Source organism: Falco cherrug, chromosome 12 (assembly GCF_023634085.1).
Source record: "Falco cherrug isolate bFalChe1 chromosome 12, bFalChe1.pri, whole genome shotgun sequence".
NCBI lineage: Eukaryota > Metazoa > Chordata > Aves > Falconiformes > Falconidae > Falco > Falco cherrug.
The window spans coordinates 24,480,801-25,053,247 of record NC_073708.1 but is presented as its reverse complement, the minus strand read 5'-3'; the positions used below and the strand labels follow the sequence as shown (position 1 = coordinate 25,053,247).

Genomic DNA, 572,447 nt, shown 5'->3' with positions numbered 1-572,447 from the left:
AGCTTAAACAGAGGCTGCCTGAGAGGCCGTCCCTGCCTCCTCTGGGTCTCTCCTCCTGCCCTCTCACCGTATGGAGGCCAGCTTTTGTCACTTAAAGGTGTGATCAGGAAATGAAGGGCTTTTAAAAACACTGCTATTAAGAACAATAAAAATAAAAGAACTCTTTCCACAGGCCCATCACCTTCTACTTGCTTGGATTGAAGTGTTTTGCTATCAGAGCATGACAGCATGCTGATACATCACCAGAGCAGCAAAGCTGCTGGCTTTATTACTGTTATTAACCAGGTTTTCTAAAGAAAGGCAACAGCACACCACATGTAACTGCCTGAGTGTCAGCCAACCTTGGTAACATTTTAATCGGTCAGCTAATTTCAACCCACGTAACTCAAAAGGTGGAGGTTGCCAGAAGACTCAGTTTGTGCATGTGTCACTGGAACAGGTATTGGGACAGGGTAGAACAGTGACCCTGATGAGACAGGCTGTGAAGACAGCTCAGCCCCTTACTAGACACCAGAGAGCACCCTGGGAGAGTGTGCAGTGCCCCACCTCATACATTTTTAGACCCCAGGGAAAACCAGAAAAACAGCTTGTGTTTTTTTTTTTTTAAGCTCTGCTGCTCATAGAATATCTTGCTGGTTCTCTGGTCCAGGATGGAGCCAGCACCAAGCTACAGGACCTGAGGGAGGCTGGGGTTGAGTCCTCTGTCCCCCTTTGTCCTGCCATAGTGCTGGCAGCAGGCACTCCCCAAAACCTCAGTTTGGGAGAAGTACTGACACATCCCCTGTCTGAAAGAGACTCCCAAGGACTTTTTCAGGACCTCCAGACTGGGCTGGCTAAACAGGGATAACTGCTCACCCTAATCCAAACTCAGCAGCTGCACAGTGCTCCTCTGCAGGGACCCAGTCCTGGTCTGAACAGTCAAGCAGCCTCCTTCATAGTGGTTCCTCCAACCCCACACAACTCAGCCCCACTGCTAACACCACAGTTCCCAGTCAGACCTATTTTGACACTGGCTCTCAAAGGCTTTTAACTCATCCCTCCATATTCTTCAATTAATTGTCTCCAAGGACTGTTGATTTTCTCATGGGCTGCTCAGGGAAGCAGGTTAGCTCTTCTCTGGGGAGGTCAGAGCTGCCCATCCCCTTTAACAGCCCAGGGGAAGAACAGGGAATATAAGCCTTCACACTCAACCACAGGTGATGCTGCATGCCCAGGAGGGCAAGGCCAATGTTTCATTGCCTGCGTGACATCCAAACCACCATCCATCACCCCGGCAGTAACCCAGGCAAGCAGCCAGACTAGCAAGCACAGGGAGGGTTTCCCATGAAAGCTGAAGCCAGTCCAAGCCACGGGCACAATTCAGCCAAGAATCCCTGCTCCTCACACTGCAGACCCCTGAGGAGCTGGGAGATCTCTTTATCGATTACCTGGAGCTCACATGTGGTTTAGTCTGTCACTTCAGCCCACACCCACGCAGCTGTGACCAGGCTTCTCACTATGGGATCACTCTGTTTAGCAATACATATAGACAGGCTCTTAACTAAACAGCAGGTCTAGAGCGATTTGTCCTTGCTCGTGTTTTCTTCCTTCATTACTAAGGCAAATAATCTGTTTTAAGTAAGCAGAGGGGCACTGTTTTTGCTACTTTATATGCTTTTTGTGGAAAGCAATATGGCCCTGATACATGTCTGTGTGAGGCAGATTAATACTTTCATAACTGCTCCTCCTTTAGTAAAATCTCAGTTGTTACTGCCATGATTTAGGCTCCCCTGTCCCCTCAGTGGGGGCAGGAAGGGACGATTTCGCCATGTCCAGCAATTTGATCCCTGACCCACATCAGACTACTCTGTGTTGTGCGCAAACAGTGTTCGAGGACTGACCAACTTCCTTGTGGTGAGAAACCCCAAGCGCCCACATCACCTCTGGGGTGGAGCACATCCCTGTTTGAACTGGCAATAAGCAACTATAAAGAAAAGGACTGGGATCTAAAGATCAACCTACACCAAAGGCTTAAAACAGCTGAACTTCTGGCCAGGGTTTAAACTACACAGCAGCACACCCTTAGAGGAACACAGCAAAATAAATGAAGTCACTGAAACAGTCACACTCCCAGCATCTCCAAGGTCAGGAATTTTACACCTCCTTCTCCTGTGTATTGGCTTTCAGATTCCATTTTTCACAGGTACAGACAGTTACAAGCCTGTGAGAAAAAAAAAAAACAAACAAAAAAACAAAAAACAACCAACACACCAAAAAACAGGGAAGTGACTTCAGCCGTTGTCATTCCCTGTCTCCCAGCAACAACCCTGCTTTTCCTCTCTGCTTCCCTTCCAGCCTCTCACAGCTGGCAGAGATTTTCCTACAAACAAACAAGACTTCCTGCAGTGAGGGCTGCCTGGGAGGGTCTGATGCTTCAGTCTAGCATGAGGATGATCTCTTCACCTGCAGAGGCGATGGTTCTTGGTTTACTTCTAACCATCAGCTCTCAGACCCCTGTCTGTGAAGATTCCCAATCCCATTCCAGACCTGAGCAGCTGGTGACAATGTCTGGGCTGATGCCTAAGTGTCAAGAAGGCAGCTCAGTGTTTCCACCTAGACCTAACCCTGGGAGGGGAGGTGGAACGTAAGCGTGTGAGAAGACACTGCTACCTCACTCTGTCTAACCAGTCACATTAACCCCAGGACAAGTTCCCTGGGTTTGTGTTATTAATGTTGCTTCAGCAAGGCTGAGGGAAGGCTTCCCAGGGGGTGCATTTTGCTCTAAGAGACATTTCTGTGCCTGTCTCAGGAGGGAAATTAGCAGTCTGAGCCTCCTCCAGACCTTTTCCTTTTTCCAATTAATACATGAATAATCAGCATAATTTCATGCCAATTGTTTTGTGTTTCTGCACCACAGAGTTTCTCTGCTCCTCTGCTCCTCAACCCCTCTGCTCTTTTCAATGAAATTGAATAAGTGCTAAACCACAACTTCCACATCCTCAAAATCATTCACACAACTAGTGTCACAACACAGCTGGGCAGAGTCAGAAGTTCATCCTCAGAAGGCCATTGGCACATCAAAGTCAAGCACAATCAGTGTTTAAGGACTTCCAGGAAAAGACCTGTTGAGAAGAGGTTGCGGCTGGGCACCTCTTCTGAGATGGCTCTGAAAGGGCTCCCATCAGCCTACCCACGTGCATGGTCAGCCATGCCTGCCTGGGGATAGCAGAATCTGACACCTTTATAAATGTGTTTTCCTGACATTTTCAGCTGTCCTCACTTTGACTATCAGGAAATACCAGATCTAGAACAAATAGTTCTTCTGACTTTTGCTGGAAACTTTGCCATCAAACAATTATTTCAGCTTCCAAATGGTTTGGACTGCCTGCGTGCTGGGGAAAATCAGTTGCTCTCTATTGCCTCAACAAAACCATTCCAGAAACATATTGTGGGTGTCCATCCATTGCTTACTGGTCTCAATGATGATGGGGGACCAGAAAGTTTTTATTCTGAGCATTTGTGTGCCCTTTACACCACCCCTTTGTCTATCCTAGGCAGAAGATAGGAAAACATGCTGTCTAATGCCATGAGATTTCCTCTAGAAAATTTCAAGCCAAAAACCCACAGGTGAGTAGAAAAATAGCCCTGAGTAGTTAAGTCCCACACAGCCATTGAGGAATTCAAGGACTCGGTAGGTAGCAGGTACACATGGCCAAAGGCAAGATGAATGCCTGTATCCCTAAAGGCAGCTTTGATTTCTGATCAGCTGTTCATATTGCCACCAACTTGGGTGCCTTTGTGTGCCATCATCAGGCAAATAAAGAATAACAATTAGCAAGTGCTTTCAGCACGCACCAGCAACACGGTGTCTCAGCCAGAGGAAGGACTTCAGCACCCCTCAGGAACAGGAGAGCAGCAGCAAATTTGTATTCAGAGGATTGTGATCCATGCTGGATTTAACCAGGGGAGCTACAAGGATTTACGGCCCATCACAAATATGGAACTATGCTTGAGTTCACTGTTTCTATCCCAATGGCATATTGTGCTTGGCTTCACAATCCTGCGGAGAAAGCAGGTTGGGCCCTGCTCATACCACATGTGAGCCATTCCCATTAAACTCAAGGGAACCTCTCCCCTGATGCCCAGGGATGCTGGATCAAGCCTTCCTTAGATGCAAGCTGCCAGGAGGAGGCCAGGGTCTCTGGGCCATGGAGGTACCAGGTCCAGGCTATGAAGGTCTCTCTGTAGCCCACAGCCAGAGCCACTTACAGGCACAACGGGTCTTCTGACCCATTTCCTCTGAGTACAAAACAGCAGCAGAGTTATTAAAGCACCAGCTGGGCTGGCAAAAATAAATCTCTTAAATCTGCTTGTAAAGCCAGAGTGGTACAAGATGACTCTTGACTTCCTCTGGGTGCCCCTCTGGGCTCTGGGGCACCTGCCATCCTCCCTCCCACGTGTGTTTGTGGGCATATCCTCAAGCTGTGTTTACAAAGGGTTTTCAGGGTCTTTTAGGATAAGAGGTTGCCATGGAAACAGCAGATAGGAGATTGAGCTCGCTGGGAGAAGTCCTGGACTCTGTTGGCTTAAACAATAGGAAAACCCATTGGGGGAACACATCTGGCTGGAGACTGAGCATGGAGCACAGTCTATTTTAATGAACACGTCCTCCTTTGGGGGAAAGTAGGAGCTTGAATTTCTGCAGCCCTCTACAAGACCAAAAATTTTCCTGTGCAAGAAGAAGGTCCACTACACAGGGAACATCAAGAGACACTTCCAGCCTTGAGGTGGGATCTGGTCACCTAACAGGGTCTTGAACTCAGCCATCCTTCCAGGAAGCTTCTACCTAGCTAGAGCTTGGGCTTATACCTCACCACTGTTGTCACCATTTAATGCTTTTGGGTAGTCTATGAGCAGACAGATGGAGGTGTGACTGGTCACAGAAAATGCAGAGGAGCAGAGTCAGAATGCAGGATACAGACGAGCGAGGACAGAGCCACAAAGGAACCTGCATCAGAATCATTAAAAAGGTGACCAACTCTGATCCAAATGGCAGTCATTTCAAAATGCAAGCTGCAAACCAAGAAAATAGTAAGTCAGCCCCAGGGGCACATCTTCCGAAAGGAGGAATCTGACCACAGAAGTCAAGCCAAGACATTTGGCTGCAGGTTGATGCTTGCCCCTTTTCTTGTTTCCTCCTGTAGCCAGCCTCAAACAAAAGGGGGAGAAAAAATACAAAAACCACACATACCAGCAAAAAACCAACCCACGCCACCTGGAATGAAAACCTTCCCAAGAAAAATCTCTGTGCAAAGCTCCGTCAGGGCTCATCAGCAAAACACCATGATTAACTGCTGAAATAGCAGGGCATTTCCATTTCCAAAGGCAGAGCTACCACACAGCCCTGAGAAAACCTCTTCACAATCAGCCTGTGTTGAAACAAACCCAATCAGTTAGACACTGAGAATGAGTGTCCCTCCATGGATCCCTGCAGGGAGCTGATCTGATTATAGAGTGAGCTGGGGAGGCACTGGAAAGCACCCAGTGGGGGGCTGCGGAGAAGAAAATCAGAGAGGAGTCTCAGAGCAGAGAGCCTATGATCAATAAACTCAACTGTGCAAATAAGAGACAGTGGAGGGATAGTCTGCATTGAAAAAAGCTGCAGGTCCTCATATAACCTGCCTACTGAAGTGCTAGGCTGGGAACAAGAGAGCACCTGGGTCTGACCTTCACAGTGGTCTTTGTAGCCTGAACAGCTGAGAACCCAAGGAATGAAAGCTCCAGCCCTGTTAAAACCTGGTGACTGGCATAGGAAGAGAATCCTTCTGCACCTACAAGCCACACCACAAAGCCTTCAGAGCCAAGAAGCACTTTCTACACCTCGGATGGCTGGAGCCTTGGCATAGTCACAGGGTGGAGGCAACATTTCTTTGCCCTTATGAATAGGAGGGGTGAGGCTGGCAGCTGGTTCCCCAGGGATTCTCCCCCCAGGTAGGCAGCCTGTTCACCCCACCAGCTGGCAGGCAAGAGGGCTCAAATGTGGCAGTAAGCAGGCCATGTCTCACAAGCATCTCCAAGTCAGCTCCAGGAAGATGCCTTTAGAATGAATTCAACCCCGTGGTGCACAGAAACCAACACACCACCAGCTGACCCTAAGATGAACACCCCAGTACCTCTTGTGTGTTGTCACTTGCCCCTCTCCCCAGGACTATTTCCCAGGTGAACAGGATTTGCCTTCCCCAACAGCTGGGTCAGACAAACCCTGCCAAAAGTCATGACATCCCCCCTCAAAAAAAAGAGGCAGAACTTATGTCCCCAAATCATCCATTTCTGCTACCAGAAGAGTTCATACTAGGTATGAACTCAAATACATCTTCCAGGAGACCTCTAGGTTTGCTCAAAAGGATTTGGATCCATTTCCCACATGCTTAGAGCTGAGCTCATGTGTAGGACTGGTGCTTTGAGTGAGGTCCTCTGTCTCCCCCCCATTAGACACTCAGCAGCAGAAAGGCCCTGGAGCTGGTGACTCAGAGCTCACCAGCCGTCGTGTTGCACAGCACAGTGCACAGTCCCTCCTGTCATGCTGCAGCTGGGAGCTACGAAGAACCTGATGAGACAGGCACCGGAGGGAAGCCATGCAAAATAATCTGCAAACCAACATCTAATAATATTGCCAGGTTCCCAAAGGGAATGAGGAAAAGAAGCAACCTGAAACCAACTGTCAAAACAATACACTCCCCAGTGTGGACAGGGAATGGGTTTCTCGCTAGGTGCCAGAGTCACTGGTTTAACCTTTCCGCTCACCCCTGTCTTCTCACTTTAAAGTAAAATGCTTATTTAACCGCAAGAAAAAAGGACAGCAGAAAACAGAGTCACAGCATCCCCTGGAAGTGAGGATCAAAGGACACTGGAGGACAGAAATAGACCTGAGAGAAAGGCAGGTGCTTTGGGGAAGAATGTGTGCGCTGCTAGCGGTCAGGACACTCTCCCCTTGGCCTGATCCTGTCACAGGCAGCAGCGTTCAGAGGTATACAGAGAATTACAGATACGCTGACGGTAACTGAACAAATCCTGCTGGAGTCAGGCAGGAGCTGTCCCCCCTGTTACTTCAGGAGTAAGTCCCAGACAACAGCCCTTAAGTGGAACAAGAAAGCCCCATTACTGATTGAAAGGCCTTGGTCTGTGTATGCCACATACATCTTTCTACTCGTGCATCCACCCCTTCATTCCTACCATCCAACTTTCCACTCCTTTATTCCTACCGACATCTATCTGGCTGTCTTACACATCCACGCACGCAAAGCGGTGCTGGAGCTGCTTGGTACTTACAGCACAGTAACATCAAAATTCAGGAAAACTTCCTTTCTGAGCCAGGACCCATCCAGTCCCCAAACTGTCAGAACAAGGCATTCTGATTTCCCAAGTCCTGCGTTTGGAAAAACACAACTTGCCCAGAGGAGAAATCAATGCCAGGGGCCTTGGAGAGGGTGAGGTGCCTGTAGCCTTCCCTAGAACCACCCATCTGCAGGCAGGACCACCTGGGTTGAAGCATGACCCTGATGTATAAGAATATTTTTCAGTACTGCTGCTGAAGGACAGGTAGGTGTATCCCCCACCCTCCTCCATTTGTCATTTTCATAGCAAAATGAGCTAACAGTACAGCAGAGGAGGCAAGGGCTGTTGCACTCACTGCCTGAAGAGCAGAGAAACCTCCAGAAATGGTATCAGCAGGACACAGATGGAAAAATCTCTCTCATACTGATACCAATGCACCAGGAGAACCTCTTTGCTGCAGCCAGCTCAGTTTGCATTTCACATAGGGGACAGTTTGGGAAGTTTTAGTTAAGAAAACCTACATTTTATGTTTGGTGTATGGAAGTATTAAGGGGTGTCTGGGATCGTGAAAAACTGGAGACTCAATCCAAAGGTCTGTGAGCATCAAGATGCCCTGACTACAGCTACATCAGAGAGCACTGAGGGGTGGAACACAGCAATTTCTCTAGGTAGAAGAGGCGGATCTGTGTTTCAATGATCTCTCTCCTAAAACACAGCGTGGCACCACCTTCTCTGAGTATACCAAGTTCTGGGACACAGGAAGCAGCAATGAGGCTGCCAGCAGAGACTATTTGTGCAAAAGCTGTAGAGGTCAGCCCACAACCTCTGTCCCCTGCCTCAGGGGTCACACAGCACTTTGGGCCAGCGTAGAGCTCCACAGCCTTGGTGAAGGCACTTATGAATGAACAAGCCGCAGCTGCCATCCCTGGTCCCAGCCTAAGGCTCAGTGGAGCAAACAGGAGGGTTGGGAGTCATGACCTCCGCAGCTTCAGGACACTTCCACATGCTGCAAGGCCAGGCACACATCCACTCCCATCAGACCAGGGACACAATGATCCATCAGGCTGGCCCTCTGACTCAGGAAGAAGATAAAAACCTACTTGTTCTTTCAGCTCCTGAAGGAGAATAACCAGCTTTGGAGGTCAAAGTCCAGCTCCTGCTCCCCGGGGAGGGGCAGGGCAGCACCCGTTTAACTGGCAAAAGGGGCTTAGCTAGAGCCATATCAGGTAATGGGATAAAAGCAGCTAAAGAAAGAAAAGGTAGAAGGACACTTAATCTCTTCAGCAAATACTCACACTAACATTTATATTTGTGCATTTGCCAATCACAGTTCAGTTGGAAACAAAAACGGGCTGGGTGTTAGAGAGCAGTAAGAGCAGGGCAGGATGCCCCAGCACCTGAACAGGGGTAGCAGAGCAGGGTGCTGATGTGACAGGTCCACTGACAGTCCCAGGGGAAGTAAAGTGATACATCAGGCCCAGACAAGTGAAAACAAATCTAAAGTAGCAAGGGGTGTTTCCAGATCTTTTCCTGTTAACAGCTTATTGCCAACCAGCAATAAAAGGGAGGGAGGAATTCAACTCTTATCATACCTTCTTAGAGGTGCTGAGCAGGATAATGAAGTAAGAGAATTCTTTTCTAAGATATTCAGCCCTGAAATGTGAGCATATTTCCCCAGATGGTTGGGAAGGGAGAGGGTCATGGCAGAAACAAAGGTGTCCATTAAGAAAAGAAAGGGGTGGGGTGGGGATGGTGGTGTTTCGTGTTTCAGGAAGAATTCATCAATAGGATGGTCATGTTGGCAGCAGGCAAATTCATCCCATGGGAGGCCATGGCAATAAATAACTGGAGATTTTTCACGGTTTAGCCACTGTTTGAAATAAAACACTGGGTTTGGGGATTCAGGGCAATACCATCTCTCAGCTGCATTAAAAGCCAATGCTTAGCTGCTTCCAGTGGGCCATACTTTGCACAGCCTGCACAGAAAAAAACACACTGCATATCTGATGAGTTGGAGCATGGTACAAGCAACAAACAAAGTACCCGTCTAGGAAATACCTAGGGAACTTTGGCTTCACAGTCACCTTGCCTTACATCTCACTCCTGAGGTTACAGATCAGAGGCAGCAAGTACAGTCCCCAGGAACAGCAGCTTGCACTGCAATGAAAGGTCAGAACTGGAGTCCGGGATGCAAGATCCTCAAAGCCATGCAGACCTGCAGACTGGAGCAAAGCTCCCAAAGGACCACAGGAAGGTAAGAAAGGTACTGCTAAGCCCTCACGTGACAAAACTAATCCCAGCCCTTTTGCTGGCTGTGAAAAGAGGGTCCCACTAACAAGAAATCTGAACATACATGAGCAGATCTTTGCAGACTGCGAAAATCCCCTCCTGCTAGCCCCTGTCACCAGGGGTGTCACCAAACAGGTCAGGGAGGCTGTGCACTGCAGCCCACGAGCACTTCCCAAGTGTCCATCCTCACCCTCCTTAGACTAACCTTGCTAAAATTTGTGGTGAGCCGGGTACCATCAAGCCCAGCTCCTGCCAATCCCATCTTACCCCAGATCAAATGGCCTTTTTGAGCACCAGTTGACTGCAGGGACACTGCTGTCCCCTGTGCTTTTTGGCCAGGTCTTCACCCTCTGGTGTTCCTCTCCCCTTCCATATTGCAGGTTACTCTCCTGATGAATTGTGTGCTGAAAAGCCCACCTCTGCCTGCAGGACAGGCAGCCAGCTCCTGGCAGATCTGCGGCCAGAGTCCACACTTTGCGATCACTCTCCTGTCTGCCACTGCTTCTTGGATATTAAAAATACACCTGGAGCGATGATTCCTCATTGCTCTGTGCTCCCTCCTCCGGTCTGTCACTGTGTAAGCCACTTGACAGTTGATGATTTGGTCATGAAGCCAGGGAAGCCAGGCTGAGGGAAATGAGAGTCTTCTTAAATAAACACGCAGGCTGAATTAGAGAGGGTTTCTTGCTGGACAAGTAGACTATTTTGGGATCGCATCACTAAGCTGCATTATGGCTTTGTGGACAGACTCTGGCTCAGTGCGGCTGACCTGCTGGCCTTTCTCACCGTGGATGGTCACCCCTTCTTCCTGCCCTGAAGCACCAAAGCACTGCTTAGCCTGAGCCGTGGCTGAGCTCCTGCTGGCCCATGGCTGTGTTTTCTCCACGCCTCTTGGTACCACACGTGATGGTACAGGCTTGTGGCTCTGGTTGTGTTGATGTGCCCATTCAGGACTCTGCTGGATTTCTCTGCTAACCACTGCGTTTGTCTGGCATCACTCATCCACAGAGGTCCGGACTTCAGGGGACAAGACCCAGTCCCTGGACTGGGGCCTCGACTGGGACACCAGCAGGGCAGATCTGTCCTACTGTCAGACTCGGGTCTTCTCCGTGCATGGTCACTAACTCAGTGTCCCACTTCCAGAAAACACCATTCCCCCATATTATATAAGGTAGATATTATATGCAGCTAAAAAAATGTAACATCGAATGCTGGGACTCCAGGATGGTTCCTTGGACGTGCACTGTGTTATAGTGATTAAGGCACTATACTTTTCGCCTTAACTCATTTTGGGAGTTTTAGTCTTTGGTGGCCTGCCATCCCAGCTGGAGACATCTCTGCCCCCCAGCAACTTACCTCTGTCACAGAGATCTTCATATGCACAAGCTGTTGTGGGTGGACCTGGGTCATTCCCAGCAGCAAGGCATGCATGTTTGCCAGTGTCCTAGTGCCACGGAGCTGTGGCACTGTGACCTGGGACAAGGAGACTTCACACCAATTTTACTGCCCACCACACCAAGGACTCTGGCTCACAACACCCAGAGTGTGACAACAGCCTGCACAGTCAGCACAGACAGCTGCATGGTTGTTACCGGATAGGTGATGGACTTTGGTTCGGCTGCTTAAGGTCACCCAAGATGAGTCTATAGCACTTGGGGATTTATTTGCTTTCCCAGAGCTGGATCAAAGCTCTCGGCACTCTGATGGGATGGCCCTGAAGAGTAGATCTTCAAAAGCTTCTTGGTTATGGAAATTCACTGCCTGACCTATGTAGGAGTTTCTGCTGGTCTGTTACCTGCATCTCCAGGAACTGTCCATACAAAACTAGTATCATACAGAAGGGGTTGAGCTTGGGTTGAGATTATACCCAGACATCTCAGCAGAAGGTCCCCACAACTAGATCAAAAGCTATGTGAAGCTATCTCTCTTATTGGCAAGTGCCTCATCGTCTTCAAAATGCCCACAAGGAGCAATGCAAAAGTCACGTCACCTGCCAGTTTTTTGCTTAACGATCCCTCCAAACTAGATTTCACTGGGAGATGATTCCTGATTATGCTTCATCCAAGCCCCTCTACATTCCTGGCTGTCCTTCATCACCACCCCTCAGAAAACCCATATAACAGACTCAGGAAAAAAATCAAGTTCTGCATGTTTTTCTGGCAGCTTGGCATTTAATAAGTATGCTCTACAACTTGAAAGGTCAACTGGATCTATACTATTGCTGTGGCTTCTTGTTATGTATTTAGAAAACTAATTAGGAACATGAGTACTAACAGGGGAATTCTGCCCCTATGCAGCTTAATTGCTTGGCCTTTGAGACACCAAAGAAAAGAAGAGAAGATGGCACATGGAAGAGTAACAGTACAAGGTTGTACCCCCATCTGCCTATCCTAGTGATGCACATTTCAGCCTCTGCTGGCCCACAGCTTGCTGCAGGGACAGCAGGGCTGCTGAGCAGTACTCACAGCTGGTCCAGCACCCCAGTACCACATCGCTGCAGGAAGCAGGGACAGACCAACCCCTTCTGCAGAAGGGACCTCTTCTGCCTTGGTTTCATGGTGCAGGGAACAAATGCGGGTTTGGAAGCACCCCAAGACTGTATTCCCAAAATGCACTTTTTTAGAGAATGTTTGAAACACAGGGAAGGAAAAAAAAACCACAAAACCTTTTCAAAGAAAAAAAAAAATAAAGAAAAATAACTGAAACATCCTGCAGATCCAAAGTCTTCCTTGGGAGCAGTGGGATGAAAGTGAAAAGACTACTTTTGAGACTGCAAACAGTCTTATTGGAACCAAATTACCATCCCTTTTCACATTCATTTTCCACCCATGCTTGTATTTGGTGGTAAGAGAACCACCCTGCACCTCTCACTACCTGAACCTCCCGCTTTCTTAGCCTCCCATTTCCTGAGCCTCAGTCACTGGGCTTCCCACTCACTGAGATTCCCAGTGTCATGGCCTCCAAATTTCCTGGGCCTCCACTCATGATAGCCTCCCATTCACTGGACTTACCATTTTCATAGGCCTCCCAGACCCTTGGCCTCCAACTCCACGGGCTTCAGCTCTCTTGGACTTGCACTACCTTACACCTTCCACCACTTCTCAGCCTCCCACTATCTTTCAGCCTCCATTTCTTTTCTGGCCTCCCACTACTACTCAGTTTATAAATTCTTTTCAGCCTCCAATTTATTTCTCTGACATCTCACTACACTCCAGTGTTGCACTACATCTCAGCCACTCGATAGCCCTTGGCCTCCCTGACTTTTTACAGTTTTCCACTACCTCTCAGCCTCAAATCTTTTCTGGCCTCCCACCACCTTTTGGCCTCCCACAGCCTCTTCACATCTCCGTGCTCTCGGCCTCTGTTATTTACTGGCTTCCCACAGTCTTTCATCCTCCATTTCTTTTATGGTCTCCCAGTACTTCTTGGCCTCCCAAAACTTCACAGCTTCTACTTTTTTCCCCTGCCTCCTACTACCTTTCACAATTGCCTTTTTCTTTGGCCTCCCACTACCTCTCAGCCTCCCACTCCTGCTCAGCTTCCCACAACCCTCTCGACCTCCATTCCTTTTCTAGCCTCCCCCTAACTCTTAACCCTGAATTTATTTCTCTGACCTACTACCATGGCCTCCACTTTTTTCTGGGCCCCCACTACCTTCTGGCCTTCCACTGCCTCTCAGCCTCCACTCTTTTTCTGACATTCCACTGCCTCTTGACCTCCCACCACTTACCAGCAGCCTCCACTTCTTTTCTGATCTTTCACTACCTCTTGTCCCCCTTTACCTCCCAGCCTCCCACTACCTCTTGGCCTCCTCTGGATTTTCTGGCCTCCAGCTACCTGGGCCTCCACTTTTTTTCTGGCCTCCCATTACCTTCTCAACCTCTGCTCTTTTTCTGACCTCCCACTACATTTCAGCCACCCAATTCCTTCTCTGCCTCCATTTATTTTCTGGCCTCCAGCTCCCTCTCAGCCTCCCACTCACTTTCAGGCTTTGACTTCTTTTTCTGCTTTCCCGCTTCCTTATGGCCTCAACACTACATTCAGCCTCCTACTACCCCTTGGCCTCCATTATCTTTCTGACTTCCCACTACATCTTGGCCTGCACTTTACCTGTCTAGCCTCCCACTACCTCTCAGCTCCTCGGGCCTCCCATTCCCTTGTCCTCCAGTCACTGCAGCCTCCCACTCAATTCCTCGGGCAAGGGGGAGGCCGGGGCTGCCCCGATCCCACGCCAGCAGCCCTGCTCTGAGCAGGATGCTGCGCTGGAGGCTGAAAAGGCCCTGCCCGTCCAGCATTTCAGCGATCCTACATGGCTGCCTCCCGCTCGGGTCAGACACCCTCCCGCTCCCTCGGTCCCAGGGTTGTATGCCACCGCCCCATGGGCTCCACGCTTCCGCCTACAAAGTGATTAATTGTCTCCAGGCCATGGCAGCGCTTCCCGCAGTCCGGATTTACATCTCTGCCACCATCTGTCTCTGCCGTAACCTGGTGTCTGCTGGCAGCCCACTCCTGTGCAGCCATGATTAGCGTCTCCCTTTGCCTTCACGGTGCTGCCCCGAGACACCACGTCCCAGTGCCCATTTCCCTGCAGCCCTGTTCATGGCAGTGCTCTTACCGTGGCCATATCTGCTCATGCACCGAGCACATTTCCCTTCCCCTAATGGCTGAGGGTTCTATTGTGGTTTGCATCTCTACAGAAATTACTGGCAGGCTCTTGATCTCAACCCCTTGCCAGGTACTACCCCTCTGACACAAGCAAAACATAGAATCATAGAATTGTTCAGGTTGGAAAAGGCCTTTAAGATCATCAAGTCCAACAATTAACCTGGCACTGCCGAGTCCACCGCTAAACCATGTTCCCAAGCACCACATCTACACGCCTTTTAAATACCTCCAGGAATGGTAACTCCACCACTTCCCCGGGCAGTCTGTTCCAGTGCTTGACAGCCCTTTCAGTGAACAAATTTTTCCTAATACCCAACCTAAACCTCCCCTGGTGCAACTTGAGGCCATTTCCTCTTGTCCTGATGCCTCTTGTCTGGGAGAAGAGACCGACACCCACCTCACTACAACTTCTTTCATGTAAAAATGAAGATATTTTGCATTGCATGAGTATTAGAGCTGGGGGGTGCCTGCTGCATTTGCATCACACGGATGACTCTTACCAGCAGGACTGTGCAGTCCAACTAGAAGAGACACTGGAAGTGCGAGGTCCCAGCAGCACAGCAGTGGTCAGGCACGGAAGACCCATTTCTGTGGTGGGGCTGGTTTTCTTGCTTATTTACGCCATCCCAGAGATCAACCATCCTGAGACCAACCAAGCAGGCCAGACCTCCCTGGAACTGCCAGGAGATAATCTCTGTCCTTCATCGTGAGCATAAAGCAAAGCCCAGACACGGTCAGAGCATTGACACCTCAATCCCCTTTGAGGATTGTTGACTGCTTAATCCCTGCCCACAGCGGCTTCTCTGCTGGGTGCGTACCTCCACACAGTCAAGGCTTGGTCTGTCATGCCCTGGCTCCTGGGATCACGTGTGGGTCAGCTTCCCCAGTAAAGAAGTACAGCCCTCTTTCAACTGAGCCCTGTATAATTTTGTGGTTTTCCTCATATTTGCATCTGGACTATTTGTCTCCCTGCAGGTACAGTCTCACGAGCAGTTCAAAGGGAATTTACACTGGCTACAGGAGCTGCTGGATGGAGCCAGGATGGATTTTTAGCCTGCCCTGAGCCTCCACCTTTGCAAAAATATATTAAAAATCACATGAAAGTCAGCTTCTTATTTGAAAACCCTTTCCATAACAACCCTGCAGTATGCCACCAGAGTTCAGATCAAAAGCGATCAATTTTCAAGTGACAAAGGTGGTTCTCTTGCTCATACTGCTGACCACATTGGACTTCTGCTTGTTTAGGGTTGTCACCGAATTCTGCTCACTTGCATGACCCAAATGGCTGCTTGTGTGTAAACGAAGGCAGAAATCAGCTCTGCAGCTGAAGCTTCCCAAGCAACTGAGCTAAACATTTCCACAACAGTCAACAACCAGTTGCTTTTCACTCACCATCTGTCTGCTGTCAACCAAGTCAAAATGGAAAGGAGTTCACCCTCATTCATCACCTTAAAAAAAGTTATTACTTAACATCATCCTGGATACAGAGATCTTCTGATCCTCAGAGCACTGGACCTCACACAAGCTGTGGGAGCAATGATATTAGTGGGCAGCAGCAGAAGGTTTTAAAGTTAAATGTGAGCTGGGCATCCAGGCATGAAGGACAGCAGCAAGTCCTCTGAACTTGCTCTGTGCCACGTCATTCCCCGTTCCTCTCAACCTGCTTGAACCTGACGAGCTGGTTTCACTGTTTTCTGTGCTGTTGATTGTTCTCTTCCCTCAGGAGAATTTCTCAGTCTGATGAAAATATTTTGTTCCTTTTCAAATGACTGTGATTTCTGGAAATAATCATCTGAAGAATAAATAGCCAGGATTAAGGAACAGGGGGGAAAAATTCCAGGGTCATTCACAGCTGGAAACTTTTGACTTGCTTCTACTCAGCTGCCTGCCTGTCATCCTTCTCCTGGCCTCCTTAGTCAGATAAACTTCACCTTGCTGCTATCATACACTATAAGGAAAGTCTTTATTTCTTCTGCCAAAGAGGCTATCTTGAAAACTGTTAGAAACCAGCCAGGAAAACAGAGAGAAGTGGAATAATCAGCACTGTTTTTCAGACCAGGGAAAGAGAGGCATAGAAAAGGGAAAGTGGGTTTCCAGAGGTCAGACAAGCTGTCAGTGGCAGAGAGGAAAAGGGGCCATGGGACTGTGTCCTTCTAACACCTTGGCTGTATCTGTCAGCCTCTGGGGAAAAAACTCAGAGCATCACATACTTCTCTGGCCCTGTTGCAAAGCATTTCCCTGCCAGCAGCTCATTTCACAGGGAAGGAGTCCGGGATGATGGACCCACAGCAGCACCGGGAAGCCGGGTGAGAGCAGGACTGGTAGGTGTAGCCAGTCCCTGGGGACAGGTTTCCCCTTGGACAACACACATCACTCACTCTCCCCCTTCATTCCTGCCCTGACATTCACCTTTCCCATCCATCTTCCCTCTCCCTCTTCATCCCCAAGTAATCCTATTACTTAAACTGATGTCAGGCTTCTGCTAAGCACTGTCACCTCTGTCCCTTGGCTTGGCTGCAAAGCTACCCTGAGCACAGAGATACTAAAGAGCACATTAACAGTGGCATGGCCATTGCTGGAGTCTATCATTCATTCTATCAACTTCCCTCTAGGGACACCAAGGGCTTGAAAACATGACGTTGAGCCATGAGTTGTCCACACATAGAGGGATCCCAAAAGTTCGAAAGAAACTGTCTGAAGGCAACCTATGAAATACAAATCTCTTATTTTAGGAGAAATCCCTCTGGCTCAGAGCAGGGCTCAGGTCTCCTAGGACCAGGGCAGTTTGGTCTCAGGTGAAGAACCAGACTCATGATGACCACTAGTTTCTACTGTAGTAGACGTCCTGCTCCCAGGTCCCTGCTTGCAAGCTCCTAGCTCACAAGCTGCAGGCTTGCGTGTCCACCACTGTCCCCCACAGCTGGCTGCACATCCCCCTGCAAGTGCCAGTTTTCTGAGCAGACCTGGAAAAGGAGAGGCACTAAGTAAAAAGCAAAAAAGTGCTACAGGGGCAGAACATTAAGCCAGGCAGTTGGGAAACGAGTGCCTCCCTCTGCCATGAAGCCCAGTGTATAATATTTATTAAACACGGTTAACTTGCTTTTTTGTTTATTTCCTCCTTCCAATGTCTGTCTTTTTACACACCATTAAGAGAACCATAGGAGAGAATTTACGAAATGCCAAATTATGTTGGGTAGATTCTGGATGATCTTAGCAGAAATCTGGCACGTTGACAAACCTGCTATACCACCCATTGTGCCCAATATTAAGTCAAAGTCCTGTTTGAATCCCCTCTGTGAATGCTACTTGAAATTCCACCAGCTCAAGGCATGGTCTCACCTGATTTTCCCCAGGGAATATCCCAGTGCACTAAGAACAGCTGATCAACGAACCAGAAAACCCCTGCTGCAGTTACCCAGCTCACCTGACACTCCAGCAGAGGCATCTTCTGCACCAGGCCCTGTTCTACAGACTAGACTTTCACTAGTCAAGAGTCTACCAAGATGCTGGGGCTGATGGGCTTTCTCTCTGGAGTACTAAGCAGTTTCCCTCCCTGGAAAGAGCTGCTTCTCATATCATTCCATAGCAGATGAGTGCAAGACAGCACAGAGCTTGTGTGATTGCTTCCTTCCATCACATACTCTCTAGCTAATTGGAAAGCTCAGTGGGGGCTGAGGAAAACAAATAGCTGCCCCTTAACATGCCTGAGCACTTCCCTTCATCAGGGAAGGCTGAGCATTCAAATGAGCTGTGTATTTACATCTGTCATGCCAGCCTTGAGAGCTGGACTGCACACACTTGGGTGACTACAATGAAAGATCATCTGGTCCTGCTTCATGGGGAGCGCTGCTGAAGGGCTCTGGGACTCAGCACTGGCTCATGCAGGAGCATCACAGACATGCACGTTCATGGAGAAGAGGTAATACAGTCTTTCATCTCTTTTTCCCACAGAGGAAACACCAACAACCTTAGAAATCCAGGTTAGGAACCTTTCAGGGAAAAACACTACTGCCCCACCTACCTTGTCTTCTGCACTGGGAGATGTCACCTACCACCAAGGGCAGCTGAAAGGTGTGTGCCTGTGCCTCAGCCCCCGCAGCTCACAGCTGAGTGTATTTGCTTGCAAGATGACACCCAGCTGAGAGCTGCAATTTTTACTTATCTGGAGGAGAGGGAGGTTTAGCGAGCCCACCAACAGGCAAAGACATAAATAAGTTAGCCTTTCTTCCAAGTACTAGTGCTAAGAGTAGTGTGGGTAAAGGGTTTACTTCACAAAGCTTCTGGAGATTTCTTTTTCCCCCCTCCTGTTCCAGCTGAAGATGAAAGCAAAGTCTCAAGCTTCTGTGAGCTAAATATGAAACAAACCTAAAAGAAAACCACGTGGTTTGGGCCAATTAAAATGTTTTGTTTCAGTAGCTTCTGAACATGCTGTTAATAATCAGCTTAAATTGCAGAACAAGGGTGTTTCAAATTAGGAAACTAAAAACCTGGGTTGTCAAAATGGGACTTTTCAAGAATTTGAGGGCTCTTTTTTTTAAGTGAGACGTTTGTCAAAGCTGTTCTTTTTTTACCCACAGAAGGTTTCAGCTTCAATAGACCTGCTGTACTTCTGACACAGCGATGAGGACAGAGAAGGGCATGGCTGCCCTCACCCTTTCAGTCATGGCCCAAAGCTGGTGGGAAACCAAGGCTGCACCCGAGGTCACTTGCTAAATCACCATCACATCAAAGGTTTGAAACTATAGGACCAACTCTGGATCCCTCGCTGGCTTTTGCTATTGCCTTTCGTAGCACCAGGATTTTACTAATGGCTTAAAATCTCCAACCCATCTTTCATCTCCAGGCATTACAGGCAAACCACATTACTTCCTTAGGAGATTAATGGGACTGTGTTGCACAGGAACTGGTGGTTTCCACATCATTAGCACTGCTGATCCAGGTGCCTTCTTCAGCATGCTTTATGATCCCTTTGCCTGGGCAGCTTGGACACGACTGGAGTGATAAGCAACCACCTCTGCTTCGTGTGGCAGAAGAGAAACCTGCTCAGCACTGTTTTTATTGCTAAGACAGAGCAGAGGACATTGCTGCTCTTCACAGCATCAGCTTGGAGGCCTAAGCAGTGTTTCAATAAATGATACTTTGACACTTGAGTTATTGCAAGTGGCTCTGGCATGGTTGGGTCCCCAAGCAAGCAGCAAACCGTGTTCGCTTAGGGTGGGAGTTGGAGAGAGGCTCAAAGCCAGCAGTGGCAGAAAGCAGCCTGCACCTCTGAGGTCTCCACAAAGACAAGTGATGACAAGAACACGGCACCGACATAGTCCCCAGGGCTGCTGTAACAAGCATGCTTCAGCACAAAAGTCAGTGGAGGAAAAAAAAAAGGAAAGATGCTTCCACGGAGCCATCTCAGGCACTTCCCCATGCCAGTATTGGGAAAACAGCCTCAAAAAGACTTGCATAAAGGCAAAGGGGGTCTAGTAAAAAAACAAAAAGGGGGTTCTAGGATTCCTGGAAAGCATCCTGGCAAAATCCTGGAAAGTGACATAAATTTTTTAGAAAGCAAAGAATTTCCTAGAAAGCAAAGTGTTCTCCCTACAAGGAATCCTAGAAAATTCTGAGAAAACATCTGCAAAGTTCCTGGTAAGCACTCTAGGACATTCCTAGAAAGCAACATGAGAAATGGCTTGGAAGCGATGTGAGACATTCCTGGAAAGAAAAAGGGGAGATTTCTAGCAAGCAATGTGGAAATTCCTAGGAAAGTCCTGGAAAGTTATATGAGAATTCCTAGAAATCATACCTAGATATTCTTTGGAAGAAACCCAAGAAATTCCTGGGAAGCATCCTGGGAAAATTCAAAAAAAGCAAGGAGAAATTCCAGGAAAGGGAAAAGAAGATCCCTGGAAGACATCCTAGGACATTCCTAGAAAGCAGCAGGGAGATTCCTGGAAAGCGACCACAGTGGGGAAATGCCTAGAAAACATCAGGGGATTTTCTAGAAAACAACACATGAAATTCATAGAAAGCACCTGGAGAAAGTCCTAGAAGGACAGAGGCAAATTCCCAGCAAAGAACATGGAGTTTCCTACAAAGAACTCTGGAAAATTCTGAGAAAACATGTGACGTGTTCCCGGAAAGCACCACAGGACAGAGAAAGCAAAGCAGATATTCCTAGAAAGCATCCTACAAAATTCCTAGAAATCAACACAGGGAATTTCTGGAAAATGTCCTGGAACATTCCTGAAAAGCAATGTGGAAATTCCTGGAAAGAAATTAGGGAATTTTCTAGAAAGCACCCAGAGTAATTTCTTGAAAGGGATGTGGCGATTCCGACAGAGCCTTGGGGGTGTGGTTCAAAGCACTGCTGGTGCTGGTTTGGAGGAGGAAGAGCACGTGAGGGTGGCAGCGGACCTGGAGGGAGGCTCGGGGGGGTGAGAAAGGCAGGATACCCTCCAGACCCAGAGTGCTGGAGGTGAAAGGCAGAGGGGCAGCCCTCATCCTCAGGAAGGGCCAGCTCAGTGCTGGGATGTCTGGACCTCAGAGCCCCGGGCTCACATGTGAAGACACACAAAGTCACATTCGCTCTGCCCACATCAGTCCCAACCCACATGCTCCTAACATGTTCCTAGAAACCTCCAATAATGGATAAATTCCCTTTTCCACACCAAGGCATCTCTGTACTTACCTCTCCCTGCTTCCAGGAGGGCTTTCTTTGGTGTACAGCCTCAGTCTCCCTACCTCCTCTTTCCCTGTCTCCTCAGGCACTGAGAAGGATGTGTTCCTGGGGTGATAGGATAATTCAGGTTGGAAGGATGCTCAGGATGCCTCCAAATCCAATCTCCTGCCCAAAGCAGGATCAACTCTGAGGTCAGACCAAGTTGTTGGGGGCTTTGTCCACTCAGGTCTTAAAATCCTCGAAGGACAGAGACTGCACAGCCCTTCTGGGCACCTGTCCCACTGCTCAGGTGTCCTCAGCCCTTCTGAGCACCCATCCCACTGCTTGACTGTTCTCACAGGGAAAACCTGTGCCGTGTAAGGGGGATATATATAACCAGTCTGAACCTCTTTTGTTCCAGATGATGTCCATTGCTGCTCATTCTCCCACTATGCTCCACTGCCAAAAGCCTGACTTTGATTTCTCCATATCTTCCTCATAAAGCCTCCAGAGCACATTCATAGCTGTCCGCAGCGCCCGCACAGCCCTCCCCTCCTCTCTGGCAGGCAATGGGCCCATCTGCCCAACTCCCTCAAGACAAGCTGTTCTTTTCCATGGCTTCTTCAGATGCTGTTTCTCAGCCCATTTCCGCTCAGGATGAAGAAAAGATCACAGAGGAGTTGGTGGCATCACTTTTATGATGTGCCCCTCCCCAGCTGACCCAGCTGAGCAGGGAAAACTCTCTTGGAGACAGCCTAGCAATTATCTCCAATAGGCCTCTGCACATCTGATTGACTTCCCTTTGCTTTCATGCCTGACACTTCAGACATCGGGGACAGAAAGGCAGGGGGAGGATTTGGCTAATGAAATGGAACAGGACTCCAAAAAATATAGCTGCCTCATTTGGAAAGCAGAGCATGTCTCAGCCTCCCCACTGCACTCAGCCTCCAGGTTATTGCCCGCACACCCAGGCTTAACGGCACAGACAGCAATCATTTGTAAATAATTAATTGTGAGAGTGGCATTGACAGCACCCTCGTCAATCACTGAAAGGCAGCATGGGATGTGACCTCAGAACATGAAACCCACTCTTAGAGGTTCCTGTTAGATGTGGAGAGGGACCTGACATATCCTAGGAAAACTGAGCTCATGCCTCTGCCACCGAACCCAGGCAGGTCCTTTGACTGGTTTGTGCCTCAGTTTCTCCACCAGTCCCGCTTATTATCCCTCCCATCTTTCATCTGGGAATGGTTCCCACTACACAGAAGGACAGTATCCAACACACTAGCCCCTTGATCTCTAGCCACCCAAACAAAACAGGCCTGGTTCTGGTTGCTGGCAAGCGGCTGTGGTACAGCCCGCATCTGAGGGTCTAGCTAAAAGCTCTTCTCCTCAGAGCTGGGTGGCTTCATCCATATTGTCATATGAGAACAGGTCCTGGCCTGCCTGTCCTCATAGCTATGCCCAGTCACTGACCAGCAGGATGTTAACTGGCATGGACCAAAACAGTGCTAGGGAGCAGGCTAATGATGAAAGAGGATGGACTGATGCAAGACAGTGCCCTGGCTCTCTAAGGTACTAATGTAGACATGGCCACCTCGCCCCCTCTGCAGCAATCTCTACCCTGTGGGGCTAAAAACTGAGCCACATGACCCATTGCTTTCTGTCCATGCAGTTTAACTGTATCTCAGGCTGCAGGTGTCCACCTTGGGCTTCGGGAGAGCTGAGCTGAAGGCACCTCTCAGGGAATTGGTTTCAGCATCCCTGTGTTCAGCCTCCTCCATACCACCTGCAGAGCTTGCTGGGCATCGCTGTGGGGTGGTGGCTGCTCTCCAAGGGAATTCCTGCTCTCTCACAGGGAGCGGGTTTCTGCCTACAAGATGACAGCTGCTGCTAGGGCAGAGCCATGCACACCCACATGCCGGCTGAATAATGAAAACAAAAATGCCTCGCTCCTGCTGGATGCTGTTTTATTACCTGGCTGTGGCTGCTGCCATGTGACTCACTTCCAGAGGAGGCTACCCAGCACCTCTGTTGCAAAAAGGAGAAGTGATTGCGGAGCCCAAGCTGCTGTGCAGTTGGGAAAGCAGATCAATATATGTTCAGCAGATCAATCTTGGGCAAGGGAATTCTAGCTGGAAAAGCTCTTCTGCTTCTGCTGGGTCATTAGTAAAGCTCCCTGTTCTAAATCAGGGCCTCCATCTAACAACAGTGCTCTACTTGATTAGTGCTGATTAGCCCTGCTTTGCTTAGTATGTTGATTAAAAAGCAAGGTTCATTTCCCAGGTTTCCTTCCCAATCATATTCCCTGATTTCTTTTGGCACCTCCACGGCCTCTTAATTCTTCAGTCCTCCAAGAAGCTCATCAGACAAGGACAATGCTGAGGCGCTAACAAACAAAGGTCAGATGTGAATTTTATCCAACGGGAAGCTCTCCTGTGCTGTTACTCTACATGGTAGACTGGCTAGTCATGCCTTCACCTTAAGATGTTGCTCATGACAGCTTCAAAGGCAGATAAAACCCCATTTCCACTGAAGATTTCCCTATCTACCAGTCTTCTCAGACACATCTGCTTGATTCCCACCAACTGGGACATTAGAAGCAAAGGGACCCATATTGCCTCTTCTCCAAATAGCAGCCGAATTGTCATAGGAATGGCTTTTATGGGTTTAGACCAATGGCCCACCCAGCTCGTTCAGTAGCTGTAGCAGATGCACAGAAAACAACGGAAACAAGGCACATACCAGATGGCCTTGACCCAGTCTTCCCAGCTTTGGTGATCTGTGATTCAAGGGTCTTCATCAGCTAGAAGCCATACTCAGCTCGCAGGGTTTAACATCCACTGGCACTTTGTCAAATCCCTTGTGAACTCATGCCAGCCTCTGCAACATCCTGTGGCAGCAGGATGGGCAACGCGATTGCACTTCATGTAAAAAAGTACTTGCTTGCATCTGTGTCAAGTCTACTGCTTGCTTGCTTTCAGAAACGCCTGGTCATGAGGAGAGGGCAGCAATCCTTCTGTTCCAGCTCTGTACTGTCCATGATAGGTCTCTGTTGTCGCCCCTTTAAGCACTTCTTGTTCTAGCCAGGGACTCCTACCTTCACACAGAACCAATACTGCAGCTCATTGAAAATTGTTTCAATAAAACAACCAGGGCTCAAGAAAACAAAGATCCAGTTACTGCCTCTTTCACAATAAGAAAGTGGAAATTCAGAGTATCTTTAAACCACAACCAAGCAAATAACAATTTGGCATTGAGAGCAATGAGTTAACATGACATCTGAATATTCACTGCTATTAAATAAGATGAAGACTTGCCTCCTTCAGCTCTTATGTAAATAGAACTCATCTGCGATGCAGATTTTATTAATTAACTGGCAAATCGAGAAAACCCCAATAGGCTGTAATTGAACTTCACGTTGATGATAGATGAGGAGACACTTACAGGCCATCCGCTGCTTCTGCAGTCAGTCTTGGAGCTGCTGCCATCCCTACCCATCCTCACAGCAGAGAGGCTGCCCCATCCTGAGCAAAATCAAGAAGATCTGAGGGGCAGAGTCCCGGAGCTGATGGGATACCTGGCACACTTGCCTCCTGAAGCACCCTCTGGCTGGTCACATTGCTCTGCAGGGCATCGCCTGACTGCAGCTCCCAGACTTTCACACAAGGTAGGCACTAGCTGCTGAACTTCTAACAGAAGTAAGGATGCTCATAGCTTTGAGGGGACTTTCTATTAATCACCTCTAACATGAACAGGGGACGTTCATTAGCATCATGGAGAGCTGGGTGGCTCAGATGTGCCCAGGGGTCCTGAGTAACCTGAGAAATTTCCAGACACCTGGGGATGGTATACCCTGCTGACAATACACCCTATAGAAACACACCCAAACCCAAGACCTAAGGGGAAGCATGGACTGGTCAGATTTATCTGGGTACCAGTGGTGACTCCCTGCTGGGCAACACGGGTACAGCGACAGGGCAGCCCATGAGGGGAGAAAGCTCCCTGAAGCCCAGTGGAAGCACAGTGCTGCCCTTCTCCAGCAAGGCAGCACGACGCACGGCCCAGCGGGAAGGAAATTAAGATGTTATTGAGGTAGGAGGAGAAAGGATGAATGAAAAAAAAACAACCCTGCATGGGTGTTTTGCAGTTCTTGGGGAACTAATTTTGCTTTTATTTTGCTAGAGAAACAGCGATGTAGCAGCGAGATGCCCACCCTCGGAGCTGCTGAAGCTGAGGTTTGTCTCGGCACGGGAAGGGGAAGTGGCATTTGAAACACTGAGATGTGAGAAGAGTTTCATTATTGCTCTGGATGGCCCCTTCATTAGATGAAAACACACTATTTAATGAAGGGGAGAGAAAACAGGAGCTCCCTGCTGTGTCCAGAAGGGCATCTCTTTTCAGCTTTGCTTCATTCCCCTTATTTACAGGAATGATGGAGGCTGGACCTATCCATCCCTGTAGCACTCCATGCTTGGGTCTCACGAGGGATGCTCCGAGGCCACCCCAAACCAAGATCTCCCCACAGACAGCAACCCACAAGCACAGTCCCCGCTGGACTTACCAGCTTTGAGGTACCTCCCCATGCCCACACTCAGGTGGTCAGAGGCTGACCTTGTGCGTGGGCATGGGCTACCAAGGTCTGCCACCTCTGCAACCCCATGCACCCCAGGTGCTACACACCCAGCAATTCAATGCCATTCCCTTGTTATCAGGACAAACTGAGGCATGGGAGCTGCGTTATCCACACTTGGCATCGTCTGAAGACCATGTTTGATGAAAGGGCTCAGGGAACCCTCTCCCCATGGCTACCTGGCACAGGGACAGACTTGGTTTCTCATGACTGGCTTAGCAAACCCAACATGGGATTCGCATGTCAAGCTAATTCTTCCCAGCTGGCACCAATTATTTGTCAAGGTAGATTTGCTCTCTCACTTACACCCCACGAAGTTTTCAGCATGGAAAGGCAGAATCTCTTTTCTTTCCCTTCCTCCTCTCGTAGTAATTGGGGGATTTTTTAGCAACATGTCATCAGACTTCAGGAGTAGAACCAGCTCACAGTCCCTTTGCTGGGACAACTCTAGCTCTGCTAGGAATTGAGATGAAAGGAAACTTGCTTTCATCCCAGCATAAGCAGGCAAGAAGAGGAGCATGAACAGAGAGAAGAAAAGCAGAGAAGCAAGCACTATGATTTTATTCTGAGTCTCTCTACCTAAAGTTGTCCTTAATCACCAGTCATGACTCACAGCCATTCCTTTCACTGGGAGCTCCAGACAGGGTAATTTAGTTTCAGAGAGTCACAGGCACGTTGGCTGGAAGGGACCTCTGGATGTCTCCAGTTCAACCACTCAGAATTTGCTTGGGATCCCTCATGACCTGGCCCCAAAGTGATGGACTTTGAAAGTGTCCTGAGGTGAGAGAGCATCCTGCAGTAGAGAACACGTTGGGGGAGAAGGAGCAGTTTCAGCACTTGCCTACTTTCTTCGCTGCTCTGAAAAGCTGCCCAGCCCACCTTCGCTAAGAGAGCTGTACCAGAAGATGAGCTCTGGGACCTGTGTGGGGTAGGGTTCGTGGAGGACAGCAGGGGGAGGGGATCCGCAGGATCTCAAGAGACTGAGTAAAACAAAAGGACAGAGGACATTGCTTGCAAAAAGCAATGAGGTTCAAGATAAGGTCATGAGCTGGAGAGGGGCTGTGTGTGTGTGGAGTGTGGATAACCACAGACTCAGATCATCAAACACAGCCATCATCTGACCTTCATCATTTTTTCCTGCTTGGTTCTTAGCCACAGCCAGAAGCTGGACAGAGGTTTGCCTGGAGCCAGGGTCTGCATCTGCTGTGAGACCCTTTGCCTGTTCTGTCTGCTTCACCCTGAGAGACATGTGCCTTCATCCTGGGCCTTCATGCATTATTTAAAAGACTGCAAAGACCACAGATCCCTTTCAGCCCCATCACTAGGACCTTTCAGTGACTTACAAGTGAAGGAGCAAGTTTCCTGTAAATTACATTTCTGGCAAGCATCTCTGCTAATTAAAGATTATGAAATGAATTTACCATTGCTTCAATTAAAATCCATTCACAGCTAATACCTTCCTCTTTTCCAACTTTATTTATTTATTGAGGGTGGGGAAGGAAGGAACTGCACTGGGAGTCTCCAGAAGTTCTCTGGATTTGGAACAGACTCGACTCTGCCTCGTTACACAGAATAGGTCCCTGGAGAATGCAAGCTGATTGCAATCTAATTTATGGCATTCATCAACATATGAATTAATGCTGGGGTCTCAGATATGAGATTCTCTATTTCCCCCTCCCTCCTCACACAGGTTCAGCAGCTCAGCTCCGCTGCTATGCTTCCTTCCCTCCCAGTACCGCTTCTTTCCTTCGTTAAAGAAACAGCCTTCTTTTTGGTTAAGAAAGCTTGTTTATAGCGAACAAACTACACATGTCACCTGGCCTTCTGTGAATTAAAGTCAAATGAAACCAAGGAGGATCTAGTCCCTGTTTCTGACTAAGTTTGGGATCTGGTGCTCAGCTGCTGTGTGCCTCAGTTTCCCCACCTGTGACACAGGGATGCTGTTCCTGGCTTCCCTCTGAAAGCCACTTGTACTTTGGACCCCTGCAGGGAAGTTTGCAGAGGGCTTTTGCGTGTTTTACAATTGCTTCTTCATGTTGTTCTTGGCTTTGACCTTGGACCGAGCTGAACAAAAGCATAATCAAACCAACTCAGTTATGGTGCGTGTTGGACCTTTGTTAAAGAAAATCTAAAACTCCAAAGTCTTCTGGTAGCAGCCATTACCCACACAGTGACTGGAAGCCCTGGAGCTGTTGACAAGCTTATAAATCATCAGCAGTGGTGGATGAAGGGCCGCATGTCTGCTCTCTGTCTAGAGGCTGGCACAGACAAAATACGACAGGAAAAAAAAAAAAGCAAAGGCCAGAAAGTCAGTGTGCAGCATGCCTTGGTGCAGGGAAGGCAGGTCTGGGAATAGGATGGGATGCACAGAAGAGCAGAGAGCATTCTGCTACTTAAAGGGGAGAGTTTTGCTTTGTTGACATGAGGAGACAGCGGTTGCATAGGGTAAAAGTGAAGACAGGTATAGTCTAGGATGGGAACTATAGGCTTAGAATCTCTGCTAGGGCCAGGCTTCCTCTCCTCGGGGCTTAACTCCACAGCCAGAACTGATTTTGAGGCAGAAATCTCAGTGTCTGTGCTCTCTTACTGGTCAGATCCCAGGGTCACCTTCAGCCGGGTCCCATTCTGGAGAAAATTGTGTGCAATTTCATTGAAGCTCAGCACCACCATGAACTTAGGGGCTGCTGCTCCATCTCTCACCCATTCTTCCTGAATTGCCTAAATGTGCATCGCCTTAGTGGATGTAGCTTAGTTTTTCCTCTTCTCTCTGATAAATGAAGTGTGTAAGGTCATTTTTACACCAATCTATAGATAGCTGTCCATCAAAAACATCAGAGTGGTCCAGTACAGAAGCAAATAGGAAGCTCTCTGTGCTTGTGGACTCCAATTGCAGTGAGGAAGACTGCAGCTGGATTCACTAGGAGAAGCTATAATCCGACACTGAAGGACAAGAACTGACTGCATACCCCCTCATTGATGAGAGACCTTCTCCATCTGTGGAACAGCAGGTTCAGCCAGAAGAGCATGCCATGCAATCAACATTTTCAAAGCCAAGAGCTTTGGTAAGCTGTGGACTATCTGACGTGACATTGGTGGACTTTTAATACTTTCATAGCAGTAAAGTGCAGGAGTCAAAGGATTATGTCTCTGTGTGGTTAGCAGCTTATGCAACAAAATCATGCCCTGCTCATTGTGAATGTCACCTTTAGTCTTAATTCAGCCTTCTCCTGAGGTTTCAACTCCTAGAAGGGAACATATCCCTGGCTAAATTATTCTTTGGTAGCATCAAGCAGGCAGATTGAAAAACACAACATGCAGGACTTTCACTACAAAACAAAAAGATGGAAGGGGTGCAATCACACCTCTGGTTGCAGGTGGGTTAAAAGCGGTTTCCATACTTGTTAAATACATACTTTTGACTTTTGCTGTTTATCCTATCCCAAAGTAATCAAGCGTTTTGCTGTCACTGCCAATAACAACTGTCTGCTGCTGACAAGAGAAGCGTTGCCGCTAGAGTTGGAGCACCACAGGGTGCTTGAGGCAATGTCCCTGCTGGGATGCAGCAGAGCTCAGTCCAGGCTGGAGTTTCTTCATGTTCCTGTCACTCAGTCCAGGGCTCCTGCAGTTCACGAGTTGGCTGATCTTGCTTGACATGAATGGGGAGGTGGGGTGCTATCATCCACCTTCAGCCTTCAGCCCAGAGGAGCTGTGCCCACTTCCTCCATTCCAGCACCCATGTACCTATAGCAGCTGGGTGGTCTCATCCATCATTTGCACGCATCACTTGGGAGCGCAGGAAGGGGAGTGCTATCCACTTTCATTCCAGACACTGAATCTGGTTTTGCCCACCAGAAGACAAACACAGGCTAACATTAAGCCCCTGTACCACCAGCAACTTTAATGTGAGCATGCCTGGTGTGGCAGGGACAGCCAGGATGTGGCCCCCAGGGGTTGCTCTCCCACCTGTGCTTACGGAAGCAGTCTGCAGACACAGGTACAACCCACGCATGCAGCAACGTATAGATCAGGCATGCAATGCACTGTGTGATGCTGAGCTGAATGAGTGCCTGGGAAATAGCAGGTAAGGGTTATGAAAGGTGGTAGGGAAAGGGCACGGCTGGGGCACAATCTGCAATGCAGAGGAGAGCACTGCATCACCTCTCGGATGCAGTGGCAGATTAATTAGGAGTCACAGAGTGTATTTGTAACCTGCCTGGCAAGCCAGCTGTGTTTCACACACTTAACGCTACTGAGCTCTTCCTCCACACCTGAAATACCAGCACGACTTTACAGGTCCCATGTTAGAAGCAGGTCCTGGTCTGGGAGGAGAAAACACTGGAGAAAAGACCTTGCGAGGCAGGGACAGCAGAGCTACACACTCCTCTGTGTGTGTCTGCAGGGGAACGAGAACTAGCGTGTGGGGTGGTCTCTGTTTCTGTACCTCTAGCTGCAACAGGGGAAATATTTCAGAGAATCAGGTAAGTTTTCCCATTTGCCTTGCTCAACTCCTTCATCTCTACCTGACATCTACTGCTGCTGACATTTAAAGATTTGTCCTGGAGCCCAGACGTTAGCAGGTGGATGGACCCCTCAGTCCTGCCCTTTCAAACTTTCTGAAGACTCAGACAGGGTTTGCATCCATGCGGTTTCTTCTCTGTTTTGCTTGAAATAAACAGCTGATGACTTTTGTTTTAGCTTTACCTATCCTTCTTAGATGGCGGAGAAGATAGATAGAAAATATAAAGACTGCCAGCTTCTCTCTCCAGATCCCTTTGAGACTCTTTGGGAGGTGTTGGATGCCCACAGCCTGGCTCACCTTCTCATTGGATTTCAGGATAGCAAAGCTGTGAGTGGAGGGGAACATGGAAAAAGCAGTACTTATCCATCTGTTGAGATGAAGCTTTCCCATGCTGATTTGCCCACATGTATCAGATTTACCCACAGACAACCTTGCAAATAATTTTCAGCTATTTTTACCTGTTCTGTGGCCAAGCAGTTCTTTCTAGTGTTGCAAACAGAACATGTAATTCACTCTTCCCACCTCACTTCCACTGCAATTAGTCCCGTTGGCCTGGATTTTTTTGACTTGGGAAATGCTCCCCTCTCTTTCATGAAACAAGCATTTCATGCTGAATACTTTTGTGTGTGCCTTTCAGCACCTCAAATCCATTGAATAAGCCAAGCTGTCCATAGATGGTGCCACACGCAGAATTAAAACCCCACTTTCTTTACCGGACACAGCAAATAAGGATGAGGCTTCCTAGGCATTGTACTCAATATGGCATGTTCAGGATGTCATCTATTAATATAATCTGGAAATCTTCAGCTTTGGGAGCATGAATAACACAGCATCAAAAAAACTTCTCTTTTAAAAGGTGCTTTTATATATAGATAGATAAAGACAGCTTACTGATTCATCTGCTAAAAATTGCTGCTGTTCCTTGTTTGTTTGTTTTTTTTCAAGCAGAGATCTCTAGGCAAGAGGAACACCAGGAATGGAAAGCCAGGATAAGCCTGTATTTCACAGCTTCTTGCAGGAACATTACTGACACAACTTAGGTACAAATCTGGAATTTTGTTGGAAATGAAGTCGGTGCTCCAGAGTGTAGTGCAGCAGCTGCGCATAGTCAGGCAGGGAGGGAGGGAAAAGCATCTGACCGATCCAGGGCTGAATGATGGTCAGCGTGCCTCATCCATGGGAAGGCTGCAGGGACTGGGACACGAGCTGCGCAGCCCCCACGAGCCAGCACCCTGATACGCATGCGGATGTCACTCTGCATAGCTAAAATGTGAATGGTTCGAAGGAGTCCTGTGAAGACTGTTTTACCTTGTGCTAAATGAGGGCCTAAATCTTTGTGCTTCTTATTTTGCTGAAGAGCTGTGGTGGCATCTTTGGTGGGGATCAGGGTATGCTGTCAACAGTGCAGGAGAGAGACACAAAAAAACCTCGAGGCTGAAAAATGACCCTTGAGCAAATGAATGTGTTGCTCTAAAGTGTGGATGGACGCACTGCTGCTGGAGCTGCACCTCCTGATCATAGTCTCAGCCAACTTCTGGATACCTCTCAGCCAGGATGGGACACAAAGCCTTCCTGTGCCATGACACACTTCACAGCGATAAACTCCTCACTGCTCTCCACCCTTACAGCTCAGTTTGCACCTGACAGTTGTCAGCAGCTACATCCACAGCCTGTTGCCTCCATATCCCTTACCTGTTGCAAAGGAGGCCATGCACAGTGGAGCTGAGAGCAGGGTCAGATCTCTGGCCATGGTGTAGTGCCTGGGCTGTAGGACAATCTCAGGCTTTACCTTGTGTAGAAACCCTGGGATCTGGTCCAAGTCACAGACAAGAAACTGTACTGTCTGCTCAGGGCATCACTTGCAATGTGTCAGAGCAGTTTTTCAGCTCTGCATGGACACCAGTATTATCAGAGGTATGTCCCAGTAGTCAGTTTGATCCTGCTTGTACGGAAATAAAACACCAGTGCTTTGACTGTAGTTATAGAGAGAGTAAGCCATAAAATAAAAATACTAAGGAAATAGCTGAAACAAACACTCAACATCCATCATGAGGGACAAGATCTTTCTTGACTCACTAAAACATTATTTGTTCTTGTTCCCAGGGGCCAAAACACTGCTCTTCTGCATGAGATATGTGTGTCATTGGGTATGTGTGTATCCCTAAATTTAATTTGTCCAATTACATTAGGACAAGCAGCTAATTCTGAAATTAATTTTGCTCCCATGATCAACCCCTCTGCCAAATGTCATTTGAGTGGAATTGTGGAGATTGTGATTTTTATTTAAAGTAATTTATTGAAATCATTAGCAGTGTCCCCTAAGTGGAATCCATGGCAATCCTTTTAATCCCTCCCACCCCACCCTGAAAATGCAAACTTTTTATTTAATAACAGAGAGCTTGAAATATAAGGTTATTAAAATCCACACTTTTATATTTCTTCACACTCCCTCTGAAACAGGATGGACTGTAATTGTGGAAATAAAACCTCCCTTTCAGACAAGAGATGCAGAGAGCGTATAATGAACAATTAAGCATCTATTTAGTCATTTTGAATTGATATGGGTGTTAATGAGAATGAAAGAGGCCACCTTTACTTCCGCTGCAGGGAAATGTAAAAGGTGGAGGGTTTTTGTTTCATTATTACCCTAAGCCCCTTTAATGAATTCAGCGCCTGCAGCAGACCTCAGAGCTCCCCCAAGCGCTTTTCCAGCCTCTTCCCAGAAGCGCTCAGGGGAGCCCCAGGAAACCGAAGGGGGCTGCCCTGCATCCCACTGGAGCGAGGTCTGAGCTGCTGTCACCAGCTATCCACAGGCCAGCAGAGAGCTGCCAGCTGATGCCTCCTTCATCCTCTGACACGCTGATCCACAGCCATGTGTTTCCCGGAGAGCCCAGGGTGAGGCATAGGAGGCAGAGCTGTGCCAGCTGTGCCAGCTGTGCTGCAAGCCTCTGCCCTGCAGGGAGCAGGACAGGAACCGCTAGCATCCACACTGCCAAGCCACCGGGCAGTCCAAGCAAGCTCTGTGAGTGGGCCACCACGAGTGGCCTTCAAGGGTAGCCAAAGACAGTGAATCTCTGACAGCCCCAGCAGGGCAAGGTGCACAGGCTCAGAAACAGCCAAGCAGCGCAGCTCCGCTGGCTGGCACTTCGGAAGCAGCAGGGAGGGGAAGGTGTCAGCCAGGTCTCAGTACGTTCTCCCTTTGTTTTAAAATGAGAAAAAAAAAAAACCAACAAAACACCACAGTTGGCTGATGGTATGGCAGGAAGGAAAGGGCTGTTGTCACCCTGCTTTTATAGGTGGGGAAGCAGTCTCCCACCTGCAACCTTGTTCAGCCATTCATTCGGCTGGTCCTCACTAACTTTGAATTCCTCCGTTTGGGGTGTTTTGACCCATATCACGTGGGACAGAGACACTGACTCAGCTCCCCAGGGACTCTAACCCAGGTCTGATTAAAGGCTTTGAAGGTGTTGCGGACCTTAAGACCTCCAGAGACACAATATCCTCTTTTGCTCTCAGTTCTTCTGATTAATCTCGCCGTGCACACACACCTTTGCAAATACTTTGCCCCAAATCACTCTGCTCCATTCCTTCCTGGGAATAAAGGGGCACAGTGTGGTGGGAGCCTGCCTGGGACAGTGGCACCCAGAGCCAGCCACAGGGATGGCTCAGCCTGGACCGATGCTCTCCTTTTCCCTCCAGTTGATGCACTGGTGCCATGGCAACTGCTAACACCAAACAGCTGCTGTGAAAAAACAGCTTCAGAACAGCTTCAGCCCCCAAGGACCAGCGGGCATGTCCCAGGGGTTGTCCTCTCCTCCTGGGGACCACAGTCAAAGGATGTGGCCTCTGGAGCAGGACAAAGCCAGACTGCACTGTGGTAGCTCTGCACAGAGCATAAAACTCACCTTGCATTGAAAAGTTCTTATAAAATAAAAACAATCTTGCCACATTTTCCCTCTTGGAAGGATAAAATTTGGCATGGCAGGACTCAGAGTCTGAGAGAGGAGCCATTTGCCCTTAGCTCCTGACTCCTGCCCTGGCTCTCAAAGCATCCCCACAGCTTCATGCTCGGGTGGCAGAGGAGAAGCTCCAGTCCCAGGCATCATGACGCTGGGACAGAGGACATCAGGACATGTCCCATTGCAGGATATGTCTCCATGCAGCTGCACAGATGTGTTTCTGTAACCTGTCACAGCTCTGTCACTTGTGAAAAGAAATTTTAGGATGCTGTAAAATGGTTCTGGGCAACAGAAGTCACTGTAACCTAGCCCATGGACACTCTGAGGGGGGCAGAAAAGCTTTTTCCTCCACATTTTCTTTGCTCCCGGGCTGTACAATCACTCCATCACCTACCTGAGTCGTGGTGATTTTATTGCAAGGGGGAGATGTTGCCATTTTATTCTCTACCCTTCCAACGCCCAGACAGCTGGCAGGATTGCTGCTGGCTGGTAACACACAAACACAAATAAAGTTAATCTTTTGCTATTATTTCTCAGAAGCTCCATTTGGCTGCATTCAAGCCTAATGTGGTGATTTCCTTGCCCTTGTGACAGCTATTTCTTACATGGGGAAGCTGCACAAAAAAAAAAAAAAAGTAGATGTGAAAAATGGTGCTGTGATTTATTTTCACCTCCAAATATAGAAAGACAATTTCCCCCTCTCTAAGATTTCCTCTTACTCCTCCTTAAATAAGTCCCAGTGCCTTCAAACCAAGCCAGCACCCCAGTGAAATCCCATTGCCAAGGCGGATGAGGAGATGTGTTTATAGGGAACCCAGACCAGTTTAAAACCACCACCAAGGTGACCAGTTTACAGAGACAGCTAACCAGGGAGGGAGATGGCAGGGGAGCTCAGCCCCAAATCCTCCAGGCTTTCTGCAAATCAGGCATCTCACTGATGCCAAAACTTCACTGGGTGGAGGCTGGGAGGGGGACCAGGGCTGTGGGGAGTATCGCTCCCCTGGGATGCCAGCAATGGGATTGATGATGTCTGCCCTCCTCCCAGCAGCGCCCACGATTTGATTTCTCTCTGCCAGGAACGAAGCTCCCAGACAAAGGCTGTGCTCAGCACTCACAGGCAGGCTGGGGTTGGGGGTCACCTGCGAGGGGACACCAGACCCATCCCCAGCGCTGCCTGAGCCCAGGCTGCCACAGGGACACGCCAACTGTGCCCCCGTGCACACGCATGTACACACGCACACCCACGGGCACGCTTCCCCCACGCTGCTCCCCACCTTCCCCTCCAGCCCTCCAGAAAAATCCAGCGGCCGGATCAAGACACGTCTTCTGGCATGGAAAGGATTAACTCCCCGGGGAGCCGCGGCGGAGGCTGAGCCTACGCTCCCACCACGCACTGGCATTGCCGGCTGCACGGCGTGCTCCCGAGTTGTGGAGCCAACCTCTTGGTGGCTCATCCCCCTCGCTGCGGGCAGCCGGGGCGGCTGGGAAGAGCGAGCAGGACTGGAGGGTGAAGGGGCAGGAGGGGAAGAGGACGAGGAGGAGTGTGCACGGACGCACGCATCCGCGCACAGCCCGCAGACGGCAGGCAGCGGCACAGCATCGGCTGCTGTTTGCGGGGAGGTCCGTCGGGAGCCGAGCGCCGAATAAAACAAGCCGGAGCATCAGGGCGAGCAGATCTGTTCGCTTGCAAAAGTCCTTAAGGTAAAACCCGAGAGCAGCTGCTCCTCAGCTGGGCTGCCCTTCAGAGAAACCGGGCACCGGGCTCGCTGCTGTCGTGGTCATTATCTCTGACTATGATTTTGTTTTTAAAGGAATCGATCGGGAGATGCCGGCAAAAGAAGTTCCTGAAAGCCAGGCTGGCACGGCCGGGAACTGTGTGCCGCCGGCTCTGTCACACACCGGGAGCAGCTGAACTTTGTGGGTTTTAAATACACGTTTCTCCTCTGCGGACGCTTCGGGCATCATTACGGGGAGGGTCACAGCACGGCACAGCACCGCACCACACACCTGGCACCTGCTGTCACCCAGACAGAGCCTGGGCGACGGCAAAAGAGGGATTTCTGTCTCTCCAAGGACCATCACCTGTGAAAACAAGCTGGAGAAGGGCAATTTATCTTTGTTTTCCAGATGACTGAAAATACCTACAAGATCTCGTGTCTCTGGTTTTCATCAGTGAGTAGCATCAGGGAGAGACGTCTGCGGAACAAAAATGATATCAGTCAAAATCATTCCAGCACGTACTTTTTCCCAAGGAACTTCATGCCCATAGGGGTTTGCTGCAGGCATTTCCAGAAGTGATGACCGACCTACCACAAATGCATCCCTACCAGATCCTGTAAGAATTTGCAAATGAGAAACCTACCCCAGCAAGACCTTCTCTGCCTGGCTCGCAGTACATGGTTTGGTGTAAGCACAACAATTCTCACCTCTTTCTCTCCCTTTTAAGTCTCTTGGGCTTGAAGACCATTCCTCATTGCAATTATGATTATTTGCAACATCAGTGCCATCAAAGATTGGAGCACTTTCCTCTCCCAGATCCTCCCCAGCGTTAACAAGACTCTGAACTTGGTACAGCAAGTGGAAGCCACCACCAGCTCGGTGGTAAGTGTCCTCCAGGACCCTGAGCAGGACAGCTACCTGTCCAACAGCCAGTCCATGAACTCCAGCAACTTCACGGCTGGCCTGGACCACTTGTTCCAGTACTCATACTCGGACAGTGACCAGCTTTACAAGGAGTACAAACCGCCTCCTCGAGATGCCATTCCTCTGCCCAAGGCTGTCCTCTACCTTCTCATGGCAGCCCTGGTGGTGGTGGCAGTGGCATACGCCATCGTCGGGCATCTCATCAAGGACCTCATTCATGACTTTATAGGTGAGTGCAGACATCGTGCGTTGTGTGCATGCCGTCAAAAAGACCCTGGTACAAAGCCTGGGGATGCTGGCTGGCATCTCTCCTTTGATTGGGGTGGGGTTTAGACCAAGCCTTGACCCTTTCACATTTACAGGAGTGTTAGTTTATCTGATGTGCTGGGTTCTCCAAACTGAGCTGCACGTTGATCGGCTTCCCAGAGAAAATCCCTGCGTTTAGCTCCTTTCCTAAAGAAATGAGGCTTGTGCGTGCATATGTGTGTGCATAAATGTGTATGTGTGTAAGTCCGTGCTGCTGAACAATTGTAAAATCCGTTGGCCAGTTTCAACTGAGCTTGGATTACAGGCCTCCAAAATGAAAAGTTTCATGGCAACAGATACCTGAGCACAGGTAAACAAGCCACTAGTGCATTGTGAAAGAAAAGCTGCCATATGAGCTTAATCCCTTATCAGACATCAGTGAATCCACAGACTCCTAGGAAACACCGCTCAGCAGTCTGGCTCCCTTGCCCAGCACCTAGCATAACCACTACAGCCTCTGCAACGAATCCATACAATGATAGCCCAGAGTGCATTTTTATGAGGCTTGGCTTCCTGGCTCTTTCGTTTCATCCTGTTGTTGATGAACAAGGTCCCTTGTTGTCAATGAACAAGGTCCCTTGTTGTCGGGGACAAGAACACAAACACTGCTGGCTGCAGCCACCACGGGCAGGCAGAGGGGCAGGCAGAGGTGCAGGGAGAGGTGCCTGGCTGCTTACGACAAGCCCTCGGTGACACTTGCTGTTTATCCCATAATTTGTAAGGCAGGTAGGTGATGCCGGGGATTGCAGATGTGCCCAATTCCCTTCTGAATCCCCAGTACTTTTAGCTCCCACAACCCGACAGCCAGCTTGCCATGTCCTTCTGGGGGACAGGGCCCTGCTGCAGGGAGCTGGTGGCAGTTTTCCAGCTCAGACGGGTGGCCAGGAGGCATCCACAGAAGGATTTAAGCTTCTGAGTCCTGCAGATGTGCATACCCACCCTGAAAGCTCTGGGGAGCAATGTCCTCTGCAGGGGAGTGGGGTTGAACTCCCTTAGCTCTGAGCCTGCCCCCCAGCCAGGGGTGAAGCCCTGCAGGCTCCAACTATGCAACATGAGGGAGATCACACTTTCTGGAGCAAAATCCACGTGTTCATTCACGACTCCCCTTTATTTCCCTGCTTCTGGGATGGGGGAGATATACACACCAGCCGAAACTCTGACCAGTGCCTGCAGGGCAGGCAGCACCTGTGCCTTGCTGGTGGGAGGGCAAGCCAAGCCCCTTGGGCAGGGGCTCACGACTGGGCAGGGGCTGGTAGATCTGGGATGTGAGTATTTGGGGAGGAGGTATCTGGGACAGGAAAGGTCAAACCTCCCGGCAGGGAGCAGGGCTTGGGGTCTCACATGGGGCTCAGCCAGGAAAACAGTAGGGAGCTGCTGCTGAGGCGAGCTTCTTCATCCCAGCTGGAAGGGAGCGGATACTGTCTTAAAGTGTTAAATATAACACTTAATCAGCAGCTTGCTCATCTGATTTAGTGTTGCCTTCCCAACAAAAGCGGGGACAGCACCTAAAAATATGCACACTCCTGCCCTGAGATGCTGAAAGGACCAGGGCCAGGTCCTGTTCGAACTGTCCCTGAGGTGGTGCCAGTGCAGTCACAGCGCTCCCACAGAGCAGAGACCCCTGCCCCGACTGCTGGGGTCCCTGATGCAGAAGACCATGGATGTGGATGCTTGAAACCAGCCCTTGGGTGGGTACTGCAAAGCAGAGCCAAAATCTACACAAAAGTTTTGTCCCCCTGGGCAGGGAGAGAGACTGAAGTGTCCCTGCCATGCTATTTCCAGCTCAGCACCAATATTCCCTGGTGACCTTGGGCACCTTTTGCTTTTGCCTCTGTGTGGGATGAGGCCAGCGGGGTGCCGCTTCCCTCGCAAAGCCCTTTGCAAAGGGACTTCCACAGCCTTTAACAGCACCGGGGCTGTCCCAGGGCTGGACAGGCACAGGGACAGCCTGGGGGTCTGCCTGCTTTCTGCCACTTTGTGACAAGCCCTTTCCCAGCTGAATGCCCTCGCTGAGGGCTGAGGACCTTCCCTACCTGGGGTAGAGGGGAGATGTTAGTTAGGATCAGGAATCCAGATGTGACCTTCTGCCCCATCCAGACAGAGAGGAGAAGGCATTTCCCAAACTCCAGCAGCACCCCTCAGTGCTGAAGGCTGCCTCCAGGTCGCCCTATTTAGCACTCCGGGCCCATCTTCACACCATTTATACACTTAAAATGAGCCAATCCTCGGAGGAGAGCGGACGAGACCGTGTTTGTTAACACTGCCGAGCAGCAGCCTTTAAAGAGAAGGTTTCATGTGAATGAGTTTGCATAAAATGACTTCAGGGACAGGACAGAGGGACCAAGGGATAGTAAATAAGAAACCGGTCTATTAGCTGCCTTAACACAATGCCTGGATTTACATACTCGGCAGCAGCTCCAACCTCTGCTATCAGCGTTTCTGTGCTAATCATATTTAGAAGGATACAGAGAGAGATGGAAATAAGATGCCAAAGGGCTGGAGCCTGTTTCAGGGAGATTAAAGTGTGAATAGTTAATCGCTACTTTAAACACTCTCTCAGAGACATCAGGGATGGGTTTGACTCCTCAATAACAGCTTGTAGGACACGGCCGGGGGAGTCAAAGCATCACCCAGCTGCGTGCACTCATGAGGACCATAAGAAGGCGGCACTGGGCCTTGTTCGGGATGGTGGAGGGGCTCCCGGGATACTGCTGAGCTCTTCCCCAGCAAAATCTGAACAGGTATTTGAGGCATCGACACCTCTCTCACAGACGCTTCTTAAAATTCAATTAGAGCTTTTCCAGGCATCCTCGGGGTGAGATGAATGCTGCTGTGATGCCCAGCAGGGTGGGGAGGAGGGCAAAACAGGAGGCTGTATCAGAGGAGAGGGGAAGGTGTGCTGTCAGAGAGGAGGAAGGCAGAGTTCCCCTTCAGCCGGGGTGGGGATTCTGTCTGTCCTCATCCCCAGAACACGTGAATATGGATAAAAGGGCTGTGAAAGAGCCCCTTTTCAGCTCTTGCTGGAGGGACCTGACCAAGGAGAACCCAAAATACCTTAATATCTCTCCGATCCTTCCTCACTTGCTCCGAGCTGACAAAGTCTCATGTTTGTGACTTTCCCAAAACTCACCAGACGTCTCTGGCTGGGGTGCAAATGCCAGCCCCCCAAGGCAGGAGGAACGCTCCTGTGTGAGCGCAGCTCAGACCTGGCTACCACTTAAGTCAAATTGGGTCGAAACATTTGGAAAGCGGCTTAACTCGGGAGCGCTGGGCTGCTGCCAGAGACGGCGCTGCGGTGAAGTGCCGGCCCCAACATAGCAAGCGCCTAATTACTGCAATCCTTGGGAATCAGCCTGCCCTCCCTCCTCTGTCCCCAGCAGTTCACTGAATATTGCCCTTATTTAAACACAAAAAAGGGAGAAAAAAGGGAGGGGAAAAAAAAGTTTGACTGGAAACAAAGCTGTTGCCATGGAGACTGTGCCGTGTGGTCCCCAGGAAAGCATCTTGCTGCCTGCACGGGAACCACACAGGAAGGGTCTGTTGGCCTGCATGGGAGCTGATGCTTTGCGGGTAGACCTTTGCTAGTGTCACCCAGTTCAGCTGAGGATTCAGCTGATTCTCCAGAGGAGACCCTGAGGAAGCTTCTCCTTCAAGAATGGGCCCAAGGCAGACATTCAGCTGGGGTAAGGCAGGGCAGGCTCACTGATGTTGACGGGACTGTGCTGGCTGATGGCTTTGGGACTGCTTAAAACCCCAAGCCATTCTTGGAGTGCGGTCTTTTTTTTCTTTGCCCTTTTGACCCACCAGCTATATTTTTATTTTTCAGCCTTATCTCCACCTGCCACATTTCAGGTTTCTTTAGGAAATGGTCTCCTTGAACAAAGAAACTGTGCGTGAGTGTAGCGTTGCTGAAAATAGCTGCTGGGTGATCCTGCAGGGACTCGGGATCTGCTTTTAATTGCTCCACACAGAACTGCAGGGCTCTTAGGGTAATTCAGTGGCAGGGATTGCAGATAGGGTCTCAAGCCCATCAGACAGGACTTACGTTTTCTTTTCAGGCTCTGTTTCGGGGATGATTCATTTGCATCCCAAAGCTGTGGGAAAAGAAGAGATTGTGTCAGGTCCCTTCTATTCCCGCATCTCGATGCTAACCCACCTCTGACACTAACCCACTGCCTCAGTTTCTCTTTTTGTAAATGGGGGTGCATAAGAGGTTCCTTAGCTGCTGTTCAGGGGTGCTGATGTCTAGCAGTGGCTGCTGTAAGGTGGTTTTCACCACCTTAATTCCCACTCCCAGCTACTGTAATAATGGACAGATGCCCCATCCCCACATCCACCCTGGCACCACCGTGGCTGCGGGCTGCGGCTGTCAGCCAGACAAGCAGCCACAGTGGTCTGGCCCTGCGAAAAGCAGGCAGAGGTGGCCCCACTCCAGGACACCTACTTTCACAACCAAACCTTTGAAGCACAAAACCCGAGCAGCAGGATGGCTCCCAGCACGCACTGCCGGGGATTGACCAAGGCTGGCCTCAGGGATGCGCCATCCCATTCCTGCCATTGTGTGGTCCAGCGATGGGCTGCATCACGTCCCTGTGGCGAGGACTGTGCCTTTCTACTCCTCTGCAAGTGCTCATCTTTCTTGAGCCAAGACCAAGCACAGCTTTTCACCCTCTGGCCATCTTCATTCTTCCTTCGTGGCAAACATCTAAGCTGGAGGATGCACAGAGCAATTAATGACGCCCAGGAGCATCCCTGCCTCCCATGTGCCACACCTGAGCCATTGCCTCTCCGAGATCCACTCTCTGGAGCAGCAATGCTGCCCGGCAGACAGGACTGGGATCAAATGCAGGCTTGGTCCCAGGTTATACCGGTGCAGAGAAGCTATTTTTAAGATAATATTGTAATTAATTGAATGCCTTTTCCTCGTCACCCCCTTTTCCCACCAGATTCTTCATGCTGGCGACAGCTCACCAGAGGGACAGTGTCATTACCTGTCCATCAGCAATGCAGTGTGCTTGTGTTGCTCGGGGTGCAGGACAGTTTTGACTTGACCAGCACAGCTAGCCTGAGAAATTTCTGCAAAACAGGGAAGGAAGAACAGACTCCAACAGCACGTTAATTTAGAAAGACATGAATCTGGGGTGAAAGGGGGGCTTCTTGCTAACAAATCACTACTGCCAGAGGCAGAGATTTTCCAGCAGAACAAACCTGGGAGATATCTGCTGATTTTGCTAATGAATAAGCAGAGTCTGTCCTGCAAATGAGACAGATACGATGTCCAGCTGAGACTGCTGCATTGTGTCAAACACATGAGGGATACCCTTGAACTCATGTCTGTAGGGAATGCTTTGGCCAGAGCTGGTGCTTCTGCTCCTGCCGCTGGGAAAAGGGCTTTTTTAGTAGCTGTTTTCACACCAGCCCCATTTAAAGCAAGTAAAACTAGAGCACGAGTTTGATTGTTCATCTAACATGTTTTCCCTTCCATCGCTTGTTTCCATCACTGCAGGGAGTGTGAATGTCTCGCTCACTGGGTTGCATTTAAATTTCAGCCTCTTCTCCCACCTCCCTCTGCTCTTCCATTAGGAACATCTCTTTTCCAGGGGCTGAAGTGCCTCATGGACATCCCACCCTGCCACCAATGAATGCAGGGGACCTGGCCACCCCACTGGGATGGGACTTGGTGTAGAGCATCCCTGTGCACACAGGCAGCAGCATGGCTGCTCCCCTCTGCCTGCACTCTAAGGGATTTCTGAGCAAGGACCATCACTCACGCTGCTGGTACAAGGAGCATGTTGTGAAATTTGGGCAGCCCCAAACAGTGTTTTCCTGCCCCCCAAAACACAGCGCATCCCAGGGATACTGTTGGAGACTCAGGCAGAGCCAGGGAGGTGCAGAGACACTTTGCACCACATCACTCCACTGTTTAGGGAGAGATGCTGTTCTGCAGCTCCCGATTTACCCAGTCTACCCTATCTCCTCTCCCCAGCTGCTTTGGATCAATCGCTCTGTATCGATCTCACCCCATCTCAGCACTTTCCACCTCGACTTTCGCCCTGCAAGACCTCAGCAGGCTCGCTGAGCCTCGGCAGCACCTGGCGAGCAGGGAGAGGCGTCTCTGGGTTAGATGCTGCTCCCCTAGCCTGGCTGAGAAAGTCACTTTGTCCCTCTCTTTTTTCTGAAGCAGTCACATCCATTCCTGTGTGCGTGCCCTGATTTTGCAGCATGTGTCACAAGCTCCTTCTAGGGGCTGGGGAGGTGCAGGCAATGCTTTTTCTTACCTCCAAAGTGTGAATGTTGTGGGTCCAGGGGTGCCACGGCCCCAGGAGCACACCATGGGACCCCTGCTTGCCCCAGCTCAGCCCTTGGGTGTCCCAGGTCCATCAGGTGCCCTGGTTCAGTCTGGCTTTGCTTGCCTTCTTGCTCAAGCATGTGTGAACCCAAATGTGGACTTTTCTCCAAAAGAGGATTTAATTTTCCTCTTGGTGGCAACCGTGCCCATTTTCTGTTGCTCATGCAGACCCCCTGCCAGATCTAACGGATTGAGAGAGAAATACCTGTTGTGATGCTACGGACTTTGGCTACCTTCAGCCAGTCACCAGTGGTCCTCGACTCCCGGCCCCTCACCATCCTCCATTACCTGATTACATCTCCCGTAGGGTTCATTATCCAAGGTTTCTAACACGTACTTGTGCATGACGTGAAGCTGTGCATCCCATCCCCTGCAAAAGTCCTTCCACATCAGAGCAAGGATTAATCCCATTGTGGCCAAAGCTGTGCAAGTCTCCTCTCTCCTCCCACTCATCCCTCCCCAGACATCCCATGGGGGACCCCAGGGGACCCTGGTTTCTCACTCACAGCCTGAGAGAAGCCAGAGGGAGAAGCTGGGGAGGAGTGTGCACAGCTGGGACAGAGCCGGCCGGCAGTGGCTGACAGGGGAGACAAGGGTGCTGACATTTTTATGGTTGTTTCTCCAGGGTCCTGCTGGCAGGAGATCCTCTGCCAGCTCCACGGGGCCTCACTCCCCTCTTCTGCACATGGCAACATGCTGAAGTTACAGGCCATAAATGGCCACAAATAATGTGTAATTGTGTAATTACTTCACTCCTTACTTACACAGTCAAATCATAAAGGCATCGCAGTAAATACCCTCTAATGACAGCCTAATTACATCTTCCTGCAGATTACTGGGTAATTAGATCCAGCAGGCTCCAGAAATAATTCCCAGGGAAGGAGCAGTTTGGATTAGCGCGTACAATCCAGCCCACTCTTACCCGGGAATTAGACTGCGGCAGCCTCACACAAGCCGCCTTCCCCGGGCACCCTGGCCTGCCACGTCCCCTCTGGAGATGATGCACCGTGACTCTTTTCCCATGGAAGTGACTTGTGCTGAGCCCCCCAGTGCTCTCCCAAAACACCCATCCTCAGCCTTTCTGCCTCTACTGTGGTGTCCCAGTGCTGTGCCCAGTTTTTGCTTCCTCTGCTGCCTGCAAATGTCCCCAAGGGTTCATCACTTGGCCACCAAATGCCATTTCTTGCTCACAGGCATGCAAAGCTGTGCTTTTTGCTTCCCATTGCATGCAGCAACCCTCACCTGATGCCTCACGGGATACGTGGGGACCCGTCACCTCTTTTTCTACATATTATTCCCCTTCTTCCGTGCTGGACCAGCCCCTGCTCCCACTGGAGTTTTACAGCTGACGTCAAGGAAAGCAAGCTGGGACCTTTAATAGTATTTGTAGGAGGCAATCTTGTTATTGCCTTCCGGATCCTCCTCACGCCAAGCAGCTGTGTGGGGGCTGGTGTGAGCCTGGGAGGTCTTGGGAGCAGGAGGTGGAGGTCTGGCTGACACGGACCCAGTCTGAGCTGCAGGGCCAGGCCGGGAAGCAGCTGGTGGACTGTTTGGCTTTGGTCTAAATCCAGTAAATCAAAGCAAAATAGATGCTATAAAGGAAAAAAAAAAAGACCTAAATGAGCCTTCCGGGCTTGGCTGATTTCCTCTGGGAAGGGTCGTGATGGGGAGCCCAGGCTCTGATGGGGGCTGTGGACCTTGCAAGTGAAAGCTAAATGCCCAGGTTAGGACTCGGGGCAGACTCAGGGCTCCCCAGAAGCCTTTGGACCACATCTTTGCTGAGTTCCCCAATCACTTTTGCTGGTAGATGTGCGGGCTGTGGTGGTTCTTCTCCTGCCCTTCCCGTCGCACAACCAGCAGACACCAATGGCCATGGTGATGGAGGTGAACAAAAAAGGAAAGACAAGAAAAAACAGTTGTTCTCTGGACAGGTTGCCTGTGCCCAGTGTGGTGGGAACTCTCTCCTCCTTGGAGCCTGCACCCACGTTCAGGCAGCCCACACTGGCAGTGGGGCACAACCCCCTCCACCCCCTGCCCAGCCCCCATGGCAGGGGTGAACACCCATCCTGGCTCCACAGCACGAGCATCACCCCAAAAGCCATGCCCCATGCGCTTAGGGATGGTGTGGCCAAATGGCTAAAGTCTGGAGAAGAAAGTCAAATATTGCATTGCAAAAATGATAAAATTTGGCTTTCAAAAAAGCCCCAAGATTCAACCTATAGTGCACACACCAAGCACAAGGGGGACCACAGGTCATTCCCATCTCTCTTCTCGTGCCTGCAGCAATGTCTGGACACCACTGGTGACCCAGTAAATTAGATTTTCCTCTCCCTTCACACCTGGGATCCCACCCTCACATTTGTCATCATTCAGCCTTGGTTTTGCTGCAAAGCTTTTATCCACAGCTTGTGAAAAGGCAACATCTATCTCTCTGTGATTGCATTTATCTGGTCCTGCTCCGCCAGGCAGCCTGCATCCTCCAGCAAAGAGCTGCAACTGAAATGCCCCATGAGGACAGAAAGTACCCCATGCCACAAAGGAGATAAATGTTATTTCTTGAGAGCTATCTGTTGGTGAGTAAGTGTAACCCCTCAGAAAACTAAACCAGGCAGGTCCTTTTGTCTGCCTCCTGATAGCCATCTCGGCTTTATTTTGGGAGCAGGGCTAAAGTGAAGGGGTCCTGGTGCTCCACTGCCCACAACCACCAGGTTCTGCCTGGCCCCAGGGGCTCCTCTGCCCTCGCCTGGGTTTCCCCAGCTTTGGTTTCCTCATTGCTGGTGCCTCCCCGTGAAGGCTGGGCATAGCCTCTCACCACCCAAACAGCCAAATTAAAAAAAAAACCCAAACAGGTATTTGGGAAGCAGCACCACCTTCCTCCACTGAGCCACAGCCCCTTGTGCTGCAGGGGGTGTCTTGGTCCCATCACCACCCAGCAGTGACCACTGTATTTTGGAGCAGGGTCGGTTGCCCCCAGGATTGTGAGAGTGGCTGGATCAGTTCAGAGCCATGTCCTGGTGCTCCAGTGGCTTGCCAGAAGCATGGCCCCGAAGCAGCTCAAAGGGGGTTTGAAGCCCCGGTGTGGCTGTGATACACTCCCATAGCAGATAAGCTATGTCCCCAGTTATGTCCAGTACCATTTGGATGTCACACGGTTATTTGTCCCCTCTGTTTCTGACTGCAAAAACCCACTGTAGGGGAGTACATTGCCGGAGATCCCAGGTGCACACTTTGCTTCAGAAATACTTCATTTTCATTTTTGGGATTAGCACAGTGATTTCATTTGCCTATACTGGGAGGGCTTCCAGAAACCAGCAGCCTGAAAGCCAGCACAGTGCAGGGAAGAGCAGAGACCCTGGTACCAGGGGAGCAGAGGGGGCTGAAGAGGCAGGGGTGGGCAAGGGACCCTCCTGGCAGGGGTGAACTCCCAGAGCGAGGGGTAGGATGTAGCAAGGGACAGCAATTTCCCAACCAGCTTTGACAATGGGAACAGCTAGAGGTAAACAGGGGCTTGTTTTATGCTTTTCCTTCCTCCAGACTGGATCTTCGGCCCCAGCCCAGATGACAACAGCAACAAGAGCGACATCAACTGCATCAGCAACAGCGTCAATGAGATGAATGAGATGCCTGAGGCACCGCAGCACCAGGACCACCAGCCCCAGGATGTGGTCATTTCCATCAGCGAGACCTGTCACTTGCCACAGCAGACATGACGAGCTCGGTGGCTGGGCCAGGAGTGATGGAGCAGTGGGATGGAGCAGCAGGATGGAGCGGAGGGATGGAGCAGGGGGACAGTGCAGCAGCCACCTTGCAGGACTGGGCAGCAAGAGGATGGGCAGAGCTGGCACCACAGAGCAAAGCCCTTCTCGCCCCAGTTTTGCCAATCTCTAAGGACCTTGCCAGGGCAGGCAGTATTGCCCCTTCTCCCAGGCTCACCCATCCTGCCCTGACCATCTGTCTGTGGGTTTGTGACCTTCCTTTCTTCCCTGTGAATAGCAAAAAAAAAAAAAAAAAAGCAAATGCAAAATACACCCACCAAACAAAGCTTGCAAGAGAAATGAGCCAGAGAGGAGCTGGGCAGTCCTTTGGCATGCAGCTGTCCTGCGGCATGGGGATGGGGTGGTGAAAAGGGCGAAGGAGACAAGGACGCTGCATGAGAAATGGGGGTGTCTGTGTTTCTGGGGACAGACCCAGGAATCAGCAGGGACTGGGGCTTCAGTGTGAGCTAGGGGCTGCAGGAAGGCACTGAAATGTCGGTAGGAGCCAGATCCAGCTCAGTATGTTGATGACCTGTCTGGGCATAACCCCTTAGTTATGCAGCCCCAGCTCACAGCCCACTTCAGCAGGTGCATCCCATGGCTGTAGGACAGTGGGGGGACAGCCCCACCTCACCCAGAGAGCCTTCCTCTCCCATGCCCAGGCCCAGGCCAAGGCCGCCCCCACCACCAGCTCTGGTTGAGCCCAGCATCCCCTGACCAGGAGCAACCCTGCTGGGACATGGCACATCCCCGTTCTTCGAGGAAAGTTGCTGGAGGGGAGGGCAGGGACCCACCTGCAGGAAACCCCAACTCTTCATGGGGGAAAATAGCTGCTATATGGCTGCATCCCTCACACTCATCCCAGTGTGGCCATCTCCCTCACCATCTCCAAAGCAGCTGCCACCACGAGGGATGCTGGCTTTGCACTGGGGTCAGCTGCATGTGCATGCATTGATGGAGGGGGGAGACCTCCCTTGTCCCCCTGAGTACCTAACTCTTCCCTGCCAGGGCACTGCCACCCACAACTGCCCTTCCTTCTCTCTTCTGCCACTTCTCTCTGCTCAAAGGCATCCTTTCCCATTGCTAACTCCAGGCAGATATCCGCTCCCTCCTTTTTAAGGGGCTCATGGGAAGCAGCAGCTTCCCAAGGTGGGGGGCGAGCTCCCAAACCAAGTGGGAAAAGGGGCATCCTGATGGTTTCATTGGTATTTTAAGGCCAGCTCTCACCCTGCTTGGGATTTTAAACCAGAATCCATCATTTCTCTGTACGGCAGAGCTGGGGCAATGGGACCAAGCTAATTCCTTGGACCCAGTGTCTGTTTCTTATGAAGATCTCTTTGACCTCCACATCTTCCCTGAACTTAAAAAAACAGACTATACGGATGGCCCAGAGACCTAATCCCAGGGAAAGGCAAACGGTCAGGACTTCTGCCTCTGCATTCAGGGAGACAGTCCCTGCCTTTCCCAGCCTGAGGTACCCAGCAGACCCCTAACAGCAGGGGCCAGAACATAATTTTCCCCTTCTGAAAGCAGTAAGGGAAAATGGATGTGGTTTCAACCTCCTGCCCTGATGGCTTTTAATGAGAGCCATTACCAGCAGTCCCAGGCTGGAGCTTTGTCAGCTTTGCAGCAAGCAAAGGCTGTAGGATAGAACTGCAAACCTCCCCCCAGTAATTAACCATTTCCAATCAGCCAACCATCGCTGCCACCATCATTTTCCTCCCATTTTTTTGGCCCTGGGTTTGTAATGTGGCTGCTCTGGCAGCTGCCAGCCGGCTCCTACGCTGGGGCTGTTGAGGGGAGCTGGGCAGCAACACTGCAACAGCTTGGGAGGGTGCTGGGGGGTGATCCCAGGTCTGTCAGCCCCTAGGAGTGGGGCTGCAGCACCAGAGCTGGCTGTGAGCAGGGGAAACTGTGAAGGTCCTCATTCCTGAGGGACAGGAGATTGTACAGAGCTGGGGGGCACAGCTGGTTTCCTTGCTCCCCTGCCCTTTCAGCATCTAGAGACTGGACATTAGGACACCCAGGTGCTCCCAGCCACTGCTGGGGGGGGATGCTGAGACCGTGTGTCTGGCACTGGCACTGCTCTCAAAGGGACCAGTCCCTGCCACGGGGACATGTCACTCACCAGGCACAACTTGTCCCCCCATGGCTGTAAGCAACAGCCACAGCTCATCTGCATCAAAGACTTGTCACGCACCAGCTGCTGGAAATAAGGTGGAGGTTTCCCTGAGGATGGAGGCAGCCACCACTCTCCAGCCAGGTTCTTACTCCCTTCCTGAGACATCTTGGGTCCCACACGATGCGGTTTGATCCCGAGGAGATGCTCCTGCAACACGCAGCAGCTTGCACCCAGGGCCAGCGTGGCTGTCAGCCACCCTAGGCCACCGTCCTCCGAGCAGGAGAAGGAAGGAGCCAAGCTCCCTCCTGTGGCCACCTGCACCGGGGTCCACCAGGCTGCTCAGGAGCTGGTGAGACATTGCCCTTGGCCCACTCTGCTCCTCGGCCTCCTGGAGCCAGGACCCCTCCTTTGAAGCCCCTCCTTTGCAGGGGTCCTGGTGCTGTGTCCATCCCCCAGACCGGCCGAGCCCCTGGGTAATGTTATGGCAGTGTTTGTGGCGAGGGGAACCACTGACCATCTCCCTGAGCCACAGCGTCACGCCTGGTCGAGGCCAGGAGCCAGGCTGGCACTGGAGCTGTGCAGAACCCCGTGGCTGTAGCTTCTTTCTCTGCTGGTCCCACTGGAACTTGCCACATGCCAGGGGAAAACCTCAGAGGACAGCAGTTTGCCACACCACCTTCCTTTGCATCCCCCCATCCCTGCATCACTGCCACCACCTGGCACCTGCCTTCCCCTGAATTTGTCCCCAAACATGTCCCCAGGCACTGTACTGGTGCTGAGCTCTGAGGATGCTTGTGAGCCTGTCAGAGAATCCCAAGAAGCCGTGGAGCCATTTCACCTCCAGACACTGGCGGCAGAGCATGGCTTTTGGCTGAAAGCAGCCCCTGTCCCTCCAAAAAATCAGTGGCTTTCAGTCCAGCCACCCATCCCTGCAGCTGGATGCATTTTAGAGATCTCCAGCACCCTCAGAGAACCTCTGAAGCAGGGTGGCAGGGCAGGACCAGGTGGACAAGCGAGGTTGCCAGGCTGGGGAAGGCAGAGCTGTTTGGGGGCTGGTGCAGCAGCCTCATCTGCTCTTCTCACCCACCAGGTCCCCCTCTCCAGGCTGGGCTATTCCCCCTCTGTCCTTTCCTTGTCCCCCATGTCCTCCGAACAGGGGACGAGGGTCTGGCCATCCAACATCAGGGGTCCAGGGAGAAGGTCTGTGGGAAGAGGTGCTGGGGGCTGCTTCACCCAGGGGAGGTTTTGGGGGTGCCGAGGGGTAAGGGGCTGATGAGGGTGCTGTGCTGCTCCGACTGCCACAGTCCCTGCACCTCTTCAGTGCAGGAGGTTGCTCTTTAAGGCCCTCTTTCCTCCGCTAAGCGCCTTAGGGAGCAGGGACAAGAGATGCTGGTGCTTTTTATAGCAGCCATAATCCCTGCTGGTCACACCACCTGTGCCCTCCTGCCCTGAGGCCCAGGGCTGAGTCTCCAAAATGGGGGCTGCTGCCCAGAATCTGCCTCAAACACCTCTGATTCCCAGCATTGCCTCTCTCCCAGGGCACAGATCCCGGCTGGGGCTGGTTCTGGACTCAAAACCCCTTTGCAGAAGGCATTGAAGTGTTGGACCCCCCTCGCAGTCGCAGCAATCTGATGAGGAGGGACAGACAGACACATGTACGGAGACGCATGGATGAGCATGAGAGCAGCTGCCCGGCCTCCCTGCTCTGCTCCGAGACTTGTGAAGCTGGAACCAACCCCATGGCACAGCCATGAGAAAGCCTGCGGCAGCAGAGGAGCTAGGGGAGGCGGGGGGGTCTTTCCTTTCTAATCCCCTCTCCTTTAACAAGAGGGAAACTGAGGCAGGGAGGGAGCAGGGAAGGGGCAGAGTGCTCCTGGCCCCGCAGCACAGAGCAGAGCCCTTTGCAGGGCAGCTGATGAGCTTTAGAGGCTGGCAAAGCCTCACACTTGCCTGTAACCCCCAAGACACGAACTTCAGCATCTTCTCAGGGTCATTTTGGCGCTGTGGCTGGCTTCCCTGACCCAGGCTGCACCGGCAAATCCATGCATGGCATCCGGGCCACCCAGGCTTCATCCCTGCAGCTGAAGGGGACTGGGGAAAAGAGATGCGAAATGGGACAGCGGGAGGTTTGGTGGGTCAGGAGCGGGTGCCTGGGAGAGGCATATTTCACCTCCTGTCCCTATCCTGTCTCCACCCAGCTGCAGTCCCAGTCATGCCCCACCAGGACCACAGCTGTCCAGGGAGGACAGCAAGCACTGCAGCTGCTTCGCTGCCATTCAGGGACATCCCTCTCTGGTCCTGCTCCCCATCCTTCCCCACTGGTGTTGGACTACCCCAGTGTCCCCCTGAGAGGTGGCTGTGCAGCATGGGGACATCAGCCCTGGCCAGGCAGCACCCCTGCCTTCCCCTGCCAGCACGGCTGCCCTCCCGGCTGCTGCACAATTTCTCTTTTAAGCAGCTCAGCTTTTACTTCTCTCCAGCCAACAGTCCCCCCTGACCCCACAACTCCACATCATGCCAGGGGGAACCAAACGCATCTTTTAACCTTTTACTCCTTCTGTTTTACTGCCCATGACAGATGCAATTTTCTCCAGCCCCTGGATCCAGAGGGTCTCACAGGAGAGGGCAGCATGGGGAATCCTGCCTGAAACCATCCAGAACCTGCCGGCATCGCTTTCCCCTGCTGCAGCTCTGGCCCCTGTCTCCCACAGCATCTTTGCAACACATTTGCTGCAATTTTCCCTTTAAAGACCCCACGAGGAAAAAAAAAAACACCTAGGGGGGGGTTCTTCTAGGTCAGGCTAAGCTAAGACGGTAAAAGAAGATTAATTTCTCAGAAAAGCCATTCAGATTTTTTCCTCCCCAGCAGTGACCAAAGCAGGGCTGGCAGGAGCGCACACATCTGTGGACATGCAGCTCTTGGTGTCACCCCTGGGGTGGCACTGAGCGGGATGTCCCCAGGTCCCAGCCTTGTGTAGGAGGTGGGGAGGTACTCACCAAGTGATGGGTCACACGAGTGGGAAGAAGGTGGCACATCAGGGACCCTGATGGGCCAGGGTGGGTGCCCACCACCTGGGGAGGAGGGAGAGCTGTGCCACCTCCACAGCACCCTGGCTGGTCTGGAAGGGGGACACAGGCAGGGAACCAAGCACGGAGCTTGTCCTCGTCACCCACTCACGCGCATACGCCCACGAGGCCCTGAGCAGTCACGCTTGTTTTTCTGCTCCCAAGGAGAGCTGGGAAGCTCGAAAACGGGAGGATTAGTCTCCAAAGCAAAGGCCTGGCCAGCTGCCAGCCAGGGCAGGGAACAGCCCAGGAATGCTTTTCCCAAAGGCTCAGCTTGCTCCTGGCTCGTGCTCCAGCTCTGTCCCTGTGTTCACCAGCCTCCCAGTCCCACAGCCACTGTCACCAAGAGCAGACTCAGGGGGGATCTCAGGGGGTCCCACAGATGGGGAGGAGGCAGGACATTGCTACCATGAGACTCCTGCTCGGTGCCTAAGCCACCCTGGGCAATCGGAGCATCCCCTGCCTGGTGTGTCTTCTCCAGTGTGTAGTAGAGGTTGAGCACACGCTGCAAGCACACCCTTCCTTAGAAGATGGGCACTGAGGGACACCTCTGCCTTCTCCTCAGCTGCTATTTGTACAAAACCTGGAGGAAACTGGTCACCCTGGGGCAGTGGGAAGGAAAAGCTTGAAACTCCAGACACAGGAACCCTCCACTGGGCTGGTTTAACCCCAGTACTGGGGGCTGCTAGGCAGGGCATGGGGAGTGGGTTGGGTGAGAGGGCCTGGCCAGAGGAGAGCTGGATGATGGGGCCAACCTGGGTGTCAATGTCCCCCAGGACCAGGACTGGATGCAGTCCTGAATTGGAGGTGGGTTTGGTGTCATGGGGCTTTCCCTGGGGATGGATGGGATCACCACTCTGCCCCAACTGGCACCATCATTTCAGCCTTGCCCAGAGGACCATCCCCACCGCCAAAAGAGGGCAGGCAGACCCCATTTGTTGGCCTCTCCCGCCCCACACTGTCTGCAATGGGTCAGACTGTGCAAGTCCCAGGCTCTGCTTGCAGCACTGCTCCCCAGTAAGGGTTACAGCAAACCGTGGGGTGCATGGGCTCACCTTTCCCCAGGGGCTGGGGTGAGGTGGCCTGGGGGACAACCTCCCACTGCCACTGCTGTCTGGGTCACTTCATTGCACTGCTCTGGCTGGAAAATTTCTCTCGAGGGGATTGATTTTCAGGCAGGTCACCCTTCAAAGCAGCCTGTGCTCAGCTCGGGGGAACCAGTGGGCGGGATGCCGTCAGCCCTGGGTTACACTGGCTTTATCTGGACCTTTTCTTACCTTTTCCATCTCAGCAGCGGGTGCCAGAGGCAGGGCTGTGGTGGAGAGGTCTGAGACAAGCCTTGAGACAAGCCTGTGCACAGCCCAAAGGGCACATTTTAGAGCAGCCCCAAGCAGCATTAATGGACAGTTTTCCTCCCAGCATCTGATCCCTGCGCAGTGCACAGGGAAGGGTACAAAGGACAACAGGGAGCATCCCCACCCCAGCCCCGAGGAGGGTGGGGGTGCCAGGATCCAGCCTCACAGGCTGTGCTTGCACCCACACATCCCCTGCATCCGCTTCCCTGGTCACCCCACAGCCATGCACCCCACGCCAGCAAGCCCATGGCACTGTGTGTGGCAACAGGGCCACCAGACCAAAGGCCACGGTCGTTGGCAGAGGGGCTGGATGCCACATCCCCTCCGACCATGGGGACCAGGTTCTCCCCACCCCAGGAAAAAGTTATTTTCATGCTGCCTCCCCGCAAGAACTAACATAAATTGCTTAAATGGCTGCAACGCTCCGGGAACAGGCTTTTTCAGAGCCAAGCTGCATTCAGGGAGGGGAAAGCCCAAGGGACTTTTTAATAACTAGCAAGGGGAGCTATTCAAGTGTTTTACTGCCTCGTTAAGGCAGTCTAATCTCTGTGTATATCTTAAAAAAAAAAAAAAAATTGCTTGCTGGTGTTTTTATTGTAACAGAGGTGGGTGTTTTCTGGCACCAGCTGGGATCCTGCTTGCTTTATCTGCTTGTTTTCTTACCTGATACCAGCGCGGAGCAGCCCAAGAACAGCCCAAGGGCATCAGCAGGTAGGGCCTGGAAGCTCCTCCCTGGGCAGCGGCCAGGAGAGGCTGCAGGTCTGTGCTGTGGGCTGCTTCCCATCCATGCGTGCTCTGCACCCCGCTGCTGCACCCACCTTTCAGCAAGACGGAGGTCCCTGGGTTTTCCCCAGGGTGGGCTGGGCTCTGCATAAGCCTGGGCAAAGCCCTGCGGTGGGTGACTCCTCGTCCAGGCAGCCCAGAGACAGGACAGGGGATGGCAGGAAAACCTCATCCATGCCCTGCAGATGGGATTTGGGGGATACACAGATTTCGGGGCTATGGGGAACTTAGGCTCCTGTAAGCTAAGCCAAAGAGTCCATGCCCAGGGGAGCCCCAGCAAGGACTCATCTGCAGCGATACAGAGCTGTCTGACCACTGGGGTCTAAGTTTGGACGGGGAATGGGCTGGGCATTTTGTTTCTAAGATTTTCTTCATATTATTTTATTTTTTTACCTCAGCCCAGCAGAAAATGGGGAAATCCTGCGGAGTCCTGCTGGCGGCAGCATCCACCTCTCCATCTGCAAAAGCTCACAGTTTCAAAGCCAGGAGCTAGAGGGGACGCTGAGGCTGGGATGGTAGGGCTGGATAATCCACTTTCGTTTGCTTTGGAAAGACTGAAGTTTGCATGAGCACCGGCTCCAGTGGTTTTAAGGGACCCACCCAGGAGCAAATCCCAACAGCCTGAAATGAGAGCTGTGGCTGCTGGGCTGGAATTAAGTCTGTCCTACACCCAGACCCCCCCTGCACATCCCGGTGGAGGAGGCCACAGGAGCCAAGGCTGCAGCTGCAGAACAAGGGAAGCAAACAGAGACAGGGCTAACAGGGCTGGCAAACACCTGGAAAGATCTTCCTTGGAAATCTGGGACAGGAAGGATAAAGTTGCTGTAGCTGGAGACATAGTTCAGCCAAGCTCAATATGCCCCATTGCCCAGAGAGCCAGTCACATCAGACTCCTCGCTCCTGGCAGACACACTCTGGTACCCAGCTGCTTCGGGAAGCGTGACTTTATGTGTCACCACCCTGATGTGAGAAGGGACAGATCCCTGGACATGTGGTCTGTGCCTGTTTTGGGACCGGGGCTAAACCTGCCCTGCCTGCAGAGCTGCCACAGGCTCCAGGGTGTTTCAGCCCAGAGCCTCTCCCCTTCCACTAGAAAACCCCGTAAGCTCGGCAAAGCATTGACATGTGGCCTGGGAGAAACACTACCATTTATTAAGTCAGCTATTTTTTGTTGAGAATGATTTTAACAGTACTGGAGGACTTACCCTGTCTCCCCCAGGGACCCTCAGCTGATTCATCGCATGCAGGGCTAGAAGGAAAGCGGGGAACAGCCAGCCTTGGGGGACATGGTGGCTCAGCAGCAGCAGCAGAGCACAGGGAGCCACGAGCTGCTCGCAGCCAAGCATGGCTGCTCCAGGGCAGGCAGATGGGATGCTCGCATAGGGCAACCCGGTTCTGGTTTGTTGGGATTCCCTCAAGTCCTCAGCAGGTGCCATCTCCAGGAATTTTGGACATTGTCCTGCTTTCCATGTCCATCTGGGCAAGCCCTAAGGATCTGCAGGGGAAGGGAAGGTGCTCGGGGGTCTCGGCACAGAGGGTAGTTTCCACTGAAGATGCTGCTTGAGAGACAGAAAGCTGAACCTGTTGTGCACCCAACCACAGCCAGGCCACATCTCGTATCTAGAAAGAGTCACAGCCAGGCCTTCCCTCTCTCTTCACTTCCCATGGACATCAGATGTTGTCCCCACTCCCACCACCCACCCCAGCAAAGAAAGAGCCAGGCTGCCACCCAGGCAGGCAGAGGAACAACAGCGCTGTGGCAAGAGCAAAGCTGTCACAGCACTTGGCTAGGGACGGATGCACCCATGGGTTGTGAAGCCAAGACCCTCCAGGCTTGTCCACACATGTGGAAGAGCCCCTCTCCTTGAAGCAGGTGGTTGCAGGATACTCAGGTCCTTCCTTGCATCATCTGGTGAAGGCAGCAGGTCCTGCCCAAGCTCTCGCACAGCTCCAGCTGCAAGCCATGCTCTACAAGCCAGCAAAGGGTGTGCTGGGAGGTATGGTGGACAGACAGTAAAAGGCACAGGCAGAAGCCAAGGCTAAAAGGACAGAGGAGATGTCTCCAGTGCAGGTTGCTGCAAATCCACCCCGACAGAGGAGGCTCACGTTTCTGGTCGCTGGTAGGAAGCAGAGACCTGACACCACTCATCACACAGATGGAGATGCCAGCTCTCACCCCCATCACACTGCGCCAGGGGAAAGCAAGAGCCTTTCTGAGTCGGAACCCCACAGGCTCCATCAGGCTGCCTGTACTTCCACCACAGCCCAGGGTTTATTGCAGGACCTGGTCCCAAGGTGGAAGACAGTCCAGAAACAAACTGGGAGAACTGGATCTCCGTCTCCCACCCAGTGCTTTGCCCCTCTCATGTAATCACATCGGGGAGGGAAGTCTGCACCGTCATCCTTCCCCCAGAGTGCAGGCAAAGGATCCCCAGCCCAACAGAAGCAGCTACAGCGACCTCCCTGATCAGGCTTCAGATCGGCTTCGCAGAGGCATTTAAAGCAGGCAAGGCTTCACCTCAGGGAGGGGGGGCTTAGCTGCCACCACATGCTGCGGTCACATCCCAGGTACTCCACGTCGACTCTACCTTGGATGGACACTGGCCTTGAAGATGATGATGGAAATGAGCACATCCTACAGGGATGCCCTGCTGATGGTCCCGCCCCGCACCTCGAATGCTGGTGCCACTGAGCTGTGGCTGTATAGCAGCATCTCCCGTCCTCTCTGGGTAGCCAGCTTGGGGGAAGTGCTTGCAGACAGGAGAATGAGAATTTGAGGGGAGAGGTCCCAGGAGTCCCACTGTCCCAGGTTTCCTCACCCACCCTTCCCTGCCACCAACACCAAGGACAACACAGGAGTAACTAGCCACCTGCAAGCATCACCCCAGAACAAAAGATTAGATTTACAGGGACCCACCTCATCCCACCTCTCCCAGAAATTTGCCACAGGGCAGGCATCCCATCCCTTAGGGCTGTATCACCAAACACTGATGGGGGGAACAATGCAATACCATCAAGCCAGCCTGCCCCCCTTCTCTCCAGCCACCCCAGCTCTCCCAAGAAGAGACAACTGAAGCTGAGCGCGCAGTTGGGACAGCTGGAGTGGGAAGGTGAAGCCACAGGCTACAAGAATGTCACATCATCCTGAGACTGGAGCCAGCGCCAGTGGGCATCGTACTCCACGTGCAGTTTGCTGTTGAGTTTGCAGTTCTCGAAGTCAGCCTCAGCTTTCCAAGCCTTCCCACCCAGGTTCCCCTTCCCCAGCCTCTCCCTGGCCCCCGATGGCAATTTGGTGTCTCTGTCTGGTTCCAGAGAGGAGGGCTGCTGGCCCAAATACCCGTTGGCCACCTGGGGCTCCTTAGCAAACCGGTGATCCTGAGGCAGCCTGGGTGGGGAGAGGTCCACATGGGGCCACTCGTGCTCCGCTTTGCCCTTCTCTTGCTTTGCAAGACCCCTCTCGGGGTCGATCCTGACCCAGTCCTGCTCTGCCCTGACCAGGGCTCTGCCTGGTGTGGATGCAACAGCAGTTTCAGTGGCGTTTTGGGAATACTCATCCATGTCATCGGCCAAGGTGTCCAGGTAGCTACCAACAGAGATGCTGTCCAGCCTGTCGTTGGGGTCCTGCAGGCTGTCCCAGCTGCCCCGCCGCGAGGCCGCCTGGCTCTCCACCAGGCTGTACTGGCTGCTGGCAAGGCTGCTGCAGCGGCTGGTCAGGGTGCTCCTCTCCTCCAGCAGCCACTTCACTGCCTCAATGCCCTCGTTCACCACCACCAGCTGCTGCAGGATCTTCACGTCGACTGCTCGCAGGTAGGCCTGGTGGGGAGACAGAGAGTGCGGGGTTTTTGGGAGACCAAGGTGACCCAGGTGGCCAAGGGCCACCCCGAGTCCCAGCCCTCCCTGGCAGAGGTGTCACCACGGTGGCTGCAGGTCTCCTGAGTTGCTTGATGAACAGCATGGCATGGGGGAACACCTTGCAGGGAACCATACCAGGGGATCCTGTCCAAGACCCAGGGACACAGCTGTTGGGGACCAATGACTTACGGCACCCACCAGCCGCCGCCACCCTGGGGGAAATAAATCCAGGGCACTTATGTCACTGTCTCATGTAGGGACAGAGGTAAGCAAGGAACTGGAGGCCCTGGGTCTAGATCTGAGCCCAGAGCATTCCCCAAGCCCTGGGAGGCTGCTGGCAGGGCAAGAGGACCAGGCAGGGGCATTGCTCAGGGCAAGGGTCGGGCTGGACTGTCAGCGCCTCCCTGGGCTGTTTCGGTCAGGTCCCGTCCTACATTTACTTCCCCTCTTCTAGGATCTGATCCAAGCCTGGTGACAATGTGATGCAGCAGGATTTGGAGCCTGAGACACAAATCACTCCCGAAACAGGGGAGAGCGGGGTGGGGGGACACAGGCATTGCTGATCACACCACTCGCCTCGGCAGCTCCTGCCCCTCCGAGCCCAGGGAAGCTCATTGCAAAACTTCAGTTGCTGCAGAAACATCTGTTTTCCTAATGGAAAGCCCCGCGTGCCAAGACATTCCTGTCTGTGTGATACTGGCCGCTGAAAGCCACTGGATTTCCCCTGTACAGGACGCAAATATTTTGCCAGGAAAGGGAATAAAGTGGCAATGTGAGGTGAGGGAGAGAAACCCATTGCAGGACAGGTACAGGCATCCTGGGAGCTGCTGATGGCCATGGACTCATTCATGAACACACCCTGTCCCCAGCACCAGCAAGCTGTGACGGAAATCCACACGATCCCCCGGGATCATTTCTAAGCACAGTGCCCAGTCCCCAGCATCCGGTACCCTCGGAGTCACCCGCCCGCCCATGAGTGACCTGCTGGTCTCTCAAGACCTCTGTCTCCAGTCCCACAGCGTGTGCAGCAATAAAAGCATCCAAAGAAGAAGCCTGGGAAAACTCCAGTCAGGGTTTTGGCATGTGACACCTCTCAGTCCAGAGGACACACAAAACACAAAGGGGGAGGGGAAATTTGTAGAGACCCCACACCAACCCCCCATTCCCTCCCCACGCTCCTCAAGCTGGATTTAAATAAAAAAATAACAGTGAAGTGCCCGGACTGGGGCAGCAGCCAGCTTCGAAGTGCAGAAACTTCCTTTCTAGGCAAGTTATTTCAAAAACTGCCTACAACGGATTTTTCTGCACGCACTGCTAAAGCATTTGGCCTTGGCAGGGACAAGGCACGGGAGGAGAAAGGCTGGGAACCCCAATAGGAGGGGGTTCCTGATTTTTCTCTGCTTCATGCAACTGTGGCTATCAGAGATGCCAGGGGAGCCACCCCAAAAGCAGAGTGTGTGGGAACACTCCCCGCTTTCTGTATCATTCGCTGGAAATAGTTGGCCACAGATTTGCTGCTACTTCAGGCCAGTTTGACCCCCACTGTTGCACCCCCAGAAACTCCCTCTCCAGCAAACCAAGGTTACATAGGAGGAAACCTAGGTCCAGTTGCTCTCTATGTTCCTCCAGGTGCAGTGATGGGTACACCATGTCAACCTCATATCAGGAACAGCCACACTCCTCCTCACGCTCTCTAGAGGCAGGCAGAGGGGACAGAGCATCCCCCCCCAGAGGGGGGTACAGTCTTGCTCCCCTCCCCAGCATGCAGGAAGCCTGCAGGCACCTTCTCCCTTCAAGGCACTGAGCCCTAGGGACAAAACATCCTCCTCGGACCAGGAGGCAAGAGTGGGAATTTGCCATCTTCTCCTCCCACCACTCACTCCCAGGCCAGCTTCTCCTCTGAGCACTGTGTTTGCTGGTCTCTGCTGCTGGGAGGGGAATTCTGGTCCCTGTTCACAGGGATGGGGAAACAGGGGGAGCCCTGTGCTGGGTTTGGGGCACTCGGGTGCCATTTCCAGGCTGCTGACCTGGGTGTGAGGGGTTAACAGTGGGGGTCAAACTGGCCTGAAGTAGCAGCAAATCCATGGCCAACTCTTTCCAGCAGATGATACGGAAAGCGGGGAGTGTTCTCATACACTCTGCTTTTGGGGTGGCTCCCCTGGCATCTCTGATAGTTGCACAAAGCAGAGAAAAATGAGGAACCCCCTCCTATCGGGGTTCCCAGCTTTTCTCCTCCTGTGCCTTGTCCCTGCCAAGGTCAAATGCTTTAGAGCAGCCCATTCTTCGCTGGCTGGTGAGAAGAGCCAGGGCAGAGAAAGGAAAAGCCCTTCCGAGCCGAGGTGGATAACACCCGGCCAAAGCCAGACCTTGCAGAGCGAGGGCTGAACCTGCCGGCACCCGGGCAGGGCAAACCGCACGGCTGCGTCCCCCTCCTCCGAGCCACCGACCCTCTCCTCGGTCGGAGGGAGGGTGGAAGCTTTTACACCAACGATTTACACCAATATTGAACGGGGCAACGCGTCGGTGCGGGTGGCTCTGGCTGGGCAGGCGCAGCTCCATGGGCGGCGGGCAGGGATGCGGGGGTATTCAGGCTGTTTCCCGAGGGAAACGCTGCTCATTCCCGCCCACTCGGCGTGTGTGTGCGTGGGAGAGTCCCTTCCCCCAGCAGCACTTGAACCCATTGCCCAATCTCGCCACGTTTCCCAGAGGCGCAGGCACCGCCGGCATTTGCTCCTCCACGAACAGAGGAGGCGAGAAGGCTGCCACCGGCACCCCCCGGTCCCCGGGAAGGGCTGCCCCCGGAGCCCAACCCTTTACTAGCCACTGGAGAGGCCCCAGCAGGAAGCGAACCCCGGGAAAGCTCCCAGCACTGCCTGTGCCTTGTCACCCTGGGAGTGACACCCGGGAGGTGGGGGGGGCACGGACGGACGGATGGACGGGGACACCCGCCACCGTGCCCTTGGCGAAGGTCCCCGCCCTGAATCCTGATCCCGGGGACAGCCCGGTCCCGCCGGAGCCAGCGCCTGGGGGTGCGCGGGGTGAAGGGGGCAGGACGGAGGGGGCCGGGGGGCCGCCGGGGGGCTGCTGCGGACACGGAAAGCCCAGAGGGGGGGTATGAGCTGCGGGCTGTTAACCTGTGCAGGGAGGAGCAAAAGGGGGGGGTGTCCCCCAGAATGCAGACGGAGCGCAGGGCACTACTGGGGGCTGCTACGGGGGGGGCGGCAAGCAGGCACCCGGGGGACACGCAATTACCCCGGGGGCGGCGGGGGGCAGCTACCGGGGGGCGGCAGGCGGTGCCCCCCCGGCGCCGCGGGACTCACCAGCTCGAGGCGGAGCGCCCGGAGGCGGTCGGCGAGCGGCGGGCGGTCGGCGAGCGGCGGGCGGGCGCCGTGGGCCGGTGCGGGCGGCGCGGGCGGTGCGGGCGGCGCGGGGGCGGTCTCGGCCCGCAGCCCCCGCAGCAGCCCGGCGGGCGGCCGCCGTCCCACCTTGCTGGCCAGCTCCCGCAGGTCGGCGGGCAGCGCCTCCCCGCCGCCCTCCATGCGGGTGGGGCGGCGGCGCCGGGGCGGCGGCCGCGCTGTCACCCCGGCCCGAGACCCGGCCCCGCCCCGCCGCGCCGGCCCCGCCCCCAGCCCCGCCCCCGCTCCACCTGCCCGCACCCGGCCGCCGCCGCTGCCGCCGCCGGGGGGGGGCTGCGCACCAGCGAGGTCCGCCGGGGAGCGCAGAGCGGCGCGGGGGGGCGGGGCCCGGGGCGGGGCCGGCGCTGGCCCCGCCCCCCCGCGGCGTCTCTGCGGCGCCGGAAGCGGCGCGGCCCCGCTAGCGCTGAGGCTTCGCGGGGCGGCGGCGGCGGCACCGCCGGGCCCGGCCCTGCCCTGCCCTGCCCTGCCCTGCTCGGCCCGGCCCTGCCCTGCTCGGCCCGGCCCTGCCCGGCCCCTGCCCGCCCCGCCCCGGCCTGCCCCGCCCCAGCCTCAGCTTCCCCGCACGGACCGTGAGTAGCGCGGCCGGCACACACACTCCGGGCCGCGCCGCCCGGCTCCCGGCCCCCCCGGGCTCTCCGCGGTCCCGAAGCGCCCGGGCCCACCCCGCTGTCGCTCCTTGCCGCCTCCGCCCTTGGTGCCTGGCTTTGCCTTCCCCGCCCCGCCCGGAGCGCCTGGGTCCCTCCCGTCCCCCCTCCCCGCAGCCCCCCCTCCCCCCGGGTCCCTGGGTCCCTCTACGCTACCCGTCCTCCGGCACTGCCAGGTCCCGCCGCCCTGCCCCGAGGGCTCTGCGCTCCCCAGGCCTCCCCCCGGCCCCAGGCGGCTGCTGCGGGCTCCCCACCCGACCTGGCCCCGCCGCGGGGGGCTGTGCTCCAGCCAGGCCCCTGGCCCTGCCGGGCCTCCGCACCCAGGCCCAGCAGGTCACTCCCAGCAGGGAGCCTGGCCTCACCTGGGCAGAGCCTCCTTGCCCCAGGGGTGCCGGCGTCTCCAGGCAGACTGTGGCTCAGCTCTGGTCCCCGTGGGTAGTGGCTAGCTGCATCCTCGCTAGGGGTGACGGAGCTGCTTCATGGCTCCTCCGCTGCAGGCGGGGAGGGTGCCTCTCCCTAGCAGGGACCCCGCAGGCAGAGATCACCAGCGATGGCATCTCAGTAATGCCTGCCCGTCTGGGCCCCATCACCAGCTTGTGCCTTTTGGCCACTTTTCCAGAGTGTGGGAGTGGGCCCACCACACTGCAGCAGCCTCGCTAAGGGGTTGGCCTGGAGCAGAGCCCCTCGCTGGGTTCAAGGGCTTCCCATCGCCCTGCTTACAGTCCTCCAGTGAAGCCTGGCCTCCTGGATCGCTCCCTGCAGGGCAAGGGGTGCTGTAAGGTGGGGGGGCTCTGTGGGGCTTTTGCTTGTGGTATGTGAGCGCCGTTCGTGGCCACTGCTTGTGCCAGGCCCTGTCTTTGCTGAGGAGAGTTTGAAGGCGCTCACCTCCCTCATCCTGTGCCCATCCCATCCTGGCAGGGAGACCCGATGGACACGAGAGTGGAGCAGCACGCATCCTGACCCCTGTACCACACAGCTGCCCCTGTGCCAGCCCCTGTGACTATGGACGAGTGGAAACCCAACCCTGCCATCAAGCCCCACAAGAAGCGGAGCTGGTACCTTGCCTGGAAGTACAAGCTGATGAACCAGCGCGCACTGCGGAAGCTGTGCCAGGTGAGTCACCCACAGGCCTGCGGTGGATTAGGAAGGATAATCTGCAGGATTTGTGAGCTTGTGGAGCAGCTGCGTGGATGGAAGTGGGTCTGCTGGCAGTCTGGGTGATCTGATGGGCTGGGGAAGCATAACTTTTCCCCCCAAAATTTACCTTCAGTGGCTTTGTGCTCATGCATGGAAGGTTCTGCCACACCTAGCAGCTCCTTCCAGCTGCAAGTGGTCCTGTTAGGTGGCTATGGAACAAGGGACAATTACCCAGGTGTCCCTGGGAGGCTTTCAGCTAGAAACCAGACCGGTTCCTCCCCTCCTGGTTCTGGACCCATGCTGAGTGCTTCAGGGCTCAGCCTGCAGTGGGAAAGCATCCTTGCCATGTTTAGTCTGCAAACCAAGCCTGGTACAAGGCACAACAGGTGGACAGAGAAAATAGGGCTGGGTAACAGGATCGCGTGCCCCAGGGGCAGCTGGTGTCTGGGAAAGCCACAGGCCTGCTTGCTTGTGCTGTAAAATGGCTAATCCTTGGCAGAGCCAGCATGCTGAGGGGTGTCTGGGGGCTTAAGGACAAGTTTGCCCCCCCCCCCGTGACACAGCTGTGGAAAAGAGACTGTTCCTGAGATGAGCAGAGCTTGTGGAATCTGGCAGTTGGTTGGTGTGGGAGGGAGCAGGGGAGGGTTTTGCATGTGCCTGGGGAGATGAAGACTTGCAAGGGCTCCCTGGGGAAGGAGACTGCTTAGTCCTCCATCCCCTGGAGTGCTTGGGGCTTGGCATTGGACCTGGTAAATCTGGCCCACCAGTCTCTCCCGTCCTCTCCCTTGGTTGCTGTGACATGTTCACACTGAGTCCTGGGATGCTATGTGGAGATTAGTAGGACCCTGAGCTTGCGTGGCCAAAACTGAAAACATCTAGTATGTCCAAAGTGTGCCTGGGTCAAGGGTCCAGCGCTTTTGGGCCATGGGATGAATCTGTCAGCAGCACGTAGCAGTCAGATTTGGGCCTCTGTGGTGGCTCTGCTGTGAGCAGGATGGACCCTCCTCACATGGAGGCTGATGGTGGAGCCCTGCAGTGGTTTTAGCTTTGCGGGTAATAGCTGCTCAGGGCTTTGTGTCTTACATCCAACAACAAAACCTCCCCTCGCTGCATGACTGTCGAGGGCAGTTTTTGGGCTCCCTGCTGGAGCTGAGGGCAGGGCTGTAGCTACTGGGCAGGGACTTTGTCCCCATGCAGAGCCCCATGGCCACCACATGCTGCTGTGACCTTTCTACCATGAAGAAGCACCTGGGCCCTGGGTTACAGAGCTCCCTGGGTCAAGCAAAGACAAGTTGCTTCAGCTAAGATCTTGTCTTTCAATTCTACATCCCAGGGCAGCATTGCAGCTCTAAGACCATCCTCTTAGCTGTGGCCAGATGTGCTTTTGCAGCTTACACCTGCAGGTGGATTATTTCCCAGCACAGGATGTTTGTGGTCCAAGTCTTCCTGTGTGGCTCTGTCTTGGTATAGTAGTTTCTGCTTTACACTGGGTCCAAATACCAGGAAGAAGACTGAAATTGAGGAAGAGAGGAGCAAGATATGCATTAAAGAAAATACAGGTGCTTGTAGAAATTTTGTATTCTTTTCTCCCTCCTCTTGATCTGGGAGAAACAAGGCTGTGGACAGTGGTGGTGGTCACACTGGGGGTTCCCATGTTCCATAGCTCCGGGACCTTGCCGTAGCCCTCTGTTGGCATCCACATGTGTTGCCTTGAAGTTTGCTGCAGACAGTAAGGCTGCGGGCTGTTCCCTGCAGCCTGTGGCACAGTGCGGTTTCCTGAAGTCAGACCTCAGCTTCTTCCCTTTGCCTTGCTTTAGTCGTGCAGCATCTCCTGTCTCTCCCTCTGCAACCAGAGGACATATTCAGGGTATTCAGGGGACAAGAGCAGTGATGCTGCAGAAGAGGTGGAAGTTAAGGTTACTGTGGGAGTTGTAACTCTGAATTACCAAACCCTTTGCCTGCAGAAACCCTCAACCTTGATGCAATATTTTAGCAGGAATCTGCTTGTGGATCTGGAAGCAGGGATACATTGGAAGTGGGTTAATTCTCATGTATCAAGAAGTCAGTGCTCTCCAGCTGATGAAAGCATTTCACCCTAAAACTCCGTCACCTCTATTTCCTTCTCTTTGCCTTTCCCCAGAAGAAAACAGGGGAAATGACAGATGCTTATCATCCCTTCCAAGATCTGCTTGGGGTGCCCTGCAGCCTCTGCCAAGGAGGTGGGCTGATCTTGGGGTTGTTACAGGCTGCTAACGCGAAGTGTCCTGCATTGCAGACAGGTGCTGTCCTCTTCCTGCTTGTGACTGTAATTGTGAACATCAAGCTGATCTTGGACACCAGAAGAGCTGCTTATGAGGAGGAAGAGGAATCTGCACAGGACTACGGTGAGGGGCAGCATCTTGCCTGTTTTTGAAAACGAGGAAACTGGGGGCGGGGGGGGAGGAGTAATTTCTATAAGTCAGGGCAAACTTGTGACCAGCTACAACATGAAAGACAGGTCTGTGCATGTCGGTTTAGCAAAAATGAATAGAAAAGGCTGTTCCCATTCCTGGTCCGTCTGCTCAAGGCTTCAGCACATATGGCTGCAGAGGTCTGTCTTGGGATAGCTGGAACCAGACCTGTTGTCATTTTGTATTTCCCTTACCTGCCATCCCTGTGGATTCTGACACATGGCTTGTTGGGCTGGGGTGCCTGGTGGGCATGACCTTCTGGAGGCTCGGCAGGGGTATCACCAAGCAGGGACAAACTAGAGGTGCCTTGGCTGGTTGAGACTGGGCATTTCTTCCCTGTAGATGATGAGATGCTGAATGTGGAGGTCCCTAGGCACCCTGTCAGCAATAAGAAGGTCTTGGATGTTGAGGTGTACTCCAGCCGGTCGAAGGTCTATGTGGCTGTGGATGGGACGACGGTAAGTGACGTGTGCTGGCTGTCCATGTGGGCAGAGGACGGATAGAGCTGAATGGGTGAAGCCTCAAGCAGTGGATGGTGAGAGCACTTCAGTGGCTAGCAAGAAGGTCAGGAGTGGATCCCCCCTTCTGCCTGCAGGACTCTGGAGGATTGTCCCACATTGTCTTCTGCTCTGGCATCCGTCACTGCCATGAACAAAGCCAAAGTGTCACAGGAGAGAGACTTGCCTATTGTTTGGGAGCTTTATTGTGCTGAATGGGCAGGGAATAAGAGGTCTCGGTGTATGGTTCTCATCGCTTCTCCACTTGCAGGTCCTGGAAGATGAGGCTCGGGAGCAGGGAAGAGGGATCCATGTCATTGTCTTAAATCAGGCTACGGTAAAACATCCCCATGTGTCCACGTTTGTCTTTCTTACTGGACAGTGTTTGTCGTTGCTCTTTAACTGTTGGGTGCGTGAGGCAAAGGGCAGCCAGGAGGGAAGTCCCCAAATGCTTATTTGTCTGTAGTTTCCAGAGCACGATCTGGTCACCCAGAGAGTCCCTGCAGTATTTCCTTGTCCTTGCCTAGCTGTGCTTGGGGAGCAGGCAGGAGAGGAGTTGTGAGGTTGGGTAATGCTGTCCCATGAACCTCAGTGCACTTCATGTCATGGATGAAGGCCCAAGGGCTGCGCTTGCCTGAGGCCTAACTCCCTGACATACCAGAAAAATAACTCATTGTGTTGCTTAGGGACTGAGGCTTCCAGGACAGATTTCCATAATTCTGCATGTCCTGGCCACGTAGCATTTAAGATGCATCTGACGTTTGAATACCAAACAGGGTCATGTGATGGCCAAGAGGGTCTTTGACACCTATTCTCCCCATGAAGATGAAGCCATGGTACTTTTCCTCAACATGGTCGCCCGGGGCCGGATCCTGATCTTCACCATTAAGGTATGTGGCCTTGGCATCAAAAGAAAAAGTCACCTTGAGTCAGGATGCCCTAAAGCTCATCTGGGCAGTTGCCTCCTGAATATCATCGGACATTCCCAGGGCTGTGTCACATCCCCACTGGGCTATCTCTCCCTGCCTGGATCACTTCCCTTGTCCTCTTACTCCCTCGTGTTACTACAGATACTACTGTTTGTCCAGTAAGGCAGGAGAGCAAAAAGCAGATGTGTCAGAGGCTGCAGCAACAAACAAGAGGTTAGGTGGAGAATGGCCAGGAGGAAACTTAAGTATGTGGTGGGACCTTTCTGGGTCCCAGTTCTAGGCTTTACAGGGGGCTCTGGACTGCTTCAGAGTTCCAGGTTTAGCTATGTAAAGTGTTGTTGAACACATGGCCCTGCTTGAGAACAATTTGGTCTCAAGGAAACAGGAGTCTGCAACTCCTCTGACCTCCCTGTGGGTCATGATGAAGCCATCAAGAGGTTTAGTAGCACAGAGACCTTAGGAATATGCTCTTGAAGGTTTCTGGTTCAGCTGGTTCAAGGGTAGGAGTGGCCCCTGTACCTCTTTGGGAGACTCTCTTTGTCTGCATCAGGAGCCAGACCTCAGCTGCAGGGTTGTGCTTTGTTCCAGGATGAAGGCTCCTTTCACCTCAAGGACACAGCCAAGAATGTCCTGAAAAGCCTGGGGAGCCAAGTTGCACCATTCCTGAGCTGGAGAGACATGTGGACATTTGTGGGGAAGAAGGGAGGTGAGTCTTGCACAGGCTGGGAGAGGGTTCATGGCTCCTGTTTTTTTGGGAGAAGCCACATGAAGACATCCCCAACACACCGTATAAGCAGGGAACAAGTTACAGAGAGTGGCAACTCTGTTCCTGGGGGTGGGGGAGGGGATGGAGGCAGAGCACACCCCTTCAGCAGCTTGCCAGAGGCCAATGGGAAAGGTGTCAAGCTGCCACCTTGAGCTACAGCCCCTGCTCATGCCCTGACATAGGAGGGATGGGCCCTTCCAGACAGTCCTGACCCTCTGTCCCTGCTCCAGGGGAAGTGTATGGGGAGAAGCATGCCAAGTCGCCCGCCCTCTCAACGTGGGGTGACCCCGTACTGCTGAAGACAGAAGTTCATCTGACATCTGTGGAAGGTAGGAAGTAAGGTCTGCTCTGCAGTGCCAGGTATCTCTGGGACGTGTCTGCCTGCTGCCCTTGACGTTTTGAGTCAAAGCCGTGGGTCTGTTAGCAAGGTCACAGGATGGATTTAAGGCTGTTTGAGATGGGGATTGTAACTTTTAAAATGGGGCCAGCTTCCCTTCTTCTTGCTTCTGTGACAATTCCAGGCATGGTCGTGGTTGGGAAAAAGTGGGGCTGGGAAAGCAGGGAGATGGTCTGGCCGTTTGTCACCTCTCCAAACCAGGCCTGGTCCAATCTTTTCTGACTGCTGGCCTTGAACATGGGCCTTTGCTGCTCAGAGAGGCCATATGGTGGGGACGGCTTCTGAATAGCTCCTGTGGTTATATCTGGCATCCACAAGTGTTGCTTGTTCAGAGTAATAAGGACTGGCTTGGTGATGGCTGAGTCTAGGGAGAGCCATGCGTGTGGCAGTGTAGTCTGGAGCACACAAGGTGAGGCCGTGGGGGTGAGTGGTCTGTTTTCTCCTTGATGCCTCCAGATGCTGAGTGCCATTGGCCCGACACAGAGCTGAACCGCCGCCGGAAGAGGTTCTGCAGCAAAGTAGAAGGTTACGGCAGCGTCTGCAGCTGCAAAGACCCCACACCCATTGAGTTCAACCCTGATCCCGTGAGTGCAGAGGCAGAGTATTCAGGGAATGCTCCCAGAGGGCCGGGCTGGGCTGGACCAGGTGTATTTGCAGCTCAGATGCAGAGCCCTGTCCTTAAGCACCAGCTGAGTGGAGCGGACTGCCCCTGGGCAAGCTCTTAGCCCCTACAAAGGTAACGTGAATACACGTGGTCAGGTCATGCAGGGGAAGGGGAGTTCCCTTGCCCTGCGTCTGCCCTGAGCTGCCAGGTTACCGTGGCTTTAGGGGCATCAGTGTAAAAGCAGCAGAGTGTGTACATCTGGAGAAGGAGGAGCTAACGTGGTCTTTGGGCACAGTACTGAAGAGTTTGGACAAAGGTCTCTAGGTGGATGCAACCTGGGATTTGGAAGCTGGGTCTGAGGTGGGGTGAAGGAGGGGAGCTCACAGGGTCTCCACCAGTGCTGAGTGGAGTCCTGGTTGGTCAGTGTGGTCCTGAGCCAAGGGGAAGTTCTATGCAGCTCTGCATAGAGTGAGGCCAGTCCCTACCCCTTGGATCCTGCTCCCAGTGGCATAGAATCATTTGGCTTGGTGTGACCTCCCCCAGCCCCACTCACACACACTTTTCTTTTCCAGCTCAAAGACAATAAAGTCTTTGATGTGCCTGTAGCTGTTATTGCAGGGAACCGCCCCAATTACCTGTACAGGTAAGCACTCCCAGGGGACGTGGCTTCTCTGTTCTGTGCCCTAAGACCAGGCATGGCCCAGGACCTCCCTTTTGTCCTGCTGGCAGGTTCCAGTTTCCTCCTGGGGTTGCACGAGTGACATGGGCGGACCTGCTTGGACAACTGCTGGGGTCCTTGGCCACGGGAAGGGGAAGATCCTGGGGATAGTAGATCCTGTTCCCTAACTGTGCACACTTTCCCCCACCCCAAGGGATCCATACCCCTCTGCTGAACGGCCTGGGCCCGCTGGGGCTGTGCTGCGCTCAGGCCCCTCCATCTCTCCCCAGAATGCTGCGCTCCTTGCTGTCGGCTCAGGGCGTCAATCCACAAATGATCACGGTGTTCATCGACGGGTACTACGAGGTGAGAGCACCCCCGGAGGTCCCTGTGGCCAGGTTCTTGGTCCCTCAGCTGAGAGTATGTGGTGTTGGCCCACTCCTTGGTGGGGGGCAGGCTATGAGCCCCTTGGCCCTTCCTCATGCTGTGGGTCACACTGCTCCTCATGCTCTCCTACACAAAGTCAGTCAGCTTAGCCAAGTCATGGGTGTGGATAAAGCTGCCTTGGCCTTCTCCAAAGCCCAGGGTTGACACTCCCATGTCAGAAAGGGGCTGGTGTGCAGGAATGAGGTGGTCGTGCTGGGCTCTCCCCATCCCCTTTTTTCTCGCTTGATGAGTATTGCCAGCCCTTGAGCAGGGTCTGGCTGTAATACTGCCTGTCCAACTCCCTTACGTGAAGCAGAACAAACCAGTCCAGCTGTGTCTGTCCAGTTCCACTCAGTAAGAGGTGAAGAGAGCCAAAATGGTCTGTTTTCCTAAGGCTCATGAAAGCTGAGGCTGGGAAGGGATGCACTGGCCCTTTAGAGCACAAAGATCTTCCCATCAGCTCAACATTATAAAATCTTGGAGGATCCCACTGCAAGCTCTGGCTCTCTGGTAGCAGGCTGTTCTCCAGGACAGGCATGTGGGATCTTTGTAGGTCTCAGGAGCTTGCTGTCCCTTGTCCCTGCAGCAGCCCATGAGGTATTGTCTGGTTGCCTTGTGATGGAGGTGCGGAAGGGAACAGGCTCGCTCCCTTGCGGGCCTCTCTCACCACTGCCAGGTTGTGGGGCTGGGGGAACTGGTTTGTTTATGCAGGCTTTTACTGCAGCACATTAGAGCGGTTAAAGATAGCAGCATCTATTACCATGGCAACAGGAGCAGCATCCCTCAGCTACGAGGGGGCAGCCTGGATGCTTGTGCTGTCGTGGTGGATGCCAGGGAAAGGAGGAATGGTTGGTGCAATGGGGGCTCCTTCTCTGTTCTGTGGCTATGAGGTGAGATGGACAGCAAGAGGATGGAGAAGGCCTTGGTGGGGTCTTTTTGGAGCAGAGACGTGTCAGCCCAAATACGGATTACTTCTGACCCCAGTACAGATGTGCTTGGTCAGAGACGTCCCTTTCTTGGCAACTGTGAGGGAAGATTAAGTTAGTTGTGGTCCTGACATGAAGCAGCTAGGAAGTGTTCCTGGCTATACCCTTTTTCTTTCTGCATTGTCAGTGGGGGACTGGGAATTCGGGGCCTCTCAGATATTCTTGGATACAACTTTGGGTCTGCAAACTAGCGGGACTTACAGAAACTTATGACAGTACGTAAGGGCTGAAGGGCCAAGAGGGTTTGGAGTTCCTCGCTGCAGGGCCTACAGCACAGCATCATTTCAAGCCTCAGTTGCCCCTAAGAGGACAGCCACATACAGGGGATCCCACAGGCGTATTCTTGTCCCAGGGAGCTGACAGTGGCAGAGGATGGGGAGAATGTATCCAGACCCACACATTTGGTGAGCTTTGTACCTTTCCATTGCAGGAGCCAATGGATGTCGTGGAGCTGTTTGGCCTCTCGGGAATCCAGCACACTCCCATTAGCATTAAAAATGCCAGGGTTTCCCAGGTGAGAGACCTTTCCCAAGTCCTGGGAGAGTTACGTCCTGGGACCTGGGATGGCATCCGAGGGGGAGACAGACATAGCCTCGCATCTATGCCAGGTTGATGCTAACGCAGGCAATGATCTGTCGTTTCTTGTAGCACTACAAAGCCAGCCTGACTGCAACCTTCAACCTGTTCCCGGTGAGTGAGACCTCTGCCTGTGCTCTGTCTAGCTGCTCGCCCTTGGGGAGCCAGGCAGCACAGGGTTCCCTGGGAGGGTGACATCTGTGACCCCCATCTCACAGGAGCTGGAATCAATCCTCTGGGGCAGGGAACAGCACAGGCAGGGGACACTTGCTTGGTGTCTCTGCTCTGTCCTGTTCCTCTCCATCCTTCTGAAGTTATCCTTGCCCCTACAGGATGCTAAATTCGCCGTGGTTCTGGAGGAAGACCTTGATATTTCTGTTGACTTCTTCAGGTAAAGCTGTAGGTCCCTGTTTGGGTGGGGCATTTTCTAGAAGCTCTCTGGCTTCTCACGAGAGGCCAGATCCTTGCCGTGCTGTGTCGCTCGCTTATCCAAGGCTGAGCAGCCCCCAGGCAACAGCCATAACTGAGCTCTGCCTGCAGAAAATCTTGAGTCCACTGTCCTGGCCCTCAGTGCAGGGTGACTTTGGGGTCTGAGGTCTCTTCTGGTTTGCTTTTTGGGGACGTTGATGCATTATATACACATATGGTTGGGGCTGCCCTGTGCAAGAGGACAGGGACAGTGTCTGATAGGGCTTCTCTTCTTAAGGAGGAGAGACTTTTGACGGAGCAGGAGACAATGTCCCTTTCCCATAGTGAGATGCAGCTTAGCTTGTTTGGGTGCTCGTCCCCTGATCTCACACCAGCATCCGCTATGTCAGACTTATAACCCAAGAGATGGGTTGAACAGTCCCAGCAGTTGGGGCGTGGCTCATCTCTTGGTGGAAAATTTGCCTTGGTTTGTGTGTGGGAGGGATGTTTGACCAGGGACTGGGCAACTCTTCCCTCAGCTTTCTGAGCCAGTCGATACACCTTCTGGAGGAGGATGAGAGCCTATACTGCATCTCGGCTTGGAATGACCAGGTGGGTCAGGGAAGGATGGTGGAGCCGGGATGCCTCTGCCCTGTGTTGTTCCTATGTCAGGCTGGGGTCCAAGTTCTGTCTTTAAAGAGGGTGCCCCCCCGACTATCATCCTAAGTGGGTCTGTCTCCCCAGCCCTACACTCTTCAGAAGTGCCCCTGCCAATAGCCGTCGTGTCCCTGCCATGTGCTTCCCAGTGGCTGTCCCCTGCTCCCTGTGCCAAGAGCTTCAGTGGAGCAAGATGCCTCCCTTTTTAGTGCAATAGGGGTACATTCAGGGTGCTGAATTTTCCCTGTGACATTGCAGGGCTATGAGCACACAGCTGAGGACCCTTCGCTCCTGTACCGTGTGGAGACCATGCCAGGTCTGGGCTGGGTGCTCCGGAAGAGCCTGTACAAGGATGAGCTGGAGCCAAAGTGGCCAACCCCTGAGAAGGTGAGTACCCTAGAGCGACCCTGCCTTCTGCACCCCCATCTCTGCCCATCGGCAGTCCCTGATCATCACCCAGTCCCTGTGGGTACAGCTTTTGGAGGGGCCATGTCTCTCCCTGAGCTTGTTTTGGGAAGGTTGCCAAAGCCGAATGGATTTGGGACAGATGGTAACTTGAGGATGATGTAACCAGCCACAGAGCTGGCTGGAACAGCCCAGGCAACCTGGAGCCAAAGGGGCTAGAGCTGGTGTGGGTGGCCAGAAAGGTCCCTTGATGGCTACACTAACAAATCATGTCCTCAAACTTGAGTGTGAGTGGCAGTTTCCCTCCCCAGCTCTGGGACTGGGACATGTGGATGCGGATGCCCGAGCAGCGGAAGGGCCGGGAGTGCATCATCCCTGACATCTCGCGCTCCTACCACTTTGGCATCGTGGGGCTCAACATGAACGGCTACTTTCATGTGAGTGACCTCTCTCAGCCCCTAAGCCCCGTCCTGGAGCCGAGCTCTGACTCAGCCACCTATCCAGGTAACAAGGATGCTTGACGTGACCTCCAGGTCCTGCTGACTCATGACTAAACACGGTTCTCCTTCCCTCCCCTCTCCCTTCTTCCCAGGAAGCCTATTTCAAGAAGCACAAGTTCAACACTGTTCCAAATGTCCAGCTGAAAAATGTGGAGAGGTGAGTGCTGGTCAGAATGAGATCTGGATGAAACAGTTGCTTGACCTGACCCTTGTTCCCTTGTGCTGGGGACAACTCCCTCCCTTCTGGAACAACAGCCATGACCCCCGGCCCCAGCACATTGGCCTCTGCTGGGGAATCCTTGCAGTGGTCTTTGTAAGGGTGGGTTCAGTGGCCCTGTGCTTCTGATGGACGTGTTGAAGGGTCACAGTTTTGCTGCCACGTCCTCCAGGATGCGTGGCAGTCCCTGTCCTGCGTTGGTTCCAGCCTGCCTTTTAGTGTTACGCTGGGGCAGTCTTAAATACGGATCATCTTGGGACGTTCCCTGCTTATCAGACTGTCTAACTGCGCCCTGATCTCTGTGTTTTCTCCTCCTCCAACAGCTTGAGGAAGGATGCCTACGAGACTGAAATTCATCGGCTCCTGGGGTAAGTGCCTGCGGGAAGGCTGGGAGACCACAGGGCACACTGGGTGGACAAACCAGGACAGAAGAAAGGGTGGTGGCTCTGGCAGCCCCAGCTACTGCTTGCCTGTCTGAAGTACTCTGCAGTGGGAATGGGGAGGAGATAGGGTCCCCTCTCAGTCCCTTTTCTGTTTCCACAGTGAGGCTGAAGTCCTGGACCACCGCAAGAACCCCTGTGAGGACTCCTTCGTGCCCGACACCGAAGGCAGGGTCTATGTCATGTTCATCAAGATGGAGCAAGAAGCAGATTTCACCACCTGGACTCAGCTTGCCAAGGTGAGGCCCCTCAACATGGCCCATCCGCAGCCCTGTGCTGATTTCAGCATCGCTGAGAAATGTCTGGCTGTTGTTCCTGGGTTTGTCTGTGGCATGGCTGCAGCTCAGCAAATGGATTCTTGGTGTCCTTGGGTGATGTTAAAGCTCTTGGTGTTTACAGAAGGCGCTGGGTCATCCAGGGCAGATGCTAGGCTCAGTGAAGAAGACTGTTTTATGACCTCCCTGTGTGGGAGTCCAGGGCCTGAGCTTGTTGGGTAGTTTCCATCCCTCGCCTGGAGGTGATGAGCAAAACCCCCTGTCCTGAGGCAGGGATGGGAACGGGTTCCCCCTTTCCTGCCACTGATGGTAGCTGGAGGGGTGCTGCCCTGCACCACCCCGATCAAGGGGTGCAGCCCTCTCCGCTGTGTTTCAGTGAGGGCAGAATTGGCGGCTTTCCTTGCCGTGGGTCACCTGGCTCTGGTGTCCATCCCCAGGCTCTGATGCCTGTTCCTCACTTCCTACCGTCCTAGTGCCTCCACATCTGGGACCTGGATGTCCGTGGGAACCACAAGGGGCTGTGGCGGCTCTTCCGCAAGAAGAACCACTTCCTTGTGGTGGGGGTCCCTGCCTCCCCCTACTCGTGAGTATCAGGGGCACAGCAATCTGGGTGATTCCCCCCGCTGTCCTCATGGCAGCATCCCCTGCCCGGTACACTGCGTAATCTGCTTCTGTCCTGGCCCAGTTCTGGGGCATACCACCCCCACTTCTCAGTCAGTGTGGTGGGGGACAGGATACGTGCCTAGGGCTGGAGGACGCCCCGGTGGGAAGGAGATCATGCCAGGAAGGCCAGGCAGTGCTGTTGGGAGTTGGGCTGCTGAGGGGAGCCACCACCCCTGCCCGCTCCCATCCGGCTTCCTCACCTGCAGGTCCAAGAAGCCCTCGTCGGTGACACCAATCTACATGGAGCCCCCTGCCAAGGAGGAGGGGGCAGTGGCAGTGCCAGCGGTTGCTGCAGCAGAGCAGACGTGAGGCTGGCAGCTGGGAAGCGAAGGGGACCGGGGGAAGACAGAGACCCCCATGGTGCAGAGACAGAGTTGGCAGCAGCTCTCGGAGGCTGGTGACTGGACACAAACTCCCCATTTCAGGCTGCAAAATGAGATCTCGGGCTCCCTCCAGCCCCCTATTGTGGTCTCCCTCTCCCTTGCATGGGACAGGGTCCTTCCCTGTAGATATGCCACCCCCCCATCCCAGGAACTTTTTTTTTTTTTTTTTAACAGACTCTACTAACGCTGCTCCTTTTGTCCCCTGGCTGGGCAAAGCTGGAGGAAGATGCTCAGCAGGGAGCTAGAGAGGGCCTTGAGAAACACCTCTGCTTCCCTTTTTGACCCCCAAGTCCTGAGAAGGCAGCATGCTCTGTCGGGTGCTGCAGCCTACCAGCTGGGTGTTATTTATTAACTCTTGCCTGGCTGGCTCCATGCCTGGTGGCAAAGAGGGGATCCTCCAGCATCTCTTCCATCTCCTGCACGATGGATGCACCTTGAAAGGCTATGCTGGGCTGGACATCTGCCCACACACTGGCTTCTCTTCTTGGGCTGGTACAGCCCAGCTCACAGGCGAAAGGGAATGCCGGAGAGTAGCTGAACTTGCTGTGGACACAGGGGACACCCCATACCCAGCGTGAGGGCAGTCAGGTGTCCTTTTCCTCTCTCTGCAGTTCTGGAACCTGGAGATGGATAGATGGAAGTGGACCAAGCTGTGTGCCGCAGCTCAGACTGTCCTCAGCCACCTTCTCTGTGGGGAGCAGCCCTGCCCCCCGAGTCGTGGGAGAGGGGGTGAAAGTGCCTTGCAGAGCGAGATGGGAGCAGCCAGCGGGCATCTCCCTGGCTGCAGCGGCAAGATGGACTGAGGTCCTCTGGAATGAGGGGTGCTGCGCTCTGGCGTGGTCCTTGCCTGTGGTACTGTACCTTGTCTGTCCCTCATCCCTGGCCAGGTACCCCCAGCTTTTGCTGAAGGCAGCGGGGGTTTCTTCTGACTCCCTACCCTTACCATGGTACGTTGCTAGCAGGGAAGCTGTAAGCTGAGCCAGGATGGACAGCCTGGCTCTCCTGCTGTGGTACACCCCTCATGGAGAGGGAGGGGGTCCCTGTCCCCCCCCTCCTGTGCCTTAGGAAGGACCCCAGGGCCCCATCGCACCCTCAGCCACTCAGTACTAATGTCCTGCCCGCCCCACCCACCAGGGACAGTCCTAGTCCCCTTGCTCAGTACACCTCCACGTCTCATCCGTGCAGCGAGAGAACTGTTCTCTGCCCAGGTCCCCCCAGCCTCAGGCAGAGATGCTACACTCTGGCTTGCCCTTGGGAGGAGGATTTGCTGCTCAGCCCTTTACCTGTGGTCGCAGGGGCTCTTTCCTTCATTTTCTCACTGTGAACTGAGCATCGTGGTCTACACTACACTAACTTATTTATTTATTGCTTGTGGGAAGGGGAGGATGTTAGGAAAGCAGCGCGGAGAGCTGGCAGCCCCCAGCCTGTGCAGGGGCAGTCATGGGAGGCTTGTCTCTTGTCCCCCTGGCTCCATCCTCTGTTCCCCTCCTTCCTCCCTTACCCAGCATAGGAATGAATAGTTGTGAATGTGGGAAATCTGTTCTTTGGCCAAAACGAGCCCTGTGTAGACACAGCGCAGCTCTGGCATGACCGCAGGGACTCTGACCCCCACCATCCCTTGCCTGCCTGTCCCAGCAGCAGGGGTGGGATGGGTGCAGGAGGGGAGCAAGAGGGTGCAGGGTGGCACCCTTAGGCTGTGATACCAAGCTTAGATTCAGCCCTGCTCCCCTTTGCCACCCCAGTACTGCCCTTTGCAGGGACCCTGCCAGTGGGCAGCCAGCCTCTCTGTGCTGGCCCTCAGGGTAAAGCAGGTCCTTTCAGCACCGTGGGAGAGGGATTTGGCTTCTTCCTGGGGAAGGCAGCTCATCCCCAGCACCCTGCTTTGGAGTAACTTCCACAGCTCTCCACCGTGATGCCCTTTCTTTGGCATCTCTGTTCCCGAGGCCCAGTGTCCCTTCTCCCCGAAACTGAATGCACTCCCTCTCCCTTCTCTGGCAGGGCTCAGGCCTGGCTTCCTCCTGGGACTGGGGAAGGTGGTCCTATGGGTAGGGAATGGTTAAATGCAAGTTCCTCTCTCCTCTGCTGCCTGCCCTGCAGCGACCTGGGGGCTGTGGCTCCTTGCTCTCAGCAACAGCAGGACTTGACTGGTGGGCTCCAAGCTTCCCTCCCCCTCTCAGTACACCTTGATGGGCCTGCCGGGTGCTGTTCTCCATCCCTGTTCCTCCAGTAAAGGCTCCAGGGTGGCAGCCATGGTAGGGCTGGGTGCATGGGCATCCCCAGGGCTTGCCGCATTCTGAATCAAATTATTTTTTCAAGAGTAAACATTGCAAAGCTGTTGAGCCTCACGTGTTTCATAGCTGGCTTTATGCATGGCCCAGGGCTGGAATCCCCAGCTCTGGCCACCTGCCTGGAAAGGACAAACCACTGTCCTCTGGTGTCTCGCTTTGCCCTTTGCGGCACAGGGCTAGCCATGGGCTAACGGTGGCCCCAGGCCTATGCCAGCAGAGGTCCTCCGAGCTGTGCTGTGCCATGTGGCCAGAGTGGCTGGCACAGGTTTATGAGCTGTTTCCTCCTCAAGCTTTATCACTTTTATCTCCAGTTCAGCAACCTACAGAAACTCTGACCGGCTGCCTGGGGGCTCTTGCTTGGCATAACCAGCCCCCACACTCCCCCCCAGCACCTCCAGCTGCCCTCAGCCCACCCCTGAGAAATACAGACTCATGGCCCTTGGCTCCTGGCTTGGTGTCCCCTTGGGGGTCAGCAGCTGCTCATCCTAGGGTGGGGGGCAGCGAGCAGTTTGCCCTGGTGCTTGCACCCCACCATCTGGCAGTCTGAGCCCCACAGGGCTGAGCTGCATTTCTGGCACCTCTGGTGGATTTGGGGTTCTTTCCTTTGAGGGAAATGAGGTCTTGGAATAAGGACACACACACCCCCACCTCTAGGTCACAGCAGGGGGCAGGGATGTGGCAGCTGGAGGGAACTGGGGCCCGGCCACCAACCAGCCATGGCTGGAGCAGAGACAGTTCAGCCCCTGCCTGTTTCTGGCCAGGGGTAGCCAAGCAAAAGCAGGGGCTGCAGGAGGGATGTCCAGCAAAGCCACCTCCACAGCACACCCGCCTTTGCCTCTTTCCCACGGGGTGTGGGTGCAGGCAGTGGTGAAGCGAAGCCAAGCGAGGAGCGAGCTTGGTTCTGCCATGAGGAAAAATAGCTACAGAGCCTCTGGGTCAGCTCTGCGTAGGTGACACTTGCAGGAAGCCCAAGAGACCGCTCCAGATTTCTGCCTCCGTGGGGCGGGGAGCCCTGGGAGGGCTGGATGCGTACCTGTTCCTGGGGCTGGGACCACAAGACCCAAATCAAATTGCAATTGGAAAGAGTCAGCCACCAGCACAGATCAGCCGTGACCTGCATCCCGTACCACCTGCCTCAATCCTACAGCCAGGCTGGGCTGTTTCCTCGGCAGCTGCCACCCCCTCCCCAGGACAAGGCACAAGCTTTCAGGGGGGTCACCCCCTTGCCAGAGGCTTTTTGACCCACCCCAGGGGCTTGGCTTGGTGGTCCTGGAGTGGGCTCCCACCTCCTGGCAGCCTCTGCATCCGACTCCTGCTTAGGCCAAACTCTGTGGTGCTGAGCCTCTGCCAGGGTGCTGTGGGCAACGAGAGGATCCAGCCACTGGGACCGATGCCCCAGAGCCCGGCAGGGCAATGTGGGCTCACAGTGGGACCCACCCCATCGAGCCTGCATCTGCAAACTGCTGCGTTTACAGGGGCATCCCCTTCTGAAAGCAAGGACGGATGCTAAAAGCAGGTTAACCCCCTTGAAGGGGAGTGCCTGTGTCAGGCTGAGGGAGAGCTTCGGCTCGTCGCCCCCAGGTGATGGTGATGCCAAGGTTCATTGCCTGAAGGGGCTGGGTCCCAAGGAACCTGTTAGAGGAGCAGAGTCACTCCCCATCACGCCCTTTCTCGGGGTCCCGCTCACCTCCTGGCTCAGCCCATGGGTGCTGGAGCATCCCCATGTCTGGGAGCTGGCTGGGTGACTGGCCCATTGACCTGCCCTGCCTGGGAAGCCCGACCTGAGGGCTCCCACAGCTCAGCCCCATGTGGCACCAGCACCAGCTACCCACGTTGCAGGTTCCCAGGTCTTGCCCAGCCCCCTGCAGCCCCCCCGCAGCCCAGCCTCCCTGGCTTTGTGCAGCAGTACAAAAGAGAACCTGCCCGGGCTGCTCTGCGTCCCAGGAGCTGGCTGATAATTAAACAAAGGCAAAATAGCCTTGGCATGAAACTTGACCTTTCCAGAACTTGGAGGGGGGAAGGGGAATTTTGCATCATATCTGGAGGTGGTTATTTTTATGCATTATGCTTTTTTGGCAGGGAGCTCTGCGCTGGGGAAGCAGGGAGTCCCAGTACTCTGATGATGGGCTGGCATGTGGGAGACAAGGTCCCGGCGAACCCTTCCCGTGGCACATCAGTCCCTCTGTGCCCCACAGATAGAGGGAAGCACCCTCCAGCTGGTGCCTTGCGGGATAACAGACACAGCCCTCTCAGATGGGGGGATCTCAGTGTTGCAGGGACCCTACTGCCTAGGACACGGTGGCCCCATCCATGCGTGGGAGAGAAGCAGTGGTGCTGCGCCCAAGCCACCTGCATCCAAGCTCAGGGAGCTGATCCCCAATTCCTCTGCTTTATAAAGAGCGCTGCAACACCAAGGTGCCCAAACTGCCCCCAGGGAGGGGCTGTGCTTGGCTTCTCCCCTTGTTCCCAGCTGCAGGGGGGTCTTTCCCCCTCACTCAGCCTGTCCCTGTTCCAATCCACTGCCGCACCTCCCAGCGTGGGGCTGCCACCTCCTGTGCCCACACCCAACAAAGCCAGGCAGCAAATTAATCTTCAACTGGGTACCCGGAATTGTTGCTGTGGTAGTTATTATGCTGTGTTCTGCCTGACGTGCCGTTAACGATTAACACCTCAGGTTCAACGTCAGCTCCTGCCTGCTGCCTTTTCTATAGCCCTTCCATCACCTCTTCTGATATCCTGACAAATAACCAGTGCGCTGAGCTGCCCAGAAAGCACCCTTGAGCCTGGGTGCACACCCAGGATGGGTTTATGTCTAGGGGAGGGAGGAGGAGGAGGAGAAGGGGAGCCAGGAGGAAAGCTGTGCTGGGAAAAGGGTGCATTACCTTACTTCTCCTCCCAGACTGGCACGTGTCCTTCAAGGATGTCCTCCCTGCCTCAACCTGGGAACAGATTGCTACAGCAAATAGAGGGAAACCCCCTGCAGCAGACACTTTTTATGGAGCTGACACCTAATGAGTTTGCTTCTGCTTCCCATTCACTCCTTTTATCAACACAAACTCGAACAGCTGTCATTCCTCCTCCCCCTCATGACGAACAAGTCCCCCATTAATGCTAATTCCCAGGACAGAGAGGGCAGCTCGTTTCCTCAGTTGCTGAGTGCTACCCACTCCCAGCCAGCACATACCTGCCTGCCACGCAGGGTTTTTCCTGTTGTGCCCTGGGACAGGTGATGCTGGTGGCGAAAGCATCCTACAAACCTGCTGGGACTTCAGCCCATGCGCAGCACCCATCGTGGCAGGGCTACAGGTGTACGGGCACCCCATGGGGCTGCTGGGGGTGAAAGGCAGCTTCAGGTACTCGCCTTTCCCATGTGGCTGGGAGTTCCAGCCTCTCACCTTCTCCACCAGGATGCTGCCCTGCAGGAAGCTCCTGGGGGGAGGGGGGGCGGGGGCAGGATCCATCCCACCCAGCCCAGCCTCCAGCACACACACCAGGCCCTTCCTTACTGCCTTCGAGGGAGCAGCTCAGCCTTGAGCCATCCTGCTCCCTAAGCAGGGGGAAATTCCCTGTGTGGGCTCTGAAAGCGGCTGTTTCTCACAGGGAGAAGATTCAAGGCTGCTGGAGTGGAGGGGGGGAACATGGTGGCACTGCGCTGGTCCCCAGCACGTGAGGCAGGGCTCTGCGTGCACCGGTTTCCCTGTACAGAGCAAACCCCTGAGCACAGGGACCAGACTTTGCTTTTTCTCCTGGGTTGGGTTTGCCCCTCTCCCAGCTGGGGAGGTGATGAGGGTGGTGGAGAGAGACCTAGCTGTGTGGGGGGAGGCTGGGCAGCAGAGCCGGGGTCACTGCCAGGGCCAGGCTCAGCAAGTGGGTGGCATTTGGTCCCGCTGGCTCTGTCCATCCCAGAGTTTCTGCCTGTGCTAGCTGGCCAGGCTGTTCAGCACCCACGCAGGGAGTTGTTGCCCCCGGGGGGATGGAGTGGGGCACAGCCCGTGGGCAGGGGAGCACCAGAGGGTGCGTGGCTGGGGGCGGCAGTGACTGGGCTCTGGCAAGCACTGCCCGCTTGCCTACAGCCCCTGTCAGGGAGACTTTACCCTCCTGCTCTCCCCCACCCTTTGTCACAGGTGGAGAGGAAGAACCTTCACCCCAGCAGGCACACCTTGTCATGTCAGCTGCTCGGGCACCTCAGCCCGGGGATGCCTTCCCAGAGGCAGCAAGAAAGTTTCTGCTTGCTACCATCGCCCCCAGGGACTTCTTGGCCTCGCACGCCGATGGCGTGACTGCCAGCTTTTGGGGTGCTGCCAGTCTGGGGGAATCAGGCAAGTCTAAGGGTTACAAGGCGCAGAGATGCTTGCTGGCACTCACATGGGTTGGTGGGGATGGGTGGTGGGCTGGGGTGTGTCCTGGGGTTGGTGGGGGACCAGATGGGATGGGGTCTCCTCTGCGGAGCCCAAAAGCTCCGGTGGCACTTGGGCAGTGGAAAACAGAAGGCAGGGACACAGCAGGAGCACGGGGGAGGCTGCACCAGCCCAGCTCACCCCCCACTGCCCCACTGCTGCCCTTTCGGCTGCCAGGGGAGCCAAGAGGCAAGAAGGGTGATGTTGAGGAATCACATCCGGGAGGAGAAACTGGTCCTTCGAGTTTTCCCGGCAGGCAGAGAGGAGGAACCGAGCTGGTGGTTGCACGGTCATTGCCAAAACTCAGCACCACAGAAGCAGCCTGCCCTGCCCTGCCGAAACCCCACGGCCAGGAAGAAGTGTGAAGCCGGGAGCCTGCGGCCGGCCGGGCATTGCCCCCGAGCCCGCTCCACCCCGCGAGGGTGATGGCAAGGGGGTCTGGCTTTGCAAGGCACCCCCAGGAAGAGGGAGCAGAGAGGGACATGGCCAGGCCAGGTGTGCCCAGCAGTGCCGGGCTCAGTGCCAACCGGCTCCTGGGCACCACGGCACCTCCAGGGAAGGCTTTTGGCAGCACTGGGCTCCACGTGGCTCCCGCCTGCTTGGAGAAGAAAAAGAGGAATAAAAGCCCTGACATCACCTATGAGGTCACCAGCTTATGGTAGAACCTGGACCTTCACCTGTTCAGTAAGGAGGAGGAAGACGAGGCCATTTTCTGGCAGCTCCCCCCATGCCTCGCCGTGGGGCAGGGCCAGAACCCACATCCCCAGGGCTGAGTCACCCAGGGTGGAGAGTGGGTGCCTGTGCCCGTCCTGCTGCCACCCAGCTGCTCCTGCCAGCGTGCAGGATGGTGCCAGGGAGATGCCGGACCCCGAGGGGCCATGGTGGCATGCTGGTGCAGCCCCGTACCCGGTGCAGGAGCCGATAAGGGGGTGCCACAGCGGGTACGGAGCAAGGCAGTACATGGGGAGGCTGTTTACACACTGGCCTCCTGCCCTGCTGCTAATCACCCTGTCCTTCACCACCACCCCCCGCACCCAGGGAGCCTCATGTCAAAAATGGGGTGAAGCAGCCCTTGACAACACCCACCCTGGCTTTGCTTTTGAAAATGGGGAAACTGAGGCATAGCAAGCGTATACTCGGGGTGGCATGGTGACAAAGGCAGGGAGGGAAGCAAAGCTGGAGGAAGAGGATGGCTGGAACCCCCTCAGCCTACCTATGACCCCCACCATCCCCATGCATAGAGGGTGCATCACATGGGCAATGTGGGACAATGCTGGCGGGATGGAGATGCTCAGACATGGGGCTGGCAGGACCCACTCCCCCACACCACCCTATTTTGGGTTCCTGGCACCGATGGGGACACACACCACCCCCCCAGAGCCAGCCCTGCCTTCTAGCGCTGCCAAGTGAGAAACGGCTGTCACCGCCGGGGAGGGCAGGGCAGGTTTGCAAGGCTAATGGTAGCCCCCACCACTCCCCAGGTGTTGTGCAAACACAGGGCTGCTTGTTTCCAAGCACCGGAGCAGGTGAGGAGCTGCAGCAGAGGTAAGGACTGCCTGCCTGGGGCTCCTGGCTTGTAGGGGGAAAGGGGGATTGAAGGCAGCACCAAGATCAACTCCAGAAAATAACTGGTATCCAAGATGAAAAATTTATTTGTTTTTCTTCACAGCAGGAAAAGGGGCTCAGCCACGAAATGTCAGGGGGTACAGGGTGCCACAGGGCCAGGGATCAACAGGGCTGTCTCCATGCCAGGGCAAGGGCAGAGACCAGCCAGCACCTCTTTTAGGGGACAACTGAGTGACAGCATCAGGGCTGGCAGAACATGGGTGTAGGGGCAGACCTATCCACATGTGAGGGTGTAGTTAACACCTACACCACCTTGGTTGGGCACCAGCCCCAGTACAATGGGGCAATGCAGGGGAGCACAAGCCAGCCCCACTGCCAGCCCCACTTAGGGACACAGTGGGGACAGTGTGGGAGAGGTACAGCACCCATCTGCAAGGGTTTCTCAAGGCATCACTGCGCCACTGCCAGATCAGCAGCCCTGGTTGGCCCCTGTGACACTTTATCTCCCACTGGCATCAGCTAAACAGACCAAGCATCTTCTCCCTCCCACCCCCCTCTTCAAAAAACACCCCAAATCTCTATGTACAGACTCAGTGTGCCACGGCAGTACAAAAATATACACAAACTCTACAGATCCCAGCTCAGTAGATCAAAACACAGCTATAAAATCACAGCATACAGGACAGCATCAGGCCCAGGGAGCACTGGGTGCCCCCAAGAGCACAACACGCCACAGGCACACCCCAGCTCAGTGTGGGGCAGATCATCCTCCTGCCTTGTGGGGTCATTTCTGGTCCAGCTGGCAGTACAGGTACATGGAAACAGCCATGGCTGCGATCTGGGGGTGGCAAGAGGCAAGTCAGCTCCCCTAAGTGTGTCCCCCCGACCAGCGTGGGTTTGGGTCCCAGCCCATACCATCATCCCCAGCATGTGCAAAGGGTGCCCAGTGCTGAGTGCACCCAGGGAAGAAGGCTCAGTAGCCACCCTGGGGCAGACGGTGGTCCATGGGGCTGCACCAGCCCCCTGCAGCCCCTCGGCCAGCCAGGCCCACCCCAGCTCCACCGCTCACCTCCAGGTACAAGGAGGCAGCAGCACAGCAACGTCCAGGCACTCACCTCCAAGGCAGCGATGCCAGCTGCCACACCACCCACCACACCTGCATTAGTCTTGATTTCTTCCAAGATCTGATCAAAACAACCCTGCAGGAGGCAACCATGCAGGTGAGGATGAGCAAGAGGTGGAAGTCCCCCGACAGCTGGGGCACAGCCTCACCAGAAAGGGAGGTATGGTTCTCCAGCCCAGAGCCACCCAGCCATGGAGAAGGTCTGCGGGCAACTCATCTCAGCCACTTCTCAGGCCGAAGTACAGTATTTGTGGGAGAGGAGGGGAGGAGGAGTGTCAGGGAAGTCACCCAGAAAGGCAAAGCGGTGCCTGGGTTCTCACTTGGCTCTGCAGCCACCCTGCCTCAGAGCTCCCTTTAGGGCCAGAGCAAAGCTGCTGCCATTGCTCGTCTCCACCAGGGACAGGCCAAGGCCACACCAGCATCCCACAGGAATTAAAGTCCATGGGATCATCATGTCCAGAGCTGGAGCTACAGGATAGGTCTCCCTCCCCAAGCCAGGGCACACCCCAAACCAGGCTCTGCCAGAAGGCAAGAGCCGCTGCTGCATCCATACCGGGACTTCACTGCGTGCGGCGAGCGTGCTGTTGCAGGGCTGCAGGTCCTTACAGCAGGGCTCGGGGTAGGTTCCCCATTTCTTATACCAGTAGGAGTCATCAAAGTCTGTGTAGTTATTCAGGCCACAGCAATGGACCTAAGAGGGAGAGAGAGGAAGGGATGGGAACAGCATCCTTCAGCCTTCCCTCCTGGATCAGACATGGGCTGGACCCTACTGCCCCATAGAAGAGCTCACCCATCTCTAGGGGGAGGGGAGTGCTCAGTGGCCTTCTTGGGACCAGAATTTTACCCCACACTCCAGCATGTGCAGCTCTCACCCCAGCTACAGGGTCACTAGATCCCAAGTGGATAGGTCCCAGGCTCCTGGGAAGCTGATGGGGTGGTGGCAGCTCAGCACATCCAGGATTGCAATGGTGTCCCCATTCCCATCCCACTGGCCCACCCAGGTGTGCACCACCAAGCCTCTTCCAGGAGCATCCTAACCCACAGGTGGGGCCCCAGGGTTCAGCACACCTCTGTCATGGTGACATTCCAGATGTGCGTGAGACTCTTATCCACCCCATACTTCTCCTTCAGGAGAGGGGTCACCACAGCTGTCAGCAGCGTTTCTGCCTGGAAGAAGGGGCAGAGAAACACCATCAGAGAAGGTCCTGGGGAACACCACAGAGCCAAGAGCCCCCATAGTGGTCTTAGCCCATGGGGACGAGACCAGCCAGAAGCACATCACACCATGTCCCTTTGGCCAGAGGACAGCTTGGCTCCTTCCCCACTAACCAGTGCTTTATGGCACTGAGGCTGCTTAGGACCAGCAAGTTATCTGATAAGTAGCATAACTGAGGGAGCCAGGAATGATGTTTGCCTTGTGGTTGACTTCTCCAGTGCCTAATGAGGCAGTGATCTTTCTCCCCAGGTGGTTTCTCAGGTGCCTAATAAGGGGTTGAGTTTGCTCAGCATGAAGCATTAGGAACTTCCTCTCCCATGTGGCTTCTACCATCACAGGTGGAGAGGTGTCAAGCCTAGGCTGGTACGGGACTAAGACGTTTGAAAGAGGGAAGTGGGCAAAACTTGTACCATAACACTCATTTCTTCAGGGCAATGGGAATCCCTGTTCCCACCACCCTCACCCCAGCCAAGCCACACCAGCCTGCCCACATAGCTGGTGCCAGCAGGGACCAGCATCCCCTCTTCCTGCAGCAGCACCCACCTCTCAGCTTCCCCATCCATGGGCAGCACTGCCAGCCCCAGTGTCTCCCGTTTCCCCCACGGGGCAGGACAGGTCCCAGATTAGCCCAGCCCAAGACTCAGATATGTCACTCACAAGACCCGTGTAGACCAGAGCCACCACGGCAGCAGCAATTTCAGCAATGAAGATGATCAGCACCACCGAGAAGAACTAGGATACAGGAAGGGGAGGGAGGTCAAAGCAACAACCAGAGTTCACGGGGTCCCCAGGAACCCATCTGCTTCCCAAGCCACAGGACCCTACCTGTGTTCAAGCCCTGTCTCATTGCCTTCAGCTCTGCTCCGAGGCAGCACAACCTTCAGCCCTCCATCTGCATGGGGCTGACCTCTCTAGATATGCTCAAAGACAGACCTCTGCTCAGCCCAGGCTTCTGCTTCCTTTCACCCTTTCCCAGGGCAGACACTGGGTACAGCACTGCCTTTTCAAGGTCCACCCAGCCTTCCACCACATAGGAACATTCAAGGAGCACATCTCCACAGAGAAACCTGTCCCTCAGATCTCCCCCACCAGAGACCCAGCTCAAATGAGGCTTGATAAGGGTAAGTCAGGCCCATACCATCATCAGGAGACACTTGCTCTCCTTCTGGGCACCGCAGCACCCAAGGAAGCCGATCACCATCAGAATGGCACCGATGACGATGAGGAAGTAGCTCACATTCACAACCTGCAGGACGCTAGAGGAGAGCGTCCCAAATATATTCAGGAAGGACTGTCCATCCACAGTGACCCAGACGCCAACGCCCAGGAGGGTCCCACCACCGAGCTGGGAGGAGAAAGATACTGTCAGCTCCCAGGCAGGCAGAGAGCTGGGATTTGGGGAAGCTCCTGGCACAGGTATTTCTCCCTACTGCAAGTTTTCATCATACCAAAGCAAGACTTTGTGGCCACCGAGGGTGACTCAGGGTGTTTCTGCTGCACACTTAGGGCAGCTGGATGGGCCACCACCCCAAAATACACCCCACCACCAACATATCCCCAGATGTGGGATCACAGCTGTCCCCCAGCCCAAGGGGCTTCGATGCCCGCAGCAGGGCAGAAACCCTCATACAGGGCAGCCAAGTCAGCAGTGCCACCAGCCACCCCCTGACCCCAGCGGGGCCCATGTGGCCAGCTCAGACACTGACCACTGACCATGCTGCCCAGGAAAGCCAGCCACTCACCTGAGGGAGCAGCTGAGCAGCCCCCAGCCCCTCACATGCTCCTGCCGAGGCCAGCTCAGGGCTGCCTCCAGCCTGCCCCGGCCCTGCCCTCCACCCACTCAACCTTCTCCACCTGCCCCAAGTCCTGGCAGGAGCTCCAAGGACAAAGTATTTCACCAAGGCAAGCTTAGAGGCTCTGCACTTCCCTCTCCCAAGGCTACATCCCACCACACCCCCTTCCAGGTGGCTCCATCACCTTTGCAGAGCCAGGGTAGTCTCTGGAGTTCCACTACCCTTTGCCTTAGCTGGGAGCGGGTGCTGTGTTCGCTCCGAGAGCCCCCAACACCCCAGGCTGCTGTCACACACATGGGCTGATCCCCTAGAGACAGAGTCCCCAGGCAAGGGCCCAGCAAACCCCCCTGCTCTAGGGCACACCAGAGCTCCAGCACAGGGAGGGACACCAGTAGCTGATGCAACAGCCACTGTCCCCAGAGCCCAGCACAGTCCCCTGGGCTGTGGCCAGAGCTGGGCACACCACTGGGGCAAGAGGAGACCCCCGCAAGCCCAAGGCTTTAGTCCTCACTTGGAGCCAGAGACCAGATCCCACACCCCACCAAGGTCCCACCTACACCCAACCGCCCACATCCCCCAGGGAAAGGGACATGGGGGGGCAGAGGAGCCCACAGGGGCAGACTTTGCCCCCAGAACCCCCTCCCACACACCCCAGCCCCCCATCCCAAGGCAGATGGGGGGAGCTGCCAGGCTCGGGCCCCCAGGCAGAGGCATCGGCCGGGGTGCACTTACAAATATGGCCAGGTTGAAGAGGATCATCATGACCTTTATAAAGGTGAAGCACCCCATCTTGGCACCTGGGGAGAGCACAGAGGTCATCAGGGGGAGCCCCCGCCCCGGCACGGCCGCTGCCCCGCTGCAAGTGGGGGGCTTAGCCCTCCTCCAGGGGAGTCTGGGGGCTCCCCACGGGCAAAGGAGGGGGAAGGGGCAACTCACGAGACCCGCTCCCCGAAACGCCGAGCCCAGCCTACCTGAACGGGGAGCAGGTGGCAGAGCCCCGACCGTGCCCGCAGTGCCGCCCCCGTCCCGCCGCCGCCGCCCTTTAACCGGGCGCGGCCCCGGGGCCGCCCCCGCCGCCGGACCCCCCCGCCCCTGCCGGCCCGGCCCCCGCCGGGGCCACCCCCTGTCCCTGGGTGCCTGGTGGCTTGCTGCCCTCTGCCGCCGGAGCCGCCTGCTCCGTGGGACCGGGACAGCCCGGCCGGCTGCTGCCCGTGCCCATCGCCGCGGCCTCTTGGCGCGGGGCGGGGGATGGGGTGTCCCCGTCCCACTGCTGCTGTCAGCGAGCAGCCCTCGCGGGGTCCCCCACCCGAGAGAGCTTCGAAGGCTGCGACCCCTGGGATGGGGACTTCAGAGGGGTAACGATACCAGTCCCGGGGTGGCTTCACCCTATGGCAGATGCTGCAGCCGTGGTGGGGGTACCATCCTGCTGCCCTCCTCTGCGGGTGCTGGGCACCGTGCTTGGGATTTCCCACCCACTGACAGCCCCCTCTGCCACCCACTCCCGGGCTGCTCACGGTCGAACCACGCCGCCTTCCCGGGGTGATGCCATGGGGTGCCCCGCCGCCCGGCACGGCTCGGCAGGGATCTCCAGCCTCCTGGGCCAAAACAAGCGGGCAGAGGAGGGCACCGAGGACGGGCTGTGCGCGCTGGTTTGCAAAGGAAAAACCAAAGCTGTACGGGCCGTCACTAACTGTTGCGCGGGGAGGCAGTTTTTCACTGGTGGGGATGCAGCAGGGTGACGGCAGGAGGGAACAGTGACAGCCGTAACAGATGCCAGCGCTGGAGCAGGTCAGCGAAGACCTGCCATTGCCTAAGGGCTGCCAGAAGTCATTTTCTTTGGAAAGATGCTTTGAAACGGGGCTGGTTTCCCACGGAGGGGGGCTGCCGCAGAGAGCCAGACAGCACACCGGGGCATGCTGTGTCCCCAGGCCTGACCAGGGGACCAGTCCTTGCCCGTCCAGCATCCCTTTGTGGCAGGATCTCATGTTGGTCCCCTGCCCAGCACCCACAGTGTGTCCCTTCAGCTTGTCATCAAACCAAGGAGCGGTGCGGGAGGCCAGGGAACCCTCGTCCTGCAAATGCAGGCTCTGGGTGCTCGGCACACTCCATCCGGTCCCCAGCTCCCCCGAAACCCCACGGCAAATTCCCTGCCTGGCCATAATGAGACATTTCAGGAGGATGAAGTCAGCCCAGTTGGGCTCCAGCCAAAGCCCAGTGGTATTTGGGGGAAGCCTTCAACCCTCCCAGGCACCCTGGGTATTGATGCAACCTGTGCCGCAGGGCTTTTTTTAAAGGCTTTTAACCCTTTCCCTTCCATTGCTTGCAGACTCAGCCCTTCCCTGCAGCAGCTGCTCATCCACTGCTGCCACAAAGCTGCTCAGGGTGAGGGGCTAAGCCTTCACCCCTCTCCCAAAGGGGGACTGCTGCCTCCTAAATGCAAATGAAGACCCTCATCATGTTGCCCCTCTCCCAAAAGTTGCCCCAACCCAGCCTGACCCTATTCACTGCACACAATCCCCCCAGTCTGAAAATAATTTTTGGTAAATACGTAAATACTCGGTCACATTCCCACTCATTCCCAGCCACAGGGAAAGCCAAAGGACAAGGTATGGGCTGCTCCACGTACCTCCCCAGTGCCCAGCGCTGCTGCCTGGGGTTTGGCCGCTCCCCAGCATCGCCCATCTGAGCCTCATTAGGGAGCCAGGGCTGGATTTTCTGGCTCTCTGGGAAAGCCTGGCCTGACCACGGCAGGACAAGTCCAGTGACATTCCCACATCCCTCCTGCCTGGAAGGGCCCTGCCACCTCCACACTGTCTCCATCCCCCCACACAGCCCACTGGACCCCAAGCAACCCCTTCCCCAGAGCATGGGGATTCCTCTCACCAGGGCATGGGTAGCACAGCTCCTCCCCAGCCACTTGGCCCTGGGAGGCTGGGAGCAGGGAAGTGGCCAGAAGTGGTCAGCCCCAAGGTCCCCTGTCCCCAGCCTGGCTGCTAGCCCATGCGCAGGAGCCAGGCACATGCCTGGTGTCAGGATCTGGCCGTGGTGTCTGCACCAAGCACTCCTCCCTGGGCTTTTCTTCAAGGAAAAGCTGCAAGCTCTGCTCCCAGCCTTATGCCTCTTCCAGCTTGTGTCCACATTTTGAGCATTCAGGGGCTGAATTTCCAGCCTGCTGATGGTGCTGGGCCTTGGCATCCTCTGGTTAATGGCCAGGCTCACTGTGGGCACAGCTCTCCCTGTGTCTGGACCCTCCTACCCAGGGCTCCACCGAGGCAGTGCAGGCAGCTGCCGGCTGCTCCAAGGAGGCGTTTCAGAGCAGCCACCCGTTCCTCTCTACAGGCAAACTCGCCTGCGGTGCTAACAAGCATCCGCGTGGGAACAGGTAGGGGGGAACCTAAACTGGTATCTCACACCCAGCATGGGGCACCCCTGCAACCCTCTGGCCAGCAGGTCTACCTGGAGCCTGCTCAGCCCCCTGCGTGAATTAGCAAACGCTAATGAGCCTGAGCAATCTGCCAGCAAGGAGGCCAGGTGGGTGCTGAGGTGGGCTTGCTTGGCTTAATGCCATCCACAGGGACTCAGCTGGGCACAGGGCACATCCCCCCTGTGCCTCAGTGTCCCTCCTGGTAAAGCACCAGGTAACAAGCCCCAAGTGTGGACAGCCATGAAGACCAGCCCAGGATGGATGGGATTTTGGGGGAGCTCCAGCCAAATGAGCCCCTTGAAAAGGACTTTGACATGTGTGTTTTGGGCTGGTAGCATCTGTCCAGCTGTCTGTCTGGCATCCAGTCGCCTGGAGAGTGATGGATGGATGGACACACTGCAATGTGCCAGAGATAAACCTGGCTTCAGCTTTGCAGGTGGAAGTTACTGAATGCTGCAAATTTGTTGCTGAATCCATCGCTTCCCACCTCCTGCTGGGCAGAAATAAAAATCTACAGGAGCCAAAAGTTTCTGACATCTTGAAAACTAAATATTTCATTCTCCTCTTCAAAAGGACTCAAAGCATTTTAGCCAGAGAACTCGAGAAGTCACTGATTCCCTCACCCTGGGAGGGACCCAGCAGTGGGATCGCAACAATTTCCTGGTGGCTGCAGCTCCCACTTCAGGAGAATCCTATTTCCACCTCTATGTGCAAAACCATGACCCGAGTCCAAAAAATGGGAGCTGTCCCACCCGGTGCCATGATCCATGCCAGGCAGGAGCTGGGGTGTAAATACAGGGGTGATGAGCAGGGCTGTAAGCAGGTCCCAGCGGTGCATCCCTCCAGCATGAGCCACTCAGGGTCAGGATCTGGCCCCGTGCCTTCCATAGCTGATTTAAATTGTGACGCTGTTTCTAGCTGTGTGTTAATAATGCAATTAAAGAGGGACTCAATGACATCTCCCTGCCTGTGTGTGAGACTGAGCTTCTTCCCATGCATTTACCCCCCTCAGCGAGTCCCTCTCTGTCTGCCCCACCGCTGGCCACCCATCCACACCCCTCCAGATAACACTCCTTGTTTCTCACATGTGTCCAGGGCAGCAGATCTCTCCCAAATTAATTAAGAAGGGCCATGCTGAGGTGCCAGCTGCTGTAAAGCCAGGCCAGGGTGGGTTTAGGGATGCGGAGGGCTGTGCTGCAGGGTCACATCAGGACAGCCCCATGCCCAGGTGCTGATACTCTGGGGGCTGCTACAGGCAAGATCCAGGCTTCGAAGCCTTCGCCTTTGTCTCACCAGCGAGGATGGCCAGGGCCACCCGGTTGATGGAGCTTTATCCCACCACGGGTCGGGGTGCTGGACCCGGCCCAGCTCAGGGCTTGGTGCTGGGGTGCGGTGGTGCCCGCTGCCCAGGGAGGCGGCGCGGGGGGCCCTTGGTCCCGGTGCCCTGCCAGGGTGCCCTGCCTGGCACGGATCTCTCTGGTGGCACCTGCTCCAGCTGCTCCTGGCACCTGCCATGCTGTGAAGTTTCAACCCTGCAAAGAGGCACAGAAAAAAGCCCCAGCACCAGCCCCAGGCAGTGCCCCGAGCCTTTCCTTATGTTCCTCGGGTTTTTTCCAGCACCTCCCTCCCCAGGCTGGGGGTATCCCCAGCCCAGCCAGGCAGCTTGGCAGCGGTGGCACAGCCTGGCTGTAGCAGCAAGCGGCTCCTGGCTGCCCATGGCGCTGCACTAGGAGGCGGTTTGAAGAAGCACTTGGCTCTCCCTAAACCAAAACCCACAGAGGCCAGAGTGAGCTCTCACTCCTGGGCACCCAGGGAGAAAACCAAGAGAGAAGGAGTTTTTCTGCCTCTAAAGAGAAGAGGAAGCAAAGTATAGCCCCATCTGAAGGGGTGAAATGGAGATGAAACCAAAAAAGCCAACTCCAGAATGTCAGTGGAAATCAAATATAATTTCTCTCTGATTTCTCCAGCTGGGAAGAGCTCAGGCCAGTTTCACAGCCTCACTTACTCCAGCCAGGCACGTTAACAACTCTATTTATGCTCTATTTATTCACAACCATGTGGCTAACTTCCCCTGGCTGCTGCTGGGAAGCATGGGGCAAGCACAGCCAGCCCTTCTTGGGGCTGGCTGGGCTGGCACTGGGCAGCCCCCGAAGCAAACTGGGGAGCAGTGGGGCTACCCTGTGGCTTTGGGAAGGCTGGGAGAGGCAGCAGAGGCAGATGCCAAGCAACCCCTGGAGATGCTCCCACCAGGGGCTGTCCCTTCAGCCAGGAGAGGAGAGGGGCTTGCAGCAGGGCATGGGGACCCCAGCGAGGAGACGTCACTCTCCCCACCACATCCTGGGCTGTACGGATGGTGAGCAAAGGGGGGCTTGAAGGGGAACATGGGGTGCAAAGATTCCTCCTTCTGCACTCCCCACAGAAAAGGCAAAGCTGTCATTGCAATGGGTGCTGCTCATTAAGCAAACGAGGAAGGATCTGTAGCTAATCAGGGCCTGACAGGCAGCTCCTCTGCTTGCTCAATAAATAGCAGTGAAGGCCTAAAGCACCTTCTACTTCTTCACAGGTGCTCCCTGAAGGCTCCTTGCCTACCATGGGCGATGTGGTCACCTCTAGGCTGGAGTGAGGTGGGGATTTAAATTAAAGCATAGAAGTAACACAAGGTGAGAGAGTTTTGGGAATGGTCCTGGTGCAGCCTAGCTGGAGTGGGGGTAAGGGGTGCTCTGGGGGATGCCTGGAGGCAAGTAATGGGGAAAGGTCCTGGAACAGAAGCTGGGGAGGACTGGGGTGATAAGGAGAGGGGTGAGGGGCATGGGTGGGCATGGGGCAATGGGACTTTGCTCCAGCAGGAGCCTTTGGGTTTGGGGACCCTGCAGTACCTCCAGAGGGGAAGACGTCTACTGCTGTGAAGGAGGGATCCCACTCAACAGCCTGGGAAGGGGAGGTGATGGGTGTCATGCTCAGGTGTTCCCCTGCCCCAGAATCCTGGAACTATGTTAATTCCTGGCCTGTACATATAGGATCGATCCTAGGATAGGATGGGTGGTAATATCAGATGGTGAGGTACCCACCAGCCTCCCAAGCTCTAATCCTACCCCAGGAGCAAAACACCTCCTTGCCTTTCCCCAGGCAGCCCCTAGAGCACTGGCACCATGCTCAGCCTTGTGTGGCTTGAGGCTACAGAGACCAGGCGCTCCTGGGTGCCCGAGTGCTTTAGGTGCTCGGCAAAGCCCCTTTGTCCCCAGTGGGGCACAGGGGACACGACTGGGGCAGCCCCAGGCAGGGAAGCATGACTCAGGAGGGCAGCATCTGGCTCTTTGCAGCCAATTCTGACTCTGGCCCTGCAGCTGCAGCAGCACAGTGCCAGCAAAAATGGGATGAAGGAGAGAAAAAGCCCTTTTAGTTGCTGAAAGCTGGTGGCTGGGCTGGATCTGGGATGGGGAGCAGGGCAGTGGGAGCTGCATGCTGCCCAGGGAAATGGATCTGGGGTGAAATCCCCCAGGGTGCCACTACCCTGCACAGTCAGGCCATGTGCTGCAGAAAAAAAAGAGGAGGGAGCTTGCTAAAATTATGGGTGATAAGGGCTGTACACCTCCTGCACTGCTCTGCTGGGCCCTGTGCCTCAGTTCTCTCCTCAGCCCTTCCACAGTATCTGGGGTGCCCCCTTGGACCTTGTGCTGCCCCTGCACTACTCCAGCGCTGGTCTGGATTCAGCCGGGGTGCGATTCCCAGAGCCTGTGTTTTAGGTACCATCTATTTTTAGGATGTCAAACCTGCAGCAAAGACAAGGAGCAACTGCCAGTTCAGAGAAGTCAGTGTGAGAAGCAAGGATTTAGGGGAAAAACAAACAAAGCAACAAAACCAAACAAAACCCACCCAAGTCTCTGCACCTCTGGGAACATCACATCAGTTTCTTTGTACATAATGAACAAATCTTGGGACAGCTCATCTGTGCCACAGCATAACTGGCTCTGCTGAGGCTCGGTGAGACATGAACCACCTCAGGGCAGAGGCACCCCCAGCATGGGTGCCCCCCAGCTGGAACTGAGGTGAGAACTGATGTTCTTGTTGCATGTGACCATGCTGCTGTTGCTATGGGCTGACGATGCGTGTCCCCAAGCTTCGCCTGAGGTTGGCCTTTTCCACATGAGCCCTGTCAGCCCCCTCTAAGTTCTCTGCTCCATTAAATTTTAAATATTGCCTTATTAATTTTTAAGGAGCCTTGCTGCACGCAGGAGCTCTCACAGCATCACCCTGCACTGTTTTATGGGGTACCCAGCCCTTACCCTGGGTCTGGGCAAACGCTCAGGGTGAGTGTGAGGAGCTGGAGCATCCTTCAGCTGGGATTCTTCATGGCAGCTCCCGCCTGTCCTGTGCATATTTCCTCATCTGGTTAAGGGTTGGGGTCCTCTGTGGGTGGGCTGGGTGCTGTGACAAGGAGAGCTGGTGGATGGGGGGGTGTCCATGGGATGCTGGTCCCTAAGCATCCCTAAGGATGGCTGGAGACACACATCCCCCCTTCACCTCTCCATCCCACAGAGAAGGCAATTTTGGAGCAGAGATGCTGCATCTGGGGATGAAATCATCCACCTACTCCTACAGTTTTTTTTCCCCCCTCCCCGGTAGCTGGGCGTCCCCCCCCGCCGCGCTGCGGCGGGGGGGGACGCCCAGCTACCGGGGAGGAGGAGGAGGGACGCTGACATCACCGCCGGAGCGCGGGGCCGGGGCGGCCGGGCCGGCTCCGCTCCGCTCCCGTTCTCCGCTCCCACCGGAGGAGCCGCCGTGCCCGGTAAGGCTGAAGGGGCAGCGGGAGGGCTCTGGGAGGCGGGTGGATGGATGGACGGACAGATGGACGGCCCCGCGGCTGCTGCTCGTTATCCCTCCATTCATCCATCCCTCCATCCATCCCTTCATCCTTCTTCCGCGGGGTCCTGTGAGAAGCTGGGGGGCCAGCGGGTGGGCGGCAGCACAGCCTTTCCACCCGGGGGAGATGCCTCTCTCAGACAAATATTTCAAAATGCACACACAGACAGAAAAAAAAAAAAAAAAAGGAAAAAAACCAAACCGCCCGAAAATCCTATGTCTCCATCCACCAGCTCCGTGCAGCAATGCCAAGCTGGAGCTGTCGGAGGGGAGCTGCGTGCAGCAGGAGGTTTCTTAGCACATATGCCTATTTTAAAAGCCCGTGGTGTGATCTCTTGCCCTACTTTCCAGACTCTTCCCGGTACTTTCCTTGTGTGCAGTGGCTGAGCCCTGCTGTGGGAGCTGGCTGGGAAGCGGGAGTTGAGCAAGCTGCTGGGTTCTCCCCAGTGTTGGGGGGACGGGGTGATGGGGTTGGGGTCAAGACAGCGGTTTGGGTGCTAATGCGCTGCCTTTCTCTCTGGCAGAGAGAGGGAGGTTTCCCATGCCGTGCAGATGAGACTAGGCTGAGAAGAGGATGACGCATTGGTACCCAGCACCCCAGTTAGCCCCATTTGCTCCCTTCCGTTTGCCCTGGTGATGAAAAGGCTCCTTACCCACACCTGAGCCAGCCCTGCCAAAACCCAGGCACCAGCGTGGCTCTGCAGCAGTTTTGGGGCTGGGGAGGTCAGGAGCCCCTTTCCAACGCTGAGATTTTCCAACACTGAGATTTTTTAATTCTGCGTGTGCAGGGAAGAGACCATTCCCATCCCAGCTCGGCCATACCTACCCCAGGCCCCCAGTGCCCGGCCGGATTCAGGCAGTGTGACCCATGCCACACCATCACCATGGCCTCCTCGGATGGGCTGCAGTACCGGGCTCTCTATGAGTACCAGAAGGACCGGGAGGAGGACCTGGCCCTGTGCCCCGGCGATGTGCTGACAGTCAGCAGGGCTGGGCTGCTCAGCAGCCCCAACTACAAGGACGGGGACGAGCGCAGCCCCCAGGGTTGGCTCCACGGCCTCAATGAACGCACCAAAGAGCACGGTGACTTCCCCAGCACCTACGTGGAGTATCTGGGTCCCACACGTATCGTCACCACCGCCACCAAGGCCAGGCCACGGCCCTTGCCTCCACCACCTGCTGGGACCCCCACACCTTGGGGTAAGTGCTAGAGGAGCAGGAAGGCGGGAGCCCATGGGTGGGTGTCCCCTGCAAGTTGGCGAGGGTGGTGTGGAGCCCTGGTGGGTGCTTGCACTTGGGGTGGCTTGGTGAGGATCTACTCGTGGGATGGGGATCCAGCCCCAGAAGGAGGAGCTGCCCCAGGAATTATCTGTCCTGGTGCATTGATGCAGCCACAGGAGGGGTAGGGGGTGCCCAGAATATCACTCTCCCCTCCAAGGCAAAGATGCTGCAGGGATTGCTCCTCGTCAGCATGCCAGGCTGGCTGCTGCGCCAGCATGGGGTGTCCAAGGGGTCTGTATCTGTGAGAACATGGGAGAAGATGCAGGAGCCCTTTGGCCCCCCAAGGAGGAGCAGAAAGCCCTGCAGTGGTCCCCGGGGACCTTTTTTCCAACCGCTCTTCTCCCCACCACTGCGGCACCCGATTCCAGCTGCTCTCAGTGCCCAGGCAAGCACTGGCCCCTGGCCAGGTCCCAGCCTCCCTGTCACTTCGTGCAAGCTGGGATGGGGGACAATCTTGGCATGTGGTGGGGTTGGTCCCTGCGGGGCTCCTCCATCCCCAGGGACTGCAGCACAGGGCTGCGGGGGATATTCACCAGGGCTGTTCCTGATATGGGGACCTCTGGCCATTTCTGTGCCGGGATCTGCCGAGCTCGTGCAGCCAGCTCTGCCCTCGACACTTACTGTGGCCAAGCACGTTGGGGCTGGGAGGGATTTCACAGCAGTTGCATAATGTACCCCCCTACCAAAAAAAAAAAAAAAAAAAAAAGCTAAGCAAATAAGAAACCCTCCTTCCAGCCAGGCAGAACCTGGTGATCTCGGTCACAGCCATGGTGTTCTCCTTCTCTAGGATGTGATGGAGCAGGAATTCTGGCTGTGTGGGCCTGGGGCTGGGAGAGCGGCATTGCCTTTAGCCATGGCTGCCCAAAACCTGCCCAGCTGCTGGTCGGGGGCCTTGGGCACCCCCCTCACCCAGCTTGGGACCAGATGTAACCAGAGGTGCTGTTTCTCTCCTGGACTGGCTAGGCATTGGAGGCACCTTGGTCCCAGGTTTAGTGGGGCACTTGCTGATGATAGTCCATCTCCATCAAAAACGCAGTTCAAGGCCCCTTTGCCACTGTGATTTAAGAGGCTGGGGAATGCCTGGCCCATGGGCTGAGCACGGCAGGACTCAGCTGGCATGGGGCAACCCCTTCTCCCAGTGTATCCACCAGCAGGTGTGGGGCTGCCATGCAAATCCTGCCACTCAGCCCCACCAACAACACGAGAACTGGGACCCCCTCTGCCTCCCCTCACCGAAATATGGATGCTCCTCCCTGACTGATGCTCTGAGTGGGCCAAGGCAGCCGCAGCAGCGCAGGTGAGGGTCAGTGAGCAGCTATATGCTGCCTTTGCAGGGGGCAGGCAGCTACTTTTCAGTGGTGCTTACCCTGCCAGACAAGGGGTTTGAGCCTCCTTCCCAGTTGAGCTTACTGGTGTGTGAGGAGCCCTCTGTCCCTGGCTGTTTGGCAGGCAGAGCCCTAGCAAACTCAGTGCTGTAGTGTGGACAACTCAGCAGACGGGAGCAGATCCAAGGCCTCTCCAGCCTCATTCACCAGGGAGAAGCGTGAAGCCACGTTCTTGCTTCTGCCCTTGCTGCCCATCACCATTGCCTCATGCCTGCCCCACACAGGGCTTGGTGTGAGATGTGCCCAGGGACCCCTGCCCGCAGGTGCCAGGGATGTGGCAATGCCCCACGAATCAAGGCACATCCCCAGCAGCAAGCACAGCCTGGCTGGAGAGTCTGGCCCATGCGGAAGGTCTCAGCACAGGAGCTGAGCATGCACTTGAGTGAGAAGAGAACTTAAAATGTCAAAAAAAAAGAGTAAGATTGATTTTTTGTTTTTTAATAGGGAAAACCCCCACTAAAATCAGGTCTTGAGGGTAGCTTGGGGAGGGGGCTGCCGTCTGCAGGACACGTTCTGGCTATGGCCCTGTGTCCAGCCCCACTGCCCAGGGGGACCTTCGGTGCTACCTCCCCAGGGCTGCCCCTGGCGTACCCCTCCTGGGGCAATGCCAGGGTGCACCCCAGCAGGGGACACTTGTGGGCCACAATCACGTCCTTCTGCAGCAGTGGAACAGCGTGTACTGTTTTAATGTCGGTTTAAACCCAAATATCTCAGCAGGTGAGATTGCCTTTAGAGTAAAAAAACTCCAATGTCCTCTTAGAAGAGAAGGGACTTTTTTTTTTTTTCTCCCTTTTTTTGGAAAATTCTTCCCATACTGTTTCCATTCCCAAATGGCAGTTCTGAGGGACATTTTTTTTTGGCCGGCCCGAATAGTTATTTTTCCGCGACAGCAGCACACCCCCGTGTTGTGCCCTCAGTGCCCGCCGAGCCCTGGTGCCACCCAGGAATCCCGAGCCGGGTGAAGCTGCAGGGGGGGAGCCCTGAGTGGAAGAGAAACACTGCATTTCCCAGCCATGCCCCAGAGCCAGGGCTGGATCTGCAGGGAGGAATGTGGTGTTTGTGTTTTTTTTTAATTAAAAATGGTTCTGCAGTGGATCTAAGTCCCAAGGGAGTTCCCAGGAGCTCAGCAGCTGTTTCGCCCCTGCCTGGTTGTCCCAGGTGGCATCACTGCCACAAGGTGTCACCTCCACTTCACCAGGGGCTGGAGCTGATGTCAGGATGCTGGGGTCCAGCCTGGCACCCTGCGGGGACAAGATGGGCTAAAGCTCCAGCCCGAGCTTGGGGCTATTCCTGCTCTTCCCAGCAAGGAGAAACAGATGTTTTTTTTTGCAGTCACCACCTTTTCCCTAAGCCATTGGCTTAGAGTCCAAAGCCCAGTTTTCCCTAACTAAAAATCCACCTGTGCAGTGGAGACATTTTCCATGGGCTCCCAACCATGTGCTTTGCTTTAAACCCTGAGATCTTCCTTATTCCCACCCAAGGCACCTGCACAACCCCACTGGGTGGTGGAGGGGGACCCCCTTGCCAGGCTTCGGGGTTGCAGCCGTGCCCGGAGACCAGATCAGCCACCTATGAGCAGGAGGTTTGCATCCCTCCTTGTTCTCTGCCAAGATCAGAGCCTCAATCCACCCGTTGCAGCCAGGTTGTGTTTTGCAAAAGGTCAAAGGCAGCGCAGCCCTGCCAAAGTCCCTGGTTTTTTTTTTCTTTTTCATTCCTTAAAATTGTTATGGGTTTCTTGGCTTCACTGATGAGCTCCCTGCCTTCTGCCAGGCAGCAAAAAAGCAAAGACAGAATGAACTTAACAAAGGTGTTGACTGGGCTGGAGTGCACCTCACAGTGGGGAAAAGTCACACTCAAGCTTTATTTGCTATAATTATTTTTTTAAATATATTTCCAGCAGAATAGATCCACTTGCCACATAAACCAGGCAAAGACCTCTGGGCACATCAGCATTTCCAGGTGCCATCCATACCCTGGCAGTTGCACACAGTTACAAAGTGCTGCAGCTGGTGGCAGCCCCTGCCAGCCCCCTGTCCCTCCCTGCTCTTCCCAGCCCCCTGCCCGCTGCCTTCCGGGGGGGTTCAAGACCACTAACAAGAGAGTGTGGGGAAAATCCCAGCACTGCACTGTCAGGGTCTCCACTGGGAGACCCACACAGGAAGGGTTTATCAGCTGGGGTAATAAGAAGGGAGGGAGGGATGGATGCAGTGTGCCCTGGGGTAAGGACACCTGCTCTCACACCCTCCAGGGGGTTTGCTTCTCTCTGGCAGGGTCTGGGCTGAAGTGTCCTTGGCATAAAACCCAGGAGCTAGTGGCATCAGGGGATTTGCACCATGGTAAGATTGGCCCATGTTTGGCTGAAGGGCTCCTCACAGGCTGGGGGAGGTCAGTGCCAGCCAAGTGGTTGGCTGAGTCCTCCCCAGGCTTGTGCTCAACCCTGTTGTAGACACCAGAGAATCCAAGTGTGTGAGAGCTGCAGGGAGCTATGCCCATGCTGGGTATGGATCTGGCTCTCCAACTCCTGCCTGGTGCCACTAAAAGCTGTGGGTGATGGCAGGGCCAGTCTCAGGGCCATGGGAAGAGAGGTGGGGAAGGGGCTTTGGCCTGAAGGGTCTCCACACTCAGGGCCGGTTGCCCCCTGTGGGCAGGGCACATGCCCAAGCAGGTCTTTGCATCTCAGCGAGTGGCTGAGCCCCTGACAGTGGCTCTTACTGCAAAAAGAGGATAAAATAAGGGAGAAGTTCTCCAAAACAGGCATGAGCTGAAGCATTGGTTGTGGCTGTGCCAAAGCAGCAGCTTGATCCTGTCCTAGGGCAGCTGAGGAAAGAGTCTGGAATTCCTGCAGTCAAGAATTTCCAACCCCCTTCTCCCTGCCTTTCCACTGCAGGGCTCCCTGGGCAGGCAGAGCTCGCCGAGCACCCCAGCCTCCCCGAGCAGGCACTGTCGACCGTGGCCAGGCTCATCGAGGCGCTGGAAAAACAAGGTAAGGGCATCCATCCGCAGGGCGTACGTGGGTGCACACGTGCAGCCACCCCCTCTGCCCGTGTTCGGAGATGCCCCAAGAGCATCGCTAGAGCCAAACCTTTCCCCGCACACCCCGGTATCCCCACAGGGTGGGCAGGATGAGGGAGCTTGGTGGTCTCAATCCCTGCCTGGTTCCATCGTGCTGGGGGGGAGGGTATGGGGCTCAGGACTGACTGCTCTCTCCTGGCTGCTCCCCAGGTTTTGACAGCGAGGTGCTCTACAGATCCGCCCCTGGTGCGCTGGGGGATGCTGAGCTGAAGCAGGCTCTTCTGGCGGGTAAGTCCCAAAGCCGCGTCCCTCCCCATATCCCCAGGAGGGAAGGGGGCTGTGGAGATGATGCTGCCAGGTGGGCCATGCTAGCCAGGGATGGGTTACTAGCTCCGACCTCGTTATGGCCCTCATTACAGCTCTGGAAGGCCCTGCCTGCATGCAAGGTGCAAGCCCTGCTCTTCTCCCCCAATACCCCAGGGGGATGCTGCCAAGAGGGATGCAGGTGTGGGGCTGGGACAATTCACTAGAAGCCATATTATTTTTTTTAGGGAGAAAAATATTTTGTTTTGCAAACCTCTAGGGTTTCTATCTGAGAAGCGGGGCAGGGAGAAAGCCTCTTGCGGGTGTGATAGGGAAAAAGGAAAAGGGGGAAAAAAAAAGCTCATTCTTTAGGAGAAAGGGAAACGTTTTGCAGAAAAACCATCTTCCCACCCCGCTCCTAAATTCACGGCTGGGATGGCACGGGGGCGTTGGGGACGTGACGGATCGATCCTGTGTTGTGCTCAAACCTGGAGGCGGGGGGGGGGGGCTGTGCCGAGCATCCCCACCCTCCCTCCCGGCCGCCGTGCCCAGCGGGCGGCACTGTGGGACCGGCCACCGCCCGGCCCGGGCACCGCGCACCCCGCCCGGCCCGGGGACAGCGCCCCGGGGGCTCGCACGGCTCGGCTCCGTACGGCACGGCACGGCGGGGGGGCCGGCGGCTCGCCCAGCGCCGGGAGCCGGCGGCAGCCGGGCCGTGTTGCTGGGAGAAGGGCTGTGATGAAATCGCTATATTAAGCAACATGACCTCATCGCTTCCCCGCGCACCGGGAGCCGATTCCCCGCCGGGCGGGGGCCGGGGCAGCGGAGCACGAAGGGATGCAGGAGAGGAGATGCTGGGTGTCCCAGGGATGCTGCGGTGCCGCTGCCCCAGCAGGGCTCTGCTCCCCCCGGGGGTGACGGGGGGGCACGGTGCCCCCCAGCACCCCGCTCTCCTCCCCGTGCAGAACCCCTGGGGACGGCAGGAGCCGGGTGCCCTTTTGCACGGCCGTGTCCCCTGGCCCAGATTTCCCGGCTGCTCTCAGGAGGAGGTGAAGGCATGCGGAGAGCAATCCCCACGGCCCCGGCTGCCCTGGGCATGGATGCCCAGGCTGGGCAGGGGCAGCAACAACAGCAGCAGCAGGATGCTTTGCTTTCTGAGCACGCAGGAGCTACGGGTCCTCGGTTCTCCCTGCACGGCCGGTGCAGCATCCCCGGCAGGCACGGGGCTCCCCGGCAGCCCCACAGCAGGCCCTACCGGAATCCTGCCCAGCCTGGGGAGACCCCCAGCACAGGGGCAAAATCCATTTGCTTTGACAGAGCCTGTGGAGCTCTGAGCAGCTGCTGGGTCTGTCCAGATTTTCATCTCCCACAGCAGGTCCCAGCACTGGGCAGGGAAGTGACATCATTGTTTTCAAACCATTTGAAAGCCCTGAAAAATCCCTAACAGCCCTGAGTGACTTGATGCTCCCAAGCCCCCCATCTCCTCTAGGACCTAGATAAGCTCTTTTATTTAGCAACTCAGGGGGCTGCCCCATGTGCTTGCCAGCACTGAGCTGGGCAAAGCTGGAGCTCCTCAGGGCTGGCTGGAGGGGCTAGAACATGCCACTACATTTGCTAGCTCTCAGCTGAAAGGGCTGATGCTCAGCCCTGCCAGAGGGATGCTCTGCAAACAGGATGGGGATGATGTTCCTGTCAGGGCCAAGCATCCCAGCAGAGCCCAGGCTTGGCAGCCTGCTGCCCCTGCCTGCACCCTCCTGTGGACCAGAGACCCAGCAGTGCTTCCCCAGGGCCCTGCTGGAGGCCATACTGGGCTGGGGAGGGCAGGAGAGGGAGTATCTCTGCTTTGGCTCCCATACAGGCCCTTTCATTGCATTTGGTGGAGTAAAACATCCCTGCCAAGAAATGAGAGTTTGCAGACCCCATGCGAGACAGCAGAGGCGAGGGTCATGTTTCTCTTCCTCCCATGCTCCTGATGGTCCACCCCTCCAGCACCCCATCTCTGCCAGCAGCCCGCCTGCAAAAGTCACGCTTCATCTTGGGGAACAGAGAGAAATCAGAGCTGGGGCTGGTGGTGACTGGAACCGAACCGCATCTTGGCTGGGGGGAAAACTGGATTCCCACCAGGGGTTTCAGCTTCCCTGCAAATACCCAAATCCCACTGGTGCTTGGCAGTGGTGGCAGGAAAACTGCTAGCGAATGCAAGAAAAAAGGAGCAGGGGCTGGAAAAGTTTGGGTGTTGTCTTTCTAACCCCCAAATCTTAATGTGTTGGAGAAAACAGGGTATTTGCTACACTGAAAGAGCATCTGAACTTCTGATGGGGAGGAAGAGGTTTCTCTGGGGACGAGGAGCCATGCAGGTCAGAGTAGTCCTGGCTGTCTTGTGGATCCCACGGGCATCGTGTCCCTGGGGCCGTAAGCTGCACTGAGTGAACCCTTTCCCCATCCCTGGCCCTTTCGCAGCCCCCAAGCCAAACATCACCCAGGCTTTGGGATGAAGGTTTCCCGTCCTCATGGGGCTGTGGCCACACCGGGCACAGTGGACTTGGACATGGTATGGCTCCGCATAGTTTTACAGCCTGGGCTGAGCCCATTGCCACCCTGACGCTGGTGACGTCTTGCAGGATGGTGGCATTTGATGGCTGGCTAGAGCCTGTGCATCAAACTTGGTATTTCCATGTTGGATGATGCAAGAAAAGTTAGTTATAGGTGAAAAAAAAAGAAAAAAAAGCAAGCAAAGACAGAGCTCATTGATAAAGGAGCGGGGGTGGGGTGTTGTCAGTGAACCGAGTGCCTCCAGTGCCACCCAGCTGTGATGCCACCAGGGCTGGTGGGTGAAGCGCAGCCCAAAGGGCAGTTGGGCTCACAGCTGGCTCATGCTGGCTCCAGAAGAAAATTGTTTTAGGACACTTGGTGCTCATTTCAGACCCTTATACCCTGAGGAGTGAGCGGGGCCATGTGACATCAATGAACACGAGAGTCAGACTCACATGGTGGCACTGAAAAAGAACTCAACAAGGAGCTGCAGCCCCACGGTGCACGGGGGGAACTCACCAAAGGGTTTCAGGTGATCAGCCAGCTAGGAGCCCTGCTGCAGCCGCAGGGAAAGAGGTGTGGGCAGAAAAAAGAAGAAAGTAGAGCTTTAAACAACAGCGGCAGGGTGCAGCACTCGTCCCGGCTGTCCCCAGTGCCCCCTGCATGCTTGGCTGCAGGACTGCTTCATGGCCTGAGGACATCTCTGTGCCCATCATGCCAGAAGCCACACGCTGACCCCAAGGGTTTGCAGCCCCCAGCACTCCTGCTGTCCTCTGTGTGTGGCTCAGGGGTTGTTTGGAGTGCAGGGAATGGGGAAAATCACCTGCAAACCCCCCAGTGCCTGTGGGCACAAGGTGTACATGACCCTTCAGTGCCCAGGGGTGATGTCTTCTGACCCCATGCTTGCTGCCCACACCCCTCCCCTGCTGAGATGTGCTGGGCAGCCTTCTCCTCACAGCTGCCACTGAACCTGGAAACTTGGGACCTTCTCTGGCCAGTGGCAGCAGAGCCAGTGGTGGGTGCTGGAGCCCTCCAGAGCTGAGGGACCAGAGCTGGGGGCGGATTGGCGCGGGGATGGCTGCAAAGTCCTGTGTGTAGTGGCCAGGTAGTGCTTTGCCACCATTGGGTAGGGACAGTCTACATGCTCATCCCTCCTCCCTGATGGGGGATAGGGCACAGAGACGGTGCGGGGCTCCCCCACGCCATGGCTCTCTGGGTGCCCCGTAGGGCTCAGATGGGGCTGAACCCACCCAGAATAGTGGCAAAGCCCTGAAACCTGCCACCTTTTGGATAACCCATGCCCCAGTCTGGGCTCTGGGGTCCAGCTGCAGGCACAAATACTGAGACCCTTCTCCAGATGCACAGGCAGCACTGGGAAAAGCCTCCACTGCTGGCAGGGCCAGGCAGGAGCTGCCAGCACCCCGGGGTGCCGGGGCAAATCCGGAGCAGCACGAGGTGGATTGGAGCCGGTGTCTCCAGGCGTGCCATCCCTGCGCTGCCATCGTGCGCGCTTTGATCTGGGGCTTCGTTGCAGAACAGTCTGCCTGGAGACATGCTCACGTGCCCGGGAATTAGGTCAAGTCTCGGTGGGGATTAGTGAGCGGTGGTGGGCCCCGGGGCTTCACTGGGGCTACTGGGAGCTGCTGCTGGGCAGAAAGGGCTGGGCTGGAATGAAGAGCAGACTGGGGGGGGCTCACACCGCTCCCCCCATAATTACAGTGTGGATGCCCAGGGAGGGAGCGCTTCTCCATCCCCATCCCTGGGATGCCAGGGGGGGCTGGATGCCCCTGAGGGCTCTGGTTTCCCCTGGCCAAGCTATTAACCCCACCATGATGACTTTACTCCCGAACACAAGGCGCCCTGGTGCCTGCGTGCTGCATTTTATTTATACCTGCAGTGGAAATAAACCCTGCATCGTCAGAGCCTGACAAGAGGCATGAGATCATCTCTTATATTTGGTGGTGATGAAAGAAGGGTAAATAAACTGCAGCAGCGCAGACGTCCCTGCCAGACCCATTGGGGTGAACTGGGTGAGCTTCTCCCATCCCCTCCTGTAGCTGCTGGGGAAACTGAGGAAGGGAACTGCCCTGGGGAAGCTGAGGTGGGGGAAGGCAGCCTTACTAGGCACCCTTGAAAGGAGGTCCCAGTACCCCTGCCCTGGCTGAGTGCAGGCTGAGGGTATGCCGAGATGAAACCCAGCTGGAAGGGTGTTTGGAACTGCCAGGAGCTCCTGTGCATGGGCAGGGGTGTCCTGGCAGCTACCAAGTCCCCAGCACAAGATACCAGCGGGCTGGCTGAGAGATGTTGCAATGATACCGGAGCAAAGCTGGGGAAATATTCCCCGGTTCGGCGCACAGTTCCCCTGTAAACCCTCACTGTGGGATGCCCAGGAGCCTCAAATGCCTGCTTAGGTCTGGGGGATGTACAGGTCCTTGTGCGGGCAGCATCCGTGCAGGTGGGAAGGTATAGCCCCCAGGACTGGACAACAAGGGCATCCCTGCAGCGCCAGCTGATGATTAAACCTTACAGGTCCGGAAGGGGTAGGGAAACTCCAAGTCAGTATTTAAGTCAGCCCCAGGTGTGGGTGGTTTGGGTGCCACTCTACCATGAGGACCATGCACCCAAGAGCATCAGGCTGTTGCCACACCTGGTGGCCAAGGTCCAGCTTAGCTGTAGGACTCCCTGCTGCACCCTGCTGCCCGAGGGGCCATGGGTGCTGGGCAGAGTCTGCACCCCATCACCCACACGTTGGCCAGGCATGTGGGTGCTGCTGTCACCTGTGGCCACACACAGGGGACAACTGGTTACCTGCTCAAGCCTCATCTTCAAAACAAACCCCCCGCCACCTCCTCCATGCCACCTCTTGGCTAAACATCCTCCACATTTACCGAAACTCTGGGCTTACTCACGCCTTGCCGGCTGGCTGCAGCTGCCGGGAGAGGTCCTGCTGCTTCCTGCCCAGCCTGACTCAGCCCAAAGCCCTGTCACCCCTCTGCCTCTGCTGGGATGAGGAGTCTCGCATCCTGGCAGGAGGAGGCTGGGAGCACCCATTGCTTTTCCCTCTGGGCCAGTGATCATCCTGTGCGCCCTCTCCCCAGCCCCAAGTTTATTCCTGCTTTTCATCCCCCATGGGCAGCGGATGGTCTCCACTGGTCCCTGGCTGCTTGCTTGCTCTGCTGGCAGGTCAGCAAGCGGGTTGTGTGCTGGAGGGGGTTGGTGTAGGGTTGAGGTTGGGGTTTTGGGGTATTTTCCTTCTATTTGTGGCAGGCGGATGGAATCCCTCTGTCATTCCTGTGGGGAAGGGATGGGAACATCTGGAGAGCAGCAGGAGAGCATTGACTCATCCTGCAGCATCATTAACTTCTTATAGCTGGTTATCATCTCCCTCTGATAAGGAGACAGCAGCATCGGTGGGGTCAGGCCGGCAGTAATTGGCTGGGAAGTCTCCAGGGTTAACCCTTCCCCAGCCTCGCCAAGCTGCTGGGGTGCAGCTGGTGCCCGGGAGCAGCTTGGAGCACCCCCAGCTGTGCTCTCAGCATCATGGGGAGCCCAGCTCACCAAGGCAGGGGAAGGAGGGGAGCTGGGGCAGGAGAATGCCACTGCATCTCTAGGAGGATGCCATTGCATCTCCAGGGGGATGGGGGCAACAGGCTAATGGCTATTTCTAGCCAACATGCCAAGGAAATCGGTGCCATCAGCAGTCAGTCCCTCTAGCAGGGTGTGAATCCCCCTGGTCTCCCCATCATGCCTCTCTGGGTGTAAAGATGTTTTTGAGTCTCGCTTTGAAACCGGCTGAGCCTTCCCTTTGAACACCCCTCCAAGCTCATGCCTAATGATGCAAATGAGCTAATTAGGCCACGGCAGAGCCTGGGGCTGATCGCCTGGGGCCAGCGCCCGGCAGCGGCCCCTTCCCTGCACAGAAACAGCTTGTGGCTGCTCTCCCCAATCCACGCCAGCATCCTTAAGGCCAGTGACAAGTCCCTGCAGAAACCTCCGCGGCGGGCAGGGGAGAGCAGCCAGGCTCGCCCTGGGTGAGGAGTTTGGGGTTTGCCCAGTGCATCCCACTGATGGGAGCAGCTGTCTGCAATGCAGCTGCTTGCCCAAGCAACAAGACTCCAAGACCCCCCCAGCAGCATCCCTGGGTTTTAGCCACACACTTGCGGGGTTTGAGCCCCAAATGGGGGTTGAAGCATTTTGTGGGATCCCTGACCCCGCTCTCCTCCCCCTGCCCAGCTGGAGCCAATCTGACAGCTCATTTCTGCAGGGCAAGCGTTAGCAAAAATGGGGACTTGGCTGTCATTCCCCTGCAAACCCCAGTAGAAATAAACTTTTGGCCAGCTGAGAAGGTACAGAAGTGTGGCTGGGAGATGGGAGCATCAACATGGACCAGCGTGGGGCTGGAGTGCAGCAGGCGAGAGCTGGCACAGCCCTGCCCCCCTCGAGGATGCCGAGGGCAAAGTGGCCCATGGGGTGATGCTGTGACATTGGGGGGTGCCAGAAAGGGAGCACCCACCTTTGCCCTGGGACGCGTTTGGCCACGCTGGACAGCTGCCCACCGCAGCACGATGGCATCTCTCCCGGCTGTCCCCACACTGCCCCAGGGCATGGTTCCCAGGCCAGCCTGGTGCTTGCTCCTGAAAATGAGGTAGCGTCTCCAATGGCTGGGTCAAAGGCTTTGCTTTGGGCATTGGTCAATCTGTTTTCTCTCTGGTCTCCAAGCTGAATGGCAGGCACTGTTCATAAGGGACCCGCCATGGCTTCTTGTCCCTGAGCAGGCGGAGGAGGAGGTGGGCAGGCTCCTGGGCTCTCCTGGATACCCCTAGGAGAGGAAATCAAGGTCGAGTTGCCCCAAACCAGCCTTTCCCAGGCATCGGGGTGCTGCTCCCCATCCCAGCCCTGCTGACCAGCTGCCTCCAAAGCCTTGCCTTCAGAAACAGCTTTCCTCTGCTCTTTTGGCTTTATCACCCCAGAAGGGAGTGCAGCCACACACAGTCAGCTGAAATGGTCGGAGACTCAAGGCATTTTCTGCTGGAAAATTCTGGGCTGGGAGAGGGAGCATCTCCCAAAACAGCACCTATTTCAGTAAAGCTGCATTTAGAGGTAAAGACTCGGACAGGGGAGGGAAAGGGAGCCCAGAGCAGGGCAAGTCCACCATCTACTTCTCAGTCACAACACACTGGGCCATTTGAGACCTGCCTGACACATCATCTTCAAGAAGGTGCAAAATTTGCTTTTTTTTTCAATATTCTCATTTAGAAATGAGAAATTCAGTTTCTGCAAACGAACCATCTCAAATGATCCCTAATATCTTGGGCTTTTTTATTAATCCCCTATTCCCCCCACCCCCTCCCCAGATTTCTCCTACAAGGAGAATTTCAAAACATTGTGTTCGGCTCCAGTTCGAATCAAAGCCAGATTTTGAAACGTCCAGATCTTTGCAAAAGGGACCATCATTGTCCGGGCAGCCACCTCCCGGCTCGGCTGGGCTGAGAGAACTCCAAGACAAATGCATGAGGCAATATCACAGGGTGCTGAAAGGGCTCTTCCCCCTGGACCCTGGTGAAGCAATGTCCCCATGCCAGCCCGGCCACAGGGCCCAGACAGACACTTCCCTGCCAGACCGTGGGACATTTCTGCTCGGAGTGCTGTCCCTGTCCAGAGCCCTGGTCCCTGGAGCATCCTTTGCCACTTCCCCTGGGGCAGCTGCCTTTTGGAGATGGGAGAAGCGATGTCAACTGGGACATGCTCACAGCATTTGGGGCACTTCCACAGCATTTCAGGCTTTCTGGGGGATGACATGGGCCTCTAGCAACTTGCACTGCCTGGGGGCCATCAGCCCGTTCCACGGATGCATTTTTCCAAGCAGTTCCTCCAGGGCTGGGGCTGGCACATAGTGTCTGACCCTGATGGCTAGTGGGTCCCGGGGGCAGCCACTCAGCCCATCCCATCGTTAATATCCTGCAGTGGGACCCCAGTGGGATGGTGAAAGCCCTTGCTCACCACACTGGATGTATAGTGCACACAAAGCGGAGATGCTGCCTTGTGCTCTCCGTGGGCACATGGAACTCAGGGTCAGTGGAAACTGGGGAAGGAATATTTGCTAGAGGGAGGGGTTGGCAGTGAAATCATGGGCTGCCACACCTGAGAGATGAGGGCACGGGTGAAGAAATTGGTATCCATGTCCAGAGGAAGGGAGGAAGGCCCACAGGGATGGAAGAGCTCCGAGCTCCGCACCAGAGGGGCAGCACCACGGTCTAAGGGCTCCTGCTGGGTCTTTCCCTACAGATGCCTCAGCTGTGGACATGGACCTGTACGATGCCCAGACGCTGGCAGACACCCTGAAGTGGTACCTCCAGGAACTCCCATCACTCCAGATCCCTCCAGCTCTCTACACTGAATTGGTCCACATGGCTCAAGGTAAGCAGGCTCGTCTGCTGCCTTGCCCAGGAACTTTGTGGGGCTGGAGGAGCTTTGGGAAGCCCCTAGAAAGGTTCCCCAGCATCTCCAGGGCTGCTCCTGACCCCATCCCCTGCCTGATGCTCCATTAAGGGCAGATCCTGAGGACCACTGGGAACATCCCCCGTGCCGGAGTGGCACACCAGCTTTTGGGAGATGAACCAGGAAAGTGAAGGGGAGACCCAGTGGGCAGCTTCACCCCCGCCACAGCATGGTCCTCTCCTGCTGCAGTGCATGGAGGAGGAGGTGCTGCCTGCCAGGATGGGCGGCTGCCAAGGCTGGGTGATGCTGGCCCCAGAAGAAAGCATTATTATAATATTTTGGCTCTGCTGCCTGGGAATTTTTTACTGTAATCTTGTTAACTCTTGGCTTTATATGGGCATAGAAAATTCTCTGCTTTTTCAGCTTAGTGCCATTAGGAAGTGTCTTTAGGTCCCTGCAAACTTTCCAGCCTCTGTGCAAATGTACGAGACCATCAAGGTTTTGGTTTTATTTGATTTTTTTTTTCAAATAAACAGGGCAGGGCTCATATCCAGGTCAGGAGAGTTCACAGTCCACCCCAACAGGGAGCCTGGACCAAAACCCATTTCAAATGGGTCCTTGCAGAGCCACTCAGCCCCCGCGCCAGCCCAAGGCCCTGCAGGCGTCACCAGGCACACATGAAGCCCTCGCTCTGTTGAATAGGACCTGAACCCCTTGCCACCTTCCAAACCAGGATTTCCCCTTTCACAGCAGCTCTGGTCTCACTGCCAGTCACTGTGGTATCCTCCATCCCCACTTATCGCCTCCCCATCCTAAGCCAGATTAGTGCCTGGGCAGATCATGCTCTTGGCTGCCTTAAGAGGCACTAAAAGATCACCCGTGCCAGACCAGCGTGACCCTTTCCTACTATGTCCAGGTGGGAAAAGGCCACAGGAACATCATGGTCTCCTGCAAGGCAGGAGGGACACACAGAGATGAGGGAGAACTTAGACCCTGTCCTCCCTGCCCTGCACAGAGCCAGAAGAAATACCCCTGGGGCCAGTGGCACCGGGACGATGCCTTCTCCTCACCCATCAGAGAGAGGAGAAATCAAAGGCTGCTTCCTTTCCAAGGATAAAAACGCAATTAGGAAGCAATTAGCTGGGTTGCCTCGTTAAACAACTTCAAAGGGAAGCGCCTTTCCCTGCAGCCTGTGCCAGAGCAGGCTCTGCTCCTAGCACAAGGGGTGCAGGAGGAGGAGGGGGGCAGGAATGGAGGCGAAACTGATGGGGATTTCTCTGGGGCTTAAAAAAAAAATACCCCCTCCCAAGTCTTTCAGGAGATGGTGCTGGTTTCTGGCAGTCTGCCTCGCAAGCAAGCTCCTTCTGCCCTGCTCGAGGCTGCGAGGTGGAAAACATCCCCAAATTCCCCCGTTGGCTGCGGACCTTCCTCCTGCAGCATCCCCTGGGTGCAAAAAGCAGCCAACTGGAGTGGGGGAGGCCTGGAGCAAAGCCGAACATCCTGCAGGAGCAGCTTGTTGGATTCAGGGGCACACAAGCACCCCATTTCCATCCCTGCTTCAGAGGGGATCCCAGGACCCCCCACCCCTCTGGCACACCCCAGCCCCAAGGACAGATGCCAGGAGCCAGCTGGGCATCAGCCAAGCCTCAGCCCTGGTGCAGAGCCGTGGGGAGCTGAGTCAGCCCCAGCCAAACTGGGCTTTGAAGCTGGCTGAGAGCAACACAGCCCTGGGGAGCTCCCTGTCTCCTGCAGATGAAAGGGCCAGGCCAAGGAGGGGATGATGGCTGGGCAGCAGCTGTTTCCCGTACGCAGGGCAGGACCGCAGTCCCAGGCCACTGAGCTCACAGCTCACAAGACCGGGGAGCCCTGGCCAAGGCTGCCAGAGGGTACCAGGGACATGGGGGACACTGGTGGGAACATCTCAGGGTTGTGGGCTGCTTAGGGCACCTGTCAGGGGGGTTCTGGAAGCATCACCTCTACAATGTGCAACACTATCAGGTACCTGCTTTTATTCACATGGGCAACTCGGCTATCACTGGAAGTAGCTGTCCCCCAGTCAGCCCTCCCTGCTGCTGCGTTGCAGGGAGTAAGAAAGACCACACTGGGTGGACTGCAGGGACCTTGCTACAGCTGTGCCTGTAGCTTTCAGACCAGGTGCAGCTTTTTTTCTGCTAAAAAACCTTATCATTCCCAGCGTGGGTTTTTTGCAGGGGAAGGCTGAGCCTTTAAATTCAGCAGATCTTCAAGTTGCTGCCTGTTTCCCCACCTCTGCTTTGCTCTGCCTTTTCTATGGCTTTGCTGCGTACCAGGGTAGGGCTCTTGCTGTTCTCTGTTGGAGCAGCAGCAAGGGGTGTTTATATGCCACCCCTGCTAGGTGAGCAGCTCAGCTCTCCATCCTCCCTTCCTCTCTGGCTGTGCTGAGAGGAGGAATGTGCTAAAGTTGCCCTACAGTCTGATCTGGGGCAGTGAGCAGGTAAATGGGGCTGGCAGCCTCCAGCGAGAGGGGTCTGAGAGCCCCAGGGCATCAGCTCTGTGTGCCCTTGTGTCCCTGGAGTCCCCACACGTCCCGCAGCCCATCTGTGGGAAGGGATGGGCTGCAAAGAAGCAGTCACGGCTTCTGGGGGAGAGGTTGAGGTCAGGGTTTTCCAGGGCTCTGCAGGGAGTAGAGACCCGCCACAGCTTGTGCCGTGCGCTGGGCTCCCCTGAGAGGCAGGGGGATGCCCTAACCTCCTGAACTGAACTTTCTTCTCTTGTTTCCCCCTCTGCTGCAGAGACCCCTGGCCTGGAGGAGTGTGGCCAGCGAGCCAGAGCCCTGCTGTCCCCCCCAGCCCTGCCACAGCCCCAGGCACTGCTCCTGCGCCAGCTCACCCGTCACTTCTGCCGCATCTGCCAGGGCACCCGCAGGAGCCGCCTCTCACCCCGGCTCCTCGGGGAGCAATTCGGGGAGCTGCTTCTCCGCCCTGCAGCATCCAGGTGAGGTGCCCCTGCCATGCGCGGGATGGGATGGGTGAGAGCAGGATGCCCTTAGCCAGACACAGCCATGCTGGCCCCCAGCTAACCTGCTTTTGGGGGTGACAGCCCACCAGCGGCTCAGCCCCGGGGTTTTCTGATGGGGATGGCCAGACCTGAGAGCCCCCATCCCAACCAATGCTCTGTTCTGATGGTGACCAGGTGTGATGTCACACATGGGTCTGGAGATCCCACAGGAGATCCATCAGGACAGCAGGCTGTCCCAGGGGCGTGGGGGTCTGTGGAGGGGCTGAGCTCCTGGCACCCTCATGGACCCTGCCTTCTCCCCGCAGTACCGAGGTGAGCCCTGAGCTCCGTGCAAGGATCCTTGAGTCCCTCATCGTGGCCGGCGAGGCAGCGGAGGTGCCAGCGGTCCCTGGTAAGAGATGCCCGGCTGGCGGCGGAGGCAGGACAGTGGGGGTGAAATCTGGGGAGGCAATAACAGCAGGGCTCAGGGCGGTTTCGGTGGCCTCTGTGGTGACAGGGAAATACCGATGTCCCTGTGGCAGTGCCTGGGCTGTGCTGGCTCCCTGGCCAGGCACGATGTTCCCATTTCCCTCCCTCCTTTCTCTTCAGTGAGACTGGGTTTGGGGCATTTCTTTGCAGCCCCTCAGAAGGTTTGCAGATGTTTTCTTGCTTAATGTCTGTGTCACTGCTCTTTGGTCCCAGCATGGTGCAAGCAGGTCCTGCTCTCCTGTTTTGAGGGCTCAGTAGGTGTGGGTGCTCTTGGTCGTGGGCAGCTTGTTTCAGTGAGCAGGGATCTGGCTGCAGTCTGGGAAGAAAAAAATATTGACACAACTATAAAATGGCAGGATGGTGCTTGCTACGGGATCAAATCCGGGTTTATGATTTTTGACTTGCATTTAGTTTTCCTGTGTGCAGTTGTGCTGTGTCCATTGATGCATTTCTTCTTCCCCCATGGGGCATCCCCTAGGATGGGCACTTGTCCCCCACCTCTCCATAAGTGAGAAAGAAGCTGGGAGTGTGAGGTTTTCTGCAGATGTGAATGACCCCAGCTGGCCTTCACCCCCCCAGGACTGCAGTTCTGCCCCTTTTATTACCAGCACCTCTTTGCTCTTCTGCCCTGGGGGTTGAAGCCCCAGTCTGCTGCTGGCCACCTTCTCCTGCCATGTCCCTCTTGTTTGGTGGCATATCATGTCTCATTGGTGTCTAGAACCGAAGTGTGTGCCCCTTGTGCCCTCTGCAGCACTCCAAGGACAGGAGGCAAGTGGTCCATCTAGGCAGGGATGTACATGGAAGGGAGGAAGGGTGCTCAGTGGAGCACAGGCCACAGACCTTGAGGACCACAGAGATGCATTCCTGTGGAATCCCATCTCCAGGCAGCCACCGAGATCCCTATGTGTCCCTGCACTGAGCTGCCTAGACCCCCAGGAGGGACAACTGTTTCCAGCCCTCCTGCTTGGAGATCTGTCAGCGTTGGTCCCAGTGAATCCTGTCTCTTTGTGATGTGTCTGGGTCCTTGTCATCACCCTGCCTCCCTGGGGGGGCGGCCGGGCCAGGCAGGATTACGACTCTTAATATTACTCATAAATCAGCCCTTTCAGACCTGTCATCTTATTTATTGCTCTCCCCCGAGCTCTCGCCCACAAGTCTGCAGAGATCCATGTGTCTCTTCCACCCGCTGATCGAGATGTCGGGTAGCTGCAGCCCAGTGCTCCCTGGGGCCCCTGCTGCCGTCCCCAGACCCTGTGCTGCCACCAGGTGCCCCCAACCCAAACTGAGCAGAGGGGTTGTGCAGGATCCTGGGGTCCTCATCCCCTTTCTGGGTTAAAAATCTCCCCTATAAGCATGTCCCCACATGGGCACCCCACAGCTGTGGGGCAGAGCACGGGGCGCCTGGGCTCGCTGCCCCACCGGCTGCTTCGCTGTGGGACTTCAGACAAGTCCTGCCACCTCCCCTCTCTTCTTACCTAAAAGCAAGGATATCATTACTTGGCTGTCATCACATTAGGATGTTGGGAAGCTTAATTAAAAGCCTGCAAAGTGTTTTTGAGAGCTGCGGATGAAAGGGGCTATATATAAAGTGCAAAGAATTATTATTAGCGATGGGCCCGTGCCCCGGCCCCGCTCCCATTGCCCTGGCCCCACTCCCCCGTGTCCTGGCACCGTGATTATTTTTGTGCGTGTGTGGAGTTGTGGTTTTATAATTATACATGTAAAATAGCTATAAATACCCTGCAATAACACGGCGGGTGTGTGTGCATAGCACAGGAATAGGAGTCAGTAGCTGACACGGAGGAAACCGCAGTGTGACCTCATTCTGACTCAGGCGTAAATATACCTCGTGCAAGCGCACAGCTGGGGGCTTTGGGGGCTGCTCGGGGGCTGCAGGGACAGTGGCTGCCTTGGCAGTGAGGGTCATGTTTTGGGTAAGGTCCAAAGCTGGTTGCTAGCCCCTGGGAGGCTCCTGTGGGGTTGGGGTCTGTCCTCTCCCATGTGTCCTGGGGCTGATGGTGGAGGCTGAGATGTGAAAAATCTTCAAGAATAAAACTGTAAATTACAAAATCTGGTTCCTGGAGGGGCTCCCTTGGGTGGTTCTGCTGTTGTTGAGGTTGTGGCATCCCTTCCCGCTGGCACTGTTCCTGGGGGGTCTCTGCAGTGGCCCATGGATGGGCTGCAAAGGGGATTGGAATTAGATGGATCTGTGAAGTCTCCTGATGGGTGTTCCTGGTGACTGTGGGATGCAGCATCAGGGTCATGCTGGAGGCACTGGTTTGCATGGGGCCGTGAACTGGTTTGCATGGGGCAATGACCCAGGTCTGGTGCAAAGCTGAGACAGAGCCTGGGGCTGAGTGACCGCATCGAGGCCACCTTGCTGTGCTCTGCAGCAAGCTCCCAGCACTGGGCAGCCACCCCCAGCCCAGGGGCATGGGGACATTCCCCAGCCTCATGGGGATGCAGGGGGAACACAGAGCCCACAGCAGGACCCCAGAGACCAGGGGAGCCATTTCCCAAGCGGGATGAGTGGGCAGGGGAAGGCAAAGGGAAGAAGTGATGCAAATACCAGCTCAGCTGAAGGAAGATGACTTCATCTCCTTTTCCTCTCCTGGTGCTATTTATAGCCACTTTAATTTACTCCCCTTTGCTTTATTATCTCTCTAGCAAGCCGTTAGCCCTCAGACAGCAGGATGCCTTTACTCACCATACAGCACAGAATTCTGGAAAAAAACCCACCAGCACAACAGAAAAAAACCCAAAAAAACCCCAAACCCCAAAAGCAGGGGTGGGAGACAGGGAAAGGCAGCAGAGCATGGGGGGCAGGAGCGCTGCTGTCCTGTGGTGTAGGTTTCTGGAGAAAATGAGAGGATTTGAGCTTCTTTTGGGGAAAAGAGTGAGAATCAAACAAGAGACACATCCCCTTCTTCCTTCAGAGCAGTGGCTGGAGGGGACAGGACCAGCAGCGCCAGGGTCCCCTCCCCACCCCAGGACAGAGGCCACTGTTTTGCTGGGCCCTGCTAAGGCAGGCATCCCCTCCTCCCCAGGACCCCCAGGCCTGCCCCACTGTACCAAGGGCAGTGATAATGCCAGTGGGTGCGGACTGGGCTCCAGCATGCAGCCGAAGCACCTTGGAAATGCTCCCAATGAGCAGGTCTGGCAGCCCTGTGCCACAGGGAAGCTGAGGCATGGCCTCCCCATGGAGTCATTCTCCCAGCAGCTCCAAAATCCGGTCCCTGGCAGGGGTCTGTCCCCAGAGGCCCAACCCTGAGTCCAGCACCGTGGCACCCCACACCTCTGTGCTCAGCAGGGATGGAGACCACAGGGCTGCGGTGGTACTGGTGGTGGGTGACATCCCGTGGTGTGACACACTGGGCACTTCCCAGTCTGAGCCCCACGCAGGCACCTCTGACAGCATCGCTGCCAAGGAGGACTGCCACGTTAAACCAAATTAGAAGTATCTGGCTTTGAAGTTTTTTAATTGTTTTCCTGTTTGCTGCCTTCTGAATCCAAGGGAAAAGCCCATCCTCTCACTTTCCCCAGCTTAGATGTCAGTGTGTCATCGTGGAGATAGCAGACTCGGATGTGCAGGGTGTCAGGAGGGAGCAGAGAGCTTGCCAGGAGGGGCCAGCCTGGGGGATGCAGACCCCTGCCTGCCCAGGATACTGGGGGCTGCATCCAGGCACTGCCCTGCCAGCAGGGGAGAATCCTTGTGCAGCTGCAAGCATCCCACCACTTGGCCTGGCACATTGGCTGCAGGGTGCTTCTGGTCTGCCTTACCCCTTGGTGTGTCATCCCCCTAGGACTGCCGATGGGAGTTAAAGACAGCCAGGAAAAAACCCCAACCAAATACCCCTGGGTAGAGGGCAGCATGGGGAAGTCATGGCTGAGTGGTCCCCTGTGCCAAGACGCCTGGTTCTGCCTCCCCTCATCTGAAAATAATACAGAGAAAACAACACCAGGGAAAGGGTGGCAGGGAAGAAAAATAGAGCCAGAGCCTCTGTGAGATAGGGAGAGCAGCTAAAAATAACAGATCCCCAAAGGCACAAGAAGGAACATGACAGAGATCCACATTCCTGCCATCCCAGAAGGTGGCTTTGTGCCTCCCCAGCTGCTCTGGCCATAATGCCACCCCAGCCTGGTGAATCTGGAGAGGGAAATGCCTCCGAGATGGGCAGCAGTGGGGAGGTGAGAGGTGCAGAGCAGGGAGCGATGCTTGCAGCAGAGGACGGGATCCCCCAAGCACCCAGGGTGCCCAGCTGGGAGGCAGCTGCTGCCTGACCCACTTGCAGGCAGTTGGCGGGCAGTGGGATGCTGCTGGGAGACCCCAGGGGTGCTGCCTCCACAGCTAATTTTAGACTATGTTCAATTAATCATGGAGCAGGAGGGAATCATGGCAAGCCCAGCCTTTGCCGGTGCCTCTGCCAGCTCCCCTGCCTGCCCTGTGCTCCTTGCTGGGAGGGCCTGGGGGAGCCAGGGCCGGGGCGGACCCTCACCTTCTGATTTTGAGCTGAGGAACTAGGAGCAACCCTGTGCCATAGTACCCTTCCTTCAGCCGGCTTTAAGTGGCTGGGACAGCCCTGGGAAGCATGTCCCGCGGCAGCCTAGGCATAAGGGAGCGGGAGGCCTCCCTCGGCATCACCTCGTGCCTCAGTTTCCCTTCCTGGCTGGCAGAGGTGGCCTTTGCCAGTGGGGTTTCTCAGGTTGCCTCTACTGCTCCAAGCAGGCATTTTCCTGGCATGCCAGGGCTCCTAGATGCTTCCCTGAGGTTGGGAGCAGTGACACGTTTCAGCCAGCTCAGACCTCTGCTGTATGCCCCAGTGGCAGCCCCTTTCCTGAGGGTCACCAGCTCTGTTCCCTTCCCATTCCCAAGCTCTGCAGGTGGCCGTGCCCGGCCCATGGCACAGTGCCACCATGAAAAGCTGGGCAGGAGCAGCTGCACTGTTGGAGACCGGCAGCTTCCCTGGCACAAGGAGGGATGCTGGCAATGCCATGGGTAATACAGGGTGACAGTCCCATGGACTCTCTCCCTATGGCAGCCACAGCCCTGCTCCATCAGTCCTGGTGTCAAAATGTGGCACGGTCCAGCCCTCCCCCGTGACAGGGGGAACGGCTCCCGACGGAAACGCGGCTAGGCTGGGATTGAAACCCTTTTCCTCCCTGCACCGCGTGGCCGGAGCTGATAAGGGGCTGGATAACCCCAAGCATTGTGTGTGCCGCCGGCCCGTGACCCGCCAGGGGTTTCACTGCCGGAGAGGAAACGTGGCAGCTCGGCCAGCCGGGACTCAGGGGGAGCCTCCGTGTGTGCTGGGGCCTGCCATCGGGGCAGCCGCCTTCTCTTTCTGCCGCCATATGAAGTGTTGGGATGGCTCTGCCAGATCCTCACCGGTGCAAGCCCAGGCCACGGTGCCAGCTCCTGCTGGCCAGCTCCCAGCTCTATGGCCATGGAAGCTGTTGGGTTGGAAAACCTGGGGGTCCAAGGGATTGTCCGGCATGGCCAGGGTTTTTGGCCCTCGTGGCTTGCAGGGTTCGCTAGATGGGCCTTTGCACCTGGGACACCCCTGCATGCTCCTGAGGACAGCTCCCGGAGACCCGTTTTGCTGAGCAAACCCTTCCCATCCCAGATGGAGCCACCAGCTTTTCTGTCACAGTCCGACCAGGACTGGCTCGCTCCTCATGCCGACTGCTCGCTGAGCCAAACTGCAGGAGCGTGCGTGCCAGCACACATGTCCTCTCGGCTCCTGCCCTCAGATGCTGTCTGGGCTGCAGTCACTGTTTCTGCTGCAGTGACTGTGGCTAAACACCACCAGCGGCTTCACAAAAGATGGGGAGGGTGACAAAGCACCGGTCACACTGCCAGCCACAGCCAGTTTTCCAGCTTGGCACCAAAGCCAGGAGCATCCTCTCCTGTGCGGTGGCATTTCTGTCCCCTGCAGCCTGTCTGGCAGCAGACAGGCAGCGGCATGTTGCCTTGCTGCCCTTTTGGTCAGGAGATGCCAGAAAAGGCCAGTGCGGTCCACAGGGGATCTCATGCTGGAGCGGGAGGGCTAAAGGGCAGATGATCCCTCTGAGATCCCGCTGGCACCCCTGGACCCTGCCTTCCTTGAAAGCATCCTGGTCTTTCTCCAAAGGGGTGGGAGAAGGCAGGCTGCCTGGCAGGCACACATGGGCTGCTCTGGGGAAAGGCAGGATTTGTGCTTCCAGAAGGGAAAATGAGTCACAGGGGGGATGGCAGGGCTGTGCCAGCAGCTGAGCGTGGAACCGGGGTAAGCAGTGACTGTCGGCTGCTGTGCGGGAGGTCAGGCAGAAGTGCTCTCACCGGCCTTGCCGGCTTTAAAATCTATTAACATCATTTTGCCGTTCGAGCTGAGAGCCGCACAAGCAGCAGAAACGTTCAGGCATGGCTCAGATCAGAGCAGGATTTCAATTACAGTAATCAAAGGTGACACAGATAAGAAACCCCTGGTCTATGAAGCTGCAACAGCTGTCCTCTGGCTCAAACCAGCACCCATCTAGAGTGGCTCCATCAAAATCACTGAAGTGGTACTAGGGTAAAATTGGATTGCGAATCCATTTTCATCTGCCGTGGTGGAAAATGCTTTCTCTGTGCTCCTCGGGAAAGAAAGCCACCTTCTCAGGGGAGTGGCAAGGGGGGAAGGTACCAGGCATGGAAGAGGGGACATCGTCCCCGGTAAAGACACTGATGGCCACTTATCGATGATGGAGGCAGCTGGGATGCTGGAGCATCGTGGCTTTGCTTCCTGCTTTCCCCTCTCTCCTTCAGCCAGGCCCCACAGGGATGCTTGTGGCTGAGGCAGGGATGCGCTTAGCTCGGTGCCAGGCTCCCCAGAGGGATGGGCAGCCCTCTGGGCCCTGCTGCGGCCAGAGCATCCCAGGCCATGCTATAGGACAGACCCCCTTGGTAGGGCCAAGGAAAGCCTAGGGAAAGAGGGGGTCAGGGGGTTGGAGGGGGACAGTAGCCCTGGGGGGCAAGACCTGGCATCATCCTCTCATCTTTGCAAGTGCCTGACGGTCCTGTCGAGAAGTGCCACAGGCCCACTTCCAGTGGGTGACCTGCAGTCTGCACTGGTAGAGGCCATGCAGGAGCTCGAGACGAACACGCTGGGAGTGCACCCACTCTTCCCACCAGCTGGGGAGGATGCTCACAGGGTGACGCCCAGGGAAAGTTGCCTCCTGCTCCTACCTCTGCCACCACTTTAATGTGTCCCTGGTCAATCCCTTCTCACTGCTTTTGTCTCCTGTAGTCTGGGGTTGCAAATTTTTTGGATGGCAGCAGGGCAGCAGCAGCACGGTGCATGCTGGTGCATGCACTGAGCTCCCCCGCTTGCCAATTCCAGCCCCCTCATCCCTTCAGGCTCCTACCCCCAGCTCCCCACCACCACCCCACAGACCCACCAGTGACCACCACCACAGCCTGGTGGGACCCTGGATGTGGCCAAGCTGTGGTGACATCCCTGGGGTCCCACACGCACAAGGAGCTCTTTCTGCCCCCACCCCAGTGTGGCAGGAGCCAGCCAAAACACAGTGGCTCTTTCTGCACCCACTGGCCCTGCTCCAGCCTGGCTGGGTGTCAACCGCCCGGCCACGGTGTGTCCCCCCCCGATGCTCCCAGGGGAGCATAAGCTTTCTCCAGAACACTGGGGGTTTGTGCGGGGCGGTGGGGCTGAATGGCGGGTCTGTGCGGCTGGGGCTGCCGGGCAGGGAGGGAAGGCGAGCCGCTTGCCTCATCTGTTTACCTGGAAGTGGAGATCATGGCCAGGCCCGGCTGCGGCGGCTGCAGGGGGTGCTTTCATGCTGGAGCTAACGGGATGGGGAGTGCTGCACGGCACCCGTCCCCGAGCAGCCCGTGTCATGCCAGTGATGGGGATGCAGGCAGGGACCTGGTGGTGCTTCTCTCTTCAGTGTGCCCGCACAGTGCCAGACCCTCTTGCTCACCGCAGCCAGAGAGCTGGAGGCTGGGGAGGGAGGGATGTGAAGATGAGGCCCAGGCCATCAGAGGGGTGGGAAATACTGCTGGTCATCATCTGCAGCATCACTGTCCCCCTGTATGTGACCCCATGCCTGGCTACGTGTCCCCACACTGTCCCTGGGTCTCCATCCCTTGCGTTGTGCCCCTGGACTGGCACGGTCCCCACCCTGGCTGCCTGTCCCCATGCTGCTGGTGGTCTCCATCCTGTCTGCGTCCCTGCACCTTCCTTTGCTCTCTGTACTGGCTGTGGGGCCTCACACTGGCTGTGGATGTCTGTACCAGCGCTGTCCCCATGCAGGTGTGCGTCCCTGCACTGATCGCATCCCTGTACCAGCAGTGTCCCCAGGGGCACATGGGAGCCACTTAGTAGCTCTGGCAGAGTGATGCCACCCATGCACATGGCAGGTTTTGTCCTTCTGTGAGCTACAACTGACGGCCACACATGAGCTGTTGGGGAGGGAAAGGGGACAATAGCATCTTCGTCAGCACCTGGATTCACAGAGATTAATGAAGCTGGCTCACTGTCCCCAGGGTTCAGGTTGCCTTATCTGTGTGTATCTGTTCCTACCCAGCCACTGCTAGAGCTGCTCCCAGTGCCGTACAACTAATCCCAGAGGCTGCCAGATAGGGCAGGGGCTGCTGCCTCCACCCACACCTCCACCCACACCCTGCCTGCGCTGGAGCTGTGCCACCTGCTTCTGCCCACAGGCCAACTGATGCTGGAGATAACCAGCGCCCCAGAGCAGAGGGGCAATGAGTTTGGCATTCTCAGTCTGAGGCAGTAGTATGCACAGGGTTGGGAGGCAGGCACTGGCATTGCCTCTTAGCCTGACCTCAAGGCTTGGTGACCTTCAAGTTGTCCCAGCAAAGCTGCATCTGCCCAATTCATCTCCATTCATCCTTTCCTTCAGCTGAAAGAGTTACTGCCCCGTGGCCAGGGCTTGGGGACTACATCAAGTCTCTGGAGCTTGTGGCTGTGCTTTGGGGTAGCTGAGCAGATTTCTCCATCTTTTGGATACCTCTGGCATTTGGGGAGGGGTGCAGGTTGCCAAGGAGATGGGGTACTCACAGAGGCTGGCATCTCACCAATCAGCCTGGCACTGCATCACCCCCAGGAGACATGGGGCTGGGGCGGGACCATTCGACCTCACACCACACAGACGTGGCTGCAGCATCCTTGCTGAGCATCCTTGGCTCTTTCCAAGTGCCCAGAAGACACGTGAGTCCTGGCTGCCTGTCCCTGGTGCTGTTGGCAGGGTGCCCTCCCACTGGCCTCTGGCACCCCTATTTTCTCCACCCTGCACTGGCCCTTCATGCCCTGGAGCAGGAGGAGCATCCGGGGCTGTACTTTGGCACCATCCCAAATTTCCGACCTGGCGTGCACAGTGCCATGGCAGCACCTTTATTTTTTCAGCTGCTTTCCTGTTTTCTTTGCAATCGGGCTCTTTCGCTGGGTGATGGCAATTGCGGGAGTTATTTGGGGAGTGCTCAGCATGCCACCGAGCAAGCAGCTTGCAGCATGGTGCCCAGACCCAGGACCTCGAAGTGGCCTGCCCTGTCACACACCCCACATCTTAGACGGCTCTGACCCTCCCTGGCTGTGGCACAGAGGGAAAAACACCTCACCTGGTCTTGATAGAGACTGTTTGCTCTGCATACCCCAAAGTCACCCTGGAGCCTCAAAGCCACCCATTTTCCATGGATGGTGCAGTTCTGCGTACCACAGGCATGGACTGCCCAGTCTGATGGTCCCAAAGTCACCAACGCTGCCAGAGCTCTCAGTCCACAGTGAGCCCACTGAAGCAGATGCCCAGCACCGCTGATGTTGCTCCAGTGCTGGTGCCTCCCACTCCTAGAGCCATGGCTTCTCCAGACCATCTCTGCTGTCACCTCCCAACACTGCTATACTGGGATTTAAAGCCATGGGGAAGGTGGCCTGGAGAAGGTTTTGCAAGGTGCCAGTGGGGAACGACAGCAAGGAAGCCACCCCAGAGGAAACAGTGAGGTCAGGACAGCACGAGCACCCAGGACTCCTGTACGAACAGGGTCTGGAGGACTGGAAGCCTCAGTGACAGGGTTTTGGTAATGCAAAAAGCACCAGCCCAAGCTGGCCCTGCCCAAACAGCCTCACTGGGCTGTTTCATGAGCAGTTGTTACCGTTGAGTGGCTGCACATTTCTGAGGGGAGCTCTGCTCCACAGCCTCTGACAGCTGTTTCTGCAAAAGCCTTAAATTGAAACATCTGGAGTGTTTCAGAAAGAGAAACCTGAGTGTTTTGGGATCCAGAGCAATTCAAAAGATCCAAGACAAATTCATGAGCCATAGGCTTGACCTGAATCTGGACTTTTCAGCAAGGAAGCCAAAAGCCCTTGTCCAAGTCATTTCCTCCCAGCTTTTAGTGGGATTAGAACTGCAGTGTCCTGCGCTGGCAGGCATCCTCCCCCCATGCCGAGCACATCCAGCCCCTGAAATCCCTTTTGCTCTGGCTTCAGAGTCCATTTCAGCATCCCAACACTTGCTGTTGCCATCACTTTCAATTTAGACCTTCTCGTGGCAGAGATGGATATAGAAGCACTTTGCCGGGTGGCGCTTACCCTCCCCGGGGAGCCGGCGCCGGCGCTTCACTCTTCCCACTTGCCAGCTCTGAGGAAGACTGAGGAGCTTGAATTACTTTTTTCCAAGAAGGGTGGATTTGGTTTGCAGAAAGATAAAGGCTGGGGAGTAGTTGTTCTGCTCTGCTGAGCCCTTTGCCATCTGGAACAGCTTTTGGTTTCTTTGTGGATGTCTCTTCCATGGCTTACATCAGCAGGACTGGGAGAGGGGTGAGGGCATCACTTGGACCCCTGAGGAGGGGAGAGTGAGAAGATGGAGCCGGGGGACACTGTCTCTGTGCTCCCTCTTTGCAGGGGTGAGGGAAAGTCAGCCCTGGCAAGTTTGGAGAGCCAGTTTAGAGAACAAACCCCACTGTGCCAGTTGTGGAAGTCCCCTGGTCAGCCCTTCCGTCGGACGTGCCTGCTCTGCTTGAGCTGCCACCTGCCCATCCCCTTGCTGAGCTGGTGGCCATGAGCTCCTGCAGCCGCTGCTTCCCACGCCGTGTCCTCCAGCCCAGGGGTGGGGAAGGCCTCATCTTCTCCATCTTCCTTCTTTCCCTCCTGGGGATAAGTAAAAGCAAAGAAGTCAGCAGCAGGACTGGATCACCCAGGGTCTAAAGGTGGAACATTCTCAGCAAGGTGGTGGCACTGCTAACCCCAGCCGCCCAGGTGAGATCTCTGGTGTCTAGTGAGGGGTTGTGCTCCTGCAGCTACTTTGTCCTCAGAGAGGCCATAAAAATCATCTCCCAGTGCTCCCACTGCCTGTACCCACAGAAGCTGGGGTAGAACTGGGTCATGACACTCCTCCCAGCTGGAAAACACCCTGCAGAGATCTGCCAGGGGATGTCAGCTCCCATGGCCCTGCATGGCTCTGAGCTGGTCGTGGTTGTGCCACATGCCAGGTTCCCCTGGTCCCTACCAGCTGCTCGGTGGCTGCATGCCAAACATTTCCTATGTGGTAGCTTTGATTTGGTGTCTCCGAGGCTGACACCCAGCTCGGGACCGCGCTGCCTCTGCCTGGGCAGCCTGTACTGTCCTCAGCATCCAGGACTTGAAACCATAACCTCTTGGTGAGCATCCTCCCCGGAGAGGCTGCTCTTTGCAATTAATCTGGGCACGGTTTATGCTAATGACTCTCCCCACTTTAAATTATAAATGGCCCTTGGCATGTGTGCACACAAACACACATGTGTGCACAGATATCCTTTAAGGCCATCATTAGCTGTAATTAGCAGGATCTGTCACTCATCTTTGGCGGTTAACGATGAGCCCTGAGACAGAGGAATCCGGCGGCAGATAAAATAAACACGATTTCAAACAGTTTGGAAATAACAAGCCCTCATTAATCAGACAAGCCCCAAAGGGAAGCACTTGGAAAAGCAGCAGCTTCTTTGCCGTTGCCAAGAGCAGGACTGGGTGGGCTCCATGCCGGCCCCCACCCTCCCCAAACCCCCGTCTCCAGTGGGAGCAGGAGGCAGGATGACTTCTTGCTTGGCTGACTTCATGGTAGGGCTGAAGTGTCAGAGCCAGTCAGCTTGAGGAAGAGGCCTGAAAACTGGTGAAAGCCACCCAAAAGGGCTCCTGCATGGCCCTTCTTTGGGTGAAAGCAGCAGAGGCAGGATCTGGCCTCGAGGTGTGGGTGGGGGCAATGCCCATGCAGGGGCTCAGCTCTGGGTGCAGATGAAGCAGCTCTGGGTCAGCACATCCCACGGCCACCGCTCATCCCAGGACATGAAAGACTGCATGCTAAGGGTGCATGGGAAAGGAGCATCCCAAGATCTGTCTACACAGGGCAGAGCAGGATCTGGGGAAGGGTCTGGTACGTGGGACGTTTCCTAGGGAGCAGGGGGAGCTGGGGAGGTTTCTAGCTGTCACAGCTGCAGCTAAATCACAGCAAATAGGAGGGGAATGGGACACACGAGGCTGGATTATATTACAAAGGAGCAGTCCATCATGGGGTATTTAAAATAATCCGCTTAGATGCACAGTAGCAGATTTGGAGTGCTAAGGGAATTGAAGGCGCTGTGGCTTTGCAAGGCTGGATCAGATCTAGTTAAGATGCCACTTAGAACAGGACATCCCATTCTGCCTCGCTGCCCCAGGGGACAAGCACATGGCAAACACAGCACCTACAAAGCCACCCCTGCCCCACCAGGGAGGCACTCAAGGTGACCCTGGCCACGACAGGATGGGTGACAAGGTCTTGTGGCATCTCCCTGGGACAGGCAGCAGGTTTGGGTGGTGCCAGCCCCAGAGCATGGAGCTATGGGCTGTATTAGATGCAGGGCAGGGTATTCCCATGAGGGGCTAAGCCTGCAGAGGGGGGAAGGAGGGTGTAACTGGTGTTCATGCTCCGGAGAACGTTGGTGTAACTCTGGCACCTTTGTGCTGAAGCCAGCTGCCTGGCAAACAGCTCGGACCAAGGGATGCCCAGGAGGGAGCTGCATCCATGCTATCAAGGGATGGGAACCTCCTCTAAGGGCGTCTATGTGGCACTTGCAGCTCAGCTGAGGCTGGGGACCTGGCATGGGGTCCCTGGCAGGCTGCGACAGGGTGTCACAGGGGGGCTCTTGGGGCTCTTGGTACCTGCTTTGAGGCGAGAGTTAGGGCTGGAGCTGCTCTGAGGGTGGGTGGCCCCATCTGCAGGGATGCCAGCTGGGCTGCTCTGCCCCCTGCATGGGCTTGCAAGGCCCACAGCATGGCCAGCGGCTACAGGGAAGGGTGGCTCCTACTGCCATGAGCTGAGGGGTCCTCTGCTGGGGTCTGTGGAGTCAGCCTAGGGTCTGTGTGAGTAGGCGCATGTGCTATCTGAGCATCCCTGATCATCCTTGCACTGCTCCTCTGAGCCAAGCTGAAAACTCAGCCCCAGGGAAGCCAGCTCAGACCAAGAGAGGGATTTCATCCCAGAGACTTCATCCCAGGCAGGCATTCCCCCAAAAGAGCATCCTTCCAAGAGCAGATGGTTTCCATCTTGGTCTGGCACTTTCAGACTGCTCCAATCCTGAGGGGTCCAGCCCACAGTAGCCCTGCAGAACTCAGTGGCAGCCTCCTGGAGCCGGGCAGCATTGCTGGAGATGACCCCAGTGTGCAGCTGGCCAGCATGCTGCACATCCCTGTGCTCTCAGGGAGGGCAGGGCCTTGGAACACACTCACAAAATCCAAGGTTGCATGTCAGATTAAGCCATGGGACTGCCTGCCCCTCTCCTTGCCCTTAACCTGTGCCCTCTGTCCCTCCCCGACCCCACTGCAGTGCCACACTCAATGCAAGGGGTTACTCCTGCAGGTTTAAACATGATTCTCAGCTCCCCTGAGCATTAATCCGAGGGAGGATTAAGGTTAACAAGCTCCTGCAGCCACCCAGCCCTCATGCCTCCCGGGATGGACCACTCTGTCCCGGCCTCAGAGAGGGCACGGGCATGGTGCCCTGCTGTCCCCCTGGGACCTGCTGCTGTGTCCCCCAAGCTCCCCAACCTCTCCTCCTCCACCATGCATCTCACCGGGGTGTGCAGCACGTTTATCTTTCCCTGAGTCGGGGCCCACAGGCCATTCCTGGGGCTCTGGGGGCTTGCAAGCCTCTGTGAGCATCTTCCCCCTGCTCCCTGCAAGCCCTGCGATGGGGACTGGGGTGGGTATTAGTTTCTCTCCTCACTTCTCCCCTGCCCCCTGGGTGCTGTGTTCCAGGTCGCTTGTTCCTAGATAGCTCTGGGTTTGTGATGGCTAGTTTAAATGCATAGAAAATACCTTAATCCCTGGTAAACCCCTGATCCGTGCCTGCCATGTGCTCCCCATGAAAGCCCCTCACTCTGGCCATAATCCTCAGGGAGAGGTCATGTGTGCATCCTCCAGCCCTGGGGACACGGGACCCTCTCCAGGGCACCCACAAGCTCTTGGGGCTGGTGTGGAGGTGCTGGTTAGCCTTGCCCGGTGCATCTGCTCTCATCTGCAAGGGACAGTGGGGACAGGGCACCCAGGAATGTTCCTGCCATGGGGTGGGATGGCCAGGGCAGGGAGGGTCACAGGTGGAGCTGCCACCCTCCTGTGCCCCCCTTAGTGCCACCAGCTCTGGAATACGGGTTTTTAGAGAGAATCACGTAACTGTTGCCTAGTTTTATACAGTTGTGATTTTTTTTTTAATTTCTGTTTGGGGTTCCTATATGCTTCACACTGAGGAGAGCCCCCAGCCTCTCAGTCCCCTTTCCCCCCCGTCCTGCCCCATCACATCCAGGTGTACTCCCCAGTTCATGGATGTGGAGGAACCCCTGGCTTGTGGCATGAAAGAGGGCCCTGACTCTGCTCCTAGCCCCATTTCCCCAACACCAGGAGCTTCTGCAGCCTTCACCTGCCCTGACCTGCAGCCCCGTGAGCTGTAATCCCTCTCCTGCTGCACCTGCAGGATCAGAGGCCACCAGCACCAAACCCAGCCCGGAGAGAACAGAGCACTGGAGGATGGTAATAAAACCTGATGACACCCTGGGGAAAGGAGGAGGGCAACAGGCGCTCCCCAATCTCTTAGGTTTCTAAATAGGCAAAAGGAAAAATCCCTGTTTGCAGAAATGTCTCCTATATTTATAAGAAGCAAGGACAATGCTGGGATAGAGGCTGAGCTGAGCTTTTAACCAGCCAGATTACACTGAGCAGGAGCATTTACCTCTGCCTCTAATCCACCTGCCACAAAGACTTGCTAACTCCTTCCTGGATTTAACTGGAAGGTTTGAACTCTTCCCGCGGAGGAGAGAGTTAAGCCCTAGCTGGTGCTGGAGGGCTGTGGGGGCCAGGGTCAGGGCTCCCACCACCCCCGCCAGGCACATCAGATTTGGGCTGGACATTTTAGACCCAGACTCAATTTTTTTCTGGCAAGCCAGTCCCACAGGCAAGATGGGCAGGAGAGGGCAGGAGCCTGGAGTCCCTCAGTCCCTGGGAGCTCTGTGCTGGTGGCTTCGAAATCAAAGCCTGTGCAGAGCAAAAATCTGGACGTTTCCAAGCAAAAATCACTGCTGCTTAAACGCAGAGCAGAAGCAAGAGCTCTGAAGGAGCCACCTGGCAGGCGCAGCCCTGCTTGTTTTCAGCTGGATTTCTTGCAAGAACAGAAAACATCCGCAGCCAGCGCTGGGTGGCTGGGGCAGGCAGGGGGAGGCTGCTGCAGGATACGGCCAGGCTCCCGACACCCGTGGGTAGACACCCTGGCTCCCCTGACTCCCCCACCCCGGAGCAGCCATGTCCCCTATCACCTGCACTGGATCAGGCCCATCGGTCCTCAGTGCCAGGGCACCAATGCCCGCTGGCGAGCACCAGCACTGTGGTGCATGCAGGCAGTATCCGTCCCTTTCTAAGCATCCCCTCAATGGATGCTTCGCCTCCACACCAGGCAGGGGACAGAGAAAAACCCCGGCCCTTGGCCCCCCATGGCACAGTGACCCTGCGCCACTGCCGGGAGCTGCGGTGCCCCGTTATGGGACTTCAGCAGGAGGCCTTGGGGCAGGGGGACAGGGACGCGGCGCGGGCTGACATCACCGAGCTGGCTGGCGTCGGGCAGCACGCGGCTCTGGCAGCGCTGCTGGTACAAGCGTCTCTGTGGCAGCCTACAGCCCACCGGTGCATCTGCCAGCTGGGAGAGGGGCCAGGAGAAGGGCTGGAGCGGCCGCCAAGCGCTGGCGTGAGCCCGGCTCTGCTCCACAGGGCCCAGCCCCAAGGGCTGCCCACCCTCAGCCTCACCCTGCGCGCCAGCGTGGGCCCCCAGTGCCAGGTTCGCAAGCTGAGCCGGGAAGGAAGCGTGAGCCCAGGCGGCAGAGCCAGGGCTGAAACCTCCCTGGACTTCTGGGAACACAGCGGTATCGGAAATTTCCCTCCCGGCACAGGGGACGGTGAGCCCCCTCTGCCAAACCTCGCACTCCATGCAGCAGCACCTCCCGGGGCATGGGGGGGTGCAGCTGGGTGTCGGACCCCCGCCCCAGCCCCGCACAAAGGCCGGAACCCAGGCGCAGCCGGGGGTTTTCCCGGCTTGGCCATGGCCCTGGGCGCCCCAGGGCTGAGCTGGCTGCCGGCCAGCGGCGCCCAGCCTGGCCCCTGCGTGCCTTTGCTGAGCTGCTCAAGCGGTTTCTGCCACAATCGGGCCTTTCCCTGCCTTTCATCCGCTGGCACAGCCACCTGCCCCAGTGCCGCCACAGTGGGACCAGTATGGGGGGCTGGGGGCTCACCAGGGCATGGCAGCAGCTGTAACCGCTCCACCTGGGGTTCGTGTTCACAGCATCACCGTCGAGCATTACACTGGGTGGCAGAAAGCACCTGGCAAGAGAAAATCCACCTCATGTGTTTCCAAATGCGGCACTGGGACCTGCTGAGGGCCTCAGGCTGTGGCCAGCAGCAGCAAGGTGGCCAGTGACACAGCCCTGGCTGCGGCAGGGAAGGACATCAGCCCCCAGTGGGTCCCAGCCCCACTGAGAGCTGTGCTGCCCTTCGGGATGTGTCTTGGGGCAATCAGCCACAGGGTTCTGGTGTGGACTGTGTGCACAGGGCTGGGATGGCAGGCAGCGGTCCCCTCCAGTGGCATGCTCCAGCTGCCTGCATGCCAGATTCCAGAAATCACCTGAAATCCTATGTCAAAGGTGCCCCTGGCACCTTGAAGGTGTCTAGGCAGGTTTCAAGCCCACCTCCTACGTTTGCCCCCTGCGGTGGGTAAGCTCCACAAATGCCACCAGGTATACAAGGACACTGCAGCCAGCTCCATGGTGAGACGGGGGTTGTTGTGGGAGAACAAGATAGTGTGATTTGGTCACCACCGATTTTAGGTGATGAAGGTATGTCCTCTTGGGACTGTTGCCTTCCCAGTCGAAGCGCAGGGCTCCTGCCTCTGCCACACTTCGTTATCTGCCACCAGGCACAGGCTGAGCAGTGATGCCAGTGGGCAGCTGTGGGTCCCTCCTTTTTGAACCCATGCAGAGTCTCTGAACATCAGAAACTCTATCTGTGCTCTGCCATCCCTGCTAACATCTGGCTCCCCCGAAGCCCCTTTCCCAGGGAATAAACCTCCCAAATTTCCCCTTGGAAGCCAACAGTGCTGCATGCTGGGGAGTGGGAAGGGAAGAGGGGACTGTGCTGGACCACAGGTCAGAAGAGCCAGCCAGGTTTCCTTCCTCGCTGGCACCCCAGAATTCACAGTGATCTAGCCCTGATGTGAGCAAAAATATTTGCCATCCCTAATGATGAGCTCTGTGGCCATGCCACAGCATCCCGTCCCTGCAGCAGCATCCCCCCTCCAGCTCCTCCTCCCGTGTACCCAGCCCCAGGTGACTGTGCCCAGAGGGGTCTGGCACACAGATGGGGGGCTCCGACTGTAGGCAGTTGTGTTTCCAGGCTGTGAGGTGGCAAGTGGCTCTGCACCATCAGGCTGTGAACAGCAGGACCTGGCTATGGAGAGAAGCAGGTTTGCAGGCAGGAGGGGGTATATCCCCCCCATGCACACCCAGCTCCCCTACCCAGCCCTGGTAGGGCTGCTGCCTGTGGGTGCAGCTCCATGGGCTCTGGGGTTAGACAGGGACCCCAGAAACGGTGAGACTCGGCACCACCTGGGGGTTTCTAGCCAGTGCAGTGGTGGGCGAGCAGGGTCCAGTGTGTGTGTGCATGTGTGTATGTGGGTGACACCCAGGAGCCCACCCCCGTTTCACCACTTGTATTCCTCGCCTGCTGCGTCCCTAACAAACACCCCACCAAATTTCAACACCTTCGCCCAAACAAACAGCAGCAACCTCTGGGAAACACTGTTCCCGCAGGCCTGGGGCAGGCGAGCAGGGCTGCAGAGCCCCCCCCCCCCGCTCCCCTCCTCCAGCCGGGCAAGGGGCCAGCTTGGCTTCCGCAGCCCTTTCTGCAGGCAGGGCTGGTATGTTCACCACAAGCTATAGATGGCCTGGCTGCCGCTTACAGTAAATCTGAGTAAGTTGTTTTGGGCAGAGCATTTGAAGTCCCGCAGGCAGCAAACCGGCCGTGTCCTACTGGCACAATCATCTGCCACAGGCATCTCCCGTTTCCAGTGCACCCCTTGGCTTTCCCAGCACTGACCCCCGGCACGTCAGCCACCGTCATCAATGCGAAGCTGCTTTCCCAGGACTTCCCCCACCTTCCCAGAGGCAGACAGTGTTTTGGGGAGAGGAGCTGCATCTGCCATCACTCCCCCTGCTTTGGCTCTGGGTGTGGAGGAGAGCCAGTGAGGAAGGATGCTGGGCCGCTCAGTGCTTGCCAGCAGGGTCCCACAAACCACTGCCTGGCCACCCTCTTACTGCTCCTTTCCCCCATTGCTGCCCTCCAGCCATCAGCTGCAATCTCTGGCGGTGGGACTGGGGGATTTTTCTTCTTTCTTGGGTGAACTTGAAATCTTTGCCCCTGCGCTGGCCAGCTGATGAACCTGAAGTGCCACTCAGGCATTTATTTAAGGGTTTAAGTGGGATTTACGTGGTGAAGGTGCCTGCTCCAGACCTCTTCATGGATGGACAATTCCAAGCACTGGGAAAAGGCAAGATTTGGCTTAACCAGAAGCGTTTCTCTGAGCCCTCAGGATCATGTTTTGCATTTTTCTCTCCCTTACCCACAAGGATTTTCTCCCTACCCACTTGTAAGTGAAAACCACTGAGGGTCTCATGTCACTGGTGACTGTGAGGCTTAGGGCTGCAAGGACTGTCCCACACCTCATTTCACATTTGCACCCCGAGTCCAGAGGAAGGTGAGCAACACACCAGCGAGGGATTCAGCCCCATCTGTTGAATGACCAAGAAGCAGAAAGCAAGCAACGCACTAAGTTGCCTGATGATGTATCACCTCCCAGATGCTGAGCCCTGCCACCCCTGACACAGCAGCCCAAGGACATTGCTCCAGAGCAGCTCTGCCAGCCCCACGGCATCTTCTGCATTTGGCCCAACCCTTCCCGGCATGGGAAAGGATGCACAGCAGACACAGGCAAGGGATTTTCCAGGGTGGGAGCTTACTTCTAGTCTGGTTTTTCAGAAGCAGGCTGCAAGCTTGTGAATCGGAGGTATTTTTCAAGTTGGTTCCTGTAGTGGAAGTGATCAAATAGTTGTTTATACACTCATCTGGCCCCACGGCTCATGCTCATGGAGCAGAAACTTGTTGTCAAGGCTGCTGGGATGTGGTTCCCCTGTGATGCTATGGCATGTTTTTCAGAGGAAGATGTTGAGGTTGCAGGTGCCTTTCCAAGGCAGAGCTGTGCTGCAGTTTGGGAACACTGCTTGCCAGTCGCTGGGCCAGACTCAGGCCACTTTTCTCTCTGTGGAGCTGCAGGAGGGTTGTACCTCGCAGCAGGCTTTCCTCTGTTCCATTTGCCCCAGAGGGTGCTCCCAGCATCTTCTCCACCCCTTGTCCTTTCCTTCCTCCTCCCACCAGTTTGTGACTCTGAAAGCCCATCTCTGGCTCTCCCCACCTCTCTGTGCTCCCTGTGCTGGAGCAGGCTGGAACAGCCCTGCTGCTCTGAGTGAGGACGGAGGACATGCATCCCCATGGGAAAGTCAGGCTTGCCCAGCAGCAGCCTCCTCTAGCCCTCACAGTGATGGTGACGTGAACATTTCTATTCAGACCAACCATTTTTTCAGTCATTTGTAACCCCCTCTAATGTGTTTTTCTTTGTCTCTCTCCTTTGGGGTTGGAATTATTCTGGCTTTGTGTAAAAACTAACTCTGAAGTGCTCAGGGAGTGGAAACCTCCCATTATACTTTTGAAAAATAATATTAATCTTTCCTTTCCTTTTATGAAAAGCTCTCTCCCTGATGGCTCAGGACTGGAGGTAGGCATTTGATGTGGAAATAACCCTTGCTGAAAAAAGCCCTTTTGATGTTGGGTTTTCATAGGGCCAACTCCGAACCAGCAATGGGGGGCACAGGGTGCCAGTGCTGGGCCCCAGAGGGTGCCCAGGAAGGATGTGGGGCAAAAGGGGACATGCTGCCAGACCTTCATCCTGCCTGCTGTTTCTCTGAGCAACAGGCAGGTGTTTCCAGCCTTTCAAAGACAATAAAACCAGTGGGATTTCCATTCATGAAAACTGCCCTTGGCCTGATTCAGCCCCAGGACTTAAGGCAGATGCCCAGCCTGTAGTGAGCCAGAGTGATGGACGCAGCTCTCAGCCATCCGTGCTGCCTTCCCTCCGATGGCATGGTGGCACTGAGCTCTGTGTGGCTGTGCTGGTCCTCCTGTTGCCTTCTGCACCAGCCCCGGCCTGCTCCCTGCCACTGCTTGTAGCAGAAGCCCATGGCTCTGGCTAGGAGACATTGCAGGTTTCCACCCTTTGCCCAGGGCAAGGGAGACCTGGCATCTCCCCATCAACCACAGAAACCAGAGGGGAGTGCAAAAAGCAGGAATTGGCCTCAGCTGCAGGAATGCAACAGCAAAGGGAAGGAGAGGACACACTGGCTGATCCCATCACCTGCTGGGCTCCCCAAAATGCTTGTGCTGGAACCTGCCCACTGCAAGGAGTAGGGGCCATGGGGCTGTGCTATGAGGATGACGTGCCTGTGCTCTATGTTTGTGGCGGCGGGGGCGGGTTAGCTGGAGTGCTGCAGACCCAGACAGCATCCACAGGTAACAGCATCCCCATCTTTGCTGCAGAAACATAGAGGATGGTGAAGTGGATACTCACTTTGGGACTGAGCCACTGTCTCGGGGTACCTCTGGTGGCAGCGAGCCTGATCACCCATTTGCTTCTTCTAGTCTGACATCGCTCCTAGCTCCTTATTTTGTGGTTTTAGCATCCAACAACTTTGCTTCCTGTAGTTTGGCAGCAAGCTCTTCCCTCCTCTCCCTGCCTCTCTCCCTCCTACTGTTTTCTCTCATTTAATTCCTCAAAGCACTTTTAAAAGGCCGTTCATCTGGGAGGTATCACCTAAAATAAAGTTATATTGTTTAGGTTTGGTCAAAGAAAGATAAGAGCTTCCAAGCGCCGGGGCAGTAAAGGTGGCTTCTTCAGGTGCTGGCAGCTCTCACAGAGCATGCAGTGTTTGGGATGTGTTAACCCACCAGCTGGGATTTGCATAGGTATAATACCCCTCTTCATTTTCTGGCAGGTTCTTAGTCTGGAATCTGTTGTATTAAACCTTAGACCAGTATGTTGGGCTGGTAATCAGTATCGCACTATTTACTTTGTCTCTCCCTTTTTTCTTTTTGGAGACAATACACATTTTATGCTTTGTCAGCCAAAGGCAGGGCATGAGCTCACCCTTCGGGGCATCCCGCTCTTTCTGGAAGCTGCAGGCACCTGGCACTCCGGCAGCAGCCGGCTTTGCCTACCCTCTGCAAAGAGCTCTCGTCCGGCAGGCGTTTGTGGCACCAGGAAACAAAAGATTTTTCACTTTGGTCTCTACCAACCTATGTGTTGTGAGAGAGACCTGGCCACATTTTTACTCAAATGCTTTGTCCTCAGTAAAATCTGAAGATGTTGCAAGTTTTGTTTGATCCTTGAGGAACAGAAGAACTGCTGGACATCTGGAAATCCTGGACACAACCACTGTGCCGGCACAGCTCACAGCACAGGCTTAGCAAGACCTCCTGGGAGGCTGGGCCAGCTGCGCACATGCTGCACAGCCCCTCCGTGGATGGGCAGTAAAGCTGGTGCCTTCCAAATGCTCTGGATTTGTTGCATGTTTCAAGGACATTTGTGCAGTGTAAGCACTGACGGGCTCAGGCTTCCAGCAAATGGCCAAAGGATTTACCCAGTGTGCTGGGAAGCTGAACTTCATGCTGTGGTGGCTGATCTGCCGGCACGTGCCCACTGACAGCAATGCCACTGCAGCCAGGACCTAGTACATCTGTGAAATTTTGGGGCTTGATGGTGATAAAGTCTTATCTGGTGGTGCAAAGTGGTGTGGTGGTTTGCAGGTAGGAGGGAGGTGTTTTCCTGCATCCTAGAGGATGCCTAGGACTGCACAAGGCAAGCGTGGCAGCAGAGACATGGAGTGAGTTCTTGATGGCCTAAAGTCCCACCTGTCCTCTAGGGAATTCGTATTCTTCTCTTGGGAACCCAGCACTATTCAACCGAATTCCCCCTTCAAGTTTGGAAATCTTCAGCAGGAAAAGAACCTTAATGCAAAAGACATAGAAAAAAAGCTCTTAAAGAAGCTGATTTGCAGGTTGCCTTTGCTCAAGCCCTCCCTCCCACCCATTACTTTGGCTGGACAAGGAAGGCATCGCATCCATGTGCTGGTTTTTCAGTGATTGCCCTACACAGCACTGTTTGTTTTATTTCCCCGCTTAGTGTTCAGAGGCTGTTCTTCTTGCACTTATTTACTGTAAAGCAAAGAAAGCCAGGGAAAATGATCTCCAAAGCAAACAGAGCCATGTTTCCATTTGGGAAAACTTAGAGGGAAAGTGCGTGTAGCTAAGCAACAATGCATGATGGTAAATGGGTCATTTTCCAAGGCATGAACTGCATGTGGATAACTGCAAGGAAAGCGACCCCAGCCAACACACTGCCGACGTTTGAATTCTTGGCCTAAGCGATTAATAAGAAATGAGATGACTTTTCAATACCCCTGAGAGCTCCCTGGGTTGTTATGGGTTTTTTTTTCTCCCACTTTCAATCTCCACCCAAAACCTTGGAGGGGAGTCTCTGTTACTGCGCCTGGGCAGAGCTCTGACTGAGTACAGATGCGTTGCAGTGAGGTTCCCTGGATCCAAAGAGCAGTGGGTCAGCTCCACTGCATCCCAGGGAAAGGGATGGGGACAAGGGAGTCCCACAGCAGGACCGGGGACTTAGCCATGAGAAACTTCCTTCTGCTTAGGGCCAGAGTGAAGCCAGCATTCACCCGTGCATTAGCATGGAAGCTTGATCTCAGCCTCCCCCCAGCAGTACGTAGGGATGGCTTTGCTCACTTATCCTCCCTGTGAAACTAGATAATCTCCACTGCAAGAAAAGGGGGGTGTTTTCTTAACGTGAGGTAACATGTTATGGATATACAAGGCTACCAGTTCTAGATAACACTAGCTATGGGATCATTACATTGTTTGGGAAGCCAGGAGAGTTTGCTGGAAGATAATTAGGTGATGTCATGTTTGGTTGGGAGCATAACATCCATGTCACATAGCTGTTGCGTCATGGGTGACAGTGCCTGGCTTGGCCATGGGTGAAGGGTTAGGGAACCCTTCAGCTTTGCACCCTAGGGCAGGACAACTATTGTGTTGGGGTTAGTTTTGGGTTGGGGGTTTTTTCGTAATAATAACAAGTATACAGAGTTCAAGCTGTGCATTTGCAGAAGTGATTGCTCATCTAGGCTTTGCCAGAATTCCTCCTACTGGGAAAGGTGCCGCCTTCAAACCAGTGCTGGCAATTCAGCTTGAAGGTCACCAAGTGGGATGGCAGCAGAGCAGAGATGAGACCTCGCTTTTCCTAGACATGCCGCTGATTTCCTCTTCCTGCCACTCGCATCACCGGCTGTGATCAAAACATACACTGCCATGTTTATTAAAAAGAAAAGTTATTGCAGGAAGGTACTGGGATTATTTCTTTCCTCCATGAATAAAGTTCTACAGTTCCTCTTAAAATCAGACCTGAGGAATTTACAGAGTGGTATTTATACATTCCTTGGGAGAAAAAAAAAAATGAAATCCGAGCAAGTAGTTCCAGTGCATTAAAGCAATGAATAGAGGAAGTGAAAAATATTTTAAGTGCCTATACAGTGTTACATTTCAAAAATGTCCTGGTTTAGGACATTAGAGCTGGGGTGTGTGTGGCTTTTTTCTCTCTCTTTTCCCCCCTCTAATTTCTCTGAACTTGTTACAAGTCTCCTTCCATTTTGCTCACTATTTCCAAGCAACTAAATAGAGAGAGGCCTGGAACGATGACAGAGATGCGAAGTGCACAAAGGGACTGGAGTGTGGTCCGATAATTCTGTAATTGGAGCTGCTCGAGGCGAAATTTTTTTCAAGCCAGTGTAAATGGGGATTGCTGAAACCCTTACAATTGGTCTGTCAGGCTGCTTCTTTAATGGATTGCTCTGTTTAACTCTCTCTGTCACTGGCAAGATGACAAGAGAAATTAGTGTACTGGAAAATATAAGGTAACTGGCAGCTCCCCAGCCTGGTTCCACAGTCCTGCAGACCCTGGGGTGCCACAGTGCCGGAGCCTGGCTCACCGGCTGCTCTGCCACTTCTTTGGAGGAGGAGGAGGAGGAGGAGGAGGAGGAGGGGAGCTTGCAACCCCCTGCCCTTCCTAGGGATAGGAAGACCTGAAAAACCGCCCTGTGGCTCTGTTACTGACATAGTGAAGAGCTGTGCACAGCTAGCTGCAGGCTGGGATTGGGGTGGGGAGAGCACCTAAGCATCCTCCCAAGGCCAAGTCGCAAACCTTTCAGCAGCTGCAAACTGGCTTTATCTTCTGCTTTTACACCACGGGTATTATTTTTTTTTTATTTGAAGCACAATTGGTTACTATCAGTCTTCTGGGGGCATTGGATGTAGGGTGGAAGTACTGGCTGTTGGGGAAGATGCTTCCAGTGTGTGTGTGAGTGTGAGTATGTGTGAGCACATGTGAGTGCATGCAAGTGTGTGCTGCCGTGGAGATGCTCTGACACCTCCATTGTTCACAGCCAGCCTCTGAAATTTGGCAGTGATGATGCCCCGAGGCTAGAGATGTACCTTTCGCTTTTCCCATGAAATTCCATTCTGGTTTGGCTGAGTTATAAAAAAAAAAGTTTTAAAATCGCCATTTCCCTTCTGCTGCCTGCATTCCTCAGGAAAACTTTGGCAGCCTGTCAAAACAATAACTGAACGTGAACTTTCTAAAGAGCTGGCCCGGTGCTGTCTGCCAAAGCAGCGATTCAGCACAGCTCAGCACAGCATGTCCTTTCCCTCACCCCCCCATGCCCACCCCCTTGCACACTCATCCCTGGGCACTCTTCGGCACAGATGTGTCCACCCCAGACACCAGTGGGCACAGCACGGGGTTGACATGTGCTGCCCGGCTGCAAAAGCCACACACACCTCCTCTTCCCTCGCAGGAGAGCAACTTTCCACTTCCAGCCCTGACTGTTACTCCTGCAATTTTTGAGGCAGAAACCTCTGGAACAGTAAGGAAAGGCCAATCCAAACCTTGCTGAGGAATACCTTAGGTCCAGCTGCAATAACCTACGTTGTAGACATTTATTTAAAAGATATTATTCTTTTTTTTTAATGTTATTTCCTATGTTAAAAGAATGTTGTTTATAATGCAAAGCCAAGTGCTTTTAAGTTAGGAAATGCCTAATGTATGATTCCTCGCAAGCTCAACTCTGTGTGCATGCATTGTGCTACAATCTTTACATACGTGAGCCCCTATTACAACCTCTTTCCTTGTTGTGTGGACGTGGGATGGAAGAGGGCACAAGCTGCTCCAACAGCTGTAAATAAGACACTTCCTAACATTGAAGTGTTTCATTTGAATGTTTTTGCAGACCACATATTATTCTTTAACACAGGTTTTTAACGCAATGTGTAATTTTCAAACCAAAGCACCCGACTTTGGCTCACTTGCCAGAGTTTTTTTCTCACCACAGAAATTTGGCCACATCTGGGGTAGAGCAAGGCAACAGTTTTGCAGCCTATGAGGACATAAAATGACTCTAAAGCAGAGAGGAGGAAGCACAGTCCTTGTTAAAAGCACCCATTACATTTCACCTGAAGGTGCAGGAGGATGCAGGGAAGGAAACTGCTGCTACTTCACCCGCACAGGGGTTTGAATTAACCTTCATCTGGTGGCAAATGCTTTGTGGTCTCTGGGGTATTTTCAAGGCTCAGACTGTACCATTCCAGCAGAAGACGGTGCTTGCACCATCCCTGTGCTGCCAGCACTGCTCTGGTTCGGGAAGACAGGATAAACCTCTGCCCTTCCCACCACTTCTCTTGCCAGCAAGCCTCAGGTTTAGCTTGCAGCGTGCTGAGCTATGGTGAGGCCCTGGCAGCAGTATCTGAGCCAAAGTAGACCAACCCTTCTGCCTTCCCTCATCTCCTTGTCACCAGGAGGTGAGAAACAGGCAGGAATAATCCATTAAACCAGTCTGCCGCGACTGGTTGTTCTTGTGCTGTTACTTGCAAGATGTGGTTGCCCCCGTGGGAAGTTGGCCACCAATTACAGCAGATACTGCACAAATCCTGATCTCTGTGCAGCGCAAGGCTAGTAATTTCATGTAGCATTTAATGCCAGCCAGGGAATCGTCCTTCCCGATGCAAACACAGCTCTACCATCTACGAGCTCCCCTCCAGCAGGGCCTGAGCTTGTGCTAACACTGCTGTTCACATTTGGGTCTCAGGAGTGGCCAGGAGTCTCCAGCCTGCCCCCAAAATCTCTCATCATTTTAGCACGTTTGGCTGGCAGCACTGTGGATTCAACCCCCCCTCCCTCCTCCACCCCTCCAACTATAAAAGCCTGTTGTGGCCTACATTCAGCTGTCGGATATCACGTTATCATGGCTCGGCAAAGAGGAAACCAAGCAGTTTGGCACAAATGGCTTTTCTGTGTTTAGCCTCTTCCAGCACGGGTCCATTCGGCTCCTCCTAAAGCACATGGAAGTGCTCAAAACTTCAATATTTAATCTTGCCTTGAAATGCAAATTGTCAGATCCAAGGAAATTAAAGCGAGCGAATGCACAGCCATCAACGCAGTGATGTTGGGGAAGCAGCAGATGCTGTGCTCACTTCTTGCCTTTCAGCCTTAGCATGGGGCACCAGGACCCTTTTTTGAGCACTGTGTCCCCTGCTCAAGCATTGTCATTGTCACCATTATTTTACTTCAGCATTTGAATGTAGCTTTTCCTGACTTGGGGTGATCTGGTGCTCAGCCAGACCTTGAGCATCCCTGAGTGCTCAGTGTGCTCCTGGTTTTGTTTCTGTTCTCTGAGGGCACTGCTGTGATGCTCAGCATCTCTCCCCTCAGCATGCACATGCACACGACTGCTCACTCCTACTGCAAGGCAGGCAGTGTGGTAGGAAAGGGAGCGCCCCATGCATGCGTGTTGGGAGCCAAGTAATCCTGGATATAAGCACAGTTTTGAGAAATAAAAACACATTAATATTCTGATCTCTCAAGGCATTATCCTACTGCTTACCATTACACACAATCCTTTGCCTTAAATTGCATCTTTGATTAAAGCAGCAATGAGAGAAACCAGAGCTAATAACAAAATGTATTCTGCTTTAAATCACTAAAGTGAAAACATCAATAAGCTGTAACCATCACTGCCGCCATGAAAATGAAGGCAACCACCATGGGAAACAGCAAGGATGAAATCCACTTTGCCAGCATAAAAGCCAAGTAATTAGGTCTTATGTGGGTGGAACTTATAATGAGGTGCAGGAAGGGGGAAAATGAATTGCAACCCGAGCCTGCCTCCAACACCCCCACCCCCCCAGCCCCCGCCAGAGCTGGTAATCTTAAGTTTGGGAGCAGCAGTAGGGACAGCAGCCCCATTTCTCTGCTCTGCAGGGTCTGCAAAGCAGTGTCCACATCTCCACCTGCACCCACCGCCCAACCCTTGTGGGGCTGCCCTGCACACCTTCGGTGGGCAGCGGGTGGCTTGTACCCACAGTACCAACTTAAATTTCACTGGGGGAGAGGGGGGTGCTTCCATGGATGGCATTTCACTTTGAGCAAGCTTGAGCTGATGCATTGTATCAGTCCAAGAAATTTAATTTAAAAATTAGAAGAAGGAGTTTTATCTGGTTATCATGGATTAATCAGAGTTTGTGGATGGGGATATAAAATTAATTTATATGCATGAAGTTATTTGAATCAAAGCTGCCTGTCCCTCAAGAAGCTCTATTAACTAGAGCAGCGCTGCTCTCCATTGCTTGCCATGGAAGTTGTGATACATCAGCAAACTTCAGAACCTCAGCACCCGGCTCTTTCCACATACTCTTACATTGTAGTTTCTCAGTTATTCAATGTTGCAGTCAACCTCCGGTTCCCCCTAAGCCAGGAGTATGTTTTCAGGAGCTGTCTACCTAGTGCTAGAGCGGGAGAAATTATTCATAACTTACTTTTCCATGCTTTAAAGTGCAAATAAAGCCGACAACTTCAGTGCTGGGTTTTCTAACATTCCCTGACATCTCCACAGCAGATCGAGGTGCTCATCTGTCCTTGTGCCTGCGACACTGGTTGGAAGTCTGCAGAAAGGGCTTTTTAATTTCTCAACAGCTGTCATTCCGCCTTTCTTTAAGGATGCTTCGCCATGCTAAGACCGAGGCTGCCTGCCGAGCTGGCTGCATTTCTGCCTCCCACCAGTGCTTGTGGGCTGCGGGCTGTGGCTGGCCATAGCGATGTGGCTGGCAGGCAGACTGAGGTTCAGTTTCGGGTGTGTTCGCAGCTCAGTTTTATCCCAAAGCTTGTGAGAGGCAGCCATCCCGTTTGGTGCCTTTTCCTCTGCTCCCCCCCCCCCCCCCCCCCCCCCCCCCCCAGCCCCGGTTACGTTGCTAGAAAGAGCTCTGGGTTTCCCTGGGGTCACACTCTAGGCAGCGGGCAGTTACGAGACCCCCTGGAACGCTCAGGTATGATGTGGAGTACACGGCAGGCAGCTGCCAGGGCCCTGCGGAGGGAAGGCAGGGGAGGAGAGCCCATGTTTCTGGCAGCAGCAGCAGGGCAGACGGCTGAGAGGGGGTGCGGCGGGGCCGGCCAGCCCAGGTCTCAGCCGGGGGTGCGGACAGCGGCTCCCACCTGCCAAGGGCCTCCTGGGCCCGGCCCGCGGTCCTCTCTCACAGACCCCAGCCCCAAAGGGGTGCCGGCCCTGGCTGGAGGGTAGCAGGTACACCCGGCGCTGCGGGGCACCGGCCCAGGGGGCCGCACCCCGCCGAGGGGGCAGCGGGCGCTCCCCGGCAGCGGCGCCGGGGCCGGCTGTGGCGGCGGGCGCACGGCACGGCACAGCCCGGGGCTGCCCCGGCCGGGCGGCGGGGCCGGGGGTGCCCGCGCGCCCCCTCAGCCCCGTCCCCCCTCTCCGCCTCAGCGCTCGCCTTTCTTTGTCCCGCTTAGTAACTGGGGCTCCCAGCCAATCGCCATCGAGCCGGCCGGCTTCGCCGCCAGCTGATTGGGTGCGCTGGCCGGAGCCCTCTGCCAATCCCGGCGCTCGCTGCTCCCTCAGACAAAGACAGCAGCTCTGGCAACTGGGCTCGGCGCCCCCCGCCCCCCGCGCGTGCTCCGCGGCAGCAGCCCCTTGGCGACAGGCCAGCCGAGGGACCTACCACCTCCCCTGCTCTCCTCAGAGCGGGGGGGAGGGTGTCACTGGCAAAAGGCGGCTAGAGAGGCGGCCGCAGGGGCGAAAGACAGCCGGGTAAAAGTCAGGAAAGCGGCGAAACAGTTTTTGGGTTTGTGCCAAGCTTGCTTTCTGGGCTTGTCTCTCTGGCGTGAAGAGGACGTTTTCCCCTTCTGCATTTTTTTTTTTCGGCCACCCCCTCCTCTGCTTCGTGGAAGCGCCCGCTCGCACAGGCCCCCCCCCCCCCCCCCCGGACTTCCTCGAAGGAGTTAAAAAGCCGGCGCGAAGCCCCGCCCACGGGGCCCCTCCCGCGCGGCTCCGGGGGGCGTGGCCTCGTCCTCGGCAAGAGGCGGTTGGCGACGGTTGGGCCCCTCAGAGCCTCTTAAAATGAAACCTAGCGGGGCCGGCCGCGCCGCAGAGAGCCCGGGGCTGCGACCTGCCGGAGCCGCCCGGGGCCGCCGCCTGCGCCGCGCAGGGCTGCCAGCTGGGCACGGCGGGCGACGGCCAGCGCTGAGCTGAACCGAACCGAGCCGAGCCGGCGGGGACTGCGGGCCGAGCGGCCCCCAGCGCTGCCCGCCCTGCTTGGGCTCCGCGCCCGCCGTTATTGTTGCCCGCCGCCCCCTCCTTTCTACTCCGCCGGCGGAAAGAATTCATCCAGAGACCGAGATCTCCCCTTTTTATCCGCTTCTTCCCACCCAACCCCTCTCTTCTGGGGGGGGGGGGGATTTTGTTTTGCTTGCAGCCCGGTGTTTTAAAAATACCCCGAAAATGGCGATTTTTAGAGAGAATTCAGGAAGGTGGCTTTTCTGTGGAAAGGTGTCTTTTTAAACAAAAAGAAGCACTCTCTATTATATGTATATAACTACCTGTCTTAGTTCCTGCAGGGCAGCCGCTGAGGTGGCTTGTGGGCTTTTTTTAATTAAGTTTAATTCCGCGATTTTTAATTCCCCCCCTTTTTTTTTACCCCCCCCCAGAAGTGTTATTTCAAAGCGGGGTGGATTCTTCTCGCCTTCCCCTCTCCCCCATTTTTTTTTTTTGTTTGTTTTTAAACCCCCCCCCCCCTCCTCAATTAAAAGCCGGGAAAGCCAGTCGCTTCTTTATAAACCTGCCGGGACCGGGCTGTCGCGATGTACAACACGGTGTGGGATATGGACCGCGATGACACGGACTGGAGGGAAGTGATGATGCCCTATTCCACTGAGCTGATATTTTACATTGAGATGGACCCTCCAGGTAGGGAGCCGGAGCCTGTCCCCCTGCCTGCGCCGGGTCGGGGCCCTTCATCCCTGCCCTCTCCCCTGCCCTCCCTGCAGGCTTTCCCCGTTTGAAAAAGGAGGGGGAATCTGCAGAGGGGGAGGGGGGCGGAAAAAAATATCTCTACTTAAACTTTGTGTAAACTTTCCAGGGACTTGGACCTGCTGCATCCTGGGCGAAAGTATTTTAATACTGGTTTTTGAGGAGGGGTGGGGGGGAGAGAACTGCAATTTATGGTGCCTTTTGGGAGGTGGAAAGAGGCAGGAGGAGGAGAGCTGCTCGCACCCCCTCTCCCAAGTCTGTCTCTTTTTTTTTTCTTTTTTTTTTTTAAAAAAAAGCCTTTATTGAAAACTGTATATTTCGGCTGTATTCATTTCTGGAGGAGCGTTTTTATTAGCCTCTTCACCTGTGTGCCTTTATGTGCCTGTAACACTTTGATGGCAGTGATTTACCTACCTTCATTCAGCTCCAGTTTAATCGCTTTTACAGTCTCCGAGACCCTTTTTTTGCCAGCTTTCTTCCAGCATTGACAGATGAGGTGTGTGTTGTCGCTGGGTTTTGGTGCTGGGGGGATAAGACTTGGGAACAGGCTGGAATCCATCCCTGGAGGCACTGTTACTTTGATAGCGTGCTTAATAACCTTGTTCAAAAGGGTTTGGTGCAACTCTTTTTTTTTTTTTATTATATTATTATTCCGCCCCCCCCCCCCGGGATTACTAGTGCTGAAAACAGAAATGCGTTCTCTCACTTGCCTGAAGTTTTTAGATGGGACAGAAAGTTTCTTTTGTGTCCAAAGCGTGAGGGAAGGCTTACAAAGCAAAAAGGTTGCGTCTTTCTTTGGTAATGAATTAACATAAATGGGTACTGGTGAAACCATATTTATACCTGTAAGTGCCTAACAGGCTGAGAGCAGTAAGGTAATTGAAGGGTCTTTATGTTCTTGGGTCTCTGATCTATACAGCCAGAAGGTAGATTAAAATACACACAAAAAATATTAGCTTGCAGAGAAATTGATAGCAAGTAAGTACTTCTAAGTAGTATCTTCTGTGTGGCATGTACTGTTAGACTTTCAAAATGTGCTTTTCAGTCTGCTGGAATCATGGCTTGTATCTCCAAGTGTGGTTTATAGTCTCTTTGTTTCAGCACAGTGAGCTTCCCCCCCCCGCCCCCCCCCCCCCCCCCTCTTCTATAGGTATGTGGTACTTTAATTAAGGAGGAGGTGATCATCCTGAGATTTTTGGATCTCAAGGACCTGTACTCACTTCCTCTGGTAACTGTGATGCTTTAAAAATTGGACAGATCTCTCAGACGCACAGTACTGGCCACTACTCATTAAATTCTTGCATAGCTGACACTACCTATTTTTAGATGTTACTTCTGACTGAAATGTTACACTTTCAGATCTTTCTGTGAATTTCAAAGGATATCTTTTTTGTAAATACTTTTGATCTTGACTACTCATGATGTTACTATTTCTATTTGCTTGTATCAAGTGAACAAAAACCGGAGTTCCTTTGTAGGTGACTTAAAACAATTGGTGTGGGGTGGTTTTATTAGAAAAAATAATGCCCCTTGCATGGTTTAGTGTGAGTAGGCTGCTAGAAGGGGCTGGCCTGACTGAACTGGTCAGAAAATGACTTTCCAGTATTTCTGCAGGAATTCAGCCATGCAGCCTTACAAAGTTTACGTTAAGGAGGAGTGCTTCTGTCATTAATAATGCCAGTATTTCCATCATTGAAGCCCTGTTGTCAGGTGTCAAGGCTCTGCATGGTCCATGCTGATCCCTGAAGTGTTCAGTAACTGTACCTTTCATATTTTTAAGCTAGAAAAGCCAGAGCTGGAAATTATGCATGGGATGATCCCCATGTATATGTCCTGGTTTTGTAGAACTATAACTTTTACATTTCAGGAGGAGGGAGGGGAAGAGAGAGAGAGAGTGTGTGGCTGTGGTGGTCTGCTTTTTCCTCCTCCAGAGGTGAGGTGGGAAAGCATTTTCTGGACTGGGATGATAGGTCATCCCTAAGGGGAGTGCAGAGGAATTTATTTGGAAGGTTTAAACGCTCGGCATGCCTTGAGATAAAGTCACTGCATTTGCACCCGGTAACAACCACAACTCCATTTGGCCCACTTCCAACAAAAATTTGTGAAGGTTTTCAGTATAGCATTCCCCCGCATAGCGGATGGAGTTCCTGAGCAGCTGAATGGTGGCAATATGTTTTCTCAGCAGCATGCAAACTAACAATATGCAGCGAGTGTCCCCACTGCCAAAGGAGGCAGCACGGTCTTTTGTTCACAGAACTTGTGTGAAGAGATCCCTGGTTGGTTTTTATGCTGCAGCACTGGGCACCAAGTGATACCAGGAGCCAAGAGTCTCAAATCATGCATGATTGCTCATGATTCCATTTTAGTGTGTCTAAACTTCAGGCAGAAGACAAAAGCAAGGTGAACATAATGTGCCGTGTCACCCGTAACCTGTAAGTCAAGGGTGGGGATACTGTTTCTTGTTAAGGGCCAGCAGACCTTTAATTTATCTTGGCAGGCTGTCTTAATACCCACCTTAGCGTTGCCCAGTAATAATGCAGAAATAAAATCCTGTGATGGCAGGCAGCCTGCAGTGCAGCTGTAGCTTCTGTCAGGCATTAGTGCACCTGCACCAGCTTATCAGTGTGCTTGTGTTTTCTGTCCGGGCTTGTAGGTGTAAATGGATGGCAGGTCCTGCAGCCCCTCCGCTAGAAGGCTTGCTCAAAAGTTCAAAAATGATAATGAAGTTGATGCCCCTCTCACACATTAGTTTTTCCCAACTCCAGCAGAGAGGGGTCAGGTAACAGGGGATTGCAAGCTTTCTGCTAGCTTTTAATCCATCCTAAACATAGTAGTAGGAGAGTTTTCCTAAATAGAGCAGCGTAACTTGGGATTCGGTTCTGCTAGCTTTGCAAAGCATGCCTTAGAGCAGTACAACTAATACAGGAGCAACAGTGGTGACAACCAGCAGGGTGACTCCTGTTACCTAATGCTTTTTCCTTTTGCTTGCATGTATAAATGCATAATGAAATGTATCACTGGCATAAAGTAGTATCTGTACATGCAAATATAATACTAGGTGCTCTAAGACAAAACTAGAGCCATCAGTTGCATATGGCTAACATATTAGCTTCTAAACTTTATAATCAAGGTTAATGTAGAGTATTATGGCCATAACAGCATTATATGCTGGTTCTGGCATTAGGAAACACTGTTTGGGGTTCACTCACTTGTTTGTTCTTGTGGGTCTTGCTAGCTGAAAAGACAAGGAAATAGGTTACTAGATTGAGTTCAGTTTTTATTTAACAACATCTGTTCAGGTCTGCAAAAACTTGTTACTGCCAGAAGTTAAGTTTTTGAACAGGGGATGTTGGATTGACTGCAAAAGATACTAGAGTACAGTTATGTATCACCTCGCTTCTAATTAGTAAGACTGAATAATGTCTTTCCCTCTGTAGATCTGGGATATATTACCAGTTGTTTTGATAAAATGTGTAATCACTGAATACATTTTGTCACAGTTGGATGAAAATCAGTAAGAGTGTTCCACTGGGATTTCAGATACAGATGTCAGCAAAGATATTTGGCTCAAATACAAATTAGAGGTTAGTTTCATTTGTGTGGGTTATGAAGAAAACCCCAAGTTTAAAGTAGGCTTACTAATGCAGAATGGGCTCTCGCTGTTTAGGAGCAGATAACAGAATAAGCATTTGTCCTAAAGCTATATGAAAGCTCCCTTTTTGAAGCCTGTTAGGTCCAAATATGACTGTCCACATTTATAACTTGGGCCAGCTGTCTTTTTCAAGACTATTACTTTTCCTTGCCTGATGTGGTGAGACTGGCTGTAACAATGCTGTTGCTGTAAAATCTTTTGATAATGAAGGGGGGGCAGCAGTAATCTGTAGGCTGCTTAGTCTGCTTTGCAAAAGCAGCACTGCCATTGTATAAGTGAGACAAGTATTCGAGGGAAAAAGTGTATTTATTCATTATAGTTTCTATTTTCTTCCCATATATAATTTGACAACCCTTGTTTTAGGGGAGCAATACTATAATTGTAATTTGGAAAACATAGGGTTCTGATCTCAAGGGCAGTGTTTGCTCGGGTACCAGTTGTGCTGTATCATTATCAATGTTATAGTGGAAACTGAATGTGGCTTCTCAAATGGGGTTTGTGGTATGCAATAGGCAGATGTAGGTGAACACTGCATGTCTATGCCTGACTAGTTTTCCAGTGGGAGACCAGATGCAAATTGTAATAGCGTTGTCAGTATTGTCCTTCAGCTTATCTGAGCTGACTCCAGAAGCTTATCAAGGAAAAGTTCTGCTCTTACACGTCTTTAAACAAACAAAAATCCACTGCATGTAATCAGGACAGCAGCACTGTAGCAGCAACTGTCTTGGTTGCAAATTTAAGTCTTGCTGAAAGTCATGTTTAATAAAAAAAAAAATAAAAATCAGGTGGTGGGGGTTGAGAGTTTCCTTATTACAGAAGGGAAGTTTGTTTAGGCTGTTTTGGGGTAGAGCAGGTAATAAATAAGGCTCAGTCACTTGTATTCCGCATATCCTGGAAAATGGTTTGAATTGAAGTCTCATGTCCTGTGGGGACAGTGATGTGAAATGCTTATATTCTGTTCTTGTTACACCTAGATTTCTCTACTGGCCTTGTCATTTAATGACTGCTGTGACCATTTTTTTATTTCTATGATTGCATTTTCAGGCTTGCTTTTGCATTCTTTGCTTTTGGTTTTCATTTTGATGGTTCTAACTGTTAAAGAATATCACTCATCAGCTTTCAATTAAATAAGTGAACACAAAAAAATAGCATCATTAATATAAAGTGAAATGATGTTTTGCTTGAGATGGGAGAGCCTGCATTAAAAGGCTGACATTTTTGTTTACCAGTAGGCTTTCAGATGATGTAGAAATAGTTAGGGAGGGAAAGCTTGCTGAAGGGAGTTCAGCTCTGTGTTCTGTAAAGCTGTAGGTTTATGCAAACTAAAACATGGGAGAACATTCTGAGAAGAAACCAAGCTCTTCACCATGTGTTTCAAGGCAAAACCTGCAGCAAATGTTATTTCTGCAATTGTTGTTCCAGACAATTGTGTATTGCACAATGCCTATACCTGACAGGAATTAATCACTGTATTGCTTTCTTCTACCTCACCTGTTTAAAAGGAGAAGACTCTTCTCAGAGTTTCCTTTGGGAAGTATTGTTCTCCCAAGGAGCAGACTTGACTTCTGTGTTTGCCATTGCCTGCACGGTATCTTATTCCAGAATGAAGCTATTAGGGCTTATCTTTGCTCTATAGCTTGGGAAAACAGAGGTATAGCTGGTCATACACATCTGTGCCCAGAACTAAAAGGAGCTGGGTGCCTTACATCATCTCATGTTGGTTGTTCAGTGAGTCACTTTTTTGGGCAGAGAACTAGGGAGCACTGGAAACAGCAGCATATCGTATATTTTTATCAGCATTCCCTGTATGTCTTAAAGCTTAGGCTTTGTTATTGTCAAAAAAACCTGTTAGCTGTGTTGAAACAGGTTGCTGTAAAACTTTGGCCCCATTAAAGCAATAGGTGTGTTTTAGCTTGATTTTTAGAAACTCGTTTTCGTAAAGTAGGTTGCTGAGTAATGCTTAAAAGAACAGTCTCTGCTCGTGTACTAAATGCCCCTATGGAAATGTATCAGAATTCCTTTTTTTCTTCTGCTTTTTATCTCATTTCTTCTGACAGGTTAAAATCTGCACAATAGCTAAGTAAGCAAGAATTTGCTTCTCCATAGTCTAAACTGCAGCGTATGAGCTGATGCTGGGTCCCCGAACAATGTGAGTGGATGTTACCTCTTTAGAAGAGATTTTCATTGTCCTTGATCTTTGCTGTTTCCTGCACTCAATAGACAAAAATTTTGCAAGGTTTCAGTGACTATATTCCATTACCTTAAGTTCTTCTAGCTCTTCTGAAGAAAAAGTAGCTGTATACAGGAGTTTTATAAGAATTTGTACAGTTTAAAGAAGAAAAGTGCCTGTTAGAGCCCTTTCCAAAAAGGACCCCAGCTGCCCTGCTGGACACCGACCAGCTGCCTGGTGAATCCTGATGCCAAAGCACAATGTGCTCTGAAGCTTTCCTGTGGCTGAACAGGGTCTATGTTCTTCTCTGGCTTTGAGTCCGGTGGCACACTTGAGATGGCTACCTTCCATCCAGTTCTCTTTGAAAAAGGAGGTTAAATACTTCAGCTGCTTCAACCTGTGACTGCTTCCAATGCTCACCCAGACTCTCTCCCAGTTTTTGTGAACTGGAAAAATGTTATTTTAATGATAGTTCATAGGAATGTTACTTCTAAAATCAAATATCCCTGAAGCTGACACATGGTTACTTAGGGAGGGCTTGAAAAACATCGTGTTTCTTAGCACAAAGATTTGTGGGTTTTGGACAAATCAGAAAATCATCAGTGTCCCCTTCATCTTGTTTGTTCTTTCACTGCAGAATAACTTGAGTTTTGGTTTGGTGTTGCTTTGGGACTCTTGTACTTTAGGTCAGTTTTTGCCTTCCAAACATAAGCCTCCCATTTCCTTTTATTAGCTACTGCTTACTCTGATACTTTTTTTTTTCCCATGAAAGAAAAATTCCACATAAGCCATTTTTTCCAGGGTTTTTACCTTCTGTAGCCTTACCCTAAATTTCAGCCTCTGTAGTACCCAAGATCTGATGCTACACGTGATCATCTCCTTCTGAAGGAATTCTCTCCTTCCTTGCGTGCCTCCCCTGACCTCTACCCCCCAAAAAAAGCCCCCAGCCCTCAACAACAAAACCAGAGCTGCAGCAACAGAGCTAGAGAAAAATTGCTGTAAAGAGGGAACACAGCCCACTGGGTTTGTTTTTCTTTGAGTGTGGCCAGTAGGGCTTACATTCTAACACCTGCCCCAGGAAAATGTTTTAGAGGTGAGTTGAATGAGAAGTTCATTGGGAATACCATGTATGTAAGCTCTGTTGTCTGTCAGAACCTAAATTCGTACATTGCAATTAAATTTCCCAGGCTGTCAGTACTCATGCTGCACTGCCCTGTATAGTGATCTCGAGGACTGTATGGGAATTTAGATTGTTGGCCCTCCGAGGAGCTGCTCCCAAATTTCAGATTAGAAGTCTTTGGTGTTTGTGGCATCTTTACTCTGATTCATCTCCTCTTTCCAAAAGTAGTCTCTTGAAGGGGTATGAGGAAGCTTGAGTCAATGAGAGAAATGTTTAGGATCCTTTTCATTTCAAAGGGTACAGTACAGTCTCACTGGTAAATTTTGGGACAGTGAAAGAAGTGAAACTGCTGCTATAAAGTGGATTTCATTAAAATATTTTGAAGATCACAGTGTACTTGAGTGAGGAGATTGATTCGATTTCTTTTGTTACACCTCGAGATCTCAGCATGAGCAGTGGCTGTGCAGCCTGAGCCTAGCTAGACTACTCCATGCCTGCTGCGAATCTGCTTCTTTTGAGGGCACTGCGTAGGATTGCATGGGCTGGGACTTCTGCCTTGGTGCAACTTCCTTCAAGGTTATTAGAAAAGATGTGGTGTGATGAAACATGTTTTCCTCTGAATACCTTTCTACCTTCAAATTTTTTCTGGAGTGTTGATTTGAAATGCACCTTTTTGATCTTGATTTAGATGGCTCTGTTAGCAATTTAGGTGGTGTTGAAATATCTCTACTTTGATAACTAGAAAATAGTTTGACATAGTGCAAGGACAGGTACTGTGTGAGGAGCAATTTTACATACTGCTCTGAAAGATCAGAGCTAAGTGGTAAGCCAAAATAGCATGCTGCTTAGAGCAGCAATAGTCGCATGTATTTACAGCTGTATTAATTTTTTTAAGCAGGCTCTTGTGCACCGAACTTCTCAGTAGTACCGATTATTTCTGTGAATTGGTTCTCCTAAGAGTTTTGTACTTGACACCTGGATGGATGGTTAGCCTTAGAAATATCTGGGGATAACGGCCCTGGGCTGTTTTTATTTTAAATGGCTTTTTCTTTTGGCTTTCGTAGGTCTCCTAGCCGTAGTGTGTCACTGCTCTGGCCTGACTTCATTCTCTATCTTTTACAATGAAAAGCTGGTTCTTTGTTCTCGATTGCTGTAGCTCTGTGCTTATGCTAAATTTTGTGTTTTCCCTACTCTTATCCAAAAATCTATTCCCATGTACTGACCAAAGAACATTTTTTAATAGCTGTTTGAAAACTATGTCTGTGGAGGGGTAGAAAACCTGCTGTGGTATTTCTTCTGTGAAGGCAGATGAGGAACTGCTTTAGTTCAAAAACAGAAAGGAGAATGATCTTGCTCCTTGCATTTTACATTTGTCATATTGTCTTCTAGACCCAACATTGGATACTGTAGAGTACAGTTCTTACTGAATATTTCAGATTTTAATGGACAATGGAATGTCTGCTATGGACTTCCATGCAAAGGGTTGGTAAAAGCCTGGGCCTAATGGCTAGGAGGTAAAGCTATTCCTTCTTGAAGTGAGCTGAGCACGTGATCCTGGGTATTGACAATCTGAGTGATGAAACATGGCAAAAGTTCTATAAATGTACACAGCTTATTATAGTGTGCAAATTATGCTTGGTAGGTAAGAGGCCTTATCCTTTCTATCCTCCTCATGTTAACTTTGGGACAGTTACCTCAACCCTGTTGATTGTGGAACCTCTGACACTGCTGTAGCTTGCAGTTGTTACGCTGTGGTCTGGGTTGAAAGCAAAACTTGTTCATCAAGCAGTGAAAATATTTGGGAAGTTGAGGGGTTTTGGCTTTGCAACTTCATGCAAAGGATGGAATTACTTTATAATACAGTAGTCAAAGATCCCAGTGTCATCTGTCTGACAGCAAGCATCTTCCATTTCTTCCATCTCAGCCCATACATCTCAGCCTTGCAAAGTAGTGAGGGGTGCTTGTGAAATGCCCAGAAGAAGCCTGAATTTGAGCCAGCTGCCCCTTCACACACTCTTGTTGTCCACCATTCTGCAGGTGTCTCATAGCAGGTAATCTTTAACCTGTGCAGGAGCTGTGGATGTCTGTGAAGAACAGAGTGTCGCAGAAATCTGGCAGGCTGCAGGAGGTGAAACAGTGGTTGGGAGGTGTGCGAGAGGACTGGATAGCTGGGGAGTTTTCAAACAAAACAGATCTTTATCAAAAAAAGCCAATTAATCAAAACTGAAATATTTCTGAAAGGTGCTGGTTTTTATGAAAGTTCATGGAAACACAAGCAAAGCTATAATGGGAGTGTTTTCATTGGAAGTCTGCCTGGCTTTGTGCCAACTTGTCTGCTGTTTTCTGTAATGAGATATTGAAAGACTTCAATTCTTTGAATGTCTTGCTCTTTGGCACCTCGCCTGTTTTGGGGGAGGAGAGCGAAAATGTGAGCATGCCTGAGGTTCTGTGGCCAGCAATAATGCGATTGAGTAGCTTCCTTCACCATCCCTCGAGGAGTTCTCAGTGCGTGTTAGCTGCCCTTTGAGGAAGGGCAGCTTCGAAGGGCACTGGCGCTCAGTACTTTGTGAAAGGGGTCTTGGCAAGAGAACTGAGGAGCTGAGATGTGGAGCTGCCAAGATAATTTACCTGGCAGCGGCGGGGAGTGAACTGCTGTCAGCAGGTGCGCACGACCCTCCTCTTTGTCAGCTGGAAAATCTCTGCAAAAGCGTGGTGCCTTACTGCTCTGACTTGCACATGTAGTACACAATTTCATGGAAATGGTGCGCAAAAAGCACCTTTGTTCAGCATATGCTTTGTTCTCAGGTATCTTGAGGGCATCTTGTGCAGCAGTGACAAGTACAGGACTGTTGAGGGAGGGAAAGATTTTGAGGCTTTGCCTTAAAAGTGTTCAAGAAATTGACGAAAGTGTTTGAGAAATTGAATAAGACTACAGAGAGCAGTTAAAAGATTGGGGAGTTTTTTTATTTTTGCAAAAAACTAGCCTACATTTTCATTCCAAGTCTTCATCTATACCTCCAAAGGGAAAACCCTTCTGTCCTTAAGGACTGTCATTAAAATGTTAGCTGGCCTAACTGTGGATTACTTGCATGTTTCCATAGTAATGACACTTTCTAGAGCTTTATATTACAGTTTGTAGGGTATCTACTGTACGTCAGCCTTTTTGAAGCTGGGTAACTATTTCAGAAATCCTCAGATCTGTTTTTTGCTTGTTACAACGTGGAGGCAGAGTAGATTCAAAGCATCAGAAAGAAGGCTAGTAGACAAGCTCATGGAAGTGCTGAGTGACTTGAAACTGACTTTATCAGAGTGCTTGGTAGTTGTGATTATTTGTAACAGTAAAATAGAGTTAATGCTGCATTTAAACCTGCTATGCTTTTAAGTATCTGGCCTGCAGCTTTTGGAAAATACTGGAAGAAAAGTTATGGAGCCAGTCTTAGACTAAGTGGCATCTGCCTTAAAACTGTGAATTAGAGTTTAATTAACTGGCGTGTTTATCTTGTATGCAAATACTGCGGCCAGAGATGACACGGGCTGCTTGACTGAATGCTGTGTGGGATGGGGCACTTAGAGACCCAAGGCATTCTTCTTTTTTTGCTCCTCTTGAGTTATTGCTGTTGAAAACCCTCACACATAGGGCTCGGTGGCTCTTAGATCATGTAAACTTTAGACGTTTTTGAATCAAAACCTGACTGGGAAAATATCTCATGGAAGCCACAGTGTACTTTGAAGTTAAATTAGGGATTAATATAGCCTACTATTTTCTACAAGGAACTTTAATTAAAAAAAAAATTAAAAATACAACAGTGCTAAACTTGCCGGCTTTCTTGGTTGTCTTGATGCTGGAGGTGGTTTGAATTTCGGGGATTCAAGTCAGTTAAATCTTGAACAGTCTTTTTAAAAAGCAATTTTATGCAGTCAAAGCATCCAAACATTACCTTAGGAAAGCTTAGTCAATAGACTTTTCTCTCTAAGGACCTGCGCTACAGCTCTGCGGAGAAGCTGGGCTGAAGCTACCTGCCGGAGCCAGCACAGCATCCTTCTGGGCCCTGACGTCAGCAACATCTGATGGCAGCCCTGGCCCACATTGGCTGCCGTTGCCTCCGCTCGGTCACCAGCTCTTTTTTTATTTCCCTCCTAAGTGACTTTGATCTGGGATTGGGATTTAGCTCAAGCCAGGCTGCTTGGGGAAGCTAGAAAGAGGAGGCTAGAATTGCTAAAGAAAGAAAAAGGAGATATCTACTAGTGGATGAGGGAGAGCCAGTCTGCTCTCATTGCTGCATGCCAGGCAGTCACTGAGGGCTGAACCTGGTGCTGGGAACGCACTGATGTGGGATTGGAAGGGTCCAGCTGAGCTGTTGCCCTTTGAGTTTTGGAAAGATCTGTGCCATAAAGCTGTCCCGGAGGCATGGTAGGGGAAGGATTCTTGTGTATCTGGTGCTAACAGCAAGTTTATTAGAATGGATAGATCCATTGTGCTGTTAATCACTTATGATCAATGTTCTCTCTGTCCCAGGAAGAAGGAGGCAAGAAGCAATCAGGATTGTTAGCTCTAATCAGAGCTTGTTTTGAGAGAAAGTAAGATTGCGCCTGTGGCTAAATCAGAATTGGATACAGTGATATGGAAACAAACACGGCTGCTCTTGAAAGCATTTCTGTTGATTTCAAGCCAGCCTTATTTTACTTTACTGTAGGATTTTGGCTTCCTATAATGTTTGTCAAAAAAGGTATATAAAGCTGGATTTTTTTAAAAAAAATTAATCAAAATCTGTAGACTCTTCAAGGCTCTCTGTAGCTTCTTGTAGAAACATCATAGGATTTCTCCTAGCAGGGCAGTTAGTGCTGCCTAGGTAGTTGTAAAACCTATTCTAGGATGCCTCTTCTAGCAACCCATTGGGCCAGTATTATGAGAGCAGTAGTAGGGTGGATGCTGCTCTGTTAGAATAGACTTGCCATGCTATTGCAAACTGCTCCCCCTGTATTGTCGCAGGTTCTGGGCCGTAGGGTTTAAACTACCTCTGTGCTCAGTTTTCCATTTGTACAGTGGGCTGCGAGGGTAGCAAAGAAACACAGAAATGGATGGGCATGTTGGTCTGCTGGGTAAAGCAATAGCAAAGGCCTGGTTCTGTATCAAATACAGGGAAAATCTATTATGGCTCAAAGTACTGAAAGTAAAGAATTGGATCCTTAGCTCACTGGAAACAGGATCCACCCTTGCAAATACTTTTGTATTTTTAAAATGTGCAAGCCATTAAAAAGCATTTTTCAAAAGTCTATTGTGAAGAGGACTAGCTTCCATGAGTCAGGTTTTACAGGAACTGGTCCAAGCCTTATTCTCCCTGGAAGAATTTCTTTCCAATTTTCTCATGCAGAATGAAGTTCTGCAGACAACCCCCCTGATTGTGAGAACTGATACCTGCCTATTGAGGGAAAGAAGGAGAAACCCCCACCTGTAGTGAGGACACTTGGTGTAATGTCTAGTGCTCTGTGTCCATATGCCAAACTCCTGTTCCTTACTTCTCTGGTCTTTGTTAGTTTGCTTTTCTGTGCCCAGTGCTTTGGAGTGAGCCCTAACAAAGCTGCTAAATAATTCCACAGTATATAAAGGAGCAAGATGTAATCTTACAAGGAGGGCTAGAGAACTATTCAAGTGCTCTAGAGAATACTTAAAAACCTCTTCTGGAAAGCCCCTATTACCAGCGTAAAACAGGCTTTTACACTGTATAATGCCTTGAAGTTTTTGGTATGTCCAAGCCTTAACTTGCAGGACCCAGTGAAATAATTTCCAGTGCCTGCATAGTTTTCTGTATAGTTTTCTCCATGCTGTTGTATGCTTTTTACATGAATCTTCATGCGCTTGTTGATGACTTTGGAATCTACAAAAGATACTGGAGTAGATCAGAACATCTTCAGGGTTTCTGAACTCAGATTTGCTACTATTTGCAGACACTGAGGAGGCTGGGAGCCACTGTGTCTGTCCTGTCGCTTGCTTAGAGTACGTGGGGTGGCACAGCCTCAGATGGGAGGTGGGGAGGATCCGCAGACATTTTCTAATTTGGTAACTCTGACTGGGGGAGATGGAACAGCGCAGGGCATGGTAAATACAATTAACTCTACAGGCTTAGCCTGGATATATGCTCCTCTGACCCTGCAAAAGTAGGGTGGGAGTTCTAAGCAAAGTAGGGTTAGAACAGTGGCTGACTCAATGGTGCTTTGTACAAATACTTAGGTGCTATACAAACAGCTGTAGTAGTTGGGCTAGGAATAACTAAAGCTTCCTAAGCAGGAAGCTACTGCGCTGAATCCAAAGGTTTTCACCTTCCTTTTATAACAAGACCTGTTATTGCCTCACAAGATATGTGCACACCTGAAAGTTCCCAGTTCACCCCATAAAAAGAACCTGTATGTTATGGTTTAATGCTCAGTCCCGCAGAATGAATGCTGCTATCTGAATCAGGTGTTTGGTCAGCAACCCCAGGGTGCAAACGTCTGGGTCAAGGTTCAGATTTAGTTTAGATTGGCTCGATTAAAGTATCTACTGGTTTGTCTGAGAACAGTGAAGTTACTGTGTTGGATATTCAACATGAAATGGTATTTGGAACTGCAGTTGGAACACTGTTTTCTCTTCTTTAATGTGGGAGGTGTGGCTCGGAGGTGAGTAGATGGATGGTGCCAAGTAGCACACCTCTTAGTGTTAAACCATTCGGCACTGGAGCTAGAGATCAAAATCTTCTTTCTGCTTCCTTTATTTGTATTTCTGCTTGTACACTGGGATCGTGTGTGTCTGAAAAGATGGCTGTTGTCAGTGTGTCGGGCCTGCTTGCTGATGCTTGTGTAATCTGATGGCTAGGGCAGAGGGCTGGGAGCACAGATGTTCGGGGTCTGACTTGAAAATGTGCTAGCAGCAAATCAATGTGTGTCGCTGCTTTCTTACTCTGAATTCAAATGGGACCTGTCCCGGTAAAACACAGTCTCATGAAATGCCTAAAAAATGCTCAGTTTCAATGGTAGTGTTTTTGATGAAGTGTTCAGCCTCTGCAAAGCAGGGGACAGCATTGAAGACATCTTTCTTGAAGAAAATAGTGTAATGCGTTTCTGGTGACAGACGAGTCTCTACCAATACATGAGCATGCCTGTGGCTGCTGAATTACTCCTGATATAGGGCTTACATTCAAGACCATGATGAAGTTGTTTGAGCAAAACTGACCAAATAAAGAGCTTCAGTGCATTGTATGCCCTTACATTGTGTAACCTATTTTGAGAACAGAAGTAAAAGCCTATTTGCCTTGAATTCAGACTAGGGGCATTCTGAGCAGGTATGCACTAGGCCTACAAATGTGCAGTTCTGCCTGTCTTTCAGGGATTTGTAGCATCCCCTTTCCTGTGGTAAACACTTTATTTATGTAAAGTGGTACAGGCACTCTAATAATGACCTAATAGCCCCTTTCTCCTTCCTTTGTACCCTTATGTCCTGTAGTGGTTGGAAATTATGGCTTTTGCTCCTAACAGGAGCCTAAATGACAAATCTAGTATGAAACATGAGCCTTGGGTCTATGATGGGTATACCACTGCCCAGCCACCACTAGTAGCATTTTTCCCTCCGAAGAGGAGTTCACCCATTTGCTCATACGGGTTGGTATAAGGACTGGTGACACCTGAGCAACTGGAGTTTCACCGGAGTGGTGCAGAGTGCTCTCCAGGCTGTTGCTTTCAAACACAATACACTTTTGTAACTTGTCTGGAGGTTTAGGCGGTGATTGTCCTTGTAGTCATGACTGAGCCAGTCTTCCTTTTAACAAAAACTCATGTTTCCTCATACTCCTTCCCTTTCCGCTCCCTCAAGCACGTTTGGTTTGAGTACTAGGAAATCTGGAATCAGAGTGCAGCTGTTGACTTAAAAATTCTTTAAAAATTACAAATTCCATTTTATTTGAGAGAACTTGAAATCCAGGTTCAAGATGCGTGTTTTCTTTTGCTTCTTCACTGTCATGTTTCATTAATGATTTAGTGATTAATTTTCCCCGTTGACCTTTTTTTTTTTTTAATTTGTTCTTCGTTTTCAGCTCTTCCTCCAAAGCCCCCCAAACCAATGACGCCAGTCAATACAAATGGAATAAAGGACAATTCCAGCTTCTCTCTGCAAGAAGCAGAGTGGTACTGGGGGGACATCTCAAGGTAAGAATACTAGTAAAATATATTAATTGAAATATGTTAATATGTGTTATTAAAAATAGAATAAGCCTGTTAGAATTCAAGAGAAAAAGAACATGCCCATTTCAGGCAGCACCTTACAGGAGGGTGATTGATGTTTCAGGACCGTACTTGGCAAAGCACCAAAGTTATTCAACTGGATTCAGGACTTGTGTTTAAGTTGGTACTGTTCTGGTGCAGATATTGCCAGTCTTGGTACACAGTTATTTTGAGTTTCTAAATTTCTGCAGATACACAGTGTCTTTAAAAAGAAAAAACTATTTTGCTCAAAAGAAATGTGTTTCTGAATGTGCTAGCTAATCAGGTTTTGTAAGCGTATGATGCTGGGATGCATGCAGTTCAGCAAAAATTCAGTAGGAGGCTTGCTCAGAATAAGAGTTGCGTTCTTAATTTTGGCTTCTTCAGTGTTTGGTTAAAATTGTATCTGTATTAATTTATTTTACATGGTGATACAAAAATAGCTCTTACAAATGCTATCCATCACCAGTTATACTAAGCAGCTGGTACAGACACGTACCAAATTAAGTTTTACCTCTCAAGGAAACCCTTTTCTATGAACTTAATAAAATAGATGGCTTGGGTTAGATTCAGCAAATGAAGTGCCAGTTCTATCATGCAATTAAGTATATAAAAACTGAAGTGTCCAGTCATCTTAAGGCACTTCTGAAGAGTTTAGGATTGTAAGGGGAAGCGTGAACATGCTGAGAGTGTGATCAGGAATTGCTCAAACTTGTGCACGTAATATTTTGAAACACTTTGTGAAATAGAGGCAAGAAAACAGTGTTTGCCACAGTAGTTCATTGAAGTTCTGAGAAGGGAAATAAAAGTTTTCATATCTTTATTGTACCACCCTTATCTTTATAAAGCAAACCCACATAGATCTTGATTTTGAAGGGCCTTGGCAATGATATTTTTTCTGTTAATTCTAAATTGAAGCAAAGTGGCAAAACCTGATCACAAAACCCACTAGACAGGGTTTGTTTAAAACTGTTTGATACTGATATCAGTTTGACTGTGGATTTGTTCCTCAGTTAACAATGTACATGATGGCAGGAGCTAATGCAGTACAAATCATACTGCAGTGGCTTTATTGGATTAAAATGTGATATATACACATGTAAAGATGGAATTGTTTATGACCCTAATTTGACAGCCAGCAGGTATGGACTGCAGTGGGCTGTCAGGGCAGGAGTCATGTTCTTCAGTCAAGAACTTGTGCTGAAAATTTTGTCACAAGCTCCAGGATGCAACTTAGAGGCATAAACCCAGGCCCTTAGATCATACCTATCCATTCAAAAAGGTGGTGGCCATTTGAATTAAGCGGGTGCAGCCTGTAAAGTGTTCTGAGAGGAGTAAGCAGATACGCATATGATGCTTAATAGGAGTCAGTTTTACTAACAGAATGGTTTTCAGGTAGCTAGATCAAAACTTAAGCTATTTTGTAAGAATGCTTTTGTTCCTTAGTATTTGATCAAAAAAGCCACTGTTGATTTTTCTTTGTAAGATTCAAGTAGGCTTCCTGCCTCACTCAGATAATTTTGAGGCTACCTGATAAACTTCAGTTTACAAATGATTGTATTAAAATGTGCTTGGTGCTTCTGAGAACTTGTGAGGGAGCTGTTATAAAGTGAGATATGTAATCTGGGTGAAATGGTCAAACCTGGCAAGACCCTTAACTCTTCAGCTGAAATAATTTTCTTAATGCTTACAGGTGCTCACTTTCACTGAAAGATTTCTTGATGTAGCTTAAAGCTCTGGACTCTGAGTATCCTTTTGCTTCAGTTGTAAATAAGGAAAAGTTGCACTGAAGCTAGCAAGGTTGTAGTGGTTTAAAACTACTGTAAATAAGCTCAGAGTTAAGCCGATAATGAGTCTCTTGAGACTAAAACTGTGCTAAACTCTACGGACACCTTTGGACTATGATGCTAGAGACCATTTCTTAAGAGGTCAGGACTGGCTTCTCAAAGGGCACCCATTTTCAGTGTGGACCTTAAAACCGGAGCAGATTACAGGGAAAGGTTGTGAGACTGAGACACAGCTGCTCCGGTTGCTTAAACAGAGAATTCTTCCTGAATGGCAGTTGATTGCAGCTGCTAGTTTTTAGTATAACGATGCAAGTTCTGACTTGCTTTAGATGGACTAAAAGACTGGAGAGCCTGAGCGTGAAGGAAGGTTGCCTCATATTTTGAAGACTGAACTCCTTATGCATGTTGGTGTTACTGGCCCCAGTATTGACACCTGTGACAAAGATGATCATGCCTTTAATGCTTCTAATTCTGCCTTCCCTTCCATTCTCCAGGGAAGAAGTAAATGACAAATTACGAGACATGCCAGATGGAACATTCCTGGTGCGTGATGCATCAACCAAGATGCAGGGAGACTACACTCTGACATTACGGTAAGTGTTGAGCAGTTGTAGTCCATGCAGTAAAACCCTGACTAACTAGTTGGTATACTATTGACAGCAGTGGCTGTGTAAAGGTGATGTGGCTCAAGTTGAGAGATGTTCCCAAAGGTACTGCAGATCACAGAATGAGCAAATAAATAGCCAGGTCTGATAGTTCTGTTCTGTGCATTGAATCATGTCCCTCAACTCTACTGTAAGGACCTCTGTAGATTAGATGGGACTCGGGGAGGAGAGCCACTCAGCAGTGCTTCATTGTTTCAGACCTGCTAAAGTAAAAGGTACTTACAAACTAAGGTGTTGATTAATGGGAGCATATCAAATATCTTACCAGCACGCTGCTCTGGAGAATTGAATGCGGTGCCTTTGTAAAAAGGGTATCTTCCACTTTCTGATCCAAAATTTAGGAAATATTGAATTGGAGCCGTGCTCCTTTCTTCATTAAAATTGCCTGCAAGGGGCAGACTTCCCAGAGCTGCCCCAGCTCTATCTGCTGCAGTTAGGCAGCAGACCTCATGTGACTAGCTGCTGGTGCCTTGCCCAGCCTGTCCAGCCGCCTGGCTCTACCAGGCTCCCAAGAGTGGTTGTTAAGAGGCAAATGAGTGAGGCACATAAGCCACAGCCTCTGTAGCACACCTTTGGGAGTTACTATGATATGGTAGATATTTGATCTTGCCATGATTTTCTGTTGTCTTAATGGCAGGTTTGACCCCAAGGGTGTAGTTTAAATTCTGCTTTGACTTCTCCCTTGAAGTTCCCAGCTTGTGCACTTAAGGTTTGGCATATTTGGTTATTTTGCTGAATGCAGATGTCTTTAGGAATGAAGATTGGGAGTGCAGGAAGGATGGGATATTGTCTAAACAGTCTGTAGGTGAAAAAAGGAAGAAATAAGTGCCATGTTTGTGGAAACCACTAGAATGTATAAATCTGGATAATGTAAAGTCCTAAACTTACAACTGTCTTGTAATCCTCAAAGGATTTTGTTTAGGTTTGTGTATCCTGTATTAGCATCCATAACTCAGAAGACTTGTTAATGGCTGTATAAACGTATACTCAGTTATATACTATCAGTGACCCCAAATTGCAGGAAATTGTGGCTTTGGGTTTTTATATGGTTCCTTTATTCAGCCTTCAGCATCCTCCTTTTCTCTTGCAAAACTTCTGGCAAAGCTAGGTATTAAATACTGTAAGCTGCCTCCAGAAGGAATGCAAAGGAAGAGATTTACTTTGGGCTTTGCTCCTGTTCAAATAATATCTGATGATAATTCTGTGTGTATTGACTCTTAAACTACCTAATATCTGCTAGTATCACATGAAGGTGTACAGTGTCAAAGCCACTTGCACAGGAATTTCACTGGTGTCTTTCTTAGCTGCAGTAGTGTTGAAGAGGGATAGGAGGTACACGGTAAAACCTCTAAATGACTGTACCACTTTACAGGAAGGGTGGCAACAATAAATTGATAAAGATCTATCATCGGGATGGAAAATACGGCTTTTCTGATCCACTGACATTTAATTCAGTTGTGGAACTGATTAACCACTACCGCAATGAGTCTCTTGCTCAGTATAACCCGAAGCTTGATGTGAAGTTGATGTATCCAGTGTCCCGGTACCAGCAGGTATGATCTTCATCAGCTGTTAGTGCAGAGAAGAAAAAAAATTGAAAATGTGTATACAATTGTTTTTTTATGTGAAGCCTGATTTTATTTTTTTTTAAACTGGAAAAAAAAGTGAGTTGTCACATTTGACTTCACTGTGTTCGTAATAATGGGTCTTTCAAATTGTCTAGCCCTTTGAGCTTCTTCATTTTACCAAGTTTCCAGTCTCCATCTGAGCAATCTAGTAGAGGAGTGAAACCCTGACATGCAGCAGACTTGAACCTCTCTGAGAAGCCTTGTGCATGGCTCGTACATGCTATGCAGCTGCTCACTCTGTGTATAACCATCTAAACTTCTCAAGAGTATTTTTTTATTCAGTAGCCCAAGATACTGTCTTCCATTAAGGAAAAAGAACTGCAGAGCTTTTATGGGGGGATGGACCAAAGCAAAACAAAACTCAACACTGCCTTTAAACTTCAGATTCCAAGAAATTCACTTCTTCCTTTCTCCAATAGGGGATTGATATCCGAGACCTAAGATGTAGTGTGTTTTTGGAAGCTTAGTATTTTGGCATGGTTTTCAGTGTCCCATAGTTCCAGTTCCTACTGGCTGTAAACTGTAGAACTTACTGCATGAAGGAAGGGGAATTAGATACAGTGTTTGTGTTGTGTAGAAACCTGATTATAAAAATGATGCTAATAGCTGTAAAATGCAAATGTGCCTAAGTGGACAAACAAATACTCTTAAGGAAAAGCTGCTTTGCTTCAAGACTTAATAGCTTTTTGTATGTACAGGATCAGTTGGTGAAAGAAGATAATATAGATGCAGTAGGCAAAAAGCTTCAAGAATACCATGCTCAGTATCAGGAAAAAAGTAAAGAGTACGACAAATTGTATGAAGAATATACCAGAACATCACAGGTTAGTTCTACTTCAGCTGTCTGTAAGTCTTTTTATTGTTGTTTGAAAAGTAAAGAAAATTATTTTAACCTGTTATGGCTAATAAAGGCAGTCCAAGGTCAGAAAATATAAGGAAAAACCTTAGTAAATTGTGGAGTAGAACAAGGTGGTTTCAAAGTTGATGGAAACAGTGAGTATTACTTGTTGCTGATAGTCCTAGAGGTATGGCGTGTGGAGCAAGGAAGAAAGAGAAGCTGAGCTTCCTAGCATAAGGTAGGGTGGAGAAGGCCATCGCCTACAAGCTTTGCATTGCACTGCAGACTTCCTTGGCTGCTGAGTATTTCTAGCTGCTCTGTGCTGCAATGAGAATTGTAGAGGGGTTTGTCCAGGTTTTTTGTGAAGTCGTGTTCAAATCAGATAGCAGATATTATGCATTAAGGAAGTGTGAATACAGTAAGTATATGGACTGCCTCTTGTAAAGTAAGATAGTTCATATATGGGGAGGAGGTTTGGCAGTGCTCCTGCAAAGTAAAATGGAAAATATGACAAATGTTTTGAGGGGTTTTCAGCCTAATAGAGAGCATCATGTTGGGGAGGAGGGTAGACTTACAGGGAGTAAGCCTTCCCTGACTCTACTCAGCCATTTGACTAAATTTAAAACTGATTAATCACATCTTGGCTTGCGAGGGGAGAAAAGTTCATCTCAGTCAATTTAGGGAACATAATTGAGTCTTGCATTGTCATCTGTATCACGAACAAATGATGAAGGACTCTTCCCTCACATAGGAAATTCAGATGAAGAGGACAGCAATTGAAGCATTTAATGAAACTATTAAGATATTTGAGGAACAGTGCCACTCACAAGAGCGATACAGCAAAGAATACATTGAGCGATTTCGCAGGGAGGGGAATGACAAAGAAATTGAACGGTAAGCTCTGAAGTTGTGTTTGCTTACAAGGAAGAACTAGTGTCCACATTGACACTCCCATGAAATACTTGTGTATAATATTGCATCATATAAAACACTTTGCCAACTCGCTATTTTCTCTGAGACCTTCCCCCAATGTGTCGGAACCTTCCTTCAGTTAAGCCCTCTTCTGCCAAGGAATTGCATTGTAGGCAGAAGAGGTGGGAGCCCCCTGGATTATTCTCTCAAATTCAGAAAATCGAGATACTGTGGTGAGGACCAGGAAAGGATCAGGAAATAAAAATTTCATTTGCTTATGCCACTTTTATTTGGATTTGCTCAGAATATAATTCAGAAAAATGTTTACTTCTAAATAGTGAAATGTACCTGGGTCTGGTAAATGTCAGTTCTGGTAATTTTCAAGGATGATCAGTATTTAATTGCTGCTATTTGGTAGTGGGTAGTGGTCATCTAACAGAAGTTCAGTAAGGGCAATTTGAAATTGCCCTTCTGTGAAGGTACCAGCAGAAAAAGCTGTATCAGGGCCTTTGAAGCAAGGCAGAATACCTAATGACACAGTGCTTTGTGAATCGCTAGAGGGTAAACCTTAAGGAGATTTTTAGACTGAAAACAGTTACCCATAACAATCTTATGCAATTGTGGTGCTTCATTCTGACTAAAGATCAATTAACAGGGGAAATACGTAATTTTCCTGAATTGTACCAAACCTGCAAACTAACCTCAAATGAAGAGACAGGCAGCATTACTTCCTGGTAGTGCTTGATCAGTAAATGAAGTCTACATTTGAAATCTTGCTAGTACTGATACCTATGGTGGGATTACATAATTGATGTACCAAAAAGTGTATCTGACACTGAAGGAGGAATCTGTTCTAGCTTACCCTTCTAGAGATAGTTATTTCCTGCATCTCTGCCAGAAGGAAATCGATTAAGGTAAACTGAAGGTTCAAACTATGCAAAAGGGTGGTAGGCCTTCTGGCAAGAAGTCTTTTCTGGCACTCCTACAGTAATTATGTTAAGATGAGGCAGTCAAAGGGAGGAGCTGCTGTTACAGTAGTGCTTGTGATGCTCTTTTATGTAAGTGCTACTGGTAAGGTTCAGCCCTTCTGGACTGGCTTGACCTCACCTTTCAAATATTACACTTATTTGCAGGATAATGATGAACTATGAAAAATTAAAATCACGCCTGGGTGAGATCCATGATAGTAAAATGCGTCTGGAACAAGATTTGAAGAAACAAGCTCTGGACAACAGGGAGACTGATAAGAAAATGAATAGTATCAAGCCTGACCTAATTCAGCTCCGCAAAATCAGAGATCAGTATCTTGTGTAAGTAAGCCTGACCTGTACCTCAAGAATAATGTCTCTGATGAACCTGATTAATGACTGTTTCCATCAGGATAATGGGAATTTAATTTTCTTTTCATAACCTAAGTTCTGTGAGCGCTAAGGTACTACGTTCTGGCGTAGGATGTCTGGGTAATTGGTTGGCCTCTTCATGACTTCATTACTTAAAGAGCCTGCCACAACTAGGTTCACATTCTGCAACTCCTGTAAATAAATCCTTTAAGATAAAGGAGTTACAAAACCTGTGCCCACTAACACAATAGAGGTTAGTATTTTTTGTGCCAGGTGTGGCAGATGTTGCTTGTACCTACCCTTGATTTCACTGACACACTGGTTATCCAGCTCCTAATGTCGTGCATTGGGCTGGCCTCGGTGTGCTAGGATTCTGGCAGAAGACAGAGGGAAACACAGTGTCTCAGAAGGCAATGTTAGGAGGTCAGAAGTAGTCAGTGGCAACACCCATTTTGTTTTCCCAAGAGAAGCCGGCAGCTGTCACCATTTGTATTGTTTCCTTTCTGGAGTGCACTGTGCGGAGGCAGTACTTCTTCCTCAGCTCAACGCTCCTCTTTCTCCATTTAAAAGGTTGCTTCTTTTTGCTTTGTCATCCAGTAAAGGAGGCATCTCAGAAGATGGTGCAGGGAAGTGCTCTTACAGAATCTAGGGTCTTTCTATGGCTTTTGCTAATGGAGAGCAAACTGAGCTCCACACTGTTTCTTTGTGGGACCTTGTGTTTGAGGTTCAGCTTGCTCAGTAGGAAAACCTGTACTTGTGCTCTGAAGTAACATATTAATACACTCTTCTTCTGGCAGATGGCTCAATCACAAAGGGGTGAGACAGAAGCGAATCAACGACTGGCTGGGGATCAAAAATGAAAATATTGATGAGTAAGTGTCACTATATGTGATTTTACTGAAAAGTGTTCCATTAACAAGTGTTTTCTCCTGTAGGGGTTGGTAATGCAAAAGTTTCTCAGTAAAAGACTGTAGAAAAAAGGAAGGACTAACAAATTTGTCCTCTTTTTCAGCACCTACTTTGTGAATGAAGAAGATGAAAACCTGCCACATCATGATGAGAAGACTTGGTTTGTTGGGGATCTCAACCGTATCCAAGCAGAAGACTTGCTCTGTGGGAAACCTGATGGAGCATTTTTAATTCGTGAGAGTAGCAAGAAAGGATGTTATGCTTGTTCTGTGGTGTAAGTCCATTTTCCTTTTTGTTCTAACTACTCAATAAATCTCAACCACAGCTCGCTATTTTGGAGAACAAAAGCCAAACCTAGCTAGGCCTGCCCATTGGAATGTGTTACATGTTTGCAGGAAGAGTAGCATGGTAAAAGCTTTGTTGCAAAAATGTATTTTGATTGTGCAGTAACTGTAGTCCTAGTAGTCTCTTCAGTCACCACAGTAGCTAATACACAATTCTGAAGTATCCCACCTTGAAGCTCTGCAGTCATAACTAAATTAAGGCCAAATTCTCCCATATTCTTCCCTGCTAAGGAACACACGGGAAGAATTAAAACAGGGCTATAAAGCTGTAATGGCTTCCATTCTCATTTTCAGACGTGCCTAACTCTTTGCATGAAAAGCATGGCCAATGCTTTCTCTCGTATGTTTAAGATAATGGTGATGCTTCAGAGGGGGCATTATTTGTGAACAGTGGTTTCTATGACACTCGCGTAGCCTTTCATTGATTTCTTGTGTTTCACTTCTTCATTTTATGCTGGTGTAATGGAGGTCAGAAATACTCTGATTCTGTTATCTAAAAATCCTTCAAGCCTGTTCTGGAGTGCGAAATGGCTTTCACTGATATATTTCACATGAGGTTAATTGCTTCTGAAAGCAAGTTAGAGAAATGAATATGTGAAGGTATATCACCTCAAGGTAACTGAAGATTGTAGTATCTGCTGTGTTCAAGATCCTGTTTGTCACAGTCACTGAAGCAATGGGTTCATCAGATACTTTCTCTTGGTTGGTATCATACTACAAGCTAGCAAATGATGGCATAACGTAAGCTGTTCCTACGTGTGACTTGGATGGCAATAGGCTCCAGCATAGGGATTACATAATGCTCCATCTTTCTGGCAGATAAGTTTTTCTAGCAGCTTTGGAAATACTGTGTTGCAGTGACTGTTTTGCCAAGTTAGGGACTCAGTCGCTATGACTTCAGATAATGAGCCAGCTTGAACCCGTGCCATGCTTAACATTAAAAAAAATGCGCACTGAAGGTTAGCGCTGCATTTCATGAAATACTCTGTAGGTCCTAACAATTGGTGGGGTTTGGTGTCTTTCCTTAGTGGATAGGTTTCCAGATGAGTTGAGCACAAAGGCGTTGCTGACTTCAGGTGCTTATCTTCTTGGTTAAGCTCTTGACTTCCCCCCCCCCCCCCCCCCCCAAGAAACATTTGGAGAACAATGCAGTAGGGAATTGTACTGCTAGGATAGAAGAGGCCTCTTATGTGGATTATTATGCAAGAGTGTTTAATCGCATGCCCTGAAGCACTGTTTCTTCACAGACTATATTAATCTCCTCTTCTTGCATCTGCTGGGTCCTCCATTATGTAATTTAGTGACTGGCAGGGTTGCTGCATTAGTTAATTGTTAATAGACTGTCACTTTGGGTTTGTCCTTTGATGTTCAACTCTCCTGTTTCCTTTCCTTGCAGAGCTGATGGAGAAGTGAAACACTGCGTGATCTACAGCACTCCAAGAGGTTATGGGTTTGCAGAACCATATAACCTGTACAGCACACTCAAGGATTTGGTTCTTCATTACCAGCAGACATCCCTTGTCCAACACAATGATTCCCTAAATGTCAGGCTTGCCTATCCTGTCTACGCACAGATGCCCCCCTCTCTCTGCAGGTAAATTTTGGGGAGGAGGAAAGCGTTGGCTATCTTGGATTCTTTTCTACGATTTTTACTAGAACTTGGAGGGCATTCTTTCTCCTTAGACTGCTTGTTTTGCACAAGAAGTGATTCTGTGAATGTGAATCAAAGAGGCCTAGCAGCAACAAGACGACAACTTGGGTGTAGGTGTCCTGGTGCTACCTTAAAAGCTCAGCTGTGCTTTTACACTGATACTTTTGTTTCCTTATGAGGGGAATAAACTCAACCCGTACAAAAATACTGGAAGCAAAACATCGTTTTGTGGAGATAATTTTTGCCAGGCACCTTCAGTGGAACTTCTAATTGGATTTTGTTTTCTCTTGTTCTTGTAGAGACAATTTGAAGCCTCTGTCTGAGGCATCAGTAATGTCTTTCAGTCTTAAACTCCCAAGAAACTAGGGGGGAAACTACCGCAGCAATTCTTCTCTTAATTTTAGCAGCTTCACTGCGATTCAGCCGAACTTCCAAAAGAGGGCTTGTCTTGAGGTAGCATGGAATTTGGTGAGAGAAGACCAAAGGAATTATGGGAAAGCTTCAGGTTTTTATTTAAATGGAAAAATGCTTGTAAAGAAAAGTTGCTTTATTTTTTTTGCCAACAGTAACAAAGTTTTGGTTTCAATGGCACTACAGGTCTTCACTTAAAGGAAACATTTATAACCAAATTGAACACACCAAAACTTTGTTCCTTGCTAGATTGAGCACTTATGGGGAAGGTTGCGTTAGCATCCGCACACACGTTCTACACCAAAACTTGAAAAAAATAAAAGGAAAAGCTAAACATTGTGTGGCTTCAAAACACTAAATTTGTCTGATCTGATGTAATCACTCATTCTCATCTTTCCTCACCCCCCTTCCTCCCATTCCTCAGCTTGGGATTCTGTTTTCAGTTTTTAACGATACTGTGCTTCGGAATGTAAACCAGAATGAAGCTTGCACTCACCTGTTGCAGTTCTCTTGCTGAACAATGACAGACTCTGGTAATGCTTGATTTTTTGGTATAGAAGAGGTAGGTGTAATCAAATGCTTCTGGATGGCTTATTGTACCAAATTCTTTCATGAGGTGTAGTCACTTCCAGTTGTATAGAAGGAAGCATGCTAATTATAGATCTCCTCTGATTTGTTCTTTGCAAGCGAAGTTCTGAACTCTCACACCACTGGAGCCAAGCAAGATTTTACACTGGCATAATCTGAATTCCCTTGTAGTTATTTTGGGCATGATGCAAAACACAGGAAGGAAGAGAACTGTACTACTCAGTTATTGGATGTCTGCTACCATCCTTTGGCAGGGGCTGCTGTCAAACACTGGAGTGGGTAGTCCTGGGCTTCATCAAGTATAGCAATCATCCAATAAATCTCCTCCCTGGAAAGTACACAAAGCAGCTTATTTCCATTCCTTAAGCTTCTAAGATGAAAAAGAGCTAAGTTTGGCAAACTGAACCACTTGGCATCAAAGCACAACTGGCGAAGTAATTGTTCAGTGTGCAACCTTGAAAGTTACTTTTGTTCGTGTTACTGGAAGCGGTTCACTTGCAATGCACCCATTGTACAGGACAGGAAGCAGACAGTCATGCAGGTCTGAGAATGCTCTAGACCTGTTTCTGACCCTGGGGCTGATTTCCTGTTCAAATGCGTGGGGTTTTTTTTTTTCTATAATGCCTGGGCAGTACTGCTAGGCTTGTTGACGTTTAATGCTTACACTAGAAGCATTATTTTGCTGAATGGCATGAATTTGCAAGCAGGGAAGTGACAAGGCTGGAGTGCTGGCAGCCATTGCAGGAAGGGTAGTCTGGTTGCCTGGCGTGCCTGTGAGATGTTTTATTTTGCACTAATGACCCTGACACATCCCAGGCGCTTTCTAATCAGCCAGAGTGCAATCTTCAGGCGAAGAATTCTGTAGATGCCACTTTTCTAATTAAATGAAACACTGCAAAATCTAACCAAAACTGGGTGAGAGGAGAAGAAAATTCATGCAAGCTCCTGTGTCAATGACCTACATCTGCTCATGTGTCCTTTCTCTCCCACTTCCCCAAGAAAAGGAAAAGAGGCGTTGCCTTTGCTCTTAGTGAAAATCTTGAATGGATTCCTCAGTGGTATATGGACATGGAAATTTTTGTCTTTAAAGGAACTTGCCCTACCTCTTGGATAATTTGCAGTTCTAATCTGGTAGCTGTAAAGCTGTCATTCTTACACCTCTTGTGCATCTAACATTCCTTTGGTACTGGGCTGAGTCCAGATGCCTGATGAGGGAAATCGGTTCAAAGGCACAAATGATAGCCAGGTGCCTCATGCTGGTGGAAAAACCTGTGGGAGTGGAGTGTCTCTTTTTCTCTGCCCTTGTGATCTCTCCTTGTGGGCTCTCCTCTTATTTGCAGTGTTAATATCTGAGGCTGATGGGGCATGTATTTCTGATCTCTGTTTTTGTGACAGAGACAACCTGCCTGAAGTGATTCACATTTATCCCATTTTTAAGGTAGGGATCAGTTTTGTTTTAAACAAGTGCAGGTCTACTTTCAGGCTCATAAATCCTGGCACACCCTCAAAGTACCAACAGCAGCAGGATAGCAAAGCGGGGCTGTCTGAAGTTTCCCTGTAGTGGAATCTAACTGATCCTGTGAGGTCTTGGTCCAGGCTCCTGCCCCAGCTCTGCCAAGGTAAATACAGTGTAATTCTACTGGCATCTGTGAAAGTAGCTTGGCTTTATAGTAGTGTGAGTGAGTTGGGATTTTTTGCCCCTCGCTCTCTGAGATCTCTTCGCTGATCACAGGTGATGTATTTGCTGTGAATGATGCACTCGGAGCCAATAAGCCATCTTGAAGCATTGTTTGAAATTCTGTTTTGCCCAAACCTTCAGATCAGGAATATGGGCTGGCTAAGCTTGTGTTCCTTGTGTTTGGCTCCGTTACCCTCAGTGGTCTTTCTGAGGTTGTCTTTTGCCTCTGTATCTCCGTGTTTTGTTTAGGCACCTGAAGTCCCAGCTGCTGTGATTGCTTCCCTTTGACTGTCAGATACTATTGCACAGATTCTTTTTTGCATCCATTTTGTGCTCATAGAGCAAATAAAAATGGGTATAAAACCAACTGACACGTGTAGCTGGTGTGATCCACAGAGCGAGGGCTTGGTCCTGCTGCGCTTGTTGTGCTCGGCCTAATTCTGTTTCCTCAGTGGTGTTAGACCTGGGAGAAACCCCGTGCGTTCCTGCGGCTGTTCTACACTCGCATGACTGAGAAATCAGAAATGGGCCTGTGAGGTGCAGGATTACACCCTAGTGCGAAAAGCAGCTGTTAAGCCTAAAACAGATACAGGAAAGATCAAGGCAAAACAAAGGAACTAGAATTCCTTTAAAACAGTAAGGTGTGAGAAGATCTTCATTTTAAGAGTCAAAAAAATCAGGGGGAAAGGGGGGGAAAGTCTCAGTGTTCTAGCAGCAGTCTGTTATCAGACTGCAGTTAGAGGAGTACTGATCTCATTGACCCATATTGTATTAAATATATAAGTAGGGTTAAATAACTTTTGCACAGTGTTAAATGGTGGGGGGCGGGGGGCGGGGACGTTGAAACTCGAATATGCACAGTTTCTTCTAATCTGTTTTGAAGTATATTTGCAGGGATCAGGGGTGATTCAGTATTTTGTATTTGTATGGATGCAAATCAAGCCTGCTTCCACAGTTGTCATTGGCCCCATTGCGTCAGCCACGAGTGCCATGTTTTTGAAGTTTAGTAAGTTACAAATCTTTTCCCACTGATTTCTTTATGGATTACAGGTAACCCTAGCATGGGAAGAACCCACCTAGAAATAGAGAGATGCCCCAATAGATACTTCGCTAGTATGTGAAGCAGTAATATGTGATTGTCCGCCTTCTGCTGCTGGAGTGCTCTAGGTTTGGGGGTTGTATTGATCTTTTTTTTTGTTCTTTCTCATCAGGAGTGGATTGAGTCACTGCTTTGCACCATTAGTAGTTGCAATCTAGAGTTATATCCAGTACAGCCCTCTGTTTTATGCCAAAAATAAAATGCTCTTTCCACGCTCATCTCTCTTGATGTGGCAGATGGTCAGGAAGTTTTCCATTTAACGTGGTGGGCCTGATTGTTTTCTCACTGACACACTAAGACTGTAGTCAGTGTAGACTAAGACACCAGACTTCTACAACCGAAAGCCATTTCCAGGAAAAAAGTTTGTACTCAATCATACCTGCATTCTAGTCACAGCAGGGCAAAAATCAAAGTCTGTCCTTCACAAAGCCAGGCAACTGTAATGGGGACTGTGGACAGTTGGTGCTGTTTTGGGGATGACAGGAGAAGGAGGAGGGTCTTGGTTGCCCCAAATCCTGGGCTCTCTGTAGGCTTGGGTGGCACCGTGTCTAACTGAACGCTGTGGCTGTTTAAAACAGCAGAATTGCTATAGGAATGTCACACCTTAAGTTTGGAAAAGCCCCTTATTTGGTACTTGAACAATCTTGCTTCTGTTTTTGAATGTCTGTTTATTTTATATTTTTGTTACACTAACAGGGAATAAAAATCTGAAATGTTAGTGAGTCTTGTATGCTTGCTGCATTGTGCAGACATGAAACAGGTACTGCTTGTGGATCAGGAGGGGTAAGAGACAGGTTCAAAATGCAGTTTTACAAAGCGCTATGATGGGTTGGGGGTTGTTTTGTTTAGATCATATTTAAAATCAGGTTTTCTTACATGTAGTTTCCTTATGTTGATTTTTCAACCTCTGCTTTTGGAACGGCAAAATCAAAGTAACATTCCCGAAGAACAAAGATGCTGTGAGGGGAGGGGGGGTTAGGCTTGCTCAAATTCAGTGTTCAAAGCAAATAGCTTTAATGAAGAGGAAGGGTCAGCATCCTAAAGCATCCCTCTGGTTGTAGTTCAGCGAAGCAGTAGACTGACAGTGAAGTAGGATCTCCGCCTTGAACCATGAAAGAAAGAGGTGATGCCAGAGCAGACCCTTCCCTTTGGAATAATCTCCTTAAATGCATTGCAAGGAGATAGTTAGGGAATTAATAGGAGTCCTTAAGGAGTTGCTCTTTTTCCTGTATTGGAAGGGAACTTGCATTGCTAATCCCCTTGTTTCCCTTGGCACAACGTGTGCAGCCAGGAGAAGGGAACAGAGTTACTAGCCCAAATAAACGCAGGCCTGCTCGTGAAGCAGCTCGGCTAGTTAAGTACTGCGTGAGGAGTAGCTTTGGATGGGGTTAGATGAAGTTTGTCCAACATTTTTTGTGAATCTTGCATTCTGTGAGCAGAAATACTTTCCACCGAATGGGAAGGAAAAAAAAAAAAATCTCTTCAAATCTTTTCAAGTCCTTCCTGTTTGTTCACAGGGGCAGATAGGGAGCTTTAGCTTGTTAACTGTTTAGATGATGACAGTGCTTGAAGTGCTGGTCTTTGGGGCTGGCTGCATACAATTAATGCAGAATTTGCATTTTTTTAATTGCTATTGGCATAGACTCGCCATATTTTATGACTAGACTCACCATTTTTTCTAAAATTTGCCTTTAAAACATGTAATATGAGCTTCAGAGGCAAAAAAAACCCACCAAACAACAGAACAAACAAACGGGCCCTTATTGGTAGAAAAAACGCCTTGTTGATCAACCTGTATTAGAGAAAGCAGCTTTAATTTCATGCCCCCCTCCACCACCTTCCCTTGGAATTGCTTCTGTGAGATCGGCGTTGGCAAACAGGGTGGGGATATTTCCCCATGTGTTTCGCAGCGCCGTACCCATGCGCTTTCCAAGTGCTCGTAGCAAGGGGCTCGGGATCATTTGGAAAAATGATTGCATCCAAAGACAAAAAAAGTCTCCGAGGGTGAATATCACCCCCCGGCATGAGTCTCGTCACTTCAGGGGAGTTGTAGGATGCTGGGGCCAGCCAAGAGCTGCCCCTGGGTCTCTGTCGGGCGTGGTGGGGGTTTGTGGTTGGTCAGCTGGCTGGGGTTTTGGTCTTTTTTGTTTTCGTGAGTGACTTCTACATCCAGCAAAGATATGTTTGATGAAACCTGTTAATTTTGTATATCTGGCTGTTTATTGCACCACGAGATTGTAATGGTCTGCATCATCTGTGTGTGTGTGTGTGTGCGTGCGCGTGTGTGTATATGTACTGTATGTATATAGATATATGTAAAATATATTCACGTACACATTTATATGCATTAGCTGTAAGTGGCACTGCCCCTTAAAAATAAAACAAAATTCACTGTTAGCACATTCTGCCATGTGTTTAGGCAGAATTGGGTTTGTTTTTGTCAAATGAAAAGGAGTTTATTGTGTTCATCTTGCATATGTGCTTCTGAAATGCTGAACTCTGGATCTTTCTTGGGGGGTTACTACTCTATTTGTAAACAGAATTGAACTGGGGTGTTATCTACTCTGGGACAAAACAATCAACTTTGTTCCAAGCAAAGGTTTAGCAAAAGAAACCCTCTTGCTCTCCCACAAGATGCAATGAACGTTTGCACGTTTGAGCAGACCCCCAGACCCCCCCTGTCCAGAGCTGATGTGCAGTGGGTGGTGGTGGTATGTGTCCCTTTGTGAGTGGACTCTTTGTATAAGGTGTGGTTCAATGTAAAGCATGAGTGGGTGTTTGATCTTGTATCGAGGGCTGAAATAACAGCACACTCCTTTGTACAACCTTTGCATTAATGTTTCTGCTTTTCTTTGACTTCTATTTTCTTTAAGGGAAACTGCATCTGTTAAGAACCTGCTTCTCCAGAAGCTATTGCATTATTTTGTTTTCCGGATGAATTCCAGCATGTAACTTTGGTACTCTTGTTTGTTATTTGTGTAAAACCTGTTCTTCTGTCGTTTATGGTGTAGTGGGCGGGGGGGGGGGGGGGAGGGGGGGGGGGGAGGGGGAGAAAAAAAAAAAGGAATTCATGTAGTTTAACTTTTGAAGAAAAGAAACAAACTGCTTCATAAGGAAACCAATTGTATGTTAGTGTTTTCAGACAAGTCATCCTGTAGTTTCTAGCTCAGTAATGCAACACTGTACTTGTCACCAGGTGTGTTACAATTTTGCTGTACTTTCTTTTACCTAGATGGTTGGGCTTTTAAATCCCAGACACTAAGCATCCTGGGCCTACTTGCTCTAGATAAAAAAAAAAAAAATGCAATAAAAAAAATTGCAATAAAGCACATTGACATGTAATGTTTTAAAGGATGTACTGACAGCTGTTTCTAATAAATTCAGAACTGCAGCGTGGTTGGGCTGTCATGGTGTTAGCTGTGTTTGTGTCTCTCAGCCAAGGCCATGAGCATCATCTTTAACAGAGGCTTTAAAAAAAGAAAGGCTTGCAGAGGGTCCAGTTCACTCTCGGCTGCAGCTGAAGCAGCCGGGCCCCAAAACCCTCTCAGGGCTCTGAGGTAAGGAATACATGTAGCACATGCACACTCTTTAACGGAGTCTTTCCTCTGTTCCTTTTACAGCATCTTTAGAGAGAGCAGGAGCCATCAGCAGTGTTCTTGCATGTCTCACTGCTGCTTCTGCCATCAGGGAAGAACCGTGTTTGGTGATGCCACTCCTGGTGCTGGGGGGAGAGGGGGAGCCTGCCGCACTGAAGCAGCCTTCCCAAAGACCCAGCTCAGCTAGATCAATTGTCATAAATCCTTAATTGTGCAGGAGTTTTGAGAAATCACAATTTGCTTTCCCAGTTCCTTTGTGAGTGCCAGGCACTGGGGTGACTGAAAAATCAGTGAGTTTGTGGGTGCTGTTGCTGATCCTCTTCCATTTCAACCGCAGGTGTTAGCAGGAGGGTCCCAGCATGCGTGGGGGGTGCAGCAGTGGTGGTGTAGCTGAGCTGCAGGCACTGCAGTGGTGCAGCTGCTCACCCACAGCCCTCGGATTTACTGTACCAGGCTGGGACCGCACAGCCCTCCCTTGCAGCCACGGGCACTTGGGGAGGGGGCTGTTACTACAGCAGAGGTGTGTCTTCACCCTCTGAGTCTCAAGAGCTGCTGGGGAGAAGCCCAAGTCACACAGGGCAGCCTGAGGGTGGCTGGCCAAGGGCTGGTGGCAAGGGTGAAGCTGGGGCAGCTTCACCCCTCAAACCTGGGAGTTGGGTAGGGTGCCACAGCAGCAGCATCCTCGGGAAAATTAGAGCAGGGGCAGAAGTGGTCTGTGCATGGCTTGGCTGGCTGGCGTTGCAAATGGCTCGGTGTTTTTGCAACCCTGTGAGTCAACGTTTTTGCAGACTGCTGAGCAACGTTTTTCCAACCTGCTGAGTCGACCATGTGAAAAAAAAAAATGCTGTGGCAGCATTTTCTCACATTGCTGAGTAAGCCTTTTTGGTTGCTGAGTCAGCACTGCCTCCATCCCCTGAGCCGCAGGCCCCTCTGCCAGCAGGCGGGGAGCACCAACAAGGGCAGAAAGGCCCCTGGCCATGGTGCAGGGGAGCGGGCAGCACCCGTGTGGACCCTGAAGGCTTGCCCAGGTGTCCTTATCTTTATGCCCAGCGAGGAGTACCCTGAGGTCGGGTATCCTCTGCCTGCAGGGATGGGGCACGGTGCCGCAGGGATGTGGCCAGCCCAGAAACATCACCTGGAGGTATCAGGAGCCATGTGGCTGCTGACGGACAAGCTGTGGGTGTTGTGAGCTGGTGTCTGCTGCATCGACACCCTGGGCACCCACGTGGGAGGAGAGCGAAGGGAAGACACGGGTAAGAAACTGGAAGGACTCTGAAGGTGTTCCTAGGGACGGGCTTTTTTTTTTATTATTATTCAATTTATTTCTTTTTAATAAAGGCTAATGAGGTAGAATTACAGGAAAGATGTAAGTCACTAATTGGCGAATCATTTTTCAGGGCTTTGCCAGATGGTTCATTTCATTATGAAAACATTACAGCCGGGAGCCGGCGTAGGAAATTTCCAAGCAGCCGTGCTGACTAGATGGAAAGAAAAACACCTCCTAGCTCAGATGTCGTCTTGGAGAAAGGGCAGATCCCCGGGATTTTTCCATCCTTGGCAATGCCACAGAGCTTCCTGCAAGTCCCCTGGGTTCCCCACCCCCCAGTCACAAGCAGGACCACTCCTGGGGGCAGGCGGTGGCCTAGTACCACAGGGCAGGGGTGTGGGATGGAGGGACAGATGCCCCTGGGAAGCTTTCATGGGATTCCTATTCCCCCAGCGCAGGAGCCAGTTGTAGTGGGAGATTCATGGGATGATCTTGCTCATGGGAAAAAAATCTGGGAAAACCCCCCAGCCATTTCCAAAAGCCTTCCCTACCCCAGCCAAATGCCTTGATGTAGGACATCAGTGTTTAGTTCAGACCATCAGCGTTCGGTTTGAAAGCCATGGACTTACTGCAGCAACCAAGCTGCTCTTCTCCTTGGTTTCAGCTCTCAAAATAGGCTTATTTTAGTCTAGCAGTTTAGTTTAATAGGCACGGTGTTGCTGGGCAGCAGGAGCAGCATAACCACCAGCCGTAGCTCACAGTACCACAGACACGTTCATAAATGAATGGCAAGGGAGATGAGGTGGGCTGCAGAGCCTGAGCTGCCCAAAATGGGGGTGGGGGTGGGGGGTGGGTGTCCCTGTGGAAACCACGAGGGACACGGCTGCCTGTCCCCTCCGTCCTGCTCCAACATGCACGGCCAGTGCATGGAACCCATCAGGCTTGTCTGCTACGAGCGAAGCAGCCGAGCATGGAAATGCAGCCGGGGTGGCTTTTTGTCACACCGGTCCCTACTGTGACTGAGGTCTGGGTGGGTGGAAAGGTGCCCCAGAAGGAGGGTGCAGTCTGCACCCCCTGGGAGTGGGATCCCCCAGGGATGTACGGGCTGGTTGAGCCCCGCGGAGACAGGAGGAGGATGGAGGAACGTTCGCCCCAGCCACGAGCACAATTCTTCCCAGTGAGATGGGGGATGCAGCATTTCCCTCCCCACAGGGTCCAAGCCTGGAGCGGGGGCCAGCAACCTTCAAGTAAACCAATAGATTAGGGTTGGCCACGGACCCAGAATCCCCATTTCATGGGAAATCTCGTTATCTCACTCAGAGTTTCATCCAAATCGGAGCAAAATGTTAAAATACAAAATACAAAAAATAAAATACAATCCTTCCAAGGGGAAAAAAGGACCCAACGCAACAATTTTGGTTCAGTTGGCGCAGTCCCATGCCAGTGTTAGCCCTTCTGTGTGCCCAGGGAGGGCTGAACGATGGAGGCTTCATCCTAACTGAGATAAACTGCTTCACTGCCTACTGCTTTCTCCCCGAATTTTCATCAGATCTGCACTTTCTGATGGCAGAACCTTCTCCCCCGGGGAAATCAAATTGGCTTTTGTGGAGAAATGATGGGTAGGGGACAAGCTGCCAGGGCACCCTCTGCATGACTGCTTTGTGATCTCTGCAGGACAGGCCACGGTGGAGCAGTGGAGAAAAGGCTGCAGAGCGCCAGCCCGGGCTGCTGCCCGCCCTCCTTGGTGGCCGTGGTGGCTCCCAGGAAACATCTCGGCCACGACCGCTGCGCATCGCAGGGCAAAACCTGACTGCTGCTTCCCAGTGGGCTCCCGCTCTCCGGCACAGCCGCCTGCCCCCGAAGCCCTCTCCCTTCCCCGTCCTTGCCAGACCCAAGACATTTCCCCTTGAACTCTTCCTCAGAGTGGGAGGAGGAGCGAGGCAGCCTCCAGCCCCAGCTCCTCATGCCCAGCTGGCTCAGCCTCTCAGCCCTGATGCAAACCAGAGCAATCCAGGGGCTGGTTCCCAGAAGAGGGATAAGGAGCAGGAAGAGGAGCATTAACTGTCACAGGGCCCCAGGGTGAGCAAAGGCGTGTCCTGCAACAAAGCATCCCGGGCAGACAGGGTGCCAGCAGGGCAGGGGCCAGGATGGGCCCCTCCGTCCCACGGGTGCTGCAAGGGTGGCAGATAAACCTCTCCCTGGGCTCCTGGCAGAAACCACAGCTCTCCAGGCTGCTGTCACAGGTCTCTGCCCTGGCGAGGCACTCGCTAGCCACAAGCCTGCTTCAAGAAGACCCGGTGCTGGAGCGTTTCCCAAACCTTTTCCCTTTCCTCCCACTTTCAAGCGAAGGAGCTGGATGGGCGCGCTGGGAGCAGAGCCAGCCTGCCCGCCCAGCCCAGGCAGGTGCTGTGCACGCTCCTCCAGCCACTCTGCCAAAGGAAACACAAACATCCTACCCAAAGAAAGCACTTTTCATCAGCCACACAGGTTCCCATTTCTGCACAGGGCCAGCCTGTTCTGGGCAGCTTTCCCCACCGCACCGCTGGGCTGAGCAAGAACCGGCCGAGCTTTCCGGGCTGGGCTTTGGCCTGAGCCACCCTTCCCACCCCGTGTTAGATCCACGGAAACCAGCCGGTGTGCCCACCTCCGAGACCTGCAGAGGATTTAAACTGGCTTGGTGGGAGACACTTTGAAGTTAAAGGAACTTACGTCAGCCTCGGAGTCCCGCCTGCCCGCGGGGTGGGAGCCGGGTGTGTGGGAGCTGGGGATGGGGCACTTGGGGATGCAGGATCTGGGGATCTGGGACCCTGCAGATTTGAGATCTGGAGGATGTGGGACCCAGCTTCTCCTTACTTCTGGCAAAGGGAACTTTGGTCAAACCTGGCTGTCCCCAGCCCTGCAGAGCCGATGAGCCCCACCAATACCTAGAAGCAGCTGTTAGAGGGAAATTCCAGTTTCATGGAGGGGTGCAGCTTATGAAACAGGCCAGGATAACAAAAATAGCTTAAAAAAATAAAAATAATTTAAAAAAAAAGTAACTTTGGCGTAAAGTTTGGGAAGACATGAGAGGAAGACAGGAATCCGGGCGGAAGAGTGGGTGAGCAGGAATGTAAAGACGCTTGGATACACATAACTCATGGAATAAATAGCTCCAGGTATTTTATACCTGTCCTCAGCGGCGGCCGGGCGGCCGGGGAGAGGAGCAGCAGCGGTTCCTCATCCTGCCCCTCTGCACCCATCAAAGCGGCGCCGCTGCCTCGGAGCGGGGCTGGTGCCCACCGGCCGCCAGCAGCTGCCCTGGCAGAGCCGGCACAGCGGCGGGGCGCAGCCTCCCCGGCCGCCGCAGGATCGAAGTCCACAGGGGCAAACGTGAGGCCGAGGCCCCAGGAACAAAGCGGCCTTTCACGGCAGCGGCTTGGCCAAAGAAACCGGGGAATATTTCTGTCCAAGGGCTTCCAAACGGCACCTAGCTTTGATCCCAGGCACGGGGCAGGTTGTTGGGGTGTTTTCTTTCCTTCTCCGTGTTGCTCTTATTTTTTTCTTCCTACTTCAAGGCGTAATTTTTGTGAGTGTTTATAATTTCTAAGAGAAATTTCTTTCTGCTCCAGGAAGGAAACCTCTTGCTGGGAGCAAGGTGCAGGTGATGCACGGCCCCTTCACCCGTCACGGCTGTGCCCGCAGAGCGAGGCTCCAGCTGCCCTTTCTGCCGGGGATCTCGGGTGCAGCGCCACAGCCTGTGGCTCCCACAGCCCCTCTGAGGGCGCAGCACCCCTTCTGCGCACCCAAGGGAGAGGAATCCCCACCCCGGGGCCCACTGCAGGTGCAGGTGTCCATCACCATCGCCCAGTCACCGAGGTGAGGTGCTCCCAGTGCCCCCAGCGTGGTGCACGGAGGGGGGGTCCTGAGCTGGGGGAACCCCCAGAGGAGCCGAGACCCACCAGGAGCCTGCAGCTCACGTGGCAGCGGCTGACAGGACCTGGGCAGGGCCACAAGCAATGGCGGCCGAGACCCACACCTATAAAAGAGGCCCTTGGGGAGCACAAGCGACCGGGGCAGGGTGCGGTGAGGAGCGCGGGGCGGGTGCTGGAGCTCTGCTGGCTCCACCGGGGAGCAATGGCACCCACCGGCAGCGAGCCACGGCCTCGCTCAGCCCTGCGCCTGCCACGGGCTGTGGCGACAGCGGGCAGCGGCCGGGGGCTGGGCTCCGGACATGCCCGGCTCCCCGGTCAGCCCCGGGTGGCCACCGTGAGGGGGAGAGCGCCCGGGCAGAGCAGCTGAGGGACAGGGCTCCGGCCAGTGGGTTGAGGGGTGTCAGGGACAGTGACAGAGAGACAGACCGCTGGAATGGCACCCTGCCTTCCCTGGGACGGGCCCGCAGGCGGACAGGACACGCTGATGGCAGTGGGGTTTAGGTGTCTAAACCCTGATTGTAAGTGCCGTGGTTGGAGCGGGCTTGGCAGTGTTAGGCTGACGGTTGGACTAGAGGATCTTAGAGGTTTTTTTCCAATCTAAATGAGTCCACGATTCTGTGCTTCTATGACACAGAAGAGGTCTCCCCGTCCTCTGTCCACACGGCTGAACACAGTGACTGAAGGGACAGCGGGCAACAGCGACAAGTCCAGGGGGAAAGCGAGAAAACCAGGCTCACTCGAAATCAGCCAGCAGCAGCAGCATGCCAGCATGAGGGGTGGTGTGCTAGCAGGGTCCCTCGGTCTCCTGCCTCAGTGGAGGCAGGGGATGGAGATCCATGTGACAGAAAAGATGTGAAGGTTACTGATGAGTTAGAAGCCACAGAAGTGCCTAAGAATGGTCACACAGAAATTAGGGCTTCTCCCCTCTACAAGGTAGTGGGATCTCTAGCCCAGCTGAGGGGTCCACATAACTCACGGGATATACACATAACTCGACGCCACCGCGTGCAGCATGGGCAGCAAACAGGAGGAGCTGGAAGCCCCTGTGCAGCAGGAAACCTATGCCATAGTTGACATCACGGGAACGTGGTGGGATGACTGGCACAACTGGAGTGCTGCAGTGGGTGGCTATAAGCTCTTCAGAAGGGACAGGCAAGGAAGGAGAGGGTGGGGCAGCCCTGTGTGTTAGGGGATGCTTTGCTTGTCTAGGGCTTCATGATGGTGGCCACTGGGTTGCGTGTTTATGGGTAAGAATCAGGGGGGAAGGCCAACAGCTGCAGATGTGGTGGTGGGAGTCTGTTACAGACCACCCGACCAGGAGGAAGAGGCAGGTGAAATATCCCATATGGAGCCAGGAGAAGTCTCCCAGCCGCCAGCTCTTGTTCTCCTGGGGGACTGCAACTTGCCAGCGCCTGCTGGAAATGCACCACAGCAGGGGGAACAGCCCGGGGGGTCCCTGGGGCGTGTGGCAGGGACCTTCCCGACACCGCTGGGCCTGCGGGCGACGTGCTGGTCGGAGGCCGTCTGGGGCACGGTGATCACGAAATGACAGAGGTTTTGGTTCTCAGGGAAGTCAGGGGAGGGGTCAGCAGAACGGCTGGGCTGCCGTGGGCTCCCCGAGGGCAGGCGGTGGCCTCCTCAGGAGGTGGGCTCAGCGCTGGGCCAGGCCCGTTAATGTCTTCATCGACGACCTGGGGGGGGATCGAGCGCACCCCCAGTCAGTTTGCGGACAGCACCAGGTTGGGTGGGAGTGTGGATCTGCTGGAGGGCAGGAGGCTCTGCAGAGGGATCTGGGCAGGCTGGACCGATGGGCCGAGGCCAGTGGTGTGAGGGTCTACAGGTCTCAGTGCCGGGTCCTGCGCTGGGGTCCCACCAGCCCCACCAGTGCTACGGGCTGGGGCAGGGGGCTGGGACTGCCCGGTGGGAAAGGGCCTGGGGGGGCTGGTGGGCAGCCGCTGAACAGGAGCCAGCGGTGTGCCCAGGTGGCCAACAGCACCCTGGCTGGTATCCAAACCAGTGTGGCCAGCAGGACCAGGGCCGTGATTGTCCCCCTGCTGCACCTCGAATCCCGTGTCTGGGTTTGGGCCCCTCACTACAAGAGGGACACTGAGGTGCTGGAGCGTGTCCAGGGACGGGCAGCGGGGCTGGTGAAGGTCTTAAGAGACCTTACAAGTCTTGTGAGGAGCAGCTGAGGGAACTGGGGCTGTTTGGCCTGGGGAAAAGGCGGCTGAGGGGAGACCTTATCGCTCGCTACAGCTCCCTGATGGGAGAAGAGACCCACCTGGCTACAGCCTCCCGAGTAACAAGCAATAGGACAAGAGGAAACGGCCTCAAGTTGCACCAGGGGAGGTTTCAATTGGGTATTAGGAAGAATTTCTTCACCAAAAGGGCTGTCAGGCACTGGAACAGGCTGCCCAGTGACATGCTGGAGTCACCATCCCTGGAGGCATTTAAAAGGCGTGTAGATGTGGTGCTTAGGGACATGGTTTAGTGGTGGACTTGGCAGTGCCAGGTTAATGGTTGAGCCTGATGATCCTAAAGGTCTTTTCCAACCTAAACAAGCCTATGATTCTATGATTTTCAGCTCAGAGGCTGGTTTCTGAACCTGTCTGGCAAATCCCAGCCCACCTCAAGGTGGGAAACCCAAACAGCTCCACAGCTTTGCACCTTCCTCCCAACCCGTGCCTCTTCCAGAGGCCCCAGGAGCTTGCACACTCAGGTGGCCTTTCAGACCCCCCAGACAATGAAGATGAGCATCTTCCTCCTGACCAGCCCCCAAACCTGCTGCATTTCCAACCACTTTTTCTGTCATCTAAAATTCACTCCCCCACCCCAAACTCAGAGGGAGGGGATGGTGCCCCCCACCCCAGCCGAAGCCATGCCCAGCCCTGGGCTCTCCCCTCCTGCGACACCAGGGGATGGTCCTCATGAGCCCATACAGCTATATGGTGTGGGGTGCACGTGACACCGCTGGCAGGGCAGGCAAGCCAAGCCTCCCCTGCCTGCTGCCCACATCCCAAATATTTTTAGGCAGTAGGAAATGTGCCTTTGCAGGGATGGGAGGAGACAGACGGGATGGAGAAACAGAGTCAGCCCTGCAAGGCCACCACTGCCCTATGAGCTGGCTGCCCCCCTCCTCTTACTCCCAGCCCCACCAGCCACCTTCTGACGGATGTTGCCTTTGGACAGGACCCTTTTGCAGCCCAGCTGCCAAAAAACCACTGTGGTGAGGCCCGTGCGCCCATGGGCCATCTGGAATCCATTACCGGCTGTGCATGGGGATGCCGGCCAAACCCTGGTCCTGCCCGCTGCCGGCAGCACTTTGCTTTCCAGGGGAGCACCTGCGGGTCCAAAGGGGTGCCTCCCCTTCCCAGCACCAGCACCCAGCCAGAGCCTCTGCTGTGCCTCTGGCAGCAGCTGCAGAAGGCTGCGGCCACCCCACCGCCACCACGGTGTGAGCAGGATCAGGGAACCCCAAACTGCAGCAGCCCAACGGGGGCCAGCCCCATGCTGGAGGAATGGTGCTTCATCCCCCTGCCAAGGGATGGGTTGGCACCTCCAAAGCATGGGATGCGGAGGACGCTTCTTGCCAGCTCGTCAAGAGGAGTGATGGATATTCCCTGGGTGGGGATATGCCACTTCCCCTGGAGCTGGGAGATGCCGTGGGTCCCAGCTGAGCCATGGATCAGCCGCAGTTCCAGAAAGCTGGGGCAGCCGTGATGCACAGGGCTGTGCAACAGGGCTGCAGGTGCCATGGTGCCTTTTCCAGCTCTGCTGCTGCATCATCAGGCACAACCCTGCAGCCCTCCCTTGTGAGCCTCGACAGTACCTGGGGCTCATCTCCCTCCCCCTGAGCAGCCATGCTTCATCCACCAAACAGATCCTAAAGGAGCATCTTCCCCCATACCTATGGGTGCAGCGCCTGCCCAGAAAGTCCCTGGTGTTCACCCTTAGGCTGTCTGCAGTGCCCATCAGGGCAAGCCACCCCTGGAGCATCCAGGGAGGACCGGGGCAGCTCTGGCAGCGCCCCTGCCCCACTCCCCAAGGAGAAGGAACTGGAGCAGGATCAGCCAGATTGCCCCGAATTTGGGGTGCACCTGCACAGGCATGTGCATGTCCTCCCCCCACGCAGGATGGTCCCAGCAGGCAGCCAGGAAAAGGAGCGCCAGCCCAGATCCTACTGCAATCTCACACCAGTTCAAGCTGCCAAACCCCAAAGATCCCAAAAAATTCACGCTTGGTCTCCCATTCAAATGAAAATCACTCCTGTTCCAGCGCCAGCGCCCGCCCCTCCAGTGCAAGGACAGAAAAGCAGGGCTGAAACATGCACCCACGACCAGGAGGGGTTTTCCTGGGCGTTAGATGGGGATTTTCATTAAAAAAAAAATAAAGCCTCATGCCGCTGGCTGCACAGGCAGCGTCGGCCTAACTCCGGTGGCTGGAGATTTTCCTGGGGAATAGGAAAAGTGGGGCCTCCATCCCTGCCTGTTGCCCCCCCAGCCTGGTCTGGCAGCACGGGGCAGGGGCTCGGCCACTCTGTGGTGTTGCTCCACCGCCATTTCCTTGCATTTAAAGGTTTACATCCCCAAGTGAAGTTTTCCTTCCTGCGACAGCAGCCACAGCCTCATGGCTTTTTTGCTGGACGGTGTTGCATCCAGCTGAAAGCTCGGGAAAGAGACAAGGGGGGAGAAAATCCTCCTGGCCTACTGTGCTTCATGGATAAAGCAAGTGGGAAACATGGAAATGCAGGGGCTGGGGGAATATGGGGAGGGGGCACAAGAAGGCTCCCCCTCCACTCCTTATCTTCTTAATATCCTCATCTTTTTAACAGAGAAATTGGGCTTTAAAGTGGGCAGTTCTGGGGAGCAGTGTGGTTCCCCCAACCCTGGATGGGCATCCCCTGCTGCCACAGGAACATGCATCCCCTAGCAGCCCCACAGGCAAACCCAAGAGCACCAGCAGCATTAAGGAGCACCCTAATCAATGAGAGCTCCAAAATTAATGAGCTTGCTTCAGCACCTGCATCAGCTTCTGTAATGACAGGTGAGAGCAGGAGGGAGGCAACAGGAGCCCATGTGCTTTTAAAATCACTGGTGAGCAGCTGAGCAAGGGAGTGGCCCAGGGTGTCACAGCAGCAAACCTGGGGCTGGAAGCCATTAAAAGCCCTTTTTTACCTCCTCCTCTTCAGCTCCAGCAAAGCAGCCGTGGCTGTTGGAGGAAGAGAGGATGGGGACAGGGGTGGAATGAGCTTTTAACACTGCCCTGTTTGCAGAAGGTGCCCGCTCTCTGCTTCAGTCTGTATTTCTTGGGGACTGATTGAAACTTCAAACATCATCGATGGAGCCAGCGGCAAGGTGAGCAGGAATTAGGGCTGGGTAGTGCTGGTCCGGGTGAGGTCCTGCTTTGGGTGTCTGTCTGCCTGTAAAGCCAAAAAGCACAGCCGAGGGTCAGGGGAAGGTGCTGCCCTGGCACCAGAGCTGGGAGGGAGCGGGGCTGGGCGATGCAGGAGCACGAGATGAAGCCCCAGCAGCAGCTCAACTCTGGGCTTGCACCAGGACCATGTTGCATGTTCATGGCAATCCCTGGAACTGCCTCCTCCCAGGAATGCCGCTCCTGCAATTTTTATTCAAGAACTCTTGCAACGCCGATCTTGTCAGGGCCCTGGATCCATCCCTTCCCTTCTCCCTTGGAAGCAAAGGCAGCGCCTGAGGCCCTGCTCCACTCCCCAGCCCCGCTCCCTGCAAAGCTGCTTCTCCACTTCCTTCTCTCCCCTGACTGGGAAGGGCTGGGGCTGAGGCAGCTTTTCCCCAAAGCCAGCCCTGGTGCTTCAGAGATGCCAGGATCAGCACAACCTTTTCAGCAGTTTCCATCTGTAAGCTGGACCCAAAATGACGGGTGGGTGCCATGCAGAAACTGCAGAGCCTGGTGGGCAGCTTCATAGCCCTGGGTGCAGCTTTTCAGGCAAAAGGCATCAGAGCAGGGGCAGGCAGGGGTTCCCAGTTTGGTTGGTGGCACTGAGAGCCGGGGCAAGGACTGGCTGCAGCAGCCAGCTCCCGGGAAGCGTTGGGGATTCGAAGCCAGCAGCATCCCTGGGCTCATTTTGATACTTTCCACTCCAGCCCAGGAAAATCCAACCACCACAATTTCTCACCACCCAGGGTTTTCCCATGGAGGCTAACAGGGAGAAAAGACTATGTGAAATTTTATATACTGTTTGGAAAACTTTCTACTTGACAAAGCGATTCCTGCAGAGCTGTGCAGCCATCCCCGTTCCATTCAGTCTCAGCCCAGCACCGCCACAGGCGACTGAGCCCCTCCCCATGGGGCAAACCCTAGGGTAGTGCTCCAGGATGCTGTGCTCTCCCCCCCAGCACGGCTCCCTTCCCCAGCCAGTCCAGCAGCTCCGACGGCTCACCCTGCATCCAGCAGAGCAAGGAGGTTCAAGGCACAGCACCCCACTGGGACTGCACTGCTAAGGGGAAACTGAGGCAGGGAGCGGGAGAAGAGGTGCAGATCCCCTGGGTTGTGCCTGGGGTGTCAGGATCCGGCCCCTGAGAAGCCATGAGCTGAGGAGCCCAGCGGGGAGGCAGATGCTGCAGAAAAGAACCAGCTTAGAGGGTTAGTTCCTGGCTCGGTCCCAGGGACTCGGCTCAGGCTGAGAGATTAAAGGCAGCGAGCCGGGCTCATTTAACCGGGAATGCAACCTTCTGCTGACCTGGGAGGACAGCACCTTTCCCAGAGACCTTCTCTTCCAGAATTAACAGAGGTTGCCAGAGTAAAGCCCAGACTTACTTGCCACCCATCGAGACCTGTTGTGGCTTGAGGGACCCCCAAGGGAAACCCCTCTGGGATGCTGCCCGCTCTCTGCACTGCTTGTGGAGCCTCCCAGGAGCCAGCTTGCGGGGGGGAATCGAGTCTTTTGGCAAAGAGCCAGCTGCTGACCATGGAGGAGTTTGCAGGCACCAGGCCCATGGGTTTAGCCCATCCACCCCTGCATCCCTCCCTGCTGGCACCCAGTGCCCTTGCAGAGGGGCAAAACAGAAATATATATATTTTTGTATGTATGTATTAGAAATGCAAGAGGTTGCTAAAAGCAGCAACCAGAGCCGTGGTGTGATTCAAGCTTTCACACAGTTGCCCCCACTGAAGGACTGCAGAGCCTGATGAAGCTGCGATGGGTTGAATATTGAGTGACCCACTGCCTTGGGGGAGCAGCAGGGAGAGCCAGGGATGCTCTGGGGTGAGATCTGGGGGAGCAGGATACTGTCCCACAGGTATTTCAGACGGAGAGGGAAGGGGAGGAGGGACAAGTTGCACAGGGGAAGATGTAGCAGCTTGTAGGCGCTCCTGTCGTGGGACATCACCGTCCCCAGCGCACAAGCACCTCGCTCCCAATCCTGCACAGCTCGAGACCAGGAGGACCGATCTCCCCGTCTCACAGCTGACCCGTTTTGCACCAATTTAACCCGCCTCTCATGCTGCCCTCCCATGCCAGGCCATCCCCAGCAGCCCCCCATCACGCTGGGGCCGGTGTGAATAAGCCAGGCAGCAGCGAGGATGCTCCAGTGGCCAAGGCTCGGGGGAGGCTGTTCAGGGGAGCCCTCTGATGCAGGCACAGTTTAGTGGGATTACTGGGCAGACGGACGTGACTGCGAGGCAGTCGCCTGGTGCTAATTAAAGAAGGGATATATTTAGGCACTCGATTATCCCCTGCATTTCACTTATTTTTAGCTCCCAGGCTGCCAAGCTGGGGTGGCACGTGGGGAAGGGCACGGCCATGGGGCAGGATGGATCCATCCCCAGCTGGTGCTCCCTGTCAAGGGCGAGGGGGGGAGCACAGCCCCATGTCCTGGCTGGTGCTGAGCCCCCGTGGGAAGGAAACCTGTCCCCACTGGCTCCAAAGGAGGAAGCTTTTATTTCCCCCCTAGAAAGGCAGGCAAATGGGTTTCAGGGAGCAACAGGAGCATCCCTGCCCAGTCCTTGCCCTGGATCCATCCACAAGCCTTTGCCACCACCCTGACCCCCATATCCAGGGTTCAAAACGGTCCCTTTTGGCATCATCCCACACAAAGCGCTGCTGTGTCCAGGACAGAGGCAGCCCCCCTGTCCTCGGAGACCAGTCCCTCCGCAGTGGCACTGGCCTGGCAGCAATGCCACCAGTCCCCATCCCTTCCCTCATTCCCCCGCTGTCCCTCAGCACAGCCGGAGCATGTCCCTGGCACACAGCTGAGCACCCTGTCCCTGTGGGCGGTCATCAGGCGTGGAGCTGGACTTCCCTGGGTTTTAAATACATTGAAAAGAGTCAAGAAACAGCAGCTGGGACAGAGCCCAACAGCCCCCCAACCCTTCTGCCCTCCTGGGCCAGAACAGCCAGTCAGTCCCATTGGTTTCCCCTTTTGCAAGCACCCTGGGATTTGATAGTTTGGGGGTTTTTCTCCCTTTCCAGTGTGACTTTTTGATCAGATTGCTGCTAAGCTTACCCTCCGTCCCCTGGCTGCCACGCTTCCTTGCTGGAGCCGAGGGCGGGGAAGGGGAGTAAATCAAAATAACAGGATAATTAACAACCCGGGGAGTTGAAATCCAGCTGAAAGCCAAGCTGCTGCGACTGGCCTGGGAGGAGGCTTCCCAGCAGCCAGGAGGTTTTACAGGAGGGTGTTTTTGGGGCAGGGCTGCTGCTGCCTGCAGCAGGTCTCACTGAGCCAAGGCAGGATTTCCCCTGGTCCCCTCCGGACTCCTGGCTTTGCTGTGTTTATTCCTATTTCCCCTGTGAGAGCAGAAAATGCAGCAGGCTCTCCCCAGCTGTGTGTGCTGCTCAGGCCCAGCTGTAAGCACCGGGCAGGACCCAGCATTAACCCGGGTTAAGGAGGTGATGGTGAGTGAGCACTGAGCGCTGCCCTTCCCCTCTGAGGGCTGCTGTGCCGGCTGATGCAGACAGTCCTCCCAGCCCAGTTCCCCCCTGGGTGAAGCTGGGGGGTGTTGGGGGGTGTCCGTTGTGGGGCAGCACCCCAAAACGCAGCTGCAAGCCCTGCCATGAGCCGAGCTCAAGGACTACTAGGTCTCCAGGGCTCGTCACCAGGTCCAAACCCTGGTGCTGCTGTGGAATTCCTGGTCGCACCACGGAGCTGAGCAGGGTCTGGGGTGGCCAACTTCCTCCTTAGGTGGCCCATCAGGTAAAGCCTCTCCCAGAGCAGTGAAGCTGGGCAGGTTGGACTATGGCTCAATACATTTCAGCTGGGGAAAACCCCCTCAATTTGTTTATTTATTTAAATCCCTTGACTCCAGGAGCAGGTGCCTGCACCCTTGAGCCTGAGGAGGGTGGCCGGGGCTGTGCAGAGCCCTGGGCTCCCGCGCCTTGGCTGCAGCTTGCCCCGGGTTCCCTGCTGCCCATCAGAATTAGCCAGCCTGTTTGAGCAGGTTTACGATAATCATCAAATAACTCATTCATTGACAGCATGTCAGGTTGAGAAGGCTGACTGAGCCCTCGTTTACTGATTGTTAATTAGCTTAACATTCCTAATCCCTCATTAGTGACTATGAAGTAAGCTTTGAAATATGAGGTCAGCCCTAATCAGCGTTTAAAATACAAAGCCCACTGGCACGTGATGGAGGTGGGAAGAGGGGGGGTGGGGGTGGCTCTGGGCCAGCCCTGAGGGCTTCCATGGTCGGGGGGGGGGGGGGGGGGGGGGGGGGGGGGGAAGGAGGCTGCACAGGGCAGAGCCAGACATGAAGGGTTAAACCCTGTGGGACCACAGACAGCTGCACATCACCCTAAATCTCAGCCCTCCGCACTCAGTGCGTGTCCCTGGCTTCATGCTGGGTGCAGGTGGTGACATTTGGGGTGCCAGCACATGAGATGCCCCAGGTCTCCTTTGAATCCCGTTCCTTGCTGTGCCTGGCTGGACGTCACCCCTGGGGCTCACAGCATCCCTCTGCCGCACTGAAGCATCTTGCTTTGCCTCTTGCAACCAGGTTTTCCCAGCTGGAAAGCCCCAGATGGGCCAACCTGCAGCCAGGGACCCTCATGTCCCCAAGGACTGGCAGCAGGAGGGATGGAGGGGCAATCAGCCATGGTAAGTACCCCTAGCAATTAGCACCACGTCCCTGCTCCAGAGAGGCAATGGGTTTTAATGGGTTTTAGGTGGGTTTCAACTCTGGTGAGCTGAATGTGTCCAAGCGGGGACAAGTCCAGGGTGACACATGTGACACCCCTGGGGCAAACTCCAGGCAAAAGTGCCTGCAGGCACGGCTGACCTGGACCTGCTCCTGCTGTGTGGAAGGGCCCGTGAGCCACCAGCTGCTGGGGGTGCTGCCACAAGCCGGCCCCATGCTCCCACCGCTGTCCCCCCCAAGCTCCCCCCAGCCCGGCAGGGTTTTGGCAGGGGCTCAGCGGAGCTGGGCAGGCTCAGCGGAGGTGCCAATCCCCTGCACAAGCCACCAAACCACTTTCTGCTCCTGGTTCTTGTTGTGCCACTTCTTGGGGGGCAGCTGGGCAACACCCCCCGGCTTGGACCCTCTGACCCTGGGGGAAGGAGCCAGATCTCGGTGCCAGCATCAGTGAGCAGGCACTGGTGTGCTGAGCCCACACACATGCCATCGTTCAGGAGGAAAATGGCCCCTATTTGTGGTGTGGTTCTCTGGGAGAATAAGCTGCTGTGGACTAAGAGCAATTTATTTCTGACTGGGGGAACCTCTACAGGACGGCTGCAGACTTTAAACTCAACCCTGATTAAACTCTAGTGAATAAGTCTTCAAAAAGGAGAATAACTGGATGTTCCCACGAAGATGTAATTTGAAAAGCCCTTGTTGCCACATCGCTGCTGGTCCCCAAGGAGCAGGACTAAAGTGACGCTCCTGCCCCAGCCCCAGCCCCCCCGTGTTGATGGAGCGTGATGCTCCGGACTCGGGGGCACAGCCAGCCCTCGCTCCGCACCAGCTCCCCACACAGGGCCAGCAGCAGCCGCCGGAGCTGCCAGCCCTGCTGTGCCTTTGGCCATTTTGTTCAGCGCTGCAGTGTAATGGCATCCTGCTGCTGCACACCGCGCTCCCTCCCGCGTGGGCAGCCGTGTCACTGCTATGAACCCACGTCAGCAATGACGACCAGCGGCGCGGTGAGAGGCCGCCGGCGGAGGCACTGCAAATCTCCCGTGGACGGAGCTGTGCTTCACCCCCAATTTCTGCTCAGCAGCTTCTCTGGAGCACAGACACGGGATATTTTGAGCATCTTTGGCAGCAGCGAAGGATACGGAGTCCAATTCCCCCCAGACACCAGCATCTCCCCAGCTCTTTTATTTCCAAAGACAGGAATAAGCCTTTGAAGGCTTTTCCATGCGGAGAGTGCAGACCTGCACATTTTAAAAGCAAAGGGCTGTTTCTGGAAAGGTTTTGGGTGGTGTATTATCAAGACAGCCTAAATAACTGTGTGCACAAGGGGGCTACGTGGCTCCTGCTGCCTCAAGCCATTTGGCTAATCCAAGCCCATGCCACACCTGTGCCGCTGCCAGCCGCCACCCTTCAGACGTTACTGCGCACGCAGTCATACAGCCATCGGCTGCTGTGGTCAGTCACAGTCAGTCGCATCCCTTCCTTGCCTTGCTGAGCTAACTGTCATGACTTAGGTGTTTTTGCCCCTTTAGCAAGGGCTGACCGTTAGGACCCTGCACTAGGGTCACACTTATGGGACTCTTGGTGGTGGATGGTAAATTCTGGGCTTGAGTTTTAGGGTGGAAAGCTTTGGCTTATCCGATACAGCTGGCCTGCAGAGAAGAAAACCCCAAAGAGCTTGGCAGATCCCCTCTGATACACACACTGCAGGCGACTTTCTGCTCCATCAAGCAGCCAGTTGAGCTGGTGGGTCGAAGGCACAGCCACCCCCAGCAATGCGGGACAAGGAGAGACCGAAGAAGAGACACACACAAGTTTGAATTTATGTAAAAACAAAAAAAAAAACCAAAAACCAAAAAGTTATTTATTTTGGAGGAGGATTTGAACATCGACATGCAGGTACAACATGAATAAAAATTATTGCACCGCTATTATGTGGCAATTGTTCAAGTTTCTAAAAACACAGAAATTCCACACTTTCTCTTATCTAGCTAAGTGCTGAGTGACACAGCTTGGCGGAGCTCTCACAGCCACCTGGATAAGGTAATCGAACACAACGTAAACACACACTTCTGTCAAATCTTCTACTAGAAGTACAGAATTATCCTTCACATCCAGTAAGAGAAAACCAGAGATAGACTTTATCCTCCCCTCTTCAGAAGAAGAAGAAAAAAAAAATAATTAAAATACTCCAAATCACACCTTAATGCAAGTGTGGCAACCAAAACCACTGGTCACCCCTCCCCCTCCCCCCAGCAAGCGCTCTTTAGTATATTAGCAGCCAAAGGCCTCTGACATTCGGACCCAGGAGTGGCCGTTACAATGCTAAAGTCTAATATTTACAATAAATATCCATTTCTCTTAGTTTGCAACAGTAAGAGACAAAGGGAAAAATAACACTGAAATGAGGCACAAGGCAAGGATGCGGCGGCTGGATGCAGGAGCAGAGAGGAGGTGCAGAGTCTGGAACCAGCTTTGATGCCGTCATCCCAACACGGATGGGGAGCAGGAGACACATCCAGCTGACAGAAGGAAACAGGGAAAGGAAGCAGGGAAGCGGTGTACTCGGATGGTTACACGCACGGCTCATTCACCAAACACACACCACAGGCACGCAACTTCGACCTCCTGCCTGGCTGCCTCTGGGTTACCTACGGAGGCCAAGTTCTCAGCTTGCTGAACGGTTCACTTGGGTACCACAGGCCTGATCCTGCGCTGGGGCACACACTCAACTCTTCACACACAGTTTTTTCCAGCATCTCGTTCCTCCCCAACACATTTTGCAAGCTTATTTGAGAAGGTATTTCAGCAATTCTTAGCAGAGCAAGGAATAAGTCTTGGTGTATCTACTTAGTTTATCAAAATCTTATAGAAAAAGTCCTTTTGCCCAAACTTTTTGCTAAGGTGCATCATATAAATTTGACAGAGGTGGAACCGGGATGATGGGGCACCTGGCGCACAGACGGAAACTGCAGGACTGACGAGGAGCAGGGGCTACAGGGCTTCACTAGGATGCTTTCCTGGTAACGCTTCCAAAAAAACAGGGTTTTTCAAATTGCACTGATTGCTTTCTGCACTGTAGCTACAAAAGAGGCGACAAAACACATACCTCACCTCTTCTCTGCCCAGCTCAGGCAAAAGCATCAAAAGCTGTGACATTAGCATGGTTTTTCACTCCTCTTGTTATGCGTAAGAAAGGATAACACTGTGATTCAGCCCTGGAACCACCAGCTGCAAAGGGAGGGAGTCAGCAGCTAATACAGCTGTTATCCTCAGAGGGTCCCATCCCAGGTCCCAGCCCCTGTGGGATGAGCCAGGCTTCCCAACCCTCTCCCCTAAGAGCAGCCGTTGGTTTTCCCCTTACGTTTTTTAAACACGGAGCCCTGTGGATACCCCAGGAGCACATTCACAGAGGGAGAAAAAAAACAGGGACCAGCCAGGTCAGACCACGTCCTCATGCAACTCTGGGCTCACTACTTAATTTACACAGAGACTTCCATCTTGCCAAGGTTAGGTGCTCTCAGGAGATAAGCTTAAAGCTTGTCTTTGTAATTACCACACTCAGGATGCTGAATCAATTTTTCGCTATTCCTGCCCATTTAATCATACACTGTACTGCAAATCGGACCTTGTTTCTCTCTCCGCCAGTTTTTAGCGGATCAACCCATCAGGGAGAAGTGTATCAGATAAGTACCAGAACCTGTCACGTCTGTTCCTTACTTGCTATTGCTCCAAATCAGCACTGAATGATGCTCATCAACACGAGTGCTTTGAGAGGCTGGAGATAGCCAGGTCTCTAAGAAGGCAGTGGAAATACTGCGGTTTATAATTGCAAACCAAGTGTATACGAGTAGCCTATGAATTCCACGAAAAAGAGCAAAGAGACAGCACAGCAGGCTCTGCTCTCAATACCGTCACAGCAAGATTTATTAACGTGTTATCTGGGAGCAGTGAGGCTTTGGTTAATGTATTAACAACACCGTACATGTTCACACAGACACACGGAGTAAACACTCATTTAAACATGTTAAAAAAAGCTCAAACCAAACCAAAACTTGGTCCAGAAATGAAATCCAAGCAGCCAAAATCAAGTATATAATGGGGGGGTGGGGGGAGGAACAACAGTTATACAGAAAGAAGCAGGGTGAGATTCCAGAATTTTTGTGACTTGTGGATTGAGCTGAAATCAAGTTGAAAGAGATGGAGAAAATACATTCCTATATAAAAGATATTTGCATTTAGGGAAGGAAATCAGAACTTCAAGTTCAGAAAAAGCCAAGACAATGAAGAAGGCGACGGCGTAATGAAATCGGACCAGCAGAGGCAGGGTTTAGCTTGAAATACTGTTGCACAGTCATTCTGCTTCTAACAGAGTAAGCCAGTGAGCAGGGTACTAGACCTGCGGGTGATCCGCAGGGAGATACACTCAGACAAGACCAGAATAAAAGCTGAGCACAATCTGGGACAAATGACGGGAGTGTTCATTGAGAGGAACCTTTAATTGGATGAAGAAACGCCTTACAGTGCTATAGGTATCACCACTTGACACATTTATTGGTGTATTATTATTGATCTAATCCTCAGCAAAGAGCACTGTTATCCAGAGTCGGTCACACTTAAAGCAAAGCAATGTCTAAACCTAAGAGCAAAGAGTAATTTTTTAATGGAAAGTGAGCTCAGCAGTGGAAATGATCTAGCTATCAAAGCTGAAATCTTAAAATATCACATGTGTTTTGAAGTCTGCTTGCAGCTTGTCCACAGAACTCGAGGAGTCTGAACTCTTCATAGGATTTTTTGTTTTTAAAACGGGCAGATTCAGAAAACTCAGCAAGTTTCCCAAGCCCCAATTCAGAAATGTTAAGGAACACCTTAAAATCCCTACCTATTTAGACTCACCAAGAGAAGGAAAAGTCTCCAAAGGTCATTTATCATTGAGATAGCATTGCCCGAGACATACCGGAGAACACGCGACTACAAATTTCTCTACTTTAAAACCACCCTACAAGGCACCCCTTTCCCGGGGTCAGTTATTCTGAGGCAGGGCAAGTTATGAACTGAAGCCAGAGAAAAGAAGATAAAACATCACTAAAAGTTTTAAAAAACAGAGGGAAAAGTTGCCATGTGTCCCATAAAGGATAAGTAAAAACAATCCCCCAAAGAACAGCTTACGGATTGGAGAGTTCTCTTTCTGATAATTCCATTGAAAAAAACTTTTACTCAGATTAAAGAGAAGACGGGGATCTCTCTGTGCAAGCCTTCCAGCCAAGCCCCTTGCCTCTGTATCCTCTACGGACACGTGCAGGACTGTGAATGCACATGGTGACAAAGAGGTCTTACTTGCACCAAAGAGGGTTTGTAGTTCCAGAATAACTTGGACAGGACAAGCGAGTAGTTTCTTCTCCTTGCCAAAGGACATCAGATGGTAACGTCAAAGAAAAAAACCCTTGAAATCCGTGAGTTTCAATGGCATTTCAGAAAGAAGGTTGAAAAGCAGAAATTTAAAAGTAAGCTGCCTTTTTTGTCCTCAGGATTTTTGGGATCTCAAACAAATGCAGGATTAGAGGGAAGAGCAAAACAGGCCCTAAACTCAGGCAACATAAGAGGTCTGGAAGGGAAAAAAAAAATATCAACAGTTTCTTAAGCCCTGCTTTAAAGATACCCTGTTCTAAAGAGACCTCAAACGGCAAGCATTACTGTGTACAAAAATAGAATAGCAAGGATGAAAAAACACAAAAAACAGTATGAAAAAAACCCTCCCAAAAATAGATGTACACAAGTTCTATTTTATATTAGTGTATATTACAAAATTCAAACATGCAGTCTCTATTTTGAACGTAGAATGCTCCAGTCCACGTGTACCAGGGATGCTGCTATGTTTTCTTTACAGCACCATCATGTGACAGGGGAAAGTCTTGTATTTTTAACTGATTTCCAACCTCTTTGCTTTTTGCTTGCGAGAGAGTCCCTTCTTTACAGGGCCTTGTGCTGCCATCTGGCAGGGGAGAGGCTCTCAGAGCTGCTTGTCCAAGAGCATGAGACAGCTCTTTGGATGGAGTGATTTGGCAGCTACCTCCCAGCACTTCTGACGCTTTCGCGCTGCAAAAAGTTGCCTCCGTTTTTGCCACCACGGGACACGTTGCCTCCCAGGGCTTTGCTGAGTTTGACGACTCCGCGCAGGACCCGCTTCTTGTGGTCAGACCGTCTGTGCTAGATAGTTTGGCTTTCTCTTGACACACTCCTACCTGTGAAGGTTCCTGCCTTTTTTGTTTCGAATCTCTCTCTTCTTTACAGGAGGTACCCAAATGGGAGAAATCCTTTCTCTTTTCCACCTCTCCAGAACCAGACATACTGAGCTTCAAAGGGCCTAACACACTCTGAGCTAGTGGCACTAACTGGGACACGGAGAGAGCTCTTTCAATCGCACTGGGGACGAGGAGCGTGGAGGATACAGGACCTGCTGGGCTCACCTTGCTGGTGGCTGAAGCACTCTCTGCCTGGGACGAGCTGGGCTGCTTTTCAGGACTAGGACTTTTTTGGGACATTTTGCTTGCGCTTCCCGGGGACAGAAATAAGGTGCTGTGCTGTTCTGCAGGCTGAAGCATCTCCTTGTGATCCTTCTTGCCGAGATCCACGGGGCTTACCGAGAGAGGAGTGCTCACACTTGCCGTGCACCACGAAGAAAGTGCCAGCAGAGGTTTGGAATCCTGTTTTTTCTGACTGCTTTCTGTTAGCAGAGCATTTTTCAGGTCAAGCTTACCACACGAGGCCCCCGAAGAGTCACCTTCTTCAAGTTCCAGGAGTTTGATAGATGGGCACTGTATATGTTCTGTGTGATCTACCGGTTTTTGAGTACTTGCAGTTCTCCCGAGATCTTTGATTGCTTCAGAAGACTTGTCTTTTGGACCAAAACACTCAAAAGTTTTGTTTTCTGGCAATTTATGTTCTTTTGCACTTGTTTCTGAGCTTAGGAATGGCTTTTCTGAATCAGCTAATTTTTCTGGAGAGGTTCTTGGGAGGACCTCTAATGGGGGAGGGTGCACACCAATTTGCCGTGCCTCCGAAACAGGCTTGGCTTGTTGATTATTTCCCTTCTGCAAATCCTCTGTACCTTTTGGATCTTCAGGTAGAAAGGCATCATCTTCAATACTGTCCTTGCTTTCCAATTTAGATGAAAACTTTGTATCCTCATTAAAAGAATCTGAGCCTTGGTCTCCACTGTCAGGGGGCTTGTCCAGTCTTCTCCCATCCTGACTATCTTCTGAACCATCATCTGTTTCATCTTCAGAAGAATCTACTTCTCTGATGGCCTCTTGCTTTTGCAGAGACTCCCTCCTCTCCACCCTGTCCTGTCGAATAGCACCCAGCTTCCGTGAACCCGGCTTCTGTAACATCCCTTTTTCTGCTAGCCCCAGTTTGCCACTTGTTGTTTCATTCACGGATTCTTGTAAGCTCTGGAGACTGGGATCCCTCTGTAGCATCTCCTTCTTAAATTCAGAGTGAGAGATATCCAAGCTATGCTTACGTGAGGAAGCCAGCTTTTTCTCGGAAGAGGACAACGAGGCAGCCAGTTTCTCGGCTGACTGCACTCTCTTCAGCAAAGGAGACCTCGGGGGCTCAGCGCTTTTGGGGCGAGAAATTTGTCTCACCAGTGGTGGAGAGGAGTGTAGTTTTACTGGAAAAGATTGAATAATACTGGAGCTGCCAACTGAGTGTCCAGGTAAAGGAGATGGGGAGCGCTGAGGTGATGTGGACTGTGGGGTGGGTGACGGAGTGTGAGCTAGTGGTGACAGAGGAATGTTTCCCGCAGATTTACGCCTTGGAGATCTGTACTGCCTTTGAAGCTTTGGTGCTAGTCCATGCAGAGAGCTGGGTCGGATGTGTCCAGAGCTGGCCGGAGAATTGGGAACACTGGAACTAGGAGAGCTGCTCTGGGAAGAATTGCCACCAACTTAAAAGAGGGGAAAAAAACAAACAACCCCCAAAGAAGATTAATATCTATTTGGCCATTAAAACAAATTATTAAAAATAAGACATGCAAAGTCATGATAAAATACCATGTTACCACAAAGCACTGCAATAATATTATAAGGTAATACTGCATGGCTTCTGATGGAAAATGCACATCATTTTCACACAACACCAGAATATAGGAAGAAACACTCTGCTATCAGAATTTTTTTTTCTGGAAAAAAAAAAAAATCCAAGCAGATAAACCATGTGTTTCATTGCTATTCTCAAGATGCAAATCTCTTTATCCCATCAACTGGTACAATTTTCAAATATGACTTCGCCACACAGTTCAGAGAAAAGGAATCAAAACAAATATAGAAAATGTGTCAAACTGCTACAAAAACATTGCAACTTACAATACTCATTTGCATCAATGTGAAAAGATGTATGGATTTTCATTTTAAAATAAATCAATGAATGAGAATACACCCATCCTTAAGGTAATCAACATCACAGTTGTCACTTTACAAACAGACCTACTACCTGCTGCTGTGAATTTAACTCAAAAATTAATCAATGAGCAAAAATCTCCGGGTTTTTTTTCAGTTTGTGTGGATTTTTGGTGGGTTTTGTTTTGTTTTGTTTCTTTTTTTACCTGAGTGTACAGACTCGGGAGTGGATCTGTAACTCTGTGTTGGTGACCGAGGAGACAGGTTGTGAGTTGGAGAGCCAGGCACGCTTTCTCCAGAAGACAGCGAGCGGTTTAGTGAAGACAAACTCCGGCTGGTGTGAAGAAGTGATGCTTGTTTAGTGATCTTCCTCAACAAAGAACTCTTCTTCTTACTGTGGAAAAGCATTCAAAAGTTGTTTACAGGCCAAAATGATTTCTTTACCTTTATCGGAATATTTCAGTCAATTATATGGCACAGTTAAAGAGAAAAAGAAAACAAAAAAAAAAGAACTAAAGGACATACCTGCTGATATACATTACCTACAAATTAATTTGACAAGATCTCTCTTACATTATCTTGGTTACTATTTAATTTTCACAGAGAAACATCAAAACAAACCTTTCCTGACCATCCTTAGTTTTACTCTTCTTGTTCCTCCGAGCCATCTTGGATTTGTAGCTGGCTTTTCGAGCTGGACCAACTTTGATGGATGTGTTCTCAAACGGCGTCGTGGAAATGGACACTTTATTTCCACTCTGTCAGAAACGAGACACAGAGACATCGCTTAAAACATGGCTATTGGAAGCAGATCCACAGGCTAAGCAGGTAGGCTGCGAGTTTATTGCTGCCTGCCATTTCGCAATCCTTTGTCAAACTCCATTTCTGCCTTTGCATTTCCACCTATCACTTATTAAGGAATTGCTGAGAGAGAGCCCTCTTAGTCAGGTTTTCACAAATGATTAGCTCAGACCCCAGCTGGTAGGTAAAGCTTTTCAGAGCAGACAGAACACAGTATCTGACCTCTCCCATTGACAGCCCAACTGCCTCTATTTAATACTTATAAAACTTGGAAACTGGAACAAAGTGATATTCTGTCACCAATCCTATTCCCAGTGCTCTGACTGATGGCAGATGTGAGTGTGTCAGGCATCTATCTGCAAAACAGAGCATGGCTTGCTTCGCTCACCTTAAAAAAAAAAAAAAAATCCTGATTGCTCCTCTGTTTGCAGTCCTAAAGACCTTGGAACAGTCCAAAACTTAGGGTTTTATTCCCATAAATGGATTCAGCTCAGAGGAGGTATCAAAACGCAAGTCATTTAACTGGATAATTTAAGACCAACCATTACAAAGCTGCTTTTAAATACCACTAGGAATAATCCTTGAGAAAGCAGTATTAAGAGCTAATAACATTAGCACAGCCTAAAGGCAAAAAATAAAAGTAATTTGGAAATTTTTGAAGATATTTGTTTCTTAAAGTGATGTTTGAGGAAAGGTATATTTAAATCTTACTAACCTTTGTCTCTCCTGCTGATAAAAATATATCTGATGGGTCCTTATTTCTCACACAACATACGTGAATTCATCTTAAATTAAATGCAGAAATGTTGGAGATTTAGGGACCAAGCTGCAGCAACGAGTTTTTGCAAAACAAGGGCCAGGTGCCATGTACATATTTGTATTTCAGACAATGCCAATTAGATACCTACAGCATTTTAAACAAGTTGGCTCATATTTTCCAAAATGTAGCAGTGCCGAGTCCATACCTTCAGAATCAGCTCCACCACTTCTGTGTGCACCAGTCCATGGACCGGCTCCCCGTTGACATGGGTTATCAGATCCCCTTCACGCAGACCTGCTTCGTTCGCTGGACCACCTTCCTCCACGTGCTGGCAACAAGAAGGGGATGACTGATTTGAGAAGAGGAATGTACAGGATTGCTGGCCAGATCAGACTCTAAAGCCCATCCACCTCATCTCTTGCTGCAGCTAGCACCAGCTGCTTCAAAGAAGGGTGAAAGAAACCACTGACTGGCACAGCCAAGCATAAAAAATCTGCACTCTTCACTCCTCCCCCAGCATCCTGCCAGTCTTCTCCCGATCCAAGGCAGCCAGCCAGGATGGTTAAGCTGATCAAGAGACCAGCTCCTCCCAAAGCACAAGGCTTAACAGACTTCCAAAAATTTTCAGCACTTGGGAATGTTAACTAGATACTCTTGATTTCCAGACAAGCATTCAATCTTTTCCAATTTCTTTGCCATCCCAAATCCAGCATCCTTCCATGTACACGCTGGAACCCAAAGCAGCCAACAGACTTTTAAATAAGACTCTGTGCCTTGTGTTTACGGGGGGCCTGTATTACACCGAATCCTGAACACAGTTTCTTTTTCCACTTCGCACACGTTACTAACCTATCCTACAGCAGACCTTTCCCCTCGCGAACACAGTGCCTTCCCCCTCACCATTCGGAAAGGTAAGCCTCCTCTGCAGCGAGGAGACAGATACACTCGAGAATTCTGCAGCTCTCCCTCTAGCCAGAAAAGACTACAAATCAGTATCTTGGTAAACTCAGCATTTTTCAAGGAAAGCAGAGAGGAGCAAGGGAAAATTGCAGCTTCAGATTATTTTTCTAGGTGAGAAGACGTGTTAAATAACGACCAAAGCATACAAAGCCCAAATTGTCTAATGAACACAGAGATAACACGGAAAAGAATTAACCACCATTTTCCCTAACTACACAACTCAGACAACACTGCTCCAGGGAACTGATCATTTCTAGAAGTCAGATACGTTAACAAAAAAGGAACACAGAGATAAAGTACCAGAAGCAATGGGAAGGAAGAGATACAGACACAGAAACCAGACCTTCCAGCACAGCAGACAACTAAGCCAAGAGCTAAATCCCTAGGCAATCAGCACAGCAGCAGTGATGCTTTAAGGCTTGTAATCAATTCCAAGCGACTGCTTGGAAAACCCCAGCAGACTGAACTGATCAGAAGCAGGCTACAATCGCTAGCACGGGTCTGAATAAATTAGCTACGACTGGCCCTCATGCAACAACCCCAATAAAGAGAAAGAGGGTATGTACACAGAAACATGCTTTAAAGTATGTGCTGCAGGTGAAAGAAGGTGGATTCATGTAACCAGGGAAGAAAGAAGGAAAGAAAGGTCGCTGTGGTTCTGTGATGGGCTTGAAAACCGCTACAGGTAAAACCCAAAATGCTGTTACCTATCTATCTATTTATTTATTTATTTTCTTTTAAAGGGTTTCCCCCACCCCAAAAAGATATTTTTGGGTCCTAATAAGGAGAGAGAACACCGGGTGGCAAAATACAATTTATAAAGCCAAATCCCACCTCCCCAGCTAAATGCACTTCTGGCCCCAAGGGTACTCCTTTTAGAAAAACAGAGACATACCCAGACCATGTGATGCACAGTGTAGATATCACTGTCACCCATATAGACGCGAATGGCACGGAGAGTGAAACCGTATTTCTTTCCAGCCCGATGGATGATGATTGGTGGTTTCAGGTTTGCAATAGCAGGAGAAAAGTCGCGGCTGGGTGAGGAGTCCCTCGAGGATGGGTTGGAGGATAGAGAATGAGGTGACATTGGACTGGCCAATGGAGAACACGTGTGGTGATCTACAGTGATGACACAAAGGTGGGCAAAAATTAGGAAACCAGGCCTCCAAAAGAGAGAAAATTATTGTTAGAGAACAGCTCGGAAACCATCTCTCTCAATGCTTTTTAAGCTGGTGGTCTTCACCAGAGCTGGGTCTGCCTGCAGCTTCAACTAATTCATGCTTCGAAATACAAAAATCAGCAGTTTCCAAACCGTACATTCGATGTGTGTATTTAATACAGCAGCACTGCTTGCCTAGGATTATGGTTGGGTCACAGTGCTTAATACTTCTCTTTCAGGGATTTACAACCCATCATAAGCATTTGCTCTAGGCACAATCCTGGAACACCCCATTGCAAGGTTACAATATATTATTGTCCTCCAAAAGATCAGATAGTCTCTAGATCTTGGTGCAAGTTACACGTTGGTGCTGAGATAAATCAAAATCAGTTAGTATTAACACAAAGAAATCAGCAGGCAATCGGACAACAACTACATCTAGGTAGTTTCGGTAGTGTTTTAAATTCCCAGGGGCAGAAATATTTAACCCTAAAAAATTAGCTACTGCAGGGACTTTGCTACTGAAAAACAACATCACAAGTGTATTTTAGAGTGCGTTTCCCAAACGAACAGCTGAGGGCCAGGCTGTCGACTAAACTATATGACTCTGCTTGCTAGTAAAACAACGTCCACTTTTAAAAATACAAAGCAAACACAGAACTCTCATTTTAAAGTGAAGATGGTCAACATCAGTAAAACAAACCCAAAGAGCACGAATATTAAATGCAGCTGTAAAAGGTAATCTCTAATCCATTAAGAAACACCTGCTGAATCACCCAGCACATATTTACCTGGCAGATGAGAGCAGCTCTGGCGGAATCTTTGCTGGGTGATTAAATACGCATTTTAGATTTTCATGAGGGAGTTTGTAGTTTGAAAAGCAACCAATGCACAAACCACAAGAAACGTAATGTGCATCACCACAACGGTGCCAAGAAGCAGTTGCATGGCTGCCTCCCGCTCCCCGGCTGAGAGGGGCAGGCTGGCATTGCTCTGCCTCTGCTGGGTTGGCATTCGTGGCCCAGCTGCAATTTCCTGCTCCCACCTAGGCAGGAACAGGTACAGCCCTGGAAATACAGCATGGTCTTCTCCTCTGGAAAGAGGGACGAAGTCCTTGCGGGGAGAGCCTCCTGCTGAACCAGTCTGCCATAGCTCAGCATGGTTGGGCTGTTCGCTAGAAGTTACCACCTGGCATTAGGAATTGTCAAGGTCTGGCTCCACTTGGAGACAGAGCCGGGCCAACAAGGTAAGCTATTCAACGTTGACTTATTCTGTGAGTTACCTACGCTACGGAATTCTTGAGCACTCAGTCTCAACCAAGTTATCTGGAGTTACTGAAACTTCCCGGTGCATGAATGCACCGGACACGTTCAGTTCCCAAACAGCGCCGTAGTTAGCATGTCACCCGCCAAAAGTAGTACCTGGAGGGTTAAAATAGTTCCGTGTCTCTCTACCTCCTTGCTGCACCATTGTCTAGAGACCAGCCAGAAGCCAATTTAAAAACTTGGGAAAGAATCAGGCCCAGCTGCCATTTGCAGAAGCTGCAGTCAGACCACACACACAACGCTCCCATCTGTGGCAAAGCAGTATTCATTATCCTGCCGAGTAGTAAATATTAAACCGATTGTAAAAGTTAGATCTCTCCCCTCCTGCCAGTGACGGCGTTATTCCAGGAGAGCGAAGGGGGAGGATCTGTCTGCAGACTTTTTGTTTAGCGCTTGCAGATGCTGACAATGCCTCACCCAAGGCATTTCTTACCTGAGGGAATCAGGAGAGACAAGGCAGTAGCGGATGCTGATTTAATCACTTTATTGACAGGTCTTGAGGTACGTTTCTCCCCTGATTCCCCAGAGAGCAACCTGTGTCGTGCCCGCCGCACTGCCAAATCGCTGATGGCTTTTGGAGTGGTAAAGTCTGGGCCTTCATTGCTATTACTGCGAGCTCGTGGATCACAGAAATCTGCAGTGCTCCCAGCTACAGTTTAAATTAAAACAGATTAGAACCACAGGGAATTCCTAACAGTCTATTCCCCTACAGGCAAAATACATTAAATCAAAGTCATGTTTACATGAAGTCCAAGAGTAAATTTTCCTAAGACGAAACCCCAGGGCTTGAATTTTTATTTACAGAAACGGTGTTATTCTGAATACAGAAAATTAGCGGCTTCTATTCTGTTGGAAAAGCTCGCTAATGAAATCATGCTGCTCAGGAGCAGTTACGCGAATCTGAAAGTTGCGGGTGCAGTTCTGCAGGCAAACCATTTCAATGGGATCGTTCACAGATGAAAACAGGTTTATGGGAAGCGTTCCATTTTTACAATCAGCAAGAACTGTCAATCTTTAAGTTAAAACTGCCTGTAATAGAAGAGCCAGGTTCTACTGGAGCTGCACATAAACCCCCCACTTCAAGAGAATACTAAGGTACTGAAGTCAGGGCAAGTAAAAATGTGGATTGCAAAGATAATCTTAATTTGCCCCCTTCTGTGTACCATTGCAATTTAGTCTTGAATTACTTAACTTGCTATAATTATCTATAAAATGCAAAGTAATCTTGAAAATCAGACTGGGCATGTAACAATAGCAGACGCTGGGGGCTGGGGGTGCTGTACTCAAGCTTGGTGCCTCAGTTCCCCATCTGATGCCTTAAAGGGGCACTGTGAAAATACATTAATTAGAATTTACAGGGTGCTTAGAAATGAAAGTGGTGAGCATCACAGCAAGTCCACAAGGGAAATTAATCATTCTGTCTTCAAAAGCAAATTTTAAGCAGTGTGCAATAAATAAAGCCTAAGGGCCACATTTTGAACAATGAGGACAGAACAAAACATTGATCATCGTTATTTAAGTGGGCACCACCGCTCTGCATACTAAGCAAAGCAGGAAGTACCACGAAAATAAAAATTGAAAGCACCATTCCCATAGATCTCAGTACCAGATGCCTGTTCAACATTTAATAGCCACAGAGTTCCAAATAAGGCTCCCAGACAATGAGGAACCCAGAACTGGAGGCTGTGTGTGAAAAGGCTGTGATATACATTAGAAGAGCACTCTGAGACAGTGACAGGAATTAAATTCCTTTCTTGCAGTTCCCTGCCTGTGACTTAATTTTGCAGGCTGGGGACACTGAAGCAATGTAACCCTGAATCCCACGTGCTAGGTTAAAGACTGCTCTACTGCACTAGGCTCGGGGGAGCAGGCTGCCCACGGAAGCTTCATTTTTGCCTATTTCAACTTGAAGATATTCAAATTTGCAACTAAAGTGTTCTTGCAATTTTTAGTGGTATGTTTCCAGGCTTTTAGTATGAAATGAATAAACTAGGGTTCCACTGTGGCACCGATGTTATCCAAGTACATGGCAACGTACTTCCTTCACCCCTGCACCTTCTCCTATGGGTTAATGGAGTACATGATGGCAGCACCAGGAGGATGAGCTGTAAAGGGGAACGGGACAATTTTGAAGGAATTTCACAGACTGAATTGCAGAAGAAGAATAATGACATGTGGGAATCTTTGGCTTTACTCTAGCCTGGTGGCAAATTTCTTCTAAGGCATTTCCACCTTCTGCTATCAATCCACCACCACATCTGCCCAGTGCCCTTCACCTTGTTCTTGTCCAGTCTTGCTGCCGTTCTCATTCCTTGTTCAGTACCCCTTTCCTCTCCTTTCCATCCTCAATGCATCCACAATTACTTTGCCTGCTTGTCCCAGTTTCTCCCAGCAACTTGTTTCTTATTTTCTTCCCCAGTTAGTCCTTGCTCTTCAACACTACAATCTAGTTCCTCCCCTAAATATGCCTTCCTTCTCAAATACTATCTTGCCAACCTTCAATTCAACTTCCCTGCTCTGTTCCATTGGTCCAAATTTCCTTTTTTTCCTCCTCACTACTTCCCACCAGTTCCCAGCTCTGACCTCCTCTGTTCTCAGAAACAGGGAGCTTCACCCTCTGCCTGCCCGGTGCCCTGGAAGGGGCAGGAGCTGGGCACACTGCAGCAGCCAGAGCCCAGCCCTGCACCACTGCAGCCCAGGGCACCATCACAGGGAATGTCCAGCTCAGCCCAGTGCTACAGAATGGCCGCAGTACAGTCAAAGCTTCTGAGAAGTCAAACACTGACTTCTAAGACCCATGCTACTAACTCAGGCTGCACTTTTTGAAGCTTGTAACTTGGCTAAATTTCAGGATATTTGGCTGAGACAGCAAGTAGCACGTCCCTGACACAAACCCCACTCCCCCAGCAAATTTCAAGTCTCTACTCCACATTTTTTTGATAAATAAAACCATAGGAAGCAGGTGTCTGTTAGTGTGGCAGACACCCATATTCTCAGCTCCAACTCAGCAGTGATCTACTCTGACTAATGGTTAAAGTAACGCTGCCTCTGGTAGGCACCCAGTGGTTTTAATAGGCATAGCTCATATGGGTCTCAAGCTTGAGAAGACCTTAATCAATTGGAAGTGACAGGACTGAAATATAAGATGTAATTTGGAAGAGATTAAACCACTGATGTTATTTCAAAGGCGAGCGCATCCACAAAACTATACTAAAATAACCATTGAGCATGAGACATGCACATCACCTGACATCCAAATCCACAGTTTTACAGAGTTAACGTGTGCAAGCTAACATGGCTTTGTAGGAGACCACGACAGCATCACACCAAGCATGTACCTGTCAGCATTGAGGCGCTGGTGACAGCTGTGGAGGGGGTGGTGGGTCCAGCATCACCTTCCAGCTGCAGCTCCTGCTCCACAGGCTGTTCTGGAATGGGCACCGGCAGCCCCTCCCGCGACTGCACAGCAGATAAAAGCATCCCCTCAGACTGTGGCCTTTTCAGGACGGTTCCCTCATCCTCGGCAGAGATGGCAAAACGAGGCATATCGAGCAGCCCCGAGCAGCGTCGGCGGACCGTCAAAGGTGGGCTGGAGTCACTCTCCGTGTGTGAGGATTCGGACATAGACAAGCGCTTACGCAATCTAAGAGAAAAACCAAGACAGAGCCCCTCAATTAAGTTAGCGGGATAATTAACTTTAAAGGGTGAAAATAGCGCACAGACCCAACTCACACAGCTGAAGCCAACTTAAAGTGGTTAGGAGACCCAGCTACATCATTAGGACTTAAAACAGCAAAAGCTTGAGGCACCACCTGAGTTTTGATCTCCAATATATTCCATTGTTAAGCTTCTAAGAAAGGAAGGAATAAAACCAAAGAAAAATACAGTACAATGAATATGATATTAAATACTATAAAAATCACGATTACAAAATGCAAATCATTCTCCATGTTCCTTTTGGAATTAGATAAATTTTTCTTTCAAAGTTGCTGTAAATTTGAAGCCAGGAAAGCCTGATGTGAGATGAAGTGCACATCAGTTAAGAGTGTAATCTATAAAATGTTTGGCGTTTGTTGGTTTGGGTTTTTTTTTTAATGAAATCATACAAACTAGATCACAACTACATTTTATGATCTTTTTAATGCCAAACATCAGTGTAAAAGCTTTAGAGGAGTTGTACAAAATGAGAGATATTCCTTTTTTAAGGGAAGTTTGGCAATTATTTCAGTTATGCTAGAAACATAGTGGGTATCCGAACTCCGAGTATTCATATACTTTACTGACATCTTTCTTTAGAACACAAGAATTTTTTTGTGTTCTGAACTTTAGAAACTTTGGATTTTCCTAATGGTTTCTCTAATTTGTGACAAATGGTAAAGTTCCAGCAACATCAGACTTGGGATTCACTGATGTTTAAGAAAAAACTTCTGTTGGTACCTCTCTCATGCAACTAGTGTTTCCACAAATGAAAGCTTTACTTAACATTAGAATCCCTTCAAATTAATTTGAAGTATTTGCTACAAATTTAGATGTTAGTACTTAACTAGATGTATCACTTCTACACATCCATTTTCAACTATTTATTCCCAGCTTCACCTGTAGAAATGCACCATAGGAAGCATTCCTTGTCCTAACACAGGTCATAGAAAGTTTTAGCACAGGTTAGTCTTTCTTAGATGCTGTAAGAAACCAGAGGACTTAGTTCTACAGAACTTACATTTCAGGAGACCCAATCACCCAGCTGCGGTCTCGACTCTTCAAGCCACCGAGGCTGTCCAGTCGGTCATCTTTTTCTTCACTCAGACTCCGTTTAGTTGGTGGCGGAGTCTTCCTCTCTTCGTGGATGGAAAGACGTTCCATGCTGCTGTACACCTGCATATAGCAAAAGATCCTTCTGTACAGAGGAAACAAACCTACATGGCTTTTTCTGATCAAGGGGCATAATCTCTTCTCTAAAGGGAAGATACATCCTGAAAGCATGAACAGTGTAGATGTGACATGCCCAAAGTGTGCCAGGGAGGAAAGGAAAAAAGGAGGCTTCGGAAACATTAAACATGCCTTTTACAACAGTACCTAACACCTCTCCTCTGAAAACAGCCCAGCACACCACAGAAATACTAAGACTTTTTGAAACTACTTTATTTTTGTTTTTAATGATTCTCAAATCTAAGAGGAGATATTGCTAAAGCAGGCTCCGTAAGTCTTGAAGGCTGGCATCTGGATTTTGAAATCTTACTACACAAATCCAATTCTATGATAGGCATCATGCTCATGACCCCATTTCATTATCATCAGTCTATCAGCATTGCCCCAAGCTTGTTTCAGAACAAAAAAGTCCTGCCCTCCTCAAGGAATCTACTATAATGCTGACAGCTTAATGAAAGTCCCTTTCTTGGTTTTACAGCCGTCTTTAAATAATTAAATGATTAAGCAAAAAAATCTATCCTTTTAAAACTACACTTGACTGTGGACCTAATTTACATAAGAAGAGATTAATGAAAATAATGTTATTAAAAATTCAGAGCATCAACAAGATAACTATTAATAAATCATATGGCTGAATTGTCAGACAAGAATTTCAAAATATAATGAGCCTTTTATGCCTCCCACATTACAAATGCTGTATAATTTTCCAGGTCTTAAAATAAATTCATTAAAAGTGAACTTTTTCTCTCTGTGGCAAAAACACTGAACCCTAAAGAAAAGCTTCAGTCTAACATAACAGATGAATAATACTCGTGGTGAGAAAAGGCAGGAAAAAGAAACCCTTACGTACTCATGAGAACTTTTTCAAAACCCCAACTAATCCTCAGGTCCAATTTTAAACATACTTTTGGTGATGCAAATCAGGAGCAACTCTGTAACATTAACGGTAACTGTTACTTAAAGCACTGTAGTAGCCCAGCTGAGGACAAAGAAGAACAAACTGGTGCTTCAAAACTGACTTCAGTTGTGGAAATATGAAGAAACTATCAGAAAAAAATGAAGCATCTTTCACAGGGCCTTAGTAAAATTCCTACTCTCATCTCATTAAGAGGAGGAAAACACAATTTGTAGAGCAGGCTGACCTCAAAACAGCACTTATTCTCCCTTCTGCCCCTCCCCAAACGTATTTTATTTTATCTAAGCTAACAGTGCGGTACTGCTACTTTGAAATGTCCAGAATTTCTAGGACTCTATGAATTCCACCTTGTTATTTCAGATCACCTGAGAAAGAATTGAACCCAGAAAGCACGGCTAGAGGGGACCTTCTCCGGGATTCCTGTCCGTTTCCCCCCTCAGAGCAGAACCAGCTCTCTTGTAACACCTGAGATGTTTCTCCAACCTCTTCTTAAAAGTTGCCAGAGATAGAAATTCTGCTAATTCCCCAGGCAGCCCACGCCTGCCAGCGCTTAATTACTTTTCAACATTGGAAACTTTTCCTTACCATCTACCCTGTACCTCCTTTGTGCTCATCATTTCTTATCAGTTCTGGGTAGAACAGGAAGACCAATGTATTCCTTTCCTTCTGGCCGTTATGTATTTGGAAACACGTTAAGGTTTATGTTTTGTGGATCTCGGATCATTCTTGCTGCTTTCCTCTGGACTCTTTTACCGGTCCGTGTTTATTTTCAAGAACATTGCCCAGAACAGGACAAGAGTACCCCAGCTATGGCCCTCCTACTGCCAAGCAGATGGAAAGGATTTCTTCACTTGCCTTAAAGAAAATATTTGTGCTCTCCCACTACGGTAACTGCCTTTTTGCTTCAATGATTTGGCACATCTAACTCATGATGCACTATATGCCCAGATCCTTCTCTTTGAAATTGTCAACTGGCTTTTGCTCCTCAGGCTGTGTTTGAGACAATGAACAACGGCGGAGGTGTAAACTTCACCTGTGCTCTTACTGCATGGGATCCCTTTGATCTTAGACCATTATTCCAAAAGGTCAGAATAAATTTTCATCCTAATACCATCTTGTCACCTTCTGAAAGACCCTTTCAGAATGACAGTGCTCAAAGCAAATACGCTCTGGACACTCCCTATGCCAGCATCCAAGTCATTGGTAAAAGCATCAAACTGTATCAGATGCAGGAGAGACTTCCACGGTACTCTGCATACTAGTGAAACATTAAGAAATATAAAATTTCATTCTCCAATTTTTCTGTCACTCACCTTCTAACAGGCCACAAACTATCACAGAGTAAACATTGTACACAGCTTTTTCTTTCCTCAGTGAATATTAAACACCATGCAATTCCCATGTATCATCTGCATGATTAAAATCTACCCCATACAAAGCAATGAAACTGCGTCCTCTCTAGATTTTTTCTTTCAATAAGCTAGCATGCTCCTACCTTGCTGAACCTTGGCGAGCATGAGGAAAACTGCCGAATTTCCACATGATCATCATCATTAGTGTCCTCCTCTTCTTCCGAATCCAGGTGTTGGTACCGTTCTGAACGGGCTGCGAACAAGATGTGGCACATTTCATCAGTTCAGGGGTATTGATAACTCTCACACCTCAAGCATTCCTACTTGTCTACTTACAAAGAACTTTGAGTTTTCATACACTGTGCAGGGTATTTTCCTTACCCTACAGCCAGTTTCGCTCATTTTGTACAATTAGCAGCGAAGAATACTTCCTTGCTACTGAATTTATCTTGTATCATCAGCTACATTAAATTCTAAAAGCAGCTGATACTCAGCAAGTGTCTAATCCTGCAGATCCTTCGTGGTAGGGGTATTTCTTCCCTACAGCAAAAAATCATATGGAAAAAAACACGGAAACAATTCACTATCCCAATTTCCAATAAACAGTTTTTTGATTGTACGAAGTCTGTCCTAAATACATACATACAAGTCTTCTTTAAAAAATAAAAATATTTACCCCCCTCAAATATTTCCTCTTCTCCCTCCTACTAGAAAAAGGATTAGATTTTATGAAAGAAAATGGGCAAGCAGCCAATATACAAAGCTATTTTTTAATGCAAAATTTAAACTGCCTCCAAAGAGATTTTGTGCCTTGAGATTTGCAGCACTGGATTTCTAAGCCAGCCACATTGGATTTTGTGGGGTGGGCGTTAATAAGTTTGGCTACAGACAGCTGATAGCTATACTGAGCCAAATTTGCTGCACTGTATCAGCCAGAAAGCTACTTCTATAAATTCTAAAATTTTCTGCATTAGGGTTTATAACAGTAACGCCAACTCTTATCAGTGTCTATGTGAGCTATTTCCTGACGTTGAGAATTCCAGCCTTTATAAAGGACTCACATCAAAGTTACCCTGATAACCTGCTGAGCATGCCTGGGCACTTGGGGAGTTTGCCATCACTCCTACTTGACAGATGCATTGATTTGCACCACTGAACACAATGTGATGCTTTTACCCACCAGAACCTGCTCACAGCTGCTGTCCTGCACCTCTCCCCATCACTAACCCAACTGAGTGACCGGAGCTCAATTTTCAACATCCAGTAAGTCCAATGAGTGGTGGGAACACACCACACCTCAGTTTCTACATGTACGTTGTACCAAGGAAACCTCAACACATGCAAAACACACCTCTGCCTGCTCTGCGCAGCTCGGCTGAAATTGCTCTCTGCAGCAAGTACATGGAGATTTCTCAGTCCCTCTCTCTCTCCACCCTACCTCTCCATCCAACCCCAAACCTAAAAGCCTCGCCCCCAGACTGGAAGGGCAATATGTAAGCAAGATTGCTGTGCTGCGTCACGGCCGAGGGGCTGGAGGCAGGCTGCTCTCTGCCTCCCTTCCCCGTGAGCAAAGCATGGGAACCGAGCAAAAATGTGCTTCATACAGAGTCAGCAAGTCCCATGGCCCTAGGAGAAGAATGGAAGAGATTCCATTGAGGTAGGGCAGAAACTTCCATAGCTCAGGGAACTGAAATAGCCCAGTATCATTCCGTGCTGCAGCTGGAGGAAGAGAAAGACCCCCCCTGACCAGCACAAGCCCCTTCTACCTGCTCAGCTCCCCAAGTCAAATGAGAAAAGCTAGGGAGCAGAGGCTCTGGGGACAGAGACCTCTCCATCCCTCACATGACACTCCTCCCTTTTCTCCCAAGAGCACTGACGCTGTCTGGTGCTTATCTGGAAATACCAGGAATCTTACATAGCACTGATACCACGGCAGTTCCCAGACATTTATACACACCAGACAGGCACTTCATATCTCATTAGAGTTAGTAATACTAAAATAGGGTGATACACTTCCAGTGAAAATAGTTTAAATTACTTTAAATCTCGAAAGAATTTTCCCTACGTACTTGTCTTCAAGGTTTAGGGTTTGTTTGTTTGTTTTTTAATAAAAAAAACTTATCGGCTGAGAATGGTCACTAGGGAAAGATAATATTGCTCAGAAACTCAAGGAAGTTGGATTTACCAGATGCTTTGGAAGACCTGTAATGAACCGGACCTAAGAACCACAGCACCTCTCACTGCAGGGCCACGGCTGGCAGGACCACAGGCACCAAAGGCCAGTTGACTTCAGCAGCAACGTTTTTTCATTCAAAATTCATTTGCTTTCAAAGAAACCTTACTTGGCTTTCGACAGAAACTTTTTAAAGCCATTTCCATCAAGTGTTTTATTTGATTTCTAACAATTACTTAACTCTAACCATTTCAAAAATTAAATACGCACAAAAAATATGATGCCGTTTAGGCTGAATCTTTAGTCTTACTGTCAAAATAGCTTGTGTCATCCTCAGATTCCAACTGTGGGATGAATTCAGCTTTCTGCCGAAGTAATCCATTCCAGTCCAAATTTTTAAAGAACCGATGCTGTTTCACTTCAAAGGCACTACCTGAAATAAGCATATTTTATCGCAGAGTATTTCTTTCAGCATTTGCGTAACAAGAAAAACAAACCCTAAAAATATCAAGAGCCTAACAGAATCTACCCAAACACATTTAAGTCACACATCTTCCAGAAATTTTGAGAAACAATTTATCCTTTTACCAAAGTGGTGATGCAGGATAAAATCTGAACAAGATTTCCCCCTTCCCACCTCCTCTTCCTGTTTAATGACAACACATGACTAAACTGGCTGGAAGACAGCATCTGCTGTTACATTCCTCAGCAAGCTGCAAGTTAAGAACTAATTAACATCTTAATTTAAAATTTCCAGACTCTAAATACCACCTTGTCCATAGCTGAATAAAGAGAACAAATTCAGCAAGGTACTTAGCATGTGAGTGGCTCCACTGTCATGAATAAACTCATTCATGTGCTTCAAACAAGGCAGGGGCTTACGAACCTTCCTGAATTAGTATCTTTTGTTATTAACCTCAGAAGCTTGGGTACCCAGAAGGAAAAACCTAAAGATTATCTGTCTACTAGTATATGCATTTTTTTCCAAATTAAATTAATATTCATAAAAGATGCTACTGTCTTTTTATAAAAGAGAATAGCAGAGGAAAGGAGATAAAAGGTTTGCTGAGTGCCAGTGGCACTACAAGATGCCAAGTCGAACAGCAGTCTCAGCATTACATTATATAAGAAATCAAAAAAATCAGTCCATCAACTCATTTTATAAGGCAAGAAACTACATCTTTCCCATGACAGCAATATCTTTCAAGTACACGGATTTGAAGTAAAGAAGAACATGTGAAAACCATCTGATATCATAATTAATTCATGATCTATTCATCACCCTTGGTGCACATGAGTTAAGCCTGCTGAATACATGTGCCTTTTGGAATTGGTATATATATATAGGTTTTTATTTTATCCTTAAAGTGTGGTTTCCAGTTGAAAATCCAAAATGAAATCAAACTAATCAAATCAATGAAACAGACAACCTGTGCTGTGAAGCTGCAGTGCTGCACAGATTATTTTAAAACAAGTGTAGCTAGAAACTGTTTATAGTTATTTGCTATCAGGAAATGAGAAGTGTTGGGTTGTAAAACTTTGAATCTGACATTATAATACAAAAAGATTGAGATATGCACATGACTTTGCCAAAAAGATTATCAGACTTCGTTGTCTATGTGGAGAATTATACAGTACAGGCCTCTAGGAACGGGAAAGTTTTCATTTATTTTGTTACACCCAGGAGTTCACATCCATGTAGGGGATTAAGCCCCTAGTTAAATAGAACTTTAAAGAAATCTGATTATACACTGTTCAAATGGAGACACAACCCTCAAGCCTTCAATGGAACAGCACAAATTTGAGAAGTTATGATGCCAAGCCGATGGTGCCCCTTTCTTGTTTCCCAAACAAGACAGTAATACTTGTGTGACTCATGTACAGTCTACACTAATTCTCAGAGCTTCATCACACCAGATTCACTGAACCCAGTACAAACGGTTTTGCAGCTCTAGGTGAGTATTTTTCAACATGGATGCGTGTGCATCACTGGCACAGTAGCTTCTTTTCCTGCTTCTGGCTACTACTGTCTTATGCACAAGGCTCTTACCTGTTCCCATTCTTTCCAGAGGATTCTGTCGGAGAAGCTTAGAAATGAGGTCCTGGGCATCTGGTGGCAGTGCATCATCACCTTCTGGCCAGGCAATTTCATCTGGGGACAAAGAAGAGACTTGACATTTTCTACCAACTTCACAACTAATTTGAATAACCATTCACATTCCTATACTGTAAAAAGCAGTGTTCAGTACTGCCCCAGAATCGTAAATACCTTGAATTCAGCAGCTTGCATACTTAATATAATTCAAGCATTGACATTTTCCAAAATGCATAAAATTCAGCGTCAGCTAAAGCTGCTGTCAATCCAAGCAGCGCTTGTGGAGAAAAAAAGCATTAAGAACTCTATTAATAAAGTATGAAATGGGACTTCCGTGACAATCCATAAACAATGACACTGTCAATACCGTGGCTGTATCTCGTGCCCGCACATTCCATGCTCGTTATACTTGGAACAGAGAGAACAATTCACAGGTAACAATTTCATGCATCATATTTAATTCTTTGCTGAAATTTGCTTTTTACAAAGGACATTTGCCAAGTGTGTTAAAAAATTACTGTTTCAGAAAGCATTCCCAATAGGAAATGTTTTCACTGGCATATTCACTGAGAGAACACAAAGCAATCATTTGTCCAACTCCAAGCAGGAGATCAGTTTAAAAAGTCGCAAGATGTGACGGTGCCGAGTACAAGAGCTTCAACATGTTTTGCTTAGAATTTCCTTCTTATTCCATTTATAAAACAATTATTAATTGACTGACACTTGCACCTACAGAAGCAATAACCAAACCCAGACTGGATTAGACCAGTTGGCGGCTGCACCTTTCATATCCTCCATCATTTAAGTTAAAAGACAGAACAGAAAAATCCTCAAATATTTTTCCCCAATCCCACAAGGATTTGCACTACTCCCACACTATGCATGACGGAACTATCTAGCAAGACATTCTGCAACTCAACAACTTTCCATAGCTGGAATCAGAAGAATGTTACTTCGACACAGAAAGATAATACGTATTTTAAAATTAAACCCCATTGTTTTATACCTAGTCCTTCCTGACTAAACTGCAGGTCCTCAGTATTTTCAAGGTTTTACTTCACAGCTCACCTTGAAACCCCTTCAGAGCCAGAACAGAAACATACCACTGATTACTTGTCCAAAGAGCTCTTCAGGTGTGTCCCCAAAGAAAGGAACGCAGCCAACTAGAAACTCATACAGAATCACTCCCATGGCCCACCAGTCCACGGGCTTCCCATAGCCCTGGCGCAGGATCACTTCTGGTGCAATGTATTCCGGAGTCCCACAGACCTCAAGAAGAACACAGAAGAAAGCCAAATTCACATCAGATCTTATTTTTGTCCGTTTTTTTTTTTTTTTTTTCTTTTCTTCCTCAGAGCTTTACAAGAAAGTTATGAATGTTTTGCCACTAATCACTTCACGCTGTGAAATACTTCCACGGAGGAAGAGTTTATATTTGAGGAACACGTTACCTGCACAGAAATTGTATCACATGCTATGAAATGTTCCTAGTGTGGACACGCCAGCTAAGTAGTTCTTTGCTGCACATACAGTAAAGCATATGGGAAAAATGCATATTGTGTGTGTATAGGTCTGTCTGCTTGATGGATGTCTCCTGGCACAGCTATAGCTATCAGCAACTGAGTTTTGACAAACCTCTCACATCTCGGTGCTAGCAGAATTTAGTTTCACAGATGCAGAATTAGCAGCACAGCATGATTACACACTTCAGTATTTAAACTTGGGAGGTACAGCTGGCACAGACAGGGGCTAAGGAAATCACATTGGAAGATCTATGTTGCCTTGGGCTTAGAAGCAGCAACAATAACAATAGTTGCAAAAAATAAAACACTGCAAAGTGCAAGACCATGATCTAGTGACCAGAGAGAGTTCCTGCTAGAAAAGGCATCATTACTCAGAAGCAAAGAAGACAATACCACAGGATGATTATGAGTTAACACTTGGCACAGCTAAAAAAGAAAATTCAGCTGCAATCCTAGGTATTTTCAGAAGAGAGAAGTATTTTTTAATCCCATTATACAAGACACTGATGAGCCTGCATCCAGAACAATATAATTCCTGTCAACTATGCTCAGGAAATATCAATTCAAGCTGAAAGAGGTGCATGGAAGAGCTATTCATTCATCAAAGGAAAATCTATCTTGTTATCTAGAAGAATTTAGCTGGTTAAGCCTAGCAAATGAAGGCTAAAGAGAAAAGGGACCCTTAGCAAATATCATGGGGATAAAAATCAATGTTAAAGCCATCAGACAAAATTACAAGAATGTACAGGAACTTGCCATGAACTTTCTAAGCACCAGAAGGGGGAGACTGTGGAAAAACCTTCCAGCAAAATCTGTGTTATGCCCCCAGACCAACTTCTGTTCACACCTGCACTGCTGCATAGGTCACACGTTCAATATCCTCAAATAAGAGATTAAGTGCATCACTCCAAAACAAGAAGTTGAAATAATAAACAATACCAATTTATGCACAAATATGAGAATGGACTTGTACCTCTTCCTCTCATTCTACAACGCGCAGCACACCATCGAGGCAGAGGGAGTGCTACAAATTCCAATTCTACCCTGAGCCAGAAACCTGCATCCGATCCCACCTCAACAGACAAAATCTCTCAGCTTACCTGCTTGTCCAGGAATTCCCTCGTATCCTTCTCAATGTGTCCCTCGTAAAGATTTGTTGTAAGGCTCATTAACCCAATCTTAGACAGTCCAAAGTCTGTTAGTTTAATGTGACCCATGGAAGTTATCAGGAGACTAGAAGAAAGAGAAGCAGCAAAATAATCCAACATTCAATTAATTCTTTCCCAAAAGCAACTGAAAAAAAAACAAAACACCACAAGATAACGCTAAGCAAGTTCTCAGGGTTACGTCCCCATCGATCACCTGGAAGGAACCTCCTATGCAACTGAACAGCACAGAGCAGCCAAGGCACCTAGAAATCAGACCGCCTTCTGCCATAATTTGTTATCAGTGTAGCAGCAGCTTTGAGAAAGTATGTGAAGACATTCTTCCCACCTTTTCTCAGTGTTTATCTGGTTCTGCAACAGTAGCAAGAGACTCCATAAAATCTCCTACACGTCAGATCCCATTGAAGAGCCCTACTGCCTCTAGCCCTATGTACTCTTGCCTATGGAGAAAGCCCCTGAAGAACTGTCTCTCCCCTCAGCTTCTGAAGAGCTAAACACTTACTTATCAGGTTTTAGGTCACGGTGAACAATCCCGTAATTGTGTAGGTACTCCAACGCCAGAACAGTCTCGGCAAAATACATCCTCGCCATATCAACAGGTAGGGCACCAATGTTCTTGAGAAGCGTAGCACAATCACCTCCTTGAAAAAAGGTTGCAAATATGGCACAGTGAAATGGCACATACCAGTAAGAAAGAACAGCTATGGGTCTACAATACTAGACTACAGTAAGTTTTCTAAAGGCTGTCTCTCTCAACCCTGTTAGCCTGAATTCTAAAGCTCTCTCTACACTCTGCCTTGAGCTTCAAATAAATATTAAAATCTTAGGAAAATTAAGATCCATGTATGTTGGGCATGTTTCCTCAAGAACTGTATGGATGCTGTTTCTGAACTGTAAGCACACCTTTAAGAAAGGGCAATTCATGACTTTTTGGCCTTTCTATAAATTTCTCTGCTTTCCATCACTACTTTTTGGCCTTTCTATAAATTTCTCTGCTTTCCATCACTAAGACACATACTACTACGATACACAAGCTTCTTAAAATAGTAAGTAAACACCTCTACAACTATGAAATGGCTCTCTCTAGACATGGAGAGGCAGCCATGCCTTTGGACACAGCGGTATGCATGAAGGTAAGTCTGTGGGCCCCTGATTCAAGCTTCTAAGGAAAACTGGCCACACATTTCATGCAACCTTCATCTCTGCTTGTAAATAGGAATTAATAGTAAAATTTCTTATGCCAATACATCTGTTTTCATTCCACTAATTTATCTGAAAGAACAATGATACAATAACTATAAGCTTATTTCTCATAAACGTTCAGCCAAGCAAGACAGGCGTAAGAAATTGATCCATCAGTGGAAATATATTGCTTACAACAAGATAAAGATACAGTGATAAAATAAAACCAAATAATATTTCAAAGAATAAGCAAAACAAAGAAAAAGAAATCCCAGCATAAAATACCACTGCATTTTTAAAAAGGCTGCTCAAGAACAAAGACTGTGTTGCTCAGTGATGTTTCTTAACTGTCTTTTTCTAACTGTAATGCCAAGTTGCAGTTAGCATGCTCTAGCCATGCCATCCTATAGAAGAGCACGAGGATTTCTTTCCAGTGAGGACTGGAAAGTTCAAGCTAACCTCTGACCCCTGCAGTTTTCTACATGTGGCTTTACATTTCCTCAGCTCCGCTGTAATCCTGTTGTGTCAGTCACATGGGTTCACAAACAGGGCGTCTCCTTAAGCTAAACCGATGCTGGAATGACTCATTTCCCCAGCTCAGCCCAAGCTGTCCGCACGCTCCCCTCTAAAAGGGCATCATCACCCCCCTGCAACAGCAGGGCTGACCAAGCTCACTTTCGGTGAAGGACTAGCACACATGAGATGGTCTTCCCATTTATTGTGTTCAGAGCAGTGCACTCATCAGCCTTACGCCCGAAGCACACGTAAATCAGTCGGTAATGTCATCCTTTATGAGGAGACACACTGCATACGCAACACATTCATCCTCTCTCAGGTCCCTTTGCAGGTGTAGATAACGACAGCCATACCTTCCACATACTCCATAACCATGCACAGGTGGCGCTTGGTCTCAAAGGAGCAGAACATGCTGACCACAAAGGGGTTCTCAGCAAACGTCAAGATGTCTCTCTCCACAAAAGCCTGCTGAATCTGGTTTCTCAAAATTAGGTTTTGTTTGTTGATCTTCTTCATGGCAAATCGTTGACGGGTGGTCTTGTGTCGCACCAAATACACTGCTCTAGAAAACCACATAGCAAGAGGAAAAGTTCCATTTTCTGTTCAAACTGGGGGTTTTTTTGGGTTTTGTTTTTGTTTTTGGTTTGTTGGGTTTTTTTCAAACAGTGATGGTAACTGTTTTGGATGGAGCCTGACAGACTTATCTGTGACTCCATAAAATCCCATCTCAGTGCCAAGCTCCTCTAGAAAAGAAAGAACCCCATGACGCTCCCTTCCAAAAGCTACTCTGCCTTCTTGAATTAAGCAGCATTTTTTCTGATGTGACTAACAAAGAGATATTTCAGACACAAATGTCATGAACCTCCTTAAGTGTCATTGCATAGGCACGTATTTTTCACCACTACAGTCACCATTTCACTTAAAAAACTGTCCAAAACATATGGAATCACCACAATTTATTTCCAAGCTCCATAAAATTAATTTGACACAAAACTGTCACCAGGGATTTCCTTCAGTAAAGTATCTCTCACATTTCTATCACTTGCAGATCATTAGATTCCTGCGCATTAATAATACAGTTTGCAAATAAAATTTTCATCCGGTTTGCCTGCCTTATTGAATCAGTACTTGTTTCCTTTTCTCTGGAGTATATTACATTTAAGAAGGTATTGTGTCCCACCAGCAGTTGACTATAAAATACACCCCGGATAATGACAGATACGAGTAACAGCAAAACTACTCTCTCTCCCCTTTTTACAAAGTTTCATTTAAATCATGGGGCCTGTGCAGAAATAGGAATGAAAAGACACAAAATCTTCTTGTCTAATAATATGGTATGCCCTATTGTGTCTTCACTGAACAAAAAATATGCTTACATTTGTTCCACATACAACTTTTTAAAAAATGAATTGCTGTTAACTAAGCACCCACTTCAACAAAACACTCAAGCACATGCTCAAGTTTTGCTGTTATGACCTACTAAATATCACTACTTTTCAGTTATAGCCTAAATGACTTCACTGGTAAGGATTTATGAACTGCAAAGAGTCAAGAATCATCTTTAAATTTCTGGATAGGTTTGTACGAATGGTTAAAAATTTAACTGACTGACTTAATTCCAAATTCTTCAGTAGATAATAAAATCCAATAGTATTTTTACTGTATTACTTCTCACAGTGGATTTGCCCCAATGTAATTTTAGCATTTCTTTTAGTATTTCAAGTGCTTGCAAACAGCCACATGTTACATATTTAATCTGAATACATGGAAGAATAGAAAAGCATAAACAGCTTCTCTCTCAGTATTTTTGCAGTTTTAATGAATCATCAATAATATGTGCAACTACTCACTCACTGAGCCTTTAAACAAATGCAAATCACAGGAATTAACCAGACAGCATGGAAGGAAACACAGACTGCTTTGATAAGCAATAAGGAAATATGTGCAAAGTAATTTTCTTGGACTCACGGAACTGCATTTTTTTTTACTTAGGAAATCTCCAACAAAGTAAGTGACAATATTTTCCCCAGGGACAATGTTCAGGGGAAATGTTTTAGTCATCTCAAGCTAAGGTACTCAAGTGTCTACATTTTACCTACCTACCATAAAGAAATGGTGCAGAAACAGTTACTGGAAAAACAGGCTTGAGGTCACAGATAGGAAGGGCTTCAGAAAACTTGCACCACAGAAGGATTAGGAATAACCTATTCTGAAAGCTTTAATGTAAGACAACCAATTTTTACAAAAGGTCTCCGAGCTAGAAGCTGTGTGTCAGTTCAGTGCAATGTAAGTACCAAGAACTATGTCCAGGTACAGGGGCTATTGCCTAAGAGACCCCAAGAACATGCAAGAAATGGCATCTCCCAGAAGAATGCAGAAGAATCGTAAGTGTGGAACCTCTGTAAGACCCAAGCAAAATTCAGTTATGCTTTGGACCCAACAAAACCCAGTCATTCACCAAACTTTGCTATAGTCCCTTGCTAGGTAGGACAATAACATATTTTCTTCTAAATCAAAGTCTAAAAGCCTTACCCATAAGCACCATTACTGATCAGTTTAATAGTTTCAAACTCTTCTTCAGATGGAGTTTTCTTTGACTGGACAGAGGCCCCACGACTCTGGGGAAAGATGACAAGAAAATGGAAATCAGGACCTGGAATGACTTAATGCTGTACTTCAGTCTTTTGTCCTTATCTTTTTTAAGCAGCATTTATCCCAAATCAATCTGTTTCTAGACTCTGGAGTCCTCAGCTTTAGAATAACTGTCTAGGACGTACAACTCTTGCAGATTCCCTCCACAAATATTAGCACAGAAAGCCAGTGGACTGTAAGAGTCAGGCCTTTCCTCAACATTACATTTTAAAAAAACTCAATAAATTAAACAACTAAGGATCTTTGAAACCTAGCAAGTTACGTAATTAATTTTTCCAGTGGTCTGTTACTAAAGTAAACTCTCTTCCATACACATCACGTTTTACAAATGCAGATATAAATAATTTCTCCAGATGATTTTTGTTTGCAACTCTAAAAAAAAAAAAAAAAATCCACAAAACTTGATAATGCCTGTTTGCAGCTTTTAAGCATTTCACCACCCCAGTATAGAGATTTCCACATTTTTAAGAGTGTATACTTAACACTGCTTTTAAATGTCAGCACTTTTTTCTTTTTTTAATTGAAATCACTCTGCATTATAATTAATACTTTACTGTAGACTACCTCTTTCCAGAGGAAAAAAGCAGTAGACAGTGAGTGTATTACTGCTTTACCTCGACTGAATCATCTGTCTCAGGAGTGTCTGGGCTGTCATAGCTATTCAGCTGGGCCATTTCTGAAAAGAAAGAGGAAAGATTACTCCTAATGATCTCAATCAAACACTATTCTCTTTGTTTATACAAGACAAACAGGAGTGTAAGAGGTGGATGTGGAAGGACATTTTTCCCTTCCATAAGAAGTCACCCCAATTATACAGTGATAACCTTTAACGTATTGCAAGCTGTAGGCAGTATTTTATATAAACCAAGGATATAATTAATTGTTCTAATTTCAGCCTGACTTATTCTGGATATTTCTATAATCAGTAAAAGCAATAAATGCATGTTTGGGGAAACTGCTGTCTAGTTAATATTAAAACCTATTCCATGCATATATGTCTGCATATAGCCTGGCGGCATCTCTGTACTCCAGAAGAGGAAAAAAAAAAAAAAAGCATTACATTCCAAACCACCTCCCTCCATCAAATGTGTCTGATTCTGCAAACTGCTGAGCAGCAGCAAACTCGGAGGAAGTCAGCTAGTTTAGGCTACTCAGCTGTCTTAGGAGATGCTACAAACTTTGCAAACCAAAATCCTACATTAACTACTAGTCTCTAAATAGACATCATTGACATTTCTGGGTGCCCTCCTTACAGAAAGGAAATAAGGCATCTTGACATCTCCACACATTTCTAAAGAAAATTTGACTTTAGTAAGGGGAATTAGTGATGGAAAGGTTCTCTCCCATGACAGGGATCAAAGGAAATTTTCCTTTAATGTCAGATTTCAACAAATGCTATTAAATTGCATTTAGCAATCTTTGGTAGAAATTTTCCTGAAGAGCTCTTCACTTGAAGTCAACCTGTCACTGTCATTTCAGTAAACACCACAGAAGTTAAACTAGTCCTATCCAGACTACTAATTTATGCTAAAATTATGCTCTCCTGAGAAAACAAAAAGTACGGTTCAATCACTGAAATATTCCGCAGTAACCTCCAGTCTCTGTCACACTTTTTATTGTTGCTGAGCAAGCCATGCATGCTTGTAGAACTTGTCATAGGAGAAGAGATTCAGCTAGCAAAGCACCAGGCAGAAATATTAACTCACAAATTCCAAAGTTAGCATCTTCTGGCCCTCTGCACGTTTACAGCATACTCAATTTACCATATGCAATTCTGGCACCTAGCAGAAAGGCTGTTACTGTCTTCTAAAGCATTACTCTGGTTTCACTGCTATGCAAGATGTAAAAATACAATCCCATCTCCACCTAAAAATTTATACTACTCGTGGTTTCTCATGGAAAATCACAACAAATACACTTTTCCTCAGAGAGGACAATAATGTGGGATGACAGGATACTTTCCAACCAGGCCACCAGCAGGCAGGCAGATCAGAAGAATAATGGGTAAATTTACTTTTACTGTCCAACAGCACAGAGAAAACAATTAAATCATAAAGCCATTTTCTAACATCGTTTCAGCTATAATACAGGGAGACATTAATAACATCGTAAGTAAAGAACTGTCATTGTTGACGTGCAATTCTTACCCCACCAACAGTCCTTTGAGACGTGGGGCTGGAAAGGACAGTCTAGAATGTGACAACAAACAGAAAAATAAGGAAACGTGGCCTAGAAATTAAACCAATACAATAAAAGCTTCCTTGAGCTATGTAGTGACCAGGGGATCTGGTTATCTTTTCAGCAGTCTGGAGAGTACAAAACAAGAGTTCTCACCCTCCAGGGGATCCCTGGTGAGTCCCAGCTGGCTGATAATATAACGAGGAATGTCACATTTAATTCCTTGCCCTTCCTTGGCATGGCCTTCTGCAGCTTCTAACAAATGGTAGAACTCTTCAGGATCAAACTCCTGCAGCAAGGTGGTGTGAGACAGACAGAGAGGCAAACGATTCAGCTTTAGAATTACAAAAGGTTTCTCCCCCATGTAGGAGATTCCTCAGAAACATCCAAAGTTAATTCTGGCCTCAGCAGTGATGCAAAACATTGGCAGTTACAACAAGCAAGTCAATGTATTCCACTCTGCTCTGCAAAAACAACAGATGTTTACGGCCTGCTGGATGTCCACTGGCTTAGATCTGCAAATCGAAACAGGATAAGGACTGTAGGAACCTTTTATGCACCAAAACTGGACTATCAGATAATACGGTCATGATAATCAAAGCATCAGTGTGGACACACTTCCCAGTTTCGTCACATTGAAACGTGCCAGGGAAAGGTCTGCGATGAGATGGAGGCGCCTTCTGCCACCTCTGTCTGACAGGTGAGTTAAGCCAGTATAAACCTCTCCTGCTTTCAAATGTCAGTGCTGATCAAACCATACTCCCACAAACAATTCTGTAACTGTCCCAACCTTCACAATTGCTAATAAAATTATTAAGAAAACAGCAACTGCTATTTTATCAGCAAAGATTTCACCTTCTATATAAGAAATACTGCTGCAGTATTTTTTGTACTATACAGTACAGACTCATCTTACCAACTCAGTCTTGGTGTATGTGACCTCTAAGGCAAGAAAAGGCTATAAGAAGGTGTGACTCTCTTACTAGACCAACAGATACAGTTGGAAATAAAAGACAAACTTTTGGCAGCAGGAGCACTCTGCTTAGAAGCAAGTTCACTAGTTAAAGTTAACTCTCCCCTACAAACCTCATTGTTGAGCAGCAATGAGCTGCTTTGCCAAGACCCTTCAAAAATTTTCTAGTGAAATGGGAGGATAAAAGGGGAAGAGTTACAGCATACAGTTGTGAGGGCATCAGGAAGGAACTGATGTGAGTGTGGTCAGCAGCACAAGAGAAAAGAGAGCACAGAACTGCAAACACGAAAAAGAAACGGGAGGTTGGGATGACGTAAAGATACTCGAATAGTTAGAGAAACAGAGAAAAGACACACTTGTTCTTGATTGCTCTAAGCAATGCTGCTTGGATACATGCTGCCTGTCACCAAAGACAGCAGCAATGCAAGAAACAAAGTTCCTTCCTAACTCCTCTGGAAAAGGATCAATCAGCTGTCTCAGAACTGGCAGAGAGCAGGAGCCAGACCAGAGAGGGCCACAGGAGAAAGATGGTCAACAGACTGCAGTGTAATACAGACAGTGGGGTGAAAGGAAAGGTCGAGTCAAGGAAGGATTCTTCAAGATATAATGGGAGGTCATTCGTTGGAGAGTAAAGGACAGGGAAAAAAAATATAATCTGATGACAAAAAATTCAAACATACAAAAAATTAAGAAATTAAATAAATTCTAGTTCTGTGTTCTTTTGAGTAGGTTTATTTAATCATTTGAATACAGAAGAATGATCCCTTCTAAGGGGACACAGGTGCTATAGAAGAAAAAATTGAAAAAAGAATGAATTACATACTTTTTTGCCAAAGATGGTTTCACTGATGCACAAAACTTTATTATTTTCTTGAAGCCCCAGAGACTCAGTCCGTAAATACACTTTTCACAGTCCAACAGGTAAATACAAAGACTGAAGCCAAATACCTGAAGTTTAAAATACTTAAATGCCTTCACCCCTATTAAAACAATCACAACCATCAAAACTACTGCCTATATGGCCAGTTATTTCATTTACAAGGAAGAAACAACAATGAGCTGTGTTACTAAAATTAACCTTCATATTAAAATATTAGAAAAACTGTTTATAAATTCACAAAGAGTTGAAGCTAAAGGTAAATTACAAAAAAATATGTTAAAAAATAAAAAGAAAATGTAGTTTTAAAGCTATTTAAATTGTTTACTACCCATTACTATATTTCTTTTTCTTTTATGGGATAAAAGGAACATTAATATTTGACTCTTCATGTCAGTAGAATAAAATATATTTGGGAAAAAAAGTTAGAAAGGCAATACAGGTTAAAAAAACAGGGAAGACAGATTTATACAGATATATATCTTTAAATATACAGATCCCAGTATTATTTTTATACTTTGAAGGCTAGCCACTTCATTGTCAAGGTTGTCACTACATGCTTTGGAGTTCATTAGTCATCTCAATTACTTTACTGCCTCCACCTGCTCCCACTCACTTTGCAGAACATCAGGTGCAGAAGACAGCGGAGGAACCTGGAGACCTACTGATCTGCAGCCAAATGCTGGTTTGAGTTTGGAACTGCTTGCAGGTATAGAAGTGAATTCACAGAAGTTACAAATTACTGAGGTTTCAAGTTTTTCTAGATGGTGTCTTACTAGCAGAGCATATGCAAGTATAAATGACAACGGTGAATGCAGACTCCTTCTCCACTGTAAATACAAAATATTTTTGGAGTTGCATGACTTCAGGACACAGGGACCAATATCATTGGGATGGCCTAAACACTTTTCACCATTTTCTAGAATTAAATAAAAAAAAATACACTATTATTAGTCAGGGTAAGTTGTTGAAAAAGTAATGAGACTTGCTTTTCCATGTCTTCCAATAGCATCAAATAGGATTTCAAATGCAGGCTTCCAAATCTGCTTGGATCTCTCACTGGCCTATCCCTCTGTGCGTCCACAGTGGAAAACCTGACACCAGGTTTCTCCGCAATTGCTGGATCTATGGTCAGAGTTTGAGTCCAAGAGCCCAGACACCATTTATAAATGGAAGGGAACTTCCTCCTTAGTGACAGCTCTTTCTTAGCGTGGCTCTCCAGGTACCGTACGCACACCATACGTTTATGGGCTCTCTTCTGTAGCTACTAACAACATGAGGAAAATCGGTGGCATCAATTAGCATGAAATGTTTTCAACAGCTACACCTGGCCCCTCAGCCATAAACTTTATACTAGAATATAACTCAGCTGCTGTTGCAGCTGACAGTCCATTGGAAAGATACTTCAATATTAAACCAAAAGACTGAATTTTTAAATATTGTTCTATTTTTCATCAATGTCTTAATGAGAATTTAAAGCATTCTCTTGAAGGCTTTGTGTTCCTTATCTCCTCAAACACACTCCAGACTCTTTAGATCATACACACACTCTCCCAAAGACCAAACCTACCAGGCATTCAAGCAGCCGAGCTGGTCGTGCAATGATAATCATCAGCTTCTTCACAAGCTGGGTAACGAAGGCAACCTCGGAGCTCTCGGATCGCTCGTGGGCCTGTGGAGAGGAGAACACCACATTATGGTCCTAGCAGTGACCTCTTCATTTTTACATGTCAGATGCTGAATGCAGAGCAATCACCAGCTCAGTAACCATAACTCAGCAGCAAAGGCATGACTGCGTCAGGGCAGGCAATGATCTCAGCTCATTCAAGGATGCCAAGTTACATAGAGCTTTTCCATTACAACTGACTCCTTTTATCATGCAAGAGATATTTCAGAGTCTCTATTTGCATTATATCACCTCTCAGTTATATTAGACATGATGTGTTTTTATTTTATTTTAAAAATGAAAAAAGGATTACTGATCTTTTCAGTTTTACCTTCCACATGATACTGATGTCTAGGTAACTACCAACAGCCACACATATTTCTAGACTTTCAGCTAGAATTAGAACTACTTCTGTTCATCATCAAAAAAGACTAAACTTTAGTTTATCTTTATTTAATTTTATAAATCCTGCTGAACAACTACAGCATTGTATTGTATGCCATGTAGGACCAAGCAGACAAGCAAAGCAAAGAGCATACAGAAACCTAATTCACAGAATTTCTTTTTCTTCTTGTCCACTCCCTTTACCAGATTTCAGTATAAATTCAAGGCTTAGTTTCAAGGTATGCGTATGTGTGAGGCGGCGTTTTTATAACAATAAACACACTAAAGCAATAATTTTAAAAAAACCTCAACAAACCAACCCAAAGACAAATTTGAACACACACCCACACACCAGTCACTCTTGCTCAAGCACACAATGGTTACATTATGAGTCCTGAAGCACAAATAAAATAGTATTTCATTGCAGGGTGATAAAAAGATGGCTCCAATGACATGTAGAAACTCTGAAACAAAGTATAGCTATTTTTTCCCCAAGGTCTAAAAATGAGGCGTTAGCATAGCCACAAATAAAAAGTCCAGAACTTAAGCAATGAGCTTATGCTGTCCATGAGCCAGTTGCTTATAGGACTGCTGTTTTATCAACAAGGATGCAAACAACAATAAACTACGATGTTCATTTAGCATTGTTCATTATCACCAGCTAAGACGACGACATATATGGGTGAGAAGTCAAATCACACTGGTGATCACCTAAAAGAACAATCAAAACACAGGGAAGCAGACATTCAAAGCTAGAAACATACAGGCAGCATTTTAAACAATATATCCCTGATATTTTGTTACCAAACCAAAAAAAAATATTAGAATGTTCATTACTTCTCATTTTGATACAGGTCAGAATAAGAAATGTTGATCGTCTACTTCAGCACTGATAAGCTAGGGCTTGAATTTTAACCTTGAAGAAAACAATGCACCTGCTAGTTCATCATCTAAAAGCAGTATCAAAGATACTTCCCAGCTACAGACCCTTAAAAAGATTATTTTGGAAGCACTGACATAAGTTGTGATTTTCTTCTTTCTAACTATAAGGTATTTTCCAATTATAAACCAGAAAATAATCAAAATTAACATGATTAGTATTCACTCTGTGTCCCCTAATGCATTATGCAAACTTGTAAGTTAAAATATGAATTCTAGAAAAAAACCGAAGGCTTTCATATTTGAAAAGCCATTCCTGATCACCAGGGGCTAGCTGTGTTGAAATGAATAAATAAAACATCAACAACTTTGTATTATTTGATACATGAGCCATGCAATTGGAAAGTCCTTTTCCCTCCTACATAAGTTATATTATGTAAAAAATACAATATAATACATGTAATTCATCATTTTGCATCCATTTATACTGTTAAAGCAAACTTTTTTTAAAATCAAGTCCTTTTGCTTTCTCCTTTTCTTATCTATGACAACTTAGGCAAAATCATTTAAAAACGCAACTAATTTAATCAGGCGTCTGTTTTGAAAAGAAAAAGCTAGACCATGACTGCCAAAGGACACAGAAAAGAAAAAGGAAGAAAAGAGGATTACAAAAATCAAACACAACTTGTAACAGCCACTCAGCCATCATCTCTGCACAGCGCTGCTCTTCCAAGATCCTCAATAAAACTGCCTCTTCTTGTTTCCTTCTCATGCAGGACATCCCGGACATCCCTACAGATGTCTTGTTTAGAATCTGTCCCGAGGACAGTCTCTGGGAACCAGAGGGTTATATAGCCAGGCGCTGCCTGCTGCTTCCATGTGCCGTGGTACAAGGCGTGCCATCTAATCCGCAGTTCCCAATGACGGCAGGGTGGTCTGAAGGTTGCTGGTGGCATCTCAGGGTTTCCCCCCCTCCGCCTCCCAAGGGGAGGAGGGAGAAGCTGTAGGGGTCGTGAGTAGAGGCTGATGCCATTCCTACACACATTGCCAGTGACACGTGTACAGGAGGTAGCAACGGGTAATTTACAAACCGATTCCCTTATCTGAAAGACCCATCCGTCACTAACTGTAGTTACTGGGGCATGAAATTAAAATCACTGTCCTCCCCTGGGGTTCGGCAGGACCAATAACTGGGATATGCAAGTCACAACGCTGTAATTGAGCTAATATACTGATGGAAACCAAAACAATAGACCTGCAGTGCCAAGAACCAATAAATTTACGCTCAGGCTCATATTAAGAAAGCAATCCCGATCAGAATATCCATTTGCCAATGTGCAGCATCAGTCACCGCAGTGTAACACAAACACCCTCCTCTGTTTCTTTTGTTCCATGCACAGGAACACCTGTAATCCTTCACCTTCCTCGCCAACTGGCTACACCCACGCAAAAGCCATTAAACTTCTTTTGGCTGGTTTTACCTTGTCAATTCAGCCAAGTGAAAACTGACTAACCCTTTTCTCCCAGTGACCTGAGGTCCTACCCTATCCCCTGAGCCCACCCCATGGTAACAGCTAAAGAACTGAATGTCAGAGAATCACAGAATGGTTTGGGCTGGAAAGGACCTTTAAAGATCATCTAGTTCCAACCCTCTTGCCATGGGCAGGGACAACTTCCACTAGAATGTCAAATACTCTTTTGCGTAAGTGCTTTATCTTATTTTTCAATATTCTTACTTTGTAAGTGTAACATTCAAGTTCATGTTTTCCAAAATACAGAAAATCTCTTAAATTCATTTTTACTTCAGGATAATTTCAATGACGCAATAAGCAATAGGTTTTTCTGGCTAAAAGACAATATTTCACGCTCCAAACAAGGGAAAAGATCTCATTTGCCGTAACTAACAAGATTTGTTGGCATTTTATTAGAAAAGCCAGGATCTAAAAAACTTTTAAAAGCTTTCTGGTTTGGTCTATTTAAACAGCTCATTATTTAAATACCCAATTACTCTGTTTTACAGCTGTATTTTTACAGTATAAAGTAGATACAAGCTGCAACATATTAAATCGAGTCTCCTTTCTATGGTTTGAAATACTGTGCGAGTTTAGTTGGTTACCACATGTCAGAATCAACACCTTTAAAAAAAAATCAAAATAATCCATTCTTTCACAGTAAAACTGTTCGAAAATCTGTGGGTAGTCCTGCCAGCTGCTGAGCTCCTTATTCACCAATAAATCATCTTCCCAATCTTTCCTTATGTTATAAAAACACACCATAGCATACAACTGCCCAAATGGAAGAGCTTTTTTTGATGACCTTCCAGTTGGTATTATTTACACTGTGTGTAACTCTGTGTGATACCTTACAAGCCAAGCAAAGGTAAAGACCTGCTCCGAAATTTGGAATAATCTAAACTTGTCTCCACCTTGTGTTTCAGGAGAGTCCTCCAAAAAAAATATTATCACCAATTTCTATATGTTTAGACTGAAATATTCCAATTATTTCTTTCTAAAATGCAGTCGGAAGGGCAAAGCACAGACTGGCAAGCAGGGGAAAACAAGCAGCTTTTAAATATTAAAAGAAAAGCCAAGGAAGTATGATAGGACAGAAAAAACAAATGAGAAAGATGTGGAATGAAGTCTTTGGCATTCCTCCGCCGTCTTTAATTTCTTTGTCCTCTTTGGTCCCAGCTTGTTCTGCCTCCCTTGTTTCTCTAAGCTTTCATGTTAATCGTCTCTAGCCCACCTTACTGCCTAAAGTAAATCAAACTTCAGAGCTGACCCTTCTCTCACCCCTGCTCTGCAGAAGATGCTAAGGAGGAAGAGGTCAAAGCAAGCCCTGAATGTCAATTCCTTAACAAGCCCAGAGATGACCACTGCATCTTCTCGAATAACAGTTCAATGTCATCTTTCCCTGTGCTTAGGAGCAGCAGTATAATGCATGTAGGATCAAGTGGAAAAGGACATTTAAGAAGTGTGTTTTGATGATTTGTTCCGAGGGGGGGGAGAGGAAAGGAAAAAGCAGGTTTATCTGACCCACGACTAGTCTGAGATGCTGATTAACCCCTTCAGGCCAGAAGACAGGCCTGAAAGTGCAGACTGGAAGTGACCAGACCCAAAGTATTGCTCTCTAAATTCCTTATGGTATGAGAAATCATTGTCCACACACACAGGAGGAAGGTCTGGGAGCCGGCGTATTGCAAGCCCAAAGCATCTGCTACCAGCAGCAGTAAAACGCACTGTAGCCTCCTTGAGCCCCTTGAAATGTAAGTTATTTTGCCGAGCACACACACTCACTTTTAGAAAAATCTTTCCAACTTCAAAACCATCACCCAAAGAGGCCTGACCCCTTACATCATAGCTGACATACAAATGCCCTGCTTCCAGCCTCTGGAGATACACAGTGGAGCATCTAACAGGTGCTCCCCTGGCTGCAGGAATCCCTGCACCCCTGCTGCTGAGGGCCAGCCCCAGGGTGGGCACCTGTGCCTCTGCCAGCCCCACTCCGCCCCGCACTGACGGCTGGGTGATGCTCATCCCGCCCAGGGAGGCTACACTGCCACCTTCAAACTTCAGAAAGATATTCCTCTCTTCTAAAGACTAGGAATACTGAACAATTTCTTTGACTAGATGCAGTTTCTCCAGCCCTGGATGGCAGCATCGATAATCAAACTCTTGCATGGTATTCAAAGAACACCACTTTCACCTGGAAAGGCATTTTTTACTATTAAATGCATCCACAGTGGTTACTGCTATCCCATAGGCAGACAATCATATAGGCCCTCAAAAGATATTCCCTGCCTCTCTTGATCTGTCAAAATCATATTCCCTATCCAGGCAGAACACCACAAAACCAAACACGAGTCATTTTTCTTTCATGCATAATAAATACGAGGGAAATTACAGCCACAGTCAAAGAAACGGGGTAGCCAAAGATTTTAGCTGATACAAGGGAAGATTCTGCAGTTTTCACAAAGCTTTTCAATACAGTAATTGTATATTAATAGAGTATTTTTATTCATTTGTCATTTTCTAATGTCTGGAAAGAGTGGCAAAGGGGCACAAACTAGTGCAATCCACGCCAGTGGGTTGGCAAACTGACCAGTGACATACAAACTAATAATAATAATAATAGTAATAATAGACATACAAACACTAAATAGATTAAAAATCACCAAAGATAATAAATTGTTTCAGGTGTTCTGTTTCTAGGTGTCTCTGTGACACTTATAATTGGAGATTGAGATCTTCATAAATCCTGTATTTTCAGCTTGCTAGCTTCTTAAATCAAAGTGAAGGATTAGGAAGACGTTCCCAAACAAACATCCGGACCCAGCAGCTGGTAATAGTACTGACTCCTCATAACAGCTATAGCATAAATTCTAAGAGATGCTTTTAATTTAATATTATTTTCATCTTAAAGGAAAAGAGCAATTTTTAATGAGCAGCTGAAGTATACTAAGCATGCATTAAAATTGTGCCCCCTTGTGTATTTTCATATGCTTTGAACACCACAAAACACACTGAAGTACTAAAAACCCCACAACTGGATTAAGTTCAGCTCAAGAAAATCTTTTATGAAAAATTTATAGCAACACTACAAACTATGCTGTTTTCACTCCTTCAAGGCACTATTGTAATTAATAAGTCATTCAGAGTCTTGAAGTACATGAAAGAAAAGTTCAGTAATTTCCCTCATCTGGATGAACCCAATTTTCATAAATGGTAAAGGCTGCCTTTGACTTACTCATATGCATATTTAACTTTTGTACAAACAAAGTACACAGGTGAAGTGATTTGCTCAAATCCACCTGCGGTAGATCAACATCAGACAAACAACTCAGATCTCAACACCCCCACCCACTGCCCTTCCCCTGGAACCCACATTGTCTCTCTGAAAATCAAAGCTCTGGCTTTATTGTTCAGAGTTTCAAACAAAAGAATATATTCTACTTTGCAGAGAGCACTTACATCCTGGAGAAGTTTCTCCAAGTTTTCCTGTAGCTCATAAAAGTACCGAGAAGTAATAAGACCTTCACGTGATTTATCTAGGCAATCTCTGGCCAGTTCAATAACTTGATGATGAATGAAACTTAGGACCCCATCTGCTAATTGCAGCACGTTTTCTGGAGCATTAGAGGCAATAAACTCAGCCAGCCGTTCTTCCATCTGTGCCGTGGCCTAAGAGTACAAAATAAAGAGAAATTACTCTTAAATTTTATTATCCCAGAACTTAAAACATAAACAAGTAAGGTGCTAAAGTAACATTTTTGCAACTCCAAAATGCACGAGGCTTAAAAAATATTCCAAAATACAATCACATTTTGCTGAGAATAAAAATAGCATACCATAGGCAAAAGTTATGTTCACACGAACAAACAACAAAAATTAATCAGAACACAGTTTCTGAAAATGCAAATGACCATAAAAATATCTTGGTCCTGAGGCTGTATGCCTCCCTGGGTCTCCAGAGTAAGGATGTAAGATACGAGGCAGTTTTCAGAACTTTTAGGCAAGACCATGGAAGCTGAAAATCACTGCCCCAAGCACAGACGTTTCTATCACTGTAAGCCCTGACACCCTGTCTCTAGAGTAACATCTATTTTTGCTACTGGTAGAACAGAAAGGAATGGCCGTATCAACAGCTCTGGGATACACAATCTTCTACGCTCACTTCAGTGTTAACTTTCAAAGCTTGATTCCACAGATTTCAATATTCAGCTTTTAATAAAGAAACACTTATTTTCACTGCAGATCATTTCAGCACGTTTCAGTGTAACTGAATTCAGATTGACTTTTCTAGAAATCCAAACCTATCTTTGTTCTTTCTCTGGTACCAAAAGGCCCAGTGTCAAACTTGGTTTTTGCCAAAACCTCCAGTATAATTTGGAATTACTTTAAAAGAAAACTTTGCATTTCAAATATGTAAATGGAAAGCCTACCAAAACCAAAGACGTTTGGATCAGTATGAAGCACATTTAATGCAGTTATACAGGGAATACTGAGAAAATGTTAATTAACTTATTTTGAAACTACTCTTTAAAATAGCTTTTTTAAGTATATATGAAAATAAGCAAAACATCCCTCTTCCAGCCTTGATTTGATTCAGAATTTAAAGACAGACATGGATTAGTTCAAGATACCTGGAGAGCCAAAACATGGCCCTTCTCCTCACTTTTGTGAGCATCTGTCATGCCAATAACAGACATGAGAAATTTAGTAAATATGAAATGCATACACAAATACACAAAGCTTTTCACACTCTTCCATCTGAATCTCTCTATACAATCTATTTCCTCTACTACAGAATTAACATATGGAGCAGAGAAGGCAGCTTCAAACTCTCAGCAAACTGCACTGCTTGGAAATGAGACGGAGAAGGAGCCCAGTTCTTAAAATGAGCACTACAAATTAATTCTGAGCTTGGTCACAAGTTCATTGAATGCATTATTTAAAAAGTGATTCTTTACCTTTGGAAACCTTTCTTTGTACACATGATTCATCATTATTATTTCACTGTCAAAGGAAATTGGGGAGCGACCGGGGCTAGAGGAGAAAACAAAGTACGTTATCATTTACAGATATCACATCAAAACCCTCCAAAATTCAGCGCTGGTCATAAAGCTGCCACACTGGCTGTAGCCCTTCCAAAGCTTTGGTTTCACCTCAGTAACAGGCAGGTGCTTCACTTAAGAGAAAATCCTAGCAAGCAACGGCAGTGATAGTCATCTGAAAACTCCTGTCTTCACGTGAACTCAGGCAGAAACTCACCTATTTTCAGCGAACGCAAGTTCTAACATACAAGCTTGTAAAAACCCAGTGCATCTGTTGCAGGTACATTTGTTATTTCCCTCGTTCTCTTACTGCCCTCCACAGCAGTGGCAGCAGCCCTGCTCAGAAAGATATCACTGTTATGTCTGGAGTCTCTAGTGCCAGGAAGGAGCAGAATAAAATGAAACAAGGGACTTGAGATGCTTGCTTTCCTTTGTCTGAAGAATACCACCCTACAGGAGAGATGCATGAGCTGTGTTATTCAGCTAAATTTGATATATAAATATTACGAGCAATAGGAACAGAATACTTCTCCGAAAACTGTACTCCCTTGAGGCACGTTACACCATGGATGCATATGCATGCATGCATAGGTTAGCAGGCAACTTCAATGAACACCAAAAACCAGGACACTAAATTCTGACAAACTGCATTTATATTACTGTTTGGGTGGTTTTTTTAAAGAAGAGTTGCATCTCATTTCATCACATCTGATGGTATGCAATGCTCTGACTCATTCTGCCACTGAGGACAGCCGGAGTGAGGTAATGCAGATAATCCCTAGCTACAGGATTGCCTACAGCATCTCATTTCTCCGGTTACCCTGTTTTAATATTCAAGACAAGCGAGGGCTGCAATTATTTGGCATCTTACATGATCATTGTCTTTATGATTTTAAGAGTACTACATATCGCTAAAAATATTTTCTCTCTATCAAAAAATAGAATTTTATCTTGAATGGGTTCAAACATTTTAAACTTTCTGTGAAGAATGAAATGAATCTCTCTAAATGGAATAAATGCATTACAGTTACTACCTTGCTGCTAACCTACTTAAAGGAAAAAAACATTCTTTTGGGAACATATATTTACAATTCAAAGAAAATCTAGCTCACTGGCTCACGGAATACAGCCATACCAAGCTCTTTTCATGCCTGGCACTGGAATTCCATGAATTACATTGTGCCTTGTTTTAATAAGGTTTATCATTCAGCTTGGGAAAATGCACTTCAGATTAAATCTCTCACTGAATCCTTATGTTACAGGAGAAAAACTGATTTGGATGTTTTGGATACCAAGTAAAAACAACTTTTTTTTGATAAAAATATAACCCTTAGCTTGCTAGACAGCTGTTCGCAATCAAGGAAAATTTTCTTTAAAAAGAAACTTACATTTATATTTACATGTAATGCATAATGCTAAAAAAAGAAATAGGAAGGGTAAGAACATTTAGATTTCAGTCTTAAAAGCAAATTGCCCCACACATCTAGCCTGCTATCTTTATCTCTTTTTCTCTAAGACCAAACAATCTGACACAAGCACATGATGACTGTTTACTGGCAGTTCATATGGAGCTGAAGAACTTGGTGAACAGTTACTGAAGAATTTATTTTTCTATAACGTTATTGTTTCTCTGTGTGATTTAAGTGAGGTGTGAATTACAAGGATATATACATAAGCCCTTTGGTACCAACTACAGAAATAAGGAGGCATATACATATTTCATTTTAACATTAAAGTGGTCATACTAACACTTGTGCATGCTTAAGTATTTGCTGTCTTAGGGCTACAATAAAACATGAGGAGGTTTGCCTTTTGCTTTCAAGGTGCTTCATGCATATGGATACAGAAAATTAAGAGCTATGAATAAATTGTGCTACTTGAGGTGTCCTGCCAGCAGATGTAGTGTTTCCTTAAGGAAAGGCACAATGGTATGGGAGTTTATTGAGTTTGCTTTTGTTTTTTATGATTCTGAAACAAAGTAATTTCTTTGGACAGGAGTCTACTGATGGGCAAGAAAGTAAACAATTATAACCCCTTAGCTTCCTTGGGCATTGGCAGTTTTGTCTCTCATCTTTGGAAGCTGATTAATGCCACTTTTTAACCACCTAAAATGATGGAGCATCCAAACAAGTCCAGCTAAAACCTGGGATCAAGGTTCAAATTGTCATTCTAAATAAAATTTGCCCAATATAACAGGTCAAGTTAAATGTCTAGCTGACTACAGCAAGACTGCAACAAAATAAACTGCACCATAATTTTTTATGTTGAACCTTAGCTTGGCAAACTACAGAAATAATTAGATGGATAAGTGACTAACCAAAGGCTAGCTGCCAGGCAGTGCTGGTTACTTTACAGCACCTTTGACACACAGCCAGGTGAGAAAGAAGCCAGGACTGGGCAGATAACTGAATGCCACCAGGGAAGACCATAAGGAAATTTAGAAAAAGAAAAAAGGTGTTTAATATATTTTATTGGCATGACGGCTTTTCAAATGCAAAAGCATGACACCAAAATTTTCACATACAGGACTAAACCAGTCCAACATTTCAAGCCTCACGAAGGAGCAGGTTATTTTCTGTAAAACAGTGGACACATACTGTACATGTGCATGACATTTGAAGACAAAAAGCAGGCTGCTTCTCTTTACTTGGTGTAGGTAGGTAGGTCAAAGAAATTACTACTGTCAGTGAGTTTTTCATTTCAGCAGAGCAGACATCAGAAGAATAGCATCTGTGCCCTTAAGCTTAACAGCAGAATGAAAAACTACTCTCTCTTTTCCCCTTCTTCACCCTCCCTCCGCTTTACGAAATGATGTGGTGGTAGGCTTCCTATCTCCTGCAAAGGTTTCTAGCCTTCAGCTTGTCAAAACTTAGGTGTCTTTATCTGATGCTAGAAAGTGAAAACAGCTTATAGACAGCTATTTCAAGGAGCAGCATTTATGGCAACAACTTCAATCTTACAAAATCTAGTTTAACTGTGACTAAATAAAAAAAAAGAAGTTTATGAAGGCCTAATTTTTCCTTTACTGTGACAGCTGTATTTATTAGGAAAAAGCAGAGCAGCCAAAAGCACTGTGCTCCCCTCTGCTTTTTACCTGGTACATAAAGCTTTAATTAGGATGTATTTACAGCATGTTACCAAAGTCAGTGTTCATAGGAAAATTCAGACTATAGGCTTTAATTTTCTGTCATTTCCAAACACAAAAAAAGAGGAATTTTTAAACTAGAGAGCTAAGGCTGTATGAAGTAGAAATCAAGTTAAACCTTCCACTGAAGGTGAGCAGAGCGTCGGCCTTCCTCTTTCCCCAAGAAATAAATATATAAATCTTTGACCTGTACAAATCACATTAATACTAGATGTAAGTTAGAAGACTCCCTCTTGAAAAAAGAGACAATAAAGTAGAAGCAAATATGGACAATCTACATCTGTCCATCAGGCTTCAGAGCAAACACGGCTCTGCTTCACACAGACCACAACAGTTAGACCTTGGGGCTTAATCCTGCTTCTGGGCAGGACAAGGTGACCAAAGGTGAACTGAACTCAGTAAACCAGAAACCACCTGCTAAAGTCTGAATTTATGCAACCTGCAAAAAAATGGGGAAATACAGTTTTCCACAGAATTACAACAATCTATACCACGGAAGAAATAACGTAGAAAATTAAGCATATAACTTTACATTATTTCTCAGGATTTAGTCAAGGATCCTGCATAATCATTACCAAACAGCACAGAAAGCAGGCATTTATTCTAGTACTGCTAGAAACACGGAATCTGAGGCAAAGCAGGATATATAGTAATTCTTCTTCTTCTTCTTCCAGAACAGGTAAGTGGTGAAATAGAACAGTAACGAGTCTTCCTCACTGAGCACTTTGAAAAGTCACTCTGAGTTTGTTTACATACCTTTTGATTTTTTTTATTCACTCTAACAAACACTGAACTTCAGCTACATTTAGTCTGCAGACAAATGCTACTTGTGATTAGTTTTGTATCACTGAACTGTGTTCCAGTTCAGCCCTTCTTTATACTAGGAATGACATTCTTATGAATGTAAGGGGTGGTGGTGTTACATTTATAAATAATCGATTCATAAGTAATAATTATATTAAATATGCATATATATGAGAGAGCATTAAGGGAAAGGGAATACATTTCGATCAATCTCTTTGAAAGTAAGGACTAATGAGTTTTTTCTACAGATTTACACAAGGTCTGCAACTAGCTCTTTCTAATACTTCAGTTTTTTTCATGTATGCCAAAAAAGACTGAGACTGCTTTAGACAGAAAACACTCGAAAGTTAAAGTAACGAGCAATACAGAGGGCAAATAAGAATACCCAGTTTTCCTCAAAATAGAAAACCATAAAGATGGTGAGTGAAACCAAAAGTTGATTACTTTAAAACCAATTACTTTGAAGAACTTTTAAAAATCAAGTTCATAGAACTCACTGTCTTGAGAGAGAAAACAGAGACCAAGATTATGTGTTAGTTAGAATGTATTTTCATAAGAAATAAATGCCTTATACTTCAGAATATAAAACTACTATCCTTCTCTGGCAAATCCATGGCTGGCTGCATGAATCCCCGCTCTGCCGGGAGCACCACCTGCTCCTCCGCAGCCTGTAGCAGACGGCACTTTCTGAAAGCAGCAGCATGAAGTGATGAAACCACCAAGATTACTCAAGTGCTTAAAGCTGACGCTTAAGTGCAGTGAGATCCACAACCTGCACGATCAATTTTTAAGATAAAAACTGACTATGTGGGCCACTGGTGTGGTTTCACACCTATTCCTTCTTCCCATCTTGGGTATTTTACTGTCAGAAGCCTTTTTTGGCAACTGGCATTTTCTAGGAGTTGTCTCTGTATATTCTTAATGGCAGGATCTAGCATGTCAAAAGTCAGGTTGGAGGACTGCATTTAGAAAGCACTACCCATCAAAGAGATGAAGGAGCATATTTGATTAAGGATGATCTCATCTTCTTCAACTATATAAAAATTCACAGCTACAATCTTCAACCCTTTTTCCCTAGACAACATTATTCTGAAACACGAAAAGAGATCAAGAAAAATGGGCAGATTGGTGGGCTGAGTGACTGCACAAAGGCAGCTCCTGAAGAAGTCGTTATTAGTTAACTCTACTTTTATCTCTGACATTCTCCACACATTCCCACGTTAGCAACCACTAAAGGATGACAACTAAAAAGAACTGGAAAAAGATGGAGGGCAGCATCGCCCTAACTTAAAAAGAGTACCAATGCCAAGTTTAGTGCAAGAACACACTCTCTCCATGCAATTTACTTCTGTGAGAAAAGACCTTCTTCAGGCAAAGCCCAGGATTGTTCTGAACAAAGTGAATGTAGCCTGGGCATCTCTCTGTTGGGTCAGTAGCCTGAAGAACTTGAAGAATTTGCATTACAGAAAAAAATAAAAATAAAAAATGAAGAGAACTGTTGAGAGATGGTATTTAGGAACTACTTCTCTGGCAGGTAATACCAAAATATTCTCTTCTACTGAAGACACACTGTAAGTACCAAAAAACCAGGTGGGTTACATGGGAATATGTTCTTTCATTTAGCGTGTGAGTAGCGGATCTATTGAAGACAGATGAAAGAACAGTTCCTAGCTTTAGCAACCAGCTTTGTAAGTGTGTCATATTTTGGATTCCAGCATTGGTCTTGGGCTACCTCCTTCCCCCGCATAGAAAAGCATCTCGGAAACAACCAGTGCCATTTCTTTGGTGTAGAAATTTGCATATGTGATGAGTATGCCATGCTGACAGAACACCTCGAGAACAGAGGTGCTACCAACTTGTCAGCGTAAATCAGCCAACACTACCCCCCATGACTGTATGTTCGTTACTTTTTTTATTCACTTTGATCATTAAGACTGCTCTGTATGAACAGAACATTTGCAGTTGGTATAAGGAAATGGTACACTTGTAGTCAAAGTAGTAGATTTTTCCAAAAGTTACACCTAGGCAATACTCTCCTCCATCTAGAAGCATAAAAGGATCGTCTGAGGCTTCTCAAAAATCTTGAGTTACTCAGACCCTCAAAATCAACAGTTGCAGCATTTGACAACGGCAGATCAAAATATCAGTTCCTCTCTCATAGAGAGAGATGTAAGGCTGCAGTCATAAAAGATGAGAAAAGTATACGTGTTATCAATCGACTATCATAAATATCAGACCATCTTTTAAATTATAAAGCTATGACCACCAATTAAGGAAAATGTCTGATGTATTTTGTTCATCTGCTTTTCACTAAAGCTGATCAAGCAAGACCACTACTAAAGCTGATCAAGCAAGACCACTAAATGCTTAGGAGAATATTACATTTTAAGGAAATTTCTGCTTAATTTTCAGCACATTAACTGCTCAGATTTTGTTTTTTCTTTTTTTAAGTAAGTAAAAACATCCTCTCACCAAGTGAGCTAACTATCATGTCGGCAAATAAATAAGCAAGCCGCGCAATAAATGAGGTCTGGTCTTCACATATTTTAGTACTTGTTTGTTTACAAGGACATGCTACCCTCCGTCAAAGAGGGTATACATGCCTGCAAACGTTTCTCCAAGTGGTTGGATTGACATATCCAGTTTCCATATTAACAAGGAAAAAAATAAAACTGGGCTCTTCGTTTTATTGTTTTTATCGTTCTTGCATTAACAAGAGTGTCTTATACTTCATTATGCTAACACTAATATGTCTGTGTTAGAAAGAATAGTAATTACTTTAGTGACGTGTTGTCTACCTATAGTAGCTGACTTATCTATAAAGAATTAGTACTACTACAATTACAACTCAGCAATAGTCAGCGTTAAGAGTGACAGCAAGAGGACTGAAGCAGGACTATTGTTTGAAGAGATTTAGTACAAGTCACGTAACTAGTCCTTTACTACATGGCAATGTGCAAAGAGATCACAGGCTAAGTGTGCTACTACCCACAGTACTTACCTACTTCTGTAGATTACTGTGTAACTACACTTAGTAGGTCCATATGCAAATACCATGCAGCCTGCACTGAAGTTTAGAACATACAAATAATTACAAATAATCATGAAAGGTCAGCTCTGCCATGACATGATACTCACCATGGATTTTTTTGTTATCTTGGCCTGTTTCCCTTCCTCCTATTACAAACCCCAGCCAAGGTCCTGAGCTGGGCACACTGATTCAGTATTTCCAGCTGGCAGAGTTTCTGAATCTTGTCCATTAATTTAAAGGTGATATCCACCTTTGATACCCTCAGGTGAGATGCAGAAGGGAGACCTCACCTCCTTGTTCCCCGCTTGTATAAAATCTTTTTCTTTCATAAGATGCTGTGTCTAGAGGTACGCATCTCTAGACTTTCACTAACTTGGTCCAGCACAAAATGCGTGGCAGAACTTAAGGCTTTTGCCATGATACAAAATGTTTGTGGATTTACTCCACATAATTGTTAAGAGACCTGCAAGAAAGATTGCCCAGAAAGTTTGTGGAGTCTCTGCCATTGGAGATACTCAAAAGCCGTCTGGACATGAACCTGGGCGATCTGCTCGAGCAGGGGTTTGGACAAGATGACCTCCAGAGGTCCTTTCCAACCTCAGTCATTCTGTAGTTCTGTGAAAGATGAAGTTCGAGTTGATTCTGGTTTAAGTATGGAAAAACCAACCGCACAAGGAAATAACCCCTGGATAGTTATCTTTGAACCACCAGTTCTTTGAAGCGATAGTAAAAATTACTCAACTGTTAATGCAGGAGAAATATTTCAGCATTATGACAAAATTGCTCTTGGGTGCAATTTGATTTAATGTTTTGACGTTATCTCCTCTAGTTTTCACACCCCTTCAGAAACACTGCTAGAAAAGTTATTAACAGTGACTGTCAACCACTTCCTTATATTAATGCAGCAAGGTTTTGAGAAGAAACTTCACTAAAGGAAATCTACATCCTATAGATTTAGTCCAAGATGCTTGCGGATCATGTTTTCATAGAGTTATTGTGAAGATACAAAAGCAGATTATGCTAATCATTTCACAGCCCAAAACTCAGCGTCAAATGTAAAACAAATATATCCTTACTGATTAGGTGAGGTGGGTTAAAAGTTGATTAAAACAATTTCAAAAACATGTAACAAAGCAACTACAAATGACTATTCTTAGATCTGAAAACACACATAGAAATGCAACACATGCCTAACATCTTAAAAATTCAACAAACAAGCTGAAGCTCACCTGAGACTGCGAGATCGAGGCCTCAAGGCTGGAGAATGACGCCCTTCCTCATCAGTGATGCTCTCAGTACTGAAATGCTTTGTCAGGAAATGAAGTTCATCTGCCGTGGGCTGAAAGGGCAGCTGGTGCAGCTTCTCCTGAGATGAGCATGATGACTGAGTACAGAAAAAAATACAGAAAAGAAATGCACTAAACGCATGCATAGGGGTCAGCTAATGAATGGAAGAGGAACGGATTCTGCCAGACACTGCACACTCCAGCGGAAAAGAAAGCTATTTATCAGACCAGGTGCCTCTTTTTATTGTTCTCATTAGGCTAAGCCAACCCTTACATACAATGACAGAGCTGGTGAGATCAGGAAAACTTCGGGAGAAGGCTAGGGAACCATTACAGCTGATCATGCAGGTAATTTACTATCGGGAGACAGAAAAGAAGGTACGTGAGTACCAGAGCTACTCTGGGAAGGACAAGGAGGTTCCTGGAGTGGTGAGCAACTTTCTTTCCTTTTCCCTCATGCTCTCTTAGCTCAGGAGTTTCACTGGCATGCAGAATGCTATGGAGCTGTGTAGACATGAGAGGTTTTGCTGATTATTGGCTCTCATCGGAAATTGTTATTGTAAATGATCAGGATTTTATTTCTCCCTTCCTTTATCCGTCAGGCTTTTTCTCTAACCAAGTAGGCAATAATAAATTGGAAGTAGCTGTCTTTGCAGAGTTGTAAGATTAACAGTTTCTTGTTATAAACAGCTTATTAATCTTTAAATAAATTGATGCATTTATGACACGTCCTATGATAATGCTGGATATGAAACTGTTAATTTTTGAACCTCAAGAAACCTGAGATTAAAGCAAGTATTTGTGGGAAGTGTTAATAAAATCTAGTATTGGATGTACTAAGGGAAAAAGCTGTAGTTCAACTAGTGAATGCATTTTTTCTTGTGTGATTTTTCAATGCCCCTTTCCATTTTACAATAGAAAATATATTAGAAATATATTATAAAATGTATTGTGTAAGGACAAATTAAAAAAACTATTTGAAAAGAAAAGAAAAAAAGAAATAAGTGCTGAATAACCAGAGTAGCACTGAATAACACCAGTGGGCCTATTAAAAACATCATCCTAATCTAAGTTCTAAGGTTGGAACTGGAACATTGATCTGATGAAATTAATCAGGTACACTGTTCCAGTGGAAAAACTTTCCCTTTTGCTACAATGACCCTCACCCAAACTGGAAAGCACCACATCCTAGTACCAGAAGTATTGGTAGGAGGGAACTATACAGGTCATACAACCTGTATGACCAAAGAATTAACCCGCCTAGCATGCTTTTCTAGACTTACTTGCTGTTGATGGGTTTTGGAAAAGAGAGCTAAGCAGTATGACCAAGCAATGAAAGCCAAATGCTGACAAGGCTTTTCATCAAGTCCTGCATGTTTGTAATGTTGATAGCAAAGAGAAAATACTCTGAAATCACCTAAAATAGGTACATCCAAATTTATCAAGAAGAGCTACACTTGAACTGCATTAAAACTAATCAGATTGTTGCAGATCCTAGCACGGTCTTAGCCAAACCTGAGATGGAGATCTGAATGTGAGAACTTACAGACCTAACGATCATATTCTTTGACAGAAATATAATTGGCAACAGACCCTAGATCCACTCCCTTTGCACTGCACAGAGGTATTTACAGAAAAGAACCCCCTTCAAAGCCTTGGGACATGCAAAAACTCCCCAAGTGTGGCTCGAACCAGAAGCCACCACTTCCAATGTTTTTCTTCAGGCAGGTCTAGGTGCAGGGATCATGTTGGGAAGTCATCTCCATCACAGTGTCCACACAGTGATGATTATCCAGATGGTGTATCAGCTTACACTGGTCTAATCCACACTGAAGCCAAGACAGAATCTGGGTATTTGATAGCCCCTACGCCCACAACTGTTCTGCTGTGCACATTACTTATGCCAAATACAGGAAAGGTTCTCTCCCTGTAGTACAGAATAACGCAAGCCCTGTTTGACTTTCAGAGCCTTCTCTGATGTCTTCCTTTGCGTTTTACACAATACAAGACGCAGGAAGTACCTGCCTATGAAAAAACATCAAGTTTTCAAAGAAAAGGTACATGTCAGCTGACATCCCATTCATGATGAATAACACAGATCCTGCAACAGAGCAGGAAGCGCTACAGACAGTGTCTTACAAACCTGCATTAGTGGGTACTCTAGTACTGGCATTACAAATACATGTCTTATTCAAAACAAAATTAAACTACAACTACCACATTAAGGAAGGTTAGCACATAGTTACTAGAGTTGGGGGGCCGGGGGGGTGGGCGGGGTGGGGAAATCAAAACTGGTAGTCTAGAAAAAGCAGTAAAAACTTTATGTCTCCCAACAGTAGTATCACTGGGGAAGCAATGCTAGTCAACTCATGGATGACCCAACAAAAACTCCCTCCACTTTCTCTCCCTAAAAGCAATAAAGCAATCGGATCACAAAGTTTGTAATTCCAGAGAATAATTAAAGAAAGCCCTGAAGAAAAAGACCATTATGAGAAACTAACTTCCCTTGGCCAAGGGCTTCTCTAGCAGTCTTAAGGTGTACAGCCTTTCATTGAAAAAGCGTGAAAGCAAAGTGAAACACTTCTGAAGTATTGATCTTTAAATAATCACATCACTGTGTTCAATTTGCAGCAGACTAAACAGACTAACACAAACATCCCCCTGGTGTCTTAATTACAGATGCAGATACTCTTCTTCAGTAAAAAAATTCAAGCTAATACTACCGTAGCTTATATATTAACCCTGCATCTAGAAAATGAATAGCAGATTAGATGTTTAAAAGTAGTATGTATTAGTCCATTCAACTGACTGTTCTATGTTCATGTAACCTGAAAGAAGGTCTTCTCCAGCTTTTTCGGTGTTGGTCTGATGATCTGTATCTGGTCTTCATGATTTGTACGAAAAGAGTAAATGCGTATTTTTTAAAAGCGTCGCCCTTCATTTGGAAGCAAAAAAATAAAGCAGTATCTACAGGCTTCCACTGAGTTTAGATTAGGTGAATGTCTTGGTTTTTTCAGCTGGTTGGTTGGTAGAGCAGCTATGACCACAGAGATGCAGGTCAGCTCTAACTGCCATACAGAAACTAAGCCCAGCTGAACACAGAACTGACACTCTTCTTGATATTTCATTTCCTACTGACACATACAACAGAAGGAACATCTACCAGCTTCCTTCTACCTTGCTTGAAAAAGAAATGCAACCTTGAGGACTGATCACACCAAATGGAAGCCCAAAATTCTAAACTCACATCTGTGGCACTAATTCATTGTGCCCTTTTGACAAGCCCCTTGAGTACCTCTTACTTCAGTTTTAAAGTCTATGCAGGAATAATACTGCTTATCAACTTCAGAGGTGTTACTCAGATAAATTCAAATTAATTCTGATCTACGAAATACTATGATAATAGTATTGTTACAGAAAAATAATAAGTAGTATTGGATTAGAAATGTAATATTAAGTTTAATAGCAAGAATTGCATCACTGCTTACTAAACAGCCCATTTCAATGTCTTTCTGAGACTGTAACGCTGAACCAGCAAAAGAATAAGAGGTGAGAGACTCGGCCATTCAGAGAAAAAAAGTCTTGGAATGACAGGTTTTAACCTGTTTCCTGCAGGAAGGTGAAATCAGATCTATGTATGACTATCACTTCATGCTTCTCATTATACCACCCAGTTTTCTGTTGCTTACAATACTTATAATACTTACACCATTTGAACTGATGCTTTCTGTGAGACATATCTAACTCAGATTTCTTGGGTTGTTTGTTTTTTCCCCTAGAAAAACGTCAATCAAAATGATCTAGCTATTTCTGGGAACATAACAAGAGACAAACATACTTACTTTCCCATGTCAGAAAGCTGAGAACTTTCTAAAAGTAGCTTTAATGCCCCTATTTCAAAGCAAGGACTTTTTAAGTCCAAAAGTTAGGGGGTTTGTTAGTTTTGCTCTCTTCGTGGACATCTCCCCAAGGGCTGGTCAAACTATAAACTCTTCAAAAACTACTGATCACACCCACAGGTAAGAAGGACTTAAAAACTCTGCAGGCAGTTTGATCTCCAAAGGTGTCATTTTCACAGGCATCTTGGAAGCTCTCACAGTGACTACCCATGATCAAACTATTTGGGTGTCATCCATACAGAAACTAACTGTACCTGCTGCATGCTCTCATAACTTGCACCCAGAAGAGGACTTAGCCATGGCTTATACCCAGGAAGATTTAATCTAAGACTATGAAGGCAAAAGCAGAGCTCATTTCTAACAGTTGCTCTCAGGTGCTTGAATATATAATATTCCTTGGCAGCAAAACCAGCAGCATCTTTTTCATGTTGATGACAAAAACTTCTTCCACATTTTTTGTGCTCGTGCCCATATATCTGTACACACACATACCGAGACCTCTCCCACAGGAGACTGAAACCAAGTCACCTGCCTTATAAGTGGACAAAAAAACCCCAAAACCAACCCTCAAAACCAACAGTCTTGAAGGACAAAAGATAACAATTGTGGAAATTTTGCAAACTAGAGTCTGTGGGATTGTGTCTGAACACATGAAGCTACAGAGATGAGATTAACATTGCAAAATCAAATTTCAATATCAATTTATACTAAAAGGGAACTGCTGACACCAAATTCTTCTCCTGTTAGATAGATTGATTTTAACACTCATCTCCTAAGAAACTGTGATGATAAATTTGTGTTTTTAGAGGTACTGGAAAGTTTACGGATGAACTTAACAGCACATAAGAACAACAATACTGCATTCAGTGTAACATTTGTATAGTATGGAGTATTGAGTCCTAATTAATGCAAGTATTAAATTTTTTAGGAACATACCTTAAATAGTATATATAAAACAAAACGATTAGTAGAAGTATTATGGAAAGAGGCAGTGATACGTGACCACACAGTTGCAGACACTCACCGTAACACACATACAGAAGTGTGTTACATTAAGTTTGTACAGGTAGCCTCAACATTTCTAATTTTCCTATGCTTGGCTTTGCAAGATTGTTATGTGGACAATCACAACATCTAATTAGCATAAACTAAAAAATAAGATTCATTGTATGAAGTATCTGAGAGTTACAAGGGTTAACACAGTGCTGCTACCTTACTGGTATTAATGACATACTAACCTTTTGAAAGTACAGAAATCAAGCAAACTGTGGCCACTCTTTCTAATGACTTGTAAGAAAATGAAAAGCTTTATTAGGATTCAATTACTGGTTTTTCAATTCAATTAGGTTCAAATTACTGGAATTGAGTAACACATGTGGATTATCAGTTTTTCTTTCTGCTAGCCTGACAGCAGAGGTTTTCATACTAAGAACTTGAAAGCAGATAGGAATTTAATTTTGCAGTTATAAAAAAGCTGAGAGCTGGCCTGTAATTATGCACTATCACTTAGAGTCCTGCCACTTCTGAGACATTGTGCCTCTCAACTGACCAGTTGAGCCAAGTGCTGCACTGGGATTTCACCAGTGCTACAGGCAAAGTGCAAGATGATAGGAGCTGGGAAATGGAAGAAAAAGCAGCAGAACCAATAATTAAAATAATTTTAAAAAATAATTAGTATATTAAATAATGTTAGCAAAACAATGAAGAAAGATCAGATATTTTAGTAAAGACTCAGAAGCTGATTTGTTAGGGTGTATTTGTACAAACTGAATTGCTTGGAAAAGTCTGTGTCACTTACTGAAACTGTTGAACTGGGAGTGTTTGTTCCATATCCAGATGAAGGAAGGGAGGCCAAGGACCAGCGGCGTCCATCCGTTCTGGGGAAAAGAAGTAAGGGAAATTACTGTCATGGATAATGTGGCTAATTCTTGGGGGAAATAAGCATACTGCCCCTCCCCCCAAAATCTCTTAACCTCATGTTTTTATTAAAGCCTCAATTTATTCAGATAAATCAGGTATCATATTTACAATGACCTTTGTGAAAAAGCAGCTAGGGTAAGTTTTAAAAGCAAAAGTAAGTGACTTTGGAAAAAATAAAGCCAATGAGCATCAGATTCCTGCATTAAGTAAAGGCTTTGTAAATGCTACCAGTTGTGTAAAAATTGGAGTTTCTGAAACAGATAAGTGAAATCAGCTCATTTCAAACTTCTTTGAAAAAGACTTATGCGGTTCCTTGTCTTCCAAATAAAAGTTTAAAACTGAGGGGAAAAAAATCGTATTAGATCAAGAATCAACTGAAAGCTGACTGGTTTTTTTACCTGGTCAGAAGGCATACTGCCTAGCACATCACCTGACACAGCTGGTCAATTAAATCCACTACAGCAGATCTGAACAGAGCCAAGGGGTCCACTCAAAATACAGAGGAGACAGCAATCACAGAAACCTCACCTAGGGCCTCTTTCTTCTCCAATCAATATAACAGTAGTAGTTATTTCCCTATTGTAGCCAAAGAAACATGACCCTCAGAGAAAACAGCCAAAACATCCTGGAGATATTGCAGAGAAGGTCTTTTACCAACATCAAAACTGAGGAACTATATGATTGCTTTGAGGAGAATCAGTATTGCCTCCCTGAAACCACCAAAACCTCCAAAACCCGCCTCGGTGAGGATGAAAACAGAACCACATTCAGCTCAGTCTCACAGCGCTTTTTCTGCCTCTGATTTCATTTCAGTCTCGCATGCGTTTTGTGTCCCATAATGGACAAATGTGTCCTGTTGCAGATGGGATGGATGTTAAAGTCATCTCTTCCTCACATCAGTTTCCTTTTTCTTTTTTCTTTTCTTACAGCAGATTATCAGTAACTGGCCATAAAGTGAAGCTGAATTAGAACAGTTCACCATTCTAAGTTACTTTGGAAGGACTGCGGGGGTGGGGTTGGTACATGTAGATAAAGTACATTTATGTATTTATCCTATAAAATAGGATGTTTGGTACAGGTCTGAAATAGTGCTTACTGCTTTTAGAAAACGCAACTGTTGCCATCTTCACAGTAATATTTCTCATCTCACTATCCACACCCATGAAGCCTCATTTTAAGAAAAAAGTTCAGTGCACACCCAGACATAAATGCCTGTTTATGTTTTTTCCAGACCTGGCTCCTTTTATTTTCAGGCACTGATACGCACTAATAATCTTTGTCATCTATCTTAGAATGAGAGGGAAATAAACTCACTGTTCTACATCACTGAAAGAATATTACGTCAAAAGAATTTTTAAAAACACTCATGCTTCATGCATTTAAAAAAAAAAATACTCAAGCTGTAATGCAGATTTCTATTGCATGCGTATGTTATAGCTAAACCCCATTTAGCCACAGGTGATTTCTTTGGCAAGACAATTACACGTAAAAGAACAATCTCAAAAAATTCCAAGAGAAATGAAATTCCCTTCCTATCCCTGAAAAACAACAAATAGCAGCATTATAAAGTCACTGCATGATGTGGTCAGACGATCTTCATGCAGGTTCTTGTAAACATACAGGGGTACTGGGGTCTTCGTTTAGGTCATTGATTCAACCTCAGTTTGGACATTCAGTCCCAAAGCAAGACCGTATGTTCCTGTCTCCTCAAGCACTAGACGAGAATGCACAAGTCACTTATCTTTTTTGCAAAAGGAAAGCCTAATCCCTTTTTTTACTGAGTTGCCTAGACCGTGTATTTGAATTACATCAGAACTTTCATTTTGACAAAGTTTAAAAAAATATAGTCTTTCTCAATTAGAAAATTACAGGACACCTCTTCAATGCTTGGGCTATTTTCTGCTGATGCAATCTGTGCAAGCAATGCGCTATGCAGTCAGGACAACACATACCAGCTCTAGTCTAGCAGAAAGAAGTGGGACCAGAGTAGAATCAAAGGCAGTGGGAAAAAGACTTTAAAAGAAAATTCCTCCTTCATTTACGCAAAATGTTTCAAAGTTACTTCAGTGTTTTGTTAATAAATACATTTTTAGAAAGACCTCATGCAATATTGCATCAAGAAAACATACCTGGAAAGAAAGTTTTAGGTCTTTTATTAATTGTAGACCCTTTGCTAGCACAATAAAAACTTGCAAGCAACAGATTTTGCCTTTAAAATAGCATTTTAATTACTTAAGGAGGTATTTTTATGGCACTAAATGTTATTTAATGAACAGTAGATCAATTTCAAAAGAAGAAGGTGCTAGAAGAACAAGGCATCTCCTCCAGAGCACTGTTTATCATTTTACGCCAAAATGCAAAGGTTTCCTGTTTTGATTACCACAGAACAGAAGCTGAATGCCTAAATGGGGTTATTACAGCATGAACTTGTTAGGGACGCAGGCTCAGCTGCACAGAAGCGTAGTTCATACACACACACAAACAGTAGCAATACCATACACGTTACCTGTCTGCTCTGTGTCCATGGCTGTATGGGAGAAATTATACAATGACAGTGAGAGAGGGAGAAGGAAAAGATGCATACGATTTCTGAAAAAAACTTCATCTGCTGTCACTGGTATTCCATTAAGATCAGTTTTAGTGCATATGAACAGAATTAACCATACATTCCCTTATACAAATGGGAGGATTCCTGAACACGCTAACTTTGTGGCTATGACACAATCATTGAAAGGGTGTCTAGCAAGGGGTTTATGATTAATCACTACTCAGACTATGGACAATCTTGCAGTACATTGTAGCGAAACTGGCTTTACAATAAAATGAGTTTTCCAAATGTATTTCCTACTCTGTTCCAAAAATCAACTCATCACGGGGCTACAATGAAAGAATGGAAATCACAAACAATGTCCGAACAGGGTAATAAATGAAGAAATTACACCAAATATAAAAGGCAGAAAATCAGCAACAAATCACTTCTGTGAAGGCAACGGGACAAAATCAGGTAAGAACCATCTCTTAAGACCCATGCAATGCCGTTCAAAAGAGTACAGTGAAATACCCATTTGTCTGGGGTAACAGAGCACCACATTTGCAATTACTTAAAGCGATCATATAGAAGTTATTCTGATACCACTATGTGATAATCTAATAAATACCTATTGGTACTGCTAGCATAGCTATTCAGGGTGTAATGCAAGTAAAAAATAGAAACGAGTTTCTAAAACAAGCTGTGCTTAAGTGTTCTTTTCAATGACAGAAGTACAGAGAGCAACATGCATACTGTCAAATGAACCACAGTATTTGACAGGACAGACTATACTCATCTATTTCATTAAAAATTAGATTTTAAAAGTGGAAAAGTATGAAAGAGTACTCTTCAGAGTTTTATTATTAGAACATTTATTTGCTGCTTGAAATTTTAGAAAGCAGTGGTACTTAAAACATCAAATTGAAGCAAGATGTGAAAAAAATATGTTTTTACAATGGTTTCAGCTGCAACTTTCCTCCTGTGTTCCAGGTTCCAGAACTCCAGATACTGTAAAAACCGGTAAAAAATCAGCTGATTTCAACAGAACTTATTGAATATGCCCAGATCAGGCCCAGAGGCCTTTTTTAAAATAAAGGTGAATACTACGAGTCCATTTGAATTGTTTTACCAGCAAGTAAAACACTATTTTTTCCCTTTAAGGCAATAGGAAAATATATATCCAGTCTGTCGCACTTCACACACAAGTATGAAGTTTTTTTCTTATGTAAGACCTGAAGACCAAAGTCCACTTCAAACAGTATTCAAGGACACCAGGTCTTCTAGCAAATCACCTCAATGCAAAAATGCTCCAGTATTACCTGCCATTCAGATAAAGGGTGTACCTTATTCCATCAAATCCTAACCCTTTATTCTGCTTTGAAGTTTTGAGCCCCATCCCTTTTCTAAGTAGCCCTCAAGCCAAATCTGTCATTCTCAGAAAACTTACTTCCTCTCAGGATGATCATGCGTCTCCCATTCCCAGATCATTTTAACACAGATTGCATTTTTTCACCCAAGGAAGAGTCTAGCAAATCCAAAATACCTTCCCCACACTTGAATCTAGCAATCCTGCTGCTATGCCCAAACCCTGCTTGGGATCTCTCTGTTTCCCCTGTTTATTTCTCCACATTTAACTTTCTGTATCATTATCCATTTCTGCCTATCTGCTGGGACACAACATTCAATGCACCATTTGTCTGCTTCTCCCAGCTGTCTTTATTCTTTCTGTCCTATTCCTTACACTAAATTCATCACTACAGTATCAGATTTCTTTCCACCAGTTTGATATACAGCATGACCTGCATTTGTCTAGCATTCACTGCAGGACAGATGATAGCTTTACATTCAGGTCTCTCAATGCTGCTGCTCTTCTAGAGGTTCTTGTAAACCTGCAATTTCAATTATCAGCTATTTTCCTCATTAGAGCAATAATACACCCTTGACGCCAATGCCCAAGACAGCAGAGAAAACTAAAAAGCTACTACCAGTCAGCAAGCAGCGAATGAATGCACACACAGTTGTGCATGCCTAATTTTAGGTATGTTTACATCTTTGTGCAGACACAGCAAAGATCAGTACACTTTGAATACACCTCAGTTATTCAGTGAGAACATCTAGGACTACAACTAAGATACAACTATCCCAATCATAAACTGGGTTTAATGTCATTATGACTAAATTACGTGTCATATCACACATCCTACATGCCATTCTGGGAGAATGTTGCCGCCTCCCTAAGCAGTATTGACTACTTAATTTACTTCATCTTCTTCTAGGTCTGAAAAGCATTCTGGGTGCTGCTGAGATCTAAACCCAAAAGAATAAAATAAAACTGCAAACATCACAGAAAGTAAAACACAATCACAAAACCTCTAACCCATAGGCCATTTCTAAATAAAAGTATACAGACTATGTTTGCCAGTCCAAAGAGAATAGATCCTGCCTTACCTTCGGGAAGGAACAAAGGAAAAATGAGCAGGTGCATTTGGAGAGAAGTTCCTGGGACTGTCCAAAGGGCTGCTACCTGTTTGAGAAAATAAAATTAAAAAAAAAAAAAAACAAAACCAAAAAACCCAAAACAAACCCAAAAACATTTCATTCAATTTGCAACAAACTGAAAACAAATAACTGAAAATACAGAGCTTTGAGTCTCTGACCTTTTGAACATTAGTTTGATAAAGAAACATTCTTATACAGATGTATCAGTATTTTGTCTCCTTTTAAAATAACTTAAGGTGTATGCTTTCTTTGTTGCTTTCAGGTAAGTAATATATCACTTATACACAATATAGTCTTTTAATATTTTGCAATAGTTTTTTCTACATACAAACTTTTCCTAACACTTCTCAGTGAAAAAACTGAGTTAGAAATTACACTGATGACAGTTCCAGCAATAATAAATAGCGAGAAAGCATTTATTCACAATGTACATCAAGGCTGAATGCAAAATTCACTGAGGAAATAAAAGACATATCAAAGGGACTGTACAGGATAGTAAAAGGACTATACATATGTAAAATGATCTGGCTATAACATAGCAGCATTTGCCCTAACTACCACTTTTCTGAAATAATACTTCTACCATGAAAATGAAAGCTCCAGTGAATTTATACAGTGAGGAAAAAATAACAATTTTCTCTTGGCACAAGAATACTTACTCTGGGCTTTGTCATATGATGTGTAAGCATATTGGTGATAAGTGATATATTGCAATGTATTTTATTTCAAAGGAAAAAGCAACCATTTCATAGAAAGCCTTTCTGACAGCCAGAATCATTTACACACTAATTGCAGAAACCTTTGAAAGTTATGGATGAATTAGAAGCTTCATGTCAGCGAGTATGCTATCTACTGGGCATATTCTTAAGTGGTTTGCTCTTTCAGATCCTTAATACAAGCACAAAAGAGAAACTATACATAGTAAACATTAGCCAACAGCAATTTCTTTATGCACAGACAATAAAACAACATTAAAATAGCAGTAGGAAAACTAAATAGATACCAGACAGGCCATACACTGCAAGGTATGTAACGGCGGTCATCACAAATGTTTTCAAATTTAGATCCCATATAAAGTGGATTTATTTTAAAAGTCACGTTGAAAAGTCAAACATCAATGATAAGTCATCTGCAAAGGACTTCTCTGTTTTGGGCAAAGTACTAGGTTCCCACCTTGCCCCTCAAGCCAGCACTGTTTGTAAGGCTACTGTCCCATCCAGCACTGCACTGAAGCTCGTAATTAAGTTGCATTAATTTCAACCCAAGTTATTCATACGCCTTAACTGTGATACTGAGCAGAAATGGAATAGAAGCATTGTGCTCGGTTGAAGAGAACTCACACTTGAGGTATACAAATGGTTCACAAAAATCTGCAGTAGCATCTCCCCACTCCTGTGAGCAAGGTGTGTGCACACCTGGCACGCATGCCGGGGCAGGTAGGGAGGAGGAGAGAAGAACAAGCTGATACCTGCTGGGATTAGGATGGCCACAGCACAGCACAGGCCAGCAAATGCCATCTGGTCTACAAGCCCATGAGGGGAAAAACAGCAGCTGGTTGAGACTAAAGCAGCCCCAGGCTGATCTAACATGTGTCAAGGGGTGATGAGAGAACGGGAGAGGTAAGTGAATTCCAGACCACTCAACAATCTGCTTCATCAAGAGCAAACTAAATTAAAAACGAAGTGTTTATTTTCCTTTGGCTTGGTTTTCTTTTGTATTGTTAGTTAAGAAGTAACAACAAGTTCACAGTGTAACAACACAATGTAAGTCTTCACCCAGAACTGGCTACCATTTAACCCATTCCCAGTAAATCCCAAGTGGGAAGGGGAGAGAGTGATCAGAAATCAGTAACTAGATAATTTTTGGTGCTTCATTTATTAAGCTTGTACTCATTTTAATTTTTACGGTCACAGTGGAAAAACAGAGACTTTACGCCACTTTTGAATTAAGAGAGGACCGAGCGGTTTGACAGTCTAGATGGCACTGCAAGCTCACAAGAAAGATGGAAGAAGGCTATGACAGCCACAAAGTAAACAACTCAAACCACACGTGTCCTGGTAGCAGCACGTGGGTAGGGTTAGGGTCACCATTCACCTGTTAGCAGAAAGCTGAAGGAGCATTTTAGATCAGGAGGAAATGCAGCAGGACTGAGGCCTTTCCACCGTTATGTTGACCTTCTAACAAAACAAGGAATGCTGCTCATTCTAGTAGGAACCTTGGTCTTTGCCTTCTCATTTTTCAAGCTTTACTGCCGATGAACCCTACTGTGTCAAGATGATCCTTTTGAACACAAAGCCCATTGCCCAATGCTATTATAAACAATGAACTGTCATTGCCTTCTTATATCTTCATCAATCTTGTGTAAGCTTTCCAGATTATGATCAAAATAGGATTTCAAAATAACTGAGCAAATTGGGTAATGACAGGTTTTAAATCTTGAAATTAAGTATGCGGGTGTTCAAACCCTTCTGAGCCTACACAATCTGGTACGGAAATACTACTAATTTTTAAGCAACTGCTTTTTCAGATTTATATGGCATATTTCCTTCCAGACACTGGAATTTTAATTAGATCCCCTGTGAGTTGTTTCTAGTTTTAAAATGAAAAGCAATTAGTTTTTCTACTCAATTCAAGTCTGGGTGAAGCTTTTAAAACAACAACAGGGAGAAGGGGAATTACTACTTTTCCTAAAATTTCCCAGTACTGCTGCATCTGCTGTAGTTGAAGGAATTTTAATAAGAGAAGCCTTAGTGCAGTAGTCTCATTCACCAAGGCTGATCGAAACTCTACTTACTCTGTTAGCAAAGGTAAATTCCCCTGTTGCTCAAGGGTTATAGTTGGCTACTACTGAACCTGAAACAACTCTGTCTCAAGGGAGGCTGTTACACAGAATGATTGCCCATTAGGTAAATCAACACAGTTACACGAACGTTAATAATTCAGATGTGAACCTTTACATTTTCCGGATGCAGGAAGAAGGATGCAGCCAAAGCATCTGTACATCTGCTACCCTCAAAATACAAAAACAGACCTTATGGGCAACAGATAGGTGAAAGTTTCAGTTATCATCTACAAACATGACATTCATCAGATAGGTGATAAGTCCAAAAACTCACACTAGAACCATTTTGTAAAACCTGCTTCTGAGATTTGGAAAAATAAATAAATGCAAAAGACAAAGTTGTTGCGGTTTTCTACACAGTATATACCAACATTATGCTACAAAATTCGCTGCCTTCCAGCACACACAAATCTCAAAATGATCAAAAAATTTTAAGCGCCCTGTGTGCCACCTGTCATATATAGTGAATGCCATGGTGCTCTCACACCATCCAAGGATCACACACGTGAAATGCTGATGAACCGCAACTTTGATAACCAGGGCAGGATCTGGAGTGGCATGTTCTATACCCTGCTCGCTCTAAAAATAATACATAAATAGAGGCGTTAGTAATAGCCATTTTTCTGCCAGAAGGTGGAACCGAACTCTCAGTGTCAGAGCAGAACAACTGAATTCAGTACCACAGTGCTGCCTGCCAGCAGCTCCCTCCACCTGCCATTGCAGACGGGAGCAGGACAAAGGTCCCAGCAGTTACAAGTGTCTCCACTGGAAGCCAGTGAGCAACCTGGCTACCTTACAGTTGTGTCAAGTAAATTTTAAAACAGCCTGAACTTCAATCATCCAGCTGTAATTCTTTCAAACTGAATTATAGAGATGATGTTGCTTCTTTGATTGATTTTAAGCTTTTCATTTTAAAATATAATCTAATAGTAACTTAATAATCAACCTCATGATGTAACCTCTCTGTAAATTTCAGATTTTTAAAAATGGATTCAAAGAAATACAAACAAATGTAAGGAACATGTGTGTATATGTTTTTTCCCCTCTCTGATTTTAAAAGAAAAAGAATTTAGAATAAAGGGAAAATTTTGAAACCTGTATTCCTAGAACTGGGCACTTCAAGTTTGGGAGATTAAACAAGCAGAGTAACTTTCCTACAAAGTTAACAAGCTGCAGCTATCTATACTGATGTCCCAGCTCATTTTGGAAAAAATACTTCATACAATTTAAAAACTGAATTAGCACACTTCAAATCCATTGTGTTCTTGAATCAGAAGTGGTTTCACGGTAGAGTTGAAATCATTTGGATGTACTTCAACCTCAAATGTTGAGATCTTTTAAGTATTACTTTTCCTCTGAATTTTGTAGGATATAAAATTGCCTGGCATCTTATCTGGATGCTGTTTCAGACAGTAAGTCTATCAGCCTGGATTAGTGTTCATTAGGAGGTAGGTTTGCCTGATGGACAATCAACTGTGCTATGTCACACCCACTGACTTTTACATTACATACAGAAGAATAATTCCTGAAGCTAGTGCTATACAGGACTTGATTTTAGAATGGTTTCTGAACAGAACATTTTAGAAAGCCTCCCTGATTTCTCTGCATGCCTGCTGTTCCTTATGACTCATAAGAGAGGTTCAGAATGGGCATTAAGAAGAGCATGTTCCAGACAAAAGAGGCCAGGGAGAGGCACCAGCATTTCTTAGTAACTTATCAGTCTATGTGCCTGAACAAACAGACTGATAGATTCTGTTCAAATACTAAACAAATATCACAGCCTGTTCTCACATTCATATCTCATATATGGTATTTCTTAAGAAAATATTTGTGACTCTACTCTAAATTTCATGTGCTTTTGTCTCTTGAATAAATTATTTTTTCCAGGGAAGACTCCTAAATATACTACCGGTGAAGAACTCTAACTACAAGTAATTTATCTTCCTGTACTCTACTGGCTACTCTTGGAGGTCACAAAGGATGTCCTTTTAACAAATTTTAAGTCCCATATGCAACATCAGAACAAAAAATGGAAATATTTGACAATTACTGCTAAAGAAAAATGGCATACCACTGATTAATTACTCTTGTTTCTAGAAGACACTTACATACTTCTCATAAAAGATAAGCTTGTAAAGCCTGAGACAGCATCAAAACCACTGCAAGCAATTTTTCATTTTTGAAATAGACAGAGGAGAAAAGCAAATCAAAAGAAAGGAAAAGAAAATATAAATGTTTCTATTGTGAACATTTCTGTATTTGTTTTCCAAGCAATGATCATGTCAACATCTTTTTGCAATCTGCCAAGCAAGGACCCTTCCTTCACATTCTGAGGAGCACCTTTCTCTATCGCTTCAGTTAAAGGCTTGTACAGGTAATTTAGAATGTGGTAAATCCAACATACACATCAACTCTAAGAACAAAGTAAAGAGTGCAATGTAACTAAGTAGAGAATCTCTACCAAGAAAAATGCCTTGTTGGAGTCAAATTTTATAAAGCTATCACTATCACAATCACACACACAACAGAACCGAGGGAGTTTGATGTGAAATGGAATTGCCCTGTGCAAATTTTTGGCCCTGCACTTTATCTGAGATTCTGAAGCAAAAATAAAGTTGGTTTAATATATAACTTTTAAATTTTTTTTAACATTTTGATTTGAAAATTCTGGGTAATTTAAAAAAACAAACCAAGTAATTAAAGTAACTTCCTACCCTTCCATGACTGGGCTTTATAGCATTCTGAGCTAATATGACAGATTTTTATGAAAACTTACATTTATGAAAGATTTTTATGAGAGTGGCTGAGGCTGTCATGGGCATTCCTGAACAATAACTTTGCTCTTCTTTCTCCTTTCAACAGGCTGGATGTCACCCCTCAAGATGCAAATAGAAGCAGATGGCTCCTTCTAGTTGAGCCACTATCAATTTGCTGTTCTTTCTCAGCATTTCCTTAGTTTCAATCTCCAGAAAGTATTTACAGAACATACTGCCATGTAGGAGGAGGAAAGTCTGATTATAGTGAAAACAAGTTACTTGTCTTACATGCAACAGTGACATACTTCCAGAGAGGCTCCACCGTGGATGATGTGCCACGAATGTTCAAGCTGTTTCACGCTACTGACTGGTGCCCATTAGGGCCATACCTGAAGCCCAACCATCTTCTCTGGCATTTTGAAATATCAAAACCAATGTAGTCACACATCACCTACCTCCCTCAGCAATAAAAATGTCAAGGGAACATGCTGTTCAGGCAAGCTGTTGAATCTGCATGTGTGACCCTTTCTGAAAATCTGTGGTTACTGCAGGCTGAATAATCATTCTTTCTTTTTCTACAGAAAGAACATCTCCACACACTTCACCTCAATGACTAACAAGCAGTTGCCCATTTGCTCTGAAATGCGCATTTCCCAGTTGCTTCCATGGTAAAACTGGCAGTAATGTAAACAAAGAAAAGAATCCTAAACATCTCCTGTCGCTCTAAGTAGCAGATAGAGACCATAAGATAGCACACTGCACAGCTGACAGGCTGCCAGAGGCACACAGAAATACGCAGGGTGTCTCTTCTCGTGAGAACTGCAGTTAAATCCTGGCACAAACTAATCATGCTAGAGCACCCAAACCAAGATATTCACTTACACGTATTTATTTAATTTTATTTTACTTCATTCTCCATCTCAGGTTCTTTTGCAGAACGTAAGAGGACTGAATCCTCCAGAAAGAATGGAGGATAGGTATGGTAGTAAACTAGGGAGTACAGAACAGATGAGGACATAAAATATTTATTTTTAAATGAGAAGACCCTCTTACAAGTTAGAAAGGTGAAAAACTACAGTAAAAGAGCGTATTTTGATGCAGAGTATCAATATGTTCAAACTCACTATAATGAACACTGACATTTTTCCTAACGATCCCCAGGTAAAGCAGTCCTAGGCAGTTACCTGCATGTCCATGAAGAGGGGAATGTGGTCGCGGGAGAGTTGGAGATGTGCTGGATGTTACAATCAAACTCTTTCTGTTGCTCGTCCGACAGCTGAAAGAAAGAAATATAAACGATAAGGCATGGTCAGACCAACAAAAGCTGTGAAGGCAGGTCCTGCAGAACATCTTTCAGCTAAGGAGGAATCCCTCAGTATTTAGGTCAGTATTTCCTCACACTCTCAATCTTAGTGACCCTGCAAAGTAGTAAACATACAGGGCCAAAAGGTTCTTTGTCAGCAAGAAGTGTTTTAGTACATGAGAAGCAATATAAAAACTGTATCTCAAGTATCTAGGCCACTAGAGATAGCCAACAACACATTCCTGATTCACAAAATACATGCAACTCATGCTTTACGAATCACACAAAACCCAAAAAGCTACAAAATACCCCAGAGTGCTTCAGACATTCTTACCAATATCCAACCTAGCAAATAAATCTGTTACAATTATTGGCTATTACTGTAAGAAACCAGAATATATTCTGTAGGGCAGAGTTAAAATTATGAAGAAAAAAAAAAAAAAGTGTTAGCACAATTCAGCAGCTGAGCAGGATTATGAACTTAAAATCTGAGATTCAAGACTCTCTGCGAATACGTGCAGCAATAATGACAGAGAACTCTGCAACGCAAGTTTCAGACAAGCCCTCTGCCGCATCAGCTCCACTCACTGCCATGATTTTGTTCCAGCAAAGAAAGTGACACTTCTGTATGAGGCAGTTGAGACTTACTTTTTTCCCCACTGGAGTTTCAGAACTTAGCCAAATGAAGAGAACGATGTGTTCTTCCATTTGTTCCCAGCCCGTGACTGCTAGTAGCAAACATTTAGCTCTAAAGATGTTAAAAGTAATTGTAATGGGCAAGAGAAACATTTCTAAATCATGGGGACTGTGAACAAGAGCAACTAGGTATTTAAATCGCTTCCTGATCACCACTTTTCCTGCTTAAACAGAATTAACAGCCCAAGCTCCCAGCAAAGTCTCCCAACTGACCAAGTATTACAGCTAAGTACACTTCTTCATTGTACCGCTAACTTGCCTTCTAGATGGCAGAAACATTTCTGCTTACTTCAGCAGTTCTCAAAACAGGTAACTAAAATCATATTGGTCTTGATAGGGGGCGGGAGAACAGACAGGAGCGGGGAAGGCTGAGCAGAGGCTGAACAAGGACACTGCCAGCCCAGCTGCAGAGGTGTCCTGTGAAGCTCCACATTGGGGTACTGCAGGCGCGTGTGAAGCCTGTTTGCTCGCAGAGTCCAAAAGCTGACGCCTGCCTCAGTCCTTCCTGCACCGGCTGATCTTCTGGAGCTGCCCAACAATAAACACCCTCAGACTGCCAAGAACTACAATTTAATGCAAAACTATTTTGCTGTCACAGGATACAGTGCATCTGACTATTATTTGTAAGCTTTTTTATTGCTGTTCTATAGGAAACTAGAGAACTTGATATAGAAAAAAATACAACTGAACTGCCAACTATAATAAACAGTAATAAAGTTGAAGCACCATTAACTGCTATTCAGGCTCTTTAGTGTACTTACAGCATTCCTCAAAATTATCCAACTGATTCCATACGATCTCCATTTACATTCATGTATTATTCAACAACAGTCCATCCAAAAACTGATTGCCATTGTGTACATCATACAGAAAACCTAAAAGCCTGATTTTAAGATGCTTAAAATCTCAGTTTATGGATTTATTTTTTTTAATGTGTTTTCAGTTACTCTATTCCAGTAACTGTTGAAAAAACCAGAATACTTAAATCCAACATTAATACCACATGATCATTATGTTTATATTACCAGAAAATCTTTCTCACAACACGGAAGTCCTCAGCATTCTGATATAATGTATATTACTATGTAAGGAATAAAAAAATCCTGGGTATTTTAATACAAATAATAATTTAAGATCTTTCTCAATATAAAGCACTAGTACAGTGAGAACACAGAGCTTCATTCTCTATGGTCATATTCCTTTGCTAAAGAGAGTTCCTAAAATACACTTTACCACAGCAATGTCTGGAGCTGGCTATGGAAACTTGGTATATTTAAATCACAGCATGAAGGGGAACACAAACTGTCCCAGCCTTTTAACTGCTTGCCCGCGTTTGCCAAAGTGAACTGAGTTTCACAAACCCATTTTCTCCGCTGTTCTTGCAAAGATATGGAACCAAAAGAGAAAGGGTTAAGTGGCTGGAGAGCAGGCACAGCCAGACCTGTTAAAATAGGTCAGGTTTACACAACCGTACCCAGAGGAGTGAACGGCTTGGCGTGAAAGCCTAGCCCCAAGTTGGGAATAATACACTGTTCTCTTTACACCCTCAAAATTGGATAACTTTCAACTTCCCTGGATCTCTAATCTGGGAAGGGGGAACATCACTTAGGCCTGTTTAGCCATTTCTATGAACCATGTGTGTTGGCAATAAAGCAAAGCTTAAACACAGAGGCTAAAAGCAGAATATCTAATTTCTTGAATCCACGTTATATGATGAGAAAAATAGACAGACCAATACAATCACACTCTCTACTGGTTGGCAAGAGCCCTCTGGATATGCACATAAAACTTTTCATAGATCTTGGAATCCCAGAGAAACTACAGAATAAGAGTGATGGAATTCTGGCAGTCACAAAAATACAAAAAAAAAAAAAAAAAGAAAGAAAAAGTGTCACAAAAATACAAAAGGGATGGGAGGAGGTAATATAAAGATGCTAGTTGGGCGATCTCCCCCAAGAAGTCACCGTGACAGCATTTGAGCACCTCATAAAGAGCAGCTAAATATGAGAGAAGCAAAGCTGGCTTTAACCAGGCCTTTGTGCCAAATAAATTCAAACTTGTTGATTTCAGTGTTGGCAGAAACAGTTCAAATCAAGAAAAAACTATTTCCTGGAAGATGCACTTTAGCCAGACAGATGGTACCAGGCTGAATACTGAGCTACAAGGCCAATGATAATGAGGAGACCATGTTATTAACCTTTTAAATTGCATTAATTATTGTTTATTACTGTTCACAAATTCTCAAAAACAATACTAGATGTTTCCTTGCCTTTAAGATAACTCAATCCAAGTAAGAAAACAGGAGGAGGAGAAAGTAGAAAGGGAAAAGGTAACCTATACATCTCTAAGCATTTTAACTAGAAAAAAATAAAGTTCTTAACCAGTCCAGAGAGATTCCAAGCTTTATTATCTGTTTATAAGCCAAAGTTTTGCTTTTTTCATTAAATGCAAGACAAGCTGTACCCTGACCCCGCTTTCCTCTCACAGTTTGGTGTGGGCCTTGTTAACCTTTTTTTTTTTTTTTTCCAGATCCCACTTCATAATTCCAGGGAAAAAATCCCCTCCAGGTCTTCCAGTTTAGGCAAAGCACGATTTGAACAGCAGAGTTTCCGTGCCACCCAGGCTCCAGGCAACGGAGGGTTCGGGGGGCTATCAACACGAGTGCCCCTGCTGCCACCCCCTGCCCGCCTTTGCCACCAGGAACACACATACCCTCAAACCAAGCCTGGAAACCTGTGAGAGCACAACAGCAACTCGATTTAATTCCGAACACGCACAGCAAAACGGATAGTTTATATGAAATATTTGAAACAATGCCTTTGCCATCACTATGGAAATGGAGCTTTTACTATTTCTAGAGTTAACTTCACTGCCTGCAGTAAAAATAACATTTGTTACGTGGACTGAAGCGTTCCCAGCACATTCTTGAAACTGAACACTGCAGGACATCGAACGTGGGTCTGGTAACTGGACACTGGTTTTGGACCCACTGAAATGCACCCTGGAGCCAGCACCCGTGGCTGGGGTTATTTATGAGAACATGTGGTGGCGTACCTGCGAGCCGCACGCAGCCCCGGTGCTCGGCCGCGACACCCTAACAAACCTCCTCCGAGGCACCAACAGACAAGTCTCTGTCGAGCCTCTAAAACGGGCACCATGAGCACACCTTACTTTCTATGCATTTTCAGTCTAAAAAAGAAATCAGTGTTTCAGTTTCAGCACAGATCAATATTTGATCCTTTATTTTAGCAGTTTACTCTGGGGATATCTCCAACTCGCTGAGCAAAATCCATTAACGTCCATGAGGCATTCATGTAATGAAAGCAAGGGCCACAGAAAAACAATTTAAAAATAAATGACCAACCACCACTATCAAGTAATTCCATAGCGTTGCTGCTTATTAGAAATGAATAATGATAAGGAAGTTTCTCAAAATCTATCTAAACCTACAGGCCTCACAGATTTCTCACAGATGAAGCTGCTCAATGTACAAGTAAACAAGATTAGCACCGATTGCATGAGTCTTCCCTTAGACTTAGACAGCAATCAACTTGAAGTAAAAAAAATGTACAGAAAAATTACAGCTTAAATGACATTTTGGTTAGTAATCATTAATGCATTTGTTCACATTAGTAATTTTTAATTACAGAGTTTTGGTTTTGTAAACCATCTGAGGATGTCAGAGTGCTGGATCACTCCTGCATTAACCAATAACTCCTTTCAAAATAACATTTCAGAAGTCCAACATCAGACTTGTTCCAGATTTGACATGTAATTCAGTGACCCTAAATCCCTACAAAATGGGTTCCAAAATTCAGGGTGATCATACCTACAAAAGCTATCTGTGGTTACATATTTTCCTAAAATGTACTGTCACCTAACCAAACTTCACTAGATTCTCCTCTGATGTTACAGGAGTTTGGTTTCAGTTGATTTGCTTTACAAAGACCTCTTTATAAGAAACAGGCATTTTGGAAATGAAAATAAGTATTTAAAATTTTTATTCACAATGGCAGAAAATTTACAAAATCCAAAATCTGCATGTCAATGAATGCACCAGCTGCACAGAAATGTTAACTAGATGTGGAAGTTACTGTCTTAATTATAGTAATTCAAAGATGGAAGCAATTTTGTAAGCTTTAGCACTACCAACAACAGGGATAATTAGTTCTCTAAAATAGATAAGAATAAGTAAGCATCTGGTTCAACTGATAGGTTTTTTTTATGTTCAAGAATAGTTTAAAAGTTATTCATCCTAGAATAACCGGGGAAAAAAAGTGTTGTTATTCATGGTGTAGGTCTGGTGGTCTGCACATTCCTACAACAAACACTACTTCTTTCCTCTTAAGGAAATGCAGTTAAGCTCACTTGAGACCCAAAGGATGGAAGTGCAATCCAACAAGCAACTTAATGATCGCAGATAGATTCTCCATCACAACAGACACAGAACTATCCTCTTCCCAGTGTCACCCAAGAAAGCAGCACGTATTTCCTGTCATTAAGTCCCATGAGCAGAGAAACATCCTTAAACGGGACGCTTTGCTCCAAGTTGTATGGCTTGCTGTAGGTGACAGGCTGCTGCAGACTCACTCTAAAGGCATTTGCTCCATGCAGGACGAAAAGCTTCATCCTCCTCCCTCCTTTTTTTAAATGCCTATTTCTTATTAATCCGGGTATGTGCAATGCATGAGTTGCTTCAGAGGAAGAAGATTTGTAGAGTCATCCATGGATGACATCTTGGAAAATGAAGAAGACTTCATTTTGCCACAAAAACAGAGGAAAGTCCTGCCTCTGTCGAAGTCCTTCCCTTTCAGTATTAAAAATGTGAAGGGAGTGCTCCCATGCCTCATGCTGGTGCCAGCAAATTAGAGTCACTGTGTGGATGACTGTAGAAAGATGTGAATTCTGCGAGACAAGGAGCATGAAGACAAGAGATGCAGTCAACTTGTGAAGTGTGGGCTGCAGTTCTGTACAGATATCCAAAGAGAGCATGGGGTGGGGTAAAAAACACATGAAGAATGTCTTTTTTCACCACAACACACATTTCAGCATGCTAACAAACACATTAACTGAAGTGAGCATGGAGATGAGCAATGTAAGGCTTCCAAAGCACGTGGTAAGTTGGGTGTACACTGATTCTTTTGTTTTAAGGAAAATTAACATCTTAGTGCTTAGGAATTAACTTATGGCATGAAAGACCATTTTCCTTTCATCTAAAACAAGCTATATATTAGATAAACCCTCCTACTTCATTTGTCAAGAAGCAGCAGCACCTCAAGCTAAGAAATCACAAATGAAAAGGCTAAAATTGCCAGTTAACATCAAATTTATGCCTAATTTGCCTAATGTTTGAGGCTGGTGCACACCTGCTTACACCACACTGTATAGTCCAGACCTTCTGCATTATTAACAACATACGAACAACTTTGCAAAGCCAAACAAAATGAAATGTCACAATAAATTACAATGACTGGTACAGCCATTCTCATCTAAATCAAGCCACTTTATTCTGAAATATTCCTCCCTGCCAAACACACTCAAAATCTATCTTTTTTCTTGTACGAAAAGAAAAAAAAAAAAGAAAAAAGAAAAAAGAAAAAAAAATCTGATTATGGAAGAGACACCCCAGAATAAATACAGACAATACTTAATGGGGGAAAACATACACCAACCTTCTCAAGCATCACTATCTCCTACTTCAGTTGTGTTATGCATTATACTGCCATGAAGTTACATCACAAAGTGTGAAGGAATGATTTAATGAAAACTAAGCATAACTGCATACTTTCTCATTTCCTCCAACTCTATTATTAAATGCTTCACGTAGCGTAACTGCTTTTTAAATAACTCTCTACTCAGCAATTCTCACGGAAGAGCGTTTATCACATTTTTTTCTCAAAAAAACCCAAGCAAACAAATTCACAAATAAAATGACAAAGTGATCTTGTATTGTTTCAAATCTTTTAACCGTGTAGCTTACAATGATACGCAGGTGTGTAATATAATAAACTCATTCTAAACACTCTCCCCAAAGATGTTTCCAGAAAACTAAGCGTACGAGTTGAAAATGGAAGGAAACAGTTTTCCAGGATTCAAAAGTGAGGAGGTTTAATATAAACCTTGTGTAAGATTTATATATAATATAAATCTTTCATATTAGAAAAGTCATGCAGTTGCTTTGTACCACCCAACATGAACAGTTGTGTTCATTTTGTTTCAGAGCATTTTCTTCGTTGAAGTATCAAAAGATGTTACAAATTAGCTCTTTATCAGCTAATTGCAGTTTCAAATCTCAATATGAGGATAAATTACATATCTAATTTTAAAAGCTATTCTAACAATACATTATTTTAGAAATAGTCTCCAAATCAGACTGTGTCCATGGAGCTGCCTTTTCTGCACAGAGCACTGATTTTCACACTGCCATACAGTAGAATAATAACTATGGTGGGAGCATTAGGGATGTCAATGGGACTAAAATGTCTGCAGTCTAATTATAGGCCAGATTTTGAAAATACATATTCTAAAGGTTAAACCAACAAAATCCATATACATGGGCGATAAAAATCTACACTTTTCCTGTGTCAAATACTCAAATAAAAAAGTAATCTCTTCCCTAAAAAACAACATCCAGGGTTTATTTTCTAGTGATGATTCACAGCCAAAGCTTTTCAATAGATTATATAGAAGCTCATGAAAGACAATGTGCCAACAACCTTTGTAACTACATATGTTTTCACAACTCAATGGAGTCAAAAAGCTATTCTTCTAGTTCATACAAATTGTCAGGTCTGCCCGGTCTTAAATCATTGTCGGATAGGGCAAACACCAGTGCAGCCACTACTCTAAGGAAACCCTAGTACAGCTAAAGCATGGGAAATTAGAAGAAAAAAAAGTATAGCTCTTTCTCTCTGAATGCTGCCCTCCCTCCACAAAAAGGAATGTAGACATACTTGTGGTTCAGCAGACCCCAAGCTGAATACACTTAGTTCATCGGTAGAAAGCAAATCTCTCCATCCACCAGCCAGCAGCATCGCTGGTTTGCACTGAGGACTGCCCGCTGCTGGAGTTGGCTGTTTCCAGCCTGTACTTTGGAAGAGGCGGAGAGGCCCTGTGCTCTCCCTAGCTACACTGGAAAGGTTTTGCCCTGTTAGTGAGACTCATCTTTCCAACTGTGGACATTAATAATAACAAACCTACTGAAGAGTTTCATGTTTTGTGCCTGCTTGGCAGAATTTTATGCTTACAGCGTGTTTTCATACCAGCTGGAACTACAGTCCTACTTTGGTTTTTAGGTAAACTCTCAGGCTAAGAGTGTTGGGCCATGTTTCCATCCCTGCTACTTAGCAGATGAGCCTTACTTACTGCACCCTCAGCTCCCCAAGGGGCAAAATGGACATCAGCTTCCCTAAGAACCATCCAGCATATGTAAGTTGCGAGCAATTTCCAACCCATAAGAGTACAGAACAGCCTGAAAAGAACAGGGCACCGCATCTGGACAAACACGCTAGAGGAGCAGACATCAGGGAGAATATGTTGTTAGACAATAAATCCACCGCCCAAGTCCTCAACCACAACCAATTCCTCACCATTTCAGGTCGCTTTGGGTAAAATCACCATCCCTCAATTTTTCAGTTCTACATGACTTTTCACAGAAAGGCTTCCTAGGTATTTTGGATTTATCTCAGAAGCTAGGAACCAAAGAAGAAGGGATGAAAATGTGTGACCTTTAAAAAAAAAAAATCCACCCAAGTAAGTTACAATATGTATTATCATGCTTTGCACCACAGGTAGGTATATCAGCTCATTCATCCCTCCTACCTTTTTGAAACATGCATCGCTCCAACCATCATCTGCTATGAGAACCATGTTCTTCTATCATATTGGGACTGCAGGTCTCCTTCTTTGAATTTTGCAGAATTTAAATATAAGAAAAACTATTTATTGAATAGGTAAACAATTCACGAGTCCATCCCCTATAGCAAAGCTATATGATGTAGATGCAGAAAATCAAAGTCTCAGTCTCAATCTGCCTACCTTACAACGGTACTTCAGATTTATACTTCTGCTTCTAAAATAAAATGTGAGAGTGTACTTTGTATTTTCTTTTTATTTTATGTATATGTACTTTTTATTACAAGACCTTCCCCTTCCTAAAGCAATGTTTCCCAACTCTTCGCAGCTTCCTACAAAACATACCAACCAATCAACCCAAAATCAGCATCAACTTCACAACATTTCTTAATAAAACAGGTTACTTCTAAAGACAGTCCAATGAGGAAAGGTTCATTTTTTCTAGAGGAACAAAACCACCTTCCTGTGAAAGTATCAAAACATGTGTGTATGCACACACAGACAAGCATTCAGTCTCCAAAGGCTTTCAGACAGAAGCACTGAAAACAATTTGTTGCTCATTATGTTTGCACACACAAAGATGGGAGAAACATCTTCAAAAATATCTCTAAAAAATAAAAGCAATGCATGAGGGTGCTAAGGTAGGCTGACAATAGTCTGATGGACATATTAGGAAAATATCCAGGCTTAACAAAACTGTAATCTCAGCAAGTAAGCTACAAAAGTTTTGACATTTGTCCAGGTCTAAGCTGTCTTAGAAAGGAACGTGCCGTGCTTTGCCTGCCTGGACACAACAGGGGCTGAGCAGAGCTGTCTCCTACCAAAGCAAGATAAAGGTGAGACTTCATGCTGGCGTGCTGCTTTAATCCAAAACAGATATCAAGAGAGAATATATAGTGCTCAGTGTGTTCCCTTCAGCTCTGTGAAAAGAAATGCTGCTTGGGACCCTTCTAATCAATACACTCACTGAATGGCGGAGAGGTAAAAAGGATACCTAGATAAGAGTTGGCTCTAAATGTCAAAGAAGTTGACAGACAGGAGCTGGGGTTCTGTGGACACTGAAAATGCTCAGCGTAGCAAGTAAAACTGGTATAGATTCATGTAAAGAGATACACTACAGTGCTGCAAATAAAGTATTCTGTTATCTGGTCCTTACTCATTTAGGGAGGCAGGTCTGTCAATAAAGCATTGTCTCAGATAAAAACCAACAAACTTAAGAGACGTGAAAAAATTACTTACAAAAATACACGAGATAGCTATACTGCAGGGCGTATTAGATCAAATAAGCAGCCCGCTTAAAAAATCCTAAGAAAATATGCTTGTAGAAGGCATTTCAAGTTAATGAAGCAATGAAACCACAAAAGGCAGCTGAAGAGGGGGAGGCTCAGGGTGCAGCTCCTACCCTGGCACAAAGAGCAGCCCTCAGATCTCCAGCAAGGCTAAGTTTCTGGAACAATCAAGACTGATTACATGTTAAACCTCATTCTTTTGTGTAAAGCTTACTTGCTATCTGAGACAAATGTTCATTATCCAATAGCTATCAATTTTTCATACAAGGATGGCTGTTCCAGTTTAATAACTATACAAAACACATACTACACATATACACACACAGAGAAGAGTCTTGAAATTTTGGCTTCAAGCTGAAACAATCATTCACAAAACTAAGCAGAAGAAAAACACAAACATTAAAAGCCAGGAGCTGAGAGTTAAAGCTTACTGCAGTATATGCCAAAGGGCAAAGCAGCTCTTACCATCACCTGAGAAAGTATCCTTGTTTTAAAAGCTATTCTACTTAAGAAGGCTGAAGATTAAAATCAAAATCAATTCCACTTAAAGCAACATGGTGGAAAGCAGTAAGTACAAATACATGAATGTATCAAAAATAAATGGATAGTAGCAGTGATGACAAAGACAAATCGTAAAAGAAATAAGAAAAAAACTAAATCCTAGTAAAATCACAGAGCCGTAATTTACACAGCTATTAAAAAAAGCAGATATTTAATAAATGTACCTCTTCTAAAACTGAATCAGAAGGCAAATGAAGAAACCGCTAAAAGCTTTTTGAATGCTTCATGTACTTATTCATAATTAAAGGAACTAGAAACGAGCAAGTATTATTTTTACAAAATTATGTGTAACAAACTTCAGCACAAACTCACAAGCACAGGCAAACAGCCCAAATTTTCTCAGAGAAAAAGTAGGGAAGATAGGACTGTTAAATAAAACCAACCTATTTCTGTGTAAGTAAAAATTTTTTGTAAAATACATTTCTAGGAGCCAGGTATTGTCATATCCCAGCTTTCTTGCCGTATCAGTTCTGTTCCACCATAAAGTCTGGAAGCAGCATGGCCAGCATGAAATCAAATGAGACCCATAAAAATTGCAGAAAGTACAAGAACGAAGACACAGATGAAGACAAATGCAAACGCTTACAGAAAGTCAGGTCTTCACATTCCATAGCAATCATGCTTCATTTAAATTAAGCCTACTAATTGTAACATACTAATTTACCATGCAATCAAGATTGGAACAAAATTAAAGGACAGGAAAACACACAATAAACTGGAAATAAGTAATTTCAAATGCCACCGCAGGATTCAGACTAGTTTCCTTAGAGATCAAAGATTCAGGGAAAGACCATTCTCGCATGCGCTTGCAGAACTTTAAATTTAAACTACAGAGGCTCACGTCTCTTTGGGCGCCAGCAGCTCTCCTCTAGTACATGCTCACGGGCAGTGTCTTATGATACCAAAAGTAACTCCTATAGCATCAACTAAAACACGTGAAGTGACATTTACATTTTATATTAATCCTGCACTGCTTTAATATGCTTAGTACTACATAAACACAGAAGGTAGTAATGGATACCGGGAGACTAATGCAAGCATCATACCACTATATAAGCATAACATTTGCTGAGATTTTCAATAAATGACTAAGCTTTGTCTTCATATAAAATATCACAGTTGAATACCACCTACTCGACGCTGAAGTATTTTTGTGGAAAAGATCAAGCTTTATTAAGCTTACAATCTCAAAACATGCCCAATTTACTGTACAGCATTGCCTTAAATGATAGCTAAGAGAGACTGGTATCAGGTGGCTTGGATTTCACATTTGGCACATGGACTCCCCTGTGCAGGACTCTTCAAGAATTCCTCTCCTGAATCCCGATTCTCTGGACCCCTCCACCTTCTGCCGACATAGTGCCAAAAGCAAGCACACCAGAATAATCTTCAAAACCAAATTTTTAAGGGGTTTGGAATAAACTATGAGATTTCACTACTGAAGTGCTTATTGTTTTATCTACAAAGCTACTCTAAAGAGCACTTGGGTATTACTCTGTAGTCCTCAAAACATTAGGGGAAAAAAATTGGGCTACGGACTGAGAAAAACTGTTCAGGGAATATCTGATAATTAGCTACAAATGTACAATTAAATCACTTCAAAGGTGTTTTCCTTAATGTTTTGAAAAAATGTATGCTTTCTTAATATGGTAATTGAGATGGTGGTCAATACTACGTTGTCAGCACCTGACTCAGAACCAAGTCATTGGCTTCCAGGTAGGTGTATGGTGATAGAAGATGACATGTCATACACTGTTTCTCTCAGTTCCTTAAATAAGTTTTGCTTTTTATAAAAAAAACATTTTGCTCTAAGGTGTATAGTTCCTTTTTAACATCAGCATTCAGCTGCCATTAAAACTACAGGAATCCCAAGTGCGCTGGAGAACATCTCCTGAGCATAACCCAGCACCTCTTCACAGAACAAGGACCCGCTCAGAGAGCAACGTCACAGCAGGGGCAAAAAAAATATCCTCAGCAGGTACATGAACAAGCCCATCCCAGAGCTTTAAACTGATGGGCGCTCTGGATTTAAAATTCACTTGTAGGAGACAAACAACAGTTGAAATAAGCAGATGCACAGACTTTGTAAGGATTCTAAAACCCAAATGTGTCAACTTCAATGAAATACAAGAACTGCACATTTCCAGGCCAAACGCATGCCAGTATGTACATTTTCTGTATCACTTTCTATTGTAGCACTGATCTAATCTGAGTGTTCTCTGTGAAGTTCAGAATCTCCCTTCTCTTCCTACCTCTTCTGAAACCAGTCTCTTTCCCCAATATTTCATTTTGCTGCTTAAAACATCAGTGTAAAATTATTCTATATTCAGCAGCTTCCTTCATAAGAAGGATCCAAATAATTCATGAAGCCATCCACATTTATGTGTTGCTTAGTTTCCTCTCCACAGAAGTCCTGACTTGAAAAACTGGTTTGTCCTGGGCAATAGCCAAGTGTTCATACAAGAGAATTTCCATCTGAACAAAGAGCTTTCAAGGCTTAAAACTTCAGTGTTAACCCTGTAGGACACTTTGGGTTTTAGACTAGCAGGAAAATAGCCAACAGTACTCAAAATGAATTTAAAATCTGATTTACACAGACAGAATCCAAAATAAACTAGAAATTACAAACAATCCAGGTGTATTCCCTGAATCATTACACTTATCTTGGATATTAGGAGGACCTTCCTTCTAATCATGATGTACCAGTTTCTTTTGTAGTATTTAAGTAGCACAAATATCCCATCATGGAGAGTGTACTGGAAACTCCCCAAAACTCATCCATTAGAAAGCAAAATACCCATCATGTTTTTATACAATCCAAAAGACTGTTCTCATAAAACGCTTATCAGAAGGTAAGGTAAATTCTTTTTCTCTCCTCAAACTGTTTTTATCCTAGGGCCATTTTGAAATACCAGTATGAACAATCTGGATGAAATTTCCTCTTCAGTTAGAAGTGTCAGGAGGCCATTTAATACACTGAGCTAGGTAAAAAAAAAAATTGAGCTAAATATTATTAAAAGCATCAGATTTCCAGGTCTTTCACATCCTTCCCAACATAAGGGAAACACTTCTTACTTTATATTCATTTGAGCAAGGAAACGTGTGGCATGACAGCTGCCATTTCAAAGTTAATTATAGCATAGACTCACATTTTTAAGATTAGCTTTATGTTACCACAAAAAAGTAAGTATACTGCTAGCGTCAAACTAATTGTTTTTCTTCAAAGTGACAATGTATATATGGAGGAGGTGGCATCCTTCTGACATACACAGCTTTTAATGTCAATCTAGATGAATCAGCATAAAAAAGACACTGAATACATTTGAAGGGATATGTATGGACTCAACTGTCTAACACAGTCCTGTTACGGTAGCTTAGAAGTTAGCACGAACACACCAATGCATCAGAAAGCACCATTTACATGCTCTTGGCCACCTGATTATTTCCCACTCACTCGTTTACGTCCCAGTGAAAGGTGGTTTCTCTTATTGTTTGTGAATATTTCAATAAAGAAGAACATTCTTCTTATTTACCAAGGAACTGTTTATAATGAAAAACAATGATTTCCCCAGAAACATTGATTGGAGAGGCGTCTTGCTACTTAAAGATTATTTTACACTTTAACGGTGGTTAATTCTGTGATTTTAACAAATTACCACATTACTGCATCACTGTTGCCCTTTCACTGAAAGGAAAAGGGGAAAGAGAATTAGAGCATCAATGGCAATAGTGGACACGAAACCAGCACGTCCCTCCTAACAGAAATCCACCTTTGTCATCCCCCAGAGTTTTCTTTCAGGTCACTTCAACAGGTAAATCTCCCCTGTCTTAACTTTGCAAAAAGAAAGTCACTAAACAAAAGTGAAATCATTAAAATCCAGAGTCCCAGCTTGTTGCACCCAAACAGGTTTAAACTTCTGAAAAAATGAGGAAGCATTAGAAACCATCATTCTAAGTCAGTTTCTCAAAACCAACAAACACCCACTTGCACAATTCTACATTGCCGTTAATAATGTCAAATTGCAAAAGTATATTCAAGATATGCCCAAAGCGCAAAGAAACAAAAGGATTTTAAAAGAGACATTTTATTTAAATATGTCAGAATAATGCTTTATCTTTCCATAATCCAATTTTAATAGCTAATGACTCAGTACAGCTGATACTAGAACACCAACCCCACGTGCCCTTTGAACAGAGGAATTCTTGTATTTCTTCTATAGTTTAGAATCATAAATATTTACACAGAACCAGTTTGACAGGTAAATCGGATTTATGTTTACGTCACCCCTCCCATGACAAACTTATGTATTTACGATTTGCTCTTGACTTTCTCTATCCTTCTGGGAATATGCTCAAGAAGAAACAATCCAGCCACTTTGACCGGAGGAGCAGATGGTTCACTTTTACAGTACCATTAGCTGCAGTGAGAAGCCCACCAGCTGCACAAAACAGCTCATTTCAACAAAATGTACCAAGGAGAAAGAGGAGTCCTTCCCATTTGCCTCCTAATGTAGGAAAAGCCATATGGGAGTGAAGCCCTTTAGAATTTTTAGTACGTATCAAAGCCATCATTAGAGAAATGTGAGCAGACAGAGAAATGTGCCATAGAACAGTGGTCAGAATCCCACTAGCAACTCCTTCGTGCAATGCAAAACCGAATTAAAAACTACAAAGGTGGAGAAGCCCGGAATTAAAAGCACATAAGCTATCACAAGTGACGTAGAGAACCATGCAGAAGTTTTACAAACAGATCAGAGGAGAATTGTATCAAATATCTGATATGGCAAAAAATTCTCTGCTGCTAAAAATGCCCCAAGATTGCAATGTTACAGAAGAAATTTAAATTGCAATCATGATTTCTAAAAGTAAGAAGTTTACCAAGAAGTGAACATTATGCTTTGAAAGGGGGCCAATTAAAATGGAAAAATATTTATTCATTTAATAATATGGTACTTTATTCCAAGTGCCCAGATGCCACGACCCTGAGAACGTTAACACACAGCAACACCCAGGTCCCAGCACTGCAACACACTAGATGTACAGTGGACCACTCTCATAGCCCAGATACTCTCGGGAGCAAAGCTACTACATATGTGTACACATGTTTTCAGGACCAATACCCTGGGCAAGAATCACAATGTAACAGTGTGTCATGAGAACTAGCTGATTTATCGCTATACATTTTAAGTCCAGCCCAACCTGCCTACCCATCTCCCCAAAGATGGTAGGCAAAGAGCTGGCAGGCCGCCAGCAGAGCATGGCAGAAGGTGATACTCCCAGCAAACTGTCACACACGCTGAAATACTTAATTTCTAAGGCTGACTGAAGTCTGTGGTTTCCGTGCTGTGCGAAATAGGATTTCCACCACATGACTTTGTGAAGCAGCTCTCTGTTATGAATCCTCATAGAGCTGTTTGATCATTTTGAAATATCTAACGCTCATTTATGTGATTGAATCAATAAAGTCATCTCTTTTCCATTAAGATGTGCAGCAGATTTACAGATCAATTTCTTTCTTTTTGTACTTCAACTACTAACAAATAAATGGAATTGTAAATTTTGAGTAGGCGTTTTCTGACAAAATATTGCACCTGAAACCTTGTTAGCATCTCTTCAAATTGTTTCTGTCCTTGATGCCTAATTTTAAATTCAAAATGGCAGACTAACAAGGTATTGCAAAATAAAGATATTTTATTTTTCTTATGAGAAACACTGCAGGTTTCCACTCTACATGGAAGTCCATAATTGCTGAATTTTCACAAAATACTACCTTTATGCATGCTGAACACCACCTAGAACGGAGTGAGCTTTAGAAAAACAAAGTTCTGCAAACAAAAGCAATGAACGAGTTGCTCCATAAGCTACAGGTCTAACACGGGTCATCTTCTTACGTAACAGTGTCACCCTTCACCCAAGTCCCCCCTCCCTCACCTGCACTAACCCAACTCCTTCGCTCCTTGTCTCTGCCCATCCCACCTTGCTCTCACAGTGAGCCAAGTCTCATTATGCCATGCTGCTTCCATGCTCACCAGCTGGCAGCCAAGAAGCACCTGAAGGCCAAGTCCTACCTACCTTATCCTTTGGAAACAGAGGCACAGGACAATAATCTGCCTCCCTTTCCTCTCCTTAGCCAAGTCCAAGAAATCTATAAGGAAATATTGAGCTTTACCTCTGTCACTTTGTTTCTCCATCAAACCACTGCTGCAACTGCTCAATGAATGTGGAAGTTACTGCTAGGAGCAGAGAGATCAACACACAACCTGAATCTCAAAGAGCTCCTTCCCTTTGAAAACTAGGCAAAAGACAACAAACCTTGTATTTGAAAAGAATGACATCTCTAATGCAATTATTTGCAACTAAGATCTAAATTTATTTACAAAATCGTTGTCGCAAATAAAATTTCTAAAATTCACTGTCAGCACAGAAGACAATTTTAATAAAATTTAAACCACAAATGTTGAAAGATAGCAGGAAATAGAGAGCCCCCCCAATATATTACTACACAGAAGCTACAATCCTCTAAAAAAGATTAATATAATTTCAGATAGCTGATGAACAAAAGTCACACTGAAAATCAAGTCAAAGCTTATATCCTGAGTCTTACGTAGATTTTTAACTGTATCAACAAATCAGCTGCTGAGAAATTCTGACACTAGCTGATACAACCATTTACTCATAAACCTGAATATAGTGCTTTAGTCAGGATTAACTACCTACCATACTCACCAGTAAGTTTTCAGGCTACATATGTTAAGCTCCGCAGAGCACCTGATGAGCAATAATTATGTTGCTATTTCCCGGTCTTGAAGGGACACCACTGTACTGCATCAGATCTGATACCATTTATTAGTTCACACACTTCAATGTGATTTTACCAAAATTCAGAGTAGTGCAAATACACTCACTCATCCTATTAACGCCTACGTTAACATGTTTACAACTCCACAAGAAAAAAATGCTAAATGTATTAAGAATGATTTAAAAATTAAGGTTATGAATATCTCTAAGAAGACTGTAAGTGCAATGTCAGAACATTAGCAAGCCCTGCCTAGTGCTGCCTGTATCATCATAATACTGTTTTGCTACTTTGAATACTAAAAGCAGCTTGTTCTCAGTAAAGCATCTATCCATCATTTTGTAGAAACAAACCCCTGATCACTAAGTAAGGAACAATACATTTAAATAAATACCTTTAAAAAGAATGATCAGTGGAGCTGCACACTGATTTTTTTCAATGAATACAATTACAAATCATTAAGAAATTAAGAATCAAACCTAACATACTAGGAATACCATTAAATCTGTTAAAAAAGCAAGCAAGCCTAAACAGTATTAAAACAAGTAGCTTAGAAAAATACCGTAAGAATTACTCGCAAAATCCTTAGATTACCTTTTGGATCGTCTCAACATGCTGGTAGCAGGCAGAGAAAAATTGGACAGCACTGTCCAAAAGGAGTCAGACATGATCTTTAAAAGCTTTCATTGCTGGGAAAATACAGCACAATCAAGCCACTAGCAATAAATAAGGAACTAAATAATACCAGTGACAGAGCCAATGCAAATTCCCTGTAGACCTTGCAAGCTGTTCCATTAATGTGAGACAGGCAGGCAAGCGTACATATTGCTGCTGTTTCCACTGCCTCTGTTTTCTCCTGGCTCCATCCCTGCCTCCCTCCCTCCACCTTAGGAGGCAGTGCAAAATGAGATATTTATTCCCTTCCTAATACATACACTTTAAAACTGGAGTTTGTTGTATACACAGTCATACATGCTTTATACACATCTCTCTGTGTTCGCCCAATTACAATCACAAGATTTTTAAGGAAAACCATAACCAGGCTCTGTTTGCAATCCTGAATAACACACGGGTTTTTAAGCCGTCTGACAGAAAGCACCACTGACTGCCTAGTTTGTGGTTTTATTTTGAAATGGTGGCCCTTCTGCTTCCTAACTACATGAGGCACATCAGGAGCATTTTGCTTGTTTTTTTTAATTAATCTTCTATCATTAAAACCCAAGTGGATTTTAAATTAAAAAAAAAAAAAAAAAAGCTTACAATGCCACCTAAGATCAGTTTAAAAACAGAAACCAATTCTCCCCCTGAAGTCAGCTGCACCACATACACGTCAGTCACAGTAAACACAAACTCCTACACAGCACCTGGTGCCCGCAAAACAACTCAACCAGCTGAATTCTGACAACAAAACTCAATTGGGACTCATGTGTGATGCACATCAGAGGTTTCCCACACACACCCTTGCACATCAGCCACAAGTTCACTTTTCCCCCTTTGCGCCCGTAGAAGCTCCTTGCCATGTTTTTGCTTTTTCCAGGGTCTAAACAAAACCTCATTGTAGCTGCCTTTTTTTTTCCTTTTAATTTCAATATGCAATCTATTTTCTTTCTATTGTGGCTTTTTTAAGCACTTCTGCCAGTAGGAAAGCTAATGATGTTCTCATATTTCAGCCTTCTTGAGTGGCTTTTTATCACAGACATGAGAAAGATGACAATCAACAGCTGGCACTGCCTTCCATGCACAATACAGCCCTTTAAAAAACACACGTAAATGTCTGGGAGAAAGAAATCCCAGTAGGCTCCCCTTTAAGCTTTCCACAGAATCACATGAAAGAATTAGATAGTGTTCATAACTTTCCATTAAATAATGGCACATTTTTAATAAATACATTTATCAAGAATCACAGTATCTGATTCAGCAAAGCATGCCCTTCCAGCTGAGCTTCAAAACAAGGAAATGTGATTTTGTGTGCTGCAGGAACAGGATCTCTGCTCAACACAACCATCTCTTCCAGTGCTTTTAAACATTTGTATCAAATGAATCTAAATCATATTCTGGTTTGATTTCACAAAGTTAATTTAGAGTACAGCCAGACAAAACTCTGCCACTGTCTACGACTGATGAGAAAGAATAAACACATTAATTTTTGTGTCCACACAATAACATATATAAATCAAGTGCAGAAACTGAAGAATAGCATTTTAGCACTATATTCAGGATATTATGAGACCTTCCAATTCCAATAAAACCTGGTTTTGAAAAAGTATAAAAATATTCAGATTTCCTCTGTCAGCTAGAACATGAACTGACATTCCCAAGCAACAAGGGGGGTGAGTGCTCAGTTAACTAGCAAAATAAACCCATCACCACAAAAATTCCTGACTGCTTGCAGATAGTAAATAAGACCACAACCAGCTAACACCCCTACATTTATATTAATTGTGCTTTTTTCCAAAAGTAATTGAAAACTCAGCAGTTGAAGACACATCACTCGTAATTTCAGTGTACTCAGCACCAGCAGTTTCACATCCCTTACAGGAAGGACACAAAAAGGAGAAGCCATTTTAAGAGAACACTCGATGGACAGCAGTGACTGACTGCTCTACAGCAGCGTTAACCCAGTGGAACCCTGTCCATCCTCCACTGCTCTTGGGGAACACAGGGCATCCCAAGCAACACAAGGGAAGGGGGCGTTTGCCATCATCGGGTAGCTGTCCGTCCACCCATCTTGCGACTTAGCATGGTTCTGCAGAGCACTTACCCAGGAACTGCAAAAAGCACTTTGGGAATTATATAACACTGGTTCACATACAGGAGAAATTTAACACTTCATATTCCTGCTTTTCCAAATGTCTGTTCCACATGCCAATAGTAAAATCTAATCTTGCAAATCAACATCTGCAAAACATTTTGCAAAATTAGGACTAGAAACTTTTCACTACAGAATCATTTAGGCTGGAAAAGACCCTTAAGGATCATCAAATCAACCGTTAACCAAGCACTGCCAAGTCCACCACTAAGCCATGTCCCTAAGCACCACATCCAAGCATTTTGTAAACATTTCCAGAGATGGCAATCCCACCACCTCCCTTGAGGAGCCTGTTCCAATGCTTGACCACCCTTTCAGTGAAGAAATTTTTCCTAATACTCAATCTAAACCTCCCCTGGTGCAACTTCAGGTTGTTTCCTCTTGTTCTGTCACCTGTTACCTGGATGAAGAGACAAACCTCCATCTCCCTACAACCTCCTATCAGGCAGTTGTAGAAAGCAAAAAGATTCCCCCAAGTCTCTTCCTTTCCAGACTAAACAACCCCAGTTCCCTCAGCTGCTCCCAAGACTCGTGCTCCAGACCCTTCACCAGCTTCGTTGCCGTTCTGTGGACACAGTAATTTAAAAATACAGCCTTCTGCTTACTGGAAGGCATAACAGAAGAAAGAAAAAGAGAGCACTCACACAAACATGTTACGAGACTAGTTTTCTGTTTTATTTAACTCATAAAAACTTTAATACGGTTTTGTGAATTCCTGAACCTGAGCTATTCCAGGCCTGAAGAAACCTCTTTTCTTCCACTTGCTTTTCAGAATATTCAGCCTCCACCAATACCCCCAATGCACTTACCTACTGGAATTCATGCCAACCTGTCCCCAGAAAAGACCACCTGGCAGACCATTTCGGCAGCTGCTGGAAGATGGAATATTTCTTCGATGTGTGGTTTCCCGGGCCCTCCTAATGACATACATCCACTGGACAGTTATAAATAGCCAATGTCAACGACTTCCCCAATTTCTCATCTTTACCATGACCAAAGTAGGACATTAATTAAGCCTGACATTAAATGAGAATGTAATTAGGCAAAGAGTCCACACAAAACCATTACTTTCTGGACTTCTTTCATAGCAGCGACATTTATCTTTAAATAAAGTCACGTGGTCTAAGACTATCTTCTTTTAAATAAAGCCTGTTGTTTTAAAAGTAAGCTGAACTCCTGAAGTTTGAAGTGGTAACTAGGAGATCATTGAGGTCATTTTGAAAAGAGTATCTCAAAGGTCAAAACCCTCGTGACTATATATCAAGAAAAGTTCCCCCAAAATATTCTTGACTATATTTTTCAAGTATTTCAACCAGGATGAAACATGAAGTAGTCCAGTACTTTCCAAATGAAGATAACTCTCCCCCATCACATTATGGTAAAGGAAAACTTATTACAGAAACCAGCTGAAATACTAATCTGAAAAAACTTAGCTCTTCCTAATTGTTCAATCACTTGAATAGTTTACATTGTAACACGTATCACATATTTATGTGACACTTTCAGACTTACCTTTTTTAATAGTCACGTAACTTTTTTGAATAGCCTCAAACCCACAAATCATTCACTAGAAATATTCAGAAATTAAAGCAGTTCTACTCACAAAGCTGAATGGGTTGGAGAAGTCACAAAATAGAAGATACATTCTTTCTCTTTATAGAGAATATAAATCTTATTCTAAAACTTTAAATGCTATAACCAACAAGCACAGAAAATTATTCTACTATAAATAAGTGTAAGTTAACACAGATGAACTGAGGAGGTATCTGCTCTGTATCACTAACAATATAGTTAAAACTGTGCAATGTGTAGGAACTCCAGCAAAAATCTTTGGTCTTTCAATACAAAGAAGAAAAAAAGTTCTTCCTACATGCTTCTAAAAAGAAGGAGGGTTCCTTTAAAAAAAAAAATACATGGAAGACGTGTCTTGAGCTATTTGAGGCATCATTATTATTTGAACAGTGACGTACACAAATGAAGAACAGACTGAGCAGACTGCAATCTCAAGACATGTAAGTAACAGTCTGACAGAAAACATTAAGCTGAATATATCTTCAAGGTTCATTTTTCTATTGTTATTTGCTAGGTTATACAATCTTAGATTTCCGCCTTTTTTGGCAGAAATCACCCCACCTGCAGAAATCCCCAAGTCAATACAGAACTAAAGAGTCATACTCTTCTGTTACAGCAGTTCACACAGGTTTCAATTGCTACCTCGGCATAAAAGGCTCAAAAGGGCTCCCAAAGACACATTTATCTGAGATTAAACTAAGACCTGATGGTCAAGTTTTCCAGGGATAAAGAACAACCGAACCTCCCTCTGGTGTGCATTTCCCATGCAGGGAACATCCTAGTGACGACACTAGTTAATGATTCAAAGGATCAGAAACATTTACTGAACTAGCTATCGGGCACGGTACACTCATATACCTGAATAAAAGCTGCCAACCTCATGTAACTTTAATCCAGCACAGCTACTGAGTTAACAGGGGTTGCCACCATAGTGGATAGCCTGAAATAGTAATTCACTGCAATATCACTGCACAGCTTAAGTGTAAGCAACTGCTCTGAGTTCATACCCCTAAAACAACCCTTACAAAACTGTGCTCACTTAAGATACAGAGGATGTTAACTACAGCTCTATTATCACAATTAATATTTTCTAAACAAAACCATGACCAAATAGTGATAAGAAGCAAGCACTGCTAAAACAAAAAGTTAATTGTGCCCAAACTCCTATGAATATTTAATAAGAAAGATTTTTTTCTTTGTATTTTCATTTACAAAAATGTAACGTTAGTATGCTAATATCCTTCCTATACTTCCCAAATAACAGTAAGATGTCTGGCAACTTCTATGTAACATAAGCTTAACATTATTTCAAGCTCACAAAATTGATGATTGGGCTCATGGCTCAGGGCCACGGAAAGGTCAATTATCCTCTTTAACTAAGTTACTAGAACTCACATTCTTTCCCTAGCCCTGTCTTCTCCATGTGTGATTCAAATGTCAGTTGTCCAATTTAAACAAATGTAACCCCAATATGTGATTCAAACACCATAAAAAATGAGAATGTTATTTGAAAAATAACAATACTGCACATCAGTTCTGAAAATGTCTCTTCATGTTTATATAGAAATCTTCTAACATTTTATCCAAAATCTTCTTGAAGACAGTAACACTTGTGAGAAACAGCATCACAGTGCTGCTATAACCTCGACATCCTCATCCAAAGATTCTTCCCTCCTCTTCACCAGCCAAAATTTACCCAAAGGAAAACACAGATTGAGCCTCCTGTTGCCACCATAGCATTTCTTCATCTTTAGCATGTATTATTTATCATGATGCACTTCAAACTTTCTGTCTAATCTGTAATACAGTGTTAATGAATTCACCGTGCAACAGCACTTGCAAACAGGAAGGTATCTTAATCTCTTCTCCTGCCTCTCCAACCTGCATCAACCTCTCCATGAAGAAGTAGAGCAGTTCATCAGCCCCAGTTCTCTGCAGAATTCTTCCACCCCTGGCTCCCTGCGCTCCTTGTTACTGAGTAACAAGACCAGGCTATTGATAAACTCTCCCATAACAGGGTTTTTGTATGTATCCCTAAGAACTGTAAAGCACAGTCGTCCGTAACCCATTCCAACAAGAATGCTGCAGCAAAGCAGATCTGAAAAAGGAGGTGTCACTACCCTGTTTTACAGGGAAACTACAGCACAGAGCTGGAAGAACAACTTCAGAGAAGCAGCAAAGGCAGCATGCACACTTCGTGTCTTTGTAGGGATGGAAGTCTGAAGAACTACCAGTGGACAGTTAAAACTAAATCAAGACAGCACACAAGTAATTAAAGTAAAACAAACAAAGCGAACAAGAAAGGAACAGAGCTGTATTAAGTGGGTGAATCAGAGAGCTCTGATGTTACTCAGATCACAACCACCAGCTCACAAAAGCAAAAGGGGCTCCCCTCAGCTACACAAGATCACAAACGTCCAACACCCATCTCACGTACAACCGTGCCCAGGGTCAACACGGTGCCTCCCAGCTCGGGGCCACACATGGCAGCTACACAGCTAGCAGCAAGTGCTGTCACCTGTTTGATGGAGTATTACCCAGAAGACCAAACCAAGCCTGACTTTTAAAATAAGCTCTGGGATCTTAATTTTCTAAGTATAATTCAGGCTGTTTGCTCCAAACTGAACCTCCAGTGCAGGAGCTTCCACTCCGCAGCTTGTTTCCCTGTTTCTTAGTTAACACACTTAGGCACAGCTGAAATGTTAAGGATATTGTAAAGCCCTTGTATTTATCACGGCTTTTCTGAAACAAAAAGCTTATTTTGTAGGATGTTGGCTAAGAAGAGCTATTGTGGGAGCAAGGGGAATGCTAATGTAATGAATAGACTAAGAGGATGAATTTTAAATTTTCAAGCATAAATTCTTAATGAAGTTAGAGCATGGGATATGAATAGACTTTACAAAATAAGCCATGGTACAGAAGAGACATGAGGAATCAAAACCATGCTTGGGAAACATCATGGGTGCTAGTATACAAAAAAACCCCAGAAATTAAAAAAGATGAAGAGTTCATCTGCTTTAAAGGCAGAATTACAACCTAATTTGGCCATGAATTTTTAACAGAAATTGGTCCCTATTTTAGTTATTCCTTTGGCGTAATATGAATCTTCACAGCAAAAGCTTAGCTTTTCATTTTAAAGTCTGGGAAAGCCATGATAACATATCATCAACCAGCAGGCAAAAAAACGACTCAAGGTTGTGAGCCTCAGAAAAATATATAATGTACAAGCCAGAATGAACATGAGAACAAGCCCAGACCACTGATTTCTATATAACTACAGTCTGATACATTTCTGTAAACTGCTTCACAGTAATTCTGGGAAACCCACAAAGGTGATGCATTAAAAGAGTAATGTTTCCTAAAATAGAAGCTCTTCTAACAAAGATATTAATTTTATATACGACTTCTAACATGTACGTCCACCTATATTTATGTAGTATATATATTAAGTATCTTCTAACAAAGATACTTATTTTATATACAACTTCTAACATGTATGTCCACCTAATATATGTTATAGTTCTGGAACACAGAAGCAGTTTTAATAAATTAATTGGCCCAAACTGAATACTCTGCTTTGAAATAAAGTACAGAATAGACAGATACGGTACTCCTTCTGCAGTCTCCAGAAAAAAACTAACTTTAAAATACTAAAACCAAAATTTTAAAGTTTGCAATGCTAAATCTTCCTACGCTGTACTGTAAGAGATTAAAAATGGCACAAAAAAATCTAAATAATATAGCTAGAAACAAAAATATGTAACAGAATTTCTCCCTTTTTAAATATGACTTGCATAGCCCACCTCCCCAATGACCTTTTAAACCATCTCAGATACAAAGAAAAAGGAAAATGTTGATAAATGGGAATATTCATCTTATACTCACTTTACTTTCTTTTCTTCCAAATTTTGATTATCAGATCTAGCATTATACAGATTTTATAGATTGGGGGAAGAAGAAAATATCCAAACTTAAGCAAAATTTATGCAATTTTTAAGTATTTTCTAACAAAACCAAATTTAGGCTTCTGCACTACCTATACAAACGCAACTATTAATAAGTAAATAATACTTGCAGCTCGTCAAATTGTTTGGTACAACACACAAACTACTAAGCAAACATAAGCCGAGACAGCAGAGATCATGCATGCAAATGAACACCACCTCCTTGTCCGAAGAACGTACTTTCTGCAGAGAAAACTTGACTTGCAAAATTAATAAATAAAAATACTTTTCACAATACCGACCACTTACTACAACAGTATGTAAAAAGTAGACCGTGGCCTTCTACGATGTAGTCTGCAGCTGCCCTCATTTTTAATAAGAAGGGGAAAGTTGCAGAAGCGACAGGTCACGGTTTTATGATCCATCTTGATATTAGAGGAGGCTGCGCACACTGAGCCATGGGGTACAGGCTGGAACACATCCCCATGGGCTGTTCCTCTGTCCATGATGAACGCAGCTGTAATCAACTCCATTTTGCTCAAATTAATTGTAGGTTCTCTGTGAGGGCAATGCAGGCACTTGCGACTTAAAGGAACACTTCTGGTCAGTATTTTTTGGACATTCAATGATTCTGTTATCTTCCAATTTCTCAGAAGCAGAGTGGACAAACTGTTGCATTAAAACGAAGTGTGGATGAAAGCTGATAGGGATTTTTACCAGATTTCTTTTGGTTGAAGTTTCTTGCCCTAAAAATTTGCTGAGTATTATAACTTGACCTGTTGTGTTATTTTAAATTTCTCATCTATTCAAATAGATGAGATTTTTGATTGATACATTTCAAATAGATCAAATAGATCCAATAAATCCTGAGAACAACAGGAACAAATATAGGAACAATATAATAGACAGCACAAAAAAATAATATTCACCTTCTCGGGCAAGCTGTAACCCAAACATATATTATCACTTCTACTTGTGTAGCAGGTCTTCTAAGAGAATCAAAATTATTACTTCCACAACTTTTTTTTTTTAGTGTTTATACAAATAAATACCTATCTCAGCCCAGAGATGTGACAATGCAACTCCCATTGCACAGCCAGTCTTTCCCAGACAGCTGGATCAATAACATCCCTGCTCTAAAGACCTGAAGGTCTAAAGAAAGGAAAGGACAGGAAGGAAAACAAAAGCACACAGAGCTCTTTCACCACAGCAAAGATTACTGTTTGAAGATTTTATTTTAGAACATTAATAATTCATAATGACAGTGTAATGTAAACTAGGGTAGAAGATTATGCTCTCAAGTACCACAAAAGGGATTGAATGACAGAATAATAACCACTAGCCAAAGCAGCAAAATTTTAGGAGATAAATTAGGTGAAAGGAGAACTTGGAGGACTAGAACAAGCACATTTGAGGTGAATGAACAAAAACAGGAATAGAGAGATACTGAAGAAAAGGGGAGTGCAGATGCAGCCTGTAAAAAAGAGAGCACAGAAAGGTATGTTACAGAAGATGAAGCTCTGCTGCAGGCCTTCTGACGTGGTACACTTTTGAATATTCAAACAAGAGCTTGCACTTGAGACAAAAGTTCGGCATAGCGCAGGATAGCAAGACCCAGCTGAAATGGAACACAATTTCAAAAAATGGTGCAATATTACCAATATTACCCTGAAATCTTCTTTCCTTCTTTACATTCTAAACTTCCCTTAAGCTTTCAGGTTAATATTGATTCGCTGAATGGTTTATCTATCCAGATTAGAAATTGCAACTCATGGCTTCAAACAGGAATTTTTTAAGAAAACAGATCTGAAAGGAATCTTCTGCTCATGGGCAGGAATAGTCCCGTGCTAATGCAAGCAGCTGTGTCATATAATCTCTGCTTCTCCCCAGCTCAAGTCCGCTAAGCTGACACGAGGTACTCACTATTAGTACATCTCTACTATTAGTGCTTCAGCACAGGATGTTAACGCGCCTGTTTGCACACTCACCGATTTTCCAAATCAAAACTAAAAATAGCACCTGATTGCCTCACAGGACAATTAAAAACAAGTTTTGGAAAATGCAGGGGACTGTCTATCACCAATAATAACACCTGACTGCCTGGTTAAGAACATACACTTCTTTCTCAGAATTCCCTTGCCAGGAATCCCTCAGCGCACAGATTGTTTCTGTACCTGCATTCAAGATCAAAAGGTCTATGAGGGAAAGACTATGTGGAAGGAAGACTTTTGTACAGAATGGAGCACAGTACTATCATTTGAGGAAATCACTGTTATTTGAGAATAAAGACAGAGAAAGAAAAGCTTCAATATTTACTACAGTCACTTAGAACCTTCTGAGCTTTTCGTTCCTCACCAGAAGTTGCTATGTTGTCCCAGCCATCCCAAACTCTTTGAATAGTGCCGGGGTAGTAAATAAGTCAGCTCATACACAGCTGTACCAGCCTTCAAAAATAATTTTATAGAAAAACCAGTTATGAACCGCTTGGTTTACAAGTGGCTAGCAAACATTAAAGCCCTCCAACTTCTGAAGCCCCAAGTACATACTCCCCCTCTGGGAGCCTCTGATTTCCCAGGTCAACCCACCAGGTTATATGCTTTGCAAGTGGTCCCACGGCGGGCAGCCAAACAGCGAGCCTGGAAGGAGACAAGAATTCACACCTCGGGCTCCAGACCCCAGGGTTTAACTCTTCTGCTGCTGCAGTTCCAGACAGGATGCAGGGGGGTTAGCATTTACACACCGCCTTCACATGAAAAAACATTCAGGCCACCACACCTCGCTATTTCCAACCATGTGGCAAGCAAGCAGTTTCTGATCAGCATAAGAAAGACAAAATGTTTTCTGAGCCTGTCAGGTTTTAGGTATCACCAATATGTCCCGTCCCCTGTAGTCTCCATCTCCTAGGTGGGAAAAACTATTCCCAAGAATAATAACTAGTACAAAAGAAAAGGAATAAAGAGAAAAATTTCCATTAAAAAAGAAATGGATTCTGGGAAACTCATTCATTCAATGCGAGATGTAGATTACAATTCAGTTGCCAAAAGATTACCTACTCAAAATTCACCATTTCACATTATGCATAATGATATATTCACAAAGTTGTTCTGTTACTCATTATTCCTGAATTGCTTATCTACATTGTTTCCAAAAGTGACATTATACTATCTTGCAGTCAACTCTGACCAATTATTTAGCACATTTAAGAAAGCAGAACCTGTTCCAAATCAAGCACTAAACCAGGAGGATATCACTTGCTGCAAAAACAGAACTATTTCCAAATGTCATTCAAGCTGAATATAGTCCTCTTCATTAATCCTCTGACATTTGTCAAATAGGAGTTTCTAACTAAAACAAACTCTTAAAACCTGTATCAAGTGACTTTAAACTAAATGGAATTTTAAGTAGAGATAGGAAACTATCACCAACTCTTGACAAGCCTTGAGGTATTTCAAAGTAAAAATATTAAAAACCTCATTAAGTCTGAATTCTGGAATGCTTTCTATCTTCCCTGAAATTATAGAGCATCTCCTGTTTACAGGTGCTGCCCTGATCTTGTAAAATGTATGTAGTCTTTGAAACCAAAACACGGGTGATTTGGGGATGTGCATGCCAAGAATACATCCCTATACTACGGAAGGGATTTCTGCAACTGCCTTGAAGTAGAAAGACTGGAGTTACAAGACCCTCATCAAGACGCACCATCAAGTCCGGGACGTAAGAAAAAGAAGCGCAGCCTAACAGGAGACCCCACTCAAACAAGGTGAACGTCTCCATTCCCACCCTTTGGTGATGGCCAGCTGACCGGCCCCCTGCAGCGCCTGGGAAGTCCGTCTGTTTACTGGGATGGAGCAGCCTCACCGAGGACACTGCACACCAAACCGCGCTCACACACCCAAACAAGCCATAGCTCTAAATATAGGTCTCCCCTCATCCACTGTAACAGCTTATACAAAAAAGGCTTTAAATAAAGACAGGCAACACTACCAGTACATTCGCTGAACATCTATGTATAAAGCTTTCCTGCTGCTTACCACAGTTATTGATTAAATGATTGTTTCCTGGAATAGGCTTTTTATGTAAATAAATTAATATATTCTTAAATTATATCACAGATGTCCATAAAATCCTAATTATACAAAACTCATACCATTTTAATTACACACTGATCACGTAATTATGTACTGTGTTCAAGCACTGAGTATTCTGGAGCAATATTAGGTTTCCCATTTTGTTTTACTTAAGTAAGACACCAAGGATCTGACTACCATCACATTCACAAATGGTGACCAGATTTTGTACAGGCTAGGAAAAAAAAAAATCTATAAAACTATTCTGCAAAGCTATAAAAAATTAATAGCCAGTATCAATAGACTTTATTAAGGCTAGAACCTCCAAGGGAAAACATTCCTATAAAAATAATCTCTACCATCTATCCCTATAAGAACATGTTCCACAACTGGCATGAATTCACGAAATCGAAATAGCACGAGAAAATAGCCCTTGAATAATCCAGCTGAACCCAACTCTTCCCTTGATCTGTTAGGATAAAGCAAATTTCCACTGAGATTTCACCTCACCTGCAGTACCCAGAGATGCCAGAAATATGGCACCTGAACACTTTCATCCTTGTTACCACAAATTAATACACTTCTAGACTTACTGAAACTAGCTTAAATCTTGCTGAGAGTGCAAAGTTTTTTGAAATAGGGAGAAATGCACCTTCCTTTAATCTCAAGGTCCATCACTTCCAAGCTAGAACAATTAAATCATGACATCTTTTAAGCAACTTGATATCAAGAAATGCTGTAAATCCATATTTTGATTAAATTAAAGGACAAATATGGGTGTACAGAGCCTTGCCAACTCATAAAGAGGACCAGCTGTGAAACATGGCCTCATTTTCTTCTTCAGTAATTTGACTTCCCTGCTACCCACAAAAGAGTGCAAGCCAGATCCCAAATATGAGACTCAATACTTCAGTTTAATTTTGGACATCACTCTCTTTTCTTCCCAAAGATACATGACCTTAATTCCAACCCACAGTTGTATTAACTACAGCAGTCTTATTTCACCTCTATCAATTTATTTTTATTGTAATCATGTCACTTCACATTTCCTTTTACTCTTTTGAAAGGTTTACATTCTTTTCAATTGTTCAAAGGTTATGTATAAAATATTTTCAACCTTAACTAGATTAATTCTTTCAGAATTTCCATGCTATCTGATTTTGTGTCAGATGCACCAACAGGTGTTCATCTGCCTACGTAAAAGTATCAACACCACCACGAAGCACAGGCAAGAAGGGAAAACCTATGTAGATTCTTGCAAATGCCAATATAACACAGGTGAAAGGTGAGAAACTTTTAAAAATTAAGGCATAGATTTTTCTAGTCACATTTTCCACCAGTTCCTAGTATGACTTGCATAATAGCCATGGAAATGAACCACTGCCTGGCTAACCTGAAGGTGTTAAGCTGAGTAGATCAATGATCGCAGTAACTTGCCAAGATGAACCTCTGCTCTAAGCAAGCAGGAATGGCTATCACTGGTACTGTAACCAAGTAAACAGAACTACAACAAAGAAAGACCGGATAAAACAGGATCAAGAGCTGCACAGGTGAAAGCAACAAGGACAAAAATAAAAAGTTATTATAGTAGATCTCAGCTCTTACACCGAGCCATGTATCTGTGAATCATCAACCATTCAGTATTTAGAAAACAGATGGCTGGAAGGTCCCCATATGTGAAAAGCATTATTATCAAGGAGAGCCCAAAGTAACAGCGGAATATAACCTGACACTAAGATTTTTATTTGAACTGTTCTTAAACAGAGAATTATTCACTGACCCATACCAAAAGCCCAAAGATTGAAGGATTCTCAGAGAAAAAAAGTACTAAAAAGGCTTTTGAAAATTGTCAATAACCATTACATCTCCTCTCCAAAAAGAACAGTTCTCAACTGACTTCAAAAATAATCTAATTTTGATACTTAATTGTTACTTAACAGTCTGTTAATCAGCCCCAGTGCTAAACAGCATTTAATTGCATTTAATCACCCTTGTTGTAAAGGAACATTACCCACTACCAGCCTTTAAATAACAGAAATTAATTTAAAACTATATTGATGACAGTGACATTCAAATGGTAGGAGACTGCTCTTCAGTCACTGCAAGTGCTGCCAAAATGAGCACCTAATTAAGAATTTTCACCAAGTGCTGCCCAACATGGAGGGAAAGCAGCAGGCATGCGGGGCAAGCACCTCTCCAGTGCGCAGGGAGTACAGATACATGCAACATCCCTCGCCTTTGCTGACAACCTGATTTCCACTCAACAGATGTAATATATGTTACTCTCCATTAGAGGGACAGATGCCTAAAATAGTTCAACTTCACATTTTCTGGTTACTCCTACCAGAGCTGGCCAGCAAGAGCCATCTCCCTCTGAAATACCAGTCTAGATCCAGGGGCTATTGCATTACCACCTGATGAGTAACTGAAATTTGACCAGCTACATCCACACTGCAGCATGTGAACTTCAAAACCAGACCCTCTGATGCCTGTGCTGGCTCAAGTTTTAAGTAAGTACCACTGAGCTCCGATTTCATAACTGCACGCACACAAAGATCTCTAGCTCCCGTTAGCTTTTGTCTTCAAGAGCTTCACTAGGTGAAGCTTCCTCTTAGTGAAGAAGCTGAAGGTTTCCACTGGGGCTGCTGATGGCCATGCATGTTCCATAGGAGCAGAAAGCAGAGGAAGAGCTAATCCTGAAGTAAAAATACATCAGCCACACTCTCAAATGCTTTAATACAAACTGAGCTTGTCTGGACATTTTTTTTTTTTGGTTTACAAACTCTTGTACACCATATTTAATCCTGCTAAGAACAGGCTTGCTTTTACTCACTATCCTTTGGAGAGCCTGTGTTTGGAGACAGACTTCAGCCAGCTTGCTTCTGTGAGAAACTAATGTGGGTTTACAGCGAATAGAACAGTACACAGTACATTAGCACAGGACCACTGTTCTAGGCAGAGCTTTTTAAGTACCCCGCTCTGGGCTGTTCTACTTTTAAACTGTTTTTCTTGACACCAGACATGCCTGTGAAGGGTTCCTTTGCTGCACAGTGCAAGTTGCAAATGTACTCAGAAGCTAGCACAAGGTACAACCAGGAATTTGCATGCACACACAGGTAGGTTTGCATTCACCTTCCCTACACAGGGCCTTAAACTACACAAGAACTAGCAAAATCTATACCAACGAGCAACATCAACCCAAATGCTAACTGGCTAGAAGTAAATAATGACTACAAGGCTGTTCCCTTCTGTTAGTCGTTATTAACTTCAACTACAAAGCTGTTAAGTTTATAAATGGTTATACCAACAACAAACTCTTAGAAATTCCTAGTTGATACCTCTCCTTACCTCCACTGAAAAGGATGGCTGTAGCATGGACTAGACGGATTGCTCTGGGCTTGTGAGTTCAGGTAAAATACTAGAGGAGAAGTAACAAGTGCACAGTCAGCACTAAATGGGAATTTAAGATGCTGCAGACCTGGAGCAGATGTAGGAGAGAACATGTGCTGATGAACATCATTTCCTCGGCAGTGGGAGAACAAAGGAGAGGAGATTCTGACAAGGTACCACAGTAGGGGAAAAAAAAAAAATCAGGGTCAATATCACAACCTCTGTGTCAATGAATAAAAAAAAAAGATAATTCCAAAATACAAGTTATATCTTCTTAATAAATGCAATAAACTAAGTGGTCAAAAGTCATCCTTTCAATTATCATCCAAACCAAAATGTATTTTCCAGTCAATTTAATATCTATTCAATGTTATTTTTCCACCATGAAAATCTCTTCCAATCTGGAAATATCCAAATCCTTTCTTGTAATGATTCCCAGGCTTCCTGGAATATGCACCACTGTCAGTCTTTAATGTAAAAGTTTTAATTGAGAAAAAAATAACAAATTGATAATGGCACCAGTAACAGACATGGACCATTTACATCACAGCCTTCTCAATCTGGGAGCCATGGTTCCATGCCACAGCTGTGGCAACAACAGAAACACCCAACTGTGAAAACACGAGTTACATAAACCATTAACTAGAAAACAACATTTAGCTCTGACAATATTTTAGAACGATAACTAATTAAGCCTGAAAGCAGCACTGCAAAATAGCTTTATTCTCATTTTAGCAATGGGGAAACTGAGGCACAAAGAGTTAAGTGACTCGTCCATAGCACATCCATTGTAGCATCAGGATTACAGCTGAGGACACTGATTTCCAGCTCAGTGCTCAGTTTTGTAAACTATATTGCTTTTGCGGGGTTAGCAGCCAACACGCATTGGAATACACACAGAAAATTTCTCAAAGTAGTTGCTTTCCAAAAAGCTGCAGACTTCTACATAAACATAAAAAAAAAAAAAAGATTCTAACACCTACTTTATTGAACTATACACGATGACACGTCCTTCACTAGAAATAAAGTAAAAGTTAACTTACAAATATTGGTATCATAAAGTGTGCTTATGCATTAGAATACAAACTAGCGCCACCGTATTCCTACAACACTAACTTTCATTTTGATTGAGGGATGAAAAAAGTCTCTATTTACCATATTTAAACATAAAGGTCACCAAAAGGGAAATCTGGGGCTTGCTTCAGTTTTGTTTAGTATTCAGACTATTCACACCGGAAGTCCTGAAGACAAGCATGTTTGGCATCGTTCCTTGCTTTAAATTTCCTAATGAATCCAAACACTTATCAGTAAGTAACCTTTACATATTGGAAATCCTCCCTACTAGCATTCTCTGCTTAAATATCTGATAAGCTTTATAGTCTGCAGACAGAAAAGGCTAAGCCTGCCTCTTACCATGCTCCTCCATTCACTATGTGAATAGATGTGTTTAAGCTGCTCTACTTATAAACATAGTATTAAATATACAATTTCCTTAATTTTATGTAATAGTAATAAATATAATTATGAACGACATAAATAACATTTTCATTAATAGATTTCAAAGCATTTATAAAGGACACAAACATTACAAAGGGATTGCTTGTTTGAATTTCATTTGTAGAAATAAATGTGGCAATGTAAATAAAGATTTTTTTTTTTGCCTCAAATCTAAAAGTTTTCAATAGCATTCTTAATTTAAAAAGATAATAAGGGTGGCAAAGGTTTCTGTTGATTTGAGCCCCGTGATAGCTTTCTGGCAGGTTATTCAAAGTACTTTTTAAATGTGAAGAGTGATCAAACTAGAAAGAGTTACAAACATTCAGTTTTACAGCCTTAATGAATACTTGGTACAAAACTTAACCGCAATGTATTCCATTTAAAAATATTTAAATATTGCTCTTTTTTGGCTATGCTTCATGGTAAATGCTCCACAAAAGTAAAATGTTAAAGCTTCCAAATGAAATTTCATGTACAGCCAAATAATCATGACAGATAAAGTTCTAACAAATAAAAGTAATATCTATTGGCCACAGAAAATTCTGGCTTGTTTTTCGTCATCATTTCAATTTGAAATGTTTAAGAGCAATTTATATTTTTCACAGCAGTCCTTACTGGATCCGCAGGGACGGGGCTCCAAGCCTCTGTTTCCTCCGTTTCATCATTGTGCTGATAGACTACGATTCTTCCCAGCATAAGAGGCTTAGAGCCGAGAAGGAGAGCCCACCGTTATCACTCCAACGCAGAGCACAGAACAATCAGCGCAATTCCAAGCTCCTCATATACCCCCAGTGTCAGAGAGACCTCAGGAGTTCAGTAATGGTCCAGATTAATCACACGGATCATGTCAAAAACCTAATTATTTAAAAAAAAAAAAAAAATCTTCCACGAGTCTATTCATAGCATCCAGAAAAAGGAAATGAAGCCCACCAGTACGAGACAAAGGTGCAGAGAAGTCCAAGACACAACCTAGCCATCTGACCTGTCACACAGCCAGCGGTACAGTCCTGACACCGGCTGAGCCCGCAGCAAATCGGCCACAAACTTCTCCCAGGCTACAAGGAGCAGGAACAGTCACTCTCACCAAATCAAAAGGAAAGCCTCAAGCCAACGGGAGCAATGGCACACTTGAAAGGATTCTGGCAGAAATCTCACATAGCAGCTTGAAAACTCACACTGCGATAGGAATAGAGTCACCGCTCCCACCCAAAGCCCTTGCAGAGTCATCAGCGGTGCCGAGCAGCTGTTCTCCACCGGCGGGGGCACACGCCAACCATCCCTTGTTCAGAAATCAATCCTCTTAAGAACACGCACAACTTTAATCTTAAAACATCTTCCTGCAACTCCCAAGCTGTGTTTCAGCTACAAACTTGATGGATTCTAGCACTGAAAACAGATCAAGAGCAATCTCAGCAGCCTGGGGAGCCAAATGCTGGGCGGGGGGGGGGGGGGGGGGGAGCAGGTATCGAGCAGGGGGAGTGTATGTAGTGCGGGGCACAGTCTGAACATCTTCATTAGCAAATGGCTGCATTTCTGTATGCAAATGGCAATTTCAACCAGCTCAAAATTAATTTCATGCTATTAACAAAACTGCCCCAAAATGAGGGCCAATACTTTTTAAGTGTGTATTTGTAAGAAAGTAGTTTTCCCAAAAAAAAATCCAAATACATATCTCTGATAGACTTTAAAAGTGTTAAAGACTGTATTTAGGCAGGTAAAGACTGATCTTCCCAAGTACTCAGCAGCCAAGTCAAATTTCAGATTACAACTCCTACCTTCAGAGGCTCCCGTGACTCAAATCACAGCAGAAGTGCCCCACACTACAAGATCACCATCTCTCTACCATGTCCCATCAGGAGAACAAACTGCCAGCCTCAGAAGTAAGGGCCAGGGTGCTAAGGGTGGCTGTTCCTTAAACGACCAGAGCCCCTGCCCCCCCACGTCGTGCTTTCAGGGTGAGAAAGCACAGCACGCAACAAAAGGTACAAAATCGGTATTTATGTATAATTTTATTATACCTATTAAATGAGAACCTGGATTAAGTAGTGGAAACTTGATAATAAAAAACGCAGGAAAGACTTTTCTCACTTTTAAATCCTTGATGAAAACCTCCATAAATTCTTTGTCTCTGAGATTACAATATATGTATAACACTAAAATTCCCCTTATTCACTATAATACTACTTTTATAGAAACAATGCTTTCAAATTATTTTTAAAGCCAAATACATGAATAGCAACACTCCTACAGAGCCCTGCAGGAATAATTCAGCACGTTCCACCTCCAGAGCCAGCCCCACATATCAGCTTAAGAGCACTGGGTTATTTTTGATCTACTGCTTGTGAGCTGCTTCTACGCAGCTCAAAGAAGGATGGAGTGGTTAGAAAATACCACCTCTTTCTCTATAAAAAGTATCACACGCAGAAAGCATTGAATGGAGGCATTATTTCTTACTGTATTTCCCGATCCAAGACAGAATAAGAGTTCAAAAGTAGCAAAACTCCCTACTCCTTTTCAGAACCATGGTTTTTTTTTACTCTATTTCCAGCACTTTGGCTTCTCCACGCTTGAGGCACCACACTTATTCCTGGCAGGGAAACGGCATCGATCGATCCCCAGCAGAAACGCTTACCCGCCAAGATGAAGAGAAACAGAATGATATACTCCATTTCTCTGCAGATACAGAGGAAATTCCCACAGCACCCGAGCATGGCAAGGTAAAGACATAAACCAGCACTAAAGGCGAGGTGTTTTTTTCCCTGCCATCAAACTTGTTGTTTCCAAGGTCGAAGCATTGAAAAGAATACAAGTAGAAACCGATATAAACTGGTATACAGCATATTCTTCCCAAAGAAATTCCTTGGGGTGTTTGTATGTTATTTTACCGTCAGGAAGCGGAGGGTAAATTTAACAAATTATCATGAAGACTTGTTTAATGAAACACCCTATCAAATGTCTAGGGCTGTAGAAACTAAGAAGCTTTGGAGATGTAGAAGTAGAACAGGCAGGCGGAGAAGGAGGGAGAGAAAAAGAGAAACCAATCTCCACAGTGGACATAAATTGCTTTAAAAAGAGATCAGAAGGAATAGACCACCATAAAAGCCTTGCACATATCTTTAGCAAACACTATTATGTTGCTTACCACATTTCATAAAGATAGACATAAAAACTTGACATAAATACTATTTCTTATCAGTACCTATCACCATCAAAACAGCAGACTACAATATTTGATTTATTTAAATGTGTATTTTTACTGGATACTCTGAATTACCATTATTTTTCATGTTTCTTATGCCTCCGTGTTCTTTTTCTGTTCATACACAGACTTTAAAACTGTATTTGATAGAGATGATTGATAGCAGGAAAGAATTAACAAAAGTAACTTGCATGTGAAATTAAAAACTGGTTTTTCAAATTTAGTTTGCTGAAAACAAATACTCTTCAACTTCAGATATAATGCAGGAAATCAGTATTCTCTTTTTAGAAAATTTTACATTTTTTAGATAGTACAAAAATTACAGCAACCCAAGTTAGTAACCCTGCCTAAAAAACCACAAGGATTTCCAATATAAACCCACATTTTTATAAAAAATCTGAACGGGTCAATGAAGTTCATGTTATAAACAAATGGGGTACTGAACAACAAAAAAAAAAATAGCTCAAATACAGCCCCAACTCGATTTAGTGACTGCTGATTTGCCAAGGAGGCAATCAGAAGAAATAGCGAGCTCCACGATGAATGTTGCGCATCCTGCAGCCACAACGCAAATCTGCAGTTCACAGCCTGGTCTTTTGGATGCCAAGTTTCTGTTACACACATGAACACACACAAGTGCTTCATCACAAGCCTGGTCTTGCCATGCAGTCCGCACCTTTGTCAAGTCTGGAACATCTCTAGTGCACTTCACACACAGGTGCACATCAAAAACCATTTGAAAGCTGAAGCCAACAATACAAAAAACAATCTCTGTACATGCTGTAGCACCAAAAGAACAGAAGAGGGTAGTGGCTGAAAATAATTAAACCACTTCCACTAATAGCATGGAGATCAAAGTTTGGGTCTCTCACTTCACATTCGCTACTTGAAATTAAAGAAAATATTAATGAATAGTAATTATTTTTTGTGAAGAAAGCATGGAAAAACATAACCCATACATTTATATGCATAATTTATTAAAGGAAAACTTTGAACCCTGATTATTGAACCACACCAGAGACAGAACATAACTACTTGTTTCTGTACTCATACTTGTATTATTCATCTCTTAGCAGCCTACAACTGAGTGTAATTTCCTTTAGTGTATTAAACATAACCCCTCTACAGAAACACGCACACTTTAAGCACATTAACAACAAAATGGTATCTAAATAATCAGGCATTCCTCTTCATGTCACCCTGCACACAATTCCCCCATCTGTTTTACATGCCTGCTCACTCTGTACTGATTATTTCAAGATCAGACTGCAAGATCTCCGAGGGCAAAGCCATCGTTTACAGTGTGCTTGTGCTTCCTTCTGCTAATATGGAAGCAGAGTCACTAATCAACAGACTTCACAGGCTCCATCCTGCCACTCATTCTCCTCAGCTTCTACCCAAGACCTTCTTTAGGTGATAAAATCCCTCATGCTCTCCTGCCAGAAATAATACTGAGACATCCAGCTCCACTCCTTTTCATTAATACAAACAAGCATAGCAACTGTTGCTGTCCATGCCTACAATCAGTTCCTGCGGAAAAATAGAGACTACTAATGCTGACCCAGGCAAATACAAAGCAATGAGAGTCAGATAAAAGAAAAAGTTAGAAGCATTATCAAGAAGAGCTCTCCCGTCTCCGTTCAGCAATGACAAATATCCTAGCTAATCCACAGACTAAAACTCTCTTAACCCGATCAACCACACAGCAATCACCTAGCAAGCAGCAACAATCAAGTCTTCCGTTCCACTTCTGGCTGGCTGGCAAATAATTACTTCCTCCCCAAATACAATCTTTTTACAGTAGTAAATGCACCCCAGCCTCCAGACCAGCACACAGAAAAATGCTGGGTGGCTCTGTACTGTATACTGTGTAATACAATTGCTACTGAACTGCTACAAAGGCTGGAGTTTGTGCAGAAAATGGATGCACCTCTTGAGGGTTTCTGGCTCCAAGCCAGATATTTCATCCTTCTGTCAATTCCTGCTTCTGCTCCTGTCGGTGAACAAAAGTCAATGAATGACAGTCAATGAATCAGGACCTAGGTACATCCATAACTATCCTTACTCATTAGCTACAGCACAACAACGGCTTTTCAGAATAAATTTTATTTCCAGAATTTATTTTTGCTTATGGCGTTCACTGTTAAGTCGATTCAAGCAGAGGAAAAGCCTCAAGAACTGAGAACTATCTACAGTGTATATTTAAGTGCATGTGGTTAGGCTACCCTTTTTGACAGAATGAACAGATTTATCCATATTACATGTATATTTTTAACATACATATATATGCACACACACATAATTGTTCCCTTTCTTGATATAAATTTCTGTAATTCCTGCTTCAAAGACTAAGAGTGGATTTTGTTAAAATTAAGTAAGCACTCTGATACTGGGATATGCAAATCATACATCAGCTCCACAAGACCCTTCTCAGTGAGCCTATACACTTAACAGTACGGCATCAACACAAATATACATGAGCCACAATGCACTCCTGACTTCTTAAACAGTTACACCTTTCAAACAGAAAGAAATTATTTGGCAGAATTGACTACAGAATCTGTAATTCCAGAAACTGCAATCGAATAATCAACATGATAACACAGGCAACTAACTGAAGACACTTCAATTCTTGATAGATTTTCAGTGTCACTAATAGCTACAACCTTGTGCTTAAAATTTATGGCCTGGATCTTCTTGACACAGCTTGCTAAAGCTCTTCACATCATGATGGCTTAAAAGGCACTCAGTTGTGGAAAACTTAAGCGAAGTAATGAAAACTGAAGGTGTTAAGTCAATATAGAAATAAAACAATTTGCTTTAGTTACTACTAAATAAAACACTACACAATTGAAGCACTTCATTTGTATCTCAGACATCTCAAAAGTAAATGTGCGAGTAGTTTTATGTCATACCCACCTCCATGCTTGAACGAGGGAAGGGAATATCTCTGGCATCCTCAATTCCAATTCCAAAAGTTTTGTACAAAAGTATCTTAAGTTACATTAAACAAAAAACTTACTGGTAACTCACTACCCCACCATTTGCTCAAAGAACCATCACAATCTTCAAATCATGAGCACCACCTTTCTTAAAAATGTATCAAATATAGTTAAGCTAACCTCTAAGGCATACTGGTTTTAAAAAAAAAAATAAAATCAGCCAGTGTTTCATGTTCTTTAAATAACTCCCTGACTGGTTTACCATTGTCATATGAACTAAACAAAAAGGTCTGGTCATGCCCCATTTTTAAAAAAAGGCCTTTTGATCTGTTGCATTGTTCAACCCTGAATCACTGGCGCTACACAGCATTTTCCAAACACTGTTTCTTATACAAAGGGGATAGCTTACATTGAAAGACTGAAAATCATTTCTCATTAGAGCCAGAAACCTGAGGAAGAAAGGTTATATGCTTTTGTGAGCCTCATGTCTGCAGTCTACAAGCTTTGGGAAACAATTTTAAATCAAAACGCGATAGCAGGCAGTACAAAAGCTTTCTCTTTTATATAATGCAATCAATAATGTAATTTCTCCACCATAAATCTGCAGGCATAGCAGAAGCTAAACTGTCCTATCACTGAAACACAATTTAGTTCAATAGAATTCCTTAAACATTATAATGTATTTTTAAAAAGTTGTTCTTTGTTTAAACCACATTTTTAAAAGCCTACTTTTCCTGACATTTGCTACTTGGTCAAAATATCTCTATTACACTGACTGCTCCACAACCACCTGGACCTGCGCGGCCCAGGGGCTGTGTGCTCAGAGTTCTGTCAACAGACTGTTTGAAAAGCAGCGGATCAAAGTTGTCCATAGCACACAAACGATCAGTGACTTCTATGGAGTCACTTCAGTGATGTCAGTGCAAGTAACACTCAATACCACAGCTACTTCCATACCAGGATCAGCTCAAGCTGATAATTAGAAGTAAGCTTACACTACCACTACTTTTCCTACTACACTTAAGAAAATGAATAGAGGCTTCAGTCTCAGAGAAATACAAGCTAGCCGTTTCCAAGTGCACGACAGTTTCTTGAAACTGCTAACAGCAAACAGAGTATATGCCCTTTTAAATTATTTCCACAACTGAAGAGCTATACAAGCTCAAAACAAACCAAGTGACGAACAAAGAATAATTATACTTACAAGCTTCCTCTTCTGGGGAGGCTGAGCTCCTTCTGGAAAAAAAAAAAAATGAAAAGCTTGAGTGAATTTTACTTGTTATTATTTATTTATTAATAAATGACTGAGGCAAAATTAATAAGAATCTGGCCATTTCAGACGCTCAGTGTGTAACTGCTGCAGTGCACGGAAGAGGTGAGTCTGCAGGGATGCATGGAGCAGCAGCGTGGGGTACCAAAGTTACTCACCTTGCCTGCATGACATTGCCTTAGCAGGCACTAAAATACAAGCGCTCAACAGAGCAAATGTAACTGAAGTTCAGGTGTAAACACAGATAAGGCAGTTATTAATTCCATCCTACATACCCCACCAGCAGCCCATCCAAACCACTTCCAGAAGTGTGGTACACAACATGCCTAGCACCTGCTGCATGGATGTCCCCACATTCTCACGAAAAGGAAAAATTCATGCGACAGAACGCATCTTGCTTTGCTGGTTTTTTTGTAAAACGTACACATCACTTGTGTTACATGTTATCACAAAAAATCCAAGGCCAATGAAATGCAGCTCCCACTTACGAGCGGTACTTTGCACCCAAGCAGCAGAAGCAAAGGAAGCCCTGGAATTCTGAGGGGGTGATTTAAGTAAACAGGCCGCGAGCATCCCCGGGGCAGCGGCGGTCACAGCCCCGGGAGCCAGCCAGCCGCCGCTTCGCTTATCAGCGCCCGGCCCCGCACACCGCCGCTGCCCCCTCCCGCGGTGGCCGGGCCCTGCGCTGCCGCAGGCCACCGCTGGGGGGAGCCGGCTCCCGGCGCCGGGAGCGGGGCGCGGAGGGGGGAGGAGCCCTGCCAGGGGCGGGGCGGGGAGGGGCGGGGCCGAAGCCAGGCGCCTTCCCCTCTGCCCGCCACAACGCCCCGGGCAGCAGCAGTGCATCGGTTCCTGCCTTTCGGAACGCTGATCTACCTGCTGTTCCCCACTACGGAAAAAAAAAAAATAAAATCAGCCTTTTCACTGAATGCTGAAAAAAGTCAATAGGAAAACAACCCAAATCCGTCAAAAGGGGTAACCTCCTTTCCACATGTGTGTAACTAGTGGCTTTCATGATAAACAGTGTTACTGACAAACATGGCTCCTGTGTTAAGGTACACATAGACACAACTTGGCAAAGTTTTTTAAAAATAACAAAAAGTTACAGCTACTAGAACTAAAAAAAAAATAAAAAAATCATTAACTCTTAAACGTGCTGTTATTATTTTCAAGTACGAGTACTCTACAATTGCAAATTTCATTACAGCTTTTAACAGTGCTGAGCAAATTTCATGTGTGAATTATCACAAGGCTGACAGCTTACAGCATCAAGAAATAAATTCCTGTCATCAGACAAACTTGTCAAGATCTAATCAAAACATTTCAAGTATGTAAGATAATAAATCATTAGCATCTATAACAGGTTGTGTGGTTTATATTCTAAAAAGGTACTTCTTCCAGTCACGTTTGTTAGAAAGAATTGGTTCCCAACCTTGAAGTCTATGTAGTAACAACTGCTTTTTGCCACTGCAAATGGATAAATAGGTAAGATATTGTTATTAGATATTATGTATTATACTGCTGGTGTATATAGCGTATTACATATGTATGCATATATCTCTCTCTTACATCATATGAACAGATGTATTTAATTTATCCTCTTTAAAGAATACCAGGTGTAACAAAAGTGCTTAGCAGAGAGCACTTTTTCTACTCAAACGACACATTTCCATTTATTCCAACACATGCAGACCCAGAAATTTTCAGAATGAATGTATAAAGCCCCAGAATTTCATGGTACTGGCTGAAAAAGGAAAACACTGACCTTTAAATCTCTTCATCTACCTTCTAATTTTTGAGCTTTTAGGGTTCATTTTTACAAGCTTTGCTCTAGTCGTTAGAGCTGAAAAGTCACTTAAAGGGAGAACACATCCTTGCAGCAGCACAGCTCTGGTAATGGTGACTTACAGGCGTACACCATGGGAATCATGGTCCATTAACAAATGGACAAACCTCTTCTTTTCCTTTACTGTACACTTGGTTTACTCACACAAAATCGCCTTTAATACTTCCTATAATGTAGCTAATTCAGGATTAAATACATGCAAGATTAAAGGAAGGACTGACTTGGGCTTTGCTCCTGAAACCATCCCTTGAAATCTGTGATCAACTGACTTTGGAAAAAAGTACTGGCAGATGACATCTCAATGCAATTGAAATATTATTCAATCCATGTAGCAATTGCTTTCATTCTGCACCTCCACCTTGACAAACACAGTGCAGCTGTGGAATCAATAGGAGTAGTTCAAATCTAATACCTCTGTGGTCTTGACAACAAAGAGCACAATCAAAGCAATCAATTTTTATACCTGTTGTTCCACTACACCTCATTGCGTGTTAGTCTTAAAATCCCCTTCAAAAACTCTACCAGCTGCACATCAAGCCATGCCCCAACTCCCACAGCACTTTTCCTGTCCTCTGGAGAAAAGAGAAGCCTTTTCGTTCCTTTCTGCTTCTCCAAAGCAGGGCTGGTAAGAACACTTCTTACAGCTCTCCAAACCAGACCATGAATGGTGGGGCCAATGCAAAAGCATCACAGCTGGAAGTTACACAACTGTGAGCAGCATAATTATGAGCTTTGCTTCTCCTGAATCACCACTGTGTCAGTGTCTAAAAAAGTTACATCCCAGGGAAGAAAAGGGAAGAAGATGCCTGGACATGGAAGCAAGGAGAGAGCACATGAGCACATTTCAGGTCACCTATCTGAGGATGTCCACTGTCAGGAGGAACATCGAGGATCTCCAGGGGATGGAACAGACAATGAAATGCCTACCAGAGATAGGCATGTGCTCGCAGGGTGGAGACTCAGCTGGGTCTTGGGATGGCTTAAAACACTTTAATGTGTGCAATGGGACCCAACTGAGAGTTTACTTCTAAAAAAGATAGAGTTGTTTCAAACATATGAAGTAGCATGACAAAACCACTGATTAAATAATTATGCAAAGCATAAAAGCCCAACGGTACCCTATAAAGGTGAAACTCTACTCAGAATCAGTTTTATAGTACAGACTAAACGTTTTAGATAGTAAACAATGAGGGAGGTGGTGTGATTTGACTGGTTGCCATCCACCCCACAAAGGAGTTTGGCATTACATGTCCATGTATCCTGAAAAAATAAAATCACATTTTAAGAAGATAACTAATAAAAGAGTGCTGAGCTGTGACTACTTGGTCTGAAACGCTATTTATAGGGTGCAGCTGTAATCCTTTCAGTAAATACACTAGTATATCCTAAAGGACATTTTTCATTTAAGATCACCCTTCTGATGAAAATGACACATGGACATGCACGATTTCAAACTGCCTCTTCTGACAGCACATCTGCCTCCCTGAGCTCTTGTGCTGCTAGTACCTATATATTTTACCATTATTACTTCAGCCAGCCTCCACATCACCTGCTCTCTAGGTCAACAATATAACCCTTAAAATAGAGGCTTATATTTATACTTGATTTATACAAAGTGATAAGTAGCATAAGAATATTTTAAAAGATTGTTGCACATTATTCACACAGAACTTTCAGAAGTGGAAACAAATAACTGCTTTCACAGATGTTAAAAAAATAAGTGTATTAAATCTTGCAGTACCCAAATGACAGGAACAGACTGTTCTGAAAGTTAATTTTTTGTATCAGTTCCATATTTCAAGGCATAATTTTTAAACGTGTAACAAAAGCAGCAGCAGATTTTCAGACAACCAGTTAAAAATGAACCTTGTGAAAGAAATTCAGCATCGTGGAATTTCTAAAAAGCTGGTTCAAATACCCTCCTTCAAAAGAGTTCCCTATATTTGTTTCCTTTTATCCTAAGTTCATCATCTCAGATCATGCAGATATAAAATTAGTTGGACACAGTAACATGCTACAGTTCAGGTTTCACAATAGGACTCAATCCTCACTGGACCCATCATTTTTGAGGCAGCTCGGAAGCTAGAACAGAAAATATACTGGCCATTTTAAGCATCACTTTTCTGTTTAAATAATATATTGTTTAGTGCATAGATACTGAAAATTTATTCTATTGTGATCTTTTGTATACAGAAACTGCATCTGAAAACAGGAATGTTTCAGGCAGCAGAGGGTGCTGGCTTTTTGCATACGTATATGCACACAATAGGAAATGGAAATAAAATCTGGAAATCTATTTGTTCACTGACCTACAATACAACCCATATCCTTTAAACAGATACGTTACGTTATAAAAGTGTGAAGAAAACAGGAGCCTATCACTCAAAATTGTCACTTTCTCTCAGTCTTGTAATTTGTCCTTGAATATGTTGCTGCGCATATGGCACAGACCCACAGGCAAAGTTGGATGCTAGTCTGCACTGATGGCAGCTTAAATGTAGTCCTTTCAAATCAAAGTGAGAAGCATCGCAACACTCAGGATATTCCATATTTTTGCCAAGAGTGGACAGCATGAGTCCTCAGATTGCCTTTGACCTTGGCCTTCTTGCAAGGTAGCTCACTATCATACCAGTTGGGACAACAGACAAATATTTTTACAGCTGTAACAGTAAATACCTTTCAGTTAATAAGTTAATATTTCACAGATGATGAAATTCCACTGACAGTCATTGACCTGGTACCGTGCACTCATGTTTTAATATTTTTCCTTTGCTGACTATGTTTGCTTTAGGGTATACTACCAACCAGCAGGGGATTAATTAAATCTCTTTCTATACATAACCATTTGCATTACAGAAATGATATAATGAGGGTTGAAATCTCCAGTTCTGATGGAAAATACAACCTGGCCATGCAAGGACAAACCGTAATCCATCCATCAGATTAACAGAAAGAAATTTTGCATGGTGATTAAAAAAAAAACCACCCTGCACTAAGCTTCTCCTATCAGAATCTGTCAAGAAAAATAATTTCCTTCTTTTCACCTTATCATTGTAAATGGTTATTAGAAACACTACTTCTCAATTTCTCTCTCTAGAAATGATTACATCTGAACTTGTTTCCCAAATTTATCAGCAAAGAATTTTAAACAGCAACACTAAAGCTGTATCTGTATTGAATGTCGGCTTAACCTATGGAACATGCTGCGTATTTTCTATAATTTACTGACTTTTTAGAAACTAAATTCAGGATCCTACTGTTAGATCATCTGCATAGCTACAGAGATACTTAAAATACTGCAAATGAATACCCAAGCTCTTGCCAAATCATTCAAAATATTGAGAGGACACAGAGTTTAATTCCCAGACCTTTCCCCACACTGTACAGAACTTATGCGTGCAATCACACAAATCCTGAATTGTCATGGATAGCTTAGTCCCAGCGCATCTTCCTGTATTCCCAGTACCAGCCAAACTGTCTGGAACTGCCCTTCCCTTCATAGTGACAGGGTGCCAGAGCCTCTGGGTCAACGGGCATGGGGCTAGAATAGTTAACTGATTAGCTGTTAACCTAAATGTACTACAAGTTCAAAGCAAATTATTTGGGTTAGTTCTCTACCTGTCTGTAAAAAATGCCATTTGCAAAGCACATTAACATAAAAAACCAAACAGTGACAAAAACCTCAGCTGTTGAACTAACAGGCAACCCTATTTCTCTAAATAATCAGTTTATATCAAGCTTCAAACTCACAGGTCATGAATCAGCCAATGATGCATTTAAAGTTTTTATCGTCTTCCAGCCTTTCTCTTCTCTTCAGCTTAGAAATCCCTTACTAGTCAGCAAAAAAAAAAAAAAAAAAAAAAAAAAGCCTTTGGATTTATTTCAAATTATAGTTACTGCAGAAGAAAATAAAGCTAAAAGCCCTTTAAACGTTAAGCAAAATTCTCAAATGCAACAAATTATTTTCCCTCCCCCACCAGCTCTCCTGCCTGGGTAACACAAAGTTCTTCTTTTGTAAGCAAAGCTAAGGATCCAGGTCATATCTGTGCATTAATCTGTCGAGAATATATGCCACCAAAAGTTGCCCTCTAACCTTTCATATCACTTAACCTCAGGGTTTTCCATAAGATTAAGTGTATTGGTTACTTGACCTAAAATAATTTCAGAATACATCTCAAAACAGACAAGAATTCCCACTTTCCTCAGAATATTTTCAGTGCCCACTCCCATATATATATATTTTTTCATATGTATGTATGTATATGTAAGCTGAAATGTCTGCTTCATATTTTGTACATTGCATCATGTTTTCAAGCCCAAAATACAACATTACACAGTACACCACGAGCCAGACTGAATCTACTCATGGTAACAAACACGACTAAAGCCACACATCACGGCTTGGATTGGCAGATGACAATAAAAACGATGCATGCAAACCACATTCCCAAGTGGGTAAATGGAGAGTTGCCCAACCCCAGGAATAAACCAGCTGCCACAGCTGAGCTACAGATGATGCAAGGAGTAGGCGTCTGCAGGCAAGGGCAGGGTGGTACCAGCACATCCCTCGCTAGCCAGAACAATGAATGACTTGCAGTTCTCCAAGATTCATTTCCTCCACAGGATTCATTCCTATCTCTGTTATTTGGAACCAAGAGCACGGGGTCACTCTAATTTCATGCTATCAGTCAAGCAGCAGTCTCTTTCTTTTCACAGTAAAGAAAATAGCTAGTTTCATATTTGATCCTAAGCTTTTCAGCTGGGGTTAAATAGCGAAAGGTTTCTGAATATTAAAGACAACCTCTGAGAACCCCGGTCACATCAAGAATAGCAGGTACAGTAACTCAGCTGTTCAATCCTTAAGACATCAGCAAACTAATTTATTGTTTTCATCAAGGCTAAAAACAACTGTGGCAGCAGGCCTCTTCAAATACACTTGCCAAACTTATTTTTAATTTATATGTAGCACATAAAAGATTACATTTGGAGGATGTAATTTCATTTGCAGGAAAAAGTAAATTTAAAGATTACAGCTTGAATTTTGCAACCCAGACTCCTATATTTGGCACAGAAGAACAGAAAAAACAGCAGAGCAGAAGAAAAAAAGGTGAAATTGCTCTCATAACAGACAATCCATAAATTGCAACAGCAGTAGCTTCAAAAGACCATTATGATAACTTATTCCCTGAAATAAACACTAACAGCTACCCAAAATGTGCATGTGAATCAACAACATAAAAAGCAAGACGCATGGTAGTCCTCCGTAAATAAAAGGCAGGTTATATTTTAAAATCTGAGAAATAACACCCTTAATAAATGCTCTAAATCTTCCTTATATGTATTATATTTTTGCACAGATTAGCCTAAGGGGGAAGGAATATTGAGAGGAGTAAAGCGCACAGCTTAGCTCATTAATCTTTCTCATTACTTAATTCTAGTTTTACAAGGCCATGAAGCAGATTACTGATCCACCCTATATGTGAAGGAGCCTGCCCAGCATTGAACATTCATCCAAAATAATGGAAGCAACTGTTCCAAATTCTCTTTAATTTTGCCAGACTGCACCAGTTTCAGAAATTTAAGTCAAAAGGTCACGTTCCACAAAATTTTGGAAAATGCAGAAAAGAATGGCATCTCAGAGACATACAGGACTGCAGCTGTAACGCTATTGTTAGGAACTGCTCTTAAAATTACTCTGTCTTGACTTGCACCAAAAATTCCTTCAAGACTGGGCATGCAACGACCACAAGGAAACAATCACAGCTGCTAAAAATGCCAAGAGCATTACAAATAAACAAATCCAGTTTTATTCTTTCCCTTGTTGGCTCGTACTAATATTAATCCATGATTAAGTCAGTTGTCATTTCTACTATACACACCCCTACTCCTTAAAAGGTTGTTTCTAAAAGAACTGACAGCTGACATCAAGTCTACCTGACCACCAACTTTATTTATAAAATTCTTTAAACATCCCTTATTGAGTTTAAAACCGAACGATCAAGCCCAGCATAATTTTGGTGACTATGGCAACCCTGCTAGTTTATCCTACATGAAAGTTATACAAAACAATGTGTGCCTCGTGAAAACTGCTGGGCTGGCTCACCAGCAGTGCACCAGTCCATTCAGTACACAGTTAATACATACTGTGAACAAAGATGAAAGGTCACCAACAAACTTTTATTGAAATACACTGGTTAAGAGACAATCTCCAACACTGTAGTTGAACCAAGAGAAAGAGACATTGGTCAGCTCAACATTATCATCATCATCAGGTATCTCACAAAAGTCCAAAGGGATCTGTTTATTCTGTCAGGTTGGTTACTCACTGACTCCCCACTTTTAAAGTATTAGGGAAGCAGATAGGCAGAAATTAAGTTTTGGTGGTTGTTATTGAGAGGCACTCCACGTGTCACCAATTGCTTTGTCAATGTTAGACTAAGACTTTCAACACACCAACAGAATTTTATCTTTATAATTGCGTATTTGTTAACTAATTTAGACAAAAAGAAAATCTGTGTCAGACCACTCTCCCAAGACAGATGGATGGCTTGGCAAACCCTGAAAAAAGACCAAGTTTCCTAATAGTAAAGCTCTAGGAGAAAGTCCTAGGGAAGAGAAACTGTTTAGTTCCTCAAAGAGCCTCAACAATGGAGGTGTCTCCCATCCTCCCGTAAAGCTGCAGCAAGTCCATTCCACATAGATCATGTGAAAACACTCTCAGAAATTGAAAGCATAAGCAATCAATTTTAAAGATATTTAGTAATTAGTCCTAAAAGGAATTCCAAGCATATAAAGCTCCCTTGCCTTCATCTAGTTCATGACTGATAGCATCTGTAACCTCACGAGGCATCCATTAAGTTCAGTAGTTAATTACATCTGCTCTGACCAGACATTATTTACAGAACAAGCAGATGTAATTTTTCATTGCTTAGCTAGTCTACATGAGGCACTTCAGCTTACCCCTCTCAAATCATTGCTTCTCAACAGAAGCAGGGAAGGAGGGACAAGCAAAGGGTGCTCTGATCATTTTTTGCAAAGGAATAGTTAAAGGCCATCAACTCAAAGAAAGCCACGTGCTGAGAACCATGTGAAAATTCAGAATAAGCAGATGCCAGCCAGTATTTACATCTTTGTAAGCAGACAACAGAATTTTAACTTCCCTTTTTGACGCCAAACGTGAATGGTCTCTGATACTGCTTATGTCTGCTGGGCTCCAAACTGCAGCCAAACTGAAACATAAAACCTTGACAGAAGTGATGAAAGAAAGAGCTCTGTTGCTTCATTCCCAGATAATAAATATTTTTTACAGCAAAAGAAAATAGCCAGAGAAGTTTTACATTTGTATTATGTGTCTAGGAAGACTGTCATCCCCTGGAAATATAAGGTGGTTACAGGCTTGGTGTGACTCATTTCAGACTTGTAACACAAAGTATTTCTACAACTACCTTTTTATAATAAGTTCTGGAAAACAACATTTTCAGTGAAAAACAAACATTAAATTGAAACATGCTCTCCTATTATCTCTTTCACACGTATTTTCAAACGAATACTTTATCGGCTTTGGAATATTTAAATTAACCATAACACCAACAAAAAAGTTGGCAATTAAATGGTCTTCTCAGTTTTGGTGAGGTAGAACTATAATAACGGCCAACCTTACCCTAATTTTAAAATTATAATCTTGGACTCTCTTAATTTCAAGGGAACAATACTGCCAGTCATGTTCAGATGTGACAGTGCTCCAAGGTGGAATATAAAATGTGAAACTGCAAAGTGGTGCTAGGTCAAACGCAAGAGTAATTTACAGATCAAACTGAGTGTGGTGAAAGATTTATACTGGTGTATGCGAGACGATCTTCAGGCTTAGTGGAGGCACAACGTATCTCCGGAAAGCAACATCTAACGCTTTCAAAACAAGAGACACAGAGCTGGGAACCATAGGCACTGACTGACCTCATCCCTGGGCATATTTTTAAAGAACCGCATCCAGTCCTGTCCTTCAGGTATAACATAAATTGTGCAAATGTCAAGTGAACTAAGGTTTTTGGATCACTACGAGTTCTTATATGAAAAACCATGTGACACACGAAACATCTTTCCACAGATTTTCTGAACACCTTTACATTTAATACAGTTGGATAGTTGAGACTTACTTGGTGCCAAGAGATCTGTTTCAGAGTAAAGGAAAATTCATCCCCAATTAAAGTACTGGTAAAATACAGGCACTTGCTCCCACAGCACAGATTTGAGAAACTGCAGACTGTGCCTAATGACTTTTAGTTCTGATGGGCGATTAGTGTGCTCTGTAATGGACTGACAGAAACAGCTGATTCTATTACAAGGACATGTTCTGGCTAGGATTTTCTTTCTGTTGCATTTAAATTACAATTATGAACTCTCTTGAAAATATATGAAGACAAAAGGTATTAATCAATGTCTAAAACTTCTGTCTTCTGTCCTTTACCATACTTCAAATTAGAACAAATACTGACTTCATCACCAGGAAGAGCCTCTCAGGTGCTGAGGACTGTCTGTACCATCATTACTCTTCCATACCATCGGGCGCACAGTTCTCCTCATTCTCTACACCTTTCAGAGAAACTGCAAGGTTTTTTCCATTCAGGTGTTGGCTTCAAAGGCAGGTTTTAAAGGTATATTCCAGCTTGTACTTACAGGTACAGAAGAAATTTCTGAAGTCTTTGCAAGACTTGCAAATTCATACAAAAATAGTCATTGAAAAGAGGACCTGGGAAGGGGCTTTTCTGAAACCTGACAGAAAGCACAACAGCTGGTCTAATCAGTGTCTTCCTTCATACTTTCAGGTTCAGTTCAGTGCATGGTTAAAGCATTTAGCTCGCAATAGCTTCTAGGGAGTCAAAAAGTCTTCAATACATTGTTTTAAACTCAACATCTTTAATGTACTACAGAACTAGAACAGCAGAATCAAAGCCTGTGCTTCTCTGATACACGTTTCATACAAGCAACAAAAAGTTACACATACTGGAAAGAAAAATTAGCATGTAAAGTGTAACCCATGTAACGGGAAAATTTTTAGTACATCAGAACAGTTAAGTACAAAAGTGGTGCTAAAAAGCAGCTGTATATCTCTAACCAAGCTTTCTCACTGTTGTTTTTCAAGTTTTGTTGCAATTTCCTATCCCACCCCGCTAACAATCAGCCCCAATTCAACAGCTTTTCTCAGAGCAGAAGTTAAATTTTTATGTGCTTCCCATGTATGAGGACAGTTTGTACAAAGGATATTTGTTGTAGATATTAAAACATAATACTATGTTAAAACACAATTTCTATGACACCCACTAATGTAAGACTTTTCACAGAACATTCTGCAATTTTGAGAGGGACCAAACTATAAAGAAAAAGCTAAAAAGATAAAAGTTTAGTGGCCAACTGTGAAGAAATAACCTAAACAGCTTGCAGAGAAAGACTCAAGATTTAACTTTCTGATAGCAACCTCCTTTTTGTATGCTCTTCAGTATGATGTCTTCTCCATCAAGAAAATTCTTAGTTTATTTCCTTTAGATGTTTAACTCATTAATACACATTTAGACATTAATGTTTTCTCTCAGCCAGTGCTACCACAAGCTGTACTGGTGCTCACCAAATCCTCACAAGTGTAACTTCAGCAGCCAGAATCAAGGATCATTAAAAGAATTGAAGCGGTCCTGTAAAATCATGCATTGCATACATAAAAACTGAATTAAGTTCATTCATTCTCCTATAAATTTAAATTCTGTGATAACTTATTTTCTTCTGTCAATAAAACAGTTTAGAAATTGACAGAATAGTTCCAACAAATTCCAATTAAAACAGGTGCAAAGTTCTTTTAACATATTTTTGCTTTTTCGTTTCTCGCAAGGTAAAAGCACAGCAAAGAAAATGAAAGATGGTGATTCACATTTAAATCCTATTCTTGAAGCTAAAACACTACACCAAATCCACCACTGCATTTAAAGCATTTCAGTTTACTTAGCTTCAGACAGAAACTTTTGGGATTTAAGGGTTTATTTTTAATGCGGACTTTGTATTTGTTGAATTCTGGTTTTTAACATTGGAAAGCAGAGCCACCATCTAGTCCAGAAATTACGGATGACTGGCTACAGAAGGACTTAAGTAATATATATAAACCCTAAGTAATCCCAGTGCAGCCTCTGGGGTTACTGGAGATTTACATATATGCTAAGTGACTTAACATCTTAAATGGTCTTTTCTCACTTACATGATTTAAAAAAACAAGTCACAGGTAACAGCCTTGGGGTTTTTTCCACTGTTAGTAATTCCACACTGTCTTCTTAAATAATGAATTAGACTATGATTTTTTTCTGCCCATCATTTATTTTTATAGAAGTATTTCTCTTTGAAACAAATTAAAACATCAGCTTGACATTTATCTAAGAAAAATACTGAGATGGCTCACACAGAGACAAGAACTATCAGAGGTTTGGCAAAAAAATGCGTATCTTCAGAGAAAAAAGCAGGTTTTCAGATGTAGTAAGTCTGCTGTCTAACTAGGAGATGAGCCCCTCGGAAAGTGCATTGCTTTGTTAACATGGTGTTGGAATATTTTTCAGCTGGAGATAAAGGAACTCAAATCATACTCCCTCCCCTGCTTGAAGCTGTAAGAAGGCTAGCCAGCATTTATGTCTAGTCTGCTTAAATTGCAATGTACAACTTGCTTAAAAAAAAGAATCAATAGACATTATGCCTACTTATTTAAAAATCAATAGACATTATAGATGAATAAAATATTCTTTTCATTTTCCCAATAATTCTAATTTAATATTTATAAGCCGCTCTACCCAAGTTTAACATTAAATGCAATGTACACAGAGCATTTAAATGTGCACTGGTTCTAGGAAGCAGAATCTGCACGGTAAAACAAACTAGAAAGAATTATTTGTAAACTAACTACTAAAGAGTACTAAACCTTATTTTCAGCCTTAATATCTCAGGTTTTGCTAATTTCAGTATACTTAAATAGCATTCCACTGCCTGTTCAGTCCTAGAGAGATAATAAAACTGATAAAGTAAATGACTGACAAAAAGATAGTATTTTCAAAACAATGTAGAGACCTCAGCGCACAAATTTCCATTAATTTCAATGGAAAAAATGGGAAAATAAGTTCGTTGTACCATCTAAAAATCTCCATCTATGGCTTCCTTCTTACCCAATAGGCTTTTGCTTTCATAGATTCAGGTATTCCTACCAAGGTAATTAAGTCTTTGGAGCCTGAGAAATGTAGGGAGCAAAAAAGGGCTCAAAAAGCCCACAGGCAAATATACAATGTAATAGCAAAGTACAGGAAAGGGAAATGAATCTGCTTGCAATGCCATTTAGCTGCCATGTGCAATACTGAGCAATGGAGCAAAGCAGACCTTACAAGTGCTTCCACATTCATTCTAGAAGCCTGAAAAGTAAAAAAAAAAAAAAAAATGTATTTGGCATCAACCAACAACCCTCTGTTACAGACATCCCACACACGTTACCCACAAGAGGATAACTTGTGGGATAGTGTTGTCAGTATCTACTTTTCAGGAATGATGGATTAAGATGTATGGGCAAGGAAGTGGCTCTGTACATGCAGTTTACCAGGATAAAAATACTACAGGACAAAAGCATCATGGAGTGTCTCTGGGCATGAATCCCAGCCTGTAATAGCAAAAAAATGCAGTTCCAGGACCGTGCTACCAACTCTTAGACCAGGACAGTAACAACAAACAGGGAACATTAAATAAGGTTAGGGAAGGTGCAAAGTTAGGACAATTCATGAGAGTGGAAGATTTCAGTTGCTCACACAGACTGGGCCAGTGCCTCATTCAGATAAGCAAGAGAAAGAATACTTGGGTGTAATAAAATCATTACTTCCTGCAAGACCAGTCTGAACTCCAACAAGAGATGCTATTCTGGATTCGCCTCTAGTCTTCTACATTCTTTTTAATTTTTAGTGCCCGCAGCATGATTCTGTCCTGACTGAGGTGCAGCACTCCTCCTGGTAGGATGCCTTCAGTCCCAAGAGATTCATTGGCTCCCATCACACCCAATCCCTTCTTTTTACACCATTATGTCAACCACACATGGAGGTTGTCTTGTCTTTGTCTACCAGTTCCCACACATGGATCTGGCAGGTATTACACAGAACGTTATCACAGAAATCTTGTATTTCAGTGTCCCACTTGGCAACCTGAAGTTAGCCTCAAGAGTAAACCTCCTCAAACATCCGACATCAGAAATCCATTTAACTGCATCTACTACAGAATCTCCCACAATCGGCTTCCCTTATCCTTAGGGATCACCACTGCTGCGGGAGCCTCCTCAGTACAGAAGGACATAGCAGCACGGCCTGGAAGTCGGGTCTTGTCCAACAGATTGGGTCCCTGCCCCGTCCCCAGCAGACTTCCCTCTTTTTTCCAAAACGCCCATCCTCAGCAGCCACAGTTAAGATGGGAGTACTCCACCATGTCTCCGCAGGTCTCATCTATGAGGCTCTCTGCTTAAAGCTGGTCCAGTTCAGCTACTTTCAGCTTAAAAGAGCAAACCTGTCCTCTTGGTGCTGAGAGACCTTTGAACTGCATGCACACTTTAAAAGCCTGCTCCCCCGATTACATAATAATACATTTTGCATTCTCTGCAATAATAGAATAACCCTTCACTTAAATGCTTGAATTTTACTTGTATCTTGCGTTTAAAATGTATTGGGTATTGGAAGCTAATATTAGTTAAGCTTCTTTAGGTAAGCGGTGAAGATTACTCTCCTCCCACGCTATTCCTACCCTGTTCTACTTTTATTAAGCAAATTAGAAATAGGTGAAATACATCCAAAAAGTATGTTTGGTTGGGTTTGTGGGGTTTTGAGGTGGTATTTTTTTTCTTTTTTAAATGCTGACTTGAGGTATTCTTGCTCTTCTTTGATGACAGCCAACCTTTTTGTTGTCCCCTGCTCACTGTAACAATTACAAAATTATTTTACTTGCACTCCTGCATCTCTGAATAGGCTAAGCATTCTCAGTATTGCACGTGCTCAGACAGAAAGCTGGGTCATGTTTTAAGCGTGTGAAACATCTTACACACAGAAGTAAAAAAAAACAAATGCAGAAGATCAGAAGTACATTATTTTATTACAGCAAAATGTTGGACAGGAGACCTCAAGTTTTTCCATTAACTCCAGCATAAAGTACATTAGTAGATACTGCACAAGACCGAATGTGCAGATTTTCCGTAAATCCCTGGCAGTGTGAGGAATTTATTAGGCGAGTGGTCAACACAATGCCAGAATCAATATATACACAACTAAGTACTCATACACCCATGTAAGGCCAAACTAGTACTAATTTCAAAAAGGACAGGGGAGAAGCTGTGAACAGTTCACTGAAGACAATGTACAGCTAGAATCTGGGAAAAGGCAAACGAGCTGTTAGGCAGCGTCAAGAACAGGATGGAACATAATATGGAAATTATTATAATGCCATTAGCTCAATCAGAAACACATCAGCAGCTATGATGCCATGTCTGGTTCTGGTCATGTCGTTCACAAAGACAAATCCCAGACTCCTAGCCAAGATAGCTAGCTACTATTCCTACAATCTATTTTCCTATGTAATATATACACTTGAGTCTGAAACTGGAAAAAAACTCCCAGCACCAACTTCAAGGAACAAGTTTTCAGAAGAGAGGAAACAACTTGTCCTTCTAGACAAAAGAAGAGCGGTAGCTTCAAAGGTCTGCAGTGTGACAGCCCAGGCATTGAGCAACACCTTCCATAGTTCAGCAAGGAGCATCTCCAGTTCATCTAAAAGAAATGAATATTCAAATGCTGGCAGCCAGCATTCCCGCAAAAGTAGTCTTTGGCTGCAGTGAGGACAGTCCCTTGGATTCACCGAGTAAAATCAAGTGAGAATTCCCAAGGAAGGAAAGCTACTCAGAACAAAGGACAATGCTGGCACAAGAAATGCTGCATGCAAATGAGTGCATGTAAATGTGCTGGAAATGGAAATTAAAAGTTTCCAATTTTCAGAAGACCACGCTTCTAAAACAGTAGTAATATAGATTATGAAGCACCTACATTCCCTGTGGTCCTAAAGAGATACAATTGGTCAGTGTATATACATTATCCCGTATGAATGTATATACACGTGATGTCTATCACTACACATGTATAGAAAGAAATTCTATTTTCTTGGGATAAATGGAATGCTCACACATTTTCATTTGTACATATGCAAACTTCAAAGAAACCAGAAGAGCAAATTTTGTTCCAATGCACTGATGCAGCACAGATTGCAGTATTATTTATAACACCTTCATCTACAACTGACTTCTTTTTTTTGGAAAACAAAAGGCTTAAAAGCCACAGGTTTCTGGAATGCATTTTCTAGACATGCAATTTACGGAGGCATTCAAAAACAGCCTACAATATATATAGCAGGCAAACTGTGAAAGCTTAGCACTAGAGGAATTCTCCTAATCTGCTTAAGGACAGGATTTTTCTAGTGGCAACATGGCTGCTGCTATATGCCTGTGTTTCCCTGTACTAAGCCTGTTTGTTTTTTGTTTTCTGTTTAGTTTGATTCTCTGGGGGGGATTAATTGTTTTTTGCTTTTTCGTCTTCATGGTAGGATGGCTTTATTATCTGATTTTACGGCTGCCATTGCCATTTTCTGTGGGGGCACTTTTTTGTTTGTTTTGTGGCTCATCTTCAGTGCACCCTCTCTAGCTACATACAACCTTTTTGGCTTTTTTACTCCACTCGGTCAGTACATCACACTACAAGTTACCTCATGAGAGATTAGCTGCAAGACTATCGGCCCTAATTTTCAGCAAGTGAAGACTACAGAAGAACCTGTCTGCTGCTGATACACTGAGGTCTCAAACTGAAATACTTCTTAAGCCAGAAATGTGTCACTTCGGATGGATGGAGCTAAATCGCCATGTCTTTTCACAAGAGGATGCACTCCAGGAGGAATCAAACTGCTGAAGACAACACTGTGGGGATCAGGATGTTTTCCAGAAGAAAGAGCTACCAGGAATCCAAAGGTTTTCTCATTTGACTTCCATTACACCAGAAACTATCATGACCTCTTGTTTCAGGGGTTTGCATCTATAAACAATAAGGCTTTCACCACTGAAAAAGGAATCAGCACTTTTATGTTAATCAATGAAAATATTTGCTTTAATTTTCACTCGCTTACTAAATTCCATGTTAAACATACTTATGATGTAGGGTTTGTAAATATATCAGTTGCTTAATCTCCACCATTAATACTGCAATAAAAGGAGAGTGACAAATCTCTCCCGATCAGCTTCTGGAGATGAAAAAGCTTTATAAACTGAGAAAGGATTATTTCAGATCTTTTAACACTGATTGCTGGCAGTATTGTTAATGCATCAGCATCTTGTATTACTTATAAAAATTAAAAATGTGTACTTTGGAGAAAATTTTGCTTTGTCTCCCACCAGGCGATAAAGGGAGTCTATCTGGCTGTTCTTTTAGTATTAGCTTGTTATGTCTTGTGCATCAGAAGGTAACCTCCCATGTCCAAAAATCAATTTCTTGTAAAATTAGGTCACTGGTTGGCAGGTTCTCCCCATTTTGTCCTCTGCAATGTTTTTCTCTGTTGAAAGCTCAAATTGTGTTTAGCAAGTGTTCTTATTCAATATTTTGCTGTCAGTGGAATTCTAATCTCTTTCCTGCAACCAGGAGTTACTGTCATAATCCCAGTGGTACATTGGCTGCCCTTACAAATTGCAATGAAGTTTTTCCCATTGTTTTGAGATTGTCCTTGAGGAACAGCATAAATGGTCTTACTTCTCAGCTAATGCTCAAACTGCCTGCAAACCAGGCTGTGGTCAAACTACTGCAAGTGATCACAGGCCACATCTCAGGTAGCCAGCCATATGTACAGCTCCAAGTCCATTACAAGCCTTACTTACATTATCTTCATTATCTTTTTTAACACTCACCTGCCCTGGTGAATTCATCCTGTGTCGAAGGTGAGTTCTCTATTTGTTCTGAGGTTGGAATTCCATCAAATTTGCAGCTATGTCTTTAATTGTCCAGACCAAAATAGTATAGATTACTTTTTATCTGGATCAAAAATAGGAGATCTTATTCACATCGGTAATGTGAGCACTTTTCTTCTAATGTTAGTACTAATGTTTGTGTTTTACTTGTTGTACATTGTCCCCTTATGACAGTTCTACTTTGCATATAGTCAATCCTGTAGCGTAAGGTGTATTGTATGATAAATGTTCTTTTTCTTACTTGATACTCGGTTTTAGCTTAAAATTTTCATGAGCTGATCTCCTTGTTACGGTTTTTATATTTCTGCAAGACTACTCACATAGCTATTACATGAGTTCTTTAAGGAATTATGATTCACATTCTGATATCTCTTACACTATTTAACATGTGTCAAAATAAATAGTTGGAAAATCCTTTTTAATGCAAACGAATATCTGCATGGATATTGCACAAATCTTTATCAACTGAAATACTATTTGAAGATTTCCATTCCAAAGCAATTACCACTCCTGCAGAAGAAAGCAGCTGATGAAACAGGGGGCAAAAAAGATCAGTACTTAATCCATTATCACATCCCAGTAATGCTAATCTAGGTGTAAGATTAATTTGGACTTCAAACATATTAAAGCAGCAAAATAAGATTTGCTTCAGAAATGTTCAAAAGACAGTATATCTTTATGATCAGATTCATCATTTACTGCAACCTTTCGTCCATGACATGCATTTGAAACTAACTCTTTCAGGTTTTATTTTATCTTGAAAGTTTAGTAAAAGATAATACGAATAGATGGTGTATGGATGTATTTACAAGACCCAAACATGGACTTTAATATGGGAAACAAAGTTAACCATTAAATAGATCAAATTCTTTGACGGGGCAGTTAAAAGACAAGGAACATATTTGCAAAGCAATCCCTTCAGTATTTCTCTCATATAAGCTTATAAAATGATTTGGATGTAGTTTTTTGTTTCCATTTCTAAGTTTTCTATTCTTTTTAATTCTATGCTTTTCCCTAAGGACTTGACAGCTACTCGATAATTCAATTCTAAAAACATTTGGTTTAGGCTGCCTGATCTTAGAAGTATATTATTTCTAAAGTCATCTTTTCCAAATTCAATAACACAATTCCACAACAATTCAATAACTTATCAGTTTATTTCAAAGTGGTGATGGTGAATAATCTCTAAGTATCTTAGGACTGTCAAATCTACAGTTTACTGGTTTCAAATAGTTTTTCATTCTTGTTTCACTGGCTTTGGTTGCTGGTCAATTTATAAAGGTGGACACTGTTTAGCAGATTCTGACAGGTATCTTTTTTTATTTGGGATTTCAAACTGCTCAGATTACCTACCATTGCCCAGGAACTCATTTCAGTATAACAGAGTTCACACTGTGTATAAAGATGCAGCTGTGAAGGCACTGCAAGACTCTGGTCCTCAATGTCTTGCTGCATTCTTACAGCCTTCCTCACGGCTTTTGGTATTCATCTCCCTGCCTCCTTAATTTTCTGTCACTTAACAAAGCTCTCATATCACCCAGCCAGTACTGAAACATAGGTTCAAACATACAACTATTTTGTAATGCTACATATATTAGAAGACCCAACCTCTTCTGTGCTACACCCCGTTTTAGAGTCATATATGCCAAAATTTAGGTCAAATGTTTTGCCTGAATTTGGTTTACCTTCGGATAGTAAAACCAGAAAATAATTTTTAAACTTCCAGCATATGATGGTTTCTGTTTCGGTGGGTTTTGTTTTGTGGGGGGTTATGGGTCTGTGGGTTTTTTGTTTGGTTGGTTTTGTTTCGGCTGGGTAGGGGGGAGCACGGGATGGGACAGAGCACATCTTTTTGTTTCTAGTTGTCCTTGGTTTAATATTTCAACATCCATCATTCTCATATTACCTCATTTTTAATTAGAACAGGTTTCCTCTGAATTTGATTTAAAATTTTAACCTTTAAAAACTAATATCGTTCAAATGCTATGAATGTTTATCTCCGCATTATTGCTCTCTCAGCTGTATTTTATGATCTTTAGAGTTACTTGACTCCCTTGTCTACATTTTCCAAGTACAAGTCTTTAAGATGCCCTCCTTTTGGAAAAATCTTTACTCCATGCAAGGAATTAAGCACAGTCTTTTCCTACAACTTAAAATATATGTACAGATATTTTTATACTTTGTCTGCATCATTTTTCATTATCTGTTTCAATGTGGTTTTCCAGTTGCTATGAAGCATTTTAGGACTATACAAATACCAAATGGAAGATTCAGAAGGGTGGGGGGGAAAGAGAAATAACTATTTAACAGTAAAGTGAATGTTATTTCAAAGAGATCAAAAAGTTATCTTGTCCAAATATATCTGTTTGCATGGTTGAAAGACTGAGCGAGAGCAGTAAAAGAAGGTTTTGAGAGGCATGTTAAGTAAAAGTCTAAATAATATTGCTCAAACTCTTCCAAAATATTATACTTAAAACCAATTTCTAGCCATAACACCAACCATGAATCACTATCTGTTATACTAATAAAAGGATTTTATTCTATTTTTGCTTTTTTAAAATTGGCACACATCCAAGACTAAAAGTGGCAGAGAATGTGGGACATGGCTGACATTTAGGAAAGAATACCCATTCATTTCAAGAGTTATGGGTGGTTTTTTTCTCCTGTATTTGTATAGCACAATATAGTCCCTAAACCTGCTTGTTATACAAATATTAAATAGGAATGTTATTTTTTTTTTTTTTTTTTAGTTTTATTAGAACTGACTCAGCAACTCAAACTGTTTGAGCACTTGCAGCTTTCACATATAATTTGGATCACCCATCCTTCCCCATCCTAACAACAACTTGTTCTACACAAAAGAGACTGTAAATTTATGCAAGTCAGTGGTTTCATGAAAATAAAGTTTTCACTTCGTCCTTTTTATAAAATAAACAGTCATATCAACCAGTTCCATAAAAACACTTTGCAAAGATCCAAAAAACCAACCCACGTACAAGAGTTGCCTGGTTTTATTTCTACAGCTAAATAACTTGGTGTGGTTTGTTTTGTTGGGTTTTTTTGTTGTTTGGTGGTGGTTTTTTTTTTTCCCCTTCAGGAGAGCAGGGGGGCTCTTGAAATGGCAAAAGGAATTATTTTAATGCTTTCTCAAATCTGCCTCCTAGGAGTTTAGAAGGCTAATTCTTCACCAAGAATACCTGGGGAGAAATTGAGTGTGCCAGCTGGGGGAGGATGCAAACATTCCATTTAAAACATCACTTCTTTAAAGTGGTCAGGTTTTTTCATTTGCACAATGCACCCTGCTGCCATTAATTTAGCAGCCCTTTAATCAAGCTGACTTCCTGAAAGAAAAGTAGAGAATATTGAAATTATTTTTGTTAAACTCCAAGTTTTCAGAAAACAGAGGAGTCTTAAGTATGAAGCTTCCTTGTGAGTCCCATTATACAAAATGCACAGTTCTGCAATGCCGTTTGACTTCACCTGCAGAACAACTAGGATGCACACTGTGGCTTAAAGATAAATGAGGAATAATGAAGGAAGGCAAAGCCCTCTTGTGAGAAGGCTTTAATTTGCCTACAATGGGGAATTTTTATAAGTTCAAAAATGAAATAAAAATAAGAAACCATTTCTTGAAATACTCACTTTCATCTGACGCTAGTGACCAGCACATAAAGACATCCAAGAAATCTGGATTTTCAAGAACCCAAGACACTGATACTAGACTGCTTTGTTTAAAATACCAATGTCTATATTAAGGGTATTTAAATTCATTTTACTTCAGGAAGAAACTAGGTCACATGAGGATTAAGGAATAAATGAATGAAAGCCATACACCAACATCTTAATAAGAAAACAGTTGTTTCGGGTTGAAAGGTGGAGTTAGTAAACTGTTAGCAGTATACAGTCTACCAAAAAACACAAGCAAAGAATGGAAATCACTTCATCCAGTAATGCACACAGTAAAGACCAAGAGAACTATCATCTCTCAGAAGTCAAAAATAGAAGGAAGTTACATGCCACAGAGTATACAGACTAAGCTTCTCTGAAGTCATTGCAACTTTACTTCAAATGCTAATTTGTTTGATTTTTTTAAAACAGAAAAAAAATAAAAGTTATCTCGTGGTACACAAATGCTACACAAAAATATGAAGTTATTTGTGCAAGTAATGCAAGGCAAGTTCCGCCCCAAAGCCCTCTCATTCCACTGCTATCAATTTTATGCAAGTCATGTAAGAGCTAGCTTCAAGAAATCATTCTTTTTAAAAGTATGAATTAAGTACACGGAAATTTGGCAGTTCCCAGCACCAGCACATGAAGTACCTCCGAGTTCCCCATTTAGACATGTAACTGGATTTTTTTACCTGGCTACAGTCGCCTCCCCATCACTATCAAAAAGAAGGAATTCTCTTACAGTACCATTTTTGGTGATTCATTTCACCAAGATCGCCACAGTCCATACAACAAGGCAAGGTACAAGCTATTTCTCTTGATTCATGGTACATCAATATTATGTTTCCAGCACCACACAACTAAATTACATCTATTGCATCTGCTGCTGAAAGCTATATGTAAGGGCATGGTTTTTCTTTAGTATTTCATTTTTATCAGTCCCAATGGTACTACATTACATTCTGTGTTATATTATGCCTTAACAAAAATGATTTTACTACATCACTCCATCATCTGTCTAAACTTAATCAAGCACAACATTGCTTTCTGAAAGTCTACAGTAGTTTCATGTCCCTGAGGGGCTTTCTTCATGGTAGCCACTTTGGAAGAAAAATATCAGCTCAGCACTGTCAAACTATCAAAATTTACAAGCAGGCAGTCACCAGCACACAGCAGAATTGTCCCCAGTCATACAGTTGTTTAAAAATCTTTAATATTTGTCCATTTCAATACAACAAGTTTTGGGTGCTACTTCGTAAATAACTGTTTTGAGGCAAAGTGCAACAGAACTGCCAGGTTTAAATGTGGCCCGCAGAGTTATAAGGTAGGGCCTGCCAAAAGGGTCAACAAGCTAAGAACTGGAAGCTGCATGACATTCACATTTAAGAAAGGAAAAGATAAAAGCTAGAAAAACAACTAGTAAATGACTGGAGACCATTAGAGAGAACAAACTGTCAGCTCACAGCCTTTGTAACCCTCAAATCAATCTGAAATACAAAGTCACTCATGTCCCTGTTTAAGTTTCATCCAATCTTTTTCTTGTAACTCACCACAATCCATTCCCCCAGCCTTTAAATTTATCCTCACTGTTGAAGTTTTTTAAGATCCTAATCCCCCTCCCAACAGGCCCCCAACAATTAGCCCGCACAGGGGGATCTCTTTCCTAGGTGGTACACGTTCTGCCTTGCACAAACTGGTCACTACAATTATGAAAAATAAAGCTAAACTACACACATTTTTACAGAGAAGACGATCCCTACCTGTACCTAAAGCAAAAAGCAGCATAATATTGGAAACAATTTCTAATAGTCCAAGGGCCACAGATTTGCTGGGAAGGAGACGATCATGGGTTTGGCTTGTTCCGTTTCAAATCAACGTAGCCTGGAGTCATTACCAGCGTGTACAAGCCACAGCTCACGGAACAAATGGAGCAGAAACAACCTTATTCACGGGACTACACTAACCTACCCCAATGACATAATTTCATATTTTTCGCTGCCAATACAAGTGACATTTATTAGCCTATGCTGATATAAAACAAGTGATAAATGTCAAAGTCAATTAATACGTTCAAATTTTGATGAAAGTAATTTAAAAGTAATTATATCAGGTTACAGTTGTTTAAGCTATGCTATACCATAGGCAATAATTATATTCATCCTTATTCCAAAAATTATTTTATTGCACTAATATCCAAGAGCATTTTGGAAAGAGAAACCTTTGGCTTCAAAAGCATCTGTTGTGTTAAAACAATATGATTTAAAAGGAGCATCGATATTAGCAAAATGAGTCATTTACAGATTTGACCAAAGACAAGTAAAAACAAAGTTGGACCACTTTCCATCCAACGAATTACCTGTTTCTATTCATAGACAAAGTACTGCTAACTTCCAAACCCTGATTTTAACGATATATATCTCTCGTCTCCAAGGAGAGATAATACAAAACCATAAATGCAATTATTTATTTAGGAAAGAAGTTCATTAAAAGGACAGCAATGACTGTGTCAGGTTCTTACGCATAGAAAATTAAAGAATTAAAACTCTTTAATCACTATATTATGAGAAACCTGCAGTAGAACACTTCACCCAAAGGCTCACAGCAGACAATACCACCGAATCACAGAATCGTTCAGGTTGGAAAAATGCTTTGAGATCAAGTCCAACCACTAACCTGGCACTGCCACATCCACCACTAAACCATGTCCCTAAGCGCCACATCTACACGCCTTTTAAATAAAACAAGTATGTTGACAGCACAGCCAGGTCTCTCACCTGTGATTCTCCTCCACTGTGGCAGCCGAGAGGCAGCCAAAGATGACTAATGTTAGTATCAGAGCGAGAGTTGAGTGTTAGCTGAGTGACACGCCGGCCACGTAGTTAAGGGAAACGATTGCCTTAAAGAACTAACTGTGCAGATAGACAAGACAGAGAAGGAAGGTAGGAAAATATAACCTGTATTTTTCTATACTTTTCTACCTGATGAAATGATGCAGAAAGATCAATCCAGCCTACACAACCAAGACTGTCAGTAACAAACTAGCATTTCAGGGTGCATGGAAAAATGGACCTTATTACCTTCAGGCACATCAATAAAATTTATATGGCAGAATAGTTAAGGACAGTGAGGCTGAATGTTAGAATAAAGACCATGAAAATCTGAAACAACTTAATACTTTTTACTGGATATCATTCTTGATCCTTAAAGGAAAAAGCAAAACTTCAAAGTTTAATCATAGAGAACCACTTATGTAAAATGACATGTATTACGTATTTATGCTATAGTATACAATAATTGAATTCAGACTGAAATTAGCTTTCTAACATGGAATACATAAGACTAGCAAGTTCAAATGAATAGATGCATAACCTACAAGGTTTTCTTTTAGGGTCTGAATCACAAAAGTACAAAACATGATTTGTAGTAAATTTTCCAAATAGGGATAATGATTTCAAAGCTCATAAGCCAAGCTTAAGGAACTCTGTGCTGCATTACTTACAGTATAAATACAATGCTTTCACAAGATAGCAGTAAAGTGAAAATGCTTATTTCTAAAGCATACCTGGCTACATTAAACCTAGTCTAATAAACCATTTCCATACCATTTGAATTTCCTGTATTTTCAGGTGGCTTTTATTTTATTTAGCAATTTCTTTCAAATGTGCCACTGATACCCAAGCCAGAAGCTACACTACTTAACCTGCATGATAATTAAGAAAACCCTTCAACAGGTAGAAACATGAACAAAACATGAGCAAAATTTTGGTTAAGTCCACCAAGGCCAACCCCATTTCTTCAATTCCTGAAAGCGTATGTAAACTTTAAGCAGTTTGTTCCTGTAAGAAAAAAGGCTGCTAAAGTGTATTCACAGATTTGAAAATTTAGATTATATCCACACAGTTGAACACAAACTACAGGGAATATGTGAACTGTCTTGGATGCTGAAACAGTTGCATTTGCATACTGCTCTGGTGAGTAAAAAGGCTGCTGCTCATGTAGCTGCTGAATAAAGTAATCCAGATACCTGCATCTCACTGCCGTGCCAAGTACATATATCAAAAAGACTAGGGTATGCAATTCCTAAAAATAATTTGAAGATTTAATATCATATACTTCAGAGAATAATACAAACCCCCCAAAGACATTTTGCAGAGACACACTTTGGTGCCTACAAATTACTCCATATTTTTTAGTAGTACCTTCTAGAAATTCAAGAACAGCCAACCTTGAAAAGCCTATCCTGTCTTGATCCCAAAAATGGTAAAAACCTGTACCAGGTGCAAGTCTCAAAAATACTAATGGCTTGGGTAAAGCATTTTAATACAAAGCAAAAGAGGAACAACTGCTAAATCATATGGAAAATACTGGTACGTATTTACAACTGACTTTAACTGCCTCTTGGCATTTTAGAGAGCCTTTTCTAGGTGTTAGTAAAATAGTGCAATTCATAATATAACGTTGTCATTTATTTGACTAGTAGCCAGACTTACAAATACTCAGAATGTAAAGATACTGCTTATTTATCCCTTGAAAATATGAGAGGAGTACCTGCCCTCAATCAATACTGATAGCTTTTCAAAATTAGATTTTCACTTGGCACGTTTTAATCAGGTTTCCTTTTACAAAAACCACTCTCTTTCAATGTATTAGAGAAACTGAAGAGGCAACCATAATCAACAGAACTGACAGGAAAATAAAAAAGTGCTCTAACCAATTTTAACTTCTAGGCTGATGACATAAGCCTAGAAGCAAAATACACGCTGCCTCACTGCAGGACATTTCTTCTCATTAAAGAGGTAAGTGGGTCTGTGTAAGCAGTGAAGACTATTAAAAGATAAGCAGATTAAACACTAGTCTTGCAGCACAGTAGCAGCATGTTATGTTGCTAGGTTGGAGAACTGGGTTTCCTTTTAAGATTTTCAGATTGAGCAAGTACAAAATTAAGTGATATTCACACGAGTGAAGCACTCCAAGTGGCTAATGGCGAGGAAAAGAAACAAAAGCCACTCTACACAGCAACTGCTGCAACGACCAGCAGCAGCAAAAACTGTTCATTGTGCTCTCCTGAAACGAGCAAGTTATCAAGCAGCCACTTTCAAGCCAATGAAATGCAAGAAAAAGATATTACTGTTTATCTTTGGGAAGAACCCCTTTGTCCAACATCTACTTAGACTCAGATGCACACACATAAAACCATTCTTTCATGCAATTATCTGCTAACAAAATGTTTCTTCCTGAAGTAGTACAATTAATTACTGGCATTTTTATCTTTTCTTACAGGCTGAAAATAAAAAGTTTAGTTTGGCTATACAGGCATTCACAAAGTCCTTACTGACAAACTGAAAGCACTTATTTTAAGCATAACTATAGGAAATTATCAGACCAATTTAACAATACCCTGAAGACAGCAGCTAAATGCTATCTTTTCTGCCTGAGCAAATCATTTAACCTTTTATCCTTGTCCATATTTCAAGGACTTTTTATTCTAACCAGGCTTCACTATTTTCCCTTGGTATGTTTTCCAGTGTCTTGAGAGTAAATGGCAGTAGCATATGTTCCCCAAACTCAGTTCCATTTTCTACTCCACTGCAAAGTGGACCACAAGCACCAATCCTGAAAAATCAAACCAGCATGGAAGCTCATGTGCCGGGCAGAGATCGACCAAAAATCACTGATGCATCTCTGAGCATGAATCCTCAGTTCTACAATGAGATGTAGTATAGTCATACACATACATAACAATCCATTTCCCCGTGTTATAATATATGGCATCGAAGCACAAGAATATCATGGACTCACACAATAAAACCTCACAACTTGTTTCCACAGTCTGAGTTTAGTCAAAACAAAGTGCTTATGACTGATTTAGTTAATGAATTCTAGTAACCATTCATCTGCAGTCCATGTTTCCCAGCCCTTCTTCTCATCACTCAAGTCCCTTCAGGTACTCCACCTAAGCAGAAGACAGTGCACACTGTCCAGCTCACCTGGTCACCCACAGCTACTGACCAGCCAACCTATGTGTTACAGCGAGTTCATGTGGCCTTCACCATGGGGCTAACACCAATGTGCATCCCTCTCTTTCTGTCAGCTACTAATTTTCACAGAAGCTGAAGAACTTCAGACTATCTTTTGGAAATCTTCTCCTGTCCAAATTTTAATTGATTTCAGGTGTTGCAAATTTACTGGGAGAATAGGAACCAAGCCTAAGCATAAAATCTTGTTTCTTTTGAAAGTTAGCCTGAAAATATTACCTTTTTTTTAAAACAGTATTTTTTTAAAAGAAAAACAGTATGCAGTTTCTTGTATCCTAAGATGTCTACAATTTCAGTATCTGCATAAATGATTTTTATTTATATTCTCATGTTACAATGCCTTCTTAAGATCTCAGTATACTGGTGACTGCCTACATCGTCACTGTTGGAAGCCCTTCCACAAACATCTGACCTGTGGATTCCATTATGTTCCTGGAAGATCTGTAAGCCACATAAAATAAGTCTTATTAATGCAAAGAATCTAAATCAGAAAGAAAATGTGATTATGTTCCATGGGAAATTTGGAGTTTTTCTTTTGGAGTTTTGAATTCTTCAAGTAACTATAGAAAACCAATCTAACTTATTCCAGAGTTCAAATACGAACTTTTACACCCAGGTTTCTAATGTTGTCTTCCAGAGGCAACTTTCAAAACTCAAAAAAAATCTACATTTTTTCTACACGTAATTTCAATAAAATTGTCTTTTTTTCTTTCTAGAGAACACTTAATCTTGAGCTTTCAAATCAGACCCGTCAGCTTTGTTTTGATACAAACAGTCCTCCTTCTGTAGTCTTAAGAGCACAGCAAAGCCATTATTCCACGTATACACGTGAACGTTACTGGTAATTACAGCAGGCCAGCATATGCACCAGTGTTCAGCTTAAAAAAAATATTGTCCAATTTATACTGTTTATTATTCAAAGATTTTAAAAGAATGCTATTTAAAACAATTCCCTCAAAGATTATGAGGAAAGATGCTCAAACTTTATCCTCTCAATTTGTGAGGTCTATTTCCCTTTGTTTCTCTTAAGCACATCACAGGTATCCCCAAAGGACATAAATCTCCAGTATGGGAGAGGAACCAACCCCCTTCAAAACCTGAATGTTTCCTTTCCTTTCAGCACACTTCCCCTGTCTCCCACCAAGCCTCAAGCACAAAGGAAATTACATAGTCCAGGCCAAATCCCAAACCAGTGCCTGGCCAGATCAAGTTTTGTTTGTGGAACACTGAAGTGAGAATCCAGGGGACTGGAAGGGGTTTAAAGGGGGGGTGCAGAGTAACTGAAAGTTACCAGATAGTTTCAACAGCTCAGCATAGCACTAGAAGATACGTAAATAAAGACCGATCTACCGCAAGAATCAAAGGTGTAAAGATGACAGTAATCTTTATAACCTGAAAAAGCCACTCAACATCAAATTTCTCCTAAAGGCTGCAAAAGCAAAGCTAAATTTCTCCTGGGAGTAGGTGCTAATATTTCCCATAGCAGGCAGCTCCAAAAACTCAAATCCAATAGACTCATAGTATCTGAAGATTTTCACATGTGTACATATGCATGCATTTTCATGCTAAATTTAAGGTTAATCTTTAATTTAACATTAATTTAAAATTTATGTATTAACCTTTCAGTTAACACACACTAAAGGTTTTAAAAAAGCAGAACAAAAAAACCTAATTGAGTCCCATTCAGTCTCCCCTCACCATAAACAGCTTCTTTTCCTTTACAGAATGCAATTTCTACTTTTAACTTTTTATTAAAATACCATAAAAAGCAACATACTTTCTAACTGCATGCTTTATTAGATCTTGTAACCAGCTCTGTAGCCAGCAAAGAATGTCTTCAGTAATTATGAAAGACACTTAAGGAAACAAAATTGGAGAGCATATCAATTTTCAGGGCTTCTAAACTATGTCCAAAGATGTCTCAGAGAAGGTTTAAACTGTACAGAAAACCGAACATTGCAGTAGCTTTCTCCTGTTAAATATATTAAAGTCTAGAGTTCTGCAACCACTGATTCCCTTGTCCCATAAAATCAAAAAAGTCCTCAGTCCCTTGAGTAAAATAAACTCAAAACGAAATCCACCAAATATTCTAAGATTACATTCTCCATGCCCTGTTTCCCCTTCCACGCCTTGCGAGAAAAATGCAGGACTTATCTTTAGAATTAAGAAATCATTCTACTGGGGATTTTTTATATTTTATATATACATTAGCCGAACATGTTGTGTAGTAGATAACACTAGCCAAGATAAACACATTCAAGTACTGTGATGCAGTTTGTCTTTCACATCTGCACCGAAACCAGCACAAAAAGGGTCCAACAAAGTAAATTCACTAGTTGAACTTAGCCCGAATTTCAAGCAGAAGGTGAAAAGAAGCTAGCACTCTGTAGGAAGGTGTGGATGCAGAGAACTATGGTGACAATAATGTCCAACGGCATCTGAATTCTGCTCAAATACCACAAATGCAGAATATAAGCTCCATGCAGAATATAAACTCCATAACAAGTATCTGAAATTTGGAATATCACACTCTCCATTACTTTTCTTACTTCCACTTACTCATAAGGATTTTGGGGATGGAAACTCTAATTTCTTGCATGTGTGAGAAGAGTAAAAGCATACATGCAGCAGCAACTGCAGTGCAAAAAAAAAAAAAAAATCACAAATTTCTGGTACAAGATTATGTTCAAAATACAAGCTCATCCTCACAGGGACTCACTGGGTAGTACTGCTTTTCATCCACACTTTCCATCTGTTCTCTATACATGATACACATGTATAGGGAACAGTAACAAACCTAGGTAGCCTCATAACATTTGTGGTTAACATCACAAGTAACTAAAAACCCCACAGACCTCGGCCCAGTGCAGCAGAAGCAACTCCACCACCTGCATTAGCACTTGTCCCTAGGAAGTAACTTACGCCAATGCTCCAAGTTCATTACCTAAAATTAAATCCTACAAATTAAAAGAATATTGCATTATTAGAAGCACTTTCTCAGCCTTCTGTAAATATTATTGCACAGCTACATCACACTGTCAGCATGCTAGGTGTGTGCATGTGTGTATGTATTTATATGTATATACATTTATAAATACACAGAAAATCTGATTTGCCCCTCCTGGATCTCCAATTCCACATATTTCACTATTACAAATTTGTAGACCAAATTCGTGATGCCAAACAGGATGCAACAAAAACAGACTGAACAAATGAGGAAGGTGGTGCAGACGGGCCACACACCAGCATATTGACTTTGCCTGTAGGAACAACTCCGATTCCTTTAGGTTATCCGCTTACGATACTACATGGATATTTAATGCAGGGATCACAGCAGAAGAGTGTTTACAGGGAAGACAGAAAGTACCACAGTAGTGATATCAAGTATATTTCAGGTAGCTGAGGTAACAGGAAGCACAAGGAAAACATATGCACACATTTGTCAAAGAACAGGAAGCGTCAGTATGGCAAATGGTTTATTTAACAGGGGAAAAAAAAATAAGTTTTGAAAAGAGTAAGCCACCTGTGAGGGATGAGGACAAGGAAGCCCAAAAGTCATGCAACACAGGTGACCACTGAAAATAAGAAAGGAATAGACCAACAGCACTTTCAAAATAGTCACAGAAAACAAGTGAAAGACACTTCAGAAACGTTAAGAGAGTTTGACCCAGTAACAGTTAAAGATTTCTGTTGATATGAATAAAGAGTGGGGAGATTGGAAAAGCACCTGGAAATTCAGATTATTTCCTCACTGTGCTCTCCATCGGGACAGAAAAAAGGAAAACAAATGAAAAAAAAAAATCAGTTTGCTTTTGTTAGTCAGCAGGAGTAACATACAAAAGGAAAACAGGTATGTTCATTGTCTTTAAACTGAGAACTCACAGTTACAGGAAGCAATAGGGGCAAGGGCAGAAGAGAAGGAAGACAAACAGCACCAAAAATTAAAAAGGATTCCACCATATAAGATGCCAAATGACCAGGAAGACACAAAACCAAAAAAGGACAGAACCCCTAAAACACAGCATTCTCAGCAAAGCCATATCAGTACAAGTCTAAATCACCTGTGTTAAAAAGCAAAAAAAAAAACCCCACACAAACCACCTCAGAGATTATCAAGACAAAACAGGAACACTAGTCATTTAATTTAAAAAAAAAAAAAAAAAAAAAACAAACACCAAAACCAACCACCAACATCCAAAACACTAAGTTAATCTGTTTATCTCAACCCATGATCAGTAGACAATTGTAACTATTACATGAAATAGTACTAATAGGTTGCGGAAGGTGTTCTTCTGTACCAAAATATAAAGGAAACAATATTTTCATAGTGCAAGTGATTAAGTACCAGAACAGGTGTCAAGAAAGGCTGCAAAATCTCCAACCCTAGAAATACTCAAAACCAGCCTGGACAAGACCTTCGGTAACCTGACCTAACTTTGGAATTAGCACTGCTTTGAGTGGAGAGGTTGGATTAGAGGACCTAATTTAGGCTGTGATGTTCACTTTAAAAGCCATCAACATCCAATTTAATTAAGGAAGTAATTTTTTTCATCAGTAGCTTTCCAAACTATTATCATCCAGCTCCCCAAAAAAAGTAATTAAAACATACTGTCTTGGTAGTTAGTGCCAACATGAACCAACAGCTTCTTAATTTTTTCTGTTAAACCTGAAGTTATCTACAAAATGGTCACTTTTCTGAGCCACAATTTCTTCTAAAAAGTCTACTCTGAGATACAGGGGGAAAAAAATGTCCAGCATTAACTTCCTTTTGGACTCTCAAATCTGCCTTCCTGATGTTTTTCTAGCATACTTGCTTAGTTCCCCAAGCATTCTTACTGTAGATATTAATTACGCCTATATATATGCATGTGTATTTATACATACCTACCCAATTGCATACAGACACACCACCACATACAGACAGTAAATACTCAAGACTGCTAAAATTATCAAATTCCACCATACTACACAGTTAAACCAGGGAAATGCATTCTTACTCCCAGTATGTCTTCTGCTGACACTGGTAGACATTTGGGCTCTTACAACCTGCCTTCCTTTTCCAATGCTCCCCTGAAGCATCACCATGAAAACCATTCCCCTACACAGCAAACAGATAACAACACCCAGAGAAATTCTAGGCTCAGGAAAGCTGTAAACAATGAGAACATAGGGCTTGGAAATTTTTGATTATCTGTGATCAGAAAATATTTTCTTGGTTATCAAGTTCTGACTAGTTAAATATATTGAAAATAAATATCTGTTTATCAAAAAACTAGCATACTTATTCCTATACACTCAGTTATACGAAAATTAAATACAGCTGATTTTATGATGAGCAAATGCACTGCCATAACACACTGCCACCATGGTATATGCAGCACACTGTTGTCAAGCTAATTCAGTAATAAGTTAGCACAAAGATAAATAAAAATATCCACAAAATATAAAAAGGTGAGACATAGAACATACTCAGATAATGCAACAATTATTCTGCTATTGCCTTAAAGCATCAGAGTAAGGTATGAACAGTAGTATGTTAAAATGGTAAAGTTATTTTCCTCAAAGGACGTTAAATTAACCATGCCTGTCCTGTTGTTTAATAGGCAAGGTTCATGGTCTATAAACAATTACTTATGCTAGCAAGTATGTAATAGGCCATATCCCATTACAATGAAAAATGGAATATGGTGCTTTGAAGCAAAAAGCTATTCCATGCCCAGCTCACGCAAGATTTTGGAGCTCGCTCACTCCCAGATGTTTTACTCCGTAAGAGTCAGTTCAGTTGTCATATGCCATTGACACTAACACAGATCACCCTATTTGTCATACTACAGCAACTGACTAAAACTTCCATGGCACCACTGCAAAATAAAGGCTGTTAAAGTACGTTAAAGTTCAAAACAAACTGCAGGAGTATTTATTCCAATGTAAAGACAGTTGTTGAAGATAAAATATAAATATTATTTGCATTGTAGAGTTGCATCGTGCTTTTGGATTACTGTGCATTTTAAGTAATAAAGAAGCATAGCTCTAAAATAAATGAGAACATTCACTCTGCTCTGACATTTAATTTCTAAATAATGCTCAACTAAAATGGCTTCTCTAAGGCAAGTCTGAAAAGTCACTTAACAGATTTTTGTAAGTATCTGTAAAAGTGAAGTTTCAAAAATAAGGTAAGTATCATACTTTAGACTTCACTTCTTACCATAAGAATATTCACAAGACTATTGGATATAAATCAAGAAATTAACAAAGTGTATTTTATTACTTAATGCAAAATCCTACTTCTAAATTATAAGATATACACTCGGTGAAAACAGAAACTTAAATTCAAGCATCACTGTTATGTACTCAGTCAACCTGATTTACTTCAAAAAATTGTCAGCATTTTTACGAAGCTGTCGACACTGCAAGCAGGAGGGAAAAAAAAGAAGCAGACTGAAGTTACACTTACCTGCAGCCCTCTTCTTCGAAGAATACTCGAATCATCCATATTTAGACTCTGCTGATCACAAATTCCTGCTAAAGCTCACTTGCTTCTGGCTAGCTTTGCTCTCTAACTGTTAAAGAAGTCCATTATTTTAAAACTTTTCTTCCCCCTCCCACCCCCCCTCCGTCCAACTCGCTAAAAATAGGACATGGTCTTTCACTTGCCTGTCATGAAGAACTGCAGCCACGGTCTCTGACTATCTGTACGTAATTCTGCCTGCCTCTTTTGTGGCAGATTTAGCAGGTCACATTGGAAAAAATCTGTTTGACTTTCCTAAATCTTTTCAAGGTTGGATGTCTCATTCCCCTCATACACACAACTGTCTAGAAATACAGAATAATCCACAACTCCACATAAGGCCAAAGAGTGGAATTTAATTCAGATCCCACACACACATATTTTTGCCTTATTTCAATTTACTTGAGCTGTTATAAGGGATCAGTAAACTACAACAGCTGCCTTCATTTACTGTTTATAATAAGCTCACAAAATCCAGGTCACATTTCCTTTAAAAAACACATGGTCACACTTAACTAAAAAATCAATTCTGTGGACACACAGAATACAGTACTATTTAAAATACAGAAAAGCCTCACTATGAAAAAATAAAATTTAATTTTTCCAAATTTTGAAAAATTCCTTTACTTCTTCATATGACAAAGCGAACGTCAGATTCTTCAGATACTGTCACACATTCTTTTGTTTCTGTTATCTCTGAAGTATGCTGGTCTCCTCCTCGTATGCAGCAGACATGGCACATTCTTTAGTTCATTGCTAAGATCTTGCGACTTGACTCTTACATGCTGAAGGGTCTGGAACACATGTTGCAAGTTCTGAACATTTAAGAATTCATTCATCTATTCATCACTGACAGAGCTGTCTTAAGAAGCCCTTCCCTCATCGTCATCCATAGCAAAAAGGAAAAAAAAAAAAAAAAAGCACAGTTCAGCTGAAGCTTTTTCAGTCTGTCCTGCAGTTTCTGTTTCCAGCTACCTTCAAAGAGACAACTCCAGCAAGGTCAAAAAAAGGCTTTGCCCCTTTTATGTACATTATCCCAAGCCCACTTTAAAATATGAGCATGTAGCCTGTGTTGAAAAATGAACAATGAGAACACTTCTAGCTATACCAAACACCATTTCAATAAAAACAAAAATCTACGTTCATCACACCATTATTTAAATTACTGAGCATGTCAAGGAGCCTTTGTCCTACACACGCCCTTTCTACATTAGAAAGGCAAAAAAGAAATATTGCAAATATAATGAGCCACCTAATGCCGTAACGACCTTCAATTTCTTTAGCAGAAAGCTAAAGCAACAGATTTCATCTCCTGATAAAAGCTTAGGAAGAGCCTATTTATAACTTCTGAATATAAATACTGTATTTAAAAAGAACTTAACTTCAGGCTCAGAAAGATTTCACGAGACACATAAAAGAAATCAAACTTCATCAAGAGCTGTGTTTATGAGGGGATTTCAGCCAGACATCCTGAAGTGTGCAAATGCAGCAACAACGAGAGCCCAGACCGTAGGCTGCCTACCACAGCTTGATGAAGTGTTCTGTTCCCACAGTTATGACAGCTGCAAACCAAAAAAAGTCACAATACAAGCACACAGGTTGATCGTGCTTAAAGAAATATATATTTACATGGAAATCTTTAGCTGATCTTCATACTAAGTGACCGAGTCACATGAGCTAAACACATCATTGTAAAGTCAGCTGAAAGCAGATACAACTCAATCCCATTCACCAGGCTTTTTCTGATCCTCTGCGGAGCGAGTGTGGTCTTTTATTGTGAGTAGCTAATAAATCCTCATCTTGCCGATACCTCCTTCCATCTGCCGTTTTAAACAACTGAATGCTGAATTAGGTCTGCAGAGTCTTTGTGAGCTCCCCAACAGGGCAAGCCGCCACACAGAGGCTGAGCAGGCAGCTCATTTGCATGGAGTATACTGTACCATATAAAAGCAGCTCGCTAGTAAAAACAACTCAATGAGCCTCTTGATTTTAAAGGCACAGCATCTTCTTTCTCAAATATAACGGGATAACAACAAGCCATGCACAAAACTCTGCATGAGAACTTAAGAACATGTCACCAGGGAGAACAGCAACAGAAAAAGACAGATAAAGCTCTGTTTAAAAGCAGACTGAAACACAAGATGATCATATTTCTTCACTGTGATAACACTTATGATGGATTTCAGTATTACTTCCTGCGTTTTGCCATCAAATAAGCTTCCTCAGAAAAATATACCAAAGACTAACTTCACTTATCAGACATCAGTATCAAACAAATTATATTATTACTTTAAAATCCCCATAGAAATAAAACATTTTGCCATGCACACTCAGCACTTTGCAGCATATTTTAGTCTAAATAGATTTTAGAAATATTTATATTAGACCGTGCCTAACTGGATCATCGATCTTACCTCTTCTGACTAAGGCTACCAGCATTAAACGTACAATGTGAGAGGAATCAAGGAATCTTAGCAATTACACAATACACACTGTTATTTTCCTCGTAAACCAGCCACTAAATAAAAATGTTTATAGCTGATAACGCTAGTATATAACCCACCTGTATCTGTACTGTAACTGAAAACATTCTCATTAGCAAATATACATCTAATCTCTTCTGGATTATTTACCTTAATATTCAGACATTGTCAATTCTCAAAATGTCTTCACAAGTGACTTATAATTGATTGAGGTTGGCACGAGTCACAAAATACCATGAGAATCATCTGTTCTCTTCCAAATTTCAGGCTTTCTTGGGGAGAATGCCTTCAAATTGGCTGCCTGCCACGCTTACCCAGTTTCTGGGGTAGAGAAGCTAATCGGGTCTGCTGCAAAGAAGCAGGCACGGTTTTTCCTCTAGCATCACTCTCCCCTTCCCTTCTTCAAAGCAAACAGTTCTTATTTTAAGGTCAGATCAAAAACCACCACCAAAAAGATCTCCGATGTGGTGACCACCTTTCTTCCCCCCTATTTAACTGTTAACACTCATCTACTCTCCCTTCTTCCTTCAACGAAATCTACCACAGAAAAGCAATGATGAAAGAGGGTGGGAGAGAATACTCAGTACCAAACTAAATCAAGCCAAGGACAAATGGAATTTTAAAAGAACTATTGGACATGGAAAATTGTTTTACAAAATATTACCTTTAGAAATTATCTGTCATCTCATCGAGACTACGCCATCCTCAGACATTCATTTTAGTATACTAAAAGGTCCACAGGTAAGTCTCCAATGAAAGATAAGAATGTAAAAGACATTTCACTAAAAAATATATTACTGAAACATATTAGAGAAACTGAAGTACATAAAATATAATTATATAAAAAGTTCATCATAAAACAAATTTCTCAAATAGTTTTCAGATGCAGGCAGCATTTATAAAGCACCTAATAAAATATCTGCTTACCAGAGGAAAAATTCAAAATGAGATCATGTCATATTTGAATCCTTTAAGAATTACAGTATCTACCTTAGCACTCAACTTCACTAAAAAAAATTAGGAAGGAGATTAAAAATAAGGAATTCAAAGTTTGTTCACCAATAACTTTAGTGAGCTCCTAACCCAATTCTTCCTTCCGCCATCAAATTAACGCACCTGGGGAATATTTTGCTTTGCTCTGTAGCAACGAGAAAAGAGAAAGGGTAGTGTGGTGTTGGGACCATTTGGCATTATACAAACAAATCCTGTTTGGCTGCAGCTCTCGCTCTGAAAAAGCTATTCAATCTTGATTTGAAGACATCAAGAAATGGAAAGAGCTGTGAACTTCCAGTATGTTCCTGCAGTGGTTACTCTGGTAAGTAGGGAAGGACAGCTTATCAGTTTGCCAATTCTGGGATTAATTAAATGAGGCTAATAGCAATTTCCAAAGAAACAAAAGGAGGTACTGCTTTATACATTAGTCACATTGGGCGATTTCTTGCTGTAAAGGCTGGGGCGCAGGGCAAAACCACAAGCATGGCTAAAAGCCTGTGGACAATTCATTGAAGAATGTGCCAAGAACTCTTAAAAGAGAAAAATACACTGAAGATGACCCACAGTCACAAACAGGCACAAGGGTTCTGGGAAGAGACTCTGCCTTAGACACCTGCTATCAGAGATAAGCTACTGGGCTCACCCAATACAATCATTCTATGTTTTATTTAGGTAGAAAGGACAAAGGTAGTGCTTGCTGAAGACAACAGTGCCTTACATCCTAAAAGGCATGAACTCCACAAAGGAACAAAGGGGTAACAGTGAAATTGTAAACTGAAAAATAATTCTAAAAATAATGTGATAGCTATGACGGTTCATGTAAGCCCTGAACAGACTGAAAGAACTTAAATGTCATAAATGAGTGGTATTGTTTCTGTATAAGATATTGATGAGATCATTATTGAAAATCATGTCTTTTACCTGCATTTCAAGGTGAGCACTGATAAAATGGAAAGACCCAAAATAAATGTTTTCAGGGTAGAAAAAGGTCAGAGTTAAAAGACTTAAGGAACTCAGCCTCCTTTAATTATCACAAAGACCACAAGTGTGATAAGACATTCAAGAATATTAGGAGGACCTGGAACTTTACTCCTTACACGCCAGACAGCAACCAACCCTACCTATCTAAAAACTCTAGGAGGGGTCTGCACTTAAGATTTTGGTCAGCATTTCATTTTGTCAGTAAGAAGAAATCTCTTCTCCTCCATGCTGATTCAGACCGCATTCCACTGCATGCTAGCAAAACCTATTACTCCTCTGTCTTGTAGAATAAAAATCTGAGAAGTTATAACAGCTGCAACAACTGTCTGAAGGTGACTGGAGTCTTCCACCCATTAACTTCAGTATAATCAAAGCAACAATTCTTTCAGTTATTCTGTAGCCCACAGGTTTTCAAAAAGCATTACTGTAAGATGACCGAAGGCATACCGATTTCACAGCCAGGAAAGCAATGACCCCAGTAAGTCACTATTAAGTAGCAGGATTGTTCCTACGTACAATACATTTCACAAAAAAATAATTAAGAAACTGAATACACTATTATCTTATTACTCATATTTTCTAATCACCAAAGTAGCTACAAACGGGGGCAATAAACAAGACAGAAGTCTGTATCTACTATATTAAAGTGCACATATACATATGCACAAAGACCTTATCTGTGTAGAATCACATGGTTCACCTTTGAGCTGTGTTCGGTTTGTTGTACTATCTACACTGAATATAAAATACCTTCTACATATTTTAAATTGTAACTGGAACTTGAGGCACATTTCAGGAATCACTGAATAGTCATGGAAAAAAGTTTAATCCGGTTTGTTAAGAACTAACTAAAATAAGATGAGAGCAATTTATTTTACTATGACTCCATAGTCCTTTCTGGGTTTTGGCACTGCATCCTACCATCTTTTGTGGTCTACACCACTGCATCAGAATGGAAACCTGCCACTAACATAAAAGCAAAAACAGTTATCTCAGCAAGCAAATCATTACACTGGGGATCAAAAATTTGTGTACCCTTTAGTATACCTTAAATGAATCCAGTATCTGCACACCTTAAACTCGTTAACACTAGAGGTCCAAGTCTACTTACATTGACAACTTTGAAAAGGCATTAAGCCACTTGTGATATTTAGGACTGACTACAGAAACACCAGCAAGCTCTCAACACAAGTGGGACCCCATCATGGGAGACATGGTGTGAAGGACATCCACACTGCACAATAGGACGACCAAATGATGCAGACCCATTTGTGCTTTGTCGTACAAAGAGTGTGCTCCCATCCAAAGATCAGGCTAAAAAAAAATGAAGAGCTTTTCACTTGCCTGCCACAAGATGTAATGCATTTTATTGTATACTTTTATCAAGGAACTTTTCAGAACAGTTCCCTGATCTAAAATACTAAGATCCAAAATTCATTATATTTCTCACTCTATTTAATCAAAACTAAAAACAACAGAACATCAAGCTGTGGCAAACCTTAAGGATACATTTCCTTACATAACATATTTTCTGCTGGGAGAAAAAGATTACTTCCCGAAAGATTATCAGCTGACAATTTCAGTGGAATTTTTTCAAATCTTTGGTAACATTCGTCTGTGCAACCAAAATGAGCCAAATGTTTCGCTGTCAATCTGAAACTTAAGTGTTTGGGGTTTTTTTTATTTATTTTGATCAAGCTGTGTTTATCTGGAGAATAAAAAACGCATCTCTTTGTGATAAACTGACAGACTACTGAAACAAGGAAGGTTGATGAGGTAACGTTTAAAAAAAAAAATTATACTTGGCAGTCAACCTAAGAAAACTCGCCTGACAGCTTGTCTGAATTTCTTCTGGATTTCTTGCTTATTTACAAGATTCAGTTTGATAAACTAAGACCTTTGCAGCAAAGCTGTGCATTAACAATGAACCATAATAGGAACTCATTCTGAACCACAACAAACTCTGTTTATGAGGTTTGGTCTGCGGGAGAAGAATTGCTGAAAAAAATGTCTAAAATTCTCAAGGTTTACACAACGATCAGGCTTTCACAGTGCGTTTTCTGTTTCCAATTTGCCAGGTTTAGATTCCTGGGCAAGGCTGCCCCATCCCCCACATTCAATACATTATGAGAGGCGGCACACCCACTAATCTTCCATACAAATGTAAATTTGCTGTCGACTGGGATGGAGGAAAGGGTTCATTCATCTACAGGCCGACCGTTTTTGTACTGTGCCATGGCAGGTATATTCAGAAGAGACACCAATTTCCGGGCAGAAACAAGTTCATTGGCTCAAGCCCCTTCAGAAGCTAAAATCTTTGGAAGGGAATCTTCAATTAAACTTTAGTATTTGTAGAAGATGTGGAATTCACTATGCAAACATTCTTGTTCTGAAGTTAAATTGGCATTAGAACAGAATGGAAACTAGCTTCTCTGATGCTACATTTCAAATACAATACCATTTTTAAGAGAAACACTTTTTTCAATAGGCAGAGAAGCTTTTTTCAATATAAGCTGCAAATTCAAAATAGAAGAAATATAATTTCTGTTTAGTAAATATTTAAATGGCATTACCAGAATCAGAATTCTCTTACTTTAGCAGACAGCCTTCATGCTTTAGAGACATTAGGACTTAAACATCAGCAGTGAATACCTTTAACCAGAACGGCAACAAAACCAAAGCCCAAGGACCCAATACCAACCCCTGTGTGTCTCCCTAATGAAAGGTATTGATATTTATTGGGAAAACTTTAAAAACCAAAAAACCCACAGTTTCAGGAATCCCATGGGAAAGACATCGTGCACCCAGTTAGCCCAGGAGCTATTTTGCCATAGAAACTAGTTCAATAAAAGCTACAAATTACAGACAGATCTTGTCTCTCATGCAAGCACATGCTGAGAAATATCCCCAAAATTTTACTATGCAGAACATCTCATCCACTATCCTCTTCCGTCCTTCCATACTTCTGGCTAGCAGCATTCTTCCTGCAGCCTCACCGCACCAGCAATAGTTCACATATATGTATTTGCCTTTTCTGTAAACTCTTCCAAAACTTTTCTGCTCCTGATTCTTCCTTCATCAATAAAACCACCTTTGACTTTGAAGTACAAACCACGCAATTCTTACATCAAGAAAGCACTTACTTTATAAAGAGTTTCAGGAACAAAAACTGCAGAGGCATGAAGACTATACCAAGCTGTATTTCACTGTACATTCCTCTCACATCTATAGGACATTTGTCATTTTGGACACTCAATTCTTCAGAACAAGCACTTGGTGCTTCACAAAACAATGAAGCTCCTCTATTTCAGTAGCATAACATTTTCAAATAATAAATTACACTGTCAAACATGTTCATTAGGAAAAAAGCCACGAAAGTTAACTGATTTTTCTTTAATTAATCTGCTCAGAACAAAGTCTACAGCACTGAATATATTTTTCTAACTTAATCCACGTGCAATTCATTTCAATACACCTTGATTTTTACCTTGGTTTCCAGCTGATATTAAACTGCTTGGACAAGTCTCCAAAAATCATACCATTGTGCCTGATTAAGATCAACATGATATACATTCAAACACTACCTTTGAAATAAACACTCAAAGATAAACCAAAACATTTGGAGTTAGAGGGTTTTACTCTCCCCTACTCTCCTTGTCTATACCAGACTAAGCTTACATTGCTGTCTAAGGAGACATCTCACAGCAGTTTTTTGCTGATAGATTCTGACAGATTTTTATTCTTCCTTTCTGGTATCAGACAAAATCTTGCTATTCATTTCTCACAATTTTGTCATCCTCTTAAAATGCTAGACAAGTTAAAAGCTGTTTGTTTTTTTACAGATAACCCTTTACCCAACATTTATCCACTAAAGTAGAACAAAAACTGAAAGATAAAAGAATTAATTCATTCAGGATTTAAAAGATTTACAGTTCAAGACAAATTTTTTAAAAAAATACATCTTGCTCTCCTCCAAGGTCTGTGTCAGGCTTCCCATTTTTATGAGTTCTCCTGGTTTTGTGGGTTTTTTTTTTTCTTTTAGAGCTATTTTTCCTCAAAAAAAAGCAGATGCATAATAATAATTTGGCAATCTCTCAAACTTTTTGGCTTTGTTTAATAGAACCTATTACATTTAGTCGGAGAAGAAACAAAAGAGTAAGATGTTGACTTAGAGCCTCAAAGAATATTTCTCAGAGAAAAAGTGTAACTCATTATTTTAAGAGACATATGAAGACAATTTCTTTCCATAAAACTAGCAGGTAAGAAAATGCTTGAATTTCAAATTAAAATTTTAAAAAAATTACATTTCTTGATAGTTATAGTTACATTTTACTCTAAATTCAATTCAAACACAGAATTCTTACGCATGACACTACAATACCGCCATGTCCAGCAATGAACATTTCATAAAAACAAACATGCTTCTTTTTACAATATATGTTCTTTAAAGTGTTCAGACATCCTATAGAATTACTAATATAACATTGAGCTTAGCAGTTGAAATCTTTTGTTCTTTGTATAAAAAAATATATTTAAGCTTACCAGAAAAAAATTGAATTATGATTCTCATGCACCATTTGAATTGTCACCTGGGCTTTTGTCTCAAGAACTGACAAGAGAATATCAATGTGTTAATTGAAACAAGCAGTATGTAATCCACAGGACATCTTTAGCATATGTTTGCTTCCAAGGGCTGACAAGAGTTTTCTTGGATTTTTTAGCACTAGAGTCTGTTTCCATTTTCAAGCTAAAAAATACGAATGAAAATCTTACACATCTACATAAATACATATTTTCCCAGCCGTACCTTTCCACAGGAATCAGAAAACATTGTATCTGTCTTGAGACCTTGAAAAATACGATGGGAGTATGGTAACATTGTCATGAAAGTGTTGCAAACCCCACCTTTAAAGCTGTATTTCTCTTCATAATTCAAAAGGCCCAGAATAATAAATCCAATCAGAAACCTAGCTCCATGATGGAACATTCTTACTGATGAAGGAGAATGAACTAGTGGATGTAACAAGGCGAAGCTCAATACTCAAAGCTATCATAATTTAAAATTAGACATAATTATCCTTAACAAAACCAGGCACTGTGGAAAGGGGCTTTGGAACAGCTGCTCCTCTTCAATTTAAATGCTCATTTGTTTTACATTGACCTAGAAATCAGTATCCTCCTAACCAAAAGCCAATTAGATAATAGTCTCTCTTTCAAGCTTGTAGAATACTTATTTTTTTTAATGTCTTTATTATGAAAAGCAAAGAAATAAACTGCAGATGATGCCACAAGTAAGCTCTGCTCCAATACGCACAACTGAATGTGAGGGTTCGCTCTCAGCCTTTCTGAAAGGTCAGATTTACAGCCCAGGAAAGACACCCACCAGTCCTGGCACTGACCCGTCGGCGCAGTCTCAGCTTGCGACAACTGCAAAATGCTGCAAAGGCAGCACGTGGAAGGATCTTCAGTCTGCTGGAGCAGCATCGCACCGTTCGTTCCACAGTAAATGTAACATGCCAAACGGACAACACAGAAGCATTACAAGAAGCATTTCAAATTTGTCCTTCCAACCTGGCCCAGAAATAGGTCACGAACATCGATGGTTTTGGAAACAGAAGAATGTCAGATTCTTCTTATAGTATTATTATAATTATATATAGTCTATATCATATGTAATACCATATATAATGTACAATGCATAATTTTATATAGGTATTATATTCTATTACTATTATATTGCAGTACTGCAATATAAACAGAATTAAAGACATCCAGTTTCCTACTGACTCAAGTTAGTCTTTTTGTCATCTTGCTTCCTCCCATCGTCCTCACAGAGGTAACCCTGGTTCTATTTTATTTCCACCCAACTGGCGACAGCATCTCCCACAGCTAATCGAGAGCTGTCACGTTTGAGTGTCAGCCACCGCTGCCAAGCCACATTAAACAATGAACTGTCTCTCTCTGAGAGGATATGAGGGGGTGTTTCTTACTCAGCTCCAATTCTTACGAAATTGCAATTACAATTATTTTTGACATTTCTTCTCTTTTTCAAGCCTGGATGAAACCGGCCAGTGGCTTGAAAGTTACCAGGAAAGAAGGAACGTTGCAGAAACTTTGATTTCCTATCACTGCTCAATGTTTCTGGCAATCATGACCATTTATACCATTACTTTCAATTTTGGTTAAAGCCAATGCCAAAAATACACATTAATCTACAGATCTGTTCCAGCTCTAAAGAGACAAAATTAAGAGTGCCAGTTTGATTACATTCAAATACAAAGCCATAAGATTTCTTGGTCTTCTAAGCCTTGGCAGCATCCCTAGAGAAAATTCTTTCCATGAAGGAAGTTGAGCCTTTTCTAAATGCATCAATAAAGGAAGCTTCTCAGAAGACTGTTACCATACTGAGTCTGACAGGATCCAGAAAGACACTAATTAATGCAGTAAACTACATTTAAAAACAAGAATTCAATTCTACCAAAACATTGGGTCTTCAGGGAAGAAAGAAACATTGGCAATCACCAGTAGCAATTCACAGTTCCATGCTGAAAAATGATCTGCTAATGTGAAAGGTAGATGTTTTAATACTGAAAGGAGCCTTCCAAAATTGCCAAAGTTGTGAAGTAAACAAGCCTATATTGACAGAATGATCTCATAGCAAAACACAAATCTGCACAGCCAAGGTGGAATTCAAGGGAAGGAGAAGCTCTTTCCAGAACAGGTCGTGAAGCTGAAGAAACCAGTCTCCTAAAGTTTCCTTCTGACGTCACTCAAGTAGAAAGCGACTAAATGAAAGCATGAGCTGCAATGGACAAAACAACAGCAGGACGATTCTAAATATACCTCAAAGTTATCAGACATCAGCAATATCAGTTTACTCTAGCAGTTTGTGCTCTGTCCTGTGCTCCTGAATTTCCCACACTAGCAGTCCCGTTTTGTTCCCCATACTGCCTTTAAAGCTTCTTTTACAACAGGAAGCAGGAGACAAGTCAAAAAAAGCCCTTTACCCAGCCAAATAAGAGTCAAGGAGTAAACACATTATCCAGGAGGTTTCAGAACAACTAGGATAATGCCAATCCTGGGCAAAATATTTATTTTAATTCTGTGCCAGCTTTTCCAAAGAAAAAGTAAAAGTAACATCAGTTGTTGAGATTTTTATGGAAAAATAAGGTTGCAAATAAATCACCACAATTTCTGAGAAGAGTTCTTAGGTGTTTTTGTATGGGGGCAGTGGGGATCAGGGTGTTTAAATTACTACCTCTGCTGATAAAGTAAACATGTAGACATCAGACATTATTGTTCAAAGCTTTTAACTTGCCTGCAAACTACATTTCTAAAAAACATATCTCTAGGAAACAGCAAAACTTTTTCTTAAGAACCTGCCAATCAAGTGAATTTTTAAAAGTAGCTGTCAGAAGAATTGCTACTGAATATGACCATTCTGTGTCAACAGAACAGTCATGCATATAACATTATTCAGCATTTTAATTGATGGCCTAGAAATAAATATAAAATCACCGATGACAAGCATACATGTAATAGCAGAGTATAAAACAGTGAGGTCAGCACTGTCGGGGTTATCTGAATGACTTGGTAAGGCTGCTCTATTCAAATATTGTGTTAATGCAACCAAACAGTAAATTACACTCGAAGGAATTTGAAAAAAAGGCAACTATAGCAGGAAGGGAACATCTGCAAGTCTGTAACTCCACAGATCTCTCCTGGATACCTTTTTTAAGTATTGGTACCACATTTGCCAGTTTCCAGTGCTCAACTACTGAAACTATGTTAAGCAATTGACTATACAGCACTAATAGTAGTTCACACCTTTCATACTTGAATTAGTTTAAAGCTGTGTCATTATCTCCTTTTACTCACTGAATTAACAACTTCCTTTATTCTGGTTTTAACCACTCTCTTTCCTTTTAACCATTCTTAATTCTTACTTGGGGAGGGGGGGGGGGGGGGAACTCTGCATTTCTCTGCCTTGAAGAAGAGGTCTTTAACTTGGTTCCATGAAGACTATAAAGATGCAGGTCTCTTAGCTGATGTTCCTTGCTTTTCAACAAGCTTTCTCTTCCTACATCAGTTCATCTTTTTGAAACTGAAAGGAACTTTAGCTGATTTTTGACTATTTTTAGCTCTGCATACATGTATTTCAGTTTCAACCTTTAGGGTGGTTTTTTGACTTTACTTTGAACCAGAACTGAGCCTGCTAAGGATAAAAACAATGTTACTTCTCCTGCCATGGGCTCTTTGCTAGGGCTTGATCTCTCTTGTGAAACAGTCACTGAACACATAAAGTCTACTCTCATTCCTGTCCCAGTGTGGCATGTATCCAGTCTACATATAAGTAATTGAAGTCTCTCACTAACATGTGATTCTTACACTGTCCGATCTTCCTCAGGACACTGCAGTCAGCATCACCTACCCTTGTCATACAGTGGGTAATACAGGCCCCAGATTACTGCTGCTTAATTAGATCCAGGTTTCAACACTTAGGTGGTCTGTGCTACTCACTGATGCTTTGTCTTTAAACATGCAGCATCACCCAGCCACAACCCCAAACTCTTTAACCTTTCCCATATACTTTGAGGACACAATACTGGGACACCAAACTGCACGTAAATGAGACAGCCATCCTCAGCAGAGCCATGTCAGAATTTCAGCATTTTATGGGATTAAAGTAATTAACTGTAAAATATACAGGAGAAAATGTAACAATTATACTTGCGGGTAGTGAGCATTATTATAGACTTGTCACTACTCTGAACTGAGGGATTCAACACAGAACAGAAGCTTGTAACAAAAAGCATAAGCTCTATTATATAGCTTAGGTAAAATGGAGTTAAATCAACTTTATCCATTTTACTTCAACATTAAATGGAGTTTAACCAGCCTTTCACTGCTTGCTCCAGAACGTGAAATTGTGATTACCTACTTTTGAACCCCCAAACTACCGGAGAAGTTTCCTGATGTGCAAGGAAAAATGGAGCTAACAATAACTAATGGTTGTCCGTGACTATTCTCAGATGGAGATTTCATACAATGCAGGCAAAGCTTCATGATAAAAGCCTTGTTAATAATGGGTCAAAAAAGAAGTCAGATATCAGATGAAAGGGTAGGCATCACTAATGTAATTCATTGAAGAAGTTAGGCACCACAATACCTTTTCCCTTGAAATTATTGCAATTTATAGTAAGCCAGGGGGAAGAGCAGCAGTTTACCTTTTGCTTATAGAAAAATAGAGGAATTTAGCAATTAGAAAGGCAAGAGGTATCTATCACATCATTGTAGAGCCAAATTTAATGGCCAAGCACCCCTCCAGTTAGACAGGATTTAATCCATTCTTGACACTTTCCCAGGGAAGTTGATACAGTAGATCTGTCTGACAGTAATCCACATGGAACGGGGTCCCTCAGTGTTTCAACACCTCTCATTTATACAAAAATTTGCTACCGTTGTTCTTTTAAATCTAATCTGCGTATAACCGATGCCTAAATAACCTTTTTTTTTTTTTTTTTTAAATGCTAAAAGACAAACATTCCATTCAATTTATTAGAGTGCTCTCTTGGAATTAAGTTGCTACATAAATCAACTGTCTGTTCACAGATATTACCTGATACTCATACACATTTGTATCAGCCATAAGAAGGTCTGATTTTCTTCCTACTGTATGTCTGGTATAATTCAACTGTTTCTCAGTCTGCAACATTTTAAACACAGTATGTAAGTTACATTGAGAAAATAAACACGGCAGCAGACAAATAATCATATAGCAAATTAAAAGATGTCATTGTCAAACATACCACTTTAAACAGCTGCCTATTTAATCAGGATTGATGCTGATGTCTGATCAATATAATTTGACAATATTGACATGGTACTTTTCCTCTCAATTCAGATAGTTCTGTATGTACATGACATTACAAATTATTCCTCTTTTCTTTTGAAAACCTCATCAGTTTATCTTGACAAACTTCTCTGATTATTTCATTAGCATAGTTTCTTCTAATAAGGTTTAAGATTTCTTTGATAAGAAATGCATGTTTTAAATTTGTAACGCTCTAATTTTACTTTTTGAAAGTAAATTTAATTTTGAAATTATTTGATAAGTGAATTCTAAGGCAAAACAACAAAAACTTACCTAAAACCAAACAGTTATCAACAGATTTAATAATATCCACCAACTTAATTTTATATTGCATACTGTCATTTGAGCAGAGTCAAAGAGCCTGTGGATCAAAAGCCCATGATTCAGAACACGATTCATTTAGCAAGGAGATAGTACAGAAATGAAGGTTGTATTAGAACTCATAACTCTACGGTAAGAAAGGGACAGGCAAATTTTGAGCAACAGTAAAACTGTAATACAAGACACAACTCTGTAGGTCTCCCACTAAGATTCCTAGACCAGTATTCCACAGCCCAAAGAATTTACAGGAGAGGAATTATGGAGGTCACAGAAGTATATTAGTGCACAAAGCAGTCTGAATTCACAACTTTTCTGGCTATCATCAATGAGTAAGAATAAATTTTTACTGTGGGGAGGCTTTTTTTCCTGTTTTCTGGGGACAGGGGAAACCACAGAGAAAAATAAACACTTCTGGGAGAACACAGGAGGGAAAGGATTGCTTAGGAACATCAGGACAGGCAGAAGGGATCTTAAAAGGGATCTAGCTCATGCTAGAGACAGCACAGTATGCAAAGCTGCCAACAGGCAACCAAGGTTAGCAACACTGATGAAATGCAAGCAGTAATGAACATTTTGACCTTTGTCTTCAACCCTTGGATTCTCGACACTGTGATAAACACACTATGTATTTCCCTTGGCAACAGCTCATCCATTAAATTAGTTCAATTTCAAATATTTAGAAAATCAGCTTGGAAACAAAACTTGCCAAAAGTACCTCTGCACACTTAACTATTTGAAACAAATATGTAACAAGTTATCTAACTAGAAGTCTTTGTGTGAAAAATTTAGTGTATGCACTGTAACTTCATTTGTGTGAACAAATGACTTAGCAGTATTCTCTATATTAAAGGTATGCAAATTCTAATTTTGAGTGAAGACAAAAACAGAAACTGTTAAACCTGAAGTTTCATGTTTTATTTAAATTCCCAGGCAGAGAATTTTAATTCCAAGTTCCACATAGTAATTTGGTTTTGTGGACAAATTATGAACACTGCCACAGGAGTTCATCATATAACTACTTTTTCTGTCACTATACCGTATGACCACATTAAAATAATGAGGTTTGAACATTCATATCTTCAATTAGAGCTTTGTGGCTTCAAGCACTTAAAGAACAAATGCTGCCATTAACCTAGACCTTACGCCTCAAATATGCACCAAATATATTAACAATGTTACTGAATCATGAGGTCATTGTGGAAACGTAAGTTGCAGTGAATTCCATCACAAAGCAAAATCTTGAGGATTTTAATAGGATATTATTTAAGGTATAAAATTAAAATCTGTCATTATCTCAACAGCTCATTTATCAGGCTCAAAAATATTTTAAGGGTTATTTTAGGTTAATTACATTTCACATCCTTTTATGACAGATCTGAAACTCTGCACATCTTTCAATCCTCTATTATAAACATTTCCCCCTTGTCAGTAACTTAAAGTTCACACTGACACATTTTCACAGACCCGCACCAGTCTTAACATGACAGCGCTTTATATTTGTGAATCTTTTTTTTTTTTTTTTCCCCCCCATGGAAACTTGGTCACTGCAATAAACAACAAAAGCAAGAAGCAACTCAGTTGTTCCACACTATTTACTAATAAACTAGCTTAGGTAAGCTGGTTTGTTTTGAACACATAAGGCATCCTCTCAGCAAATTTTCCACTATACATACTTAGTTGACCACAATCTAAATGCCACAATCCAAGAATTCTCCTCATCTATTCCTATAATAAACAATGCTTTGAAAAAACAGCCTGGCCATTATTTAGCCTAGTCTCTGTTCACAAAGGGTAGAACTACAGATAACTGACTCGAAATCAAGCTTGCTAGTGTAATGGTTTTTCTGACTTCATACCTCATATTCTCACAGCATAAGGACTCTGCAGTTCCCACCAGGGAAGACTTTAAAACTCACAATCCCTGCAGGAAGGCTTGGGTTAGCAATAATAACATAGCAAAGCCAGGGAATAGATCACGGTATTCCCTGGCTTTTGAACAACTGACTTGAAAATCTAAATACCTATAAGACAATCAGAAATAAGAGAACGACACAGGCACACTAGATACAGCAACTGCAGGAATAAGTTATTTCATAGCACCATTTATTTCAGCTTCAAACATTTGCTGAGCGTTAAAAAAAATAAGCCTTCCAGAAAGTCTGTGAGGTATGCTTTACTCTGAGTTCTACTGATGACCAAATGACTTAACCTCTCTGCCTCTCAGTTTTATCAGAGTTCCGATATCAGGACTGTTGCAGAAGTCTTGGGCTTTAATGCTGTGTTTCACTTGCATGGCTACACTTACCTCTGCCAAGAGATTTCACCTCTCCCTCTCTAGGAATCTCAAGGTAATAAGGACTTTAGATTAACTCTTAGCAAAGATTCCAAGCTGCAGCTGTCCAGAGGTGAAGCACAGAAACCACCATATTCCCATTTTCCTCCAAGTGGTAAAATAAGCAATCACTCTGTCTCTGGAGCTGAACCAGTTTGGATGGCTGGAAAGACACGTTGTGTGGCTTGGATAAACCAAAATGATACAGTATAGGAAAACATACCAAACAAAAAACAGCAGCCACACATGGAAGGTTACGCTACTAATTTCTACATCTCCAAAACTTTTGTTTATTTTTAGAGTTACAGGGGATTTTTATAGATGTCCTAAAGCTCAAAACAGTTTGCATTATGGGAACAAAGTAGTTTAAAACTTATGCAAACAGACTACTTCATGTTTAAAGACGGATCCACCTATTATCACATCCCAGGAAACAGTTCCCAGAAGTATTACAAGACACAGAAGACAGCCATGTTAAAATACTAAATGTGGACATCTCACAATGCCTTTCTACAGAAATACCTGCTAAAAATCACGAAAATAAAACAGTCAATTTTTTTGCTATTTTAAATCAAAAAACCATGAGTTTTATTGTCTACATTAGTATGTTTTTATAGAGAGGTTAATAATAACCACAGAACAACACTCTTATAGAACAAAGCCTCAGTAAGTGACAATGCACATTCAAGACAGTTTGAATAGTTCTTTATATTTCAAGTTCCCCACAGTTCCCCCAAGCAAAAAAGCTAATTTTCCATGCACACTACGGCAGTTTCTCACTTTACACCTACAATAGTGCTGCTGTCAGGAACAGAACTGACTACATGTGCCAAAAATCAATTCAACATATTCACAGACAAAAAAATTACATGCAGACTCTGAAGATAATGAGAACTGCAATCATTCAAACTGACAGTCTAGCGCTTAACAATTATCACAAGGCAAGTTTTATGAATTCATATTTCCTACAATGACAAGCCTCAGGTTACACAGAAGGGTGTTCAAATTTTCCTTCAGGTATGAAAATCTCCTTTGAACCAATGAGTCCACTCCAAAATGGAATTCACTTAACTGAAGTGAGTAAAAAGATGCTGACTGTGTTTCAGTAATATGCACTATATATTAAATATAACTTTAGTACAGAATTTATCACAATCATTTGCTGTTCTTTACACAGATACACATGAATTATTCAGAATGAAGTTTACTAGTGAAAAACCTATCAGGACTATCCATTTTGAATGCACAGTGAAGCATGTGTCCTGAATCTATCACGAAAACACAGAATTATAGCACCTGCATTTTAATTTTCTTACCAGAAATACCTTAAAGCTGTGACAAAGGTAAGTCTCTGCAAGCACTCTAAACACTGCCCCATGCTCACAATTTTGCACAGAATACTTAAGTATGTTCAAAGCAGCTCTTCTGCAGTTTGCTTACAATATGATTTACTTCTTTGCAAAGGCCTAATTATTCTCTACTGTTCCACATTTTCAGGTCCGAATTCCTTGTTCTTACTTTTATCATTCAGCTCATGCCAATACATTCAATCCTCTGTGTAGAACTTGCTTCCTACTTCTTCCTCAGACCCAGGCCCTTCAAACAAATGCAAGTCTGGATACTGCTTTAGTTCTTCCAAGTAACACACATATTATTTCTCCTTATAGCCACATCTTCCAAAACTGATAACATACCCAAACTCAAAAATTCACCCATAGCCTTTGGCATGTAAGTAAATGCAAATTTTTAATTAGCATGCATAAATTTAAGACTTCACATGGTCTTAATTTACAAATCCACATACTTCCCATCTCAGGTTACTACAATTACGACTGCTATTTTAAAATGCAATTCCCATGCCTTCATGCAGTAATAAATCCATTCATTCATACAACCATAGTTTCCGCTGTCTCCTGCTTTTCTAACAATACAAAAATACGAAATTCTACTTGTACAGTGAAGTATTTAAAGTTCTCTACTCCCTAAAACAATTAATGATCTTCATCTGCTAAAACTTTAATGATTATTCTCAGACAAAAATATTTTCAGCTGTATTCAGCAACACTTAAATAGTCAATATATTACCACTAATAAAACAAACTAAAAGTAAGGTTATCTATGACAAAAGGTTTGGGGAAAAGAGCAGCTGCACGTTTCAGAAGACAGTTTTCTAATCAGATTCAAATGTCTGCTGCTGTAATAAGTATACAGTGAATCAGCAGGAGGTAGCTCTATGCACAACTGGCATTAATGATTTGTCCCCAACTAGTATTGAATTTTTCAGTAAAAAGACAGAGATTACATCAATTCTTTTGTAGGGAGGTAGAAGTCTAAGCTCTGTGCACTCACCTCACCGCCAGCATACATATTGAGCAGAAAGGTAGAAAGTACGGTGGAAGATCAGCTATTCTGCTTTGTAAGCTAATGTTTAGTTTGCTCGTCAGATACCTGCTAGTCACTACAAACTCTATTCCTTCCAAGACCTCATCACTATGAGATTAACAACCACTACCCAGATGTGTGCATAAAGCAGAGACCCTAAATAATACGCAGTAAATCTATTAAAGCACTAGGGGCTAAGCAGAAGACCCAGTCATAAAATTTTGTAACTATGAGGGGTTTTTTGAAGCAGAGTATAAAGCAGCTTGAATTTCTAGTTCCACTGCACTGTATCAGAGCTTTTGAATTACTTTCTGCAACGAACTGACAAACACAAGGTTAAGGTCTTCTTTTGCTATAGCCCATGGGAAAACTTCTCTAGCTCTTCTTGAGGTTGGCCCTGTAGCAAAGGTGTCATTTTGTTGAAAATACAATTCACTATACCGAGACCGCCAGTACTCCAGCACCCCCTGGCAGGCCACAGACCAAAACACAATTAGGCAGCACAGCTTCTGACCCAAAAATTGCAAACAATGATTTATATGATTACCTCCGAATAATATTTAAAGAAAAGAAAATTCTTTGTTTTTTGCATAACTATCCCAACCATCACCTCTCTGTTACCAGAAAAAGAATGCTGCAAACCACAGTACAGTATTAAAATATGAAGCTAATTCATACTCCAACTAAAAAAAAAAAAAAGGCCAGGTTATTAGCAAGTGGTCAGTGTGGAACACGATCCCAAAATAATATGCCTGTGCTGTTATCACTAACAATACCTGGATGTCTAAAAACGTGTTGCAAAAGCGTGCCCGCCGGGAATGCGGCGGGAAGGCTCCGCGGCAAGTGCCCGGCCTGCCGGCAGGGGGCAGAGCAGCACCACGGACCCGCCGCCGCTGCGCCGGATGCGGCCGCGCTTCCACCTGGGCTCCACGTGAACGACCCGGGCTCGCCCACCAACCCGCATCTGTAGCCAGCTAGCCACTCCTCCGGGTGGCCAGGAATGCTACTGCTTGGAAGTACAGCCTTTGGTAACGAAGAACAACTTGCACTGGGGAAATACACCATTATATTAGTTACAATTGATTCCGTTCCCGATTTATCTAAAATTAAATAAAAAAGGAGTAAAAAATTTGGAAATAAACAGTAAATATTCTTTCCTACATCTAAGAAGCATACCCCAACTTGACCATCAAAGATAACATGCCACAGCATGCTAGCTCCGTCAGTGGCCAGGTTTCCAGTTGCAGTGCCAAGGTCCCATCAGCACAAGGACAACCATTTTCCCGTTCCACTCGGCATTGCCTAATCCGCACAGCTTCGGGGAACTCAACATTCAGAATAAATCACCGGCTCTGTGTCATCCAACACAGGAAGTTCTTCAGCTTGTTCGTAAATTCAAGTCTTTGCATTTGAGCCTTTCCACCCTCCTGATCATTATTCAAAATGAGAGGCTTTTTTTTATTAACCACTTCTTCTGGAGCAAGACCAGGGGAAGGTTAACTATCTGGCACTCTACAACGGCAAAAAATATGCAATTGTCTCATCTCATTTTAACTATTACCTTCAAAGTAAACGTAAAACTGTTAAGTCATTTGAAGTTATTCTCTGAAGAGAGAAAGGAGACTGACCCCACAAGGAAATCTTGCAAATCTGGCAGCAGAGGATTAACAGTCAGCAGGCTTCATCTCTGAAGATGAAGCAACGGTAGCACGTGGTATAGAACATAAGAAAGAAACTTTAGGCTAAAGAGAGAACTACAACCACCCTGCTAAAACCCTCAACCTCATTTTCAAAAATTATGCTCAGTTTTTCAGTTCCAGGAGTACAGCACATTTCAGTTCAGTACTGGGAGCGATTTAGAAAACTGAAGCTTGTAGTATTAAAAAAAAATCAAAAATAAAGGTTCAGAATCTCTTTTACGCAAGTTTCTAATTCTCCACTGACAGGCCTCTTCAAATGTGTTCCCATTGCCACTGCTGGCAGAAGGAACATGCACAGCTTCTTATTCTTGGAACATCTCAAACTTTTCCAGGCATTAGACAGTGAGCAATGCAGTAAGATGTGTCCTAATTAACGGGTAGCACGCTGCGAGATGTTTCTTTCACAAAATACTGGAGACAGTGCTTGAGGTACGGGGAGTGAGGAGGTGGGACACACACAAAACCACCCACATCTCTTTCCACAAACATAAACACATACTCAGCATTAGTGCAGTGCTCCAGTTCAGCAACCCGGCCTTAACAATAAACCTGAGGGGAAAATCATCCCTTGCCCACCCGTAAATGCTCCAGCCCAGGAATATTAATACCTTACAGCATTGATTCATTCACATTGAGGTTTGTCAAAATAAACACCTGCAAGAAAGGCACTCCCAATCTACCTCCTCTACAACAATCACAACCTTCTCTTCACAAGCTCTTTTTCCTTTCTAAAATTAACAAACCTTGACGCTATTCGTGCCTTTCTTCATAGAAGAATGCATCCATATTCCTGATCGTTCGTATCAGCTGCACTTAAAAGTACATTCCAAGTTCTAACTCTTTTTACAACAGGGTGCCTGCAGGTCAAGATTTCAGATAAATAAACCCCCAAACTAAGTCATAAGAGATTTTCCACATTATTATACTTCTGTTCCTTGTGCACACACTTTATACACACTTCCTGTGCTCCAGTTTTTACTGTATTTGGGTCTTGATAGCAGAAAACACCACTGAGATGCCCACAATGATGATTTATGTCTTTTTTTTTCTTTGATTACTTCCTTGGCTATCTTAGGGATTTGAAAGTGTTGAAGAGGATGCTCCCCACCAGAATTTAATCTACTAGCATCAGAGCCATCCGTCTTAAGGGTAGATGAACAACTGAAGGTCATCCTCTGAAATCCTCACATATATTTAGAAGGCACACAAATCAGATCAACATCTATCATTCTACAATGACAGGACTCAGCATATAGTCTGCCCTGGTTTCTTCCTCAAGTCAAGGATCTAGTGGCAACTGCTATGCAGACACATAAATCCAGACTCTTACATAACATGTGACCTGAAAGATTCTACCAATAAACTGTGCTTATGTAGTTTAGCATGTTAGAATTTGATGTGTTTCCAGTTCTTGAGTTGTTGCTGGTAAGCAGTCCAGCTTTCAGTCTTATTAGCTGCAAACTAATTTCTATAGATTTGCTATTGTTAATTTATCTTTTTGCTTTGCAAACACTTTCAAAGTTGGAAAGAAGGCAATTTAAGCACAGCAAACAATCTGTAGGATTAGTACTGGTTAGAAAGTAAAAAACCACACATTTCTGAATGCCAGCAAAGCAATTTAGCAAAGTAAAATCCACTGATAACCTACAGTCCCAAAAAGAGGGAGCAGAAACAACGTACATAGCTTTGAGTATTCGGGCTTTCCCGTACCACATCCCACTTCTCTCTAGCTATCTATCTAATGTATTATAACAAATAAGAAAAGAATTAAATGCTGTAGCAGTCAAGGCTGGCATATTAAATTGACACTGTGCATTACTGAACCTACTCATCTCTTAATAGAGCTATTCTTCAAAGGAGATTAATTATACTGGCAAGAGACCTTTTGCCATTCTAATTTGTGAAACGTATTTCAATACCACAAGCATATTAAAGCAGCTCCAAACATGTAACTAGCTCGAAGATCCCAGGATTCACTGCATTTAATTAGGTGTTCATCTTGTGACCAGCTCTTTAGTCATCACTTTAGAAGCCCACTTCATCTAAAAATTCTTAATTTCTAGGCTTAATTAACTGTAACTGTAATTAACATACAGCCCACCAGAAAGTATACAGAGATAGGAAAGTGACCATATACTTCAGTACGTAACACCATCGCAGAGGGACAAATACTGGATTTATAGATGAATTTCTCTGCTTTAATTAGAAAGCAGAAAATCTTGAATTATTTTAAAGTAAATTATTGGCATTACATTTGATAGACAGTACAAACACTACCATGACAAACTGAAAATACATAATATTAGTAATATGCAGAATTGTAACACGCAAACACATCTGCAGTTCACTGAATTGTACGCAGCTGTTAAGCAAAAAGCTAGTATTCCAAATAAAGGATCTGAGAACTAATGCTTTGTTCTAAAGCACAGTTATTTTCATTAACTTAAGCTATGAAGCTTCAAGGCATTTGCCTGCCTTCAGCAAACAGGCTTGTATTTTAACACATACTACTTTTTGTAATCCTCACCAGATAAATACTTGCATACCAAGTTCACATGAGCATTTCCCATTTCTGTTGGTACAACCAAATTATAACCACAGCTAAGAACAGAAATTTAAGGCAAACACCGAACAGGCACCAAACTAAGACAATACAATTAAATCAAACCATAAGAATTTCAATATAGTAGCAAGTCTGAAAATGCTACAAATACTTCATTGTGAAATCAAAATCAGTGCTAACACAAATACATAGCTTTTTGAACTTTATAGATTTAAGTTTCTTTTCATAGCCTGGTGGTGCCAAACTGTCTAGGTTACCCTCCAAAATTCTAAGGGATAACAATCTAAATGCTATATCCAAGGTACACCCTTTTACTTAAGGGGTCACTGCTTCTAAAATGTCTCACAATGTAATACAAGTCTACCCAATTACCTGCAGCAATATAAACCAGTGCACACCAAAATGTCCTCATTTGAGTAAAACTTGTTATACAGGCAACTCTATGGAAGTTTGGCAAAAAAAAGCTTCTAGCTTTGCTTTTTAGCTACTGTTCAGCAACAATTTCTGTTGCATATATGACTGCTCACAAAAAACTGTCTTTTCCCCCTCTTTTGTTTTTCTTCTCCTTGCACTTCAGTGATTTTAGATATTTAGAGGTAATAAGGAACATATATGAACAAAACATATGTTCCTTTTTGTTTGCAATTCAGTCTTGACTATAGACATCCGAGTTTCCCTCCCGTACAGAATATTTTCTTCTTAGAAAATGCTAATTTAACAGATGCAACATTCTTCAAAAATACATTCACTTTACCAAAACTTTTTGAGAGAAACCATGCAGAAGAGCAGATGTCAGTTCCAGCTCTTCAATTCCTTGGACAGTTATCCCTTTCAGCTTCATCCCCCTAGCTATTCTCTAGGGAAGCAGGCAGAGGTAGCTACTCAAAGCTGGTTCCCAATTAAACTTGTTTTAAACGGTCAGGTTCCCATGCTCACATCTCCCTAGGCTTCCAGAGATATTTTGTTTCCAGTAGCAGCTTAAGTAGCATTGAGAAAGAAGCTCCCCAGAAAGAAATTACTCTTAACACAAACATTTTTTTCCTGCTTTTTCTCAAAAGCAGAATGAACATACACTCTCCTCCTAACTCACCCGCTACCCTAAAAAAGGCCCACAGAAAGAAAATGTTGCGTTCACTGAGCAGGAACAGGGAAAGCAAGGTGAAAACTAAAGCACAGGATCACGCTACTTTTTATTTATAGCACAAAAACATCATGAGTATTCCCAGACTCACTCACCAAACCAGCAGTAAGTGAAGGAGCAGACTGTCCTAGAGACTGATTTCTCATGCGAACCAGGTTTGAGGTATCTCCAGGTGGCTGCCATATCGTCTGTCCCACTCCACTGTGGATGCTATTTGATAAGGGAAGCAGCTGTTTTCCTTTTAAAATAAAACCAAAATACTATCAGCTTGTTTTTAAACAAGTTTTCAAGTTCATAATACAATGCTGAAAAAAATTCCTGCATGTGGAGAAAAAGTGTCTAATAGAAAAAAGCTATTTAAAGGTTTATGGTAGGTTAGAACTTGTAAAAGCACACTACCTGTAAATTCTTTATGTTTGATAATGTTGATAACATTTGATAACGAAGTATTTCCAAAAAACCTAACATGAGGTAATGAGTAAATCCAAAACCTTGTAGAAATAGACTTCTGTCGCTTTATACCTTTCTAAACATCACACAGCTTAAAAAGGAAACAATATTTGCTGCCAATTAAATGATTTATTGCCCTGTAGAGAGGCAATGTTAACGCTGCAAAATCTCTTAAGTGTGATTTTTAAAATTCTTAGGGAAATGCATTCATATTTGTAAAATATTACCTCTTCTAAATATCTTAGCCATCTAGACATCTGCACTTTCTCCTACCATTGGAATATTCAGCAGTAGATTTCTTGCAGCTATGGTTAGAATATAGTGTATACGTTTAAACATTATTTTGCTTCGAACCATGTATGGATATTTTCTGTCTAAAAAATTTCACTCTTCAGCAATACTGTCTTGAAAACAAAATGTTCTGTAGCTTTCCCAAGTCTCCCCTGTATCTGATTGATTAGCTTAAAAGCCAATCTCCCATGCTACATATACAAACAGTGAAAAGAATAGTTCCTATCTCAACAAGTTCACACCAATGCACTTTACTGCAGGAAATATAGTAATCATTTAAAAGGATCTGATCAATACAATTTTTTTCTAGTCAATATAACACTCCTTTTTGAAAAATGTCAAGCAGTAGATTTCCATGATGAGAAAGAACCAAAGTCAAAGTAGGTCATATTTTAAGTCCATCAAGGTCAACAGTTTCCTTTTAGTTACAATGTCATTCACAAAAAAAAAAAAAAAAGAGATTGAAGACAGTCTTGTGGTTAAAAACACATAAGTGAAAAAGTCTGTAAATCTGGGTTCCATTATTAGCTTCCAGATTACTTCCTCCGTAGCTTTGGTCAGTCAGCCTCTGAACTTCAGTTTCACCATCTGCAAATTAGGATTGAATAATACCTCTTTTCCTTAAAATCAGGACTGTGAGGGTAAACTATACACACACCCCTTCCGAGTATGGTGAAGATAGTTGCATTCATATTACATGCTCAGATACTACAACAGGAATCACAGGAGACTAAGAATTTTGTTGCAGTAAGCAGCAGGAGGAAGTCTACATCTTTAATCACATACACTGTAGAAAAATACTTTTCCTCAGAGGCAGCAAACTATTTTACAAATTTAATTTCAACTTAGAATTAGATGTGAAATATTACATTCATTACATAAAAGGAGCTACAATATTTGGAAGACTGTCACATAATGTGATTAGCCATGATGCCAGGGGGGAGGGAGTGGTGTCTTTTTGGTCTTTTATTTTTAACTTGCTTACGTTAATTTTCTGTTTAAGTTACAAGCAATGGGCCAATGACACATTAACAGAATGAGTAAAAGTGTATGAGCGATGGTAAGGCTTAACTTTGGCTAGCAAACAGAGACACAGCATACTAGTACCTTTTCCCCTGTCCCACTCAAGCTGCTTACAGCTGTAGACCTGATTTTCATGGTTTGCTCATTTTCAAGATTATGTGTGAATACAATGACTCCTCTTGTCTGCAGAGATCTAAAACTACAGAAATGTACCTTGCTGCATTTATCTCAGCAAAGCTAAGATATCCTACAAGAGCAATTCAAATCATACAATTATCCAACAGGTCAAAATGCCAGTGCTTGAGGGCAAGAAAAACGTTACTTAAATCTCCATAAGATACAGCTATCAATATCCCCTTTTATTTCCCTAAAATCTGAATCCACAAATACAGAATTCCATCAAGAGTCAAATCTAAGCCAACCAGTTTGCATGCACAATCATGTATACTCTTTAAACTTAGTTGCTTCTGTTGCAAAAATAAGCTGGAATTATTTTCAGGATGGAACTTGAAGCTGAAGCCTTTCCCTGCCATGCCTCAAGTTCAAACACCCACATTTAAAATATATCTCTAAACATCCATATTTTCTTTATCCAGTTGGGTCAAATTGATCTTGGTGGGGTTCTTTTCCCGTTTCTGAATCAGGCTATAGTAGATTGAAAAGTCATTAAGATAAAGCCACAAGTTCTGGAGAACATTATCATTTCAGAACACAAAATTTACAAGAATATCTCCAAAAAGAAGAAGTATTTTTAGAATAGAAACAGAACTTGTCCAGTTTTCCTGATTCCTCCTATTTACTTTTCTTTGCTTACTTCTACTTGATGAAAAAACAAAAACAAATAAAAAAACCCCACAAAACAAACTACAGTACTATCCTCAGCCATTGTAATCAGCCAACAGCTGTGTAATAATAATAAACTTCTGTTCTCCTCTAGCGATTAACCTACCTTAAAGAAGACCTAAAGTGCAAAACAATATGAATGTTTCCACTTTTCAGAAACAAGCCACTTATTACAAATAAAACATTGAGACCAGGCCAAGCCAAAATAAAACTGTGCATACTTTACTGCTTATTCCTATTATACCTAGCACCTCAAGTGTCAAAATATTTATATTCCCCTGATAAAGGTTGGAGGGACCAGGACTGAATGTATTTTCACAATCATGTAAGTCAAGCCCATGCTGCTGCCAAATTGGTTGGTTTAACCTTCTTCCTCTTTCCTTCCCACCTGAGAGTTTTCAGCTCTTCTAGTTCTTGCACTAACATGCAAATAAGCAAACAGCCAGCCTAATCAGGGAGGAAATGGGCTGCAAGTTAACCCAATAGGACAAGAGTGGTATTCAGGCAGATCAGCTATTTCATTCTAGACTGATCATGCAGCTCTACACGTTCTAATGCGAGCATCACAGACTTTGACACCAGCTTCAAACAACTGTGAAACCATCCCCTCCCTAGCCCACATACAAAGTCTTTAAAAAAACACAACTACTGAGCTTGGTCCTCCATTTTTTTGGCTAATTACTAGACTATGCTCACTCCGTGGTTCTGCTGACAAACTAAATCCTATGACAGGGCTGAAGATTGTGTTCACTAGAAAAGAAAAAACAAACTTTACGCAAACTGAAAAAACATCTAGTTAGTAAGCAAGATTTTTTACTTTGAACCACAAATGCCTACAGTGCTTTTGAAGCCAAAAAGAAACAAATACTAATTTGAATCTGATATAAAAGTCAGCTTCCCAGTAAGAAATAAAATGGCAAAGTAGGCAAGCTTATAGTCAGTCCAGACCTTAAAAGAGGTAACAATGCATCACTGTGTTGCCTGGATTTCCACTAATCCCTTCTTTTAACTTAAGTTAAAGTTTAAACTTAAGTTAAAGCACATTAAGTCTTAGCTTCTAACTTTTTACTCCGGCCAATATACAAAACTTCATTTCAAATCCAGTCTCTTTCATGTTTCTTTTTGCATCTTTCTCTTACATAAAATTTTGTATGCCCTCCCAACAAGAAGTCACCTCTAGTTTTAAAGAAATTACTTGTCAGTATCTTTTATTACAACTGTTACGCCAACAAGGAATACTGCATCTTTATTACTAATACATTGTCATATCGTCTTTACAAAATGACATACCTGACAAAGAACTTGCCAAGCTACCTCTTCGTAGCTTGCAGTCATCTTGACTTAACTGACGATGGAGCTTGGTTTTCCCAGTAGATGAAAAGATGTCAGGATTGCTGAGCTTCCTGCAACGTAATGGAGTAGACTCTGTCACCATCTCCTGTAGAAAGAAAAACAAGCAGAATTTTGTTAATGACAGCTAAACACCTGTTTTCTGAAACATACAACCACCAAAGCCAGACTATTTAAAAAAAAGGAAAAAAACCAAGAAAAAACACAAACACTACACCACCATCTCCCCCCCAAAAAAACATTTAAAATTGTAAAACCCCCTCTTTTGTGACACATATCTGCACTGAATGCACATCACAAGACTCCAGTCAAAGATGGTCCTTGGACACTATAGCTGTAAGAAATATTAATAATAGTCAGAAAAAGGCAATTATGCTACAATTTTTTGGTCTTACAGTATGGAGGAAAAGAGGCTCCTGAAAAATCAGGCTCAGCTTTGATTCAAGCTATTTCCTGCTAAAGCAAAGATAATTTTCTCTGAATTTCCTGAATATTTATTCCGTCCAGTCTATGAGTAACATGCCCATAAAGAAACTGTTGCAATGTCTAATTGCAACCCAAAACTCCTATTATAAGTTACAGCTCCACTACAAGACCATACGTATAACTAAGTAATAATCAGGATAGCAATCACCCTTTGTGTAATGTCTTTGTTATTACTATAAACAAAATTAGACATGCATTTGTCAGAAACACTCCCACACATGTGAATTCCTTTCACAGGATACAGCAAACTTTCAATCAAAATAGCAGTAGGTAGAACAGTGGCAGGCATAACCACAGTGCTTTCCTCATGCATTTAATTATTCTGGAGGTGTCAAACTCATTTCACACCCAAAGAACTACAAGCATAGCTATCATACATGGATTTGAAGATAGCATGACACTCTCCATTACAGTCTACATAGATGAACTCAGTCAAGTTCTCCCTTCTCTGCAGTAGTGCAACATGTTCCACTCATTAATGGATTGCTCCCTTTTATTTCAAATGCCTCTCATCAGCTATACAGCACTTCTGGCCAGGCTTATCCCCATAAAATCTGAGGCAGAAATTAAACTGAAAGGAACACTTTCTCTCCATGATACATCACCACTTGGTTTAACGTAGTTTTAAATCACACTGAAATCAAAAATTAGTCTACCAGTAAAATCTGCAGATTCCAGTCAAAATCTATTTCTGAAGTCATTAATTCAAATCTATTCAGTCTAGTGTTATGCCTCTTAACTGTCAAATCTAGTCCAGGACTACATACTCTAAAAACGTCGAGATTTTTTTAATTATTTTGGGGGGGAGGAGGACATGAATAAAGTGGTTTTACATGAAAAAAAACCCCAAACTTAATTTGGATTTGAAATAGAATCCTCATTTAGCTCCGAGCCACTCATTCTCAGCCTTTCTTAGGCCCCAGCTCCTTTTAATCATGAAATCTTCTGCCACCTTGTAACAGTCAATAACTTTGTTATTTGTTTGAGGGACAGAAGTGCTTTGCTCCACATCTGCTCAGGTAGTACACCTTTCACAAGTTGAGAGGTACTGTACTGACACAAGTGCTTTCTCTGGTTACAGTTAGATATTCAGTCACCCGCATTGTCTAAACCAGATCAAGAGAGAGACCTGGGTAACTTGAAGTAGGTCAGTTCACTTAGCCAGCTCATCACACAGCTGCAAACAGTTGTGTTGGTGCAAGAGCATGGGAAGCAACAAGTGATGTGGGGTAAAGAAAACTGCTTGAGCTGAAAACTGCTTTAATCTTAAGGTCCCTCACACATATCTTGGAGCAAAGAACCTCAGATTTTCTCTTGCCTCTGACCTTTTCCAAAGGTACTGAAGACCTTCATTTCCAATAGCCTATACTTCTGTCATTTGGAAAGCTGAACAGACATCTACCACACTTTCTGTTTGTACCTGAGAGTAAGCAAAGTACTTTTAAATTACGACATTAGCAGTCCCCCAGCATGTGTTTGACAGCTGCAGAGGCCTGGGCAGAATCTTTGGTGTTAGTATTTGGGATGGCAGAATGTGGTTACGTATTATACATGTCTGTAAGCAGACATACAGAAATATACACACACTTTTAATATGGCCTCTCCTAAATACCTGTAACATCTAAAATCTCTCATGTCTTTCCCAACTGTAACAGTCCAAAATTACCGTACCAAAAAAAAAAAAAAAAAAAAAGGACACTCCAGGTTACAAGCGAAACAGTTAAAAATCTCATCCATCATACCCGCTCACACTCCTAATGGTTCAATTCCAACAAATGTTCCCTACATCCTTCAATATTAAGCTGCTTCCCTGAAACTAGTCGTACGTGTTGAAAGGCCCTACGTTGCTATGGGTTATCGCTGCAGTCCATGTACTGCCTGCTTACATAAATCCCTAGAAAAGCCAGCTTTCTTCCCCACTCTCACCCTGTATGGGCCATTGCCATGACTGTCTTGCCTTCATCAGTGCATTTAGATTCCCTTAGGAAGGAGAAGCACAGTCCTGCTCATTTGGCTGATGTAGCAACTCTAGTTGGTCTGCGTTCAGCTGAGTCAGGGCAGGGGGAGGAAGAGGGCAGGCAGAAGAGTAAGGAAAGGCATTGAAGTTGGAAACAAAAGTACTTTAAGTCCTGTTACAAGCAATTCCTGTATTTTATAACTCTCCCCCCCCCCCCCCCCCCCCAAATATATAGACATTCACATACCCTACCAACCAAATAACAGGCCTGCTTCCCTACCATTCCCCTTCCCCTCTAGGCAGAGTCTCTTACTCAGTTCTGCTTCAGATTTCTTCTTGAGTTACAGTACACAAGCTTCTTAGATCTGATAACATATTAATTAAAAGTAGTCCAACTGAAGGAGCATGTGGAGCACCAACACTGAAGAGCACACCTACTTCTACCACAGTATCTGCTCAGCTACGCCATCCTGCCTACATCAGATCAACCCAACTGTATATGCTACTTCCCAAAACATCATTCCATATGCATTTCTTCAACAGCTGTGCTCACTTTAAGCAACTCCTCCCCACCAGGACTTGGACCAGGAAAATACGAAAGGAATAACGGAAAGGTAACAGCTTCCCACACTCACCAAAGAACCTAGGTTGTCTTCTACAGGAGATAGGATTAGTACACATTACATATGGAAAATTCTTTCTAATCCCTTTTTTTGTTAAGTACATTGAACACTTGGGCAGTATTCAGAAGACTACACAGCTGTTGAATGTACGGAAGAAAGGGACACCAATCACACTTTGCAGGCTTATATACTGTTAAACTCACTTTTCAAATATTAAAAAAAAAAATCCAATGCAATGTTCTGAAATAGTCTATTATGTTTTAAAAAATACTAAGTACAACACAGCCAGTTTAAAATTTAATTTCCTAAGAGCTAAGCCTATCTTATGTCAGCAAAACAATGAGGGAAAGTTTTAACTTGACAATAATAGAGTTGTCTTTCACAAGACTGTAATTTATTTCACTCATCCATCAAAACCTAGCTTTAATATTGCAATTCACAGACGAACTACATGGAAATAGCGGTGGTTTATGTTACCACCCTTAAACAAGGAAGGAAAAAAAAAACTACAGGAAGAGATCTTTCCTTGCCCTTGCCCCAAAGCAAGACGCAATACATACAAAGGACAGAAAAATCTTACACAACACTCCAGATCAATGGATAAAGAAACTCTTTGCAGTGACAGAGCAAAATTTTGCTTACATGCTTTCAAATTACTAAATTAAGAGTACCAGAGCAAGTGGCTGAAGAACAGACTATATAGCACATATCGCCAGAATTTTAAGGACTCCACTTGCACTTTTGAAAAGAAAAAATTCTTGCAGCTTTAAAATTTAAAGCATTAGCAAGCATGTAACAAACACTTTGCTCACAGTGTGATGAGGACTGTGAGCCTCTCTCCATTAATTTTGTTTCAAAGGTGACAGAAAAAGAATTTACTTTGGCCTTGTGGCTTTTGCCACAAGCTAAAAATCAGGTTCAGACAGACAGATGAATCCTGTAAAACTTAGGGCTGAAGATAAAACCATCACACAATCTTGATTTTCTAGGCAAAGATTATTCCTATCAGTCCCTGTAAGGGTATACAAAAGTTTGCTCACATAACTTGAAACAGTAGGATGTGAAGAAGCATAGCCAAAGCTTTTCTTGAATAGCAAGAGGTTCTGCATATTTCAGCTCAGTCACTTTCCACGCTTGCACAGAAAAAGTTCAAGTAGTTGTGGTACTGTGCAAATATATACAAGTCTGTTTTCTCTTGCCTGAAATCTCACACAGGGACTATTAACACTCAGCAAGATGGGAGAACCACACAGATTGCAACAACAGCAGCAGACAAAAGACGAGAAACTAAATGCACTTCCTGATGTGTAAGATTACACTAATATCCCATGTCAAAATCCTGATCTGGTAATTTCAGAATACTGCCACAAGGAACCTTCTCAGTCATCTTTTTCTATTCCTTTACCATCGGTATTCTGAGTATTTAAAATACAAAAAGGTTGTATAGAGCAGGGAAATTAACTCCTAGCCAGATAAAAAAACCATGAACTCTATAATTCATCTTCTGTACATTTGAGTCCTGTCTGCTGTAAGGATTAAAAGAATTATGACCCAAAAAAACTGATTTGTAATAAAATTTGGTGTTACAAGATACCAGTAACACCTTCTTTCTGAAGATTTTCTTCCATTAAGCTCAGAAGATGTGCCAAGCATGTGATGTGTCCCAACACTACTGACTGGTATTACTGCAAGTTCTCTTCAGCATCCTCTGCATTATCAAATAATTATTTATCTTCTATGTTCTCCTCTATTAGAACTTATACAAGTACGGATGTATGCTTAGATTTGCTAAAGACCTTACATAATATATGACATCAACAAGCCAAAACTTTTCTTGTTTGCCAGTTTCTTACAGATTTATTCAGATTATGCAGAAAAAACTGCATTTAACACCTTTTATTACAATTGTGCTGTAAGAAAGACTAGGATGGGAGCTGCTTAAGGAACCAGGCAAGCAGCTGTGCTTAAGCTGCTGTGCGAGCAAAGGGACCTATGATTTCATATTGGATATAAAAAGGAGGAGAATCACCAGAACATTCTGCAGAGTACCTTGATTCCCTGCAACACTGATGCTAATTTTTTTTTCAATGAGTGAGCTTTCAGATTTCCAACTGTCTTTGGTTTTGCTCACATTACAAACATTGTCTCACTGTCATTCACAGGGGAAGAGCAAAACAACATAAAATACCTAATTATACCTGTGTAAATTTTGTTTAATGCCTATAGACAATGTTACAATCAAGTTAATTTCATTGGGAATGTAAACTCCCTCTGTTTTTCTACAGAGATGAACAAGACATACTGATAGGTTAAAAGTTCATTCAATTTACATAAACAAAGAATTGCTTCATAGCAATAGGACCTGGAAGAGAGTTTAACCTAATTTTACATATTACAGACAGGAATCTCTGGGTCACATTTCAAAAACTGAAAAGTTATCTGTATTAATATTTGATTCTCAACCCAAAACAATATAGAATTCTCTACGTCTGAGGCACAAAGAAAATATATTTAAAATTAAAATACTAGCTGAAAAGACAAAATTTGGCAAGTGAACAATACTACAGTGTATTAAAATGTGCATGCTGTATAGAAATAACTTATTTACTAATAGTGCAGAGTTCAAATCTTTTGAAAAAAGCACTTTTCAAAGAAAAATGTTAAGGGTCATTAAGTTTGAAGTACAGTCTCAAATAAAAGTCTCCGTCGGTCCAGTATGTGGTACAGCCCTTAAGAAACCATCCCAAGACTAAGGGAGATAGAAGAGAGAAATCCATGCCCAACTGCTGTTCTAAAGCTTGTTTCAAATGAAGTTGCCTACAAAGAAAAGTAAAAGTTAAGTCATGAACTGAACTTTGGTGGGAACCACTCAGGTGAGTTAAAGGGGCTTTTCTAATCAGACATTCAATGACTACTTACAGATGTTCAATACAATTTTAAGACTTAATCTTAATTAGTAAAGCTCACTTGAATAGCACCCACTGCACCAACAGAAAAGTATGAAACCAGAAAACATTACAGGAATCCTCTTCAACCACACTACTTTTTTGCCCAGGATGCTTTTATGTATCACAGTTATGACCTGAATAGTAGTAGTAGTGGAATCGTCTGTAGTTAAGACAGAGGTAAAGTGGCAAAATAAAATCTAACAAGGCACAACAGTCTGCTAAGAATTACAAGGCTATTTGTTCATGTACATGACGAAGAAAGACCAATACACGTGTTAACCTGGTGTTATCATCACTAAGGAAGATCAATGTTTGCAGCAGGAAAAAAAATTACTCTTTTTGTTTGTGACAGTGAAATTCCAACCCTTTGGCATCAATATTTTTGTCTCCATGAACCATCCGGAGTCTTCGCACTTCCTACCACAAATGAGGTAAGCACATCAATACACAGCAAAAATAAGAAGCACTTAGGTGAAGCTTTCCTGAGAACAAGTTTTCCCTAAAACTCAACAGCAGAGCTGCACATATGGAACAGGGGAAAAAAATTATCAATTATAAGACCGTAAATAAAACTACCAATGGCTTTAGACCTACAGGAAATGAAGTTAACCTTTAGAAACACATAAAAAACACTTAATCCTTGGCTTTTTTTAACAGAAATCACATAAAATGGCAGACAAAGATAAACCAGTTAACAATCCTCATCAATGTCTGCACAAAGAAATGGAGTCTCTATAGTCTGGCACAAAAGCTTCTCCTCACCAAGCAGCATAATACAGTTCCATCACAAAGAAACAACAGCCAAATTTTTTTCAAGGACATGTATTTCTTCCCTTCTGCTTTAGAACAAAAACAATGCCCAACTGTTAGGTTTATGAACATCACCAGGCCTCAAGCTCAAACTGAAAGACTGCAGTCAGCAGACACTTCTGCTAAAGTTCGGCTAAACTGGCAAAACAATGCTGTAAACAGACTCTCCTCTCTCCTAAAAACAGGGATCAATGCAAAGATCAACGAACACAAAAATAACTAACTGAATGCTAAATTTAACTTTCAGGATCACGTATTTTTGCCATCTTCACCCTGCACAGGTCCAATGTAAGATATCTAATAAAACAAGAGAAAGACATATTGCTACTAATATGTCACTACATCCATCTATGCCTAAATGCTTAAACATCTAAATGCTTACAGTCACTGCATTAACTATATAACTCATTCATAAGCTTTCCTCTAAAACAGTGACTGTTATTTATTTATTTGTACTCTCTGATCTTCTGGTGCTGTCCAGAACACTTAACATCAGTCCTGACCACTTGACTCCCTTCTAACATTCTCTTCTAAGGCTCCATATTAAAATGTGGTTTTTATGATAATACAGTAATTACACTAAAATACAGTAAATACACTAAAGATTGAATGGTGTGATTTTAGTGGCTAATAAACCTGTTTTAACTATTAAACATTTCATTTTTGAGAATGTGTTTCCTTGTTTTGGGGCCTTACAATGGCTTCTTTAAAATAAAGCTGGGCTCTCCATTTCAAATGGCAAAAACTAGTCATAAAACAGCGGCTGCTAGCCCCTCAGCTGGTCCTCAGTGAACAGAGGACATGCAACTGCCAGGGGAGTAACAGAACATAACAAAAACAAGGCAAAACATTAAATTATTTCACTGTCTATCAGTGCATTTTTTCTAAGTAGCTCCACAAGTCTCCATTACATAGTCTTTTACAGTACTGCCATTCCAAGAGTTTAACACTTTGCTTGCATTAGTTGGGTTCCTTGGGTCTTGTACATGCTTCCTTAGAAAGCTCTGAAAGCCACATAAAGAAAAAAGATATCTGTGCAGTTTTGCGATTTGCTTTGTAATGGCAAACTGTATTATAAGAAAGAGTGCAAAGAAGTGTGATTTGGTGATTCCAAGCTGTATGTTCTTCAATGCAAAGAGAAGGCAACCCCGAGTTTAGTATCTGGGATAACTGGAAATCAACATGCACAGGAAGACAGCCTTCCTGAAAACATGGAACCACACTTAAACCATCTGTAGAGTATAACTCAGGTGTGTACGCAGTCCTTCTGTTTGTGTACGACTCTCAGTGACATGAAAAAAACATTCATAAGCAGCAGTACCAAGTTCCAGTTATTATACATAGTACCAAGAAGGCATATTAGAAAACTTTGTTTTTAAATCATTCTTATTGAGCTCAAAGGATGACAGCTGTGTATTTGAAGGATAAAAGAACATGCTTGAGTGTCAATTAATCAATCTGACAAGTACTAAGTTTCATTTTCAAGCTTCCTGAAATGCAGCTACAATGTTTTCACAAGTCTTCATCCCACAGGCAGTACTGAACCCCCCTCACTCTTTAGTGGATGGACCTTTTGCACTTTTGTTTGGTTGGATGAAGAAAAGACAACAAAGCGTCTCAAGTTTGTTGCACAACTGCACACCTAATTCAGTCTTTAGTAAGAGTGCTTCCTATGTGCTGCAATTTGTTTGATTCTAACCATTCTGTACTTCTTCTTCTATCATGAAAGAAACACTGGTCTACGAGCTCTTCCACCACATCCGACGGGAAAAATCAACAGGAATGGCACAACCTACAACCTTTTTTTTTTTTTTTAATCCTGATGTACTAGCAGTTAACATACTAAAGTGATAAATGCACATAGTGTATAAAGAGCTAATTTCCATAAGACAGCTCACAATCACTGCAAGAAGTTAGGGCCAGCAGAATGTGGCCTCATATCAGCAACAAATTTAACTGTTACTGGAAATCTGTCTTGAATGGATGGCTGGATGTTTAGACAACGTGCAGATAATGGAAGCAGCACTCCAGAAGTGTACTGAGATTCAGCTTCTTATTATAACTACTGCTAAGTATTTTTACTATTAACAGAATCAGCTGAGATGCCACACACCTATAACAAGAGTTTCAGAAATACTAACATGACACAGTAAAGGCCAAAAATATCAATCATCCAAATGTCATTCAATTAAGTAGTTAAATAACTTATTATGGCTTTGTACCGTTGAAAATGTTTATGGTGGATTACCTGTCAAAATATGTGGTAAAAAACATTACAGAAAATCTTCCTTTATAGACAGTTCACGAAGACGTGTGTAGACTGAAACTGAATCAGAAATTACATTTCAAAAATTCTTAAAACCCCCCACAGTCCAACCTTAACAGTGCCACCTGCTTCTGGAAATTTTAACAGGTAGATGGAATGTTTTAAAGCATCATCTTCCTTTTACATTCATGAAAATCCAGACCAGTTAAAGGTTTTAGAAAGTATTTTATTGTTAGATTGTTTACTATACTTACAACATGATAAAAATATTTATGATGCAGTTGTAATAGCAAAGGCATGATTGTTTCCTGGCAAGAAAGAGAGCATCATCCTGTTTTCCATGTAAATAATGGACCTCCATTAATGCTAGAGCAACTCCAAATAGCAAAAAAATGACATGCTAGATTTTTTAATTATTGCAGTCTTGAACCCTTTTCCCTCACTGCACTGTAATGTGTATTTGTAAAATTTCAAAATAATTTCTGACAGATTACTAGTTTTAGGGTTCACAGGACCTAAGCTGTAAATTAGATAATACGCTATCACAGAAAACACAGCTTGGAGGAAGAGGAAGTAATAAAAGAAAAAGAAAACTGTTTTAAAGTCAACAACTTCTTCATCACTTCTTCAACTACTTAAACACAAACCAAACAAGGTCTTCAGATCTTTTTACTGCAGTGAGATATGAGAGCATCAACGTCCTACAGCCTAGAGTGACATCTATCAATACATTTAAAAAATGAGCGCTTTTTCCCCACCTGAAACAGATTTTTCTACTTCCTAGCAAAAAAGTAGAAGTTTTCTGAGTGATCATGGACTCAGCTTCTTCCTCCAATAGAGCTGCATTTTCACCAGGGTTCAAATAGTGCTACATCATTACAAAAAGACACTAATCACAGCACATCATTATTTGATGTGGAAACGAAATTAAGACTCTACGTGCTCTATTTAGCTACTGTAGTTCTTGAGGAACTAGGTCTTGATGGATGACAAAGCTTTTTGGTTTAGTCTCAAACAGTTCACTGACCTGGTGGTCTTCACTGCTTCCTTAGCTTCAGCGACTCAGGTTCCATGAATAAGAATTAAGTAAGAGTAAAAAAAACACTTTTATTTTAAATAGATATCTATCATCATATGTATAATAATCCACTGCATCTCATTTAAGCACCAAAGTTACGTTGGCTTATGGAGCACAACAGGGAGCTCAGGCAATAAAAATAATTTATCAGATAAAAATAAAGAATTGCCTCTTCTAGAGGCTCTAGAACTGCCTTGACAGACAGGACAACATTCACATTCTTTGTGCTGCAAGAAGGCATATCAGCTTGCTCAAGAAGTCAGTCAACTTCTCGGTGTAAACTCAGTAATGCATACCCATTGCTCCAACACAACACACGCTGGAATTACTTGGTTTCCCGAAGCATACAGTCATGAATATATCCACAGTCGGAGTGCTCCGTACATGCCTAATCCTAGCCTTGGACAACAGCCTACTGTTATCCCCTAGCGCTCTGCAACAAATATTAAGTAGCAGCAGCTTTTCCCTTCAAGCTAGTAATTGATTATTACAGAGGCAAGTAGTCCCACACCAAATTCAGCCACTTCTGATAGAAGACTTCTCTTGGCCCCTTCGCCTCTATAAACCTTTTGGACAAGAGATGCAGTGCACTGCTAAAGTCAGATGCAAATCATCAGCAACGTGAACACCTATATAATCATAATCCCTCCACTGCCTGCTCTGCTATTCTAATATGCAAGATATAAACTTAATGTGGCCAATACAAGATATTTACTCTTACTCTTCACTTGTGACAGGAAACTTGAAATCTCACACACGCAAGCTGAATCATCTAAGCTGCTGATGCAATGCCTACCTACTTATTGATTTACACAAATCAATTTAAACAAATTAAGTTTATCCATTAATGTTCTACTTTGAGAGAAGTGATGTTTTTATTATATCAGGCCAGAGAAGTGCCATATGCCCTTCAGTGCAATTTTGCCATTATCTAACACTAGATGAATCTTTTGGCTCAATTCTGTTATTATCTACGAGGCACGCTGCAGAATTGATCACTTGACCCTATGCCCCTCTGCTTGCTTTTAAATGACTCTTTTCTTCAGTCACTTCCCCCCACCACACCCCAACTTCTAAACATTACTGTGAACATACAGGTGAGCTCAGAGTGACATGCTGCCAGCAGCTACCGTTGCTGATCGATCAAAATACAGAAAGGCAAAACTATGGCTAATGAAGGCAGCAAGCAGGAGTAGCTCTGGCACCAGAAAGAATCAGTTTATGGAAGGTAGGGAGACAGACCTACAGGACACTGACAAGTTTGTTCTTTCTGGCTTCTTTTCTTGCATTCTTGGGAAAACTCTGCACTAGGTAAAAAGCTGGCTGCACAGCCGAGCCCAAAGGTGGTGGAGGATGGAGTTACATCCCGCTGGCAGCCGGTCACAAGGGGTGTTCCCCAGGGCTCAGCGCTGGGCCAGGCCTGTTCAGTGTCTTTATCAATGACCTGGGGGGGGATCGAGCGCACCCCCAGTCAGTTTGCGGACAGCACCAGGTTGGGTGGGAGTGTGGATCTGCTGGAGGGCAGGAGGCTCTGCAGAGGGATCTGGGCAGGCTGGACTGATGGGCCGAGGCCAGTGGTGTGAGGGTCTACAGGTCTCAGTGCCGGGTCCTGCGCTGGGGTCCCACCAGCCCCACCAGCGCTACGGGCTGGAACTGCCCGGTGGGAAAGGGCCTGGGGGGGCTGGTGGGCAGCCGCTGAACAGGAGCCAGCGGTGTGCCCAGGTGGCCAACAGCACCCTGGCTGGTATCCAAACCAGTGTGGCCAGCAGGACCAGGGCCGTGATTGTCCCCCTGCTGCACCTCGAATCCCGTGTCTGGGTTTGGGCCCCTCACTACAAGAGGGACTGGAGGTGCTGGAGCGTGTCCAGGGACGGGCAGCGGGGCTGGTGAAGGGTCTGGAGCACAAGTCTTGTGAGGAGCAGCTGAGGGCTTTTTTGGCCTGGGGAAAAGGAGGCTGAGGGGAGACCTTATCACTCTCTACAGCCCCCTGAAAGGAAGGAAGCTGTAGCCAGGTGGATGTCGGGCTTTTCTCCCAGGTAACAAGCAATAGAACAAGAGGAAACAGCCCCAAATTGCACCAGGGGAGGCTTACGCTGGCTATTAGGAAAAATTTCTTTACTGAATGGTCAGTCAAGCATTGGAACAGGCTGCCCAAGGAAGCAGTGGAATCACTATCCCTGGAAGTGTTTAAAAAACGTATAGGTGTGGTGCTATGGACATGGTTTAGTTGGACTTTACGATCTTAGAGGTTTTTCCAAACTAACCGATTCTATGAAAAGGACAGAGGAGAAAACAGACACAGAACCATATATGTCATAGGGAACAGCTCCTTCCACAGCTATGCTCTGGCTTTTTCACTGCCTTTATTTCTGCACAGAGAAGGGGATAAACGTAAGAAATTAAACTCTGAGGATGAGTAAGAATGCCGGGAAGCTAACCATACACTCTGGACTCTGGTTCACCATATTAGAAGCTTTACAGGCTAGAATCTTCTTATTAGAAAAACCACCCACTTCTTTTTTGTTCTCTCCCTGTCATGAGAAAAAGAGCTAGATAGCAACAAAGAAAGAGATGAGAAAAGGAAGTCGGAGGTCTACAAACAGTAACCGAGTTCTTTTAATGGTAAGTCACATCAACAGCTCATAATTTAGGAGTCTTTACCAATGTCTTCCTTAAGACTTTCTTTAGTTCCCTTAACGAAACGAGCACGGGACAGAACTGCCCTAATATCAGCCCTAAACAGCAACAATATCCCAAAACAGGTAACTAGAACTATTTATGTGAACAGACGGTTCCTGATCTTCTAGAAGTCAGTAGCACTCCGTCCCTCTTTCAATAAGAGGGAGCAACGATACTTACAAAACACGTTTGGTTATGTTTAATTTATATCTGCTTTTACAGAATCTGTAACATGAATAATAAAAATTATACTTTATTGCATTGCTAGCGATACATCCATTTGGTTCTGCTTATTTGCTTGAATTTTGGAAGTAAGCTTCCATCTTCTTCTGATTCAGTTTCATCCCAGCTTGTAGGTTTTGATATGAAGTTAGAAGAAACAGCTTTGAGTGTTGTGAGCTGTTAACCATAGGGTCCATGGCTGGGGGAGCAGAACAGGAGCTGCAACAGAGCTCTGATCAGCAGCCTGAGAGACAGAGGTGTACAGAAAGCTCAGAAGCAAGGTGTCAGCTGAACTCCAAAAGCTTGCTTCTTCACCTATCAAACAAAAGGGAAGACTCATAGTAGAAATAACCAAACACCAAACTGTTATGCAGTCTACATACAGGGCTCATCGCAATAGAGGTACTGCCTTTAATAGCACTGACGGCGACTAGAGGAAAAAGAAAACACAAGAGGTAACACTTACTATATTTGAAGGATAGAAGTTCTGATCAGGAAAAAAATAAAAGATCTCTTGAATTTCCAGGCTTGCCACGCAGCAAGGAAAGCATGGTAACAGCTTCTTTGCAGCTGTGAAGGCAAAATAAATCTGACTAGCACTCTGGGGTTTGGACAGTTTCTCCCTGCTGGTCACTGACTGCTTTCCAAAAAAGCGAACAGGGTGAGAAGTCAGTGGAAAAGATCCTTTGCCATTTCTTGCCAAAAAAAACCCCCAATCAAATACAACCAACAACGTGAAAGGGGGGATAAACTTTCTAACCTAATGTTTGGAAGTAGTCTTGGACAGATTTGCACGATGTCCTGAATACAGGGAGTAGAAATATCCACACAAGCATAATGTTACAAAACCCTCTGTCGTATGACACACCCAACTGTGGTAATGCAATCCCTGAAATTGTAAAAAGACAAGTATTAAACAGTAGTGGAGAAATAACCTTGTCTGTGAACACACTACTGCAGGCTGCTGCCAGAATACTACATCTTTTTGGTGCACACAGTCCAAGAACTATTGGGGGGAAAGCGCAAGCGCTAGAAGCAAAAGAACTCAGTGTCTCTGTTCCAACTGAAGTTAGATTTTACATTTCAAATACTTATACATGGAAAAGATACCAGATAGTAGAAAACTTTTACTGTCTGTGCTAGCATAGGCATATTCCACAGCTGAAAGTTGGACATTAGACAAAACAAGCCTTGAAGTAAGATGCGGTTTAGTTTCCTAACTGCAGGAATAATTAAACATTGGCAGAGCTTTCCGAAGAGGTGACAGACATGCCATGATCTAAGGCTAGGATAAGATCAATTTCTCAGAGAAATGTTTTGATTTATCTTTCAGGAAAGCTCCTGCACATGCGGGGAAATTATACTGGATAATCACAGTAATCCGTTTTGGCTTTGGCACGTACAGATCTACAAAGTTTCAGACACGCGGAGAGAAAGGAGTACTTCTGCTACTCTCAGAAAGTTTGCAGCACTACAGTTCCAAATGTCCCTAATAGCTAAATGACTTGATTGTCAGTCAGTTACCTTACTAGCTCAGAAAATACTTTCTATCCAATGCAGAAATGACAAAATGTACTGCCTGGGGAACACGCAAGACCTCCCTTCTTCAGGCACCTCAAAATTTACACCTGGAGATAGTCTACTGCACTGACTGCCCTACAGAAAGGGCTCCCCCAGCACAAAACTAACCTGGACTAAGGAGGTTTTTCATTCTTCTCTGTTACATATGCAGCTTGCCTGTTGGCTTCAGCTGAACATTTCCCATACAACAAACATACATGCAGCAGGGGAGCCTCCAGGTTTAGCAATATTTCAGTCCAACTCTGCAGCAGCCAAGTTAAAATTACATGAGACAAAGGGTGCATCTAATCCAAAATCCTGCCTCTGCAACTTGCAAGTCCCTCTACCAGCCCCTCAAACCGCTTGCTGAGATTCTGCTACTGTTGTCCCTTTCATCTCTTTCTCACAAAGCCATGGAACCTGCTCATAAATCCCCTCCTAGCCCTGGTCATCCATAGCAAGAGGAGAGAGAAGCTTGACAGAAACGAAGGTAAAATGGTGACAAGCATGGGATCTGTTTCTGTTCCCTCACCCTGTCATATCTCCCAGCAAAGTACCACTGGGCAGCACCCACCAGTTCCCTAAATGCCTTTAGAGCAAAGAACACTGTTCAGGGATACTTGGTGCCCTCTATTTTTACTTTTTTGAGCTTCAACCTCCAACCCCCTAGACCTGCCACAAAACTTCAGCTTTCCTCGCATCTGTTTACTACCCCCTCTGCTTTCAGAGGAAGACAGGATTTAGATTTGTTAGGGACAGGCTAACACCCAACTCCTTATGGAAAAAAAAAAAATTATAAAACCAGCAACACATTCTCTATGGACAAGTAAAGGGAAGTATCATGAATTTGCCACATTCTAATGTTCACCTAGATTATAGTTAATTTCAGCTGTCTTCCTTAGGTGGATGCAGTCTGCCTGTTTCATAACCTTCACTAGATACCTCCTCCTCCAAATCCTTTTTGAATCCATTACACCCCTTGGCAAAAAAAAAAAAATCGTACATGAGTTACTTTCTGCATGAAGATCTGCCTCTTTTTAAGCCTGACTCCTAGCTTAATACCAAAGGAAACAGCCTGCTGCTGTTCGCTATCTACCCGCCACACACCAGCTACGGTCTTGTATACTTCCATCACAAGCCCCTTAAGTCATATCTTCCAGACACTGAAGAATCCTTTATGTGAGAATTCTGACATCTACTTGAAGTGGAAAATGCTAATTAAAACCCAACAAACATGGGAAAGATCCATGTGAAATCTTTCACAATAAATACAATGTCTCAGACTGACTGTGTATGCATGATATGAAAACAATCTAATCCTTATAATATACCTCTGGATGAGGGTGACTGTCATTCATAAGCAATGACAACTTTCACCCCAACTTTCCATTTTTCTCCTTCAGTGCGGGCAGCAAACATACGATGATTAAGCAGATACTTTATGGAAATGCAAGTGGGTTGTGTTTGACAAAGACGCCCTCACCCAATGAAACTGAACTGTCACAGGATAATAAGGACAATTCAACTATGAATTAATGATTAACAGATAGGAAATAAGAAGTTGAAGCAATTGGCCCTCTACCCAAAAAAGAAGAATCACCAGCAGAGTCCCACAAGGATCTGTTCTGGGATCAACACCTTCAACAATTTTAAAAAAATCTAGCAAAGAAGCTTAACATTTACATGACAGAGTTTGCTGACATGCTTAAAGTTACTCAAGGTTGTAAAAGCAATGGCCAAAGATCTGAAGATGACTACCTTAATCTTACTGTTTAAAGTGGGCTGTAAAATAGCAGGTAAGTTTAAATGTAGAGAAATGTGAAGTGATGCACAGCGTAAAAAAAACATCCTAAACTTATACACACAATGACAAATTCTCAACTAGCTATTACCACTTCAAAGAGTGACTGTGGAGTTATAATAGACATCTCCATGCAAGTACCAACTCAATGTCGTAAAGATAGTCAAGAAAAGGCAGGTAGAAGATTGAAGATGCTCTGTATAAGTTTACACGCTGAAATACTGCAGCCAGTCCTGCTTACCGTTCCCCAACCCTGTTCCTCTGGTTCCTGCATCGCTACCTCCAACTGGGAAAACACCTGCAAAAGGTGCAAAGAAAACAGCAAGGACAATGAAAAGGATAAGAGTCACCTCTTTCTAAAACACCTCTGGAAAAGTTACAAGCAAGGGATGGTAAATAAAAAGAAAAAGTTACCAACTCATAAGACACACAGAATAACACGGATTCTCTTTTTCAGTGCCTCATCCAATACAAAAATTAACAAACAAGGCATGAAACAAGCAGGTAGAAAGTTTAAAAACAAACAAGAAGTAGTGTTTTTTTCACCAACACTCAGCCACAGGATGTTGTGGAAGCTACAAGCACACATGGCTACAAATACCGATTTGGACAAATTCACAGAAGAAAAAACCCACTGGGGGCACTAAAAACAAATATCACCTCTAGTTCCGGAAACCTGCAAGCCACAAATTACTGGAGGCTGGGAGAGGTATTTCCTCCATATACACTATGCTCTTCTCCAAGCATCTGCTTTTGGCAGCTCAGAGACGCGGGATACTGGGCTGGAGGGATCTTTAATGTGACCAAGTACAGTCTTATTTATGTTCTTCTGTAACTCATAAAAAAAGTGAAAACATTAATCATATCTATGTGTCAGAACTATAAGCACAGCATGCTAATCTTGTTAAAGGACTGGATTTTCAAAGGCCTAAAGGTCAGTACAGTATTAACTACTACAGTCACAGCTTGGTAAGTATTTTTTCTAACATTAGAGTAGCTTAGTCTCCCCCAACCACAAACTTGCCTAACTGTATGGCAAACAAACTGTGAAATCTGAATTTAATTCAGAATGGTTCCCCACAGCTGTGCACACTGTTGCATTGATACAGCTGAAGGCATACTACAAGCTTGGAAACAACAGGGCTACTTAAATCATAAGTGGCCCTAAATATCTGTCAGGCTACAAGCTGCATTAGTGGAAATGGAGTATCACACTGTCTTTTGCATCTCAGTCGGCCCTTTTCAGCACATCCACACTACCAACTCCTGATGTTCAAAGAAATACTGGATTATCAAAAATAAAGACAGAAATGTTGTAAACAGACTTATTGTCCTGTTTATTAAATTTGTCCAACATATCTATTTATTTCCAGTTGCTTACCGCATTTACAAAACTCCCACCACTTCAAATGGAAGACTAAAGGGGAGAGCTGATGAAAGATTCTCCTTTGATGTTTGCAGGGCCTCTCTCACAGGTTGAGTAGAAGCTTTCTTAACTTTAGCTGCCACACTCCTCAAAGACTCCATCACACTGAATACTTGCCAGCACATACTGTATCCTACAATTCACATCAGGTCTTAGAGCACTCAAGCTAAAAATGAACTGGCAGTGTCTCCCATTAAAAAGCCTTATGCGTCACGAAAACTGGTATTTCTGAATTCGCAGCCTTTCCGGTTTTCCAATGTTTGAAGATTCCCGAGTGTTCAATACATTATATGGTATGCAGCACACTCCGTGTGCACGATTTTACTTGTAAAAAGTTTAGTTCACAACTACCAAGAATGGAAAGACAATCCTCCAATTTCCATGTCAAAATCATATACAATATATCAAAACGGTACAAACACCTTGACATTGCATTTGATGGTTCTACTGACCACTATTTTAACTGACAGTTCAGAAGAAACTAAGTCAGCTCTTCTGCTTTCAGATTTTTTTTTTCCTGAATAAGAATATCAATGTTTTTTAATTGTTTCAGGAAGTGAAAAGCAACAAAAGTAGCAGTAGCTCTTAACCACCTGGCTTAACAAGGCACTGGAAAATAAAATTAAAAAAATAAAAGAACAGAGCTCTCTTCTTCCAGGGCCCAGTCTAAGAAATCTATATTCAAGAGATATCCACTAGCAAAGCCAAAATGCAAGTCTCCTATAACTGACAGCAATGTAATGCAGCTATTCTAGAAAAAGCTAAGAAATTACATTAAAAAAACGCTTGTGCATCTGCAGCAACAATGTAAACTTAAAACGCCTTTTTGACAAGAAAAGTCAAAGAACCTAGCTTTTCACTTTGCTCCTAAAAACAGCAAAACAAAGCAATGAATTACTGCATCCTGTGTCTTCGTAATTGTGATACTTTTGTCTTCTCTTCAGAGGAAAAAAAAAAAAAGCATTAGTTGCCAGCTACATTTTTAAACCGCTAAGTCTCATGCCCCATTCTTCTCTCTTGTAGAACTAGGAATACCAAAAGCACTGAAACAAAGTTTAAGGTCTCCTGGGTCTCTCATTCCTGTAACCATAAGAAGCAATCAGTAAGTAGATCCTTCCTTCGTGGGGGTGAAAGACGTAAAGGTGGACATACTGAACTTACGCACTCTAGCTTTTAGCAAGCCTCTGCATTTCCAAAGATCCGCAAAGGTACGTTTCCTAAATAAACCATTCCTTGCATTAGGAATTAAGACCTAAAAAATGCTGGAAAACGCATGGTAATTAGCGTCACAACCAGGAGTCACCCACGGAAGGTTACCAGCCAGAAGTATTCTGCAATTATCAATAGACCAGCGAGCACGTAACGCAGCCCAGATTTCGGGGCGCCCTCCCTGGCCTCTTCGCCGGCACGCAGGCAGCACTCGTGGCACCACGACCCCCGCACCCCTCGCCCAGCACCGCCACGCCGCCGCTCCGCTCCCGAGCGCCCAGCCCCCGCGCCCCGCTGCGGGCGGCGCCCACCTGAGGCAGCACGTGTAACGTGCGAGGATGCTCGGCGGCCGCAGCCCCCCGCCCGGCGCGGCGCGGCACCTCACCCCCCCGCCCCGCGGCCGCCGCAGGCCCCGCCCGGCCCGCCGCTCCCCTGCCCCGCGACTGCGGCAGCCGCCGCCCGGCCGGGCGCGGAGGACGGCAGCGCCGGGCACCCCCTCGCCAGGCGGGCCGCGCGTCGCCATGCCAACGGCCGCCGCCGGCCCCCCGGCCCCGCGCCCCGGCTTTACCCGCTCCGGCGCCTCCCGGCCGGGCGCCCCCGCGGCCCTGGCGTCCTCCGGCTCCTTCCTGCCGCCGCCCCCCAGCAGGGTGGCTCTCCGCTCCGCCGCGCTGGCGGCCACCGCCCGCCCGGGCTCCCTCCGCGGCGGCGGCGGCGGCGCCGCTTTGTCCCCCCGGGAGCGGCCCTTCCTCATCGCGGCGGCTTCTCCTCAGCGGCAGCTGCGGCACGGCTGGGGCCCCCGCGGCGCGGAGCCGGCCATGGCCGGCGGGAGTCACGGAGAGCCGGGGCGGCGCCGCCGCCACCGTCGCCGCCACCACCTGCGCGCGGGGCGGAGGGACATGCCCGCCCGCCGCCACCGCTCCCGCCGCCCGCCTGTCAGGGAGCGCGGCCGCAGCGGCTGCCGCGGTGCCGCCCCCCCTCTTCCCTCCCCCACCTTAGCGCGCGCGCGCGCGCCCGCCCGCCGGCCGCCGCCTATCGCGAGAGCATCGGCCGCGCGGCGGGGAAGAGGCGCGAGACTTGGGGGGGGGGTGGGCGGGCGAAGGTAGCGCGTGAGGCTTGTCACGAGGGGCGGGCGGGAGGTGTGAGGCGGGAAAGGGCGCGAGGCACCCTGGGACAGCAGCGGCGGCCGCACCGCCGGGGCGACAAACCGTGGCGGGGCGCGGCCCCCGGTGGGGCTGCCGGGCTGCAGCGGCACCGCTCCCAGGCCGGGCGGCAGGAGCAGGGCCGCCTCGCCGCGGTGGCGGGAGGAGGCGCCGCGGCGCGCGGTGCAGCAGTGCCTCCCGCGGCCGAGGGCACAGCTTCCGACCCCGCTGCCACGGCCCGCCATCAGCTCAGGGGTCCGGCAGCAACCGGCAACAAACAGCCCCTGAAAACCTACGGGGAGTGGGACCCTTCCCAGCAGGCGGTAGCACCCGGGGAGCCCCAAGAGGCCTGCCAGGCCCGCCAGCTCCTGGGCGAGAGGCGGCAGGAGAGGAGCCATGCCCCAGCTCTCCGGGCAGCCCCCGGCCCCCTGTGGAACACCCACCAGCCACGCAGCGGGGAAGCATTTACCAGCAGGGCCATCGAGCGTCTCGGCCCGCTGCTTCATGGCGCAGATTAAGATGTAGTTCGCCGTCTTGGTGGAAAAGACAAACCTACAGAGATTCATTACCTCAAGGAGCAATCAGAGCATATATCATCATCTTGGTTTCATCTCAGTAATTCACAACCTCTCGGCATTTTTGTCTTTGCAAATTATTTCCCGAGGGTATAAGTTACCAGTTTCTGCATTCGTTCTTCACAAAAGCAGCTTCAAAGTTGTCTTTGTTTCCCTGCTGTTACGTAGTTGGGAACCTTGCTACTGTTGCAGAAAAAACAATTCCTTTTCCCTTTTTACCTAGCTGGAAGGGCTTACACATCTTCAACCAGGAAATCTGATTTTATATATTTTTTTAATTCATCGTGTGCAAATGTAGACAACAAAAACATACTTTCAGCATATTTATTGAAGAGGATGAGTAGGAGCATTTTCAAGTACTTAAAATACTTAAATTCTTGCTGAAAACTATTTCAGGATGCTGGATTAGTCACAGAAATCTTTTTCCATTGTAATTGTATATGATAGAGATGGACAACCATGTGGAATTTCCCAGCTGGGAATCCTACCCTAACTAAATGTAAATAATGCAAATTTATGGAATTTTGGCATCCATGATGATGTGATTCTATTAGGATGGCACAGTGCCTCATCATAATTTGGCTGAATCTCTGCTTTGTTGCAACATAGATACCAATTAGTTACTTGCTGGTTATGGCCTGTGGGCCACCTCGTGCTGGCTCACACCTGTTCGCTGCGTGTGCCAGAAAAGAATTCATGAATACGGGAAGAAAAGTCACAATGGGAATTTGAATAACACTACCTGCCTTTGAAACACATTGAAAACAAATCTTCATTTGTTAGCTTTAGATAGAATTGCAAATAATTGCTTCTGGTTCAGTACTTTACTCAAAACAGTTTTAAAATCTTTTTGATCACTCCAAATCAAAAAGCTGTTTTGACAGTTAATAGGACGTTTGACTTGTGGAAAGGTTGTATTTGGTTGCTTCTGGATTATTTCCTTCTCTGTTTAATCCTTGGTTTGTATTTTGGACTTGGGATGCCTTTCCAATATTTTTGAAACAAAAGAACTGGGAGGTTTCATGTTGAAGGAACAGGAAAAATACTCCTCATTTTACTGATTATCCCATATTTTTCCATTTAAACTCGTCACTGAATATGACCTGAATCTGCAGACCAATTTGAGTGACCTGATTTTTCTTTTCCATATAAGCTAGTTTTCTGAACTTTTTTTTTTTTTCAGTTTTAAATAAAAGTGAACAAATCATGACAGGCTTGGCAGGGAAAAGGGGTATGAGGCAGAGCGTGGTGCAATGCCATGCCTATGCTCGTGGTGTTTGTCTCCAGAAATATTCTGTCACATCCAAAAAAGATACAAGAGTAATTAATAAAGGCTTATAAAGGGGCTGATTCTTTTATTATCCAGACTGACTAACACAGAGCAAAAGCAGGGGACCACAGAGAGCCTGTGTAGCTCAGTGGCTGATATTCAGCTAATACTCAGTTTAATTCTGTTTGTCTTTGCGGTTTCAGATACTTCCTTTCCCTGGCTTCCACCTTCCATCTTCTCAATATAAAGGTCTCAGCATGCCCTTCTGATTCAGAAGGTAGCTGGAACGATGCCATCCAGGATGAGTTCCCTTCTATTCTTCTCTAGCTGGTTTAAAGGGACCTTGGTAAGGCAGAATGAAGAGTCTAGTCCAGCTTATTCCATAACATTTTCTGAAATTACATAAATCCATCTGCAGCACTTTTATGACTGCTGAGCACACCGCTACAGCAATAATTCCTGGATCTGGACTAGAGATATACAGCTTGAAGCAGTGAGGTTAAAACCTCTTTATTCCAAACAGAATAGAAAATGCTAAATAGTAATGTTATTAGGATGCTGCTAAGCAAGAGAATTTCCTCTATAAAATGAAATTTTTAAGTAATCATCTGAATTCCTATGAAATTCAAACATTTAGCAAAACCAGTGCGGTACAAAACCCAGCTGATCACCTATTTTCACTGTTTCCAAGGCAGAACTGCATCACTAATGCCATCAAACAAGTATATCACTAAGGCTTCTCATCCGTCATTCTGCTCACGCTATGCACATAATCTTCACTCTCGGTATTTCTGCTCTGTATGAGACAGAGGAAATGGCTTTAGTTGTTCTGCATGTTAAAGTGTCACGCACCTTCTGTTAGTGACCCAATTCTAATGGTATTCACAGAGAAGTTTTGGTCTTTATGCTGGAATACTAATGTTTGGCAATTGGCAATATGCAGTCAGCCCGGAAGATGGCACAGTACTTGGGGATGTTGTACTAGTACCTGCATCAAATGCCAGTAATGACAAGTAATTATACAGGCTGCACGTCATCACCATGACTCCTAGCTATTTCCCTAGCTTCACATTTGTGACAGCATTCTTTTGTGAAGATTCACACAGAAAAAAACCCAGTGCAATATGACTAAAGGATACCAGTTATGAGCAAAATGAAAAATAAGGGTAAAAAAGTTACATGAACTGCAGGAAGAGTGATATTTGCTAAGAAAAGCTTTGACTAAGACTAATCAATTACTCTTTATAGAATGATGCATCATTTTTGTTCAGCAAAAAGCAAGACACCAATCCTGGCTCTGCCAAGCTAGCCAAGCAATCAATGTATGCTGCCTGCACAGCTGAGAACTGCAGCCACGGGGTACAGCTCACCACCACCACCACCACCCTCCCCAGCGCTCCAGGAAAATGGTAAGAAATACAGGATTTTCCAAAATAATGTAGGAAAGTTAGTAAGTCTGGGACCTTGGCACAATCTAGGTAAAATGTACTTATGACCTGAATCTAGTGAGGTCTGCTATTTGAGAAGTTCTGCATCAGACATTTGTGTAATTAATAAGAATACTCGTAGTTATATAAGGACTTTTTACAGGAAGGATATAAACACTGATGTTTCAAGGCAGAAGCTGATCACTGAGTTAAGGAGGATTAGGAAGAAATCTCTTACAGGCAGGTTATTCCATGGAAGTATATTATATAGTATATTACTCCAGTGCATCTTCACTGAAAACTACTACTATTAGTCAGTCTTAGAGGCAGAATGAAGAAGTAAACCAAGTGACAGCTTGGTCCAGGATGGAAATTACTAGATCTAGATACAACAAAAGTCCAGTCCAAACTGGGTATAATTTGCTTTCCAATAGTTATTTTCCTTCTTTATATGCCATGAAAAAAACCCACATATCCTTGCCTGCAGTGACGCAGCATGTCAAAGTGACAGCTTTGCACTGCTGTAACCTTGTTCTAGAAACCATATTTGCATCTGATGAGGATGTAGAGGATGTAAATATGCACATATGTAACAGGAGTTAAAAGTATGGTTGTGAGGTTTAGGGAGAGCTTAGCACAATAGCTAAGTTAACAGCAGTTCTTGGCCACAAAAGCTCATCAAACACATTATAGCTTTAAGGAGACAGAAGGAGGCCAGGGAATACGCAGCTTTCACTGTCAGCTTGGACTTGATTGTACAGCAGTTGCCACAGTTGAGCTGTTACCCCCAGGTGTTAACAGGGTACAAATTACATATGCATATAAATATGTATATTTGTGTGTATTTCTGAAAGGTCCAGAAAGGGAAGCACATGCAGAACACAGAGATGCTGGCCTAATTGTTGTCATCCTCTCTTTGGGCACCCAAACAAAGATGAGTTTTAGAAAGGCCGGGAGGAGGATTACACATAGTTCTACTGTTACTTATGGAAACGCCTCCCAAATATGAGACAACAAATACAAAAAAGCAAGCCATGGAAATCCAGCAGGTGCACAGTAGAGGCTGGCACTGGGACACTTCAGGAGACTTAACGTGTCTGTGTTAACAGAGAACGGACAGAAAGGGCATAGATAAACTGAGAAGGGAGTTGGAAGTAAAAGCAGGTTTTGATCGACACAACAGAGAGGGGAGCCATTTGAGGGATGCAGAAAGAGAGGTGACAATGTTAAGACAGGTATTGGGAAAAAATATGTTTTCCATTAGTGTTGTGGTCAATTTTCTAACCACAGATTCATCACAGGACAGTGAGTCAAGCTGTCTAGATTGAATATGACATGTACGGGAGTCATTCGTCAGAGGTGTCTGCAGAGACACTACATGGACCTCAACTGTGTCCTCCTTAAAATTCATCCCTGCTGTGAAACTAACAGGAAAAGCTCAGCAATGATTAGTCTGGTGGTTTACAGTCACTGCCTTTTAACATGCTGACCAGTATGATCTCACTGCTACCTTGTGCTTGCATTATTTGTTTTCTTTATAGATCTGTCAGCTCTCAATTTTTATTACAAGGTGTTCAACAATTTAAAAAAAAACAACAGAATGCTAACACAATGGGGCTTAGAAGTTGGCAGTTTTGACTTAAAAGTACTGCCACTCCTACCCTCCCCTACTTGTCTCACTCAATGCGATATACCACCCTTCTCCTCACAGCAACACAGCTCTTCTACAACTGTGCTAGCAACTGAACAAGGAAGTTTATTTGGTTAGAAACACTGGAGGCAGGGGGAAGTGCTGGATTTCTTTTTGCTGGATCAGTTTGCCCATCTGTTTGGGTGCACAACCCCATCTGGGCTGTACCGGCACAGTGGAGGGAATGGGGCAGCACAGGATCGTGGCAGAGAAGGGCACTGTGAGACACGGCCATCCATAACCCAGTATTGGCACCAAGTACTTTAAAACACTACATCACAGCTTTATGCAGGGACATCTAAGCATTACATCTATACAAATAATAAATACCCATAATAAAAGTGGAAAAAAAAGAAATAGTATTCACACCCCCCCAAGAACTTCATCATTCATAAGTGAGTGTAGAAAATTCAGTCAAATATTAATATCTAAATCAGAATTAATCAACTGTGATCTGATTTCTAGAAGGTAGGTCAAACTAGACCCAGATTTTCTTTGTCACTTGCAAGAGCCCACATCACACCACATAGTAGCTATCCAAACCAAAACCCATTCTTTGTAGAAAAAATAACAATAATTGTTAGTGGTTCAAGGAACCTCACAGTAACAGACTAGCAGAATCTGAAAGGCAAATGAAAGACTAGGGCAAAGGAAGATAATTCAGTTATGCTTTCAAGAGGTGCTTTCAACTCAGTAATAAAATAAAATAAGTAGGTTTTTGTCCCCTTTAATTTTGAAAAACCTAACATGGGCCTTAAAATAACATTTTTACAATGATAATTTTGTTGTTTGGGTTATGATTGCTTTTAAAACCTACTATTCATTAAAATATCTGCTTCCCCACCACCACTGACTCACTCTCTTGGTTATGTAAAATTACTGGTGCTTTTGTCATTCCTGTGCCCTGTTGGAGAACTAGCTCAGCAACATTTGTGTATTCAAATAAAGCAAGTAAGCCTTACTTCGTGCCATGATGTATTCCTTACACAGACAAAATAAAAGGAAAAATCCCAGCCCCGCCAAACTGAACAGAAACAAATCACACCTTACATTCAGTAGCGTTAAGATTTGACCTCAGCTTTTTTTCCCCAAAGTCAGGAGTGCCAGACTGAGTCCATCTGGAGAGTCTCCTTTGGCATTCAGCCTGACTTGTGACATGATACATTAGGCAGAAAGACTTGTGAATACAAACTCTTGGTTCTGAAGTCTAACATAATGAAAGTCAAGAATATATACTTAACTGATCATCAAATAATGTGCCCTTGTTGCAACTTTAAACGCAGTTCTGCAAAGGAGCTTCAGGAATGACATTAAATTAGATAACAACCTGTGCTCCTAATTACATTTCTTGTTACAGTTAATGAGAAAAACACTTCCAACTTCTGAGCATGCAGGCTTATGCTGAGATACGAGGAAAAAAGGTTAATTTCATTAGCACACATTGCCATCTATAATAAAGCTATAACAGGCCAAATACTCCTGAAACTCAATCTCCCTCCAGTCACACCGTTGTTACACTTTCAGTATGCCAAGAAGGGAAATGAATCTGGCAATCGTCACTGGTTGGAAGTACAAACAATTTTTCCTTTAACCACGTCGGCTTTTGCAGAGTTACCAAGAATATAAAACCGTAAAAGCTTACTGCAGTCATCAAAGAGATCTGACTCACAAAAAAGGAATTGCTATGTTGAGTTAGGAGATCTCAGCTGACATAGTTACTAAACTGATTGCTAGAAGCTGGGAAGTTAGAAACTAGCTTTATTTTTTAAACATTTTCTTCCCTAATTTTCTGCTAATAGCTCTTGCCAGAAGGAAGTTGCTCAGGTAGATGGCTCTTGAGACCTAGTATAGCAGTGCTTGTGGGTTTGGAATAGATGCATACTATTACTAGCATCATAGGCCGGTATCAATTAGATCAACAGATGATGATAATAATAATTTAATGTTGTGGTGCCTGAATTGCTGAGTGCAGCGGTATCTTAACATCACACATGCTTTAACTCTCTCTTAACATCAGGCACTCTTTAACTCTAGTTTGTGAGCAGATGAATAGAAGTTACAGGGCTCTGATATTAAAATTAAAAATTAAATAGTGGTAGAAGTCTTAAAAGTACAACAACATCACCAAGTACTTGAAAATAAGTTCAATTTTAACAAATAAAGAGAAATGACACGTTCAAGTATGGGAACAGGTGAGAAACTTCCTTTAATGAATTTCTCAGTATAAGACAACACACAAAATAACTTAGCCAGAGAATACTTTAAGAAAAAATAATCACTGTTCACTTCTTAGGTGATGAAGATGTATAGCTGTGATCTCTAAAAGCTCCTTAGCCTGAGCCTGCTTACATGTCTTGCTAACCAAAGCCAAGTCTGAGAAATCGCAAACATATGACAATTTTCCTTCCTGCTGTTAGCAACTCTGCCTAATCTCCCAGCAAGTGGTCCCATTTGGCTCATACTCAAAGCCTGAAAGAGATCCCAGTTTCCTATAGCTTAATACAATTTGTATGTCAATTCAGCGAACAGAGGCATTACAAGAAAGCTCCTGGCATGCTTACACCTTTACAAGCATGCATATATTTTATGCAAACTGAGCAGTAAGGCACAGAGCATGTACCATTTCTGTGCTTTTTACCAAGCTGGCTAGCCCGTCCACTCATCACAATGTTGAAAGTGAGTGTTCATATTATATAGGGGACTTAATTTTGTATGACTACACAGATCTAGGGTGCCGAGCAGTATGCACGAACCCTTTACATTACAAATCAGCAAGGAGCTCTGATTTTCAGCCAACGCTAGATCAAGCCACATGAGGTGAAGACATGGGTAATAAGCCATTAGATTTACTTTACTTTCTCCTATAGTTACTTTATGCCTTGTTAAGCTTGCCTTAATTCATTCTTTAAACTTGCCTTAATTAAATAAATTCTTTAAACTTGTCTTAATTAAATTCATTCTGGAACATAAAAATCACTCAGTTTCCACTGATCTGGAAACGGCTCTTTTTAGGCCAGCAAGGCTTTTGCCTTAAGGCATTTACTAGAGCTAGGGTAGGAATCAGTTCTTACAGCTTATAGAGATTGTTTTATTTTCATGCTCAGTGAGTTTGCTCAACGAGATTCATACCACTCTTCCAGTGTGCCAATGTTTGTTTTTCAAGCAAAAAAGGTCTGTAAATAACGGTGCCAGAGTATTATCTGACAAACCAGTGTTCTGTTTTAAACACAAAACCAACAGATGCTACTTCCCTTATGCATCTAAATAATTGCAAGGTACTAAGTGGTGCTGCTCTTTACAGTATTCAACAAGGTTTCATCTATGAAAGCAAACGTAACTATTTGTGATCACCATATTTACCTTATGTGATGGTTTATGTTCAGATGCAGAATCCTCTTTGCAGAAAGCAGATCTCCCAGTGAAATCCAGGAAACCAGTTATCAATGGTACAAGCAACAGTTTCTTGTAGTGCTTGTGACATTGGTTGGAGAGTACATATGAGGCAGGTAGAGCAACCAGAGTGAACAGCAGCAGGCTTTAAAGGGATCTTGTGAAGAAAGAGCAAAGACCTGGGAATGTCTGTAATTCAGTGAAGTCCCAATCTGTGATAAAAGCCCTGTGAAACTGTTGTAGAAATGAATGTAATAATTAATAATACAAAGAATCATTGAAAAATCGGGGGGGGGGGGTGTAGTTGTATTTGGTAGATAGGAGAGCTGTTGTTTTTCTAATTCTAACCTATGTTTGTGCTTTCCTCTTTATCATGTCAACATTTGCAAGCAATAAAAGGGCATTATGTGCTGGTCATTGCTTCTGCTTTTGAGATAAATCTATGTTAGCATTCCAAAGGGTCAAGGAACTCTTCCAGGGCAAACAAATTCTGGAGCACTGATGCCAGATGGTATGTATATAAAGTGGAAAATGAGAAAAGCAATTTACTGTGTTCCTGTTCCAGGGAGAAGTATCACCCAGAAGGACAGCAAAAGAGGTGAGAAAACTACTGAGAGTTTGGAGAGTTTTCTTCTTCTGTAACGTGTTGTTTCCTTTGTATCTGAAAAGTCTGGGTACATAGAGAAGCTGCAGTCCTTATTCAGGCAGAATTATTCCAAAAAGATAACAGGAATATTCAACTATAAAGAATCATGCCTTAATCTATGTAACAGGTTCTAGATTTATCTATACAGCTTACTAATGCATAGTCTGTGTTTTAGAGAAATTTTAGTTGCACAGACAAAAAGTTTTTATCTTGCATTTTTGACCAAACTACAAAAGAGGCAGAACATAATGGGTCAGATTCTTAAGTATAAATTAGCATAGCCTCAACAAAGGCAAGTTATCAATGTAACTTATCCAGCTTAGGTGCTGACCGCTACTAGCTCACTTGCAGTTGCATTAAATGTGTAATTTCCAAGTGTGCAAAACAACTCTGCAAGTTTTAGAACTAATTAATCTTTTCTAGTGAAGCAGAGAAATGTCTCTTGGAAGCGTTCAAAGATAAGCTCAGGCTGGTGTAAGAAATTTAAAGTAATTTTCTTAAATACTGAAAATTATAATATGTTTTCACAAATAGCCTGGAATATTGATAGCTTTTATCACTTGCCACCAAACCTCAAAAATACATAGCAGAAGTATAAGTGTTCAGATATAAACAAAGAGAAAGGGAGAGCGTGTGTCTTAATATTTATGTGTGCATCTTTGCTGAGCATATTTTATGTGGTTATATATGTAGCTTTTTGAAAGCAGTCTTTCCTTTTAGTATTATGACTTCTCCCAGAAATAAAGGATATAAATAAAGACTTCTTTCCATACAGGAAAAAAAAACGAACAACAATGCTGAGGTTTGCTGTCACTCTCTTTGCTGTCATAACATCATCTACCTGCCAAAAATACGGATGCCTGGAAGGGGACACCCACAAACCAAAGCCAAGTCCTGAGCCAAATATGCATGAATGCACTCTGTATGCTAAATGTAAGAGTGGTTTAATTTTTGCCAAATATAGTCTAGAAGTACAGCTTTGTATGCACTAATTGTTTTGGCAGTTCCCTTAATTTCTCAAAATTATATAAGATATATAGGTACATATTGCATTTGAAAAGCTTCCTTCACTGGCGTTTTGCTGCATGCGAACCAAGAGTAAGATTCTAGTTCTTAACATAGTCAGCTGCAAAACTCTCATTGATTTCATATGTTTTCTTAAAAAATTCTAGTGCAGTTTACTTTTCTTGCAGCTCCATCTGCTAAAAAAGTTTACAGCAAAGATTAATTTGGTTTATGTAATTAAGTATAAAAATTAATTAATTGTAGTAGACACCAAAGGGGGAAGGTTGAAATCAAAATTCTATAGTGAGCAAAGTATAGTATTTATTATATTTCTTCAATTCCCTTTTTATGTTTGGTAGCTTTCAAAGTATCCCTCAGGACATAACATCTGGCAGAACACTAGTAAAATTCTTGGGGCTCTCTGGGCACACCTTGACAAAGCACTGTTGACACCAGTCCACCTCACTTAGCATTTACATTACTACTTCCAAAAAGAAAAAGATAGAGCTTGTGTACATCTTTTAGTTAGTACTAAGAAATTTTATCATGTTATGGATCAGAACAGATTCATCTTACATTTGGAGTCAGTATTAATCTTATCATTTTGAGATAGTATTAAAAATATCCTTATTGCAAGATCCCTGTTTCCTTCCTAACAGCTTCCTGTTGCTATGCAGACTTCACAGAGCAATTGGCTCATTCCCCAGTAATTAAAGTAAACAACAGCTACTGGAACAGATGTGGGCAGCTCAGTAAATCGTAAGTCAGCTTTGATGTTGTCTGTTTCCCGATTCAATGGAGCTATGCTGTAGCAGCCACACAACTAATGGTCACTGCCCTTGGAGCTGCTGATGGACAGTCCCTGGGTTGCCTTAGAGATTATGCCACCCAGCCTAGTTCCACCATCTTTTCTCTACACCTGACCAAACCCACGACTGTTCTCACAAAACCCTATGAATCCCTAAGTATATACTATTTGTGCAGAAAGATTTATGCCACGATTTTATCAGGAAAAGCTTATGGTTTTTAAGTTTACTTTCAGTATAGAACCAGAACTAGCAATGCAAAGCAGTCATAAAACCAGTAGGTATCAACCACACTGCACCTCTGTAGCTCTCCAAAGCAACCATCACATACCCGTGAGTGTGACCCCTAGTCAATACAGACAAGGCTTCATCCTTTGTTTAGAAAACAGATCAACTGGATTATTAAGTCTTGCAAACAAAATGCACATGAGTCTAAAAACTCATGAATATTTAGAATAAAAATTGAGTCCAAAAACTCATGAATATTTAGAATAAAAATTCTTGTAGTCCTGTGGGTTTTGTAACCATGAAGAATGTCTTCATAATTAAGATTTTTAGTACCCTGTTAGAGCTGTGAAACATGGCAAGTTATAGAAATAAAAGAATGAAAGTACAAAACAATTAAGCAAAAACAGATGTGCAAAAGTAACAGCTATTGCCTGCCACTCCCAGAAGAGCAGCAACAGTATGCTGTTTTTAAGTAACTTCAGCTGGGCTGTGGGAAAATCTGAAGATCAGTGAAACCATCAGGCTACAACATAGAAGTTTGTACTATAGTTTTAAACTACATTTTATTATTGCCTGGAAACATTCTTGCCAGGAAAACTCAAGGCTTCAGAAGTTTACGGAAAGCTTACATAAATAGGGCTGAAATATGCATGGAAACATTTGTGCAGTCTTTAGCTGGCTATGGTAATTGCACAGTCAGAGTCTGTACACAATGCCAAAGGAATGAGTTTGGAACCTAGACACTACAGGACGAAAGGATGCTTCTCTATGTTTTTCTCTTAACCTGTAGTATTGCATCCACATCAAAGCAGGTCTAGAAAACTGAGGCTATAGCCTTGACGCTAAGAAGCAGGCTTATTTGTGGCTTTTCTCACCCACCACAGCTGTGAAGATTTCACAAAGAAAATTGAGTGCTTTTACCGGTGTTCTCCACATGCTGCTCACTGGATCCATCCCAACTACGCTGCTGCTATTCAGTCTGTTCCACTGTGTCAAAGCTTTTGTGATGACTGGTATGTTCAGCTCTTTATCGATGTATTTTTATTTAGCTTTAATATGCCTGTGTTACTAGGGTGTCAAGGAGCATGGTTGGATGAAGCACAGATCTCCCAATCAAGAAGCACTAAGATTTGATGGTGTTGCACCCCTTTATGCCTTTTCTCTTGTTCTTCCTTTTCATTTCTTGTTTGCCATCTCTGCTTTTTCCTCTGCTAAGCTACTACCCCCAAAATAATAATGACACAGGCTGAATGCAAGATGGAGTCACTAAACTCTCAGTGCTGTCCCTGAGTCACTGAAGAGAGTTTAGTGACTCAGGGACAGCACTGCCCCTGCTCTCCGTGAGGATGCAGTGCAGTGGCATCAGAACTGCCTGACACAACAGAGGAGCTCTCACCACCTTTACAGGCACTAACAGCAGTGAGGGCCTGCCCAGCCTTTGGAAAGTCCATGCCTGTGAGTTAGCATTTATACAGTTAGCATTTTACATCTAAATAAATGTATCATATCATGATCAAGTATTTTATATGTATAAAATGCAGTACAAAATCATGAAAGCAGCCCTTTCCTGTATGTTTTCAATTCATGCATATAAAAAATTAGCTTAATTCCTTAATTATTCACCCTTGGCCTTTTCTCCTCCCTTCCATCATCCTTCTTTCTAAAATCACTTGTAAAAGCCTGAATCTCAGAGAAATCTGCAGCCAAGTAATGCTAAAAATATTAGTAGCAATGAGCGAGCATAATAGCATTTAATTTTGTTTCCCCAAATATAGCATCAGGGAATCACATTATTTTTTGAGTACAAGACGTGCAGGGGGAAAACCCAGCATCCATTTGTTCTTAGTCTTGGGGTAGGAGTATTATACCCAGGTGGGATAACTGAAGTTTTTTCAGTGGTCCATATCCAGCATATATCTCTCCCTTCCTTCCTCCCTCCCTCCCTGTTTTGAGATGTAGGATCTTAAATAATGTCATCATGTGACATATAAATCTCAGTCGGTTCCATATTAATGTTGTGCCTGGTAACTACAATAACTAGTCTATATGCTTAAATTGGCAAGGAGCATAGTAAAAACAGCACAGGCTGTGTTCACACTGTAGTAACAGCTAGCATCCCTAGAAAGTAATGAACTGTGAATGTCTGAATCTCTTAGGTTGCTCTGAAAATCACAGAAAACCTTAAATACTTCTAAAAATGTTATAAAGGGCTTTTCTTGGAAGCACGAAAAATACAGAACACACAGTAGGGCATGGTCAGGTTGTCTTGCACTGCTCTGTCCGGTGCTTTCTCTAGTGGTTATGCAACTTGAATATTGTTGACACACATGGATCCATTTTCACTTTCGCCTACTCTCCAAGGGCAAAGTCATGTATGCAGTGAAGTATTTTGGTAGGATTTGTCTTTAAATATGTCTCCATTTCTTTGTGCCAGGGAAGGAAACAAAAAGCACAGATTGGATTTGTAATGGAAGATAGTGAGAAGGGCTGATGTATTTCTTAGCTTCCCTACAGTTTCCTCTAGTGAGAAATTTTATTTTTGTTTTAGGAAACTCCATGTGCCTCATGAACAGATTTGTCTTCCTTCCTAAATTTTTGGTAATCTAAACTGAGTCCAGATTATTGACCTCCTTGAACATAAAGACTGACACCTTGAATTTACCTCAGTGCTCAGAATCTCAAAGCTCAGAAGCAATTATTACCAAAATTCGAAAGCATTTGGATAGTAAAGCATTGAAGTTGCCACTGAGCTTCAGAATAGATCTAACGGGCAAAGCCATAGAATACCAAGATCTAAACCAAAAGTGTCCCAAAATAAGTAGCGCACAAAGTCATCACTCAACTGCTATATCCAGTGAAAGTGTAAAGATTAAAGAAAATACACCCTGTAAGTTTAGTTTGCATCTATGAACTGGTTTAAGCCAGCCTTAGTATCTACAAGATCTACACCAAAGTGTATATGGGAGGTCAATATTACATAGCAAAACACTCAGTGTCACCTGGGTACTGCCAGAACCTCCAGATAAACAGCATTTTTAACTTTTGTCATTGGAAAGTATGAAGCGGTGTGATTGAGAGCTGCTGCATAGGAAAACCCGACACTTTTCCAGTATAGACTCTCCTGGCAGAGAGTAGGCTCTACTCTAAACAAATACTGAACAATGAATGATCTATTGCCCCTGTTGGCGTCATAGGTGACTGGCCTGAATCAAAAATGTAATGATGACCCATTACCATGCATGCTAGTCTGTGTGCCTGCCTAATGCCAATGTGAAATGCATTCCCTCACCCTGCTTAAGGCCTGAGGCTAGAAAAGAGCCTGGACAAAATTCCCACTATTTCTGGTGATTTAAAATAACATTTTTTCATGTTCTATTCACCGGTTTCCCGTTAGCGTGCTGTAGCACTGCTAGTGATGTGACCTACTTTCTCTACATGCCGTGAGTGTGCCTGCTGCATACTGTATGTCTTTGTGGCCAGAAATGTGCAGAGGATTCAGAATGAGCAGTGACTTCATTTAAAAGAAATTCATCTAACTAGCTTGGGGCCTTCCTTTTCTTTCTTTAGTCTTAGGATTCCTTGCCCCCACTAGTCTTAAAACTATTGCTTTTGAAAGAGCCTGATGTACAAGCCATTTTCTGATCCACCTGGGAAAGGGCCCTGTACCCTTTAAAAGAGAAACAGCTAATTATAAAAAAGGGGGGAAGGGAAGCTTTAAAATAAAAATATCCTGCCCATTGTGCATAGGGAGCTAATACATTCAGGGAGGATCTTTTAAGTATTTATGTTTATGTTTCTCACAGGTTTTAATTAATGTTTGAAGAAACCACTTACTGGTTTCTGGACAGCAGAAATCAGACTTTTCATAAGTCACGATTTTTCATAAAGTTAGCTTCATAATTACTTCCACTGGGATAAAGAAAAACTTGTAGCAATAGAGTTATGCCTTGCTAGCTGGTTATATAACAAACCACAAAGTCAGGCAATAATCATAATTAGGAAACATTTCATCTAACAATTCAGTAGATAATACTGAATAAAAACATAAACACTTTAATAAACATATTTAATTCAATTTCCTGAGGAAACTAGATCCATAGCATGAATGCTCCAGTTCAGTAGAAGTCTGAAATATTCATAATCTGAAAAGTATATCTGAAGGTGACACTAATTTCAACAGAAGCAGTTCTGCCCTCTCCTCAGCCCCAAGGGCTGCTCGTTCTTTACCTTACCATGTCCCTACTCATGTGCTAGTAGCACTGTCTGAGATACCATGAAGCAACCCTGGTCTGGGAACCCATCAGGCTGAAAGCAGCCAAATAAGAAAGGAAAGCAAAAAAGGCAACTGTGGGAAGGGCACAACTGCTTTAAGTGAGGGTGCTAGTATTAGGCAGCTCACAGAAGATACTGATCAACTTTGCTAGAAAGCGGTGAATTTAAGTGCATGCATAAAATAAAGGACATGCCAACACGGCTTGAAGAATCAAGGGCTAATTGTTGAATGTGGTGCTGGCATGTGGAGGGTTCGTAGATGGTGATTAACAAAAAGTTTGTATTGATTGTCCTCACTGGCATGACTTCAGGCAGGCAAAGAGACCAGCATTAGAGAAACAGCTGTCACTGGGGAGTTACCTCTGTGTGGATTTCTCAGTCAGGGTACACACAGCAGCTAACAAACAACAAACCGATTATTCTTTTAGTTCCTAGTCCCAAATCCATTCATGGCACAAACTGGTAGGATCTGCCTGTTAGTGTCACATTATATTAATTTTCAAATTGCAGCCTGTATTTCCAGCAGAGCCCCTACCCCTGACAGCAGATTCACGGATGAACGCATTTGGGCATACAAGTCTCCTGCCCTAGACCTGTTTGGTTCAGGCCCTGGTTACCCTCCATTACTGCTCTTTCTCTTTCCAAATAGCCCAGAAAACCTGTGTGAAGGCTTTGAGATGTGCATGTTCTTACCTTTCTGCACAGCAAACATACTGCAATGTACTACACTAGTTCGTGTAGTTCTGTAACCACATGACAACCTCATATTTCATTTAAAACTGTAAGTCTGCAACCCTCATGATATCAAAATAGTTTTGGAAACATAACTCTGAAGATTAAAAATGACAAGCAGAAAATATATCCAAAGGTATTAATTATAAATACCCTACTGAATGATGGCTACCTTTTTAAAAGCTGTGCCTCATGGTTTTGGCACTCTCAGTTACAGGTGTGAATAGTCCACCCAAAGCCATTGAGATTAAATTTAAGTAGAAGTCAACTGATTTGCAGAAAGGCAAGAGCCAAAAAGTAGAATATAAAAATAAGTGGAAGGAAGGAAATAATGTAGGGTAATGTTAAGTCATGAGATCTCTCATCACATGGACCAGCCAGTTGCATACCATACTTATTCCAGGCCATGTATAGGCTTTTTTTTACATTACTGCTTACAAGTTAAAATTAACTTAAAACTTAAAACTTTAGATTTATACCCTGCAAAACTCTTCTCTTTCCTCCTTCACTTCAAGTTTAACTTCTTTTGATAATGTCGTCCTGAGGCTGGCAGCCTATTAGTTTACATGATTTTGTTTGTGGATTTTCCTTATTTCAGTATACAGAGCAACTCCCTGCCCAGAAAATATTCTTCTTTTTCCATATTAATCCATAAATACAAACTTTCCCCACATCTCCCTCAAGTGACAGTTCACAGCACACCTGTGTTGTGTCACAATATTGAACATGGGCATTCATGAAACTCCCTCCACGCAGTAACATCAGCAAACATAACCAAGCAGAAGACACTGCATGAATGAGTGTGGCTCCTCAGAACATAAGCCCTTTACTTAAATCTATGAGTATAAAACATAGCGGGTGAACTGTTTAGTTTTCATTGGGATTTAGGTCTTCCTGGCCAGCTCAGAGTTTATGTACATGTCAAGCTAAGATAATGTGCACAGTTCTTGAAGATCTGTTGCTAAGCTGCACTGTGCAACCATACCATGTTACTAAGATAGCCCACGTAGGCTTCTTGAGTTGAATCTGAGTCCACTGAAAAAAAAGTGAAAGAAATAACTGTGTCTTCCACACTAATCTCCATGAAGGTATGAAGCCTGCAAAGATGATTCCACATGTGTTCGTAACTGGCTGACAGACTGGGAATGGGATGAAAGTGGAGAAAATCGCTGTAAGAATAAATGTATTCCATACAGTGAGGTAAGAAAACCTGATCAACTGGAGAGAAAAAATGGCATTGAAAGTTCTCTGCTTTTTCCTGAATATAGGGGTGTAAAACACAAGCAACAGGTGAATTATTTTTATTTAAGCAGTTTCAAGCCATACCTACATCATACTTTTAAAGTATATATTTTTTAAAAATTTGTATTTATGTAGATTGCTTACTCTAAGGATATATACATTTAATTGATCACTATTCATACCACTTATGAAACAAAAGTAAAAAGTTCAAGCAGCACTGACATTTTAACCACAGTGGGGTTTAGAAGGTAAAAGATAAAATACCTTTGTTCATACTACAGAGACACTGAGATGCATTTTATAAGGCTCCTTACATAATGTGGGGCTTTATATGCCTCTGTCTTTTTAAATAGGGATGCGAGTTCTCAAATCGCTAAGGAATTTTTAAGGTTTTCTTGCCTATTAGGTATCTTTGCCCTTTCCTTTATTTTACCTTGTTATGTTTAAGTCCTCCTCCATCCTCCAAATCCCTGAGTTCTGACATTCTTCTAATTGTCTCCCTATTGTTCTCCGTAGACCTATCATATCTCTCAAGCATGTTCTCCATTGTGTCTGCCAATGGCTAGGCTGAGCTAACTTTCTTCTTTATAACTGGTAGTCAAAGAGCAGCACTCACAAGCTTTCTGAGAGCTCATCCCATCTTTCTGAGACAGTTCCAATGGTTGAGATAACTAATTTTATGAGCAAAAGTGTATAAAATGAGAACTAACAAGACTTACAGGAGCAAGGTTGCCTAGAACCTGATCTACAGACCTTTCAAGAGTCAGGTAGAATTTTTCCTAGTGACTCAAGTCAGCATAGCATCAGGGCAATATAGTACAACTCAAAACTGCTACACTTATTCGAATATTTTTAACAGTTGATCTTCACTGAGTCCATGAAAACCGTCCAAATTGCAGAAGTAAACAAAATTCCAGTGTCATGCTTAGGGACTGGTAGTACAGCTTGCAGAGATCCCAGATTTATTGCTTTGAATTCATTTCACATGCAGTACTTCCAGAAGCAACTGATATAAGTAGAAGTCACAGTTCAGTTAGTGCAGGATTGCTGTTTGCCTTGTGACAGTGACACTAATCAGCAGGCTCAGGAAAGTGGCCAAAAAACAAACGGGCTGCAGAAACTTAAAGTTTAGTTTCCCAGATGTGCTAAATCATCAGTAGTTCCAGTTGAAATGAAAAATGAAATTATAATCTCTGTAAATAATCTCCAGTCCCTGTTCAAACTGTCCTTGGTCCAGAGATAGGAATTTTTAACCTTGAATTCCCTTGTACTTATTTCTTAAAGAAAATATACCATCTGCAGTGAAAAACATGCGGCAAATCCAGACATCTTATCACTTGAAGCCAGGCACAGCTATTCCCAAACTAAATGGAACCACACCCTAAACTGCCCATGTTTTTAACCAAAAATAGGCTTGCATGGTAAGTAAAAGTAAAGATGAAGTTTATTCAGAGGACTTACAAAAAACACATTTCCCATATGAAAATTACATGATATACAAACACTTGACTCGCTTGGTTTGGACTCCACTCGTGGAAAAGAAAGTTACTGTTACCCAGAAGCACAGAGAATTCTCCAATGTCAGAGCACTGTGCGCAGACACTAACTTTCTTTTGGTGCCCTTCAGTTCATACGGAGCAGCAATCAGCAGCCCTAGATTTGACATATGCCAGTGGTTGTAAGGACTATTTGGAACAAATGCTGAATATTAAGAACGCACAATGGATCCTAGCCAGTTCTGGCCTGGCTAAAATGAGGCACATTTTGTCGTTGTTCTCCCAGCTGAGTGCTCCCCAAGCGGTGTCAACACACAGACTGGAACATTTTCCAAGAAGCTGAAAAATCAGAATCCTTTGCAGTAATTTAGGGACATGTTTGGTAAATGGACTGTGCGTCCTGTTTGTTTGCTGCAGCATTCTGGCTACGCTCTGGTTTTTAAGCAGAGTTGGGAGGAAGATCAAAACAAAATTACCCATTTAGCAAGTAGAAGAGCTTGAATACATGTTACAGAACTGTGGGACACAAGAATAGGATCACATTACATAGCCATGTATCTTTCTTACAGACCTAAGAAAACCCACATGACATCTTTTAATACTTTCTGGAATTATTAGCTAAAAGCAGGTAGAAATCCAAGCACTGTATAGGAGCTGGAAGAAAATGTCTAATGCTGCTTAAAAGCACAGGAATAGTGGGAAAGAAACAACTAAGATCTGCCTGCCCTGAGAACACAAGGACACAAGGAGAAAGCAGAAACCTTTCCAGTTTTGGCCCTGCATTGCTCCCAGTGAACTAACTAACCTCCACACTCCTCCTCCAGCCACTGCAGCATCCATGGAGCAAGCCCTGGCTAGAGATAGTGTGAACTGAAAAGCTATTTTGCAGACTACAGAGTCTTTGGGGCTGTGTGGCATGGACTCTATTATTGACAAAAGACAAATTTCTAAGGCAAAAGTGATGATTATGATTTCTTCTCATCTGCCCTCCCACACAGTATAGGTCAACATAGTTTTGCATGTAGGGAGACACCTCATAAGAAGAACTTGTTCACATGATAGACTTAAATTCGTAATTATTATTTTTTTGTATACAGAGCAGCTTCCATGCAGAAATCTCCCAACCATGCAGGCCACCTCCAAGATTCCAGTTGGATAGGGCTTTGAGCAACCTGCTATAGTGGAAGGCGTCCCTGCCCATGGCAGGGAGGTTGGAACTGGATGGTCTTTAAGGTCCCTTCCAACCAAAACCATTGTATGATTCTATGCTTCACAGTGTCAGATCTTTGTATGAGCTGACAATGACAGCAAACCAGCATACCATCCAGAAATTACAGCAGTAAGAGAAACACTGCGATTAAAGAGTCAGTGTCATGTGCAAGGACTACTTCAACTATTACACATAAGACACAGCTTCCTTCAGAGAGATACTGGTGACTTGGTCAAGGTCAATCAGTCAGCAACACAGCCCAGCAGTCCTGGAGCCTGGCCCACTGTTCCAGTCATTAACACCCCTTAATTCCCAAGGCTTCTACTCCTGCCACCACTCCTACCCCCAACTTCATTCTTAGCTTTGTTTCTGGGAGTACCTAAAGCTTCCTTTATAGAAACAGAAAAGATTGAACTTCAACCACAAACACATGGGAGTAATGCAGGCAAGATAAAGTGTATACCCTGCCTACTTTTCAGCTGGACACGATAACTCTTAAGCTAATACCCTTTAGGCAAACTCAAGCTGGGCGGACAGAAGGTTGTCACAACGTGAGTCTGGCAAACAAGAAGTCTTTGTTGTGTGGTTGTACAGGTCCTGTGACACGGGCCTTACAAAATTGTGTAGTACCAAGAACAGGACAGATTCACTTGAAAAGAGTACAAGAACCTGCAGTTTACAATTTCTTGAGCCAGAAAGGCCATTGCATCACTGGACACAGCACTTTGGAAGCTTTCTTCAAGCAGTTTTTACATTATGTCCCTTCTCTTTGTCTGTGAGGTCCTGCCCAGTCATGATGTACACTGAGGCAGGCACAATGAGAGCCCACAGAGCTGTGACTCCACTGGGCTGTCTCTAGCCCGTAGATACACAGATTCTCATATTCAAAGCACTGTCTGCCACTTTCAGCACTACTCAGATCCTAAAACGTGTCAGAGTGTCCTGATGTGCTGCAAGTTGTACAGCCTTTGACACACATCTTTGGTCTGTCAGCCCCAGAAAGCTAGCTGGGCTGTCAGCCCCAGGGTGTAAACAAAGGGCTGGCAGCTGATCCCTTTGCACTTTGTGGAATCACTTGCTCTCATAACAGGCAAATCTCTTTTGCCAGCTGTGGGTCTGGATATATATTTTAAGATATATCAGAAGTGATGAAGCATGGCACACAGCAAGACAGTAAATGACTACAGAATGCTTTTTTATAATTTAGTACCAATTTTTGAAAAGTGATAGATGTTTATCAGTTTGACACAAACTGATTTTAACTCAATCCTTTTTAAATTTAATTGATGCCTTTCTTATTTGACACACAGATGTATGCAAATGGGATTGACATGTGCCAGAACATGTGGGGGGAGTCATTTAAGGTGAGCAAATCCTCCTGCCTCTGCTTGCAAATGAGCAAGAAGGACATGATGGCAATCAAGTACCTCCTCTCAGAAAGCTCAGAGGAAAGCTCCAGCGTCAGCAGCAGCGAGGAGCATGCCTGCCAAAAGAAACTCCTGAAGTTTGAGAAACTAAAGGGGAAGGAAGGCAAACAGACAAGATAAATGCTGGTGGATGTATGTCAGGACAAGAGAAATCGTCGTGGAGGCTGGGCTCAGGGCATCATGCCAGCCTGCTTTATTCTTTACTTCCTAGAGCATAATAAATCAATGGCTGGTTATATTAATCTTTCTCTGATGTTTTTGCATCTGCATCACAAAGCTCCCAGACAGGTTAGCACAGGTGTCATCTTATGACTTGAACTGAACAGCTAGGAGCCTGGAGGTAACAACTAAGGGTTGACTTTCAAAGAGGAGAGGCACAAGCAGCTCCTGCTGACTTAAGGTGGAACAGTGAGAAGTAGAGACCTCTGAAAGTCTGTGCCAGTAATGCACCAAATCTTCAACACAAACCCTTCATTAGCATAGGCACACAGCACTTCTGTCTTGAGTTCCTGTGTGCCTGGCTCTGCTCAGGTAAAGAAGAAATGCTGCAGGCAGAAACAGGGCAGTAAGCCTGACTAGTGACCACTGAAAATATATTTATTTCGTATCTCAAAAACAATCTTGCAAACCAGGGGATCGTGGTATACTAGGTAAATCCCTGGATCCATATATTGCCAGTATACACGATGAGTTGCACTGGGCTTTTACCTTAAACTGCAGTACAATATGAATTTGAAGCATAAATTTGAGTGCAATTTAATCCTACTAAATGATTCCAAACAAAATGATCTCTGACAAACAGAAGTGTCAGGGAGGGCCCCAGTCAGGTTTCTGCCATCAGTAATTCTGCTTCCCACCATCACTGTTACAGTCAAACTAAAACCAAAATCTGCACCAGTCCCAGAGGGACTCCTCAAGTAAGGATGAATGAGTTATGCATCCATACTCCCTCTGACATAGCTGTAGAGTAGACAGGTCTGTGCCTTTCTGTACAGCCTTTCATAGAGGTATCACCAGGGAAACTATGAGAAGGACTTAATATGGTGGGTCAGATATCAAATTGTGAAAATCAGCATTATCTCAGTGCTTGCTATGGAGCTAGGCAGCTTACAGCATTTAAGGATCTGGTCGACAGTTAAAACAATTACTTGGCACAACCTGTTAAACTATGAGAATATTAAAAATCCAGCACACTTTCTTCACTGGGCTGTTTATTTATTGGAATGGTTTCACACAGCTGCAATAGTAATGCTAAGCCCATTAGGTCATGCTCTGCTTCCACCCAGCTTCTCAGTATATTTAACAATGGACAAATTCCTACCAGCACTGAATTGTTTTATAGAATGATACTTTGTCACATATGTATTTCATGCTAATTCAATTTGTCAGTTCTACTGTTTGAAAAGAAAGAACGAGAAATAGGTCTTCTGTAAAGCACTGACAGTCCTTTCCCCCTCTGTTTCACTAACTCTATTCTTCCCTGTCCTTTATTGCACCTGAATCAGAACAGAAATTTTTCTGCTTGTTACTTTGCTGTGCTCAAAATTCAACAATTAATTATCCCCTCTCACTGCCATAACACCAATCTTTTCTGTATCAAAGATTTCCTTCATGGTTTTTGTTAAGTATAGCACAATTGTTTCTGCTTGTGTCTCTGCTCTTTTTCTTCCCATTCCACTTTATTCTCTTTGCTCTGGCTAAACTACCCTTGAAACCACTCTCAACAAACAATTCATCCATGCTTAGTTTCAGGATGACCCATGAGAGTGGTTATTGTGTGCTTTTGAACAGCACTGAATCCTACAGCAGCTAAGGGATCATTTAGCTGCCATTCATAACTTTCCCACTGACTCATGATGTACCCTAAGGAAACCATGTAACTCTTTTGTGACCCCAATAATTTTGCAAAGTGACCATATTTCCTCTAGGTCATCTCTTTTCTAAGCCAAAAAGTCAACAACTACTCAGTTGTCCCTAGCACAGAAATTGTCCCATACCTCTTGGTTGTTCTTTCATTGATCCAGATATATTTTGTTCAAATACAAGTTATCATCCAGAAAGACTTTCAGTCTTGATTTAAAACTCCACATAACAGAGTATTGCCAATGCTCCTGATCATTTATTTCCTCAGTGTTAAAGATTATCCCTAATTTAACATGTTTCAGCTTTCAGCCACAGGTTCTCGCTAAAGCCTGTTGTATTAAAGAGTTCTTCGGTATTCAGCTTTGCTTTCCTGCTCAGCAGTATATACACTGCATCAAACTGCTCCTTAGCAATTAGCTCCATATTAGCTCTATTGAGTTTACATATGTCATTACAACATGTACCCTCTCTCCTTAAATCATACTTAAGGCTCTTCCCTGTACCTTCTCCAGTCATTAATATCCTCCCTAAACTGTACAAAACAAAGCCACGCTCCATGGCATGTTAAGGCTGACCTACAGAGAGAGCACCATGTCCCTGCCTCTCTACACACCTCCCTAATTGCAGTGCCCATGTCTACAACAGCATTGTTCTGATTATTTGCATGCCTCCAGCGTCCATGTGTTAACGATTCCTCATTTTTTTCTTGGCATTACTCTTTTCCACTCCTGGTCCAAGAGCTGTGAACTGTGATCTTAACTCCTAGGCTTATTGCTTTGAACTTGGTTGTATTACAAAACCTTCATGTGAATATACCAGCCTTCCTAAGCTGTTGTTTGTTCTCTCTAGCTGCTTTATACTCACAGTAATTTACATCTTAGACAATCTCTCTGTCACTCAACAATACTATCAGTGGTGATTTTACATTTACAGAAAGGCTAGGATAACTCAGATAAATCAAAATTAACACAAATCACTAAAAATCAGACTACAACAATATACTGTGAAGGTGAAGCAGGGAAAAGAAAGACCGAAGTTACCGATGACTGCAGACATCCCCAGCTAATGCTGACCTGTTTTGGTAAGTGCCTGCTGTGCATCACACCTCAAAAGCACATGTCCTGCTTCTGGACCCACACTGGCCCAGACAAGTGAAATGTCTCTGTATTTCGTGACGCTAGACTTAACTAAGATCTTTATCAAAATGTCACAATGGTAGATCAAATGCTTTGTGAAATATGTTCCTACACTAATCTGTAGGAAGCAGACTTTATCAATAAACTAGATTGAATTTATCAACAAGACAATCTTGATAAAAATAAAAATTATTGCCAATTATTGATTTATTTATGACCTGGCTAAGTATCAGTATTTGTACTGCGCTCCTTGGGACTGATGTCACGTTAACCATAACACAGCTAGCTGGGTCAGCCTGCTTGCTCTGTTTATTTAATTTTTTTTCCTTAAAAATTGGCACAGTACTATGAGTCTTCTGAAATTTCACTGAAATGCCAGGAGTTATGACAAATGAAATCTCTCTTGACAGTTCTATTAGAGCTTTTTAGTACAGGTTATCTGAGCCTGTTACTTTACAGCTGTTAATGTTACTTATGATGATGAACCTCATCTTTAATTACTTGCAGACTGAAAAGGATTTCATCACCCTTCTGTAATACAAATACTTCACCCTGCATATATTTCAATACTAAGCATTATTACCAAAACTTGCCCACTGTATCTTGTGCCATTGCAAGGCATTCTTCATCAGGTTACTCAGCTGTTTCCACCTTCAGCTTAGTTGTGCCAGCCACAATTTCCTGTAGTACCTTTGGAGTCCTCACTCTATCTTTATAGTTCATAATTCTCCTTGGATATTGATTGCAATATAGCTTCCTTTTTAAAAAATAATAAGCATCCATAATTATGACATTTTCAACTTCTGTTGCATTTTTCATGTGCAGGTTTTATGCAGAGCATTTTATAAATATTCATTAATCTTCAAAATATACCTGAGAGGAAAATAAGTAGTGAGAAGCAAACTGAGTCAGTGGTAAAGAGTCAGTAAGACACTTATCTGATCACTGGAAGTATTGCAGAACTAGGACTAGCACAGACAAGTTCTGTTTCAATGCCTTATTTCATGCTGCAAGTGGAGTTGCACTTTGTAAGGTGATCCTTCGACTAGAGTTATGCAAAAATCATAGAATCATTTAGATTGGAAAAGACCCTTAAGATCATTGAGTCCAACCGTTAACCAAGCACTGCCAAGTCCACCACTAAACCATGTCCCTAAGCATCACATCTACACGCCTTTTAAATACCTTCAGGGATGGTGACTCCAGCATGTCACTGGGCAGCCTGTTCCAGTGCCTGACAGCCCTTTTGGTGAAAACATTTTTCCTAATACCCAATCGAAACCTCCCCTGATGCAACTTGACACCATTTCCTCTTGTCCTATTGCTTGTTACTTGGGAGAAGAGACCCGCCTGGCTGCAGCCTTCTGTCAGGGAGCTGTAGCGAGCAATAAGGTCTCCCCTCAGCCTCCTTTTCCCCAGGCCAAACAGCCCCAGTTCCCTCAGCCACTCCTCATAAGACTTGTGCTCTAGACCCTTCACCAGCTTCATTGCCCTTCTCTGGACACCCTTCAGCATTTTATGAAATAGAGTATTTCAAAAGCCTGAGCATTCAAAAACTAGAACAAGCTGTTAAACAATGCATTTCCATGTAGCTTGAAGGATAAAAAAAATATTAAAATAATAATTGTTAGATTATTTAAGACACACAATGTCAAAACAGGCTAATTTCCCTTGCTGAGAGACAACGAGCCTGCAGAAAATGGAAAGCTGTAGATGAGATATGGCTTTTTAAGGGTTTTGATAGTATTTGATGCAACATTCTGATAAGCCAACTGAGAAAACCAAAGTGCAAATGAAATCACCATAACACGGGTGCACAACTGATTAAAAAATATATTAAAATATTACTATGAGTATATTGTCATTAAACTCAGGCAGGTCTTCTGTTAGGAATCCCACAGGGCCTGTTCTGAATGTAGTCAACAGTTTTGTTTACTCAGGCAATGAAGTAGAGATTTTGCAAGCACTTTGAAGGACAAGATTAGAATAAAAACAATCTTTCTAACCAGAGAACTAGTCCAAGCCTCCAAAGGTGAAATTCTGAAAAGGGAGATGAAAAATGCTTGCACTGAGGAAAGGTAAATCAAGGAAAAAATTCACCCAGGAAAATACACGGCAAGGGAACAGCAGAGCAGCCAAGGAGCTGGGGTGTGTGGTAGCAATCTTTTAAGGTTTCAGTGTATGCAGAGCCATGGAAGTCCTGACTCACAAAGCAAGAGATGCAGAACCTACAGACATCCTACTTACAGTTACTCACAGTTTGTGAAGTATCTCACACACATTCCATGGAGGCTCTGCTTCTGGAATGACCCCACTGCGAACAGGCTGTGGAATGCGGTGGGTATTAGGCAGTTTAACTCTATCCATCTTCTCAAGGAAAGCAGCTCAGAATCTCTGTCAATGCAAGTGCAGTATGTTCTAGGAGAGCAAACATGCTCTTTGTGTATGTCTAATGACTATATAAAATAAAGGGAATAAAATTAGCTGAATTTATGCACATTTTCTGATCATTTTCCAAAATGTTTGCATAACTTGGAGTCATTTTTAAAAATGCCACATGCTCTAGACAGCACATGGATCTGTTGTGTACTGTACTCTATAATACAAAGGAACACAGTGATTTAGACAAGAAGAGTTAAGTAAAGAGTTCAAAAAGCATTAGGATTTGGATTACAGTTTGAAACATTGCCAGACTTTACTAATGGCAACACTAAAGTCCCATGTGTCTGAAGACTGATAGTTCTCAAGCACAACTCATTTTTCCTTTTGGCAAAAAAAAGACCTGCACCTTTGATAAACTTACCTTAGCAAGCAGGTCTAATGTAGTGTGAAGCTGCAGGACAACTCCAGACAACAGTGAAAAAAGAGCCAAGCTTTGAAATCAATCATCTACTTCAGTTAAGTGCGAGGACACAGTTAGGATCAGACCCCGGTGATCTGGCAACTTTCAACATCTCCAAGAAAAAGCTGCAGTGATCCCCTACTACGGAGATTTAACTTCTCAGAGAAATGAGGGGGAAAACTCTCTCTGCTGCACAGTTTTGCTTCCCTTTAGCTACTAAAAGCATAACTCTCCTGCCTCTGTTTTGATCACCAACTGCTATCCAAGTCTTAGTATTCTTTTGGCCTCCTTCCTTAGAAATGCAGCAAGCTCTCTGTGGAGTTTGCCTTGGTTCCCCTCTCAGACAGCTGTGATTAATTCAATGTTCAAGCTCTTGAGTTAATTCTCTCATTAGATCACTTTCCTTCTTCATGGAATGATTATTCCCACAGGAGAAATGAGAAAGACTAAAACAATATTGTGCTAGTATCTGACATGCTGCATCCAGGATGTTTACTTTAAATCAAATTGCCTGGAATTGCTCCAGATCTATGGCTTAAACACAAGAATCTTAACTGGTGGGGAACTGTAGCCATGCATATTGCACAACTTTCCCAGTTTCACTGGAATTCCTCCAAACCTCCCGCTAGGTAAGTGTACCCAGAACACAAACCTCTCCACACAAGTAGGTCAGGTGACACAATCCTTTCATTGCTAGGGTATACCTTAAGACTAAAAAAGTCCTCTTTTTATTACTTTTTATCATACACCAATCACCTTTCTACCCAATGCTATTGTGAAGGTGAAGCCTGGAGCACACAGCAGTGAAATATTGCCAGTGCTCCTGAAATCACAAGCCATTATCTGTGCATTACTCACTGGGAATGTCACATTCCCTCTGGAGGCTCTTGCAGCTCTGGCATGCTCCCCAGTTTTGCTGCCTGCCAAATGGCTCCCCGGGGTATGGCTGGTCACTGGAAGGCATCACCCCACTCAGTTGGACTCTAGCACAGCCTGCTTCTCAGTACCTTTGGTGCAATGTGGATACTCAGGAGGGTTTCCTTAATACCCAGTTCAAGAATACTAAACCTATCTGGACTGACAACTCTGATATCAGGCAGTTACCTTAATGTCACCTTTACCTGAAGCCGTATTACAGTGAAAGTAATAAAAACACTTAATTACAAATTCCAAAATAGACAAAAAAGTTCTAAGAGAAGAGAAGAATCATGCAGCATGGCACTTCAATGAGCTTTACAGTTTCCCTAGCCATTAACAGTTCGGCTGAGAAATTGACAGAGCCATCACCACCTTGCTGGTAGCACAGGCCCTATATTCTGGGGCTGCCTGTGCAGAAAGACTGGTTTTGGGGACCCCTATCGCTCTCCATCCTTGGGTCAATTTCAGTTCAGACCTCTACCCTGCACGTGCACAAACACACACACATAATCATCAAGATTCATTAACCCTCACAGAAATGAAGGTAATAGCTCCTGAGTGTGGCTCAAACCTGCTGAGGGAGTGTTTCCATGCCTGGCTTAGGTCTGGAAAACGTGTTCTCTGACTGTGAAGCACAGTACCTTTACCCGCTGAGATGGAAAACATTCAGACCCTGAAGGGAAGCTTTTTCATCCACTAAAGCTTATGTATCACATAAAAACATAAGCTGACAACAGGTTTATGCAGATATCTAATTAGAATCTAGTGTCCGTAGCTCATTAGAGGCTTTTGGCTGAGTAGATAACATTATATCCAGTCCCACTGGGGTGATAATGGCTTAACCTCCATTGCCTTTGAGGAATACCTTGAAAGTACCCAGGGAGCCCCTTTTCTCCTCCAGTTACATGACTGTGAACTCCAGCAGCCTCTCCCATCTCCCCGCTACTAGGGGCTGCAAATTCATGATGCCACACACGATGCACTCCACTAAAATGTGCATCAACAGAGAATGCTGATCTGTATCGTTAACCTAGGGCATCCACAGTAAATGAAACACCTGGACAAATGTAGGCCTTAACAGAAAGATGTCTTGGAAGTGTGAGAGATGTAGCTTAGTGCACTACAGATATTTCTAGTCCTCATAAACTCTCAGTGGCTCTGTACCTTCTGCAATTCTGGCTTCCCTGAGAGAAGGCTGACTTCAAGTCCTTAAGAAACTTAGGGAAGTGGAACAAAAATGGTCATATCCTAGTAAGGCTTTGTGACCTGGACACTAAAACACAAAGCAAGCTCCTTTCCCTTTTGGTGAGGCTCTCTAACACCTCTCCTCTGACAGGTTAAGTGCATTAAAATACAAGTAGTAACTGCAGTGGGTAATTAGCAATTAAAGTGGCAACTGACTGTACCGTTGAAAGATGATAGTAGATGCCTTAGCACAAAGTGCAGAGATGCACTGCGGTTTGGAATGGGAAGTGAAGATTTCATACTCATGGAAACTGGGGCAGGAATCTGACCTGGCACGTACCGTTTGGCTTTCATGGAGAGTGGCTCCCTGTCACAAAACATCCCACAGGGTTTGTTGTACCTACAAATAGTCAAAGCCCAAGTTTCATGTCTCCTCTGCAAGAGAGAATTTTAGCAGCCAAGTATGGTAAGGATACTTTGTGAATACCAAGTCAAAATGATCCCCAAAGCTATAGGTATGATGGACAGACTTCTGACTAGAGGCAGACAGGCAAAACCACACCTTCAAATCGATTATTTTTCTTTTAGGTTTTTTTGAAACTAAAAGCCCTCCACCTTTATGGAGTTCAGGGAGGGAAAAACCCCAACAAACCCTTAGATCTAACAAAGATCATCCTGTAACAGAGGAGAACCACAACACCCCCGTGCAACAGCTTTTAGCCACCCATTTTTTGTTGCACGTTCAAATGTATCACCCTGTAGTAACAGCACCATCTGCAGGACTTGAGAGCAGGAGCACAGACACCTTAGCTCAGCAGGACATCTTCCAAGCATCTGAAAAGGTTTTCCTGAGAAGCCTTCAGCCAGGGAAATCAAAGCAGCCATGGGCCTCTGTGGGATAACACAGGGAGGACTGCAATGCTTCATGGTACTCTGGCACAGCACAGGATTTTTTCAAGAGAAAGTCTGAACAGCTTGTCTGCAAGATTCTTCTCACTGAGAGGCTTTGGTGCTGTGGCAGCAGCACTTCTGGGCAGGCATGAGCAGTGGGACACGTTGAAGAGCATGCTTTTTTTGTCACCTGTCCTATATGTCCGTCGGCATTCAGCTGGCTTATTGGCAAGTGTCATGCTAGGAGCCTTCTAAATTAAAATCGAAGACATTTTTAATTCCTTCACTGCAATGACTGTCATTCTTGGTGTTAGTTAATCAAAAGGCTCCTCATTTCGCAGTGCAATTTCACACTGCCAGATGTACTTTCAGACTTACTCCTGAAAATCTACGGCTTGTTTTGGGAGATGCACAGTACCGCCCGGGAGCATTAGCGCCATCTTGCACAGCTTTTGTGCGGGTACAGAAGCAGCACGCTGAAGCAGTGCCCTCTTCCGGAGGCAGAACCATTCAACGCCGTTAACACGGTACCGGACAGGCCTTCAGGGCAAATTTAGCAGTCTCAGCAGCGTTATTTTGTGTCTGTAAATTTGGCGCTATGGTGTGAAATCCTAGTACTGGCCAAGTGTCTAACAGCTGACATCAGCCAGCGACTGAGCCACTGGCATTTAGGAGAATTCTAAGCCTTTTACTCACAGGCCACTTCCGATGAATAAAATGTCAGCGCGAGAGGGGTCTGGTTTCTTTTACTGATTCATCAGTGAAAGAAAAATCTCAACGCATTTATTAGCCTAGCTTAAAATTTGTACTGAGTTATATCAGCATGCCTCCAACTGTGTGTGCTTGCAGAAATCTTATTTTTCTATCTGGATCTATATTTTCTGTGGGTATTTTTTTAAGACCAGCTTGAAAGGTAACTTTACCACTCTACTGTCAAGAATATAATGCTGATGAATGGAGAAACCAACAGTCCCCAGAGAGTACCACGACTCAGATCCTTCCCAGAAGCACTTTTAAAAATTATTACAACGAAATGCAGAATCATGAGAAAAGCCTGAGGGGCCATGACCATTGTGGCTGTAAGCAGACATGTTTTTCTTTCCCAGCCTCACAGTAAATAGATATGGAAGCATTCCAAGAGGCTCTCTGATTGCTTTTTGCTGCGGCTGCATGTCATGTTGCATGTCATGCTGCTGGAACAGTTGTGGAAAGCTCAGGAGGGATGCTTTTCTCTCAGGATCAGTGCCAGCTCTGCCAGACCCCGTGATCGTGTGCCTGTAACTCAGTATGTGATGCTCATCCTTTGGTCAGTGCTCAGGCATGTGGTGACTCAGTGAATTATACAGACTAAGGTGGAAGCATGCTCTGCGATGAAACATCAGTGCTGGAATGATGAGGAAGGCCCAAACATGGCACGACATTACAGAGTGGGTGCGTGGGCCAGTTCCACCTCTGGTCGGTTGGCTCTGATGCCAGCACTGAGCAAAGGACAGGCAGTTCTCCCACCTTCCATCTCTGGGGTTTCCCCAGGCAGACAGTAGCTGTGGTTACTCACCAACACTGCCAGGTTTCTCTCTCACAAGCACAGATTAAGGCAGCTAGAAATCCAGTGTGCAAAAGCATGCCTGAAGGGAATACAACTGAGGGACAGAAACTGTGAAGTTAGTGAACAAGGTGACATCAGCACCAGGCGCAGTAAGCAAACCCATCAGAGGACCAGCTTTAACCACTGACAAAGCTCCTCACAGAGCAGGCAGCCAGCCCATGGTGCAGCAGCCAGAGGCACCCGTGGGGGTTGAACAGGCCTCACAGGGCCAAGTGACTAGGCAAGCACAGAGAGAAAGGCTCACACGGATGTACCACAACCAGAGCAGATCCACCTCTTAGGCCCCCTGAGGGAGAAGGGCGCTCAACACGAAGAACACCCCTCAGCAAGCCCTTGTGCACAACCCACCCCCGCCAGCCCCCTGCTCGCCTCAGCGAGACGAGCAACCCTTCCCGCCAACAGCCCCCGCGCTCCCGCCCCTCCCCCCCGCGCATGCGCCGCGGGCCGGCAGCGCGGGGTGCCGTTGCGCATGCGCCAAGCGCCCGCGGGCGGCAGGGGACGGCGGGGGAGAGGCGCCGCCGCCGCCTGAGGGAGGGAGGGCTATGGCGTGCGCAGCGGCCGCGAAGGGCGGCGGGAGCTCCTTCTCCGACCGGCACGCCCGCCTCCTCCTGGCCCAGATCAACCGGCTGCGGGCCGGGCAGAGCTTCTGCGACGTGCGGCTGGAGGTGGGCCCGGAGGCGTTCGCCGTGCACCGGCTGGTGCTGGCGGCCAGCAGCCCGTACTTCGCGGCGCTCTTCGCGGGTGGCATGAAGGAGTCCGGCCGCGACGTGGTGCGGATCGCGGGCGTCGAGGCGGGCACCTTCCACACGCTCCTCGACTTCATCTACACAGGTAAGGGCCGAGGGGGGCGGCGGGGCCGGTTGCCCGGCGGTGGCCCGAGGGCCGCAGCCTCGAGCGGAGCCCCGCTGCCGTGTGCGTGCCCGCAGGGGTGGTGAGCATCGGGGAGCACAACGTGCAGGAGCTGATCGTCGCCGCCGACATGCTGCAGCTCACCGAGGTGGTGGAGCTGTGCTGCGAGTTCCTGAAGGGGCAGATCGACCCGCTGAACTGCATCGGCCTCTTCCAGTTCTCCGAGCAGATCGCCTGTCACGACTTGATGGAGTTCACCGAGAGCTACATCCACGCGCACTTCCTGGAGGTGCAGAGCGGGGAGGAGTTCCTGGCGCTGACAAAAGAGCAGCTGATTAAGATCCTGCGAAGCGAGGACCTGAGCATCGAGGACGAGTACCAGGTTTTCTTAGCGGCGATGCAGTGGATTTTGAAGGATGTGGGGAAAAGGAAGAAATACGTCGTGGAAGTACTGGAGCCCGTTCGATTCCCGCTGCTACCAGCACAAAGGCTGTTAAAGTACATAGAAAGTAAGTGAAAGAAGGAGAGAAAGAATGTCAGGTGCTTGTATTTGAGCGAGCTGTGTGTTGTTCAGAGTTACTGTGTTTTGATGGATTTCTTTTAGGTTAATAGCATCATGAGTGAAAATGTTTACTCCTGAGCAAACGAGTCCTATTTTTTAACAAATAAGCACAGCTTACTTTAAAAACGTGCTTTTGAAAAAGTCCTGTAAAAGCAAGCAATCTTGATTTGTCTGCGAATTTAGGAGAAGCTAGTAACTTTTCTACAACTGAGTTACTTACTGTCTGTAACTTTTCACTGTGCCTTTTTTATTCTGCTTATTTCCTCAAGGTATTCCAGATTTCAGCCTTCGGGTGGCCCTGCAAACTCTGTTGAAAGAATATTGTGAAGTGTGTAAATCTCCAAAAGAGAACAAGATCAGCAGTTTTCTGCAAGCTTCTAAAGGTCGTCCCCGGAGGAAAGCCAGGAAGTACCTTTATGCAGTAGGTTAGAATGTGACTGTTTGAACCTTGTAAAACAAATTATGAAGTAGTATCTCATATTACAGTACTGAAGTAGGAGATACTGGACTTTTTTTTAATCAAAAAATAGCAAAATGTTTCATCTCGCTGAGTGACCATGTGAGCTGCTTTCAGCTTAGAATTGCACAGAAGTGCAGCATTCACATTTCTTGCTATTATGACATGGCATTCAAAGCCTAGATTTGTCTTTCAGAAATTATTTGTCTTGGGTGGTAAGCTGCAAATCAGGAAAAGATTTGCCCAGGGTTCAGTGCTGGAATGGTGTATGCGCATTTACTGCACTCTCTGTTCTTCTGAAGGCTGAAGTTTATCTAGCATACCTTGGTTCATGTGATAGGATACTTGAAATCGCAAGTTTTCAGCAAAACTGCAGCTTTGTATTGGAAGGGAATGCTCGTTTCACCCTATGGGGAAGTAATACCGACTTATGGTAGCAAAGGCTGTTGGCTGGTGTCTGTGTTTTAGTAAGAACGTCAATGGTAATATTTGTAGTGTTTTGAAGTCGTCAGCTCAGGAACAAGTTACATGACCCTCAAAGGAACCGTTCTTCCTTGTGTGCTGGAGAAACAGTGCTACATGGAAAAGTCCAGTTCCTACTGAAAGTGTCTAATGGCTGTTACTGTAATTTTTTCAATGGTTTAGATATAGGAGCATGGGGATAAGCAGGAAGCTATTACTCAGCCATGATCTTTTCACTTACTTTCTAGGTGGGTACACCCGGCTGCAAGGAGGGCGCTGGAGTGATAGTAGAGCCCTCAGCTGTGTGGAGCGATTTGACACCTTCAGCCACTACTGGACCACAGTGTCCTCTCTCCACCAGGCCCGGAGTGGGCTGGGTGTGGCTGTGGTGGGAGGAATGGTCTATGCCATTGGAGGTAACAGCTGAACTGTGCTTTCTTTGTTACATGGATGCTATAGAACTCGTGGGTGGGGATTTTTAAAATTCTTCTTCCTGTAATTGGTTCTGAGGAACCCAACAGTAGATAATACAACAGATGTAATAACAATTGAATTGCAGTTCCTTGGTGCTCTACTGACAGTGCCCTGTGAATGCCTGTTTGGGCTCCTGTGTTCGCCATTTTTTTACTAAGCTGCTCTCCCCTTATGGTGTAGCAGCTCACAGGTAAGTGTATGGACATGTGCAGGTATACTGAGAGGTGATGGATATTCTGCAGACTTTGTGTACCATCCCTAAGAGCATTTCTTTTCTCACTTGTAGTCTAGCAGACGCCCATAGTGTAAAAGGCTTGTGACCTGCCTACCTGGAAAGGCTTGTTGTGTATGTTTGCACAAGGGTGCGATGAGTAGCTATTCCAGCCCATTGTTAAAGAATGCATATGTCTAGTGTTTTTTGTCACCACAAAACACATTCTTTGGTCTTGAAAACCCTGTCAGTTGTGCTGCAGAGTAAAAAGTGCATAGCACTGCGGTTGTCCACCCCTCTGATGTTTTTAGTAATGTTTTAGGGAACTGTTGATGAAAGCTGTTCCTAGTGGTGATTCAGTTCTGGATATAAACAAAGCTTTTGCTACTTTGGCCATTTGGCTAGCTAAAAGATGTTGTTGTATTCAAATGCTGTCTGTCCTGGAAGGAGTTGAAGAACTCTTCTATATCTGCAGTGCAAAACATTGTGTTTACCCTGTCTCTGTTTTTGATCTTACTGTGCAGGTGAGAAGGACTCGATGATTTTTGACTGTACTGAATGTTATGATCCTGTTACTAAGCAGTGGACCACTGTGGCTTCCATGAACCATCCCCGTTGTGGACTGGGAGTGTGCGCGTGCTATGGTGCTATCTATGCTTTAGGTAAGTTTTGGGTTTTTTCTAGGTGAGGTTAATTTTGAAGGTTAATTCATGGAACTTGTAAATTGATGCTAGAAGTTTTCCCCATGTCCGATGGAGCCAATGCCAGCCACCTCCGACAGACCCACCACTGGCCAAGGCTGAGCTAATCAGTGACGGTGATAGTGCCTCTGTGATAGCGTATTAAGAAGGGTGGGAGAAATCTGCATCAGTGAGAGGAGTGAGACTGTGTGCAAGCAACAACTCTGCAGACACCAAGGTCAGTGAAGAAGGAGGGGCAGGGAGGGCTCCAGGCACCAGAGCAGAGATTCCCCTGCAGCCTGTGGTGAAGACAACGGTGAGGCAGGCTGTGTCCCCTCAGCCCATGGAGGTTAATGGCAGAGCAGATACCCTCCTGCAGCCCATGAAAAACCCCATGCCAGAGCAGGGGAATGCCCAAAGGAGGCTCTGGGCAACCCACATTGAAGGAGATTTTCTGGCAGGGCTTGTGACCCTGCAGAGGACCTACACTGAAGCAGTCTGTGCCCGAAGGACATTTTTCGATGGTGCTCATGGGAGGGACCCACGCTGGGGCAGCAAGTGAAGAACTGCAGCCCATGGGAAGGACTCATGTTGGAATTCATGGAGCACCGTCTCCCACGGGAGAGACCCCACAGTGAAGCAGGGGAAGAGTGTGAGGAAGAAGGAGTGGCAGAAACAACCTGTGATGAACTGATTGTAACCCCCATTCCCCGTCATAGAGAAACTGGGAACTAAGTTAAGCCTGGGAAGAAGGGAGGGGTGGGGAGGAATGTGTTTTTCTGATTTGAATGGTAATAAATTAAACTAATTTTCCCAAAGTCGAGTCTGTTTTTCCTGTGACAGTAATTGCTGAGTGATCTCCCTGTCCTTATCTTGGTGCATGAGCCTTTGGTTATATTTTCTCTCCCCTCTCTGGTTGAGGAGGGGAGTGACTGAGCAGTTTTGGTGGGCACCTGGCATCCAGCCAGGGTCAAACCACCACACTGGATGAAGTTAATGTTAAATGTGTTAATTCATGGAACTTGTAAATTGATTTGATCTTAAATATTACATCTTGGTGTTGCGAATTTGCAAACTTAAGTTTGGAAAAACAGCTGTTCACATGAGCATTAGTATACCAAATCTTTGTGGATTAGTTATTGCTCAATTGTAATTTATTTCCATTGTAGATTGTGTGCTGGTTTCAGAATTAGTCTGTCCTGGAAAAGTGCACCATACGTCTAAAAATGTGGCTAACATGCAGCTTCATGCCACTAAATTCTTCCCTGTGTTTGCTATTATTTGCAGGAGGTTGGGTTGGAGCAGAGATTGGCAACACAATTGAGAGATTTGATCCTGAAGAAAATAGTTGGGATGTGGTGGGAAGCATGGCTGTGCCTCGTTACTGCTTTGGGTGTTGTGAAATGCAAGGTGAATATTGTTAAATAGTTCCAAGAGCCATTGGATTTTGAAGCTTTATGTTTCAGTCATGACTTTTACTTTTGTCTTGTACTGTGCTGTCAATTGCTCACGCTTGTACCTTGCTTACTTGTTCTTGTACCGTATTTTTCACTCTGCAGAACTTAAAAGACTATGAAGTTCTTTGTCTTCTGCCTTTTATCTCATGAAAACCATACTGGAAGCCATGTAAAAACTGTTACCCAGCTAGTCTTTTAATAGTTGACTGTGCTTCCAGATACTGTTTTTATTTACCTTCCATATGTAGGTTTGTATATGTTTGTTTGTGACGATCATGAATTGCCACAGATTATTTTAAGATCGTCATGTCTAAAGACATCCAGACCTGGTCAGCAGTTGCAGCCTTCTGAATTCTCTCCGTTGCACTTGATTAATTGCTGCTTCCATCAAGAGCTTCTAGTGCCTGAGCCTCAAGTTACTAATAAAAAAAAGCTTTATGTATGGTGCTACTGGACAAATGGAGGATTTTAATCTGGCATGCTTAAGGCATCTTAATGTCAAGCTGAAACTTGTATTGTGACAAACATTTTCTGTCTTTCAAACCTTTGTGTTAGGAAACCTAACAGAGAAGAAATTTTGTTTCTACAGGTTTAATTTATGTTGTCGGTGGTATCAGCAATGAAGGAGTAGAGCTACGTTCTGTGGAAGTCTACGACCCAATATCTAAACGTTGGTCTGAGCTCGCTCCAATGGGCACCCGAAGAGCGTATCTCGGTGTAGCCGCTCTCAACGATTGTATCTATGCTGTGGGAGGCTGGAATGAATCTCAGGATGCGCTAGCTACTGTAGAAAAATACTCCTTTGAAGAGGTATGGTAGAGTCCCTTCCTCTCATAAATGTAGATTGCATCAACTTCGTGTAAGATGCTACAGAGGTAGCCTGCTTCCTTTAAAAAGAAAAAAAGTTGGAAATTACATTTTCTTTTCACTACTGGCTGGTAATCAGAGTGAAACAAAGCTTTGGTGACCTCAGGGTCTGTCTGTCCTAACCAGTCTGTAGAATCTTGCTATTTGGCTTAGTGAGGTGTTTACAAAGATTGTATGCATGCTTTTGGGAAACTGAAAGCTCACCAGTACTGATGATGCATAGATAATACTGCAGTTTGGTAAACACTTCTTAGGGTTAAGATGGGGGGATAGATTCCCCCTCTGCAATAGAATGGTCAATAATCTGACTAGAGAGAAAAAGCTCCCTGAAAAAGTAAGAGTTGCCCTTTGTTGCAAAAGCTGAGGATCTTTCTTATGCATCAAAATGTAGTGGTGTTTCAGCGTGACTAGAAAAATCACTTTGAACACTTTTGAGTAAGGTAAGAAATTACTCCCGACTGTTGTTACTCATGTTTCTATGATGCTCTTTGGAACAGTAGCCACTGTTACAAGCAGAACATAATCCAGTGTGCCACTCTGTTCTATTCTTGGAATTGAATCTAGTTTTCCTTATTTCCCACCTCAAACTGTGTAGCAGTTCTCCATTTTGGAGACAGACTGCATCTTGCAGTGCCCAAAGAAAGGGAGGGTTGTTGTGTATGGATAGTATGTGATCTGCTTTTTAGCGACTAGCAGGATTTGGGCCACTTGTCAAAATGTTGTCATTCCAGTCTTGATAATCCTCTTGATACTGTACACATGCCATATTTGAGCCTGTGAAGCATATGCGTAGTGTGCTTTGCGTATGTTTCAGTCTTTAAGCTTTAAACGTTACTTTTACCAGAATTGCCCTCAACCTACTTGTTGACTCTTTCACCTTCTCATTAGGAAAAGTGGGTTGAAGTTGCGTCAATGAAGGTACCAAGAGCTGGCGTCTGTGTTGTGGCTGTGAATGGATTTCTTTATGCCTCGGGAGGCCGAGCTCCCAGTCATGATTTTGCTGCTCCAGTAACCTCAGACTCTGTTGAAGCTTATAACCCTCATATGGACAGTTGGACTGAAATTGCCAACATGATTACCAGTCGCTGCGAAGGAGGTGTAGCTGTGCTGTAAAACACAGAGAAGACAAAGAATGAGTAAATCGTGTCTCCTCATATTTCCAGTTTCATTGGCCAGAAACCTCTTCTAACACAGGAACTTTTGTAGAGACAAGGGAGAGTTAAATCTGAGGGATTTCCCTGAGCAAAAAGAAATATTACCACTCTTGCCCTTCATAGTAAATTGGCTTATCCAATGTCTGTCTTGGGAAGTATTCTGTTAAGAGTAGGAATGCCTCTTACGACTGGATTAAGCTTACTGAAATAAATGGCAAATTTACCTTGTAAAAATCTGAAGAAATCATTCCAGCACATTCAGAGACATTAATCAAGCTGTTAACTCTCTAAGGTGCACCAAAGCTAGCGTCTTTAGCTGGCCTTATAATCCAGAAGGTTACTCTAGACAGCTAGGAGTTACCTATAGATAAAAGCAGATGGGCTTACTTGGTTAGCATTAGTTGTCCTTTTTTGGCAGAAAACAAGAGAAAACAGATGGGGAAGACTTAGTACCTCTACTTACGACCTTGACGCATTTGAGCCTCTTGTCCGCTGCTGGACATGATGGGCATTAAATGTGAATTGGGGTATTTACTTTCTGGCCGCTGCACTAACTTGGATGGTGAGTGGCTGAAAAATTCCTGTTCTGGAAGGTTATTTTCACAGTTCTAATAATGCCATTACACTTCAGCATAGGCTTTTCTTCTCAGTGGTTTCAGTGGTGACAGCAGAGCTCCTTTTTGAGTAAGCTCTGATGAATTTTATATAGAAATGCTACTCATTAGATTAGCTGTTCTGTTTAGTACTGCTGTTAGTATAAAAATACAGGGAAAGCCTTTTGCCCTTTCCCCCTCACGCTGTAGTTAATTGTGTTTTTACCCTGTGTGACACATGCTGAGACTTGGCATTGGAATATGTGCTATTCTAAAAGGTACACGCTTTGTTCATCTTTGCTACATCTTGTATCCTGTCTCTTCCAGATTTGAGTGGATGGAGTTTTTGATGATAGATTCAGCTGCATTCAGCATTAAAAGTGATGCTATTACTGTGTTTTAAGGAGTTTGTATTTAGCTTGGATACACTTAGAACAATACTACTAGGAGTTTGGAGTTAGTTCTAGATTCATTTAATTAACATACTTGAAGTTGCTTTTTGCACAACGACTGCATTTTCTGCACACTTGCGGATGAACTGGATGGAGTCTGAAAAGGCTGTTTGAACTTTGATAGAAGACTAGAACACAAAACCACAGCTGGAATATCACAAAACAGGAAGCCTGCACTGTGTAGGTCAATATCCCCTGTGTAAAATTAACAAATCAATACATGAATAAAATCCTCCAAGGTGAGTGTTGCAGGTAGCTTAAGAATCTAGGTATTGCATTCTAACATAGGGTTGGGTTGGGAGATTGCCAGGCTAAAACATGTAGATGGAGCATTTGTTTCTCTTGACCATTCTATAATCTTGTGTGTGCTTTTACTTCAAAAGATTTCTTACGTGTGTAAACTAATGTCTATGCTGTCTCTTTTTTTTTTTTTTCTCCAAGTTCAGGCTTGTTTTAAACAGCTTTTCATAATAAAATGCATTTTCAAAACTAACTGTGGAATACTCTTGAATATTTGTTTTCCTATCATCATGAGCTGTATCACTGCCACTTTCATAGAATAGATATTTTTATTTTTTTTTACTGGAAATTCTGTTCTTTGCAGAATGAACCGATAATATTTTAAATCACAGTATGTGCTTTATTGTGTATAGAACACTGAAGGAGCAGTGCTTTAGGAGAACTGAGGATTACCTAAACTGGTCCTAAAACTGTGTGTGGCTGTCACTTCAGCTGTCTTTTTGCATCTTACAGTGTACTTAAAGAATACTTAAGATACAAAGCCTACAGTAAACATGCCCACATATAACTTTAAGGTTTCTTGAGGTAGCTGAGGCAAGAAAAGAAAATCCATGTGACTTAGGCTGTATCTTCTTCCCTAAATGACATGTTAGAAAGACTCAAGTAGAAATAACACGTTTCTGCAGTGTTTTCAATAACTGACCCATCATGCGGTGTTTGCAGGCTACAAGTCCATTTGTACCTGTCCCAGGTGCTCCAATAAAACTAATTTTGAGGAGGAGGAAGGCATAAACTACATTCAATCCCATTATCTGACCCCTTAGCACCAGCAGTTAAGTCCATATGTCATATCACCACTTGATAATACTTTAATGTAGGAGTATGATAGATCTTGATGGCTATGTTGCATGCAGCTTCCTTGGCTAGGCAGCCCTAAGCGCAAATAAAACCTAGGAACAGATGGCCCAGGTATCCTTTTTTATTTAAGCTCAAGTAGGAAGACAACTTTCTGTCTTGTGGCACCTTGTTGAAGATACAATGCTAGAAGGCTTTCCCCACTCCGTCACAGCAGCTGGATGACGTGTTTCAGGTAAGTGCTGACCTCAGCTTGCCGCTGCAAACAAACCTTACCTATCCGTTCTTACCTGACTAGCACTTAACCACGTATCATTTTCAGCACCTTCTCAGCTGGAGTAAGACAAGAGTCTTCCACCACATAGGAATCAGACATGTATGTACTTTTGCATAATTTTCTGCTGCTTCTTTAAACACTAAGCTAGAAGAACTGCTTTCACCTCATTACTGTTCATGACTGTGCAGTTGTTTTCCTCACCACAGAACATCACACGTTATAGTTAAACCAGGTACTTTAATAATTCGGCATGTCATTTGAATCTCCATTTTAAATTCGTATGACAGTAACATCTCACTGAAGAGTGATGCTTTGTTCTACGGGTAAGGACAGACTCATGCCTGCCTTGGAAGTCATTGCTATTCACAATCCTTCCCTCCTAAACTCACTTAAGTCATTTGCTTTGTGAATAAGCATCTTGATCCCTGCCCATCTTACTACTTCTAAGCACAAGTAAGTTTTATTTCCCCTGGAACTCAATACAACCTTATTGGCCAATAGCTTCGTCCTATTGATTTATTATTTTGTGTTCTGCCATTTAGGTCTTGTGTTACTTGGCTGCTCCTCTAAAATAACCTTCAGCGTTAGAGTAGCTAACAGTGATAATACCATCACCACTGTTCCCACTACCCTCAGTACTTTGAACCACCTAGGATAAGGGGGAAGAAGGGAAACGTCATAATGTAGTGCTATCCCTAAGGCTATTATTAGCATTACTGCACCTTCAGTGACATCTTTAAGAAGTAAGGCTTGACAGGCAAAGATTGCAGGAACTGTACTGTTAGCCAGGTTCATCCAGTCTGGCTTGGCCGGGCTGTTTTCTGGGAGAGCAAACCCCCACCTCATTCCTCCTATGAAAGAGACTGTTGTGGCACCATACATAACCTGAGCAAACACCAGCTCGGGGTAGTAGGTCCCTTGGGTGGCCATTACCAGTGGCACAGAAACAAACGGAATTAGCCCTGCGAGGCTCAAGTAAAGGGCTGGCTTGGGAGAATCCTTGAGTGATTCCATACTTCGTTTGAAGACGCCCAAATCTTTGGTCTCAGATTCTTTGGGAGTTTTCTTCTTGAAGAAGGGGAGAGAGGTGTGAAAAGCCTGGAGCTTGGTTGCATATACTGATGTTGGGTTGAGGCTTGGAGGTCTTGAGAGAGGACACATACCTCTCTGCAGCTGGAGGCCAAGAGAAGACCAAGTTGTCTTATTCTTTCCATACAGTAGTAGTCTGGGACTGGTTAACTTCTGGAGCTGCAAGTATAAAACTTGTTCTGACCACCTTACAATGCAGGCTCATGGATCTACAGTTACCTAAGCTACCTATGAAATACTACACCAAGTAGTTTTCCAAGTCAAGTCACAACTGCCCTTCATCTCAGTTTTCAGGTGTTTTTAACTTAACTACCTAAGCTAACCAACACAGCTTTCACAACCTAGCCGATAAAGAGCAACTAGGCTCTTCATAGTAAGCAAACCTTACTCACTACAAATGGTTTGTATATCCACCTATTCTTCCACCCACGCATGAATTCTTTAGGCATTTTTAAGTTAGTATCTTAACTGCTCTGTTTCAGAGTAGAATATAAAACCATTACAGAAGCAGGACATAGTCACCCCCGAAACCAGCTACTATCCCCTGACTACCAAAAAGAGAGAAGAAAAAAAAGACCTTTAGACAATAAAGTTTTCTTTTTATAGAAGAAATAGCTTTAGCTAAAAGCTAATGTAGAAACTAGGAATCCTCTCAGAAAAGCTGACTGATAAACATGTGGCTACTCCAACTTGTAAGTCACGGCTCAAGTCATATCTTTTGCTATTTTACTTCTAAATAAAAACAGACACCAAAAAAACCTGCAGAAACTTACTTTGAAAGGTGTGTGGAAGCAGCATCGTTGTATGAGAGGAAACATACTTGTTTTCTCAAGGCCTGAAACAGAAAAGTTGATGAGAAGGCCTGAAACTGATGAAAAGCCAAGTTTGTCTTACGTCCAAAGTCACAGCCTAGACTTACCAGATGCCACTCTTACAGGTGCGTATTTACAGACAAATGCGTACTCAATCCTTATTTACCCACTACCGAATATTTAGTTTCGAGTAGCCCTAGACCTGAAGTTCTAAAAGCGTAATAATTGTTACAAAACCCATAAGGAGTTAAAGAACCGAGCATCAGGGGAACAGGCGATGGCTTCGCACTTACGGGTCGCCTCCTCTTCGCGGGACAAAGGCTGCGCGCAGCTGAGGAACGGCCGGTTGCTGCAAGGCAGGGGCAGGGACCCTGCCCCTGACCGGGCCAGGCGAGCAGCCTGCCGGTGGACCTGACTCCCCGCGTTCCCGGTGCTGCTGCTCCGGAGCAGGGGGGCTCCGCGCGCCCCAGGCCCCAGCACGCAGGGGGAGGATGGGGGCTCTGTGTCCGGGATGGGGGCGAGGCGGCTGCCCCGGGGTGGCACGGAGGGTGCCGCTACTGCGAGTGCCAGGCTGTGCCTGCCGCTAGGCCCCTGCCCCGCCGGTGCCCACCGGTCCCCGCTGACGCGGCTTCCGGTGCCCCAGGAAGCGTTCCGGCGGGGCCCGGCGCTCCGCGGTACGAGCCCGGGCAGGAACAGGCGCGGCACCTTTTGTTCCGCCAGGCCGGGGAAGCGCCCAGGCGTGCGTGGCACCCCCCGGAGCCGGAGGTGCCAGTCGCTGGCGTGTTTGGCACCGGGGGCAGCGGAGCCGGCAAGGCACGCTCCTTCCCCTGTCGCCGCAGCGGCCCTGCTCGCTCCCGGCCCGGCAGCTGGCAGGGGGGGCGGCAAGGGCCTGCGCTGCCGCCGGGGCGGGGGGGGGCGCTGCTGCTCACCGTGTCCCGGGACCTCCGGCGCGGGCGAGCCACGCCCCACGGAGAGGCGCGCGGGCGGACTACAAACCCCAGCCTGCCCCGCGGCGGGCGGGCGGGCGCGCGGCCTTGCGGGACGCGCAGCCTCCGGTGGCGACCGGGAGTCGCCGAGGGCGGTGCGTGCCGCCGCTCTGATTGGCGGGGCGAGGGGTGCGCGCGCGCCCCTCTCCCAGGCCGGGGCGGGGGCGGGGAGCGCTCCGCGTGGCCGGCGGGGGAGCCGGAGGGGGCGTGTCCCTTCCGCCTCCTGGCCCCGCCCCGCGCGCTCGCAGGCCCCGCCCCCTCCGGCCCCCGGCCGGGCAGGGCCGGGCAGCCATTTTGGGCAGAGCTTTGTTATGGTTCTGGGGCCGCAGGAGGCAGCGAGAGGGGCCTGGCCGGTGAGTGCGGCTCCCACACCCCTCCTCCCGGCGCCCCGCCGCGCCTTCCCGCGCGGCCCCGCCAGCCGCCGGCCCGCGGCCCGGCCCGCCGCTCCTCGCCGGCTCGGCGGCCTCGCAGCGGCCCGGGATCGGCCTCCCGCCAGGCCGGGACCCCACTGGCGGCGGCGGCGGGGGCGGTGCGGCCGCCGGGGGGGCTCCCTCCGCCCTCGGCCGCGCCGCGCGCCCACCCCCGCCCCTCAGCCGCGGCGGGCCGGGGGGAGCCGGCTCCCGGCGGCGGCAGCGAGGAGCTCTCTGCGGGGCAGGGCCCCGGGCCGGGCCGGGGAGGGCGGCTGGGGCCGAGGCTCCATCGCTTATTGTTTCCTGCTTGGCTGGGAAGTTCCCAGCGCCTGGCGCCGCCGCGGCCCTCCTGGCGCTCGCCCGGAGTTCAGCCTCGTCCTGTCATCGGGCCGGTCGGTGGGGTGCGCGGCGGCGGGGGGGGGGGGGGGGCAGGGCCGGAACGCCGCGTTCCGCCGGGGCGGTGGGGTGAAGTCCCCGGGGGGCCGGGCCGGGGCTTCCTGCGCGGCGGCCCCGGGGCGGGCGGAGCGCCCGCGGCAGGGGCGCCCCCGCTGCCGTCTGTTTTGATCGCGAACTGGAAACGAAACTGGGTGAGCCGCGCTGGCTCGGGCCGCTTCCCTTCGCCTCCGCGGGACTGACGGCCGCTCTTTCCGGCAGCCCGCGGCGGGAGGGGGCGGCCGGCGCCCGGCAGTGACACGTGTGCCGCGGGCAGCCGGGCCCCGTCCCCCCCGGCCTGATGCCAGCCCGCTGCGGGGGCCGGGGCCGGGGGGCTTGTCCGGGGCCGCCGGTGAGCTGCTGGCTCAGGACCGGCGCCTGGCCGTGAGCGGGGGGCGGCCCTTTTCCAACGGGAAAGTTATTTCTGCGCGCCCGGCGTGTTCTGCGCCGAGTTGGCCCCAGGTCCCGTGCGGCCGAACTTAACGCGGCTGCGGCCGGGCCCGGTCGCAGCAGCCCCGGTCACACCTGGCATCTCCGAGAGGCGTTTAAGACTTTGGAGCCGACTCAGTTTAGTAATGAGCTGGTTTGGAACCATTTTAGAGTAGTTAATGGGTGTCTGCGCGAGTTAGGAGTTTTTCGACAGCTGTAGAGGAGCAGTCGCTATTTAAATCCTTATAAGTAATGGTAGCATCATCTAAGAGTACTGCTTGAAAATATTTTTATGTTAAGATGACCAGGTAAGTCAGCCTTCCCTTCCCCGCCCCCGTGGTCTGAGTGACACAAGTGTTAGTAATGTTGATAACGCTCTGAAACGTTGCAAGCGACTGGGCAAAGTATGGAAACAGCGTGGGGGGGTACAGAGATAAGAACCAGCTGAGAGAATCGAAGAGCAGCAAAGCTGAATTTTCTGTAGAGTTGACATTGCTTCTGTAAAAATGTTAGGTGGTTATGAAAAAAGGCTTATGCAAATGTTACTTCATGAATGAATACAGCTGGTATTTCAGTGAAAGGTTCCCAGCACTCATCCATTTGGAGACCGGTATTTCAAACTTCCAGCCTCTGACTTGGGAAGGAAACAGGTGTAGAGCAGTGGAAGCGAGAAATAAAATCACCAGATTTAAGAAGAACAGTTTTTCCTCTCGCATTCTTTCTGATGGTTCCTAGAGAAAAGTACCTTAAAAAGAGAAGTTCTTGAAGTTTTGCATTTAAAATAGAGAAGCTTCAGGTGATACTTTGCTATGTTTGGAGGTTTGTTTTTCTTTTCTTTTCTTTTTTTTTTTTTTTACAACTATTTGGAGGAAAATGCAGCCTCTGCATTTTATATTCATCTGGTTTGTAGTCTTAATCCTGTGTGACACAGAAGTTTCCATTGCAGATATCACATTAGAACTTAAAGCAAAAATATGCAGGGAACAGATGGCATTTAAGAAAAAGAGAGTCCTGTTTTTTCTGTGGATGTATCAGAAATAAGAGGAGCAGAATGCAGATGTGATATATAACAAATCAAGTGGAAGCACAGGCTTCCTGAGTAGTAAAAATACTTTAAGAATATTTTGCAGGGTATGGTCAACTTGTCTCACAGATGTGACTGCTTTGCACGTGGGTTTACTGCCTCTTGAAATTCCTGGTTTAAGTTAGTAAGTCACTACAGAAAAATAATCTTCACTGGCGTTTTTATGAAATGTAAAAAATGTTTCAAGAGCGGTGGGATACAATACAGAAGAATACTGTGGTTGGATCTATGAATTTGTTCGGGAGTGTGCGATGTCAGATAATGTCGTTCTTGTCTTTTACTAAGTGACCAAAAACTATTGGTTCAAGAGTTAAAGTAGCTTTTTTAGATTTAATATCAGTGTTACAAGATGTTTGAAGTTGGTTGTGTAGCTGCTGGATTGACTTAGTTGTGAACTGTACTTCAGGGCACGCTTTATTCGTTTGTATGAGCAGATTGGAAAAAGGCTGACTGTGTTCAGTAGAGCTAAAACATAAAGCACCTCTCTTCAGTGAAGCGCTGGCTGCTCTTGCATGGATACAGTTTTTTCTTACGGCTTTGTGAAAACAAAACTATGGGATGACTGTTGCCTTCGGCAGGGAAAGTCATAGTTACTGAATTTTGTAGTTGAAGTGCAGTGTGTATAGCAGGGAAGTTTGTTTGAGATTTTTAAGTTTTACGTTAATTTATTGGTAGAGGCAGGAGTGGTTTAGATTTTGTTCTGCTAACACAGCAGTGTAAGCAGACGTTATACTGCCACTTACATAGTGACCAGGATACTAACTAAATCGTATGTGGCTTTGGTTTCAGTAAAGAGTAATTGAAGTGCATGTTCCCTTTACTTGTCAGATTTGATGAAAAGCAGTGAAGTTGGCAGAAATGTGGTCCTGCTTAGAATACTTCACGAATGCCAGGATGTTGTTTAGCTTGTGTTCTGTAAGTTAGTATGTTCCTGTGAAAATGTGCCAAACTTTAATGAGTTACTGTATGGTCAGAAGATAAATCTAGATTTTTGGGAAAGGATTTAGGTAGAGATTGATGGTGGCTATGTATCCACCGCCCCATATATGCATGTGCAAACACTGTGCAGACCTAAAAATTCTAGGTTAGATGAGGCCATTAACATGACAAGTAAGTGGGAAGGGAAGCATATTGGTTAAATTAATCATACATCTTCGCAATCAGGCTGTATCACTCCAAACTGGAATTTCTTGATTAAAGCATGCTTAACTATTGCAGTTCCTGCCTTCTCTAGCCGGCCTTCAGAAGTGTCAGAAGAAGAATTTTAACACTTTATGCTTCTTAGACCTCTCTGCAATTAAACAGCAAAAAGAATTTGCAAAGTGTTGGTGTATGCGGTTCCATGAAATGACTAATCTGAAATAGTTGCGCTTCCAAGGTCTGGCTTAACAAAAATTCTTTGAACCAGTGTATCCAAACATAACTGAGGTTTTCTGCAATAAATGAGAAACAAATATTTTGCTGAGCATGACCTTATGCCTCGGGGACTGTTCTACACTGGAAAGTTCACCAGAAGCTACTGAAATTCTAGGATTTACAGTCATTTTAACAAAAATGCTGCTTTTTTTTTTTTTTTTTTTCCTCCTCCTTGAATCTTTTGATCACTTATAGTTCAGTGTTTTCATAGTCTTATCCTCCACCCTGGAAGGAGCATCGTAACTTTATGGTCTGATGTTGGTGGCTGTTAATAAGCTAAGGGGTGGGTGGATGTATATAATGTTGTCTTAAATGCATGTCCCTGGTTTTAGGAATCCCCTTTTTCCAATAAAGGAAGAATTGAAGAATTTTAGATTAATTTCCCTTAGAACAGACGCTGAAAATAAAAGTGCTCCAGGCTCAGGTAGCTAGTAAGTGTCAGGGTGGATAATGGTATGGCCAAGAATAAGTGGCACTGGGGACAGAGGCAGTGTGGCAGGGACTGCTTTCCCACATATCTGTGTGACCCTCATAGCATAGTTGCAACATACGGAGCGTGTGGCAATGATCGTCACTCTCTTGGCATTTTGTCATCTTCAGTTTGTGATGAACAATTAACTTGTAAATAAAGGACTGGGTCTGCCGTGGAGGTATATGGTATTATTCTAGGCACATAAATTACTGGTATTCACAAAGCTGCTGGTGAATTTGTATGGTAAAGATTACAACAGGTCTCCAGCCTTTCAGCAGAAAGGAGTGTTTTGCCATTGTGTTCTAATGCGTCATCCATCGTCAAGGGATTAATCAGGATTCACGTGAGGTGGTCTGAAAAGACCTTTGATGCTAATCTTAAAAAACTCAGCAAGGGAACTCTCTCACTCTGAAAATGTTGAATGTGTTATGATCTTGACTGTTAGTTTGGGAAAACTGTCTTTCCTTTACTTTGAACTCTACTTAAAAGTAGAGAAACAGGTAATGACGACTTCAATGGCTTCAGGTTGGCTGGGCTTTATGGAATGTGTCCTACAGTATTTAGGGAACTGAGAGCCTGTGGGAGTGGGAAAAGTTCCAGAACAATGAACAGACTTGAGGAGCGCTTCCCTTCACAACATCTAGAAAAAGGCAGGACTTTGGGTATGGTCAGCGGAAGAGTGTTCACATCAAGGAGTCTGTCCTAGGTCGTGTACTCTTCAGTGTTTTTACTTCTTTATGTTGAAGTATTATTCTTATTGAACACACAGATGCTATGATCTTGACAAATTCAAGAAATGGTCTGAAATCAATAGCATTGATAGGTTCAAATTACTGTGTTTAGGAATATTACCTTACACAGACAAGTGACAGCTGGCCAGGCAGTAGTTCTGTGGGAGAGTATTTAGGGGTCATGGTTCCTAACTTACCATGAGTCAGCAGCATCATTGTCATGAACGTTCACTTGTCATACTGGAACATATAAAAGAGCATTGTAAGCGAGGTAACGAAACAGTTTTTCCATTCTGATGAGGAGCGGTAGGTCTTCAGCTAGAAGTACCTCGTCTGGTTTGTGATACCGTCATACTTTGGGAAAGTTATGGCTGGGTATAACAAGATCTGTAAAGAAGATAACAAAGTCTGTGAAAGAGAAACCATGAGTGCGGACTGGGGGGAAAATTGGATTGTTTAGTTCTAGAATGCTTTTATAAAACTCGTGTTTCATCAGACATCAGCAGGTGATCTATAAAGCAGCTTTAAAAAGTTACCTGCAGGTATAACTGGGAGCCAGCTCTGACATCGTGTCACTGCCTGCAAGCTGTCATGCTTGGTAGATGGGTCGCATCAGTTTTTTCATCATCAGTGCTTTGAACTTAAAAGCTTCAACAGTAAAATTGAAGCGGTTGGGGGAGGGTGTTTGTTTTTTAAAAACAAGACTATATTTGATCCCAGAATATGTTATTACATCCTTTTTCTGCTGCCAAACAGTGCTGGGATGCAGGGTGGTCTGTGGGACTTCCCTTCTGACACCTTCCCCCCCCCCCCCCCCCCCCAAAAAAAAAACCCCAGCCACCTGCTAAGGTTGCCTTTCAGTGAGGGAATACTGAAGTACGGGTGTGGAGGAAAGATGTTTTAAAAGGTATCTGCAAAGAGAAGCTTGTCAGCTTGCCATATCCATCATGAATAAAGCAAGTAGTTATGGGTTGAAATTGCAGCAGAATTTATTTACGTTAGGCATTAGATGCAGGGGCAGGCTTTCAGGCCATAAGAATAACCAAAACAGATCGTAGAGATACACTGGAGAATGCTGATATGCTAATCTCTTTTGATTTACAGCTCCCAAAAACATATTCCAGTGGAGGTTTGAATAGCTGCATAATGAAATCCAGTCTGCTGATAGCAAACTCATTTTTCTGATACTTTTTGAGACATTTTAGGATTTATTTTTGGATGTCTGCAGCATGGAGATCACTCTACAAGTTGGTGGAGGAGGGCATTGCTTAATTTATTTTCAAAGGTGTCTGATGGGAGAGGGTAGAGGTAGTCTTTTAAATCTCAGAAAGGATGGAACTGCAACCTCTGAAGATTGCCCACCCCCCCCCCAGTCTTTTCCTAGTATTCCCTAGTTTATTGTAGGGCACTAGGATAGAAGAATGACATTGTTTAACTCTTGGCCTGCACAGTGTAGCTGCCAAATAACAGCACAACAATTCTCTGCAAGATCTAATGACAAAGCTCAAACCAGCTGGACAACACCTTGTCCGTAACTCCTTGCTTTATTTTATCTCTTAAGTGTTTCACAGATTAGGTCACAGAGCTCCAGCAAAACACTGACATATCTGCCAGCTGCAGCAAATCATCAGATCACAGGATCAGGGATCACTTGTTCCTTTTTTTTTTTTTTTTTGAAGCCAAGACCAAACAAATGGAATATTTATTATTTGCGCAACTTATATTTATAGGACTTGTTTTAAATGGAAGTGACTTCAGTGTCTTTTTTGCATTGATGTTTGATAGTACTTTTTCAATTAGAAAGTGCTGAAAATGTTAAGCTAGTGGAATGAAAAACATAACAGAAAATGTAAACTTTACAAACTGTAATGCAGGTGTTGTACACATGGTGAAAAGTGCTGAGTGAACATGTCTTTGTTGTGTCCTAGTCCCAGACAAATAAATGTGGAGTTTGTTCATACTGTCCTGGTCTTGAGGTAAAATAGTTTGGAAATAATCCAAGTGAAAGGAGGGGCAGAGAGGGTATGATTAGTCCCCTAGTCTTGGCCTGTTGTCTTGGCTGGGAAGTACCTGTAACTGGAATGTACCGCCCTCCCCAGTTTGTAGTACTGATCTTGCAGGGCTAGGGGAATGTATCGAGGGCAAGAATTACTATAATATTGCTTAGGAGAATGGTCTATTATTTCTGAATATCCTTCTCTGTTTATTTTGTTGACTCTCCATTCAGTTTCCTCTGCAAGTGACATGCCTTCTACTATCTTATCCTTCATCTGGAATGCAGATCTGTACTTCCCTGTACGTGATTTATAGTCTCTCTTGCCTTGACACAAATATTTGATAAATAGTCTGGCTGCATTTGATGCTCCTTCCAATGGAAATATGTTTTTCTCAGCTCCAAACAGAATATATTTAAATGTAGGTGTGCTATAGTAGCACTAGTAACCCTTGTAAAATACTGGGTAATAAAATACCCTTAGTGGGAAACACCCATGCCATATTTTTATTTTTTTAAAGGTACTGAAGAACTACTTACTTCACTTCTGCTTAGGCTCCGTCTGCGTCTCTGGAAGACAGGTAGGCAGGGTAGTACGTGGCAGGGATAAGCCAGTAATTACATATTTGCAATTCTTTCCGTATGATGAGGAACATTATCCTGGTGTATGCTATGGAGCAGTGGGAAGTGACTTTGTTCATTAAGGCTTTGGGCAGAGCACACAGATAGGCTCTTCGCTGCTGTTTCACTCGTTCCGTCATGAGGTCTGCGGGGGGGGTAGTGGTGCCTTTAAAGGCTGCCATGACAAGGTGGTGTGCTTTGTAAGGTTCAGGGAGAACGGAGCCTTATCTTGACTTCAGATACTTTCTAAAGGTCTGTAGATCAAAGTGCGTGACAAAATAGATATTTGATTTTTTTTCTTTTAGCTTCAAGAGCTAAAAAGACCTTTGGGTTTGACTGAAATTAGCAGAATACCTTCTCTGGATTTTAAATACATTATTTCATACAGTGCTAAAGCGGGTTGAAAGCTCAGAACATTGCTCAAATTTAAAGCCTAATACTATTTAAAATATGCCTTTATTTTGCATCAGTAGTGGCAACAGACACGCTTGTTTAATAGAGGTGTATACAGTCCCTGGAACCTTACTCTCTGCAGTAGGGCAGAGCATTGAGCAGGTTTTAGTATTCAGATAAATACCGCAGTTCTCTAATATAAACAGTACTAGGCTGTTAAAGAGACATTGGAGGGAAGTGGAATCTTAAGTGGCGTAGGAGAGAGGCATAAGGGATGACAGTGTTGCCAGTGGCTGTTGAGTATAAAACATCCAGGAATAATTGTTGGTGCGCATAGTATCTAGAAAGTTTGTACTTTCCCCATTCTGTGCTTGTAAGGTGTCGAGTCTTTCAGATTGTACGTGTTTAAAACAGTCCTATCTTGGTACTGAGAGTAAACTCATCAAAGCCCACCAGAACAGCTCAGTTGCAATGTATTGTGCTTGCTGGCTGACGTTCAGAGCCTTATCATCTTACACAGGCTTCTGTACAGGTTCCCCAGATGCTGCCTTTTCCAAAACGTGCTTTGGGCTTTTGTGTTAAATACAGCTTGCTTCCAAAGACAAGCTTGCTGGCTTTGGGTTCTGTGATCTCCTCAATGCACCCAATACTGTTGACCCAGTAGTGATGTGGTGGTAGCCTTGCTGGCAGGAACCTTCATCAACTGGGGCTGGAAGGGCAGGCATCCGTCAATCAATAGCATTGCTAAAGGTGATGGTTTTGTCAATAGCGTTTTCGTGTTTGATGAAGAATCTAAACTACATCGCGGTTCTAGCCGTCACTTTTCTCTGTGGTTTGGTTCTGTTACTCTTGTATGCCCTTGTATCTTTGATTGCTGTTAGAAAGAAAGAAAGAAAAAAATCATCTCCCTACCCACTGCATTCTAGACCTCTGTATTCACAACACTGGGCTGTTAGGGCTTTGCAAGGTGTGTGGCTGTGTGGGTGCATATACTTGTTCCAGAAATTTTTTTGACAGTAAGATTCAGTCAGTGTGACCTCAGAGAAGGGGAAAGTAAGTAGGTAAATAGACAGGCTGTTTGTGAAGCAGTACTGTACAAGACGCCAGTGGGAGGATTGTCAAAAGGGAAAAGAGTTTTAGGGTATAGATGTGTCTATCTGGATCTTTCTTAACCTATTTTCAGTTCGTTGAAGTTGGTCATCTGGTTTGCAACAGTGGTCAGATATGTAACAGTTATTATGGGGGTTTTTTCCCCACCCCCAGCCTGTTAACTCTGGAAAAACTTTTGTATGGACAAGCTTCTGGCATGTTTTCATCTTGGAATATATAGATTTGCAGTGTTGTTTCTAGAACACAAAACAGTTTTGATGATTCTGCAAGACAGATTCATTTGCTTTAAACTTGAAAAACAAGGTGTTAATCTTTCAGTAATAGCTGATTTTCACAAAAACTTTTAATATCTCTATCTGGGAAGATTTTGGGTTGGTACAAGATTAACATTTTAATCCATCTTTTAGTGTTTTAATGGGCTCATGTTACCATAATTCTGGTAAATCTGATGTGAGTGATGCTTTGCATTTTCGCATGCTAGATTTTTTCAGCAGCGAGATAGAATTTAAACAATGTTTTCTGCGGTATTTTTAATTAATAGAACTGTCCTTTATATTAGAGTAACCATTTGGGGAGTTAAGCAGTGTGACATAATGGAAAGAAACAAGCAGCGACGGCACATCTGTATTATAGTTATTCTGGTGCATAATACCTCAGGTGTGTGAGCACTACCAGTTGTACGTGCCATTCTGGAACATCGACGTTTGTCCTCTCAAAAGGTAGCCGTGTTTCAGTCGTGTAGGCAGACTGAACATGTGTCTAGACAATTGTATTAATGGAAGCTGAAAGCAAAATGAAAGTAAGTTTGTTTTGTAGATACTTCATGTAGGTGAACTGCAAATAAATTATTTCAACTTGAAGATGTAGCTCACCAGTTGTTATGACAACTGTTGAACTAATAATGCTGCACCTGTGTCTTTTATAGTAAGGCCTAATAATGCATGCAAGGGTGGAGTGAGATTTAGAATTACATTATTTTAAAGGGCTGTGCACCCAAATATTATTATCTTATTCAATAAAGTTTTTCTGATAATATTAAGACCAAGCCATGTTCTGCTTTTTTGGAAAACAGGATAACGAAATTTCATGTGTGGCTTTTTGATACCCTTAAAAAATCGTTAGGGTGCTTTTGACAACTCCTAGGTTGGGCTCCAGGCAGTGACTCCCTATTTCTGTGAATGTGTTGGATGAATCAAAAGTTGTTAGAAAGAGGTCATATCTTAGTGAATGCATATGGTATTAATTCTTTATCACAAACTAACGTACACCTATTAAATGACACGCTACTCTGAAGAGTAGCTAAGTGGAAAGGTCTATTGTGTATGTTTAGGCATATCTGCTTGATTAAATAACTTTAAAAGAGCTACACAGAAAGAAAACTGATGAGGAAAGTAAATTCTGTTCTGCCTTATGCATCCATTAAATTGTTCACTAATTTTTCTGAATGCTTTTGCAACCCAGCTGACATCAGATCTTTAGGAATATTACTGAAATCCCAATTGACTTGGCCAGTTAGAAAAACAAATCTTTACTTCTTTAAGTAAACATGTTCTATTCAGAGTAATACATAGAAATGCACTGAAGTGAACTGAAATTGTGGCAGGGATAGAGAGATGTTGTCCTTGTGACTTTTACAGCTGCTATTAGCTGGATTGATAAATGTATAATGAAGGGTAAAAGTTTACTTTTATGTTGGTTTTCCATTGGAAGCTCCACTTCTTTGTGATTTGCTGTTGCAGGAGAACAGCAATTGAATTAGTGGCTGTAATTAATAGGATTCTAGGTAGACAGCAGGGCTGAAAGGACCTGAGGAGGTTTGCAGGGTACAACGATGCAGAACAGGCATCCAGTAAAATGTGTTCGTTTAAGAAATGTGAGCAAAGGTTAGAAGCCCTGGTTCCAGGTATTCCTAGAGAGGTTGTGTGCTGGCATGGTAGATGATCTTGTGACTCAGGGTAGATTTTGCTTCCCATTGGGCTTTTACGGTTCTGTGGGGCAAGGCAGGAGGTGGGAAAGGAAGTAAGAGGAGTGCACTGCTGCTGAGGCTAATCTGTGTGCTTGCTTAGGAGTTTTGAAACATCTTGATCTATTTCCAGTGAGTAATTTCATCACTCGGTGACTGAATATCTTTAGCTTGTCTCTCTAGTCTTATGTTCTGGGTAGTATAGGTCTTTACATATTGAATCCTCCTTGCTTCCCACTGTCAGGTGTATCTGGAAAGCTCAGCTTGAGAATCAAAACTTTAGAAACTCTCTGGTTTAGAAATTAACTCTGATCAGGTCTATGTTAGGAGCAGAAATGAAAGTTAGAAGAATTAGAATAACTGGGCAACCATGTTCAGCTGTAACACAGCAAGAACACCTTATGAACGGTGTATTGGAGAATGGGGATTTTGTCCTGGACTATGTAAGTTTCCTTACTGTCATCTGTCTCTCTTCTTTAAATCAAATATACTTGTATATTCCTTCCATTTTCATGCCAATTTTTGAATATTTGTTTAGACAAATACACAATGAAATCTGGTAATATAAAAGAGCATCTGACAATTTTAATTTATTTGACACTATGATAAATTAATTTCTTCCACTTCCGTGGTAAATGACATGAAGGTTATTTAAATATGAAACTTAAACACCAACCGATAAAAGTACTTTTGTAACTACAAAAACTTACGAAAAGAATTTGCTATGAAATTACAGTTAACACTTAATGCAACATGTAAAAATTAATAATTGAAATTATTTTTTTAAACAGGCTAATTAGAACTTCTAACAAGTGGAACCCAAGTGCTAATACAGAGTTTAAATTTTTACATACTAATATTACTTGCCAAAGACTTCATCTAGATCAGTGAAAGAATATTCCGGGGCAGTTGACAGACAACCTTTTTTTTCTTCACCAAAGCTCATTAATGCAGATGTCATTGTTCAGAACATACCATTCAGTGGTATTATTATTTTCTCTTTTTCTGATTTGTATTTCCAGAAATAATTCAAACTTGACCTCATTTAAATGGAGAGAGGGAATTAATTAAATTTGCATTGACGAGCACTTTGTTTGCTTTTTCCTGGAATTGGGAGTGGCTACTGGGGTTGATCTTTGTGCTTGCTGTTTTCCATAGTGAACCAGAGACTAGTTTGACGGAACTGTAAATGCAATATGAGAAGAACTGGGAACTTTGCCTTAAGGGAATGCATGAGCGTTTGTTCCACTCGCGTTTTCATGTGCATGACCAGAGAAAAGCAGACCCCACCTGTACTTTGAGGAATCTCTTAACTCTATTCATTATTGAGTACTTGGCAAAGGTCATTTCAGTTCTAGGTAGTAACAACAACAAAAAAAAACCAACAAAACACCAACCAGTGTTAGATATTAGGAAGAAAGCTTAATTTGCACAATTTTTGCCACTGTATAAACTGGTCATGCTCCTAAATCTTGAACACTTTGTGCAGTTTTGGTGATGTTGTATCTAAAAGATATGGTGAAGGCCATAAGGATGATTACTGGTGTTCAGAAAGCTTCTGCAAAAAGTCTGACTTAGCTTGGAAGAGGAATGACTTGGTGAATATGTATGTCATGTATAAACGCATGAGTATCATGAAAAACTGAACAGAATGCGGTTGGGCACTTTGTTAGCACAAGAAAAGGTCCAGCTGAATTAAGGCTGACATTTTTAAAGCCGTGAATTGACTTTTACACAAAATACAAGCAAATTGTATCCCTTCCCATTTGGGAGGCAAAATTTATAAATGTGTTGAAAACCAAAACAATTCAACAGATTTACATAGAAGCACTGACTGGTAATAAACTGTAATACAGACTATGGCCTAAAAGTCTGAGAAAGTATCATGGAAGCCTGGATGCTATTCCCTCTTGTTCTTGCACTTTTTTTTTTTTCTTAAGAATTTATTGTAGGTTGTTGTCAGAGAAGGCAATTGAGAAACTTTGGGTCTCGCCCATTACGATTGTGTGATATTACTGGTTTCAGTAGTGTGGTATGTTACAGAAGTGGTCTTGGGTAAGTTGAAGGTGTAATGCTGGAGAGGATTCGGAGTGCGTGGGGTAATCCTAGAGACTGAAGGGTTTCAGTAGTAGAATAATGTACAACATTTCATCTAACAGCAGGTTTTTTGCTTTAGCAAGAAGTATTGCATTTTAATGTCACATGCCTTGTTCTTTTGGGGATAGTATGTGCACTAGAAGGTGATGGCTGAAGAGCAGTATACATGCCTATTGAAATATGGAGCCAGCTACAGGCTGTGTCTGCATATAGTGTGTTGGCATGTGGCCCTCAGTACCTTGCTTATGTCAGGAAAAACAACTTTGGAAGGGCTTAAGATAGGGCTTTGAATTTACTGTCTGAAGTGTGCCTTCTCTACGCTGCCTGCAGGGAAGTGGGTGGAGATTAGTTTAAGCATCTTGCTTTAATTTACTGCAACCTCAGTGCAGACCCTCCCAGTAACTGTGACACGCACAAGTGAGATTGTTTCAGAATAAAGGTTACAAAAGTATCAAAATACTTCATAGAAGGTTTGAGGTGATGTGGAGGTCGCTTCTTTAACAAATACAAGGTTTTCTGGTCACCCTAATTTAGGCAAACTGTGCAAGCACAATGTTTGCAAGACTTTCAACAGCAGTCCAAAATGTCATGTCTAGGAGTTGCAGTAGTCTGTCTACTGTAGTATCTACGGTTAGATACTGCTCCTTAATGAACTGCCCTGGTCACTGATACTACCAGTGGTACCAAAACAGCAGGTTAGGAGACCTGAATCTTCTGCAACATCTTTTCTTAATTGGTGGTTGGAGTTTTGCAGAGTTTCACCTTGGGTTTGATTGTACCAAAATACAAAAAGATGTCTTGCAGCAGTACAAGTTTTGCAAACTGTTGATGTGCTTTCCTTTTCCATTGCCTATTCCAAAAGTACTGGGAACATTTTGTGTGAAGTGGAACCTGGGTATTATACTTCTGCGGTGGTTTTATTCTTGTTGCGTACTCAGACCTAGTTCCTACTTAGAAACTGTAATTCTGTGGTGTTCATTTATTTAGATGCCCCTAAATTCAGAGAATTTTGCATGGGCTTTGCTCTGGTTAGGTCCATTTTTCACATCGCTGTGAATTGTTTTCAAGGTTCATAAAATCAACTTCCTAATTATATGACTTTGGTCAATAGTTTGACATGCCTTAATTGCTATACAGTTTGTTCTGAAAAGCATATTTATTCAGAAGGTAATGAACCTTGTTTAAATATAGTCAACTGCATTGACTTTGTCCCTGTTTTATCTTCTACTTCCTACTCAAATGTTTGGTAGCAGCCTCAGAAGGTCACATCTAAAGGAGTTCTGTACCTGTGCTGAGTTCAGCATGATGGGAAGACTGTCTGCAGCAGGTGTTGCAGCATGTCCCTAAACACACTGAAAAATTACCCTTTAATATAAAAACAGGTCGTGATAGGTTAGTGCTTTTGTTGTTTCCAGTGTGTGGCGCTTACTAGGTTGTGGTACAGGGTGGGATGCTCAGAAAGTTCCCAGGTCAGTATTGTATATGGCTGTGTCCACTTGTGTTTTGCTTCATCTTGGCTGGTAGTTTGTAGGGGTTGTGAGGCTGCTTGTTGTTACTCTGCCTCCAGAAATGTGATCATGGCTCACAGCTTAGGTGAAGACGTGTTTCCCTCTTTCTAAACTCCTCTACACAATAATCACATCTAGTTCCTGGAAGGAAAAAAAACTTATGAAAATGTGGGGGGTTGTTAAAGAGAATGACCCAGAGGATAAAAAGGTGGTGATTCTTTTACTGTTCCTGCTGTGTGTTTATTTTGAGCTTCTGTCAAAACTGTCTTAAAAACTTTAAAAAATAAAATAAAATCCACATGCTTAAAGAATGGCATAACAAGTGCAACAAAACCCAAAACTGATCAAAGAATGGAATCATATCCAAACAAGGAAAACAAACTCAAATATAAGGGCATAGTAAAGCACACCTAAAGGGATCCTGGGAAACAGCTGATGGCATCAAAACAGTAATAAAACTTTTCAGATGTTTCAGGAGCAGTAAACCTATCTGTTTGCTTCTGGTTAGGTAAGATGGCTCAAGGAAAAAGAGGCCATAGCAGAAAATCTAATTGTTGTTGATATTTTCTGTGGAGGAGTAAATGGAATACTGGATGTATTACCACCATGAGTCTCTTGAGAGGGGAGTCTGGCTGTACAGGAGCAGGTGAGGAGTGATGTGGGCGTGTAGAGGAGGCGAGGCACATGGAATGGCCAAGCCTACTTGTGGTCTAGAGTCTCGTTATTTTAGCAGCAGGTTTTAAAATTGCTATGAAGTGTGGAATCCCTTTCATCAGCTGTGTGCAGTTTCTCCACTCTTCCCTTTTATTTTGATTCAGCTTATTTGTATTGCCCTTTAGTAAACTAAATCTGGGAAGTGATCATTTAAAAGCAAAAATGCCCTTTTCGGGGATCTTTTCCTTTATTAGATTATTTCAGGTTTTGTTTTGATCAGAGATCGAATAGGTTTTGGCACATGCGCTGTATTTGCTCAATTTCTCTTTCCGTTCTTCTCTCTAGTCATACTTTGTCATGTTTATGCTGTTGAACTGATGGGGGTTTTGTTTGTTTTTTAGTGACTACAGTTCCTGTCTCACCTCTTTGATGGAAGAGGACTATGACCAAGAAGTGAACTCTCCACTGTAGAACAAGAAGCTCCTGTGGAATAATTGTGTCCCTTTAAAAGCAGCACCCAGTCTAAAAAAAAAAAATAGAGTAGAAGAGATTATTTTTGGACCTGGCATTTTTTTGTTCATGTGACCTATGTTTCAGCATGTAAATGGTGAAAAACGGGGAAAACATTTGTGCTTGCTTTTGAGCTTTATATCAAGTAGTGCTTAGCTCTGTGGAGCATTAACCACGTTACGTGAAGATCAGAGTATATCCTAGCATTCATTTTTTAAAATACTATACCTTTTTTTAGCAGATGTATGTGATAAAAATGAAGTTTATATTTTAAGAGCACTTGGGCAGATGCTTCTTGTTTAGGTCTCAGCATTTGGGGCAAACGTTTTTATGTAACATTGTCCTTTTTCCAGAGTGTTTAGGTTGATCGGCTGCAGATCATGCATTATCCAGCAGACCTGAGTGTATCTATTCAGTATTAACCATGGTGTTGCTCTGAATGTTGTCATGCAGACTTGACAAACCTTTTTGTAATGTAAAGGCTGACTTCTCTACTACCACGACCAGAGAAAATTTAATGAGGTGAACGTGGTCGTGGCTTTTTTAAAATACAAATTACCTTCTTAGGTATCTTTTTTTGTAGTGAGAGTGCAAAGATTGGTTAAAATGAGCAGCTGAGGGGGTGAAGGGCACAGTTGGCACGAAGTGCGGCCTCTCGTGCTCTGCTTCGAGACGCACTGTTGCCTGAAGGCTGGCCTTACAGCATACTGGGGAAGGAAGGAACCCGAAGGTCAGTGAAGCAGAGAAACTGAGGACATTGGACTGCAGAGGCCAAACTCAGGGTGAGTGATCATATGTGCTTATTTCTTTGCTTGTGTAGTGTTGACTTGTTCATAGATAAATTAAAGGTGAAAAATAAAGCAAGACAATGAGCTGGAGAACTTTCCACAAAAAGGCAGAACTCAGTTATACAGAGCAATAATGGAATTTTCATCGTTTTGAGCAGTGGAAATTGCTATGACATTACATGTGGGAAAGAACAACTCCGTTTTGGACTCCTCAGTGGGGCACCTCTGTTGGTCTTCGGTTAAACTTCCATTAAGATCCTTCAACCAGTTTGTGTTCTGTTACTAATCATTTGGTTTCTTAACTATGAAACCAGTTTCAGCATAGGGTATTCCCTGATGCATGGAAGTTGGTGGATCTGGATACAGTTTTAAGTTGGGAGTGCAGGAGCTGGCACATAGTTGTCCTTCAGGTCTCTGGTCTTCTGTCAGTGTCTCTTAACATCCATCACCTGTTTGGTCATACTTGATGTATGGCCTCTGGAATAAAACATGGCAGTGATCGCCCCTTTGTAGACTATGACACCATGAGCAATGAAGGAACTTACTCCATATTCTGCCATGTCTTGCTTTTACATATCTGTGCATTGTATGGCTTTTGTATGCTGTTTGTTCGGTTTCCTTGCCACCTACACACCCATCCTATCATGAATTTCATGGGTGTGTTAATTGTAAACAGGAAGTAACTAGGAATGTTTAAGTTCTTACCTGTTCTATTCAGAGGAACAAAGTCAGCAGGGGAAAAAAAAAAAACCCACGCTGGAGTGTAATATGAAAAACTACAGTGCTTTTCCCCTCCTGTTCATATAGGCCAAGCTTTGGGAAATAAATTGTATTATTTCAGTTTGGAAAAGATGACAGTCAGGGAATGTTCTTTTCATTTACAGATCCTGGCCATGAGGTTTGATGCCTCATTTTATTGAAGGGAGACACTGGACCTAAATGGCGCAGCATGACTTTGTTCCTGCCTGGCTTAACTTCTCAACGCCACAGTCAACCAAGGTAACATTAATACAGGTCACCTCCTTTTACAGCTGTGACAATAATAATAATTAAAAAAAATAAATGCCTTGGTGTTTCCTGGAATGTGAAATGTTTAACTACTTTGGTGTTTTTAAAGAAGGCTTTTGGAAACTTAAGGTAATGATGTGTTTTAACCCCAGCCAGCAACTAAGTACCACGCAGCTGCTTGCTCACTCCCCGCCCCTACCCTCCAGAGGGATGGGGTGGAGAATCATAAATTAATGTAAAACTCGAGGGTTCAGATAAAAACAATTCAATAACTAGAATAAAGCAGGAATAAAAAAACCCTAAAACAATAATAGCAATAATGAAAAGGAGGGAGAAGAGGAGAAGAATAAAACCCAAAGGGAAGGGAGAAAAAAACCCACGTGATGCACAGTACAGTTGCTTGCCACCTGCTGACCGATGCCCAGCCAGTCCCTGAGCAACGATCAACAGGCCCTGGCCAACTCCCCCCAGTTTATATACTGGACACAACATTCTATGGTATGGAATACCTCTTTAGTTCAGGGCAGCTGTCCTGGCTGTGTCTTGTTTCTTGTGCCCCTCAGGCCTTCTGGCTGGCATAGCCTGAGAAATTGAAAAGTCCTTGACTTAGTATAAACATTACCTAGCAACAGCTAAAAACATCAGTGTGTTATCAACATTGTTCTCACACCAAATCCAAAACACAGCACTGCACCAGCTACTAAGAAGGAAATTAACTCTATCCCAGCTGAAACCAGGACAGGTGAAAATCATTTTTGTTGTCTTTGTCTTGACAAATGTATCGCTTCTATTTCAGAGGAAGAACATTCTTTGTGTTCAGACATGGAAGTAGTTCAGTCTCTTTGCACTGTGTCTTGAGTGGGATCCCAAACAGAAAATCCTTAAAGAAATGGCCCTAAAGCTGTGGGAGTCAGGACTTGAGCTGCCATGTATTTACATTTCAGGATACAATTTCAGTTTAATTTATGAAAATAATCTGACCCTTGTGGAGTAATATATTGATAAGCCCTTGGGCTCTAACTCCAAACTCAGAAATACTCATTAGGTTTTTTGCAAACTTAAAATGAGGGCAGTTTGCCTGTCACCTTCTTTACAAAACTGATTCCAGAAGCAGCTTGGGTTGACCCCGGAAGTCTGCTTTAGGACTTCAACAACTTGTGTCACTTCTGCATGGGGTAGAGAAAAACATTTTAATACCAAACCAGATTATGATGGACAGCATTGGTGAACAAGAAAGAATACACCTTTCGCCTCCATGCTTAAATAGGAGGACACAAAAGTAATTTCAGGATGTTTGATCCATTTTTTTATCGATCTGAATTTTTTATAAATGAGGGAAAGTGAAGAGCAAAAGATTCTTTGGAATCTTAATGCTGGAAGTATTAATGTTTTCTACAGAGTCATAGTCCAAAAGTGCTTTAAGTTACTTGAGTATCTCTGAATTTTAACCAGACTGATTGGATCCTCCATTGCTGTCTGCTCCTCTGTTTAGGGGGAGTGAATCAATGAGCACATATGTATCACAGGATTTCTTAAATTAATTTTGCAGAAAGTATGTGTTTGCAAAGACTGCTGATATTAGTGTGTTAGGTTCTCTTTGATTCTGTGTAAGATAGTGGATTTGTGTGCCTTTCCGATCAGGCTTACATGATTGTTGACATTGGCTAAGCGACGGAGATATGGATGATGTATTGAAAACTAGTAGAGAGGTGAAGGGGGTGGGTTTGGTTGGTTTTTTTCAATCGACAAAATGTTGCTGTTGGACTGACAGGCTCCTGGAGCGCCCTGATGAATGCTTCATTACATCTCTTTTTACTTTCTGCAGTCCCCTGCAGCCACCTTTGAGAAACATGGAGAGCATCTTCCACGGGGAGAGGGCCGCTTTGGGGTGAGCCGTAGGAGACACAACTCCTCTGATGGATTTTTCAATAATGGGCCCCTCCGAACTGCAGGAGGTGAGTAAGAAGGATCAGAATGTAGCCTGTGAGCAAACATTTTGGAATATTCTGCAGAATATAAACATTTTCCCAAACTGTATTTTTTCAAAACATCCTACAACAAACTTGTACTGTGCTCTTCTCTCACGTCATGTGCTCAGGCCTTGAGGGGTTTTTATGATAGCTGTATGTGCATTGTATAGCTTGGTTTGTTTTCTGTTATAATCACACAGTAGCTTAATAAGGTTGGCATAGTAGTTTACTTGGTGAACACTGACTTAACAACAAGAAAAACAGCCTGATATTTCCGATATTCTGCACGCTGTGTTGACTTTTTTATTTGCACACTTATCTCCTTTTGTTTAGACTGCTGGCATCAGCCGTCCCTTCTCCGCCACGATTCTGTAGATTCTGGTGTTTCTAAAGGAGCTCACGTTGGGCTTTCTGGCAGTCAGCCTGGCTGGCATGGTCCCTCACGGGGCCATGATGGTGTGAATCAGCGTGGTGGAGGAGGAACTGGAGTTCATCGCCACTGGAATGGCAACTTCCATTCTCGGAAAAGTTCCGCCTTTCAAGAAAAGCTGCCTGTTGAATCCAGGGAAGAGAAGAAAGAAGATAAAGAGCAGTTGCAATTTGAGGAAGAAGATTTTGTAAGTGTGTAGCTTCTCACTAGAAGTGGCTTTTCAGATCTTATTTTTATTAGCGCTGATAGGTGGCAAGGATCTAGAGTTGCATTCCATTCCATGTTTGAGATGACAACAGATTTAACAAATGATTCTGATGCTGACAGGATGCTGATTGGTACTCAGAGTCCTCAGGACCTGACAACCTGTTGTATAAAGGATGCTGGCATGTGTATTTTACCAAATGGTTATTGTGAACTGAAGACACGTCATAACACACAAGCCAGATCTTCATTGAAACCCATAAGGTGACACTTTGGTCTGCTACAGGAAGAGTAATTGTGTTGACTTTGTGGCATTGCTTATGAAGGTGGTTTTTGGTTTGGTTTTTTTTTTTTTTTCTTCCCTCCTAAGTAGGCCTGTTCAGCTTATCTTCAGTCTGCCTGCTGTTCCTGTCTCCTACATTCTGGTACATGTTGGTGTTTGTGGTAACCTTCCCAAGCTTGTTCATGATGTGCTCGGACTTTTGCAACTGTCTGTCTTGAATCCTCTGGAGTAGTATTGTGTTCTCAGAGATGTTTTCCTGCCTCTGTTAATCTGTGGATCGGGGTTTCTTGAGCCGTTTCTTCCATCAGTATCTCAAATTCACCAACTTTCTCCTTACCCAGCACACTGATTCATGTGGTATTATTAGTATGATAGTCTCTTACATCCTGGCTCTGTTTTTACTGGAATATCTTTAGTTTTCCAAACTTTCATGAATAGTACTTGGACTTGCAGCTTTCATCCTTGCTATGTGCATTCCTTAATGCTAACGCTTTGAGATATACGCACCTTTTCTGCTTTCTCTTTACAATTTCATTTTTTTTCTCCTGTCCCTTGAAGATAATTTTATTGTTACCAGACCGTATGTTTTGCTTTTTGCATCCTATTTCTTGCGGTCTGTAGGCTCTTCTTGACCAGTCTAATGAGGTCAGTATCATCTGTAAGGTTCTAGTAAACTCAGTTCCTTCACCTAATGCAATTCCTCTGACTTTTCCTTCATCTTCAATGCTAAAGCCGTTGCTGCCTCCAGTGATGAGAGTTTCTGCTGATAGTATGTACACTTGCGTGTATCATCATTTTGGGCTTTTTGCTCTCTTATTCAGTGTTTATCTCTGGAAGGCTGTTCACAGCTGAAATTGTCATGGCAGTTTGATGGCACTGCTGCTATTCAGGAAGTCAGGAATTGAAGTGAAATACATGCCCACTGCTGCTTCAGGGCAGAATCTAGAGTCTACACTTAAATTGCCACAGGAACCAGTTTGATTTATGCTGCTGGGTTTTTTTCAATGAAGTACCAGGGGAGCGATCGCGTGCTCTTCTTCAGCTCCTTCTGCTGGAAGTGGTAGCCAGCATCACAGGGTGGTGAACACCTGGAGAGCAGTGATAAAGCTTGCGTGTGGATTTCTGTTAATCTGATTTCTCAAGAATACTGTAATTCAGGATTTCTATAAGCCTGTGCTTTAGACTGTCAAAAGCTGGTTGAAATGTAGAAAGTTAGTGTTAATGGTTGCGATTGTGCACTGTTGTCTATCTTGGTCTAAATCTTTTTTCCATACTACTTCATTCTCCTCTTCAGTGCCTTGATGAGTGCCTTTCCCCATCTACATGGCTGTTTCTTCTGTAATTACTTCCCCCAATTTTGTTAAAGATGATAATGCCACACACTGTCTAGCAGCAAGCTTTGCTAAATAACTCCTGTATTGTCTTTGCCAGAGTGGTGAAACTAATGTATGCTGTGGTTAAGTATGTAGCTGTTAGGTCTGTGTGGCTGAGGATGGCAACGCTTCCCCTGAAAGGTCTGCAACACAGGCTGTTAGTTTAAGTTCTCCTGTGGTGTGAGCACCCCTGCTATAAAACTGACCTGTAACTAAAAAATGAAGCACTGAAACAGGAATTTCTAGGGTCTGAGGCAGGAATTTATGCTATGGTGTGACATTTTTTCATAACTCTTATAGAACAGGAATGCCTACTATTTCAGAAGCTCGTTATTAGAGACTTATGCTGTCACCATAGTAACTAACATATGAAGAATTCATTAAAAAGAGGAAAAAGATGGCTTTATTTTGAACTCAAGTTATTTGGGACAGGGAAGAGGAATAGCTAAATCACAAGCGCTTGTCATTGAATGCTTAGATTTTTCTGTACTTTGCTTTGAGCTCGGATGTGTCCTTAGTTGTTCCACCAGGTTGAATTGTGATACTGAATCAAAGGTAAGTCTGCAGAGCGCACTGAGTCTGCATGCAGTATTGCCCTGAAAAGTGGACTCTGAAGCTTAACATAGTCACGTGTAGTTTTTTTGTCAGTAAATATATATATATATTCATTATTCCTTTACATTAGGAGCCTAGTATTGCTTTTGGGTTGTTGTTTTTTAATTGGTTAATGCATTATTACTGTATAAAATTATTTGGGAAATTAGACAAGATTCTTCATATATGGATGACGTGGATTCTGGTTTATATTTTGAGCTGCTCATTAAATACCTAAATCTGTTATGTGTGTATTGGTTGGTGGCATCTACTTAATCGTATAGTAGAAGACATAAGGGCCTATCCTGAACCCTCTGTTGGCTGAAGCCAAGGAGAATACAAACTTGGGTTTCAGCTGTTTTGTGACAAAGCACCCTTCTAATTCAGATGCTGTTCACAGAAACCTGCTTGCACTCTGGGTTCCTAGAAGTAAAACATTGTTAATACTGAATATTTTTTTTGTTATATGCAATATGATCGTATACTAATTTGCATTGTCTTTTTATAGCCATCTTTGAATCCAGAAGCTGGAAGACAAAACAACCAGAACAAACCTTTAGGGACACCTTCTGGAGTATGGGGTAGGTGAAAGTATTTACATCACTGTACAGAATGCTGATGCTGAAGCAGAGAGTTGTGACTGATGTTCAGATGCTATTTTTTTCCACTCAAAAATGTTTTTAAAAACTTACCTAAAGCAGACAGTTTGCAGCTTTTTCTCCTTTGTTGTTTTCCTGCCACAGTCTTCACTGATCTCTTAGCCTTTTTGTCTACTTGAAATTGTGCTTGTCTTGTCATAAAAAAACTGCTGGTGGCAGTAATGTCATTGTTCTGCCTTTGCTTCCTGTCTTAACTGCAGTTACAATTCCATGCAGACATCACTTGAAGGGCAGAGCAGATTTGAGAGAACTAGACATTAGTTCCTGACTTGTGATCTTCATATTAGAAATACAGCAAAACTGTCATAGTTCTGTGGTTTGGATTTATTTGGGGGTGGGTTTGTTTGTTTGGTTTTTACTCAGAACAGGCTTGCTTTTGATTCTGATGTGGTATGCAAATCTGTGCCTTTAAAAAAAACCTAAAAATTAGTGAAACAAGGTACCAGTTCTAGCAGCTAAATACAGGTTTGTTAATCTCTAGTTAGAATATAGCTAGATGATTTGAGTTAGATACCATAAATAGTACAAATACAAAAAAAAAAAATCAAGAACACTTCTTGTTGTAGTACTGGATTGTGTTCTTTTTGCATGGTTGTCAGGTAGCTATTGTTCTGCTCAAAAAATAATGACAATTAGTATTTATGGGGCTTTTAGCCATTTAGACTACTACTGTTTTTAATTGTTTTGCTCCTGCAAATATGTTGATTTGGCCTGAGAAATATTAATTGTGTTTGTAAAAGCACTGTGTCTTTTGAGATATGTTATGCAGAGTATTTTTGCTGTGTCAATGAATTAACAAAGCTGATCCATGGTTGCTCAAAAAAATGCCACTGTCTGTTCTGATTCCTCTAGTATGGTGGAAGGCTGTTAGCTGATTATCACTGTTGGGTTTTTTCACTTCAGTGTCAAGGGAGCTGTTAAACAAAAAAAGATTGGACTTCGACATCCTTATCCACTATCTTTGCTCAAAGCTGAAATGGAAAAAGAGCTGATAGCAGTCTCGGAATCAGATGTGTAGCATCTAAGATTGAAAGGGGAGAAACTAGCAGTATACTGAAGCTGTTATGAAACTGAACATTTGTATTTCAGAATCTTTCTCATGTTAATTTTTACAGAAAACCCCCCTAGTGCCAAGCAACCTACCAAGATGCTGGTCATCAAAAAGGTTTCAAAAGAGGATCCTGCCGCTGCCTTCTCAGCTGCATTTACATCACCTGTTTCTCACCTGGCAAATGGCAACAAAGCCACCACCATTGTCCCAAGTGTCTACAAAAATCTGGTTCCTAAACCTGCAGCTCCTCCTTCCAAGGTACAAGGGTTTCAAACCAAGTTAGTGAACTGCAGATCAAGGGAGAGCTCTCTCCCTTGACAGGGGAATCAACCCCCTAACAAATAGCAGGAGTTGGAATCCCGGTAGTTTCTAGGGTAGCGGTCTTTACAGTAGAAGTCTGTTTACTACTAAAATTGTTGTTCCCTATTAAAATGCCATTTGGTCTTGTCCATACAGAGAACTAACCTCTCTTCTGACTATACAAATGTCTGAATGGGTGTGTTCTTATGCATTAGACAAATCCTTATATTAATTAGACAAAACAAGCAATGCTAGAGAAATGGAACGTGTGCTACAATGTGCTTGAATTGTTCACGTGACTACCTTGAAAAATCTTTATTAGGTTACAATACTTTGATGTGTTTAAAACACAATTGAGGCTAAGATCAGATTAGATTGTAACATCCTGCAATTTAGCTCTAATTTAGTTGAGCCTTAAAGACAGCCTGGAAAAGTAATGGGTTTTGTGCTATAATTATTTTACTGAGAGAAATATAGGAGTGTTGAAAAAAACAAGTACTTTTTTTTGTTTGTTCTTGGTTCTAGGCTTTATCTTGCCCATTTTTCCAGAGAATCTACGTGTATAGATACCCTAGAAACTTTGTAGGTTTGATAGTGAAAGTATTGAAGAGGCTAAAGAAAATTGTTAGCTAGGTCATTCTTTAAAAAGGTGTCCAAATACTTTGAGTGCTAAAATTTATTGATAACTAATGCTGGCTGTGACATTCCAACAAAATCTTCCCTATGATTAGAGTAGATCAGTCTTACACACTTCAAAGGAAAATAGGAAAGATTAACAACTTTTTTTGTAAGAAAGCAAGCTGAGAGCTTCTTTCCCTTTTCTAAGTTTCTCTTAATTCAGGCTAAATTCTGCCAGCTACAGGAAAAATCCTAGTGATTAAAATTATTATCAAATAAGCTTACATAAACCCTTAATTTGACAACTGATCTCCTTCTCAGTGAGATGGGATGAATTGGCCCATTATATAAGGCTGTTACTAAGTTTTTCAGTCCATATACCTACTTGTTTAGAATAGTTAAACAAGATGCAGCTTCTGATGGATAGGGGCCTCCCGTGGCTTTTATTTTTGCTTGTACAGCTTGACTGATATATGTGTATATATAGTCTTACCTATTTTTAGTCTGGATGTTTTGAGTGGTCTTTGAAACAAAAAGTCAAAGATGCAGTTTCTGTCCAGACTCTTAAGATGGTCTTTTTGATTGCTTCAAAGTAAACAGAGTTTTAGTGAACAGGAATGCAAACAGCTTTTCTGTCTTAGCTGTTGTGTGCAAAGATAACTTGCAAGGTCTGAAAGTTAGTGCTATACCAACTGTAGAGATTGAAATGCATTGCTGAAGCTATGCGAATGTCTGTTGTTAGTGCTGGTCATGGTATACCTGTTGCTTGAAATTGTAAAATTTGGACATAAAAGTCTGTGTACCTTTTACTCCTTGCTGTGTAGTCACCACTGCATTTGTTTGGGCTACTTCTGAAGCCCATGGTTAGAGCTTTTCCATTAATTCCATCTAGAAGAGCTGCTTTTGAAGCCTTTCCTAACTGTTCTGAAATTAGACTCTAAGTTTTTCGATTCCTGAGATTAAACAAAAAATGTATTAATTGGTGCTCACAGTTGGAATAAGCCACTTAATGTTTATAGATAATTTGAAAAATACTATCTTTTTCTGAGACAGCCTTGTGACTGTGGTGTGGAAGTTCAGCTTACGTGAAAGATAATGGTAGGGGGTTTTGTTAGCTTGTTTTACATGTTACATAGCTCTCATTTCCATCCCAGATTCTGTATCTATATTTAAATCAGACGTTATGACAGTAGGTAGTGATAGTTGCCTAAGTTTCTTTTAATGAAGTATTCACTGTGCTGAACCAGTCAGTGGGCATGGATTACGCCTGGATTCATACCTGAAGTATTACAGTATTGATAACATACACAATGCTGTTTGGCTAGTGGAGAAGGTATTGACTTTTGGTACGTAGCCCAAGAGATCAGTCATGTTAAGTAGGATATAAATATGTACTTAGTGATTTAGAAGTATTTGAGCTAATTTAGAATTCAATTAAGATGTAGAATTAGAATTGTAATAGAGCGTTTAAGTGTGCATGCACTGGCCTGGTGCTGTGGTTGTTGGGGGAATATGGTGCTCCTCAGTGGTGGGGATTGCAACAGGGAAGGATTGGCCGCTGGTATCGTCAGCAGCACTTTTGTTTAGGAATGGTGGCCATAAGCAAAGCTAAAAGGTGAGATTCAGCATATTCTTGGCCAGAAAAACTGTGTGCATGATGCCTTTTTTTAAAGGTACAGACATAAAGCAGTTATGGTAGGATGCCTTATTCTGAAGACTTCTAGAAAGTTGTACAGAAACTGCAGTGCACAAAGTAGTAGAGGGGTCAAAACATCTCTTTTGACCAAGTCAGCAGTATTGGAAAGCTGTCACAGGCAAACAGAATGAAAAATGTTTGTGCTAAGTTGTGCCGAGTAGCACTGAAAGGAAGAGGACTGGTGGCAGTGAAACAAGTCCATTCTTTCTTGGCTAATTGAGATGGCGAATTGTTCACAGTCAAGCAATACCTCCTCAAGGTCGTAATCTGCAAACGATTCCTTTTGATTTTCATCTCTAGTTGTTGTGCTTGAATCTGGTGGCCTCCCTAAGAAAGCAACAGGGTCTGGCCTTGAATTTGTCTGAGCTGCCCCTTTGTGGAAGCTGGGAGAACAACGGATCAGCAGCTCGGAGCTGGGTGTCTAAGCAGGGCGACCGCCGGCTCTGCGCAGAAAAACTTTTTGTCACAGTAATTCTACACCCTAATTCTAGTACCAGGCAATATTGTGCAGATCGGGATGTTTTCTGGGTTTGAAGGGAATGTTTGGAATGTGTGCTGTGAATGCCAGATAATCCGTTCAATAATGTGGACTGCTCTTGTTTTTAAGTTGGAGTGGAAGAGGAATGCTGATGGCCTCCCCTACTGATTTATTTATTTTTAAATTAATAAAATAACCCAATGCAGAGTGATAACATACTGAAATAATTATTTCTGCTCTCCTTGCTTGCAGAATGCAAGATATGTTGCATCTCAGATTTAACTGAATCCCACTTGTGCATGAGTTATTTTGCTGATGGCTTGAAGTTGGCTTCCAAAGTCTAATGGGTCAAAGGAACCAGCGTGGTTTAATGCTCTGCAGGAGTATTTCTCGTGCGCTTTGATACAAGTTTCTTGTTGGGATCCTGTTTGTAAAGACTGTCACTTCACAGTGTTTGTCCTTGGTTGATAAGAGTAACGTTCCAAGTAACAATAATTTACCTTGAAGTCTTTGCTTTTCAGCCACATCGCTAGTGTTACTTAAAGGGATACTGTAGAGAGTATCCAAAACAAAACAGCAAATGCTTATGCTCTTTAATGAGCTGGCTGCTTTTTCTTCCTCATTGCTGAATCAGTTTAATGATGGACACTTTCAGAACCCTAGGAAATAAATAATTTGCATTCTCAACCTGGACAGAAATATTCCTTGATGTGCTTCCTCGCACAGGGGAAATTCCTGTCAAGTGATGCAAACCCTTTATTTGTGGCATACAGTATTCCCATATGAAATGTGAATTTAATGGGTTTGGGGTTGTTTTTTTTTTTACTTCCCATCTGTGGGTAGCTGTAAGATGCATTGCATTACTTGGTGGTGATTCCAATTAATGAAGAGCAATGCTGGATTTTCTTTGAGTAATAAAGAGGTTTTACTGGAGAGTGGTGCCCATGAAGCAGAATTGTATTGGGTTTGGGGAAAACAGAAGATGGGTGAAAATAATGGGTGTTGAGATAAACTTGAGACTGTTCTTGCAGAGGGAGGGGGGAAAAAAATCTGTACAACAGCCAACATAACATTTATTTGTTTTACTACTAGCAAGCAACCCTTCTTGTGCCTTACCATTTACTCTCCAGTATTTTGTGTTCTCTTCAATATAGCCAAGTCCATGGAAAGCCAACAGAAGTGAACATAAACCAGGCTCGCTTTCCTCCAGCCGTGACTCTGCCTTTACCAGTCCAGTGTCTGTAACCAAACCAGCGGTACTGGCGAGTGGCTCAGTCCTCACCTCTCCCAAAGAGGTACGGGGTTGGGTTTGGGGATAGGGTGGGAGATTTTATCACTATCACCTGCTGTAGCTTAAACATAAGGTCCTCTCTGTACATGGAAGCTACCTTTGCACCCTTGAAGAATGACTCACTTATACGTTCTTAGAACGTTCTGCCGCATCTCCGATACAAGAAAGGAAACAAAAATGTGGCTTACCTGGATGTACAGCCGTTGGTGCTGGTTCCAAATGTGTTAGAATTTCTCTCTAATATAAAACAAGAAGTACCAATGCTTTACATCGTGTCAGATAACTACATATGCATAGACTTTGTGTTATTGGAGTGTGGATACCAAAAACTGGTGTGAATAGAAAGGTAAACTGATTCTCATGCTGTTCTTCAGTATGGGAAAATACGGGGAAAGGAGGGTGATCTGCCTCATATCCTTCCTGTAGAAGAAGCTATGAGGAGACTGAGGGAGTTTAAAACCTATCTTCAGCTACAGTGTCGGTTTGTAATTTTGGAGTTGGAAGGAGGTAATCTGCTGAGGTGGAAATACCCCTGGGTTTAGTCTGAAATATGGAGAGGACCTTGGAATATAAATCTGTTAATGTTTCAGCAGTAACTGTGACATATAACACATTTGGCCAGCATTCCTATACTTCACTTAATAGCTTGTAAACAAAATGCTGGTTTGGACCTTGAAATTCCATAAAGCTTAAGAGAAAAGTGACAATGAATAGCTTTTCTCCTCTGCTTCTGGGAATCAAAATTCAACAGGTTTGTGATCATACATAAAAAGAACAAAAATAAAACAGATTGTGATAAATGACATATTCACAAAGTTTGAAATGAATGTGTTTGCGTTTCAAGTGTAGCAGTGGGGTTGTTTTTTCTAGTTGTGTGTTTGTCTTGTTCCTTTACAGATCTTACTTCTAAAATAAAACCTTGTAATCTTTATGATTCTCTGCTTTGCAGGCTTTACTTCGCAACAGCCTGTACTTTCCTGCTTTAGCCACTGCTGAGTGTAAAAGCACAATCGTGCACACGTTGCTTTGACAAATAGATCTTACACTGTATTCCCTTACCTTACCTTGCTTATTTCTCTCCTTAAACAGAGTCCTTTGTGCCACTGACAGCCTTCCTTTTTGTGTAATGCACAGCACAGTATGGCCACCTGTGCAGCGTAAATATGTCAGCTTAAATAGGCTTTCACCTCCAAGTAGATACCGAGAAGGGCATTCATTTTATATCATACAATAGTAACACAAGTGGTCTCCTTCATTCCCCACCCCAAGAAGGTCTTGCTTGAAACTTTAGTCAGCCAAGATGTCAGGTACTAATCTGAGAGCAAGAGTAGGCAGCTGGGTTTTCCCTAGGACAAGCAGTACTTCCTTGAATGCTTCTTGTATTACCAGCGTCAATCAACTAAACAAAAAGGCTTAAAAATTCCTCCCAGCTAAAACTGAACAGTTGTAGTACATTTTTCTTTGAATCTGTTGGAGGCTTGCGGTATGAAAACACAGGACCACGGCCATCAAGTACTAATGTAACACTAGCTCGGCAGGCCTGCTGCAAGGAACCTCTGCCTTTTTATTTCTAAAACGGGGATAACGCCCCTCCCGCCAAAGTGTTGAAAATAGCACCTTTATTCATATGAGACCACAGTGTGTTGAAAACTAAGAGGGTGCCAACCAGTGGCACCATGTCCTCACAAGCCAGTCTAAGATAACCAAATTAAGATATAGTCTGAATTCATAAAATTACTCTTCTGTAAGGGTGGCTGTCCCTGTTATATACGGGTATCTGAGGTCATGTGTGGTGCTATCACTACAAAAAAAACAACAAAAAAAAACCCTGAGAGATGCCTCGATGTTTTGAAGGGATAAACTTACCTTTAGGAAAGATGCCTAAAATGACTACTTGTACCCCTTCAATACTAAAAGAGAATGTTACATAAAAACCCTTCTGCAGAAGGTTATGCATAAAACCAGAATTCAGGTGAAATTAAATTCCCTGTCAGGAATCTGTTGTTTCTAAACTTTAGCTAGTAATTGTCTTCTCCTGACTTGTAGAAACTAAGTTTTAGTACCTCAGCAGTTCTGTTAAACATTAAAACAGCCACTAGCAAAGAGAGCTTGAGTGTTCCAAATTACCAGAAGACATCTAATTTTTAGTCTCCTTTGTTCATTGGTGCCTTCTGTCACTGCAGTCAAACTAGTTACCATGTTGAGAGCTTCATTTCAGTACTGGGCCGGCTTTTTATCCTAATATTCATGGTCCCTTGTTACGTCTGTTACAATTGCGGATTTGTTCCTTACAGTGTTGAATTAGGCAAAATCTGAAAAGGCCACCTGAGAAATGTTTACTGTAAGGCATTACTTACGTTCAGCATGCACGTCCCTGAAAGGCATTATTTCACACCAGTATTTCACATGCAACAGGCGTGAGAAGTACGAGCAGCCGTTGCTGCCTTGTTTTTGTTTTGCTAAATATTTTAATTCCCTTGATCTTTGCTCAGAGCACTGTAAGTATGATAAAAGTACTTTGCAAAAGAGATTTATGTTGAAGAGCCTGAATTTGCAACCTTCCCACCCTAGCTTAAAAAGGGGTGAGGGGGAACACTACAGACTTTAGGAAATTTTACTCTGTTGTAATATTGAGAAAAAAAATCAAAGCGAGTAAGTGAAGGGAAAGAGTAGTTTTGCGTGCAAGATTCTACTGTCAGGTATCCATATGAATGACTAAATTCCTTGTTGTCTTAGGGTAGCCAGACATGAGCTCCATATATGATCAGAAGGTTAAAATACCAGGAATTTTCCCATAACATGTTCTTAGAGTTCTTGTATGTGTCCCCTCAAAACTGTGGAACAATTAAATGGAAACCTTATCTTGGTTAGCAATATTTTTATTGGAGCATCCTGGCTGGGGTACTGCTGATGTGCAAACTTTTGTGACTTATGCCTGGTCTGCAGATTCGAGATCATTAAGAAACCTCAAACACTGTGGGAGAGCATGGGAGGTGACCTTGGGTTCAGGAGTGGAGCTGAGCAGATTTCCCCCAGGCTCCAGGGTTGTCTGTGTCTGGCTCCACACGGAACCATCTGGGCTGTGAGTGTACATAGCAGGGAATTGGCATCGTGCTCTCCAGGGGAGGGTGCTGAGGCTGTGACTACCTATTTCACATCCAGTTGTGGTTAGTTAAGGGGGTGACCACTCCCTAAAAGGAGATTACCACCCCATAGCTTAATTTCAGGGTAGAGTCTGCCAGGACGGCTTAAGATGCAAATTTGAACTGAGGCTAATCCCCTTAATTTTTTAATTTTTGCAGGGTGAGAGTCCTGCATTAATTTCTTAGCCTTAATATCCTGTTGTAGGCTCCAGCATTGCTTGATACGAGTTACATTGCCAAGGAACAAAATAAACATATTCATGGCCATGTGAATTGACTCCTAGGGGAAGAAAAAAATCTGAGAGTCGATAATGATAGGTGGGAGAACAGCGTGCTAGTAAGGGAAGAAATGATGTGCAGCACCAGCCAGTATTTTGGTGGAAGTTTGACATTAGATTTTCTGGCTTGAGGGGTTAAGAGCCAGCCAAAGAACCTGATGGGTGTTTGAAAGGTGTAAGCACAAGCACTGACAAGGGCCCCATCCTGGCAGCAATACAGTTTGAAAGTCTCTGTATTCTGTCTTCCTTGTCTAGAGTCCTTCCAGCACCACCCCTCCCATCGAGATCTGCTCTTCACGCTTGACGAAGCTGATGCGCCGTACCACTGATAAAAAGAGCGAATTCCTGAAGGCACTGAAAGATGATAGGAATGGGGAGATAACCGAGAACAGAGAATGTGACAAGCTGGATGATGTAAGATCACTGTCTTTACTTGTGTGTATGATCATTATGTATTTAAGGAGTTGGGTACTGAAATAAAAAGAGCAGTGTACGAATACTGGCTCTGGAGGAGGAAAGGAATGACTTCATTGGTCTGGCACACATGCCAGCAGAAGTAGTGCACAGCACTGTGATGAAAGGAGATCAGTGACATGATGAAATGCAAATGGGTAAGTAATAAATGGGGTGGAAGGGCAGATCACAGATAGTGAAGGTCATCTAGATTTTTTGCAAGGATTCTCTAAGGAGTGGAACAATACCATATTTTACCATCTTAATTTGCTTTCAAACTCTTCTTGTCAAACTACATCCACAGGAAAGCAGAATTCAGTGCTTTTGAAAGGTGTGGGATAGTTGCTCCAGCCTCAGAGGCTTGGACCAGACCCCTAAATGCATAAGCCTGTGGCTTAATGTGTCCTTAGGAGTATTTCGTTCCCATCGTTTTTTACTGTCGCTCCGAAGCTGCTGGCTCTGTAATGCTGGCGTTTACTCCCCTGACACAGAAGTGCAGTCCGCCAGCTGTTCATGTTGTGTTGTCTTGTCACAGCCAGGTAGAAGTTGCTTTCAACCATTATTGGTCTGGGCTCTGGAAAAAACACTGGCTGGGGGTGAAAGGCTTGGCTTTACTTCCAAAAGTAGACGCTTTGAACTTGGGTCTGTGCTGTTGGCATGGCCTGTGTGAGCACATTTTGCTGCTTTTATTTTTCTTTAGATGGAGAGCAACAGCACACCAGAACCAAAGGAAAACTGGGAAGAGAACTGCCATCAGAATGGCCTTTCTCTCCCTTTGCCGGAGGAGGGGGAAAACCTCTCTCATTCATTGGAAGCAGAACACAGGTGAGTAAATGGCAAAATAAGGTGCCTGGAGTAAAGGAGGGCAAGTCCTTGGACTGTGTGAGGAGAAGAAAGCTATTTCAAGGAAAACTCTGGGAAGCAGCAGCAGCAGCTTTGTGTGTACTGAGCTAGAGGTGGGTGGGCTTCATAACTAGCACTGGACTGGGTGGAGTCTCATTGGAAGTAAAACAAGACACTGACAATAGGTGAGCCAAGACTTTACCAAGGCCTGTAATTAAATTCTGGGGCTTCTCTGGTGCCACATCCCTGTGTGTTAATGCTGCCTAGGTATTTACCTGCCCACACTGGGAGTCAGCACGAACCTGGTGTGATTCTAGTTTATTTACAAGCAGGTGTCCTAAATGTGATGGTCATCCTCACACACTGCTTGCTTCCTGTCTGCACTTAGAATGGTCCTGTGCTGCTTTAAATGCTGTAAAAGTGGAGGAGAGTTAAGAAAATATTTACCTAGTATCTCAGCTTGTATCCAGTAACCAGTGAGTAAGCGGCGTGTGAGCACCTGGTGCAAGCAGATATAGTAAGCTTTAGGAGATTCTGAGCTGTGATACTGGTTTGATTGCCTCATGTCCTCCTTCAGTGTCCTTGGGTAGAATTTCAAATCTCTGCCTTGCTTTCCTTCTGCCAGGCTAGTTATTTACCCTTTGTACAGGACTGCTGTAGTATTTGTAAAAGATATTGAAAAATGTTGGGTAAACACGAAGCACTGTTGAAGTGGTCTCTAATACAGAAGACTCCCTGGTGAATTGGGAGCTATTTAATATAAAACCTCGTGCTTCGTGGATAAAGTGTTCTCTGCTTTGCCACTGTTCCCTTCCTTTAATTCCCATGCCCCTTTTATTTCCTCTGCAAATCAGGTTATTGAAAGAAATGGGATGGCAGGAATATCCTGAAAATGATGAGAACTACCTTCCCCTCACGGAGGATGAGCTCAAAGAGTTCCAAATTAAATCAGAGCAGGTACGTTTACAGCTCTTGCCACTTGTGACCGCTCTTCTCCCTCTCCCTTCTCATGCACCGGTCTTTCGTGGTGTGATTCTTAAGGATGTTGGAGAGGACAGAGAATTGCAGTGAGATTGTAGTGTAATTGGTTAACCTGCATTATCTGTGCAGAGCGTGTGTACGCAGTTAAATACTTAATTTGTGTCTGCAGGTGGCTAGCGACAGTTACTTTCTGCACTTTTGCTTGTTTTAAAACTTAATTTCCTTCCTACAGCGAAGAAGAAATGGATTTGGGAAGAACGGATTTCTTCAGGGCCGCGGCTCCAGCCTGTTGTTCCACTGGAGAAGCACTTTTAAGACAAAGATTGAGGACTCAGACACAGAAACTAGTAGCAGCGAAACGTCAGATGACGATGCCTGAAAGCGGGCACAAGAAAATTAAAATAAATAAAACCAACCCAATAAACTCAGTTCATAGCTCAACATGTGTTTGGGGTTGTATAAACTAAACAGAGTTTATTCTGTCTCCAGTCTGTTCAGTTTTTTCTTTTGTTGTTGATACTTCATGCACAAGGGAAATAATTGTATCCCAAAGAAGAGAGAAATTGGCTTCTTTAGCTTTTTCTTTTGGTTTTGCCCTAATGCTTAATAGAAGTTTGTGCAGCTAGCAAATTTTGACAAAAATCCCTTGTGGGGCAGTGCACAAGTTCAGTCTTGTAAGCAGGATACAAGTGGCTGACTGATCTTTGCAACAACAAGCTTCTAACAGTGCCGCCTGCATTACATAATGTCATGCGGTAAGTGTGCTAAAACAATCATTGTCAATGACAAAATGGCTATTGAAGTTCTAATTATGTTAAATTAATGCTAATAACATGAATATTTTATTTTATTTTATTTTTTTTGGCGGCTCGGGGAGCTTCATCACTTAACCAGGCGTTTGTGGTTTTCTTTTTTTGGGTACAGCTGTAAAATATTTGGATATAGGAATTGTTTGTGTTCTTCTTCTTGCAGCCTTGATATTCAGGGTGGATTGTAAAATATAAATTTTTTGTGAGATTTCAAAGATTAAGATTATTTTGATAACATTATTTACAGATTTAAAAAAGTGACTATCACATTGAGTCTGTATGAGGGGGAGAAACTACTGCATCAAAAATAACTAACTTGGAATAAATATTTTGCATCAGTTTGCCAATTCTAATTGTCTTTCTTATGTAAGAAAAGCTTTTCCTCTAAAGGGACCTGCAACTTTGGGGGTCTAATAGCACTGGGGATAAATAGTTTCTTCTCCCGCTGTATTTTTCCACTTGGCAAACATTGCTGTAGCGCTCAGACTGCAGAAGCTAAACTCTTCCTTTAAGAAGGGAGAGGAAGAACAAGACTGAGATGATAGCCCATGGTTGTTGTTTTGTTGGTTGGGGTTTTTTTTTGATTGTTTTTGTTTTTGTTTTTTTTAAGAGAGTAATTCAAATTATCTTCCACTTAAAGCAGTTTGCTTTTTTATTCTGCTTCATACAAAATCGTGAAGCTCAACTGGTCGGTGTCACTTGTTCCTAGTGCAATGCTGCTGTTTATGTTCACAACATGGCAAGGGAATGTCTGAATCCAAAGCTGTTTTCATTGAAATCTTTTTTAAAAATTCATGAAAACATTTCTATTAGATTAAAAAGGATTTTACAAACAACTCAGTTGTGGCCTAAGCTATTTTAGTGTCTGTTTTAAGTTCAGCTTGTACACAAACGTTTTGGATTGGAAAGTATTGGCATGGTTGTGCACTGTTTGCAAGCGGGTTGGATGGAATCGCACGTGGAGCAGGAAGCCCTGGTCCCGCCCTGAGGGGGATCACCCCGGCCTCGATCGGGTTTTTTTAATCCACTGGTGACCAGGCAGAGAGGGCAGATGTGTCACGGTGTGAAGGCTGAGCCGGGCGCCTTTGCATCTGGACTCAAGGGAGCGCTTGATGAGCCAGGTGGGACTCCATGCGCTGTGCCTCTAGGTCCTGGGGGCTGGGGGGGCGGCAGGGCCCTGCAGCCCCCGGGCGAGGGGGGCTCGGGAGCTGGGAGCGTGCTGGGGGTGCTGGGCATACTGGGGTGCTGGGGGTGCTGTCAGGCATTGCACAGATTGTCCACGTTCCTCCGAACCGCCGCTTCCGTCCTCCCTGGGGGCTGCCACTGCCGTCCTACTGCTTCAGGCCCATCGAACAGGGCTTTTGGCTGGAAAAGTTTACTTTGGTTTTTTTATTTTTCATTTCACTTCCTACATCCATTTAAGTGAAAAATTACGTATTGTATTTGCATCGTTGTCAAGAAAAGGGGTGAGTTTAAAAATAAATGCGTGCCGCTCGCCACCTGTACTGGGCAAACTGGCTCCGCCGGCGCGGGGAGCCCCCCCCGAGCGGGAGCAGCACGACGTGGGTGCTCGGGCCCGGCGCCCCCCGGCTCCCCCGCCCCGTGGTCTGGACGCGGTGGGGCGCAGGGGGCGGCGGCGGCTTCTGCTTGAGCGGCTCCCGGTGCGGGCGGGGGGGCTGCGGGGGGGCCGCTGCTGCACCTGCCGGCGGAGGGGGGGAGGGGGGGTCGCTCAGCAACGGCCGCGGGGCCGGGCCCAGTGTCGCGGCGCTGCCGGAGCAGGGCCCCCCCGCATCGTTCCCCGCCGGTTGCTCGGGCGGCGTTTCTCCCCTCCCGGTGCCCGTGGCAAACTGGGCACGGCCGGGCCCCCGCCCTCCCGCCGTAGCGACGGCTCCAAACACGGCAGCGACCGCCGCCGCGCGGGGCTGTGCCGGGCCGGGGGGCTGAGGCCGGGCATGGCGGGGTTCCGCTGCCCCCGGTGCCGCATGGCGCTCGGCTCCCGCCCGCTGCTGCGGCTCCACGAGGAGCGGCTCTGCCCCGGGGCCCCCCCAGCCGCCACCTCCTGCCCGCCCGGGGGGGCCCCGCTGCCGGCGGGGGGGGACCCGGGCACGGCGGGGCGGCCGCAGGACACCCCGGTACCGTGGGGCCGGGCACGGGGGCGCGGGCGGGGCGGGACGCTCGGCGGGGGCGGGGGCGCGGCGGGGGCCGAGGGGGCGGCATCGCAGCCAGCGCGGCTGGGTCCCGCCTGGCCTGAGCCGGGGGCACCCTGCGCCCCCCGCATCCCGCCGCGCCGCCAGGGTGGGCGTCATCGCCCCTTCCCCTTCCCTTCTGCTCCCGCGAGGTCGGGGCGTCCGCGCACCGCGCCCGCGCTGCGCCCCCCCGGCTCCTTGTGCTTCCCAGGCTGCCGCCGGCCGGGGGGGGCCGGGGGGGCGGGGGACCCCCGGGGCAGGTGCTCACCCCCCGCGAGAGGGCGCTGCTCCGCCCGGCCGGCGCCGCTTGCTGGAGGCCGCCGGGGGAGGTGCGGCCCCGCGCCCGGGGGGGCACCGGCACCGCGGCGGCTCCCCGCGGCCGGTGGTCTCCAGCCGCTGCCGCCCGTTGCAGCCCCCCGCGCAGCAGGAGCCCCGGCAGGGCCCGGCCCCGGGGCACGGGCGGCAGCAGCCGGCGCTGCGGGAGGCCCATGAGCGCCGCGTGTCCGAGATCCGGGCCCGGACGCGGCGGCTGGAGCAGCAGAGGGAGGGTGAGCGCCGGGCGGTGGGGCGGCACCTGCGGGGTGCGGGGCGCCGGGAGCGGGGCTGTGCGGGCCCTGCCGAGCCCCCTGACCCCGCCGTCCCGCAGCGCTGTGCCGGAGGCTGGCGGCCCGGGCAGCCGCGACCCCCCGCCCCGAGCAGGGGGAAGTGGAGCGGAGCCGGGCCCTGCGGGACCAGGCCGGGCGGCTGCGAGCGGCCCACGGCGGGTGAGCCCCGGGGGGGGACGGGGCTCTGCGCCCCGGGGAGCGCCCAGGTGCTGCCCAGCAAGGGGCCCTCACCCCCCGCCACCTGCCCGTTCCTCCCCCAGGGCCGCGCCGTGCCTGGAGACCGCCCCCCCAGCCGGGCCGCTGGCGGCCGAGGCCAGGTGAGGGTCCGCGGGCGCGGGGGGGGCCCAGCCGAGCGCCCCGGGGCCGCGGCGGCGGCTGACCGCGGGCTGTGGCAGGGCGCTGCGGCTGGCCTACCTGCGCGCCGGCGGGAGCGACCCCGCCATCCTGGACCAGCTCCTCCAGCTCCAGGTGGAGGCCGCGCTGCTGGAGAAGGGACCCGCGGGGCTGCGCGGGGGCAGGCGGACGGGTGAGCCCCAGCCCCCGTTAGGGACCCTGGCTCCGTGGCCGGCAGCTGAGGCGCCCCCGGCTGTGCCGGCAGAGCCCCCCGGCGCGGGGGGCCGGGGCCTGGATGCCGCGCTGCTGGCCGTGGAGCTGGAGAACCGGCGGCTGGAAGATGAGCTCTTGGCGCTGAAGGTCAGGAGGGAGAGGAGAGCCGATGCCGGTAGGTGCTGGGCCCCAGGGATGGGGCAGCCCCCACTGCACCCCACGGCCCCCGGCTGCCTGTGGGGTCACAGTCGGAGCCCCTGGGCTGCCTATGGCGTGTGCAAGTGGAGAGGCTGCAACAGTGTCGGCGCTGAGTGACAGCGATCCCTTAGGCGTTAAGCGGGGAGAGTCACCGCAGCGGCACAACCGGGACAGCCAGCGGCCTGAGCACCAGCCCGGTGGGATGCTTGGGGAGGGGGCTGCTGGGGGCGGGGGGGGGGGCGGTTAAACCCCGCGCCGAGTTGTTCCCATCCGCCAGGCTCGCGGGCAGCCCAGCAGCACATGGAGGAGCTGGCCCAGCTCCAGGCAGAGGTGGGGATGCTGCGATGCCACGCAGAGTGGATGGGGCCACAGCTGCCCCCCGCCATCCTCCCGCCCCCCGTGGCCCCCCCACTCCTGCCAGCCCTGGCCGCACCAGAGCTTTTTGCAGTTAAGTGCCTTGTCCCGGGGTGATTCCAGTTCTCCAGGGAGGGGAGGGGAGATGGGGTTGGGCTGCTGAGCGGGGCAGGATGAGTGTGGAGGTATGAGCGTGGGGAGGTGCTTCGGGACCAGCTTCCTTGGCTGCAGCTGGGGACACAGCTGGGGACGCGGCTGCCCCACGGAGCCAGGGCCATGGGGGCAGGTGTGTCCCCCAGTGCTGACCCGCAGGTGTGGCTTGCTCTGCACACCCAACGCCATGTGTGGCACCGGGACCCCCCCCCCTCCCATTAACGCCACCTTCCTCCTTTCCCAGGAGTCCCCCAGGCCAGCGTTGACAGGCAGCCCCGCAGCCCCCAGCCACCCCCGTGTGCCCCCCAGCCTCCCCCTTGCCCCCTTCAGGGCCCTGGAGGACCCTCCTCCTGCTCGGGAGCCCCCGGCACAGCACAAGCCTCGCCGAAGGTGAGCCACGAGCAGGGGGTGTCCCCACGAGCAGGCGGTGTCCCCACGGCCCTGCCCCGGCACCCCCTCGCCAGGCTGGAGCAGGACACCGGGTCCTAGTTAAGACGCGCCGTGAAGGGAAGGCAAAACTTGGTGTTACAGCCGCAGGGCTGGGGGACCAGCTGTGTAATTAGCGCTGGGGACACAGCCAGGTTTTCCCCCTCTCCTTCCCCCGCGGCTCGCTCCTCCAGCCCTCGCTAGGGGAGGCCTGACCAGAGGCACTGACAGCTCAGCCCTGGGAAGCAGCAACACCCCCAGCAAGACTTCCTCCCCTCTGGTGTTGGCCACGTGCTAAATAAATCGCTTCGATCTGTTGTTCTTCACTTCTCGGCCTTTTTTAATATATACACACATACAGTTGGCCTAGAGCAGCCTCTCATCCCCACTTGGGTCCACGCAGGGAGAGAGGCTGGCCCAGAGGCTAGCTGTTACCACTGTCCAGAGCCACCATCCCACAGAGGGACATAAAGTGGAGGCCGAGCAGAGCCAGTGCTGCACCTCAGCAGTGCCCCAGTACGTACAGGGGGTGCAGCAGCCACACAAGCACTTCCCAGCCTTCCCCAGCACGTTTAGGCTGCTGGAGGCCAAGGGAGGCACCACAGGACCCACCACCAGGCTCAGCACAGGAAGAACCCAACACAGCCAGAGCTACGGCCTTGTCCCACGCCCCAGCAGAAGGCAAAAAGGCTTTCTCTCAACCTTCCCATGCAAAGCTGCAGCGAGTTTCCTCCATCCCATCCATCCCTCCTCCCACCGGCAGCCAGCCGTGCTTGCCCCAGCACACTCCCTCCTGCCTCCTCAGGCAGATGTGGATGGAAATGCCCAGGGAGCCCCCGAGGGTGCCAGGGCTGAGACCCACAACCCTCGGGCAACCAGGTGAGGAACAGAGGCTGGGGCTTGTAACAGGAGGAAGATCAAGGCAGGGATTATTTGCTTACAATCTTTATTGGAGTCATACAAAAGTTGCCAAAAAGTGAAAAAATACACTATATACAAAACCATTTTCCTTGTAAGGAGAGGAGTGTCCAAGGTTAAGGAATTATCATACTGTGCTTTCAACTGCAGCCCCTGATTCTGCTTGTGGCCTTTTCTCTGTCTAAAAGGAAAGAGAAGGGTTTGTGTTTTTTTTTTGTTTTTTTTTAAAAAAAAACACCAAGACACCACCTTACAGCACCAATTCATGCAGCAGTTCAAGGTTTCTGTAAGTTGAACACTTAAAATTACTACTTGTGCTTTGCTGGTCTCCAGAGGCCAACACTATCCTAAAATATTGACATGTAACAATTGTAGCCCAGGTAAGTAAGAAAACCCAGGAGTATCAAAAATACTTTGGGAAAAGGCCCTGTGCTGTAGTTCAGCCTGGCTCAAACACCCAGAAGACGTTTCTGTCCCACCCCACAGGCAAGTCTCCACAGCCGGTGTCTTCCCAGCCCAGTGTCGGACACCACAGTAGAACATGCATCCTGCCAGCTGGGGAATGCTCCCCATCCCATCTGGGAAGCCTTGTGAAAAGACCAGCAGGCAATAAAACCAGAACATCTACCAGGCACAAGCCCATGCCTGAACAGAGGGAAGGGAAGGAGAAAAACCCAAGAAGCATGACACGGACTCCTGACTCAGCTGCCCACCTCCTCTTCCATTTTTTCTGGAACCTCATTTCCACTGGGGACAGCATCAGCACCACCATTGACAGCCAGTTCTGGTTTAGATTTCTTAGCTTCATTCTCTCCCTGTTGGGTCTCCTCCTCTGGTTTCCTCTGAGAAGAAAATTATTTATAGTCTTCACAATGTACAAATTGAAGTTTAAGCTTTTTATTTTTTTAGGCTTTTTTTTTAGACATCACTGCACATTTATTCAACTTCTACTTGCCAGGTTCAAGACAAACTTCACTGTTATGATTTAACCAAAGTTCTGAGGCTTTGGCACAAAGGTCTCAACTGGAAGGCATTTCCAGTAAGGCATTTAGGTGCTAGTATCCGTAGTGCCAAATTATCCTTAGTTATAGTTCCGCAAGGAAACACAACTGCTGAGCCAGGTCACTGGTAAGGGGGTAGACCCAGGGCATCTATCACACTTACAATCGCCTCTGTAGAGCGCAGCAAAGCTGCTCCGGGCAAACCCAAACTGAAAGAGGCCGATATAACACAGGCCAGGCTGCACCACAGCAGCATGCAAAATAAGATCCTACAGGGGATAACTAATTACACCAGCAAACAGGAAAATAGCGCTCAATACAGCGTCTCTGTAGAGGCAGCTTATTAGTACCATTATACTGGCTTTGCTATTCATTAAGTGCAGTTCTCCATTTCCACTTGGAAAGAAGGGATTCCAACCCAGGCTGGTTGCTTGCCCTTTTCTTAAGATCTGTAGGCAACCCTGCTCTTCTTGCAGGTGCCCTCTTGCAGAAGAGGGCACTTGTTCAGAGAGCACCTGCAGAAGCCACACAACTCTGCTCTGAAGTTAAACCAGTGCGGGTCAGGCAGGGTGCGGAGCCATCAGGAGCAGTCTCCTGGAGGCTGGGTGGCTCCCAGTGGAAAGGGGTTTCACACATTGTTTCTAGTTTTGCTTTTAGAGTGGTTTTTTCCATTACAGGGCTAAGTGAAGAAAAAAAAAGTTTTAAGACAAGAAATCCAGTTATACAGAGTAAGCCAAGAGTGCTTTAACAAACTGTTCAACTAGTAATTTCTGGACTCACCTTTTTCCTGACTAGGTGAGAGATGTCTGTAACACACTGAGATGCACCGTCAGCTGCTTTTCTCACTGGAATCTGTTACAAGACAGACATTGACACATGAGTAACAGCAAACAGCAATCCTCAGAGCAGACAGGAATTATCAAGATCCATCTTAAGTTAACTTACTGTGGAAACAGAACCACCGTCTTCACGTTGTGCAAAGCCAGATGTAGTTCCAACCTTAAGAAAAGCAGAAAAAACACTGACCAAGTTCTGGCAAGACCATATATGCTTGTTTAGAGAAGGATAGAAAACCCAGATCCTTGACACCTCAGTGCTGCAGCCTGCACTTACACACCAGACAGACGCAACACTTGAGTCTATTCTCACATTTGGCTGACCTGTTGCTGCCCCAACACATTCAACTGCTATAGAAGCCCATCATATTCCAGTTTAGTTTGGAACAGTTAGTGTTGGTGCACTTACTAAACAGCCTCTCTTCAGGCGTCAGCTGCCTTAGTTCCCTCCTCACAATCACAGCCTGTAGCATCCACCATCAGCCCCCAGTCCGTACCACCAAGTCTGAGCTCCTTCCACTGCTGGTTTACAAGTGTGACTGGAAGAACGCTTGGTTAGAAGGAAACCACTGGGTGCACTAACCAGAGTTGCTTTCAGCGCCTGCTCAGCTACTCTTGCACTCTTTTGAGACTCCTTGGAATCTTCTATCTTTTCTTTAATTTCAGGAAGCAGTCCCTTTAGTTCTTCGATCTCCTTCTCATCTTCAGGGGACCCACTTTCTGCCTTCTTTATTCGCTCAGTGAGCATTGCTAGGACAAAACAGCTATCATGGCAAAAAAATCTCAAGACAAAGTAGCTGTCCGGTGATCCTGAGGCAAGTACCTGCTAACACACACGGTTTCAACAATTCTGGTATCAGTACAGCCCGTTACCACTTTCAGACCCACAAATGTTTGCGCAGCAAGTACACCTAAGTACTTTTAAGGCAGTTAAAGTCTGCTCTGACTTGTGAAAGCTCTCATTCACTAGGCAGTTTTAGAAATCCTCTTACCCATTCTCTTGTCAATGACTTCCATGGATTTACCGAACTGCAAAACTGCCTCATCAAACTGGCTGTTGTAGTGGTACGCCAGCGCCAGCTGGTAGTGACTCTCAGCTAGCAGGCGGTCGTGAGCCTCCAGGTACTTCTGCTGCAGGGCCAGGCAGGCCTGAAACTCTTCTATAGCCTGTGTGTAGTTTTCTGTAGGAGAAAGCCACAAGGTCTTTGCAAACCACACTCACTTATCCAAACAAGCAAGATCTAAACCCTCATTCAGTTACTCCCCATTTTATTACACTTCATATAGCCTGAAAACAGAACCACCGTTGAATACGGCAGTTCGGTTCCGCAACAGGCTGCTCTCAGACTACCAAGTGACAACTCTGCCTCCCCCCTCAAAGACCGATTCGAGTCCAGTTCCTCTCGTTCTCCCAGGAGTGCTTTGTCTACTCACAGCAACGCTGCTAACGAAGCGGCCAAGTCAAAGCCAGGCACACAAATCCCGATTTACCCACTACCAGAAACCGTATGTGACTGCTCCCAACTGCAACTTGAATCCAGAGCTCAGGACAGCCCCGGCTACCTTCCAGTCAAGCGCTCCACTGAATGCATTCTAGCGACACAAGACACAACCGTTTTGTAGCCCCGGTCCAGAAACCTGTCAGATTATTTCCAATGCTTGCCATAACGGAAAACGTTACACTCTACTTGGATTTAACAAGCTTAAGACATGTTTTTAACTGAAGGGCAAATAAAGACACTTTAGAAAGTGAAAACCTGGGGCTTCCTTCCCACTCCTTTTTTCTGCTGCATAAGAGCCTTTCCTGACCATACCCCAAGATTCTGGAAAGTCTGAGACAGTCAACCATTTTCCATTTGTGGTCTTTATGGTTCTGGAAGTGGCATGGTACTGACACCTCCCACCAAGCTCAGCGACTCACTGTTTCAATACAGCAGGTCTCTCCCAAGTTTCTGAAGATAACCAAACCCTGCCTATAAAGCAGAACACAAGGCTGGTTTTGATCTGGTAACATGCCACCTCCCACTCAGCCTTCCTTCAGTGTTCTGGAAAAGCACAGAGTACCCTGTTTAAGACACCAACTCGTTCATCCATTGATTCCAAAGCTTCTCACATGGCTGCACTACCATAATCAGACAAAGCTTATTTTGCTTTCATCTTAACAGCCTTAACTCACCTCCATTCACTTTAAGTACAAAATCGAGCACAACAGAAAGTGGAACTGAACACTTTGTACATAAGCATTAATACTAACCGGATTCAATGCTAACTTCTCCTAGCTTTAGATGAGCTTGAGCCGCATGGAGCTGAGCTTCTTTTGTTTCTTGTCTAAATCAAGAAAAAGGTAGTTTTCAAAAACTGATCAGAATATGCCACATTCACCAATTGCTTATGCCACCTCCCATTTACAATGAGTTTCTCTAGCGCATATCCAAATTAGGACTTCAGTATTTACCTCTTGTAGATGACTTTTGCTAACTCCAGCATGTCCCAGGCTAGCTCAAGATTTCCAATTTCATCCTCCTCGCTTTCCTGTAAAGACTAGAAATGCATTAAAGATTGAGTGACTTGGTTGCATATCACATCAAACACCACCACTGAATTTCTAAGCAGCATTGTCAAGGAATAAATTTCTTGAAGAAGTCAACAGTTTACCACTAGAAGGAGAAAAAAAAACCACCAAAACAAAACACACAGAGCAGAAGTTATTGCATCAACCAAGATTTTGCCTGCAGCAAAGATGTTTTAAGTAGAACATAGGCTTACACTGTCGTCAGTTGATACAGCCTTAATTCTTTTTTCCAGAAATAACAGGGCACCAAGCACCAATATTATCCCAAGAGCAGGATTTCATTTAAGGTGCTGTTTAGATGAACCAAAAGCTAAGTAAAGGAGTTCCATGTTCCGCTTTTTAAATGAGCTTTTGAGCTTCCATTAGAACAGCCTGAGGAACAGACAGATATTCCAAACAGTTGTCTAGCATGCTTAGTAGCACACTCTAACAGGCTTCAGATTTTTCCAGGTGTTTTGACTGCTATATCAACATAACACCTCAGATTTAAGCAGCACTACACTTCCCACTAAATCCCCATCCTAATCAGGACTTCCTGGACTGGGTGCATTCAACATACACAGGGAGCCAACAAAACAAGCAGAGAATGAACTCTTGCAAGTAACTAACTTTAGCCACAAGCTAAAGCAACTGTCCCTGCATTCACCAGGCTGCTTTACTCATCAGTAGACTGCAAGCATTTGTTTCAGTGCAGCTAAACAAGCCCAAGTTTACAGAGCTGAGCAAGATCCTGCAACGCAGACTATGCAGAACATGCTGCTTCTTTAGGCAATACTGGTTTTCAAAAGTAATTTCCTACACAAGACTAAATGAAATACACATGAGCTCTTATAAAGACTTTAACATGACATTTAGATAAACACTGCACTCTCCTATGAGCACACATATCAGAGGTCAGCAATCTCACCTTGTCTTCTACTGTCAATTCATTCTCCTTATCATCTTCAGCTTTATCATTTTCTTTATCTTCCTCTTCAGATTCTTCTGTTTCTACAAGGAAAGTAGATGAACAACACTTGTTGTTGTTATGCTTGCTTCACATGGAGTCAGGCAGAATAAATATCCAGCCCTTATCCTTCCAGTGACAGGTTAGATGTGGGATGCAAGAAGAGCACAGATACATTAAATGCTCAGCAGCAGCCATCTTGCTGAAAGTGGTAGGCACCGTAGACTAAAGTAGTTCCAGGCTGCCTTAGCCCTTGTTTTAAGTCTAACTTCACATTATCTAGAACAGAAACTTAACACAGGATTCAGTTCTCACAAATTCATTGTGAACTCCCACTGAAACCACAGGATGCTGGACTGAGCTCTGGAGGTACCGATCAGTTGCTGGACTTCATGCTACAGATAACAGGAGTTTTCAGCAAGATAGCTGCCAAACTGTGTACAAATAAAGACTATTTCTGAAGTCATGTTCCTCATGTCAGACACGTCAGCAATGTTATTAATGAATCTGTATTGTGCAGCACTGATTTGACTTCTGATGCTGTGTAGGAGCACTACATGATCTATTCTACTTGTAGAAAAGATTTTTGGGAAAGTGTGCAATGAAGGAGTACGGCTAGTAACTTCAGAGCATTGGTTGACTTGCATGCTAAGGTCACACGCTTAGTTCCCATATCATGACTGCTAATTCCGGAGTAACATGAGCTTGATGGGACGGAGACTAGAGAACCCTCACCTACCACTGAGATGGCCAAACCTGTATCAGGACAGCTCAAAGGTAAACCAGAGGAGGTGTTAAGAAGTTAAACTTTTTAAGTAGCGGGAGAAGTCTGGAATGACACAGTACTAGATGAGGATGTTCAGGAGTGTCCTCAGACTAGCAGAGTTGGGGGTGGTGGGGGAAAGCAGCAGTATTTGTACATAAGCAGCCTTTCACAGGATAACGACGAGTGGATAACTATTCTTAGTTTATGTTCAGTCATACTACATCCAGACAGACACCTTGTTAGGCAGCTGTTCCACCAGTGAGGTTCACTCTGCTCAGCAGTACAAATCCTGTCAGTGTCCAAAAGGATTTAGTCTGAATGTTTACCAGTTCCTAAAATAAGGCTCTTCCTCTGAAGCAAATTTACTGACAAGCAAAGTTTCAATTATCAGCTCATCAATTAACTTGTGCAATAGGAAGCACTGGCCTACTAAGACCATGCAAGTAATACTTCAGCAAAATGTGCAAGTTTTACTAAGTTACTCTAACATAATCCAGAAAACAGCTACAGTGAAGCAGGGAAGCGGAATGGCAGAAAAAGCTAGAGAGCTGGAAGACTACTAGATAGTAACAATAAGCCTTCAGGTTCCAAGGCAAATTAAGTTTAGATTTGCCAACTAAATGCTTGCTTGTAATTGTCAGAGAGACTCAAAGGGAGAGCTCCTTCCCCCCCACTAAAAGCGTATTTCTTTTCTTTTTAATGTATTCAGCTGTTCTTATTTTTCTGCTCCACTTTTAAAAGGAAGTATGGTTATAACCAGAGACAACTTGTGCTTCCGAACAACTTGTGCTGAAGGTTAGTGCAATACACCCAGACGCATGCAAGTGAACATCCATTCAGTATTCTCCACGAGCCTAGCCGTTACTTACACATTTCACAGGGCTGTAAGTTTGCTTTCAAGATTTGCTTTGCAGTTAGTTAAGCGTTAGTCTAAAGAAACTGAGACCATTCCTTGAAACTTTACTTGGATGTAAAATCCTCCAAAAGCCCCTTTACTGTGCCTTTTCCTTATTCTAAGGCAAACAGAAAATTCTGAATGGAACACTTTTTACCCATTGTTAGCCAAATCCATCAAGTCATCCACCCACAATAACTTCTCCTCTCACTGTTACCTTCTCCCTCTTCCATCAGGTCATCTTTCTCTTCTTTTTCTACCTTAGCACCTTCACCCTCTTCCACCAGGTCATCCTTCTTTTCCTCTTTCTCTACCTTAGCAGCTACTTCAGCCTTTTCTTCCAAGTCATTAGATGGCTCTTTGCCCTCTGTGGGCATGGGTTCCTTTGAGGACTCTGGCTCTTTGGACTCATCTGGCTTCTCTTCTGTAGCAGTCTCTACCAGCTCTTGTTTCTCCTCCACCTTCTTCTGTTCAGCTGCTTCTGCTGCCCCTTCTGCAGCTTCTTTCTGCTCCACAGCAACTGCTGCCTGCACTTCTGCTGTCACTTGCGCTACTGCCTTCTCTTCTTCCACAGCTGCCTCTGCCTGCCCTTCTACAGCCTCTCCCTTTTCCACAGCCAGATCTTTTTCTGTTGCTTTTGCTGTCTGCTCTGCCACATCTCCCTTCTCTTCCACAGTCACTTCTCCAGCTTCAGCCTCTTCTACAGAGGCTTCCACCTCCTTGTCTGAAGCTTCTATCATTCTCTCCTTCTCCTCAGTTGCCTCTGCTACCTTGTTTTCAGGCACCATCTTCCGCTCTTCTTCCACTACCTTCTCTTCCACAGCTGCCATTTCTTTTGCAGCCTCCTTTTCCACAGCAACCTGCTGTTTCTGCTCTTCTGAAGTTACTTCTTTTTCCACAGAAGCCTCGGTCTTCTCTTCAGCCTCTTCAAGCTTTACATCCTTGTCAGCAACTGCTTCTTCTGTTGGTTTTTCTTCCGTGATGTCTTCCATTTCAACATCCTCTTCTTTGACTTCCTTCTCAGATAGTACTGGAGACTCTTCTGTAGACTTTTTGGCCTCTTCTTTTTCCCCCATGGCATTATATACCTGTTCTCTCAACTCTTCCCTTGCTTCTTCTACATGATTGAGGAAGCATAAACATTTCTTCGAGTTTAGTGATAAAAGACATTAATGGGCACTGACAATACCACCCTCAGACCCTCCAGTGTGTTGGTTTGTCACCAAGTTAGATGACATTCCTAAGAGGTCCATTTTCAAAGTACAAGGAATTAAGACACAACCAACATATTAACTTGAAATAAGCAAACCCTTCCCCAGACTGCATTATTGCAAGCAGCTGCTCAAGCAGTGTGCAGTTTTGCGCGCTAGCATTTTTAGTCACAGCTAAGCAAGAGGTGCCAGTGCTTTTAATAGTCTGGATTGACAGGAATTCCTGTATTATGTCCAGCTGCAGGTAGTATAAAATAGTTACTGTTCTTGGGCTTTTTACAGAGACTCTTACCTGCCCTACTACACACAATGTACTGCTACAAGGTTACAAAGCAGTTCCAGTTGACTGTGAAGCTTAAGAAAGCAAGTCTGAATGCAGTGCTTCAGGACACAGACACCTGGTGACCCTTTACGTGTGCTTTCAGTGACCAGTTCCTCGCAGGAGTTTAAGGTTTTTTTCAATCTTTTAACAAAGATTAGAAGAATAAAAAAAGTCCATTCAGGCTGCTAGGAGTTTCAACAGAATGATTCAGGCTACTCAAGATACCGATGGACTGAACTTGGATCATTCAGACAAGAAAATGCACCTTAGTGCCTCCACGACAGGGCAGACAGCTTTACATACCATCAACAGTTGGTAACGCAGACTCATCTTCAGCTTTTTCTTCTTCCTCTTCAACCTGCACGCCTTCTAAGGCGTTTCCCAGCACACCATTTTCCATTCTAACAAGAACAAAAGTTTGTTATCCCTTAGCTCTTGTAATAACACCGCACAAGCTGCAATACCACAGCCCATCCCACCCAGTGCAACCTTGCTTACATGAAGTTCAAGTGTAACCCTGCCTATACAATGGTGAAATGCTGTTACGGCAGGCAGATTCTTAAACAAATGAGAAACTGTTAACATACCTTGCCAATTCCAGGAGAGATTTTCCATAATAAAAAAAAGCTTCTGCACACTCATCCGCTGTCTCACCGTATTTTTTACCCCTACAAAAGCAACGAAGAATTATTTGCCTATGCCCGCTTCAGATTTTGGTACGTAAGCTTGAAAGCTAAAAATGCCTGACAGGAAGAATCAATTTCTTGGCTCATCTTCCACAGTTTCAAATAACAGGTGCTCCTCTCAGCTAGATGTGGCTCTCAAACATCCAGCAAAGTAAATTAGTCTAAAACCCAAAGAGGTGTCACCCTCAGAGAACGATCAAGACTAGTAAACATGTTACTAGCAAATAACACTGTCGTTTTCATATTAACGGACATCACAACCCCACTGCAAAATAAAATACCAAATCCCTTTTTCTCCTTTGGGAAGCGCACCAGCAATTACTACCACAAAAGCTGTCTAAATTGCATACCAGCTACAGTATTGTCCAACACTTGGGTTCAATTTGAACAGTTTGTCCTCTCCTCGTTTGTATTATAAACACAGCAGCATGTATGAAGTAAGAATTGCAACCTTTCCTGTATAAGCCACATCAGTATAGTCAAGCTGAAACCCAAGCCCTATAAAAACACACAAAACATTCTATTACTCACAGTAAGCTCGCAGCTTCTTGGAATGCATTGACAGCAGCCGGAATATTTCCCATTACCAAGTGTTTCTGTCCTAAACCCAATAGTTTCTTTGATTCTCCATCCACATCCATACTAGAGGGGAGAATAAATCAAATGCAGAATCCTGTTAGTTTCCATAGTAATTCCACATCCAGCTTTCAAAACCTAGTCAGCTTTATACAACAGCAAGTTGCATACATTACAATGGTTGAACTACCAGGGTAGGGGTGGTTTGATTTTGTTTAAATCTGGACCAACTTTTAATTCTGATGGCCAAGGGCAGACAGGTTGATTTTGCCAGCCACCGCAAGAAGCTGGTATGACAAAGGATGCTAAAGAATATATTTCAAGTTGTTGCACACCAATACAATAGCCATGCATTTGAGAAAAACAGATGCAAGCCTTAGTTCCAATTCAGCACATCTCCCGTGGCTCCATTTCCAGAAGGAGCATCCCAGTGCAGTACCTTGAAGTGGGACAAGAGCTGCCCACAGAGGTACTGCTACATGCTGGCCACATACTTGTGCCTCCCAAACACTTTCCAAGCACTAACTCACAGAGCAGAAGGTTCCTGAACAACAGCTAGTATTTGTGTTATTTATTAGCCCTTGAAAGAGCTTTGTTGCACTAGCCTGATGCAGACTACCAACGGGTGAGGGCAAGTACCCGGCACCTACAGTGCCCGCATCAGCTGAACTTCAAGCCCGACAAGTGAAGGGCGAGCGTTCTGCTTCCACTCGGCCACCCTGCACCTCACGTTCTCGGCTACTGACAGCACCAACTCCCAGCTCACCTGTCTGTCTTGTCTGTGGACGTGGAAGGAGCTGCCAATTCCTCTTCCATCCTGCAAACCAAACATCGAGGAAGGGTTGGTAACAGGCCACCCGTTCCGCGGCGGGGCGAGCCTCAGGGTGCCCACCGGCCGCCCCACCAGCCCCGCCGGTCCGGTGACGGTCTGAGTTACAGGCTGCCGGGCAAGCAGCCGCTCCCGCCCTCAGGCTGCGCCGCAACAGGCCCGACCAGCGGCTCCGCAGCCCGCGCCGCCCCCCGCACACCGGCGGCGACCCGCAAAACGCGGAACCTTGTGCTCCACGCCACCTTTCCAGGCAGGGAAGCAGCGGTGCGGCCGGGCCGCCCTCCCGGCACCGCTGCGGGCGGCCGCTGGGCCCCGGCCGGCAGCTGACAGGAGGGGGCGGGGGCGGCGCTGGCGGAACAAAGGCCGGGCGAGGCGGGCAGCGGCCGGGCCCCCCGCCCCGCCAGACAATGGGCGCCTTTCCCGCCTTCTCCCGGCCCCGCCCCCGCCATTGGCGCCAAACCCCGGCGGCGGCTCCTGACGGGCTGGCGGCCCGCCGCCACGTGACGCTGCGGGACCACCCACCCCCGCCCCCCCGCCCCCCACCGCTCCCCCTCCCCCAACCCGGCCCACAGGCAAGGTTCCGCGGCATCGGCTGCCCCCAACAAAGATGGCAGCAGCCGCGCAGGGGTCACGTGGTGGCCCCGCGCGAGCCGAGCGGGCCCAGCTGGCGCTGGAGGAGCGGGACGGCACGTACCACCGCCGGTGGGGGGGGGGGGGGGGGGGTAACAGAGGTGAGGCGGGGGCACGGGGGGCAGGGGCGGCAGCCCAGCCGGCGCCCCCAGCCTTCCCCCCCCCCCGAAAGGAAACCCTGCCCGCCGCCCCCCACCCCTCCCGTCACCCCCGTAGCGCGAAAGCGGCCCCCTCACCCCTGCCGCCACCCCCCATCCTCCGGACACGCACACACCGGGACCGGGACCGGCCCGCGGGGCCCTACCTAGTCGGGGAGGCCGGCGCGGACTCAGCGCGGGGGGGAGCGGCGACGGCCGACGCTTGCATAGAAGCTGCTGGAGAGAGGGGCGGCGGCGGCAGAGTGCAGACCCCTGCCCCTCCGGCTGCCTATATACCCCCGAGGACACGCCCCGGCCCGCCTCGCGGCGCGCGCACGCCGCGAGAGGACTACCGCTCCCGGCATGCCGCGCGCCCGCCCTCCGCGGGACGCTCGGGGCTCCGCCGCGCGGGGCTCGCTGGGAAGCGTAGTCTCGGGGGGGAGGCCGCGGCGGGGCCGCGCGGCACGCCGGGAAGTGTAGTGCCGGGCGAGGTGGGGCGGGGGGTGCGCGGGAGGCGCCGGGAAACGGAGTTCGGATGGGAGGGGGGGCGCCGCCGCGCGGCACGCCGGGAAGCGTAGTCCGCGCCCGCCCCGGCCCCGCCAGGCCCGCACTGCGCTCCGCACGCCGGGCTGGGCGGGCCCCGGGGCAGGGCGGCCGTGCCGTGGGGGCTGCCCGCGGGGAGAAGGGCCTGCCCCGGAGGCGGGGGAAGGTTCGCGCCCCGGCGCAGGCCTCGGGCCGCGGGGAGGGCGAAGCGAGCGCCTGCTCGGAGCCCGGGCCTGCCCCCGCCCCGCGGAGCCTCCCGCTCCGTAGCCAGGGCGGGCGGTCGCTAACATGGCGCACGGCCAGCGGCATCGCCAGCCCGCGCTTGGCCGGGCTCGGGTTTCTGTGCCGCACGCCTCGGGGGGCACCGGCACCCCCGCACCGGCGCCGTGTCGCCACGTCCAGCCCCAGCCTCTCCATGGCTCCGGCTGGGCTCAGGCAGCTGCTTTGCTCTTCCCCCGGCACATGCAACGGCCCAGACAAGGCAGCCATGGCTGCTGCAGCCGTGACAGCAGAGCAGCTGGGGGTGGCCCGGGGGGCGCATTTTCCCCGGGGTATTTCAAGATAAAAGCTCACCAGCTTCAACTGCACCACATTACCCCATGCAGTCACACTGCCGGGAATTGCAGGTTTAATGGAGACAGAGGATTAATCTCCTTTTCTTGGGAGTTCCCTCTGCCTACTTACTCCTGATCAGAGAAGTAACTAGAAAAAAAGTTAATTAGGGCCCTGACATTTGCAAGCAGGGAGGGTGTGTGTGTGTGGCGAAAAAGTCTCAAAAGTCATACACAGAGTACAGTATTTATTTAAGACACGCAAACGTGCAAGTGGAAATACATGCAACAAAGCCACTTTCCTTGGCAGGATGACTGCTGTTACAATTCTACATAGCACCTTCAAAGTAAAATTGCTTCCCTACTGATCTGCAGTAAGAACTGTATTCAAAGTCACCCGTGCTTGGTTTGAAACCAACAGGGATTTAATTTCCCTTAGAAGGAAAGGTCCACTCTAGTAAAAGAATCCTAACTGAGCTGTAATGGCTTTCTCCACTGAGGTGCATTCAGCAGGAATTAGGAAACACTCTCCTGAGGAACAGAAGTTCTTTAAATTTTACATAAGGATTACAAAGAGCAATAAACAGGTTTGTTCCAGTTCAGCTGCATGCTGTGAGGCCCAGGGCAGGAAATACTTGAGGAGGCACCATGCTTGAGATGAACATAGTTTTGCCATAGACCTACTGTAAACGAGGTTATCAAAACTAAAAGAATTCAATTCTTCAATTTTTGCACTATTTGAATACAAAGGATTATTCTTCTAATTCTATGTTTGTTATTGCTACAGGAAAAATAAGTGTTCTTTATCTCACTTAACAGTCAGTTAAGCTTTCTTTATCCAGCAGCAAACACGGAATCATGCTTATGACCGTCTCTGAATGGCATCCACAGATCTGAAAGAGTTCCTTTGTTTTAACTCTGAGAGGCTTTTAGAAACTCTGCCTTGCTACCCTGTCCGCAGCAATGCATTTGCGCATTAAACCTATTTTACAGGTAGAGAAAATCAAAATAAAGTGTTAACTTTGCTAAGGCCACAGAAGGTATCACCATCAGAGCACCAGTAGGTACCAACGCCTGATGCCCTTTGTACTTGGATGGCTTAGACAATTCATTATGAGACTGAAACAAAATAAAACAGCTAGAGTTCCAGTCCTCTCAACAGCATATCAGCGTTCAGTAAATTTGTCCCTGCCAGGGAGTAACAGACAGACATGGCAAGTGGGAAGACAGAGGCACAGGAAAGGTAAATTGCTTGCCCAGTTTTACCAGCAGGTCAGTGGTAGAAGAGGAGACAGGACCAGCTCTCCCAAGCATCAACCCAGGCAGCAGTCAAAAACAGAACGTTACGTGGTAAGGGCCCTCTGACAGGCCTTTGCTCTTACTGCATAGTCAGGAACTAATTTTGTGACCTTCCAGAACTCAAACTGGTCATCTTTGGTAAAGAGACACCAGGCAACTTTACAGGAAAAACAGGATTTTTTTTACAAGACTTGCTAAAAAGTTCTCCAAGCTTTTGTGTTAGGACAATCAGAGCTATTGTCAGAGCTGAAACCTATCCATGTGACAAGCAACAGAAAGGATTTGCCTGAAGGCCTGCTCCAGGTTATGCATTTATTCTCCTTAAATCTACAGACAAATTAAAAGAAAATAGAGAATTCTAAGTCCCGCAAGTACTCTGAGGTGGATAAAAAGCACTGGGCAAGGCTGGTTACTTGGGTTTTAATGAATGGACATAGTGCAACTGTAGCACTTTTCACTTTGTTCCTGTATAAAAAATATCAATTCTGATGTATCAAAGTTGATGGCTGAGCAGTTGTTTAGTCTTAAAATGTTTTCATGCCTTCACCTTTTTTTTTTTTTTTTTTTCCTTCATGGTAATAACTGAAGCTTTCAAAACTGTTTCACAGGCAGTAAACCCAAAATATAGCCCTAGCTTGATAATGACATGTTTGGAACTTGATTTAGATTCCCCACCTTTTTATCTAATCTCCAAAATATTTGATGCTTCCAGGAGCAAGCTTGCAGTCATTGTAATAAATCCACAAACTTTGACATGGAAGCTACAGTATCTCCAGAAAGGAGGTCAATTAGAAGCAGTACATTGTAAGCAAACCTACTCAGGAAGGAAGGTTTTATTTGGACAGGGTTTTTGACAGATTGTGGCAACAATTATTTTGTGGAAGGGCATGCAGAGGAGCATGTTACTCTAACACCTTATTTTCTAGTAGTTAATAGGGATCATTGAAAGGGTAATGGGGGTGTCCAGCATCTCTTGCTACTAGTTTTCCATTCACCTGCAAAGTAAACAGACTCAAGTCAGGAAGATAAAAATCTGTTTCTTACTCTCCATTTCAAATTCTGCATGGTTTAGATTTCTAAACCTTCACATTCCAAACATCAGGGAGTATCTTCTTCAGCTTAAGCAAGAGCTGTTCCCTCTACTCCAGAGTCCTCTTAGTTTTCTTGAAAGACAAATTTAAAAACTAATTTAAAAAGGAGATAGAATTCTATAGCCTAGAGCTAGAGTCTTTCAAGCTGCTGAGACGTGAAGAATTAAATTAAGAATAGTTAAAAGCCTTTTGCCTTGTAGCTGTTGAGTAAGTGGTGTAACACACACACTTCAAAACACTTTACTGGAGTTGAAGCTTTTTGCCCAGGTTCCCATGATAGAGAGTTGCTGGGCTGCCGATTTTACAGATGGATAAGATGAAATACATTGAAGAACTTGTTCAGGGTCATCTACTGAAGCTTAATAGTGTCACTGAACTCCTTCATAGCACTTTTTGTTTAACATTTCCACAGAAGACAAGCTTCTCCAGCCATACAATGGGAATACTGAAACCACTATTCACAGATAAGGAAACAGAGGATCAGGCTGGCACGAAAACAGACGTAGCCATGCAGAAATCTCAGTGCCTACATCCCACCTCTAAGCATTCAGATGCACAAGTTACACTTCTAGTTGCATTAAGTCCACTGCAACACCCTCAGCTTCTGAGGAGCCGAGATAAAACCTCATTCCTCACCAGTAATGTCTGGGGAAGTTCAGGTGCAGCATTGGTAAAGACATACATACTTCCCTGGGTGACAGACGAGCACAATTCAGCTAAAACCTAATTTAGGCCACTAATGACTAAACAGAAGTTATGTTAAGATAAATAAATGATTTTTGTATGCATAAATGACGTTTAAAGATCACTCAAAATGTTACAGGGGCAGAAGGAACCCACAGGGACTTTCAAACCAAGTGTCCACCAGCAAGTCCCTCTTAGCTTCCAGTATGAAACCTGCATTTCAAAGCAACAACTGGAATCCCCAGTAATGAATTGTTTACAGTGACTACTGAAGTGCGAAATTAGTCACTTGAGGGCACCACAGAGCAGAAAACGAAGATGTTAAGGTTTAACATTTGACTGATGCTCAGATTAAAGCTGAAATAAAGCCCTTAACTGAAGGCAATTCTTAAACTGTGGACAAAAGTATCATTGTATTTTCAGGTTTCCTCATATTCTCGAGAGCCAACAACTTCCTTGTGTTTCTAAAATGTATATTCCTCATTTTTCCCCCCAGTTTCTTCCCTCTGCATACTTCACTACACAGAACAGCTCTTCAGGTAAGCATTCTTGTTCACAGCATGCCAAGACAGCAGCTGCCAGAAGCAATGTCTCACACAACTGATTCCAGTCTACCCCAGGAATTTGAGGAAAGGGGGGGAGGTAAAATCAGCAGTGAACACACTGCAAGTCAGTGGTAGCTAACTATCAAAAATAGGCAGATCATCATGTGTACAACACCATCACCTTCCTCTCCTGGCTTGCTAGTCATTCAAGTTTCACTTAAGTATATTCCCTGGTCAATTACATGTTTCCAAAAGTTTGGATTTCAGGCTGGTGCAAGGCCGTTTCCAACCTCTATTCAGACAATGAACTGTTAACACATAAAGCAACCTAAATCGTATGTAGACAATGTAATAGCCTCTCCTCAGGCTTTACAAAATACAATGTGGAGAAGAGTGGCACAACTGTAAGAACTTGTGGTGACATATCAGTAAAATAAGGCAAGGGGAAATGGTCTCATCAGTTATGATAGGAGCTCTGATACCACTGCCATATCACACTTTGAAATCTAGACAATGTAAGTTAGATTCATAGAGGAGATAGGCATGAAAGGTTAGACAGGAATTTTAATTCACAGTTGATGAAAATTCTTTCCAATAAGCCCAGAAGGGATGGGCAGGAGACAACAGGTTCCACTAGAGATCTTACAGCTACAGAGTCGTATTTTAATTCCCATCTTGCTTCTTCCTGTCTCTATCTGACAATATGGCAGTATCTTTGAAGCCCAGCTGCATCACATTCACCCTTTTTCTAGTTGGATGGGCTAGCACTTTGAACTGTATTTCATCTCTCCTTTGTGAATCACTGTAATCTGATCAGGTCTCCCAAGTAACAAAAGCACATCAATTATCCTCAGCTCATCCAAGCCAGGCTATATTCTAATGTATTTTGCAGTTTCATTAATAAAACAACTTTGTTTGCAGCATGAGTAGCAAAACACTTGAAAGAAACATACTGTCAGCAGCAGGTGTGCTTGTCACTACCACATTCACACAATTCAGCAGCTAAGCTTGCACTTCGGTGTACAGACTCGTGATCCATAAACACAAGGATAATTTTGGTTGCAGCGATGTGGGCGTTTATATTTATGCACACATTCTGAAGCAACCATAAAGTTAAAAGCATGGTGGCTTTGAAGATCTCCTAAGCCCCAACAGAACAAACAGTGAAAGCTGGAACAAGTATCTACCCTTGATATGAGACAGCCATTCACCACACGTTCACAACTTCTGTTTCCTTACTCAGACTAGTCACTGACACACTCTCAAGTAGTCAAAAACCATTCAATAACAAATCCTGGAGAAATGCTTTCCCCAAAGAAAAAAACTATAGCCAGTAGCCACTGACTATTGAAGAATAATTTACAGGCAGACAAACTCTGAAGAGGCAAGGGTATGCTTGACAGCTTCCGAATTTGCAGAGACACCTACTGTATCTATGCCGTGTACTGTATGACAGAGAAGGGATAAATCACTTCACACTTGTTGTAGCACTGTTGCCACATGTTGGTTGGTGTTGCACCAGGGGCTGGCAACAGCTCTCTGTCAGCTTCCTGTCAGAAGCAGGACAGTAGGAAATGAGGAACACTATGAAGACAGAAGACAACAAGGCACTGACTTTTTTTTTTTTTTCAGTGAAGGGAAAGGAACATGTCAGCTCCTTTAATATAAGAAAAGAAAGACTAAGAGGATGACTTCAACATTTACAAGGCATTAGTTTCTCTAATAACAGAATTGCATCTGCTGGTACATGAGATGAGGTTTCATGTGGCAGAGTAAACTACTGATACTAAAAGATGCTGCAGCTAATGGATTTGGGAAGAAAAATACAACAGCCTAACCCAAACTCCCTACATTGCAGGAAGGTCATTCCAACAGACTCAGAAAGGAGGGACATCCAGTGGAGGGGAGTGGACAGATTCCCGTATGCGACTTCCAGGATGGAAGTGGAGAACTAACAGCATCCTGAGTCTTCACTGATCTTAAGTTTATACCATAAATTAGATGAGAATAGTTGGAAAAAGGAGTACTTCTAGAGGAATGCCATGTAGTGTTCTTGCAAGTAAGTGGTTCTGATGAGGGCAGTAAAAGAAAGAAAACTGCAAAAACCCAAAGATGTGGCCACATGCACATAATGAAAACTATTAGAAACATGAGAAATTTACCGTAATCATTGGCACAATGTAACGCCAGTTTTTATTCAGACTTCCAATGTGGCTCATCTCCTCTTCTGTGAGGCTGAAATCAAACACCTGAGAACAAAAACAAGAGGCTTTATTAAATAACCATAGGTTACCATTAGTTTGGCTTCCGGTTGTGAAGTTGCAATGAAACCCATTTTATAAAAAACACCAAAACAAAGGTTTAAAGTCTGAGGTGCTCATACTGCATAGCACTCTTCCACAAAAGCAAAAAGCAGTGGGACTGTTCCTCCAAGTAAGTGCTGCCTATTCAATCAATATTCTGTTCCCACGTATGTCCAAACCTTGAATAACTGCAGAGATTACTGGAATTTCTTAAGATTTCTATCAGTATACTAGACGGCAGCATTTGGTTTAACAGGAGTAACAGAGAAACAACTCCTAACTTAAAAACAAGTACGTAACCAGCCAACCTGTATGATTAAGGGCTGAAAAAAGATCGCAGGAGGTAATTCAGAGACCTCCCTTCAAGACTATTTCAAACCAGAGTTTTCAAATAATTTCTAAAGAGAACTGTCTCTACCTCAGAGCAGAAGTGAACCACCCTTATTAATTCAGCGCCATTAGAATGGCAGTTTGCTGCAGAAATATTCACCAGCCCTCACTTGCAGGCTAAAGCAACTATTATTCATAAAGAAGAACCACTGAACATAATTAGAAGACTCCCTTGTTCAATAAAATCATATATCAGATGAATTTCAGTAAAGATTTTCCATTTAGACTTCTACAAAGTACGTTCTTTACCTTTTGGTAACAAGACTATGCATGTGCACAGATGTACACTCACACACTTAGTTGCTTAAAACATAACAAGTACATTTTCCAGAAATTTCTACCCTCCCAAGTGTGTGCATACCCTGACGAACAAGTATGAACCAAGTGCCTCAGCCTGTTGCCCTCGAAGTACATTACTCACATGAAAGGGCATTGCTGAAACTTCCTTCCTCCATTTAAACTTACCTGGAGATTCTGCTGAATGCGAGCAGGAGTGACACTCTTGGGAATGGCAACCACTTTACGCTGCACTTGCCATCTGTCAAGAGAAGAGGGATTTTCTGTTTGTGCAGCCCACGAACCACGATATTTATTTCGGTTGAGTAATAATTTGTGGCAACAGAGATGCCACTTATGTTTCTATGTGAAATAAAAATACCCAGAAGAGGGTTGACACAGCACCGTATTGTGTTAGGACCTAGCATGTCCAAGCTCAAGCAAGACAGTAGCCACTAGACTAACCAATGAGAGCAAGATGCTCATGCCTTTGAACAAGCAAGCAAGTCTCAGGTGCTTTAAGCTAGAAACCCAAGAAACAGAAGAATTTACTTAAGCATTTTATGCAAGTTCTAACATGACAATCACTGAGAAACTAAAAGAAAACCCAGATCCCTCAAGTGCCTCTCTAGTGGCTTGAGCACAAAATCTTGAACATGCTCAGCTGGCAGGGTAACCTGCTGCTGCCCAAGATTGTGTCAGTGATATTGACAGATACAAAGCTAAACAAAAAATGAGGACAGAAATCCAGTTTTACTTTACAGGGTGCTGGTCTCATTCTGGATACCACTCAATCATCTTGTTTCCCAGTATCCAATAGCTGGCTTTTGCTGTATGAAAAAGCCCCAGCAAACAGTTCTTCAGTGCAAAGGAGGAAGTCCCTTCCTCAGCCCCACTTCCCAGGAGCCCACCTGAATGCCACAGCAAGCATTCAAGGCTGCAAGGAACTGGCCACATGCAAATTCAAGTAAGTGGCACTCAGATGTGGCACACTGCTGCCTTAATTGTCCTGCTGCTGTTTCACAGCAGAAAAGGTAGTGAACTGTCCCAGGCATGCATCCAGGCCCTGAACGGACCCCTCTGTTCTAGTCTGTCCACCTGTCCTAAAGCAGGACCAACTCTACCAACTCTGTAAAACAAGCACAAAAAGGGGTTTGCTTTTGGCACTCCCTGTGATTCTAACTCCCTACCACTGCAGAAAAACATGCACTTTAAGTAGATTCCTTCTAGCTTGCGTGTTTTGCTTTCTTTAAGGTTGAGCCCCAAATGCCACCCTCTCTCACAGTCATTCTGTACCTGAGGATGATCTGGGCGGGTGACTTGCTGTATTTTTCTGCCAGTTTTTTGATCCCAGGTTCTTCTAAAAGCACAGGCTCATCTGGGTGTTTCCACATGCGATCTGGAGAACCAAGGGGACTGTAGGCAGTGACAACCAGTCCTCGTTTCTGGCAGTGAGCTATCAGCTCGTTCTGAGCTAGGTAAGGATGGCATTCTACCTATTAAAATGACCCACAATGAGTGGCTGGAGAACAGGTATCAACACAAAACTCTAAACAAACAGGAAGCCAAAAGCACAGCAGAACCAAACACAACACAGGAGGCCATTCCAGATTCTGGAAAACCTTATAAGGATAAGGTTTAAGTTAAGTAAGTTAACCTTAAGAGGATAATTTACCACCAGGAGAATGAAAAAGTGTCTGGTAGGTTAAGTTTACAGGAAAAGGAGAACAGATTGCCGAAGTTTAGAGTGTTGGATTTTCCCTATGTACCAAACAGATCATCCAACGACCAAGGAAGCTCTCTACAAAGAGGATTCAAGTTACTCCCTCACAACCGTTCTTTCTTATAGACTAAACTGTTCCTCACAGGGAAGATGAACTCTTCTACAGACCTGTTCAACTAAGCAGGTATAAATGGCCACAAAAAATGGCTACAGGCCTCCTCCCCAACAAACTGATCTGCCTGCAGAGACTGCTTCTATGTCCCTATGCCTGCAGAGCTGGCCATATTTTTTCCTGTACATAAAAAGCTGCACCCTTTGTGCTAAACACATAGCATTGGTTTGCAAATTCTTCAGTCTTATGGACAAACAGGCAAGGTATTCATCCTCTCCTTTATTCATCTTACCTGCAGCACAGCTGGTTTGACAGTAGCCACACTTAGTACATCATCAATCTGACGACTGTTGAAGTTTGACAGCCCAATGGCTTTCACAAGACCTTTTTCTACCAGCTTCTCCATAGCTTTCCAGGTATCCTTGTAATCAGTGTAATCATAACGCATTGTGTTATCAGGATTCTTTGGGAAGAGATTGTCCCCTCGTCTACAGCATCGAAGGTAAAAATGTAAGTACATTATTTATATTATGTTAGTTCAGTAAAATAAACCTTTCTCAAAGTATTCTTAAAAGCTTATACATAGTTTGCAGGATATAATACAAACAGAATTTTTCTGTTGAATTCCATTTTGCTGACTTAACCTGTAAGAAATTATTTCACATACAGTCTTTCCTATGTAAACTTGTTATACAGCACTTTGAACTACTTACCTATACGGTATGACTACACAGAACTGATAAGCCGCTGTATACACAGCAGCAGCTTTTTGCCAACTTGGATCCTAGCAAAACAGCTGATTTAGAGAGCAGAAACTCAGAGGGCAGCTTTGGTTTTCCAATTTGTTTTTGAGAGAGGACTGATATTCTTCGTAGCCTGTCTGGAGCTGCTACCAAAGGGATCTTGATTTAAGAGCTGTCTAGGAGAGACTGTACTCAAAGTACACTGGCCTTCCCGCTCCCTCTGAATTACAGAGTAACCGTGTCAGTACTCAATACAAGCACAGATTCTCACAGAAGTCTTAACATGAACGTGCTGCTGATAGGTTGGGCTGATAGGTTTCCAGTTTGTCATACCAACCCATTAAAAAACAGAGTTTAAAAAGAACCCCAAAACACACACAAAGAACGTGGTTATGCCAGGTGACACTACCACACTGCCAAAGGGCTATGACTGGCGTCTGAGCAGTCCATGCTTGGAGGGGTACAAGCAATTCCACTGGAAGAGTGCAGCTCCGTAACCACTGCAGGACTCTGCAAGCTCAGGTCTCAGGGACTGCCTTACATTGCTCTAGCTAAGCAGTGACCAGTGTGAGAGATGGCAGCAGCTGGGGACAAGGGGAGATGGTTCTTATTCATGTCATTGATAAATCTAGAATCAAAAGTAACTGAAAGCTTTATGAGCTCCCAACGGAGAAAAGCAGCCTCCTATGTTGAGTGGTATACCAAGTAAGTTTAATTTTCAAGACCTAAAGGCACTGTGATTTTCATCCAGAAGTCTATTTTAATTTCTGTGTAAGTAACATGTTTGCTCAGTTTCCCAATATAACAGGCATTATAGATAACCATGCATTAAAACCATTGAAGTAGAGCTAATGCAAAACTGGAGAGTGAACAGTTTCCAATGAGAAAACATGAAACTGCTTTATTAGAATGTCAGTTTTGTCAATAGTTTCCACAACATCAGGCAAATTCAAATATTAGTAATATCTCAATATACATCATTACGTGTTATGTGTTATTAAAGCAATGTTTAAGGGGTTTTTTTCAATCAACTGGAAAACAAACCTGTTTCACAACAGGGGGAATTTTTAACAGTGCTTCCTCCAAACCAGCTCTAGTTGAAAACACTTCCTCATTCTGTTATGCTGAGGAATACGTTTATGCTTTGAGCATCTGTCCTCTTACTGTTAGTGTTGTATGCTTTGTAAAATTCAGTTCATATGACTAAAAGGGGAAAAAAAACATTCTCAGATTAGCCGAACAGACAGAAGCTCCTTAAACTAACAGGGTTTCCCCTGTTGAGTGAAGTCTCCATGCAAACATCTGGTCAGGAGATTTATTCCCCACCTGCCTTTTCACTGATTGTAGGGATGGGAGGGGGGCGGAACGACTGCTTCCACATCTACAAGAAAATAAAGCAAAGAACTCTGCTTCTAATGGGGTTGTAGGACAAGCGCATTTAGCACTTAACTGGAAACTTTCTCAATATGTATTTCCTCAAATTGTAGAATTACTGCAACTAAAGTGTCATAAGTCATTTTCATTTCTGCCTCACACAGATGCCACCATGATACTGACTGTGCTCAACCACTCCAGTACAGTTGAAAACCATTGTGAAATGTGTTTGTCTTCTTTACAAAGCACTTAATTCTCATTTTACAGATAAGTAAAACTAGGCACAAAGCAGTTTCAGTATTTCCTCAAGGTTACCATATTGGTCAATGGCACAAGCAAGAATAGCTGCCACACTTCCCCAATCCCTAGAGGAAGACAATAGACTCTTTTAAACTTCTAATACATTTTAAACGCAACAAAGATTTTACCTCACAGCAAGCCAAATTTTCCGCTAGTATAAGATAGCAAGCTTCAATATGGAAACTGGTGCCATAAAGCTTCATTACTTTTTCCCAGTTAGGCTACTTTCAGTTACCTAACTCTGGCACCCATGCCAAACTGTCAGAAGTTTAGTGATCCTAATCCCATTACCTAGATGTGCTCACTATTAAAAAAAATAAGTAACTGCTTAAAGATTTTAAATAAAGACTTAATACTTACATTTCCAGCCTCATCGTTGCTAAATAATGAGAACAATTATCCCTTTTCTACTTACAATACTTCTACACAAAAACAGTTTTGTCTCTTCTACTGTGTGTTTAGACATGCTACAAATCTAACTAAACAAATTCCCACCCAACTGAAATTCAAAGAAGAATTAAATTTGAACAATTGTTTCTATGAATGAATGGACCAAATATGACTAAGTGTACAGGCTATGGGTAGAAAAGAGCGTCTATATGACAGTCCATAGGACTACACTATATTAGCCACACTGAAAAACATCTTGCAGGCAGTATATACAGGAAAATATTCACAGCTCAGCAAGAAGGTCCTCAGGATATAACACCAGCCACTCATGTAAAACTGTGGTTTCTGCATTCTGTGCCCTTTCCATGTAGAACTTACTCAAAGGCATGAGGCCAGTGCATGAGGTACAGGTCCAGGTAATCCAGTTTCAAATCTCCAAGTGTTTTCCTTACTGCTGGCTCTACATCTTCTGGGTGGTGCTTAGTATTCCACAGCTTTGATGTTACAAACAGGTCCTCCCTTTTAACAACCTTTAAGAAAGGGAGGAGAGCATAATTTACTGGAACAAGTTCAGAAAAAGAATTGCAGCAATTTCCCAACTAGCCTTAAAACAAAGAGAACAATTTAAGTTTGGGGTTTTTTTTTAATAAAAAAGGTTAACGCATAGAACCTAAAATGTAAACCTTTCAAAAATATACCGGATGGAGAAAAGCAAGAGAAATACACACACTGGGAAGTCCTAAAATACACCAAATACTTAGTAATTTATTAGAAGTTCTGAAAAACAAAACAATCCTCTTCATGCACACAAGCTTTTCCAAATTTTCCAATGCAAGGGTTAAAGCCACTCCTAAGTGTGATGTGGCCAAAAGAAAGATTACTTCGTTTATTCATATGTAAATTTTGTATTTTCTGTTTAACAGTTCACATAATCTAGGCACAACCAGCTAACTTACTACATTCATCACATGTTATAAACCAAGAATGCTTCTCATGGAAAGAGCGTGGGAAAACAAACAGAAGAAGTTTCCCCAAACCTCTGCACTTGAGTTTCTAGGTTCTGGAAAGAATGCACTAGGAACTGAGTGCCCTGTACCCTGTATTGGAAGAGTAAGACCCAGAAATTAAACAGAAAGTCGGTTAACTAGAAAGCATAAAATGCAAAAGGGAGATCATACTTGGCAAACTGAAGCACAGAACACCATCAGAGGGCACTTCTCACTGTCTTACAAGTGACCAGATTGCACTCAAGTCTGCATTTTACAGAAGCTGGAATGATTAATTCCTCAGTTTCTCTCCTCCAATCATTCTGTTATTTTTGTGTTTCATATATGGCTGTTGTGTTCAAAGAGAAAGGTGTTTTAAAAATTCTACTTTGAAGTTAGCTAGCAGACATGAACTGAATAAGAGTCCTATGCTTCCCTCTATTAGTGACCATACCTCGTAGGAAGGAATCCCTGGGGCAAGCTGAAAACAACCTCTCTCAAGCTAATCACATAACCAAGAGATTGCCCCAAAGCCAAGGCAAGAGCAGCAGGAAAGTAAGAACTTTCTTTCCATGGGCTCTGAGGATGTACAGGTAATCCTTCCGGCCCCTTGGGCCAACAAGAGCAAGGGGATGAATTTAAGATTCCACCTCGGGTCATCCATAAGAATGCCTGTCACATTACATAATATTTAGGCCATGGATCCTCAGGTGCAGGTCCTTGAGTCACACCAAGCCTTCAAACGTAATCACGGTTTAAAAAAAAAAAAAAGAAAAAAGGAAAACAGGTATGTATTTACTCGCTCATATTGTATCTATAACCAAAAAACCCACAGTCACTGAAGTTGCTGTGGCTACCCACCATTGCACGCTATTCTAGACTGGCAAACTAGAGTAACTCTTCATATAAATCATGGCAAATATTTTAAATTTTAACCACTGATTCTGGGAACCTCCAATTTTTGAACACCCAGATCAGATACTTTGCAAGGGGAAAGGTTAGGCAGAGAAATTAAAAAAAAAAAAAAAACCAAAACAGAAAAAAAAAAAAGCGCACAGCATTTTCTGTAGCTTCCGTGCAAATAATCCTGACAATCTTTTCTCCTCCTGACAGCCAGTATGGATACATGAGGAGAGACAGCCCTCTTTCATGCCACAGGAAAAGCCACAAATGTTAACTTTGCAGTCTACTTTCAGGTCACAGTTGTACATTTTGATACAACACACAGCCAGCTGAGTGATTCTTGTGTTTTTACCTTGTTGGGCCCAAAGCATTCCTGGAAAGCCTCACCGATCTCCCCTTCATTGCTGTAAGCTGCTGCGCAATCTATGTGGCGATAACCCACACTTAGGGCGTATTTCACTGCTTCTTTCACCTGTAACCAAAAGCAGATTACCCAATGCCATCAGTGAAAAGGGACATATCACTGGGGAAAAAAATATTTAAAATGTTAGGGACCTAGTGAGGAATACCCACAAAGTACAGAGCTATGTAAGGTCACGAGACTCAGAGCAGGATATGGTCTTCTGTGGCACAGCCTCTAGGAGTGAAGACCTAATTGCTAGCAGATGCTCCAAGAGTAACAAGAAAACAGACTGTGCACAGGTCAAGCATGCAAGAACTCACTAGACAGAACAGGGATTCATTCTTAACTACAGTTGTTACCCTTCTTAAATGTAAAATGAGCTTTAAGAAACAGTTTTCAAATAAATCCTAGCTTAGGAAGACAAACTTTCAGTAATTACAAACAAATCACTGTCAGTCAAACCTGGAAGATACTTCTCTCCCAGTACAGGAAGAGCCTGGTTTCTAACTCCAGAATTGCCAGAGCTTGAGTTTCGTTCAGTTGCTCACACTTAATTTCCAAGATAATGCTGGTTTATGGCACATTTTTCCTTCATGCCTCATTCCCACTGATTGCATGACAATGAAAGTCACTATACTGCTGAATATTGACCCATGGCCTGCAGGGAATCTCCTGATGATGCTCACAACTTGGCATTTTGCTTTCCACATTGCTGACATGGAAGGTGTTGCCAACAGCAACACATCCCTTGCTCCATGTGCATCAGAATGGTTGAGAACCAAAGCATGATACTTTGAATCTGGTTCTCCTTTTGAAAGCTCCAGTGAAGCACAAGCGCAAAACATTTCCACATGTGGGCCTCAGATATGGAGCAAAACTAGAAACCGAAGATGGAAACACAGAATGGCATCTTTTCGAGGATTCATAAATAGATTTTGAATAAAGATTTTTAATAACAGATTGTGCAAGAACCAAGAATTACTACAGATTCTAATGTAGTCATCATCTGCTGTTAGGCTGATGTGCATTAAGTAAGATCTATTTCATTTAACTTTCAATGGACAGTAAGCACACGTTCTCCATTACATCTACCCACGTGAAGTGCTACAGTAAAAGTACAGCTTAGCTTTACAGGGATTTCTATACATTACTCTTCACTGACTTGTCTCTCAAGATGGTGGGAGATAGTCAATTACTCTGTGTGTAAGGCTTGATGCAATAGGGTCCTAATGTATTTATAGAGATTACATCTCTCATCAAGAGATTTAAAAACGTGTCCACAAAAGCTAGGGAGAGTTTGATTTCTTTCAACTTAAGCAAAGTACTAGCATTTTCCCTTTTAAAGCTGACATTAGTTAACAACAATTAAAGACATATACAGTTCTGCTTTCAGATACTACAGAAAGACAAGGGGGAAATCAAATGTAGAAAAGATCTCTCTTCTACTAGTAGGTTTGCTTTGTTTTTCTTGTCAAGAACTGCAGAGTAAAGGCAGACACAGGATATTCTGACCGCATTCTTTGGCATTTTGACAGGAAAACCAGAATGTAGACCAGTTTTCCTTAGCCAGAATCACAAAGCACTTACATTACAGCACTGAAGTAAGCTCTTCCTTTCTCTAGCAGGATGGTATTTACAGTCCTTGTTTCACCTTGACAAAGACATTCCACAGAAGGTCACTACAAAGTCAAGGTCATGGTAATTCTGAAATTACTTGAGACATATTAAAAGCTTTTAAGACTCAATATCCACCCTCCAAAAAGGTGAAGAGTTGTGGAGCTGAAGCAGAAATGAGGGGGAAAAAAGCAGTGTTCTTTGTCTGTACTAATCCTCCATTTCCTCTGTCAGGATAATAATTTATTTTAATGCACACAGGCACAAAATTTGCCATAAAATGAAAGTAGGCGCCACTTGCAGAAAACTAGGGATAAGGCACTCCAAACACGTCTCTGCAAAGCAATACACAGGAGGCTGTATTTCCATATCAGTGCGTTTTGATAAATTTCTAGCACTGAAAAACTGCAACTGGTCATTTAAATAAAGTTTGGATTTGGGCAAAATCTGTATCTGTGTAAACTACTCTCAGCTCACTCAGACATTCCAATGTGAACTGAGAGTTCCTGTTCCACTCAAAAGGCAAAGGATCACGAGATAATGTGCAAAAAAAGCATTTCTGGAGGGGAAAAGAATTAATATGTAAATGTAAGAAGAGTACTTTGTTTTAACAGAAAGTTTTGTATTTTTGAGATTATATTCAGTCAGGTACATGTATTTCCTGGGGGGCAGAGGACAAAGAGAGAGAGAGAGAGAGGGGAAGAGAGGAAGACAACAAAAGCAGTTGGAGATTCATATGCATATGGATGTGTTACAATAGCCAAAGGAGCCGTCAAACTTTCTATATGTTCTTTAGTTTAGCCTATCAATACTGCTATGGAAGGAGCCTTTAGAGTTCAGTTTTGCATTAGGCAAGTTGAGTCACACAGCCTAAGTGTGACTCCCCAACCTAGCATCATCTAACTGTAGAAAGTAGGTCTGAAAGGATCTTGAGACATCATGTAGTCTATCTTCATACCCCACAGCAGGGCCAACTAAGCCTAAACCACTCCAACACACATTTGCCAAAACCATTCTTGTAAGTGACAGGCAGTCTATTCCAATGCTTAGGTATCTTTATGTTCAAAGCCTTTTAGATGTCTAACCAAGATTGCCCTGATGCCACCTTGGTGATGTCCTCACAGACATGAAATCCATAGCTCCCTTCCCCTTTATGAGGGCTTTTTGCACATTTGGAAAGCAGCAGCATACCTCTTCTCAAACCTCTCTTGACCATCTACCTGTAAGCGCTTCCATCTTTCATGGCAACTCACCTTCCCTAAACCCTGCATCACTGTTGCTGCTGTCTCGTCAGCTGGTTCATGCTTTTCTTGAAGTGGTTTGCACCAAAACAGACACAATATTGCAACTGAAGCCTTACTCTCCTTCATTGTATAGCAAAGTCCTAGGACCTACACTCCTGTTTATACATCCTAGCAAGGGACCTGGCCTTCCTATCCACCCTCTTTTGTTTTTGAAGATGGAGGAAACACAATATTGCTAAAAGTCAGTAGCAGATTCAGAAGCAGAATCTGTAAGTCCCAATTCATTACAATATCCATTACTAGATTTCTAGTTCTTCAAATTGTCCATCACAAGGTGAAAAACTAAAAAACCCTCTTGAACTCTGTGTTGCTTGGAAATATAATGTGACTAGGGAGCCTCTTCTGCACAGCCTCATGTCATTATGAAGAGGCTTCTCACTCTAACAGTTCCAGTCAATAATACTTGGAAAGAAAAGGCTCCAACAGCCTCCCCTGCTTCCTGCAAAGTTGTCACATTCTAGCAGTCCAAGTACGTTTGCTGACAGGAAGTAGGGGGGAAAAAAACCAACAGATCATCAGTCCACATGATACTCTTGATGCAATATGACCAGACCATAAATGTTGCTCTATCACAGTTTGTACATACTGTACAAAAATTGGCTGAAAAGGAACTCGGACCACCACATAATTAATGCCAATTTAAGAGCTGATGTTCCTTAAACAGAAGTTTTGCCTCCTGTCCATCAGACGTTGAATTCAAGCCCCTTCGCATATACCAGCATAGTAAATTTTTGTGCACGTAACCAGGATTCCCTGTATTGCCTAACAAACTTTTCCAGGAACCAAGAAGTCTCCTCCATAGCTGCAATTCTGTCACAAGACACCCAGTCTGACTGGTTTTCTGAGGTATGCATTTCCTCTTCAGCTTTCTTGAAGTTTCACACAGAAATACAACTTTCCTAAGCCCCATGTCTCTCTTCCCCACAGAATCAGCCTCTGCCACAGCAGGTCAGACTGTTCATCAGGTGGGGATCAATCCTCCAGGTTGAAAGCATGGACCACTTGAAAGACGAGAACAAAGCATTAAAGGATTACAGATAATCAAACTCCAGTATTAAAAAATCATGCTACTAATATTCTTGATGTTCTTGTCTGAATGGACTTCTCTTTGAACTCATTTCATGTTGCCAGTTCATAAGCTTCTGTACTGTGTTCCCTTCTGTTCAATAGCCCACCACCATGTTCCTATGGTAACGTGCAAACCAAATTTCTCTTCTAGCATTTGATCACTTAAGACAGACAACATCCAATTATTTTATAGCATCTAAACCCTACAGTCTTCCAATAATTCCCCTCCTCAATTCCTACTGTCTAGAAAACTAGGGCTGCAATGATGCCTTCACATTCGACTGCCAAGATCTGCCTACAAAGTCAAGACTCATTTAGCATCAGGAATAGTAACAGCAATAATAAAGAAATTACTCAAGAGTTAAGTCAAGACTGTAAAGCAGCTCAGCGAGGAAAATAATTACAATCTACAAAATATTCACCTGAAATAATTTAAAAGCCATCCACTCTTGCTTCTAATGCAGCCCTTGCACAAAAGAGCGTTCAATAAATAGCCTCTACGTGGGAAACAGCTAGATTAAATATAAGCAATGATCATTCTTCTGCTCCTCTAGGTTTTTGGCCCTTAGTCTTTAATTCATAATTACAGTTACTCTCCCTGAATGACATCATGTCCTTTAAAGGCTAAATCATTTGGACACTCTGCCAAATTGCTGCTATGCTTCTGAATTTTCAAGCCATAAACAGGAATTTTTGTATTCCATAGAAGTATCAGCAGCTTCTGTAACTCTGGTCATTTTCATTGCAGTTTCTAGGTTTTTTCTTCAGTATATTCTAGGAGTAAGTCTTTGAAGACAGTAGGTATTTCAAAGAAGTGATGCCCAATGACTTCCATGGGATCCCAGAGAAGATGGCTGCATCCCATGTGGGGTTCAGCTGCTAGAAGTGCTGCTTACTATGCCAAAATCCATCTGAATTAGGTTTAAACTATGCAGAAGCAGGATTTTTCCTGGTTCTTTTATAAGACCACACTTTCCTCAGAACAGTCAGTGCACAAAATAATGCATTCCTATTTTGCTTAATTTCAGGCATTTGTTTTAGATAATGTACATTTAACTGTTTTGGGTGTGCAGAAATTCATCCATTAAGTCCCTGCATGTCAATAAGCTTAATTCAGCTATCAGCTGATGTTTGAAGTGACAGAGCTGAACATCTACCCTTGTCCTCATTTACGAGGTTGACTGAGCTCTCTCACCAACTCAGGTTCCACATTAGCACAGCTCCTATTCCCAACAGATCCACTGTCCCGACAGCTGTTTGGACAGGAAGACCAACAATAAAATGGTTCTGAATAGATTTCATTTTTATAGCTTGTTTCCCACATATTCCTCTGCACGGGAGAATAGCACAACATCTTGAGACAGGTTTTAACTTTCCCTCTCAGTCTTGGGCACAACGCCATCTGACATCCTCCAAAAATCATCATGAAGCTAACACAAGTGTAGTGGCAAGAGACGCAACATTTAGTGCGCAGACATGCAAAGGTACACATAATGCAAAAGGCATTATAAACAACAATAGCAACTAAGAATTCCACCAAGTGATGGACATTGCCTTTCCCAGCAAGTATGTGCTATCTCTTCCCCCAAGAATTTTTCTTTTAAATAAATGAAACAGAAAGGAAAAGACAGACAAGGGGGAGACGTATTATACTAAGCAAGCAGTCCATAGCATGCAAACATTCCCACAGACAGTTTCTAGTAACACACAGAATCATCTCCCAGTGTGGTGTTTGCCAACTCACTGCATTTAGAAGCACAGTGAATGTCTAATGACACATTAGTCTTCTTAGTCTAAAAGCAGAATGACCCAAGCAGGTTCTTTGTTTTCTTGCTGACTGCTGGAACAGGACTTATTACAAGAACAACTAGAGCTCTTGCCTGCCAAAATAATGCTTTCAGCTGAGTCATCACCCCAATCCAGAGGGATGTCTGGTCAAACTGGGAGCCTGAGGATTTACTAGTGGAAGAGTCAGGCACCATAACATAGGTACAGCATTCTCCCTGTCTCACCCTCCTCATTGGTCTCTTTCTAGCTCCATCTCCCAGGGCACCACTGCCTGAGGCCTGGGTTAACAAGTATTAAGGGATCTGCTGGTGCTGCTTTTGTGCCTTAAAGTCTTAGTCATGGAAATACATACATACATTCCACTGACTTCAATGGATGTAAGACTAAAATCACGCAAGTGAAGAATCCAGGCCTCAGATCCAGCTTCTTCAAAAAAAGTGCACAAAACACAAACACTAGTTGAGAGCACAATATTGTATTGTTCTTTGCTTACTTGGCCACGGTCACTTTTCCAAGTTCCCAGTCCTATGAGAGGCATCTTCTGCCCAGTGTGGAGTGCAATGAAGTTGCATGCTGCAGACATTTTTGCCTAAAGAAGAACAAGAACAAAGCGAGTTTTGCAGCAATTCAGTAAGTTGCAACAATTTACCTTTTCTATGCAAAACCAAGTATGTAAGATCACAGAGGTCCGCGTCATGCTAGAATAAAGATGAGGTAGGCTCTTTACAGTTTTTACCCGTATAAGAGATTAATAGCTACCCTGGAGACACTAGAAAAGAAGCCCATTTTCTCCTCTTCCTTCTAATTCTCTTTTCTCCTTTACAATGCACAGGTTTAAGATTTCTCAGAGTTAGCAAGTACAAAAAGAAGCATCCTGCAATAACATATTATTAAAAGAGAAGCTCAAGTGAAAACTTTGTGGTGTTTTCTTTTCAATCAGCAGTATGCATTGATGAGGCAGAAGGGAGTAAGAGATGTTTGTCCGCCCTCAGTGTACAGTAATTGCATAGGACTGCTACACTAAGTTTTTCTCTTTTACCAGCTAGCTCAGGAACCAAGCTCTAATTACTGCTGCAGCTGGGGATAAACACACTTTGTCAGAAACAGCTGGTGCAGACCTGATACAGGCAGGGTTTTGATTAGGAGTGAATGGTAAAGGCATTTATGAAGGCATAGCCCAGAAAAAAACCCAAAAAATAAAAACATAATACTGCAAAGACCACTGCTGGAGGATCCATCCCATCTTTTTATGCTAGATACATGCTTTGTCACCCTTGAATCCCAATTTTCACCAACTCAGAGCTGAACCACAGCTCATTATCAAGACTGGCACTGTGAAGAAAATCAGAAACATTTTGACTTCCTGTGCAACAAGCAAAACTGTTTATGAATTGTTATATACCTGCAACAGGCAAATGCTACCAAATTAGAAGGCTACTTTTATTTTTTTTTTTCCAAACACTAAAAAAAACCCTCTCTGATGTGAGGTCAGTTCTAGCAGAGGACAAAATTGAGGCACCTTCAAAGGTGGACACTAGGAAATAACACCTCAGTACACAGATCAAGTAAAAGTGGTATGTATATAATTTTTTATCACTCTGACATAGAACTAGAAATAGCTGTGTGCAAAGTGATGCATGCAGTAGGTCCTTACGTATTTGTGTGTTTTGAATCCCAAAATAACTTCGTCTTCCTGCTCTTTTCTGTCTCCCTGCTCATTCAAAAAAGGACACCTACCTTTTAAAGAGCTGAAAGATTCCTTGTTCCCATGCTGTCAAAAACTGCATGTGGACTCTGATAGAAATTTGAAACTAAGAGCTCAACTCTTGCATAAGATGCATTTCAAGTGCAAACAACATGCAACAGCTAGCATTGCTATTATAGAACATGTCATACACCTGATTTCGCACAAATTCACAGTAGTGTTCTTCCATTACTAAAGGGAGAATGAAAAAACATTATGTAAAGTCAATTGTCACTTTGAGCCTGTGCTTCCCTCTCATGCTTTAGCACTGTGATATCTGAGCATTTTCCCTGTGAAATTCAACAGAACAGAAGTCCAGCAGGATCTTCCACTACCTGTTGCTGGTTTTATAGCTGCTGCAAACAGCAACCTCCTCACAGTAGCAGATTTTTATCAAAAAGGAAGGTTTTCTAGTGTGTTCCAACATCCTCACAATCTATCTCAGAAACTGCACTCAGGATGAGCCCCAAAGCTGGCTAGCTGATTTCAGCAGAAGCTGAGGAAGTTACTTCCCAAGTTCAGCTGTGTCCAAACTCATTAATGTTCTTTGTTTAAAAAAAAAAAAAAAACAAAAAAAACCTAAGGGTGGAAGCATGCAGTGTTGACTGAATGGCTGACTATGTAGGAGGAATGGATGTTTTCAAAGCAGAGCATTCACCCAGCACACTATCCCAGAACAGCTCTGTCCTTTCCATGTTACCATTTTCATCAGATAATTAAGTCCCAGCTGATAGATGTATTCACACAGAAAGTTTATATTTTTAATTTCTTGCTTATCTTCTCAAGCCATATTTTTGTAGATTTACAGCAGACACCAAACAGCGTACTTGCTGTACAGAGAGACCTAATAGAGTAGCTGGAGCGATCCTGACCTGAAGGTCATTGTACACCAAGGAGTTGGTGATCCACATAGTCAATCCGAGTAAGTGCAGGCTTGTCTTGTGCTGTGTTTTGTGTACAGCATGGCCTTCAGGCCTGTGTTGTCAGGGTCACAACCCATGGCTGCAGGATAAGCTCAGCAGCTAGTTGTAACAGGGGAGTCTGCAGGTAGCTCACACTTGGTACCTACAATTACACCACCTACATGTGTCCTTGCCTCCATCAGAAAAACCAGTAAGTTCTCATGTGAACACCCTTTCTGTCTGACAGTAGAAATGATGAATAGGGTTGTTTTCTTGTAAAAGAATCCCTAATAGCTCAAGTGACCAAAACAGGGTAACCCCTTCTCTGAACTGGGTCTACACAGCATGCTGCACATGAATCAGCTGTTCAACAGGAGGGCTGTTCAGTGTTGCATGACTCAGGGTCCCACCAGCTGAAGGGATGTAAGATTATCAACATTATCCACTTTCTTTATAGGATTACTTCTAACAAATAGCATTTGAGATTATAATTTAGAGAGCCTAAGTGTCTTTGTTATCAGGATTGTAATGGACCAGCACCTCTCGGTGCAAAACAGCAGTTAAACACAAGCTAACAGCTCTGGATTTGCTCTGTGATGTATTAAGTCCAGGTATTGGTGCTGAAAGCAATCACTGGTGAGCCAAACTGTGGGTTTAAGTCTATTTTTTGGGGTACAGGAGTCAAAGAAAGCAAAATGACAATGCTAACAGTTTTCTATTCCAAGTTTGCATAGCAATTTTGTAGCCAGTTATAGGCAAGTGGGTGCTTTTAACCTGCATTTAGTAGCCCAAATAAAGGCACCTTCTTACATCATGCAATACAACTAAAGACTTAAGGGCTTTTGATTCACATTGGCCTATAACACAAGTAAGTGAGCAACTGTATACTTTACACAACTATGTTACACAATCATTTTAAATACAACAGTACAGCTCAAAAGACAAGGTACATGTTTAACCAATAACTAGCATCAGCACATTTTCTAAGAACCTTCTATGCTTCCTGTAACAGTTGCATATTAAAGTTGCAGAGAGCAAAAGTACAAACTCTAGGAGAACAAAAACATGCCAGAATTAAGAAACACTGGAAGAAAATACAGCAACACTTCCCTCTCAAATTCTTCCCCTAAAAGGGAGATATAAGAGAACTACAGTATCTACTAGCTACCATTATTGGGTTCACTAAAAAGCTAGAAGCCTTTTTTTTTAGGAGGGCAAAGACAAAAATAAACACAGAAATGAACTAATTCTGGACAAGTATGACGTAGGTTTGGCTTAACAATACCCACCTATTGCCACATTTTCATATAAAAGAGCTAAAACTCTGAGTAATTCAAATGTAGGGTAAGCAGTCTGGCCAGGAGAATACGCATTAATAACCAGAGAAGCATAAACTGCACCTGCACATCAGCCCACAGTTACAACTAGTTTTTAATCCAAAGCAAGGAGCCCTTCATCAGCCAAGCACGCATAAATATGCGTTAAATTAATACGCATAGTATGCAAATATCGAAAATACAGACACCCCTGCTGCTGAATCTTGTAGTACCCTGCAAATGGGAGCTAACCCTCCACATTTTGTCTCCCCAAAGGCACCCCACAGCGCAGCAGCGCGCCCACCTCCCCCTTATCGGGCGGCCCAGGGAGGGTCCTCCCCGCGGCGGGTGGAGATACGGAGCCCCCCGCCGCACTCACCCGCACAGCGCCCGGCCTGCACCGCCCGCACGCCGCCTGCCTTCGGCCAGCGCTTCCGCTTCCGGCCGCCCGGGGCTCGGCGGCGGGCGCCTGGCCGTGCTGAGCAGCCGTGACCTGGCTGAGACATGCGGGGCGGCGCCTCCCGAGACAAACCCAGCGGAACCGCAGCAGCGAGCACCCCCGTGGGGCTGGGCAGGCGGCCGCGGTACGGCTGTGCGGTGGGGCTGCTGCGGGCTGCGGCCCCTGGGCTGCAGCGCGGCCCCAGCGCCGTGCGGGGCGGCTGTCCCCCCGGTACCGGCAGTGCCCCGCGTACCTTTTGCTCTGGGTTCTGTTCCCATCGGGAAATGCAGGCAGGCCAGGCGCGCCCGCTCGCAGCCCAGTGCCTGCACCACGGGGGGAAGCTACAAAACTAACGGAACGGATAAAGATTACGTGAAGTGTACGCGTTTACATATGTCTCCCTATCTGCTATTTGTCTTGGCCTCTTGGAGCAGTTTTTATTGGTGGGAAGAGAGAAATTCCACCGGGTTTTTTTGCAGCCCTAAATAACAGGAATCCAGGGAAAGTGCAAGGCCAGTTACACTCAAGTACACTGCAGCTGTTGTGCTAAAAGGTGCGTGAAGAGAAAGCAGGGGCACTCCCCGAGAAGGCTGAGGCTCCTTTTGTTGCAGGTGCACAAGAATGTGTTTCCTTGTTTGTGCAAGATTGAAGGTAAGATTAAAGCGGGCTGACTTCAGCGGAGTGCTTACTTCTGGGTAGGTACAATCTTGCTACTGTTGTCAGAGAGTCAAAGATAAAACCTCTAACAGCAGCAGACTCTGGCCCTGTAACTGAAAGAAGACAGCACCTAATCTTAGACACAATGAAACACACCAGGTTTGACTTTTACTCCAAGCTTCCATTTTTATAAGTAATTTATAAACTTTCAGAATTTGAAAATAGTAAAATTAGATCAGAAATAAGGCATTATATATATAGAACAGGGCTTTGGAGAGACTTATTTCTAGAAGGGTAATTCTGTCGCAGATTCTTTCTTTGCTGTTCAGACTTGAACTGCTGAAGAGGCTTAAAGGTGCAAAGGTTAATGAATCTGTTGGGCATGCACGTGACCAGATTTTTCTGTTGTGCAGCCTGTTTTGACAAAATACAGGAAAGCTGAAAGAGAGTGCAAGGATAAGACAACTAAAAGTAACAGGAAATAAAAAACTGAGAAGAGGAACAACTAAAGGGGAAGGAATCACTGCTGGGTCTGATTTATTTTGATAGAGACACTGTCAATCACAAATCCATTTGAAAATCCAGAGTCTGAATGCACTAAAAAGACGCTTGAGTTATTTGAATATCACATGTGGAAACTTTAACAAACCTCAGCCTCTGATTATGTAATATAGCCCAAAAGAAAAAAAGGTAAGGAACACAAAAACATTTTGTCATCAAAAGGTGGTGATTATCAAAACATACAGTAATATAATTTGTTAATTAAAAAAAAAATATGCAGAGAAGGAAGAGGTAATGCAAGAGATTTTGACCTAGAAATATAGTCTTCACTTGAGCAAAACAAAGAAAGCAAATATGTGCATTGTATATTTAATGTTATGTAATTGTTTTCATCAAAACTATTGTGCACCAGCTGCCTGTGTGTAAATGCCCCATGGCTTATGAACATGACAGTAGTTGACTTTCGAGTTTACTTTTTGCATATATTATATTAAAATGTCCCCATATGGCCAGGATTTTACTCTTACTGCACCCCTGATGGTACCACATGTATACAGGAAGTTCAGTATGTTCAGGATTCAGCAGGCTTTCTGCAGAGCGCAAGAAATCAGCTCTACAGAACATGCATGGTGATGTCCAAATGTGCTGGGTGGATGGATCATCTCTGCTGTAGAACTGATATGTATATGCTCAAGGGGCATGCCCAGCGTTGCTCAAACCCAGTTCACAGTACTGTTCCAACTGAGTTCACCTTATCGTAGAAGTCCTGGACCCACTTACATAAAATCTCCAAATTCTCTTCCAAGAAAATGTGTGGAAACCCAAATGTGCAATAGTGTTCCAAAACAGGACCCATTTTTTACCTTTGTTTTTACACACAGTGGGAGTTTTGTTATTATCAAAATGATACATGTAAAATCAGGCATGGTTACCAGTTTGGAAATCTTTTGGTACTTTCAGTGCTCTGGCATTGCAGGGCCAGCCAGATCTTCTTTGTTAACACATAACCTACTTATTGTGGTCGTATCCGTATGGATGGGTGCAGAGGCCTACACTTGGGTTCCTGGTGCTCTATGCTAATCAGGCACAAGCCCATCCTGTCTGGGAGCTGGTTCAGCAGAACACTGCACCACAGTTAATCCACCGTTTGAAGAACAGAGCATGGAGAAGCAAGGTGTGGAAAGAATTCTGTCCTTCCAGCACCTGCTTGGGTAGACATGCCATTTCTCTCTTAGATAACTTAATTTTATTTTTTTTTTAATCTAAGTAGCATCTTACATCTAAAGACTGAGAAAGGCCACAGAAACCCATCAGCTCACTGAATGAGGAGTGGGCATGACACTTTATCACTCCAAAACCTCCAGAAACTGATGTTTGGAAGGACTAGCTCAGAAACTAATAACAATAATGAGGCCATGGAAATATGAATGGAAATGCAATGCTTCAGGCACAAACCCGGAACAAACCACACTGTGGCAGCTATGCAAAATGGATATATTATGCATCTGAAAGTATGAGAAATGAGCATAACAAGCATTAAAGGAGACAAACCATGAGAAAGTCATTACTGGTTGGTAAACATGCCGGAGTTGCAGGAAGACTACTGCCTGACTTTTCAGGGGTTAATCCATTCACAGGTTCATGGCCTGAGTTGATAGGTAGGTATATATGTGTCTCAGTTTATAGACCTCAGTTGTCTACATTTGTAGCAATTACATTGCTGTTAAGAAGGTAACAACCTCTTTCTGTAAAAGATTACGCGTACAGTAACAATAGAAGCAACAGCAGATAAATTATTTGCATTAAGGTGAGAACAGATTTTTTTCCTGAGTACACATATGCATGTTATTTGCTTTTATTACTTAAGGAGTAATATCATCTGGTACAAAAAACAGTCATCTCTTGGGTGAATCACCACATGGGTATGGTCACCCAGCAACAACACACAGTGTGGTAGAAGATAAACACTTAAAATTTGTTAATCCTTTTGTGGTTTTCTCCTCATTACAATTTATAATCAAGTTTTAACAGGTATAAGAAACACAACTCTAAACTGCAAAACAGGCAAGTCAAAATCAGTTGGTAAACATGTTTATCCCTTTTGACTAAAGCAAGCAGTTTTGTCATTGACATGTCCTTAATGACCTTTAGTATTCATTATCCAATAAAGCTTTTATATTTAAATTCAGGGTTTGGTCCTCAAAAAGTACCACATCAATTTAGTCTTGGATGCAGACACAATGCTTGTGAGGATTCAGTGATGCTAAATGGCCCTCAGAGTAGCTTCACTCTGGAAATAATGTGAAACTCCCTAAAGTCAATGATAGTATCAGAATTCCAGGTTTGTATCCTACACCCCAAGCTCAGAGGTTAGACTTAATTTTCAGCTCTTTTGCTGCCTTGCATGACTTGGATTAGTCCTCCCATTGATGGAGAAGAATCATTGGGAAGTAGTATCAGGCTGAGGAGTCAGTTGGTAATGGAAACTGAGGATAAAGATTTGACCCCACACCTATGTAACACTGAATACATATGGCTTTGTTAATAGGGCTGATTTTATTGAACCCAACGGCCAAGTCCACCTAAATGACACGCCAGTCACCTCTTACTTTCCCTCAAAACGTTGCGCACCTGCTGCCTCCCTGATGACTTTTAATAATTATAGCTCGGTTCTATTAAGGCATTAAAAAAAGTAATTTCTTCTTGCAGGAAGCCATCTGAATTACCTTCCCATTAACTGTTTACAGCCGTTACACAGGATATTTCCACGGCACCTCCCAGGCCACTATCCAGAAAATTATCTCTACTTTAAATTCTTTTGCTGCTTTCAACAGTCCGGGGCAGTGTCTCCGTTTAGATAAGGCGGTGCAAGCCCCACTATCGAGCAAGCCGCCAGGGATGGGTGCAAATCTGCCAAGTCATGCTGCCCTGGCAGCAGCGGCCCCCGCTCCGCAGCGGCGTCTCCTCGCGAGAGCGGGGCGGCTATAAAGAGGCGGCGCGGCGGGGACTGCTGCAGTTGGGTGCTGCTGCGGTGGGGTGGCGTTGGCTGGGTTCCGTGAGTAGGGGGCGGCGGCGGCGGGGGTACGTGCCGCGGGGCGGTGTCTTGGGGGTGGTGGTGGTGTACCTGGGGGTTTTGCATTGTGCGGTTTTTGTGTTTCGTTTTCCCCTCGCCCTCCGCGCGGATGGGCTCTCGAGCGAAGCGTGCAGGGTGAGCGCTTGCTGTCTGTATACCGCCCCTGGGGTGCGCTCTGCTGGGGCTGCTGCTTTCTTCCCTTGGTGGTTCCCCCCCGCTTTTTTTGGGGGGGAGGGATAGGGGACTTTTCCCTGCGCTCTGGCTTCCCACTGCCTTTCCCCGTTGTGCTGCACGGGGAGGAGCCGCGGGGCGCTCCCCGGGGTGGGGGCGCAGCCGGGCTGCAGCGCCTGCCGGGAGCGAGCGGCCCCCCCGCGGGCATGGCGGCTTCTCTGGCTTTAATAAAATATAACGCTGGATCTAGGTTGGGGGGGCGTGCAGGGGGCAGGCGGCCCCTCTAGCAGGACAAGGCGGTGGCCTTTTGCGCAGGCGAGTGCCTTGATCTCGCTTGTGGGAGGTTTTTCAGCAAAACGCGTGTCGTGGTCTGCGTGTGCCTGGCTGCGGTGTGCTCGAGCTCAGGGGATTGCGGCGGTGTCGCTCTCTTCCGACCGCAGCTCAGTAGCGTAACCGCATTTCTGTGACAGTCTGAAGGTAGCAAAGCGGCAGGCTGATGGTGTGTTTTGAAATGGCCTTTCGCTTTTGTTCACGGTACCCTAAAGGTATGAATTGCTAGTTAAGAGTGCAGGCCTGGTTTATTATAATTGCATTTTGAAGATAATTGAGGCTTTGTGTGGCTGTGAGCAACTGAAAGATGCTCGTGTGCTTGATTTGCAGCGTCCGTGCTTTTCTCTAGAATGAAAGGAAACAAAGCTGACTCTGTGGTCTGCTGCTCTGTGGGTTATCAAATGCTGTGGCAAAAAATCGAAGCAGAACATCGGAGCACATGCTAACCCCGCGTGGAAAAGCAGAAATGTTGGCAGGTCGCAGTAGGTGCTCCGAGGAAAGCAGATAGTTTTCTTGCAGTATAAGGGGACTGAAATCTCCCAGTATTAGACTTCCATGTTATCTGAAAAGGGGGCAATAACTCGTAGTTTAGAGAGGGGAAGTATCAAAAGAGCAGTTTGCCAGCTTTTATTTGACATTGAATACCTCGGGAAATACTCCAGAGGATTGCTGATGGAACAAATGTAAGGAGGACTGGCATAGTACTGAGCAAAAGGATGACCTTGAGCTGGAGTAATGGAGAAGAATGTAGTTCAGCCATAACATGTGGGGTCATGCACTCCAGACAAACCAGCTCTTGCTTCTAAGATAAAACTCACTAGCTGGAGGCATCTCAGATAAATACTGTGCAATCCCCCCATCCCTCTTACAGAATTGCGGCTTCAGAGTTGCACCTGCCTTCGTGGCTACATGTGGTACCTGGCAGAGAGAGGGCTTATCGATGTCTTCCTGCTAGGCTGCTTCAGTGCAGTCCTAGGAATACTCTTTAGTTCTGGCCTCCTAAATTTGTAACTTTCTCCCAGTCTACTGCAGTTGAAGACAATCCTTGGATGAACGTAGGGAAGAAGAGCTTTGCAAAAGGCAGTTAGAAATGCTGGGCATGTAGGTGCCTCTTAAAATGAGAACAGAGATAAATGGTTACTGTCCATATACTGTCAGGGTATGTAAGGGAAACTTTCAAAGGTAAAACCGTTACTGAAAAGACTAAACTTGGATTGAAAGCGAAATGCTTACAGCTCACAGGCTAGTTCTCCAGGAAGAAAGTGGCTGGCAAGAGGGAAGGAGCCAAGAAATGGGCCACTCTCAATCTTTTTTCGAATGGAATTGGTGCCTTGCAGGGAGGACTTGGAAGAAACTTTCCCTAGCAACATGATACTCATGCTAACCTTTCAGAGTTTGGGGGTTTTTTATCTCCAAGGTGACTCGTGCTCATACCGGTACATAGAATAACTTCAGTGAAATTTCTTTTAAGAAGATTTGAGTTGAAGAAACAAGGGTCCCAGTTACCTATTTGAAGTACTATGCTCTGGAAGTAACTGGAATTCTGAAGTGATATACTGCATTCTCAGACTGAGTAAAAATACTGTACAGGGCATATTACAGATGCCTAGTTTTTAAGGCAGGCAGCCAGAAGTAGAGTTCCCTTGTCCTTGTGTACCCTTCTGTGCTCTTTTTCAGTAGACTTGTGGGGGGAAACAACCTGGCTGTACTGATCTACAATTAAAATTTCACCAAGTCTTAACATAGAATGTGATTCCCATGTATACCATGTGTCTAGCTGCAAATAAAACAAGGTTTGTTTGAAAGGCTGAAATGCAGTTATGCGGAGCACCGTTTCCTGGGGATTAACGAAAGTTTTTCTGGAATCAACAGGAAGATAGTTTGAGGTCTTAAATTTCCATATAAAATTGAACAAAGGTCTTTTCATCAAAAGGTCTAAGAAAACTCCCAGCCTTTTTAACTCATTCAGCAAGTGGAACAGGAAGACTTAGTGACTACTGCTAAAACTCCTGTGCTAGCCCTTTCCTAGACTGTGCTGTTACTGGTCAAAGATAACCATTACTGTATCATTAGGAGGCTAATGAGCCATAGATCTTGAAGTGCTATTAATCGATGTAGTGCCTTGGTCTGGATATGTGGACTGTGGTTATCGAACTGCATCTTACTGTGGTGCTTATTTAGGAAAAAGAGAAGTGTTTTGGTTGGACAACCCAAGTGAGAAAGTTAAAACTTCACTCAAGCCTTGTGTTGCAAGACCAAGTGCTGATCCTCAGTCTTTGGTATTTGATCTAAACTGATAAGATGCTTTGAATAAATGCTTACTTCCAGGTGCAAATGTACTATTATCCAAACTGTATTGTTATTAAGTCCTATCTAGATTAAATCAAGATGTCTTCAGGAAATGCTTTCATTGGAAAACCCGCCCCTGACTTCACTGCCACGGCTGTAATGCCAGATGGACAATTCAAAGACATCAAACTCTCTGACTATAAAGGTAAGCTTATGTGCTTGTCTAATAACACAGATATAATCTGGCCACGTGCAGGAGTGGAAGGTATCTTAAGGATAAATCTTGATTTTGTTTTGAAGTAATAGTGACCACTTGCAGTGGACTGAAATAACCTGTACAGTGGTTATCGGTGATGGGTGGGGTGTGCTTGGAAAGCTGTCAGCAGCATGGCTGAATGTCCCAGCTATGATTGTTGCTAGTTAGCATAAAACTAATCTAAACTGTAATCTGGGATCAGGCTTATTTGTCCTGTCTGTCATGCTATGAGACTGATGTAACATCTCCAAACTATATGGAACAGCAGAATCTTCTCTTGTAGGCTTTTGTAACAATACTGGCCCTCAGGCTGCACAAGGGCAGTGAGTAGGTACAGACTAGTCACCCACTGAGTTAAAATGTCTCCTTGGCTTGTAGCCTTTCAGACCTGTGGTATTTCTGCACTCTGTTAGTAGTCAACCATAGGGTCTTCCTAGTGTAGGTAGTAGGTGTACTCTGGGCAGGCCTGTGGGAGTAGACCCAGGAGACAGGCATTCCCTGTCAAATTTGACAGGGTTCTGGTTTTGGAGACTTAGCTGGATAGGGTTCTGTGTTATTAGCTGTAGAATGACCTTGAGTATTTGTCTGAAGTGTAAATCCTTTAGGTGCTTTATGGGCTTGCCATTTCTATACCAAGCCTTAAAATGGAGGCATCTGTAGGTTGCCATTTGATCTTTAAAGTTGTATCTTTAGTGTTGTATCAAGCCCTTTCTCCTCTAGTAGTATTTGAATGGTTGATACTGGATATGACAACCCCTGGAAAGGTAAGAGACTAACTGGTTATACTGCTTTTCTAGGAAAATATGTTGTGTTCTTCTTCTATCCTCTGGACTTCACTTTTGTCTGTCCAACTGAAATTATTGCATACAGTGACAGAGCTGATGAATTCAAGAAAATTAACTGTGAAGTAATTGGAGCTTCTGTTGACTCTCACTTCTGTCACCTTGCCTGGTAAGAATCAGCCTCTTAACCTAATAGAATGTTCTGCCTGTTCTCAGTTCTTGCAGGAACCAAATCCAGAGTGTATTCAAACTTGTTTACTGAAGTTCCAAAGGACAACTGGGAAGTATTGGTAGTGCCAGGTGCTTCTGAACAGAACTGAGCGTACATACGTTCAGTTCTTTTGTTGCCTCGTGGCTGACAAGTATAATATTGCAGAAGGCATCAGCTTCTGTTGTACGTTATACTTAATTCTGAATTCTCCGTATTTTTAACATTGAATTTCCTTCCTTTTAGGATCAACACTCCTAAGAAACAAGGTGGTTTGGGTACTATGAAAATCCCATTGATTTCTGACACAAAACGTGACATTGCCAAAGAATATGGAGTACTTAAAGAGGATGAAGGTATTGCATACAGGTAATAAGCAAGAAAGTAAACTTGTTGTTAAAGTCTGAGTTGAAATACGTGGAGCATGTCAGATGGACACAGACCTTGCATCTACTTGAACACCTGCAATAAGCTGAAGCTAATGGCTATTGTAGATGTAAACTGCTCCAGCTATCAGACACTCTTACAAGGGCATATGCTGCTTGGTTCTCCTTAGTATTCAGACTTCATGGTTTTGGTAAGCTAGATAAATACCTGCTGCTTCCCTTTGATTACCTGTCTGCATTGTGCAGGAGTCTCCTGCCGATGAGCTTCTGCAAACATTGGTAATGAAAGACCTACAGTCATGGAAGTTTTTACAGATAATTAGTGATTAAAATATAGATTAGTTAAACCCCAAGCCTTATCTTTTAATCAACTGTTCAGTTAAAGTTGCTGAGGGACTTCAGTCATGCTCATAACATTACTTTGGAGGTGCTCACTGGTGAGCCATTGCTTGGTTGGGTTTTTTGAAAATAGTGTGTTTAGCTTTTCTTTAAATGTAAGAATGCCTTGTCTCCAGCTCATTTTTGTCTTGGGTTTCTCTTCCATTTTATTTTTCCACTAGTATCTTCCCTACATGGGAAGCACTGCTTTCCTGTTAGTGGCTTGATGGACCTCTGTCCCTCCCAGTTCCTGCTGAATGTTAGGCTTTTGACTGTTAATGTTTCAGTGCTATGCATACAGTGAAGGTACTGGTTTCTAGGAAAAGGTCAGTAATACCAGATGACACAACTTAATGCCATAATAATAGAATACTAAACTGGATTTTTTGAAGCTCACTTCAGTCTAATCAGTCTTTCAAAAGCTGTGTTTAACTTCAGGGTTGTGGGGTTTTTTAGGGGTCTGTTCATAATTGATGAGAAGGGGATCTTGAGGCAGATAACAATCAATGATCTTCCTGTTGGCCGTTCTGTTGATGAAACCCTCAGACTTGTCCAGGCTTTCCAGTTTACAGATAAACATGGTGAAGGTAAGAGTTCTTCCTCTTTCTAATTTTACAGGTTTTTTTTCTAGAGAACAGTAACTAGGCAAGTTAAATCAAGGTGTACTGAATAACTGAATTGATCTGTGCACAGCAAGCACTTGTGCCTCTTGAAATGCAGCTCGTTCTGAAAAGCTACTTGAAGGACACCATAGTGCTGTAATTATCCTTTTGCAGTTCAATGTTCATTGAGTACTTGCTAATGTTGCAATACCACTTAATTTGGTGCTGGATGTCTTGTTGAGCACGTAGTAGTTGTCTCTCTTTCAATTAGACATAGAAAATGCTTCAGACAAATGAAGTAATAACTTGCAAGGTTGCATAATTTGGATGATGCTCTTGGATTTGGTAGGTTGAGACAAGGAGTACTTATGCAGAGTTTTAACATAGTCTGTTAGACAAAGCATGTGGATTCCCAGAAAACCTGCTGATCTTTGTCAATGTGCAGTGAGAGAAAAACAAGTAAGAGTCTCTCTGCCCATACTTAGGAGTGATAAGATGCTTGAGGATGGTAGCTTTCCTGCAGGAACTTAAAGGCACTGCAGATGAAAAGTGTGAACTAGGTTACAGGAACTCAAAATTGCTATGTAGGTCTTGGTAGTCTTCAGCTGTCATTAACTAATGACACACGTTGCTGCTGGTTGTGCTTAACTTGCTTCAGAACTGGTAAATCAGTGGCAGATTTTATTAAAACAAGCTGCTAATGTGGCTAGCCTATAGCCCAAAGAGAATCAGTGTTTCTGAACTTGTATGCCATCTGTCAGCTGAGGAGACATCCCTAATACTTGATGATGGAGCAGTCACATGCTGTGTAAATGAAGCCTTTGGGGTTTACTGTGCCCTGGAGTAGTGAAAAGGTTTTCATACAGATTTAGACTGCCATGTCATCTAAACCAGAATAGACAAGAATTAGGTGTATAGCAATGCTCAGAAGCTGAGAATACTATAGCTAAAATTGCCAGTCTTGTGTGGAGCAAGCATCAAGCCTTGCATGGCTGTATGCAAGGAAGACTGTGTCCAAAAAATGCTGCTCAGGAGTCCCTGCAATTTTGAGGCCACGCAACTCTGCATCTTGGTGGCCTTTTTGGTAGCCATATAGGGGAACTAGAGACAGTTTAACTCTTCTTCCCTTTCCCCATTAAACTGGAGAATGGTACTAGAGCTTATTAAAGGCAAGGAGAATATAGGCTTGACTGGATCCAAGGAGAGAAGTGTACTGTAGTAGTTGTAAAGCCTTTCTGGCCCAGGCTGACCTTGCTGTCAAGCTTCTGTGAAGCTTTTAAGTGGGGTGGGGAGGGGTGCATGTGTAAAGGCCCTGCTAGTCTGTCAGTGAATGCTGGTTCCTTTAATGTGATTACCAAGTAAGCAAACAGAAATTGGTAAAATAAACGGAACATAATGCCACACTGAATAATGCATTTTCTTCTGTATGTTGCAAAGATGTTTAGAGTTGCTAGTTTGCTTTAAGGTTGTGTAAAACATGTTCTGCAGGAGTAGCTGCTAAGACTTAAACTTTCTTATCATTTCAGTGTGCCCAGCTGGCTGGAAGCCTGGCAGTGACACAATCAAGCCTGATGTTCAGAAAAGTAAAGAGTATTTCTCCAAGCTGAAATAAACTTTCAGTCTGAGTCGAAACTAGTATGCCTTACATAAAGAGCAAGCATCAGTTACTGAACTTTGACTAAGTCATTGCATCTGAGTCAAGGGATCATGCTGTAGGTATAAACAGTAACTTTTTTACTTGAAGGAAAGTTTGTCCTGTTGACAGTACCTTCATAGAAAACTTTAATGATCAGTATCTGTACATCAAACCCTGTTTAGTGACAATGCAGTGTATGTGGTTAGCCATGTGTTGCATATAGACCAGTGTAACTTTTGTAACTCTTATTAAACTTGTGGAAAGAGCATATGGTCTGCTTACTTCTTGCTTACTCCTATAGAGGCACAAAAGCAATGCAGGCTGCCCTTCTGAAAGGGCCATGTACTGAACTGTCTGTAGACATGTGTTCCTAAGGGCCTTTTGGAGCTCTGTTAGAATGGAGATACCAGCACTTAAGCTTTCATGTTGCAGTACCAAAGTACTCCCTACACTCTTCATGACTTTGCTACTAGGTAGAGGAATGTTGTTCAAACTTGGTCTGTCAGACTTACACATTACTACAGTGTGCAGTACATGAAGTGTAGATGTGACTGGCAAAGGCTGGGTGCATGTTCATGCACTGTGTCAACTTAAAACAATTCTGCATCCACATTAGTCAAAGCTATGACTGTTCATGCTAAACTACTGGGAGTCCAACATCAAGTTTGAACACTTGATGTACAGGAGTGGAAGACTGGGCTTTCTGGAAAGCAAACTTCTTGGATATACAATATTAACTGCTAGTATCTCTCAATACAGGGAATGGGAGTGACAATATGCCAGTTACCCATTAGCTTGTCATACGATGAAGATCAAAAGAAGGGTGGCACTAAAAAATAATCTGTTACTCAAATGTGTTCAGCCTTGTTTCTAATCTTCATATTGCAAATGATGTGTACTGTAAAACTCAAAACACATGACTGTGGCCTTAAGTTACATAAAGGTGTCAACTGGTAATAACCATGAAACTACACAGCAATCTTTTTAAGTCCTGAGCTTCAGAGCTGAGGATTTGGGTAAGGAGTTACTGTGAGTTACAACCCTATGGTCTTCTATGTACCTGTAAAGATTAAGCCTTTAAGCTCCTAAAGCAGTAAACAAGCTCTGTCCTGCTTAAAGTGAGCAATAACAAAGTTGAGGCCCAGGGCTACTTGCATGAGTCAGAAGTGAAAGTTGCATGCCTTAAGTAATAAACTAGTCTTGTGCAGTTGGAAAAAATACTTAACAGCAGAAGCATTACTACCAAGTACAAATAAATACTAAAATAGCTAAATCCCATGGGGTCTTGCTCAAGTGCCACAAATCTTCCTGAAGATAAGTAAAAGTGATGTTTAGTTGGATCATTTTAGTGTGCGGACTAGGGCAGTGCTAGATAAAACAGTTGACTCCATTTTAAATGTCATTTACAACCTAAGTGATTCTATCATTTTTTCTTAGTATTTAAAATTCAAATTATTAATATAAAGAATAACAAATAAGGCTAACATCCTAGGGTGGCATTGAGAAGTAACAGGAGCATTTACATATATGTATACAAAAATATAGGATATGGTTTAAGCTAAGTGAATGAACAGTAATTAGTATGGCTGATCACAAGATTACCTTTATCTATCAAATTTCCTTTCCTAGTAAATGAAACAGGAGTAAAGTCAGGGCTGATCTAATGTAAAATTTAGTTGTATCCAGCTATATTAGCCTTGAAATGTTGCAAAATTGATTATGGCAGTTCTTTGGAGGGTACAGTGTTAGCATGGTCTAGCCCTACAGAATGGGGATGTTCACCCTGATGATGTGACTAAAGTGACTTCTGCTCTTAGAAGTAAAATTGCACTTGTTTTGGCTGGGCCATTACATTGCATAATGCTACATGAAGGCCTAACTCCTGGCAGATCAGCCTGTTCTGTGCCCAGACTGAGGGCCTTTACGCATTAGTGACCAAGTTCAGCCTCTCAGTGATATAAACGGCCTTTCTCAAACCATTAAGCACAGTCACTTCAAATATAAAAACTGCATTTAAAAGGAACAGACTTACTAGCTGCTCTCTCGCTTACCCCTTGTTGGGGGACAAGGGGGTTCTCTCACGTTCTGGTCTTGCACCTCCCCTCCCAGAAGGCAGAGCAAGGCTCCGCGTACCCATCGGAGGACGCCGGTGGGAGGGAGTAGACCTGGCGGCGGCGGGCCGCCCGCTCCCTGCGGCAGTTCCCCCCGGCCCGGGCGGGAGCGCTGACCTGCCCCCTCAGCGCGGCGGGGGAGCTGCCCGCGCTTTCCCAGCGGCCGCCGCTCCTCCCGCCGGCGCGCGCGGAGCCCGGGGATTGGCTGCGGGCGGGGCGCGCGGGCGGGGCCTCACCTCGCTGCCGCGGGCGCTGGCGGGAGCGGGGGCGGCGGCGGGCTGCGGGAGATGGGAGCCGTGCGGGCGGGGGTGGCCCGTACAGACCCGCCATCTTCATTTGTTTAACCGGCTTCTCCGGTGTGACGCCTTCCGTTCGATACCTCGTTCCTCTGTGCCGCGGCCGTGGGGCGGCCCAGCTGTGACAGGAGGGCTTCGCTAGCTGCCGCCGCTCTCCCTCTCCCTCACTGCTGACACCGCTACCTTTGCTCCTACTTTGAGGGATAGCTCACATTGCCCAACAGCACATTTTTACTACCTCCCACCTTTTAAATGTCCCAATAGTAACAGTTGTGTTCATGTGTTAATTTTCCTGTTGTGAAAATGGTTAATCTTGATAGCCACTGAAGTATTCATGCAGAGGCAGCTCTGTGGGCTGAGGTAAACATGGCGGCTGTAACGGCTGTGGGGCTCTCCCTGGGAGCTGAGGCACCAGCGGGGCGTGTATAACATCACGGTTGCTGGTAAATGATGATATGGAAATCCAAAACAGCCAAGAAACAAAATACCTGTGGGTTAGGAACTGTATTATATGCTTGCACCAGATGACTGACTGTGGGAATTAATGCAATTAAACATCTCTTTTATTCTTCAGCTGTGTGAGGCACTTATGGGAACATTTGCCGTGCTGTCATTTTAATGTTTCCATGGGTATAACACAAAAAATGGATAACACACAGGGGTTTATTTCTGGGCTTAAACTCAATATTGATTCAGATGTAGCCTGGAAGCTCCATTAAGTGTTCTGGGGCTTACACCCTGCTCCTAGTATCACGACAGGCTGGTGTCATTTTTATGACATTCGAATAACTATTACCCTCATTTATTGAGGAATGATGCACATTATATTTTCATTATGGTCATGAACTGGTTTTGCTTTCATGATCAATGGGTGCCGTATTTTCCAGTGAGGTAAAAACCTGTCAGCAGCTCTTCGTCTTGGTGACAAGACTAACAGCTGTTGCAAATAGCATCTGCTGCTTAGTGGGATTTTCCCTGAAGGTGCGTACAGCAGATGCGATTTAGAAAGGACAGAATCTTGAATGTAATGTTTGTTTTTTTTAATGTGTGGGTGATTGCACATCATTCTAATTTGAGTGCTTATTATAAATACAACCTTGTATTCATTAGTTTCTTTAGAATATTTCACTCAGAATAGTTGGATGAAGGGAAACTGAAACCCATCGTACTGTGCCTCTTTCCTGTTTCTTTTTATTTGTTGCTGATTGCTGTGATTACTGGGGGTTTATATAACCAGCAAAAGAACATTTTACAAGCATATGAAGTTTCAGCCTTAAGATAATCCCTGAAAAATTCTTTGGATCAGTTTAAGTACCTGTATGTATCTTTTACAGATTTTTACAGAAATTTATGATACTACATTCATCTCAATAGCAGAGTGCCAATGGAAACAAATGTACTAGCAGACATCTACTGACAACACGATAATGAAATTGGCTATATTTTAATACGTTATATTGGTTTTGAGGGCTATAGTACACAGCACCAGGTGCTTACGCTGGTAAGCAGCTATAGTAGATGTAATTATATAAATATATATGGGATTTTTGCTGTTTGATGAGATCTGTAAAACTATTAAAACTGTATGTAATTATATATTATTTCAAAAATGTATGTAACAGTAGCATAACAAAAGCAAACTATTGTCAGTCTTTGAAACTGAACGTTAACAGTTGTGGTGAAGTGGCCCTGACATCACCTCTCAGGTGGTGCGATCTTGCCCTCAAAATAAATGGCAAAGCTCCCATTTGCTGCAGTTTTACAGGCAATGGCTTTAGGTACTGATTTGTCTGTTCCTATTGAAGACTAAGTAAAAGTGGAAGGAAATAAATTTTCCACATTGTGGCAGGTTGGCCCATGGGAGACAGTTCTTCACAAACTACTCTGGCATGGATACCTCCCACGGGGTGCTGTCCTTCAGGCACAGGCTGCTCCAGTGTGGGTCCCCCATGGGATCAGTCACAAGTCCTGCCAGCAAATTGCTCCAAACAGCACATCTGTCCATAGTCCCTGCCAGGACCCTGCTCCAGCGCGCGCTGCCCATGGGGTCACAGTCTCCTCCAGGCACCCACCTGCTCTGGCGTGGGGTCCTCCCTGGGCTGCAGGTGGGATCTGCTCCACTATGGATCTCCATGGGCTGAGGGGCACAGCCTGCCTCGTCGTGGTCTTCACCACGGGCTGCAAAGGGGATTTCTGTTGCAGCGCCTGGAGCACCTCCTCCCCTCCTTCTTTGACCTTGGTGTCTGCAGAGTTGTTGCTTTCACATATTCTCACTCCTTTCTTCTCTGGTGGCAATTGCTGTCACGCAGGTTATTTCCCTTTCTTAAATATGCTGTCACAGAGGTGCTACCACCATCGCTGATGGGCTTGGCCGTGGCCAGCAGTGGGTCTGTCTCAGAGCCAGCTGGCATCGGCTCCATCAGACATGGGGGAAGCTTCTGGTACCCTCTCACAGCAGCCACCCCTGTGTAGCCTCCCTGCTGCCAAAACCTTGCCATGCAAACTCGATACACACATCCTGCGTTCCTCATATATTATGTAAGAATACTTACTCTCTTATTTTTGAGATGGATATCTGTAATTAAGTTTTCAGAGAACAGCATTTGTATAAGAGCAGCAGGATTTTTGTAAATGTATAATACAAAACAGCACATTATGTTTATCATGGAATACTTAGAATGTGACTTTTGATATTTGACATACAGAACCTAACCTTTACTAGATATTGTATATCTTTTATGAGTATGTTTTTTCAAAATTAACAATTATTTATTTACAGATGTTGATAAGAAAAAAACTGCTTAGTAATATTAAAAAAATTAGCACTTTATTACAAAAAGTTTTTCACTGGCTTTGAAAAAATACTTTTCATAGTTACTAAATTTAAAAGGTACTATTTTCTTAACAAGTGCTCCAGCCTTTTCATCAGACCTTTGATGAATAGGTTATTGGATTGGCCAACGAATCAATACAGTTCAAAGAACAAAAGCAAGTAGTTCACATCATGCAGGTATTGCAAAATGATGCACTTTGGTTTAGGAAAGTATGTTTACAAAAGCGCCATGATTGTACTTTTTAGTAATGTTATACATCAAAACAACATTCATGTAAGGGTTATGTTAAAATAATGGGGTTTATCATATTAATAGTTTGAAAAATGTTATATATCTTCTGAAATTTTCAGTGGTTCTGATGTTCTGTGAGTATCTCCGCTTCTATTTTTAATAATCAGAAAAGAAAAAACAGATGAATTTGCCTTTAACGTACAGTCTGAACTGATTTTATTTTGGCTGTCCACACATCTAGTTTGTATCAGGTTGCTAGTCAGTGTCTTCACCTGTAACATTGGTATAATTTAAGCACCTCACAGGAGTATGATTATTACAGAATGGCTTTACAGGCCAAAGCCTGTGCAAGTCAAATGACTGTAGATTCAACTAATCCGTGCTGCACACACTTATGTGGCTGCAGGAGAATAGGTTGCCGTCACGCTGTGAATTGTTTGCAGTGTTCCTGAACTGTGCTGTGGGAAGCATTTCCCACCACACCTAGTGATGATGGGTTTGGACTTTAATGCGAAACTTGGCTCTTTCACCTGAAACTTAAATCATTGTACATATTATGGGACACGTGTCTGAATTTAGAATGTTTCTGTGCAAGATACCATTTGGCCATAGATATATGAATATATATATGTATGAATGAATATAGGTGAAGTCATCAAGATTGCACTGTCCTCTGAAACTGTGAGCCCAGTAGGTTTATATTCCATATTCTATGGCAACATAGTTTTGAAGTATCTGCACTGACAAATGATATTAGTATCCTTTGTCAAAAGAGCAAAAAGTCTTTAATTACACTTAATACAACTTAATGTAATTTAAGATTTATGTATTGCATCAAATTAGCTTTTCGCAAAAGTAAGTCGACTTTCTCTTTCATTTTTATTGCTGGAGTTTTTTATGTTTTAGAAGAAGAGCCTGTTAAAAGATTGAGGCAACAGTGAATGATTCAGGAAGATTAGTGTGAACAATACTGGAAAAAGGGTTATGAGATGAAATTAAAACAAAAAACTAGTGAATTCCTTTAAAAGGAGTAAGAGGTTTTACACATTCATAGCAAAAAAAATGACGATTCCTGTCTTTAATTTACTTACAAAAATTATCCCATCCCATGCTTTGTTTTACATGGGAAAAAATCCCCAGAGTGACTTAGTGTAAAGTGTATGCTTTCCAGAAATTTTGAAGACAGAAAAAACCCAAATTCTCTTTCAAAATTTCTTGTAGGAAGTGTTTTGGGGAAATAAAAGCATAAGCCGTTCTTAAAAATAAAATTGCTTGCTCATTGCATTGTGTACAAACCTCAACAAAAACAACATAAAATGAGAAATGTATTATACATGTAATATTAATGAATGATGGTTATGTAATTTATTTTTTCAGGAAGTAGCCATTTCAAATACTTTTATATGTATATAATCGCATTTTGCAGATAATGGTATATTATTGGAGAGTTTTTAAACATTCCACTGAAATATTGTATAGCTCATTCTATGATAAAATATTTCAATTTTTGAAGTTTCCCACCATATGTCCCATTATTGTGTTTCAGTTATTGGGGGGAAAAAAAACCCTGCCCTGTTTTTTCACCTAAACTACTGTTTTTCTAAAGAATGTGAACATTATCTGTTTTTTCAGTCACAGAAAGAAAAGCATGTTTGTGTTCCTTGGTTCTTTCAGTTTCCTTCTTGAAAACCCAGAAGGGAAGTGCTCTGTTCACCTTCTGCAGCAAACGTGATGGATGATCTGTCACAGGATATATGATATGACAGGAAGCCAACTTCACAGCAGAAAAGTCTCACTAACACATTTGTCCATTATGATAGATGAATTTGTGAAAGTTAAGGTTGCAAAGGTACCACTGGCTTTCCACTGCAGTAAACTGCAAAACCCACTTCCTCTTAGAGGAAAAATTTGGAACTGTTGCCACTTAAATCAGTATTCAAAGCTAACTTTTTTAATGTACTTTTTGCATGGGGCTGAAGAAAGAGGGCTGATAACCACAGTGGCATTGAGCCGTAGCTACCACTTCTTGTTTTTAGAAATACAGAAGTCTTTACTAATTATTTTTTTTTCAGTCAAATTCAAGTTACTGTGCATTTTCATAATTTAACCCATGTGAAACAATAGCTGCACCACCAATAATTTTAGTCACAAATGAATAAAAGACCATGTATACTATATTGAATGAGTAAAATTATGCTTCTGACCCAGAAGAGGGCAACTCTAAAAAACAAACAAAAAAAAACCCTAAAAAAAATATGCAACAACAAGAACAGAAGAGTATACTGCTCTCATAATGTTGGCTATTCTCATCTGACACACCAGCTCTGATTTATACAGCAAACCATCCTTAGTCTTCCATAGTTTAGAGGAAGTCAGGATTGTTACAAGGCACCCTTTTTATAGAAAGAAATGAGGCAATATCAGGAATTAAGTTTGCCAAACTTTACTTTATACTCTAAAGAAAGATTAATGCTCATTCTTGCGCCGCTGAAATGTAACTGATTAAACTGGTACCAAAAAAACCCAACCACTGAAAACCCCCAGTGTTTCTCAATCGTTTTTCCCTTTCTGAGCAATAATCCTAATGGCTGCTTGTCACCAGATTAGATTGTGCTTTGCATTTAATTGGTATTTTCTGTCACATCTTTAATCTTAATAAAAATCTCAGTTAAGGTTAGTGAAGTAAAACCCAGGAAATTTTAACTGAAGGAGAAGATGAATGATAAATGTTATGTATATTGTGCATGAAAACATTATAAATTTGTTAATTCTCCATACAATATTCTATTACCTTGAAATATACCAAATATCTTGTTAAAATGGAATTAAAATTCAGGTAGCTTCTAATTATTTTTTGTTTGACTGTTCAGCTCTTGAATATTCACCCTACTGGTTATATTGAGGAAAAGATACTTTAATACATGTTTAAACATTAGGATTTAGAGAAAAAAAATTGTCTAAAAATGTAAAATGTGATACTTGAACTAGTAAATCTATCCAAGTATTTGCAATTACTTGTTTGACTTTTGCCAAGTGCTGAAAATAAGAATGTCTTCACAATGCCTCACGATCCAAGAATGATCCATTACCGTGTCTAGGCTTGTCCCAAAAGATAAGTCAAACAGGTTCTCAAACTTCCATTTTGTAAGACAGAAACCATTATATTTCAACCAGCAAGGAAAGAAAATCACTGGTTGCAGCTGTGGATCTCTGTGACTTGGCTAAGACAAAACCAGTAAGAACTGATTCCAGTTCACTCAGAACTAGGAAAGGATATGTTATTAAATATTTGTTCTCCAGTCTGCCTGACATAACTGTATTGCCAGAAGCACAAGGAACTCAGATTTGCCCTTACCGTGACTCAGTGTTCACTGATGTGTTTTAACATATAAGAATTTCAGTACTTACAGGTATTACTTTTAAGTTAATGAGGGAAAACTCCTCAAATACCAGTCATGTATCGCTGGACACCTTGAACTTTTGTAACTGCAAGAACAGAGGAAAAAATGAAAGTGCACCGTCATGTGCTTGCTGTTAAATGATCTTGCTGAAATGACTTGGAAAAGATAAACATTTATTAGACTTACTCATAATGTGCTGTACGGCTTAGTTTTTTTGTATCCCAATGAGTCTGCCATAATAGTTTACTAACTTCTACTAGAATAAATTTTTGTTTTCAGATACTAGATTTTGCGTGTATTAGGTAGCCCACTGTTTTCAGTATGTTAAAAATGCAATAATCGATTCTCACTTTAGTATCTTTAGCTTTCCACAAGTTAATCGTTGCATTATTTAAATAAAAATACTCAGTACTGAGGATTACTTATAACTTTGTGTATTTTATTAACCAAAATATCATGTAGAGAGAAATAGATTACAAAAATTGAAATGAAATGGCTATGGTAATCAGTTTAATAAATTAACTAAGACAAGATATTAAATATTTGTAAGAAATCAACTGCAAAATGTTTTACTTTAAGTTGTAGTGTAAAAAGATAAATCCAATTCCATTCTGTATTTATCCTTCTAAGAGAAACAATATTTTATATATGTTACTAATACAAGCCACTAACTCAAGTCCCTGTTAAATTACAGGTCAATTGGAAAGTTCTGGAAGGTCAACCAATATTTCAACCAGAAGTACTTTTATAACAAAAGAAGAGAATTTAAACCAATTTCATTATTTTGCTTAAATTAAAAATCACAATACCACTATCACACAGTAAGTCAGGTGTCGTGCCTTAGCCAGATGTGGTGAACAAAGCATGGAAAGCAACAAAGACTTTTTTGTAACAGCAAATACACTGAACAAACCCAGTGATCACATGCATACTACTCTGTTTACATTACGAACTTGTTACGCTGAATTTTGATTGTGCTTAGTTAGTACATAGATTATGAAAAACTGCAGCGACGTATCATGAGGGCAACCTTGGTTTTTGAGTCTCCAAAAGGTATCAAGAATTATCACAACATAAAATAAAAAGGAATGGCTCAGTTCTGCAACGTGAGTATTTTTGCATCATCGTGTTGATATCATGGAAGGGGAAAAAGTGCTTAGTGATTTGCAGCACTGCACTGCAGTCAAGTAACAAAACTCCCACAAAATATTATTTTTATTGTATTATTTTATTGAGGCCTGAGCCTCCAAGTGCTGGAAGATAAATTAATTCCCGATTCCCAGTGCCATTGTAACCTCTGCACAAATCTAACAGGACAGTGCCATCTAAAAAATTGCTATATTTATGTCTGAAGTTGTTTTATCCAGCAATGTAAGTAACATGAACATAATGAATATTTTCTCTTTCTACCCCCTGCCTCTGCTTGTTTGCCTGTGCGTGTGACAATGTTTCATGCAGTGGTTTTTACATGTGAGCAGGTTTATGATCTCCCCCATACAGATGGTACAACAGGAAACTATGGTAGTAAAACTGTGGTGTGTCGGTGTGTGCTGGCACAGCACTGAAAAATATTTTAAATACAAACCTCATCTACCTTAGAAAAAGGTCAATGAGAATTGTCTTTTTCAGTCAGTTACCTTAACACTCCACTCACATAGACATTATGCAGCATCTTCCCAAAGATTTTAGTCGGCTGCTCTATACAGTGGATAAATGCTTAAAACTGATGTAAAGACGTCACCTTGTTCTGAGAAGCTGGCCCTGGGTGAAGGGGAAACAGCAGACTTGGGCTGTGACCTTTGTCCTGTCCCTTTCCCTTTCTTAACTACCCTGGAGGAGGGGGCTGCTGTTGGCTCAAATTTCCTCACTCCTGATTCATGTACAGGATCACACTACTCAATGAAACAATATCTGGAGAATTTTCTTTTGGATATTAAGGAAAGGACACATTGAAAGATTTCTTAATTAAATAAAGCTTCACTGCAAGTGAAGGAATACAGGGCAAATTTTCTTTGAGGAAGGCAACACTGAAAAGACAGAACACTTATGCCCTAGGGAGAGTTATGACACAGGGTAATAAAATGTAAAAAAGCATCTGCCCCAAGTTCAGATGAAAAAAAAAATCATTTTGGAGCACAATGACTGAAAATCAATGGTTTTTACTCTCACATAGAATAATACCGAAACATTTGGAAAGAAAATTATTGAGAACACAAATGACTTCTCTAATGAGCAGCACGTGTCTTCCAGTTTCCAGAGTGTCTGAACTTTTCTGAACCAAAGACCAACTGGTGTCTTATCAGACTCCCAAGAAGATGCACCAAATCAGCAACAGTACAGAACAGGCTGCTCCCACCTTCCTCCAGACCACCAATGCTTTGATGCAGCACTCCCCTCTTAACTCTGAGAAGCTGACGTTTGGATTGCGCCACTGCATCACGCTGCTTGGATTTGCCATCTGTTATCAGCACACCATCCTCCTCAGCACTGTGGAAAAGGTGCTGATGAGTTACACTTTGCTTACCCTCCACCCCTTCACGGAGCCAGGTCACTCAGTGAAATGTGCTTCTCTGGGCTTCTTGTGTCAGCCCCAGCAGTCTCAACCTCTCTGCTGGAGGAGTGGCAAAGTAGGCTTTTTGCTCCTCCGAATACCTTTCCTTCACTTCAATTATGTCCCTGTAGCGGCCGTCCTGCCAGTGGAAATTGAATTGCTCCAGCAACTCAATTCTTTTCTCCTCTGTGCTCACACAGTCAACAGGGTCAGATTGTTCCAGGAATGGTACCTGAATATCTGGGAACAGGAGAAGACCCCGGATAGCAAACCAACCACCATACTTGGGATGGATACATACGCCATAGATCTTCTGGAAGAAAAAAAAGAAGGATCTAGGATGTCTCGGTTTGTTTCTGGTAATGGTTGGAGTTCAAAGCATCAAGCTTTGATGCAACTTCTCATGCTCCTAGCCCTCTGCTGGAATGCTACACAGAGAAAAATGCGCTTTCCTGAACATGTGGCTTGAAGCACTGCATTTCATTCCCATTTTCCCATGCCCACACACAACACCCTGTAACGTGGGGAGAGGTCCCTTTTTGAAAATGTAACACGGAAATTAACCACAGTGCAATTTTTTCCTCCTATTTGTAATGCTCCAAATAACAGGTCTTTTTTTCACACTGAAATTTATTCTCCTGTCTAAGTAGGTTTAATAGATCAAGATATTCTTCTCTATGTATGCATCTGCATACCACCCTGAAGAATCTTGAAATCTTCTGATTTGTCTGAAACACTTTATACATATATATGTGATACGGACTTTGTATTTTCCTGGAGAAAGAACTAGTGAGTAAACATAGTTGTATGATTCTGTGATTGCAGTTTAGTGGTTCTTCCCAGACTGTTTTTCCCTCACCTTTTTTCCCCAAGGATCAAGTTTCACATCCTTCCTTTGGTAGTAAAATGCGGCCCCAGCAACATGGGCAGCTGTCTGCGCCAAGAACTTGGGCTTTCGGCTTGGCAGAATCTCATAATCAAATATGACGTCCACCTTCTGGTCAGGGAATTTCTGGGAAAATTAAAAACATCAGCCCAGGCTCATGGAAAAAGATTTGCCAATACATGAGTGCTGGATGCTAGCAAAACAGGCACATGTGAAGCCTGCTTATTTCCCCATCCTGCTACTGAAATCTATTAGAGTGCTTGTGGCCTTGGGTTTTTAAAATACGACTGTAAAAAACTCTCCATAGCTACAGGTTGCAACGGCAAAGAGGCAGAATATACAACTAAAGCAGGCCAACAGCCTGTTGATGCTCTTACCATCATGAATAATGTTTTACCCTTCTAAAGAGCAAGAGCAGGAACCCGGAAGGCTTTGTCTACTGTGCCAGAATAGTAAAAGGAATCGGTATTTCAGGTTCTTACCTCCTTCACACGTGATAAATGATGAGAAACACACTGATCCACAGGATCCCTGATTATTTTTAACCGTTCTTTGTTCACAAAAGGTTTAAGGGCTTTGTCAAACATTGAAGGGGTGCTGAGGACCACAAAGGCCAGTGTGTCATCTGGGTAGGGGAGATGAAAGGCTGGCTGGAGAACAGCATTGTACCATCCAACCTGCAAAGAAAAACAAATCTCCATGAGAACAGGGACACCACTCTTTTGCTAGTGGGCATGCAGGACTTTAGAAGTGGACAGAAGTGTAGCCACCTTCATTTGCAACCCAGATAGGCAGCCTGCATAGTGCCTTCTATTCAAACCAAGTTGTTTTGCATACTGGGATTGAGTTTCTGGAAGCTGTACTGTGAGCTCTATGTGAGAGATAAGAATCATCCACTGCATTCAGCTCAAGGCTGCCCTTTATCCAGCTCTGCTCAGAAACCCTGTAGGGAAGTATGAGCAACCAGTCTTGCCAATGCAAATCAGATGTTTTGGTTTAGATAAAGCTTTCAGTTTCTGGTTTTGGGGTTTTTTTTTTCCCCATCTTCAACCAGAAAGAAATTGGTACTTCTGTTTTGCTCATGTGACAAGTTGCATGGATTATTTCTTCAGCAGGAAACACTTGGGTGTGGAAATGGTGGTTGTGAAGCTCCTAGCAGTGCTAAAAACTCCCAGAATCATCAGCTGTAGCATGTGGATTGTGACACTGCCACATTTTGATGTTTGTTTCCAAGGCTGGATGTGTTATAACACAGTCCAGAAATGGAGGATCAGACCAGGGCAGCAGGAAGACATGACCAGGGGGGCAGGGCTCAGACCAACAACGGCCAAGCAAGGAGGAATAATGGCCAAACCCCCCTGCACTCCACTACTAATAACATCAGTCTTTTTTATAGGTTATGACAACTCTCCCAGGGTGCTATAAAGACCAGGTTTAACATTCAGAGAGATTATCAAGTCATGTAACTAACACTTGGCATTTTCTGAAAATGCAAAAGTGGTCACTTCTAACCATCAGTGAAATTAATCTGAAGCTGGCTTTATAGGTGACAGTGGCAGCCAGGATCCCCTACGCCCTGGTGGAAGCGGGGTGGACGCATTCAGCTCCCGGAGGAGAGGTGCAAGAGGCTGCCTCAGCTGCAAGGGAGACGCTCCTCAGTGGGCAGAACGAGCCGGGCAGCCTGCACCTTAATGTATGCCTAGATTAAATTTTAAGCTTGCTCAGAGGACTTTACTCCCTGCTGGTGCAGGCGTTATCTTTATGTAACTCTCCTGACCTTACCAGCCCGGGACCAACGCGCAGGCCGGTACCAGGCCGATGCCCAGCCCCAGCAGCAGCCCCGGCCCGCGCTACCGGCCAGGCTGAGCGAACCCCCCGCCTCTCGCTCCTCCGCCAACTCGCCCAGCCCGGTGCCGGCCGCGGTCAGCGGTGGGGGGGGGCTGAACTCCCCCGGCCAGCGGCCACCCCCGCGCCCGGCGGGGTCCGTCCCCAGCCCGCGCTGCGCGCGGGCGAGTCACCTCCCCCCCAGCGGGGCGGAGCGGCGCCGCCAGGGCTCGGGCAGGCAGCGCCACCTGCCGGCGGCCGCGGGACCAGCACGGTGGGCGCCACCGCTCGCAGGGGGCGGCCCGGGGGGCTCGGCCTGCCGGTGCGGGCGGCCCGCGCAGCACTGGGGGCGGCAGCCTGGCGGCCCAGCGCCGCCGGCCTCGTCCCACAAAGGCGGGGGCAGCGAGGGGTCTGCCCTCCCGGGGGCGCCCCTCGCGCCTCGGCCCGGCGCCGCTCCGCGGCCGCAGGGGTCACCGGATGGCGGAGGGAGCCGCCACCGACCCGCGCTCCCTCCCGCCCGGGTAACAGCGACGTCGCGGCGAGCCCCGCTGACGTCAGTACCTTGAAGGCGTGCGCCTCGAAGCCGGAGGGGCCCAGGGCGCCGCGCAGCCGCTCCGCCACGCGCCGCTCCATGCCCCGCGCGCGGCGCCCCGCGGCAAGGGCAGCTGCGACGGCCCCCCCCGGCGCGCGGCTGCGCGCGGGGCACCACGGGAGGCACGGCGGGAGGCGTCGCCTAGGAGACGGCCCAGCCGCGCGTGGCGCCCTGGGATTTGCGGCGCGCGGCCCCTCCGCGCGGGATCGCCCGGCAGGGGCTCGGCGCGCGGGATCCGGTCTGAGGGGCCGCCCGGGGGGGCAACCGCTGCTGTCCCTCCTCCGGGGGCGCCGGCGCAGGCGGGGGGGTCGGCTGCGGAGCAGGAGCGGCGGCGGTCCCGCCGGCCGGCTGTTGTGTAGCGGTACTCGCTCCGCTCGTGTTCCCGGGAGCTGCCGGTGGGTGAACTCCGGCGGTTCCCGTGCGGAGGGGTGGCGGGGGTAATAACCCCCCGGTAGATTATTGCTGATAATCGCGGCAGAGCCTGCCGCTGCTAACGGCCGTGCGTGGTGGTGCGGTCCGAGTGGGAAAGGGAAGAATGCCGGTGCCTGGACGGGCGCCCTGGCTGGTTCTTGAGCTGAGGTGCTGGCTGAGGCAGGTGCCAGGGTGTGGGGGGTGTCAAGGTGGGGCAGGTGCCAGGGTGGGGGGGTGTCAGAGTGGGTTGGGGGCCCAGGTGGGGCAGGCCCAGGCGGGCGCCTTCCCTCACAGCCCCACTAACGTCTGTCGCTTTCTGTCTGCGGTGGGTTTGCAGCTCTCAGGCTGGGCCCTGACGACGTGGTGACAGGGGTGCCTGCCTGGCACCCAGCAGCTGTGTTGTACCTGCGTGCCTCTCCCACGCTGCAGCCAGGCAACAGTGGAGACAGCAGCCATCCCAAACCGAGGCGGTTTGAGGGCTCTGGTGAGATCGTCTGTCTTAAGAGCAAGTTCTCCTAGTGTAGTTGCACAATGTGCCCATCTGTGCTATACCACTCTATATTGTGCATATTTTTCTTTCATCGTACACTGTTTGATAAGCCCCACCTTCCCATGTGGGTGGACACTGCTCACTAAAATAGTTAATGAGGCCTCCGTGCTGACAATCCTTTCCCCTTCGCCATCTGAAAGTATGTGTTCTTTGCAGCTTCCCTATTCCTTACCGCATTTGCCACATTTGACAGCAAGCCTGAGAGCTGGATCTCTCTACCCTAATCTTTATAGCAGCTTACCATAATCTTCATAGTTCTTGTGCAACTTTCTCCAGCCATTAGTCCTGAGTTTTATGAAGTGTCAGGACACCAAATCTGCAATTTCTTGGGAGCAGAACTACTTCAGATAAGCAAACTGCTTTCTCTGTGGAGTTCCCTTGTATCTTCTAGAAACCCCAGGGTTTTTTCTTATTGTATCCGTGCCCTCTGTAGAAGGGCAGACTGATCCGATCAGTCTTGTTTAGAACTGAGGTTTGTCTTCTCTAGTTCTCACTGTATTTCCAGCTTCTGATGTTGAACCAGCCTACTAACTATGTTATTTCCATAGAAAATCTGTTTTTGCCCATCTGCTCAGATCATTGAATTGTTCGTTCAGTCTATTAATTGACTAAAGCAGGAGAAAGAGCTCCAGCAGGAGCAGATTGGTAAACTGGAAGGTAGCAAAGGTAAAGGCACTGGAACTGAAGCGCTGATGGTTACAGGAGCCTCTTACACGAATCAGTTCTTGTCTAGGTTGCTGAAGTCCTGTTGAAGAAACAACAGGCTGTGAGTGTAGCCTGGCACAGTGTAGCGTCATTTCCGTACTAAACGAGTGAACACAGACAAGGTGTTAGATGCAAGGCAGAAAGGGCTTTTTGAATTTTTCTTTTCTTCCTCTGCCTTTACTGACCTGAAAACCTGAGAAGCACCTTTGCTTCTCAGGAGAGAAAATGAAACTGGAGAACAAGGCTGAAGTGTTCCTGGAGGGCCATGAGTAAGCTTGGTGTAAAGTCAGATATCCTCACATGGAGTCCTTTGCTGAAACCTTTGTGACGCACAATGTTTAGTCAGCTGGCTAAGTTGCCTTTGAGGGTGGTTAGTTCAAATATTTGAATTCTTAATGGGTATCTTGCCAGTTGTTCTGTCTGAATATAGTGGTCCAGGAAGACAGGGTTTCTGTGGTCTGCTGAGCATACAGCATAGTGGCAGAGGGGAATTCCTGGGATACTGCCGTACTCTGCCTCTGCCAGGGATTGGTACGGGACTGAACCTTGAAACCATTTTGCTGGGTGTTCCTTGATCCTATTCTTATCCCTTCTGTCCCAGCAACTGAAGAGCTTAGCTGGGACCTTAGCATCTCCTGCCTTTCCCGTTTGCTGTTACAGAGGATGCTCAGTGATTGCAGAACAGCTCGGAGGCCTTGATGGAGAGGACAGAGGAGGTGAAAGATGAATGCCATAACTAGCAACAGGAAGTACTTCACCAACAGTATAGAGATTGTGCATCTCATTTGTATCCCAAAGCCAGCAGTCCACAAGAAATAAATGAAACGTCAGTGCTAAGACCTTTGTAGATTGAGAGCTGGTGCAGGGGAGGTACTGGAGGAAAATGTAGCTTTTCCCACTTTCTTTAAGCAGTGAAACACTACCGTGACAAAATGATGAATGTGTGAGGAAAGAGTTGGAACAACTGCAGCATAAAGTCAGTGAGAGGTGGTGTGTTCTGCTCCTTGTGTGATCTGAACTCTGATTCTGCACAGGATAACCTGCTGCAGTCTAAGGGGTCTAGAAGAAACAGCCCCCAGTGGGAAGCACTGTAATGTTTGTTATAGCTGAGGATCTCTGTTCAGAAGAATGAAACCAGGGAACACTGCTGAACAGGCAGTCCTGGAGGAGAAGAAAAGAGGAATACACGGGGCTGACAAGCTGTGACTCCATGCTGTGTTCTGGGAGAGCTGTGGGAGGAGAGCAAGCATAGGGCTTGCTGGCAGCCATGGGATCAATCCACCCTTTGCCTTTGGGAGACGTGCGGGTGGATATAATTCTGTAAGGTTTTGCCTAGTAATAGACAGATGGAAAATCAGGTGCAGAATGTAGTTTAGCCATGGCCTTTTTCTTGGTCTGAGTGAGGTCAAGTTGCTTCACTGCACAGGTCAACAAGAGGAAGAACTATCGAACCAAATGTCTGCAACTGATTACATTAAAAGAACTCAAGTTGACACTGCAAGGGTTGAGATAAGAACAATATAATAACTGTAATAGAATAAAAATGAAAGAACAATAATAACAATGATGACAATAACAATTATAATGAAAAAAGGAAGGGAAGGAATAACATCCAGAGGGAGAGGAAGAAAGGAATGCATGGTGCACAATGCAACTGCTCACCACCTGCTGACCGATGGCCAGCCAGTCCCCAAGCAACAATTCACCCGCCCCAGCCAAACCCCCAGGTATATATTCCAGGCATGGTGTCCCATGGTATGGAATACCACTTTGGCTAGTTTGGGTCAGCGGACCTGGCTGTGTCCCCTCCCACCTTTTTGCTAGTAAGACCTGAGGAACTGAAAAATCTCACATCAAAGCCAAAACACAGCATCGCACCAACTCCTAAGAAGATAGTTAACTCTGAAGCCAAGACAAAGACTTTGATCAAGACAGCCTGTGTGCAAGGTGCTCTGCAGGTACCTTTCCTGCCTCACAAGCTTGCTGAGACAGCAGGAAGAGGCCTTCCTGTTCCTGTGTTGAATGGTGGAGGGCAGTTAGAAAGGTATCATCAAAATATGTATGAGTGGGGGAAAAGGTAAGTGTTTGTATGTTTTATGGTATAACAGGTCTTACTGCAGCCAGAATGGAATTGATATTTTTTTCAGTTGTTGCAGAAGTAGATGACCTTTGCAAAAGGGAGAATCAGAAAAGGCTTGATGGGAGAAGAATAGGAAATGGACAGAGCTGGAGGGTCACAATTGAAATGAAAGTAGAGCTAACAACTGACCTGTATTTTTTGCACCAAGCAGCATGTTACCATTCTTCTGGAAAATTCCTGCTGCAGAAGGATACCTGCACAGCTGGGGCTTGTCATCTGCTTCCCAGGGGGAGGTGGAAGCATGCTCTCAGCTTCTCTGTAAAAGTAAGGTGGTCACTGTGGGCAAATAGTGCTAGTCTACCTGTAGCAAAACTTTAATTCCTTCTGAGGAGGGCTGGCATGAGCAAGAGGTTACAGATGATGCCAGGTAGGGTGCCGTCGTGATCCAAATCTAGAAGCATATAAATTAGCCAAGCATTACCTTTGGTGCTAGAAACATGAAGTGTTCACCAATGGCGACATGTCATATGTCCAGCTGTTTACTTTTTCTCAGTTTTTCTGGCCTCATTTGGGCATGATTATTCTGCAGGGTTTAATGGTATTGTGGTGGATCAGAGGCTGCCTCTGGGAAATGCTTGGAAGTGATTGTCCCTTCTTTCTCAAAAGCACAATCTTACAGTTTAGACAAACTCAGGATGGAAGTGTGGAGCACCCAACAGAAACCTGGCCACATCGGGTAGAGGGGATGCACCTTCAGGGAGTCTGGGGGTCTGTGCATGCCGCTTGAGAGCTGCCGCAGGGACAAGAGCCGCTCTTGGTCGCAAGGGGAGTAACTGCCTGAGAGCTGCAGGAGTGTGTCACAGGAGGGTGCTGCTGGCTGGTGGTTGTTCAGAGCTCTGCAAGCTCTCTTGCTGTCGCAGCTCATTTTAACAGGGGCTGGATTGGCAAGCTCAGAAGTGCTGGGGACTGACCTACTGACCTTTCATCTTGCTGTTCTTGTTTGCTGGCTGTCCTTTGTACCTGCCTGGATAGAATATTTGTCTTGTGGAGCACAGTTAATTTCCACGGCTAGTATGGTACTGGCTTTAATGGTCGTGAAGATAGTAGATTTGTCAGGTTTATGAGGTAAAGTCTTCTGTTTAAATCCTGAACTGCTAAAGCTGAAAGCGGGTATGGCTTAAGTGTCTGCTCTCTCCTGGGGAGGACTTCTGGCTAAGTGCAGGCAAGGTATTCAGTCCTTCTGAGACAGCTAGTGAAGGGGGTGAAATGGCAGCCTCTGTAACTGAGGCTTTTGTATCCAGAGGGCTAGCACCTTCAGCTTATTCCATGGGGGTGTTGAGAATGGGTACCTGTTGTTCCCTTCCCAGCTGTCCTTGGAGCTGAGCTGGCAGGGCCTGACTTAGCTCACGGCTTCTCTGAGCTATCTCATCCACCTTGTTTAATCAGGTGTGTTGCTGTCTCCTACCCAACAGTGATGGACTCCACATGCTCTCCTTGTTGCTAGTTGGGCAGCACCTTACTTGCTTTTTGCTGAAATGACTGGAAATAATAATCAGTGCCTCCAAGAAGAGGTGCTCATTTGCATTGCCTAGGCTGTAATTCTTTCTCAGTTTCCCCAGCTGCCCTCATCTTCCATTCTCACCAGGCTCAGCTGGTAGGAACTAGCTTTGCTTTTGCCTCCAATCTCTGCTAGCTTGGCCCTGGCTCTCTTCCCACCCCTACCCAAGGGCTCTGACCTGCTCCCTGGGGAGAAATGAGTGACATCGGAGCTTCCTTGTTGAGGATCCTTAGATCTTTCTGGCTCTATTTAATTGTATCCTCTGTCCAACCCCTGCTGACCTCGGACAGCTGCCAGATGTCCTGTCACAAGTTTAGCTGGGGATTCATGTCACTGTTCCTAGTTTGCTTCCCCATACAGCTTTGTGCTACAGTAAAACAGCATCCAGAGAATATGCATCACTCCTCTGGGGGGATGCAGCGATGTCTCTGTAAGGTGTCTGTTCCAGGTATGGGGGTTTTGTGGGTTTTTTATTTATTATTATTAGGAAAAACACAACACTGTCATTCATCTCCCTCAGGCTAATGCTGATATCACATGGGCTACAGCGTGATTTGGTGTCATCATAAAGTATTTGTGCAGACAGGACCTTTCATTCTCTGTGTTCTCTAGAATAGTCAGTATTACCAAGATGACGTCAAATGATTAATGTTGTTCTGCCTATAATATAAAGGACTTTCCTTCTCCTTTCCATCCACAGCTCTTGAAACGTTTTTCTGATCCTGTTAAAGAACTATTACTCTGCATTAGCTAGGAATCCAAGACAGATAGTCACACAAACTCTTCGAAGACTCATGGCAATTTGGTAACTGAAATGGAGTTAAAGAATGTCTTCATTCCTTGTCTTCTTTTCTGATCTTTCTCCTTCTTGACCACAGTCATATTAATGTCTATCTGTATTAGCAGGGAAATACTGGTGGACACTGAGTGTGGAGGTCGATGTAGCTCTATTATTAGCTTTTCTTTGATAAAGGATATTGTATCAACTTGGTGAGATGTTTTCAATAATGGAAGTTCATTGCAGTTCTCCTGTAATTAAATATTGATTCCCTGTTTCTTTCTATAGAAGCCTAAGGCCTTACCTTATTATGTCACTGTCCCACCTATTGTCAAGCTGCGATTTCATGAGATGTGTCTGTGCTGTCAACATCAGCTTAAAATGTGCTCGCCCTTTCTGTTTTTTCCTGCCCTGGCCTCAAAGCACTTTGCCTCCTGAGTTTTTGCCACTGCAATTGTTGGTATGCTGTAAATCCGATCAGGGAGCTGAGCTGGTTCTAACAAGTACATCATTGTTTTGTGTTGGTTTTGTTTTTTTTCCCTGAAGTGGTGTGCTTCACAGTGCTGCTGCAGGAAAAAATTGTGCTGGCACAACTGAGATAACAATGTGAACAGGGCTAGGTAGGGAGGCAGAGGTTATGCTGCCAGACTGTTCATCTGCTGAAAACACAAATGAATTGCTCAGCAGAACTGCCTTCTGCTGCTATGAGGCATGACTTTGTCAGAAACCCCATCAAAGTGGTTCCCACCCCATCCCCACCCCCAATAATTGTTCCAGTAGGCATTGCTAGGCTTAAGGGACAGTCAGTGTTATCCTTTTGCTTCCATCAGATCTACAGTCTCTGACCTGAAACATCAAGTGAAAAGTCTGTTCGTGAAGGAGGTGCCATCCACTGAGCCTGCAGGGGAAGGCAGAGATCGTAGAAACTATTCCCCACTTACTCCAATGTTACTACCACTCCGGGACATAGTATTCCAACCTCCCTTTGGTTTAGAGATCTCATGGTCAGGTCAGGTGTCCCGTTGCCCCTTTCCAAGACAAACTGACCCCTGTATTGGAAGGGCTTGGCATTGTGACTGTGGCTTTGAGCAGAAATGAGCTGGTTGATCTTTGTGTTTTCAATCTGGATGATGTGGGGTTGGTTGGAGCCACTGCTGTCAAAGATGGATGAAATCCAGTGCCTGAACATTTTTATTGATGTGTTTTGCTGCCTAAGTTTGTGTATCATGGAACCTGCTTTCTGCTGCCTGGTGCCACTGCTTGTACCTGTGCAAGGAGTAAAATGCTGTTATATGCAGAATAGCAGTAGTTTCTCCATGTCATAAAAGGTGTCACAAAAGGTAGAAAGTGGAGGCTTAGGCTCAGCAAGTTCATCTTTGAACTTTTGACCTAATCTGCTGCTTGCTTCATTTCTTCTGGAGTGAAGCTTGCTGTGAGAGATGGAGTGGTTTTCTCCATCACTGGGTGAGGTTTCCACCTCAGAAACTTCAGTTCTGATGAGCTTTCCAGCACCACAGAGATCAAGGTGCCTGAAGGTAAGTGTGGCTAGTTACTGCACCCTCAGGATCTGAAGAACCTAGTGGGATTTTCCACAGTAATGCAGATGACAGAGGTCTGCAGAACCTATTTGTGTCTACTGTTCATGGCATTCTAGAGGTCCTACTGATAATTTGATCAGAGGTGCTTGCTGTGCCCAGTTTTACTAGTAGGGCTCAGTATTAGGCACCTAAAGGCAGGAAGGCAGTACAATTTGGAGTAGTGGCCTAGCACTTGGGCCACAGTTAAAACTTTGCTCTGAGAGCACTATTGCTATGCCAGAACAGAGGTAACATGCGTGTACTTGCCTGTTCTTTCATCCTCCCTCCCTGTCTAGTGTCAGGGTAGTGTAAAGCTGCATGTGAGGGCCAATTATGATACTTATCGCTTCCTCTCACATGCCAAGATACCACTTTTTCATGTGGCTTCATTTTTGTTTTGGTGCTGACACACAGCCAGTGAGATTAGGAAGGTGAAAATTGCTCACTTCAAGAAGGTTCGTCTCTCAGCCTCTTTATCCTTTTGGATTTATGTCTTGCTTTTTGGATATAAAACCCCCTTGTGTTTGCATTAACACAGCATTAAAGGAAATCGGGAACAAAGGACTAATGTTCCTTTAAAAGAAAAAATTCATGCCCTACTTTAGTAAGATGCTTAAGATTCTTGTGAATGGAGGCTGTAAGGCATATTAAACTGCCCTGTGTTCTGTTTTTCCAATTTACTAATCCTGCTGATTCAAACTTTACTAGCAAACCTGCTACAACTTACTGCTTTGTAGATGCAGTTGTAACATGTCAGGTTGCTGTTAGGACAGTGCCTAAGGAGTCTTCATGTCCCATCAAAGGGTTATGTTTTTCTCTTTTAATGTTTATTCTGAGGCACATGCAAGGTAGGGACTCCAGTATAGAGCTTTACTGATCAAATGCTCAAGCAGTACCCCTCATTTTAGTAAGTGGCAGCTAGTTATCTTTTGCTTAGTATTAGTAGTAAATATTTATATTGTTGTAGCATCAGAAGCCCTGGCCAATGTTACAGTAAGGGCACCCAGTAGCTGTGTTGGCGGCTTGCTAGGACACTTGGAACCATGATTCATTTACAGGGGCACCTATTTTTGTTTGAGCTTATGTAGCTTGTGAGGATGCTTGCTGGCATTTCTGTTTCAGCAGAAGATCAATGAGGATGTTTTTTGTTAGAGTTTGACACAGATTGCAGTCCACACTGAACTGGTGGTGCTAGAGGGGCTAGACATAGGTTGCTGTTTCTTCTTAGGACTGGCATATGGGGTAAGGATTCTGGGGAAGGCTCATTCCCTGGTCTGTTGGTGTAGATTGTAAAGATATCTCCACAATGTCTTTTAAGCTGAAGGAGAGCAGTGCTAGAGAAAAGGCTAGAAATAGCTGGAGCGGATGAGCTCAGCAGTGACCTGGCTGACCGCCTGCCTGAACTAAAGCTGCATGACCTTTAATGTTAACTAAAAGATGCACTCTTTAATGTAGGGAACAAGTAAAAGATGGAAAGGATATTGGTTTCCCTAGGCACGCAAACTCTTCTTGGCTTGTCTGTTACCTGGATTCACCAGAACTGGAAGCTATGAGGTGTGGGGCTGACCCAAGGGAGGCAACTCAAGGAAGGGAAACAGCCGTTTTGGTAAGTCATTCACGGATTCTGCCTGAGACCTGTACTGTTGGATGTCATCTCATGCTCTCTTGTTTAGACCTACACCATATACCTTTGCAGCCCAGTACTGTGTATTCTGTTCTTTTGTCCCAGGTGACAGACACTGATGGAGGGCCTGATTTGTGGTGTATCAGTCAGCTTTTGCAGTTCTTAGCTGGCTTGCAGAGGGAGAGGTGCTGTGGTGCTTGTCTGCAATGAGGGCTTTCCTCAAGGTCAGAGAATTCCTAGCTGCAGCCCTTTGCTTCAGCCCTCTCTAGTGGGATGGGATGTACAATCCTGTCTTGTGAGCTCTCACTTGGTGGACCAGAACAAATGGAGAGGATTGTGTGTGTTGTGTCTACTAATGCCTTCAAACCTTTTTTCTTGCCAATGTATTGCAAGTTTTGGGTTATGTTGGATATTGTTTAAAATGGTGGGTAGCTAAAGCTCTGGGATATATAGCTGGGCTTAGATTGTGCCATTTAGGGAGACTATACGTAGCAAAAACAGAGCAGATGCAGACTGACCATAGATTTACCCTGTCTGAAAAGACCTGATATGGAGCAGCTGATTTGACAACTGTTTGTAAATTGCTTCCTTTTCTGTGGCTCAAAACAGGCTAAGAAATCTTGTTCTTTGAAGAGAAACTTCCATGACCACCATAAAGGGGAGTTTGCTGGGATTGTTTTATGAGAATAAATTGCCATAGTGGCAAAAAAGGGCCTTGTGAAATTTCCTTATGTGGTTTGATTTTTTTTTTATTCCATTTTCCTCTGTAATAATTTAATTTTAGAATTGCTATCTGGTGAAGAAGGGAAGAGGTGAATGAACAACATGGAGTTCAGAAAGCCTTAAGAGTATGGGGAAAGAGGACAACTGCCTATCTGATGGTGACAGCTTTGTAGTCTAGCAGATGGGATAGTTCAGGAGATCGATCTGTGGCATTCTCTTTGCTGCCCACTTCTCAGTCAATACAGAGGACAGGGTGTGGCACAGTCAGAGTTGCTGTAGAGGGGGCCCAGCAGAGTTTGGTTAGGACTGGTTTGAAAAGCAGGCAGAGACTGGTGACGCTGAGAGTAGCAGCAGGAGTCATCAAATGGAGGCCTGAGCACAGATCAAGACAAGACACTGGCGGAGGCTTCTCTTCTGACCCTCATCTCATTCAGTTGCATGAACTGTGGCTTTTGCTTTGAAGATCAGGCTGAGATCAGTTAGTTTTCCCTCTCCAGTGAACAGCTGCTTCCCAGAGTTCAACTCTGCTTCTTAGAGTGAATCTGAATTTGTGAACAGCCATGAGCAGATCAGGGTCAGGATATAAAAGCCTGCTTGAGTGCCTTGGACCTGACTGAAGCTGATCTGAAAAGTGACAACGCATCCACGAAACAGACTGAGCAGGATGGAAGTGACCAATTCCCTATCACTCAGTGTGAGCCACCAAGTTAGACTCTGTAAAACAAAGGGAGCTATTTTCCCAGTGTTTCTCTCAGTCCTTTTTGAAAATAGGTTCCCTTTCTGCTAGTCAGCCACAAATAGTATTGTGCATGATTGCCTTCTACCTACAAATATTGAGGTCCTTTTAAAAAAGTAGGCGGAAATTCTCATCCTGCCCCCAGGCTAATCAGTAGGGAAATTGAAGTAATGATCATGTTAGTGGATTGATCTGCCTGTGTGATCAGAAGGCATAGCCAGGATTAACACAAAGGAAAACTTTGCTAATTTTGCAGCTGGCCTTGGTAAAACCCTTCTCAGTCAGAATCAAATGAGTGCCTAAACCTGGCTTAAAGGCATGTTCCAGAACCCATAAGCCTTGTCTTGTTCCAAGCAGAACCTGTAATTTAGCATTGAAAGCTTCTGGAATTCGGACATAACAGCAAATTTTTAAGAACATACTGAGCAGTGCTGACTGCTCATTCCTCTTCCTACAGCTCCCCAGAAAGACCAGCATGAAAGGAAACACTCCAATGTTTGTGAGAGTCATCCTGTGGCAACTGATGTGTCTAATTTCAGAGCAAAAGTACTTCTGAAGGAGAGAGGATTAAAACAGGGGAGGGGAGAAGTTACCCTGCGGGAGATTGTCAACAGATGTTCCATTATACTTCAAAGAGCACTAGCAAAAGGCTTCTGCTGCAGGGATATATTAATTCTGGGCAGTTCATCACAGGGAGACCTGTTTTATGACTGGGAGGATACCTCTGGTAACTTACTTGGCTCTTTATTTGAACTGTGGGTGGGGAATTGGGTCTACCTGTAAACAGAGAGGGAGCTGAATAGTAGGAACAAACACATACTTACTTTCTTGCAGATGTGATCACTGTCCTTCTGATCAAAATCAAGCTGGTTTTGTGGTTCAGGGGGTTATTTGGCTGATGGGTTTTTCAAAAGAAAAAATATGACAGAGGAACTGAGGCTAACCATTGTTAAACTGCTGGTGCACGTGAAGCAGAGCAGACCTGTGCTGAGCACGTCTTTCAAGTATATTTATTAGACAGGAAGTGGGAACAAGCACAAGGAAGGCTGTGCAGGCTGCCAAGCAGATGAATACATTGATCCTTTTGTCTTTAAAATGCACAAATATAAAGTTTGACGCTGTCTAGCACCCTATCTATGCTTCATGTAATAGTTAATGACTTTTTATAAAAGCTTACTAATATTGCAGAATCGACTAATGGTAGGGGATCCAGTTTGCAAGCTATGTATCAACCAGCCACAACTAGAAGGTCCTCTTCTGGGCAGGTCTAAGTGCTTTATTTTCTGAGACTGTTTCAAGTTGTGCTTTGGATGAAGGCTGACTTTTCTCAGATCTGTGAAGAATCATGTCCCCAGTAGCGTTTTAGTGGGGAAGAGTCTTCATTCAAATGTGGCTGTTGGATGGGGGAAATCTGAAGACCTTTGTTACCTTATAAAGTTCTAGGGGATTAAAAAAAAACAAACCAGAAACAGTTTTGGGAGCTTAATACTGATAGAGACTTTTATATTAGCAGTCATGGTCTTCCAGCTTTGCTTAGCTACGTGTCAGTGGCACCACAGATTTGGCTGTTTTATGGACAGGAAGTGCATTATTTCTTTTTTCTTTGTGGGGGATGGAAGAGATGATTGGAGAGAAGATCCTTCTTTCACTTCTGCTATGCAGTGAAGCAGAGGTAGCAAGTAGATGGGAACATGTTTGGCAGGGGCTCAGGAGGTACAGTTAGAAAAACTCTCCCCCTTCCCCCCTGACTAATCCACATTTATACTGAATTGAATGTATTAATAGAAAATGGAGTATAAATAATGCGGAGGCATACAGCCTCCAGTTTCCTTCCTAGGTATCTGGGAAATGACAGTAGGCGTTTTCTGTTCTCCCCTGGGTATGAGAACGCTGGCTACTAAAAGCTTTCCAGGTTATGCATCATTTCATAGCCTTCATTACTGAGAGTTTACTGCTCTGCCTCCTTGTCTTGCTTCTGCACTCCTGCTCCCTGGATCAGCATGATACCTTTTTCATTCTGCTTTAAGTGGTAGGAACTGGGGACTATTACCCATTGGAGAGCCATTCACATGCTATCTTGTTCACTCCAGTGCTCCTTGTGGCAGTTGCTGTCTCTGAACACCGTCTGTATGTAGCCTTGTTTACAGACCTGCAGCGTGATATGACTGTCCAAAGCTAAACTACAGGCACTGAACCATGAAGGACAACTGAGTGGGCAGAGAACTGGCAGGTAGCACAGGTAGCCCTGCCCTTGGCACAGTAGCTGTACAACTATCACTTTTCAGCTGCTCAAATCCCCTTCCCATCAAAACATGAGTCTGGAGAGAGGAAAAGAGGAGGGCAGAGAAGGCAGGTGGGTCTCAAACTCCAGTTTTCTTTTAACTACGTTTCTTTCCCTCCTATTTAGATTTAAATATATTTGATTTAATTGATTCTTGTCCCCTTGCTAATTAATAATATAATTGCACCTTAGCCTAGGAGGCATTAGAATTAAGTCTCATCAAAAACAAGTGCTGTGTTCCACGGGGACATGCAGAAATTGGCGAGTTGTCATCTGATTCTGTCAGTTTGCTTTGCTGCGCAGGAAAGATGAAGCTCACACAAGTGGCCCATGGTCCATCTCCAAACCTGGCCACCTCAGAGATTGTATCACCAGGCTGGGAGGTCAGAATTTGGCTAGGCAAAGGCAGTAAGCTTCATGCCTCCTGAGGCTGGCTGCCTGCACAAGCCTGTCCTGCTGCTGCCTCTGCAGCTAACACAGATCTACTCTGTGTGCTACCTCTCTAACAAGTTAGCTCAGCAGTTTGTTCTGCAAGGAATTAATCAGCTCTGAGTGGGGTTGGTGGTGAAAAGGCAGAACATAAACCACCGGAATAATGCTGACTTCAGACCTGAGAAGACTGGCTTAGTTGCAGCATGTTGTTCCGTTACTTAGTAATTCTGTTTTGTACGGTTGTATGCTGGGACAGGACTGAAATACCTGCAGGGTTTAGTTCACCCCCAAGTCTTCAGATTACTCAGCAAGCACTTTGCTACACTGTCTTTGTTTGCTCTGATCTTCAGGGATTTGCTTTTCTAGATTCATTGTGGGACCTGTTTCAAGAACAGCAGAAGCCCAATGACTGAGTAGTTTCATGCTCCCTATTGCAGTAGAAAATCTTGTAGCACCAACAATCTGTGACATGAACTGGATGATTTTGCCCAGCTATTGTGCAGCTAGGAGAGACTATTAGCTCAGGAGAGACTCTTAGCAGGTCTTTAGCAAGAGCTAGACTTTTTTGAAACAAACAGTGAGCACTTAGCTCCAGTAGGTCTGCACTCCAAAGGAAAGAGTTCAAAACAGCTATAAAGCTAAACAAAAAAGAAGTATGTGCCTTTCAATTTGCTTTGTCTCCTGTACAATGGAAAGAAGTGTGACAGATGATGCTACTTAGGTTTGGATTAGGCTGGCTTCAGGATATTTCTGTAAACAGAGTTTGGGGTTACAGTCGACAACAGAGGAGAATAAGGATATCTTCAATCAGAGGCAAAGGAAGAGAGTTTAAAGGTTTATGTTAAGATTGTTTGGTCTAGTGTGGTTCTCTAAGACAGATTTAATCTGATTTGACTGTATAGAAATTAATCTCAGTCAACCCAGACAGGGAATGACCCTGACAAGAAGTGACACAAACAGGGGGTGGTGTCCTTCTGAACCCACAGAACGATGATTTATAGCTGTCTGGCATTTTCACTAGTACCAGCTCTGTGAGCCTTCCTACCCCAAACTGCTGCTGTTTATTTATCACAGGATTCATTGTGACCTATAAAAGCTTTCCAGTTAGAGGCTTGCTATGAAAATATGAGGACCAGGGCACCTTTGGCATTTGTAACTTTATTGCAGAAAAAAAAAAATCCACTATTAACATATTTTACAAAGAAAGTTGCACTTTGGTGTTGGGTGATTTTTCTTCCTCACCCCTTTCCCCTGGACAGCGATGCATGGGAAACCAGAACAACCAGCCCCTGCCCTTTCAGTTGTATACAGAGACACTTCCCAGCTATGCCAGCCTGCACCAGTTCCAGCCAGGATGGAGTTCTATTTTCCACCACTAATTTGCCTCTCTGTGCCAAAACCCAGCAGCACCCTGCCCTCCAGCAAGGGAAACAAGTCTGTAGCTAGGGAGATTGCTCTATACAGACAATGCTTGATACAAAAGCTTTGGAGCTGTGACAATTGCCCTTCAGTTTTCATGCAATAATAGCAGGAGAGAACCAACCCTTCTTCCCTATTTTACTGGGCATCCTTACAATAAATAGATGGAAGGCCAAAGCCAACAGCTGAACCCAAACTGCACTGCAGCCATTTGTCAGCCACTTCGGAAGTAGTAACACAGGAAGAAGGAACTGCTGCCTTACCCAGTGCATCTATTTGACCCAGACCGGTTCTGCTCCATCTTTAGGCTTTGCAGATAATTTGAGCCCTGCTGATGGGGGAAATTCCCCTTGCCCTGCGCAAAGACAAGTAATAACAGCACTGGAAAGAAAAAAAGGTACTTTTGCTAGTGAGGCCTGGCATTTGTCCTTTCTGTGGTCAGTAAGTGTTGCTACTTAAAGGAGAGACTGAGGCTTGTAAGAGCAATGTGGTAGATAATCTCTAGCCCTTGCTGTATCCTGAGGGAGCAACTGGCTTAGTCAAAAACCAAACACTCTAGAGAAGGCATGTGTTTATCTGCAGTCAAATGAATCAGAAAAAAGGAGCAGGTGTTAATTACATGAAGACACTCATGCACACTCTGGTCTTTCTGAGGCGAGGTCCTCAGACTTACACTCAGAGGCTCTCGTTTGTGGGTTTCCTTGAGGGTCTCGGGAGCCTTGGGTGCAGTCTACAGCAGTGATATCTTGAGGCAAAAGTGCAGAATCTAATCAGCCTAACACCTAGAAAGGGAAGGGGAGGAAGGCACCTACATCCAGCATCTGTCCTCATGACAAGACACCATCTGGCTCAAAGACCAACACTAGAAGGTAAAGGAGCTTTGACCTTGTGTAGCAGAGGAGGGAGAGCACAGTACTAGTTTTGTACAACAACTTTCAGCAACCAGATGCTAGCAGCAACATGGGAAGTACCTGAGGAAAGGCATGTGTCAATCCAGGCAAGGAAATGGACCAAAGCATTTACTGAACCTGGGCAACAAGTTTACACATATGCTGAAAGCATCAAGTATAGGAGACACAGTATCCTAATTTTGGTGAGACCAAATTAGTGTGTCTAATTGGCAATAGACTGAGTCTTATGAAGCCCTGTTAAGCTAAAATTATGTTAATTTTCCTCCCAGCAACTTCAAAGCAACATCAAGTAGCAAGGGCACTTCTCCAGTGGCCACAAAACTGTTTTCCCTGGTTAAAGAGAAAAGGTACGCATGTATGAAGGAAGCAGAGCAGTCTGTCATCCTCCTGGTAGGTGTTTCAGGATAAGCAGTGCCAATCCCAGGACTAAAGCTGAAACAGGAACAAGAAAAGTGCAAGAAAAAAACCAAACCAAACAACCTTAAAAATACAGAACAAGAGGGAGCCCAAGAGAACTGATTTCCATATCCTTGGCTCTCTCAGAAAACAGCAGTCTCCTTTGCTAGCACTGTGCTGACACCACCAGTGTTAACAGCTCTTGTATGGATCACTTGCCCACCTCCTTTAAAAGCAGCGGCCACCAAGATGGACAGAAGAGATTCATGCAGAACATGACGGCAAAGGTTGTCTTGGCTAATCGGTCACCACACTAAAAGGAGGAGGCACCTCTTCAGGGCCTGGAGGAAAGGGCCAGACTTGGGCTGTGATTCCCAGCATAAAAACTTCAACATTGAACTATGTAAAATGTCTAAACCCAAAAGCCATCTGAAAAGGATCTTTCAGTTGCGTGCAAATCACAGCCCCTTATTCCTCAGCAGATTGTCTGGGACCAAGTCCTCAAGGCCTTCTCCTCTGGGAAGTTCAGCTGGCCAGGCAGAGGAAAGCCTGGTCGCCTAGTAGCTGTAGAGTGAGAGAGGGGTGTCCTCCATCATGTCATCCTAGAAGTAGAGAAGAGTGTGCTTTAATAAGGTGCCTGCACATTGGCATACAGTCCCAGCCTGGAAGAGTGTTGTGCAGGCAGCACAGCCTTCTCATCCACACTGTCACAGTGTGGCCATCTGCCCAGCAGTCCACCTAAATGCTGTCCCTGTGCAATTCCTAGATCTTTGGACTGTCACTCTCCCCTCCTGCTGCAGCTTTTGGAGAGAAGAGGTGTATGCAGATAGAGCCTGCCTGCTGCAGGGACGTGGAAAACTCCACTCAGCTTGAAACAGCATCCGCTTGGTTGCTAGCTGCAGAAGGGAATCAGTACTCCTCTATCCCAGAAAGCGCAGTGAGTTAGCTGCAGCTTCCTCAGAGATAATCCAGCCTCTGAAACCCTCACATCCTTTTATATCCCCAAAGGGTCAAATGCAGACAGGCAACCTCCCTGGAACAGAGCACAGAGTCTGCTTTGTCATAGTCACAAAGCAAATATATCAGCATACAGGAGGAGAGGCTAGGAAGGTGTTATTTCAGAGCTCCCCTTCCTCTGTTTAAGCTCTTAGCATTCCCCTGCAGAGTGAGGGGAAGGCAGGAAGCTTCTTTAGTGGCCAACTTTGAGACTTGGGTCTTTGATTCAAACCCTGGATGGAAGGAGAGGGACCTAAGAGGGAACAGGAGTTATGATCAGCATTCCTGCTGCTGCAAATACCCAAAGCATCGTTAATGTGGTAGAAGGGGAACTGCAAAGCAACCAGTGGCAAGCCAGACCATGTCAGGCTGGGCTGAAGGCATTACTCACCATGGGCAGGTCCTGCAGGCGCCGGAACTCCATGCGGCTGTTGTGCTGGCGGTATCTCAAGAAGCCCACCAGGCCTAGGATGCCCACCATGACAATGAAGACGGAGATCACGATGATTACCAAAGGATCAGCCTTTGCTGTATCATCCAAAGGAGAACTGGGTAGCTCTGCAAGGATACCAAGGAATGAGGCCAAAGGAGAGCCTTCAGGGGCTGGAGTAGCAAAGCCTTCTTTTTTCAGGTTCTGCTCAGTACAACCGAGAGGCAATCTGAGGTAGCCCCAACCCTTTGCTATGTTTTGTGAGAGCAGGGACAAAAGCAGAGCATTTACCTGGATTTTCATCGTCACCAACATCCAGCACAGAAGCTTTCTCGCGCATGGGCTCTAATGGCTGCCCCAGTGTAGATGGGCTGGTGGGCATGGCAACTGTGCTGGTGGACATGGAGCTGGTCACAAGGGGTCTCACTGTCACGGTACTGGAGGCGGTAGCAGAAGATGTGCTCCCTACAGTGGAGATGGGAGCAGAGGAGGTTCTGGGCTTGGTGGTGCTCCCATCTGTGGCAGCCACAGGGCTCGTTCCTGGCCTGGTTTCAGACCTTGCTTCTGTGGGCCCCACAGTCTGCCCATCAAAAGGCCCCAGCGGAGAGCTGTTAGTTGCTGCTGCAAAATAGGAACAAGCAGTTATTTCAAAGGGTAAGTGCAAGCATACTGTTCTGTGGGACTGGATGAGGTGGAAGTAAGGCTGTAAGGAAGACTGCCGGGACTACAGGAAAAGCAGCTTATTGACAACCCTTGGAAAACAAGCAGGTCCTGCAGCGCAGCCACAGCTGAGCCACACTATAAGCCACAGTGCTCAGAAAGTCCTCTTGGTTTTCATATGTGCCAATCTGCAATAGGAGCCAGCCTAAGCTGGGCCCACAAGTCCTCTCCTCTGGGGACAAAGGCCAAGCAGAGAAGCCTCAAACAGCTCTGCACAGAACCGGGCATCACCCCAGAGCAAGAGACTGGGAGAGGTCTCTCATCCCTCCCTATGGCGAGCACAAAGGGGGCTGCCCAGGGACTGGTAGCAGCATCCCCTGAGGCTGTGTCTGTGTGTCACAGAACAGCAGGACCAGGACCCCATGACACAAGCCAGGATGAAAGATGTGCTTGTGCATGAACACCATGCAAATCAATGGTCCATCAACCACTGCCTTGCATCGGGTGTGTGTGACAGCCTGGCAGGCCCCAAGGTGGGCGAGACTGGGATCACTGACCCTATAGCCAGTTCCCATGCTGCCCACAGGGATCTGAAGGTAGGGTAGGGGTTCCCACAGGGATGGATAGGCTGATGCTTGTCCCGGCCAATCTCCATGCTTTGTGTTAAGGGAGGGTGTGCTGCCCTGTTCTGCAGGTGGCAGGGAAGGCTCCTGTCAAGCCCCCAGCGCTGGTGCAGGAAGAGCCCAGCTGGGCAGCACTGCTGAAGCACATTGTTTTGGAAGAAATATATAAAGGATGTCCCTGAAAACAGTCAATGCCCTCATCAGAAAGCACCCAGCACAATTAATACCATAATTAATGGGGTCTGGAAAGAGGATGATGAACTAACAGCACCTCTGCAAGTCAGTCCCACTGAACTGGCTGTGCTTACTGTATCATTGTTCTCCCTATCTCCAGTTTCTTTAAGAGTTTACAAAAGTTTCCAAGTTCTGCGTCCTTGGGGCAGGACTTTCTGCACAGGCAATAAAGACAAAACCTCACCCGGCACACTGTTCAGAGGAAGCGTGGGTGTTGCGCTGCTAGCATCATCCATTTCTTCAGTTGTGCTGAAAGGCTCTGTGTCTTCGTGGTTGGACTGATTTTCTTCCAGAGTACTGGCAGTCACAGCAGAGGAGGGGATTTCAGTGCTGCTGTTGACTGACAAGCTCGTGTTATGGTGCTCATGCTGTGTAACTGTGACATTCCCAGGGCTGGCAGTGGTGGAAGCCTGCAGTCTCTCTGCCTTGGTGCCTACCATGGGGATGGTAGGGATGGAAGCATCCTCCATCTCTGTAGCGTGGGCTCCAGTGGCATTGAGTGTTGCAGCAGTGAAGTTTTTCTCCAAGCTTGTCTCGGGAATGGCAGTAGTCACAGGACTGAAGTCAGAGGCTTCCCTTGACTGATGCGAGGTTAGCACCGTGCTAGGAAAAGGTGATGGTGTCATCAAGATCTCTGCTGTCTTCTGTCCCTCTCCTATGGAACAGTGTTAAGAAATGCTGAGAAGTTTGTCAGAGACCCCACACTGAGAGGAGAATCAGAGGGGGAGGCCAGGAACTGAACCTCTCCATCCCCTGAACTCCAAATCCAGCACAGGTTCACACTTGGGAAGGGCTTCAAATAGCTCCTCTGTCCTCCTGGCCTCTCTGAGGAAGGGAACTGTTCTAGGGGACCTGTCTTTACCCTCCCTTGCCTCAGGCCCTGTGCTCCTGGTCTGTGGGGTTAGCATCACTAACCCCTCTGCCCTGGAGAACCTTTTAAACCTTTTTAGGGGTTTTTTAAAAGTACCACCTGAGACCTGATTCTGTGAGAAACTTAGAAAAGTCTTCCTTGGTTCATTGAGAGTCAGAAGTGGTGCAGAAAAAAATATAAGCAGGCAAAAAGTGGAAGTAGACCCTCTAGCTGCCCTGTTCTGATGAAGCGTAGAAAAGTGACGTTTAAAAAGTCTGTGGCTGGCAAGGGTAAAGCATATGCTAGTCAGTAGTAGTGTGGGGCTCCTGCCAGAGGGAAAAGTGAAGTGGGTAGCAAGAGAGTAGTACAGCTAACAGGGCTTGTGGTATACTTCAGGAGCCGCCTTCATGAGCTATTTATGAACACATCACCACCATAAGGTGTGACTGTTGTTATAAAAATGAGGAGCTACTCAGCCTCCCACTACAGCAAACAGCGCCAGCTTCCCTAGCAGGAACCTTCAGTGAGCAAGGATCCCTCCTGGATCTACAGCTGCTAGACAGTGTGACAGCATGTGGGAGGAGTAAAACCACAAGGGTCTTACATTCCCTGTTCATAAATATGGATCTGTGAGGGTTTTTTAGGGTGTAAACAGGAAGAAAACAAAGAAATGTAGCCACATCAGGATGGACACTCCAGACAATTTAAACGCATTGCACGGTCAATATTTTGACAATTTCTGTTCAAGTTTCTACCCAAGCCACAGAGGCGTGATGAGCCAACTACAGAAAAAAAATAAAGGTACTGAAGTAAATACATCTTCATGCCTACTCTCTCCACCATGGAGAAGCATCCAAATCAGATGCTGTAACCAAGAAACATTCATCTACTAACAAAGCAGCTCACTCTCATACTAAGGCTTTGGGGAAATCTCAGCAGTTTTTAAAAGCTCTTCAGAATGGACACAGTTACCAGAGCTCTTCTCCAGCTACAGCACTTAACAGGCCCTAAAAAAAGACACAATACGTCTCTCTCAAGAGACCTTTGCAGTACCCTGACCAGCTGGAGAATGCAAAACCCCAAAGCAGCCTGATGGAGCTGTGCTTCCTCGGCCCGGGGCCATGGTCCCAGGAGGGTTTCTGCAGGCAACGCACAAGCAGGCAGCACAACCCTGCTCAGCACATTTGGAGAACAAGCTCTCAACAGGAGCCCCAGCTGGGGCAACTTAAACAGAGAGACCGAAAGCGTAAGTGATGCTCCCTTTGGCCTTGCCTGGATCCAGCTGTCTGGCCACAACGTGCCTCTGAACAAAGCAAGCTGCTCTCTGAAATGGAGCTAAGGCATAGGATATGCTTACACCAGTGACACCTGGAAGGAAAAAAAGCTGAGCACTGTATTTCCTGGGATCAGGCACCAAAGTGCGCAGCTCCTTATGCTGCAATTTCCAGCCCTCAACCCAGCGTTGCTGTTCAGCACAGTGCCTGCTGGGTGAGGTCGCAGCAGCTCCAGGGCCTGTGCTGGGCAATGCTGAAAGATCACGGCTGGACACTGGCAGATGCTCACTCTGTAAACACCCAACTACTTGCTGTTATGCAGCAGACACACAGAGCTGAGCTGTCACCGTGGGATAAACAGGAAAGGTGGTGGCCAGGTGCCTAGTCAGCGGTGAGCCTGGCTGTGTGCTGCTTTGAATAGCTGGCCTGTGCCTGGGACAGCTTCCCACAGGGTGGGAAGCCGTGTTTGGGGTCACGCAGCGGAAAGATTTGGGGAAAGCTGTCTTGCACAAAGGCTTGAGCAACTCTGAAACAGTCATGCCAGTTTCTGACTAGGAAAGGGAAGCCAGGGGGAGGGTGGATGAGTCTGGGCCATACCCGCCAGGACACCTCCCCACAGTGTCAGGGACTGGCATCCCTGCCAGGAGGGGCTGTGGGGACAAACTGCTCCTCCCACCCTGTGAATAAGGATGGGCTGCACACACAGCTCCCTGCTGTCTGCAAGAGGGAGAGCTAGTGGGAGTGGTATTTCCTTAAGTTCTTCTCTCTCTAAGTAGCCACACAGCTTCTTCCCACAGAATTGCCCACTGTCCATGACAGCCAAGGAAGCAGTGCCCAGGCGAACGGGCTGCTCCAGCCCTGCATCCCACTGCGGTGTAGTAGGACCATTGCAGAAAGGCTTGTGCTGGAGCAGCAGCTGACTCAGGTCTGGCGTAACACAGCACTGTGGTGTGTAAAACCTGATTTGTGGAAAGTTGCAGAAGAGATATTGACATTGGCAGGTATGGAGCAGGAAGGGGAACAGCTGGGGCAGCAGGACACCTACTCAGAAGCCTTTGAGCATGGCAGGTGTCGATGGCACCTAGATTAGCAGGTCATCCAGCCCAGCAAATCACAGCACACCCAGCTCAGGAAACAAAGGAGAGCCTGAAAAAAGGGACAGCCTAAACCAGGCTAACACAAATTCAAGCCGTTAAGGTAGGAAGGTAGAGAGCAAGGCAAGAGCCTTAAGATGGGCAAGGAAACAAAGGACAGCGAGTAAATCCTGGTCACTCAGGGCCAGACAGACAAAAGATCAACATCACAGTCTATCAGCTCCTAAGGGGTAAGGGCACATCCAAAGCCAGCAGTCAGCAAGCAAAGCACCTGTGCTAAATACCCAATATGTGCAAAGTGCTTGTGAGCATGTAGGTGTTAAAGAGTGCAGGCACAAATGAGTTTTACTTTTGTTTTGTTTTAAAATAAAATTACTCCCCCACAGGGTCTTGCATTAAGATTTGCTACATCATTGCTGCAGTGCCACAACTTTTTTTCCTGCAGTTTTATCACCCAAACAGGCTAGCTATTCCCACCCAGCTCCGGTGCAGTCCCCGCAGTACAGTGCAGGAAAGCATGGCTCTGCTGCGAAGCTGCCGCAGCTGGCTGCGCTGGATGAGACCCAGCAAACCTCAGGTCAGCTGTGATCCTCCAGGGTCCAACCACTGTGGTTTGCTCTGGATCCTTAGTGCCCAACAGGCTGGAAAATCCCCAGCTCTAGTGCTGTCGCTGCTGCTTCAGTCACTGAGTGATGATGTTTTCAGCTGTTTATCAGTTACTTATAGAGACGCATGTCAGAGCTCGTTACTCTGGTGTCTTCCTGGAGGAGCTCTGCTTCCTGCACCACATGCCAGGAGGGCTGTGGCTGCATTGCCTAAGGCATCGCCTTAATCGGCTCCTGGAGACAGGAGGGAACCAAGCCCCTCTTGTCTCAGATGGAAAGGGAAGGAGTTCCCTTCACCTTCTCTGGGATCCTCCGAGGCCTGACAGTTGCAGCACCCCAAGACAGCTGGTGAAGGTGCAGTCACCCTTGGATTCACAATAAAAAGCAGCTACGACCATACCGCAAGTGAAGCAGCAGGACCAGCCGCAAACAAGAGCTCTGATAATACCAGCATCTCTGTTTCCCAGATGGGGAACCAAGTGTGGGTTTGCTTTGGTTATGCTGCAGTGCCTGCTGCAGCAGAGCTGGCTGGCGGTCTCCCGGCTACAGCCCCGCTTCTGCCCTGCGTCTGCGCTAACCACCAGGCTCCATCTGCATGTGGTGAGAACCAGCGATCTCAGACCACATCAGGGCAGGGCTGGTGGATTTGTAGCGGCAGCTCCCATGGGACAGTGCTGACTGCAGTGACCTCTGTCTGGGAAATGAGAGGGGCGAGGGAAGAGAGCAGTCCCAAGGGAAGAGGGATGCAGCCAGCCAAGAAGCCCCTGCCTTGGACAAGGGTGGGAAACAGTCTCTGCTCTGCGAGGGAAGGGAGGGCTCTGAGCATCAGCTCGTGGCTTCGGCCCCTCTCCAGCGCTGTGTGACGACACTTAGGGACATCCACACATGAACCCAAGCTCCCACCAGCTCCAGACATGGTATAAATATGCCATAACGGAGAGGAGTGAAGGAAGCCAGCTCTGCAGGAGACGAGGCTGTTCCTGCTTTGTGCTCCCTGCCCAAGTTTCAGGGCTGGGGCCAAGCCGAGGGGCTGAGGAAGGTTTGTACAACCAGCACTGAGCGTTCACTGCTATGTCAGGATAGCCACACAGAGCGGGGACCTCTCCTCCATCCCCTGCCACAACAGTCACCCTGCCATCTACTTGTTTCTCGGAACAGAAGAAGGCAGTGAGACAGAGCAGGGCCTCAGCTGGGCCAGCCTGCGGACAAGCTCTTGCCACAACCCACACGCCCCAGTCCCAGCAGCATCCTCTGCACTCCCCTTCCTACCTAGAAGGTTTCCTAGCCAGAAACAGCAGCCTGAGCTCCCCAAGGGTCAACACAAACCCAACGCCAGTCCATAGGCTTTACCACTGTTTCTGAAATCCCTCTAGAATGAGATGTAGGAGAGCCACATAAAGTAAGGAGACCAGTGGCAGGCTGGCTGCTAGGGCTCAGGGGAAAGCAGGACAGCGGGGTGCAGATTGCAGTCACTACTGGAAGAGGTGCACAGAGACCCAGGCGAGAGCTGAGCACAAAGACATGAAAGCAACCACCCAGGATTTCAGAAAAAGTGCCCGCAGGAGCAGGACTGCTGGTGCAGATGTATCCTGCGCAGGCTGTCACTGTCTGCACATAGCACCTCACTTAAATCAGCTTCCTGCAGAATGCATGTCAAACCACTACTCTGATTCACTGAAAAGGCACCCAGACACTTCTGAAATGCTATTTTTGTGCACTAACTGAATTCAATTCCCATTTAAGTGTAACAGCTCAAGTTGCAAACAACCTAGTAAAGTGCAAAATTAATGTTTAAAAAGTAACAGCATAAGCTGTAACCTATGTGTATTTAAGCAATTACATTGTATCCTATCGCTTAGCAAAGCACTCCATTAAGTGTAGAAATTGTCTTTTGTTGCCAGTTATTACATTTTTATGGTTACTAACCAACAGTAATTAAACAACCTCTTCAAGGGAAAAGAGCTCCAGTATAAATGCAAATAAAACCATATAGCGGGATTTAAAACCAAGGCTCTTTGTTTCATTTAAAAGCAGAACTGGAGTAGCTGCTGATTAGATACCAGCTGAGCCTGACCTCTTCGCCTTAACGCAGAGCTTGGAATGAAAAAACACAAGTGGCAGAAGAGATTTCTGGAGCCCTTCAGGTAGGTGCCAGATGCACCCAGGGATGCTGTACAGCAAACACCCTCATCGCAACGAAGCGAGGCTCAGAGTCGCAGATCCGGTACAGAGGGCAACTGGATCAGCTCCAGTGTGATACCTTGTAGGACCTCGGTGGAGGCAGGATGTCACTGGGCTGCATTTACTGCAGGCTCCAGTGTTACCCCTGTCAGGGCTGATGCTGGGACTGTCCCTATCGCAGCGGAGAGAGGCTGAATGGGCTGCAAGGAGCGTCCATGGGACTTGGGGACAGATTGGACCTTGCAGCCTGCTCAGGGACCAAAGTGATGCTCTTGTGCAGCAACAAGTTAATTCATCGCACTCCATGTGGCCTCTGTGGGCTGAGCTGTGCCCTGTTGCACAGGCAGTGAAACTGGGGGGGCTGAACTGGGCGTGCCGAGCCCCCAGTGCAGCCCTGGAATGCTGCCAGGCCAAGCACGCTGCAAAGCAAGGGCTGTGGTAAGTGACAGGAATAGAAACTGGGTCTCCTGACCAAGAAGCTCCTTCCAGCCTGATAGGCAGGTGGCCACGAGCCGAGCACGAGACGGGGCTCAGATTAGATATGGGGTGCCCAGAGAGTGCAGCACTGGGGAGGGACAGCCCAGTGCCCAACCTGCCCGGGCAGGCTGGAGGACGTTTCCCCAGGGCATCTGCAGATGACAGGTCTCAGGCGTGAACCACTGGGGGAGCAAAAAGGGGAGCAAGTGCTGCCACCTTGTTTGATGGCACTGCGTTTGGGACAGGGACAACCAGCCAACGGTGGCACGGCAAAGCAGGGCAGAGCAAGAGTTGTGAGAGCAGAGATGAGCACCATAAATGCCAAGGGCAGGTTCTTCAGTACTAGGAAAACCCATAAAACAGCACAGACATGCCCAGAGCACGCCACGGTACTGGAGCCCAAACTGGGAAAGGGGGGCAGCGCCAGCCCCAGCGCCTGCCTGCAGGACACAGCACCCCAGGCTGGCATGCTCTGCCTAGCCCTGCCACATGAGCCCTTCTCCACCCAGCCAAGGCAGGGAGAGATGCAAGAAACTGTTTCCCACAGGCCTGCAGGAAGCCCCATCGCTGATCCCCCCTTTAGAGGCGAGAGGGCTCATCCTGACTTCCCGCAGCAGGGCAAAAGCGGGGTGCAGGCTGCCTTACTCAGCCACTCTGTCACACCAGCCAGTTATTTTCCACTGGCCACATGCAGCTATGAAGCATCCTGCCTGGTAAGAAGGTGCCCAAGAAGCTCCCGCGCTGTTTGCTTTGTTCTTTGGTGGTGGGACAGAGCCACGATGAAGACCCCTTTCCCAGAGGCCGCTGAGGACATGCACGGCACCAAGGCCTGGGAAGCCTGCCCTTCTCTGGGGCTGCGTAACCCCAAAAATACAGCAACAGCAGGGAGCTCTGGCATCAGCCAGCCCTGGCCCTGTTTACCTCAGGAGTCACAGCTGCAGTGGAGGAAGCACTCACGTCATTAGGAGAAAATTAATTAGCCAGTTGCCTCAATAGCAGGCCCATGTCAGCAGGGAGCCTGGTCTCCAGTGCAGTGTGGCATGAGCTGAGGTGAGTCTAGACATCAGGAAACCTGCCCAGCCCTGAGCAGCCCCCAGGACCTTCCAGCTGTGTAGACACTGGTTTCATGGGCTGTGGGGCTCGGATGAACCACCCTGCCCCGAGCAGCAGCAGTTTGGGTCGTGCACGGCAAGCACGTGCCCAGGCCCTGACCTGAGCAGCCCTATGGGGCTCAGGACATGTCCCCAGACCTGAGCCGCCCTATGGGGCTCAGGACATGTCCCCAGACCTGAGCCTTGTGAGAGCCGCTCCAAGGCGGCCCCATGGAAGCCCCTGTAGCAAGAGCTGTGTCTGCCCACCCAGAGGATCTCAGCGGAGAGGAAGGAGGGAGAGGGGCCTCCATGCTTTGGCTTGTCCCTCCTCCTCTTTAGCCAGAGGGATGGGGCCAAGAGAGCTGAGGGAGGCAAGCGCTTCGCCCCTGCCCAGCGGGTCAGGCCTTGGAGGGGCAGCAGGGAGCCAAGATCCACCCCACACCTGGGGCTGAGGGACAAGCACTCGCAGAAATGGCATCAAAGACTGACAGCACGACATGATGGGGCTGGGCAGGGGGTGCAGGGTGGGTGGTTACCCCGCAGAGCTGGAGGGACCAGCCTTGAGGAGAGGACCGAGCTGTGGCTCAGTTCTGGGTGCGGGAGAGCTGGAGCCATCCAGCCAGGGTCGGGTTGGGTCCATCCACTCCCCCTCACCCTGGAAAAACAAGGGGGAAAAAAATTCATGGCAAATGGGCTGCGGGGCTCTGCAAGCAGACACACTGCCCGCCTGTGTGCGGCCCCAGTGCCGACAGATGGGGCTTTATGTGCTCCTGCCGCTCCCGGCCCTGCGCCATCCCCTCCGCTCGCGAGGCAGCTCGGCACGGGAGGGGCAAGCAGCAAAGTGCCCAGAACAAAATTACTTGGGGGTTTTATTTGTAGGGCTAACTAACGGTGCTGGAGGAAGTGGGTTTCCGCAGGCAAGGAAGAAAGGCTGCATTGAGAGGCTGGGGTGGGCAGCGCACGGGGGATGCGGCAGCCCGAGCCCCTCTGCGCTCTCGCAGCAAACCTGGTCGGGGAGCCGGAGCAGCCGCTGCTGGATGAGGGGGGCAAAGGGGATCTGCGCTGGGAGCAGGGGAGAGACCGGCTCATGGAGCTGGGACAAGCTTGGTTTTGGGCAGGTTTGTCTAGGGACTGTCAACTTTTCCCTACCACCATCACCATCCTGCTGGATTCTCTGGTGTTTCATTAAGGGTTGTGCTTGCCATGGGGCATTTTTTTTATTGGTGGCCTCTCTTCTATGCCATCTATTTTCACAAAACATTTACCCTCTCAACTGTGGCTGGGATCCAAAAGCCATGAGGACAAGGGCCAGGCTAATCCCAGGTGCCATTTCTTGAGGCTGTGAAGGGACTTTGGGGTTGGGACACTAAGCATGAAAGATCCCAGGAAAAACCCAGTGCAACCTTAATTCTGTTACCGAGTCCTGGAGTTTGCAGTGAGAGGTGTCCTCTCCTATGAGCCAGCTGCAGCAGGGGGTCCCCAGGGGTACCCCACTGTGCTGGGGGCCAGAAACGCTGCAAAACACGGGGCCAGCCCTGAGCTGCTCCTCCTCTCGGCAATGGAAATCCCGTTGTTCCTCTGTCAGCGAGTTGTTCCTCAGTCACCCCGTCGCAGCGCAGCTGCTCTGGCGGGGGGGGTGCAGCATCACCCAAGGCTTTGCCCACATGAAGGGGCCGGTTTGGGACCGTTTCCTTGTGCTCAGCCTCGAGCCAGCCAAACTACATCTGGCACCCGAAACCTCAGCCCGAGCGCGGCTCTCGCTGCCCAGGCTCAGCCCTGCAGGCACCTACACGAGGATTTTACCAGCCCAATGACTTACTAGAGACCTAGTTACTACGTGCCAGCCCTGTCTCTGTTGCTGCCGCCACCACGCTGCGATCTGCCCAGGGTCTGGCCAAGGGTTTGTACTCAGTGGCACAGAAGAGGGAACACGTTTGCTTCCCGAGCCCCAGGCAAGCCCTTACACGCCAGCTCGGACTCGGTCACTGCCAGGGTCCCGGGGTACGGCGACAGCCCCCGCTCGGGACGCTCCCGCCACGCGGCGGGGCTGTCAGCGCCACGCTGCAGCTGCGCGGGCCCACGTGGGGACGCGCTGCCGGTGGAGCAGCCCCGACACCCAGCCGGGGGGAGTCCCTGCGGCCGGGGTCTGCCCCCGCCCCCTCCCGGGCACGCACGTCGCCCCCTCCCCCTTCGCGGGCCGGGCCGGACGCCCCATGCCGGCAGGGAGGCGGCGGAGCTCGGGCTTTGTCCGGGGTCCCCTCGGTGGGGAGCTCAGCAGCAGCTTGTAGGCACCCAAAAGCTGCGAGGGGCTGAGACGGGGGACCACAGGGCCGGGGGCTGCCGGGCGAGTGTCCCCGGGCTCGCTGCTCGCCCCCCGCCCGCGCCCTCGGGCTCCCCGCGGGGCCGGGGAGGTGAAGCCGGGGAAGCAGCCGCCTTGTACGGGCAAGGCCGGGGCGGGCGGCGTGGCCGCTGCCTGGGCGCGGGGCTCGGCCACCCCCCGCCGAGCATCGCCGGGAGCCCTTACCTGCGCGCCCACCGGGGCGCTGGGGGCACCTCGCCCGAGTTTGGGGGCCGGGCTCGGGGCGCTGCTCCGCGGTTTCCATCCCCGGGGGGGGGCCCCAGACCCTTTTCCCGCGGCCCCACCGGTGGGCGGAGGAGCCCGGGCCCCGGCGCGGCCCCGACGGCTGCCCCCGCCGCGGCGAGACCGGCGGGACTCCCCGGGCCGCCCTCCCCCTCGCGCCCCGGTACCCCTCGGGCCCCGGTACCTGGCAGGGCGCAGAGCAGGCAGCAGGCGGCGGCGAGGCGGAGCAGGGCGCTCCGCGTCCCCTCCATGCTGGGCCGATCCGCGCTGGCTCCGCCGGCGGCACCGGCGCGGCGCCGGGGCGGGACGGCGGCCGGGGCGGGGCGGGCGACACGTGGTCCGGCCCCGGAGGCGCGGGGCGGGGGCCGCTGCCACCCCCCCCCCACTCCCGGCCCCCCAGCACCCACCCCCGGCACCCCCGGTCCGACTCCGCACCGTCCTCCCCGCCGCCCCCAGGCCGGTGCCCTGCACCTCCGTTTCGGGCAGAACACTCCCGATCCGGTCCCCGTTCGGTCCCCGGCAGCCCCGGGCCGGTTCGGCACCGCCCGCAGCATCGCCGGTTGGTCCTCGGCACCCCCGGTTCTGGCAGCGCACTCTCGGTCCGGTCCCGCACCGGCCCAGGCACCCCCATAGCGGCCACCCCTGTTTCGGCAGGGCACCCCCTGGTCCCAGGCACCCCCGGTCCGGTCCTACCCTGTTCCGGGCATCCCCGATCCAGTCCTGGACCACCCTGTTACCCCATGTGACCTAGTCATGTCACCCTAGTGACCCCGGCCCAGGCACTCGCCATCCCCCAGTCTGGTCCCACGTAGTCCCTGACACCACAGTTGAGCCTGGTACCCCCACTTCTGCCCCGTGCAGGGATGTGGACAGCAGCCGAGCCGAACACAGGGCATTGCCCCGGGGCCCCTGCACTGTTTCGGGGTACCCGCGTCTGTGGGCACAGCCAGCTGCAGAGCTGCTCCAAGCAGCCCGGGATGCTGCCCTGCCCAGGGCTGAGCCAGCTGCTCAAGATGCCATGGCTGGCTTCTCAGGGCATCCTGCAGCCTGGGGGGCATCCCCTGGCCCCGCATCCCCCCCAGCCTCCTCGGGGCTGGCCAGCCCCATCCAGGCATTGTGAGTGCTGAGCCAGCAGCCATGCTTCAGAAAGTCTGACTTCTCTCTTCTGGTTGGCATTTCTGAAGAAGAAACCCCACGATGAAGCTGGCGGTGGCCAGGCTGCTCTCTGGAAGGACCAAAAAACCCCTGATCACGGTGCTTCCTCCCCAACCCCGGCCTCACAGGGTGCAGCTGGAACGAGCCCTCCCGTCCTGCCCCGTTAGCTCTCACAGAAACAATGGAAAGGTTTGGGGCTCCTCTGGTCTGGGAAGGTGCCCTTCACCGTGAGGTGCAAGGAACACTAGGCTCCAGAGGCAGCCAAGGGCCCCACATCATGGCGTGGTCCTTGCTGACCCTCTCTCGGGCTGGTTTGGCAGGAGTGGGGCTGTGGGTCCCCTTCTCCAACCTAAGACCTGCATCTGCAGCACCACAGGGCACAGGAGGAAGGTGGAAATGGATATTTTTGTTCCCTGAGAGGTCTTGTCTTCCTCCTTCAGTGTGGGGCTCCTCGGTAGCTCCTGTCCTTAGTTCAGAGGCAGGGAGGAGAGAATAGGGTTGATCTGATGCAGAACTGATTGTGTCTTTTACCGGCTCTTTAAAAAAATAGTAATTAAATCTCAGCCTCTCATTGGAAATGTGTTTCTGGCTACTTTGCTACTTATCACCACGAAACTAGACGTACCATTTTCTGGCATCCTGTTAAGGCAGAAGTAATTGGGTTTGTACAAATTTCCTATTTCTAAGGGGAATTATTTTAAGTGTATTTACAGCTTCTTGGTAAGTTTTGAGTCTTGCACTCCCCATAGACACCGCAGGGCTGCCCAGCAGAGCAGAGCCTCCTTTGTGCCAGACGGGCTTGGGTGCTCAGTGCCGCAGTGTCCACCACCCGACCCGGCACCAGGAGTCCGCCACGTCTCACCAGCGAGGCACTGGGGCATTTCCATCTCCCTGGGCACCCATCCCTGGGGAGGACGTGTGCTCGGGGGGACACTGGTGCTGCTGGCTGTGACTGCAGTTCACAAGTGTGTCCCACACCTGCAAGCTCCTGACTCACGTCTCTCCGCTGGTGTCTCTGGAGACACCAAAATGATAACCATCTCAGCCGCCTTATAGATAGTGGCTCAGTCGTCAAGGTTACCGGTCCCTCTGCTTTAATTAAGCCGACAGACACGGCACGGGGTATCTTCATCAGCGCGGGGGGGACCAGGGGTGCGGTGGGTTGGCATTCCCCGAAGGGGTTTGTGAGCAGCACGATAAACCTGGGCAGATGAGCCCCCCTGCAGGTCACTGCTGTTACTTTAGCTAATCTCCGCACTCATTAGGATTATGATTAACACACTAATGAGGCACCTTTGGCTCCCCATAGCATGGAAGGGGTGGCTGGGAGCAAGAAAAGCAACTGCATCGGTGTGACAGTGTCTTTGTGGTGACAGTGCCGCTTTCCCACCCTGGAGAAGGCAGCAAAACCAAGGGGCGCTTTAGCATCCTGCTGGTTCACGACCGCTTTCTCATGGAGCGAGTGAAAATACTCCCCTTAGATAGCAGGCAGCAGCCCCCCATGTCTGTGTGAGTTACACAGGGGCTCCGGCCTGCCCAGGGGGTAGTTGCCATGGGCTGTTCTTGAAGAGGACTGAAAACTCCCTTGCAACCCCATGCAGCACCTACACCAGACATGTCTAGGTAGCGACGAGAGTTGAGGACTTACAATAACTTCTGAAAGGAAGTTTTGTGCTCGAAAAACACAGCATCACCTTCTGCCAGTGTCATACTCTCTCTTGCAGTGGCTTTATTTAGCTCCTGTCCTTTTGTTTCTGGCTGGCGGCCAAAGCACAGAGCAGGCCAGAGATTATATTGTTGATTATGTTAATTTAATAGGAAGAAGCATATAATAGAAGACAAGTGAGTGGAAAATAGTGTCAGCAAAAGGGCTAAGTAAGGGCATATGTAGGAGGGAGGAAGATGTTGGCCCTGGGAGAGACGGGTAAGCTCAGTGCTTGGGCTGTGTCCCCTAGCCTAGAGTATCACACAGGCTGAGCATCCCCCTGAGTGAGCAGAGCAGTAGTGCAGCTCTGGTACCACTGCCACTGTCACCCCAGCATGGCCCCCCAAAATCTGGAGTCATCACCTCTTTCCTGCAGCCCGGAGGTGAGTGGCTGCAGCAGCAGGAGCCCTGGGCAGAGGGGTGGCAGCTGTGGGGATGCGAGTGGTTCACCTGGGCTCTGAGCTATGTAAATCGTCCCATTTCTTGTGCTTCAGCCCCTCTGTTCTCTGCCCTTTGCCATGGGGCACTGGGAGCACTGCTGGCGCACATCTCACCCTGGCCTCGCGGAGAGCTCAGTGGATCCCAGCCTGCCCAGTGCCACCTTGCAAACCTGCTTTTTCAGGAGGACTGGGCATGATGAGAGTTGGTCTTGGGGTAGATGGGCTGATATACCACCCCCAGATGGCTGCTTTCATCCTCCAGAAGCACTTTGCTGCTGGATGGGGGGAGGGGCTGCTCTCAAAGGGACATGACTTGACTCGGCACTTGAAGAGATTCTCAGTTCTCAAGAGAGCTGGTAGCCAACTGACTGGAGCAGAAGAGTTAATCCAAAGTGAGTCATCCACCCTCTCCCCAAGGTTGAAACATTAAACCATTTTTTTATGAAAGGCAAATTAAATCCCACAAGTCAGAGCCAAGAAAAAAGAATTTATCAAAGAGCAGAAGATGCTACTGGGTGACTTGCAGGCAGGAAGAGGGAGCATTTGCTCAGCATCCCAGGGTATTACATCTCTGTCTCTCCTCCAATGCAAAGAGTGCTGCCATTCATCTATTTTTAATAACAGTGACGTAGGCAGCGAGCCTAACTTCAAGGCTGGGAGCTTGTCTTCTTCCCCCTGAGTATCTGCCCTGACTCATCTTCCTTTCCAAGGACTCTTCACAGCTTTGTAAACCCAATGAAGGAAGAAAGGGAAAACAAAACTGAAGGAAAAAAAAGCAGATTAGACAGCAAAGCATCAGAGACAGAGAACTGTTCTGGGAGAGGAATAATAAACACTGGGACTTTGCTGGCTCAGGGAGCCGGGGAAATCTAAGGGGCTGGGTGACTGGCATGTACCTGGGGCCATGGTGATCTGAGAGCGGGATCTCTTAGACAGCTGAGCAGGGATCTGGTAGTAGCTGGATGCTCGTAGGTCTTGAAGCTCTGCAGAAAGAGCAGAGCTGAAGGTGTCTGAGCCTGAGGAGGCTGTGGGGGAACAAGCTGAAGAGCTCTGCTGTGGCAGAGGTCTCCGATTTAAGTGCCATGAAAGGGACGGGTCTCCTGCACTGCTGTAATCGCAGAGATAAGGGCAGCAAGTGTGAGGAGCATAACCAGAGGAGGGGAGGCTGCTGCTCCACCTGGAGAGGCAAAAAGCTGTGCTTTCATCCCAGGGAGGAGCTGGTTTAGCTGGGGAGTGAGGACGGTGCAACTGGCAATGCAGGAACCCTTTTGGTCCTCAGCATGGGGCAGAAGAGGTGGGACTGATGGCCACGTGGGCTGGTGGCCTTGATAGGACTGTGTGGTCTCTTTGGGTGTCCAGCATGGTCCAAGCCAGTGCAAGTCCATACTTCTGCAGTCTGGCGGGTGTTGCTGTGAATACAGCTTTAGTATTTTAATATCAGACAATTCAAAAACTCAGGTGCTGCTGAGAGGAGTTGTGCCCCGGGGCCTGCCCTGTGCACTGGGGTCTCACCCTTTGCCCCTCAGTGCCTAAGGGCTGGAGCATGGTCTGATGGGCTCTCCCCAGGGCTTAAGCCACCCAGGCAGTGACACAGGGTCAGTCTGGGCTCGCTGTCCCGCTGCTCACACAGCCTCATGGTGGGGAGCGTCACAGAGCAGGCTGGAGCGAGCTGGCCAGCTCTGTGCCGCTCCATGCCCATGGTACCACCAGGAGGTTGGCTACAGCCACGCCACGGCACCATTGCAGTGTGGGCAGGCTCCGAACTGAAGCCAAGACAGCAGATGGCCGTGATGAGCAGGCAGGGGAGCACAAGACCACGGCATCAGCCTCAGCACGGCAGCTGCTGAATTTGGAATATCCATCTGCCCCAGCACAAGCCCCCTCTGGTTCCCGAGGCAGGGTGTCCGGCGCTGTGCCAGCCTCCTGCCCGCGCTCTGCCCAGCCTCCTGGAAGAGGAACGTGGAAGATGCTCTGCCAATCCCACTGTTGCCAGGTCTCGTGCAGAGACACGTGGTGCTGGGTTTGGGCTGAGGTGGCAGCATGGCTTTGGGCACAAGGACATGCTGGTTGCCTTGTTGGCACCGGTGGTGAGACAGAAATGTTAACCTTGTTCCTCACCAGCAGGCATGTAAATCCTCGTCCAGAGGACAGCATGCAGGCAGCCCCCGCAGAGCCCTCCTGGCTGCCGGGAAGACAGTCATGACATGACGAGGTGCAGGCTGTCCAAGCGTCGCCCCAGCTGTGCCTTCCCCTGCTCGGAGCGGTGGGAAATGCCCTCTCCCCCACGAGCCAGCCTCACTTTTGTCTGCAAAGGCCAGCTGCAAGGCTGGCTGGGGGAGGCGCAGGTGGGAAGATGTGCCTCCAGGGAGCCTGTTAAGATGCTTTTCAAAATCTACAGGGTTTGGTGTGTGACTGAAAGCCTAAAGGGGTCATTTTTCATGACTGTCGTATTAAATGTCCACCTAAGACAGGGGCTAGAAAAGGGACAATCTTGCCATTAGAACGAGGGCAAATTCCAAGTGTTCCCACCGGGACCCTCTCCTCTGGCTCCTGTGACATGACTCCAGATCTCCATTGGTGTAAATCAAAGCACAGTTTGGCCAATCCTATTTAAAGATGTTTTCCCTAGATGGGTTTCATTATGTAAAGTATTTAATGGGTTAAATTACTAAAATGCCCAATCTCGTCACAGTACTGTGAAGTCAAACCACTGTCTTGGTCCCTTGGGAGGGGAGTGAGACTTGTTTAATTTTGGAGCCCACAAAACCTCTCTGTTGGGGAAAACACCTGTTC

General features: G+C 45.7%; 16 protein-coding genes and 1 long non-coding RNA gene across 42 annotated transcripts; 8 read left to right on the top strand and 9 right to left on the bottom strand.

Annotated features, from left to right (window-relative positions):
- The first annotated feature begins 35,258 nt into the window (after positions 1 to 35,258).
- On the top strand, positions 35,259 to 55,428 carry SMIM44 (small integral membrane protein 44). The gene is made up of 3 exons (XM_055724852.1): positions 35,259 to 35,729; positions 35,840 to 36,900; positions 46,861 to 55,428. The coding sequence occupies exons 2-3, from the start codon at positions 36,510 to 36,512 to the stop codon at positions 47,034 to 47,036; spliced, it is 567 nt and encodes a 188-aa protein (XP_055580827.1). The 5' UTR covers positions 35,259 to 35,729; positions 35,840 to 36,509; the 3' UTR covers positions 47,037 to 55,428.
- Positions 55,429 to 55,537: 109 nt separating this feature from the next.
- LURAP1 (leucine rich adaptor protein 1) lies at positions 55,538 to 61,880 on the bottom strand. The gene is made up of 2 exons (XM_055724845.1): positions 61,580 to 61,880; positions 55,538 to 58,220 (listed from the first exon to the last, which is right to left on the bottom strand). Exons 1-2 carry the CDS (start codon positions 61,796 to 61,798, stop codon positions 57,531 to 57,533), a joined length of 909 nt encoding a protein of 302 aa, XP_055580820.1. The 5' UTR covers positions 61,799 to 61,880; the 3' UTR covers positions 55,538 to 57,530.
- POMGNT1 (protein O-linked mannose N-acetylglucosaminyltransferase 1 (beta 1,2-)) lies at positions 61,122 to 78,038 on the top strand. Of its 2 annotated transcripts, none has more exons than XM_055724832.1 (22): positions 61,122 to 61,288; positions 63,238 to 63,432; positions 65,732 to 65,840; positions 66,249 to 66,364; positions 66,675 to 66,740; positions 67,180 to 67,293; positions 67,921 to 68,038; positions 68,329 to 68,427; positions 68,952 to 69,079; positions 69,672 to 69,742; positions 70,048 to 70,123; positions 71,600 to 71,683; positions 71,818 to 71,859; positions 72,078 to 72,136; positions 72,693 to 72,765; positions 73,069 to 73,197; positions 73,527 to 73,652; positions 73,808 to 73,872; positions 74,256 to 74,300; positions 74,476 to 74,611; positions 75,121 to 75,230; positions 75,517 to 78,038. In XM_055724832.1, the coding sequence occupies exons 2-22, from the start codon at positions 63,322 to 63,324 to the stop codon at positions 75,617 to 75,619; spliced, it is 1,980 nt and encodes a 659-aa protein (XP_055580807.1). In that variant the 5' UTR covers positions 61,122 to 61,288; positions 63,238 to 63,321; the 3' UTR covers positions 75,620 to 78,038. The 2 variants fall into 2 exon arrangements, with proteins under 2 accessions (XP_055580807.1, XP_055580808.1); XM_055724833.1 differs by lacking the exon at positions 61,122 to 61,288 and adding an exon at positions 62,157 to 62,244.
- Positions 78,039 to 84,007: 5,969 nt separating this feature from the next.
- Positions 84,008 to 89,127, bottom strand: TSPAN1 (tetraspanin 1). The gene is made up of 8 exons (XM_005437389.3): positions 89,048 to 89,127; positions 88,809 to 88,873; positions 87,422 to 87,628; positions 86,941 to 87,015; positions 86,136 to 86,234; positions 85,621 to 85,758; positions 85,060 to 85,143; positions 84,008 to 84,782 (listed from the first exon to the last, which is right to left on the bottom strand). The coding sequence occupies exons 2-8, from the start codon at positions 88,863 to 88,865 to the stop codon at positions 84,729 to 84,731; spliced, it is 714 nt and encodes a 237-aa protein (XP_005437446.1). The 5' UTR covers positions 88,866 to 88,873; positions 89,048 to 89,127; the 3' UTR covers positions 84,008 to 84,728.
- A 7,044-nt stretch (positions 89,128 to 96,171) lies between these two features.
- Positions 96,172 to 178,271, top strand: PIK3R3 (phosphoinositide-3-kinase regulatory subunit 3). 3 transcript variants are annotated; one of them, XM_027802694.2, is made up of 16 exons: positions 96,172 to 96,286; positions 96,885 to 97,560; positions 101,914 to 102,009; positions 102,249 to 102,326; positions 111,159 to 111,290; positions 114,083 to 114,284; positions 114,614 to 114,699; positions 160,860 to 160,971; positions 163,307 to 163,405; positions 164,850 to 165,030; positions 165,804 to 165,929; positions 166,695 to 166,837; positions 167,989 to 168,165; positions 168,993 to 169,067; positions 169,208 to 169,378; positions 170,845 to 178,271. In XM_027802694.2, exons 2-16 carry the CDS (start codon positions 97,245 to 97,247, stop codon positions 171,044 to 171,046), a joined length of 2,196 nt encoding a protein of 731 aa, XP_027658495.2. In that variant the 5' UTR covers positions 96,172 to 96,286; positions 96,885 to 97,244; the 3' UTR covers positions 171,047 to 178,271. The 3 variants fall into 3 exon arrangements, with proteins under 3 accessions (XP_027658495.2, XP_014133994.2, XP_005437445.1); XM_014278519.3 differs by having other exon boundaries at positions 96,194 to 96,286; positions 97,149 to 97,560; XM_005437388.4 differs by lacking the exons at positions 96,172 to 96,286; positions 96,885 to 97,560; positions 101,914 to 102,009; ... (2 more) ...; positions 114,083 to 114,284; positions 114,614 to 114,699 and adding an exon at positions 144,900 to 145,791.
- Positions 178,272 to 195,595: 17,324 nt separating this feature from the next.
- On the bottom strand, positions 195,596 to 389,942 carry MAST2 (microtubule associated serine/threonine kinase 2). 14 transcript variants are annotated; one of them, XM_055724653.1, is made up of 34 exons: positions 389,521 to 389,646; positions 387,699 to 389,005; positions 386,978 to 387,146; positions 386,559 to 386,615; positions 369,828 to 369,975; positions 366,026 to 366,168; positions 307,004 to 307,035; positions 298,120 to 298,326; positions 265,065 to 265,156; positions 258,232 to 258,307; positions 255,760 to 255,780; positions 253,132 to 253,210; positions 247,378 to 247,532; positions 239,085 to 239,160; positions 237,586 to 237,795; positions 231,257 to 231,358; positions 227,993 to 228,125; positions 226,273 to 226,334; positions 225,539 to 225,624; positions 223,360 to 223,568; positions 221,811 to 221,949; positions 221,243 to 221,375; positions 219,723 to 219,888; positions 218,575 to 218,676; positions 216,835 to 216,957; positions 214,495 to 214,604; positions 211,875 to 212,029; positions 210,496 to 210,800; positions 207,591 to 207,806; positions 205,566 to 205,792; positions 203,916 to 204,038; positions 202,771 to 202,907; positions 202,356 to 202,543; positions 195,596 to 201,698 (listed from the first exon to the last, which is right to left on the bottom strand). In XM_055724653.1, exons 4-34 carry the CDS (start codon positions 386,589 to 386,591, stop codon positions 199,621 to 199,623), a joined length of 6,066 nt encoding a protein of 2,021 aa, XP_055580628.1. In that variant the 5' UTR covers positions 386,592 to 386,615; positions 386,978 to 387,146; positions 387,699 to 389,005; positions 389,521 to 389,646; the 3' UTR covers positions 195,596 to 199,620. The 14 variants fall into 14 exon arrangements, with proteins under 14 accessions (XP_055580628.1, XP_055580627.1, XP_055580629.1 ...); XM_055724652.1 differs by having other exon boundaries at positions 386,978 to 389,005; XM_055724654.1 differs by lacking the exon at positions 387,699 to 389,005 and having other exon boundaries at positions 389,521 to 389,633.
- Positions 389,943 to 390,120: 178 nt separating this feature from the next.
- Positions 390,121 to 399,966, bottom strand: LOC129737179 (uncharacterized). The gene is made up of 3 exons (XR_008734739.1): positions 399,876 to 399,966; positions 398,414 to 399,053; positions 390,121 to 392,924 (listed from the first exon to the last, which is right to left on the bottom strand). It is a non-coding gene; the product is annotated as an uncharacterized LOC129737179 (long non-coding RNA).
- Positions 399,884 to 411,749, top strand: LOC102059175 (riboflavin-binding protein). Its single transcript, XM_027802702.2, has 5 exons — positions 399,884 to 400,022; positions 400,754 to 400,853; positions 402,013 to 402,141; positions 407,221 to 407,332; positions 411,391 to 411,749. Exons 1-5 carry the CDS (start codon positions 399,884 to 399,886, stop codon positions 411,625 to 411,627), a joined length of 717 nt encoding a protein of 238 aa, XP_027658503.1. The 3' UTR covers positions 411,628 to 411,749.
- Positions 411,750 to 422,416: 10,667 nt separating this feature from the next.
- Positions 422,417 to 430,659, top strand: IPP (intracisternal A particle-promoted polypeptide). Its single transcript, XM_055724662.1, has 8 exons — positions 422,417 to 422,779; positions 422,875 to 423,306; positions 423,629 to 423,784; positions 424,527 to 424,694; positions 425,488 to 425,625; positions 426,931 to 427,053; positions 427,690 to 427,910; positions 428,856 to 430,659. The coding sequence occupies exons 1-8, from the start codon at positions 422,491 to 422,493 to the stop codon at positions 429,078 to 429,080; spliced, it is 1,752 nt and encodes a 583-aa protein (XP_055580637.1). The 5' UTR covers positions 422,417 to 422,490; the 3' UTR covers positions 429,081 to 430,659.
- Positions 430,660 to 431,755: 1,096 nt separating this feature from the next.
- Positions 431,756 to 434,427, bottom strand: TMEM69 (transmembrane protein 69). Of its 2 annotated transcripts, none has more exons than XM_055724675.1 (3): positions 434,369 to 434,427; positions 433,401 to 433,462; positions 431,756 to 432,786 (listed from the first exon to the last, which is right to left on the bottom strand). In XM_055724675.1, exons 2-3 carry the CDS (start codon positions 433,443 to 433,445, stop codon positions 432,058 to 432,060), a joined length of 774 nt encoding a protein of 257 aa, XP_055580650.1. In that variant the 5' UTR covers positions 433,446 to 433,462; positions 434,369 to 434,427; the 3' UTR covers positions 431,756 to 432,057. The 2 variants fall into 2 exon arrangements, with proteins under 2 accessions (XP_055580650.1, XP_005437442.1); XM_005437385.4 differs by lacking the exon at positions 434,369 to 434,427 and adding an exon at positions 433,733 to 434,297.
- A 210-nt stretch (positions 434,428 to 434,637) lies between these two features.
- On the top strand, positions 434,638 to 469,130 carry GPBP1L1 (GC-rich promoter binding protein 1 like 1). Its single transcript, XM_055724664.1, has 12 exons — positions 434,638 to 434,778; positions 450,140 to 451,030; positions 451,921 to 452,035; positions 453,870 to 453,999; positions 454,348 to 454,631; positions 457,407 to 457,479; positions 458,673 to 458,866; positions 462,855 to 462,995; positions 466,668 to 466,826; positions 467,566 to 467,690; positions 468,563 to 468,665; positions 468,922 to 469,130. Exons 3-12 carry the CDS (start codon positions 451,976 to 451,978, stop codon positions 469,066 to 469,068), a joined length of 1,416 nt encoding a protein of 471 aa, XP_055580639.1. The 5' UTR covers positions 434,638 to 434,778; positions 450,140 to 451,030; positions 451,921 to 451,975; the 3' UTR covers positions 469,069 to 469,130.
- Positions 469,131 to 471,190: 2,060 nt separating this feature from the next.
- CCDC17 (coiled-coil domain containing 17) lies at positions 471,191 to 474,292 on the top strand. 6 transcript variants are annotated; one of them, XM_055724671.1, is made up of 9 exons: positions 471,194 to 471,630; positions 472,097 to 472,232; positions 472,331 to 472,448; positions 472,550 to 472,606; positions 472,685 to 472,815; positions 472,888 to 473,010; positions 473,311 to 473,480; positions 473,785 to 473,930; positions 474,072 to 474,292. In XM_055724671.1, exons 1-9 carry the CDS (start codon positions 471,451 to 471,453, stop codon positions 474,097 to 474,099), a joined length of 1,089 nt encoding a protein of 362 aa, XP_055580646.1. In that variant the 5' UTR covers positions 471,194 to 471,450; the 3' UTR covers positions 474,100 to 474,292. The 6 variants fall into 6 exon arrangements, 5 of the variants coding, with proteins under 5 accessions (XP_055580647.1, XP_055580649.1, XP_055580646.1 ...); XR_008734738.1 differs by having other exon boundaries at positions 471,191 to 471,630; positions 472,685 to 473,010; positions 473,165 to 473,480; positions 474,161 to 474,292; XM_055724669.1 differs by having other exon boundaries at positions 471,198 to 471,630; positions 472,685 to 473,010.
- A 603-nt stretch (positions 474,293 to 474,895) lies between these two features.
- Positions 474,896 to 486,664, bottom strand: NASP (nuclear autoantigenic sperm protein). 3 transcript variants are annotated; one of them, XM_055724666.1, is made up of 14 exons: positions 486,459 to 486,615; positions 485,462 to 485,512; positions 484,651 to 484,761; positions 484,021 to 484,101; positions 483,737 to 483,834; positions 480,201 to 480,283; positions 479,177 to 479,262; positions 478,976 to 479,049; positions 477,714 to 477,902; positions 477,305 to 477,471; positions 476,831 to 476,884; positions 476,666 to 476,737; positions 475,598 to 475,726; positions 474,896 to 475,065 (listed from the first exon to the last, which is right to left on the bottom strand). In XM_055724666.1, the coding sequence occupies exons 1-14, from the start codon at positions 486,518 to 486,520 to the stop codon at positions 475,012 to 475,014; spliced, it is 1,311 nt and encodes a 436-aa protein (XP_055580641.1). In that variant the 5' UTR covers positions 486,521 to 486,615; the 3' UTR covers positions 474,896 to 475,011. The 3 variants fall into 3 exon arrangements, with proteins under 3 accessions (XP_055580641.1, XP_055580642.1, XP_055580640.1); XM_055724667.1 differs by having other exon boundaries at positions 479,177 to 479,253; XM_055724665.1 differs by lacking the exons at positions 474,896 to 475,065; positions 475,598 to 475,726; positions 476,666 to 476,737; ... (3 more) ...; positions 478,976 to 479,049; positions 479,177 to 479,262 and having other exon boundaries at positions 480,202 to 483,017; positions 486,459 to 486,664.
- A 952-nt stretch (positions 486,665 to 487,616) lies between these two features.
- AKR1A1 (aldo-keto reductase family 1 member A1) lies at positions 487,617 to 511,155 on the bottom strand. Its single transcript, XM_027802644.2, has 9 exons — positions 511,023 to 511,155; positions 507,175 to 507,270; positions 500,857 to 500,976; positions 498,994 to 499,145; positions 496,101 to 496,296; positions 495,270 to 495,469; positions 494,163 to 494,235; positions 493,167 to 493,253; positions 487,617 to 489,679 (listed from the first exon to the last, which is right to left on the bottom strand). Exons 2-9 carry the CDS (start codon positions 507,262 to 507,264, stop codon positions 489,614 to 489,616), a joined length of 984 nt encoding a protein of 327 aa, XP_027658445.1. The 5' UTR covers positions 507,265 to 507,270; positions 511,023 to 511,155; the 3' UTR covers positions 487,617 to 489,613.
- Positions 511,156 to 518,181: 7,026 nt separating this feature from the next.
- Positions 518,182 to 522,619, top strand: PRDX1 (peroxiredoxin 1). The gene is made up of 5 exons (XM_005437381.4): positions 518,182 to 518,308; positions 519,157 to 519,310; positions 519,596 to 519,718; positions 520,570 to 520,700; positions 522,242 to 522,619. Exons 1-5 carry the CDS (start codon positions 518,203 to 518,205, stop codon positions 522,325 to 522,327), a joined length of 600 nt encoding a protein of 199 aa, XP_005437438.1. The 5' UTR covers positions 518,182 to 518,202; the 3' UTR covers positions 522,328 to 522,619.
- A 9,023-nt stretch (positions 522,620 to 531,642) lies between these two features.
- Positions 531,643 to 537,188, bottom strand: MMACHC (metabolism of cobalamin associated C). Its single transcript, XM_055724676.1, has 4 exons — positions 537,047 to 537,188; positions 535,144 to 535,338; positions 534,635 to 534,787; positions 531,643 to 534,088 (listed from the first exon to the last, which is right to left on the bottom strand). Exons 1-4 carry the CDS (start codon positions 537,116 to 537,118, stop codon positions 533,777 to 533,779), a joined length of 732 nt encoding a protein of 243 aa, XP_055580651.1. The 5' UTR covers positions 537,119 to 537,188; the 3' UTR covers positions 531,643 to 533,776.
- Positions 537,189 to 551,674: 14,486 nt separating this feature from the next.
- Positions 551,675 to 566,696, bottom strand: LOC106631045 (mucin-5AC-like). 2 transcript variants are annotated; one of them, XM_055724930.1, is made up of 5 exons: positions 566,539 to 566,696; positions 556,386 to 556,856; positions 554,976 to 555,305; positions 554,646 to 554,812; positions 551,675 to 553,860 (listed from the first exon to the last, which is right to left on the bottom strand). In XM_055724930.1, the coding sequence occupies exons 1-5, from the start codon at positions 566,603 to 566,605 to the stop codon at positions 553,816 to 553,818; spliced, it is 1,080 nt and encodes a 359-aa protein (XP_055580905.1). In that variant the 5' UTR covers positions 566,606 to 566,696; the 3' UTR covers positions 551,675 to 553,815. The 2 variants fall into 2 exon arrangements, with proteins under 2 accessions (XP_055580905.1, XP_055580906.1); XM_055724931.1 differs by having other exon boundaries at positions 554,976 to 555,302.
- Between the last annotated feature and the right edge of the window lie 5,751 nt (positions 566,697 to 572,447).

Bases quoted from the DNA above. Each gene is read 5' to 3' on its own strand.
- POMGNT1 (XM_055724832.1), top strand. From the start codon at position 63,322: ATGGACGAGTGGAAACCCAACCCTGCCATCAAGCCCCACAAGAAGCGG. The intron at 70,124-71,599 runs GTGAGAGCACCC...TTTCCATTGCAG, and splicing joins TCATCGACGGGTACTACGAG to GAGCCAATGGATGTCGTGGA. The intron at 72,766-73,068 runs GTGGGTCAGGGA...GTGACATTGCAG, and splicing joins TCTCGGCTTGGAATGACCAG to GGCTATGAGCACACAGCTGA.
- PRDX1 (XM_005437381.4), top strand. From the start codon at position 518,203: ATGTCTTCAGGAAATGCTTTCATTGGAAAACCCGCCCCTGACTTCACT. The intron at 518,309-519,156 runs GTAAGCTTATGT...CTGCTTTTCTAG, and splicing joins CAAACTCTCTGACTATAAAG to GAAAATATGTTGTGTTCTTC. The intron at 519,311-519,595 runs GTAAGAATCAGC...CCTTCCTTTTAG, and splicing joins CACTTCTGTCACCTTGCCTG to GATCAACACTCCTAAGAAAC.
- IPP (XM_055724662.1), top strand. From the start codon at position 422,491: ATGGCGTGCGCAGCGGCCGCGAAGGGCGGCGGGAGCTCCTTCTCCGAC. The intron at 423,785-424,526 runs GTTAGAATGTGA...CTTACTTTCTAG, and splicing joins GAAGTACCTTTATGCAGTAG to GTGGGTACACCCGGCTGCAA. The intron at 424,695-425,487 runs GTAACAGCTGAA...CTTACTGTGCAG, and splicing joins AATGGTCTATGCCATTGGAG to GTGAGAAGGACTCGATGATT.
- CCDC17 (XM_055724669.1), top strand. From the start codon at position 471,451: ATGGCGGGGTTCCGCTGCCCCCGGTGCCGCATGGCGCTCGGCTCCCGC. The intron at 472,449-472,549 runs GTGAGCCCCGGG...TTCCTCCCCCAG, and splicing joins CTGCGAGCGGCCCACGGCGG to GGCCGCGCCGTGCCTGGAGA. The intron at 473,011-473,310 runs GTAGGTGCTGGG...CCCATCCGCCAG, and splicing joins GGAGAGGAGAGCCGATGCCG to GCTCGCGGGCAGCCCAGCAG.
- PIK3R3 (XM_027802694.2), top strand. From the start codon at position 97,245: ATGGCCTCCTCGGATGGGCTGCAGTACCGGGCTCTCTATGAGTACCAG. The intron at 111,291-114,082 runs GTAAGCAGGCTC...CCTCTGCTGCAG, and splicing joins ATTGGTCCACATGGCTCAAG to AGACCCCTGGCCTGGAGGAG. The intron at 169,068-169,207 runs GTAAGTGTCACT...CCTCTTTTTCAG, and splicing joins AAAAATGAAAATATTGATGA to CACCTACTTTGTGAATGAAG.
- LOC106631045 (XM_055724930.1), bottom strand. From the start codon at position 566,605: ATGGAGGGGACGCGGAGCGCCCTGCTCCGCCTCGCCGCCGCCTGCTGC. The intron at 555,306-556,385 runs GTGAGGTTTTGT...CCTATTTTGCAG, and splicing joins TCCTCTGAACAGTGTGCCGG to CAGCAACTAACAGCTCTCCG. The intron at 554,813-554,975 runs GTAAATGCTCTG...GTATCCTTGCAG, and splicing joins TGGTGACGATGAAAATCCAG to AGCTACCCAGTTCTCCTTTG.
- NASP (XM_055724665.1), bottom strand. From the start codon at position 486,520: ATGCAAGCGTCGGCCGTCGCCGCTCCCCCCCGCGCTGAGTCCGCGCCG. The intron at 484,762-485,461 runs GTGAGCTGGGAG...TCTCCCCTCTAG, and splicing joins TCCACAGACAAGACAGACAG to TATGGATGTGGATGGAGAAT. The intron at 483,835-484,020 runs GTATGTTAACAG...TGTTCTTGTTAG, and splicing joins TCTCTCCTGGAATTGGCAAG to AATGGAAAATGGTGTGCTGG.
- SMIM44 (XM_055724852.1), top strand. From the start codon at position 36,510: ATGATTATTTGCAACATCAGTGCCATCAAAGATTGGAGCACTTTCCTC. The intron at 36,901-46,860 runs GTGAGTGCAGAC...TCCTTCCTCCAG, and splicing joins CCTCATTCATGACTTTATAG to ACTGGATCTTCGGCCCCAGC.
- LOC102059175 (XM_027802702.2), top strand. From the start codon at position 399,884: ATGCTGAGGTTTGCTGTCACTCTCTTTGCTGTCATAACATCATCTACC. The intron at 400,854-402,012 runs GTAAGTCAGCTT...CACCCACCACAG, and splicing joins TGTGGGCAGCTCAGTAAATC to CTGTGAAGATTTCACAAAGA. The intron at 407,333-411,390 runs GTAAGAAAACCT...TTTGACACACAG, and splicing joins AATGTATTCCATACAGTGAG to ATGTATGCAAATGGGATTGA.
- LURAP1 (XM_055724845.1), bottom strand. From the start codon at position 61,798: ATGGAGGGCGGCGGGGAGGCGCTGCCCGCCGACCTGCGGGAGCTGGCC. The intron at 58,221-61,579 runs GTGAGTCCCGCG...TCTCCCCACCAG, and splicing joins GGGCGCTCCGCCTCGAGCTG to GCCTACCTGCGAGCAGTCGA.
- MMACHC (XM_055724676.1), bottom strand. From the start codon at position 537,118: ATGGAGCGGCGCGTGGCGGAGCGGCTGCGCGGCGCCCTGGGCCCCTCC. The intron at 535,339-537,046 runs GTACTGACGTCA...TTTTCTTTGCAG, and splicing joins TCGAGGCGCACGCCTTCAAG to GTTGGATGGTACAATGCTGT. The intron at 534,788-535,143 runs GTAAGAACCTGA...TAATTTTCCCAG, and splicing joins ATTTATCACGTGTGAAGGAG to AAATTCCCTGACCAGAAGGT.
- AKR1A1 (XM_027802644.2), bottom strand. From the start codon at position 507,264: ATGTCTGCAGCATGCAACTTCATTGCACTCCACACTGGGCAGAAGATG. The intron at 494,236-495,269 runs GTACAGAATGAC...TTCTCTTGACAG, and splicing joins CCCGCCCAGATCATCCTCAG to ATGGCAAGTGCAGCGTAAAG. The intron at 489,680-493,166 runs GTAAATTTCTCA...TTTACTTTGCAG, and splicing joins ACATTGTGCCAATGATTACG to GTGAATGGAAAACTAGTAGC.
- GPBP1L1 (XM_055724664.1), top strand. From the start codon at position 451,976: ATGGCGCAGCATGACTTTGTTCCTGCCTGGCTTAACTTCTCAACGCCA. The intron at 457,480-458,672 runs GTAGGTGAAAGT...TAATTTTTACAG, and splicing joins GACACCTTCTGGAGTATGGG to AAAACCCCCCTAGTGCCAAG. The intron at 466,827-467,565 runs GTAAGATCACTG...ATTTTTCTTTAG, and splicing joins AATGTGACAAGCTGGATGAT to ATGGAGAGCAACAGCACACC.
- TSPAN1 (XM_005437389.3), bottom strand. From the start codon at position 88,865: ATGGGGTGCTTCACCTTTATAAAGGTCATGATGATCCTCTTCAACCTG. The intron at 87,016-87,421 runs GTATGGGCCTGA...CCTGTATCCTAG, and splicing joins GCAAGTGTCTCCTGATGATG to TTCTTCTCGGTGGTGCTGAT. The intron at 85,759-86,135 runs GTGTGCTGAACC...TCTCCCTCTTAG, and splicing joins GGAATGTCACCATGACAGAG to GTCCATTGCTGTGGCCTGAA.
- MAST2 (XM_055724648.1), bottom strand. From the start codon at position 389,703: ATGAGGAAGGGCCGCTCCCGGGGGGACAAAGCGGCGCCGCCGCCGCCG. The intron at 226,335-227,992 runs GTGAGAACTCTT...CTTTCTTTTCAG, and splicing joins CACCAGGGATCCCCTGGAGG to AAATGGCCCAGCTGAATAGC. The intron at 218,677-219,722 runs GTATGTTTCTGT...CTTTGTCCCCAG, and splicing joins CTTTGGACAAGTAATCAGTG to ATGAAATTGCCTGGCCAGAA.
- TMEM69 (XM_055724675.1), bottom strand. From the start codon at position 433,445: ATGTTTCCTCTCATACAACGATGCTGCTTCCACACACCTTTCAAA. The intron at 432,787-433,400 runs GTAAGTTTCTGC...TTATACTTGCAG, and splicing joins GCTTCCACACACCTTTCAAA to CTCCAGAAGTTAACCAGTCC.